This window comes from Oncorhynchus clarkii, chromosome 14 (genome assembly GCF_045791955.1).
Source record: "Oncorhynchus clarkii lewisi isolate Uvic-CL-2024 chromosome 14, UVic_Ocla_1.0, whole genome shotgun sequence".
Taxonomy (NCBI): Eukaryota; Metazoa; Chordata; class Actinopteri; order Salmoniformes; family Salmonidae; genus Oncorhynchus; species Oncorhynchus clarkii.
Window position 1 is genome coordinate 9,838,788 of NC_092160.1, and position 576,716 is coordinate 10,415,503.

Below are 576,716 nucleotides of genomic sequence, written 5' to 3' on the forward strand. Positions count from 1 at the left end.
CTCTATCCGTCTCTGTTTAGCCGTCTCTCTCTAGCCATCTCTCTCTATCCGTCTCTCTCTAGCCGTCTCTCTCTAGCCGTCTCTCTCTGTTGTTCTCTAGCCGTCTCTCTCTAGCCGTCTCTCTCTGTTGTTCTCTATCCGTCTCTCTCTAGCCGTCTCTCTGTAGCCGTCTCTCTCTAGCCGTCTCTCTCTAGCCGTCTCTCTCTGTTGTTCTCTAGCCGTCTCTCTCTAGCCGTCTCTCTCTGTTGTTCTCTATCCGTCTCTCTCTAGCCGTCTCTCTCTATCCGTCTCTCTCTATCCGTCTCTCTCTGTTGTTCTCTATCCGTCTCTCTCTATCCGTCTCTCTCTATCCGTCTCTGTCTAGCTGTCTCTCTCTAGCCATCTCTCTCTAGCCGTCTCTCTCTGTTGTTCTCTAGCCGTCTCTCTCTAGCCGTCTCTCTCTGTTGTTCTCTATCCGTCTCTCTCTAGCCGTCTCTCTGTAGCCGTCTCTCTCTATCCGTCTCTCTCTAGCCATCTCTCTCTATCCGTCTCTCTATATCTGTCTCTCTCTATCCGTCTCTCTCTAGCCGTCTCTCTCTGTTGTTCTCTAGCCGTCTCTCCCTAGCCGTCTCTCTCTAGCCGTCTCTCTCTGTTGTTCTCTATCCGTCTCTCTCTAGCCGTCTCTCTCTAGCCGTCTCTCTCTGTTGTTCTCTATCAGTCTCTCTCTAGCCGTCTCTCTGTTGTTCTCTATCCGTCTCTCTCTAGCCATCTCTCTCTATCCGTCTCTCTATATCTGTCTCTCTCTATCCGTCTCTCTCTAGCCGTCTCTCTCTAGCCGTCTCTCTCTGTTGTTCTCTATGAGTCACTCTCTAGCCGTCTCTCTCTGTTGTTCTCTATCAGTCTCTCTCTAGCCGTCTCTCTCTGTTGTTCTCTATCAGTCTCTCTCTAGCTGTCTCTCTCTGTTGTTCTCTAGCCGTCTCTCTCTGTTGTTCTCTATCAGTCTCTCTCTAGCCGTCTCTCTGTTGTTCTCTATCCGTCTCTCTCTAGCCATCTCTCTCTATCCGTCTCTCTATATCTGTCTCTCTCTATCCGTCTCTCTCTAGCCGTCTCTCTCTGTTGTTCTCTAGCCGTCTCTCCCTAGCCGTCTCTCTCTAGCCGTCTCTCTCTGTTGTTCTCTAGCCGTCTCTCTCTATCTGTCTCTCTCTATCCGTCTCTCCCCAGCCGTCTCTCTCTAGCCGTCTCTCTCTGTTGTTCTCTATCCGTCTCTCTCTATCCGTCTCTCTCTATCCGTCTCTGTCTAGCTGTCTCTCTCTAGCCATCTCTCTCTATCCGTCTCTCTCTAGCCATCTCTCTCTAGCCGTCTCTCTCTGTTGTTCTCTAGCCGTCTCTCTCTAGCCGTCTCTCTCTGTTGTTCTCTATCCGTCTCTCTCTAGCCGTCTCTCTGTAGCCGTCTCTCTCTATCCGTCTCTCTCTAGCCATCTCTCTCTATCCGTCTCTCTATATCTGTCTCTCTCTATCCGTCTCTCTCTAGCCATCTCTCTCTGTTGTTCTCTAGCCGTCTCTCCCTAGCCGTCTCTCTCTAGCCGTCTCTCTCTGTTGTTCTCTATCCGTCTCTCTCTAGCCGTCTCTCTCTAGCCGTCTCTCTCTGTTGTTCTCTATCAGTCTCTCTCTAGCCGTCTCTCTGTTGTTCTCTATCCGTCTCTCTCTAGCCATCTCTCTCTATCCGTCTCTCTATATCTGTCTCTCTCTATCCGTCTCTCTCTAGCCGTCTCTCTCTAGCCGTCTCTCTCTGTTGTTCTCTATCAGTCTCTCTCTAGCCGTCTCTCTCTGTTGTTCTCTATCAGTCTCTCTCTAGCCGTCTCTCTCTGTTGTTCTCTATCAGTCTCTCTCTAGCCGTCTCTCTCTGTTGTTCTCTAGCCGTCTCTCTCTGTTGTTCTCTATCAGTCTCTCTCTAGCCGTCTCTCTGTTGTTCTCTATCCGTCTCTCTCTAGCCATCTCTCTCTATCCGTCTCTCTATATCTGTCTCTCTCTATCCGTCTCTCTCTAGCCGTCTCTCTCTGTTGTTCTCTATCCGTCTCTCTCTAGCCGTCTCTCTCTATCCGTCTCTCTCTGTTGTTCTCTATCCGTCTCTCTCTAGCCGTCTCTCTCTAGCCGTCTCTCTCTAGCCGTCTTTCTCTATCCGTCTGTCTCTGTTGTTCTCTAGCCGTCTCTCTCTATCCGTCTCTCTCTGTTGCTCTCCATCCGCCTCTCTCTGTTGCTCTCTAGCCGTCTCTCTCTCTGTTGCTTTCCAGCCGTCTCTCTCTATCCGTCTCTGTTTAGCCGTCTCTCTCTAGCCATCTCTCTCTATCCGTCTCTCTCTAGCCGTCTCTCTCTAGCCGTCTCTCTCTGTTGTTCTCTAGCCGTCTCTCTCTAGCCGTCTCTCTCTGTTGTTCTCTATCCGTCTCTCTCTAGCCGTCTCTCTGTAGCCGTCTCTCTCTAGCCGTCTCTCTCTAGCCGTCTCTCTCTGTTGTTCTCTAGCCGTCTCTCTCTAGCCGTCTCTCTCTGTTGTTCTCTATCCGTCTCTCTCTAGCCGTCTCTCTCTATCCGTCTCTCTCTATCCGTCTCTCTCTGTTGTTCTCTATCCGTCTCTCTCTATCCGTCTCTCTCTATCCGTCTCTGTCTAGCTGTCTCTCTCTAGCCATCTCTCTCTAGCCGTCTCTCTCTGTTGTTCTCTAGCCGTCTCTCTCTAGCCGTCTCTCTCTGTTGTTCTCTATCCGTCTCTCTCTAGCCGTCTCTCTGTAGCCGTCTCTCTCTATCCGTCTCTCTCTAGCCATCTCTCTCTATCCGTCTCTCTATATCTGTCTCTCTCTATCCGTCTCTCTCTAGCCATCTCTCTCTGTTGTTCTCTAGCCGTCTCTCCCTAGCCGTCTCTCTCTAGCCGTCTCTCTCTGTTGTTCTCTATCCGTCTCTCTCTAGCCGTCTCTCTCTAGCCGTCTCTCTCTGTTGTTCTCTATCAGTCTCTCTCTAGCCGTCTCTCTGTTGTTCTCTATCCGTCTCTCTCTAGCCATCTCTCTCTATCCGTCTCTCTATATCTGTCTCTCTCTATCCGTCTCTCTCTAGCCGTCTCTCTCTAGCCGTCTCTCTCTGTTGTTCTCTATGAGTCACTCTCTAGCCGTCTCTCTCTGTTGTTCTCTATCAGTCTCTCTCTAGCCGTCTCTCTCTGTTGTTCTCTATCAGTCTCTCTCTAGCTGTCTCTCTCTGTTGTTCTCTAGCCGTCTCTCTCTGTTGTTCTCTATCAGTCTCTCTCTAGCCGTCTCTCTGTTGTTCTCTATCCGTCTCTCTCTAGCCATCTCTCTCTATCCGTCTCTCTATATCTGTCTCTCTCTATCCGTCTCTCTCTAGCCGTCTCTCTCTGTTGTTCTCTAGCCGTCTCTCCCTAGCCGTCTCTCTCTAGCCGTCTCTCTCTGTTGTTCTCTAGCCGTCTCTCTCTATCTGTCTCTCTCTATCCGTCTCTCCCCAGCCGTCTCTCTCTAGCCGTCTCTCTATATCTGTCTCTCTCTATCCGTCTCTCTCTAGCCGTCTCTCTCTGTTGTTCTCTAGCCGTCGCTCCCTAGCCGTGTCTCTCTAGCCGTCTCTCTCTATCCGTCTCTCTCTATCCGTCTCTCCCCAGCCGTCTCTCTCTAGCCGTCTCTCTATATCTGTCTCTCTCTATCCGTCTCTCTCTAGCCGTCTCTCTCTGTTGTTCTCTAGCCGTCTCTCCCTAGTCGTCTCTCTCTAGCCGTCTCTCTCTGTTGTTCTCTAGCCGTCTCTCTCTATCTGTCTCTCTCTATCCGTCTCTCCCTAGCCGTCTCTCTCTAGCCGTCTCTCTCTGTTGTTCTCTAGCCGTCTCTCTCTAGCCGTCTCTCTCACACGCAAACACACATGCACGCACGCAGTAATTCCTAAAGAGGATCTGTGTGTGATTCATATCTCTGAAAGTAAATGATATTCTTTGAGTATCTCCTCTCTTTCTACGGTCAGGTAGAAAATGAGACCAGCTTCCCTCCTGGTTTCCCGTCATTGATTAACCAGATATGTCTGATAGCGGCAGATAAAAAAAGTGGTTTATTCAATTTCTAAAGTGCTAGTCTTTTTTCTGATGAGAATGAGAATGGAAGAGTAAGTGACATAACTTTTACCAGATGAATAAGGTGATTTGGTTTTAAATACAGAAAGTTTGTTTTTCCCATTTTGCCCTACATGTAGTTTTGGTGTCTTCCACGTGGGAGACAAATCTGCTGGATGTTTGTACATTGTGGAATGATTTTGCTGACTATGAGAACCCTAACTCCCTCCATACAGCACATACCATACAAAATACACCCCCCATCAGCCCCCTCTTTCTCTAATACTCCACCTCTCTCTCTCTCTCTCTCTCTCTCTCTCTCTCTCTCTCTCTCTCTCTCTCTCTCTCTCACTCTCTCTCTCTCTCTCTCTCTCTCTCTCTCTCAGGCCAGACATGAGGCCTGTCCAGAGCTGAGTGGTCACTAAGCGCAGTAGAGCCTGGGCATCTGTGATGACATCAGGATTCCACGAGGCTCTAGACAATGGCTGTCCCCAGGCATAATTTATCCAGGGAGAGGGGAGTTGGTGTGTGTGTGTGTGTGTCAAATCAAATCATATCAAATGTTATTTGTCACGTGCGCCGAATACAACAGGTGTAGGTAGACCTTACAGTGAAATGCTTACTTACAGCCCTTAACCAACAATGTAGTTTTAAGAAAATACCTCAAAAAAAGTAAGAGATAAGAATAACAAATAATTAAATAGCAGCAGTAAATAACAATAGCAGGGCTATTATACAGGGGGTACCGGTACAGAGTCAATGTGCGGGGGCACCGGTGTCGAGGTAATTGAGGTAATATGCACATGCAGTTAGAGTTATTAAAGTGACTATGCATAGATAATAACTGAGAGTAGCAGCAGCATAGAAGTGTGGGGGGGGGGGGGGGGGGGGGGGGTGTTCATGGGTAGCCATTTGATTAGCTGTTCAGGAGTCTTATGGTTTGGGGTTAGAAGCTGTTTAGAAGCCTCTTGGACCTGTGTGGAGGGCTACTAATCACAAGCCAAACAGACTCACTCAACCACTCACTCACTGATTCTTTCTCTGTCTCACAGATTCACACTCTCACGGACAGAAACCAACTCAATGGAGAGGCTCTGACTGCAGTGCTGGAGGTGAGGGAGGGCCAAGACAGCCTGAATGAAAGCTAGATGATGTTCTCCCTCACTTTATCATCCCTACCTATCTAATGCCACAGTCACAGAGTCTATCCGGTCTTCTCCTTGGGCATGACAGTAAGACATGCCATGGGTCAGTTTCTGATTGCTGCCGAGTACCTATGGGGCCCTCATGGATGTGACACAGGGTTGGGGAGTGAACTATATACTTACTATAGTAGGGTTGCAGTCACACCTGCTTTGATAAGACGGAATTGTAAATACAAATGACAGAAATGTCTCCCTTGTATCAGTCTCAGGGGCTGAGCGGTGGCGGAGGTGAGGTGTGAATGCTAACGCAGCTCCATCTGTGTGCCATCCAGAAAACAATCCATGCTAATGCCTCCACAGACAGGAGTCCAGTTAGCCCAATCAGCCAGGGGAATCATCTGGAGTGGCGAGGTGAGGGCTCCGGGAGCCAAGAGGCCCTGATTGCAGGCTGATTTACAGGCTGCATGGGGATAATGGCTGGGGAGGTCATGGCTCTGATGGAGAGGGCTCTGACTGCAGTGCTGGAGGTGAGGGAGGGCCAAGACAACCTGTATGTACTAGCTCTGGGCACAACACACACCTGTAGGAGTGGTGGTAGGGAAAGGATATGTGCTGTGGCGTTCCAGGGTTGACCCGACCAGTTCACTACTGCTATATGACCTATGCATGCCCCTGGGTTTGACCCTCTAGTTACATCACAAAAGACAAAGCAAAACAACCCAGCAAGCTACTTCCTAACCCGGCCGCAAACAACCAGTAAAAAGGGAATCTGCTATTGGGCCCTACAGTGGGGTTTGTAAATAGACAGAAAAGAGTGAGGCTCGCAGCAATAAAGAAGGTTTTCAAATGGTAAGGAGGGAGGGGGGTTTCTATAGAGCATCCCTTTGATGTTCCTGAGTCCACCTTGCATCTGAGAGGGGAGAGGAAGGGCCCGACAAGGAAGAGGGGCCTCTTCAAAGTGGCCCTGTGGCCCTTTGTGGGTTTGGTGACCAGCCAAGGGGTGGGACAGGGGATATCCATGACTGGAGGCCATCTGAGGTTATCTCCATGGTAACACAAAGACATGGATCTAACGCAGACATCTCACTGGCTGGCTGTCCCCACCGTCACTTTTGGAGAGACGGAGAGAGATCTAGTTGATTCCAAATAAGCCCATTGACGTAGGCCAGAGGGATGTTACTAATAGAACTCTGGTTGGGGTGGATGATGGTATTAGGGTAGGGGTTTGGTGTTGTGTGTTTTAGAGTGGTCTCTTCTCTCAGGTATCTCTATGAAGGGTTGGTGAGGGTTACTGGTTGGTTTAGACAGATTCACAGACCCCTCTCTCTCTCTCCATCTCTCTCAAACACCACAGGGCCCTCAGCAATCAATCACATCCACATGGCTGTGTGGGGGGAAGTTTTAAAAGGAAGATATAGAACAAGTTCCTCAATCTAACCTAGGGTCAGATGTCAGATTGGATCTCAGATGATGTTGAATGATCAGTTTATCAGTTACCTTTTTACTCCAGACTTACAGTATATGTTGAACGTGGGTGAAGCAAGTCATTGAGTATATTTTAGGATGCCAGCAACACCTGCTAGCGAGACAAAATGCTCACTGGACAGTTTGATAAGGATTTAGGTCAGTGGTGACTACTACGTGTTGTCTAAGTATTTTAGCCCGTTTGAAGACATGATTCACGAATGTAAAAAAAAATAAAAAAATAGTTTGCCTTTTCAGGTGTTGTATTTCCCCCTTCCACTCTCTTTCGGAACAAGTGGGCAACCTACCCAGTCAACACACACCCTAGGAGTAGAGAGAGGGGTACAGAGGGGGTTGAGAGGGGTAGTAGGGAGTTTTGGGGGGTGCATGGAGTTTCTGGGACTGAGTGGGTCTATTTAGCCCCCAGCATTACGCCCCTCACACCTCCTCCTTCTCCTCTACTAACCCTCTCCTCTCCTCCCCCTGGCTTTGTGCGCCCTGAGCCCACTCCTCCCCCTTTTGTCACCCTGCCATTCCGCTTTGGTTAGCACACACAATGGCCGCTCAGTGCTCAGCCTCCTGACACTGCATTCTGCCTGTGCACTGGGGTGCGGGCAAGGGGGGGGTGGGGGGGGGTCCTACGGGGGTGGAGGGGGGGGTTACAGCAACAGCACACCCCATGTGACTAAATGCCATCAATTACGCCGCCATAACCATCCAACTTCAGCCCTCATGCCCCATCACATTTCCACACAGATGGGCCATAAAACAAGTGCCATTAGGCAGAGCATGGCACGGGGCACAACAAAAAGCTCAACTCAGCTAGCCAAACTAACAGGTGTCTCCTATGGCTGGCTATCTGCATGGGTTTGTGTTGTTGTTGTTGTTATAGTCAGCTAGCTTCTCAGACAGAACATGTGCCCATTGCCTAGCTACCTGTGTGTTCCCCTCATCTTATATACGCTATTGGGCACAGATCCCAAATGGAATTTTAAGACCTGGCGAAAAAACATTTCTGTCTGAAAATTAATCCCCAACTTTCTCCCACTGAGTGTAAAATTGGGACAATTAAAATGGACTTTCGAAATATTTATGAAATATGTCCCTTGAGACATATTTATGAAATATGTCCCTTGTATAATGTTCCTGTAGGTTTACCTCAATGATGTAATGTCAAGTTACACCACTGTTTCCGTATCACAAGCATTTGTTACATTGTGATTCAAATAAGTGTTTTTGGCATAATGTACCCCTTACCAACTATTCCCCTGTGTGATTATTTATATTGAATGTTGAATGTTGTAAATGATCATTTGAATAAAAGTTTGTGTGTGTGTGTGTGTGTGTGTGTGTGTGTGTGTGTGTGTGTGTGTGTGTGTGTGTGTGTGTGTGTGTGTGTGTGTGTGTGTGTGTGTGTGTAAAAAGGTCTAAGAGGGGTCCGTTTGAGTTTCAAAGCCCCTGCTTGTTCACCCATATTTCACACCATGGTGACGTCTTAAAGCCTAGCCAGGCCTGGTTGCTTCGCCATCTCTTTCACTTTCTGGGGTGAAAAGGGGAATAGGGAAGTGGGGGGGTGTTGAAATATATGCAAATAGACCCCAGAGGGGATACGAATTTTATGGGTCGAGAATTTAATTCAGCCAACCTGAATAATCAAATGTGGGAACAAAAAAAAACACCCGCCTTCCCACCCTCCAACTTCCAAACCCTCTACCTCCAGCTCCCACCCTCACCTCAGGCCCCATCTCCCTTCCCTCCTGCCAAGTTCCTCACATATGAGGAGCTCAGTACATCCAAACTCTCATTAGGATCTCCTTACTAGCCAGAAAGAGGGAAGGAAAGGGAGGCACGGGCGGCGAGGAGAGAGAGAGAGGGGTGGGGGCTGGTGTACAGGATCAGGCAGAACATGCGGCTCCTGATTACGACACCATTTTCTCAGCAGGCCGCCCAGCTTCATCCTGGGCCTGTGAATATGGAGTGCAGGCCCAGCCAATCGCCTCAGCGCTGCCTCTCGTTGCTGCTCGCCTAATGGCAGAATTAGGGCCGTTTAAAGTGATTTTCGTGGTTTTTCTTTCGAAAAGAAGATTTTTTTCCCTCCTTCTTCCAAATAGCTGTATTGTAGTGTGGGGGGTCTGGCGTGCATGGGGAGGGAGTGAAAAGTTCTCCATGACTGAACGTTACAACAGGTGGGGAATAGACAGAGAGCAACGCTGCATATGATGATCAACGGGAATTTCATGACTTGATATGATTTACATGTGTTTAAGTTGTGAGGCTGAAATCTAAACACAGGGTTCAAGGTAATAAAACACAATGTACCGTAAATGAATAATGTGATTAATTAAACAACTATGTTACCCTGTGAAAATCTGCTCAAAAATAAGGAATGTTTCAGTACTGTAAGGACCACGTCATACAAACCTGTCCTACCTACCTGTCCTGCCTACAGTACATACAGTGGGGCAAAAAAGTATTTAGTCAGCCACCAATTGTGCAAGTTTTCCCACTTAAAAAGATGAGAGAGGCCTGTAATTTTCATCATAGGTACACTTCAACTATGACAGACAAAATGAGAAAAGAAAATCCAGAAAATCACATTGTAGGATTTTTTATGAATTTATTTGAAAATTATGGTGGAAAATAAGTATTTGGTCAATAACAAAAGTTTATCTCAATACTTTGTTATATACCCTTTGTTGGCAATGACAGAGGTCAAACGTTTTCTGTAAGTCTTCACAAGGTTTTCACACACTGTTTCTGGTATTTTGGCCCATTCCTCCATGCAGATCTCCTCTGAGCAGTGATGTTTTGGGGCTGTTGCTGGGCAACACAGACTTTCAACTCCCTCCAAAGATTTTCTATGGGGTTGAGATCTGGAGACTGGCTAGGCCACTCCAGGACCTTGAAATGCTTCTTACGAAGCCACTCCTTCGTTGCCCGGGCGGTGTGTTTGGGATCATTGTCATGCTGAAAGACCCAGCCACGTTTCATCTTCAATGCCCTTGCTGATGGTAGGCTTTGTTACTTTGGTCCCAGCTCTCTGCAGGTCATTCACTAGGTCCCCCCGTGTGGTTCTGGGATTTTTGCTCACCGTTCTTGTGATCATTTTGACCCCACGGGGTGAGATCTTGCGTGGAGCCCCAGATCGAGGGAGATTATCAGTGGTCTTGTATGTCTTCCATTTCCTAATAATTGCTCCCACAGTTGATTTCTTCAAACCAAGCTGCTTACCTATTGCAGATTCAGTCTTCCCAGCCTGGTGCAGGTCTACAATTTTGTTTCTGGTGTCCTTTAACAGCTCTTTGGTCTTGGACATGGTGGAGTTTGGAGTGTGAATGTTTGAGGTTGTGGACAGGTGTCTTTTATACTGATAACAGGTTCAAACAGGTGCCATTAATACAGGTAACGAGTGGAGGACAGAGGAGCCTCTTAAAGAAGAAGTTACAGGTCTGTGAGAGCCAGAAATCTTGCTTTTTTGTAGGTGACCAAATACTTATTTTCACCATAATTTGCAAATAAATTCATTAAAAATCCTACATTAAAATCCTTTTTTTTCTCATTTTGTCTGTTATAGTTGAAGTGTACCTATGATGACAATTACAGGCCTCTATCATCTTTTTAAGTGGGAGAACTTGCACAATTGGTGGCTGACTAAATACTTTTTTGCCCAACAGTATCTGATTAAGTTACTGTATTATTAGCTATAAGCTAAACAGACCTGAGCTGCAACACCAGATTGTATAGAGGACAGGCATGTTTAGGTTTAATCCGTTGTTAGCAAGTCACTTCGTATAGATGAGTTAGAAAGACCTGCCATAAAAATACTGTAAACTCCTTCCCTCTCTGTCTAACTACATTACAGATAGTCTAAACAATGTGATATTACACTGTCCCATATCAAAAAGCAGCAGTTAGAAATGTCTTCCCCATGCTGTTTGACGGTGTCCCCCTCCAACCCTCAGAACACCCCAATCCTTCAGCTCTACGGCCTGGACACAAGTGCTGCAGGTGCATGGGAGAGAATGGAGAGGAGAGGGTTGAGGGAAGAGGAGAAAGGAGAAAGAGAGGGGTGAAGGGTGGGAAACAGAATGGTCGGAGGGGAGATGAGAGGGAGCCCACCCCTACACCTCTTCCCTTCTCCTTTACCCTCTCCCTTTAACTCCTCCCCCCTCCTCCATACCTCCCTGCTGCCACACGTGACAGTGTGTGAGTGGTGCCGTCTGGCGCTACCAACCCTTCCTGGGCGCAGGGCGGGCAGGCATGGACAGGGGGAGGGCAGCCTATGTGGCAAGGAGCCCCTTTCTTCCCAGCCACCAGAGGATCAGTAATGACAGTGTGGCTGCAGCTGTGCACCTCACCACACTTCCAACACAAACTCCCCTACCCCTGGTCCCACCTCACACACACCACTCAACAACCGTGAGCCCCCCTGGTCCTGCCTCACTCACACCACTCAACAACCGTGAGCCCTCCTGGTCCGGCCTCACAAACCACCATTCAACAACCGTGAGCCCCCCCTAGTCCTGCCTCACACACACCACTCAACAACCGTGAGCCCTCCTGGTCCTGCCTCACACCCACCACTCAACAACCGTGAGCCCCCTTGACCTAGACCACCATGATAGGATCATTGTGTCATCAGAGTTAATTTCATCATAGGAGAGTAACTCGGTTTCTGAATTGTCAGGAATTTAGATGGCCTTGACCCTAGCTATGGTTTGGGAGAAGTCCATCAAAGCCCATGTCAGAGCCTGAGTGGGCCTGTACAACCCACCTGTCAGGTAGTAGGGTACTCCAGGGTTGCTGCTGACCAGGAGAGGGTTTCTCTGGGTTGGGTGGAGGATTTCCTACGATTATCTTCAAACATACATCTCCAATGGGGTTGGCACGGCTACCTGTAAACAGATTACACGATATCCTGTTAATGTAGCAATAAACACAATGTTTCACGAAGAAGAAGAAAGGATGTATGCACAAAGGCTAGACGCCGTTGCCAAGTCCACAACCTCAAAAGAGTACTAGGTCGAGGTAGACAGAAACGCCACAGTTCATATGTGACAGAAGTCTTTCAGGACAGCATCTATCCTCTGCTAGCTTCCCTCACATCCACTCACCATCAAAGCCTCATCTGCAGCACTACGTATAAACTGATATGGTGATAATGAAGGAAGGCCTTTTGCCTCTGGGGGAAGGAAAGTTGTATGAGTCACAAACACTTAGACAGTATGGAGCCACAGAGGAGGGAGGAGTAACTGGAAAGGGTACAAACAAGATATTTTGTTTTGGTAAAGGATAACAGAGGTGGCTTACATGCTGACGACACCGCCCGCGTTGCAAGCGCGAGCCTTGCAAAATAAATGTACATGTAAATGTTATTCAATCATTTCATCCAAACTGCTCGTGCGCGTCTGCGTGCCAGGCGCTAAAATAGAACTTGGTTCTATTTTTGATGTTTTGATGCGCTGCAAGTCCCGTCTCTCCCATCTCCTCATTGGTTTTCAGGAGCATATACCCACGTGGGTGATTGAAAGATGAACTGAGGTCCACACTCCGGTCCAGTTGGTGGTAATGCAACTTAAAGTTAGTTGGAAACCACCATATAAAGTCCACAGAAGAAGAAGACTGCGAGAGATTACTAGAAACTAACTAGGTTTCCCCTTTTATCTGTGGATTAATTGTCGGAGTAGAGAACACATGATTTTGTTCTAGAACGATCCATAAAAAAAAAGACAATGCATGCATTCCATGTAGAAAACAACCCAATGTTTATATCCCAGGACAAATGAGCTGGCAACAACAAGCTAGCTAGCTAAATGTCCATGAATGTTTAATGTGTTTCAACCCATCCCCAAATGAATATAGTTGGTTCAGAGTTTGTTTTGATATTTCAACCTGCGTGTCTTGATCGCGTCTGGCGTGGATGGACAAAATCAACATGCTCGCGTGCCCGGTGTAGTCAGCATGTTAATTACATCTGCAAGTCAGGAACTCTGCCAGAAAAATGGTATTAGTCACCTGTATTCCCCGTCACAACACACACACACACACACACACACACACACACACACACACACACACACACACACACACACACACACACACACACACACACACACACACACACACACACACACACACACACACACACACACACACCTGTCCTATGTCACTGGAGCCTCTCCCAGTGCAGAGGAGAACACACCCAGAGGGACCGGAATAACAGGCCACTACAGCTGCAGTACATCGGAAACTTGAGACGAGGTGGCACCGCACAGAGCAGATGTGTTAAAAAGCCCTCGCTAACATCTCTTTATCTCCGTCTATAATCTTTGTCCATTTCACTATCATCAACTTCTCCTCCTCCACAGCTACTGTTTACAGGTCTGACAAGTCGGGCGGGAATGGCGTCTAGACTGGCGAAAGTGGACTTTTTTTCAAAGGAAAGTCCTCGGCTGAACACAGAGAAGTTATGCAAGCTAGGAGGAAAGCGAGGAGAGAGGGATTCCAATTTACATGACAACTTAGGAAAAATGCCCTTTTTTAATACTCATTCAGCCCCTAAATCACTCCACTCCCCTGCTCTTTCTCTTCTTTAGCCTGGGCTATTAAATCACCATCTTGACCCCTGATCTAGGGACTAGGCCATAAAGAGCCCTCCGCGGGTCATAGGCCTGGAGTGTAGCGTTTGAATATGAAATGTTTGGCCTCCGTTGGGTATGGTAACAGCCCCATGCTCTGAGACTACTGAGACACGGGCTGGTCCCCAGGAGAGAGGGTTTCCCGCAGATCAGATCAGCTCAGTAGCCCTGGGGCACAGGCACTCTCCCTCTGTCATCCCTTATCTATCTATCTCTCTCTCTCTCTATTACTCTTTCTCCCCCCCTCGCTCAGTAGTGGATTTACTTGGACTTGAGAGAGAGGAAGGGAGAGAAGGGTGGGGAGCGGGAAGAGAGCGAGGGAGAGGAGAAAGGGAGGGGGGCATTTGAATAAGAAACTAGAGGCGATTGGTGTTACCATGACAAAGGAGCCCGCCATCTCCCCTGATTGGTGTCACAGCTCAGGCACTAAAGCCATGCAGGCCCCCTGGGAGGCCCCCTGGGTGGGGTGAGATGGGGAGCACTGGCATGTTTATGCGTCTGAGGTGTGATATTGGGGAGGACAAGCTTCAGGTTAAACTTGAAGAACTGTGCACAGCTCCTAAATAGAGAGAAGAGTGAGCATTTCTTGAAGAACCAAAAAGTTAAATACAGGCTGCCAAAACTTTTATAAGGAAGAAAAAAACAGCCTCCTACTTAACAGATTTTTTCCCCATGACTTTTTTCCTAAAATGGAAATAAAGCAGACTACACTTCACCGCTTTGACAGGTGAGGCCTCCAGGCCAAGCCCACATTAACACACTCATGGCAGCTTTGAAGAAAGAGGAACCAAGGAAGGTGATAGGAAGATCTAATGCACTATAAACACTCCAGAGTGGCTGAGCTGCGCTTTGGCTTTCCTTATCTTCTGTCTTGTACTCTCCATCTTCCTTCATGTTTCTTGTCTCCTGCTCCCCACCTGTGGGCCCTCGGCCCTGGATGTCCATAGCAGGCCTCCCTTCAAGTCCCTGCTGCATGCTAATGCCCCCTGAGGTGTGAAGTGCAGATTGGCCCTTGGTGGGTGACGGCCTCTGGGCTCCAACCGGGCTGTCAGCTACTGTGTAGGTTTTACCTACTGCAGGTGGAACCCTGACACCACAGGGACCCTGTCCTCCAATGGGTCTACCATACCTTTGTCTCAGAACTAATGACCAGGGACAGGAGTTTTTCCTGATCTCAAATGACCTTGTCTGGGGAAAAAACTCTGGACCCTAGTCATTGCCTAAAGCTATGGCCCAGAGTTTTTCTGGTTACATCGTATAGTCAAGAAAAACTCATGGCCCCACTTATGACCATGACAAGGACAGTACATAGATAAGTGAAGAGGGATCATACAAGATAGCAACCCTGTGGTGCAGGGGGATTTCACAGCTCAATAACTTGAGCCTATTTACTTACAATCTATATTATTATCCGCCCTCATGAGACTGGCTGTATGCATATTGTAACCAAGATGGAGGAGATGGACAGGGCTCTAGTGCAGATGAACTGAACCAGCATCGGGAGAGACACTCGCCTAATGACACGGTCCTAGAAACAAGTGAGAGAAGACAAAAGGGAGTAGGTGGAGAGAAGGAGAGAGGTCACAGCTCCCTCCAGACAAAGCCTGGGCCGAATGAGGCTCATCTGGGTAGCACTGCCTGACTCTCCAGGACACATCTCCGTTCGGGAAAGAGAGAGCACTGACTAACTCACCATGGCAACTAATCAATAGGTGACAGAGTCAGTCAGAACTGAGCCGCGGCTGAGCTTGTCCCACCTCCCCCCACGTTCCCAGGGTAACCAACGCTCCCCTCCTCCGTAGGACAGGGCAGGAGGGGACCCCCATAAACCCCTCACAGATCAGGGAGGGAACTTTATCCCCCACTGCACAGGAGTTAGTGTGGTGGTGGTGGGGTGTTTGTGGAGGGGGTCTATGTGTGATGTATGTGTGTATATATATGTGTGTGGGTTGTGTGTGGGGGGGGCTTTGTATGTGTATGGGTTGTATGGGGGTGATTTGAGTGTGTGTGTGTGTGTGTGTGGGAGGGTGTTGAATGGAGGGGCGGCATGGGTATTGAGTTTGAGACAGGTTACAGCCAGGAGCTTAATGAACAATATGAATACGATCAGGAGCCATCTGATGGGTCTAAGGCACCGCGCGCCAATTGTGTCTGTCAATCTGTGTTTCTTCTCACTGTCCCCCAACCACCACTAATCAATATCTGTGGCCTAGATGAGAGGCCTAATCTGCCCCTTGCGTCGCCCCCTACCTCCATCAACCCCGGCGCCCCAATGGCTGCATTGTAACTGTATCGTCCCTATAGAATCCCGTAATCAGATCGCTGTCACTGGACATATCGCATATGTACCTCGGGCCTAACTCACACGCACACACACACACACACACACACACACACACACACACACACACACACACACACACACACACACACACACACACACACACACACACACACACACACACACACACACACACACACACACACACACACACACGCGGCCCCGTTTTCTAGGCTCTCAAGACGGGGTCAACTAGGGTCAGAGTAAATACTACTGCTCTTTGCGAATTAGGTGAAATCATGGTACATGCTCCAGTGTTCGTAGACAGTGTGAAATAGGACATAGTAGGTCACGCACAATAGGTCTGGTCAAAAAGAGTATGACATTGTTGCCGCCCATAGCATTGAATGAAAGGGAAGCCAACAAGCATTTGGCATCCCTTGATAAAAAATATTAAATAATAGCCAATCAGTGTTGAGCTTAACTGAGTGAGCCCAACTGTGAATGGTCCTGGCGCACCAACAAAAAAGTGTCAAGGGAAGCCAGTTTGGATTTGGATTCACACAATCACATCACAAGCCAAACGTCATTGACAGAAACAACTTCAATTCTTGTATCTTGTTGTGTTGTTATCCTCTGGTGGCGGGCTAACTAGCTAAAATTGGCTCTTTCCTGGATGAGAGATAGGGATTTGCACTTGTGGTTTTACTTAATTCTCTGTACCGGCCAATGACTATAATGGCGATTCTGATCCAACCATTAAATTCATACATTGTGCCCCTGACCTGAGAGGACCGAAGTTCAATATGTAGCTAGTTGTAGTCGGCCAACGTTAACAAGCTGACTAATTGTTGCCCAAGAAAGGAAGCTAGGCTAGCGAGCAAGCATTTTAGCCAGTTAGCCTAAGACCACAACTAAAAGTGTGTACTGTATGACAGAGTGATAGACCGTTTTGGCAACATGAAAGAGAGGAGGATGGCATTGGTGTTTTTCTACAAGTAGGGTGAGTCAACATGTATTTTTCTACTTAAACCCCCCCCCCCCCCCACACACACACACACACACAGAAATCAGTACCTTGGACAGCCACATGATATTTAGTTTAGGTCTATTGGACTCAATTGTTTTTGGTATCTTTTAGTTGTCACTGTATTAGACTAAGCAGAGGTGATTTGATGACGTTGAAATGTTGAAGTTGAAATGGTGCTGGAATAGTGGAGGCAGCTCCTGTTTCAAGGCAACTTGCGGTTCTAAATCAATAGCTGTTTAGTGGTCCGAAAATGTCAGAAACATTAACGCGATTGACCATGTCGTAGGTCATGTAACGGTTTGTTACATGCAATGTGCTTCCTGGAATCCACCGGACAGATGTTGCTTTCCCGTTTTGTGGTGAAACAAAGGTGTGGTTAAATGTATTCTGCCACTGTGTTCTTATTTTTTCTGCCTTAGGCCTATATATCAGAGTGGCAAGGCATATGAACTAACCGGCTATAGAGCAAACATCGCAATTATTATTATTACACATGGGTTGTAATATGGCATTTTTTCCTGACTTCCTCAGTGATTTTACCAACTCACCACTACTGTATGTTATTTGATTTCCTTAAACAGGTTATGATGGAGGTACACTACATGGTCAGAAGTATGTGAGCACCAGGGGGCCTCCCAAGTGGCACAGTGGTCTAAGGCAAGAGATCCTGGTTCGAGTCCAGGCTCTGTCGCAGCCGGCCACGACTGGGAGACCCATGGGGCTTGGCATTGCGCATGGTGATCTTAGGCTTGTGAGCAGCTGCTCGGCTATGGAAATCCATTTCACGAAGCTCCCGACGAACAGTTCTTGTGCTGACGGTTGCTTCCAGAAGTATTTTTTTAACTCAGTAGTGATTGTTGCAACCGAGGACAGACGTTTTTTACGCGCTACGTGCTTCAGCACTCGGCGGTCCCATTCTGTGAGCTTGTGCGGCCTCCCACTTTGCAGCTGAGCCTTTGTTGCTCCTAGAAGTTTCCACTTCACAATAACAGCACTTGCAGTTGACAGGGGAAGCTCTAGTAGGGCAGACATTTTACAAACTGACTTGTTGGAAAGGTGGCATCCTATGAGGGTGCCACATTGAAAGCCACTGAGCACTTCAGTAAGTCCATTCTACTACCAATATTTGTATATGGTGATAGCATGGCTGTGTGCTCGATATTATACACATGTGAGAAACAGGTGTGGCTGAAATAGCCGAATCCATTCATTTGAATGGGTGTCCACATACTTTTGTATATATAGTGTATCTATGCTAACGTAGCTCCCTAACCCTGTTTCCCAATCGGCTGTGTATGTGTGTCATCCACCAATTACATACAGTCATCCTCCCAAACAAGTTCAAGTGAACGTCAACAACAGGGCTTTCTGTGACACAAACCAAAGAATCCCTGTAGGGAGAACCCTATAAAAATATCACCTCGCTATACCAACAACCACCACCCCCAGCGAATTGTACCTTCCCAGCCCTGGGTGTGATTTGTGTTTGTTATCATTGTGGACAAAGGGACTGTAAAGCCTGTCTCATGTTTGATGAGTCTCATATTCACACACACCTGCCGTGCAAAAACAAACAGGGCTGGGGATTCAGGAGAATGTCATTATTTAGGAACCTAATCTGTATTTTTTATATAAATGGAATCTTATTGAAGGATCCAGACATTTTTCACTTGGTTTGGAGAAACTTACCTCACCAGCGAATTCACTTCCTGAGCCTCACTCTGGAGTTCCCGGGTATCAAAAAACATTAACAAAGACTCCAAAAACATCCAAATGCATCCTTTTACAAACAGAAAAGCTCTCAGTATAGTGATGCAGGTGTTGTACACGTGAAGTTGTGTCATTCTCACTTCTTCCTGGATGTTTTTGGAGTCTTTGTTCATGTTTTTTGAACGCCCTGGATCCCTAGAATAAGGTTCAGGAAGTTCATCGGAATTGAAATGGCAAAAACAAAAGTGTTTGGACAGATTAGGTTCCTAAATAATGAAATATTGAAATTGGGAGCTGGGTGTTGTTGAGGAAAGGTAGCTCTAGTGACATCTGAGGCATCTATAAGGTAATCTGGCTGGTAGCGTGGCACGCCCCCACACTGGTGAGTCATGGGAGAGGCACGCATAAAGTCAGGAGTGAAAAGGAGATACTCTGGCCTGCCTTCCAACTATGTCTGAGTGGGCAGGTGGTATAGGACTATGCTGAGTATAGCATGCCAATTGAAGTTATGAATTTAAATTAAATTCATAAATAAAGTTTGCACTTGTTGTCTATCGGAATTTCGATTTTCCTGTTTTTATTTTCGTTCACATTTTTCCTGAATAGAATTGACATTTACCCCAACCCTGAATGACTGGATATTATTAGTCACTCTAAGCCAGAGACAGTATGTCTTCATTCTGAGATTCCACACGCCTTATCAGGAGTCTCAATCGAAGCTGTTGGGCAACAATCCTAGATTTACACGCTCAAAGACTGCCAACTGTTTTCGCCCTGTTAACAGAATATCACAGTAAGAAAATGGTACAGGCCTAGAAAGAATATACACAGTGTGTATGTTTGATTGAAAAAAAAATAAAACCATTATTTTAAATTGGATTAATTCAAAGAACCATTCCCTAACACGCACGTCTTCACATTTACACCTGATTGCTGTCCAATGTCTATAAACCTTTCATTCTAATCATTTTACCGACTGACATCAATAGAAGTAATTTGGTCCTAAGGCTCTACTCTGATTCTGGAGTGGCGGTGGCTTTGCCTTTCAAGCGTCTCCCAATCTGCATTCTTTGTGTTTGTGTAACGCACGGCAATGCAACCATAAGCTATAATTAACAAGAGACATCTGCATTACGGAACACGTCTGTTGGAGGCTTGGTGCTTACAGTGAATTCAGAAACTATTCAGTTAATTTCCCTTTTTCCACATTTTGTCACGTTACAGTCTATTTCTCTAATGGATTAAGGACATCAATCTACACACAATACCGCATAATGACAAAGCGAAAAACAGAAATACCTTATTTACATAAGAATTCAGACCCTTTGCTATAAGACTCGAAATTGAGCTCAGGTGCATCCTGTTTCCATTGATCATCCTTGAGATGTTTCTACAACTTGAGTGGAGTCCACCTGTAGTAAATTAAATTGATTGGACATGATTTGGAAAGGCACACTGTCTATATAAGGTCCCACAGTTGACAGTGTATGTCAGAGCAAAAACCAAGCCATAGGGTCGAAGGAATTGTCCGTAGAGCTCAGAGACAAGATTGTGTCGAGGCACAGATCTGGGGAAGGGTACCAAACATTTCTGCAGCGTTGAAGGTCCCCAAGAGCACAGTGGCCTCCATCATTCTTAAGTGGAAGAAGTTAGGAACCTCCAAGACTCTTCCTAGGGCTGGATGCCCGGGCCAAACTGAGCAATCGGGGGAGAAGGGCCTTGGTCAGGGAGGTGAACAAAAACCCAGTGGTCACTCTGAAAGAGCTCCAGAGTTCCTCTGTGGAGATGGAAGAACCTTTCAGAAGGACAACCATCTCTGCAGCACTCCACCAATCAGGCCTTTCTGGTAGTAGCCAGATGGAATCCACTCCTCAGTAAAAGGCACTTGGAGTTTGCCAAAAGACACCTAAAGGACTCTCAGACCATGAGAAACTATTTTCTCTGGTCTGATGAAACCATCCCTACAGTGAAGCATGTTGGTCGAAGCATCATGCTGTTGGGATGTTTTTCAGCTGCAGAGACTGGAAGACTTGTCAGGATTGAGGGAAGATGAATGGAGCAAAGTACAGAGAGATCCTTGATGAAACTCGGCTCCAGAGCGCTCAGGACCTCATGTTCACGTTCCAACAGGACAACGACCCTAAGCACACAGCAAAGACAATGCAGGAGAGTATTCAGGACAAGTCTCTGAATGTCCTTGAGTGGCCAAGCCAGAGCTCGGACTTGAACCCGATCGATCGAACATCTCTGGAGAAACCTGAAAATAGCTGTGCAGCGACGCTTCCCATCCAACCTGACAGAGCTTGAGAGGATCTGCAGAAAAGAATGGGAGAAACTCCCCAAATACAGGTGTGTCAAGCTTGTAGTGACATACCCAAGAAGACTCGAGGCTGTAATTGTTGCCAAAGGTGCTTCAACAAAGTACTGAGTAAAGGGTCTGAATACTTATATAAATGTGATATTTCAGTTTTTTATTGTTTTATACATTTGCAAACATTTCTAAAACCTGTTTTTGCTTTGTCATTATGGGGTATTGTGTGTAGATTGATTAGGGGGAAAAAGCTATTTAGAATAAGGACGTAACAAAATGTGGCAAAAGTCAAGGGGTCTGAATACTTTGCGAACGCACTGAATATCCACCCAGGAAGGGTAGGACTAGAGAGAGAACAGAAAATGTCAAATTAAATGTTTGGTTTATTGACTGAGGGCTGTCTATCAGTCAGTTTGGGCCATTGTGAGTGTGAGTGGCTGGACAGGAGAGAAGAGAGGGTTGGTTGGATGGATGGCTCTCAGAGGGTCAGCCCCAAAGCCCTGACCCCAGGAGGATTTGATGCCATTTTCCCACGCAGGGAGCCGACCTGAGAGGAGCTTGTTTTCAACATCTGCCCCAGTTCAGAAAGATTAACCCCCACCACATTGCCCCAACCCCCACACCTCCATACACATACACACACAGACTGACACACACAAACACACTCCTCTGCTGGCTGTCAGTCTTGCCGGACCCACACGAGTGTCACCACTCCGGACAGGTCTGCCCCAAGCTGGACATACAGGGCGCTCCAGGCCAGGCCAGCTGAGATCAGAAGGAAGGGCCTCCTGGAGATCCCAGCCATAGCAGATCAATGCCAATACATCCTAAGTCTGCTTCTGAACTGGAATGGAGCCTGATAGACAGACTAAGTCTAACATCTCATTTGAGTTTCTGTCTCACTGCAACTGTCACCTACACTATATGGCACAAATCAGTCTTAACCCATTTTCCATGTTGGATGACGCACGTAGTGACTGTTTGAAGAGTAAGAGCTTGATTTAAGTATGTAAAAGTGTGTTCATTTTTGGAACGAGGTGTGTCCTGATATAGACTTGCTGAGCAGGTTCAGGCCACATAGTAGGCGTGTGATGTCACCAACATCAGTCAGTGGGCCTGTCACAGACTTAAGTAAGAATTACTTTTCCATTTATGACATTGATGTAGATGGAACCCTCTAAAACACCTACTCATATTCCCTCACAACACCTAGTGAACATACTAGGACGCCCATATAAGTGTGTCATGACTTGTCACAACTGAATGAAAAGACAACAGGAAAAACTGATAGAAATTCAAATTTGACACTGAAGCTCTGTAATACAAAAATGTTATACATGTACGTAAGTGGAAGAGAATAAAAAAAATGCCCAGAAAAAAAATGATATCAAGCATGACGACACACACACAAACAGTTAAACACGCATTAACAAAACCAGCACAAGCACCACACAGCAGCAAATAGAATCCTCTGGGAATCTGCTGAATCCGTGTTCTACAGGGTATAATTAGGTTCGTTTTGGAGAGGGGGGTTAAACAAACAGGCCCAGTGAGGTCATAGGCAGATGGAAGTGGGGATATGCCCGCACTTGCTGAGTGTGCACAGTGCTCCACATGACAGGCCCTGAGAGAGGCCCTGTGGGCGATCAGCGGGCAGGGGGGTGTGGGGGGGCTGACGGTGGCCAACAGCACACCAACAATGTTCTCACTGCCAGGACATTCACACCCAATCAATAGATCAGGGTTTGGCTACTTACTGTACTGTTTACGGTTTTCCAAGATCTCATTTCAGAACTAAATCAGGATTAGCCATGTTATAAGTGTCCTTGGGGGAAACAATACGGATAAAAGTTTGGCTACTTGGCTACATGTACTGTATACGGTTTTCAAAGAACTCAGATGGGAAAACAATGCATTACACCCAAATGCACCAGAAAAACTTTGATAACTCTTACATCAAATGCAGAAGTAGAACTTTGATAACTCTTGCATCATGTTTCCTGTAGGGCCTTGCTATCCAAATGGAAAAGTACCATAGAACTGAACCCTCCCCGGTTATCAAACAAACTATGAGGGCTGGAAGCCACTCCGCTCGGGGATCACATACCAACTGACTGATCTAGCACATTTTGACAGATGGAACAGAACCACCATTCTCTCTGACTCCGGCTCAGTGCAAACACCTCTGACATGGCCGACCGGGGAGGGAAAAGCTGCTTAATTGCAAAAAAATTACTTGGAGAGGGTGATTAGCTGACGGGCGGCCGCTGGCGCACTAGAGTGATTTAAGACCCTTTCAGTGAATGCAGGGAGGTCTGGATAATCTTTCCCTCCACAAAGGTGTGTGGGGCTAATCCAGGCCGCTTTGCTGAGCTGTGGATCAAATCCCACAGGGAGTGTGGGAAGGCCAGCGGGACAGCCAACGCTCCAGCCATCTTGGTGTCCAGAGTGGCGTATCCCAGGGTGCTTTGCACCAGTATAGACCTGCCTGCTTGCTCCATACCTCTGCTGTAAGGGTGTTGGACAGAAGGAGTGTACTGGAATGCCAAGAAACATGGTCTCAGATTGTTGTGTGTGTGTGTGTGTGTGTGTGTGTGTGTGTGTGTGTGTGTGTGTGTGTGTGTGTGTGTGTGTGTGTGTGTGTGTGTTATAAAGAGTAAGGAATTACATCCAAATGGACTCAATTCTTTCTTTAAGTATCTTACTTCCTAACAGCAGCAATAACTAAGCAGAAACCTGAAAGAAACATTTTCTGTGTATGAGTCGGTTTCATATTCAAGCGTTATATGCAGTTTGTCAAGTCACATTCAAAACAAGGATGACTAATTAAATTACATAATATTTAAATGATTTAATCTAATACTTTTCAGCTTTTTAATATTCTGACAAAAAAAGATTATAAAAAGAATTGTGTCTGGAAATGAATTATTTCAAAAAGCTTAATGAAGATTATACTTTGTCAATAAAATGTGTAGACCTATGAATTCCTACATGAATTGTATGTTTGCTTGTTAATTAATTTATTCTAAACATATTGACTAATATATGCATATTCACACTCATTATCCAACCAATTGAACATGTTGGTGACCGTGTGCAACAAAGGAATGGGTTTACAGGTATAGGCCTATATCCACATTTGTATCTGCTACTATTGTAGGGGAGAGTGGGGTAAGTTGAGCACCCCTTGTTTCTTGGAAACCATACAGGAAGTTAATCATGTGACCAAATATTTAGGAAGAAGTCATCATTTTATGAAGTCTGAAGGAAGAAACCACATGGAAAAAGTTGGTAAGAAACTAGTTAAACTATTGATTAAAGCGGTCCAATAGGCCTAGAAGTAAGAAGTTAAATCCGGGAGAGAGTAAATTAAACAATTTCCCTAAGTATGGAAAAATGTCAGTAATAACTTGGAATGGTTAGGCATACTTTTTATAGGCCCATTATCTTTTACATTGAGATATTTAAAAGGTGCAGCGTTGTTTTCCTATGTCCCAACAAAATTGTACAAGTTAGTAGGCTAGGCATTGATACCCCTGATTTAGGAATGTACTCCGCAACCAAAATTAATTAAAATAGGCCTGTATTTAGATAATTGGAAGAGATTAAGCTAGTCATTAAATTTAACAGAATTATCCAAAATATTGGGCTACACGCTACTTTAGACCTAGATTTCACATTGAGTACAGTAGGCCTATTTGAGGAAAACTTGAGTCATAGACTGCGTTCATCCAGCATGTTTGAGTTTATTAGTCACACCCATCTTCTAAGATAAATCACTCGCTGTTCAATGTTATGCTCATTTCATTCTGTGAGGCGGCATCTCCGAGGATACCTGACAGATTTCACCCATCAAACTCACGTCATATCCCCTATAGACAAGTACAACACAGGTGGCTCATTCCCCCACACAATCACCAAAAAAACATAGGAGTCTGTAATCTTGTTTGGTACAAATTTATTAATCATTTAAAGAATAGTAGAAACGTCAGTATTAAATAAAACCTCTTGGCCCATGATATGGGTTAACCTGACACTGTCAAAACATCACAGAAAGGGAAATTGTCACAAAACAACAAAAAAAAATGGAACATGACGTAGGCCTACAGAGGGTTCACAAGCTTAAAAAAACAACGTACTATAAATAAACTTGCGCTTGCGACCCGCACAGTCTTACATTTCATTAAAACCTAGGTCATAAAGAAAAAGACTACAAAGATTGACACAGCCGACACAAACGGACATTCTACAAATTAAGTGTAAACATTTATGATCCAACTCTCCATCCAGCTTTTCTGAAATACAATGGCGTCTTCATGAGGCCATATGCCTTTTTCATAGAGAAAAAAAAATGGCATTAAAATATAGAAGTCCATTTCTCCTACAGAATTTGATTGCGTATACTCATGATAAAAGACTCTTTGCAATGCAATTTACTCTGGTGGGCTCAACATTCAACTTCAGTCCAGGATATGTAAGTTTTAAAAATGCTTTTAACATGGACAACTCATTGAGATAAAAAATAAAATTTCATTGTTTTAAACAAAACTACTGAACGTCGACTCTTTTTAGCAATCAAAATGTTCAAGTATCCGAAGTACTTAAGTTTAGTCATTTTTTCAAATGTGGGTTAGGGGTAGCGTTCCGTTCACGCCAGTCCCCGCGGTCTGATAGTGCGGATGTACACTGTGTAACCGACTGGTCTGAAGGGACGAGTGATCCGCGCCGTCTCCACCCGGAGGCAGGTACATGCTGATCATATCCCTCAGATCCCCCAAACACGCTCGCTGGGAGTGGGAGGTAATTGCCGGTGGAGGTGAGCTCGGCTCGGTCTTGCACACGGATGCCATGGAGCCCAAGCCCATGGCGTTGGAGGTCTGCTGCGTGTATGCTGGGGACATGCTGTACGTGGACGCTGCGTTCATGTAGGTCTGCGCCGAGGACATCATGGGGTACTGGAGCCCTGCCATCTCATACCGGTGCATCTGCTGGATCTGAGGGCTGTTCATGCTGTGATGCGGAGGGTAGGCCAACTGGTCCTGCATGAGGGAGTACGCACTGTTTGTCCAGCCATTCATGTGTGCATAACTGTCCATCCGCTGTCCCACCGAGACGCCGTTGTTAACAGCGTTGGCACCTGGCGCTAGAAGTCCTCCTGGCAAAGAATACTTGTCTTTCTTGAGCAGGGTTTTGGTCTTCCTGCGGGGACGGTATTTGTAATCCGGATGCTCCTTCATGTGCATGGCGCGCAGACGCTTGGCCTCGTCGATGAAGGGTCTCTTCTCTGCGTCGGTCAAAAGTTTCCAGTCTGCACCGAGCCGCTTGCTGATCTCAGAGTTGTGCATTTTAGGGTTCTCTTGTGCCATCTTTCTCCGCTGTCCACGGGACCACACCATGAAAGCGTTCATAGGCCTCTTCACCCGGTCCTGGTCGTTGGCACTGTTGTTCTTGTTGCCCGCAGCGGAGCCCGAATTGGACTGCGGGAGCGGGCTCTTGATCTCGGTTTCCATCATGTTATACATTCAAACGGCTTTTAAATGTAAACTCTCAGGCGCGGAAAATGTATAACAAAATGCCCTCAGACTAAAAGAGAGGTAGAAATAGTACTGACCACCAGTCTCATGTGAGGAAAAAAAGTTGTCAAAAGAAGCTTAGGTATTGCTAGTTTGCCAGGTGCTTCCAATGTCTCACTTCTCGTCAGCAAGCTCTGTTCACCACGGCTCTAAAACAGAACTCTGCAAACTTGTCCGCCAACCTCAGCTGTTATTAGTGCCTGGGCCATGTGATTTGGATTGACAGTGTAACAATGAGTGGCTCTCGACCAATCACAGCGCTCTGTTTTGGGCTGAGTTGGAGAGAGATATATTCAACTTTATACATAAAGAACATGTTATAAGGCAGTTAAATTATATTTTAGTTCATCTAAGTAATTAAAGCGTACTCTAAATGTATATCTGTATTTTGACATGTTAAAATGTAGGTTACATGCATGAAACGTTGTAGAATATGTCTGAATCCGGAGTGAAACAAAATTAATCTTAGCCTGTAACGTTTTAAAATAAAACGAATACATTTGATGGAACGGATCTCCTCGACAATTTAAATTGATCATCAAATATATTAGCCTAATAGTTCAATATATAGGTTGGAGTTTGTAAATGGTATAGACTTGTAAGTGCTTTACAATTTTGCACGTAACACTTGCATATAAAACTATTATAAATTAATTCTGGCAAACCCTGTCTATATATAGAGCAAGTGCGCCAGGCGTAACTTCTTAATTTGTAAACGGTCTTGGTAAAGAAAAAGGTGGAAATCAAATAATCCCATTCAAGTGGCGACATGGAGGCGGGGTTCCAAAAGGCCTAAATGAGTGCAAGGCAAATATCGAGGCAGAAAAGTGGTATTCTCTCCCTTCATTCATGAATTCTCTCACGTCCTTTAAATATCAAGATAATACTATTGTGCTGGACTGGCATCTATAGGATTTGAGGTTATCGTGCTCCCTCATACGGAAGGGTTTGTGTCAATACCATTTCAATTGCAGCCAATTCCAGACGCCAATCTGTTTAAAAAAAGGCCTATTGAAAATTTGTCTGATTATCATTTTCAAAGTGGAGATTTGTCATGAATTTAATTATAATTAATTGATTAAATTGTTAATATGTTGACAAATTCTGATTAATCAAAAAAGCATCAACTTGAACATTTTGGAAATATAAATGTGGGTTAATTGGAATACACTGCAAATGTGCGTAATTGTCACAAAAAAATTGATTAAAATGTCAGTTTACCGTGTCCGTTTATATTTGCAAGTGCGACTTCACTTGCTATTTCTCCACTAGTTTTGGTTTATCTCAGTAGCCAATTCTCAAAACAGCCAACATTGGGACTGGCACACCGGCGAAAGACAAAACCATGATACATCAACGACCTCTTGTGGAGAGAGGACTGCCTACAGCTCGAACAAAGTACCTCCTCGAAAAGTTTATTTTGAATGGTTGATGGTGCTCTGAGAAAATTAATATTCCGATTTTCCTTGTCGTAAAATTCGACAGCTCGTGTGCGTAAAACGTTTTCGCTCTGTAGAGCTAATGGTAATTTAAATGGTCACCGCGTATAGTCACTGATTTACATGTGTTGCTTTACAAACGTCCCGAAACACCGCTCCTGTTGAGCAGTTTAAACCGATATGACATTCTCTTGCAGCCCTCAGGCAAACTTTACACCTGCTAATGACTACAAGCCTTCGCCAGTCGAAAACGTCCTCAATTAACACCTCCGCCACTCAATATTGAGTACCACAGATCTGTGAGCAATCTAGGGTTTCAAATATTCATGAAAAGGAATTCTCCACACTAAAGACTTCACGATTTCACCTAAAGAAGTTCAAAATCTCAATTTACATCTAACATATTGGAGTTGTGTAAGCATATGTATGCTTATGAATTGGATTTCAAAATCGAAAACATTAAATATTGTAACCTTTTTTTCAACAATTATTATCAAGGCTTGAAAATACACAGGCCTGACATGAAATAATGTATCCATAGGCCTACCACATAATAACTACTTGATCTAATACCTTTGACGATGGCGAACATTGAAAATGTGTCTATAGGGGATATTGAATGGAATCCACATTTAAATCAAGTCCGTCAGAGAAAGAGTACATTTAATTTAGTTGAAGACAAAATAAATGAATAGCCATAGAAACGCAGTTCTACACTTGCTATCCAGCTCATAGATCAAAATATTGATTTGCCTCGACGTTAAATCAATTGAGAGCAGACATCACCCCGCGCATTTCAGTGAAAAGCTGTGTTGATTGGTCCGCCATTAACAGAGCACAGGACATGTCGCTGAACCTCTGTGCTTGAGTTAACCGATCTAATTCTCAGAAACAAATCATTTGTTTATCTGGGAAGATTCAAAAACGGATCCGCTTGTAATCGTTTTATGGAAATCGACCAGACAGCGGGAAAAGAAAAACTCGGGGCTCAGTAAGGAGGACCTATGATGTGTACCTAATTTCCTAATTAAGGACAGCGGAGGGCGACATGAACCACCAGCAAAGCCTGGCAGTGTTCGGCCTCAGCGAGTTCCATGACCCTCAGGCCCCAGAGCGTCACGGCTTTCAGAATCACACTGTTGAACATTCACAAATGTACTCCAAATACTTTCAAGTATATAGAGTAATGTGCAACGAGCATGCAAACAATAGTAGCCATATCTGATAGTTTATTTCTGAACAGGACCTTCATTTTAATTTGATCAACTTGTCATGCATCACCAATAGATGCAGCAATTGAGTGGCAAATAAAAAAAGCCTATTTTATAAGTGTCTTCAATATAGTATATCATCCAAGACACACACAGGTATTTTCTGTGAAATATCCAACTAACCTGCCCCAGCACCAACAGAAGCCCTGTCATCAACAATTGGCCAATAGCTCCCAATCATTGACAAGAACAGGCCAACCAAGCCTGTTTTTTTATAGTCCAAGGTATACAAAAATATATTTTTAAATTAAATGTATTGGGTAAAAGCATATTCTCCAGATGGTGAATTCAGGATAAAACACTATAGCCTACACTAATACATTTGCAACCCTTCATGTTGTATAATCTCTATTCCAGTGATTATCTGAATCTGGTTAATGAGCAGTAAATAAACAATATCAAAATGGCAGAAAGCCCCGCTATCGCATATCCGCACAATATGATAAGGGGGTAGATATACTAAATAGTATATAATGAACAACGTTATTTGCGCAGGGCTTTAGGCTAATTCAAATTCATTCTACTTCGGTCTAATTGACACAAAAGCTGCATTAATTCCCCCATTGAAAGGAGACGCAGTTCCCTATGCAAGCTTAGCTGACTGACAGAGAAATTGAGTTCAGGACTGACAATGTGCTGGCGCGGAGCTGCAAGGCGCATGAAAAACATAATATCCCCACTGAAATAAATATATTAGACGTGGCCGTTTATGCGTTTATCATTTTTAAATAAAGATTTAAACCCCCCAAATTGAATAGAGAGGTGAATCTGTGGTATTTAACTAGCCTTATCAATATCACTGTAAATAAATCATTGTGGTGGTTTTAGGTGCTGGCTATAAGGGCATTGGCATACAATGAAAGAGAAAATAACTGTGTTCTAAATGTGAAACTGATTCGCCAGTTCTCTATTTAATCCATAAGGGAAAACTCTACATTTGGCCTGGGAAAATATGGATATCCCCTCAAACGGACTATAAACCATTGCATTAGATGTCCATTTAAACCCCACGGCCTCTGGAATCAATAACTTTTTTTGTTTCAGCTCAGTGACTGCGGACAAGGCCTTTGAGAAACAGTAATTAATAAAGAATGGGTTTTCAATTACAACCACAATAGAGACTGTCTCATTAAGATTTGCATGATTTTTGGACCAGGAATGCAAATGAAGATGCAATTTACGTACGGTCTGCTGTTCCCATTGTGCCAGTGTGAACGGCTGCGTTCTAAAATAATATGGATGGGTCACTTCAAGAAAGGGCAGTACAGTGGATTATTACCCTCGTTTATTGTAAAAGTCATAACATTAGAACGAAGTCATGCTCCTGTAGATGTTTAATGTTATTAACCGCATGCGTTGCTGCATATAGGCTATATTTTCATGTGTTTGATGTCTGGATGTAATGCAGGGTCATTTTAGCTTCTAATCACATTTCACCAGACATTACATATCGTGCCTATTGCATTGACAAAATAACCACAACTTTGAATCCCCCAAATTAAAGATTTCTGCAAAGTTAAATAACCAGGATACACACTCCGTATGTCTATGAATAAAACTAAAGGGCGTACATTATTGCTCATTAATTTATAACTGAATGTTAATTTACATTTAGCCGGCTCAGTATTCACATTTCTATATTTTTGTACAGTATGTTTTCAGTCTGCTGTCTGTAGACCCTTTTAAAAATGGCATAATGTGCCATGCATAATGTGCCATGCATAATAGTCGATGGAACACCAAAGGTTATCACGAACTGTGTGCAGACAATATTCTTCAATTGTGCGTATAATTTTTTTATTTTATTTTTACTAACGAGCAACAGCATCACTGCAGCAGACGAGAATTACTGTCTGTTTATTAATCCTAATGATATCACATCAGTTTGCATCATGTGCGCGGCAACTCCTACGTCACTGTTGTAGCCAAGCATATCAAACAGTAGCCGACAGTGAGCAGCCGTGATTAATTTGTGCACGGTTCATTTAGCTGGCATCTTTAAGCATTTATCTGTCACATTAGCAACATTTCGAAAAACAGTCTATGTCAAGGATTGTATGCCATCTATAAATACATATTTGGGAAATATGTGAGGGTCAATTTCCAAAAGAAAACAAAAGACTGTTCTCTCTCTCTAAAACAATATAATGCCCAAATGTTGTTAACACATTGCAGAGAACAGACAGATCGAACAACTCCTCAACATTTGGTCATTCCATAGGCTAAAGATACAAGAGATGCCTGTATGTAAAGTATCACTGCTCCCAATGCATCACATAGTGTGTGTAAATGAGGGCTGGGGGAAGTGGGTTTCATGACTAAACAAGCTGTGTGATTGTGAACCAGAGGATGAGAGGCAGTGTCTGACTGTTAGAGCATCATGTCATTGAAAGCCATGTCCATGACCCAGTCAGTCATTAGATGGAGGGACTGTCCGTGACACCTTCAAAAATAAACAAAACCAACACTCAGAACATTACTAACTTCCCCTTTTCACAGAGGGCCAATGACCTTTAGTGGCGTTTCATATGTCTGTTGGAGCTAATGGAGAGAGGTGCATTTTTTTCCACTGCTGCAGAAGAGTCACTTGTTGTGTTTTCATTGCACCGGTGAGGCTCAGCTCTGAGGCATTATATTATGTCCAAATTGCACCTTGGGTAGTGGGTACGGCCCAGTACATCACTGGGTCCAAGCTTCCTGCCATCCAGGACCTCTAGAGGAAAGGAAGACTCCAGCCACCCTAGACTGTTCTCTGCTACTGCACGGCAAGTGGTACCGGAGCGTCAAATCTAGGTACAAGAGGCTTCTTAACAGCTTCTACCCCCGAGCCATAAGCCTGCTGAACAGCTAATCAAATGGCTACCTGGACAATTTGCAATGGCCCCCCCTTTTTTTTTACACTGCTGCTATTCACTGTTTATTATCTATGCATAGTCACTTTACCCCTACCTACATGAACATATTACCCAAATTACCTCAACTAACCTGTACCCCCTGTATATAGCCTCGTTATTATTTTATTGTTGTCCTTTTATTTTTTTACATTTTAGTTTATTTAGTAAATAGTTTTCTTAACTGCATTGTTGGTTAAGGGCTTGGAAGTAAGCGTTTCACGGTAAGCTCTACACCTGTTGTATTCGGCGCATGTGACAAATAAAATGTGATTTGATTTTGTTGGGCCCCCTGGAATGTAACCCTCTCAATTGAGCTGGGACGCAAAGACAACGTGCAACATGTTATGTCCCTCCTGTAGCGGTCTGTGAGGAATGCCTGAAATGGAGGCTTGTTTTTTTCCCCAGCAGCCCAAGCATGTCTTTGCTCATTGTGTTCCAATGTGAGCAGGGCCGGGCCACGGCTGCTGACACACACAGTCCCTGGTGTAATCTCTTTAACCCACCACTGTCATCAGCAGACAAGGCGTGACCACCCAGCACTCTCTCTGCTCCATCTCAATTAGCCAATAGAGTGTCCTGAGGCTAGCCACTTCTGGGTTTATGTGTCTTATTCGTGGCTGCATACATAAATACATTTTCTCAGGCACACCCACAGACTCACTTACTCACCTATACATGTGTGGCACGCACGCACACCTGCACTGAGGAGCTACAACTCACTTCCCCTTTGAGCTTCAACTCTCAGGTCTAAATGGACTGTAGCAATAGCTTCTTCCTCTCCGGAAAAGGTTATTTCAAATGAATATCCTGAACACTAAAGTGTAATGGGTTGTTTACTTGTGTTTTAGAATAAATAACACACTTAATGGGTGACTAAGTTGAATAGACTGAGTTTAGGAAATAATTTAGTCATTCCTGAAGGACTCATTAAAGGTCCAATGCAGCCGTTTTTACCTCAATATCATTTCCGGGTAACAATTAAGTACCTTACTGTTAAATGTTTAAAAAGGGTCCAAAACTAAAATGGCCTCTTTCTCAAGCAAGAATTTGGCTAGAACTGCCTGGGAGTGGTTTGTGTGGGGAGGGGGTAACTGAAAATGAGCTTTTATTGGGAAAGAGGTTTGGAACTCTCCTTCTTATTGGTCTGTTAACTAATTTACCGCATGGTGATGTCACCATAGAAGGCAAAATACCATCCCACCAAAACAGGCTGAAATGTCAGGCAGTCTTTTCACACATATCTTAAACTAAAAGGGCATTATTATAATTTTCACAATTTCACAGCCTTATTCCAACCTCATAGTGTGGAAATATATATAAAACATAGGTAATCACGTTTTTGACTGCACTGGGCCTTTAAGTAAAATATGCATTTCATATAAAGGTTATTAACCAATGAAACTCAAAGTTATAATTAACATATGTCACACAAAAAGGGAATTAGAGAAGAAGCATTTAAAATGAACATACCATTTCTTTTTTCTCCCTGGAGGTCATTTTAAAACAATAATCCCTTACTTTTAGTATGGATGATTTAAAAAACAGCCATAAGAACACATTTGGTATATGGTGCATTAAATGAAGAATTACCCTGCATTATAAGATCACGACCATTGAAAGCTAATTTCGATTCAGTTTTAATTGAGCAGATTCTGTAGTTGACAATTTCCTCAATTGAAAAAAAACCTTTAGATTATAATCTGTTGTAATCTCTGTCATCTCAATTGACCCTATGGGCAAATCATATCCAGCCATCTCTTCTCTGGACGAACTGTAGCCCTGTATCTGTGGTGGTCTATTAGTCTTGCCTTCACTATATGTGTAATGTGGCGAATACTATGCAGTCAGCACAAAAGATGTGTGCTGAGACGGAGGGGTAAGTATAGTCAGAGCCATAGAGAGTGTATATGACTCTGGGTAAGGTATGCTTAATGTCATTGTTCTAACCTAGGCTGCTGGCTTTATAACACAATACCCTGTCTGTCTGCAGCCTGATGATGCCTCCTTGTTTAGTGATGTTGCCACCTGTAAAACACATTTTATGAACCACCTCTGTCTATTCTGCATTATCGTTTTAAAGACTCTTATTGCCTGCTTCATGGTTAATTACAGCACTCATTATTTCCCATGTATCTTTTGAATCATTGGCATGTTCTACAGTTCTCCCAAAACAATAGAAACTTTCTCCTTTATTGTTTCGGAGAAAGTGCTGAATCGTCACTTTCTTGCTTCGCATCATGCCCCAGCACGTGGCTGCTTTTTGTTTTAGCCATAATTGAGATACCACTAATCTAGACCCTTTTTAAAAAAAAGAAACAGTCTCTTTGTCAAGCCTTCATTAGTTTAAGATAATATTGTGAGAATGCAAAATTAATTTGCAGAGTGTATCTTTAATTAATTAAATAACCCCAATGTTGTAATATGATTAATACCATGAAGTTGTTATCTGTATTTTCCCCCCAAATAAATGTGGAATAGGAATACCTTGTGCATTAATTGCAGAAATGGATGCTTTTACAGTAGCCAAAGGTGGCTGAGGTAATTACAAAATGTAATTTAACAAATCTTTATGAGAGAAACAAACAAGAATAAATTGATATATTAATCATTAGCGTCATTTTGCCTAATCTATGCATAATTTGGGTGAAAATGACAAATCTCTGTTGCACGCCAAGCATTTGATATTGGAGATAGTGACCATACATTTAGTCTCAGTCATGGTCTCATTAAAAAAGGGCACAATTTAATTAAGAGTTAGCCATCGCCCTCCAAATACATTAATTACCTTGAGCGTGACGAGATGATTTTGGGGGATTACTGATGATTTCATTACAGCCATTGTTCTGTGCGGAGCCCAAAGTAAGGTGTGGAAGTGGGCGTGTTGACAAGATAATGGATGGGCTGGCCTCAGAAGAGGGTGCTGCTGGTGGTCACCTTGTCTGTGGTAAGGAGGGATGAGCTTAGCTCAATTTGAGAGGTGAAACAGAGGATTGTGCTCCCTGCTGGACCTCCAGAGGTAGCAACATATCAACTCACGACTTAACCAGGGTCTATTTAAGCAATAAAGCCAGAGGCATTGTGCTACATGGCCAATATACCACGGCTAAGGGCTGTTCTTATGCACGATGCAACGCAGAGTGACTGGATGGAGCCCTTAGCTGTGCTATATTGGCCATATACCACAAACCCCCAAGGTGCCTTATTGCTGTTATAACTAGTTACCAACACAATTAGAACAGTAAACAAATCATTTTGCGTCATACCGTGATATATTGAAACAATAATGCTTGAGGGCTTGTGGTGTATGGCCAATATACCCGGGCTAAGAGCTGTTCTTAAGCACGACACAATGTGGAGTGCCTGGATACAGCCCTTAGCCATGGTATATTGGCCATACAGTGCATTCGGGAACTATTCAGATTTAGGTTACAGTCTTATTCTAAAATTGATTAAATTTTTTTGCTTTTCCCTCATCAATGTATGCACAATACCCCATAATCACAAAGCAAAAACAGTTTTTTCGAATTTTTGCAAATGTATTAAAAATAAAAAACTGAAATGTGACATTTACATAAGTATTCAGACCCTTTACTCAGTACTTTGTTGAAGCACCTTTGACAGCGATTTACAGCCTCAAGTTTTCTTGAGTGAGAAGCTTCAAGCTTGGTACACCTGTATTTGGGGAGTTTCTCCCATTCTTCTCTGCAGATCCTCTCAAACTCTGTCAGGTTGGATGGGGAGCACTGCTGCACAGCTATTTTCAGGTCTCTCCAGAGATGTTTGATCGTGGTTCAAGTCCCGGGCTCTGGATGGCCCACTCAAGGACATTCAGAGACTTGTCCCAAAGCCACTCCTGCTTTGTCTTGGCTGTGTGCTTAGGGTCGTTGTCCTGTTGGAAGGTGAACCTGAGGTCTGAGGTCCTGAGCGCTCTGGAGCAGAGTTTCATCAAGGATCTCTCTGTACTTTGCTAATTTAATCTTTGCCATCAACCTGACTAGTCTCCCAGTCCTTGCCGCTGAAAAACATCCCCACAGCATGATGCTGCCACCACCACCATGCTTCAACGTAGGGATGGTGCCAGGTTTCCTCCAAACAAATAGTTCAATCGTGGTTTTATCAGACCAGATAATCATCTTGTTTCTCATGGTCTGAGAGTCTTTAGGTGCCTTTTGGCAAACTCCAAGCAGGCTGTCATGTGCCTTTTACAGAGGAGTGGCTTCCATCTGGTCACTCTACCATAAAGGCTGCAGAGATGGTTGTCCTTCTGGAAGGTTCTACCATCTCCACAGAGGAACTCTAGAGCTATGTCAGTGTGACCATTGGGTTCTTGGTCATCTCCCCTGATTGCTCAGTTTGGCCAGGCAGCCAGCTCTATGAAGAGACTTGGTGGTTCCGAACTTCTTCAATTTAAGAATGATGGAGGCCACTGTGTTCTTGGGGACCTTCAATGCTGCAGAAATGTTTTAGTACCCTTCCCCAGATCTGTGCCTCGACACAATCCTCTCTTTGAGCTCTACGGACAATTCCTTCGACCTCATGGCTTGGTTTTTGCTTTGACATACACTGTCAACTGTGGAACCTTATATAGACAGGTGTGTGCCTTTCCAAATCATGTCCAATCAATTGAATTTACCATAGGTGGACTCCAATCAAGTTGTAGAAACATCAAGGATGATCAACTTAACAGGATGCACTTGATGGCAATTTCTAATCTCATAGCAAAGGGTCTGAATACTTAAGTAAATCAGGTAATCATTTTTTTATTTTTCATAAATTTGCAAAAATGTCTGAACACCTGTTTTCACTTTGTCATAATGGTATATTTTGTGTAGATTAGTGAGGATTTTCATTTATTTAATCAATTTTAGAATAATAATGTAGTGTAACAAAATGTGGAAAAAGTCAAGCGGTCTGAATACTTTCCTAAGGCGCTGTATATAACAAACCCCAAGGTGCCTTATTGCTATTATAAACTGGTTACCAATGTAATTAGAACGGTAAAAATAAATGTTTTGTCATACCCGTGGTATATGGTCTACTATACAATGGCTGTCAGCCAATCAGCATTCAGGGCTCGAACCACCCAGTTTATCATGTCTGATATTCCACGGCTTTAAGCCAATCAGCATCCAGGACCCAAACTACAGAGTTTATAAAAACATTTGGTAACATGTACAACACAAGCAATAGCACATGAACGTGTGCATAGTCTACACCACAGGAGGTTGGTGGCACCTTAATTGGGGAGCACGGGCTCGTGGTAATGGCTGGAGTGGAATAGGTGGACTAGTATCAAATACATCAAACATAGTTTCCATGTGTATGATGCCATTTCATTTGCGCCGTTCCAGATATTATTATGATCTGTCCTCCCCTCAGCAGCCTCCTGTGGTCTACATATGCAGAAAACATCATCTGGAATGAGGACAAATGTTTTGAGGTGGTTTCAACATGGAACCTATATTAGAAAATACAGCTACCGCCTCAAAAAGACACTTCCCACCACACGAGCATTAAATCAGAACTGACACCATTCTGGAAAATAAACAGACAGTATGGCATCACACTTACAGGACATTAGGTTGTGAACATTACTGACGGAGGGTAATATGCTTTTAGCAGTACTAACAATATAGGAATAGACTTAATAATGTATCTATGGTCCAGTCATGGAAGCTTTAATACTGATGGTTTGTCATGGTGCAGGTTGTGGCCTGTGTATACACTACGTTCAGAGAGCCAGTGCCTTTCACTTGTACAGTGGATCATTTTTTAAAACATTTATTTTATTTTTTCTTTAACCTTTATTTAACGAGGCAAGTCAGTTAAGAAGAAATTCTTATTTACAATGACGGCCTACCCCGGCCAAACCCTAACCCGGACGATGCTGGGAAAATTGTGCGCCGCCCTATGGGACTCCCAATCACGGCCGGTTGTGATACAGCCTGGAATCAAACCAGGGTCTGTAGTGACACTTCTAGCACTGAGATGCAGAGCCTTAGACAACTGCACCAGCCGGGAGCCCAAAAATTAAATGAAGGGGATCTCAGTCAGAATGACACACACAGTTGAAGTCAGAAGTTTACATACACTTAGGTTGGAGTCATTAAAACTTGTTTTTCAACCACTCCACACCTTTCTTGTTAACGAACTATAGTTTTGGCAAGTCGGTTAGGACATCTACTTTGTTCATGACAAGACATTTTTCCAACAATTGTTTACAGACAGATTATTTCACTTATAATTCACTGTATCACAATTCCGGTGGGTCAGAAGTTTACATACACTAAGTTGACTGTGCCTTTTAAACAGCTTGGAAAATTCCAGAAAATGGCTGTCATGGCTTTAGAAGCTTCTGATAGGCTAATGGACATCATTTGAGTCAATTGGAGGTGTACCTGTGGATGCATTTCAAGGCCTACCTTCACACTCAGTGCCTCTTTGCTTGACATCATGGGAAAATCAAAAGAAATCAGCCAACGCCTCAGAATTTTTTTTTTAGACCTCCACAAGTCTGGTTCATCCTTGGTAGCAATTTCCAAATGCCTGAAGGTACCACGTTCATCAGTACAAACAACAGGAAGCAAGTATAAACACCATGGGACCACGCAGCCGTCATACCGCTCAGGAAGGAGACACATTCTGTCTCCAAGAGATGAACGTACTTTGGTGCAAAAAGTGCAAATCAATCCCAGAACAACAGCAAAGGACCTTGTGAAGATGCTGGAGGAAACAAGTACAAAAGTATCTATATCCACAGTAAAACGAGTCCTATATCGACATAACATGAAAGGCCGCTCAGCAAGGAAGAAGCCACTGCTCCAAAACCGGCATAAAAAAGCCAGACTACGGTTTGGGGACAAAGATGGTACTTTTTGGAGAAATGTCCTCTGGTCTGATGAAACAAAAATAGAACTGTTTGGCCATAATGACCATCGTTATGTTTGGAAGAAAAAGGGTGAGGCTTGCAAGCCAAAGAACACCACCCCAACCGTGAAGCACGGGGTGGCAGCATCATGTTGTGGATAGAGGGAGGAAAATTATGTGGAGGAAATTCCTCCCATCATGAGGGAGGAAAATTACGTGGATATATTGAAGTAACATCTCAAGACATCAGTCAGGAAGTTAAAGCTTGGTCGCAAATGGGTCTTCCAAATGGACAATGACCCCAAGTATACTTCAAAAGTTGTGGCAAAATGGCTTAAGGACAACAAAGTCAAGGTATTGGAGTGGCCATCACAAAGCCCTGACCTCAGTCCTATAGAAGATTTGTGGGCAGAACTGTAAAAGCGTGTACGAGCAAGGAGGCCTACAAACCTGACTCAGTTACACCAGGTCTGTCAGGAGGAATGGGCCGAAATTCACCCAACTTATTGTGGGAAGCTTGTGGAAGGCTACCTGAAACGTTTGGCCCAAGTTAAACAATTTAAAGGCAATGCTACCAAATACTAACTGAGTGTATGTAAACTTCTGACCCACTGGGAATGTGATGAATGAAATAGAAGCTGAAATAAATCATTCTCTACTATTATTCTGACATTTCACTTTCTTAAAATAAAGTAGTGATCGATCCTAACTGACCTAAAACAGGGAATTTGTACTAGGATTAAAGAAATTGTGAAAAACTGAGTTTAAATGTATTTGGCTAAGGTGTGTGCAAACCTCCGACTTCAACTGTACTTTGCGCATACGACAGTGCTGACTTGAATCATAGTGCCCGCACGCAAGTGTCCCACAACAGGGGTGAGATGAGGACAGCTCAATGCCCCGGAGACTGACATGTCAATGGCAGATACACGCTGCTGCTCCAGTGGAGAGGAGATGTCTCACAGACTCACTGCACTCCTCACTGACAGCAACGCAATGACACTTAGCTACCGCCAACTGGAGCACTCTCACTTTTATATTTTATTTCTTTCACTCACTCACTCACTCACTCACTCACTCACTCACTCACTCACTCAAAACACGGACGCACGTGCTTGTACAAACACACGATCAGCAGCATAAACGCACAAAGGTATTCAGGCGTATGAAGGGAATAGTAAATCATGCCATGCATTACATAAACTGTTACGAGGGTTGTCTTTGAGGTGGTTTTGAAGTTCCATTTAGAGTCCTCTAAAAGTGGTACCGATTGAATCCATGTGAGCTAGGCTAACGGAATTTGTGTATGAATACAATTCAGTACATTGCAGTCAGCAAGCTGTATTGTGTCTGTATTTGTATTTATATATCACCAACTTGCCATTAGTTTGAGCTCTGATCTAAAGCAACACACCTGCTCTGAAAGCCATACTTTTCACATTACCTCTTCTGTTGGCCGTGTCCACCATGTGACTTGAATTTTTGCCCTACAATTTTTACCAACTTTGTCACTCAATAGACACACAATACACAATGATGGCATCAGGACCAACAGATAATACCTTTACAGAGAATTAGATATCTGTAGTCATCTGATATTTTTTGCCAGACAGGACGTGACAATGTTTCCATGATTTATCGTACAGTAAATGCATTCCTACTCTATGAGTAGGAATGTGAGGATTTGCAAATAAAAACATTGTGAAACATGAAGGCCAAAAACGTGTTGCCCTTAGCTTTTCTGCCACCTCGGAACTACATAGAGCTATAGAGAACCGAACTCAGAGAACAGAACGGAGCGACACACACCAGCTCTCTCTACACCACCCTCCCACTTCCCTCCCTCACAACTCCCAACCACCACTAGCTCACGCAAAGACACTCACCCAGCTCTGACTGGCCCCCGGGGCTCCTGCTCGCCGATCCCTGTGTGAGGTGTCACACCTTCAGGGGCTCCCAGACAACAGGGCCAGAGGCAGGGGGAGGGGAACCTGGGATGAGGATGGGTTCGCAGAGAGGACTGACGAGGGGGTGGCTTTCCCAGCTCCATGCAGACCCCAGCGGCTGGGCTGAGACAGGGACTAGAGGGACGGCTGCTCCTGCCTCCCTGATCCTGCCTGCACCAGAGAGAGAGAGAGAGAGAGAGCCAGGCAGGCGCCAGTGGTGTTGCGGTGCATGCCGCAGCCAAGCCCTCCCTGCTCTGGGACCCATCTCATTCAGCCAAGATTGCTTCATACAAAAGTTGACAATACACCAGTGAAAGCCATTGTTGATATTCAACATTTTTTAAATAGCTGAGCAGAATGGACAACATGGCAGGCCGTAAAACTTGGAAAGGGAAAATGACCTGGAGCTTCCCGGTTTGAAAAGGGCTGCCTTGGAGTGGGAGAAAGGAGAGGGTTTCTGTGGGAAAAGGGAGCGCTGGTGTGAAAAGAGCACAAAAACAAAATGTCTCCGATCCCAGGAGAATGGACTACAATGCTCGTTGTGTGGCCGTGAATGGACAATACCCTTACTGGGTCAAAAGCATATTAGTATTCAACAGATTGTATTAAGAGAAACAATGCAATCCAGTGCTATGAGATCCACTGTAATACTGGATAATGCATTTCTGGATTTCTAAGACATACTCATGTCATCTGAGCAAGTTAACTAAGTACAAATACATTAGTGATCATCTGAGTTCAAACTATAAAAACCATTTGGGGACAGAAACGGAATTTACAGCAATGCCATTAGAGGCTGATCTAGCCCTAATGTCCATTGAGATAGTGACAGTCAGGGCCATCCATCCACTTCTAGGATGTTGTTCTGATGATCCTGTGTGACACGTGCTGACATCTAATGATGTTCTGTTTCCAGTCTTTGTCACTGTGACAACCCTGCAGATTGATATAGACATTTAAGAAGCCTTTAACCTCCCATCTCTCAGAGCATGAGCGCCCAATGGGGCTTTGGACTAATATGCTAGCAATCGATAAGGCAGTCAGTGTAATGCTTGATTGTGTGTTTCTGTGTGTATGTCTGTGTTGGTGTGTGTGTGTCCGTCTGTGTGTGCGTGCGTGCGTGTGTTGGTGTATGTGTGTCTGTGTTTGTGTGTATGTCTGTGTTGGTGTGTGTGTGTCCGTCTGTGTGTGCGTGCATGTGTTGGTGTATGTGTGTCTGTGTTTGTGTGTATGACTGTGTGTGTGTGTGTGTGTGTGTGTGCGTGTGTTGGTGTGTGTGTGTCTGTGTTTGGGTGTGTGTGTGTCTGACTGTGTGTGTGTGTGTGTGTGTGTAGAGAGGTAGGCTGTGTGTGTGTGTTGGGGGTGAGGGGAGGCTCATAGCCTTGAGCCTTGTCCCAGTGTTAAGTTTCATCTTCCCCGTATCTCTAGGTTGGAGTGAAGTGCGAGAGGAGGACACTCAAAGCTCCCAGTCTACCTGGGATTAATGAAGATTACAATGACCTTAAAGGAAACCACTTTACTTCCTGTGACCCCTCCCTTTCCCTGTGTGCTTTATACAGCCAATACAACACAAACCTACAACATGGCCACAAGTATGTGGACACCCCTTCAAATGAGTGGATTTGGCCATTTCAGCCATACCCGTTGCTGACAGGTGTATAAAATCAAGCACACAACCATGCAACCTCCATAGAGAAACATTGGCAGTAGAATGGCCTTACTGAAGAGCTGTCAACGTGGCACCGTCATAGGATGCCAGCTTTCCAACAAGTCAGTTCGTCAAATTTCTGCCCTGCTAGAGCTGCCTTGGTCAACTGTAAGTGCTGTTATTGTGAAGTGGAGACGTCTAGGAGCAACAACAGCTTAGCCACGAAGTGGTAGGCCACACAAGCTCAGAGAATGGGACCGCTGAGTGCTGAAGCGCGTAGCATCTGTCCTCCGTTACAACACTCACTACCGAGTTCCATACTGACTCTGGAAACTTCCGCACAAGAACTGTTCGTCGGGAGCTTCATGAAATGGTTTTCCATGGCCGAGCAGCCTCACACAAGCCTAATATCAACATGCACAATGCACAATGCCAAGTGTCGGCTATAGTGGTGTAAAGCTCACCGCCATTGGACTCTGGAGCAGTGGAAATGCGTTCTCTAGAGTGATGAATCACACTTCACTATCTGGCAGTCCGACAGCGAATCTGGGTTTGGCGGATGACAGGAGAATGCTACCTGCCCCAATGGTTGGTGCCAACTGTAAAGTTTGGTGGAGGAGAAATAATGGTCTAGGGCTGTCTTTCATGGTTCGGGCTAGGCCTTAGTTCCAGTTGAGTGAAATCTTAGCATACAATGACATTCTCGAGTATTCTGTACTTCCAACTTTGTGGCAACAGTTTGGGGAAGGCCCTTTCCTGTTTCAGCATGACAATGCTCCCGTGCACAAAGCGATGTCCATACAAAAATGGTCTGTCAAGATCGGTGTGGAAGACCTTGACTGGCCTGCACAGAGCCCTGACCTCAACCCCATTGAACACCTTTGAGATGATAGGAACGCTGACTGTGAGCCAGGCTTAATCACCCAACATCAGTGCCCAACCTCACTAATGCTCTTGTGGCTGAATGAAAGAAAGTCCCTGCAGCAATGTTTCAACATCTAGTGAAAGCCTTCCCATCTAGTGGAAAGCCCCGCCTCCAACACTCTACTCAACAAACTGGATGCAGTCTATCACAGTGCCATCCGTTTTGTCACCAAAGCCCCATACACTACCCACCATTGCGACCTGTACGCTCTCGTTGGTTGGCCCTCGCTTCATACTCGTCGCCAAATCCACTGGCTACAGGTTATCTACAAGTCTCTGCTAGGTAAAGCCCCGCCTTATCTCAGCTCACTGGTCACCATAGCAGAGCCCACTCGTAGCACGCGCTCCAGCAGGTATATCTCACTGGTCACCCTCAAAGCCAATTCCTCCTTTGGTCGTCTTTCCTTCCAGTTCTCTGCTGCCCATGACTGGAATGAATTGCAAAAATCTCTGAAGCTGGAGACTCACATCTTCCTCACTAGCTTTAAGCACCAGCTGTCAGAGCAGCTTACAGATCCCTGCACCTGTACATAGCCCATCTGTAAACAGCCCATCTATCTACCTACCTCATCCCCATACTGGTATTTATTTATTTATTTTGCTCCTTTGCACCCCAGTATCTATACTGCCGATCTACCATTCCAGTGTTTAATTGCTATATTGTAATTACTTCACCACCACGGCCTATTTATTTCCTTAACTTACCTCATTTGCACTCACTGTATATAGACTTTTTGTTGTCTTTTGTTCTACTGTATGTATGACTGTATGTTTTGATTATTCCATGTGTAACTCTGTGTTGTTGTATGTGTCGAATTGCTACACTTTATCTTGGCCAGGTCGCAGTCGCAAATGAGAACTTGTTCTCAACTAGCCTACCTGGTTAAATAGAGGTGAAATAAAAATTAAAATAAAAAAAAGTGTGGAGGCTGTTATAGCAGCAAAGGGTGTACCAACTCCATAATGCCCATGATTTTGGAATGAGATGTTTGGAATAAGATGTTTTTAGTCCTCCCCAACATAGCCCCCAATGCAATACACTAAATATGAAATACAGGTGTCCACATACTTTTGGTGATGTAGTGTATATATATATATGTATTTAGTGTGTGTGTGTGTGTGTGTGTACTGAGGGGGCTTTATCAACAACATGGAACAGGACCAGTCGTGGCCCATTGACATTAGAGAAGGTGATGTGGAGATTATAATTATATTGATCAGGGAGAAATTACAGCTCTTAGAGGAGAGGCTGGGCCCATATAATCTTACAGGTGTGTCAGTGCCCAACCGGTAGAGCGAGAGCGAGAGCGAGAGAGAGAGAGAGAGAGAGAGAGAGAGAGAGAGAGAGAGAGAGAGAGAGAGAGAGAGAGAGAGAGAGAGAGAGAGAGAGAGAGAGAGAGAGAAAGCAAGCAAGGCAAACAACCTGCGGTGTCTTTACTGGAAGTTCCACATCAGTGACACCATCACATACTATTAGATGCCATAAAGCTCTCATTTTACTCTAGCATTACACCCCTTCCCCGCCTCCCCACTGCCGCCCTCCCGCCTCCCCACTGCCCCCCTCCCTCTCCTGCTGGGCTGGATGGCGGAGCCTGGTGGGAAAACGACATTCAATCCGCCGCCGCCTCATTCAGGCCAAATTGGCAAATGACAGCTCTCCGCCTCTAGGATTTAGGGAAGTGAAAGGTACCACTGCCACCGTCCGCCTGAGCCATGGGGAACAGGGGAGCTGATGGTGGGGGCGGTACGTTTGAGGGGTGAGGCGGGGGGGCTGGAACTCCCCTGTCTCTTCCCCATGTCTGTTCCCTAGTTCTGGTGTGCAGGTAGAGAGAAGAGAAAAGGGGACCAGAATGCCTGCTCATCAGATCTTCCCTGTGACTGCAGGTAAAAAGCTTACACACCAACCAGCCCCACTATCTGAGCTTACACACTGCTGATAGAAAAGCCCTTGGCCTTACAGCAGACCAGAGCAGGGAGAGGACAGAGAGAGTTATTCTTAAAATAAACACAGGCTTACACAGCACAGACCTGTGTGGCCAGCTTTTCTTTAAGGACCGGAAAATTTTGCCCTTTCATGGCTGTAGTTTGGAGGGGATATGAGTTCCTGTGTATTTAAAACAAAATCTTAACCCTCAGCTAACAATGAAGACAAGAAGGCAGGCAAGAAAGCGTAGCACACGCGCACTTTGCACACACGTGCTAACAAAAGGAGGCCTTTTCCTTCACATTGGAGCATTTTGCTGTGACACACAGAGACAGAGACAGAACATATTGTGTTGGACACTGACTGTCCCCTGTCTGAATGGTACTCGTACTGCTAATGAAGTGCTAATGGCAGTCCCCCTGCAGAGAATACTAATTAATGTTGCTGGGTGAGTACTGAATGTACTCCACCATGTCCTAATGAGCAGAGGCAGGAGGCAGGTTTGTCTTCACCATGTTCCAGGCGGGTAAAGAAGGAGGTCCATGTTGGGGTTTGGGGAGTGTTGGGTAAAGATGGGGCGGGGGGGGGGGGGGGGGGGGGACTGTAGGTGTCGTGGGGGCCAGCACAGTGAAGCCTCAGCCAACCGGTGACGACGCTGCTGTATCTGATGGGAAAATATAGGACAAGGCCGGACTTTAGATAATGAACGCAGCAACATACAGCTCTGTAGCTCCGTAACGTCACAAAGACTTCCGCCTAGTACAAGATACTAACATGCTTACCGGCAGTAAATTGCTACACTTCACCTACTACAATATTGCTTTTCTCAAGGACATTTGGATTTGTAAAGGTCCAAAACCTTTTCCTTATGCGTTAAATAAAAGCACTCACAACCTTATCGCGTCGTAAACAAATACCTTGACACCTTGTAAACAAACTGGAAACGTGTGCATATTTGAACAATGTTCATGCACCTTCAAAATAAATATAGATATTGCACATTGCATTTATTCTAAACCAATGAAATTGCTTCCTGGAAACGACTGACATCTCATAGAAAAGGACTTCAGTGTGATATAGTGTCTACCTTTCTAAGCATATACACACCAGGGAAAAATAAATATATACATAACATATTTGGAGGCAGACAGCGTGTAGGGGAATCAGATTCAAAGTGTTAAAGAATGAGTGAGTGCGCAAGTGCGTGAGTGTGTGTAAACATAGATTGGGGACGGTATTGGAATTACCTGAGTGAGATAATGGCAGGGCATTAAATTAACTTTCATTCATTAAATGCAACACATTTAGGTAATCTTGTCCCCCAAAAACATGCCGATGGCGTGAAAGGCCTCCCTCTCGCTATCAGGAGTCTCTGGTCCCCCACACTGATGCAGCTGGCAAGGCGCTACCGTCGACTGTCGAAACGCAGCACCAGATCTAGTTATAAAATAATTGAATTTTCATATCAGAGGGGACCAGAGTCTCTGCAGACAATAGGAGTGCTGAGTCCTCTCTGATATTGGCTCAGGCCCTTTGCCACGCACATGAAATCAGTATGTTAATGTTCCGGGATTTTCTTTTTTTAAGGGCACTTGTGCTCTCTGCAATGTACTACCGATGTGGTTTCAAAAAATTGCAACTATTGATAAGTAGGCTGCCAGCAACCCCTGGACCCCCCCCCCCCCCCCCCCCCCATGTGTAACTCCCCACCTCCTCTCAACCAAGCAAGACTCCAGACGTCCTCACACCCCCACCCTACACCATTATTAAAATTGTAATTTATTTTTCTAAATCAGAATGACAGCTTGCTTTCTTTTCACTGCAGCAAGTGGTGAATCATGGAGCTTTAATTACTTTCGTAACTTTGCTGACCCTGTGAGAGCGCAACTCCAGTGGAAAAAATGGGCCCTCCAACAAAGGACTTCCACAGCCACAGACACCTATGTTAATTTAAAATGTGAGAATTTATCAAACTCTGGATTTTATACGATTTTGTTAACATTTCACCTCCTACCTTTCTTACACTCCCTACAACTTCCCTACTTGCAGCTTCCCTGTGACCACAATCTTATGACCCACCTCCTGAAGGGAATGGGTGCACAGAGGAGAACTAAATAAACTCACTGCGATAGTGTGAGTGAGTGAGAGAGAGGGAGAGAGAGAGAGTCCACGTGTGTGCGTATGTGTGTTTGCCCTCTTGTGTGTTTAAGTGCATGCCTGTGTGGGTAAAGGCATCAGAGTTCAGGAGCTGGCCAGAGGTCATTATGGTGGTAGGCCCTTAGTCGCCCCCTCATATCCAGGCCACGAGCCCCACAGCAAGCTGACAGACAAAGCAGGATCCCACAGCAGGCTGACAGACAGAGCAGGATCCCACAGCAGGCTGACAGACAGAGCAGGATCCCACAGCAGGCTGACAGACAGAGCAGGATCCCACAGCAGGCTGATAGACAAAGCAGGATCCCACAGCAGGCTGACAGACAAAGCAGGATCTCACAGCAGGCTGACAGAAAAAGCAGGATCCCACAGCTGGCTGACAGACAAAGCAGGATCCCACAGCAGGCTGACAGACAGAGCAGGATTCCACAGCAGGCTGACAGACAGAGCAGGATCCCACAGCAGGCTGACAGACAAACCAGGATCCCACAGCAGGCTGACAGACAAACCAGGATCCCACAGCAGGCTGACAGACAGAGCAGGATTCCACAGCAGGCTGACAGACAGAGCAGGATTGCACAGCAGGCTGACAGACAGAGCAGGATTCCACAGCAGGCTGACAGAAGAGCAGGATCCGGGAACCCAAAGAGATCAACAGGGATGAATGCTGCAGTGGATCACTTCACAAACCTTTGGTCCACAGGGACCAGGGTCAGGCTGACAGACAGAGGAAGCAATTAAGAGTCGTATCCATCAGCTTCCACTTCTGACCAGGAGTAAAGCCAGGATCTGACTTACTTTGATGCTTCTAAAGCGGACTGTAAAGCTGTCTCAAAAACGATACACTGCCCAATGCCAAAGAAGACATTGATCGTCTCTTTCGCTGAGTTTCAAGATTAACACAAAAAATAACTTTTTTTAAGCGACGGCACTTTATCATTTCATGCAGGGATATTTGTTGATTCCTGTAGAGGTTCTTCTTGTTCACCGGCAGAGTCAGACTCCTATTGGTTCACACGCTGCCTGCCACCTGTCTAATTAAAGTTGCTAATATGGTGTAATCCCTACTATCTCTCTCCCCTTCTCACTGGTGCATCTCTGTTTTGGCTCCAGCGCTGGTGAGAACCAAGGGTAGGCAGGCGGGATTGCTCTTTGGCTGATAATTGAATGAGTGATTATCCCTCCCATTAATAGACAATGACACAGATAGCGCTGCCATATGTCCGGAATATTAATGGGTGGCTGCAGTGGCCCAGATAAGACGAGGCGCCATACCGTTGCTATAATAGGGGTTAAAACTATTTGCCAGGAGTGCCACAGCCCCCTCTCGCCCACCCGCCCACTCAGCAAGCAAGCCCGTCCGTTGGCTCCCCTGTCTGTCTGCCTCCCTCTTGCTATGCTAATCCCTGGTCCCCACTAACTAGGCCTCAACCACCCCCCACAGCCTGCCCTTGTGCTTGGGCCTGACCTTGCTGCTCCCGGGGCTATGAACACCATTGTGTTGTGGAGCTCATTGAAGGCCACTCTGAGAGGCATGATGACATGCTGATGACACGAAGCAGCCTGTGTTTGGTATTTATGGGATTTTACATTTTAAAACAGGAGAGAAGATGGAGGGGTGGTGGGGGGGTCTGGTTGTTGCTGAATATCTGCCTCTGTTCTTTTCGGGTCCAGTTAAGTTTTGTGTCTACACAATGTTAGTGATGAAAGAGTGGAAGTACCTAACCATACCAAGTAAAGAAAATAAGTAAATAGATATCACCCTTGGCTTATGATTTTCCTCTCTAATTCAGTTTCCACACGAATGCACAAATCACTTGCCTTTTCCAGTTAATTTAGCCTGTGTTTTTCCCTACCAAATGTTATGATCAGTGAGAGAAAGAGTTATCTGGGGCAGTCTAGGCCCTCAGTGCCTCACAGAGCCATCATGGATAACCTCCGAGCTACTCACGCCAAAACTCACCATTTCCCAAAAGGCTGGAGAGCAGGTGATCATTTAGGGCACAGCTCTACATGAATCACCATGCCAATCAATATCTAACATCTATTAGCATTTGAAAGCAATATTTCCTCTTTTTACCTTGCAACATTTGTGCTTAATGCTGTGAAGTACCTTATCATAGGTTTGACAGCAAAAGAAAGGCCGGTTCCCATGGAGACTGTGAAAGCCATTGGTTTCCTTTTCAGCTGGATAATGAACTTCTCTCCTCTTTATGTCACTCTTTCCCTCAGCTCTCAGCCTCTCCAGTTAAATTCAAATCCGTGCGTCCTTGAAATCTTGAATTTCTTCCAAATAGTTCTTCCAAACAAGAACACAGAGAGAGAGAGAGAGAGAGAGAGATAGAGAGATTTGAAACCCCACAAATACCATAGGCCTGTTATATGGGATATTGATAAAAATCCTAGAAATCTAAACATAAACTCATGTTAATTTACTTAAGACTAATATTCCAAAAACAATTTTTGGTTAGAAAATACATTAAATAAAACTAAAAAGGGTAGATAGCCTCCACTGTTCATTTTATGCTTTCTAGTAGGCTAACAAATAACCATATTAGGCAAAACACCGACCTCCAAGACTGACCTCTGTTCAGCAATGCACCCGTTTTCTTATCTTCTCCAACACTCATGGCTTGTATAATTTCTCTGCCAAACTCACCCTGCACCAAATTATAAGAACATTGGTTGTAATTCATAAACATTAAACGTTTATAATTCCAAAAGTATTAAACAAAACAAAAAACAATGGTGAAATTATTCAACAAATGTTGTCAACGATTTGGAGGGCATGGGCAAGCACTACCTCAATTCTGCTGTTTTGGCGCCTCTTTTTTCAGGCGGTCTCCTGATTTGCCCGTCTCATAGGAGATTAATTCAAATGGGCCTAACTGTACATTCTAATTTCTAGAGCACAGACATGATATTCGCAACTTGCCAAATAAAATATTTCTTAGGCCTCCTGCGGCTTCTTCCTTGATACCCTGTCTGTGAGACAACGTTTTTTTCCTGACCATTCGAAACATATTTAAAAGGCAACTGAACCAAAAACAAACAACTTCTCTAGTCGAAAACGGTCTATGTGGTATCGATATGAGTCAGAAACATTTATTCTAGTGTCAGAATGAACGACAAAATGTAAATATGATCATGTTGGTCACACAGTCAGCATCGATTTGCGAGAATATAGGGTTCGTAACAGTTTTCATTGAGTTGGGTTTATTTCAATCCTGCCCACATAGCCAACATTGTATCAACGAACGAGGCGGCTCAGCTAATATTGAAACGTTTTTAATCAACTAGACTGCTCGGAGAATATTCATATTGCAACATAGTAGCCAACGCGGAGGCGGCCCGCGAACGTTTTCCCCCTGGCCAGCATGGCTCTGTCTGATGTCATTGTGTTGCCTATTGTGTTGCCTACGCTGCATCTGGGTGCTCATTATATACAACAAAACAGCCCTACATCCACACTATAGTTAAATAACTTAGCAATATTTAATGACGTTTGGCCAGCAAGATTGGCCTGTTACAATATAGAATTTTAATTCGAGAGGATGAACAAGCAAGACTGATAGAGTGAGAGGTGGAAATGCATTATACCAGAGGCAGGTAAGCTACAGGTAGAGATGAAGGCAGAGGATGAGAATTTGTCGTGGATGTTTATTTTTGACAGCTATATCGAACCAATAACACAGGACCGGTAAAGGCCCAGTGTACTTCTTTTGTGAATTTTTTTTCTTCCACAAAAGAAATAAATATATATATAGTACGAGTCAAAAGTTTGACACACCTACTCAAGGTTTTTCTTTATTTGACGAATTTCTACATTGTAGAGTAATAGTGAAAACATTAAAACTATGAAATAACACATATAGAATCATGTGGTAACCAAAAAATATGTTATATTTGAGATTCTTCAAAGCAGCCACCCTTTACCTTGATGACAGCTTTGCACACTCTTGGCATTCTCTCAACCAGCTTCATGAGGTAGTCACCTGGAATGTATTTCAATTAACAGGTGTGTCTTTTTAAAAGTTAATTTGTGGAATTTCTTTCCTTAATGCGTTTGAGCCAATCAGTTGTGTTGTGAAAAGGTAGGGGTGGTATACAGAAGATAGCCCTATTTGGTAAAATACCAAGTCCATATTATGGCAAGAACAGCTCAAATAAGCAAAGAGAAACAAAAGTCCATCATTACTTTAAGACATGAACTTTGAAAGTTTCTTCAAGTGCAGTCACAAAAACCATAAAGCGCTATGATGAAACTGGCTCTCATGAGGACCGCCACAGGAAAGGAAGACCCAGAGTTACCTCTGCTGCAGAGGTTAAGTTCATTGGACTAACAGTCTCAGAAATGGCAGCCCAAATAAATGCCTCACAGAGTTAGACACATCTCAACATGATCCAAACACACCAAGACAGTTGTGAAGAGGCCACGACAACACCTTTTCCCCCTCAGGAGACTGAAAATATGTGGCATGGTTCCCCAGAGCCTCAAAAGGTTCTACAGTTGCACCATCGAGAGCATCCTGACCAGTTGCATCATCGCCTGGTAGGGCAACTGCTCAGCATCTGACCATAAGGAGCTACAGAGGGTAGTGCTTACGGCCCAGTACATCACTGGGGCCAAGCTTCCTGACATACAGGTCCTATATACTAGGCGGTGTCAGAGGAAGGCCCAAAAAATGGTCAAAGACTCCAGTCACCTAAGTCAGACTGTTCTCTCTGATACAGCACGGCAAACAGTACCGGACAGCCAGGTCACCCTGGTCACCCGGACTATTTACATTCACCCCCCCCCCCCCCCCCCCCTTTGTTTTTACACTGCTGCTACTCACTGTTTATTATCTATGCATAGTCACTTTACACATTACCTTGACTAACCTGTTCCCCCGCACATTGACTCGGTACTGGTACCCCCGTATACAGCCTCGTTATTGTTATGTAATTTTCTTGTTACTTTTTAAAGTTTATTTTTTATTTTTTACTTTAGTTTATTTCGTAAATATTTTCTTAACTATATTTCTTGAACTGCATTGTTGGTTAAGGGGCTTGTAAGTAAGCATTTCACGGTAAGGTCTACATCTGTTTTATTTGGCACATGACAAATAAAATTTGATTAAATTTTTTACATATTTTTTAAAAATGTAATGGCTCCAAATGTCAATGTCTTAAAAGCCTCCAACTATAAGTTGTAGAAATGTTTATGAGTCTACATATATTGAAAGTATTTAATGAGAAAACTAAAAGGTGTGCAATATGAATATATTGTCCTATTTACATTAAGTAATTTATTGACTGTCCCTAACTAGCCCCACTATCCAAAGTCAAACCAACTTAGGAAATTTGCAAAGGAGTTGGCTAGTTTGCTAGCTAGCCTAGGCTACTTCCAAACCCAAGATCTGGTTAGACTGTTTAAATGTATTTAACTGTGTACTGTTTTGGCAGACTGAATGAACTAAAACTTCCCACATGTAAACACACACATAATGACACCCATCACACCTCCAAGACCCAAATCTCGTTTTCAGTCGCATTTCCTAATAAGGAGGCTTGAAACCAAGCCTAAATCAGTCAGTTCAGACCTCCTTTAATTTGGATGCTACCATTGTCATTGAGGGTGGGGGTGGAGCCTATGGTAGATTCCCTTTTTTATAGCCTCCATAGGCCTAAAATGTGAACCTGTTATTAGTAATATATTCTTATTTAAATAAAACATATGCACCTTTCTATTGAAATATACGTTCCCGCCTCTTCTGTGGACATCTCAACTGTTGGTCTCATATGTCAAATTCCTTCCAGGCAATTGATCCAGTCATTGGGGGCCGGAGTGGTGTCACACTTGTTCCTCATCCCTAGCAGACACAGCTGATTCAACTAATTGCGTTCTAAACTGAAGATCATGACTAGTCAGGTGTGTTAGCTGGAGCTAGGGAAAATGTGTGGCGCCAATCAGGCCCCCGAGGACAGGAGTTTCCCACCCCTGACGTAGATCGTGAGAGGTTATAATCTCACCCGACGAGAGTGGGAGAGACTCCACAAACGTTGGGTAACAAAATTACATTGTTCCTCGGCCCCCCAAAAAATCTGGAAAATATAATTTGCTTCGCCCGCAGAACTCAATTCAGTGCAGAATGCGTCTCTTTCCTTTCACACTTGATATAATACACTACTCAGTCCTCAGAGTAACTTCAAGAAATTAGTAGAAACGTATTATTTATTGTTTTTTTTGTTTTTTTTTTTACATAGACTGGTGTCTACAATATTGTGACCCTGAGTATTCAGCACAGATGTTCTTCACCTGCGCAGAGCCATGTCCTTGGAGCAGCGGCGCCTTTCATGAGGCGAGCGCGATGTGTGTGGATCAACGACAGAGGTTGGGAGGAGGGGAGGGGTCGCACGGATCCCTCTTTTTCTAATGGTGTAATAAGTGTATGAAGAGTAATACATAGATTACAGTACAACATAGAGTTAAATACAGCGATATGTATCATGCATTACTTTGAAACACTGCATGCATTGTCAAAAATAACTTTTGATTACCCCCCAAAAAACGTGGGGAAAAATGAAAACATTCAGGAAAAAACTGACAATTTGTAATCGTTCCTGTGTTTATTTAAGGAATATACATTTCCATTAAATCAGTACAATTTCAACGTATTTATGTATTTTGAAGAAAATATATGAAATAGGCTGCTGATAAGTTAGTATTTATGAAACTCATCAAGCTTTTAAAACGCATAACCCCATATCCTGAAAAATAGGCGAGATGTTTAGGGATGATTATAAACATTCAATAACTGAACATATTTTTTATTACTCTATTACAATATGTTTACCTTAATACTCTGAAAGTTGTAGGCTTTCAATGCATAGTTTCCATATGCATGTGGTATGCTCAATATAATATTTACATAAGACCTATTTACATATATAAAAATATGCAATTTGCAAATTACAAAAGTTATTTTATAAGTCCACTGCATTTATAAGTCAAACAGCATTCATAAATGTCAGATAACTTATGGCATTAATAAATGTTCTCATTACTGAGGTCTGAAAGGAACAACAATATTTTACCCAAATGTTACCCTATATCAAGAGACAATATGTTCCCATATATTTACCGAATAGAGGTTTCAAAAAATAATGTTTGTATTTAGCTTCTTTTTATACCAAGTTCTAGCATTAAAATATTGTCTGCTGTAAATGAATTGCTGAGACTAGGCTACTTAAACTTGCTTTATGATAAACATGATGCTTTTATTACACCTTCTGCAGTGAGCTATACAATGCCTGTTTACTTGCCTGTCTATATTATACCAATGAAAATGTATAAATTCATAATGTTTAGCTATTATAGAAAATATTGAGGCCCTTCGTATAGTAAATGTCTATAACAATTAAATTGACTTGGTACTGACTTCACTGAAAAAAATATAGTCGAAGAAACTCCTTGCCAAACTTCCCCTCTTTTATTTTGGGTTAAGATTATTTTCAACTCAACATCACTCGTAACAATCTCAACCTATATCTCAATAAACGCGATAAGCCCATAGGTAATTAACTGATATAGTTTCACATGATGCCCATGATTTAGTAAAGAAACCGATGGGGCCACCTACTGACCAAGCTGAGAACATCCTACATGAGATGACTGAATCTTCTGTAAAGATGTGCAGTGTTATATACTATTGGTAATTATATTGTATATGGTTGGTTTATACAACGTTATATATCCTAACAACAGTAGGAGTTGTTAGGAGAGTACAGTCGTGGCCAAAAGTTTTGAGAATGACACAAATATTAATTTCCAAAGTTTGCTGCCTCAGTGTCTTTAGATATTTTTGTCAGATGTTACTATGGAATACTGAAGTATAATTACAAGCATTTCATAAGTGTCAAAGGCTTTTATTGACAATTACCTGAAGTTGATGTAAAGAGTCAATATTTGCAGTGTTGACCCTTCTTTTTCAAGACCTCTGCAATCCGCCCTGGCATGCTGTGAATTAACTTCTGGGCCACATCCTGACTGATGGCAGCCCATTCTTGCACAATCAATGCACGGAGTTTGACAGAATTTTTGGGGTTTTGTTTGTCCACCCGCCTCTTGAGGATTGACCACAAGTTCTCAATGGGATTAAGGTCTGGGGAGTTTCCTGACCATGGACCAAAAATATCGATGTTTTGTTACCCGAGCCACTTAGTTATCACTTTTGCCTTATGGAAAGGTGCTCCATCATGCTGGAAAAGGCATTGTTCATCACCAAACTGTTCCTGGATGGTTGGGAGAAGTTGCTATCGGAGAATGTGTTGGTACCATTGTTTATTCATGGCTGTGTTCTTAGGCAAAATTGTGAGTGAGCCCACTCCCATGGCTGAGAAGCAACCCCACACATGAATAGTCTCAAGATGCTTTACTGTTGGCATGACACAGAACTGATGGTAGCGCTCACCTTGTCTACTCTGGACAAGCTTTTTTCCGCATGCCCCAAACAATCGGAAAGGGGATTCATCAGAGAAAATGACTTTACCCCAGTCCTCAGCAGTCCATTCCCTGTACCTTTTGCAGAATATCAGTCTGTCCCTGATGTTTTTCCTGGAGAGAAGTGGTGTCTTTGCTGCCCTTCTTGACACCAGGCCATCTTCCAAAAGTCTTTGCCTCACTGTGCGTGCAGATACACTCACACCTGCCTGCTGTCATTCCTGAACAAGCTCTGTACTGGTGGTGCCCCGATCCCGCAGCTGAATCAACTTTAGGAGACGGTCCTGGCGCTTGCTGGACTTTCTTGGGTGCCCTGAAGCCTCTTCACAACAATTGAACCGCTCTCCTTGAAGTTATTGATGATCTGATAAATGGTTGATTTAGGTGCAATCTGCCTGGCAGCAATATCCTTGCCTGTGAAGCCCTTTTTGTGCACAGCAATGATGACGGCACGTGTTTCCTTGCAAGTAACCATGGTTGACAGAGAAACAACAATGATTCCAAGCACCACCCTCCTTTTGAAGCTTCCAGTCTGTTATTCGAACTCAATCAGCATGACAGAGTGATCTGCAGCCTTGTCCTCGTCAACACTCACACCTGTGTTAACAATAGAATCACTGACATGAGCTGGTCCTTTTGTGGCAGGGCTGAATTGCAGTGGAAATGTTTTTTTGGGGATTCAGTTAATTTGCATGGCAAAGAGGGACTTTGCAATTAATTGCAATTCATCTGATGACTCTTCATAATATTCTGGAGTATATGCAAATTGCCATCATACAAACTGAGGCAGCAGACTTTGTGAAAATTAATATTTGTGTCATTCTCAAAACCTTTGGCCATGACTGTACATTTTTCTGTTGGGCCTAAGACTTATGTGACAAATTATTTTGTATATGAAAAGTCATTCAAATGAAAGGTTTTTTTTTATGGATAGGTACATCAGTACTAAACATCTACATTTAAGCCTAGATATAATTTGTATTCCATTTTAGATACTTAGAGGCACCAATGCACACCACTAATCGGCTTTGTCACAGTCAGCCCACAGAGTGGCGCTAGTGCTCATGGGATTCCAAATCTGACGAGACTACAAATCTTCAGATAAATATCCATGGGAATCTTATTCTTCCTGGGGCTTGCTATTACATCAGTGTACGGCTTTAGCAGCTAGCTGGTCTTGAGCATAACATCTGTATTTAAATATGCCCTTTAATGCACCCTTGTTTGAAAGCAGAGCAGAGGTATGAAGGGAGCGGGGAATACAAGACAACTAAATCATTGCAAAACACTGAATTGCAGACAATTAGTTGAACATTAGTTTGACTAGTTTATGACAATGGACAACCAATAACTGAAGGCGTACAACAAACAATGCATAAGTAAATGTAATTGCTAAAATATACATAAGTATCAAAACTAAAAGTAAAAGTGGAAATTATTTCTAGTTCCTTATATTAAGCTAACCAGACGACACCTTTTTCTTGCTTTTTTTCATTATATACTGATAGCCAGGGGCACACTCCAACAGTCAGACATCATTTACAAACGAAGCATGCGTTTTTAGTAAGTCTGCCAGATCAGAGGCAATATGGATTACCAGGAATGTTCTCTTGATAAGTGTGTGAATTTGACCATTTTCCTGTCCTGCTAAGCATTCAAAATATAACAAGTACTTTTGGGTGTCAGGGAAAATTATTTTACTTTAGGAATGTAATGATGTAAAAGTTGTCATTGACAAAAACTAACAATGCTCTACAGAAATATGGAGAATACACCTGCTGTGTACTGTGACTATTTTAACACCATATCTTGCTTTATGGAGAGTTGGTCTTCCCCTATTTCAGATGTCAATATCAGTTTGTTTATGGATGATTACGATGGATAATCAATATGGAGCCTTGGCTGGAAAGTGGAAACACAAGATCTTTTCCATGGGGTGTTGGTAGGGCCAGCTTGGTTTTCTTGGCACGGACCAGGGAAGGAAAAACCCAAACAGTCCAGTACCATGACCAGCTCACTTCCTGCTCTTGTTTCTCCATCCGTCCTGTCCTCCCACTTCCTCAGGTCTCCTCACTTTCACCCATGTCTGATTCATGGAGGACCTACATCCGATAACGCCTCGTGTTTGGATGAGACACGCAGCCAACCATTACTTTCCCACACTCTCCCTCTATCATAACCCCATTCAAGTCTGCAAGACACTGCAGCATGAAGGAGTTCAATTCGATATACGCACACAACTTAGATTTTGATTAATCAACCAATGTCATGGATAAATACAATTGTAACCAAATGACAGTAAGCAAATGTGGATTTATAAAAATAGATTTAATGGCATTATATTGTTATAAACCTATTGAACCATGTGCCTTCCTATCATACCTTGAACCTGAGTTATAATGCCTTTTATAAACACGACCAGTAGCTTTAATATGAAGTACAGCAGTATAGTACTTCAAATACCCTTAGGAATGAACCTCTGACCTGCAATCTGCTTTACAGAGACATCTGCTTTCACATGGAAAGTAAGGCAGTCTTTCTGAGAGCAACAACAACCAAAACTAATGCGGAAAAAGACCATGTTGGGTCAAGTAATGAATCCAAATTGGGTAATGCAGGAAAATCTCCTCTTTATCCAAAGTGTGGGTTGTTGGATGGAGTTGATACTCCAGCCTACACACCCATTCAGTCCCTCCCCTGGTTTCCTCACAGCATAGACAGACAGATCGACAGCTGTGGGGACTGTGCTGAAGGACACAAACAGCTGGGAGAGGACTAGTGCTTTAGCTACCACACATTTTTTGGATAACACACACTGTTTCTGTTGAACTGTTTCAGCTTGCATCAACCTTTGAGTTTTTTTGATTATTGTAACGTCACCTCCACTCTGACTGGAAGTGTCACGTTCGTCGTAAGGATTGGACCAAGGCGCAGCGTGAGTAGAGTTCCACATAATTTTAATACATCGAAACTCACTGAACCTACCTACCTACCTACCTACCTACCTACCTACCTACCTACCTAAATGTGCAGCTACTGATGTGCACTAAGGCAACCAAACATAGGCAAGATTTTACAACACAAATGAGGAAAATGGCTACCTAAATATGATCCTCAATCAGAGACAACGATAAACAGCTGTCTCTGATTGGGAACCATATCAGGCCAACATAGACATACAAAAAACCCTAGACATACAAAAACCCTAGACATACAAAAACTAGAGTACCCACCCTAGTCACACCCTGACCTAACCAAAATATATAGAAAAACAGAGATAACTAAGGTCAGGGCGTGACAGGAAGACATTTTTACCAGCCAAACTCCTTGGATCATATTTTAAAAATGTTATAGGAAGAGATGCTTTTGATGATCACAGTAACTCACCGATAATCCATAATAATCCAATCTGTTATACCCATCCACAGAGCCTCTCTCTGAGTACGTGCTACCATAATAACACAAATCTGAACAAACAGATTACAGATTACATACATTTCCTCCTGCTCTTCAGAGTCCTGTAGCTACTGTGCATAACAGGCTTTGCATAACAGTCTGTGGTAATATTTTTATTTGATTTGATTTATTTAACCTTTAATTAACTAGGCAAGCCAGTTAAGATTTTATTCTATGAGACTACAGTCTGGCTCAGACAGAGGCACATAAACTGTTTTGTTCCCCTGGTTGAAAGGATTTGAACTCTTGTCTTACAAGCACAGCAACCGGCAGAATTAAATGAATAGACAAGTATTCAGAGTAGGAAGAGACTGTACAGTACATGTATAAAACAGACTTGGCTTTTACATTTTTGCAGAAGCTCTTATCCAGAGCAACTTATCGTAGCAATTAGGGTTAAGTGCCTTGCTCAACAGATTTTTCACCTAGTCGGCTCGGGGATTTGAACCAGCAACCTTTCAGTTACTCTTATCCACTAGGCTACCTGCCATAGCTTCTTACTAACAAGGGGGGATGTAGATGTCTCACTTGTACTACATACTTACAACCCTGTTTTAAAGTGTTAGTGGTGATAAGGAGACTGCGGTGTAAAGAACTTTAAAGTACTACTTAAGTCGTTTTTTGGGGGGTATCTGTACTTTACTATTTATATTTTTGACAACTTTTACTTCCTAAAGAAAATAATGTACTTTTTACTCTATACATTTTCCCTGACACCCAAAAGTACTCATTACATTTTGAATGCTTAGCAGGACAGGGAAATGGTCCAGTTCACGCACTTCTCAAGAGAACATCCCTGGTCATCCCTACTGCCTCTGATCTGACGGACTCACTAAACACACATAAATAAAAAAGCAAGAAAAAGATGTCGTCTGGTTTGCTTAATATGAGGAATTGGAAATAATGTATAGTTTTACTTTTACTTTTGATACTTAAGTATTTTTAAAACCAAATGCTTTTAGACTTTTACTCAAGTAGTATTTTACTGGGTGACTTTCATTTTTACTTCACTCAAGTATGGTAATTGGGTACTTTTTCACCACTGTTTTCTGAACTCAACCGTACTCCCACTTCTTCATTCTCTTTAACATGACATTGACCGAACAGCCTTATAGGAACTGAATTTCTCACTCAGGTCTGAGCTCTGGCAAGAGGCCCCTTCGTTCACCCTGGACAGTAGTCATCCTGTGTCTGAAATGACAGAACAGCATCCAAAGAAAGTGCAGCTGTGTAGTGGTCAGCCTAGGACTATTAACTGTTTCCTTCCTGTTTATATTATGGAGGTTAGGCATATCTATATGATGCCCCATAGTTGTCCATATGTATAACCCACTATCTCATAGGTTCAACGCTGGCTTTAGTCTCTGGGTTCTTATAGACCAGCGCGATCTCATGGTTCTTTTTGGGGCGCTTTTTCAGGCAGGCAGCAGAAAGGCTGGTGGTTGTCGGTCTATTTCCAGTGAGAGCTTTGACCAGCTTAGAGCGGTAGTGATCCCCAGCCAGGAAATACAGGAGGGGATCAATACAACTGTTCACACTGGCCAGAGGCCTGGTGATCTTATAGGCAAAGTTGACGATGTTCAGGAATTCACATTTGGCATTCAGTACACGGTAGGTATAGTAGAGGGTGCGTGTGATATGGAAGGGTACAAAACACACGGCGAACACCACCAGCACCACCACAATTAGCTTGATGGACTTGGTGCGGGAGGGTGAGTTCTGCTGGCTGGACGAGAGCCCCCGTCTGGGCCGACACAGAGCCAGTGCCATCAGACAGTAGCAGACCATGATAACCATGAAGGGGACGCCGAACAGCAGGACCATGACCGCAGAGCTGTAGTCCACATACTCCTCAAACTGCTCGGGATTGGTCGTATCGTGACACATCGTGTCGTTGTCCCTCTGGCTGGTGGTGACAAAGATGAGGTTGGGCACCAGACACGCCGTGACAGCAGCCCACACCATTCCACACACGCTGTGGGCATGGCGTGGCTTCACCATGGTCAGGGCCTTGATGGGGTGGCAGATGCCCAGGTAGCGGTGGACGCTGATGCAGGTGAGGAAGAGGATGCTGCTGTAGAGGTTGGCGTAGAACAAGAAGCGGACGATCTTGCAAGCGGCCACACCGAAGGGCCAGTGGCTGCGGTTAGCGTAGTAGTAGATGAGGGTGGGCAAGGAGAGAACGTACAGGAAGTCTGAGAGGGCCAGGTGGAACATGTAGACGGTGCTGGTGTTCCACGGTCGCATCTTGGTCAGGAACATCCACAGAGCCACAGAGTTCAGCACCAGACCCAGAACACACACCAGGCTATAGGAAACAGGCAGTAGGATGTACTTAAACTCCTCATCAAAGCGACAGGTCTCGTTGGAATAACCAGCACTCAGAAGAATGGACAGGTTCTGCACAAGGTGGCTGTTAATGGCTGAGTCCATCTTCTGTCTCTTCAGCAGAGAGCTAATCCTTGGATTGTAATATCTGTGGAGACATTGGATACATTTGGAATCGACATGGCATCACTCTGAAAATGACAGTTTCACCAATAATATATATATGTCTATATAGTATGAATTCTAATTTTGAAGCAGTCCCTGATTACATTTTTTCTGGAAAGAAAAATATTAACAGCATGTTGTGTTAGAAATACAAATGTCTTGTTGACATATTTGAAGAATGAACTGAAGTTCAACATGCTCATAAAAGTTTACTGCACTGCATATAGCCAGGGCCGGCTCCAGGCATAAGCAATATAAGCAATAGCCTTATTTTAGGAACTCAGTCAGGGGTCGCAACTTGTTGAGAGTTAGAATAATAGAATAGACCAGGTGCAAGTTCGAATTTTGGTTGTGTATTAGCCGTTTTTCTCTTGTTTTGTCAGTCACTGACCGTCACTCAATTAGCCATGTCAGCTAAGAATTTGGTATGTTAGTCTGCCAGTTATCTAAACGTGTTGTAATCATGGCTGAATACTAACCGGGCACGCAGGGCACATTGATTTTGTTAGTCACTCTCGCTCAGATATCTTTACATTCGTTTTAAACGGCAAAAACACTTCACCCCACCTCATGGCAAGATGGGTCATTTGATCATTTTATGTGTAGAACTGCATGAAATACATTTTCAAATGTACATTTTTCTCTCAGTTGTCAAAAGGGTTCCACTAAAAGATTAGGCCCGTTTGGTGTGCCACCCCAACCGAAAAGGCCTGTTCTGCTCTGCCTAACCTAAAAAAAAGTTTTAATTTCCTACAAAGCCTATCCTGAAATGAACCCCAAATATCGATCTATAACCATAAACTGAGAACATTGGTATTGTATCTAAATCTGTAATCCAAATAGTTCGGCGGAAGATTACAGAGAAATGCGCGCATGATTTAAAATTTTTTATTTAAAAAACTGACGAGGATGCGCACTTCTAGAAAACCTGGCAAAGCAATGTGACTCGTCGTAATAATTGTAATATAGCTAATAACCCGGACATAAGGGTTAACTTCAACGTTGAACTGAGATGTACAACTTACCCACCGTAGATACAAAATTGACTTGCCGAGACGGACTTGATTTGTGACCGCTGCTCTCAGCGCAGTGAGTGCACTATCTCTGCAAACGGCTTGGATAGAAATGGGATATGCATGGGTCTGACTGATTGTCTGGTCTAAAGGAAATATGCCAGGTTCTTCTCATCCTTCCCCCTGAAATACAACTCCGATATTACTGAGGCAAGTTATTCGTTTTAAACCTGATATTCAATCAATATTTTAGCATGATAATAACACTGATTTCAAATAGTGCTCAATATGAACTTTTTGATTACTTCTAGTTTGTGCCTTTTGAAGTGATGTATCATAATTCTCACAATATTGCTTAATGTACACAGAGTGTACAAAACATTAAGAACACCTGCTCTTTCCATTAAATAGACTGACCAGGTGAATCCAGGTGAAATCTGTCATCCCGTATTGATGTCACTTGTTAAATCCACTTCAATCAGTGCAGATGAAGGGGAGAAGACAGATTGAAAAAAAATTGTTTCAACCCTTACGACAATTGAGACATGGATTGTGCGTGTGTGACATTCAGAGGGTGAATGGGAAAGACAAAATATTTAAGTGCCTTTGAACGGGGTATGGAAGTGCAGTGCCTTGCGAAAGTATTCGGCCCCCTTGAACTTTGCGACCTTTTGCCACATTTCAGGCTTCAAACATATAGATATAAAACTGTATTTTTTTGTGAAGAATCAACAACAAGTGGGACACAATCATGAAGTGGAACGACATTTATTGGATATTTCAAACTTTTTTAACAAATCAAAAACTGAAAATTGGGTGTGCAAAATTATTCAGCCCCCTTAAGTTAATACTTTGTAGCGCCACCTTTTGCTGCGATTACAGCTGTAAGTCGCTTGGGGTATGTCTCTATCAGTTTTGCACATCGAAAGACTGACATTTTTTCCCATTCCTCCTTGCAAAACAGCTCGAGCTCAGTGAGGTTGGATGGAGAGCATTTGTGAACAGCAGTTTTCAGTTCTTTCCACAGATTCTCGATTGGATTCAGGTCTGGACTTTGACTTGGCCATTCTAACACCTGGATATGTTTATTTTTGAACCATTCCATTGTAGATTTTGCTTTATGTTTTGGATCATTGTCTTGTTGGAAGACAAATCTCCATCCCAGTCTCAGGTCTTTTGCAGACTCCATCAGGTTTTCTTCCAGAATGGTCCTGTATTTGGCTCCATCCATCTTCCCATCAATTTTAACCATCTTCCCTGTCCCTGCTGAAGAAAAGCAGGCCCAAACCATGATGCTGCCACCACCATGTTTGACAGTGGGGATGGTGTGTTCAGTGTGATGAGCTGTGTTGCTTTTACGCCAAACATAACGTTTTGCACTGTTGCCAAAAAGTTCAATTTTGGTTTCATCTGACCAGAACACCTTCTTCCACATGTTTGGTGTGTCTCCCAGGTGGCTTGTTGCAAACTTTAAACAACACTTTTTTTATGGATATCTTTAAGAAATGGCTTTCTTCTTGCCACTCTTCCATAAAGGCCAGATTTGTGCAATATACGACTGATTGTTGTCCTATGGACAGAGTCTCCCACCTCAGCTGTAGATCTCTGCAGTTCATCCAGAGTGATCATGGGCCTCTTGGCTGCATCTCTGATCAGTCTTCTCGTGGTATGAGCTGAAAGTTTAGAGGGACGGCCAGGTCTTGGTAGATTTGCAGTGGTCTGATACTCCTTCCATTTCAATATTATCGCTTGCACAGTGCTCCTTGGGATGTTTAAAGCTTGGGAAATCTTTTTGTATCCAAATCCGGCTTTAAACTTCTTCACAACAGTATCTCGGACCTGCCTGGTGTGTTCCTTGTTCTTCAAGGATTCTGCATTTATACGGAGACTTGATTACACACAGGTGGATTCTATTTATCATCATTAGTCATTTAGGTCAACATTGGATCATTCAGAGATCCTCACTGAACTTCTGGAGAGAGTTTGCTGCACTGAAAGTAAAGGGGCTGAATAATTTTGCACGCCCAATAAATGTCGTTCCACTTCATGATTGTGCCCCACTTGTTGTTGATTCTTCACAAAAAAATACAGTTTTATATCTTATTGTTTGAAGCCTGAAATGTGGCAAAAGGTCGCAAAGTTCAAGGGGGCGGAATACTTTCGCAAGGCACTGTAGGTGCCAGGAGCACCGGTTTGTGTCAAGAACTGCAACACTGCTGGGTTTTTCACGCTCAACAGTTTCTCGTGTGTATCAAGAATGATCCACCATCCAAGGGACATCCAGACAACTTGACACAACTGTGGGAAGCATTGGAGTCAACATGGGCCAACATTCCTGTAGAACTCTTTCGACGCCTTGTAGAGTCCATGCCCTGACGAATTGAGGCTGTTCTCAGGGCAAAAGTGGGTGCAACTCAATATTAGGAAGGTGTCCTTTATGTTTTGTACACTCAGTGTATTTGCAGGAATTAGTGATTTCTCAAAAATAAATTATTCACATTTAACCGCAACCACAAATATCATATCAAGTAGAAAAACACAAACACACAGCGTATGGAACCGTTTCAGGGACCAAATTGGGAAGTGAAATCGATGAGATGTGTTGACACTGCGTGCATGTCTGACCTCCTAAGTCTGCAACTTCCTTTCAATTGAAGAGGAATCAACCCTAACAATTTCATGAGAACTGGCACATAACCAAAAGCGCCGAAATCTTATGACTCAACACCGTCGGCGACCCACTGTGTATGAAATTGGAAACAATCTGTAATAAATCAAAGTGGAACTAACATGAACTGCGATTAGCTGTATAACGACCTACAGTAGGGCCTACTGCACAAGCCTACTAATTGACCAGGGCAGCTGTATCAATATGCAGAGTAATGCAAGACTTTTATACCATTCCTGTGAAGCTCAGGTGATAGCCCATGGCCCTTGCAACACTAGTGTTGTGGGTTCTATTCCCACAGGGCACCAAGAAAATATATGCACTCACTACTGTAAGTTGCTCTGGATAAGAGCATTTGCTAAATGGCAGAAATGTAAATAGCCTTTGTTTATGTATTTGATTTTCCAAATTAGTGTTAAGGTTAATATACCGTGAAAGTGATTCATCAGACTGTATTCTACCAAAAAGTATGCTACAGTTTCTCTTCAACTCTGTCCTGCTTGTCATCATTCTCATGTTACTCTACTGCCAGCCAAGCCTGATATCGGTGGGTCATAGCTACAACTTTAAGGTTAATATTTAGACAGTTCTGTAAATGGTTGTCGCAAAGTAGCACATTTATACAGCGGTTGATCCTGGCATGACAGGAGAAATGTACTAATGACTCTGGCCACCTTTCCACGTCATCGTCATAATTTGCCGGAAATGTGAGTGATAAAATGATAAAACATGATCATAAAGAAATAAATGTGGGCAGGATGAGCATTAAGCTAATGTTGGCAGAGATGCATAGTCCAGGTGTTATCTATCTGGGAATGTCAGTTTTCACGTGACTCCAAACAGAACGGTCAGAAACTACAATATTTATGCTTTTAGTTCCATATAGCATGCATCAGATCTGGGCCCGAATTCACAAAGCATCTCAGAGTAGGAGTGCTGATCTAGGATCAGCTTTGCCTTTTAGATCACAATGAATAAGATTACATGGACAGGGGGGACCTGATCTTAAATCAGCGCTCCTACTCTGAGACGGACCTGATTCCTGTACTGTAGCTTGTGGTATGTAGACTGTGTGTGTACGAGCCCATGGGTGTGGCCCTGTTGGGATTGTAGATTTGAATATCTATGGCTCAAGTTTTCAAATGCAGCATACTGTTACACTTTCTGTATTTTGACTGTATTTTGACATCTTAAAACTTGATCGCTGACAAAACATTTTGGGACTGTATCAAAAGTGGAGTAATTAAACAAATACCAAAGGCTTTTGAATGGAATTTTCCTTTACCCTTGCAGATGCCCTTGTTAAAACAACATAACTTTCACGTGTGAACGATTGCTATTGAGGATTTATACTGTAAGTGACTATTTAGGGTAATTGTGCTTCTTTGGTTCTTCAAACAAATAAGGCTCATTGTAGTATCATGGTGTCATGGTGCTAATTTACTATGCATTTCTTCTGTTCGGCCGGCAGTTCTACTGCTCATATCCTGGGGTCAGTGCAGCCCCTCTTCTCCCTTCCCTTTAAACCCTGAGCCCTGACTCATGGAGAAGTCAGAAACCCACTCAGTACCAATCAAAGGACAGGCTGACTTGCTTTATATGACTTTCACAGACAGAAAGTCAGTGTATTGTATTTTTTTTAAATGATCAAATCCAATACCATCTGTAGTAGACTACCAGGGTGATGAGTTAGCATCAGATGAGCACTCATACAGATAATATCAATGATATTCCTCTGCTGATGACACCCAGCCATATGTGAAAACCAGTGGAGGCTCCTCAGAGAAGGAAGGGGAGGACCATCCCCCTCTGTGATAAAAAAAAAGAAAGAAAAATAGGAAAATATTTTTAACAGTTATCCTTTTTAGATAAATCTATACCAAATATACATATTCACGTCACCAAATACAGCGCATTCGGAAAGTATTCATACCCGTTCCCTTTTTCAACATTCTGTTATGTTACAGGCTTATTATAAAATCTACACTACACAAAATTTGCCATAAGGACAAAGCGAAAACACGTTTTTATAAATGTTTGAAATGTATTAAAAATCCAAATCAGAAATACCTTATTTACATTAGTATTTAAACCCTTTGCTATGAGACTCAAAATTGAGCTCAGGTGCATCCTGTTTCCATTGATCATCCTTGAGATGTTTCTACAACTGGATTGGAGACCACCAGTGTTAAATTACATTTATTGGGCATGATTTGGAAAGGCACACACATGTCTATATAAGGTCCCACAGTTGACAGTGCATGTCAGAGCAAAAGCAAAGCCATGAGGTCAAATAAATTGTCCGTAGAGCACCGAGACAGGATTGTGTCGAGGCACAGATCTGGGGAATGGTAACAAAACATTTCTGCAGCATTGAAGGTCCCCAAGAACACAGTGGCCTCCATCATTCTTAAATGGGAGAAGTTTGGACCACCAAGTCTCTTCCTAGAGCTGGCTGCCCGGCTAAACTGAGCAATCGGGGAAGAAGGGTCTTGGTCAGGGCCATAGCACTCCACCAATCAGGCTTTTATGGTAGATTGGCCAGACGGAAGCCACTCCTCAGTAAAAGGCACATGACAGCCCGCTGACGTTTTGAACACTGAAGTCCACAAGCGAAGGGAAAAGGTGAGAGGAGGAGAGCATATGGATGCGAGAAGGAATTATACAACGATCAAGGGATCATGCTGTTTCTATGTGGCTTCTATGAAAGTGAACTGTGTTTGCATGTGATCAGGGGTGTATTCATCCCGCCGATTCTGTTGAAAAACGTTTCATAAACGGAAGCAAACAGAACAAAACGGGGATAAACATAACCTGAATTTGTCCAATAGAAACTCATTTGAAACTGTTGGACTAATGATTACACCCTAGATCAGCTAGATGCAGGCAAAAGTGTGCAAGGCGGTATTGAATGTGCCAATGTCTGTCACCTTGACTACAAAATGTGTCTCGACCTGTGCACCTACGTTGAAAAACTTTCATTCATAGGCTAGGTTGTAGCAACCTCACGAAGTGTACAGGGAAAACTAGAGTATCATGTAGTAGCCTAAACGTATCGCTGTTACATTGAGCTGGGTGAATGGAATATGAATGACAGTCACCCAATATGCTGTAATATAAATAAGGCCATGCCCATAATAAAACAAATATAAAAAATGTGTATCGTCCTCCCTCATCTTAAACAACCCTGATCGCCACTGGTGAAAACTGCCCCAAGTCTCTCTGCTGCCTGTGCTCGTCGAAACACCTGCCTTAAGGAGATAAGAGCTTGGATGAAGAAAAACTCCCTTCAACTTAATAGCCGCAAAACCGAGGCTCTACCCCTCACAGGTCCATTGTATCATTTCAAATCCAAAGTGCTGGAGTACAGAGCCAAAACAACAAAATATGTGTCACTGTCCCAATAATTTTGACGCTCACTGTAGACGTGTTCCTTGTTGTGTTTGTAGCGGCAGCTCTGCTTTTTGTTGTTTGTCCCTTTGTTCTTTGTTTCAGGTACCCTGTCTACTTGTGGCCTTATTTTGTGTTTTTTAATTGTATTTATTTTAACTGTGCATTATACATTCAGGGTATTATTATTATGGAGTGGCTGAGGATCCAACTTTTCCCAGACATTTTTTTTCTAACGTTAATGGTCCCCAAGCTCCTGCGCATGTGTTAATTCTCTCCTTATCTGCTCTCCGTGCTCTACTTTTAGAGAACTCATGTGAATGGTGCTTGTTTAATAAAGATAGATGAAAGATGAATCAATATCTGAAAGATCCCATGAGGATATGAGGATCTACATAAAATAATATAGTAGCATTGTGTTACTGTAAGACAACAAACACCACCCCATTTTCCTCTCATGTGGCTAAAACTCAACAGGTCATTCCGCTAGGCAAAATAAAAAGGTCGGCTCTGTAGGCTACTACGAAACCACACTGTATAGTATAACTAAAGAAGATCTAAGCGCATATCCCAATGAAACTGATTTGAGATCAAATAGTTGGTATGCAGACGCTGCATGGACATTTCACCAGTAAAATGCTGCCAGTCGTGAATTATCATTCACACCTGGCAGCGAGAAATGTGAAGGAAGGAGACCAGAAAAATATGTACCTAACGTAGAGGTAGAGAAACACATGCACTCAGGAAAAAAAGGTCAGGGAAAAGTCAGCTCCGCAGTCACAGCCTTATTACTATTAGTAGTAGCAGTTGGATTAGAATGATTTGAAAAGAATCACAGACACACTGTCATCTTGTTCCTGGCTTTAAACTAACCTACTGTAGTGGACAAAGACTGTTGGGTGAATAGAGGAGCAGACAGGATCACTATGTTGACATTCTGCTAAAAGTCCCAGAATCCCCTGAGGATGTCCTGTGTTGACATCATGAGAGTTCCACCGGAGCCAGTCTGACCGGGGGTCTTATCACCCTGGCCATCACCCCGCCGCAGTGTCTGAGTCCAGGAGGGGAGACCAGTACACATTTGCCTCTACGGTCAGCCAGGGGGTCACTGACACATACCTGCTGTCAGGGGATACAGAGGGATGTGTTGGCTCATTTTTGAATGACTAACTTGTACGTATGCACCACCACAGGACGCAAACACACAGGCCGATAATATCAACAGATTTCTCAGAATCTCACATGGACACGCGTCCTCCACTCTTGCCTGTGTTAGAACGAGTAGAACTTACATGGCCAGCGCAGACAGGAAATGGTTCTGGGTTCCGAAGTTATATCAGACCCACATACAGCTCGTAGTTATAGAACATTTGCTGTAAGGACAAATGCCTTTTATTTTCCCATAATGACTGTCGCTCCATGGGTACACTTTACATTGGAATTTGCATAAGAGTAAAAGTATTTCTCCTGTTCAAACATGCAGGCCTTGATAACATCCACTGAGCTATCGTGTGTGGTACTGACATTGACATTCATTATGTAAAAGACCCAAATCATGTCAGGGGAACAAGTGAGTACAGCACAGAGACAGAGTAGTGTGGTTTTTGTGGGTGTAACTGGCAATATAGTGTGAAACCAGACACAGGAAGTTTTGGGGAAGATATCCAACAAAGGCTTCAAGAAAAAAAAAACAATGAGCAAAGATAATAACTAAACCTGTTATAATTTAGCAAATTAAGCAAATTATGACAGCTATTCAATTGAATTTCAGTCGTTTCTATAAAGATTGCAATATCATTGTGTTTATATGCTGTATCTAGGTATACCATTTTAGGTTGATGGTTATATCAAGGCACGGTCGATGTGTTTTTAGGTTGATGGTTATATCAAGGCATGGTCGATGTGTTTTTCCGCTATTGTATTTTTGTGCCAGCAAGGCCTGCACCATTAAGAGTGTGGCTAGTTTATAGTTTTATATGAAGACAAAACAAACATAATTCCATAGTACAGTCTGGGATATGAATCTCCTTTGGATTATATGGTCCCAAATGTCCTAATAAATAAATAGAGTTTATTTCATAATTTTGACACAACATTGTTTTATTCACGTGGTGTCCCATTTGGTTGAAAAAATTGAACATCACCTGCATGTAATACTTCATGACCTTAATTCAACAACCTTCAGCAAATAAAGTAGTTAAACTTCTATGATCCACAGTTAAATGTATATCTAAAACTCAGATGATGACCAAAGTAGCGCCACTGGCAAAGAACCACAGGCGTCAAGCACAAGTTTTACGCCCTCAATCTTCCCACAGTAGCAGTGTCTAAGAACCCACATATGTCAACAGTTAGTTTTATACAATAACGTTTTAAAAAGGCAGTAAAAAAAATGCTAAGTTCACAGAAGCATTGATTAAGTGACTGTGATGTTCATGTTAAATGGGTGGGTGCCACTTTATTATCTTGTGAGCGCACGAGAGTTATGGGATAAGGGAGAGAATAGAGAAACATGTACAATGTAATAGTAAGAATGTAAATAAACAAGCCCAGGGTTTGCATTTTCCTCCCACCAGATTCCCCTCTTATCACTAACAGCTACACCACAGTGACAAGATAATAATACCATCGGACAGTAAACAGAAAGCGAGGCCTTATCATTAACTTTCCAGGCCATGTTAAAATGTGTGCCGGTAAATATGTACAGCTGTACATTTCATCCTCCATGGCCCTTATTGAGTGATTTTACAAGCTCTGTGCTGTTCTTTATAAACGGCAGAGCAGTGGAAAGGGCAGGGGAGGAGGTGATGCGTGTGAATGCTCAGTAAACACTCTCGTCTGGTGACTGCTGGGGAGACATAAAATCAATATTTAGCTATGTGGATCTACAATTGGATATAAAAAATGTTTGACCATTTTAAGGTGGACACGTGAATGGAAACGGATATGAGATGAGGATTTCATGGGACAGGCACCATGTCTGTGTGTGTGCTTACTAGAAACAATTTTTTACTGTATATAAAAGGACGTGAGTGGAAGAGATGACGAGTTGTCCATTAGGGCAGGCATCTGTCGCCGACGTCCATTGGGTTCAGTTTGAGAACTCAAGCAAAGTGAGTAGGTCTATAGTGAATCCCAGATCCTGGGTAGGTTCTCCAGGATCCTCCGGCGATGCGACGGGTTCGACACTCCGGCTGCACGCAGGTCCTCCTCTGTGATGCCACTGTGGAGAGAGCAAAGGTCATTTCGGTATCCAAACCACCGAGACCAAACAAATCAGGTTCCCTCCACCGTTATTTCTCCTCTCACCTGAAGTAGTCCAGGTCGTCCCAGCCGTTGAGGCTGAGTCCCAGAGTGTACTTCTGTAGACCCAGGGTGCTGAGTAGTTCTCGCACCGTCTCTGGAGCTCCATAGAGGACCTGTATCAAACATCAAAACAAATGTCTAGTCAAAAAACGGAATGATAAAGCCTTAGGTCTGGGCCAATTACTAGGCACCTATAATCTAAGATAGATTCCCTCAATCTCACACAAATTATCAAGGAACCTACCAGGTACAACCCCAAATCCGTAAACACGGGCACCCTCATAGATATCATCCTGACCAACCTGCCCTCCAAATATACCTCTGCTGTCTTCAACCAGGATCTCAGCGATCACTGCCTCATTGCCTGCGTCCGTAATGGGCCCGCGGTCAAACAACCACCCCTCATCACTGTCAAACGCTCCCTAAAACACTTCAGCGAGCAGGCCTATCTAATCGACCTGGCCCGGGTATCCTGGAAGGATATTGACCTTATCCCTTCAGTAGAGGATGCCTGGTTATTCTTTCAAAGTGCTTTCCTCACCATCTTAAATAAGCATGCCCCATTCAAAAAATGCAGAACTAAGAACAGATATAGCCCTCGTTTCACTCCAGACTTGACTGACCTTGACCAGCACAAAAACATCCTGTGGTGTACTGCATTAGCATCGAATAGCCCCCGCGATATGCAACTTTTCAGGGAAGTTAGGAACCAATATACACAGTCAGTTAGGAAAGCAAAGGCTAGCTTTTTCAAACAGAAATTTGCATCCTGTAGCACAAATTCCCAAAAGTTTTGGGACACTGTAAAGTCCATGGAGAATAAGAGCTCCTCCTCCCAGCTGCCCTCTGCACCGAGGCTAGGAAGCACTGTCACCACCGATAAATCCACGATAATTGAGAATCTCAATAAGCATTTTTCTAAAGCTGGCCCTGCTTTCCACCTGGCTACCCCTATCCTGGCCAACAGCTCCGCTCAGCTCCGCTGATATAGACCTCTATCCATGCTGCCCTGCCTTTCTAAAGTCTTGGAAAGCCAAGTCAACAAACAGATCACCGACCATTTTGAAACCCATCATATCTTCTCCGCTATGCAGTCTGGTTTCCGAGCTGGTCATGGGTGCACCTCAGCCACGCTCAAGGTCCTAAACGATATCGTAACCGCCATAGATAAAAGACAGTACTGTGTAGCTGTCTTCATTGACCTGGCCAAGGCTTTCGACTCTGTCAATCACTGCATTCATATCGGCAGACTCAACAGCCTTGGTTTCTCAAATGACTGTCTCGCCTGGTTCACCAACAACTTCTCGGATAGAGTTCAGTGTGTCAAATCGGAGGGCCTGTTGTCCGGACCTCTGGCAGTCACTATGGGGGTGCCACAGGGTTAAATTCTCTGGCCGACTCTTTTCTCTGTATATATCAATGATGTCGCTCTTGCTGCTGGTGATTCTCTGACCCAGTTGTACGCAAATGACACCATTCTGTATACTTCTGGCCCATCTTTGGACACTGTGTTAACAACCCTCCAGACGAGCTTCAATGCCATACAACACTCCTTCCGTGGCCTCCAACTGCTCTTAAATGCTAGTAAAACTAAATGTATACTTTTATACCGATCGCTGCCTGCACCAGCCTCCCGCCCAGCATCACTACTCTGGATGGTTCTGACTTAGAATATGTGGACACCTACAAATACCTAGGTGTCTGGTTAGACTGTAAACTCTCCTTCCAGACTCACATTAAGCATCTTCGAATCCAAAATTCTATCCAGAATCGGCTTCCTATTTCGCACCAAAGCCTCCTTCACTCATGCTGCTAAACCCTCATAAAACTGACTATCCTACCGATTCTTGACTTCGGCGATGTAATTTAAAAAATAGCCTCCAACACTCTACTCACCAATTTATATGTAGTCTATCACAGTGCCATCCGTTTTGTCACCAAAGCCCCATATACTACCCACCACCTGTATGCTCTCGTTGGCTGGCACGTGCTTCATATTTGTCGCCAAACCCACTGGCTCCAGGTCATCTATTTTTTTTAAATATTTTTTTTACCTTTATTTAACTAGGCAAGTCAGTTAAGAACAAATTTGTATTTTCAGTGACGGCCTAGGAACAGTGGGTTAAATGCCTGTTCAGGGGCAGAATGACAGATTTGTACCTCTTCAGCTCTGGGATTTGAACTTGCAACCTTCCGGTTACTAGTCCAACGCTCTAACCACTAGGCTACCCTGCCTCCCCATCTATAAGTCTTTGCTAGGTAAAGCCCCGCCTTATCTCAGCTCATTGGTCACCATAGCAGCACCCACCCATAACACTCGCTCCAGCAGGTATATTTCACTGGTCATCCCCAAAGCCAACTCCTCATTTGGCCTCCTTTCCTTCCAGTTCTCTGCTGCCAATGACTGGAACGAATTGCAAAAATCACTGAAGCTGGAGACATATATCCCTCACTAACTTAAAGCATCAGCTGTCAGAGCAGCTTACCAATCACAGCACCTGTACACAGCCCATCTGTAACTAGCCCACCCAACTACCTCATCCCCATATTGTTATTTATTTTTGCTCTTTTGCACCCCAGTATCTCTACTTGCACATCAGCATCTGCACATCTATCACTCCAGTGTTAATGCTAAATTGTAATTATTTCGCCACTATGGCCTATGTATTGCCTTATACACAGTCAGTTAGGAAACACACACTGTATATATTTGCACACACTGTATATAGATTTTAATTTTTTCTATTGTGCTATTGACTGTACGTTTGTTTATCCCATGCGTAACTCTGTGTTGTTTTTGTCGCACTGCTTTGCTTTTTCTTGGCCAGGTCGCAGTTGTAAATGACAACTTGTTCTCAACTGGCCTACCTAGTTAAATAAAGGTGAAATAATCTACCCACCTCTTTCTCCCAGCAGTATCCTCTTTCTGCAGCTATGGCCAGGTCATTCCTCTGGGCCGGTCTCTGGCATGGGGTAGATGGAGCCTCAAGGTCCAATGGGAAGAAGTCTACCTCACTGAGTGACTTGGCTATCTGCAGGGCTGTGAGGGAGTGGTCCCCAAGGGGTCCAACTGGCTGCTCTACCACCCACGGTGCTGAGGCCTGGGTGTGGGGTACACAGGTGGACACATATGGGTAGAAGGCTGGGAGTTTGCTGCTCCGTACAGGGATGGCTTGTTCCTGTTGGTGCACCCTAGGTTGTTCTCTCCTGGGGGGCTCTCTGATGATGGCGGAGTGGTTCATGTACATGTTCCTCAGGTTCTTGGCAGGCAGGATGGAGTCCTGGACAACATTGTTTTTGCTTGGTCGTGGTTGTATGGGTTGTTCATGATAGTGAGAGGTGGGACTTGGGGCTGGGGGGATTGGCAATGGGTCCTTTGCTGGGAAGAGCTGATAGGAGGAGTTAGTCTGGGGTGGATGATGGTCATTGGTGGAAGGATAGTGGGGCAGGATCCCTGGAATCTCGATTTCAGTGAAGTCAGACCTGCGAGGGGACTTCCTGTCACAGCCACGCCCCCCGAAGAGTTTGGGTAACTGCAGCGCGGAGTCGCCGGCCCAGACCACCTGAGGGTCCCTGCGAGGGGGTGGAGACTCCTCTACTCTTCCCAGGACAGACACACCTTCAAATATGAAGTAGGCAGGGTTTGTGTAACTGCTAGGGGCCGGCTTGGGTGGAGGCGGTGAGGATCTGAAATGGGTGGACAGATAATAATGAAAGTAGGCTAAATGACAAACCATACTATAAACTCCCATCACTAATTATATCTCGGAATCATATGCTGACAATGTATGTTGGCTAGTTTTACAATGAAAAAAAAAAAAGATCCTCACCGGCTGATAGGTGCCCGAGTGGACGGAGGAGACAAGCATCCCCTCACCAGACCCTTCTCATCCTTCTCAAAGCAGAACCATTCTGAAAAAGACAAAACAGATGTTTATTGGACACCATCTAACTAATGTCTTCTCCATATGTCCTGTGTTGTCTGGGGTAAAGGTTGCCCGCGGCGTGTGGTGGCAGTGTTTATGTGTGTTGTCATGGCAATGCATAATGCCTGACCTATAGGGCAAATGCCACCCACTCACACTGTGTGTCTTTTGAATGTCTCAGGATGCATCTGGTCAGGGTCAGTCAGCGAGGAGCCAAAAGAGGAAGCCAGGGCAGAGACCACAGAGAGAGAAAGCCAAGCCTTGGATCAATCAGGAACCAAATAGAGGAAGCAATGAGAGATACACAGGAGAACCAGAGGGCATATTGACTGTCGCAACAGAAGCCCAGCGGGAAGTGATAGTGTGAGCAGAGGAAGGAGAGGAGAGCAGTGATGAGGTTGGTGGGAGGGCAGCCAGGCGAACCCACCGTAGATCTTCTCCCGTGTTCCTCGCCGGTCCTTGGGCACATGGACCCTGACCCGCCCACGTATGGAGCCCATCTCCTCACCCCGGTGGGTCAGAAACGTCTCAAACTGCTCTGCCGCGCCGATAAGGGAGCGCAGTGCCACACAGCACTCACCTACAGAGTCAACAGTAGGATCAACAATGGAGTGGACACTGATCCCGGCCTAGACACTGATCTCTGGTCAGTTTAGCTTTTTTTCTCTCCTAATAGTTAAGATTTGAAGACTGTACACTTTGATCTGTGCCTAAAATACACTTTAAAAACCTAAACATCTCAATGACTACGGTCAAAGGGCATTGATTGACTAAGTGACTGATGAGAGGGGAAATAGTGAATGGTGGTGGTTACGAACAGGAAGGGAAGGAGTAATGACCAACCGTATGACTCAAACCCGTCACATGACTTGACAGACAGCAGGAGGTGCTGATCCTGAAGGTACTCCATGTCTGAGACGATCGGGAGAAGCTATGATATGTAGACACACACACACAAACAGGTTAGCTATGAGTCTTTGGTATGAGTTTGCTCATCTAGCTCCAGATTGATGTATTTACCTTGGGCAGCTGTTTGGGGGACCAGCCCAGTTTGAGGAAGCCAGGCACGTCACAGCTCTGTGAGTCATTCTCTACGGAACGGCGGATCTCTGCTCAAAACAGATATCGACTTAAATTATTCATCACATAAGTCACAGAGTTTGTTATAGAACTTTAGATGAACTAGGTGAGAAAGGGTTAAGGACAAAGCACCTTCAAGGCAGGATGAGTGAAACTCAATGAAGAACTTGGCTTTGCTGGCTGTCTTCACAATGGCCTCAACACCTTCCAACTCCATCCAGGCCCTCTCCATGCTCGAGTTTGGGTCTGTTTTGTAGTGCAAAGAAATCGAGGCTCACAAGCAAGTATCACAGTTATATTATACAACGTATATTAATCAAAATTCTTATGTCAAAATAACCACAATCACCTGTTTTGGAAATTAACTGTGACGTCACCCCTACATGGAATGTGGCAAAAACAGGCGAGTGGTCGCTGGTGAAGATGTCATCTGTACAACCTGGAGACAGAGAGATCTCAGTCGTAATGATACAACCATGTCCATTATCCTTATTCTGTTAACTGTACCATCATACAAGCATTCTTATGTCACTAATGATCACTTCAGCACTCTATGCTATTCAACCTTTTCGTCAAAACCTGCGGCATAGACTAAACTAATGATCCTCTAATGGCTATGACGGACTATGCTGTATGGTATGCTGTATGGTATGCTGTATGGTGAGTATTTGCTGAAGGAGGTCAAAAGCAGTGCCCTGGAGTCAGGGCCACAGTGAGGAAGTGACTGCTCGTCTGAGGACCACAGACCAGAGGACGTAGGAGTTGCCAATCATACCTTAAACAGGGACTCTCGCATTTTACAGGAAAACAATCAAAGAAATGGCCACAAAATATCTAATTTAGGAACGCCACGAGAAATAATACTATGATATCCAATTGGCTGTGCCTGAATGCTAAACTACAACGCTGTTAGAGTGCCTTCGGAAAGAATTCAGGCCCCTAGACTTTTTCCACATTTTGTTATGGTTACAGCCTTATTTTAAAATGTATTAAGTTGTTTTTTCCCCTCATGTGCACACAACACCCCATAATTACACAGCAAAAACAGGATTTTAGAAATGTTTGCTAATTTATTAAAAATAAAAAACGAAAATATCACATTTACCTAAGTATTCAGACCATTTACTCAGTACTTTGTTGAAGCACCTTTGGCAGCGATTACAGCCTCGAGTCTTTTGGGTATGACGTTACAAGCTTGGCACACCTGTATTTGGGGAGTTTCTCCCATTCTTCTCTGCAGATCCTCTCAAGCTCTGTCAGGTTGGATGGGGAGCGTTGCTGCACAGCTATTTTCAGGTCTCTCCAGAGATGTTCGATTGAGGTCAAATCCAGGCTCTGGCTGGGCCACTCAAGGACATTTAGAGACTTTTCCCGAAGTCACTCCTGCGTTGTCTTGGCTGTGTGCTTAAGGTCGTTGTCCTGTTGGAAGGTGAACCTTCGGCCCATTCTAAGGTCTTCAGCGCTCTGGAGCAGGTTTTCATCAAGGATTGTGTGTCGTGTGCCTTTTACTGAGAAGTGGCTTCCATCTGGCCACTCTACCATAAAGGCTTGATTGGTGGAGTGCTGCAGAGATGTTGGTCCTTCTGGAAGGTTCTCACATCTCCACAGAGGTACTCAAGAGCTCTGTCAGACTGACCAAGTCACCTCCCTGACCAAGGCCCTTCTCCCCCAATTGCTCAGTTTGCCCGGGCGGCCAGCTCTAGGAAGAGTCTTGGTGGTTCCAAACTTCTTCCATTTAAGAATGATGGAAGCCACTGTGTTCTTGGGGACCTTCAAAGCTGCAGAAATGTTTTGGTACCCTTCCCCAGATCTGTGCCTCGACACAATCCTGTCTCTTTGAGCTCTACGGGCAATTCCTTTGACCTCATGGCTTGGCTTTTGCTCTGACAAGCACTGTCAACTCTGGGACCTTATATAGACAGGTGTGTGCCTTTCCAAATCATGTCCAATCCATTTAATCTATCACAGGTGGACTCCAATCAAGTTGTAGAAACATTTCCCGGATGATCAATGGAAACAGGATGTACCTGAGCTCAATTTCGAATCTCATAGCAAAGGGGTCTGAATACTTAAGGAAATAAAGTATTTCTGTTTTTTATTATTAATAAATGAGCAAAAATGTCTAAAAACCAGATTTGGCTTTTTTATCACGTGGTATTGCTGACTATTTTTATTTATTTAATCCATTTTAGAGTAAGGCTGTAATGTAACAAAATGTGGAAAAAGTCAAGGGGTCTGAAAACTTTCCAAAGGCACTATGTATGAGGATAATGTTACGAGCCAACAAAAAAGAAACTCAGCAAAAAAATAAATGTCCTCTCACTGTCAACTGTGTTTATTTTTAGCAAACTTAGCGTGTGTAAATGTTTGTATGAACATAAGATTCAACAACTGAGACATCAAACTGAGTTCCACAGTCCAGCCTCTCTCAGCTCAGGTCAATCTGAGCACTGATGGAGGGATTGTGCGTTCCTGGTGTAACTCGGGCAGTTGTTGTTGCCATCCTGTACCTGTCCCGCATGTGTGATGTTCAGATGTGCCGATCCTGTGCAGGTGTTGTTACACGTGGTCTGCCACTGCGAGGACGATCAGCTGTCCGTCCTGTCTCCCTGTAGTGCTGTTTTAGGCATCTCATAGTACGGACATTGCAATTTATTGCCCTGGCCACATCTGCAGTCCTCATGCTTCCTTGCAGCATGCCTAAGGCACGTTCACGCAGATGAGCAGGGACCCTGGGCATCTTTCTTTTGGTGTTTTTCAGAGTCCGTAGAAAGGCCTCTTTAGTGTCCTAAGTTTTCATAACTGTGACCTTAATTGCCTACCATCTGTAAGCTGTTAGTGTCTTAATGTCTTAGTGTATGTTCATTAATTGTTTATGGTTAATTGAACAAGCATGGGAAACAGTGTTTACAAAGAAGATCTGTGAATTTTTTGGGATTTTTACTAATTATCTTTAAAGACAAGGTCCTGAAAAAGGGATGTTTCTTTTTTTGCTGAGTTTATGTTCTAAACCAGGGATGGGCAACTAACCCCCTTTTGGAGGCCTGTGGCCCAATAATAATAATAACAAAAATACTATTTTTGTTGGAACTCAATCGGGGTCTCAACTTTCTGTTGAGCGTTGGAATAATAGAATCCACAGTGTGCAACTTTGAAATTTGGGTGTGCATCAGCAGTCACTCAATTAGCACATCAGCATTTTTTTTTATAGGTTTGGTAAGTTAGTCTCGCGGCCAGCTATCTAAACTTGTAGTAAGCATGGTCTAATTACCGACCGGGGTGGGGCCCATTGATCATCAGTTATCACATAAAAAAACTGCAAACATTTGCCTGCACCCTGTGGCAAAATGAGTAGAATTGCAGGAAATTCACCTTCAAATGTAAATATTGGTCATGGCTGTCATGAGTGGGGCCGCTAAAATGTCAAGGGGGTGGGGATGGGGTTGGGGGGGGGGGGGGGGGGGGGTACGCAGACCCATGAGCCACTGCGGCCCCTCATGATGAGTTCCGTTTTTTTGTGGCCCCCAGCCCCATCAAAATCATCCATGTCGTAAAACCTAAACCCACCATAGGAGTTGCAGGTGATATGTGTCTCTGAGTAAGACTTCCACAGAATCCGGTCACACCATGATGGCACATTGACACGCACCTGTAGACACAGAATAGAAGAATGGCTATATTTATTGTGTGTTTGTGTTCGGTGCGGACACATTGAACATAGAATTGATTTAGAAAAATGGTATTATATAATGTAGGGAACACTGCATTCCAATCATACAAGCCATTTCACTCTGTGAGGTAGTTTTAGTAGTCGTGATGACAGCTGCCGTCAAAGCACCTACCCCGTGACCCCAATAGAGACTGATTGGGTTACACATACAGTAAATCCAGTCGTGAGCTATACTTCTTTGTGTAGAATGTTTAGCGGGGCAGGTTACACTAGTTGCAAAAGGTAACGTTCCCAAAATAGCATTATGCAATTCCCTTATTTGCTGACTGCTTTCACAAGGCTCACAGTGATGCTTTGTGTGGATTATTTATCACTTAATGCTTGAATGTAATTCAGACAACACGCTGATTTGGACACAATGTAGCTTTGAGAGGTTGTGTCAGAGAGTGTCACAAGGAGATAGACTCACGCCAGAGGTCTTGTACTTCTGCCACAGGTAACTGTCCCTGGACCCCCTCTCGTACCGATAGGTGGGCGGAAACGCAATCTTCTCTTCCTCTTAACCAGGACAAAGTGAGAGAAAGGGAGAGAGAAGGGGTAGATTCAGAGACAAAAGCAAGGAAGAGGAGAAATTATTGACAAGAATAAATAACACAGGTATTTTCACCCGCACAGGAATACACAGTTGGACATGACGTCAGTAGGATGCTACTCACTGAAATTGAGGAAGGCCTTCCTCTTGTGTCGTTCTTGCGTCAGCTGGTCAGCACACATGAGCTCATCAAACTCCCGCTTGGAAACATGTTTCAGAATGTCCTGTAAAGCAATAGCGATTCAGTATGAGAGAATTCAAGGTACCGCTCTGGATCTATGGAGATTCTTCATTTCGGGTTAAACTACATTTGATCTATTTGCTGGGGAACAACAAAACAGAGAGCGGAGAGCAGACAGGGTTTGTCTGACCTGTACGTCCAGATCTAGTCTGTAGTTGAGGTCTCCACACCAGAAGAGATGTGTGAAGCGCAGGCTGACGTCAAAGGCACTGAGTTGCCGGTCACCCAGGGACAACAGTCTGAGGATGTCCGCACAGTTCTGGTTCCTCCTGACAGGACCACAAGCACAGGGAGTGACAACATCAACTCACACACATAGACATGCTGCGTACATACATTGGAAACGTATACACTCTACAGCCCTGGCATGTCCTTATATAGAACGGACACAGTGGACATCAATCTGATGATAGTTGTGTTGAACATTACTCTGCCTTATCTCAGTTCACTGGTCACGATGGCAACATCCACCCGTAGCACGCGCTCCAGCAGGTGTCTGTCTCACTGATATCACTGATCATCCCTAAAGCCAACACCTCATTTGGCCGCCTTTTGTTCCAGTTCTCTGCTGCCAGTGACTGGAACGAACTGCAAAAAGCGCTGAAGTTATCATAGTCTATCGGTAAATAGCCCACCCAATTTTACCTACCTCTTCCCCATACTGTTTATATTTATTTACTTTTCTGCTCTTTTGCACACCAATATCTCTACCTGTACATGACCATCTGATCATTTATCACTCCAGTGTTAATCTGCAAAATTGTAATTATTCGCCTACCTCCTCATGCCTTTTGCACACAATGTATGTAGACTCTTTTTTTTCCTACTGTGTTATTGACTTGTTAATTGTTTACTCCATGTGTAACTCTGTGTTGTCTGTTCACACTGATATGCTTTATCTTGGCCAGGTCGCAGTTGCAAAAAAACTAGCCTACCTGGTTAAAATAAAGGTGAAATAAAATAAAATAAAATAAAAATTATCTGTCATCTAACACCCCTCCTGTGGTATACACCCAAGTTGTGTAAACCACAGGAGGCTGGTGGCACCTTAATTTGGGAGGACGGACTGGAGCGGAATTAGCGGAATGGTATCAAATGCATCAAACACATAGTTTGATGCAAATTGCTCCATTCCGGCCATTATTATGAGCCGTCCTCCCCTCAGTAGCCTCCACTGGTGTATACAATATGTACATACCTGACTACTTTCTCACTGCCAGAGGTCAGATGGCAGTTAACAAATCCAAAAGAAGTACTGTTGAAGAGTAAGGAAACCCCAACAGCACCTTTATTTCCTGGAAACAAACAGATTTGACATTTAAAGGTTAATCTCATTTTGTTGATAAAACACAACATCTCGTTCCTGTTGATCATGCTCTGATATCATAGACCAGGGGTGTAAAACTCATTCCACGGAGGGCCGAGTGTCTTAGTTTTAGTTTTTTTCCTTCCAATTAAGACCTAGACAACCACGTGAGGGGTGTTATTTACTAATTAGCAACTTTAATTCATCAATCAAGTACAAGGGAGGATCAAAAACCCGTAGGTCCCCCGTGGAATGAGTTTGACACGTGTCTTTGGCTGTAGGCTATGCCAAAGATACAGGATGTGTCCGTGGAGGCTGCTGACGGGAGGACGGCTCAAAATAATGCCTGGAATAGAGTCAATGGAATGGTATCAAACATGTGGTTTCCTTGACATTCTATTGACTCCCGTCTATCCATTACTATGAGCCGTCCTCCCCTCAGCAGTCTCCACTGGTATGTATGTGTATACTACGCATTCATTTCTGAGACGAGGAGGCGGGTGTGGTGTTATGGGCAGCCGACCCATAGACGACCCAAGTAGGAGCCTGGTATCATACCCAGTGTGTTCCCCAGGCCAGTCTTCACACTGGCTGTGTTTACATGGCTGATGCGACTCTCGTGCTCCGGCTTCACAAACACTGCCAGCCTCATGTTCCACAGTGACTGTACTGCCACCTGCAGGACACATAACCACAGAACACTATAACAGAGCAATCAAGACATCGGCCTACAGTACTGCTGATTGAAAAAAGCTAAAGTAATGACAACATATATGTCTTGATTTCTCATGGAAGTATTTTAATCATAGACATAAGCAATTGTTTTTAGACATTTTATTGCTAGGCTAACTCCAGTGAGTATCAGGTAAATGAATGAGCAATAAACCTTAAGATGCTCTAGACTTCCAGTTTATACCAACGATTTATATATACACTAGATGACTAACAGGGGAAGCTGTTTTGACCGCGCCCTCATCTTGGCACTCCACTGTTGTAAAACATTTTTGGGGAAGCTATAGAAATGCATAGTTTTTGCCGCGTTTATTCCATTACAGACACATTAATGCAAACCTTTTCATTATATTATGTGAGCTAAACATACAAATAAAAAGTGTAAAATATATACAATTATTTTCCTTAACGCATACTTTTTGAAAGTCTGAATGTTACTGTCCCCACTACAACAACAAAATACTGAAATCGATGTCATTTTGTCCTTAAAACATTTAATTGAAATACTGTAGAATTCCATTCATTACTATGGAGAACCCTCTCTACTAGAGAGTGCCAATATGGCCCACTGGTGGTTTCAATTCCTCTCATTGGCCAATACATAGCATCCGCAATCCGGGGTTTATATAAGTCATTGGTTTATACACCCTTTTTTATTACCTCTTTGTGCAAATACAAAGAGCATGTAAAGTCACTGTCACAGAGAGATAAACAGCTATCATTGCTTCAGGATGAATGGTAAAAGAAAAAGTACATCAGAACAGATATCCTATAAGGTGAGCAAGGACATAATGACATAATGCAAACACATGACAATCAGAGACACTGAAAGCTGGGAGAAAGGGCCAATAAGGTATAGGGACAGAAAGAAAGAGACAGATGGAAAGATGGCGAAAGAGCGGCACATACAGTAGAGGTGGAGGAAAACAGGGACATGGCGATGGAGAAAAAGAAGCAGAGAGAGATGGAGAAAGAGGACTGGGGGACAACAGATGGAAATGAGCTGTTTGCTAAATCTGGTGCAACAATTTCCTTTCTCCGTGTTCTAAAACGTGTGTTTTTGTTGTACATTGTCTGTGTCCCAAATTTGTTTTGACTTAAATGGAGGACAATAGAGGACAAAGTGATGCTCACCTGTTTGTACTCTATATGAGTGTAGCTGTGTAGGGTAGCCTTGACGTGCTCGGTCCACTCCTTCTCCCCCTGAGAGTTCTCCTGGGTACCCAGGGCGTAGATGTCGTGAGGCAGCAGCGCTGTGGACTCATCTGGGGTTCGCCCCAGACCACAGCACGTCACCCAGGACTGCAGACTGCGAGGGGGAGGGGAGCCACCTGGACACACAGCCAATAAGATCCTTAGTGAGGGTCCTACTCAGTATAGGCCACTGTCTAGTGCTTCAAATAAGAAAATTGTGGCTTTCCAGTGTAATAACCCTGTAATAACCGTAGCCATACCAGGAAAAGTACTGATGTCAGACAGTGACAGCGGAAGACATATTACTCTAGGACAGTGAGGTTCTACTGATGTCGTAGTTACCCATATTCCAGCTGCCCACAAACACAGAGATGACATCAGGTTCACTCAGATGGGAGTGTCTGGTCTTCATCAGCTGTAGCAGCTGGCAGAACGCCTCCCGTTTCTGGAGGGAAGAGAGAGTGTTCTCAGTCAATAAATTGGAATCCAATGGGTGGCAACATACACAGACGAATGTAGACCTGTATGTACCCTTGCACTCTCAAACATGAGCTCTCGTGGGGTGTTGTGATGACTGTCCACTACCATGCGCAGCTTGGCTGGACTGCTCTGGAACTTGACTAGCTGCAGAACTGACACGAGCGCACGCAAGGGAAAAGAGGGGAATCGTTAGGATCATTGAACACTTCTTCATCGAACTCGGTCAAGTAATGTCAGATGTTGATGTTATTCTCTTACTCCGGTCGTGTGAGACTGTCTCCGCTCCGAATGACCCGGCCTTCCTGTCAAACAGCAGCACTCCTGTGTCCAAGTCCACTGACACGGTCTGTCTGCCGTAACGCACCATCTTAATCTACACACACACAAAGATGATACAAGATATACAATACTGTACCACAAAAATGATCAAAATATGACTAAACAGCTGGTATGCCCCCCTAAAAGTATGACGTGCCCTTTGTCTCTCTCTGTCACCTGAAAGGAGTGGACAGGTATGGGCCTGGCATTGTTCTTGGCTACAGGGACTAGTGCTGGAGCAGGGACTGGAGCTGGAGAAGGGGCTGGAGCTGGAGCATGGGCAGGAGCAGGGGATGGAGCAGGGACTGGGGCTGGAGCAGAGGCTGGGACTGGAGCTGGGGCAGGAGCAGGGACTGGAGCTGAGACAGGGGCGGGTTCACGGAGAGGGGCAGGCTGCACAGCCAGGTTGTGATTGGTCACAGCATCTTGAAGAGCTTTCAGCACCTGCACAGTAAGAGCATAGAGAGCTTTAGACTGGAAAGTAAATTAATATCAGACTGGTTTGCATGGGGGGGGTAGTGTGTGTGTGTGTGTGTGTGTATGTATGTGGGTACAAACCCTCTTCTCCAGGGAGGACAGCAGGCTGACCAGGGCAGAGATTTTACACAGCAGGCTGTCCAACTCCATGTCTGGACCTCTACCCATATTCTAAAAGGAGGGACAGTAATATTAAGTATTAAGTAGCTGTGTGCTATGTGAAATACAGGTATAAATATAGAATTGTACCCCATGAATGGAACATATTTAGAGGTGTTTTATTTTCAACTTTTTTAACAGTGATGCGCTGTGAAAGTTAGTTTTCTCAATTAGTGCACTAGAGGGCGCAGCAGATCAGATTTCCATTCATTTTCTGTCTTTGTTTGTGGGTCCATTGTGGACCATAGTAGAGTAGACAGGGTAAGACAGACAGGGTAGGACCTCCGAGTCCGTACTGGAGTTGCAGCAACGAGACAAGACTGTAACTACCAATTGGATGCCACGAAATTGGGGAGAAAACAGGGTAAAAAAAAAGGACAGACAGAACGGGTAGGACAGACAGGGTATATCACAGATGGGATGTACCTGTGACTTGGTGGAGGTTAAAGGGCAGGTGGGATGGTCAAACACTTTGGCCAGCGTCTCCAAACTGGACATGGTCAGATCAATCTCACTGTGGATAAGACAATCAGTTTCATTTTCTCCCTGTGATAACTAACAAATCCTTCACATCACAAACACTAAATGACATACAGCACCAACTGTAGTAGCAGTAGCAAAATGCTGAAACCCACCTGTTGAGTCCCTGGCATGCTGTGCCCAAGGTGTGGTGTAGATGGAGTAGGCCTTTTGCTCCTCTACGCAGACCCTCCACATCCAGAGGCAGCTCACTGCACAGATACTCACTGAGCAGCCCAACCACCTCACCTGCCATGCTGTGAAACCACAGTAAAAAAAATCTACATTTTATGTGGTTTATCCATCATTTTTACCAGAAAGAGAAGATAAAACTAACGGAATGGAATGTTTGTGTAAAAAAAAAAAAAATTCAACACACTCTTGAAAAGAAACAAAGTTTATCATTAGTGTTCGCAAACGTAAGCCTTGTGGAAAGCAGCACTTTCAAGGAAGGGAAAGGGGATACCTAGATGCCACAGGAAAATACTACAGTGCTAAAGTACCCCAAATAGCCCCAGACCAATAGTGCACATTTTTCCCTATTTATGTGTGGAACTGGAAGTATATCTGCATTCTCCTGATGTGTGATTGGTGTTAGGGAGTGTGTACCTGGGTGTGTTGAGCTCCTGCAGCCTGTGGAGGAAGAGGAGATGGGGGGATGGGGTGACTGGGGTGACTGGGGGTCCTTCTGGGGGAGATGTACTGACTGAGACTGGGGCTGGGCTGGGACTCCACACCAGCCCTGGCTTCTCATCATCACCTGAGCTCTCCTCACCAGGCTCTGTGTCCCTCCCCACAGGGTACAGCAGGGGGATGACCAGACCCTTATGAGGGTGCTGGTACCCCAACACCAGGTCCCCCAGTGTACGGAAACAGTTCACCTGCACCCCTTGAGATGTCTGTGGGGAAACACACATACAGCATAGAGAGAATTATAATATAAATAGACATTCACAGACATAGCGATTTGCTCAAACATGTAAGAATGAACATATATGGGCTGTGGTTATACATACATGGGCTGTGGTTATACATACATGGGCTGTGGTTATACATACATGGGCTGTGGTTACACATACATGGGCTGTGGTTATACATACATGGGCTATGGTTACCCAGAAAGGTCAAAAATACCATAAACACATGATACAGAACCTACACAACACAAGTTGATCTTCATGAGAGTTTCCTTTATGTACAGGAGAGATGAACAAATTCCCTGAACTGATGCCACAATGAGCTGCAAACCGTCTATCAAGATAATGTTTATAAACTGTTTCTCTAAAGTTCCTAAAGCTTGGAAGACCGTACAAATGTCTCAAATCCACATGAACCTGTTCAGGATACGCATGTGTTGTTCGAACAGTGTCCACCAAAACAAAATGGACCTGGATATATTCAGGGGGATCCCTTGGAGTAGAGGTGCGGTCTCTTGGGCCCTGGAGGTGCCAAACAGAAGCTACAACCACTCACCTCTGTTTGCATAGCCAGAACAAGAACCACATCAAACACTCATTGCCAAGCAGGCTGCAGAAACCGCTGCTAATCAGCCACAGGACAGGAGATGATGTCACAAACCTACCCCCCCAAATTCTGGTCACTGGCAAGGTTGGCTGCCATGAGTCACAGTGTTCCAGCAGTTTACTAGCCGACCTCTGAGCCGGTCTACCGTACACACGCACAAACGCTGCCCGCTATAAACAACACTCCAACAGCCAGCTGTCTCAGATACGTACAGTAAACATGGAGGGGAAACACATATTCAACAGCCATCGACAAACGCATTAAGTGCCAGTCACACACACACACACCGCGGGCATAGACATATTAGATGCCACGGACACACTCTCAGACACAGGACCCAAAGGGCGCACACAGCAACACTGCAAACTAAAAGCCCCTTTCCTGTACGTCTTATTTTAGAAACGTTTGTTTTCATTGCGTGGTTTGAAAAACCATTTTTGGCAGACATTACCTGCCCCAGTTGCCAGGGACTCCTCTAATGGTTTATGCATTTTTTCGAGGAACTCTTGAGAAGTAATTACAAAGAAAATACAGACTAAACGACTCAGGGAGACAAAAACAGCCTGTCTTTTAGCTCAAAATATCCCTTCTATAAAATAGCCCCCTCAGAAAAACAAGAAAGCAACCACGCAATCCCTATGTGGTAATGTTTTTTAATAGCAAAGCCAGTGAGACAATCTGCTTATTGGGGACTTTACTGACTTCCGTGGAAAACAAGCGAGGCAGCGATACAGTACATGGAGCGCAGCCCTCATCTGAAAAGAACGTTTACATGGTGTTTTCAAATCAAAGACTCATTAAATGACTGTCTCTATGAGACAATTGTTATTGAGCTGGTTTTGCACCAGATATGGTAAAGGAATGCACAGGCTGGTTTGCGGGCTGCCTCAAATGTTTTTTTGTTACTGTGTTTTTTTCCTCATTCCTGATAATTAGGACCAGGAGCTGTGGCTCTTGAAAGGAGTCGTCCCCTATAGTCACTATCTAAAACACACCCATACAACCGCCACACACAAACTAATCCGAACCATCCCTATCCCCCACCCAACTAACCCTCAACACACACATCCTTGTCCACGGCACATTCACACACAAAGCACAAACAGACCCATCCTCCTTAGAGCACTGGTCAATGAGTGGGTAGGTCAGGAATCTGTGAGACACACACGCAATTTCTCCTCTATGCAATTGTCATTCTCCAAGCATGCAGCCGCATGGCAGAGATGCCATTCAAACAAAAAGGCCTAAGGCAGAATGAGCCTAGTATATGAACACAAGACACTTCCTGTTTCCCTTACAACATACAACAACACAACTCTTTTGTAACGATAACAACTACAGTATTGTACAGTCCATTCTTTCTCGAAAGTGGTTGCTACAAGAGGATAATATCATGCTTGCACATGTAGGATATGCTACAGTATTAGCCTAGTTACTGTCAGGATTAGGTCATGTGTGTGTATGTGAGGGGGGGGTTGGAAAGTTAAACTGATGATGGTCACTCACCTGTACAGCCAACAGGCCGTCTGCATCAGGAAGAATACGATAAGTGTGAACGTGCCGTTGGTACCTGAAAGGGGGAAAATAACATTTACAAATGTACTGTATACCCCAAGACAGCACTACACATAAATAACTATACCACTGTCATGGGCAGAAATAAACATTCAAAGGCAAAACACGCTTTAAAGTAACAATGAAATAAGGATGAGCAGATGTGCTGCCCTTGTTAAAGATAAACAAGACGCTAATTTGTTGATGGTGTGACTCAGTTCGATGGTTATTTTAGCAGCTTCATGGTCCACTGCACAGCGTGGGATTACATGACTACTACCGGGCAATTCCATGGAAACGGAACTGCGCTGAGACGCAGATTTTTCACTTAAAATGTATTCCAAACCAAAACCATTGATTTCAAACCATACAACTCCATGCACAGTGACTGCTTTTAACAATTTACACAGAACAGTTTACAGAAACATTTACTGGAAGAACTGTGCATATGCAAAGTTTAGTGAAATTATTTCTGTAAAATCTCCCTCCGTTTTTCATGTGACCACGTTTTTCATGGTTAAAAGATGTCTACCGAAAGAATGGGAAGTTAGCTATGCCATGACACCTTGACTCTGAACAAAATCTATTTTGGTTATTGAGCCACAGTAAGTGGATTTACACCCGGTAACGGGATTGCGGTAACAGAATTCTTTCATGGGTCCCTGATCTGTCCTACACAGAAATGCATAATTATAGATATAAATGTAATTCTCTTCATGGCGTTGTATCCTAAATAGGTAAACACAGGTATTAATATGCAAAATCCTCCTTTGCATATTTGGTTATTATTCTACACACTGGCTATTATTTGAATGAGCTCCTCCACTTAGCAAGACCAAATCTGAACCAATCATATACATCTATGTTTCACAAGTTTTGACATCAAAGTACATCACAGTCGAGCTCAGTAGAGTACAGTATAGTGTAGTGTAGTGTGTAGTGTGCTCTACTGTAATGTACTGAACTCTACTCTATACTAATCTACTGTACTGAGCTATATTCTACTCAATTTTTTAAAACTTTACCGTACTGTACTGCGCTCTCCAAACTTGTGAGAAATAGACGCCTATGATTGGTTCATTTGTTCGGTCTGGACCAAATCTTAACCAATCGGACACGTTTGTTTCAGTCAACTCATGGCCGGTCCGGAACAGACCAAAAAATCAACATCTGTGGACATTGAAATTAAATCCGGTCCAGGCCGTACCAAAAAAATGGCATATGTGGACATTGAAATCAAGGCCAGGGTGGACTGACCAGTTTTCAACAATTCTTCAACATCCATGAAAGAAAGAGAGGGGGCTCATGGGTAGGTGTTGGTAGGCAGGGGCACAGAAAGGAGTCAACCTGTGCCTAGTACATGCCCCTTTGCCCTTCCACTCACCATGTGCCGTTTTGGGGGGTGGTATAGATATTATTTTGTATTAAGTTTTGTTATTGTTGTTCTAAACCCATTGCCCGCATGTTCGTCATGACGTCTTCAAGTTTGCTACCTAAGGGATAGATCGAAATTTACTGTATTACAATAATTGTAGCGGCCCTGTGTTTATAAACATGTATATCTACTTGGCTTTTGTGGCACAAAAATAAACTCAGCAAAAAAAGAAACGTCCTCTCACTGTCAATTGTGTTTATTTGTGTAAATATTTATATGAACATAACAATATTCAACAACTGAGACATAAACTGAACAAGTTCCACAGACATGTGACAAACAGAAATGGAATAATGTGTCCCTGAACAAAGAGGGGGTCAAAATCAAAAGTAATAGTCAATATCTGTTGTGGCCACCAGCTGCATTAAGTACTGCAGTGCATCTCCTCCTCATGGACTGCACCAGATTTGCCAGTTCTTGCTGTGAGATGTTACCCCACTCTTTCACCAAGGCACCTGCAAGTTCCCGGACATTTCTGGGGGGAATGGCCCTAGCCCTCACCCTCCGATCCAACAGGTCCCAGACGTGCTCAATGGGATTGAGATCCGGGCTCTGAACATGGCAGAACACTGACATTCCTGTCTTGCAGGAAATCACGCACAGAACGAGCAGTATGGCTGGTGGCATTGTCATGCTGGAGGGTCATGTCAGGATGAGCCTGCAAGAAGGGTACCACATGAGGGAGGAGGATATCTTCCCTGTAACACACAGCATTGAGATTGCCTGTAATGACAACAAGCTCAGTCTGATGATGCTGTGACACACCGCCCCAGACCATGATGCACCCTCCACCTTCAAATCGATCCCGCTCCAGAGTACAGGCCTCGGTGTAACGCTCATTCCTTCAACAATAAACGTAAATCCGACCATCACCTTTGGTGAGACAAAACCACGACTCGTCTGTGAAGAGCACTTCTTGCCAGTCGTGTCTGGTCCAGCAACGGTGGGTTTGTGCCCATAGGCGTATCTGCAGTCCTCATGCCTCTCCATATCTGCAGTCCTCATGCCTCCATGCAGCATGCCTAAGGCACGTTCACGCAGATGAGCAGGGACCCTGAGAATCTTTATTTTGGTGTTTTTACAGAGTCAGTAGAAAGGCCTCTTTAGTGTCCTAAGTTTTCATAACTGTGACCTTAATTGCCTACCGTCTGTAAGTTGTTAGTGTCTTAACGACCGTTCCACAGGTGCATGTTTATTAATTGTTTATGGTTCATTGAACAAGCATGGGAAACAGTGTTTAAACCTTTTATAATAAAGCTCTGTGAAATGATTTGGAATTTTTACAAATTATCTTTGAAAGACAGGGTCCTGAAAAAGGGACGTTTCTGTTTTTGCTTTGTTTACTTAGACAAAAATACATATATACACAATTTATTTTCCTTCATTTTTCTTGAGTGGGCAGCCTGATGAAAGCCAGTCAATTTTTAAATCACCCAGAAAATATACCTCTGTTGATGTCACATACGTTATCGAGCATTTCACACATGTTAGCCAGATACTGACTAGCACTTGGTGGTCCAAAGCTGCTTCCCACCAGAATGGGCTTTCGGTGAGGCAGATGAACCTGTAGCCATCTTACTTCAACAGTATTTAACATTGTCACACTGGTATAACTGTTCAGGAGACAGGCGCAGGAATGCGTAATAGTAAAAAAAAAAATTAGACCCAAATTTCTACCAAACAAAGACGTATACAAAACACAGGGTTGAGACCCAAACAAAAGAGCGAGGAGTACCTCAAATAAATACACAAGCGCACAATGATACCATACGGGATGAGACCCGTAATAATCTGTGCCATATGCGCGGCACGAATGACAAAACAACACAGCACAGCACAGGTACTCACACGACCAACGGACATTGTAACAATAATCGACCGAATAATGGTGATCAAAGAGCACACTTATACAATTACTAATCAATGGGAATAGGGACCAGGTGTGCGTAATGACAGTTCTGGAGGGATCCGTGACAAACATGAGATCCTCTCTAAACCTTACAGAAATGTGTATCTGAATAGAAAACGGCCACACCTCCACCTTTGGCATTTGGGTCTTTTCTGTAGATTTTATAACCATGTATTGCTACCACTGTATCATCAAATGTATCATCTAAGTGAGTTTCAGAGATTGTCAGAATATGAATGTCATCTGTTACTACCAAATGATTGATTTCATGAACCTTGTTTCTTAACCTACATATGTTAGTTAACGTGGGCTATTTTTTGCACTTTTCTGGGATGCTTAATTGTTTTTATTGCTTTACTGGGAGGTTTAGATTTTGTGTCACTGGACTACACACAATACCCCATAATGTCAAAGTGGATAGTATGATTTTCAATTTTTTTACAAATTAATAAAAAATGAAAAGGTGAAATGTCTTGAGTAAATAAGTATTCAACCCCTTTGTTATAGCAAGCCTAAATAAGTTCTGGAGTAAAAATGTCCTTAACAAGTCACATAATAAGTTGCATGGGACTCACTCTGTGTGCTATAATGGTGTTAAAACATGATTTTTTTTAATGACCACCTCATCTCTGTACCCCACATATACAATTATCTGTAAGGTCCCTTAGTTGAGCAGTGAATTTCAAACACAGATTCAACAACGAAGACCAGGGAGGTTTTCCAATGCCTCGCAAAGAAAGGCACCTATTGATCAGCAAGCCCACCCCCTTTTCCACATGTCAATCATGTCTTTAGGAGGCACTGTCACCAGCTTGCTCACAAATTGTGATGAGTTAGTTTGTTGTTGCAGAAATAAATAGACCTGGGGGAGGGGACATATTAGCTTTGACCATCAGATGACAGAAAGTGAAAGAAAACAGTTATCAACATGACAGTGGAAGGGAGGAAGAAATTCTGTTGCAGATTTTTCAGAAATTCTGTTGCCAATTCATTAACATAATTGATATTGGTAAAAACTCTATAACTAATTGATATGTCTACCTTTACTGGTTACTTCTGTGAACTTTCATTATTCTCCCTACACATAAAAATATATTTAAAATATGTCGGTTTTTGGTAACAGAATTTCAAGGCACAAGGCAATGTTTCTTCAACTTACAGAAGGCAGAAAATGTTTTCCTAACCTAAATATAAGTGTTGATATTAGTTGGCAGGGGTTTTTACTTCAGCATTATTGTGTTTAGATGTATTTTCTAATACCTTTTAACACTTATTCTGATAGATGTTTTCTCAGACTCATTTTCCATCTGTTTGACAAGGAATAAAAGCCTATGCTTATTCCATATTCTAAGGATGGAAAAGTCATGTAAAATGTATATATGCCTTAATTAAAAAATATATAAACTCTTAATTAGTTTTCTTTTGCCACCCATTTTGACATGATCCCATTAATGTCACATGTTAGTGCTCATAAAGAACCTACCCACACATCTCACGTTTTTACACACCACGATTTACACAACCTACACAAACTAGCCAGAGGGGTGTGACTCATCTGGACCGCATGTGGGCTTCATGTTCGATAATAATCACTTGGTAGCAAAACCATACCATTAGTCTGTGTCAAGTATCCAATAGATGGCTAACTTTTATCTCTACTTTATCTCTTAACACAGTACAGTAAATGCCTGTGACCCCCCCTGTTGAAAAGACACCAGTTGAAAGCCCCCTGCTGAAAGCATGGCATTGTGATGCCTGGTAGAGAATCACAGGTATCATTCATCTAGAATGAATTCATATTTCCCTGTAATGACGTTAGAGAATAATGTAAAGAAACAGCAGACCTGTATTGATGTGGAGATTAGATTAGTGTACACTAGGCCTATATACAACATAGAGAGGAGGAAGAGGTACAGAGACAGAGGGACAGAAAAAACACGGAATAGAAAACAACAGCAAAAGAGAGGGAAAAGAGAATGAGGAAAGAGAGAATGAGACAGCTAAGAGGGAGAGAGAATGAGACAGCTAAGAGGGAGGGAGGGGGGGGCAGAATGAGCAGCAGTGGGGCTCAGCTTTCAGGAATGTGTCTGGCTCGGGCCGCTGTGCACAGAGAGCTGTGTGGTCACTGTAGCTCCCGCCCTCTTCCAGGGGCCCCAGGGAAGACTGAATGGAGGGGGGAGGAGAGGAGAGTGGGGGACCGGGAGCCCTAAGCCAGGGTTACACGGACACTGGCCAGGCTTGGTTGGGCTGTATCGGGACTGGGCATCCTGCGTGTTCAGGAGCTATAGACTTCCAGCAGCCCTGTGAGCCACAGCCTTCTCCCTGCCCGCTGTCCCAGGTCAGAGTGACAATGATAAAGATGACAGAGAGACAGGCTGCTGAATCTATTTACAATGCAGAAATTGAGACACGCTATAGCACTTGTGAATGTGAGGTTAGTTCCCTTTCCACTGACTGTGAGCATCACTGAGTTGATATTGACCATACACACTCAGAGATGGAAAGGAATTTTATGCGTGCGTGCGTGTGTGTGTGTGTGTGTGTGTGGTGGAAGGCTACTCACAGCAGACAGAGGGCGTAGGCTCCAGGCACAGACTCACTGTCCCTGACCAGGAAGCTGCCGTCCCTCCCAGCCCGGGCCAGCAAGTCCTCCGCATGCACGCGGCTGATGTCGCGGTGGTACCACGCCACCGCCATGACAACCGACGCTGTTGTTGTCCACCTGTCAGTCAGTGGAGTGTCTGTCCGTCGGGGTAATCCACAACAAGGTGTACGGTCAGAGATGACACACACACAGTCTGTCCCACACCTGTGTCATGGCACCACGAGACCCTCCAGTCAAGAGCTCTCGTTGTTCAGTCCTTTTGAGTGTTCACGGCTTCTCCAGCATCCTCGTCCTAATTAGTAAGGTCGACACAGGACAACAACAATAGTCCTCCTCATTTAAGACAGGCACGCCTTCCAGGGTCCTACTGGGTTACACATCCTGTTGCATTTGAGGATTGTTGTCGTTGTAGAGTCAGAGTCAATATCCCTCCCACAGATTTCTCTGTGTCCAGATTCCAGAACTACAGTTGCTGAACTCTGGCCCACCTTGCTGTTAGTTCCCCCACAGAAAACAACTGTCTCAGTGTCTGTGTGCAGGTTGCTGCCAGCCGGATGTTCCTCTCAGGTAGACAGACAGCTGGATGTTCCTCTCAGGCAGACAGACAGAGACAGAGAGAAAGAGAGAGAAAGAGAGGGGGAGCAATGATGCATATAGCCAACCACCCCTGGGGGTAGTGCCTGCAGCTTCACCCCAAAGACCGACAATGCTGCTGTCCCCTCAATAAAAGCCCTGCATGCAAACAACACAGGAAAGAAGAACCAAGAGAAGTCAGTCAGCCATACAAACAAACCCTGCTGCACAGCTTGCTGTGGTGGATAGATATCAGACAATTCAAATGATTTTCCAGTTGTTTTGCCATATAAGGGAAAGGGCAAACACCCTGCAGAAAGTTCAGCTGATGGTTGCAGTTCTCTCCAGATTCCACAGTCTCTCTCTTCCTCTCTGTTGTCAGACGTAGATTACAGAGGGTGGGTCGGGGGTGTTGGTGGGGGGTGTCAAGGGTCCCTGGTCGGTCCCGTGCAGAGAGTGTGTTGGGAGTGTCCTGTCCCCCTGGCGTGGTGTGTTCCGTATCTCCCTAGAGTGTCGTCAGAAGAGGAGGTGAAGGGGGGTTAGAGGATGAGAGGACTAGCCCTGTTAAAGCACAACACAACGCGGGGCAGCACAGACAGAGGAAGTGACTCCCCGCTCCAGATGTGAGTAAGAAGGAAAAGCGAGGGCAGAGAAAAAAACTGACGCAGCAGCAGAAAGAATTCCTGCGAGGGGCTTCACTTCATCACTGGTGTGTGAAACCAACGCTGCCAGCAGACTCTTCCTTTCTCTGGCCCACCCCACGCTCCATCCTCCTCCCCTCCTTCTCCTCCTTTTCCCTGAAATCCCAAACACAAAACACAGCCGCGCCGTGCACACTCAGGTGGGAGGCTTGGCACAGCCTCTGTCTGTCTCACTCCTGCGTTCTTGTCCTCTTTTCCAGCCTTTTTTCCACTGTGCTGGCTAGCTTATTCCCCTCTCTCTTTCTCCGTTCCCCGCCCTTTTCTTTTGTTACTCTCCCTAACATCCCTTTCTCTCTCTCCTTGCTCTCCTTGCCTTCTCTCCCTCCTTTCTCTCCCTGCTTTCTCTCCCTCCTTTCTCTCCCTCCTTTCTCTCCCTCCTTTCTCTCCCTGCTTTCTCTCTCTCCTTTATCTCCCTTTTTTCTCCACCTTCCTTTCTCTCCCTCCTTTCTCTCTCTCCTTTCTCTCCCTTTTTTCTCCACCTTCCTTTCTCTCCCTCCTTTCTCTCCCTCCTTTCTCTCCCTCCTTTCTATCCCTTTTTTCTCCACCTTCCTTTCTCTCCCTCCTTTCTCTCTTCTTTCTACTCCTTTCTCTCTCTCCTTTCTCTCTCTCCTTTCTCTCCCTCCTTTCTATCCCTCCTTTCTCCCCCTCCTTTCTATCCCTCCTTTCTCTCTCTCCTTTCTCTCCCTCCTTTCTATCCCTCCTTTCTCCCCCTCCTTTCTATCCCTCCTTTCTCTCCCAGCAGAAAAGCAGCCTCCAAATGGATATGGAGGCTTATTTTTGGCATGCAAACAACGCCCCTCTTCCTCCTCTTCTTCCCCTCCTCTCTTCACCCAGTGGGTGGAACTGTGTTTGTGGGCAGCTGTTTGGCTCCAGCTTTGCTGTGCTGCCTCTTACAACTCAGCAGAAATCCATTGCCCACCACCCCCACCACACAAACCCATGACATACACAAACAAGCTGACGTCAGTACAAGCCCATTCCATTACCCGCCCTCTCAACTCCTCTGTTTATTACAGGCCTAATCCCATCTCACAACTTTCCAAAGGCCACAAACCAGTCATTGTTGTTGCTCCCTGTAGCTTTTTCTTATAGGAGGTCAGTGACTGCTGACTCACCCATTCCAAACCCTCACCCACCCCCAAATCTAAAACCTTACTGCTGTCCCTGAGGTAGTCTGTTCTTACAGCTCTGTTGTGTTTCTCAACAGATAATAAGTGGGTCAGAAGAGGGTACACAGCAAACATGGCCCCGTTTGGATATTTGGTGGGCAAGGTAGATAGGGGCTAGCCCGCAGCAATCCCACACCAGCCCAGTGTCGTTCCAGTTTAAGTGTTCTGTTGTGTGATGTCAACATAAAGGTTTATCTTGTACACAGTCTGCAAAAAGGCTTAGATAAGTGCATGTGACATATGAGAACGTTTTAAGTTAAGGGCAGCCTACATGGTCCAGTGTTTTAACCTGCATTGAGCCAACATCGTACCAATGTGGGCAGCCTACATGGTCCAGTGTTTTAACCTGCATTGGGCCAACATCGTGCCAATGTGGGCAGCCTACATGGTCCAGTGTTTTAATCCGCATTGGGCCAACATCGTACCAATGTGGGCAGCCTACATGGTCCAGTGTTTTAACCCGCATTGGGCCAACATCGTACCAATGTGGGCAGCCTACATGGTCCAGTGTTTTAACCCGCATTGGGCCAACATCGTACCAATGTGGGCAGCCTACATGGTCCAGTGTTTTAACCCGCATTGGGCCAACATCGTACCAATGTGGGCAGCCTACATGGTCCAGTGTTTTAACCCGCATTGGGCCAACATCGTACCAATGTGGGCAGCCTACATGGTCCAGTGTTTTAACCCGCATTGGGCCAACATCGTACCAATGTGGGCAGCCTACATGGGTCCAGTGTTTTAACCCGCATTGGGCCAACATCGTACCAATGTGGGCAGCCTACATGGTCCAGTGTTTTAACCCGCATTGGGCCAACATCGTGCCAATGTGGGCAGCCTACATGGTCCAGTGTTTTAACCCGCATTGGGCCAACATCGTGCCAATGTGGGCAGCCTACATGGTCCAGTGTTTTAACCTTCATTGGGCCAACATCGTACCAATGTGGGCAGCCTACATGGTCCAGTGTTTTAACCCGCATTGGGCCAACATCATGCCAATGTGGGCAGCCTACATGGTCCAGTGTTTTAACCTGCATTGGGCCAACATCGTGCCAATGTGGGCAGCCTACATGGTCCAGTGTTTTAACCCGCATTGGGCCAACATCGTGCCAATGTGGGCAGCCTACATGGTCCAGTGTTTTAACCCGCATTGGGCCAACATCGTACCAATGTGGGCAGCCTACATGGTCCAGTGTTTTAACCCGCATTGGGACAACATCGTACCAATGTGGGCAGCCTACATGGTCCAGTGTTTTAACCCGCATTGGGCCAACATCGTACCAATGTGGGCAGCCTACATGGTCCAGTGTTTTAACCCGCATTGGGCCAACATCGTACCAATGTGGGCTGCCTACATGGTCCAGTGTTTTAATTTGCATTGGGCCAACATCGTACCAATGTGGGTAGGCTACATGGGTCCAGTGTTTTAACCCGCATTAGGCCAACATCGTGCCAATGTGGGTAGGCTACATGGGTCCAGTGTTTTAACCCGCATTAGGCCCACCTCGTGCCAATGTGGACATGTTTGCTGGGTAGTGATTTAGCACACAGACTCCTGTCATCCCTATGGCCCTTGCAGACTCTGTACTGCCTCCTTCTATACTGCAGGTATAGTGAGGAGATATTTGCTTAGAATCATATGTATATTGTATAATATTGTTTAATACTAATTGATCATACAGTTTAAATTTGGGACAGGCCAGGTTTTGTTTTGTGCTCATTTTGCTAACAATTTCACTCACATTTGGAGTTGGGTTCAGCACATCATTAGCATTTTGTATGTGGTCATTTCAATTGGTGTAAAAAATAAAGGTTCATTCCCGAACACACAGACAGCATGCTCTGCTCCTGTCTTATTATAACCCTGGGCTCATCCCATTACTGATGCTGTCCATTCAATTACCAGGGATGCTATGTTTATGCAAGCGCTGAATTACACAGAAATATCTGACAGAAAACCTTCCCTTTCTGGTAACTTAGTTATCTGCTTTCACTTATCTGCTGTCTCTCAGTTCTACACTGATGGAGGGAGCCTAGCTATCTCAGGGAAGCTGTCTACATAATAAAATAGAGGCATCAGACTTTTTTTTGCCCTGTCACTTCTCCAAATCTGGTATTCTTCATCTTTAATCTGATCATTTAGCGACACCGTATAGCACATAGCTAATACCTGCCTGCCCATAGAAATATGGTCAATGATGGCGTGATGGGTGGAATGCCAGCCATTTTGAGTGTACCCATGCCAGGAAGTAAATCGTTTCTATGTGCCTGCCCATCACCACTGAGAAACCATGGGAGGTCACGAACATATGAACATCATGGCTGATTAAGTTACTTACTTTAGTTGGGTGACTATACAGTGTATCAATATAGCGTATAGGTCAATATACAGTCAACACAGAGCGCTGCACCACAACTGTTTGAACTGGTCATTTTTTAGATGATAATATTTTCTAAAATCACATATTTCTGCTTCAGCCAGACACGTTAGTCTCCTTTCATATCGATGTCCATCTCCCCCTCAGTGTCTCTGACTCTCCACGTCACTTGGTGTGGCTTTTATAACCCTGCATGGTGCAGTACTGGTGTGTTATAACTGGTACCGGTTTCGCCACTGGTCTGGGACAATGATTAAGTTATTTATTGTGTATCTATATATAGTTTCAGCCACATGGGGGCTAAATGGGAGAGAGCTTAGCTGTAAGGGGATTAGATGAAGACATAAGCTATTTTGTGATCTCATCCTTCAGCTGAAACTGTCAGATGAACACCCAGGAAAGTAATTGAATAACAAAGGAAGAGGCCTGGAAATAGATGGAATTTATTAACCCTGGACAAAGCTTATATTTTTTTTACCGTAATCACGCGACATACATCTTTTGTCACCTGCTAAAAATAGGAGATAAATATGAAATACATATTGATTGAATTGATTGGTGTAATGCATACTTACAATGCAAAGTATGGACCATACAGTACCAAAAGCACATGGCGATTTCATCCCAGTCCACCCATTGACTGTTCTTAGATTCACAGTGTCTAAAAGCAGGGCTAAGCCCAGTTAAACCCAGTGTGAATGTGTGAAGAGAAGTGATTTGCTATACACTTATAGCATCTTAGGCTTTCCTTGAGGAGTGGAGAATCAGGTTGCCAGAAGAGCAAGGCATAAGAGGCTTACTGATAAGACACATCTAATGATTGCACACAGACACTGTTGTCCTGGCTTCTCATGTGACCTCATGAGTCCAAACAATGTATCTGATCGATAAAGAAGTCACACACTGGATAGGATATCAATATCTGGAATTGCCTATCTTGCTTTATTGTCATGGGACGCAAGGAACATTTGCTTTAACCTTTCATTCCAGATATTATTTATCAGGGATCTTTAGAACTGACACGAGGGACTGAGTATAATCCCAAAAAACTATTGTAGAATAGCAAGGATTTCACCAACTTGGACAGGACATGTGATGTGCCCATTTGAAATACATGAATCTGTCACCTGTATAGAGCTCGCCAACTCGTAGTCCTAAAAACCAGAAATGAGTTACCTCTGGTTCATTCAGCCACTCCTATGGGGGAAATGAATTGGGAAAGAATAGGGTTTTTGGAATAAGCGCCGAAAATAAGGTCTGAGGTAAACACAAGCTTAGGAGATCTTATACCTTTTGTTCTATGAGATAATATCAGTTAACATGAAGTTTATGAATTATGAAGCCTTTACATGCTTTTTCTGATTACATAAATGCTTTAAAATTCACAAAAAGTGACAAACTGATTAAGATTATCTCAGAACAAAACGTATAAAATCTCCTAAGCCTGTGTTTACCACAGACTTTCTTTTCAGAGTTTATTCAAAACCCCTACAAAAACTCCATTCATTTCGCTATAGGCTTGAATGAACTATAGCGGAGTTAGTGGCTACAGTAATATGCCATTACCATTGCTCTCTATTGGCAATCGATGTGCTGTAGTATGTTTACAATGGCAGCCTCGGTCAGGTCTAGACAGTGTACTCGGACCAGCTCATTTCATGCAGATTTGAACCTGTTTACATTGCACTATCCAATTTAATTTATGCATTAGCAAAATCTCCTACAATAGCTTTACTACTTGCCACTTACGGAGTGAACTTCAGAAGGTTTAGCATGTATAACAGTGTGTCTATGTACATGAAGTTGTATTGAATTTGTTAGGACAGCCATTGGATACAGGGGAGAGCACAGAGGCAGAAGTGGCATGTGTTAATCTGACCTCAACTCAGATTAGGGGACCAGTACATCGTCATGTTAATCTCCTCTCCCAGTGATTAGCTACACTGGTTTAGATTTATACACTGGTTTAGATGTATACACTGCTTTAGATGTATACACTGGTTTAGATTTATACACTGGTTTAGATGTATACACTACTTTAGATGTATACACTGGTTTAGATTTATACACTGGTTTAGATTTATACACTGGTTTAGATGTATACACTACTTTAGATGTATACACTGGTTTAGATGTATACACTGGTTTAGATTTATACACTGGTTTAGATGTATACACTGCTTTAGATGTATACACTGGTTTAAATGTATACACTGCTTTAGATTTATATTATGGTATCAATATTAGTCAAAAATATATCATTCCTAAAACAGTATTCACTTTACCACAGACCTGACCAATAAACACTGAGATACAGGAATGAGGAAGTGTTGGTTCCTTTTAGGTAGCGTACACAGAGCAGATGTTCATTGTTCCGCCACATTATTTTTACATTTGACATTTTTGTCATTTAGCATCTTTGATCAGTAGAGCAATACGGTGTACTATCAGAATGACTATAAGGCAGACGTTACAATAAGATAGAATCCTCCTTATATGGATAGCCGTATAAGCTACACTAGAGTCATACTCAAATCAAAATAACCTAATCATGCTCACTGCAGACACAGTGGAACCCAAAATTAACTTTTTTAGAGGAATAAGCTTCATTGTTTGTGTTGTGTAAACGGAACACCTGAATGAAACTAAAGATGTGCCTGCTGCTTTCTCTGCTGCAGTGCACATTGCCACATCATCTTTCCTGGAGTACCAGGTGTCTTTCAAGGAAGTGTACAGTGCATATAAATAGAATCATTCTATTTTTATGCTACAGTGATGTGTGTAGTAGCAGAAGAGGTAGTGAGGCCACTGAGGAGGAGTACAGGAGACAGGTATTAACGTTCCCAGTTACCCTTGGTTAACCCTCGGCCGGCCTTCTCTTGAACATCTCATGATCTGGTGATGTAATCTGGTCGGCGCCTCTGCCTGGGTACGCTTAAAGGAGATCCCACTCTTTCTGACGCATGAATGGCAGCAGGCAGGGCCGTGCCACGGTGCCAGCAGAGGGATCGCTCAAGATCCACTGCGAAATTAGATGTCCTTCCAGGTAAGCAGGACGTCAGGAGATGATGTCAAAATGGCCACTAGGGGCAACAGTGAGCGCTATTAACATTTGCATTGATATTTATTATGGATCCCCATTAGCTGCTGCCAAAGTAGCAGCTACTCTTCCTGGGGTCCAGCAAAATGTAGGCAGTTTATACCATTTTAAAAACATTACAATACATTCAGAGATTTCACAACACACTGTGTGCCCTCAGGCCCCTACTCCACCACTACCACATATCTACAGTACTAAATCCATGTGCATGTATAGTGCGTATGTTATCGTGTGTGTGTGTGTGTGTGTGTCAATATTTGTGTTGTTTCACAGTCCCCGCTGTTCCATAAGGTGTTTTTTTTAATCTGTTTTTTAAATCTAATTTTACTGCTTGCATCAGTTACTTGACAGCTCCGTACATTCAACATGTCAATACCTCTCTTAAATAAAAGTAGTGATTAAGTCAATCTCTCCTCCACTTTCAGCCAGGAGAGATTGACATGCATATTATTAATATTAGCTCTCTGTGTACATCCAAGGGCTAGCCCGCTTGCCCTGTTCTGAGACAATTGCACATTTCCTAAGTCCTTTTTTGTGGACTGAACAGTAGTCAAGGTGCCACAAAACTAGGGCCTGTAGGACCTGCCTTGTTGATAGTGTTGTTAAGAAGACAGAGCATCGCTTTATTATAGACAGACTTCTCCCCATCTTAGCTACTACTGCATCAATATGTTTTGACCAGGACAGTTTAAAATCTAGGGTTACTCCAAGCAGTTTAGTCATCTCAACTTGCTCAATTTCCACATGATTTATTACAAGATTTAGTTGAGGTTTAGAGTTTAGTGAGTGTTTTGTTCCAAATAAAATGCTTTAGGTTTTATAAATATTTAGGGCTAACTTATTCCTTTCCACCCACTCTGAAACTAACTGCAGCTCTTTGTTGAGTGTTGCAGTCATTTCAGTCACTGTAGTAGCTGACGTGTATAGTGTAGAGTCATCCGCATACATAGACACTCTGGCTTTACTCAAAGTCAGTGGCATGTCATTAGTAAAAATTGATAAAAGCAAGGGGCCTAAACAGCTACCCTGGGGAATTCCTGATTCTAACTGGATTATATTTGAGTTCTGTTAGACTAGTAACTCTTTATCCACATTATAGCAGGGGGTGTAAAGCCATAACACATACGTTTTTCCAACAGCAGACTATGATCTATAATGTCAAAAGCTGCACTGAAGTCTAACAAGACAGTCCCCACAATCATGTTATCATCAATTTCAATCATTCCAATCATCAGTGATTGTTGATTGCTTATTGATTGCTTGTTGAGTGTCCTTCCCTATAAGCATACTGAAATTCTGTTGTCAATCACGGTACTCCATTTTGTTTGTTTATGTTTTTTCTGTCGGCCTTAGCCGCACTCAGGCTCTGTGTGTAGTTAATCCGACCCTCTCTGCCTAGTCAACGCCATTTTACCTGCTGTTGTTGTGCTAGCTGATTAGCTGTTGTTGTCTCACCTACTGTTTTAGCTAGCTCTCCCAATCAACACCTGTGATTACTGTATGCCTCGCTGTATGTCTCTCTCAAATGTCAATATGCCTAGTATACAGTGCCTTGCGAAAGTATTCGGCCCCCTTGAACTTTGAGACCTTTTGCCACATTTCAGGCTTCAAACATAAAGATATAAAACTGTATTTTTTTGTGAAGAATCAACAACAAGTGGGACACAATCATGAATTGGAACGACATTTATTGGATATTTCAAACTTTTTTAACAAATTAAAAACTGAAAAATTGGGCGTGCAAAATTATTCAGCCTTGCCAAGGCTTTCGACTCTGTCAATCACCATATTCTTATCGGCAGACTCAGTAGCCTCGGTTTTTCTGATGACTGCCTTGCCTGGTTCACCAACTACTTTGCAGACAGAGTTCAGTGTGTCAAATCGGAGGGCATGCTGTCCGGTCCTCTGGCAGTCTCTATGGAGGTGCCACAGGGTTCAATTCTCGGGCCGACTCTTTTCTCTGTATATATCAATGATTCAATGATTCCCTGATCCACCTCTACGCAGACGACACCATTCTATATACTTCCGGCCCGTCCTTGGACACTGTGCTATCTAACCTCCAAACGAGCTTCAATGCCATACAACACTCCTTCCATGGCCTCCAACTGCTCTTAAACGCTAGTAAAACCAAATGCATGCTTTTCAACCGTTGGCTGCCTGCACCCGCACGCCCGACTAGTATCACCACCCTGGATGGTTCCGACCTAGAATATGTGGACATCTTTAAGTACCTAGGTGTCTGGCTAGACTGTAAACTCTCCTTCCAGACTCATATCAAACATCTCCAATCTAAAATCAAATCTAGAGTCGGCTTTCTATTCCGCAACAAAGACTCCTTCACTCACGCCGCCAAACTTACCCTAGTAAAACTGACTATCCTACCGATCCTCGATTTTGGCGATGTCATCTACAAAATAGCTTCCAACACTCTACTCAGCAAACTGGATGCAGTTTATCACAGTGCCGTCCGTTTTGTTACTAAAGCACCTTATACCACCCACCACTGCGACCTGTATGCTCTAGTCGGCTGGCCCTCGCTACATATTCGTCGCCAGACCCACTGGCTCCAGGTCATCTACAAGTCCATGCTAGGTAAAGCTCCGCATTATCTCAGTTCACTGGTCACGATGGCAACACCCACCCGTAGCACGCGCTCCAGCAGGTGTATCTCACTGATCATCCCTAAAGCCAACACCTCATTTGGCCGCCTTTCGTTTCAGTTCTTTGCTTCCTGTGACTGGAACAAATTGCAAAAATTGCTGAAGTTGGAGACTTTTATCTCCCTCACCAATTTCAAACATCTGCTATCTGAGCAGCTAACCGATCGCTGCAGCTGTACATAGTCTATCGGTAAATAGCCCACCCAATTTTACCTACCTCATCCCCATACTGTTTTTATTTACTTACTTTTCTGCTCTTTTGCACACCAATATCTCTACCTGTACATGACCATCTGATCATTTATCACTCCAGTGTTAATCTGCAAAATTGTAATTATTTGCCTACCTCCTCATGCCTTTTGCACACAATGTATATAGACTATTTTTTTTCTACAGTGTTATTGACTTGTTAATTGTTTACTCCATGTGTAACTCTGTGTTGTTGTCTGTTCACACTGCTATGCTTTATCTTGGCCAGGTCGCAGTTGCAAATGAGAACTTGTTCTCAACTAGCCTACCTGGTTAAATAAATGTGAAATAAAAAATAAAAATACCGTAAAATAGCATTGTATCTGGTCAAACACAATTTTTTCCAGAAGTTTACTAAGGGTTGGTAGCATGCTGTTTGGTTGGCTATTTGAGCCAGTAAAGGGGGCTTTACTATTCTTGGGTAGAGGAATGACTTCAGCTTCCCTCCAGGCCTGAGGGCACACACTTTCTAGTAGGCTTAAATTGAAGATATGGCAAATAGGAGTGGCAATATCGTCTGCTACTATCCTCAGTAATTTTCCATCCAGATTGTCAGTCCCCAGTAGCTTGTCATTGTTGCTTGGGTTTTATTAGGGCGTTGTGGATGTGAATGGTAAATATGTGTAAGCCACATGCTCCAGCTCCGAGGGTTGTGTGTTCAATCCCAGTGCAAGGTGTTGGTTTTCTTTGAACCCTATCCCAAACCTGAACCCTTAACCATTCAGTTCGCCGTGGAGTTGATTGACATTTAGGGACAAGGGTTTGGATGTCTGACTCTGCAGAGAGACTGTGAGAGCTTGTTGAGGCCAGATATCATTCAATCTAGCTACCTGAGTGTCACCATCTGTCTTGTGTGAATTTGGACAGAGATTGCTATTACAGACTGTGCATTTAAGTGGAAATGACAACCAATACAAGGAAAGATCATAAAAGTAGGGGTCTCCACATAATAGTGGAAAGGATATCAGTACTGGTTTAAACCCTATCTGACAACCATTGTATCACTGATGTCAACCATTATATCAATGGTGTCAAACATGTATGAATACAATAGAGATGTTCATGTTGACCTACCTACACCATCAAGAGTCAGAGGGATCATTTGGAGAGACCCCATAATCTCCTTGTCACGTTGAGTGCTGCACCATTGGAGTCAACAGATCAATTCACATTTCGCTGTGCCAGCCATCTGCACAAGACTTGGGCTGAACAACCATCTGTCGTCCTGGCAACAACACGAACCAAAACACAAGCCCTAATACCACTTTACACCATGTCTAACCCATACAAGAGGGACATTTTTATTTATTATTACTGTCTTAATAAACAAACACATTAACGTAACATATCATACATCTGCCCACATTCTTGATGCATTGATAACTTTTATATGATAATATATGTTCAAAGCTTTACTTCTTATTAGGTTAAACAAAACCAGACTGAACAAAAGTCCACCTTTTGGTGGAATAAACAGACCATCCACTTGAGAGAACATTGTTCCTGGTTGGCTTTACCAGCTAATCAGAAATAGCAATCCAGACCGTGCTGTTTCTTAGTTCCCCTTTGAAACACTGGTGAGCCATTTATTTGTGGAGACAGGACTGTGCACAATGAAAGAGTTAAGTAACATAACCACATGAAAGAGTTTTAATGACATAACCACATAAAAGAGTTTTAGTGGGGGCCTCGAGTGCATCGCAGTGCTAGCTGTGCCACTAGAGATTCTGGATTCTAGTCCAGGCTCTGTCGCAGCAGGCTGCGATCGGGAGACCCTTGGGGCGGCGCACAATTGGCCCAGCCAATGTGTACAGTGTTTCCTACGACACATTGGTGTGGCTGGCTTCCGAGGTAAGTGGGCATTGTGTCAAGAAGCATTGCGGCTTGGTTGGGTGGTGTTTCGGAGGACGCACGGCTCTCGACCTTTGCCTCTCCATAGTCTGTACTGGAGTTGCAGTGATGAGACCAGACTGTATCTACCAATTGGATACCACGAAATTGGGGTGAAAAGGGGGTAAAAAAATAGGAAAAAGTTAAGTAACATAACCACATGAAAGAGTTTTATTAACTTAAGTAACATAACCACATGAAAGAGTTTTATTAACATAACCACATCAGAGAGTTAAGTAACATAACCACATGAGATAGTTATTAAGTAACATAACCACATGAGATAGTTATTAAGTAACACAACCACATGAGATAGTTATTAAGTAACATAACCACATGAGAGAGTTTTATTAACATAAACATGAGAGAGTTAAGTAACATAACCACATTAAAGAGTTTTATTAACATAACCACATGAAAGAGTTTTTGTGACATAAACATGAGAGAGTTAAGTAACATAACCACATTAAAGAGTTAAGTAACATAACCATATGAAAGAGTTAAGTAACATAACCACATTAAAGAGTTAAGTAACATAACCACATTAAAGAGTTAATTAACATAACCACATTAAAGAGTTAAGTAACATAACCACATTAAAGAGTTAAGTAACATAACCACATTAAAGAGTTTTATTAACATAACCACATTAAAGAGTTAAGTAACATAACCACATTAAAGAGTTAATTAACATAACCACATTAAAGAGTTAAGTAACATAACCACATTAAAGAGTTAATTAACATAACCACATTAAAGAGTTAATTAACATAACCACATTAAAGAGTTAAGTAACATAACCACATTAAAGAGTTAATTAACATAACCACATTAAAGAGTTAAGTAACATAACCATATGAAAGAGTTAAGTAACATAATCACATTAAAGAGTTAAGTAACATAACCACATTAAAGAGTTAAGTAACATAACCACATTAAAGAGTTAAGTAACATAACCACATTAAAGAGTTTTATTAACATAACCACATTAAAGAGTTAAGTAACATAACCACATTAAAGAGTTAAGTAACATAACCACATTAAAGAGTTAAGTAACATAATCACATTAAAGAGTTAAGTAACATAACCACATTAAAGAGTTAATTAAGAAACATAACCACATTAAAGAGTTAAGTAACATAACCACATTAAAGAGTTAATTAAGTAACATAACCACATTAAAGAGTTAAGTAACATAACCACATTAAAGAGTTAAGTAACATAACCACATGAAAGAGTTAAGTAACATAATCACATTAAAGAGTTAAGTAACATAATCACATTAAAGAGTTAAGTAACATAACCACATTAAAGAGTTAAGTAACATAACCACATTAAAGAGTTAAGTAACATAACCACATTAAAGAGTTAAGTAACATAATCACATTAAAGAGTTAAGTAACATAACCACATGAGAGAGTTTTATTAACATAACCACATGAAAGAGTTGTATTAACATAACCACATTAAAGAGTTAAGTAACATAACCACATTAAAGAGTTAAGTAACATAACCACATTAAAGAGTTAAGTAACATAACCACATTAAAGAGTTAAGTAACATAACCACATTAAAGAGTTAAGTAACATAACCACATTAAAGAGTTAAGTAACATAACCACATTAAAGAGTTAAGTAACATAACCACATTAAAGAGTTTTATTAACATAACCACATTAAAGAGTTAAGTAACATAACCACATTAAAGAGTTAAGTAACATAACCACATTAAAGAGTTAAGTAACATAACCACATTAAAGAGTTAAGTAACATAACCACATTAAAGAGTTAAGTAACATAACCACATTAAAGAGTTAAGTAACATAACCACATTAAAGAGTTAATTAAGTAACATAACCACATTAAAGAGTTAAGTAACATAACCACATTAAAGAGTTAAGTAACATAACCACATGAAAGAGTTGTATTAACATAACCACATGAAAGAGTTAAGTAACATAACCACATGAAAGAGTTGTATTAACATAACCACATTAAAGAGTTAAGTAACATAACCACATTAAAGAGTTAAGTAACATAACCACATTAAAGAGTTAAGTAACATAACCACATTAAAGAGTTAAGTAACATAACCACATTAAAGAGTTAAGTAACATAACCACATTAAAGAGTTAAGTAACATAACCACATTAAAGAGTTAAGTAACATAATCACATTAAAGAGTTAAGTAACATAACCACATTAAAGAGTTAAGTAACATAACCATATGAAAGAGTTAAGAAACATAACCACATTAAAGAGTTAAGAAACATAACCACATTAAAGAGTTAAGTAACATAACCACATTAAAGAGTTAATTAAGAAACATAACCACATTAAAGAGTTAATTAAGAAACATAACCACATTAAAGAGTTAAGAAACATAACCACATTAAAGAGTTAAGTAACATAACCACATTAAAGAGTTAAGTAACATAACCACATTAAAGAGTTAAGTAACATAACCACATTAAAGAGTTAATTAACATAACCACATTAAAGAGTTAAGTAACATAACCACATTAAAGAGTTAAGTAACATAACCACATTAAAGAGTTAAGTAACATAACCACATTAAAGAGTTAAGTAACATAACCACATTAAAGAGTTAATTAACATAACCACATTAAAGAGTTAAGTAACATAACCACATTAAAGAGTTAAGTAACATAACCACATTAAAGAGTTAAGTAACATAACCACATTAAAGAGTTAAGTAACATAACCACATTAAAGAGTTAAGTAACATAACCACATTAAAGAGTTAAGTAACATAACCACATTAAAGAGTTAAGTAACATAACCACATTAAAGAGTTAAGTAACATAACCACATTAAAGAGTTTTAGAAACATTACCACATTAAAGAGTTAAGAAACATAACCACATTAAAGAGTTTTATTAACATAACCACATTAAAGAGTTAAGTAACATAACCACATTAAAGAGTTAAGTAACATAACCACATTAAAGAGTTAAGTAACATAACCACATTAAAGAGTTTTAGAAACATTACCACATTAAAGAGTTAAGAAACATAACCACATGAAAGAGTTGTATTAACATAACCACATTAAAGAGTTAAGTAACATAACCACATTAAAGAGTTAAGAAACATAACCACATTAAAGAGTTAAGTAACATAACCACATTAAAGAGTTAAGTAACATAACCACATGAGAGAGTTAAGTAACATAACCACATTAAAGAGTTAAGTAACATAACCACATTAAAGAGTTAAGTAACATAACCACATTAAAGAGTTAAGTAACATAACCACATTAAAGAGTTAATTAACATAACCACATTAAAGAGTTAAGTAACATAACCACATTAAAGAGTTAAGAAACATAACCACATTAAAGAGTTAAGTAACATAACCACATTAAAGAGTTTTATTAACATAACCACATTAAAGAGTTAAGTAACATAACCACATTAAAGAGTTAAGTAACATAATCACATTAAAGAGTTAAGTAACATAACCACATGAAAGAGTTAAGTAACATAACCACATTAAAGAGTTAAGTAACATAACCACATTAAAGAGTTAAGTAACATAATCACATTAAAGAGTTTTATTAACATAACCACATTAAAGAGTTAAGTAACATAACCACATGAAAGAGTTAAGTAACATAACCACATTAAAGAGTTAAGTAACATAACCACATTAAAGAGTTAAGTAACATAACCACATTAAAGAGTTTTATTAACATAACCACATTAAAGAGTTAAGTAACATAACCACATTAAAGAGTTAAGTAACATAATCACATTAAAGAGTTAAGTAACATAACCACATGAAAGAGTTAAGTAACATAACCACATTAAAGAGTTAAGTAACATAACCACATTAAAGAGTTAATTAAGTAACATAACCACATTAAAGAGTTAAGTAACATAACCACATTAAAGAGTTAAGTAACATAACCACATTAAAGAGTTAAGTAACATAACCACATTAAAGAGTTAAGTAACATAACCACATTAAAGAGTTAAGTAACATAACCACATTAAAGAGTTAAGTAACATAACCACATTAAAGAGTTAAGTAACATAACCACATTAAAGAGTTAAGTAACATAACCACATTAAAGAGTTAAGTAACATAACCACATTAAAGAGTTAAGTAACATAACCACATTAAAGAGTTAAGTAACATAACCACATTAAAGAGTTAAGTAACATAACCACATTAAAGAGTTTTATTAACATAACCACATTAAAGAGTTAAGTAACATAACCACATTAAAGAGTTAAGTAACATAACCACATTAAAGAGTTAAGTAACATAACCACATGAAAGAGTTTTAGTGACATAACCAGATGAAAAAGTTAAGTAAGAAAACCCCTATTTGGTACATAATTGTTTACTTAGTGGTTCATGATAAGATCTTAAACAGACACACAGACCGACACAGACAGATAAAGACAGATAAAGACAGACAAACAGACACAGAAAAACAGACAGGAAGACACAGACAGAAAGACAGACACATGGCCTGTATGCCACAAATACACACACTAGGGGGAAAGACTGGTACCCTTTTGGGCGGTGGCATCGCCAATGGTATTTTTATGCTTCTCTTCTGACTCATAGTGCAAGCCAAAGCACCACGGAGAATACAAGCCCAAAGTGGACTCAGAGAGCACAACTCTCCCACAGAAATGTAGACTGACAAGGGGCAAGACCCTTGTTACAATACATTTCCTGTAATCCAACCAAATGCCCTCTACTCTTCACACCCACTCATTCAACAACACATTACTCAGGAGCTGATCCCTTTAAGTCACCTACTCTGCTTATTTTTAACCCTGTTGTCTCTCCAAAACAGCAGCCAGCTAATTAATTAATAGGATTGGGCCTAAATGCAGTGTCCGGGGAAGCTGAGGGGAGGGTGGCGAGGTTGAGAGGTCGAGTTATAAGACCGGAGGACGGGAGGTGAAGGAGGCTCACAAACGCTCAGACAAAAGACACAGTCAGGACACTGAGGAGGTGAGTACACTACAAGCCCCGGCTGACCCTGCTTTACATCCACAGCATAGCCTACTGGGGAAAGATGACATCATGCATGGAGGATTATATCGTGCATGACACCATATCTTGTTTACATCTCAGAGAACTGTATCTGCATTTAAACCTGTATCATAAGTGATAACTATAATGCTGCTTTTAGGAATGACTGACTAGAACATATAGATGGGTATATATGGTATATAGGGTGTGCAGTGTAGCCTTCACTGCAAGGATGGAAACTAGTTTTCAGTTTGAGCATGCTTTAACTCTAATCGTGCTCAGGTTAGGGATGCACTAGAACAACAACCTATACTCTGGGGCTGCCTAGGGATGGAATTGTTCCCCTTGCCTTATTGTCATGGGATGGAATGAACATTTTGGCTAAATTTTTCATTGCAGATATACTGTATCTATGTAATGTTTTTAGAACTGACACTAGGCACAGAGTATAATGTTTTATTTATTGTAGACTAGGAAGGTTTTGACCAACTTCTACCACCTTTGAAGGGACAGGGCAGGTGATGTGCCCATTTGAAATATATTCATCCATCACCTGAATTGGCAATCATTGTAGTATGTTTCTATTGGCAGCCTTGGACAGGCTTAGACAGTGTACAGAGTTAAATCGGACCAGCTGAGATTTGAACAGCTTTAATACTTGCTGATAGGTTAAGGCCACTTATGGAGAACTTCAGACAACCTGGGAGGGTTAGCATCTTGAACCGTGTTTCTATGAAGTTGACTTGAATTTGTTACGACAGCCATTTGGGGGATTAATCTGACCTCAACTCAGATTAGGGGACCAGTGCATCGTTATGTTAATCTCCCCTCCTAGTGATTAGCTACACTGGTTTAGACAAATCAAAGACTCATTTGTTTGTTTTCTACTCCCTTTGTCCAGCTTCACCATATAACTAACTTGCGATCTCAGTTAGGAAAATGTTACAGTGCCTTTTCTGTTGTGTTGAGCTGTACTGTACTTGTTATTGTATTGTAATGCTGTCCCTTATTGGCTTATTAACCATTCGTTTCTACCTCTACAGACAACCTCATCCAATTCACCACAGACATGGCAAAGTGAGTATCTTTTAAATTTACCCATCAACTAACGATGGCTAATTTATAATAATAATAATTAGGTGGGTGCTTATATTTGTCCTATTTCACACATGTACAAGTGTGTATTAATACGGATGTGCGAATTGGAAATGAGTTATTTTGCACATCCCAACTCTCCCTGACACCTAACCTATAGCACATTGCCTAAGGCTATCAGGGCTGTGTGACACCTCTGGGGCTTTATGTTAAGAGGATCCAGATAAATCCTGATTAGGACGGATCATCTCTGGATTAGATCCGGAATAGAGCAGTTTAGAATTAACAGCCCAGAGCCTAGCATACGCAAGGAAAGACGCAAGTAAATAGGCAAGCGATGCACACTATATTGATGGTTAAACTGATATAAAAATAGGAGAAAAGGAATAGATAGGATTCTATTATTTATATAAAAAAATAATTTAAGAACAAATTCTTATTTACAATGACGGCCTACCCCGGCCAAACGACACTGGGCCAATTGTACGCCGCCCTATGGAACTCCCAATCACATCCGGATGTGATTTAGCCTGGATTCAAACCAGGGACTGTAGTGACGCCTCTTGCACTGAGATGCAGTGCCATAGACCGTTGCGCTACTCGGGAGACATTATGAGATATCGTTGGAAAACAACATATATGAGAAAATGAATATGCAAACCAAGTAATTGTCAACAACTCCTCAGTAGTGTTTCTGTTGTAACCAGATCAAAGCAAAGTGTAGGTCAGGTTCCCCTTCAGACAGATCTATGGTTGCATAAGTGTTATGTCAAGTTAGGTGGTTGTACCAGTAATGCCAGCGGCTACCATGCCACCCTGGGTCCTAATCCATCCCGAGCCTCAGTGGGAGGAGGGGGGGGGGAGTATAGGCCTCATCCTTTAACTGGAGCTGACAACAGGTCAGTTAGGGTAGGTCACTATAAATTAAGCAACGTACTGTCCGACCATGACACAGATTTGTTGAATCCAATCTAGAATCTAAACTCCTGACTCTTCCTATCACCCTCCCTCTGTAGAGTCTACAAGAAGACCAGCGGCAACGAATCAGTAAGAACCCACTTTGACATCATCACTGAGGGACACACTGGTCAGGGCCTGCTCTGATGCACTTATCACATAACAGAGCAGGAATCCATAGGCTTTCTCCAACAAAGCCAACCTATATGTATACAGCACTGCGATTCTTCAGGCTCCATCAAGATAACTGAGATTAGGCCTATCCATATGGTGTTGATGTCAGACAGGAAGTAACCTCTCGCTTTCCTTTTCCCTAGATTGCTCTCTACCTGGGGAAGAGAGACTTTGTGGACCATGTGGAGAGTGTTGACATCGTCGGTGTGTTATAAAGTTTTCTGAATATCTTTAGGCGTTACTGCCCTTTACAGAGTAGTGTACATGTGTGTGTGTTATATCTACATATTCTCTTGCAGATGGGGTGATCAAGGTGGACCCCGCTGAACTTGAAGGCAGGAAAGGTAACATTCAGTTGATTTCACTGTATCTATTGAACCCTGAAAACATGCATGAAGTCACATTCAACCAATCGAGGTTCAGTCTTAATACCGAAGCCCTATCTTTCTGCAGTATGGGTGTATCTGGCATGCGCCTTCCGTTATGGTAGTGACGACCTGGATGTGATCGGGCTGTCATTCAGAAAAGACATCTGGGTTAAAAGGATTCAGATCTACCCTGTTGTTGGCACCAATCCAGCCAACACCCCCATGCAGGAGGCCCTTCTGAAGAAATGTGGGGACCAAGGCCATCCCTTCACTTTCACTGTGAGTCTCACTGTGTTGCCTTCCATCTCATCCTTCACATGGCATCCCACAATATGTCAGTGCAGAGCTCACTGTTCAGCCACACAAAGTGTGATTACAGTCCACTCTCTTAGACGGTGTTGGAAACCACATCAGAGACTTTGTCACCATGGACATTCCCATTCAGGGAATGCACATACTAGACTGTTGGTTTGTATATATTCACATCTCATCACCTCTTCCTTCCTGTCCATTTCAGATTGATACCAACCTGCCATGCTCAGTCGGCCTTCAGCCCGCACCAGAGGATGCTGGCAAGGTACGTTAGTTTCTCTCTTTCTCTCGCTCTTTCAATCTCTCGTTTTAAACCTTTCATTAAAGACAAATGTTTTCTACCCCTGCAGTCTTGTGGTGTTGACTATGAGGTGAAAGCATACATCGCCAAGGAGGCAGATGACCCTGATGAGAAAATTAGCAAGAAGTATGTATTAGTGGAATGCCACCAATTTCACACAACTGTACAGTACATGCCAATTGCTGTGGCTAGGAATCAGATTATTGTGTATTCTGATGGTTTTCTCGCTCTCTTCCTCTCTCCTGTCAGGGACACTTGCCGTCTGATCATTCGTAAGATCCAGTTTGCCCCAGGCAAAGTGGGTGCTGGACCAAAGGCTGACATCAGCAAGAACTTCATGATGTCTGACAAGCCAGTCCACCTGGAGGCCTCCATAGAGAAGGAGGTAGGCCTGTAGACTTTTATTCTGTAAGCCTAGGAGAACATTGATTACTGTGCTAGTTTTCTATTGATGGGTCCTTCTGTATGATACCTTTTGATTTGAACATGTTTGCTTTCATTTGGTGACCTTCAGCTCTATTTCCATGGAGACCCAATCCCTGTAAATGTCAAAATCAACAATGAAACCACCAAAGTGGTGAAGAAAATCAAAATTACAGGTGAGTGGTTGTGACGCGAGTTCTCATTGCGTTTGTACATGTGTTTCAAATCTTGATTATGGCTGAAACATCTCTTTCTGACCAGTTGAGCAGACAACAGAGGTGTTGCTTTACCAGTCTGATAAATATTCCAAGACGGTTCTTACTGAGGAATTTGCGTAAGTCAAGAACGCATTCATTCCGTTACTACTGCAATCTAGAATTACTAAGCCTTATGTCTATCTTACCCCAATACTCAACTCAAACAATAATAAAATATATTTGTATTTTCACTGTTGGTGGATCACAACTTCCTGTTTGTGTGGTCATCCTGTGCAGGGAGGAAATAAAAGGTGAATCCACCCTGGAGAAGACGTTCACGGTAATTCCTCTGCTGTCCAACAACAAAGAGAAGCGTGGTCTGGCCGTGGACGGCAGACTAAAGGATGAGGATACCAACCTGGCTTCCACCACAATGTGAGTCAGTGGGTTCCCCAAGACATAGCTCAACCACACCCTCCTCTCCTTCTGTAGATGATTAAAAAACATTTACTGAATTGAAATGCCTGAGGTAACCCATCCTTGTCCTGTTCTCCCCTCTCCTAGCATCCGTCCTGGCATGGATAAAGGAATGCAGGGAATCATGGTCTCTTACAAAATCAAGGTGAACCTCTTGGTCTCCAGCGGAGGCCTCTTGGGAGGCCTAACAGCCAGGTGAGAACTGGAGTTGATATATGACATGCATGTATATACTGAATAAAAATATAAACGCAACATGGAAAGTATTGGTCCCGTTTCATGAGCTGAAAGAAAAGATCCCAGAAATTAACCATATGCATAAAAAGTGTATTTCTCTCAAATGTTGTGCACAAATTTGTTTACATCCCTGTAAGTGAGCATTTCTCATTTGCCAAGATAATCCATCAGCCTGACAGGTGTGGCATATCAAGATGCTGATTAAACAGCATTTTCATTACACAGGTGCATTTTGTGCTGGGTACAATAAAAAGCCACTCTAAAATGTGCAGTTTTGTTACACAAGACAATGCCTCAGATGTCTCCAAGGTTGAGGGAGAGTGCAGTTGGAATGTCCGCCAGAGAATTGAGTTAATTTCTCTACCAATGTTGTTTTAGAGAATTTGGCAGTACGTCCAACCGGCTTTAACAACCACAGACCATGTGTAATCACGCCAGCCCAGGACCTCCATCTGATTTCTTCACCTGCAGGATTGTCTGACACTAGTCACCCGGACAACTGACGAAACTGAGTTTGCACAACCAAAGAATTCCTGCACAAACTGTCAGAAACAGTCTCAGGGAAGCTCATTTACGTGCTCGTCGTCCTCACCAGGGTCTTGACTTGACTGCAGTTCGGCGTTGTAACCGACTTCAGTGGGCAAATGCTCAGCTTCCATGAAGTGTGCTCTTCACCGATGACTCCGAGGCAGGCACTGTAAACGGGCAGATGGCAGACAGCGTGTATGGCATTGTATGGGTGAGCGGTTTGCTGATGTCAACATTGTGAACAAAGTGCCCCATGGTGGCGGTGGGGTTATGGTATGTGCAGGCATAAGTTACGGACAATGAACACAATTGTAATTTGAATGCACGGAGATACTGTGACGAGATCCTGAGGCCCATTGCCTTACCATTCATCCGCCGCCATCACCGCATGTTTCAGCATGATAGTGCACAGCCCCATGTCGTAAGGATCTGTACACAATTACTGGACGCTGAAAATGTCCCAGTTCTTCCATGGCCTGCATACTCACCAGAAATGTCGCCCACTGAGTATGTTTGGGATGCTCTGGATCGACGTGTACGGCAGCGTGTTCCAGTTCCCCCCCCAATATCCAGCAACTTTGCACAGCGATTGATTAAGAGTAGGACAACATTCCACAGGCCACAATCAACAGCCTGATCAACTCTATGTGAAGGAGATGTGTCGCGCTGCATGAGGCAAATAGTGGTCACAACATACTGGCTGGTTTTCTGATCCACGCCCGTATCCTACCTTTTCTTAAGGTTTCTGTGACCAACTGATCGATATCTTTATTCCCAGTCATGTGAAATCCATACATTAGGCCTTAATTTATTGTTCAATTGACTGATTTCCTTACATGAACTGTAAGTCAGTAAAATCTTTGAAATCGTTGCGTTTATATTTTTCTTCAGTGTATATACATACTGTGTCAGTGAGGCATTGTTGGACAGATTATGTTGCCCACTGACAATGTAAATGTTTGTTTCGCCACAGTGATGTCGGAGTAGAAGTCCCCTTGGTATTGATGTCCCCCAAACCCGCAGATGTGTAAGTACAACTCTACTATGTGGTTTATCAGTGTGACATGGCTGATTAATGTGTGACGATATTCTGGCATGCGTGACTATTTCAGTTTTTTTCCAATGATTCAATATTTTCCAATTGTTTCCATAAGAATTCTGATCCTATGTGTTTGTGCGTTTCTTGAACTACAGCCCAGTGGAGTAAATGCCTCTGTAGTGCAGGTGAGGTCACTCCCAATGTAACATGTTTTAGGCTCGATGTTCACTTCAAGGGATGCAAAAGCTATATTTGGCAACAATGGGGAAAGGGTTGACTGTTGCATGGGAAATAAATGTTTTGCGTTGTTGCCCATAGGAGATGCAATCAAGGTATAGAATTACACCAGCCTTAGCTCTTAAGTAAAGAAGTGCACAATGTATCCTCTTGCTATGCTAAAGTATTGTGTTGCAAAATGAACACATACTTGGATAAATATGCCAATTAAAGATGATAGCAATTCTACTGCAGCACAGTGCACAAGAGATCACGGTTTGATAGTGGACTCAAACGAAAGAAAAACAATTGAACAGAACAACTACATATTCAAGCAATTCCTTGTCAGATAGCTGATGTGATGATTGTCCATGTCTCCCCATCTAGAACGGATATCAAATTTGAGTAGATTCCTCAACAGAAGATGCAGAAGGGCAACAAGGAAGAGAAACCGCGACAGACAGCAGACTCAGACACACTATAAGGCCAACGGACGCCAGAGAAACTAAACACCAATAGGAAAACACAGAACACCCGAGACTATCATAACAATATGCATTATTTTTACTATCTTCCCACTGGGCACACAATGGTTGAATTAATGTTGTTCCCATGTCATTTCAACAAAATGACTTTGAACCAACGTGAAATGGACGTTCAATTGACGTTTGTGCCCAAACCTTACTTCAACATTAAATCTATTGATAAGGGCACATGCATTCTACACCAATCACACACACTGGGATGTTGTCATATCCCAGTTAGACGAGGGAGCTCAGAATCCCCTTTAACAAAGCACACAACACAATTCATTACTAGCCACTATAGGTCAACATGTAATTTATATAGTTTTAAATGTTTGCCTTTTACAAGTGAACTCTGCAATAAAGAATATATAATAACTTGTGCAACAAATTCTAAGCTATCTCAAAAGGAACAAACTTGTTTTAGTAGCGTTTGTGTTAAATGGATGGATGGGCGGTATGTTGGGACAAGACTGCAGGAACCTGATTGGCGCACTCTTATGACAACAGAAAAATATTAAAAGATGTTCACCTCCTACTTCCTGTGTCAAGTCTTCATGTGTATCTGCTCACTGTATTCTTCTGTTGGTTCACTGCTTCTTTCCTCTGATTAGCAATGCCCCACAGCCATCAGTCTCTCCATACCTTTCAAAGCAATAAGCTCTTGGATTTTGTCAACCTAAAAATCACCAAAGACTGATAAAGATAAACCAACATTCAACCACACCCCAAAATAATTAAGACCGCATGGCTCTGAAACAAATGACCGATGCAGCAACACCACACAGCCAATACACGCAGAGGACATTCAGGTACAAACTGAAACCAGGTACAAACAGGACTGGGGTGCTTTAAATATTTTACATGCTCCGTGCTAATTAGGGTCCCCTGGGAAACATGATTGCAAATTATGGTTACTACCGTGTCACACATGGCTAATGCAGTCACGTAGGCCCACAGCCTAATAATTTAGAACATTTAAACCATCACATGACATTTTACAACATATTGCTTGCAACAAAGAAAATTGTAAGCCTACAATCATGTGGCCCCTACACTTTCTTTTGAAAAATAGCGCCATCACCTGTCCATTACACACACAGAAATAAGAGGTATTGTTCCCAAGGTACAAAAATATCAAAATACACAATGTACCTTCAGAGGTACACATGATCTCACATACAGTTTGGTACCTTTTTAGGGTGCATGTGCAGATAATCTAGTATAATGGTACTTTTTTTTTGTACCCAATATTTTGAATATAAAAGTAAAATCACACTTTCAATGTACGGTGAAAGTATATTTCTGTTTCCCTGGGTACAAACATATTTTGTGTACCCACAACTCTTGACGGTACCGATCTGTACCTTTGCTTATCAGAAAAGCAATGTATTGAAGGTACAATGATACATTTTTGCCACCTTAACTGAACAGCTTTGTCACTGGGGTGGTACTCTAAAAAGGCAAATTTGTACCATAATCATATTTCCCAGCATACTCTACTGTAGGTAGACTTTTTAAAATCGTTTTTAATATCTGTTTTGCATGTACATTGATTGATTGATCAATCTTATGCTACACAAAGATAAATAACATCAATTAGTTAGATTTTTTGCACCCGTCAATGAAATGTCTGTTCCAGTTTTTAAATAGTTTATGTAGTGTCACAATGTTTCTAACCCTGGCAGTCATTCTGAATGCAGGTTGTGGGTGAACTGTTGGATAGCTTAACTCTGGCTGGATTCCGATAGGAATTACACATCACTTTGAAAGCCAACATAATGTGTTTTGCAGGTAAAGTTGAATAAATCAGCATAATGTGTTTTGCAGGTAAAGTTGAAAATTCACGTAACTTTCCCAGGTGTTCCAGAAAGCCTGTTTGGAAAATAAGGAGGAAATCCAGAATCCTTCAACCAGGATTTCTAGGAATTTGGGAAAAGTTACTGGAATTTTGCAACACCACTTGCAGGCCTGGTGTGGCCTGTAAATCATGAGGTTCAGGCCACTGTATTAGGGTAAAATTAGGCCTCAAAATAAGGCCTTCTGAGATGTGTAATGTATTGTCATAAAGAGTTTCATTTTAATGATAATTTACTCCTAGGAACTCACTTGGTGAAGGCCACAGGACTGAACATTTATGAATTCAACAACCATGTCTCTGTCACTAACAAATACAGTCATGGGTGGTAACTCTACAATTCACTCGAAAAGGCAAGGCACACTGGGAAATTATACTGGAGGCGTGGTTTAGTTGGGCCGTGGTTTTCAGTTAGTTATTTTTGGCCACCCTAGAGTAGAAGTGTTGTACCAGTTTAAGTGATCTATGTCAGAGGTACCTTTTTGCTACTTTCAATTAACAAATGGCTTTGTCACTGTGGTGGTTCCCAATAATGGCAAAATGTACTTTTTCTAAAAGCACACTTTGAATGTGTGGGGTATACCGTATGTAAGAAAGATACTATCTGAGGTTTGAACTGGGGTAAAATACTAATTTCACGTATGAATCAGCTACGGGAGTGATGGTTACATGCTCCATTTCCTAGAAATCTTGAGATGGAATCGGTTAGGGAAAGCTCAGAAATCGAACCAGACGAAAGTGAGCATGAAGATACCAGCGTTTTCAGGTGTGATGAAGACTTCCGAGCTGCACCCCAATGAGCAGGATAATGCCTCAGAGGACTCTGGCTCTGTGGGTATAAGATTCTTGGACAAATGGGATCTTTTGGCCGACACATATGTGGAGCCAGGTACTGTTAATGCAGTAAAACTATCCAGAAGTGGACTGGTGTTGATTTTCTGTCTGTCTGCGTCACATGCCTTGGGTCGAAATCTGTATCGCTTTCCTCTCCGGAGCAGAGCGCCACTGAAAGGACTGATAACTGGAGTGGAGTTGAGTTTCGAGGTGTATCAACTGAAGATGATCTCGCTGTTTGGTGCGAAGCAGACCGGTGGCGAGCGCGAGACTTAAGAAACCCTGTCTGTCTTTTTAAAATTTGATGCAGAGTTTTTGCCTGATAAAGTCATGTAAAGTATGTCAGTTATCCAGTGAGAGATTTTTATTCCAAGCCCACCCACTATGGTGTTCTAATCAAATTCTAATCAAATATTAAAATGTCATACAAAGAACAGCATACAAACAAATGGATAGCATACGATCATAGATTCATTTGACTATACAAGTTTACACACAATTACAATGGCAAAGTCACAATAATCACAAGAATGGCTTCAGATCAAAGTCTACGTTGAGACCGAAGGGCGCAAGGGTCTTTAAATTAAAGATCCAGGCAGCCTCTCGTTTTAACAATAAATTATCAAGGTCACCCCCTCTCCAAGGGAGGGTGACATTTTCGATGCCAATATAACGCAGAGACAAAATCGAGTGGCCTGCCTCCAAGAAGTGTGCAGGAGGGCATGGGACAAAGGAGTGTGTAGTTTTGTTGGAAAAAGCTGTGTGATAATTGTGGGGATGTCCATGTTGCTGGGGGATCAGACGTGCCCGGTGCAACAGAGACAGGTTGAGGTTGCCAGGGTGTCATATGCTGAAACAGGAAGAAAAGTAGGGGATGATGGGCAAAGGGTGAGGGAGCCTAAGAGGTTCCCTGTGAGTTAAGTTAAGTAGTAAGTGACCTGAATAGTTTGTGTTTTAGTAAGGTTGGTTTCTTGGCGTTTATTGCTATGTTTACTAATTGTACTGCTCAGGTGGAACGGAAATCTCAGAAGATTAATTTGATAGTAGCACCAGCAGGTATGTTTTTGGGTGTGAGAGATGTTAGTGCTTTTAAGGGGTTTTGAGAGAAGGGGTTCCATCCTCACAGGTTGTATTGGGATTTTACAATAAGGTGTGGGAGGAAGGGAAACTGCCTGACAGTTTGAAGCAGGCTGTAGTGGTGCCAATATGGAAACCAGGGAAATTCCCTTCTAATCCTTCCATCAGGCTATAGGCTGATAGCACTGACATCTCATGTATGTAAACTTATGAAAAGAATGATAACATAAAGGCTGACTTACTTCCTTGAGAGCAGAGGCCTAATGTCACCAGATCAAAGCGGTTTCAGGAAAGGCAGGGGAACAATGAACCCTGTACTGGGCCTTGAGTCAGTCATATGGAAGGCACAGGGAAATAAGGAGGTGGTGGTAGACATTTTCTCCACTATAGAGAAGGCATTTGATACTATATGGAAGAAGGCTTACTTATCGAACTGAATATCATGGGGGTAGGAGGAAGAGGATTTTATTTTGGGGCGATTAATACAAGTAAGCGTGGGGAGCTCCATGTCAGAATTTTGTGTGGTAGATAATGGTACCCCCCGGGGAAGTGTCATTAGTTCTTTGTTGTTCTCCATTATGATTGACAATGTATTCTCCCATGTGAGAACACATATTGGAAGGTTATTGTTTGCGGATGATGGGGCGCTGTGAAAGAGAATAATAAATATTCCCCATACAGCTGGGAGAGTTCAAGAAGCGATCAGTGAAGTGGAGCAGTGGTCCCTCGTGTGGGGCTTCAAGTTCTCCATTGAGAAAACACAGACTGTGTTTTTTACTAGGAGGAAGGTTGGCAAGGAAATATGCCTGAGGATGTATAGAAGGAATCTGGAGAGGGTGGGAGTTTTCAGGTTCCTGGGGGTCTGGTTTGACACTCGAATGACATGGGCGGAGCATATTAACAGAGTAGTTGTCAAAGGAAAGAAATATTGAATGTGAAGCGTTGCCTTTCAGGAATGGTGTGAGTGGGGGCAGATAGAGTGGAGTTTAAAATTCTATATATGGTGCTGTAAAGGTCATCACTGGACTATGAAAGTGTAGCGTATGGATGAGCAGCTCAGACATCTTTGAAAAAAGCTACAGTAGATTTAATCCAGGTTCAAGCCCCACGAATATGTTGTGGAGCTGTCAGGACCTCCCCGGTGGCAGCGCTGCAGATAGAGTTAGGAGAGAAGCCGTTAAAGTTGAGAAGACAACAACTAACATGACATATTGGGTAAATCTTCAAAGACATAGGGTTACACATCCAACAAAAAAGGAGCTCCTAGAGTGCTGGGAACATGAACGAAATCTGAATCCTGAAAAAGTTTTGGGTGGATAGGTAATGGCAGGACGAGAGAAATAGGGCTGTTTGGGAAGGAGTTCAGCCCCTCTGTGGTTCTTCCTGCTACACTACCTTGGTTGCTCCCTCAGACAATGATAGACCTAGGGTTGGTTGAGACGGTAAGAGCTGGTGAAGAAGAAGTACATCCAGTTAATATTGCAAGTGAACACTAAGAACACAGTACAATGCTTTCTTGAATATATTCACAGATGGATCTAAAGACCCTAAAACAGGGAGGACAGGTGCCGCGTTTAGTGTTCCTGAGTTTAAGGTGGCAGGGACAAAAAAAGCAACGTATAATTTACTCTATCTGTTTACACAATGGAGTACCTGGCCACATTCTTGGCTGCAGAGTGATTGAAGGAGGTGAGGCCAGACAGGGTACTCTTCTTCTCTGACTCCTTAAATTAATTTGTGTCTCGGAGCAGACAAGATGTATTGCCTGAGATTTTGCTGTGCTTGCATAGGGTGAGACAGATAGGGGGATTTGTGATTTTCCTCTGGGTATTAGCTCATGTGGGAGTAGAGGGTAATGAGGAGGTGGATGTTATCGCCAAGCAGGCTCTCAAACATCCTAATGTTGAAATGGAATTGTCAATCAGTAAAGCAGAAGCCAAGGGGTTGATAATAACAGTGGTTAAAAACAAATGGCAAGAGTTGTGGAACAAGGAGGGAAAGGGAAGACAACTGAATACTGTAGGAAAAGTGGGGGCAAGGAGGTCCTCAGGTCGAGAGAGAAGGGAGGAAAGTGTAATCACAAGGCTGAGACATGGACACACAAGGCTCAACAGTACATTGAAATTGGTAGGAAATCAGATTGGGAGATGTGATCATTGTCAGGAGGAGATGGAGACAGTGGAAGCAATGTGGGAGAGAAAGGGAGAGATCGTTATCAAATGTATGGAGTAATGTTGTTGAAGAACCGAGCTAAAATGAACTGCTGAGAAAATCTTCAGGGGATGTAGTATTTAATTATGTATTTAATTTCTTAGGGAGATGAGAATAATGGGTAGGATTTTGACATTCCCTGTCTCTGGTTCACACTCCAGTCCAGTTGGTGGCGGTAATGGACTTTAAAGTTGGTTGCCAACCGCCATGCAAAATCCACATAATAAGAAAAAGAAGGTTTTAATGCAAAAATAACAATGGCTGCTGAAGAAGGTGGTTGTAATTCACCAATAACATTAGATGCCGATCTGGAAAGGAAGAGGGAACTGCGATGACACGAAGGCGTAACAATGGCGCTAACTACAGACCTACGTCTCCTGAATACAAGCCAAGTAAAATTAGTTATAAATCTACTTTATCGCTTGAGCATCTTGAGGATGTTGGATCCCATCGGTCTGATGGCTGTCTTGAGAATCATGAGATGGAGTCAGGCGGCAGTAATGATTACTCTGAAATTGAGCCTAACCAGGATGAAGACCTACATTACCTGTGGCGACAGGTGTGGTGGTAGAGATTTCCAATGTTCTCCCTGAGAATTCTATCAGAGATGATTTTGAATAGGTAGGAATGAGGTTTTTGGAAAAAGTGGATCCATGCATTTTGGCTGACCAATATGTTGTTTCAAGTTTGGTAAAGGAATAACTGGGAACTGTTACATCCGCCAAAGTTTTGCGAAGAGGAATTGTTTTGATTTTTTTGTGTATCCTCCACCCAGAGGCAGCAGCCGCTTCATGTCACACGTCTCGGGCTTGGCCTGTGTCATGCCTTGCTCTCCGGAGCTGGGCACCGCTCAAAGGCGTGATCAGTGGCGTTAAGTGTAGAGGTGGATAAGATGAGAGAGCATATTTCTGGTGTTTGTGGCACACACCGTTTGGTAAGACGCAGACCTGGTGGAAATGGTGAAATGGATGTTACCCTGTCTGTCTTGTTGAGCTTTGATATGAAGTTCTACCTCTATAAGGTCAGGCTTGGGTATCTGTGACCCGTTTCAAGAAGCTAGGCATATGTCACATGTCACTACTTCCCAGGAGAGGCATTTGAACTTATTCACTTTATTTCATGTGCCTTAATAAAATGTGTATGCCATCTGTAAATACAAATAAAATTGTTAAATTACAAGCCTAGTTGGTTTAGCCACGGACAAAGACAGGAACCATCCCCGCTAACCATGATGGGCTGAGATAATGGATGGGCTGGACATGCTGAGAGATGATTTCGGATTGGTCTGCCATGTAGCACGTTTCTGTCTATGACATGAGCTGGTCAGTATGTGTAGATAATCCTTGCTACAGCAAGGAAAGATGTAACGTTAGCCATGGAGAGCTGCAAAAGTGTTGCTTCTGCTCTCAACATCATTGCTTCCCTGAATTTAGCAGGTGCTATCAGCAAAGATCAGTGGTAAAAAAATTGTGATGGACTACTTCCTGCACACGTTCATTGTGAAACGCAGTGACTTGACACAACAATGGACCAAACAAGCTGTAGCTAGCTACAAACCAAATGGAAAAGACACGCTGCTGTGAATCATTCATCCATGTATATGGGTAAGAGTCGAGCTACGTTTTCTGATATTATATACTTCTAATTTGGTCAGAAAGTCATTTTAATTTCAAGTTAAAGTTTACTGTTAGCTAGCTAGTGAATGTTAGCTTGCTGGCTCGCTAGCTAACATGACATGTATGATCTGTGTAGTAATATTATTAGCATGTCAGAAAGCCATTTGCATTTCTAGTTATAGCCTGTTAGCTAGCTAGCTAATGTTGAACCTAGTTGGTTAGCTTTAGCTACCTGCAGATTTATAATCCAGCATTTCATGCAAGGTGGCTAGCTATGACAATCCGTTCGTACTGTAGCTATGGGTTGGAATTATGGTTCATTGTCTATCTTGCTAAACAAAAGTGTTACGTTCCCCAGTTTCTGTGTTGTGGGTTTGTGTATATGTATGTGTGTATTTCAGGAAATGGCTTCCTGGATTCCCCCAAGCAGCTGATTGGTCAGCCCCATTGCAGATTGGCGCTCTGATCCCGCCCTCTCGTTAGGGGATACAGTTGTCGACAATTACAAACTCCTTCTGCAGCTGGATAAAAGCCAGTGTTTCTTTGTTAGAAAAGAGAGCTTCTTGGATGTTGTTGCGCAGAGACAGTTTTGTTGGAAATATTTTGTTGCTGCTACTTCTGAGGTATGTGTGTGCCAATAGGACTCTGTGTTTTTCATTATTGAACTTGTTCGCTTTACGTTTGTATTATTCTGTTTCATTTGTTCCCAGGGGGGGAAGAGGAAGGCACTTTGGGAGTGCTTAGGCAAGAGGCCTGCGGGCATACATATACCCGTAGTATGTACTCTGTCTATGCACACTAGGTAAGACCTGGGCGGACCAACCCTGTATTTTGGTTAGCGCGTCAGGTGGCGTTAAGGTTAGGTGGGGAGGCAGGTAAGCTAGGAGAGAGGACTCTGACTTTTTACTTTCTTTGCTTTGGTTTTGTCCAGCCCTTTCCCCCCACAATTACTGTGTTAAGGAAATAAATGCCCAGTAAACTGTAATATTCTGGCTCTGTCATCCTTACCCACACCTACAATCACATACCTCTTTCACTCTACGGGGAGTTGAGTATAGCAGGGTGTTGCATTCCCTCCAAGAGGCGTGAGTAACAAAAGACTCCACTTCGCCAGAAGTTGAATAGGTGAAGACAAAGCGCTCTCCAGTATGTGTACCAAAACATTCAAGTGCTATTTTCTCAGAAGTGGGATTACAAGTTTATCAACTTTCAAAGCAGAATTACTTTCCCATTGTTCCTCAACTACAGTGTATGATATACCATTTTTGTAGCTCTGAGTCTCTACTTTTATCCAATGTAAAAACAATTTCACATTTTGATACGTAAGACGACTTGAGGTAGTTGGTCACATATTCGTTATTTGGTGAGGGCATTTGTTCCGAACCTGCTACAATGCTTGAGGTGCCATGGGGATCTGAAGTGCCCTTTACAAAAAAGGCAGGTTGAGATTGCCATAGTTTGAGTGGGGAAAAGTGTTTCATATTGCTGAGGCAGTAAGGAGAGTAGAGGATAACCGAAGAATGAGGGTTTTGACTGGGAGCCCCCCGTGAGTAGGCCTGAAGAGACAGATTGAGAGGACGAGTTTCAGTAAGGTTGGATTTCTTGTGTTTATAGCCATGGTGGCCAACTGCACTGCATTGACGGAGTGGAAGTCACAGATAGGTAAGGTAGTTGCAGCAGCAGAGAAATAGTTGGGTGTGAGAGATTTTAGTACAGAAGATCTACAGGGAGTTTTGAGGGAGGGCGTCCCATCCTCCCTGGCCAACAGCTTGGTGTAGAATCGTTTAGGGCCAAAGTAGTGGGATGGGGATAGTGTATAGGTAAGGTGCAGGGCTAGTTTGTGGTGCAATTTAAAAAAAAAAATGTTTTTACCAGAATGTGCAAGTCGCAATCCGACTTGCGAAAAGCAGCAATAAACAGCACAGCGTCTAGTCTTCCGGAAATTCACACGAAGAAGAACATTGGCTAAACTCCATCGAAGAAGAGTGGGTGTCTCGCTTTCTCTACGGTCTCTGGCTTTACTACCCTGCGACTCTTTCCTATCGAGACAACATAGAAAACAAGCCATATAGCTAGCTGTTGTTTATCTTTTGATAAAGATGTCAACCACGACCGGCGGCGGAGAGTTTGGCAACCCCCTGCGGAAATTTAAGCTCGTATTCTTAGGCGAGCAAAGTGGTAAGTGGAGGAGTAATTTCGGGCATGTTATGTGGTTATTTGTTTTGGGGCGTTTTGGTGAGTACTGCCAGCTGGCATTAGCCTAACAGTACGGTAGCTAGTCAGGCCGAGGCAGAACGATGAGGCTTTAAACAACTCAGACGATGCCTCGTTAGGTTAGCTAGCTAGTAGGTATAATTTAGCCAATGACTATAACACGTAAAGGGAACTTGCTAGCTTTCCAATTTAATCAGGAAAATGTGTTGCTTGAGATGTTGCCCAAGAAGATGCCTACGTATTTAGCTAGCTAGCCAAGTCATGCATACCCTGTAACTAAGTTGTCTAGCTACACTACTAGAACGTTACTGAATTGTCGGTGTCATTCACTAACGTTTGTTGAAGTTACACTTCTGCTGGGTAGTTAGACTTATTTAGCCAACTAGTTACATGAATGCTTTATGTTTACTTGCCAGCTACTGTAGCTTCAGCTTGTGTGGAGTCATATAGCTAACTTTAAGTTAGGTACTGTTAGCTAGCTAACGTTAACATTGCTAAGCCACGTCTGTCAGCAGAGGGGAGCCTAGTAACGCGTTAGCTTGGGTGGAAACGCACTGGGCCGCTTACAATCAAGACACGAGGCATATTATTTCCGCAGATAAATATTAATTTAGATTTGCAGAGACTCAAAACTGTGTTGATTTTTCCAGTCCATTTTAGCTTGCTAGCTGTTTCCTTCATTCGTGGCTCCACCCTTGCCAGCTCAGCGCCGTGGGTTCAGTAGTCTATCGATTCGTTTTTAGATTATGTTATCATACAAATAAACAATATGACCGCTTAACGCATGGTCACTGTCAGTATATTCAATTGTTTAATAGCTAAATGCTCATAATAAAGCCACTCTGCATAGGCTACGTTTACTATTCCTCCACAAATTGCAGTTCCGCAGATGCTCATGCATAATGTAGCAAATTGACAATTCTATGGTAACTGCATAATTTAGCAATTGACAATTCTATGGTACAGAATAATGCAGAGACTCAGATATTTCACTTTATTGTATGCTAAACAAATAACAATGATTGTAAATTAAACAAACCATACGTCTGTATGCAGAATGACGCCTTAGCACTTTCCACTGAAAATTAAGGGTCAGGCGCAGAGACCTCTGACTGCCGATAACGTTAGGTACTTAGAACCCCTGCCCAGTGTCGGCAGTTAACTTTTTGTTGTTCACATTGAACAGTTTTTTTTTTACCAAAGATAGGCAAAAACTGCTTCTCTAATATACATCTCGATCACACTTGTAGATGTCATGGCGACACTGGCTAGCTGCGCAGAAATAGGTCATCGGGTCTAAGGTCGTCTCGCGCCTAAATGCTCTTGTGCAGGACGTCAAATTTAAAGACGCTCCTTCGATGTATTGTTTTTGACGAACATTTGTAATTTCCACGAGATTGGAGTAATGACATGTTCAACTACTTAAGACATTGGCTCAAATCTAGGTTGTGCCTTTAGATTTCGAGGAATTTGACTTCTCTAACCCCGGCCTGATCTGGTTCGTAAGCGTTCCCGTAAATCTCGCGATGTTGCGCCTCTGGGTTTAAAAAAGCTGCGGTTTTACCTCCGTTTTGTTGAAATACTCCAGGCCACATAGTGGCAGTAGTTTGTTTGGCTTGTGCCTGCTGTAGCTAATGTAAGTTAACTAGCCAGCTGTGCTAATGTTATTGCTATTTGGCTAACTAGAATTTGTAGTAAGCCATTGTTGATACTCCAGTCATCTAGTTGTAGCCACCTGGTTAGTAACTAGCAACATTTATAATTAAATAAAAATTGATTTGTTTTTGAATGAAGCAGCTGCCTGTTAGCTGGCAAGAGTCTGAGTAGATGGGTTGCTTTGTTTTAGGGCAGTTGTCAACCTTTTCTGATTCAAGATCAGTTTGAGATCTACTGCTCGGATTTTAAAAAATATGAGTAAAAAAATGTAAGACTATGCAACAGTAACCTAAATAAAGACAGTTCTGTAGGAATGAGGTTTGTGTTAAGTGAAATTTCAAGTCACTTCAACCACTGAGGTGTGTGGTAATTCCCTGACAACGCACAGTCTGGAGCTGGAGTCTGCTTATAAAACACATCCCAACATTAGTGAATATTTCCTCCAGATTTTTTACTATTTGCTATGCTTGGCCTGCCAATGTTGTTCTTCTCAGACCGTATTATATTTCATAGCTCGAGCTTTCATAAAAACATTTGATCAGTTGTATCACTTCCGAGGCACAACTCCGCATAAATGGAAATCATTTGCAAATAATTCGCTTTTTTTATTTTCCTGGACTGATGGTACCTGCATCTGGTCAGTCGAGAGAGGGGGGGGAAAAAAGCAGCAGCAGAGGGTCTGCCTCTCACGGTCCCTGCTCTCTCCCTCCCTCTGATAAGACTGACCAGAGAGAGGGAAGTCTTCCACCTAATGGTGACACTCGAGTAGCATTGCATTATTTCTGCCTCATGCACAAATCCATGTTGTTTCTATGACCAGAGTAAGTGAAATAATCCTTGATATTAAAATAAACATGACGAGCTGCTAATAATAAAATGCAGGCCTATCGATACACTTGGCTACTAATTAATTGCAGATGCAGTGCTGGTTGTAGTGGAAGTAGGGAGAAGCCGTTTTGTAAATGTGTTTGCTGTATTCTTTGACAGTCTCTCAATGGTCATGGTTTTACAAATTTATGAAATCTCACATAGGCTAGTATGAAACTTTGCTGTGGGGTCGTGGATGCTTTAGGCATTGTGATTTGAGCCATCGGATTGGCCAGCGCAGTAGGTGCACTTAATTTAGCTCTCCCAGTCCCCCGGGTAGTCAGTTTATCCCTTCAGACAAATGAAAAGGTTAAAAATGGGAACACTCCCGGACCTGGCGCACAGGGCTTCTGAATCAAGTGCACCTAGCGCCAACAGTGCAAGACAAATAAAAAAAATAAGCATGCAAGGCTTTATCGTTGGCTTTTCTACTGAAATGTTTGTTGATCGACTAGGTTGGTGACCACTGTTGTACTCTTTCATTCAAGGTTTATAAAAATGTTTATTCAATAGAGAATTACATCAGAAAAACAATAGCCCATACCCATGTCTTTACCATATACGGTTCAGATGTTACAGATGATTTACTCTGATAATTTAGCATGATTAGCATGAATAGATTGTCATCGCGGCCATGGTCAAAAATAAGTGCTCAGTAAAACTGTCACGCTCTGCGAGCAGAACGGAGCTAACTTCCAACATCATCTGATAAGCTAGCTAGTGGCTGCAGGTTAGTGTGATAACATGGGCTTTTTCTAAATGAAATCCGCAGACTACAAAACAAAATTGGGCATATATACTGAACTAAAATATAAATGCAAAATGCAACAATTTCAAAGATTTTACTGAGTTACAGTTCATATAAATTAATTAGGCCCTAATCTATAGATTTCACATTTCTGGGAATACAGATATGCACCTGTCACAGATACTTAAAAAAAAAAAAAAAGCAGGGGCATGGATCAGAAAACCGGTCAGTATCTGGTGTGACCACCATTTGCCTCATGCAGTGTGACACATCACCTTTGCATATATTTGATTGTGGCTGGTGGAATATTGTCCCACTCCTGTTCAATGGCGGTGCGAAGTTGTTGGATATTGGTGGGAACCGGAACACGCTGTCATACATGTCGATCCAGAGCATCCCAAACATGCCCAAAGGGTGACATGTCTGAGTATGCAGGCCATGGAAGAACTGGTACATTTTCATCTTCCAGGAATTGTGTACAAATCCTTGCGACATGGGGCCATGCATTATCACGCTGAAACATGAGGCGATGGCGGCGGGTGAATGGTACGACAATGGGCCTAGGTATCTCTGTGTATTCAAATTGCCATTGATAAAATGCAATTGTGTTGGTTGTCCGTAGCTTATGCCTGCCCATTCCATAACCCCATCACCACTATGGGGTACTCTGTTCACAATGTTGACATCAGCAAACCGCTCGTCCATACGACACCATACACGTGGTCTGTGGTTGTGAGGCTGGTTGGACGTACTGCCAAATTCTCTAAAACAACGTTGGAGGCGGCTTATGGTAGAGAAATTAGCATAAAAATTCACTAGCAACAGCTCTGGTAGGACATTCCTGCACTCAGCATGCCATTTGCGCACTCCCTCAACTTGAGGCGTTGTGTGAAAAAACTGCCCATTTTAGAGTGGCCTTTAATTGTCCCCAGCACAATGTGTACCTGTGTAAGGATCATACTGTTTAACTTCTTGCTCCTACTTGAGACGCAGATGTCTCAAGTAGACACCTGGAAATGCAAATGCGCTACGCTAAATGCTAAATGTACTCGTTAAAACTCAAACCTTAATCAAAATTCACATGCATGTTATTGAATTAAAGCTACACTCGTTGTGAACCTAGCCAACAAGTCAGATTTTTAAAATGCTTTTCGGCGAAAGCATGAGAAGCTATTATCTGATAGCATGCAACACCTCAAAATGCCTGAATGCGACGTAAACAAAGACTTTGCTTATCCGGCGCTACACAAAACGCAGAAATAAAATATAAAACATTCATTACCTTTCACGAGCTTCTTTCTTGGCACTCCTATATGCCCCATAAACATCACTATTGGGTCTTTTTTTCGTTTAAATCGGTCCATATATACCCAAAATAGCTTTCTATGGAAGCTGTGTCATTCAGAAAAAAACATTGTTTTTAAACGCTGCGTCATTTTTTTAAATTAAAAAAGTCGACGATAAACTTTCACAAAACACTTCGAAATACTTTTGTAATCCAACTTTAGGTATTAGTAAACGTTTATAATCTATCAAAATGATTACAGGGCGATGTATATTCAATAGCTCCTCGTCTGCAAATCAATGGCTGCCAATGTGCACATTCAAAACATCCTGGTGGAGACCGGAAGAAACGGAATCCAGTTAGTTGGATTTACCAAGAAAAAAACTCAATTGAAAATGACGACAATGGCGACATCGTGTGGAATCTGTAGGAATTGCATGCAGGTCGATAATACATTTTGTGCCCTTTTAACAACCCATGAAAGTGACGCATGGAAATAATTTTTAGCTTTCAGAGAGCAGTTTTTCTTGCGCTTTTCAATGAAACACACGATCTGTTATAGTCACAGCTGATTTAACCAGTTTTAGAAACTTCAGAGTGTTTTCTATCTACACATACTAATCATATGCATATACTATATTCCTGGCATGAGTAGCAGGACGCTGAAAAGTTGCGCGATTTTTAACAGAATGTTCGAAAAAGGAGGGGGTAGACTTAACAGGTTTAATCAGCTTCTTGATATGACAAACCTGTCAGGTGTATGGGTTATCTTGGCAAAGGAAAAATGCTCACTAACAGGGATGTTAACAAATTTTGTGCACTACATTTTTGAGAAATAAGCTTTTTGTGTGTATGGAACATTTCTGGGATATTTTATTTTAGCTCATGAAACTGGGGAACAACACTCTACATGTTGTGTTTTATATTTTTCTTAAGTGTATATATTTATAAAGCTAACAGACTGAATGTCAATGTCTACCCTCCCTGAAAGCAATCTGTTGCAGTTTTCATGGTGTATTTTGGAATATTTCCCTTTAAATCGCCATTGATATGGCCTCTCAATTTAGATTGATCACCAATGAAAGCCAAGAATCTGGAGATGAAAATGACAAGGGTATGAAGTAGATTTTGATTGGTCCAAAGCATGGAAATGCCTCCCAACACCGACAATGGAAGAGATACAACCAAGAGCTGCGTGGTCTAAACTTGAATCGGTCACCTCAAACTAGTTGATCAATATTGTTAAGTACAAGCATATTAAGGTTATATTGTAGAGAATAATCCAATGAATAACGATAGGTGATTTATGATGAGTGCGAAGTAGGGCTGACCCCATTTAGTCGATTGTTTTAGTTTAGCGGTCGCAAATATACATGTCATGCCTTATGAGACACCTGTCTCATTTGCACCTGTCTCAGTGGACAGTCTAAGAAGAATGGGAGTGTGGCTCTCCAGATGACACTCCCTCCCGTGGATTGGTGCGCATTCATTGTTTCATAACTTCATTGTGTAAATTGTTTGCCCTTTGAGTGTTTATCAATACCCCATTACATATATCACCTGTAGTACATTTTACCATTAGTCCCCATCAAACAAACATTGCAGATTATAAATAATTTACAGTAATTTCTGTTAATGCATTCAATATATTATTAGTCTTATTGTTCTCATTGTCGGAGTGGACAAGTTGTTTGCAAGGCTCAACCTATGCTACACTGAGAAACAAGTGTTTTATTTAATTCAAGTTTTTTTCTTCATTTTTTCATTGTATTTTGTTTGGAGAGCTCCTGTCAATGTTGAGTAAGGCTGTGCACCTGATTACGCATAAAAGTTGCCCTAGGCTACCTGGTCTATGCGCAAATATGCCCATTTTGAGGATGTCTGCAAGTATTTCTGATCATCTTAACTCACTACCACTAAAGCTATGGAGCTTCTCAAAGTAATTTTTTCTTCACCTCAAACAGCAAGTCAACAAAGTCTGTTTTCTGACTGCGAGGCGCTACAGAAGGTAGTGTGTACGGCTCAGCACATCACTGGTGCCAAGCTTCCTGCCATCCAGGACCTCTATACCAGGCATTGTCAGAGGAAGGCCCTAAAAGTTGCCAAAGGCTCCAGCCACCCTAGTCATAGACTGTTCTCTGCTACCGCACGGCAAGCGGTACCAGAGCGCCAGGTCTAGGTCCAAAAGGCTCCTTAACAGCTTCTACCCCCATAAGCTATAAGACTGTTGAACAGTTAATCAAATGGCTACCCGGACGCTGCTGCTACTCACAGTTTATTATCTATGCATAGTCACTTTACCCCTATCTACATGTACATATTACCTTGACTAACCTGTACCCCCACACATTGACTTGGTACCAGTACCCCCTGTATATTGCCTCATTATTGTTATTTTCTTTTTACTTTCGTTTATTTAGTACATCTTTTCGTAACTCTTATTTTTAAGCATTTCACTGTCAGGTCAACAACACCTGTTGTATTCGGCGCATGTGACAAATAAAATTGGATTTGGTTTTACATCCATTGAGAATGACAATAGTTCCTCAATGCATTTTGAAAAATCTTTCCAGCTCTCCCTCTTTCGATAACTGCTGAGCCTTGGCGTGGAAGGGAAACATTTTATGCTCTGATCCAGTGGAAACAACATAAAATACCTGATTACTTCTTATCCCTTGTGCAAATACTGTCTGTCCAGAGTGAAACTCTGAGGGCCCAGAATAGTTTATATACCTATAACAGCTTTTTGAGGAGGAGCGGAAGTAAACACTGGAACCCCAAAGAACTTCTGGTGTGTTTGTAAACGACAGCTCTTCCATCACGCTTGTAAATGGCTAGCTAGCTAACTTAGTGTAGTTTTCTCAAGGTTAAAATTAGCATTTTGACCATAGTATTTGTGGGTTGGATGGTCCTTACGGCCGGGATCAAATCTAGTTTAGAAAATTAGTTTCTTGATTTCCCAAAGAAGCATCCCAGTGGGCTGCATTGCCTGCATGGATAGGAACGTTAGCAGCAGCAGGTGGGGGCGGCGCCAGGATGTGTAGCACACTGGTGAGTTTTTATCAAGTTAACCATCTTTTCTAGGTAGCTAACTAGCTGATGTTACATGTATAAATAGAATAGACAGCCATCCAATATTAATTTGTGACACAAACGTTAGCTTTATCTGCTAAAAACAACAGTGTTCACTAACTCGCTTGGCTAGTCCCAAAGAGAGAACTATGACAATAGAAAAACACAATTGCAATGAAATTTTAAATGTTATCACTGGTATAATTTCCTAACTTCAGATACAGAGACCTGCGAAAGCTGTTAAACCCTGTTTGCTGATGAAAGTCCCAAGTGCTGGAGAGACTGAAGGGTTTGTCTCCAATAGGTTATACATATGCTATTGGTTTACTCATTAGAATTGGTTGTAGGACTAAAAATAAAATACTGTTTATAATTGACAATACATAGACGTAGAACATGCATGGCCAAACTTGCTGCTAGAGATCTAGCTACTGGGTGTGCAGGTTTCTGTTCCAGCCTTGACATTCTGCTGATTTATTTGTATTTGACACTGTTCATTTTACTATTCAATCATGTCTTGTTTTGGAGTAAGATGGATGTCTATACCCAATAACCACTTATATAGGTGTTATTTTTATGATATAAAATAGTGTTTTATTGAATTAAGTATAGTGTATTTTTTTTTTTTTTCATTGAACATTCCCTGTTTGTCTGTATTTGGTTGTCACTCGCTCTCATTTTGTCTGATATTACAGATGTGAAGCTGATGTCCTTGATCATTAGTGTGGGTGTAACAATCCCTGCATGACTGACCTAGGATGCAACCCCATCCATAAACTCAAATCCGCATCCATTATCCTACAAAAACGATGATCTTGGTTGGGCTCCCTGGGGGTGGGTGACATCACACGATGTCTACTAGGTACTACCGAGCGATTTAGTTTCAATTTAATTTTTTACACTAAATGCATTATGTGAGTTGAATGCTGTAACACGGTATAAAACAATTAATAAAAGTCCCATGATGGTAGTGACTGCCTGTTACTGCTTATCATTTTAACATTTGATTACTTTATTTAATTTCAAGTCATTTCATCTCTATAGAGTTGCTGCTTATGCTGTCTGACTATCAACTATTTTGTAGTTCTTCGAAGTAAATAAGGCCTAATTTTATGACTGCTGAATACCAACTATCAGTCACCTAGATCAGGGTTTCCCAAACTCTGTCCTGGGGCCTCCCCTTGGTGCACGTTTTGGCTTTTGCCCCAGCACTACACAGCTGATTCAAATTATCAACGTTATTTGAATCAGCTGTGTAGTGCTGGGGCAAAAACCAAAACGAGTTTGGGAAACCCAGACTTTGATCATGTATTTTCAGGTAGAGGGAAGCAACTGCTACGCGCTATCACTCAGGATCGCACATTCTTCTCTCTTCCACAGTAGTCCTAAAAGAAACACAGACCGGAAAAGTAGATGCGCAATGGATTATGGTCATTGTAGTTTGTTTAGCACATACAACGTGGTAATTATGTAGAATATTGGCCAGTCGGAAACGATAACTCCCCACAACATGACACAGTTCAGGCTGGATCTGATTTTATCTCTGGAGAAACTGCTATGTGCGCATTGAGCTCACCCAAAAAAGAACATGGTCAATTATCTGTTCAATTATTTGAATTCCAACAGTTGTTCAAAAAATAACTTTCAGTTAGTTTAATCGCTCAGCACTACTACTAGGCTTTGTTTGATTTGATATCTTCCTTGATTACTCGCATCCTATCTCTGCAACTAGTGGAGGAGAAGGTACAAGGTCCCTCCTCTCTGACCACCTTCTCCAATGGGTTTTTGAGGAAGGATTAATTAAGAGCCTAGCAGTCACCTGTCAACTAGCTCACGTGCTACACAATCACCCCTCTGCTACACTCACTGACCTCTTTCTCTGCATCAACCTCAGCAGCCAGCAGTGTTGCCAACTTAGCGACTTTGTCGCTATATTTAGCAAGTATTCAGACCCCTTGAGTGAAACATTTTCTAAAAATTGACTTGCGACAAATCTAGCGACTTTTTCTGATGTTATTGGAGACTTTTGGAGAGACTGACGTGAAAGCACTATAGTTCTTACTCTTCTCAATGAGCAGCTGTTGCTGCCGTGGGCCCCACCCCTGTCCCAAAGCACTCACAGGCAGGCCAGTCCTCGCGCTGCAGTCAGAGCAAATGTTCACCCCTTAGTTGTCCATACTGCAAATGAATCGCGCATGAGGGAAGCCACCACTGGCCGACCCAGCCCTGGCTTACATTCAGGGCGGCATGTAAATGTAAAATGTTCTTTGTCTAAAATAGATCACTGCACAAAAATAAATCACTGCATTTGACTCACACAGCCTCAGTCACTTACTCACCTTGTCCACTGTGTGTGTGCCTCTCTGTGACAAAAGCTAAACTTCTAGCTGGCTAGCTCATCATGTCTCAGTCTAAACTGCACACTCAAAAATACAGAAAGGAGTTGGAATCAAACCCTGAATGAAAATGGCTGGTTGAAGCTGTTTATTGGAGGTGATACACAGGCATACTACCTGTATTGTAAGGCTAATTTCTACAACAAACTTAGTGATGTAAAAAAACACATGACAACTCAAAAACATACTCAAAAGGCAAAGCCTTATAACAGCTCCACCCAAAACAAGCTGCCATTTATGGTAAAAAGTGGCATTAGCTATCACTGAACACTGTTCCATGCTGGCATGTGATCACATTGGAGAAGCATGTAGAGCTGCTTTCTCAGACTCCACTGCTGCTAAAGAGGACCATACTTTCTGAAAAAGTTGGTCGCAGATGTGGGTGACCAGCGTTTCAGCCTCCTCCTCAATGAGTCCACAGATGTAAGTGTTTCTAAGTACCTGGGGGTTGTGATAAGATACTTTAGTGACACTTTAGTATCAACATTTCTTGGGCTTGTTGAGTTGGTGTTGTGGCTTTCCTCGAAGTGTTGTCTTAAAGAGAATCTCTGGGATTAACAATGGGGTCTATAAAGTGCTGAAGGAGGAATATGGCTTCAAATATTTGGTTCTTATTCGCTGTGTGCCACTCTCTGCAGCTTTTTTATTTTACCTTTATTTAACTAGGCAAGTCAGTTAAGATCAAATTCTTATTTTCAATGACGGCCTGGGTTAAACTGCCTGTTCAGGGGCAGAACTACAGATTTGTACCTTGTCAGCTCAGGGGTTTGAACTTGCAACCTTCCGGTTACAAGTCCAACACTCTAACCACTAGGCTACCCTGCCGCCCCAGCTTGCTCGTTTGTAGTTCTAAACATATATTTTTACTCACTTTTTGTCTCTCCCACAACGTTTATTCCTCTCTCCTACAGCATCCATCACAATTACAAGCACATGGTAAATTATGCAAATTAGGAGATGACGACATTTAGCGTCTTCTAGCGACTTTTAGGACAGCCAATAGCTACTTTTCTTACTGAGGAGTTGGCAACACTGGCAGCCAGCAAAGGAGACTGAACTGTGTCAATCTAGCACCCACATAATTGATTGTGTCTATTTAATTCTGCTACATTGAGTCAGATCACACAAATACACGTTTTGAAGTTTCAACCAAGTTTTTAAACTCAGAGTCCTTGTGCAAAGAGAATTACGTTTTGACATTTATTTAGTAGTTCCCTCTAATTGACATGCGTTTCCCCTACATTCTATAGCAGTGAGTGAACGCCCTATGTGTTGCGATGCTAACGTTATTTTTAGTTAGAACAATTCTGACGTGGTGGATTACACTGGGAAAAGTGCATTTTTGTTATATACTTCTGTTGGTTTCACGTATCGGTTTGTGCTCTCTGATTGGCTCAAAGTCCAGTTCTCGGCCACTGACGAGCATTGCGATTCTACAAGTAGGCGTCTTTTGTTCTAGCAAGAAAAGGAACGGCCTCCTACTTTGCTAAGTAACTAGTCAGATTTATTGGTGTGCCTGCACCATTACAAAGAACATTGCTGTTGTTAGCAGACTTTGCATCTGCGCTGTTCTTTAAGTAAACATGTTTTTGTAAAAATGTTTGTGGAAATTGTCATAAGTCGTCATTGTGCGTAGTTGTATGGTTTATTTAACTTTGCACGTACATTTTTTATGTGAAAAATCAGTCTCTGTATCATTCTGTTACTGTGGAATTGCCTAAATGTCAAAATGTAAACTAAATGCTCTCTGCTCTGCATGTCTGTCTTTACAGTGGGGAAGACATCACTTATCACCAGGTTTATGTATGACAGCTTTGACAATACCTATCAGGTACATTACCTCATCTCAAGTACAGTACTGGTTATTTATTGCATGTAAACTAATGCGTAATACTGTTCTAAGCTCTTGGTTCTTTTGCTTGGGGGAAATGTTCTGTTTTTCTAACCTGATAGTAGCTTGCATAAAATCTGCTACAAAGCTGGAAAAGAATAAGGACACAAGGCCATCCCTTTTCTGCTTTTTGTTGAATGTAGTATGGTCATGTGATGTTTGAGAATATTTTTTTTTTGTCTTGCAGGCTACAATTGGCATAGACTTTTTATCAAAAACGATGTACCTGGAAGATCGTACGGTAAGTACCACTTTTGTTTCTATGTCATTGCATCACTTGGAGCCTTTCATTTGAAACCATTTCACGTGTCCCTTGAGTTTGTGCCCATGCATAAACATTGTATATCCCTCTACATGCCACTGTCAAAAATGGGCTTAGGTAGTCAGCTTTTTATCTCATCCCAACTAGACTGCTTGTTTAGTATGGACGTTGAGGAACTATAATTTGCAGTTTAATTATAATTTTTCATGTAGCCAGTGATTCTGTTTTTAGTTCCATCATCATTATACGTTTTTTTCCCCCCCTCTGTCCACCCCTCCCTCCATCCCCATGGCTGGGTTTGGAACTGTGTCCGCTCCTCGGTTTGTTGTGTGGTTGGCCACAGATTCGTCTCCAGCTGTGGGATACGGCCGGGCAGGAGCGGTTCCGCAGCCTCATCCCCAGCTACATCAGAGACTCAGCCGCTGCTGTGGTGGTTTATGACATAGCAAGTAGGTATCAAGTCCCTGCCCTTCTCTCAGTGGATGGAAGGGGAGAACAGGGCAAACAGTATTTCCACAGCTTGGCAACGTCACTGGACTGTAGCAATGAGTTGAACCAGACTTGCTTGTGATCAGTGAGGAACCAGATCAGGAAATAGGTTATTGGTGCTTCAGGGCTTCCTTTCCCTGCAAATTCTATTCTACTCTAAAGTGAGTAGATGTTGTAGATGACTTTGTTAGTGCAATGTTTCCTCTACGTTTTTCCCAATAGGTGCAAATAGGCCTATAGAGGGGGATGATGGAACTCTCAAGCTCAGTACATCCAGTGGTGGTTGTGGAAATGTTGTCCCAAAAGGGGCTTTTCTAAGGAATAGGGAGAAGGCTAGCAGAGGTTACCAGCAATGTTTGGTTGACTTTAATTGCACCAAAAGCATTGATTTGGAACATTTGCCATCCGTAATAGGTCACTAAAAAGGATCAACATTGGGAACAGGTCATCTGCTAGCTGCATGGGGAAAGCGTTTCCTATTCCAGGATGCATGATCATTTTTCACCTCTGCTGCCTTGCTGTTCTCTTGCAACTCTTTTTATGTCAATCCTCTTCTCCATTTTCCCCTTTCCGTCTGTCCCGTTTCTCCTCCTCCTCCATCCCAATCCCCAGGTCCGGCTTCAGCTCTGGGACACTGCTGGACAGGAGCGTTTCCGTAGCCTCATTCCCAGCTACATCCGCGACTCCACCATTGCTGTGGTGGTTTATGACATCACCAGTGAGTCAGAGCCTCCTGGCCTAGTTAGAGCTGTGCCCTCATCACTGTAGGGGTTGTGGGCCACTGGGACATTACATTGGGAAGGAGGTTGTCCTCTTCTATAACACAGTAGCAAATCACAACAGCTTTCAGTGTATGAGTAGTGTTAACTATTATTGGAGGCTGACAGTGTCACTATACCACGTAGGGACTTTAATGATGCAACTTCATGGGGATTAGGGAGTTTTCCCTTGTATTAACAGTGGCGTGGGGACTAATTCCTTTCTGTGCTTAAACTTAACTTACTGTTTACTTTTGCTTACTAACACCTGGCTACTCTACTGAAATCAACTGTACTTCCAATGAAGAGCAACGACTGTTCTGATTTGCAAATGTGTCTAACTTTATTAATAACCCTTTCACTGCAGAGTTCATACCTCACACGATATTTAAAGTGGTCATGCTCATTTTGTATGCTTTCCAAGTTGCTAATTTTCTTCCCCTCAGATCTCAATTCCTTCCAGCAAACCTCAAAGTGGATTGATGACGTCAGAACAGAGAGAGGAAGTGATGTTATTATCATGCTTGTGGGAAACAAAACAGACTTGGCTGATAAAAGGTACATTGTGTGTGTGGCGAGTGTAGTTGGTGTGGTGGTAAACAGTAATGTGGTCCCTGAACTAAATGTCGACATATTTTGACAACCGTTGTATGTGTAAAGCCTTTGTCAAAGCCTGGTTCCTCCCTCGTCCCGTGAATGTATATACAGTGCCTTGCGAAAGTATTCGGCCCCCTTGAACTTTGCGACCTTTTGACACATTTCAGGCTTCAAACATAAAGATATAAAACTGTATTTTTTTGTGAAGAATCAACAACAAGTGGGACACAATCATGAAGTGGAACGAAATTTATTGGATATTTCAAACTTTTTTAACAAATCAAAAACTGAAAAATTGGGCGTGCAAAATTATTCAGCCCCCTTAAGTTAATACTTTGTAGCGCCACCTTTTTCTGCGATTACAGCTGTAAGTCGCTTGGGGTATGTCTCTATCAGTTTTGCACATCGAGAGACTGACATTTTTTCCCATTCCTCCTTGCAAAACAGCTCGAGCTCAGTGAGGTTGGATGGAGAGCATTTGTGAACAGCAGTTTTCAGTTCTTTCCACAGATTCTCGATTGGATTCAGGTCTGGACTTTGACTTGGCCATTCTAACACCTGGATATGTTTATTTTTGAACCATTCCATTGTAGATTTTGCTTTATGTTTTGGATCATTGTCTTGTTGGAAGACAAATCTCCGTCCCAGTCTCAGGTCTTTTGCAGACTCCATCAGGTTTTCTTCCAGAATGGTCCTGTATTTGGCTCCATCCATCTTCCCATCAATTTTAACCATCTTCCCTGTCCCTGCTGAAGAAAAGCAGGCCCAAACCATGATGCTGCCACCACCATGTTTGACAGTGGGGATGGTGTGTTCAGGGTGATGAGCTATGTTGCTTTTACGCCAAACATAACGTTTTGCATTGTTGCCAAAAAGTTCAATTTTGGTTTCATCTGACCAGAGCACCTTCTTCCACATGTTTGGTGTGTCTCCCAGGTGGCTTGTTGCAAACTTTAAACAACACTTTTTATGGATATCTTTAAGAAATGGCTTTCTTCTTGCCACTCTTCCATAAAGGCCAGATTTGTGCAATATACGACTGATTGTTGTCCTATGGACAGAGTCTCCCACCTCAGCTGTAGATCTCTGCAGTTCATCCAGAGTGATCATGGGCCTCTTGGCTGCATCTCTGATCAGTCTTCTCCTTGTATGAGCTGAACGTTTAGACGGACGGCCAGGTCTTGGTAGATTTGCAGTGGTCTGATACTCCTTCCATTTCAATATTATCGCTTGCACAGTGCTCCTTGGGAGGTTTAAAGCTTGGGAAATCTTTTTGTATCCAAATCCGGCTTTAAACTTCTTCACAACAGTATCTCGGACCTGCCTGGTGTGTTCCTTGTTCTTCATGATGCTCTCTGCGCTTTTAACGGACCTCTGAGACTATCACAGTGCAGGTGCATTTATACCGAGACTTGATTACACACAGGTGGATTGTATTTATCATCATTAGTCATTTAGGTCAACATTGAATCATTCAGAGATCCTCACTGAACTTCTGGAGAGAGTTTGCTGCACTGAAAGTAAAGGGGCTGAATAATTTTGCACGCCCAATTTTTCAGTTTTTGATTTGTTAAAAAAGTTTAAAATATCCAATAAATGTCGTTCCACTTCATGATTGTGTCCCACTTGTTGTTGATTCTTCACAAAAAAATACAGTTTTATATCTTTATGTTTGAAGCCTGAAATGTGGCAAAAGTTTGCAAAGTTCAAGGGGGCCGAATACTTTCGCAAGGCTCTGTACATTTTCATATGTTTTCTGATTTTGATCTGTTGAACTCCATGCTGGAGTTACTCCATTTCTGATATGTAACTTTCAAAATACAGAAATCATCCCTGTAATATGCATCATACAGGGATGATTTATGTTTTTTGAAAGTGACATATCTTGAAACTTGAGTGCTGACAAGCAAAACTTTTTTGGACTACGTCAACAATTGACTAATGAAACAAATACCAAAATATAATTTTGGGGTGGAGTTTTCCTTTTTTGTCAAATTTTAAGTTTTATTTATTTATTTTGTTCCCTCTCCCCGGTGTCTCCCCATGTCACTTTGATTTGGTGTCCACTCCCAACCCACTGCCACCACCCTCCCCTCCTGTCCCTCCCCCTGGGACCATGGCAGACAAGTATCTGTTGAGGCTGCAGAGAGGAAAGCTCGTGAACTCAATGTGATGTACATAGAGACCAGTGCCAAGGCTGGCTATAACGTCAAACAGGTGGGTGTCCAGCTACCACCAGCAGGTGTACAAACAGCCTCCAGAACTGCTCATTATGCTCTGCCTTAGGAAGAAGAATTTGTGATGTACCACGTGGATTAGAGGTTTAATGTGGAACGAGTGATTGTACGGTTTGTGTCAAGCTGTTTGCTCTTCTCAGCAAAGCTGCTTCCTCTCCTATCCCTTTGTTCCTCAGAGATGGGACCAAACTTACCTCTTTCTAACCAAAAACTGTCATCTCTGAGCTAGTTCTTTTTTTCCTCTCTCTCCATCTCTCCCTTCCCCCTCTGCCTGTCCTCTTTCATGTCTGTCTATCTCTCCGTCCTCTCGGCGGTGGCCTGAGCAGACAGATCACCACTGAAGAGGGCGAGCAGAGAGCTAAGGAACTGAATGTCATGTTCATTGAAACCAGTGCAAAGACTGGCTACAATGTCAAACAGGTAGAGCTTCTGTTCACTCAGGATAGTCCAGCCCAGTCTGCCCACCTAGTGTCAGCTGCCTCTTTCACAACTTATAGTTTTCCCTCCTCTCTCTCTTCACCTGGCTCCTCAAGACTTGTCCACCTAGTCCTTTCTACATTGTGACCCCCCTCAGTGCTCAAGTCATGTCGTCAATCCTGTCCACTGCTTTAGAACGCTTCAGCATCAGTTTTACTGCACTGTCTAGCTCCATGTTGTTGTTGGGTCTTTCTTTTATTTTGCCTCGTTTCACAAAATGTCTGCTTCTCACTGTTTGGCATGGAATCATGGACATTTTATGGGCATAAAATATGAACAATTACATGGCAACTTGTGACAAGTTAACAAGAAAATTTTAAATATTCTGTAGGGGCATTTTCTTGCATTGTTTTTAGTGTTATTGAGACATCTTCCAAGATTTTAATATGTAATAAATAACCATATCAGTTTTGTCCAATGCATGTAGCCCTATGTACAAATATATGTTGTATGTTTATTTTAAATGGAAATATAAATATAATAAATATAAATACTTTCCAATAGATGTTACTATATACGCTGAGAATTCAAAACATTAAGAACACCTGCCATGACAGACTGACCAGGTGAAAAAGCTATTATCCCTTATTGATGTCACTTGTTAAATCCACTTCAATCAATGTAGATGAAGGGGAGGAGACAGTTTAAAGAAATTATTTGTAAGCCTTGGGACAATTGAGACATGGATTGTGTGTGTGCTATTCAGAGGGTGAATGGGCAAGACAAAATATTTGAGTGCCTTTGAACAGGTAGTAGGTGCCAGGTCCACTGGTTTGTGTCAAGAACAATGCTGCTGGGTTTTTCCACACTCAGCAGTTTCCTGTGTGTATCAAGAATGGTCCACCACCCAAGGGACATCCAACCAACTTAACACAACTGTAGGAAGCATTGGAATCAACATGTGCCAGCATCCCTGTGGAACGCTTTCAACACCTTGTAAAGTCCATGCCCTAAAGATTTGAGGCTGTTCTGAGGGTGAAATGGAGGGGGGGGTGCAACTCAATATTAGGAAGGTGTTCCTAATGTTTGGTGTACTGTAGTTCGTCACTGTTATGTGGCCAACTTTACGTTATTGATGCGCTGTGTGGTATGGCTGTTTTTATACACAGGTTATTTTCTTGTGGTTCCTCAGCTGTTTCGCCGTGTTGCTGCAGCCCTACCTGGGATGGATAGCACACCAGAGAAGAGCAAAGAGGACAGTATCCTTTCACAAGGGGGTTAGCCCCGAGCCAGAATGGTTTGGTGCAAGTTTGAGCTCAACATGTAAATCAACGCTCAAGAAATGCTTCAGTAGTTAAGTTTCTATCCAATTAACAGAATTTCATGCTCATGTTAAAACATCTGCATTAAACAGGACGCACGTTAAAACACGTTTTCCCACCAGAGATGTTTCCATCAAATGTACTTGTTGCTGATCAAAGGCTGTGCGTGATGACGTTGTGCACATAAAAATGGTTTTGTCACACAAAATGTTGTTAAATAGTGAATGTGCCCACTCTGGTCTTGGCACGTGCTCTCTAGCCAACAGCTGGCAGATTCAGTTTAGGTATGATGACATTATTATGGATAAAAGAGTAAGATTATTTTTGTCAAACGGCAGCCAAGCTTTGATCATGTCACCAGAATAAGATGCTCAATATTTATTGGAAAGAGCATCAAGGTCATCACCTTGCACTTTCACCACCCTATGAAGATCATCACTTATTTCAGCTGTAGCCTAATAAACTGCATGCTTTCCCGATTCCTAGTGGGAGGACCACACAACATATCGTCACATGACTCCAAGTTTACTTCAATATGGTCATTATATAAATATTAAATAATAAATATAAATATTTGCTCATAAAAGCGTTTCTATCGCCACTAATTTATTTGACATAGATCCCACCTTGCCTAGTGTAATTTTTTTTGTAGACATTTGGAAAGTTTTTTTTATAGAAACATTTGCTGTTTGTATCAGGCCTGTCGTGCAATTTTTGTACTTAATTGCATAAAAAGGTTGGATGGAAACATAACAGAGAACCAGGTTATCTATTGCATATGGATTTCATTTTGGTTAAATTTGTGGAATGTCATAAAAAAAAAAAAAAGAATAATATTTTATATTATTCCTTAACCATCTCTCTCAGTGATCGATATCAAACTGGAGAAGCCACCAGAGATGGCAGTGACGGAGAGCAGCTGCTCCTGCTAGTAAACACCCCCCCCCCCCCCCCCCCCCACCTGACCTTCCTCCTCTCCACCAACAGCTTGTCTCTCAGTGGCCACTCTCCCCACCCATGGCTCACTGCCATCGACCTGAGAACCTCGAACCCCCGCCCCTTCGACTCAGTGACTTTTCAGAGTAACCGTGTGGATGTGCTATTACTCTGTATTTAACAGATATTAAACTATATTAAAGGTTAAAAGTCGAACACAGAATAGGTTGAAAGCTGAATATGTTCAGCTTTTCATCCAACTGCATGACATTATATAGGATTGCAGACTGACATAGCTAATTGCTCTTGGGTTATTGCGTTGTTGTGAAGTGATTATTGTTTGAGATTATTTAAGTGACTATTAAAGGGATACGGTCTCAGTCCCTTGGATCTTTGCTTTTATTTCCAATGGCGAGTCTGGAGTGGGTCAACTAGAGTATTCTAGCTCCGTGATAAACAAAGTGATTCACAAGGATTTGATATATTTTGTTCTAAAAAGATTCCCCTCTAAACTATGAATATTATTTCCTCTCATTGTTGGCTCAAATCAAAGCTATTATTTTAGGCCTAATGGTTTATGGGACCATGAATAAGGGACATTATCAGGACATTTTCAAGGCATGAACAGCCAAAGAACTTCATTTAGGATTACTGTAGTAATCGACTGATTATTTCAATGGCAACTTTTTTTGTTATTTTGGCAGGTCTCCCAAAAAGGATGCTGCAGAAAGGATGTATAGCCAATCATTAAGAAAACAAGGATTTGCATTTTTAGAAAAGGGACATGATCCCAAATTCATCGTAGTGGAAAATACTAACCTAAATCTATTGATATACACTTTGAAACGATAAATCTGTCACAGCGACTTACATCAAATAGCCGCACACATGCTAACACATCTTGTGTCTGAGGAGAAGAGGTGTTTTAAAGTTCATATGTGAGCCTATGGAGTGAGCAGGTGTCAAAGCTTTTTACACTCTAAATGGAAACATGCATTGGGCCCATACGATGTCTGCCTACTCACCATCCAATTGATGTATATTGTTGTCTTGTTTTCGTCACACTATTGCAGGAACGGCGTGCTCATCATGCAGGTTTCATAGATGGTTAAGAAAAAAACGATGCCTTGCTTGTTTGTTCACCAACGTTGTGCACTGAATCAAGACCCAACATTGTAAAGATAGAGAGGCCTGCTGACAGTCGTTCTGTAGAGCAGATACAGCTAACGCTTCCTAACACCCTTGCTGTGAAAATAAGTGCAGTGAAGTTCATCTTTAGCGCAATTGCCAGTTTACGACCGTTGGTTTTGTGTTTATTTTTTTTGAAACACAAGCAACCGTAAAATTGCCTTGTACACTTAACCAAAATGAGTTGCTCATTTAACACGTTCTCTCTCTCTCACACACACACACACCAACTAAACACAGCCATAAATGTCCCACCACACACCAATGCTTTCGCTGTTACATTTTTACAAAAAAATGTAGATGAGTATTTAATTACGTCGAACCACCGTCTTTACCTTAACAGCTGTTCTATTATCCCTCACTGACTGAGTACTCAACTGAACTGTGTGCTATTCTGAAGTGTCTGTCCATTTGAAATATGTCGTGTTTAGCAACGTTTGTGTGAATAATGTAATATCTGCTGTATAAAAAAGGAGAATTAAAGAACACCGAAAGGTATCACATGAAATAAAGAGATTTCACCAAAGGTGTTCCAAGTTATTTTCTTTTATGAATATGATTGATTTAGATTATTTGGACAGGCCTACATTTACATGCACGTTATTTTCGAAATTGTCATTTGAAACTGTTCCTACTAGTGAATAAGATTGTTGAGCAGCACGGTCTTGTTTCAAATACTTCAGTCAATATATATATATATATTGATTTGTAATGTATATTTTACCTCTTTTTCATCCATTTCTTATTGTATTGCCGGTCAAAGGTTATTAGCCCTAATGAATGGAATGTTGCCTAATCCATAGATGTATGGGCCTAATCATGCAATTCACAGTGCATCAGTGATTGTAACCAACGGGCCAATTTTTGTGCCACCAGGACGGATATTTTTGTTGTTGCATAAGATATTATGCAATTTCAATACGAGACATCATTTTTGCATAATATATTGTGCATTTACTATACGACACATGGACTTTTATCGTGACTTCTTTGCCAAACAAACTGCATTTATTACTTGATATAGTTTGTTGAAAGGGGCGTGGTCATGTTGAGAGGGGTGTAAAACTGCAGGTAAAGAACACCCTGCCCTGGATTTTAAGTACGAGACACACAAAGGGTTCTAGATAAGCTGGAAACTGGGTAGGTAAGGAATCTAACACAAAAATCCAGTCCAATTTGATATGCTAATCAGTGAGTAGAAAACCATATTTATCTCACTGTCACTACTAGAATAGCATTTTGTTAGAGGCAAGAGGGTCGGAGTGGATACACAACCAATTCAGTGACCTGTAGCATTTCGCTTCTTCTTTTGCTCGTTAGGTAGGCTACCGCTTTTTCATTCATTCATAAAGATTTATTGTTGGATATAAATTATGTCTCGAGTTCTCTCGGGAATTATACCAGACGAGGCAGTCTTTGCAGACTTCAGAAGACAAGCCTTGTCAACGGACAACTGGTACAGCAAATATGACAAGAACGGGATGGAGGTCTGGGTCGAGGTGGCCCCTGTAACATCCCCTCAAGGAAACAAAAACGTCCCAAAAGTTCACAAGATAAAAGTAAGGAAATCTTGGTTTGACTCAACTGTCAATTTGATACACTGTAATGTAAAACTAACAGTATGAAGCCATGGATCAGTCGAGTTGACAGTTTTATTTTTAATTTCAGTCAATTTAAACTTTAAATTATAAACAATAATAGGGGCATGCTGTATTCCATCACGAATATCATCGTCTGAATAGACATTGCATTATAAGGAAAATATGTTCCTCTCTTTTCTCTACTTTCCAATTTATCTCAATCTCTAGTCTTTTGACATTTCCATGTCCCTTGGAGACAGCATGACAGTTTTTCTGTTTTCCACCACAACCCTTTTGTTTTTGTGGCAACATTATCACAAGAGCATCTAGGGCGTGTTTCCAACTTTCCATTATCATTGGTTTATCTGGTGTCATATTTTATTACAGTGAGTACGCAACAGATAAGAGCAGATCTAGAGACAGATCTAATTAATGTATTATTTTACTCCAATAATCAATTTACTTTTGCTGTTTGTATTTCAGTGCAGAATGACCATAAAAGATGTGTCGGCCGCCACAATGTATGACGTCCTTCATGATGGACAGTATCGCAGGAAGTGGGACCCCACCATGTTGGAGAGCTTTGACATTGCCCGTCTCTCACCTAATGCCGATATGGGTTACTACTCATGTGAGTTCCTCTAATCTGCTAGAGATACGTGTGCTGTTCCACATTCCTCTCTCTTGTTTTATCTTTTCTCTCAGTGCAAGAACTTGACGGGTCAACTATACTAATGAGTCACTTTAAACCACAGGTTCAAACATGACATGACCACAGGTGAAAATGTGAAATAAATCTGGTATAAAGTCTCGTATTAAGATTCACTTCACTTTCCCCTTGCTTTAAGGAATCCCTTCCTCCATGGTACCCCTTCACCGAATCTTCAGGAGTTCAGACAAGGCATGAGTGACCTGTTTTTCAGAGTGTATTTAGTCAACACAAGAGTCCAGTTGCTGCCTCTGAATCTTTGGTTACCCTGACATTGAAAGGGGGGGGGGGGGGTGTTGTAAATGAGAAATCTTTCCTCAAGTTGTTTTAAATTTGTTGTCCTGTTTTTTTTCAGGGCTGTGTCCGAAGCCACTGAAGAACAGAGATGTGGTGACGCTGCGTTCGTGGCAGGTGACGGACGACGAGTATGTGATCATTAACTGCTCAGTCAAACACCCAGTATGTACGCCATGCACCTCCACCTCCTCTGTCTGTAGACTTTGGCTCTTAGCAACCATCCAGTACATACAGCAGTCTGTCTGCAGTTACTAATAGTTACAGAATGTGATATCAGTGTACATATACAAGGACAATTAGCTGACGTTGAGCCATAGGAATGGTAGAGCCGAGACTCATTGCAATAAAAGCATAATTTATTATTATTCATCCACATTTAAACCACCTCATCATGTATAAAGTGTTTCTCACTCAATATTTGCCTGGAACAGTATGGACGCGGCATATGACAGGGTTGTTACATGAATGTGTTTCTTGTCATTCACATGGCTTCAGAGTATGCAAGTGATAACGTCTCAGTTGATTTGGTTATTTCTTCACAGAAATATCCTCCCAAAAAGGACCTTGTGAGAGCCATCTCCCTCCTGACTGGCTACCTAGTGAAGGCCATAGGACCCAATAGCTGCTCCTTTACCTACCTCTCACAGGCTGACCCCAAAGGTGAGACCCACCTTCGACTGACCTGTTTCAAATCCTATGCTTCAGTTGTCTTTTCTTTGCTGAAAGAGATTTGATACAGAGTATGTTACACTACAGGTACCAAGAGTTGCAGTGATTATGGATTATTTGGTTCATTCTGTATTTCAGGTTCTCTTCCAAAGTGGGTGGTGAACAAAGCGTCTCAGGTTCTGGCTCCCAGGGTACGTGAATGACCTCAGACAACATTGTTATTAATCTCCCTTCGGCTAAAATCTTTAGCTTCTTTGTGTTTGACGACAGAGTTATAACTGGTTTTTAATTTAGCTCCAAAGCAACAGTCAGCCAATACCTGAGTGTGTGTTAGAGCTACAGTGATAATTCTTGTCTTTGAACTAGGTAGTAAAAGTGTGCAAATCGACGCACAGCGAGTGTGGGATTCAAGTCTCCTTAAATGACAATAGTAACCATAGAAACCCACTGGAAGGTCCTGCTCAGCTTTTTGACAATGTAGTCTCTCAGGCAGAGCAACTGACGTTCAGTGGCCCTGTAGAACTCGTTTTCCTGGTTTCGTAGCACGTGCAGCATTAAACTATTTAGGGCAAGGTGTATCTTTGTGTGTGAAACCAAGATTGTGTGTGTGGCTCATAGCTGTGATTGAATGTAAACCTTGACCTACTGATTAATGATCAACAGCTGGCTGCTCTTCAAAAACCTGTTTGAATAGCACCCCACTTACGTGCATTGTAATATCATTACATTATATAAGTTAGTAAAACACAAATGATAGCCCTTCTTACATCAGCTGATATATCAAAGTGCTGTACAGAAACGCAGCCTAAAACCCCAAACAGCAAGCAATGCAGGTGTAGAAGCACGGTGGCTAGGAAAAAAACCCTAGAAAGGCCAAAACCCAGGAAGAAACCTAGAGAGGAAGCAGGCTATGAGGGGTGGTCAGTCCTCTTCTGGCTGTGCCGGGTGGAGATTATTACAGAACATGGCCAAGATGTTCAAATGTTCAGCATGGTCAAATGACCAGCATGGTCAAATAATAATAATCACAGTAGTTGTCGAGGGTGCAACAAGTCAGCCGATCATTGAGAGTATCTCTACCGCTCCTGCTGTCTCTAGAGAGTTGAAAACAGCAGGTCTGGGACAGGTAGCACGTCCGGTGAACAGGTCAGGGTTCCATAGCTGCAGGCAGAACAGTTGAAACTGGAGCAGCAGCACGGCCAGGTGGACTGGGGACAGCAAGGAGTCATCATGCCAGGTAGTCCTGAGGCATGGTCCTAGGGCTCAGAGAGAAAGAGAGAATTAGAGAGAGCATACTTAAATTCACACAGGACACCGGATAAGACAGGAGAAATACTCCAGATATAACAGACTGACCCTAGCCCCCCGACACATAAACTACTGCAGCATAAATACTGGAGGCTGAGACAGGAGGGGTCAGGAGACACTGTGGCCCCATCCGATGATACCCCCGGACAGGGCCAAAAAGGCAGGATATAACCCCACCCACTTTGCCAAAGTACAGCCCTAGAGGGATAACATCAACCACCAACTTACCATCCTGAGACAAGGCCGAGTATAGCCCACAAAGATCTCCGCCACGGCACAAGCCAAGGGTTGAAGTTGAAAGTATTCACATTCCTTGTTACAGCCTGAATTCAAAATGGCTTTTTTTCACACCTTTACACACAGTAACCCATAATGCCAAAGTGAAAACGTGTTTCAGAAATATTTGCAAATTTATTGAAAATGAAACACATAAATATCTAATTTACATAAATATTCACACCCTTTAGTTAATACTTTGTAGAAGCACATTTGGCAGCGATTACAGCTCTGTCTTTCTGGGTAAGTCTCTAAGAACTTTCCACACCTGGATTAAGCAGCATTTGCCCATTTTATTATTTTCAGAATACTTCAAGCTCTGTCAAATTGGAACCAAATTGAACCAGGTTTTACTCTAGGATTTAGCCTGTGCTTAGCTCCATTCCGTTTCTCATTTTTCCTCCAGTTCTTAACAATTACAAGCATACCCATAACATGAGGCAGCCACCACTATGCTTGAAAATATGGAGAGTGGTACTCAGTATGGTGTTCTATTGGATTTGCCCCAAACATAACACTTTGTATTCAGGACAAAATTGAATTGCTTTGCCACATTTCTGTCAGTATTACATGCTGAGCACACTGCCTGCGTCGCGTGCGCGAGTGTTGCAAAATAAATGTACACATGTTATTCAATCATTGCACCCACACTGCTTTCGCGCCTCAGCGAGCGTCTGCGTGGCAAGGCGCTAAAATAGAAATAGGTTCTACTTGTGACGCTCAACATGTTGCAAGTCTGGCCTCTCCCATCTCCTCATTGGTTTTTAAGAGCATATACCACGTGCCATCTCCTCATTGGTTTTAAGGAGCATATACACACGTGGGAGATTGAAAGATGAACTGACGACCACACTCCAGTCGGTTGTAATAATGCACCATAGAGTTGGTTGCCAACAGCCATATAAAGTCCAAAGAAGTAAAAAAGAAGCCTAAGGACGGAGGATAGATGGACGAGAAAGGAATTCGGTTTACCGTTTATTCTGTGGATTAACTGTCGGAGTAGAGGACCTTGTGCCTTTCAGGTAAAATAACAACCCAATGTTTAAATCCCACGACAAATTAGCTAGCAACAGAAAGCTAGCTAGCTAATTGCCATAAATGTTTAATGCTTTTCAACCTGTCCCCAAATTAATATAATTGATTCAGAGTTTGTTTTGATATTTCAACCTGCGTGGCCTGATTGTGTCTGGTGTGGGGGTACAAAATCAACATGCACGCGATGGTGCACTTAGGCGCACACTCGCATTCGGTTTGGTTAGCATGTTACTTTAGTGCCTTGATGCAAACAGGATACATGTTTTGTAAGATTTTTATTATGTACAGGCTTCCTTCTTTTTACTCTGTCAATCAGGTTAGTATTGTGGAGTAAATACAATGCTGTTGATCCATCCTCCGTTTTCTCCTATCACGGCCAAGTCACCATTGGTGAAGTAAAGTCCCTGAGTGGTTTTCTTCCTCTCCGGCAACTGCGTTAAGAAGGACGCATGTATCTTTGTAGTGACTGGGTGTATTTATACATCTTTAAAAGTGTAATTAATAACTCCACCATGCTCAAAGGGATATTCAGTGTCTGCTTTTTTTTTAATTTTATTTTTTACCCATCTGCCAATAGGTTCCCTTCTTTGCGAGGAATTGGAAAACCCCCCTCTTTGTGGTTGAATCTGTTTGAAATTCGCTGCTGGACTGAGGGACCTTACAGATAATTGTGTGTGTGTGTGTGTGGGGGGGGGGATACAGAGATGAGGTAGTCATTCAAAAATCATATTAAACACTATTATTGCACATAGTCCATGCAACTTATTCAGTGGTGGAAAAAGTACACAATTGTCATACTTGAGTAAAATGAAAGATACATTTAATAGAAAATGACTCAAGTAAAAATCACCCAGTAAAATACTTTGTGAGTAAAAGTCTAAAGGTATATGGTTTTCAATATACTTAAGTATCAAAAGTAAATGTAATTACGAAAATCTAATTTCAAATTACTTACAGTTGAAGTCGGAAGTTTTCATAAACCTTAGCCAAATACATTAAAACTCAGTTTTTCACAATTCCTGACAATTAATCCTAGTAAATATTCCCTGTTTTAGGTCAGTTAGGATCACCACTTTATTTTAAGAATGTGAAATGTCAGAATAATAGTAGAGAGAATGATTTATTTCAGCTTTTATTTCTTTCATCATATACACTCAATTAGTATTTGGTAGCATTGCCTTTAAATTGCTTAACTTGGGTCAAACATTTTGGGTAGCCTTCCACAGGCTTCCCACAATAAGTTGGGTGAATTCTGGCCCATTCTTCCTGACAGAGCTGGTGTAACTAAGTCAGGTTTGTAGGTCTCCTTGCTCGCGCACGCTTTTTCAGTTCTGCCCACAAAGTTTTGATGAGATTGAGGTCAGGGCTTTGTGATGGCCACTCCAATACCTTGACTTTGTTGTCCTTAAGCCATTTTGCCACAACTTTGGAAGTATGCTTGGGGTCATTGTCCATTTGGAAGACCCATTTGCGACCAAGCTTTAACTTCATGACTGATGTCTTGAGATGTTGCTTCAATATATCCACATAATTGTACTTCCTCATGACGCCATCTATTTTGTGAAGTGCACCAGTCCCTCCTACAGCAAAGCACCCCACAACATGATGCTGCCACCCCCGTGCTTCACGGTTGGGATGGTGTTCTTCCACTTGCAAGCCTCCCCCTTTTTCCTCCAAACATAACGATGGGCATTATGGCCAAACAGTTCTATTTTTGTTTCATCAGACCAGAGGACATCTCTCCAAAAAGTACGATATTTGTCCCCATGTGCAGTTGCAAACCGTAGTCTGGCTTTTTTATGCCGGTTTTGGAGCAGTGGCTTCTTCCTTGCTGAGCGGCCTTTCAGGTTATGTTGATATAGGACTCGTTTTACTGTGGATATAGATACTTTTGTACCTGTTCCCTCCAGCATCTTTACAAGGTCCTTTGCTGTTGTTCTGGGATTGATTTGCACTTTTTGCACCAAAGTACGTTCATCTTTAGGAGACAGAACGTGTCTCCTTCCTGAGCGGGATGACGGCTGTGTGGTCCCATGGTGTTTATACTTGCGTAAAATTGTTTGTACAGATAAACGTGGTATCTTCAGGCATTTGGAAATTGCTCCCAAGGATGAACCAGACTTGTGGAGGTCTACAATTTTATTTCTGAGGTCTTGGCTGATTTCTTTTGATTTTCCCATGATGTCAAGCAAAGAGGCACTGAGTTTGAAGGTAGACCTTGAAATACATCCACAGGTACACCTCCAATTGACTCAAATGATGTCAATTAGCCCATCAGAAGCTTCTAAAGCCATGACATCATTTTCTGAAAAGTTCCAAGCTGTTTAAAGGCACAGTCAACTTAGTGTATGTAAACTTCTGACTCACTGGAATTGTGATAAAGTGAATTATAAGTGAAATAATCTGTCTGTAAACAATTGTTGGAAAAAATTACTTGTTTCATGCACAAAGTAGATGTTCTAACAGACTTACCAAAACTATAGTGTGTTAACAAGGAATTTGTGGAGTGGTTGAAAAACTGGTTTTAATGACTCCAACCTAAGTGCATGTAAACTTCCGACTTCAACTGTATATTAAGCAAACCAGACTGCACAGTTTCTTGTTTTTTAAATTTTACTTACGGATAGCCAGTGGCACACTCCAACACATTTAGACATACTTTACAAAGGAAGCCTTTGTGTTTAGTGAGTCCACCAGATCAGAGGCAGTAGAGATGACCAGGGATGTTCTCTTGATCAGTGTGTGAATTGGACCATTTTCGTGTCCTGCTAAGCATTCAAAATGTAACAAGTACTTTTGACTGTCAGGGAAAATGTATACAGTAAAAAGTACATGATTTTCTTTAGGAATGTAATGAATTCAAAGTAACAGTTGTCAAAAAATATAAATAGGAAAGTACAGATATCCCCCCCCCCCCGCCCCCCAAAAAAATACTTAAGTAGTACTTTAATGTGTTTTTACTTAAGTACTTTACACCACTGAACTTATTATGTGACTTTACACCTGAACTTATTTAGGCTTACCATAACAAAAGGGTTGAATACTTGACTCAAGACATTTCAGTTTTTCAGTTGTAAAAAAAAATCTAAAAACATAATTCCACTTTGGCATTATGTGGTATTGTGTGTAGGCTAGTGACAAACACATCTAAATGTAATCCATTTTAAATTCAGGCTGTAGCATAACAAAATGTGAAAAGGTCCAGGGGTGTGAATACTTTCTGAAGGCTCTGAGTATACAAAACTGTAAGAACAACGGCTCTTTCCAGGTGAATCCAGGTGAAAGCTATTATCCCTTATTGATGTCACTTGTAAAATGCACTTCAATCAGTGTAGATGAAGGGGAGGAGACAGGTTAGAGAAGGATTTTTAAGCCTTGAGAAAATTGAGACATGCATTGTGTGTTAGTGTGTGTGTGTGTGCCATTCAGAGGGTGAATGGGCAAGACAAAAGATTTAAGTGCCTTTGAACGGGCAATGGTAGTAGGTGCCAAGAACTGCAACGCTGCTGGGAATTTTCACACTCAACATTTTCCTGTGTGTATCAAGAATGGTCGCACCACCCAAAGGACATCCAGCCCATTTGATACAACTGTGGGAAGCATTGGAGTCAACATGGGGTGGTGGTGCGCAACTCAATATTAGGAAGGTGTTCTTAATGTTTTGTAAATTCACTATACACCTATATGCCTCTGGGCAGAACTGTATAAAAGTGCAGTAAGTGAGGGGGAAAAACTAGGCTGGGGCTCAGCTCTAGGTCTCTGACACCCTCCTCTCTCCCTGCAGGTGCTGAAGTGTGTTCACAAGGCCGGCCAGAGCTACCCCGACTGGAAGAAGCAGAACTCTCCGGATCAGAAGCCCTGGTTGTACCCAGAGCAGAGCATCCTGCCCATAATGGACCCATCTGAGCTGACCATCCAGCGGGCGGACTCTCTGGAGAACGTTGACGAGAGCACACAGCTTGACATTCAGGAGGGCGACAAGACAGAGGATAGCAGCTGAGCACATCTGTCAGAGGGGTTGAAACCTAGCCAAGAGAGGATATATGGACACGCTCACACAGACCTAAAGACTGAAGTCTATGACCTCTCCATGGCACTTGATCCCAATCTTTAAAGTCTCCGATCTACCCAAAATTAATTTAGAATTTATCCTGTTTTGACCTTATAAACCACCATTTGTGTCTTTATGGGTGATCAAGAGAATGAAATGTTTACATCTGTTTGGCCTTATGAAGCGGAAACGTCATACCAATGAGTGGCAATTCTGGTTCATCCACTCCGCTTGAACTGAACTGATAATTATTTGCCAACTAACTGTGCCAACTTCGCCGACAGTGCACTGGCAGAAGAAGTGTTAGATACTAGGACCTGGTTGTTGTTGATTGTGATACTTTTAGAAACATTAGCAGCATCAGGTCTATTATCAATTTCATATGTTTGGAATAATTCAGAACAAAGTTGAAGAATAGACAGGATTGGCGGTTTGATATCCTGAGTATAAATGAAAGTCAATAGAGGTGTATTTGTATGTTCTGTTTAAAAATTTAAAAAAACATTTTATGGGAAACCTATTTATTGAGCTACATTGTATAGACTTTACTATTCTCCTGATCAACGTGCACGTGGTAGCCAAGAGTATGGTTCAACCTCCACATGGATAGACAGAGTGTCTATCCATGTGGGTTCTCATATCAATATTTATTGAAATGTTGTGCAATCTGGGAGGGAGTCAATGGAGTTAATTCCATTGCTAGTTATGTACACTTGGGGGTTATGTACGCCTTTGTCTTACTGTAGGCACTGATTTATGATCCAATGGTGACTTAATTCAATGGAAATCTTTTCAGTAATATCACACTTAGCATTTTATCAAATGCACAGAGTGAGTTATTAACTGAATTGTACGAAATATGTTTTTTTTGTGTTATTACCTGAAGGATTGGAATTGCCGTCATAGATCTTACCCCTTTAAAGTGTATTTATTGTCATAAAGTTACTTTCAAATAATGTCATGACTGAGCAAGCAAGGATCTCGAAGTTAGCCTTGCAAACTGAGCTGTCAAACTTGACGTTGAAGACAAATGATTGGAACGTTTTGTTATAATAAATCTCAGATAAGATTCACGTGTATGTGCGTAATTACTTTGATTTGCTTTGTCAGTCAGGATGTCTTTATGGTGAGTCAGTCAACACAAACTCAAAGTGGAACAATTAGTTATTCTACTGTCGTGTCACTGGAGCAATATAAGAAGGCCTGATTTTGGTGTTGGTGTTATCAGGGCAGCTGCATGTGTAGCATGGTCTGATTGGCCTACATGTTGAGTCAGCTTCTGTAGCCATGTGGTAATGATTCTTTCATTGAAGAAAGCATATAAAAGCATATCAAATTAGGTTACTGGGAAGCTTGAGAAGCTTGATTTGTTTAGTATTCTACAAGAACATGATCTGTGAAGTGGGTCAGGACATATAGAGTATCCTGACTCCATCTGTACGGGCATTAATGGACACGACAGTGATTTAGAGTCACTATCCCATCTATTTCAGACATGTTAAAACAGATTTGGAATTCATTCTGTGCTGACAATTTATTAGTGAGGGACCGTGAACTGTGGCACAGAACACAAAATGTGATTTTGTTTCATGTATTGAGCTTCATACAAGGCAATTGGTGTCGCCATAGTCGACCTTAAAAGTCGACAGGTTATGTGAAATATTGTTTAAGGTAGTTAATAACACTAACAGTTAGTAGTCTGAAACAGTGCCTGCATCTTAGATAACCTCTAAACATTTCATACATATTTTACACAGAATAAAGGCATTATCAGGTCCTTGGTGCATTATATTTCAATTGTTTTTATTGTTTTTTAAAAGTAGACAAAGACAGAAAATAATCTACATTAACAGAGCGTAAATAAAGCAACAGGTTACATTGACACTATCTTATGCAGCAGCCGTTGGACAATAAAAAAATAAAAATGTCTATATAAGTACATGGATGTAAATATAAATAAGAAATATAAATTATAAAGGATATGGGGGGATTGCAGAGGCTACATTAAGTTCTCAGCTCAGAGTTTACGCTCAAAGTAGTTGCAAAATGGCTGCCAGACCTTATCAAACTTTTGAGAGGGTAGAATATTTTAGCGTCTCAAGTTAAAGATGGGCCATAACATCCCTAACCCAGAGAGATACTCCGCCAACCCAGTTTAAGATTGACCATAACATCCCTAACCCAGTTTAAGAGGCGGTGTTTCTGACTTCCACTCAAAAAGAAGAAGTGGGTGTGCCAGAAGGGACGAGAAGGCTATGGCCTCTGCTTGGGTGTGACAGAAAGTAAGCCCTTCGGGTCCTACCCCGAAAAGAGCGACGAAGAGATCTGGGACAATTTCCTTATTGCATATACAGTATATGAGAAAGTCTGAAAGATAAAGAGACAGAATGGAACTAGCGTCAGCATGACCAGTGCATATGATACACAGTGCCTGATGGCATCTAGAGCAGGTAGGGTCTATATCGGGATACAATCTGGCAAGTCTACTCCTGCAAAAGTGTAGGTGATGAAATACTTTAAACTGTAGTAACCCGTGTCTGACGCAGATAGAGGATGAGTGTATCCTGTCAATTTCAGAATGCCAGGTGATATCGGAGATCTTGCTTCCAAACTCTTCCTCCCAAGAATGCTTTACGTGGTCAAGAGTGGGGCGTGCCATACTCTGAATAATGTCAAACAGCATTGAAATATGTCTCTTTGCATAGGGATCTAGGCTCAAACATTCTTCAAGACAGCTAGTGGGTGGGAGAGATGGGAAAGAGGGTAAGATCTTTTTTGTAAAGTTGCGAATCTGCAGGTACCTAAAGAAGTGTCTGGTGTATACTGTGCTCTCTAACTAGATGTTCAAAGGGGATAAATAATCTGTAATGGAAAATTTATTTTACACTCTCAATCCTTTCTGAAACAATAGCTGGAAGGCTGTGTCTATGAGAGAAGGCATGAAGAGTGTGTTGGAAATAAAAGGCATGGATGAGATAGCTTGTCTATGTCCAAAGTGGATCCTAAGCATATCCCGAGCATATCCTGTCCAAAGTGGATCCTAACTATATCCTGAGTGAGCTTTTCACAATAAGGTTGTTTGAGTGGTATTGTTTACTCAATGGTAAGGGGACAGAGACTAAAGAAACTGGGGAGGATGTTTTCCATAAGGGACCACACCGGTCCTTCCCCTTCTAAGAGTGTAGTAGAGACCCAAAAGGTTATCTTGTGAATATTGGCAGTGCAGTAGTAATGGAGGAACTTGGTAGGGGAAGACCCAATTTCTTTCTGTCCTTTCTGTCTTTCCCAAAACGCTTTCCGCAACTGTGCAATCTTATTATTCCAAATGAAAGTAGATCACAGGAGGTTGGTGGCACCTTAATTGGGGAGGACGGGCTCGTTGTAATGGCAGGAGCAGAATCAGTGGAATGGTATCAAATACATAAAACACATGGTTTCCATGTGTTTGATGCCATTCCATTCGCTCCTTTCCAACTATTATTATGAGCCGTCCTCCCCTCAGCAGCCTTCACTGAAGTAGATACAGCATACAGTACAGTGCATTCGGAAAGTACTTAGACCCCTTGACTTTTTCCACATTTTGTTACGATATAGCCTTATTTTAAAATTGATTAAATTATATTTTTTCCTCATCAATCTACACACAATACGCCATAACGACAAAGCGAAAACAGTTTTGAGAAATGTTTACTAATTTAAATAAATAAAAAGTACATTATTTACATTAGTATTCAGACCCTTTGCTATGGGACTCGAAATTGAGCTCAGGTGCATCCTGTTTCCATTGATCATACTTGAGATGTTTCTACAACTTGATTGGAGTCCTCCTGTGGTCAATTCAATTGATTGGACATGATTTGGAAAGGCACACACCTCTCTATAAAACGCCCCACAATTGCAAGTGCATGTCAGAGCAAAAACCAAGCCATGGGGTCGAAGGAATTGTCCGCAGAGCTACGAGACAGGATTGTGTTGAGACACAGATCTGGGGAAGGGTAACAAAAACAAAAAAAATATGCAGCTTTGAAAGTCCCCAAGAACTCAGTGGCCTCCATCATTCTTAAATGGAAAAAGTTTGGAACCACCAACTCTTCCAAGAGCTGGCCGCCCAGCCAAACTGAGCAATCGGGGGAGAAAGGCCTTGGTCAGGGAGGTAACCAAGAACCTGATGGTCATTCTGACAGAGCTCCAGAGTTACTCTGCGGAGATGGGAAAACCTTCCAGAAGGACAACCATCTCTGCAGCACTCCACCAATCAGGCCTTTCTGGTAGAGCGGCGAGACGGAAGCCACTCCTCAGTAAAATGAACACGACAGCCCACTTGGAGTTTGCCAAAAGGCATTTAAAGGATTCTCAGACCATGGGAAACAAGATTCTCTGTTCTGATGAAAGCAAGATTGCCAAGCGTCACGCCTGGAAGAAACCTGCACCATGTTTTTCAGTGGCAGGGACTGGGAGACTAGTCAGGATCGAGGGAAAGATGAACGGAGCAAAGTACAGAGAGATCCTTGATGAAAACCTGCTCCAGAGCACTCAGGACCTCAGACTGGGGCGAATGTTCTCCTTCCAACAGGATAATAACCCTAAGCACAGAGCCAAGACAATGCAGGAGTGGCTTCGGGACAAGTCTCTGAATGCCTTTGAGTCACCCAGCCAGAGCCTGGACTTGAATCCGATCGAACATCTCTGGAGAGACCTGATAAAAGCTGTGCAGGGATGCTCCCCATCCAACCTGACACAGCTTGAGAGGATCTGCAGAGAAGCATGGGAGAAACTCCCCAAATACGGGTGTGCCAAGCTTGCAGCGTCATACCCAAGAAGACTCAATGCTGTAATCGCTACCAAAGGTGCTTCAACAAAGTACTGAGTAAGGGGTCTGAATACTTCTACCAATGTGATATTTCCGTTTTTGCTTTGTCATTATGGGGTGTTGTGTGTAGATTTATGACGGGAAAAAAACGATTTAACTAATTTTAGAATAAGGCTGTAACGTAACAAAATGTGGAAAAAGTCAAGGGGTCTGAATACTTTTTTTTATTGCTTGCTTATTGATCGGAAAGAGTACTCATTTTGTGAAATTTATTCTGTAACCTGAAACATTGGCTAAATCTTGAAGTTACAGTACCAGTCAAAAGTTTGGACACACCTACTAATTCAAGGGACTTTTCTTTATTTCTACTATTTTCTATATTGTAGAATAATAGTGAAGACGTCAAAACTATGAATTAAGACATGAAATCATGTAGTAACCAAAAAAGTGTTAAACAAATCAGAACATATTTTAGATTTTAGATTCCTCAAAGCAGCCAGCTTTTTGCCTTGATGACAGCTTTGCACACCCTTGGCATTCTCTCAACATTCAGCGTTTCCCATCGGGTGCACATACTTGTCTCTGGTAGCCGGTTGACCTCGAGGAAAAAATCAATTTGGGCCGATATGTGTGTTAAATTCTTCATCTGAGATGATACGTGGATTGAGTCACCAAGTGCATTGTGGGAAAACGTTATCAGGAAAACACAATACCATTACCACTGAGCTGTGGTCAGAGATGGCAATACCCTCATAATCAGTGGACTTTAGTATCAGGAGCAACTTGTTGTCTAGGAGGAAAATATCAATTCTGGAACACGTCCGATGGACTTTGGAAAAGAAAGAATATTGTTAAGATGTAGGATTTTTTTATCTCCAGGTGTCTGTTACACCATATGCCTGGTTAAACGAATGAATAACATCTGCTGATTTAGAAAGGGAACCTGCTACCGCTTTGTAGAGGTCTAATGTAGGGTGCAGGACACAGTTAAAATCCCCTGCTAGTAAATCAAATCAAATTTTATTAGTCACATGTGCCGAATACAACAGGTACAACCTTACAGTGAAATGTTTACATACTTAACCAACAATGCAGTTTAAAAAATACGAATGAGAATTAGAAATAAAAGTAACAAGTGGTTAAAGAGCAGCAGTAAAATAACAATAGCGAGACTATATACAGGGGTACCGGTACAGAGTCAATGTGCGGGGGCACCGGTTAGTCGAGGAAATTGAGGTAATATGTACAGTTGAAGTCGGAAGTTTACATACACTTAGGTTGGAGTCATTAAAACTAGTCTTTTTTAACCACTCCACAAATTTCTTGTTAACAAACTATAGTTTTGGCAAGTTGGTGAGGACATCTACTTTGTGCATGACACAAGTAATTTTTCCAACAATTGTTTACAGACAGATTATTTCACTTATAATTCACTTTATCACAATTCCAGTGGGTCAGAAGCTTACATACACTAAGTTGACTGTGCCTTTAACCAGCTTGGAAAATTCAAGAAAATGATGTCATGGCTTTAGAAGCTTCTGATGGGCTAATTGACATCATTTGATTCAATTGGAGGTGTACCTGTGGATGTATTTCAAGGTCTACCTTCAAACTCAGTGCCTCTTTGTTTAACATCATGGTTAAATCAAAAGAAATGAGCCAAGACCTCAGAAAAAATGTGTAGAACTCCACAAGTCTGGTTCATCCTTGGGAGCAATTTCCAAATGCCTGAAGGTACCACGTTCATCTGTACAAACAATAGTACGCAAGTATAAACACCATGGGACCACGCAGCTCAGGAAGGAGACGTGTTCTGTCTCCTAGAGATGAATGTACTTTGATGCGAAAAGTGCAAATCAATCCCAGAACAACAGCAAAGGACCTTGTGAAGATACTGGAGGAAACAGGTACAAAAGTATCTATATCCACAGTAAAACGGGGGGTGCAGCATCATGTTGTTGGGGTGCTTGGCTGCAGGAGAAACTGGTGCACTTCACAAAATAGATGGCATCATGAGGTGGGAAAATTATGTAGATATATTGAAGCAACATCTCAAAACATCAGTCAGGAAGTTAAAACTTGGTCTCAAATGGGTCTTCAAATGCACAATGACCCCAAGCATACTTCCAAAGTTGGCTTAAGGACAACAAAGTCAAGGTATTGGAGTGCCCATCACAAAGCCCTGACCTCAATCCTAAAGAAAATTTGTGGGCAGAACTGAAAAAGCGTGTGTGAGCAAGGAGGCCTACAAAACTGACTCAGTTAAACCAACTCTGTCAGGAGGAATGGGCCAAAATTCACCCAACTTATTGTGGGAAGCTTGATGAAGGCTACCCAAAATGCTTGACTCAAGTTAAACAATTTAAAGGTAATGCCACCAAATACTAATTGAGTGTATGTAAACTTCTGACCCACTGGGAATGTGATGAAAGGAATAAAAGCTGAAATTAATAATTCTCTCTACTATTATTCTGACATTTAACATTCTTAAAATAAAGTGGTGATCCTAACTGATCTAAGACAGGGAATTTTTACTAGGATTAATCAAATTAATTTATATAGCCCTTCTTACATCAGCTAATATCTCAAAGTGCTGTACAGAAACCCAGCCTAAAACCCCAAACAGCAAGAAATGCAGGTGTAGAAGCACGCTGGCTAGGAAAAACTCCCTAAAAAGGCCAAAACCTAGGAAGAAACCTAGAGAGGAACCATGTTATGAGGGGTGGCCAGTCCTCTTCTGGCTGTGCCGGGTGGAGATTATAACAGAACATGGCCAAGATGTTCAAATGTTCATAAATGACCAGCATGGTCAAATAATAATAATCACAGTAGTTGTCGAGGGTGCAGCACGTCAGCACCTCAGGAGTAAATGTCAGTTGGTTTTTCATAGTCGATCGTTAAGAGTATCTCTACCACTCCTGCTGTCTCTAGAGAGTTGAAAACAGCAGGTCTGGGACAGGTAGCACGTCCGGTGAACAGGTCAGGGTTCCATAGCTGCAGGCAGAACAGTTGAAACTGGAGCAGCAGCACGGCCAGGTGGACTGGGGACAGCAAGGAGTCATCATGCCAGGTAGTCCTGAGGCATGGTCCTAGGGCTCAGTTCCTCAGAGATAGAGAAAGAAAGAGATAATTATAGAGAGCATACTTAAATTCACACAGAACACCGGATAAGACAGGAGAAATACTCCAGATATAACAGACTGACCCTAGCCCCCCGACACATAAACTACTTCAGCATAAATTCTGAAGGCTGAGACAGGAGGGGTCAGGAGACACTGTGGCCCCATCCGATGATACCCCCGGACAGGGCCAAAAAGGCAGGATATAACCCCACCCACTTTGCCAAAGTACAGCCCTAGAGGGATAACATCAACCACCAACTTACCATCCTGAGACAAGGCCGAGTATAGCCCACAAAGATCTCCGCCACGGCACAACCCAAGGGGGGTCGCCAACACAGACAGGAAGATTACGTCAGTGACTCAACCCACTCAAGTGACGCACCCCTCCTAGGGATGGCATGGCAGAGATTAAATGTCAGGCTAAGGTGTATGTAAACTTCCGACTTCAACTGTACATGTAGGTACAGTTATTCAAGTGACAATGCATAGATAATAACAGAGAGTAGCAGCTATGTGAAAGAGGGCAGGGGGGGGGGGCAATGCAAATAGTCTGGGTAGCCATTTGAGTAGATGTTCAGGAATCTTATGGCTTGGCGGTAGAAGCTGTTTAGAAGCCTCTTGGACCTAGACTTGGCGCTCCATTACCGCTTGTCTCCTGAGGGGGAATAGGCTTGTCGTACACTCTTCATGACTGTCTTGGTGTGCTTGGACCATGTTAGTTTGTTGGTGATGTGGACACCAAGGAACTTGAAGCTCTCAACCTGCTCCACTACAGCCCCATCGATGAGAATGGGGGCATGCTCAGTCCTTCTTTTCCTGTAGTCCACAATCATCTCCTTTGTCTTGATCACGTTGAGGGAGAGGTTGTTGTCCTGGCACCACCCGACCAGGTCTCTGACTTCCTCCCTATAGGCTGTCTCGTCGTTGTCGGTGATCAGGCCTACCACTGTTGTGTCATCGGCAAACTTAATGATGGCATTGGAGTCCTGCCTGGCAGTGCAGTCATGAGGGAACAGGGAGTACAGGAGGGGACTGAGCATGCACCTCTGAGGGGCCCCTGTGTTGAGGATCAGCGTAGCAGATGTGTTGTTACCTACCCTTACCACCTGGGGGCGGCCCGTCAGGAAGTCCAGGATCCAGTTGCAGAGGGAGGTGTTTAGTCCCAGGGTACTTAGCTTATTGATGAGCTTTGACGGCACTATGGTGTTGAACGCTGAGCTGTAGTCAATAAATAGCATTCTCACATAGGTGTTCCTTTAGTCCAGGTGGGAAAGGGCAGTGTGGAGTGCAATAAAGATTGCGTCCTCTGTGGATCTGTTAGGGCGGTATGCAAATTGGAGTGGGTCTAGGGTTTCTGGGATAATGGTATTGATGTGAGCCATGACCAGCCTTTCAAAAGCACTTCATGGCTACAGACGTGAGTGCTACGGGTCGGTAGTCATTTAGGCAGGTTACCTTAGTGTTCTTGGGCACAGGGACTATGGTGGTCTGCTTAAAACATGTTGGTATTACAAACTTGGACAGGGAGAAGTTGAAAATGTCAGTGAAGACACTTGCCAGTTGGTCAGCACATGCTCGCAGTACATGTCCTGGTACTCAGTCTGGCCCTGCGGCCTTGTGAATGTTGACCTGTTTAAAGGTCTTACTCACATCGGCTGCGGAGAGCGTGATCGTACAGTCGTCAAGCCCTGCCACATCCGACGAGCGTCGGAGCCGATGTAGTACGATTCGATCTTAGTCCTGTATTGACACTTTGCCTGTATGATGGTTCGTCGGAGGGCATAGCGGGATTTCTTACAAGCTTCCAGGGTAGAGTTCCGCTCTTTGAAAGCAACAGCTCTAGCCTTTAGCTCAGTGCGGATGTTGCCTCTAATCCATGGCTTCTGGTTGGGGTATGTACGTACCATCACTGTGGGGACGACGTCATCGATGAACTTATTGATGAAGCCAATGACTGATGTGGTGTACTCCTCAATGCCATAGGACAAATCCCAGAACATATTCCAGTCTGTGCTAGCAAAACAGTCTTGTAGCTTAGCATCTGCTTCATCTGACCACTTTTTTATTGACCGAGTCACTGGAGCTTCTTGCTTTAATTTTTTGCTTGTAAGCAGGAATCAGGAGGATAGAATTATGGTCAGATTTGCCAAATGGAGGGCGATGGAGAGCTTTGTACGCGTCTCTGTGTGTGGAGTAAAGGTGGTCTAGAGTTTTTTTCCCTCTGGTTGCACATTTAACATGCTGATAGAAATTTGGTAAAACAGATTTAAGTTTCCCTGCATTAAATTCCCCAGACACTAGGAGCGCAGCCTCTTGATGAGCGTTTTCCTGTTTGCTTATGGCCGTATACAGCTCATTGAGTGCGGTCTTAGTGCCAGCCTCAGTCTGTGGTGGTATGTAGACAGCTACGAAAAATACAGTTGAAAACTCTCTAGGTAGATAGTGTGGTCTACAGCTTATCATGAGATACTCTACCTCAGGCGAGCAAAACCTCGAGACTTACTTAGATATCGTGCACCAGCTGTTGTTTACATATATGCATGGTCTGCCCCCCTTGTCTTACCAGATGCCGCTGTTCTATCCTGCCGATACAGCGTATAACCAGCCAGCTGTATGTTGATAATAGTACTATATAAATTGGTGAGTGTTCAAAAGAAAAATTCTCAGAAAAACTGGTCATTGTCCCAATTAGGAGCATAAATACTGGCTAATACAACCACCATGTTTGTCACGTTCTGACCTTAGTTCCTTTGTTTTTGTCTTTGTTTTAGTATGGTCAGGGCATGAGTTGGGGTGTGCAGTCTATGTTTGTTTTTCTATGTTGGTTTTTGAGTTCGGCCTAGTATGGTTCTCAATTAGAGGCAGCTGTCAATTGTTGTCCCTGATTGAGAATCATACTTAGGTAGCCTTTTTCCACCTGTGTTTTGTGGGTGTTTATTTTCTGTCTTTGTGTTACGTGTGTATGTCACCAGACAGGACTGTTTCGTTCATTCATTTTGTTATTTTTGTATTGATTCAGTGTTCAGTGCTTTCTTTAATTAAAATTATGAACACTTACCACGCTGCGCTTTGGTCCTCACCTTCTTCCACAGATGACAACCCTTACAATGTTGAATAGTTTGTCCTGCATAATAACAAAACAGCCATTTTTGTCCAATATAACTTTTGATTCTACAAACTGAACATCTCTATGAATCAAAATAGGAAAGCCACATAACTTTGCATGAAACTTGGATCGTAATATCTACAAGAATCCTCTCCGTTTGTGTCCAGAATGATTCGTCATGCGTAGATGTGTTTCCTGGAGATACACTATATCCACCGTTAATTTCTGTAAATGGGCAAATACCCTTTTTATTTTTACCGGGTGGTTCAAACCACGCATGTTCCAACTTTAGTTTAGTTGCTGCACTGCCTAGCCTAGTTGGCAATGCCATAGTTAAGAGTAAGGCTATGCAAAACCTTTGAAAACTTCTGCAAGGGGGACAGGGAGGTGGGGAGGGGGAAAAACAACAGAATATAAGATTAAAAGAAAAGTAACATCCATTCACATTGAGGGGAAGGAGAGGCTGCACTAACCCCTAGTACACACTTACACCCTGCACTAACCCCTAGTACACACTTTCACCCTGCACTAACCCCTAGTACACACTTTCACCCTGCACTAACCCCTAGTACACACTTACACAGCAAACCGATAACCGCTTACCTATAACCGCTTACCTAGCGATTCTGAGCCTCACCAGAACGTGTGTACCCCAAATGTTTTGTTGTTGTTGATATTTATACAGTGATCAGTAACTTCCTTGCCATATAGCATAACATACAACCTTCAAATGTACATTTAAATGTAACTTATAGTATCTGAGCCCAAGACTAAATCTCTCAGCGTGGTTACCCTGGTTACTTTGGCGTTCTGTAACACTTCAAGTATGTTGATTAATTTAGGATAACCTCAAATGATTCAGTCAGCAGGCCATTAAACGGATATAAAACTCAGTTTAAAATAACAACAGCGAACAGATGTTTGTACATAATGTAATGTGCCGCAATACACAATAGCCCCTTTCAAATCACACAAATCAACCCCTCTTATTGCTAAAAGAACATGACTATGCAGGTCAATAATCATTCCTTTAACTTGTATGTCCTCCAGTGGATTTAGTTGGTATGACATGTACAGACATACATTTTTATAACCTGGTGCATTATAAATATTTTTTGAAGATCATTACACTGTTCTCATATATACATGCACACACAATAGGGGTAACCAGTTTAGCATTTAGTATTCACAATGTTCTGGTCAGAGGTGAGTGAAAGCAGAATGGTTCATAAAAAATAAAATAAAAATCACAAGGACTGCCAGCTTTAGTCCAGTACACTCAAGCCCTTGATGGCATTGTCAGTGATGAGAACTTCCATTAAGAATCTGTCCCTCTGACATGCACTTCAATTGATGTAGTTTGCATGTCAGAGTACTGTAAATAGTGTATATAATTTATACACTACTGGTCAAAAGTTTTAGAACACCTACTCATTCAAGGGTTTTTCTTTATTTTTGCTATTTTCTATATTGTAGATTAATAGTGAAGATATCAAAACTATGAAATAACATATGGAATCATGTCATAACCAAAAAAGTGTTAAACAAATGTTAAAATATTTCATATTTGAGATTCTTCAAATAGCCACCCTTGATGACAGCTTTGTACACTCTTGACATTCTCTCAACCAGCTTCACCTGGAATGCTTTTCCAACTGTCTTGAAGGAGTTCCCACATATGCTGAGTACCTGTTGGCTGCTTTACCTTCATTCTGCGGTACGACTCATCCCAAACAATCTCAATTTGGTTGAGGTCACGTGATTGTGGAGGCCAGGTCATCTGATGCAGCACTCCATCACTCTCCATCTTGGTCAAATAGCCCTTACACAGTCTGGAGGTGTGTTGGGTCATTGTCCTGTTGAAAAACCAATGATAGTCCCCCTAAGCGCAAACCAGATGGGATGGCGTATCGCTGCAGAATGCCAGGGTAGCCATGCTGGTTAAGTGTGCATTGAATTCTAAATAAATCACAGACAGTGTCACCAGCAAAGGAGCCCCACACCATAACACCTCCTCCTCCATGTTTCATGGTGGGAAATACACATGTGGAGATCATCCATTCACCCACACTGCGTCTCACAAAGACACAGCGTTTGGAACCAAAAATCTCCAATTGGACTCCAGACCAAAGGACAGATTTCTACCGGCCTAATGTCGTGCTCATGTTTCTTGGCCCAAGCAAGTGTCTTCTTCTTATTGGTGTCCTTTAGTAGTGGTTTCTTTGCAGCAATTCAACCATGAAGGCCTGATTCACGCAGTCTCCTCTGAACAGTTGATGTTGAGATGTGTCTGTTACATTTATTTGGGCTGCCATTTCTGAGGCTGGTAACTCTAATGAACTTATCCTCTGCAGCAGAGGTAACTCTGGGTATTCCATTCCTGTTGCGGTCTTCATGAGAGCCAGTTTCATCATAGCGCTTGATGGTTTTTGCGACTGCACTTGAAGAAACTTTCAATTGACTGATCTTCATGTCTTAAAGTAATGATGGACTGTTGTTTCTCTTTGCTTATTTCAGCTGTTCTTGTTCTTGCCATAATATGGACATGGTCTTTTACCAAATAGGGATATCTTCTGTATACCACCCCTACCTTGTCACAACACAACTGATTGTCTCAAACGCTTTAAGACGGAAAGAAATTCCACAAATTAACTTTTAACAAGACACACCTGTTAATTGAAATGCATTTCAGGTGACTACCTCATGAAGCTGATTGAGAGAATGCCGAGTGTGCAAAGATGTCATCAAGGCAAAGGGTGGCAACATTGAAGAATCCCAAATATAAAATATATTTTGATTTGTTCAACACTTTTTTGGTAACTACATGATTCCATATGTGTTATTTCATAGTTTTGATGATTTCACTATTATTCTACAATGTAGAAATAGTACAAATAAAGAACAAACGTGGAATGAGTAGGTGCTTCCAAACTTTTGACTGGTACTGTATATATAAACAAAGTATTATAATAATAATAAAACACCTGGTTTTCTGAGTAAGCTTTCTAATTATTATGACATGGAAACAGTGTATTTGATCTGTGCATGTGCCAGCACCGGAAGCGCAAGTCCCCCTCTTATGCGCAAGTGAAGTGAGTTTGGAAAAACTGCAAGTATTAATTTTAGAAATAGCTTTGACATACACAAACGTTACATATCCGAACTCCAAATCAAATAGTCTTCGCAAAAATAACATGGTCACTGTGGTAGGTTTTATTTTGATTGCCGATTTTCTTTATCTCTCAAAAGTCCCATCAGGTAGCCTGATTTCAGATGTGTTCATGTAAACAGGATTATTTGGGACATTGTTATTCTTGCAAAGCATGTAAACGTTTTAAATGAACTATTATATTAACCGTACTATCCACAATAATCATATTATTGTGTGCATGTAACCATACTGTTTCTCACTCTCCCGTGGAACCTTTCTGTCACCTAGTGCACAGTCCTCTCCTTCTGTCTCTGGTAGTCTATGGGAAACAGGAAGTTACATAACAACCATTCAAATCAACTTCACATGGTGCAGAGGCGACATAATAAGGTATAAAGCATGAATGGCACCGTTTACAGTAGATAAAATTTAGGCACTTTCTTAATGTTGCATGGCGGAGCAGGTGAAAGCAACGCTTACTGTAGGGAAAGAAGCGCAACCTCATCAGAATCTCCCTGGCAGTCTTCAGAATCTCTACAGCCTGAGAGGAGAAGAAACTATTTCTATGAGAAATGTATTCCGAAATCAATTAGCCTTTTTTTAAACACAAGTTAGTGTTGAGGTTCAAAATAAAGTAATTTATCAAAAGGTGTAGTGTTGTGTGTGTATAGTGTTGTATGGTCTACAGTACATCACTGACCCTTGAGTGCTCTATGTCCTGGAAGTCCACCTCATTGACAGACAGCACCTGATCTCCCTCCTGGAGCCCTGCCCTGTGGGCGTCCGAATCTGGGACCACCTAGCAACATACACAAAAAGATTAAGGAGAAGGGAGATTACTGACAAAATGAAAAAGCAAAAACATATATTTAAAAACAATGAAAGTGTCTGAAAAGTGTAGGCTAGCTAGATCAGCACTCATTGGGCAGTTGCACCAGTCTCAGCCTCTCTCTCTCACACACACCTTGGAGATGAAGATGCCCAGCTGGGAGGCCTTTCCCCCACGGATGTTGAAGCCTAGCTGTGCACCTGGAGGTTTCTTCAACACAATGGCGCGTGGCAGGAACTGGGTCAGCTCATTGTTGTAGTCAGGATGGTGGATCCGCTACACCGACAGACAGGACACAGAGGGAACATCATTGAAGATCTGAGGTGGCAGTGAACTAGACTGGCTGTTGACAGTGTTATGACAAGGTATGGATGTCATCTCAGGCTCATACCTCCTGAGGGGCTATCCACGCTGGGGGACTCTCATAAGAAGGTAAAAAGACCACAGGGAGTTGGTAGTCATCATATGGGATCTTTTGGTCCATGGTTTCAAAACCTATTGGTTCAAAAAAGACATAGGCAATGATCATTTCTGCATGCAATAGTCTCCAAAACAAAATGTTACGTTTCTTAGGGGGCTGTGTGGGATAGGAGGGTTTTAATGAGGAACAATTACCGGTCAGGTGCGCTCCATGGTTTTTGCGTCCCTGATTAATTAGCGAATCACAATTTTGGGGTGCACCTGGCATTTTGGGGTGGGGTGGGGGGCTTCATTTGGCTATGGATGGCCAAGAGGATTTTCAGGATTGGTGATGTGGACAGGAAGATTGGCAGAAATTGAGATTGAGTGGTTTACAGTGGCGAAGAAAAAGGGAAACGAGAAGTTAAGCTATGTTGGGAAATAGGAAACCACTAGACTCATTATTAGTCGGAGTGAGGGTTTTGGATCAATGCTACTTGGGGAATCCGTTTAACCTCTCCAGGATAATCTGGAATGTGTTGGAGTCGGTGAGAGTCACAAGAAGTGGTCTCATTTAGATTTTTTTGTTCATTTATGGTGCAGAAGAAGCTTGTTTATAGAAAACAACAAAAAAGATATGAGTGGAATGTTTCCTGTATGTAAATAAAGGCAGAGGATGTTACTGAAGACATTGATGGAATGGTTGGTGCATGTTGACTGACCTGGAAAAAATAAATTCACTTCATTCATGCTACTGTACTTTGGGGAAGAGTCTCTCTCTTCTGGTATAAAGTTAGGATTCACGAAATCCCCTGTAAGAGCTTTTGTGCACAAGCCCCTTCAGCTTCATGAATGTAAAAGATTTGGCCATGTGTCAAGGGTGTGCAGAAGAGAAGAGTATCGTATGCCAGATGAAGTGAAATGCTGCAACTGTGGAAGTCAACATGCGCCTGAATTCCTGGGGTCCCGTGTTTAGGGTGAAGGAGAACGAGGTGGCGAGGGTAAGGAGTGTTCAGCGTGTCTCCTATCTGGAGGCGGTGAGATTGGAAGGAATGATTGGGGGGTAAGAAACAATGGTAGTTCTCATCAACCAAGGGATAGTGAAATGCTACATATTAAAAAGGTGGGCTTTGTATTGTTTATTGCAATGGTCATAAACTGAACAGCACAAGTGGTCATTTATGAACATTTGAACATCTTGGCCATGTTCTGTTATAATCTCCACCCGGCACAGCCAGAAGAGGACTGGCCATCCCACATATGCTCTCTCTAATTCTCTCTTTCTTTCTCTCTCTCGGAGGACCTGAGCCATAGGACCATGCCCCAGGAATACCTGACATGATGACTCCTTGCTGTCCCCAGTCCACCTGACTGTGCTGCTGCTCCAGTTTCAACTATTCTGCCTTATTATTATTCGACCATGCTGGTCATTTATGAACATTTGAACATCTTGACCATGTTTTGTTATAATCTCCACCCGGCACAGCCAGAAGAGGACTGGCTACCCCACATAGCCTGGTTCCTCTCTAGGTTTCTTCCTAGGTTTTGGCCTTTCTAGGGAGTTTTTCCTAGCCACCGTGCTTCTACACCTGCATTGCTTGCTGTTTGGGGTTTTAGGCTGGGTTTCTGTACAGCACTTTGAGATATCAGCTGATGTACGAAGGGCTATATAAATAAATTTGATTTGATTTGATTTGAGAGAAGAAGTCTAAGAAAATTGGAATCATTGTGAAATGCTGCTGAACGTTTATTGGGTCTTCATGAACTCACAGCCCAGGCGGTGCAAAAAATCCTGTCTGTGAATGTTCCGCCATGACAGGCCTCTGATCCTGTTTTTATTTTATTTTACAAGGCAAGTCAGTTAAGAACAAATTCTTATTTTCAATGACGGCCAAGGAACAGTGGGTTAACTGCCTGTTCAGGGGCAGAACTACAGATTTGTACCTTGTCAGCTCAGGATTTGAACTTGCAACCTTACTAGTCCAACACTCTAACCACTAGGCTACCCTGCCGCCCCTGTGTAGGGATGTATTTTGAAGTGGAATGAGATTGAAGAAGTGGGATGGGTTTTCTTAGTTGACATGTTTAATTTTGTATGATGTCGTTTTTCCCCATTTCCCGCAATGTTTTTGTTGTTGTTTCTTATTCAATACACCGTCCAGCTGATGGCGGTAATACACCATCAACATTGAATACCAACCGCCGTTGAACCCCATCGAAGAAGAAGAAGAATATAAAGAAGATGATTTCCAGAAATTTGATTCTGGGCAGAAGAGATTACAGACGCATTAACAATGCAATTTCACAAGCAATAAGTGGGTCACTAAATGTATTGAATAGGGACTTGAATCATATTCAATTCCAATAACGTTAGCAGCTCAGCCATTATTAGTAGCAGCATTTTTCATGATAGCAACAGCAACCTGTTCTAACATTTGTTGTTAGCTAGCTACAGTAGCCGGTGATGACAAAATACTGCAAGTGTAGCAAGTAAACTACAGATTACATGAAATGTTACAATGAATCCAAAACCTAAACATTTGTTTTATTGTCATGGCCTCTAGCTAGCTACAAATAGCAACAACAAAGATCTTACCAGGCTAAAAAGACAATTTCCCTTTCAAACAAACGCTCTGCTGGCGCATTATAATCATCGATGCAATGGATGCGCATGTGCACTTACAGAGAGCCCCGCTGTAATATATAGACTCTATAATAGGAGTATGAAAGTAGTTTACATAGAACCCAATTAAATAAATACAAGCATATTATATGTTTCATATTTATTTCGAACATGGTCAAGTGCTCAGTTAAGATGCCGACATTCAGTGTATGTGTCCATAACATCTGCTCCAGATATAAGATATGTTGCTATTGCACTTCAAGGTGTAGCCTAGCAGAGGACTGTAGTGGTCTGATGTGAGAATTAATCGTAATATCTCTGTAATTACATGTATTATGCCCCTATGGGATTCAGACTGTTCATATAGGGGTGTTCCCCAGTACCCATATGACCCCCATATTTAAAATACACCAATTAGGCAAAACTCAAAATATAAACTGAACAGATATAGATTAAATGCAATAGCCCTATAATCTCTGTATACCTCCTGTTACGACTTCTACAAATGGTGCGGTGGAGGAGTCAAACGCAGAGAGCAGGTAATATCGTAAATTAATCTATTTATTCCAACGACAGCGGAGACATGGACATGCCAACACTAGGGCATAAGAAACCACCCGTCCAAAATACACAGGACTAAAACTGTCCGGAAAATAATGATAATACACTTATACACCAACACCAAAATAACAGCGAACAAGCCCGCACAAATACCCAGCGGGCCTAGTGCCCTTAAATAGCCTACAAACAAACACTAACTCAAAACAGGTGTACCCAATAAACAGAAACAAACGGAAAGGGAATCGATGGCAGCTAATAGGCCGGCGACGACGACCGCCGAGCGCCGCCCGAACAGGAAGAGGCACTATCTTCGGCGAGAATCGTGACACCTCCTGTGAAAAACCCAGGTGTCTTTTTCCTTTGTAGCCTACATGTTCATCTTGGCCAATAGTAGATGAGCTATTTGTAAGTTATTTGTAAGACAATTTCCAACAGAAATAGAGCATGACATGCATTCTGTCGCGCTTTTAAGTGTGGCTAGGTAATGTTGCTGAAAGGGATATAAGTCTCAGTAACAACTTCCACATGACACGTTTTAAATCGTGCTCAGTTCCCTAAAGCTTAATTGAACTGTTTTCGGAGCAGTAGTATTGACCTAAAGTTCTGTATGAAATAGTGCAGACGTCGCATACAGAAGCCCTAACGGTGTTCTAACACTATTAAAGGGATATTACACATTACAAAATGACATATTGGTTTCCTTACCCTTTAAGCAGTCTATGTACAATGTATGACGGCACTCCATGCTTTGTTAGCATGTGGAAACCGTGCCAGGGAAACCAAACCAAAGCATGGATTGTTATCTCACCTTGTCCATGGACTGCTTACAGGGTAAGGAAACCAACAAATCCTGTCGATGTGTCGTTTTGTAATTTGGGTGAACTATCCCTATATAGGACTAACCATATATGAACTCTCCATTTATTTAGTCTATTGATGAGTTAGGCAATGTGAAACACGTATCTGCCTCTACCCCTAGACATGTACATTCTACTTTACCTATACTATTAAAAATGCGCTCAAAGCATTTATCTGCAATTGTAGGTTACGTGCGTTCAGGCGACTTGCCTTCCTCCACGTACCCCTCCCCTTACTACTTTAGAAACTTGCACCCATTCATTATGATTCATTTACATTCCGGGCACGGATTTCCACAAAGAACGGGAGTGGATGACAGAACAACAGACACAGAAAAGAGGTAACGAAATATAGTGGACTGGACTAGAACAAGTTGATGAACAGAATATCACTGGCTGTTACAGTGTTGCAACACTACAAAAGAGACGCACACATGTTATCTCAAGGTATGATGCACCTCACTCCTTTTACTAGCCAATTGTATTTTAATGCGTTGTCAAATGAACTCAAATTGATTAATATATCTACATATTTCAACTAAATTGATTGACCAGGTTAACCACTGAGTTTGAACTGAGATAGTTATTCATGCTCAATGGTAAGTTGTTTTTAAACTTTGGTCAAATGAGGAGAACATGTGAAATGTCCTGTAATTGTAGATACAATACTTTATGTGGTTCTGATGCAGACAGACCACATTCTAAATAACAACATTCACTCAGTACAGGGTTTACCACAGAAAGGGTTCAATAGTAGGCTTTCTGTCACTCACTTTTGTATGACATTTTATTCCCTTTTTATGTCATCATGTGGGTTAATTAAATATTTTTAACTTCAAATCCAGGTCAGTTAAGCCACATTGAGGGATGAAATGGACATTGTCACAATAAATTGTGAGACATTTCATTCTATTTCCTCATTTTAAAGTCAAGTTCTCAAAGGTGGAACAATCAGGTTTGAATCAAACTCGTCCCAATATGTCTCAACCTTCTCACCACCATAGTTTGAGAAAGTCATTATTGCTTAATGTGATGACAACTCTCAAAACATAACATCTATTGTCATGCCCAGGATCTTATGGATCATTACAACATGATAAATGTTGAAGGGAAAAAAGGGCATGCATGATTCCATTTCAAAGTTCTATTTAGAAAGGTAGGTGATAAACATGTTGGAATCTTGGCTCAAAATGTTGTTTTTTTTCACCTTATCTGTTCTGATCGGTAACCCTTCCTTATTCCCGTGTTGAATACCTGACTACCTGTGCCTACCCTCATCTATCCAACAAACATTGATATGCTATGTACATTTTTTGCCAAGTCCCAGTGCTTGATGTGTGCCAAGTTGTGAATCATGCCTTCTCACACTCGCAACACTGCCGAGTTTGTCTTGGCCTTCACATTACTATTGTTACGAGTAAATGCTGCCTTATACAATTGTTTCAGAAACAGAGATGTTTCTTCTAACAAATATTTATTGTTTTTTAGGCCCATGCTTATCGGAACACTCTCCCTGTAGATTGTCAGACGTTTTTTTTATTCCATGCATTTATTTATTCTTCTTGTAATGGGGACATTTAAGATCACTAAAGTTCGTATTTAGTTTAGTGTGATCAAGACAATGTTTAGCATTTGGAGATTTTCTGTAATAAACATAATTTCAAGTGATCTGTTTGTGGCATTCAGTGTTGATGGTCACTAGACTTGATACTGAATGTTATGGATTGTTCCTCAAATCTGATGATAGTGATTGACGCCAGACTGGATGTACAAGGACTGAGAACACACTGATTATTCACTGTTGTATTGTATTATGACATACTGTGGAGACTGTATGATTCTGTAGCAGCTGACATAGTCTCTTTTTCAAGGGAGCCCTGGCCAAGAAGTGGTAGGTTTAAAGGAGGTTTCCACCAAGCATCCTGAAATTCACTTCTGTGCCTACATTCTGTAGATGTGTAGGCATAGACAACTTACATTACATTGGCAAATGATCTGGTTTCCTTGCTCAGATTTCTCTTGACTTTCACTTCTTTCCCATTGTCGACCTGTTCCTGTGATCATTTGGTTCTCCTCAATCCAACCTGATTTATAGAGAAGGGCTTTTCCTCAGCACAAAATACCTTCACACTATTTCATACTGGCCCCTCTCTATAAGTGTTGACTTTTTCTTTCTTTTTCTTAAATACTTATTTTGGATTATGGACTTGTGGACAAAATACCTATTCAAACGAAATGTGTCAGGTCTGAAGTTTGCTTAACACACCTCAGCCCTTGACCAACAGCATACATTTGATTATCTGATACATATTAATGGCGAAAATCCAAAACAAAACAAAAACTGACCAAGAACATTTGGCTTGTTTTTACAATCGGCTAATAGTTATTCATTTTCAAGGAAAGCTCAACGAGTGTTCTAACTTGATGAATTAACAGCTCATGCTTTAAAAAAGACTTGTCAGACTTTCCCGAAATGGATCAGTTAGATGGTCTAATGTCAATTTGGTTTACAATGTGGTAGAACTCTTAAACTTTTCATGTGTTTTTTTATTTTTGTTATGTGGGCACTGGGCACCGTGCCCTAATTCAATATCATCACCCCAGTGAAGAGAATAAGGGGGTAGCAGGTTTACATGTATCTGCCCCAGCCTGTTCATTGAATATTCTTCCCTCACCTCCCTCATCCATCTTTAGCTCTCTTTGTAGAGTAATATTTCAATATTGTGAAGGCTTATTATCTTTGGTTTCATAAAAACAGGTCGCCAGTCCCCCGAGCTAATCCCCCGGTTGAAGTCTGTACATCTCTACACTGCAACCCCCTGCTGACGATGAGCCCCCTCCTCCTTCTTCCTCTCCCTCCCTACTCCCACGGAACTGAGTGTCTTATGGTGGGACTTCACTCTCAGGCCTCTCCGTGGTACTCACAGAACCCCACAGGGTTGGCCATTGTCAGCAGTTCCCCAACTTAGAATTTCTATTCAGGAAGTTATTGAACAGGGATGGCCCTAATACACAGATATATTCCCTGTTTTTCCCCTCACTCTTTTTTTCTCTCTCCTCCTACACTGTGTAGGTTTAGAGTGGTGAGTCAGTCCACTGCGGAGCAGAGCCCCTCCTCACATACAGAGCTGCCAGACAAGGTGTTCTCCAGGAGTGTTGTCCATCCACCACTCTATCCAGCCCCTCAAGGCTGAGAGGATCAAATAACTACACAACAGGACCGACAGGATCCACACTCCTCTGGACAGGATATCCTAATAGTTGATAGTAAATGAAGAGAGGAGGTGATGATGTCTGAGGACAGCTGTGGCCGAAAATGCTGCATGGTAATGTATAGCTGCAACTGGAGGCAGCCCAGTGAGAGGAAACGAAAAGTGAGTACTGTTGTGGACCCAGATTTAGATTTTTGTGTAGAATATAGCTATAGAACATACATTAAGATGATTAACATTTTTGGTACTAACTTCTCATACATTACCATCATTATCCTCAACTTTGGTTTATATACTGTAATTCCATGTAGTTGTTTTAGTGACTTCTCCCAGGTGAGTCAGGCCTACATGTAAATGTTAAAATGGCTTTGGTATGTGTTGTAATGTTAATCATCATCATCATCATCATCATCTATGTCATCACCTACGTCATCCTCATCGTCATCACCATCCAGCAACAGCAGTCACTTACATTCCATTGGACAGCATTCAGTGGATACATGAGGATGTTTCCCCTTTATAAACTCACTGTGGGTGTATAATCGGAAGCCTCTATTCCTAGGCATGTGAGATGTGGATGGATGTTATTGGAGAGGCATTAATTCAGAGCTGTTGTGTAAATAAGAGCAGGATAATTGGGAGGAGGGAGATTGTGGTACATATTAGAGCATGTGAATATGTGCTAGGACTAATTGCTGAACTGAACTCACAGGCTGGGTAAAAGGTGATCTGGGACAGGATTACAAAGGGGACAAACCATTAGTGTCCAAGGGGAGGGGGGTTTCTGTTCGGCTTAATTGAGGTTGGTTGAATGGTGGATGCTGGTGTGTTTGATGACTGTATTGATTCCCCCTAAGTGTGGTGGAATGGAACAGCAGGTGAAACCAAACATGAAGAGGCGTTGGAGGGTCTCATGACTCAAACATCCCAGAGGAAGCTGAGCCCCTTAGAAATACCACATATACAGTGTACATAAACACACACTCACACATTCACAAACACAAAAACACACTTTTTGGGTCGACCAGCCACACAAGAAAACTCAATGAAGATGTACTTCTAAACCATAGCTAGGGGTTATATATACAGTGCATTCTGAAAGAATTCAGACCCCTTGACTTTGACCATATTTTGTTACGTTACAGCCTTATTCTAAAATTTATTAAATCACCCCCCCCCCCCCCCCCCATCATTAACCTACACACAATACCCCATAATGACAAAGCAAAAACAGGTTTTTAGAAAGTTTTGCCAATGTATTAAAAATTAAAAACTGAAATATCACATTGCCATAAGTATTCAGACACTTTATTCAGTAGAACAACCTTTGGCAGCGATTACAGCCTTGAGTCTTCTTGGGTATGACTCTTCAAGCTTCGCACACCTGTTTTTGGGGAGTTTCTCCCATTCTTCTCTGCAGATCCTCTCAAGCTCTGTCAGGTTGGATGGGGAGCGTCAGAGATGTTTGATCCGGTTCAAGTCCAGGCTATGGCTGGGCCACTCAAGGACATTCAGAGACTTGTCCTTAATCCTCTCCTGCGCTGTCTCGGCTGTGTGCTTAGGGTCGTTGTCCTGTTGGAAGGTGAACCTTTGCCCCAGTCTGAGGTCCTGTGCCCTCTGGGGAATGTCGAGTCTCATAGCAAAGGGTCTGAATACTTATGTGAATCAGGTATTTCAGACAATTAATTTTTTTAACACATTACATTTGCATTCGGAAAGTATTCAGACCCCTTCCCTTTTTCCACATTTTGTTAAATTACAGCCTTGTTCTAAAATTGATTAAATAAAAACATTTCCTCATCAATCTACACACAATACCCCATAATGACAAAGCAAAAATGTATTAAAAATAAAAAAGACAGATATACCTTATTTACTTATTCAGACCCCTTGCTAAGAGACTTGAAATTGAGCTCAGGTGCATCCTGTTTACATTGATCATCCTTGAGATGTTTCTACAACTCGATTGTAGTCCACTGTGGTAAACTCAATTGATTGGACATGATTTGGCAAGGCACACACCTGTCTATAAGGTCCCACAGTTGACAGTGCATGTCAGAGAAAATGAGATTGAGGGAATTGCCATGAGGTAAAAGGAATTATCCGTAGAGCTCTGAGACAGGATTGTGTCGAAACAGATCAGGGGAAGGGTACCAAAACATTTCTGCAGCATTGAACGTCCCCAAGAACACAGTGGCCTCCATCATTCTTAAATGGAACAAGTTTAGAACCACCAAGACTCTTCCTAGAGCTGGCCGCCTGGCCAAACTGAGCAATCGGGGAAGAAGGGCCTTGGTCAGGGAGGTCACCAAGAACCCGATGGTCACTCTGACAGAGCTCCAAAGTTCCTCTGTGGAGATGGGTGTACCTTCCAGAAGGACAACCATCTCTGCAGCACTCCACCAATCAGCCATTTATGGTAGAATGGCCAGACGGAAGCCAATCCTCAGTAAAAGGCAGATGACAGCCCGCTTGGAGTTTCCCAAAAGGCACCTAACGGACTCTCAGACTATGAGAAACAAAATTCTCTGGCTGATGAAACCAAGATTGAACTCTTTGGCCTGAATGCCAAGCGTCATGTCTGGAGGAAACATGGCACCATCCCTACAGTGAAGCATGGTGGTGGCAGCATCATGCTGTGGGGATGTTTTTCAGTGGCAGGGACTTGGCAGGATTGGGGGAAAGATGAACTGAGCAAAGTACAGAGAGATCCTTGATGAAAACCTGCTCTAGAGCACTCAGGACCTCATACTGGGGTGAAGGTTCATCTTTCAGCAGGACAATGACTCTAAGCACACAGACAACGTAGGAGTTGCTTTGGGACAAGTCTCTGAATGTCCTTGAGTGGCCCAGCCAGAGCCCAGCCTTGAACCCATTCGAAAAGCTCTGGACAGACCTGAAAGTAGCTTTGCAGTGACGCTCCCCATCCAACACAGCTTGAGATGACCAGCAGAGAAGAATGCTGAAATACGGGTGTGCCGAGCTTGTAGCGTCCTACCCAAGAAGAATTTAGGATGTAATCTCTGCCAAAGGTGCTTCAACAAAGTACTGAGTAAAGGGTCTGAGTACTTATGTAAATGTGATATTTCAGTTTATTTTATTTTATATAAATGTGCAAAGATTTCTAAAATCCTGTTTTTGCTCTGTCATTATGGGTGTGTAGATTGATGACGGAAAAAACAATTGTATCAATTTTAGAATAAGGCTGTAACGTAGCAAAATATGGAAAAAGTCAATGGGTCTGAATACTTTCCGAATGCACAGTATATGATTATTTTCACCTGTACCCCGGAGATAAATCAAATTAATTGGATTAAGTTCTGCGTACAGTTTCTGACTGTCGAAACAACCTGGACACACACTTTTAATTGTATCCTGGAAGATAAGTGTTTTCCTGACAAACAAGTTTAGTAATCAATGAGTTCTTCCAAAGTGAGTAAAAACTTGAACACTCTCCTTGCTATAGTGTTCCTGCTGCTGGTTGTCGGTCCTTACCGCTGTGTCCCTGCTCACTCTCTTCTGGATGTACGTCTGTCTGATGGCTTTCAATGACCGTGAGGATGTCAACTGGTGAGCTTGGTAATATAGCTTCAGACACGCACGCACACACACACACACACACACACACACGTTGACAGACCCTGTGATCTTCTACCCTCTTTTGTCCCCTACCAGGAAGGCCTTTTCCATTCTTAAACTGTGGGTGAACTGGTTCATGGTGCTGATCGTTATCGCTGCCGTACTGACCATCTACTGCATCCTGCTACTGGTCAGGAAGACAATTCACATACCTATCAATGTATTTATGTAGTTTACATTAGCTGTGTTGTAATGGCTGTTTAATTGCAGGTCTTTGCACTGGTCCAACTTGCCTTGAAAGAGCCTTTGGACTTACACTGTCTACACAAGGTATTAGGAATATTATGTGTTCCTGGAATGTTTCCCTCTGCCCATGTTACAAGAAGTATCCAGCTATATTGCTAGGTTGCATAACATGAATGATAATAGCATAGATGATTAACAATATTAACTAACCTAGGTATGATCTGTATTGATTGCATTGTGCTGTCTTGTGGTTTGCTCTGCACAGTTGTTCCTGTTTTTAGGTGTGGTCTTCATCGCCCTGGGCACCACTGGAATAAGCCTACAGTGGAAAAAAGAGTGGCACACTGTTCTCCTGTCACTACAGGTATAGTAAGGCTAAAGTATTGCAGCATGGAACCGTCGTGTGTGTGTGTGTGTGTGTGTGTGGCGGTGAGAATGTTAGAGCTATAGTGAGATGTGAAGCAGTTTTTGGGGCGGCAGGTAGCCTAGTGGTTAGAGCGTTGGGCCAGTAACCGAAAGGTTGCTCGATCAAATCCCCGAGCTGACAAGGTAAAAATCGGTCGTTCTGCCCCTGAACAAGGCAGTTAACCCACTATTCCTAGGCCGTCATTTGTTCTTTACTGACTTGCCTAGTTAAATAAAGGTTAAATAATAAATGTGTTTGGGGTCAGATCTTTTGTATGTAACATTGATCTCCCTCAGGCCACGGCTCCATTCCTACAGATGGGAGGGGTTGGAGCCCTGACCTTGGTAAGCTGCCTGGTGTTCCAGTGTTTCCAAAGGACCCGCAGAATAGGTCAGTGCTGATACCGAACTCCTCCAATAGAAATACACAAACACTCACCATGACATCAATAATATGAGACATACAGTAGCCTACACACCCATATACAGATATATTAGTTCAATAGAATAGAGTTCTGTGAGAACTGGGCGGCACTTAACCCTAATTGCTCATGTAAATCGCTCTGGATAAGAACGTCTGCTAAATGACTAAAGCGTAAATGTAATGTAAAATGAATGATTATACCAGCTGGATGAACTAATTCAGTTGACTAAATGCAGCGTCTTCTTTCCTTGCCTTTCTCTATTCACAACAATAGTTCAAGTATGAAGGTTTCATTTGTTAACCTGTGTCTGTTTGTGTCCCCAGCCTCTAAGATCCTCATCATGGTAGTGTTTGCTGGCGTGTCAGTGGCAATCTTCCTCAGCCCCCTCCTCATCCAATCCCCTTGTCTGGTGGAGGAGAAACAGCTGCCCCCTAAACCTGCCCTCATTGGTCATCGCGGAGCACCAATGGTGAGGAAGTGCATCCTGCTCAAGTCTATTTCTCATACCCTACATTAGTTACATTGCCTCAATATTAAAGGTCTAAGCTGGAAAACCCAAAGTACCGAAAGTTGATTGACTACCTTTCTCATACAGTGGATAAGGCTTTATTACATAGCTACAAGACCATCATCCCAAAATGGCTTATGTGTTAACATTTTACTGTTGTCATAAATTCCATAATCCTGCCTTATGATTCAGTAGGCTAACGGATAAATCATAATATAGTGTAGATACAGTATAACCAAATGACTTTAGGATTAGTGTTTACATTGCACTTAGCACATATCCCCCTATTTCCATAACTTGCCAGTATATCAGAGGGCTTGAACTCGACATTCCCTCTAAACTCCATCCGACTGCCGTGCAGAAGAAATGTGAGCCTGCACAAAGAAGCACGAGATTGAACTTTGCTCAACTTTCTACAGTTAACCCCTTTAGTTAACACTATCAACGTTTCGCTCTACTGTGGGAATTGTGATCAAATCAACCCAACATTCGCCAATTTCAATGTAACATACCGAAACACAACGAACTATGCACGATTTAGTATGCAAAACTAACTGCAAGATATTTTCTTGTAGAAAGAGTGCATTGGAGTAGGATTCTATTTCAGTAGACATTGTATTTTGAGACAGTCTTGAATAAGCTAAGTAGTCAATAGGCAGAGTGTAGCATAATTTGTCTGATTCTCTGTAATGATGGTATGAAGAACAAGTGGATAAACAGTTTGATGTCAAGCCTGCATGTTTTTCTTTCCAAAAGTCTCATGGAATGTATAGGCATTGCACACCACACATTGGCTGCTACTGTAGGCTGAATGATAGAACAGCTATTTCCATGTTAAAATGTTATGGGAAGCATTTTTCTTCATAATTTGTTATGGTAGGCTGCTCTGGTAGGCCGACATTATGATCAAATAGCCACAGTAGCCTACTTGGCCACTGTTAAAACTGTAAGTTAAAGTGGGTACAGCCTCAGTGTTCACCGTAAAGCGCGCCGGAAGTTGTACAAAGTTCAAGTTTGCGGTTCAGCAGACCTGAAATTTGCTCAGTGCTGAATTTTTTTTGAGGGAACATTGCTGTCCAGTCATGTTGAGGGCCCCACATGGCATGTTGCTCTGCCCCTATTATGTTGCTCCACTCTTCTCTACTATCTCCACCATAGGCCCACTCAGCTGAACTGTCATCTGTATTTAGCACACAGTGTTTCTCACACATCTGTCCTCTCTCTGTGTTCAGCTGACCCCAGAGAACACCCTGATGTCGTTCAGGAGGAGTGTGGGGTGCCACGTGATCGCCTTTGAGACGGACGTGCAGCTCAGGTACCCGGGGGACTAAGGCTGCTTCCTCTTTACATAGACGTTGCAGAGTTGTGAAGGATCAAACGTGCACTGCTGTTTGAAATTGTTTTCAGTTTAATAATAATAACACGTGGGATTTATACAGCGTTTTTTTGAGACACAGTTTATTGACATTTCTTCCTTACCCAGTAAGGACAGAGTTCCTTACCTGATGCATGACCACGGGAGCCATTTCCTGAGGAGGACTACAGATGTTCTACATAAGTTCCCTGGGAAAGACTTCAACCACAGCACAAACCTCACCTGGGAGGAGCTACAGGAATTAAACGCTGGTGATTGGTTCCTGAAGGTAAGGGTGATATCCAATTTCACAAGCCTCCCTTGTATGTTGTAGTTGGAAATCATTTCAGAAGGTTTACTTGAAAATTCCTTATATACTGTAGATCCTTTACATTTTGATTATGATTTGAACTCTACCAACTCATTGACATAATGACATCCATACTATGGATGTCTTCCTTTCAGACGGATCCGTTCTGCTCAGTCTCCCAGCTCTCAGAGCAGGAGAAGAAGATAGCTGGGAACCAGAGTGTTCCCTCCCTTCTGCAGTTGCTGGACCTAGCCAAGACTCACAACACCTCTGTCATCTTTGACCTAAAAAATGATGACAACAATGACACTATCGACACCGTGAACACCATCCTCAAATCTGGTATCCCCCAAGACCTGGTGAGTAGAATGTCTATCAGTATCACTGCTTTATCATTCCTGTCCTGTGTAGTTAGTCTTATTACAGTTGTATGACAGTGTTTTTTTGTCGTTTCTCTCTCTAGATCCTCTGGCTTCCCCCCAAACACAGGGTAGATGTGAGGGAGGTCGCACCAGGGTTCATACAGGTCTACAACGATGTGTCTGATATGGACCTTGACAGAGGAGACCATCTGAATGTCAAATACAGTGCTTTGAGTGCCACAGAGATTTGGTGAGTAGCCTCCTTCAAAGCGCCCTTGCTTTTCTCAGAGCTGTAGACAAATAAACCTTAATACCAGAACCACATTCTACTCTTCCTGTGCTGACTGACTGCTGGAGGGCAAACAATAGTGTCACAATGAAAAGTGTTGGTGTGCTGAGACAAAGAACTGGCATTGTTGTAGATGGAGACACACGCTGCTTCGGTGAAGAATGAGACTCCTATCATGTTTTCACCCAGGTGTGTTTTTTAATGGCTGAGAGCCCAGTAGTGAAACTTTCCCATGGGATGATAGTTTCTGTTGGTTTAGTGAAACGAAGATGATGGCAAAGTGTTGTCTGAACAGACATGATGTGTGCTTTAATAGTATGACATGTTATGATTGATCACTCCTGTCTGTAGTTGTCACATTCGTTGTAATAAATGTCGGACCAAGGCGCAGCGAATGTTGAGTTCCACATTATCATTCAAATTAGGTGAAACTAAATAAACACAAAAAATAATAAACAAACTAACAACGAACCGTGACTACAGAGAATGCTCTGTGCACCAACTCAAAACAATATCCCATAACACACAGGTGGGAAAAATGCTACTTAAGTATGATCCCAATTAGAGACAACGATAGCCAGCGGCCTCTAATTGGAATCATACTAAAACACCAACATAGAAAAAACGAACTAGAACCCCACATAGAAAATATAAACTAGAGTAAACCCCTAGTCATGCCCTGACCTACTCTACCATTAGAAAATAAAGGCTTTCTATGGTCAGGACGTGACCGTAGTCTTTGAGAAGTGTCATGTTTGCTGAAGTAGCTCTGTGTGAGCTGAGCTCTTTCAACTAATCTTTGAATTACCTACTAAATTTGTGTTTTTGTGTGTTTCCGTGTGCCAGGGAGCTTAGGAGCAGGAATGTGTCAGTGAACCTGTGGGTGGTGAATGAACCATGGCTCTTCTCTCTGCTGTGGTGCTCGGGGGCCAACTCTGTGACCACCAACGCCTGCTCCCTCCTACAGGACATGACCCAGCCTGACTGGACAATGGTGAGGGACTCACATCAAACCTCTCCTCTTCACTCTTCCATAGACTCTCCCTCTTCAAAAGTCAACCCGATCACCCCACCCTGACATTGTAATTCTCACAAAGTCAATGTTGTGTTTGAACATGAGCTAGCATATATTATGATATCTATGTGTAGCATTGAATTTGACATTTTGTTGTTCAATGCTGTATTTTTAATCTTGTGCGCGATCTATGGGTCATATGAATGTACCTATTAGGTGTGTATGTGTTTCAGAGACCTGATAGATACAGAATGATATGGATCACAGTGGACCTGGGGTCATTGCTCATAATGGTCACACTGTTCATTTTACAGAGGTGAGTAGAACACTACCATTGTTTGTAAAAGACAATGGAAACAGTATGTAATTTGATTACTTGATTTGTTTCACTTTACTCTTATTCTTTGGAAATGATGCTTCGTGAGTCATGCCACAGGTGGGTTTTGCTAGTAGACATTGCAATTGATCAATATAATCAATATGGAACAATTCAAATTGATTGCCCTTTTTTTTTTAGCAATGTTTACAGTAATTATGTATGGTACTAACTACTAAGATAATTGCTATCTATGTATCCTGTATTATGAATCTTTAAGATTGCTATTGTTAACTTTGATGTTGGACTGATATATTATGTCACGCTCTCTTACCGTAATACATGTCATTCTTGACTTGATGGTTTAAATAATTTAATCTGTAGTGTAGTGGTTGCATTAATGACATGCAAAGATAACAACTGCTGCATTTGTCCTTACGGTCACATAAACTAGGATGTACAAGGGCATCATATAAAGATAATCTTTTAAATGTGTTATTTAACCTTTTATTTAACTAGGCAAGTCAGTTAAGAACAAATTCTTATTTACAATGACGGCCAACCCCGGCTGAACCCTAACCGACTACGCTGGGCCAATTGTGCGCCGCCTTACGGTATACAGATGATGATGATACAGATGACGAAGTGGAATAATTATTTTGTGTGTGATTATCTCTGCAGGGAAAGAGAAGCAAAGAAAGGATTTTCCGGCTGGAATCAGAGAGAATTGTCCCTCTTCTTACCCTCTGAATAGTTTGATTGAAGCCTGAAACAGAACAGCCTGGATCCAGACCCCCCCCCCCCCCCCCCCCCCCTCAGCTTTACCCACGTGTGTTCTGGCTCTGGCCCAGGCCCAACCCATCAGATCCAGGGAACTATTAGAATGTTTTTGCCATTATAGAAATTGTCATGGAGGTACTCGGATCCAGACTCATTGCAAAGAAGAAACTAACATCTATGGTCATGGCGTACCGGTTGGCCAGATGCAAGGAGTTTGGGTAGCCAGGCAAACATTTTACATTCGTCATGAGAATTTATGAACAAAGTTGTAAAGAGTATATTCTTACAGAAAATATATTTGTGTTACACTTTATTTGTTAAAATAAATAAATAACATAACTGGTTCACTCTACACATTAAGTTTAATCTTATTTGGAAACTATTGGTGTTGATGATAAATGTCAGCACTATTTCCAGTGCACTTAGGGTTACATTCTGAAGGAGAGACTTTCCAATCCAGATTTGACGTGTATGTGTTAATGAAATAAACGTTTTATGATGAGTATTGTATCTGTGTGAATTCTCTGCATAAAAATATATGCAGTAACACCTTGGAATGTGTTCAATCACTAAAGGTGCTTGGAAATATGAAATTATCTTCTACAACCACTAGATGGCAGGTGTAACCACTTTTTGTGAGACAGTCAAATTCGAAGTGTCAAACTATTGAATATTTTTAGTTGGCTATATGAAAAGATCTAAAGGGAAGTGTTTTTCGACAATATTGTAGCGATATTTTTCGACGATGATGATGATGGTGATAATTATGATTTAAGTCTAGCAAAAGTATCCCCCAAAAAACAAAAAATGTTTTAATTACGAATTTTCTGTTTATAGATCCCCATCGATGGGCTACATACCCATCTACAGTTCTCAGATAATTAATCGAGGGTACCCCAGAAACACTTTCACTTTTTAACAGAACTTGTTGACCCGTCTCGTGCCAAATGGATTACAGCTGCTGCCGCTACAGTAACAGTTCAGTGTTGTGCGAATTTGGGAGTGTCTGTTTCGGTTGTAAAATTGAAAAATGCGGGATTAACCTAATTGTGGGGAGAATAACGGGGTACAAACATCAACTCTATTAAATCTTTCTTCTGGTTTGTTTCGTTAGTTTTTGGCTTGCCTCGAATAGTTGTCCTCAGAATATTTTTCTTTACACCATGGTCCACAAATATGGTAAGTGCCTACATACGTTTTCGTAAATGTTTTGTTTGTGTACAAGTTTTAAACTATCTAAAACGTTTATTCGATACCGTTTTTAGAACATTTGGGTTTATTCGCTGTCATAGCCGAAAAGTATTGACAAGCAGAACATTTTGTTTTTTCTCTCTCACTTTGTTGCCAACTATCAAGCCAGAATCGAATGAATTAACGTTAGCTTGTACATTTTTGGAAGAGGCATGAAAACAGGAAGTATGTTTCCATGAATTCATATATACTGGCATGGAGCACTTTCACACTGCGATGGTAAGGGAAGTAGTTTAGTTTACTCATAATAAAATGTAGGTAGTTGTAGTAAAGCGAGTGAGGCACATCACAAGGCTGTTAATTACGCTACACCTCCCACCTGGCTTCGTTAAACAGCTGTGCACGCGCATGCATTCTATACTTAAGACTACTACTCCCTTTCCCTGCCCATAGCAGCACCAACAGTTAGAGAAACTCTTCAACAATGGACACAGCTATGCACAAACTCTATCCTTGTGCTTTGAGCCTGGCAATTGTACAATAGCCTATGACATGAGTGTGCCCGATAAACCATAATTTGAGGCTTTTCCTAGCATGCATTTAGGCTTGTCTTATGCTATGGTAGAATAATATTGCCACTTGTTTCAAGGACCAAAATGGTCATGTGCACATCACATCTGATCAGTTTCTTAACATTTCATCACAACGACTGTCTTGGTGAGGGTGTTAACTTGAAGCATCCCTGTTGTCAGACACAGAGAGGGCAGTGGGTCTGCTGAGACAGTACCAGGACAGTCTGACCAGTCCAGAGGAACAGGCCCTGAAGGCCAGTGTGGGGAAGGTCTCCACCATCTTCGGCAGCCAACTCTTTCATGCACTATTAGGTAAGACACAGAAAATACACATATTGAGGCTTTCACTATTATTATTTTATGAATAATGAACCCACAGGGCACAGACGTCTATTCCATGTTGGTTCAAGTCATTATATTGAAATGACGTGGAAACAACGTTGATTCAACCAGTGTGTGCCCAGTGGGAAGTCTCAGTCCAGCCCCACAACAATACAAGCAAATTATTTTTCAAATCACTATATTCTAAATCAATTAGTGTATTTAGTAACAAAACTCATCAAGAGATTTTTATTATTATACTTATGTCTCTACTCATTATCTTTCTAATGAGAAAATTAGCGACTCGCAAGTTGTTTTTGGTATAGGCTTGTTATTGCCTCTGGCCAAAGCTTCAGGATGTAGACAACCGGGTCAGGCTATATTATTTTGTATATTAAACTGAGCCTAAACATTTCTCAATTAAGTCCCATGAAAGAGGCCTTTCAAAAGGTTTTCTGTATCCTATTAAATCCTATTAAACATGCCCATGACACAATGTACTCTTATCTATGGGGCTGATCAAAAGCCCTCTCACAGGCAATCAGACAGCTCAGTTCAAACCTCTTTACTTTGTTATAGAGTTACACATATTTTCAGTTGTTTATTTGCGCTATTGGATGTCATCCTAACTTGATCAGGATCATCTCACAGAAAGAGTTATTATTAGATATGGTTCACTCACAGCAGCCAAAACACTGCTGTATGAGGTGTAAAAAGAGGATGTTACCAGTCCACAATAGCTTTTTCAATACTATGAATGTGCTTGACCTCACCACATCTATCATTTCCTAACTGGAACAATGACCTAAACTAACTCTGGAGTGTATTGCAACGATACCTTAATAAGCAGTTAGGGCCCCAAAAGGGCTCCTGTGAAGCTACATTTCACAGTCTTTTTACCCTGCAAAGGAGACAAGTGAGTTCAATTTAACCAATGCTTGAGTGGCCCCTCTAATTACCATGGCCATGCCTTAATGATGCTAGCCTGTGGGTTTGCCGCTACTGCTGCTCTACCCAGAGCTCTGGAGCCTCCATGGGGGATGGGTGACCATGGAGCAGGGTTGAAGACTAGAGAAAAGGGGAGTCTGAGGAGGCTGTCCACCCTGATTAGTGATCTCTCCAGACGTGGATGCCTGCCTGTCCAAACTAGTTGAACAAATACATTGATGATAATGTGCTATTAGCAAAACTATTGCTGTGGTCTAACTAGAAAAGTATGTTAATCACAACACAGACAATACAAGATATGTTGCTCTATCTGTCTTACAGTTGAGTTGGTCAATATATCCAGTATTCAAAAGATGGCTTTGTAAACCACATACTCCCCTCCGTATGTATTTGGACAGTGAAATTTCTTATGGTATAGGGGACGCTTGCATCCCACTTGGCCAAAAGCCAGGGAAAATGCGGCAAATTCAAATAAAATGATATAAAATCGAACTTTCATTAAATCACACATGTAAGATACTAAATTAAAGCTACACTCGTTGTCAATCCAGCCAACATGTCAGATTTTAAAAAGGCTTTTCGGCAAAAGCATAAGAAGCTATTATCTGATGATAGCACAACAGTAAACAAAGAGAGTAGCATATTTCAACCCTGCAGGCGCTACACAGAACGCAGAAATAAAATATAAAACATGCCTTACCTTTGACGAGCTTCTTTTGTTGGCACTCCAATATGTCCCATAAACATCACAATTGGTCCTTTTGTTCGATTAATTCCGTCCACATATATCCAAAATGTCCATTTATTTGGCGCGTTTGATCCAGAAAAAAACAGCTTCCAAATTTCACGTCACATAAAAATATCTCAAGTTGCCTGTAAACTTTGCCAAAACATTTCAAACTTCTTTTGTAATACAACTTTAGGTATTTTTAAACGTTAATAATCGATCAAATTGAAGACGGGTCTACCTGTTTTCAATAGAGGACGAGAGGAAACAAGACTTGAAAAGGCTACTTTTCAAGTCTTGCGCACTCTCAACAGCGTTACCTTTTTCCAAGATGGCCGTGCTTCTTCATTGCACAAAGGAATAACCTCAACCAAATTACAAAGACTGGTGACATCCAGTGGAAGCGGTAAGAACTGAAAACAATATCGTTTCCCAATGAGAACCCTTGAACAGACAGAGACCTCAAAACATTTCTGAACGGTTAGTCCTTGGGGTTTTGCCTTCTACATAAGTTCTGTTATACTCACAGACATGATTCAAACAGTTTTTGAAACTTTGAGTGTTGTCTATCCAAATCTACTAATAATATGCATATCTTATATTCTTGGCATGAGTAGCAGGAAGTTGAAATTGGGCACGCTATTTATCCAAAAGTGAAAATGCTGCCCCCTATACCATAAGAAGTTAATTTGGCTTCAATACTCCAGCATTTTGGATTTGAGATCGAATAATAGTGAAGACCTCAAAATGATGAAAAAACACGGGGAATCATGTCGTAACCAAAAAAGTATTAAACAAATCAACGTATATTTTACATTCTCCAATGTAGCCACCCTTTGCCATGATGACTGCTTCATGAGGAATACACAGTCTTGAAGGAGTTCCCACTTATACTGAGCAATTGTTGGCTGCTTTTCCTTCACTATGTGGTCCAACTCATCCCCAACCATCTCAATTGGGTTGAGGTTGGGTGATTGTGGAGGCCAGGTCATCTGAATCAGCACGCCATCACTATCTTTGGTCAAATAGCCCTTACACAGCCTGGAGGTGTGTTGTGTCATTGTCCTGTTGAAAAACAAATGATAGTCCCACTAAGGACGGACAAAATTGAATTACTGTTTAACGGATGCCCCGCCTTACTTTTCTCCACATCCCTCCCAAAAAATCAGATGTGTTATTTTTTGGCCGGTATATGCGGCGCGTTGTTTATAATGCACTGTCCGTTCTCCCTTGAGGATTTCTCAAGTTGATGTACAAGAAACCAAACAGCTTCAGATCACACGCTCAGATCATGTTCGATCCTCCGGTTGGACAGTGAAACACACACGCTCTCAACCTCAGGCGACGTGCAGATGTTTCATTTCTCTCTCATGCTGTCATGGCTGAAGCCAGAGCAAATTCCTACCATTTATGTACAGTGGGGAGAACAAGTATTTAACACATAGCCGATTTTGCAGGTTTTCCTACTTAAAAGCATGTCGAGGTCTGTAATTTTTATCATAGGGAAACTGTGAGAGAAGGAATCTAAAACAAAAATCCAGAAAATCACATTGTATGATTTAAGTAAATAATTAGCATTTTATTGTATGACATACAGTGGGGCAAAAAAGTATTTAGTCAGCCACCAATTGTGCAAGTTCTCCCACTTAAAAAGATGAGAGAGGCCTGTAATTTTCATCATAGGTACACTTCAACTATGACAGATAAAATGAGAAAAAAAATCCAGAAAATCACATTGTAGGATTTTTTATGAATTTATTTGCAAATGATGGTGGAAAATAAGTATTTGGTCATCTACAAACAAGCAAGATTTCTGGCTCTCACAGACCTGTAACTTCTTCTTTAAGAGGCTACTCTGTCCTCCACTCGTTACCTGTATTAATGGCACCTGTTTGAACTTGTTATCAGTATAAAATACACCTGTCCACAACCTCAAACAGTCACACTCCAAACTCCACTATGACCCAGACCAAAGAGCTGTCAAAGGACACCAGAAACAACATTGTAGACCTGCACCAGGCTGGGAAGACTGAATCTGCAATAGGTAAGCAGCTTGGTTTGAAGAAATCAACTGTGGGAGCAATTATTAGCAATGGAAGACATACAAGACCACTGATAATCTCCGTCGATCTAGGGCTCCACGCAAGATCTCACCCCGTGGGATCAAAATGATCACAAGAACGGTGAGCAAAAATCCCAGAACCACACGGGGGGACCTAGTGAATGACCTGCAGAGAGCTGGGACCAAAGTAACAAAGCCTACCATCAGTAACACACTGCAGTGTCCTGCAGTGCCAGACGTGTGCCCCTGCTTAAGCCAGTACATGTCCAGGCCCGTCTGAAGTTTGCTAGAGAGCATTTAGATGATCCAGAAGAAGATTGGGAGAATGTCATATGGTCAGATGAAACCAAAATATAACTTTTTGGTAAAAACTCAACTTGTCGTGTTTGGAGGACAAAGAATGCTGAGTTGCATACCTACTGTGAAGCATGGGGGTGGAAACATCATGCTTTGGGGCTGTTTATCTGCAAAGGGACCAGGACGACTGATCCGTGTAAAGGAAAGAATGAATGGGGCCATGTATCGTGAGATTTTGAGTGAAAACCTCCTTCCATCAGCAAGGTCATTGAAGATGAAACGTGGCTGGGTCTTTCAGCATGACAATGATCCCAAACACACCGCCCGGGCAACGAAGGAGGGGCTTCGTAAGAAGCATATCAAGGTCCTGGAGTGGCCTAGCCAGTCTCCAGGCTTTGTTAGTCTCCAGATCTCAACCCCATATAAAATCTTTGGAGTTGAAAGTCCGTGTTGCCCAGCAACAGCCCCAAAACATCACTGCTCTAGAGGAGATCTGCATGGAGGAATGGGCCAAAATACCAGCAACAGTGTGTGAAAACCTTCTGAAGACTTACAGAAAATGTTTGACCTCTGTCATTGCCAACAAAGGGTATATAACAAAGTATTGAGATAAAATTTTGTTATTGACCAAATACTTATTTTCCACCATAATTTGCAAATAAATTCATAAAAAATCCTACAATGTGATTTTCTGGATTTTTTTTCTTCTCATTTTGTCTGTCATAGTTGAAGTGTACCTATGATGAAAATTACAGGCCTCTCATCTTTTTAAGTGGGAGAACTTGCACAATTGGTGGCTGACTAAAAAAATGTTTGCCCCACTGTATCTCCCTCACTAACTTCAAGCACCAGCTGTCAGAGCAGCTCACAGATCATTGCACCTTTACATAGCCCATCAAACTACCTCATCCCCACAATGTATTTATTTACTTATTTATTTTGCTCCTTTGCACCCCAGTATCTTTACTTGCACATTCATCTTCTGCACATCTATCACTCCAGTGTTTAATTGCTATATTGTAATTAACTCGCCACTATGGCCTATTTTATTGCCTTACCTCCCTTATCTTAAGTCATTTGCACACACTGTATATATACTTTTTTTCCTACTGTTATTGACTGTATGTTTGTTTATTCCGTGTGTAACTCTGTGTTGTTGTATGTGTCGAACTGCTTTGCTTTATCTTGGCAAGGTCGCAGTTGTAAATGAGAACTTGATCTCAACTAGCCTACGTGGTGAAATAAAAAAAATATATACAGGGGGTCAATGAATATCATTCTCATGGAGGTGTTCCTTTTGTCCAAGTGGGAAAGGTTAGTGTGGAGTGCAATAGAGATTGCATCATCTGTGAATCTGTTGGGTCAGTATGCAAACTGGAGCGGGTCTAGGGTTTCTGGGATAATGGTGTTGCTGTGAGCCATGACCAGCCTTTCAAAGCAATTCATGGCTACAGATGTGAGTGCTACAGGTCATTTAGGCAGGTTACCTTAGTGTTCTTGGGTACAGGGACTATGGTGCTCTGATTGAAACATGTTGGTATTACAGACGCAGTCAGGGACAGGTTGATAAATGTCAGTGAACACACCTGCCAGTTGGTCAGCGCATGCTCGGAGTACACGTCCTGGTAGTCTGTCTGGCCCTGCGGCCTTGTGAATGTTGATCTGTTTAACCTGTTGCGTCTACCAAACCCGGATCCGGGATTCTATTTACAGACCTAAGCTCATTACCATAACGCAACGTTAACTATTCATGAAAATCGCAAATGAAATGAAATAAATATGCCATCTCTCAAGCTTAGCCTTTTGTAAACAACACTGTCATCTCAGATTTACAAAATATGCTTCTCAACCATAGGAAAACAATCATTTGTGTAAAAGTGGCTAGCTAGCGTAGCATTTAGCGTTAGCATTAGCGTTAGCATCCAGCACGCAAGATTTCAACAAAAACATAAAAGCCTTCAAATAAAATAATTTACCTTTGAAGAACTTCGGATGTTTTCAATGAGGAGACTCAGTTAGATAGCAGATGCTCAGTTTTTCCCAAAAAGATTCTTTGTGTATTAGAAATAGCTCCGTTTTGCACATCACATTTGGCTACCAAAAAAAAAACTAAAATTCAGTCCTCAAAACGCGAACTTTTTTCCAAATTAACTCCATAATATCGACTGAAAACATGGCAAACGTTGTTTAGAATCAATCCTCAAGGTGTTTTTCACATATCTCTTCAATGATATATCGTTCGTGGAAGCATGGTTTCTCCCCTCAATCAAATGGAAAAGTACAAGCAGCTGGCAATTGCGCACCGAATTCCACGCAGGACACCAGGCGGACACTTGGAAAATGTAGTCTCTTATGGTCAATCTTCCAATGATATGCCTACAAATACGTCACAATGCTGCTAACACCTTGGGGGAACGACAGAAAGTGTAGGCTCATTCCTTGCGCAATCACAGCCATATAAGGAGACAATGGAAAACAGAGCTTCAGAAATTCTGCTCATTTCCTGGTTGACGCATCATCTTGGTTTCGCCTGTAGAATGAGTTCTGGGGCACTTACAGACAATATCTTTGCAGATTCTGAAACTTCAGAGTGTTTTCTTTCAAAAACTGTCAAGAATATGCATAGTCGAGCATCTTTTCGTGACAAAATATTGCGCTTAAAACGGGAACGTTTTTTATCCAAAAATGAAATAGCGCCCCTAGAGATCAAAGAGGTTAAAAGTCTTACTCACATCGGCTATGGAGAGCGTATTCACACAGTCGTCCGGAACAGCTGATGCTCTCATGCATGCTTCAGTGTTGCTTGTGAGCATAGAAGTAATTTAGCTCGTCTGGTAGGCTTGTGTCACTGGGCAGCTCGCGGCTGTGCTTCCCTTTGTAGTCTGTAATGGTTTGCAAGCCCTGCCACATCTGACGAGTAATATGATTGTAATACGATTCGATCTTAGTCCTGTATTGATGCTTTGTCTGTTTGATGGTTCATCTGAGAGCATAGCAGGATTTCTTATAAGCTTCCTGGTTAGAGTCCCGTTCCTTGAAAGCAGAAGCTCTACCCTTTAGCGCAGTGCGGATGTTGGCTGTAATCCATGGCTTCTGGTTGGGGTATGTACATACGGTTACTGCGGGGATGATGTCATCGATGCACTTATTGATGAAGCCTGTGACTGATGTGGTGTATTCCTCAATGCCATCGGAAGAATCCCGGAACATTTTCCAGTCTGTGCTAGCAAAACAGTCCTGTAGCTTAGTATCTGCGTCATCTGACTACTTCCTCCTGCTTTAGTTTTTGCTTGTAAGCAGGAATCAGCAGGAAGGAATTATGGTCAGATTTGCCAAATGGAGGGCGAGGGAGAGCTTTGTACACCTCTCTGTGTGTGGAGTAAAGGTGGTCTATTTTTTTATTTATTTATTTTTTTTTCTCTGGTTACACATTTAACATGCTGGTAGAAATTAGGTTAAATGGATTTAAGTTTCCCTGCATTAAAGTCCCCGGCCACTAGGTGCACCGCCTCCTGGATGAGCGTTTTCCTGTTTGCTTATTACCTTATATAGCTCATTGAGTGCGGACTTAGTGCCAGCATCGGTTTGTGGTGGTAAATAGACAGTAAATAGTGTGGTCTACACCTTATCATGAGATACTCTACCTCAGGCGAGCAAACCTTGAGACTTCCTTAATGTTAGATTTTGTGCACCAGCTGTTGTTTATGAATATACACAGACTGCCACACTTGTCTTACCGGAGGCAGCTGTTCTATCTTGCCGGTGCAGCGTAAACCCCGGCAGCTGTATTTTATCCCTGTCATCGTTCAGCCACGACTCGTTGACACTTAAGATTTTAGCTCGTCTATTTTGTTATCCAATGATTGTACGTTGGCTAATAGGACTGATGGTAGAGGCAGATTACCCACTCGCCGTCGAATCCTTACAAGGCACTCCGACCTATGTCCCTGATATCTCTGTCTCTTTCTCATGCGAATGACTGGGATGTTGGCCTTGTCAGGTGTCTGAAGAAAATCCTTGGCGTCCGACTCGTTAAAGAAAAAATCTTCATCCAGTACGAGGTGAGTAATTGCTGTCCTGATATCCAGATTTCAGTCATAAGAGACGGTGGCAGAACATTATGTACAAAATACGTTTCAAATAACGTGAAAAAACACATACAATAGCAGAATTGGTTAAGAGCTCGTAAAAAGCCAGCCATCTCCTTCGGCGTTATTTAGATCCTCAGGTAATGAACTCATTATTATACAACATTTTAATTTTATTACAATTATTTATTGTCAATCATTCTTGAATTAGAATTTGTTTTAAATAGTCAACTTTATTACCCTATATATACATCACATTGAATTACGAGATTGGATTGCACTTTTTTAACAGGAATAAAGAACCTGTCACAAGTTATACCTCCCATTGTGTTGAATTTCTCATGGTTATAACAACATTGTAACATCTGCATTATTTTAAAGAAGAATAGTGTAGGTTTTAGAATGGAATAATATAACTCTTGAAGCTCACGTTAGGCCTAGAGCCTGCACAAGTGCTTAGCACACTGTGGTAGTACTGTTATTCCTTATCCAATTCATGACTTTTTTTTTTCTTCTTTTTTTTTCTCGCTCGCCTCACTTTTCTGGGGGAAAAATCTGTTTAAAAGTGAATCAATTTTGTCTGGCCTAAGGGCAAACCAGATGGGATGGCGTATCTCTGCAGAATGCTATGGTAGCCATGCTGGTTAAGTGTGCCTTGAATTCTAAATAAATCACTGACAGTGTCATCAGCAAATCACCCCCAAACAATCACACTTCCTCCTCCATGCTTCACGGTGGGAACCACACATGCGGAGATCATCAGTTTACCTACTCATCGTCTCACAAACACACAGCCATTGGGACCAAACATTTTAAATTTGGACTCATCAGACCAAAGGACAGATTTCCACCGGTCTATTGTCCATTGCTCATGTTTCTTGGTCCAAGCAAGTCTCTTCTTCTTATTGGTGTCCTTTAGTAGTAGTTTCTTTGCAGCAATTCAACCATGAAGGCCTGATTCACACAGTCTCCTTTGAACAGTTGATGTTGAGATGTGTCTGTTACTTGAACTCTATGAAGCACTTATGTGGGCTGCAATCTGAGGTGCAGTTAACTCTAATGAACTTGTCCTCTGCAGCAGAGGTAACTCTGGGTCTTCCTTTCCTGTGGCGGTGCCCATGAGAGCCATTTTCATCATAGTGCTTGATAGTTTTTGCGTCTGCACGAGTTCTTGAAATGTTCAGATAATGTTCCATTATCCCAGAAACCCTAGACCCACTCCAATTTGCATACTGCCCCAAAAGACCACAAATTATGCAATCTCTATTGCACTCAACACAGCTCTTTCCCACCTAGACAAAAGGAACACCTATGTGAGAATACTATTCATTGACTACAGCTCAGCATTCAACACCATAGTGCCCTCAAAGCTCATCACTAATCTAAGGCCCCTGGGACTAAACACCTCCCTCTGTAACTGGATCCTGGACTTCCTGACCGCCCCCAGGTGGTAAGGGTAGGGAACAACACATCCGCCACGCTGATCCTCAACACGGTGCTCAGTCCCCTCCTGTACTCTGTTCACTCATGACAGCATGGTCTGCCACAACTCCAATACCGTCATCAAGTTTGCCGATGACACAACAGTAGTAGCCCTCATCACCGACAAATACGAGACACCCTATAGGGAGGAGGTCAGAGACCTGGCTGTGTGGTGCCAGGACAACAACCTCTCCCTCAACGTGATCAAGACAAAGGAGTGATTGTGGACTACAGGAAAAGGAGGACCGAGCACGCCCCCATTCTCATCGAGGGGGCTGTAGTGGAGCAGGTTGAGAGCTTCAAGTTCCTTGGTGTCCACATCACCAACAAAATATCATGTTCCAAACACACTAAGACAGTCGTGAAGAGGGCACAAAAAAAACATATTCCCCCTCAGGAGACTGAAAATATTTGGCATGGTTCCTCCGATCCTCAAAAGGTTCTACAGCTGCACCACAGAGAGCGTCCTGACTGGTTGCATCACTGCCTGGTATGGCAACTGCTCTGCCTCCGACCGCAAGGCACTACACAGGGTGGTGCGTACAGCCCAGGCCATCACTGGGGCCAAGCTTCCTACCATCCAGGACTTCTATACCAGGCAGTGTCAGAGGAAGGCCCTAAAAATTGTCAAAGACTCCAACCACCCTAGTCATTGGCTGTTCTATCTGCTATCGCACAGCAAGCGGTACCGGAGTGCCCAGTCTAAGTCCAAAAGGCTTCTAAACAGCTTCTACCCCCAAGCCATAAGACTCCTGAACAGCTAATCAAATGGCTACCCAGACCCCTCTGTTACACTGCTGCTACTCTCTGTTTATAATTTATGCATAGTCACTTTAACTCTACTTACGTGTATATATTACCTCAATTACCTCGACTAACCGGTGCCCCCACACCGGTACCCCCTGTGTATAGCTTTGCTTGTTATTTTACTGCTACTGTTTAATTATATGTTACTTTTATTTTCAATTTTTTTACTCAACACTTTTTCTTCTTAACGTCTTAAAGCATTGTTGGTTAAGGGCTTGTAAGTAAGCATTTCACTGTAAAGTTTACACCTGTTTTATTCGGTGCATGTGACAAATAACATTTGATTTGATATTGACTGACCTTTATGTCTTCAAGTAATGATGGACTGTCATCACTCTTTGCTTATTTGTGCTGTTCTTGCCATAATATGGACATGGTCTTTTACCAAATAGGGATATCTTCTGTATACCACCCCTACCTTGTCACAACACAACTGATTGTCTCAAACGCTTTAAGGACAGAAATTCCACAAACTAACTTTTACAAATATTTATGACACCTTCAAATGCACTAGATAAATAAAGTGCATTCATTTCTAAATGGTTAAACCGATATGTATGAATTTACACTCATTTAAAAGGGGACATTTGTTGTACAACTGATTGCATTTAGCTGAAATGTGCCTACCATATTTAACCCAATCTCTCTGAATCAGAGAGGTGCAGGGGGCTGCTTTAATTGTCATCCACATCATCAGCGCCCGACTTATTGTCATGTAAAACATTTGATCTCAAATCCAAAATGCTGGAGTATATCGCCAAATTATAAGTTTTAGCTTCCCTGTCCAAATAAATACATAGGGGGGTGTATGACTATCCCAACAGTTTAGGTCTGATATACTAAAGAGTAGGTTGGGCTGCAGTGAAGGGGATCAGGGTTCCAAGCATTCCATACGGAAGAGTCTGGATCCCAGGGCAGGAATGTGCAGCAAAAGGCTGTGGCTGGAGGTATGGTAGAGTAGAGTTCTGTAGATGTAAAAACAAACAGCTCATGCCTGCCATGCCGTGTCATCCTCACCCCCTGTTTCTCCTGGCCTGCGTGACTGATCTGAGTTCAGCCTGAGGATATAGCCGAGAGAGTCTGTGTGAGAGAGAGTGTCTCAGGTGCAGGGGCAGAGCAGGGTCAAACGAGGCCGGATTCTCTACTCAACATGTGGTTTTAATCATCAGCCTAGGCACAGGGGAGGTGCTGAACGTTTCCACAGCTAATGGGAATATGGGGTAACTCATCGCATTAGCCTCCCAGATGCTCTCTGTTGTTTGCATTAATGGGCCGGGATTCGTGTGAACTGGGGAAGTTTGGCATTTTTGTGTTGCTACTGTCGCTACTGTACCTTTTGTACAGTACCTATTTGAAAATAGGTAGAAGGGCTTTGCTTAGGCTACTTGTTGTAGTGTCATTGTTGTAGTGGTGGGGGTATTTTTGCACTGGCTGTATTTGTGTTGTTGCAATTGTATTGCTACTGGTATGCTCTGCCACATTGGGAACATTTGTAAATTAACAGCATTGGCACAATGTTAAAGAAGGTATGGTGATCGTGAATAACAACAGGCATGACTGGTGCAAAAAGTGTTCATGAGTTCAGTTGTGAGCAGCATTGAACAGTATTTGATGTGTGAATGAATGGGAGTCCCCTTGCCTGGAATGCACTGTAGGAAGTTGGAGAGCTGAGCACTTGATTGGATGTCTGCATGGTTGCACAATTATGAACAAAGTTTGCCTTGACTGAGGACTCATATCTTTGTTCCCCAACATGCAAACATGCAGGAAGTTGGGCATACCCACACACAACACTCCCACAAATGGTGAAACAGGAGATTATGGGGGGGGGGGGGGGGGGGGCTTTAATTTGGACCCAATTTTTGCTGAATGTAGATTGTAGTGAGCGGAGTGTCTGTCTGTCGCTTATTGTCATCCCATGGAAAACACTCTGGGGCAAATTCTTTTTGGGCTTATTCATCCAGAACAGGCTATGAGTGGAAAGAGGACTCCAGTACACTTGAATATGTCTGCTGCAAATAGAGGGGGGTCTAACGTCGGTGTATTCCTTACTCCCTATAACACACACACACACACACACACACACACACACACACACACACAGTAATTTCACATAAATTTAACAATTTACACAAGTATGATAATACTTATGCAGTAATTTTCTCTCAATGACTTTGGACAAGTAATCAGGACAAGTTATGTGTTTGCATTGTTTATACAACCTTTACAAAAAAATACATGAAAAAGTCATGTGTGAACACAACACACGTGTGAACAAATCACATGAAAAATATCACGATTCAACAATTTTTTTATTTTTATGTTTCGATAAGTGGACATGTTAATTGTTCACTTTTCAATCATAAAGGAAAAAAATCCCCCCTTTTTTTTTTTTGTACGCTTTTTATTTTTCACTTTTTTGTTTTGTTTTTATCACTTCCAGCTACGTCTTGTTTCCTATCCAGGGACCAGCGAGGACCGACCTTGCTTAGCTTCAGAGGCAAACCAGCAGTGGGATACAGGGTGCTATATTGCTGGAATGAATGTGCCAAAAGTTGCATTGAATGCAAAGGCCAGGGTAACATAACTAAAGAGGGAGACTTGTATTTAATCATGTTATCATTTGTTCTCACATTTCAAAATTATTTCCGTGCAATATTTAGTTTTGTTATCAATACTTTTGGGTTGATGGTTTGCTTTCAATATCATTATTTTTGTTTGCAATACTACAAATGTTGTTCTTGACTTCAGAAGATTTGCTTGATATTAATGGCACAAAAGTAACTCACTCACTAAAGGATTGCACCATATAATAATACTATTACTCTATAAAATATGTTTAACAGGCAGTGACCTTCGTACAGCAGAACTATGCCATTGCCATTTGAACATGATCCATTATCCTGCCCCCAAAACATTTATTCTGTCCACTGTTCCGTGAATGTCGCACAAAATCGCACCCTTGTCCGGCATTTTAGATTTTTAGATGTGGTCACCCTTATTCCACCAGTGAAAACATTGTTTCTGCAATATGTTAACACCATCATTTCACATGTGTAGACCTCTCGGCTACTGGCCCAACGCTCCCATCCGCCAGGCTACCTGCCACCCCCAACCATCTAAGCAAACGCTCCTAGTCACCCAAAATTCAATTTTCATGCAATTGATTTTCACATGTGAACTTGAAATTCCACATGCAAAAGTGAGATTTTCAAATGTGGAGTTTGTTTACATAAGAAACTTCAAATGATTTTCACATGTGAAAATGCAATTCCAACTTGTTAAAGTGAGATTTTCACATGTGAATATTTTTCATGTGAAGCTGCATATCCCATTTACACATTTTTAACATGTGAAACTGCAATTCAAATGTGAGGTGAAAACAAGTTATTCTCCTCACATGTGAAAATGTGGTGTTAACATGTGAATTATAAATTGAATACATGTGAAAATACAGTTTTATGTGTGAAATTTAAGCTCTTTCACATCTGAAAATGTCATTCCACATTTTTTGTAAGGTAATTCTTATAACAAAGCCAAATACAACATTGTAAAATCACAGGACTATGTAATTGTGTATGTGTGTGTGCGGGCCTCTAACCAGCTGGGCTGCAAAACGCTCTGCCTACAGACGGCTCCACTCCTACACGCTCAGACACTCTTATACAGTGATGAGTCACATGCCCCCTTCTTCCACATTTGTTCCCACTCCACCCTGTTGGGATACACCGACCACATACACACACACTCACCGAGGACATACCGGTACATACAGTGCCTTCACTCCTTCACACAGATATTTGTACACACAATTATACATTTCAAGTACATGATGATCTTTCTACACATTTGTTTCCATCACTGTGTCCTGACATTGAACCTAAGAAAGTTGTAGCATAGCCGAGCTCTTAAGAGAACAGCGACCTCTTTATGTCTATAGTTCAGCAAGAGGGCCAGTGTGTGACATCAGCATCAATGTCTCCCTGTATTCTCATCAAGTGGCTGCCAGTCAATAGGTGACCACAAGACACAGCAGCTTAAAGACATGCTCCGGAACATTGTCGACTACTAAGTATTTTTTTAAACCTCCTGCATTGGGCTGGATGTGTCAATGTGTGGTTAATACATGCATAATCTATGAGCAGAATTACTGTCTTAGCCACGAAATCTCTAGTTTGAAAGTGACAATTTTTATGGAATCTGTGCTGCGCCATTTACCCTACATTTTCCCCCATGTGGGCCAGCCCCCTAGCAATTCGAGTTCTAGCCAATGAGCTTCAGTCCCTCACCATTTGAGTGACAGCTAGCAAGATGCACAAACAGCAGAGCGAGAGCGAGAGAGCAATTACATGGTGCACATATGTGACGTAGTATGTAATTTTCGGGGACGCTTCTGAGCGCTACTTTCAACTACTGACTAAAAAGTATACAAAAGTACTGGAGAATCTCTTTAATGACCTGAGATGTAATGAAGGGAGACAAGAGGGGGAGAGGGAGGGGGATCAGTGTTTAAGAAACTCAATTAAAGAAGGAGGATGAGTTGAGAAAGGGAAGGCGATGGGCCGGAGGTAATTGTAGGGGAGTGAGCAGGATTTGGGAGGATGAGAGCTGGCAGAGCTGGCCACGGTGGTATAGAGCTGGCCACAGTGGAAAAACAGCATGGCCTAGTGGTGATGGACTGACAGAGAACTTGGACTCATCCTTCTCTTATGTTATAGAGGTAAAGCCAGTAGTTTTTCCAGACCATGTGATCTAACACCTACAGTGCCTTCAGAAAGTATTCTTACCCCTTGACTTATTCCGCATTTTGTTGTGTTACAGCCTGAATTCAAAATGTATTAAATATTTTGAAAATATTTTTAGAAAGTTTTGCAAATGTATTGAAAATGAAATGCAGAAATATTTAATTTACATAAGTATTCACACCCCTGAGTCAATACTTTGTAGAAGCACCTTTGGCAGCGATTACAGCTGTGAGTCTTTCTGGGCAAGTCTCTAAGATCTTTCCACACCTGGGTGTGCAACATTTGCCTATTATTCTTTTGAAAATTCTTCAAGATCTGTAAAACTTGTTGTTGATCATTGCTAGATAACCATTTTCAGGTGGTGCCATAGATTTTCAAGTAGATTTAAGTCACAACTGTAACTCGGGCCACTCAGGAACATTCACTGTCTTCTTGGTAAGCAACTCCAGTGTAGACTTGGCCTTGTGTTTTAGCTTATTGTCCTACTGAAAGGTGAATTCGTCTCTATGGTGTAAAGCAGACTGAACCAGGTTTTTCTGTAGGATTTTGCCTGTGCTTAGCTCCATTCCATACTTTTTGTTATCCTGAAAAACTCCCCAGTCCTTAATGATTACAAGCATACCCATAACATGATGCAGTCACTGCTAGGTGTGAAAATATGGCAAATGGTACTCAGTAATGTGTTTTATTGGATTTGCCCCAAACATAACACTCTGTATTTAGGACAAAAAAAATGAATTGCTTTGCCACATTTGTTAGCATTGCTTTTAGTGCCTTGTTGCAAACAGGATGCATGTTTTGGAATATTTTTAATCTGTACAGGCTTCCTTCTTTTCACTCAGTCAATTAGGTTAGTATTTTGTTGATCCTTCCTCAGAGTTGACTGTGATAGGAAAAAACTAAACTGTTTTAAAGTCACCATTGGCTTCATGGTGAAAAATCCCTGAGCGGTTTCCTTCCTCTCCGGCAACTGAGTTAGGAAGGACGCCTGTATCTTTGTAGCGACTGGATGTATTGATACACCATCGAAAGTGTAATTATTAACTTCACCATGCTATATTTAATCCATTTTAAATTCAAGCTGTAACACAACAACATTTGGAAAGTGCTGGGATATGAGTATTTTCTGAAGGAACTGTAGTTATAGGCCATAGACAGACAGTCCATCATCTTCATTCTATGCCCTTCGTTCAGATGGGGTATTTGTAGAGAAATCTACCTCATCTAATTTAGGCTAAACTCATGTACATAGGAGGCAGAGTGCTGATCTCTATTAGACCATACAAAGGATAACTTGTTATTGAAGTTGGGGCTGTTTGGACATTGACTTAATGATCAACTCTCCAGTCAGGATTTGAGTCATACAACAACATTTAGAAAACTTAACTGCATAGTAGTGAACAGATGCACACTGAAGAAAACAAGCAACATTCAGTGTTTTAATGATACATTATCTATGGGATATTTTTGTGGATTGTCATTCAAGTACTCATATCCCGGGGGACCATGGACTTTATTTCTATGACTTGTTGTTTACTTAATTCCTTGCAGATATCCAAGAATGTTACAAGGTGACCTTGCAACTGAACACAACACAGAACGGTGTAAAGAAGGCCAGTGCTGAGGATGCGGAGGAGGTGAGAAACTTAGAGAAAGGTCCGCTTCACTTTATCAGTCAAACTGTACACAATACAAAAATATGTAAACCGGATACCAGTTGTATGCCTTTACAAATACTCTATACATCTCACACAATGCACAAAATACTGTAGCAATCCTCACTTATATGAGCCACGTTACAATGCTCACCAAGTGGTTAAGCCTATTGGCGCGATGCGTTGGGTGTTTGCTTTTTACACCATTTGCTACATTGGTGTCAAGTGAGGAGAGAGGGGGGAGAGAGAGAAAGTAGCGGTTGTCTGGGAGAGATAGATGAAGACAGACACCACATCAGTAGTCAGTTCAGCAATGGTAACACCATGTGCTCATCAGTGGGCTGCTGATAACAATGTCACCCAGTCCTTACATTACAAGTGGTTGCAATCAAATCACATGGTCACTGACAGTAATATTTATAGACAAGCTCTGAAAAATAACCACTGAAAATGTTGGTAGAAAGCAGTGTAGGTTCCTCAGAGGAGGAAGGGGAGGACCAATGTAAATAGTGAAACATTACAAAAGTATATTCACGTCACCAAATAACTGATTAAAACCCACTGTTTTGCAATTAAGGTCTACAGTAGCCTCAACAGCCTCTTCTGGCTACATTGACTTCAATACAAACCTAGGAGGCTCATGGTTCTCATCCCCTTCCATAGACTTACACAGTAATTATAACGGCCGGAGGACGGCCTCCAGCCTATCAGAGCTCTTTCAGCATGAACTGATATGTTGTCCATCCAATCAAAGAATCAGAGAATGAAAGCATAAGCTACAGCTAGCTAGCACTGTAGTGCATAAAGTGTGGTGGGTAGTTGACTCAATGAGAGAGAAAGACTATAGTTGAAAAGTTTTGAACAAATTAATGTTTTCAAAAAATATGGACAAGCAGCATAGAGAGAGAGAGCTAGCTATATTTTGTTGTATTTTTTTTATTCTTAGTTAACCTTTCACTTACAGTACTTCGCTAGCTAATTTAGCCGACTCAACAACCTGACTCAAACAGAGAGGAATGCTATTTATGTTAGCTAGCTGGCTAAGGCTATCCAACACTGCAACTCTTCCAAGTCAAGGTGAGCTTTCGGTTGTATTAATTTAATGCCACTGGGGCCCGCCGGTGTAACTGCTAAACTTCTTGCTGCATTGCGTGATTGCACACATGGATTGAATTGTGGGTTTACTAACGCGTTAGTTCTAGTAGGTATGTTGACGATGATGTTAGCTAATATGGTGCCAACGATGTAGGCTGTGAAGCGGTTAGCAGTTATGATATGAAGGTTTGGCTTGGAAAGGTTGTTTTGCCTGGTCACAACTGATGTTGTCCACTGAAGTCCAAAGAGCCAAGGGAAAAGGTTAGAGGAGGAGAGCAGGAATTGCGATGTGAGAAGGAATTACACAACGATCAAAGTGATTATGCTGTATGTGGCTGCTATGTAAATTAACTATGTGTGCGGGTGATCAGGGGTGTATTCATTCTGACGATTCTGTTGCAAAACATTTATTAAGCGTACGCAAACGCAACGAAATGGGGAAAGAAACACACCTTTCTATATAAGGTCCCACAGTTGACAGTGCATGTCAGAGCAGAAACTATACCATGAAGTCCAAGGAATCAAATCCAATCACATTTTATTAGTCACATGCGCCGAATACAAAAGGTGTAGCCCTTACAGTGAAATGCTTACTTACGAGCCCCTAACCAACAATGCAGTTTAAAATATACGGATAAGAATCAGAAATAAAAGTAACAAGTAATTAAAGAGCAGCAGTAAAATAACAATAGTGAGACTATATACAAGGGGTTACCAGTACAGAGTCAATGTGGTGCGGGGACACTGGTTTGTTAAGGTAATATTTACATGTAGGTAGAGTTATTAAAGTGACTGCATAGATGATAACAACGGAGGGTAGCAGCGGTGTAAAAGAGGGGGAGGAGGGGGGCAATGCATATAGTCTGGCTAGCCATTTGATTAGGTGTTCAGGAGTCTTATGGTTTGTGGGTAGAAGCTGTTTAGAAGCCTCTTGGACCTAGACTTGGCACTCCGGTACCCCTTGCCATGCTGTAGCATAGAGAGCAGTCTATGACTAGGGTGGCTGGAGTCTTTGACAATTTTTAGGGCCTTACTCTGACACCACCTGGTGTAGAGGTCCTGAGTGGCAGGAAGCTTGGCCCCAGTGAAGTACTGGGCCATACGCACCGCACCACCCTCTGTAGTGCCTTGCGGTCGGAGGCCGAGCAGTTGCCATACCAGGCAGTGATGCAACCAATCAGGATGCTCTCGATGGTGCAGCTGTAGAACCTTTTGAGGATCTGAGGACCCATGCCAAATCTTTTGCCTCTCCTGAGGGGAACAGGTTTTGTCGTGCCCTCTTCACGACTGTCTTGGTGTGCTTGGACCATGTTAGTTTATTGGTGATGTGGACACCAAGGAACTTGAATCTCTCAAATTGCTCCACTGCAGCCCCCCGAGGAGAATGGGGGCGTGCTCGGGCCTCTCTTTCATGTAGTCCACAATCCTCTCCTTTGTCTTGATCACATTGAGGGAGAGGTTGTTGTCCTGGCACCACACGGCCAGGTCTCTGACCTCCTCCCTATAGGCTGTCTCGTCGTTGACGGTGATTAGGCCTACTACTGTTGTGTCATCGGCAAACTTAATGATGGAGTCGTGCCTGGCCGTGCTGTCATGAGTGAACGGGGAGTACAAGAGGGGACTGTGAGCACGCACCCCTGAGGGGCACCTGTGTTGAGGATCAGCGTGGTGGATGTGTTGTTACCTACACTTACCACCTGGGGGCGGCCCGTCAGGAAGTCCAGGATCCAGTTGCAGAGGGAAGTGTTTAGTCCCAGGGTCCTTGGCTTGTTGATGAGCTTTGAGGACACTATGGTGTTGAACGCTGTGCTGTAGTCAATGAATAGCATTCTCACAAAGGTGTTCCTTTTGTCCGTGTGTGAAAAGAGCAGTGTGGAGTGCAATAGAGATTGCATCATCTGTGGATCGGTTGGGTCAGTGCTTCCCGTAGATCTCCAAGATATACTGAACAAAAATATAAAATGGAACATGCAACAATTTTACTGAGTTACATTTCTTATTAGGAAATCAGTCAATTAAAATTAATTCATTAGGCCCTAATCTATGAATTTCGCGTGACTGGGCAAGGGCATCCCAATTTTGGGATGAGTTTCGATGTCCGCAGGTGTTATTAAAATGGTAAAATCCCCCAGGGCCCGATCCTCCGGGAATTCATCAAATAAAGTCTATCGGACATTTGGTTTCCGCGTTATAAATGTTTAATTATTGGACATTTTTCTTCTGTACCAGCCGGTTCTCGTAAACGGAAAATACTTGGAAGAAGAAACTCGGTGAGCACAGGTTTGGCCAAATGTACTTTTAGCCCAGAAACAATATGGCCTCGAGGCCTCATGCTCTTTGAGTTAATGCCCATTTTCTGGGATTAAAGGTCAAAATCTGTTAAGACGGGTTTCGGAGCTCTATGTGATTTCTGTGAGTTTCTGTTCTCACACACACACTGTCAATGCTCTTCTGCAAGTAGACAGTGTCCATTGCCGATGTATATCCATAAGGACTTCTATTGCGAAATGGACATACTGAATCAACATCAACAAGATATTCTTACTTCCTATGATCAAACATGACAAATATACCTTATCGGTTGATTCAGGGCTTAACATAGTAATATATATAATTTGGTCGGTATATATGCCATTTGGACATGGTTCACTGACTTTTGGGTTTGGAACTGAAGTTCCTATGATTCTATATGGCAAATGGACATAACATCCTGATTTGGTACTTTCAATACGTATATATGCCATTTGGACATTTCTTATGCCATTTGGACATGCACTTTTGGGTATGGAAGCCAACTTCCTATGATCATATTTGGCAAAGGGACAAAACATAGGCCTTATGGACAAACTCAATAAAATAAGACAAATGTATGTTGATACGGTTTCTACATATGTATACTTGACACAAAAATCGACACAAAAAGCACTTTTTATGAGGTATTACATTTTTTTATTAATTTTTTAGATTTTTACAATTTCACCCTTGGGATCTGACTTTGACCATTTCCCATATGAAAATCTACAGTGGAGTGCGCTCGCCCCCTATGGGATTTCTAGTTTCTTACACTTTAATGTTCCGGTTGCAATATGGTTTTGCACATTATTTTTGATATGATTAACTTTTATTTTTTTAAGACAGTTTATTATTACTTAATCTGACTGTTCTTAATTGATGATTAATGATACATGTAAACTGGTTTGTCTATGACAGATTTAAAAAATGTATCAATTGACCAATTTGGCACATTTGGGTAGACTTGATCCAAATATTTTCCAGTATTGCAATGCTTTACTGGATCAATCTGAAACTTTGCACACACACTGCTGACATCTAGTGGCCAAAATCTAAATTTAGCCTAAACTGCAATATTATATTATGACCTTTCTCTTGCATTTCAAAGATGATGAAAAATGTTATTTTTTGGAAATGCATATTTTTTGCTTTTATTATCTTTTACCAGATATAATGTGTTATATTCTCCAACATTCACATGTCCATGAATTTCAAAGTGTTTCCTTTGAAATGGTATAAAGTATATGCATATCCTTGCTTCAGGTCCTGAGATACAGGCGGTTAGATTTGGGTACGTCATTTTAGATGAACATTTTTAAAAAGGGTGGCTGCGATCCCCATACAGGGATCGTACAGCGACAAACATCAGGGGAAATTTCAGAGTGACAACTAAAAATACAACTCCGTAACATTAAATATTCTTGAAAATGCAAGTGTCTTACACCCTTCAAAAGATTAGAATCTTGGTAATCAAACTACGTTTTCCAATTTAAAATAGCTATTACAGAGAACAAATCCCATGCTTTTGTTTGAGAAGAGCAATCAACAACAGAAACATTTTCCGCCATGACAGTTTTTACACATTCACATCTGAAGGTAAAATTATGACTTACATTCTGATATCTTGCTCTTATTTCTCTTCCTGAGTGTCCCATTGATCAAATGAAGTGCCGTTTTCTTTGATAAAATCCATTTTTATAGCCTAAATCGAAACATTTTGTAAACTGTTTGTGCCGTGAATTCCATCTCTATAAATTTTTTACGGAGCATTCGACGTGATTCCCCCCTGTAAACAATAGTTTATCTAGTCATGGTGGGTTTCAGTGCATTCCTCTGGATGTTTGCAACACAGCCAAATGTCATTGGTTTTTGTGCGGGGAGTATTGACCGAAGTAAGTGAGCTGATTTGAAGACAAAGATAAATGACTACCTTACGCACCAATCATTTTAGCGAAGCCTCATTGATTGACTATATTTCTGCCCAATGACCACTGATCTTCTTGAAATCTAGCTGGGTAGATAGCCAATGAGTTTGGGTTGGACCACAATTCCTTGCTTGTAATCGCACGCGCAGGGAACTCCATTCTCGCCTTGACGATCAGAGGAGTTGCTGTAAGGCTTTTTACGCGCAGCTGTATTTCGGAAAGTTGTAGTTTCAACGATTTCATTGAAGATATCAAGGCGAATAAATAAGGTAAAGCGAAGTCAAACTCTAAAGTGAAAAAGTGAAAGTGAGACAGATTTTTAGTTTGAGGAATCTTGGAGTGTTATGATTCAAACGAACTGAGGAGCTGTTTCTGCAAGGACAGGACGTACTTCTGGACGGGTAAGTGCTAATGCCGTTTTATGAAATATAAAATAAATATATATTATATATTAAAAAAAAATTAAAAAATGAAATGTGTGGTTTGTGTGTGTGTGTGTACAACAATGGCCGGAGTTGAATGGGACAGCACTTCACCTTAGTGACTGTTCCCTCTGCTCTATACAATACATATCTGTTTTTTTTTATGTGATTCTAAAAGGCTCATACAATACAAATATTTTTTTAATGTTTTCTTTCACAGTGATAGCGACTCCGACTGGGAGCCCCCGGTGCCAAGCTGCCCGCTCTACCTGTGCCCCCAGTGGTGTTCATATGCCACAGTTCATTACTGCAGGCATGACTGTGCTTGTTCAGTTTGCCTCTGCTTTACATCAGAAAGAGACTGCTATGGGACATGGCACAGGCTACAAAATATTATGACGAGGACTTCCAAGAGGTGTACAGTTTTTTTTGTTTTATACTTATTTTCTAATATTTTTGTAAAAAAAAAATGTGTGTGTGTTAGAATTGCTTTTTGATATGTTGTATACAGTTATTTGCACTGCTGTATATAGTTATAGGTCATTTCACCAATTCGGCCACTTGGGTACATTTGGGCAACTTGTGTTGGACACCTGGGTGACTTCATGCTAAATGTCATGTAGCTCACCCATTCCTGAAGTTATCAGTCTGAAACTTTGCACACCTCATCTCCAGCATCCTATCTGACTCTGTGGCTATTCTAGTACATGTGAAAGATGATATATCCTTGCCTCTGGGGCTGAGCTACAGGCAGTTAGATTTGGGTATGTCTTCAGGCGGAAATTGAGAACAAAGGTATGCAGCCATAACAGGTTAAGAGGGTTTTTAAGAACTATATAATGAAAATGTGTCGGTAAAGTAGAAACATAAAAAGTATGATAGATATATATATGTGTGTATGTGTGTGTGTGTGTGTGTATATATATATATATATATATATATATATATATATATACACTACAAACCACACAAGTGGCTCAAGTATAAATATATATATATATATATATACACTGCTCAAAAAAATAAAGGGAACACTAAAATAACACATCCTAGATCTGAATGAATGAAATATTCTCATTAAATACTTTTTTCTTTACATAGTTGAATGTGCTGACAACAAAATCACACAAAAATGATCAATGGAAATCAAATTTATCAAGCCATGGAGGTCTGGATTTGGAGTCACACTCAAAATTAAAGTGGAAAACCACACTACAGGCTGATTCACCTTTGATGTAATGTCCTTAAAACAAGTCAAAATGAGGCTCAGTAGTGTGTTTGGCCTCCACGTGCCTGTATGACCTCCCTACAACGCCTGGGCATGCTCCTGATGAGGTGGCGGATGGTCTCCTGAGGGATCTCCTCCCAGACCTGGACTAAAGCATCCGCCAACTACTGGACAGTCTGTCGTGCAACGTGGCATTGGTGGATGGAGTGAGACATGATGTCCCAGATGTGCTCAATTGGATTCAGGTCTGGGGAACAGGCGGGCCAGTCCATAGCATCAATGCCTTCCTCTTGCAGGAACTGCTGACACACTCCAGCCACATGAGGTCTAGCATTGTCTTGCATTAGGAGGAACCCAGGGCCAACCGCACCAGCATATGGTCTCACAAGGCGTCTGAGGATCTCATCTCGGTACCTAATGGCAGTCAGGCTACCTCTGGCGAGCACATGGAGGGCTGTGCGGCCCCCCAAAGAAATGCCACCCCACACCATGACTGACCCACCGCCAAACCGGTCATGCTGGAGGATGTTGCAGGCAGCAGAATGTTCTCCACGGCGTCTCCAGACTCCAGTCTGTCACGTGCTCAGTGTGAACCTGCTTTCATCTATGAAGAGCACAGGGGGCCAGTGGCGAATTTGCCAATCTTGGTGTTCTCTGGCAAATGCCAAACGTCCTGCACGGTGTTGGGCCGTAAGCACAACCCCCACCTGTGGATGTCGGGCCCTCATACCACCCCCATGGAGTCTATTTCTGACCGTTTGAGTAGACACATGCACATTTGTGGCCTGCTGGAGGTCATTTTGCAGGGCTCTGGCAGTGCTCCTCCTGCTCCTCCTTGCACAAAGGCGGAGGTAGCGGTCCTGCTGCTGGGTTGTTGCCCTCCTACGGCCTCCTCCACGTCTCCTGATGTACTGGCCTGTCTCCTGGTAGCGCCTCCATGCTCTGGACACTACGCTGACAGACACAGCAAACCTTCCTGCCACAGCTCGCATTGATGTGCCATCCTGGATGAGCTGCACTACCTGAGCCACTTGTGTGGTTTGTAGACTTCGTCTCATGCTACCACTAAAGTGAAAGCACCGCCAGCATTCAAAAGTGACCAAAACATCAGCCAGGAAGCATAGGAACTGAGAAGTGGTCTGTAGTCACCACCTGCAGAACCACTCCTTTATTGGGGGTGTCTTGCTAATTGCCTATAATTTCCACCTGTTGTCTATTCCATTTGCACAACAGCATGTGAAATCTATTGTGAATCAGTGTTGCTTCCTAAGTGGACAGTTTGATTTCACAGAAGTGTGATTGACTTGGAGTTACATTGTGTTGTTTTAAGTGTTCCCTTTATTTTTTTGAGCAGTGTGTATATATATATATATATACACACACACACATACGTCACTTCCTGTTGAACACAAAATGAGGGAGAGCTCAATTTGTTGTTTTTGAAGTGTATAGGAAAGTTTCTTTGTAGCTAACTAACTTTTTAGTTTGATCCTGTGACGCAGTTGGCATCAGTTGCTGGGACTGCTAGTCTCTGTCCAGTGATCCTGTCGACCAAGCCTGGGTCTGAGGAGCTACAGTGCCTTGTGAAAGTATTCGGCCCCCTTGAACTTTGCGACCTTTTGCCACATTTCAGGCTTCAAACATAAAGATATAAAACTGTATTTTTTTGTAAAGAATCAACAACAAGTGGGACACAATCATGAAGTGGAACGACATTTATTGGATATTTCAAACTTTTTTAACAAATCAAAAACTGAAAAATTGGGCGTGCAAAATTATTCAGCCCCTTTACTTTCAGTGCAGCAAACTCTCTCCAGAAGTTCAGTGAGGATCTCTGAATGATCCAATGTTGACCTAAATGACTAATGATGATAAATACAATCCACCTGTGTGTAATCAAGTCTCCGTATAAATGCACCTGTACTGTGATAGTCTCAGAGGTCCGTTAAAAGCGCAGAGAGCATCATGAAGAACAAGGAACACACCAGGCAGGTCCGAGATACTGTTGTGAAGAAGTTTAAAGCCGGATTTGGATACAAAAAGATTTCCCAAGCTTTAATCATCCCAAGGAGCACTGTGCAAGCGATAATATTGAAATGGAAGGAGTATCAGACCACTGCAAATCTACCAAGACCTGGCCGTACCTCTAAACTTTCAGCTCATACAAGGAGAAGACTGATCAGAGATGCAGCCAAGAGGCCCATGATCACTCTGGATGAACTGCAGAGATCTACAGCTGAGGTGGGAGACTCTGTCCATAGGACAACAATCAGTCGTATATTGCACAAATCTGGCCTTTATGGAAGAGTGGCAAGAAGAAAGCCATTTCTTAGAGATATCCATAAAAAGTGTCGTTTAAAGTTTGCCACAAGCCACCTGGGAGACACACCAAACATGTGGAAGAAGGTGCTCTGGTCAGATGAAACCAAAATTGAACTTTTTGGCAACAATGCAAGACGTTATGTTTGGCGTAAAAGCAACACAGCTCATCACCCTGAACACACCATCCCCACTGTCAAACATGGTGGTGGCAGCATCATGGTTTGGGCCTGCTTTTCTTCAAAAGGGACAGGGAAGATTGATTGATGGGAAGATGGATGGAGCCAAATACAGAACCATTCTGGAAGAAAACCTGATGGAGTCTGCAAAAGACCTGAGACTGGGACAGAGATTTGTCTTCCAACAAGACAATGATCCAAAACATAAAGCAAAATCTACAATGGAATGGTTAAAAAATAAACATATCCAGGTGTTAGAATGGCTAAGTCAAAGTCCAGACCTGAATCCAATCGAGAATCTGTGGAAAGAACTGAAAACTGCTGTTCACAAATGCTCTCCATCCAACCTCACTGAGCTCGAGCTGTTTTGCAAGGAGGAATGGGAAAAAATGTCAGTCTCTCGATGTGAAAAACTGATAGAGACATACCCCAAGCGACTTACAGCTGTAATCGCAGCAAAAGGTGGCGCTACAAAGTATTAACTTAAGGGGGCTGAATAATTTTGCACGCCCAATTTTTCAGTTTTTGATTTGTTAAAAAAGTTTGAAATATCCAATAAATGTCGTTCCACTTCATGATTGTGTCCCACTTGTTGTTGATTCTTAACAAAAAAATAGTTTTATATCTTTATGTTTGAAGCCTGAAATGTGGAAAAAGGTCGCAAAGTTCAAGGGGGCCGAATACTTTCGCAAGGCACTGTATTTAGCTTAGCAGTAGCCTAGCTGCTAGCTAGCTGCCTATCAAGCTAGCAGGGTTTTCTTGAGGGCTTGAATGCAGTCCACGACACGGCTAGCCATTGTGGCAGTTCTCCCAGGGTCAGCAAATTTTCTATGGGATTGAGGTCAGAGTGTTGTGATGGCCACTCCAATACCTTGACTTTGTTGTCCTTAAGCCATTTTGCCACAACTTTGGAAGTATGCTTGGGATCATTGTCCATTTGGAAGACCCATTTGCGACCAAGCTTTAACTTCCTGACTGATGTCTTGAGATGTTGCTTCAGTATATCCACATAATTTTCCTGCCACATGATGCCATCTATTTTGTGAAGTGCACCAGTCTCTCCTGCAGCAAAGCACCCCCACAACATGATGCTGCCACCCCTTGCTTCACGGTTGGGATGGTGTTCTTCGGCTTGCAAGCCTCCCCCTTTTTCCTCCAAACATAACGATGGTCATTATGGCCAAACAGTTTTATTTGTTTAATCAGACCAGAGGTAATTTCTCCAAAAGTACAATATTTGTCCCCATGTGCAGTTGCATACCGTGGTCTGGCTTTTTTATGGCGGTTTTGGAGCAGTGGCTTCTTCCTTGCTGAGCTGCCTTTCAGGTTATGTCGATATAGGACTCGTTTTACTGTGGATATAGATACTTTTGCACCTGTTTCCTCCAGCATATTCACAAGGTCTTTTGCTGTTATTCTGGGATTGATTTGCACTTTTCGCACCAAAGTACATTCATCTCTAGCAGACAGAACGCGTCTCCTTCCTGGGCGGTATGACGGCTGCATGGTCCCATGGTGTTTATACTTGTGTACTATTGTTTGTTTGTACAGATGACCGTGGTACCTTCAGGCGCTTGGAAATTTCTCCCAAGGATGAACCAGACTTGTGGAGGTCTACAATTTGTTTCTGAGGTCTTGGCTGATTTGTTTTGATTTTCATATGATGTCAAGCAAAGAGGCACTGAGTTTGAAGGTAGGCCTTTAAATACATCCTCAGGTACACCTCCAATTGACTCCAATGATGTCAATTAGGCTATCAGAAGCTTCTAAAGCCATGACATCATTTTCTGGAATTTTCCAAGCTGTTTAAAGGCACAGTCATCTTAGTGCATGTAAACCCCTGACCCACTGGAATTGTGATAGTGAAACAATTTTTGGAAAAATTATTTGTGTCATGTACTATGTGGATGTCCTAACTGACTTGCCAAAACTATAGTTTGTTAACAACAAATTTGTGGAGTGGTTGGAAAACGAGTTTTATGACTCCAACCTAAGTGTGTGTGTGTGTGTAAACTCTTAGCATGTGCAACTATTTGTATGAACACAAGATTCAACAACTGAGACATGAACTGAACAAGTTCCACAGACATGTGACTAACAGAAATGTCATAATGTGTCCCTGAAACAGCCAAAAAGTAACAGCCAGTATCTGGTGTGGCCACCAGCTGCATTAAGTACTGCAGTGCATCTCCTCCTCATGGACTGCACCAGATTTGCCAGTTCTTGCTGTGAGATGTTACCCCACTCTTCCACCAAGGCACTTGTAAGTTCCCGGACATTTATGTGGGGGAATGGCCCTAGCCCTCACCCTCTGATCCAACAGGTCCCATACGTGCTCAATGGGATTGAGAACGGGCTCTTCACTGGCCATGGCAGAACACATTCCTATCTTGCAGAAAATCACGCACAGAACGAGCAGTTTGGCTGGTGGCATTGTCATGCTGAAGGGTCATGTCAGCAGGAGCCTGCAGGAAGGGTACCAAATTAGGGAGGAGGATATCTTCCCTGTAACGCACAGCGTTGAGATTGCCTGCAATGACAACAAGCTCAGTCTGATGATGCTGTGACACACCGCCCCAGACCATGACGGATCCTCCAACTCCAAATCGATCCTGCTCCAGAGTACAGGCCTCGGTGTAACGCTCATTCCTTCAACGATAAACGCAAATCCGACCATCACCCCTGGTGAGACAAAACCACGCCTCGTCAGTGAAAAGCACTTTTTACCAGTCCTGTCTGGTCCAGTGACGGTGGGTTTATGCCCATAGGCAACATAGTTGCCGGTGATGTCTGGTGAGGACCTGCCTTACAACAGGCCTACAAGCCCTCAGTCCAGCCTCTGTCTGCAATAGGCTGAGATTCTCAGCACTGATGGAGGGTTTGTGCATTCCTGGTGTAACTCGGGCAGTTGTTGTTGCTATCCTGTATCTGTCCCACAGGTGTGATGTTCGGATGTATCGATCCTGTGCAGGTGTTGTTACACGTGGTCTGCCACTGCGAGAACGATCAGCTGTCCATCCCGTCTCCCTGTAGCGCTGTCTTAGGCGTCTCACAGTACGGACATTCCAATTTATTTGCCCTGGCCACATCTGCAGTCCTCATGCCTCCTTGCAGCATGCCTAAGGCACTTTCACGCAGGTGAGCAGGGGACCCTGGGCATCTTTCTTTGTGTTTTTCAGAGTCAGTAGAAAGTTCTCTTTAGTGGCCTAAGTTTTCATAACTGTGACCTTAATTGCCTACCGTCTGTACGCTGTTAGTGTCTTAACGACCGTTCCATAGGTGCATGTTCATTAATTGTTTATGGTTCATTGAACAAGCATGGGAAATAGTGTTTAAACCCTTTACAATGAAGATCTGAAGTTATTTGGATGTTTACAAATTATCTTTGAAAGACAGCGTCCTGAAAAAGGGACCTTTCTTTTTTTTGCTGAGTTTATATATTTATTTATTCAAATTCATATCATGAATTTCACATGAATTGCACTTTTACAACAAAGAACAACATTTGAAAAGGGCAACATTAAAACTCCAGATAGTAGGGGAGAGAAAGAGAGACAGAGAGAGAGAGATACAGTGATAAGAACATTGACAAATACTGGCCGATAATGTACTTCACCATACACAAACCAAGACATCAGAATAGGTCATTCTTGAAAATACTGGATTATGTAAGAAAAAAAGAACATCTAAACAGATCAATGAAAAATAGGAAAACAGTTGAACAGGGAGAAATGTTTACAAAAAACTATAACAATAACTGCTTGCCTGCCTGTCTTTGAGAGAGGAACGAGAGAGAAAGGGGCTGAGAGAGAAGGATGGAGAGGAGCGAGCAGGGCTGGACTGGAGCCAGAGAAGCACGCTACCGCAAGCCAACACAGGCTCCCGGATGGCGCAAGCAGATCATTTGCTGAGAGAATGGGAGATGCAAACAGGTCTCAAATAAATCTCGGTGGGGTGCAGATTATCACCCCAATCTTTGAAACTGATCCTCCTTAGCTCTGATACGTCAACTAGGACAAACATGGAAATAGAAAGAATAGAAAGAGGGATTGCTATTACTATGACTACTACTATTACTCGCTGGGTAAAAAGGCAGATGACAACTGACAAATAAAGTTTGTGTTCATCAGGTGTGTTGTGTTTGTGTACTTACATGTTGAATTTTTTCCACTCGAATTCCTTCCGGTCTGCCGGAAAGCGTGGAACATGTGGGTTAATTGGCAATGGCTTCCTCTGAACGACCTTTCCGGTCTTGCGGCTCACTCCTGCTTTCGCTGTGCAGTTGGTTCATTCAGGGTTAATTTGAACCAGGATCCTGCACAACCCAACATTGAATATATTAAATCAGTTGAGGCATTGAAAAAATAACAATAAGAAATATCATTGCAATGTAACTAACAAAAGCTAAATGTAAGTGTTGGATCAATGAATGTTACATTTTTACCTCTGGATCAGCGCCAAGATTGTAGAGGCTGACTCCTGGTATTCGATGTTAAAAACATAGAACGTGCTGAAGAGCACAGAGAGGGCAGCAGCAAAGTTGGTCCAAAACACAGACCACTCTCCCCTCGATCGACACCATTCATTTTGAAGAACCCAATAGAGTATTTCCTGAAATACACAAAAGTAAGGGTGTTAGTGTATACTTACTAGATATCTTTAGATATGTACCACAATACTATAAATCAAATAAAAGGTATTACCAAACATGATCAGCCTTGGTGTGTCTGGCAAAGGAATTTACGCCTCGACATCAACCCGAGTTGCAGTGATCTAAAATCACAAAACATACAAATTAAAAATATTCAAATCATGTGTAATAATTAGAGGTCAACCGATTATGGTTTTTCATTACCGATACCGATTATTGGAGGACAAAAAAAGCCGATACCGATTAATCGGCTGATTTTTAAAATGTATTTGTAATAATGACAATTACAACAATACTGAATGAACACTTATTTTAACTTAATATAATACATCAATAAAATCAATTTAGCCTCAAGTAAATAATGAAACATGTTCAATTTGGTTTAAATAATGCAAAAACAAAGTGTTGGTAGAAGAAAGTAAAAGTGCAATATGTGCCATGTAAGAAAGCTTTTAACATGAGTCTTCAATATTCCCAGGTAAGAAGTTTTAGGTTGTAGTTATTATAGGAATTATAGGACTATTTCTCTCTACCATTTGTATTTCATATACCTTTGACTATTGGATCTTCTTATAGGCACTTAAGTATTGCCAGTGTAACAGTATAGCTTCCGTACCTCTCCTCACCCCAGCCTAATCTCGGTAGTTGATAGGCTTGAAGTCACAAACAGTAGAGCTGCTGGCAAAATGCACGAAAGTGCTGTTTGAATGAATGCTTATGAGCCTGCTGGTGCCTACCATCGCTCAGTCAGACGGCTCTATCAAATCATAGACTTAATTATAACATAATATCACAGAAATGCGAGCCTTAGGTCATTAATATGGTCGAATCCGGAAACTATCATCTCGAAAACAAGACGTTTATTCTTTCAGTGAAATACGGAACGGTTCCGTATTTCATCTAACGGGTGGCATCCATCAGTCTAAATATTCCTGTTACATTGCACAACCTTCAATGTTATGTCATAATTACGTAAAATTCTGGCAAATTAGTTCGCAATGAGCCAGGCGGCCCAAACTGTTGCATATACACTGACTCTGCGTGAAATGAACGCAAGAGAAGTGACAATTTCACCTGGTTAATATTGCCTGCTAACCTGGATAACTTTTTAGCTAAATATGCAGGTTTAAAAATATATACTTCTGTGTATTGATTTTAAGAAAGCCATTGGTGTTTATGGTTAGGTACACGTTGGAGCAACAACAGTCCTTTTTCGTGAATGCGCACTGCATCGATTATATGCAACGCGGGACACGCTAGATAAACTAGTAATATCATCAACCATGTGTAGTTATAACTAGTTATTATGATTAATTAAGTTTAATGCTAGCTAGCAACTTGCCTTCTTACTGCATTTGCGTAACAGGCAGGCTCCTCGTGAGGCTGGTGGTTAGAGCGTTGGACTAGTTAACCGTAAGGTTGCAAGATTGAATCCCTGAGCTGGCAAGGTAAAAATCTGTCGTTCTGCCCCTGAACAGGGCAGTTAACCCACCGTTCCTAGGCCGTCATTGAAAATAAGAATGTGTTCTTATCTGACTTGCCTAGTTAAAAAGATTAAATAAAATGTGTTAAAAATATAGATATACATTTTTGGGGCAAAACCGGCGTCCAAAATGCACACTGGAGACACCGTGCGCATCACTGCATAACACTGTGCCTGACCAGTCACACGCTCCCCACGGTAAGCACGGGGAGTTGGCTCAGGTCTAAACCCTGACTCCGCCAATCTTCCCGTGTGCCACCCCCAAAAGCTCCAATTATTTGGAGCCTCCTCTCGGGCTTCCATGCTAGCCGTGTCCCCTCGTATCGTCGCCGTTCCTCTTTCGCTGCCTCCGCCTGCTTCAATTGCGGGGTCTTGTCCCCTGCCATTACCTCCTCGCAGGTCCAAGATGTCCTCCACTCACTTTTCTCCCGGGCCCAAGATCCCTGCTCCTCTTGAACACGCTGCTTGGTCCGTTGGTGGTGGGATCTTCTGTCACGTTCGTCGTAAAGATCGGACCAAGGTGCAGCGTGAGTAGAGTTCCACATAATTTTAATAAATAGAAACTTACTAAACAAAACAACCAAACGAAACGTGAAGCTACTGATGTGCACTAATGCAACTATACATAGACAAGATCCCACAACACAAATGAGGAAAATGGCTACCTAAATATGATCCCCAATCAGAGACAACGATAAACAGCTCTCTGCTTCTCTGATTGGGAACCATATCAGGCCAACATAGACATACAAAACCCCCTAGACATACAAAACCCTAGACATACAAAAACTAGAGTACCCACCCTAGTCACACCCTGACCTAAACATAATATATAGAAAAACAGAGATATCTAAGGTCAGGGCGTGACAGAACCAGCCATAGTCAATTATCAACTTTTAATTTCCAGCAAGGGAAAAATGTTATACATTTTTTTTCTCTTACTCGTACGGTGGAATAATTGTTACTAATTGACACAAGAAGGAGCGCTACATCATTTGTGAGGGACAACATGTTTACTGTACACTTGTTTTGTCACCATGAAGATATAAATAATCTGCTTGGACTGGCCGACCAAGAAGTTAAGACGGAGCTGGACCTGAATTCGGCAAGTTTGCTGTATCCTGGGCACATGTACACATGACAGTCCTCATACAGAGATTTTTCAGATGCCCAGCTTAAATCAGGTTGCAGACCAGTTAGCTCGGCCTAAGACCCCTAGACTTTGCGAGTGCAACAATATTAGCAGGCTAGTTATTTGGTTTCATAACACGTTCATGGCTGCTACTTGTTCACAAAAAGCTTAGTGTGTGTGACCCTACTGACTGAGAGTCAAGCCTGGAGAGAGGAACCTGATTCATTTGTTGAAGGTGTGTGTCTGAATGAATGGTTATAGAAAGATTCCATTCGCAGAATTTTAAAGCATTTGTTCTCTCTAGGAATTCCCATATGTACCTCCTAGCTTAAACTATTAAACCTTAATAGGAATACACTGTAGTGAACCAATCATTTTTCTGCCATAATCAGATTTTCATTCATTCAATGATTTACAGTCAGATTTAACGCTCACCTGACAGATATCGTTGTGCAAAACCCTCATCTCCTTGGCCCATGCCAAACACACACTGTGGTCACTCGTCACATCATGTCAAAAGCTTTATCCAGAGACCTAGTGCCCCACCCATCATTCCTCTGATACACCCTGGTGCTGCTTACAACTAAATCCTCTGCACATGTTCCCCAGCCCTCCCTCCCTGCATTACAGCTGGTCACCATGTCACTAGTACAGTGGAACTGTAGCTAATGTTACTAGTGACAGTGTTGAGGATTGGCTAGCCCATCCCCAGCCCTAGCCCCATACCCATACCCAGCCCCATCCCTAGCCCCATCCCCAGGCCCGTCCTCTGGCCTGTGCAGTGTGGGCTATATGTAGGGAGGCCGCAGAAGTGGGGACTAGTGGATGGGACAGCTCAGTGGCTGGCCAGTGAGGAGGCCCTAACAGTGGGGGCTAGTGGATGGGACAGCTCAGCTCAGTGGTTGGCCAGTGAGAAGACCCTAGCAGTTGGGGCCAGGGATGCGTTTCAAGAATTTGTCACATGCACAAGTACAGTGAAATGCCTTTCTTGCATGCTCTAACCCCAACAATGTAATAATTTATAACAATGTGATACTAAAAATAACAAGGTAGAACAAAAACATATACAAATAAGAATAAGACGATAAAGTAAGTAAGGATAGCATATACAGGGTCAGTTCCAGTACAATATTGACAATGTGCAGGGATACTGTAGTGAGGTAGATATTTATATTTTATATTTAACCTTTTATTTAACTAGGCAAGTCAATTTAAGAACAAATTCATATTTACAATGACGGCCTACCCCGGCCAAGCCCATGACGACGCTGGTCCAATTGTGTGCCGCCCTATGGGACTCCCAATCACAACCGGTTGTGATACAGTCTGGAATCGAACCAGGGTCTGTAGTGGCACCTCTAGCACTGAGATGCAGTGCCTTAGACCACTGCGGCACTCGGGGGCCCTGTATAGGGGTAAGGTGACTAGGCATCAGGATATATGATAAACAGAGTACAGCAGCATATATGATGATTGTATGTTCCTGTGTATCTCAGTTGGTAGAGCATGGCACTTGCAGCACTAGGGTTGTGGGTTTGATTCCCACAGGGGACCAGTATGAAAAAAGTATGAAAATGTATGCACTCACTACTGTAAGTCGCTAAGAGAGATAAGAGTGTCTGCTAAATGACTAAAATGTAAAAGTGTGTGTGTGTGTGTGGATATAGTCAGTATAAATGTGTGTGCATATTATGTGTGTGTGTGAGCAAATTGAGTGAGTGTGTGTATGTGTGTTGGGATATCAGTGTGTGTAGTGTGTAGGGCCCTGTGAGTGTGCATAGACACAGTGCAAAGTAAGAATCAAATACAAAGGTCAACTCAGATAGTCTGTGTAGCTATTTAGCAGTCTTATGGCATGGGGTTAGAAACTGTTCTGGAGCCTGTTGATGTCAGACTTGATGAACCGGTACCGCTTGCCATGCGGAAGCAGAGAGAACAATCAGTGGCTTGGGTGGTTGGAGTCTTAACGATTTTCCGACCCTTCCTTTCACACTACCTGATATAGAGGTCCTGGATGGCAGGCAGCTTGGTCCCAGTGATGTACTGGGCTGTCCACACCACCCTATGTTGCACCATGCGATCGAGGGCGGTGCTGTTGCCATACCAAGCAGTGATGCAGCCAGTCAACATGCTCTTAATGGTACAGCTGTAGATCTTTTTGTGTATTGGAGGGCCCATGCCAAACATTTTTTGACCTCCTGAGGGAGAAGAGGCGCAGTCATGCCTTTGTCACAACTGTGCATGTGTGTGTGGACCATTTTAAGTCCTTAGTGATTTGGACACTGAGGAACTTGACCTGCTCCACGGCAGCCCCATTGCTGTAGATGGGGGCATGATCACCCTGCTGTTTCCTGTAGTCCACGATCAGCTCCTTGGTCTTACTTAGGCCCTAGCAGTGGGGGCCAGTGAGGAGGCCCTAGCAGTGGGGGCTAGTGAATGGGACAGCTCAGCTCAGTGGCTGGCCAGTGAGTAGGCCCTCATCAGCATTCGAGGCATGCTGTCACCTGTGTGGAGGATGGGAGGGAAAATAAATGAGTCTGCAAATTCACTGATTTGGTGCAGAGAGGCAAGTGAGGGGGATAATAGCTTCTGTAGAGATGGAATGAATGAAACTGGTTAAAAGAGGGGGATACTTGGGAGGAAGAGGCCTGATGGAAAAGTTGAATATATTAGGTTATCATTGTGCAAAGCTGAATCTAGTTTGTAGCTCAAATGTGATTCCAATGTCATACTTGTGTGATTTGTGTGTCTATTTAGTTGTCATTACTTGTTATTTGACTGTTCAAGTTTGAAATAGGAATGTTTCTAATGAATACTGCATGCTGTTTGTTGACTCATGATAAGTCATTCATAGACTCATCATTCAACCGTGCGTGCGTGTGCTTTTGCAGTGTGTTCGTGTGTGCTTGCGTCTGTGAACACTGCATGTGTGTGTGTACGTGTATGTGTGACTGCATTTGCGTGCATGTGTGCGTGCTGTGCTTTCGTTTGTGTGTGTGTGTGTGTGTGTGTGTGTGTGTGTGATGAGTGACCTGCCAGTGTTGCCGAGGCCGTCCTCCTAGCTGCCATTATTAGACTGAGGGGTCAGCTGAGAGGGCAGGGGGCACCCTCAGCCCTGCTTGTGTCAGTTGACCTGCCTGTCAGCACTGCCATGTGGGAACAGAGCTGCCGAAGCAAAACTCCCTTATCATCTCCCTGATAACATATTCAGACTCATGCAGCGACACATCTACATGTCTGGTTAAAGTACGGAACAGCAATGACAAAACAAGCATTAATTTGAAATGTATTTATTCAGCCTTTATTTAACTAGGTAAGTCGGCTACAAACAAACTCTTATTTTACAATGGCGTCTTGCCCCGGTCAAACCGTCCCCTAACCCGGACGACGCTGTAACAATTGTGCACCGTCCTATGGGACTCCCGATCACGGACGGTTGTGATACATCCCAGGATCGAACCAGAGTCTGTAGTGACACCTCTAGCACTGAGATGCAGTGCCTTAGAACGCTGCGCCACTTGGGAGCCCTTTTTTTACGGGACGACTGCATGCTTCTATGAGTGTAGCGTGTCTATTATACACAGATCAGGACAAAGAACCCGCTGGCGCCTTGATCATCAATGCAATTTTGTCAAGCACTTTTTGTGACCTTGCGTCAGGCAGTCTAAGGCACTCCATGGCCTGCTCTAAAGGCTGCCCTCTGCTGTCTCTTAAGGGTCTGTGCGGGTTAAGCTGTGGCAATACACTCAACAGCTCGAAGGTAGGAAAAGCCTCCCTCTCTCTGTCAGATCTAACTGCCGCTTTGAATAATACATACGTAGTGTGTAAGAATCAATAGCTGCCAACGTCCTTATATCATTTCATACAGTTACAGTCTTTAGGCTACCAGTCTGTCCTGTATGAGCCTGGAACATAGTGATTACTCCTCCTCTCCTGTCACTATGTATTGGTTGAGTTTTCATTTCTCTTCACTATGATCCCATTGTTTGTCATGTTTAGTAGATCTTTGACAGTCCAGTTTATACTCTGTCTTTTCTCCATTGGTTCTGCGGGGCACCGGTGACTGTTTGCACAACAAATATCAGTCAGTCAATGCTGGTTAGCAAAGAGGTCGACAGAAAGCGAGGCCAACGGCTGTATTACTCAACCTGTTCCATCGCAGATGGATGTTGCCTAGATTAATTTTAAATGTTGCTACAACAATGGCCATGTTTACGTGCACACCAATATCCTGTTATTAGTCGGGATACTCAAGTATTCTGTTTTTGAGTGGATGCATATAAACATCATATCCCGTTTACAATAACCCAAAATAAGCTCGTATCCCAGTTTTGAGGAACCCAAATAAAATCCCTGGGATAGGCTGAACTTAAACGGGATACTGTGTCATGTAAACTGTTGTTTTTCGCAGTCTGTGCAAGCTGTTTCATATACTATCACCAAGTGTGGACACTGACTGTGTTTCTCGGGAACAGGAGTGGAGAGATATGATACATTTATTTATTTAATCTTGAGGAAATGTGAATGCGTGCTTAGCTTTTTTTCAGCGACATAAATGCTGACCATATTTAACTTTCAACCAGGATATGCATCCAAGATGAACTGAAATACTATCATAAACATGATTGATTGTTTTCACAGCTTTTCATTTCTGTAAAACCGGTCGAGAAACTGATGTCATTTGGACATTTTGCACTGAAAATCTTCCCTAAACATCTTTACTCCGTGGGAGAGAAGTAGGAATGAAAGAGAACTTTACTGATGTCAACTAAATTGTTGATGATGCATTCATTCTATCGATTTATGACATTATTCTGGTGAGCAAGGCTTTATTTAGTGTTCTAGAGCATCAATAAATGACCGAAGATACATTTCCTGTATCTAAATAGCCTACCTAATGTCGGAAATGATAAACAGAAAAAGTTTTGGATCTATTTCATCCTGTGTGTCCTTCCTACAGAACTCTGGGGAGGAGGGAGTGTCGCGGGTACGAGTGACCACAAGGAGGAGCCCTCAGAAGGTGGAGCGTGTGTCGGTGCTGGTGAGCTGCTCCCACATCGAGACACCAAAGGTCAGTCACCCAGGGGTCAAATGAACGCTCCATAACGTAAAAGAGCCCAAAAAAGTTTCACCCAATCAGTGTCTCTCTCACATATCCTCTCTCAGCCTGCTCAACGAGTCATCACAGGGCTGCCCTTAACGTCCTGAGATGTTTGTTATTTTTCATTAAGCTCAGTGACCTTATGAACATATTTATAATCAGAGGGCATTACAGCGCATGCATCACACGGACTCACAGAACTATCCCAGCGACTCAAATCAGTGATATCAGTTGTGATGACACAACCACCACAGCCTTTAGTACAATTCATCCTAATGTTGATATGAGAATATTCAGAATTGTTGTAGATTTTGCTGATGTGGATTTCTGAAATTCGACAGATATTTAGCATATTCGATATTTGGGAAGGTTGAGGCTGAAACATTGCTTAGTTTGGGTTCATTATGTCAAAAAAGGAAGTGGCAAGCATGTTGACAGCTGTTTCAACTCAATATGTCAACACTGGGCAGATAATGGGGCCTGGTATTTCATGGTATTTAGCCTCTTGAAACTTGGCATGCTGTCATATTTTCAAATGTATGTTTGTCCGTTTAGACTATGTAAATCATGCATGTATGATGCATGTATGATGAATCATCAAAGATTGACAATATGATTATACTGTATATCACTCTCTTTTCTGTATACATTAATGATGTTGCTCTTGCTGCTGGTGATTCTCTGATCCACCTCTACGCAGACGACACCATTCTGTATACTTCTGGCCCCTCCTTGGTCACTGTTAACTAACCTCCAGACGAGCTTCAATGCCATACAACTCTCCTTCCGTGGCCTCCAACTGCTCTTAAATGCAAATAAAACTAAATGCATGCTATTCAATCGATCACTGCCCGCACGTCCAGCATCACTACTCTGGACGGCTATGGCTTAGAATACGTGGACAACTACAAATACCTGTGTGTCTGGTTAGACTGTAAACTCTTCTTCCAGACTCACATTAAGCATCTCCAATCCTAAATTAAATCTAGAATCGGCTTCCTATATCGCAATAAAGCATCCTTCACTCATGCTGCCAAACATACCCTCGTAAAACTGACCATCCTACCGATCCTCGACTTCGGTGATGTCATCTATATAGTAGCCTCCAACACTCTACTCAACAAACTGGATGCAGTCTATCACAGTGCCATCCGTTTTGTCACCAAAGCCCCATACACTACCCACCATTGCGTCCTGTACTCTCTCGTTGGTTGGCCCTCGCTTCATACTCGTCGCCACATCCACTGGCTACAGGTTATCTACAAGTCTCTGCTAGGTAAAGCCCCGCCTTATCTGAGCACACTGGTCACCCGCGCAGCACCCACTCGTAGCACGCGCTCCAGCAGATATATCTCACTGGTCACCCCCAAAGCCAATTCCTCCTTTGGTCGTCTTTCCTTCCAGTTCTCTGCTGCCCATGACTGGAACGAATTGCATAAATCTCTGAAGCTGGAGTCTCACATCTCCCTCACTAGCTTTAAGCACCAGCTGTCAGAGCAGCTTACAGATCCCTGCACCTGTACATAGCCCATCTGTAAACAGCACATCTATCTACCTACCTCATCCCCATACTGGTATTTATTTATTTATTTTGCTCCTTTGCACCCCAGTATCTCTACCTGCACATTCATCATCTGCCAATCTACCATTCCAGTGTTTAATTGCTATATTGTAATTACTTCGCCACCATGACCTATTTATTTCCATAACTTACCTCATTTGCACTCACTGTATATAGACTTTTTGTTTTATTTTGTTCTACTGTATTATTGACTGTATGTTTTGTTTATTCCATTTGTAACTCTGTGTTGTTATATGTGTTGAATTGCTACTCTTTATCTTGGCCAGGTCGCAGTTGCAAATGAGAACTTGTTCTGAACTAGCCTACCTGGTTAAATAAAGGTGATATAAAAATAAAATAAACTGTCATTTGTAGTGGGCCACGATACCTTAGAATGCAGGGTTGTGACTCACCTGCTATCACACAGCCTCTGTGTCTGTCTTTCAGGAAAGGAGGGAGGGAAGGGCAGGCCTCCTGTCCATGTTCCCTACTACAACAGTACAGTACCATGGCATGCCTTGTTTTCACATGCCTTCCCAATCACAACATGCCCAGCGGCACATGGCAGCAGAATGCCCGCAGATGCTGGCTTTTCAGCTGAGCCGAGAACTAGTGCAAGGGGCGGGGGCGGGGGGGGGGAGGGGGCTGCTGCCTGGGTTGAGACATGGTGATACAGGATCACTGTGCTTGTATGATAATGTAATATCTGCATAAAACCACTGTGACAGTACAGTTGGACTCAATGGTGTTCAGTGAAGAGCTGGGTCTGGATAATAAGGAGATGGGTGTGTATAGTGTTGAGTTCATCTCTCTCGCATGGAGAGAGGGAGGGAGCCGAGGAGGTGGCAGGGGAGGGTAGGGATGGAGTGAATGAGCGAGCGAGGGAGGAATAGAGGGAGAGAGTGGGGGAGGATGGAGAGAGCGAGGCGAGGGCCGCTGCAGTGCAACGCGCAGTCAGAGCTGGAACGGACACCCAGAGCTCAGCCTACCTCGGGTTGCCATGGAAACCACATTCCTCCTCCTGCCTGCATCCCTACAGACTGTTCTGACTCTCTCTCTCTCTCTATTTTTCATTCCTTCTTTTGCATCTCTCTTTTATTCCCAGTCATACTATAGACACACAGATGCATATTAAAAGATGTACATCTACAAATGATGCTGTATTTAGCATGGATCACATGATTTAGATACATTGCTTTGCTGCAGAGAATTAAATGCATAAATATACAGATGTGATTCTGCATTCTCATACATGGATACACACTCGTCATTAATTCTCTCCATCTTTCTTTCTTCCTCCCTTCTTTTCTGCAGCATGCTACAGTCATTGCATTTCTTGACACTCACAAGGTGCCTATCTCTCTCCTGTGTATTCTGCCATATTCTGTCACTTAGCACCCCCCCTCTCTGTCTCTCTGCTTCTAGCCTGTCTCCCCTCACCTCCCATTCATCTATCCCCCATTACAGCTTTCTCTGTGCCCTACACCTTACCTATCCAACACCCCTACATCACCACCGACACTATTCTACTGACTCGCCATGTTCCTTATGTTTTCCTCCATCCCTGCTTCCATCCCCCTTCTCTATCTTTCTTTATCTCTCTCCCTCCCTCTTTCTGTCTCCTCTTTCTTTCTCTCTCTCTCTCTTACTCTCTCCCTCTCTTGCGCTCTCTATCTCTCGCTCCCTCTTTTGCTCCCTCCCTATCTCTCCTCTCTTACTCTCTCCCTCGCTCTCTCTCTCTTACTCTCTCCATCGCTCCTCTCTGTCTATCTCTCTCTTATTTTCTCAATCTCTCCAACTACCTCACTCTCTCTCCCTCTATCATTATTCTATCAGTGGGATGTGCTGTGTTGGTGGAGCAGCTGTTCTCTGCCACTGTGGCCTATTAATAGGAGTCAGAGCCGTGGAGCCTTTGTTTCCTATCTCTGTGTTTCTGGTACAGCAAACTGTCGCCTTCTTGGCAGGTTACATTCTGGTTTTGTGTGTGTGTGTGTGTGTGTGTGTGTTAGCTCTACTAGCCCCAGTCATACCTCCACAGGTCAGAGTATTTCATCATGGACCCATTCCTTGTCTTATGTCAATTCCTCTGGATACATTCCTATTGTCCATGTTGACTATATCTGCTATACATTAAGTTGTTATTTTTCATATTCCCGGGGAGATGATGTCTTGCTATATCTCTTTTCTTCTGAGGAGGATACAGGTTGATAATTCTCTGATGTAGAGTTTCATCCTGAGAGAGAGGGACCTGTGCCTCTAGCCATCTCCAAGCCTTCCTGCAGTTAATTAAGACAACAGGAGAGGATCAGGATGGGTTATCGTGTGACTGCTCCTTTAAGACAACAGGAGAGGATCAAGATGGGTTATGGTGTGACTGCTCCTTTAAGACAACAGGAGAGGATCAGGATTGGTTATGGTGTGACTACTCCTTTAAGACAACAGGAGAGGATCAGGATTGGTTATGGTGTGACTGCTCCTTTAAGACAACAGGAGAGGATCAGGATGGGTTATGGTGTGACTGCTCCTTTAAGACAACAGGAGAGGATCAAGATGGGTTATGATGTGACTGCTCCTTTAAGACAACAGGAGAGGATCAGGATGGGTTATGGTGTGACTGCTCCTTTAAGACAACAGGAGAGGATCAAGATGGGTTATGGTGTGACTGCTCCTTTAAGACAACAGGAGAGGATCAAGATGGGTTATGGTGTGACTGCTCCTTTAAGACAACAGGAGAGGCTCAAGATGGGTTATGGTGTGACTGCTCCTTTAAGACAACAGGAGAGGATCAAGATGGGTTATGGTGTGACTGCTCCTTTAAGACAACAGGAGAGGATCAAGATGGGTTATGGTGTGACTGCTCCTTTAAGACAACAGGAGAGGATCAAGATGGGTTATGGTGTGACTGCTCCTTTAAGACAACAGGAGAGGATCAAGATGGGTTATGGTGTGACTGCTCCTTTAAGACAACAGGAGAGGATCAAGATGGGTTATGGTAGCAGTCAACTAAATTTTGTCTGCCGGTGATTGTCAAACAAATATCTGTCGGTGTCACAATAATTGGCCGTTAATTAACATAAACACATTTAGCATCTCCTGGCTTCCACTACAAGCCATTTTAAAAAGTAAATAAATCCATGTAATATAGCCTACACCTTCACAATAAATCCATTATTTATTTTAGACAGGTCTAAAGACGCATGATGTGAAGAAAATGTAGTCTGTTTCAGAAGAAAATAATAGCAGACTCTGAGTTGTCCTTATGTTAGGTCCTGATGTGGCTATGCCAAATGGCTGTGGGCTACACTAGTTCATTTAGCAGATTTGCTTATAATTCCGTGACATTATTTGATATTATTTTATAGTATGAAGAATACAATTGAACAAAGCTGAATAAAATATAAATATTTTCTCCCAAACGATTTGAGGGAGTGTGCACAACACTATTCTGTGTTGAGTGGTTAACAAAGGAATGGGTACTCCTATATGCTTAATTTAGAGTTATTAATGTAACTTTAGTTGTTCGACAAACGTTGGGCTATATGTTTTGATGTTTAATACATTGTAAGGCTACATGATGAGACATTAACGATGATTTGAAAAAAGTTGCTTGAAAAGCATGAGTTCTGCTTTTTTTTATGCAGGCTGTACACGCTCCAATAGTCTCTCATTTACAATTTGACAAGCACTTGGATTTCACGGTGGCATCCCCTTTGTGGCCGTAATGCACCCTAAAGAAATCCATGCCTTTTGCATCCTGGAGTGCTGCGTTGTGCCCTTCTCCCTGAGTGTGCTGCACAATCCGAAGCGTCTCTCACTCACACGGCTCTCCGTCACGTGATTGGGTCTTTCTCACAGCCTAAAAGTTAAGACAGACGCATCGGGATGCAGCTGCGTGTGTCCTTATCCAATTCCGAGGTGCATATTGAAGATATTGGAAGAACTGTCCACATTTACATTTCGTTAGCCAACAAGATGAGTAGGCCTAACAAACAGAAAAAGTGCTAGCCTATGTCAATCTACTATCTTCCATAGTACAAAAGTTGACATTCTATTCTGTGTGAGAAATAAATATTCCAAACATAGTCTAGGACAGTTGTGGGATGTGATAGATCCCAAATTAATACAACCACTAGCATCAAAACATATTTTTTATGCAATGTGGCTGACGCAACAGATCAGAATGTTTAGCTTAAAATGTTGATAAACTATTAGGCTATTTCTTCACATTATAAGTGCAGCAATGTGTACATGGTAGTAGGCTATAAGCACAAATGTTCCATTAGTGGAAAACACCATTATCAAAAGTGACCGCAAATGCGATTATTATTATTTCATTATAAAGGTGCATTTTTATGGCCAAAATTTTCTTGCCAAAACTTTAAACTCACATGCTGCTTATATATGCCAGTTAGGCTCTACACCCCTTGTAAAGCAGATTAATATGCTGCATTTTAAGAAGTTATTTGTCCACTTTTAGCTGTGATACAAACCTTATTAAAACATATAGGCCTATGGGCTAGGCTACATGAGGTGTGCGACTGATTGAAACAAGACTGATTCACAAGTCATAATATATAATTCACAAGTGATAGGCTAATATTGTCACCCATCAGACTAATTTAATCTTGATTTAATCTTGTATTTACAAATACTAAATAATATGTGTGACATTTGTTTTGATTTAGAATGGACCATTATCATGCACCTGTATCAAAAACGGGGGCAGCAGGAAAAAATACATGTAATCTATGTACTTAAATAGCGAATGGAGGATGTTTTTCCCTGTGGTTTATTTTCATGCCAGCCAGTTAGGCTATACCCCTGTTGTAAATATAAGCACTGTGCTTAAAGGAGGGCATTTTACTCTGGTTTATGGGAGGGCTACAGCAGATCCCACCTCACAGCACCCCCCACATCTGTCTGTCAGCCTATTGTCACCTAGCTCTCACATCCCCCATCACATAAACCCACCTGGAAGACCCAACACACTCTCTCTCACACACATTCCCAAACATCACCATTATCACCCTTTACCCCCTGCACACACAGCATGTGTAAGAGCATTTCGGTCATTTCTATGCATTCTCCAAGAAACAATGTGACTACTCCCTGGTCACCTGACAGGATGCATGCCCATGTAAGTAGAGAGGACAGAGAAGCTGTCTTAAAGAAGCAGTCACACCCTATCCTAGGGCTTTTGCGGTGACCGTATTACCGCCAAATCGGCGGTCGTGAGTCATGAAGCAGTCAAATTTAGTCACGGTAATTAGGCTTCTCCAAGCTCTGATGCTGCTGATGGTCATTAGTAGCTTACCGAACTTGATAACTGCCTGGTACTCAGCACTCTATTGTCCCTCTAATCATTCTGATATCAATGAAAATCTAATCGAAAATCTAATCAAACACTTTATGAGAGCCCATGAGCTCATGTTGCGCAACATTTCTATAGGCAATGCAAATGCAGGAGAAAACAGATTGATGGCCTCTATTAAAAAGAGTAGGGTCCCTTCAGCTTTCTATAGGCTCGGCCTACTATATTTATTTCTCAACTTTCACAATATTAAAACTTCTTTGGGATCGGTGTCCCATCCATGGGACGGTTGAGCTAACGTAGGCTAATGCGATTAGCATAAGGTTGAAAGTAACAAGAACATTTCTCAGGACATAGACATATCTAATATTGGCAGAAAGCTTAAATTCTTGTTAATCTAACTGCACTGTCCAATTTACAGTAGCTATTACAGTGGTATATTGTTTGAGGAGAGTGCACAAATTTGAACATTAAGTTATTAATAAACACATTTAGGCACATTTGGGCAGGATTGATACAACATTTTGAACAGAAATGCAATGATTCATTGGATCAGCCTAAAACTTTGCACATACACTGCTGTCAGTGTGTGTGCAAAGTTTTAGGCTGAAATCTAAATTTAACCTGGCCTGGAATAGTACAATATGGCATTTCCCTTGCGTATCAAATATGATGGTACAAAAAAAATACAAAAGAACGGTTAGTTTTTTCTTTGTATTATCTTTTACCAGATCTATTGTGTTATATTCTCCTACATTCCTTTCACATTTCCACAAACAAAAAAATGGGGCATATCCTTAACCTGTGATTTAAAACCATATATCCATTATCTCCCATTTTCTTTTGTCAAGGGTTGCCAATTTCATTTCAGAAGATAAATTCCCTAATACTGTTGAAACAGATCTTCCCAGAAGTCCCTAAGCCTTTAATTGGACACAGTGTTTACTTAAACACACACGTATGTGTGCACAACTATACACATGCACACACACAAATAATGCTCAGTTGGTCACGTCTGAGATAAATTCATACTTATTCATTAATAAGGTCTATATCTGTTCCTGGATCTACTCTTATTCTCCAGGTGCTCTCATTTGTTGACTTCTGTAACCGTAAAAGCCTTGGTTTCATGCATGTCAACATTAGAAGCCTCCCCCCTAAGTTTGTTTTATTCACTGCTTTAGCACACTCTGCCAACCCGGATGTCCTAGCCGTGTCTGAATCCTGGCTTGGGAAGACCACCAAAAACCCTGAAATTTCCATCCCTAACTATAACATTTTCCGGCAAGATAGAATTGCCAGAGGGGGCGGAGTTGCAATCTACTGCAGAGAGCCTGCAGAGTTCTGTATTACTATCCAGGTCTGTACCCAAACAATGTGAGCTTCTACTTTTAAAAATCCACCTTTCCAGAAACAAGTCTCTCACCGTTGCCCCTCTGCCCACAGCTGTGCCCTGGACACCATATGTGAATTGATTGCCCACCCATCTATCTTCAGAGCTTGTGCTGCTAGGTAACCTAAACTGGGACATGCTTAACACCCAGACCATCCTACAATCTAAGCTTGATGCCCTCAATCTCACACAAATTATCAATGAACCTACCAGGTACAACCCCAAATCCGTAAACACGGGCACCCTCATAGATATCATCCAAACCAACTTGCCCTCCAAATACACCTCTGCTGATCTCAGTGATCACTGTCTCATTGCCTGCATCCGTAATGGGTCTGCGGTCAAACGACCACCCTCATCACTGTCAAACACTCCCTAAAACAATTCAGCAAGCAGGCGTTTCTAATTGACCTGGCCCGGGTATCCTGGAAGGATATTGACCTCATCCTCATCTTTTTCTACGACTGGCCATGCTTTCCACCTGGCTACCCCTACCCCGATCAACAGCTCTGCACCCCCCACAACAACTCGCCCAAGCCTCCTCCATTTCTCCTTCACCCAAATCCAGATAGCTGATGTTCTGAAAGAGCTGCAAAATCTGGACCCCTACAAATCAGCTGGACTAGACAATCTGGACCCTCTCTTTCTAAAATGATCTGCCTAAATTGTTGCAACCCCTATTACTAGCCTGTTCAACCTCTCTTTCATATCGTCTGAGATTCCCAAAGATTGGAAAGCTGCTGCGGTCTTCTCCCTCTTCAAAGGGGGAGACACTCTAGACCCAAACTGCTACAGACCTATATCTATCCTACCCTGCCTTTCTAAGTTCTTCGAAAGCCAGGTTAACAAACAGATCACCAACCATTTCGAATCCCACCTTACCGTCTCCGCTATGCAATCTGGTTTCAGAGCTGGTCATGGGTGCACCTCAGCCACGCTCAAGGACCTAAACGATATCATAACCACCATAAGAGACAATACTGTGCAGCCGTATTCATCGACCTGACCAAGGCTTTCGACTCTGTCAATCACCACATTCTTATAGGCAGACTCAACAGCCTTGGTTTCTCAAATGACTGCCTTGCCTGGTTCACCAACTACTTCTCTGTTAGAGTTCAGTATTTCAAATCAGAGGGCCTGTTGTCCGGACCCTTGGCAGTCTCTATGGGGGTGCCACAGGGTTCAATTCTCGGGCCGACTCTCTTCTCTGTATACATCAATGATGTCGCTCTTGCTGCTGGTGATTCTCTGATCCACCTCTACGCAGACGACACCATTCTGTATACTTCTGGCCCCTCCTTGGACATTGTTAACTAACCTCCAGACGAGCTTCAATGCCATACAACTCTCCTTCCGTGGCCTCCAACTGCTCTTAAACGCAAATAAAACTAAATGCATGCTATTCAACTGATCGCTGCCCGCACCTGCCCGCCCGTCCAGCATCACTACTCTGGACGGTTCTGACTTAGAATATGTGGACAACTACAAATACCTAGGTGTCTGGTTAGACTGTAAACTTTCCTTCCTGACGCACATTAAGCATCTCCAATCCTAAATTAAATCTAGATACGGCTTTCTATTTCGCAACAAAGCATCCTTCACTCATGCTGCCAAACATACCCTCATAAAACTGACGATCCTACCGTTCCTCAATTTTGGCGATGTCATTTACAAAATAGCCTCCAACACTCTACACAACAAACTGGATGCAGTCTATCACAGTGCCATCCGTTTTGTCACCAAAGCCTGATTTACTACCCACCACTGTGACCTGTACGCTCTCGTTAGCTGGCCCTCGCTTCATATTCGTCGCCAAACCCACTGGCTCCAGGTCATCTACAAGTCTCTGCTAGGTAAAGCGCCGCCTTATCTCAGCTCACTGGTCACCATAGCAGCACCCTCCCGTAGCACGCGCTCCAGAAGGTATATCTCATTGGTCACCCCCAAAGCAAATTCTTCCTTTGGCCGCCTTTCCTTCCAGTTCTCTGCTGCGAATGACTGGAACGAACTGCACAAATCACTGAAGCTGGAGACTCATATCTCCCTCACTAACTTTAAGCACCAGCTGTCAGAACAGTTCACAGATCACTGCACCTGTACATAGCCCACCTGTAAATAGCCCATCCAACTACCTCATCCCCATACTGTATTTATGTATTTATCTTGCTCCTTTGCACCCCAGTATCTCTATTTGCACTTTCATGTTTTGCACATCTCTCACTCTAGTGTTTAATTGCTATATTGTAATTACTTCGCCACCATGGCCTATTTATTGCCTTATCTTACCTCATTTGCACACACTGTATATAGACTTTTTCTACTGTCTTATTGACTGTATGTTTGTTTATTCCATGTTTAACTCTGTGTTGTTGTTTGTGTCGAACTGCTTTGCTTTATCTTGGCCAGGTCGCAGTTGTAAATGAGAACTTGTTCTCAACTAGCCTACCTGGTTAAATAAAGGTGAAACAAAATAAAATAAAAAAGTATTAGCTTCTAGACATTTCTATCCCCAAAATGTATCCTGCTATAAGGATAAAATAGTAATTCATTGTCATGTAGGATATTGCTTATTTCAGTGATATATAGGTAACTACCAAAATAAAGGAAACACCAACATAAAGTGTTTTAGTAATGTGTTGGGCCACCACGAGCCAGAACAGCTTCAATACACTGTGGCATAGATTCTACAAGTGTCTGGATCTCTGTTGGAGGGATGCAACACCATTCTTCCACGAGAATGTTATTGGTGAAAAACGCTGTCTCAGGCGCCGCTCCATAATCTCCCATAAGTGTTCAATTGAGTTGAGATGGCCATGGTTTACATTGTTTTCATGCTCATCAAACCATTCAGGAACCACTCGTGCCCTGTGGATGGGGACATTGTCATATGGAGGCATAGACAAAATAATGGCCTGCCCAGCATTTTTATACATGACCCTAAGATTGATGGGATATGAATTACTTAATTAACTCAATATACTTTGTATCCCTCATTTAATCAAGTGTTTCCAGTATTTTGGCAGTTACCTGTACCTCTCAGTATAAAATAATTACAAAATAATCTTTACAGATGTTCCATCTCAGTTGAAACGCCCCTCTGTGTAAGTGTTTTGTAGATGTCCTACTTGACTCTTATAAACTAAGGAGAACCCCGAGCAACGTCTTGTCAGTTGACAGTGAACACGTTTCGCTTTTGGAAATTAGTCTCAGAGAAAGCATCTATTCCCAGATGCGTCTGAACCCTCACTGTGTGAGTAGGACTGCACTAGGATATGGACCCAGATGCTGCCACTATTAGTATAGTACACTGCTATACACACTATTCTCAAGCCTTAATGACGAGTAAAGCATTTTATTGAAATGACTTTATATCCAATGCATCAGTAAGAATATTCTTAAAAGAACATGCATCCATTCTACTTTATAAGCTAATATAGTACACTATGCCGTGTTGGAGACCATTTCTTGGTCTGATTTGCCATTGGTAACCTCGTGTATCTCTGTTCCCTTCTTTCTTCCTTTCCCTCTCTCTCTCTCTCTCTCTCTCTCTCTCGCTCTCATTCAATTTCCCTGTCCTGCTTATACAGAGACTACTGGTCATTGATTGGTTTTGACTTAGGAGACCTAGCAAAATATTTTATATTTCATATTACATCATTTGTGAAGGAATAGGATTCTTTTTCCCAGAGGTACTAGAAACGCACACATGCACACTCACGCATACACTGCATTCGGAAAGTATTCAGACCCCTTGACTTTTTCCACATTTTGTTACGTTACAGCCTTATTCTGAAATGGATTAAATGTTTTTTTCCCCCTTATCAATTTACACACAATACCCCATGATGTCAAAGCAAAAATAGGTTTTTATACATTTTTGCTCATTTATAAAAAAATATATATATTAATGGAAACATCACATTTACATAAGTATTCAGACCCTTTACTCAGAACTTTGTTGAAGCACCTTTGGCAGCGATTAAAGCCTCAAGTCGTCTTGGGTATGACCATACAAGCTTGGCACACCTGTATTTGGGGAGTTTCTCCCATTCTTCTCTGCAGATCATCTCAAGCTCTGTCAGGTTGGATGGGGAGCGTCGCTGCGCAGATATTTTCAGGTCTCTCCAGAGATTTTTGCTTGGGTTCAAGTCCGGGCTCTGGCTGGGCCACTCAAGGACATTCGGAGACTTGTCCCGAAGCCACTCCTGCGTTGTCTTGGCAGTGTGCTTAGTGTTGTTGTCCTGTTGGAAGGTGAACCTTCGCCCCAGTCTGAGGTCCTGAGCGCTCTGGAGCTGGTTTTCTAGAAGGATCTCTCTGTACTTTGCTCCGTTCATTTTTGCCTCGATCCTGATTAGTCTCCCAGTCCCTGCCGCTGAAAAACATCCCCACTGCATGATGCTGCCACCACCATGCTTCACCGTAGGGATGGTGCCAGGTTTCCTCAAGACATGACACTTGGCATTCAGGCCAAAGAGTACAATCTTTCTTTCATCAGACCAGATAATCTTGTTTCTCATGGTCAGAGTCTTTAGGTGCCTTTTGGCAATCTCCAAGCGGGCTGTCATGTGTATTTTACTGAGGAGTGGCTTTCGTCTGGCCACTCTACCATTAAGGCCTGATTGGTGGAGTGCTGCAGAGATGTTTTTCCTTCTGGAAGGTTCTCCCATCTTCACAGAGGAACTCTGGAGATCTGTCAGAGTGACCTTTGGGTTCTTGAGCACCTCCCTGACCAAGGCCTTTCTCCCCCGATTGCTCTTCCATTTAAGAATGATGGAGTCCACTGTGTTCTTGACAACATTCGTGCTGCAGACATTTTTTGGTACCCTTACCCAGATCTGTGCCTCGACACAATCTGGTATCGGAGCTCTACAGACAATTCCTTCGACTTAATTTCTTGCTTTTTGCTCTGACATGCACTGTCAACTGTGGGACCTTATATAGACAGCTGTGTGCCTTTCCAAATCATGTCCAATCAATTGAATTTACCACAGGTGCACTCAAATCAAGTTGTAGAAACATCTCAAGGATGATCAATTAAAACAGGATGCACCTGAGCTCACTTTCGAGTCTCATAGCAAAGGGTCTGAATACTTTTTTTTGTAATTAAATGTGCAAAAATGTCTAAAAACCTGTAATTATAAGGTATTGTGTGTAGATTAATGTGGGGGAAAAAATAATTGTATCTATTTTAGAAGAAGGCTTTATAGTAACAAACTGTAGAAAACGAGTACTTTCCGAATGCACTGTACACACAAACACATCTCAAAACATATCTGTGTTCCTACAGTATAGGCAGTCTGTTTCTTTCCGGCTCTCCATTCATCTCTCCTGGCTGTACTGTATCCATCCATTTTCATTCCCTCTGTCATATATTGCCTTTTATACTGCAAACCCCCTCGCTGCATACTGCTGGATGGTAAATATGATGCAGACGATAGGTAAGAGAGACTGAGAGGCAGAGGGAGGATGGTTCCAACATGTGCTTGGTCATGTGTGCCATGATGGATTTGCTTGCAACGTCTTTTCAAGCCACCGCCTTCAAGCACCGCCTTGAAGCTGTGATTGGCTTTGACTGCGTCTTCGTATCTGAGATGGGAGTTCTCAGTGGCCCCTCGCTCTGTAAAAAAATGCCAAAGTTCCCCCTTCTTTCTGCTCCGCTTGCAGAATCTCCATAAGTTACAGGAATAGAATATCATGATAATGAAGTGAGTTACTGTTGCGTGTAATTAAGTGGCTGAGCCTGCTGTTTGTGCCTCCTGGTAGGGCTGCAGAGGCATAGTGTGTACTGACTGTAAGCACTCACTCCGATACACACACACACACACACACACACACACACACACACACACACACACACACATTGATACAAATGCATACTCTGTTTTATGGCCCCAGACACACACCAAGATGCGTACTCTTAGATGTTCTTTATGTGTACCCTCGAATGTACTCTCTTCATAGATAGTGTCTCCCTCTCTCACAGCAGACACTCATATGTAAATATAGCCACTATCTTCCCCCACAGACAGACACACCCAGTTCCATCTCCCCACCACATTTCATTAATAATGCACAGATGCAGGGCTTTAATGCCGACACTGTAACACACACACACAGACACACAGACACACACCAGTTATCCAAAAGACAGACCTTCAGCCTCAGTATCTGTTCGATGGAGCTCTGATCAACACTTAACTGCTTTGTGCAAGCTTATGAATTTATCTCTAGCTAAAAATCATAACCACACACATAGAAAATACATATCCACCCATACTCTCTCTTCCCGTCTCTCTTCGGCATTCTCACTCACTCTCTCTCTCTCTTTCTCCGCCCACTCGAAAGCCCAAGCGTGTAATCGTGTTTGTTGCGTACACATGTGTTGATGTCATCATTGTGAACATGTGAGATATTTCCCCCATGGTTCTTCAGTGAGCCAATGGTTCTTAGATGTACTGCACTGGTCTCTACCTGTCAGTAAAGGGCTCTGGTCGTCATGCTGTGTTTCATCTAGGTGTTCAGAATGATGTTATTCAATGCTGTTCAAGGCCTGCTGAAAATGTAATACATTGGTATCGGCAGAAGAGCTAGAGAAGGATCTTTAGTATAGGATTGTCATGTGAATGTGAATCGCAACCACACCCGTTTCATTATTACATTATGTCTAGATGTTCAGAGCTATACATGACATTAGCCCTGAGGGTGTCAATCAATGGCCCAAGACAACAAAGCTCCCATCATTGAAACAGAGATGACCATAGACACCAAGGGACCAGTCCCTGGAACCGGGCTGTAAATTAGAGGTTGCCTGTTGGATTTTGGCTGCATTGGAACGAGGAAAAACATGGATTCGAATGGCAGAGGATCCCCACTGACGAATGGCAGAGGATCCCCACTGAGGGTTGGAATGAACAAACAGAGAAAGCGGTTATGATCTTTCCTGTCTTTTACTTCCAAACACAGCCCAGTCATATGGAGGAGATAGACAAATGTGACTAGGTTACAGTCATTGCATGTGTGAGGCAGTGTCTTTCCTCTCTAGGCAGTGAACGATGTGGTTTAGGTGGCATGGCCCCTTTAAGAGCAGCCAGTGAAGCGCTCAGTCCTGTTGGTGCTGCTGCTGCTGATGGCAGTGCTGCCAGTTGATTGGCTGTGGCTGTCAGGGTTGAGGTGCTGGAGGGATGCTGCTACGTATCTCCCTCTCCCCCTCGCTCTCTCTCTCGTGCTTTCTCGCTCTCTTTTGCTCCATCTCTCTCTCGCTTGCTCGCATCCCTCTGTATAATCCACATCTAGGGCAGGCAGGCTGAGAGGCAATCCAGTGCTCAGCTCCTCTCTGCAGGCTGAGAAAAGAGAGAGAGAAACAGAAAGAAAACACTGCTTCTCAACACAGGAGGTGAAACAGGAGGAAGAAAACGGGTTTGAAAAAAGGGAAGAGAAATACAAAGGACGATTTCATCTGAGGATATCATTTATATATATACATATTGTTTATATATATATTTGTATACACGCATATAGATATTTATATATATATATATATACACATATATCTCTGTATATATCTGTGTATTTGTGCTAGTCTGTTTATATTCATATTTTTATATGTATTTGTGTGTGTGTAAATATATATAATATATAAACAAATAAATATATATATCTATGAATTTATATACATATCACTGTGAAACAAGAGCGGCGAGAGGAAAATTCTACCATCGGGGCTGGTCTCTGATTGTGTGATCATATACAATATTATTTTCTTTGATCTTCTACGTCAAGAAGAAGGAAGACTACATACTCATTGTGAATTTTTGGGTTTTCCTGTTGCTACCCCCCCCCCCCCCCCCCCCCCCCCCCTTGCTCTTTTTTTTTTGCATCTGAGGGGAATGAAGAGAGGAAAGTAACAGGATTTGGAGAAAAAAGGAAAATCAGTTGAATTGCTGTGATTAGTGTTATTTGCGTCAGTATTAGCGCTCTGCGAGCCGATCGCAGCGTGCTGCGTGTGATCTGAGGAGGCAGCAGAGAGAAAGTGCCACACCACGCCGCTCAGCGCAGCACAGCGCCAGCACAGCCAGCATGCACAAACACCACCACTGCTGCAAGTGCCCAGAATGTTACGAGGTGACCCGCATGGCCGCCCTGCGCAGGATGGACGCCCCTCAGTACCAAGAATGGCAGACCGAGCCCTATGGATACCCGGCCGGGTACGGGCCCGGTGGCGGGCAGACCTTACCCCAGCCTCCAGCCTCGGGCGGAGGAGGAGGAGGAGGCATGGGAGGAGGAGGGGGCACTCTGGGGAGAAGTAAGGGCAAGATGATGTCTTCCGGGGGTCCCGGAGGCCCAAACCCCAAGCTTCAATCCAAGGGCGGCCCCAAGGTGAATGGCAACACCGCCGGTGGTCAAGCAGGTTGGTGGCCGGAATGCACCTGTTCCAACCGGGAGTGGTACGACCAGGTAACTACCTCAACCTCCTCAGCCGGCCTTATGGCCATCTATCCCATGCCTCTGGGGGCGTAGGGATTAGGCAGAGGGGCAGTGGGTGAATGGGATTTGATGTGAGGTTGTTGGGTTGAAACAGACATGTGTACACCTTTTTAGAGGTGCTTATCTGTCTTGGTGAAGCCTGTTGTGCTGTGGTGTGGTAGAGAGCAACCTCAGCTATCTCATATGCACTGCTTCATCCCAGCTCTAATACAGATTATCTGTTCATCTGTTCATACTCATTCATTCATTTAGGGAGTAGTGGGCTGTTTCGTATTCATTTGTCTACCATGCAGAGCAGGCCTAGTGTTCTATATTCACTTCAACATAAAAATGGCATGCCTTAAGATCAGATGGGAATAAGTATTGCTTATTTGTTGCTTTTCATCAAAGGCCTATGTTAACAGTCTAAAACAGCCCTGCATTCGTTTTCATTCAACAGCCACAGAGAGTGTAGCGGGGATTGAGCAATATTCATTGAAGGCTAAATTATGCTAAAGCCGGCTCATTACGCTGCAATGCAGACACATGTTTCTCCTCCATCGGCCCTTAACAAAAATACATTTTGCCTGACATATATGAAGCATGTTTCTCACAGATGAACTACTGAAAGGGTTGTCTCTCATCTGGCAGATTTCCTGTAGAGAGGGAGGGAGAGAGAGAGAAGATGAGATTAGGAGGAGAGGAGGGGGAGAATGAGGAGAAAGACAGACTCCATTAGATGGCTTATTTCTGTATGTGGCTGGTTATTCCTTAAAAGATGTACATTGCTCTGCGATGGAGAGTTGGGTGAGATGGAGGGGTTGGACCAAGCTGACTGATGAAAGGGAAGAAGCCTCCATCCTACTGGGCGGATATGATACTGTAACTAGGACCATTTAAACCAGCACATGTTTTATATTCTCCATTTACCATTTCCTTTATAGTCTTGTCTCAGTCTTGACATTTCTCTTTTGACTAAAGCTAGGAACACAATCTGTAATTAGGCAGGGTGCGTGTGTGTGTGTGCGCGCACGCACGCACGCATGAGAGTGAGCTGGGGTTGGGGGAAGGGCCACTGTGTGTGTATGAAATGGGTCTCGTTTGTGTGTGTGTGAGAGAGTCTGTTTAGTCCCATAATATACACGGTGTTCGAAGCTACTGTGTATGTGTGTGAATTTATTTGAGCAGAGAGCATAAAACGGCAGGAGAGAGACAGAGTGGGGGTAAAATGGAGGCTGAAATCTCATTGGCAATGTTGGAGAAATTCTACTGAGCACAGATGAACAGCAACCTAACTGATATTACTATTTGGACTCCCTACAAGAACCAGGGAGGAAGAGGTTTCATTAGTAAAGGAAGCATAATCGAGTAGCCTACGATTTGCTTCCTTGACATTGTGCTGTAATAATAATCTATTGTATATTCTAACCAGTCCATATCCACCGTCAGCTGTGCCCAAGCCAATCAGGCAGATTTCATTTCTCACGTTTAAAACCTCACGGCAGTTTTGATTACGTAAGCATTTTCGTGTCTATTATTTATTTACCATCAGTACAAATATCCTCCTGCCAACTGCTCATTCCCAGCGTAAATGTAATGTCTAGATTGCAAATGAATTGGAGCCAATATCTCGTGAAATGTTTTTCAGCCGCTCATTCATTTATGTAGTGGCTTGTCAATTCATGCGAAGGGGGTGGGTTATTTGGAGCATGCATCATCACAACTTAGCCACAGCCTTTGATAGATGAAATCAATGGAGCTAAAATGATTGGTCCTGCTACTCTTCTATCATCCTGTCAGAGGATCTTTGGGATGGTTTAATGCCTAATATATTGCATTTGCACATTATCACTGGTCTTTATTAGGAGAAAGTCTGGGTGTACAGAGAGACGTTTCAACGTGTGTAAAATACAGCATACAAATCTAAACAGTGATAATCTGCAATGTAACCGGCACAACATCACCGGACATACAGAGAAAGAATTAGTGATGACAGGAAAGAGAGGTGAAAACGCTAATGTAGAAAAAAAGAGCACTAAACCAATAAAGACAGCCGGCCTGGAGAGGGGGAGGGGATTATGTAAGAGGAGGCAGTTGGTGGTGCTGAGAGGGGATGCTCAGAGAGAGAGCGAGAGAGGGAGCCCCATGGCTCTTTGGACAAGCATCTGTCCCTCAGCCTCCTAAAAGGCCCTCTACAGGGTCAGGTTTTAACCCTCTCAGTCTCCAGTACAGCATGAACACAGCACCATCCACCTCTGCTTGCTGTGGGAAAAGCACAGCCTTGGATGGACGTTGGAGCATCTCTGTTCCCTTCAGTCCCCACTGCATATCCATGGGTGGGAATTTCCCCCCTCCCCCACCACCATTCGCAGCCCTCACAAGACGCCAGGCCAGGCATGGACATGTGTAATGCTCATAATATACACAGTCACACAACCACACTGATCTTTCTGATACATGCATCTTTTGGAAGATTTTGGGGAAACTGAAACTGTTATTAGTAGTCATCCGACATAATCTCTCAAAATAATACATGATTACAGTTGGTTAACATATTTTCATATCTGGGTTTTTTCAAAGGATTTTGATAGCCAGAAGTGTTCCATAAAAAGTTCCTAAAATGGCTAAGAAATTGTTCCAAACTAACCAAAGTATACTATGTTACCTTCCATTTAACCGCACGTCTTTGTTCTCCTCCCCACCATATCTCCTTGAAAGCAAGATTACAGTCAATGGCTATTGTCAGGGGGTTGGTTAAGTTAATTATGGATGGATGTACATGAAGCCAGTTGGGATTAAAAGGAGCATTTCCTTTAAACATGAGCAGTTGAATTTCCATTTGAGAGATGAGGAGACCCTGGCCTAATGGGAGGCTTCTTCACTCAGAGCTCTCCCTCCCCCCTCAGGCTCCAATCTGTCTGTGTGTGCTCTCCAGCTCTGTGGCTATGATTAGCTTGAAATATTAATTGGATTTTACTTTATTTATTATGAGCAAGATATTAAACATTTTCCAAAATGCCCTCCCAGTCCCCCATGCTCCGTCGTAGGTCTATTGTTTACCAGATCATTGGTGCTCTGTGGACGTACAGCATCACTCTAATGCATGAGCGTTGAGTGTGGGCTTACATCATGAACACTCCCATAGGTGGTTTCCGGTCGAGAGCCTTCATGTTTGCATCAGAAATGTCTCTTGGCCTCTCTCTCGCTGGGTGGTCACGGTTGTTATTCCTGCTCACTGAAACTTTGGCTCGCTCTCCAATGTCTCCATTTTATATCCACATATCTGGTGTGTTTGCATCATGCCACATTTCTTCAAGGTTAGTACAGTATGTGGAATCTCTGTGCATACAGCAAATATATACATTTTCTTTGTGCGTTTTTGTGTCAATGTGATGAGACTTTGTCCATTTTGATGTAATTTTCCAGGCCTCTAACAGGGTCCAGCCCAAGGAGTATTACAGGAGATGACTTACAAAGGCGTTTTACCCAGATGTCTTGAGCTCAGACCCCTGTTGTGATTTAGACAGCCTCCATCAGAACGCAGGAATATTCTCATCAGATCAAGAGGGATTTATCTCTGAGCTGATCTCAAAATGGGGAGCAAGGACGAGGGGATGTTGGCATGATAGGCTATGGCTACACTACACTGGGACTGGAGCGTTAGAGTGTCCTTATTACAGGAACATGCAAGAAGGACAAGATGTATGGCCTTCTCATGACATGTATTCTGAGGTCCATCCATACACCCTGGCCATTTTTACAGATTATTCATTCATGGTTGTCTTTTAAGTGTCTTATCAATGTGGAAGAGCCTATTTGCATATATATTGGATGTAACGTTACATGTCAGCGTTGTCATTGGCTAATATTCCTCTCTCTGATGGGGAAGATACTGTATGTCCAATCCATATAACATATGTCAGCAGATATCCAGTGTATCGTGCTGTCACTGGGGCCTCTGAGAGAAGAGGATGGGATAGGATGGATGGAAGGGAGATGATAGGAGAAGGGAGCATAGGAGGGGGGGGGGGGGGGGTAGTTGGTTGGTTTTTGCTGTTTGTCTGGCCTGAGATGCCAACCCTGGGACATGTACAGCCAGTAATAATGCATAGCTTTCTAACAGTACATCTGGAGTGGTACAGAGAGAGGTAAGAAAAAGGAACAGCTAGGTTCCTGGTGGTGAGGCCTGTCTATCAGTGAGTGTAGCGAAGTTGATTGGTGGGGTGCTGCCTCTCCTTTTTAGAGAATGTTGATCACAGGCCGCCCCAGACAAAGATGGGGTTGGGGTGGATCCCAGGGGGGCCAAACCTCTCCCACTCCATCCACCCTATTATCTCTGGTGACTCTTAAAGGCCAGACAGCTTGGCATTCAGAGAATGATGTCATTCTAAATGCAGTGTGTGTCTGTAGAAAAGGGGGGATGTGTGCCTGTTTCTGACTAATCACTGGGGCTGAGTGCTGGACGGATGCTCGGGGGTTACAGAACTGGATATCCAGAGTCAGCTTGGTGTCAGACAGTGTGGGATGTTCTGTGCTCGGTTTAATACTTTGATACTTTGGTTTGATACTCTGAATTCCTACACATTTTTGTGTTAATCGTAGCTTTTGCAAAATGCAATTGGTACATTGTGCTACTTTATAAGAGTACATGAGACTCGTGGGATCTCAACCTTGAGCATTTTGGTGTGATAAAACATAAAAGAGTAGGTCAGTCTGTTTGTCTTTGCTGCCGTGTGCACATAAAGCTGTATTTGGGTAAACAAAATGGATACATTTGACCCTAATATCCAGTACAGTGTATTCAGTAGGGACACAGCGTGGATCCAGATATGTAGGAGGCATGCAATAGATACTGGAGCCAATTGTGGGATCCTACTCGGTCCGCAAACTTTGGTATTGTATAACCTCCATACCAGGCTAGCCAGCAGTGCCCTGCCCCGTGGGAGGAGAGTCGTCCAGCTAGCTGACGTGGTTCCAGTGCAACACAGTTACTCCATAATAGAGGTCGACCGATTAACAATCGGAAATCTGTATTTTTGGACACCGATTTTTACAATTATTATTATTATTTTATTTTTTTACACCTTATTTAATCTTTATTTAACTAGGCAAGTCAGTTAAGAACACATTCTTATTTTCAATGATGGCCTAGGAACGGTGGGTTAACTGCCTCGTCCAGGGGCAAAACGACAGATTTTCACCTTGTCAGCTCGGGGGATCCAATCTTGCAACCTTACAGTTAACTAGTCCAATGCTATAACCACCTGCCTCTCGTTGCACTCCACAAGGAGACTGCCTGTTACGCAAATGCAGTAAGCCAAGGTAAATTGCTAGCTAGCATTAAACTTATCTTGGTTGATGATATTACTAGTTTATCTAGCATGTCCTGCGTTGCATATAATCTGACTGAGCATACAAGCGTACAAGTATCTGACTGAGTGGTGGTAGGCAGTAGCAGGCTCGTAAACATTCATTCAAACAGCACTTTCGTGCGTTTTGCCAGCAGCTCTTCGTTGTGCGTCAAGCATTGCGCTGTTTATGACTTCAAGCCTATCAACTCCCGAGATGAGGCTGGTGTAACCGAAGTGAAATGGCTAGCTAGTTTGCGGGGTGCGCGCTAATAGTGTTTCAAACATCACTCGCTTTGAGACTTGGAGTGGTTGTTCCCCTTGCTCTGCATGGGTAGCAATGCTTCGAGGGTGGCTGTTGTCGATGTGTTCCTGGTTCGAGCCCAGGTAGGAGCGAGGAGAGGGACGGAAGCTATACTGTTACACTGGCAATACTAAAGTGCCTATAAGAACATCCAATAGTCAAAGGTAAATGAAATACAAATGGTATAGAGGGAAATATTCCTATAATAACTACAATCTAAAACTTCTTACCTGGGAATATTGAAGACTCATGTTAAAAGGAACCACCAGCTTTCATATGTTCTCATGTTCTGAGCAAGGAACTTAAACCTTAGCTTTCTTACATGGCACACATATTGCACTTTTACTTTCTTCTCCAACACTTTGTTTTTGCATTATTTAAACCAAATTGAACATGTTTCATTATTTATTTGAGGCTAAATTGATTTTATTGATGTGTTATATTAAGTTAAAATAAGTGTTCATTCAGTATTGTTGTAATTGTCATTATTACAAATACATTTTAAAAATCGGCCGATTAATCGGTATCGGCTTTTTTTGGTCCCCCAATAATCGGTATCGGCGTTGAAAAATCATAATCGATCGACCTCTGTCATCGCTAATAAGATTATGGAGTAATCAGCCAGCCAGCCAGCCAGCCAGCCATCCATCCATCCATCCATCCATCCATCCATCCATCCATCCATCTCAAACAGACCTTTGCCTAAAACAAAATGTACCGGACTCATAAAGATTCAAGGGAGGAGAGCAGCACGGTGAATCACTGCAAATGCACTGTGAAACAGAGGGGACAAGGTGTGCTGCAATATTTATGTGCACTTTTACAAAAGTAAACTTTTTCTACACCATTAGATGGGGCAAGGATTCTGTGGTTGAGAAGAGGCCGGCCCAGACGTGGACGTCAGAGTGACGGGGATCGTTTGACAGCTATTAGAAAAGTAGTAGACCTTGAACAGTCAGGTGTGTTGGTCTAACAATGACCCTGGACTGGATCCTAACCTCACCTCCCACACCTCCTGTAAAAGCTACTGCAGCTCCCATGGACTTGCAGTACTTCATTCACAGAAAGGTGGACCTGCTTTGTTTCAAGTTAGGCTTACTGTAAATATAAATATTAGACTCAACATATAATACAAATATGCTTCTCAGATGCAACCAAATCTGCAGTATATGTTTATAAAAAACTTATACTGCAGAATTGAATGAAATGTCTATTGGTGTGGGCTGTTTGTACTGCATGTACATGATGTGTGTATAACGGCTTGCCTGCTTTCTGCCATGTATGGTGAGGCCAGGCCATGTGATCCGAATGATGTTTGTCAGAACCCCTGTCAGGGCCCAACCCTCTGCCTCTCCCAGCCAGGGAGGAGAGGAGAGGAGAGAGGGGAGGGGAGGGCTGTTTGTTTGCTTGCCTGCTTTGTTTTATTTAGGGGGTTTTGCTGATCAAGGTAGTGGCTGGCCTAGAAACGCGAATGTGCTGTGCAGGGCTGTACTCCTGATTCAACGATGGGACCATCGTTCCCTTGTTCTGTCAGGAAGATAAGGGAGGAGGAAGAGGCCTTTCATTGGTTGATGATGGGGGGGACACGGTCACATGGTCTCGCCCCCCTACTGCTATAATCTATAATGAATAATATGTACAGAAAACAGTGCTGTGTGATTTATGTATGGTACTTCTAGCTTCAACAGTCATCTCCTGTTGCCTTATCTGGGTTCTATTCCTCTATTGCTCTTGGCTGGGTATGCTTCAGATTGCAGCACTAACTCCTGGCCAGAGCGTACTAGAACACCCACACACTGCCACGGGACTGCATGCATCACATCGATAACGCTGAAGACTGGGCCTATCCCCAAGCCTTCTGACTCCTCTCCTTTTTTGTGGGTGTCCGTGGGCGCTTTCAACAGCGCTCGGGCTATTGTTCCACTGCTCGTAATTTTAGAAACGCAGCTCTGGCTCCAGTGGATGCATGTATTGTATACTGTAGCGGTGTAGACAAGGGCCTGCAGATCTGGAATATTCTTCACAGTAGAGTGTTGACTGGATGCTGTTATTCATGCAGTATTGTGAAGCTGTTGTCTCCAAACGTGTTGATTTTTCAGATTAATATTGAGATGCAGAATGAAGACTAAATCCTATAGCGGGAAGAGCTGAAATGTCTTAGATGTCTTTTCCCATTTTCTGGAGAGTTGTGTCTTGTGAGGAGAACATTTGGCGATGCAGTCAGTGCATCTCTTCCCATGTGTAGCGTAGTTGCACTGAGTGCCATCTGATCTCGCTAATGCATTATCCAAGCAGCCCTTTAGCCATTTGGTCTGCTGGCCTCCATTTTTATTTTTATTTTTTGCAGTTTTTCTATCATCCTCTCATCTCTTCCTCTGCCTTCTGTCTTTCTCATGCATTGTCCGGATCAAAAGCTCCAATCAACTAGCTACATGGTGTGGGTATGTTTCAGCAGGCTGCTTCAGCTCTGTGCGTCAGTATAATTAGCACAGCTTTTCTCTGCCATTTTAAGAGGATGTGCACGAGGTGCTGCTTCATTAATATACAGCCGCTACGCCTTCAAAACAATCACGTCTTTTATCTTTGAAGTCGCACTGAATACGTTGTTTTTTTCCGCCATCGAAATGAGGCCTTGAACAAATTGAATGCATTAAACTAAGTGATGAAGGTTGATCCATAGTTGAAATACGTGGATTCCTTTTGACAAATCTAACAATTAAACTGTGGAAGGTCTTTTTGAACCTGCTGTTGATTGCACATCTGTTTAACATAGAGCAATTGGTTTCAATTATTCATGTTTTCACTGCAATTCCAGTAGTGTCGGTGTTTTTCATTGCTGTTTCGATTGGTCTTAGTCACTATGCCTCTGAAAAACCACTCCGAATGGGATCAACACAGTACAAGCACCATAGTCACATACAGAAGCATATGTTTGCCTGACACTGCGCTCTCCCTTCATCCCTCCTCCCTCTCTCCCCCCTCCCTCCCCAGTGAAAAGACAAGATGAGTGAGAGGGTGACTGACGTTATCCAAACATACAGTATGTCTATGCTAGAGCACAGACCACAGATCATCCTTTAACAGGCCCCTGGTTCATTATCAGTCATTATTGCCCAGTGGATAGACAGTATACTGTGTCTACCCATTGAGCTTAATGTGCTTAAAGTATCCCCCCCCCTCTCTGGGAAATGGAGACCGATATCCCCAGCCTAGAGAAAGAGACGGAGAACGAGATAAAACAGATGGCGAGAGCACAACTCGACCGTTCCTGGTTCCAAACAATATAAACAATCCATTCTTAATATCCTACTTCTCATTGCACTGTAGATGGGGTACACCAGCCTTGACATAGCTTTTTCTTTATTTATGACATTTCCTCTCCCTCTGTGCATCTAGGGTGTCTGTGAATATGCCATATTTGAGGAGAGGTTGGTGGCCGTCAGTGTCTTGTCTACACTGTATGATTGCAGCTCTCAAATTCATATTTCCTTTCCTCCCCTGGATTTGTGTTAGTGCCTCGTACACTGTAGTATTACACAGAGTATTTCACTGTGTTCAGTAAGACCCCTAAGACACTGCCTTGCCCAATGTCTTCAGACTACAGAGCATGAGCAATACTGTATACGAATATACGAATATATTTTATCTAAAAAAATATTCTGCTGAACATACATTATATTTGATAACCAGCGTCTGGTGTCATCTCTGCATCTCTCCGTCCCCTGACTGTACTGTAGTACTGTATTTAAGCTTTAACACAAGCGGGGCCTGTCCAGATTACATGGTGGATTACCATATTACGTTATCAAAGTTTCTAAGTAGTACATGGTCAGCAGGCAGCAGCCCAACGTTGGAGCTGGCAGGGCTCAGCGGGCCATACACAGCAGAGCAATAAGAACTTCATTGGGCACTGATGTAATTGTCTTTATGCATCAGTGTAGCGCCTCTGCTGCTCTGTGCTATTGTGTTATTGTTTTATGACTGGCGGCCGAGTCAAGGCGCCCGATAGTATTTGGGTTGCGGTTGATTTATAAGCATTAGAACGTTGGCGGTTGGCAACCTTACTCAGTGTAGCATTACCATGTCATCTTTATACTAACAGCACAGCAGCCATCTTCTGGCCATTGAAGTAACGTTAGGAACCTTAATGTCCAAGATTAAAAAAACAATTAAAAAAACCTAGTCTAATGCCATTCCTCAACCTTGGCTATAGTTGAGGTGCGATCGATTAATTATTTGAAATCGTAGTGAGTATTTGAGGCCCATCTTTACTGTATAGAGTTAGTCTGAAGAGCTATTCTTAGGAGAGATTACATATACACTATATATACAAAAGTAGGGGGACACCTCTTCAAATTAATGGATTTGGCTATTTCAGCCACACTCGTTGCTGACAGGTGTATAAAATCGAGCACACAACCATGAATCTCCATAGACAAACATTGGGAGTAGAATGGCATTACTGAAGAGCTCAGTAACTTACAACATGGCACCGTCATAGGATGCCACCTTTCCAACAGGTCAGTTCGTCAAATTTGTGCCCTGCTAGAGCTGCCCCTGTCAACTGTAAGTGCTGTTATTGTGAAGTGAAAACGTCTTGGAGCAACAACGGCTCAGCCGTGAAGTTGTAGGGTCACACAAGCTCACAGAACGGAACTGCCAAGTGCTGAAGCGTGCAGCACTTAAAAATTGCCTGTTCTAAGTTGCAACACTCTCTACCTAGTTCCAAACTGCCTCTGGAAACAACCTACCCAACTTTATGAGCAACACACAACTACCACCTGGAAACACCACAAGTATGCACTTGACATACAATAGGAATTCATTAAACTTTTAAAACATTGCAACTGTGTGAATGTTCACTGAATGCCAATTAGACCGGGTGTTTATATTCTGGCAGCCTAAAACCTACCCAACCACTCCGAATAATGAATTACCTTACCATGAGCAGGTAATTAAAGTGATAGTTCGACATTTTGGCAATTTAGCATCCTCATAGATACCATTTTTATGTCCCTGCGTGCAGTTTGAATGTGTTAGACTGGAAGTCTAAAGGAACAGCTAGCATGCTAGTTGTTCCTGTACGCAGAGACATAAAATTGATATCCATGAGTTAATCTGTCTCTGGGTAAGTAGAAAAAAAGTGTGACATTGTGTCAATTAAGCCCATCTTCCCTTTAATGGAAAATTCCACCCCAAAACTATAGTTTGGTATTTGTTTCATTAGTCCATTGTTGACATAGTCCCAAAATGTTTTGCTTTTCAACACCTAAGTTTTCAATATATGTAACTTTCAAATACAAATACTGAAAGATAGTTTTGGGGTGGAGTTTTCCTTTAAGTAAGCTAAGTTGAGAGCCTATGAAAAAGTCTCTGAGAGGGTTTTGTGCATGCAGGAACAGTCATGTATGTTTTTTTACATAGTAGTGTAGTTTAACAGGAAGAATAAACCAATATCACGATATGCCTCGCTCATGTCGATATCAAACATATCAAATAATATCAAATCAAATTATCGATATTGGTCCCCACCACAAGCAAATACAGTATAGGCCTGTTGTCTGTTATTTAGGGTTAACTATGGTTCTTTAACCTCAGGCTGATACTGTCCTTTTGAAACCTGAGTCCCCCAAAACTCATTACAAGTGAAGAAAGGGCCGTGATGCTTCAAGAAGCAGTGTTTCAAAATAAAAAAAACAGTTTATTATGTGATATTAGTCATTGTGATTTTCAGAAGGGCTGCTTCAGGAAATAGGAAAAGATACTTGAACTCCCATTAAGCCTTTGTAATAGCAGATGCCCCAGTGGGGCTCTCTAAATGTATATTTGGAGCAGGAAAGCCACGGCTGGATGGGCTTGGACCAGGGATTCGTTGCCTGATCTCAGTCGTCTCAGTCTGTCTATTGGCCCATGGTAATGTCACAGAGCTCAGGCTCCTACAGTTGGTCACTGAATGTGCAGGGATATTTGTGTCAATGAATCGCATAGATGATCAACGATCAGTTGAATGGCCTGATCATTCATGGGTCTCAGTTTCACTCTTGCCAGCCTTTTACAAAATGAAAGATTCACTGAGGGCATCTGCGTGATGTCTAAGCACTAATCTTAGCCACAGTATCTTGGAGATGGCCCTAATTTGTAGTTGAACTGAATTACATAATATCCTAGTACATATCCCTGTGTTAGAATAAGTAAGGCAGTAATGTTGAGCACGCCTTCCTACACATGAAGCCATAAGACGTCTTCAGCTGTGTCTCTGTCTGTCCCTGGGGCAGAGGACCTTGAGGAGGGTAGAGGAGGGGAGGAGACAGTGTTGCCATGGTGCAGTCTCAACCAGAGCTGTACATTAGCTCTGCTGCTCGGCTAATTACGGAGAGAGACTGCAATGTTGAGGCGCAGACAGGCAAAGGACTTTTTTCAGCAAAGGATTTTTTGATATCGCATAGATATGGAGGACATGTAGTACACATGTGTAAGTTACACAGTTACACATTTCATACATTTTATTTTATTTTATAAACATGAATGAGGATTTACTTCAGATGTATTTGAAGGACAGAATCAAATACTATAGGTCCTACTACCAAGGATGCTGTTTGAGGTAGAGGCAGCTAGTGGAGGAGTGAGGAGCCATTCTGGTTCTAGTTGTGGTGCTGCTTCCCTCTCCTCTCCTGTGTTACCTGGCGTCTTCCAAGCAGCCGAGCCCCAGAGCCTTGCTGTGAATAGGCTGCTGGAGAGGCTGCAGATCATGATCAGCCAGTTTAGAAAACCCAATATGGGCCGCTGTGGATTAATGTTCCCCATTTTAAAATTCCAATGATGTAATCAGCCAAATCCAAGCATTGCATTTTCTCATTGGAATATCTCCGAGCCCGATGACGCGACTGGCAGGGATGGGGGGGGGGGGGGGGGTTTGGCAGAGAGAAGAGGACGGAAGGAGGGGTGGAGAGGCTCGGAAGCGAGAGGAATATTGCAATATTAGGCCATGCACTTTGAACCCCGGATTGTCATCTCCTGTGGATGCTGTGTCTTCCTGGCAGGCTGACCAGATGATGCCATGGTTACATGTGGTTGCACTGCAAGTTACAGCGCATTATCAAAATGAAGCCAATGACACCACAACGCCAGATTGCTCTCTCTTGTGCCCAGGAGACGAAAAGCTGTTAGAGATTTGGTCATTTTGAAAACTCATCCTAGCTATTATGGCCATGGTGAGTATAGTATTCAGCATATTTTCATGTCTGTTATAACAGATCCTTATTATGTTTTTACTGCAGTTGAATACTCCAAATGATTGTTATTCTTGATGTTCAGATCATGACCCTCCTCTGTGTTGTGCAGATATAAAGACCTCCATCTATTCCTCTTGTCTAAGCGTCCTCAGAGGGTACTAGTGATGAGCTGCTGGAGTCCTATATGGAATTACAACAGAGTTGCTTCATGGGAGATTCTTTGACATGCAGAGGATTTTCATTTAGCCAATGTTAGCATAGTAAGGGAATTATATAGTTTATCTTAACCTTCTTGTACTGTATATTCAAATCTTGATTTACATTTGAGTATTATCAATATTATACTTTTGAATATTTCTATTTTCTGGCTACAGTACTTAACAGTATCTAGTGCTACGATGCTGTGTGGTGCTCTTATGTTGTTTTCCATGGTCTGACTGAAGGCTTCTGAACAAAGGCCAGTCCTTACCATCGGATCAGAGGCCTCTATGCTGAAAGGTTACAACTTCAAAGCCTCTTGTTGTCTGTCTGTGCTCTGATCAGTGTTTGCGTCATATGTCCATGCCCAAATGACCGTTGCTCTGACTCTGATCTGCTCTGATCTGTGCTGAGACACAGTCCTCCATGAGGCCTGTGTGTCGTGATCCAACCTGAGGTGTTCTGCAGGAGGAGAAGAGACGAGAAAATCTGGGCCCTCAACAGGAGGCAGATTGGCTTGGCAATCCCCAAAGTGATACAAACGTTTGAAACAAAGGACCCTTTTTTCCCACCGCCGTTTCATTTGGCAGGAAATACACCAGCATATGGACAAACGTGCATGAATGTATTCATAATTGTGCATTAGTTTTTAGCCACAGTTTTTGTTGCCTTATCGTTTTCCTACTTTACTGTAATTCTTCATCACTTTCAACACCTTCGCGCTTTGCCAGCCAACGTGAACGCGGGCAGGGCAGGCAGTGAATGGAGCTGTGTGTGGGAGTTTTCGGAGTCGAGGAATAAAGAACTGCTGAGCCCTGTGGGCCATGATGACTGGAGGGGAAAGAGGGGAGGGGAGCTGCTGGGCTGTTTGTACTGCCACAGGGGCGCCACCTGGGACCGGCCTCTGCCTGCTCTCCATCCTCTCTCCATCTTGGCCAGGGTCAGAAGTGGCTCTGTCATCTGCACTGGTTGTTTTAACAGTAGATCAAAGATGATCCGTGTGTGACAACCCCTTAGTCCCACATGTACAGTGTTCTTCCCCTACCGACCAACTGGCTCCCTCTGCTTCCCTCCCCATCTCCCCATGGCTCGCAGGTTCAGCTTAATGATTCAAATGATGGTCTTTTTTTAAAGAAACAAATGAATCATAATTTGTTTTGGTGCTTTTTTGAGCGGACGGTGTTGTTGTGTTTATATGGGTGGTACTGTGTCTGGTGGTGCTTAGGCAGGGATGGCCTGGAAGGGATCAGCTGGCCCTCTGCCCCCGAGTGACACACCAACACACTCAACGGTCAAAGGTCACACTGTGTAGTGCCAAAATAAGCTGCCAAAATAAGGCCATCATGTCACGAAACACTCACTCGTAATCCTCATCATCACAGAGAAACAGCCCATGTTCTATGATCAGAACACAACCATAGAATCATAGAATCCTGTATTTCATATGTCATTGACTATGGATGACAAAACATTATTATAGTCAGCGAGCTTCAAAATGGCAGCGTAGTGCTGTACACTGTCGCTGGCGCTCACTGAGAACAGGCAGAATCCCAAACAGCACAGAAGTGTTGCTCTCAGCTTAGCAACAAGGGGTAGCAACCAGCCGAGAGAGAGCTGCCTGCAAGCTAGCATGCTGCAGAGACCTCTGATGTAGAGGGAGAATTTTACCCCCTCCAGATCAGTGCCATGTTAATGGGTTTGAGAGTGCATCCACCGTTTTTGTATTGTTATTATTATAATTTCTAGTAATAATAATTTCTAGTAATAATAATTGTCCATAACAACGTTATGACGCACATCTGTTGGTGCTCATTTTAAGCAACCCGTCAATCAATCTGACATCTATCTGAGGAGCGGAGGAGCCTGTTGCAGTCAGACTGTGGTCAACATAGTGCACTACATAAGGAATAGTGTGCCAGTTCAGACACGTTCAGTGTAATAGTGAGTGGAAATGATTAGAGCAGACTGACGGACGGAGGTGGGTCAAGTAACCTGGCACCAGTAGCATCCGACAGACAGGGTTGGGGGTAGATTAAATTATCAACCCAGATTCTTCTGATTCTCTCTCCATACCGCACAGCATAATCCACAGACCAGGCAGCAGCTGCCACTGCCCCGGGCATCCCAAAAAATAAACACTGACCACACATAGACAACATTAATACAACACATGGACAACCCTAATACAACACATGGACAACCTTACAACACATGGACAACCCTAATACAACACATGGACAACCCTAATACAACACATGGACAACCTTCTTACAACACATGGACAACCCTAATACAACACATGGACAACCCTAATACAACACATGGACAACCCTAATACAACACATGGACAACCCTAATACAACACATGGACAACCCTAATACAACACATGGACAACCTTCTTACAACACATGGATAACCCTAATACAACACACATTTAAATACAAGCTTACATGATCGCATGGACACATGCACACATATACACACACACACGCACACACACGCACACACACACACGTAAGCCATAGCCTACACACACCCATGAACACGCTAGGGCTGGGAATTACCAGGGACATCACGATACTTAGGTGACGATATGACATGTATTGCGATTCTCACGATTCTATATGTATTTCAATTCGATACTGTGATTTTATTGCGATTCGATGCTCCAAACATATTTCTCACCATATGTCTGCTGCAGAGGGACAAGAGAGAGCCATGAAAAAAACGAGTTTTGATCAGTTATGAAAAAAAAGTGCTGAAAACAAATTGGCTCACTATTTAAAAAGAAGATGGAGAACAAGAAAAATACTGGAGTTTTGGTGCAGGTACAGCCAACTAGCGCAAAAATAATATTGCGATATTGTCACAATAATACGATATATATCGTCCAAAATAATATCTGATATGTAACTGTATCGATTTTTTTCCCCCTCATCACTAATTCACACATGCACACATACTCACACACACATTTAAATGCAAGTCTGTATTCACACATGCGTGCATCCACTCATATACACACATATATGCCGGCCTACATACAGTATATACTGTACATGTACCATCACCACATACAGTGCCTTGCAAAAGTATTCAGACCCCTTGGATTTCTTCTCATTTTATTGTGTTACAAAGTGGGAATCAAATATATTTAATTGTTCTTTTTTTGTCAACAATCTACACAAAACACTGTAATGTGGAAGAAAAAAATCTAACAATTTTGAAAGATTAATAGAAATGAAATAACTAAAATATAGTTGTTGTATAAGTATTCAGCTCTCATGTCAATACATGTTAGAAACACATTTGGCATTGATTACAGCTGTGTGTCTTCTTGGGTAAGTCTATAAGAGCTTTGCACACCTGGATTGTGCAATATTTGCCCATTAATCTTTTCTAAATTCTTCAAGCTGTGTTAAGAAGTTGAGGATCATGGCTAGACAGCAATTGTCAAGTGTTGCCATAGATTCTTGAACCGATTTAAGTCAAAACTGTAACTTTGCCACTCAGGAACCTTCACTGTCTTCTTGGTAAGCAACTCGAGTATAGATTTGGCCTTGTGTTATAGGTTATTGTCTTGCTGAAAGGAGAATTCCTCTCCCAGTTTCTATTGTAAAGCAGGCTGAAGCAGGTTTTCTTCTAGGATTTTGCTTGTGCTTAGCTCCATCCCATTTATTTTTGTCCTAAAAAACTCAGTATTTCTTTTTGTCCTAAAAACCCCAGTATTTGCTGATGTCAAGCATACCCATACTGTACCATGATGCAGTCACCACCATGCTTGAAAATAAGGATGCAGTTACTCCGTTGTGTTGGATTTGCTCCAAACATAAGGCTTTGCATTTAGGGCATAAAGGTTATTCCTTTGCTGTGTTTTTTTTGCACAATTACTTTAGTGTCTTGTTTCATACAAGATGCATGTTTTGGAATATTTGTATTCTATATATTTGTATTCTTCTTTTCACTCTTTCATTTAAGTCATTATTGTGGAGTCTCTACAATGTTTTTGATCCATCCTCAGTTTTCTACGATTACAGACATTGAACTCTGTAGCTGTTTTAAAATCACCAATCATCACGGTAACATCGCTGAGCAGTTTCATTTCTGTCCTGCAGCTCAGTTCAGAAGGACGACTGTATCTTTGTGCCTGTGTGGTTTAATATAAAATACACAGCATAATTATTAACTTCACCATGCTTAAAGAGTTATTTAATGTCTGATTTGTTTTTGTTAGCCATCTACTAATCGCTGCCCTTCTTTATGAGGCTTTCAAAAAGCTCCCTGGTCTTTGTAGTTGAATCTGTGCTTGAAATTCAATACTTGACTGAGGGACCTTACAGATGTTGTATGTAGGGAGGACAGAGGAACGGTTAGTCATTCAAAAATAATGCCAACCCCTATTATTTCACAGAGTGAGTCCATGTAACTTATTGTGTGATTTTTTTTTTTTAAACAAATTTTACCACTGAAACTATACCGAACAAAAATATATAACTTCAATAAATTACAGTTCATATAAGGAAATCAGTCAATTGAAATACATTTCATATGACTGGGCAAGGGCGCTGCCATGGGTGGGCCTGAGAGGGCATAGACCCACCTACTTGGGAGCCAGGCCCACCCACTGGGGACCCAGGCCAGCTAATCACAATTTGTTTTCTCCCATAAAAGGGTTTTGTTATATACAGAAATACTCCTCAGCACCCCCAACATCCCCCCTCGGACGATCCTGCAGATGAAGAAGCCGGATGTGGATGTCCTGGGCTGACATGGTTACATGTCTTCTGTGGTTGTGAGGCCGGTTCGATGTACTGCCAAATTCTCTAAAATGCCATTGGAGGTGGCTTATGGTAGATAAATTAACATTCAATTCCCTGGCAACATCTCTGGTGGACATTCCTGCAGTCAGCATCCCTCAAAACTTGAGACATCTGTGGCATTGTGTTGTGTGACAAAATTGCACATTTTGGAGTGGCCTTTTATTGTCCCCAGCACAGCTGGGGCTGTGTAATGATCATGCTGTTTAATCAGCTTCTTGATATGCCACACCTGTCAGGTGGATGGATTATCTTGGCAAAAGAGAAATGCTCAATAACAGGGATGTGGACAACATTTGAGAGAAATACTTTTTTTTTTTGCGTACGGGACATTTCTGGGTTCTTTAATTTCAGCTCATGAAGAAACATGGGACCAACACTTTGCATGTTGCATTGATATTTCATAGTTTTGTTCAGTATAATTTAGGCTTGACTAAACAAAGGGTCTGAATACTTATGCAATGATTATATTGTATTGAATCATTTGTTATTTGTCCCAACATTTTTCTTTAAATCCATTTTAATCCCACTTTAACACAAAATGTGAAGAAATCCAAGGGTCTGAATACTTTTCAAGGCACAGTACATGCATGCACTCATCAGACACACATTGGCATGCTCCGACTTCATTACCACATAACAGCCTCATGAATACTGAAGCATCCACTGGGAGTGGTATTGTGTGGAGTGCATGTGATAAGTAATATCATTTCAGTGTGTGGCTGTGTCTGTTGTGCTGAAGGTCAGACTAACCACCTCTCTGAGGCTCACCGTGACCACACAGGAAGCTAAGCCTGAGCACGCTTTAGTAATATTACATCAAGATGAGGAGGGAATGTTGCTGACAGCTGTGACCGCCTATTAATTATCATTTCATAAAAATGTGTACATGCATGTGTGTGCATGTGAGTGTGTGCTTGTGTGTGAATGTGCACGTGTGTGTGTCAGTCTCGCTCTGTGTGAAAGTGAGAGAGAGGATTATACCTGTTTGTGTTTCACAATGCTCAAATCATTCACATCAAATGTGTTCTTCCCATGGAAACCATGGTTTGTAATAGGCATGAACTAATACATTTCCTTGTGGTTCCCACATGTGACTGAATGACTGAAATCAACTGGTATTCTTATTGAGTACGAGGACGACACCCTTTCCTCTATGTCCCTCTATTCCTTCCTCTCGCCTTCCCTCCTTGTCACTCTCCCTTCCGCCTTCTCTCCCTCCTCTCCTATTCTTTCTTCCTGCTCTCCTCTCCCCCGGTCTCTCTGGCAGTGAGCGGGGCCTCAGCTCAGCGTCAATGAGATGTTGGGTGCATGGTAATTGAGTAGGTATTGATTGGACTGCAGCGTGGCATACGAGAAGCCAATGAAAGCCAGAGGATCAGAGCGAGGCACCACCGACCGACTGACTGCACCTCTCATCCCACATTCTACAGGAAACATACAAACCATACACGGCTGACCAGCTCACAGTGACAGTTCATTGTAAATAACGTAGTATTGACGTATTGACATGTAACAATTGTGCTGTAAGCATCAATAGATACTGTAAGGAAGGTTAAGATTGACTCTATTGGACTTGGGCTCACCATTTCTCTATATCAGTAATCAATATGAATGAGTGAAGGCAGAGGAATAATTTCCTAATGCTCCACGTATCATCAGACAAAACAGCCTCCATTACACTGTCTCAGACAGAACATACTTCATTACCATGTATCAGACAGGACTGGACCATCAGACAGAGCAGCCTCCATTACCCTGTCTCAGACAGGACTGAATCATCAGACAGAGCAGCCTTCATCACCCTGTTTCAGACAGGACTGAGTCACTGTCATATTTCAGTGTGACGTTGTCATTGGTTACAGGACTGCCATACAGTATCAGTGTGCTATGTAAAGGAGGATCGAAGGATTATTGTCTTGTCAGCATCTCATTGTTATGCACATGCCAAACCCTCCTATACCCCAGGGAACTCGAGGAGTTAAAAACACCATAGAAATAATGCTGCATGAGGAGGAGCTTGGATTTCATTTGAGGTGTGGCCTCGCTATCTATTGCATTGCCAACATATGGCATCATCATACATAGGCTAATATTGTTTGTACTTTATTTTACAGTACTGTTTCCACTGGTATTTACCTGGAGTTGTTGTGCTAACAATAGGTATTTTCATGTAATTACTTCATAAAAAGAATGAATCATAACTGGAATTAAAAATCTGAATGAATCAGATGAACAATTTAAAAGTGTAGCCTCAAACTTCATTCTGTCACAACATAGGATAAACTTCTTTTTTTTTAAAGGACTCTAGCTAGGTAGTGGAGACACAGGGCCTCTGGTCGAGTGGGCTCTGATTGACAGTAATGGGGCAGATCTGGACACAGTGTAACTGTTTCATTCATTCATTGCAGGGGGAGGATTGTAGCTACAGTACTAATACGATATAGACAGGCAGTGAGCAGGCAGGCCAGCCAAGCTGAGGCTGTGCCCATGGCCATGCATGTGCAACAGAGAGACTCATAAGCTGCAGTCAGCGTCCCGAGAGGTGAACCAGGGGGAGGCGGCTAAGCGGGCGTGCGAGCACCGGTTGTCATTGGAACACATTGATTATTTAGCAATTTGGACGAATGCTGTGCTCTACGCTTGCCAAGGTTTAGTGGGAGTCTTTGTAGCGTTGCTGTCCAGACTGGCTGCAGCCAAATCAGTGCTGTCAGGTGCAGTGTTGTTTGAAGATAATACATGAGGAAATGAAAGTCTCAGATAAATAATTGAACTGAGGGATGGATCGATAGATAACAATTTGGAGGGAACTAATGAACAGCTGGATGTATAGAGATGAGTGTTTTTGTCTGGAATGGTGCTCAGTTGGGATAGGTTGGTTGTAGTGGTTGTACAGTCAGTCCTGTTGGGAGAGCAGCTTGAGCAGGGTGTGTGTGTATGTTTGCGTGTGTGTGTGTGTGTGTGTGTGTGTGTGTGTGTGTACAGCCTGCCCTGAGCCCTGCACTGCAGTTGGACAGAAGTGAACAGCGACAGCTGGCTGGGAAAACATGATTAGTGTTTGAATTAAAAGGAAATTAAGGGATTTATTATAATCTTATCCAGATTTTGGTTAATTCCCCCCATGCCCCTCAGTCACACCCTTCTGCCACATCTGGACGGTTGCCAACATTTTTCACCGGCGTCATCCCCTGTTCCCCTCTGCCCCCCTCGACTCATTTGCCAGCCATCCCCATGTAACCCCCCCTCCCACACACACAGACACACGCACACACACAGGGCTGTGTACAGACCTTTCAGGGGGCAGGTGTTCAAAATGAAAAAAGGGTGCATAGGCCTATTTATTTCTTCAACAACACACTCATCACAAATTGTAAGCAAGCTAGTCACAGTGCCTCCTAAAGACATGATCGGGTGAAAGAAAGTGGGCTGTTAGCTGATCGTTGATGATTGATGTAAATCTGCTAGTTAGCTAGCTTTATCTTATTTTTATTTTTTTTACAGATTGTGATTTATCTTCAATTTTCTTAAATACTTAAATAATAACTTCATAATATAAGATGAAGAATCTTCGAACTCATGATATATGGCTGGCTAGTGGCTTGTGTGGATATTTTAGTATATGTTGGTTAGCTAGAGTCTAAACTACCCGTGTTGCCGCTGCCCTGACACACAAGTGCAACACCCAACTGCTGAAGGGATGGAGTTGGGGTCGAGGGTTATAGATGCAGCCACTCCTCTCTGTCTTTCTGCCTCTCTCTGCTGTGCGTATCAGCCAACCAGACCGAAATATTCATAATGATGTTTATCAAGTGTTAATGCTGCTGTGTGGCAGTACTGTTGATATTTAAACTAGGTAGCTAGCTACACACACTCGACGGGTGACCGCTTCTCATACATGTCTGGATACCGGTCATGCGCAATTTCCGTACAGGGCAGACTGGGAAAACAGGCGCTACCCGAGGCACGCGCAAGCGATGTACAGGGCAGACTAACAGGCGCAACCAATGGGGTGGAGGTGGATGGTGGCGAACTTGATGACATCACAACAACTTGCTGCAGTGGGTTCAGAACAACAATGAGAAAAACTGTATACAAAAAATAGATATTATATCACCACCCAAAAGGACACTTGGGGAGTGGGAGGGCAAATGGATGTGCTTTGCACAGGTAGACCCCTATCTGTACACGTGCCTGAACACAGACACACACAGACAGCACTGTATGCACCGTCCCCTGTTACTAATCTGTAAATATGTGTTTATCTTGACCTCTGTGAGCCTACATTACAGACTGTGTAAGCCTCTCTCTCTCGGGGACGTGGCCAGTCCAGGGCTCTCACAGTCACAGCAGAAAGAACTGTGTGCTACTTTGTCTCTGTCATAAAGCTGTGTGCTGCCCCACGCTGCTGCCCTGGTCTCGCGGCCCCACACTGCTGCCCTGGTCTCGCGGCCCCACGCTTCTGTCCTGGCCCAGCAGCCCCACACTGCTGCCCTGGCCTCGCGGCCCCACTGCTGTCCTGGCTCAGCAGCCCCACACTGCTGCCCTGGCCTCGCGGCCCCACACTGCTGCCCTGGCCTCGCGGCCCCACGCTGCTGCCCTGGCCCCGCGGCCCCACGCTGCTGCCCTGGCCTCGCGGCCCCACGCTGCTGCCCTGGCCTCGCGGCCCCACGCTGCTGCCCTGGCATCGCGGACCCACGCTGCTGCCCTGGCTTCACAGACCCACGCTGCTGCCCTGGCCTCGCGGCCCCACGCTGCTGCCCTGGCCTCGCGGCCCCACGCTGCTGCCCTGGCCTCGCGGCCCCACGCTGCTGCCCTGGCATCGCGGACCCACGCTGCTGCCCTGGCTTCACAGACCCACGCTGCTGCCCTGGCCACGCGGACCCACTCTGCTGCCCTGGCTTCACAGACCCACGCTGCTGCCCTGGCTTCACAGACCCACGCTGCTGCCCTGTCCATGCGGCCCAACGCTGCTGCCCTGGCTATGCGGCCCCACGCTGCTGCCCTGGCTATGCGGCCCAACGCTGCTGCCCTGGCTATGCGGCCCAACGCTGCTGCCCTGTCCACACGGACCCACGCTGCTGCCCTGGCTTCACAGCCCCACGCTTATCAGCCCTCTCCTCCTCAAACCCAACTCCCACTTCAGAGACAACACACCGCTCTGGGGCGGATTTAGGATTACACACACTGAGATTATCTTCCCCTTTCTTTTTGTGTGCTTGTTAAGGGAGAAACAGATACTGGGATTACCCTCTTCAATCCCAGACTAGGATGACATTTTTATTTTCAGACTGACTGTCTTGAAACCTTACTAGGTTTATAGTGCTATTATTGTAACATAGTGGTTTCTTTTCAATCATTGATTAGCCAGCTAGGAAGTAACCTCTGTTGCTTATGATAAGCTATTTTGTTCCTGCTGTTGTGTTTGTCATTTGAGGTCCCTTGGCTGTGGCACTGGATTCCGTTCACTAGCTCAGTCCAGTACAATGACAGAGCAGAAATAGTCCCCACTGTTGCCCTCAGGCTCCTTCTCTCCACTACCTTACACACAGCTGCTCAATGGGACCGGTTGGCTGTGGGGGATGAGTACATTTCTTAAAGACTTGGGTGTCTATGGTGCTGTGGCACACGGTGCACTTCTAAAACACACACACACACTTCTAAAAGCATGTGAAGGGAGCTGCTGCTACCGTGTCCCTTTGTTCTCACTAGGCTTTAGGTCTGGTGAGAACATTGCTGTCCTGTATTTTCATGACAAACAGGAAATGCTTAAATGTGTACTGTAAATGGAAAATGTGCACACACAAGCACTGTCGCAGGCGTCTGCGGTCCATACGCAGATTACACAAGCCATGTTGTGCTGACTAAGGGACGTTTGTGTTTCTCCACAGCTGGCCAGAGCCATAGAACTAGACTACAGATCTGAAAAAGAGTCTTCTGTGTTGGATTTAACAGTTTCCATTAATCAGATAAGTCACTCAGTGAAAATAAAGTTACAAAGCTCTGGAAAGTTTTAGAGAAACTGGGGTGTAGCATGATGATGAATGATGCCAATCAAAGCGAGTGGGGCTCGATGCTTTCGTCTTATGACCTCAGTACGACTCCAGTATTTAGCCTTTTCTGCTCAAACCAGCTGTGATTGTATGTGTGCGTATTGAAGTACCATGGTCCAGCATTAAAGGACTGTTATAACTCGAGCTATAATATAAAGTGTGTGGTTCTTTTGTCTCAGACTGTGACCTGTTATATTGGAGTGTTGCACCCCGCTTGCATCTCCTTTGCCTGTGAGTCCTGTGTGAGAGAAGTGTCAGGTAGGAATACAAGAGCCGTGATCAAGTGATCCTTTAATGCCGTCACTAGGGGGAGAGACGCCACGGAAATAAATGAGCAACTGAGAGTCTGTGCCACGAAAGCAATCATCCCGTAACTGCGATGACCCCTCGACGCGTTTAAAGCAGTCATGTAATATCACAGGCCATAGGCTGCCTCATCACACAGCCAAAACATGGAGAATGCATGCATGCTCATCGTGTGTGGCGATAGAGGTTGGTGGAAGAAGATTAGAATCAATGGGGATCAATAGGAGTGGATCCACTTTGAAAAGCCCCAAGAACCTGGCAGTGTGCAAATAGTGAACACTGGGGGGAGACAATAAGGGGGAGGCGGAGGGAGGAGGTAGTGAGTGACTAGTAGCTTCTTTTTGCTGGACCTAAGGTAGCATTGGTCCCCTAGCTGCACCGTCAGCAGCATCACCTCACCCCCACAGCTCAATCAGATCAATAGAGAGAACGCAGCCAGTGTTCCAGGACTCTGTGCTGTGCTATAAGGAGAGGCCATTACTGCTGGTCAGCCCTGTGTCCAGTCTACTGTGGGGCTATGTCCCGCTCATCCTCCGTCTCCTCAACTGAGAGCTGTTAGTCTTTTATGTAACATTTATTTGAGTATAGCATTCACATCACCTTGTGAGGGGACATTTTATAAGAATAAATTATGTCTATAACTGCCACTGTGAGAGGCATATCTTTGCAGTGCCCTCTCCTGCACTCTGCTTTGTCTGGTGCCCCCTCCACAGGATCATAACGTCTCCTCTGATACAACATGCGTGGGATGTTGGGAAATGAACACCAGCCACTAGGTGGCGTAATGGAGCCTGAACAGCCTGATTGTCTTCCTAAGAGAACTAATTCTGATATAGAGATACAACACAGAATGCAACAGTTTTTGAGTCTTACAGACCAAATAGACCAGCCATTCAAACAGGTGAACAGCGGTCCGGAATGGGGTCAATACGGACCACGGGTCCCAACTTTTTTTAGGAACTCAGTCGGGCCTCCAATCCCTGGTGTCACATACGACATGGAAAAATGTGTAGAATTGCAGGAAATTAGCTTTAAAACTGAAAAATGTTCTCTTCGCCAACAAGAAGGGTGTGAACAGTTTGGGGTTAATAAATTACAATATCCATCTGGACCTTTGCCACTTAGGACATTTGTGTGACCAGACCTTCTGAAATGGTACTTGAGTACCCTGCAATAGACCATCAAAACATAGATGTAGTGTTGGATGCCAGACTTCAAGTTGTCATTTCCAGTGTGTTAGAACAGGAAGTGGTACGGTACAGTATGAGATGGTTATGATATCCTAGACAATGACCCAATGGTCCCAACATACACACAGTTTGTTCAAATTGAGTTTTACACAGGAAGCAGGCAATTATAACACTGCTGGTCTCTTTTCCCCACTCCTCATTCTCAGTCCTCACACCTACTGTAGCCATCATCTACCCATCCCTAGCGAGACACAAACACACACACACCGACTGTTCCCATGGCATCCACTTACTGGCACCTAGCTGACTGATGATGTGTGATCTGCCAGCCTCACACACGCACACACACGCGCTTAGGTAATGTTGTATCTCTTTATCTATCTTTGCAGGCGAACCCTCCCCCCGTCATCGTCAACGCAGACTCACTGGATGCAGGCCCTTATGTAAATATTTGTTCTGTTGTCTCTGTGTGTGGATGGAGTATCTATTCTGTTGTCTCTGTGTGTGGATGGAGTATCTATTCTGTTGTCTCTGTGTGTGGATGGAGTATCTATTCTGTTGTCTCTGTGTGTGGATGGAGTATCTATTCTGTTGTCTCTGTGTGTGGATGGAGTATCTATTCTGTTGTCTCTGTGTGTGGATGGAGTATCTATTCTGTTGTCTCTGTGTGTGGATGGAGTATCTATTCTGTTGTCTCTGTGTGTGGATGGAGTATCTATTCTGTTGTCTCTGTGTGTGGATGGAGTATCTATTCTGTTGTCTCTGTGTGTGGATGGAGTATCTATTCTGTTGTCTCTGTGTGGATGGAGTATCTATTCTGTTGTCTCTGTGTGTGGATGGAGTATCTATTCTGTTGTCTCTGTGTGGATGGAGTATCTATTCTGTTGTCTCTCTGTGTGTGGCTGGAGTATCTAGTCTGTTGTCTCTGTGTATGGATGGAGTATCTATTCTGTTGTCTCTGTGTATGGATGGAGTATCTATTCTGTTGTCTCTGTGTGTGGATGGAGTATCTATTCTGTTGTCTCTGTGTATGGATGGAGTATCTAGTCTGTTGTCTCTGTGTGTGGATGGAGTATCTATTCTGTTGTCTCTGTGTGTGGATGGAGTATCTATTCTGTTGTCTCTGTGTGTGGATGGAGTATCTATTCTGTTGTCTCTGTGTATGGATGGAGTATCTATTCTGTTGTCTCTGTGTGTGGATGGAGTATCTATTCTGTTGTCTCTGTGTGTGGATGGAGTATCTATTCTGTTGTCTCTGTGTGTGGATGGAGTATCTATTCTGTTGTCTCTGTGTGTGGATGGAGTATCTATTCTGTTGTCTCTCTGTGTGTGGATGGAGTATCTAGTCTGTTGTCTCTGTGTATGGATGGAGTATCTATTCTGTTGTCTCTGTGTATGGATGGAGTATCTATTCTGTTGTCTCTGTGTGTGGATGGAGTATCTATTCTGTTGTCTCTGTGTATGGATGGAGTATCTAGTCTGTTGTCTCTGTGTGTGGATGGAGTATCTATTCTGTTGTCTCTGTGTGTGGATGGAGTATATATTCTGTTGTCTCTGTGTGTGGATGGAGTATCTATTCTGTTGTCTCTGTGTATGGATGGAGTATCTATTCTGTTGTCTCTGTGTGTGGATGGAGTATCTATTCTGTTGTCTCTGTGTATGGATGGAGTATATATTCTGTTGTCTCTGTGTGTGGATGGAGTATCTATTCTGTTGTCTCTGTGTGGATGGAGTATCTATTCCGTTGTCTCTGTGTGTGGATGGAGTATCTATTCTGTTGTCTCTGTGTATGGATGGAGTATCTATTCTGTTGTCTCTGTGTGGATGGAGTATCTATTCCGTTGTCTCTGTGTGTGGATGGAGTATCTATTCTGTTGTCTCTGTGTGTGGATGGAGTATCTATTCTGTTGTCTCTGTGTGGATGGAGTATCTATTCCGTTGTCTCTGTGTGTGGATGGAGTATCTATTCTGTTGTCTCTGTGTGTGGATGGAGTATCTATTCTGTTGTCTCTGTGTATGGATGGAGTATCTATTCTGTTGTCTCTGTGTGTGGATGGAGTATCTATTATGTTGTCTCTGTGTGTGGATGGAGTATCTAGTCTTTTGTCTCTGTGTGTGGATGGATGTGCCTCACGGTCGCAGCATATAAGATCACATTTACTCACCATGTGGACCTATTTCATTATCTCTATTGAGCTGCCTCTACAGCATGAATATGATGCAGTTATGCATTTAGTATGGTAATGCAAGAGATTGAAATAGTTTCTACTGTATTCCTGTAGGATTTGTGGATTGAGGAAAGCCTAATATTAATAGTAAACATGATTATATTTGTGTGTTCATTGTCAAAATCTGGGTATAATAGCCAAAACCAGCAATGCTATTTGTTTTATGTATGTCTATGTTCAATTCTGTGGTTATTAAAAATGATTCTATTGAGATGAAAGATTAGTCAATTTTTTATGTTCATTTTCTGTTTTGTATTATTTCTAGGATGTTTTCATGTGGGCTGTTAATACATGATGATGATGATGTAACTGACCTGTATGTGTTTTGTGTTGACAGGTAAATGGCAGTGATGGGATGTTTAAATATGAAGAGATCATCTTGGAGAGGGTGAGTTTCACTAACACCTTTATAACCACTCATTATTTGAACGTCTTGTGATCAAATGTATTCTTTTCAAAGCCTTTTGTTAAACACGTGAGCTTTTCCCACTAGATGGCACTGATAAGCTCTCTTTGGCTTTATTAAGGTTTCTCAGTGCAGTAAATGTTGCTATTCTCATTCACCCCTTTAAATTTGTGTGTATTAGGTAGTTGTTGGGAAGTTTTTAGATAACCTGTTAGATATTACTGCCCTGTCGGAACTAGAAGTACAAGCATTTCGCTACACTCGCATTAACATCTGCTAACACACATCTGCTGTGTATGTGACCCATAACATTTGATTTGATATACAAAGAGTACTGGTATTGAGTCAATGTGTAGGAGTACAAGGTAGTTGAGGTAATTAAGGTCAAATGTACACGTAGGTACGCGTAAAAGTGAATAGGCAATGAGGATCGATAATAAGTAGCAGCAGCGTATGCACATCGTCATCGTCAGACCACTATAGGCCTCATACTGCACCTTTCAAAAGCACACACATTAAATAGTTCAGAAGCAAAAGCCATCTCCCCCTACACACACACTCTCAGGACCCTTGACAGTTGCACTTGTCAGTGACAGAGTTCAGTCTATAGTGGAGCGCAGACATACTTTATGTTCCTGCTCTTGTTATTCCACCCACAGATAGGTGCAGAGCTGTTTTCTCCATCTCCCTCTCCGAGTGGCATTTCTGCATGCAGAGGCTTAAATAAACTAGATAAAATCACACTTTAAAAGGTCTGTGGGTGTGGAACATTTGGTGGTCGGGCCCAGTGCACTCCTTTTGGCTCAGGAGCAGCGCACTGGGAGGCCTCAGCCTCGCTCTGTCCTAATTGGTTGTGACCGTTTCTCATTAATTATAGAAAATAATAAAGTGAAGTCTTTTCTCAGTTGTCTTGTTTGGAGCCTGTCTCTGCAGCTGTCAGATAGAACAGCACGCCTGGGCCTACTGGATCCAAATGGGTGCTTTGCCATTCTGGGGGAGAGGTGGGGGAAAGGGGGGTACATATAGAGAAAAAAGGGAAGTTTTGTACCATTCAAGTCTTTAGAGAAATGAGGCTTCGCTGACTCTCATCTTCTCTTCTACTTATGAATCTGTCCATTTTAAACAAAACAATTACACCCAAACCATTTGGACAGCTTCATCTTACATACATTCAGAATAAAGTGACTTGATCTTAGAATGTAGTTTGTAGTATGAAGTAAATTCATTGTGAGGAAGATGCACACACACATGCATGAGAAAGTGCCATGGTTATCAGTAATGTTGAATTCCCCTGAGCGCTCTTCATAGATCACATGTTCCCCTGAGACTTCAATACCATTAAGAAGAAGCCCCTTCTCCCCCTTCAGTCCACACACCTTGAGTGGGACGGGACCCATCACTTAGTAGAGCTCTGTGTGCCTGCATGCACGTGTGTGAAAGTGTGCACGGGCTGCACGCCAGAGGAGGCTGGTAGAATGAGCTATAGGAGATTAGGCTTATTATAATGGCTGGAATGGAATAAATGGAAAGCAGTCAAACATGTGGTTTCCATATTTTTGGTGTGTTCCATCCATTCCATCCATTCCAATGAGCTCTTCCTCCTATAGCTGCCCCCACCAGGCTCCTCTTCTTCACGCTCACAGATGACGCTGGGCCTCTGCTTCACGTGTGTGTGTGTCTCTCTATTGTATCTCTTCTATGTGTAATGCCTCATAACCACTGCAGGGTAACTCTGGCCTGGGCTTCAGCATCGCTGGGGGGATGGACAATCCACACATCCCAGATGACCCAGGGATCTTCATCACCAAGATCATCCCTGGAGGAGCTGCAGCTATGGATGGCAGGCTGGGGTGAGTTAGTCCCCCCCCCCCTCTCTCTCACTCCACCATTTCCCTCTCGCCAGGCAGTCAGAGGTGTGTGTGTGTGTGGGTGGCAGTGCCTCTACAGCCCACTGCCCCCAGGCTCTGTCTGTGTTTCCACTAAGTTGTGATTCACTGGAAAGCCAAAGTCTAAAACATGCAAATGATGATCTTGAGTGCTTTCGGTGTACTGCCGGCCTATGTGTTTTTTATTTTATTTAAACTTTATTTAACTAGGCAAGTCAGTTAAGAACAAATGTTTATTTACAATGACGGCCTACCCCGGCCAAACCCGGACGGCGCTGGGACAATTATGCGCCGCCCTATAGGACCCACTATCTGATACAGCCTGGATTCAAACCAGGGACTGTAGTGATGCCTCTTGCACTGAGATGATATTACAGTGCCTTATTACACATGATATGCCTTATTACACATGATATCACAGTGCCTTAGACCACTGTGCCACTTGGGAGCCCAGTTTGTGTTTGTTTTTCTGTGTGTTTGTGCAGTTGACTAGTCTGACTAGTATGTTGATTCTATCCATATTGTACAGCCTGTCGATTGACATTAATTCCATAATTATGATTCAGTAGGCGAACGGATAAATCATCATATAGTGTAGATACAGTGAGTGTACAAAACAATAAGAATGCATACTCTTTCCATGACCTAGACTGACCAGGTGAAAGCTATGATCACTTATTGATATCATTTGTTAAATCCACTTCAAATCAATGTAAATGAACAGGAGGAGACGGGTTAAATACGCATTTCTAAGCCATGAGACATGGATTGTTTGTGTGCGCCATTCAGAGGGTGAATGGGCAAGATAAAATATTTAAGTGCCTTAGAACTCAGCATTAGGAAGGTGTTCTTAATGTTTTTGTACACAGTGTATATTATGTATGTATTTATACAGTACTAACAGCGTTGTAAAATATGAAGGTTGTTTCCCCTCGTCTCCCCAGGGTGAATGACTGTGTGCTGCGTGTGAATGAGGTAGATGTGTCTGAGGTGGTTCACAGTCGGGCGGTAGAGGCCCTGAAAGAGGCTGGCCCTGTGGTCAGGCTGCTGGTCAGGAGAAGACAGGCCCCTCCTGAGACCATCCTGGAGATCAACCTGCTTAAGGGGCCCAAAGGTCAGCTATATGTAGTACATATATGAATGAATCCTCATTGTGAGGGCCAGGATTTTCTTGGCCCCTATAACTTAACTGTAATGTATATATGAATATGTATATATGAATAGCGGGTAAATAGTAATTTTGTTGTCTCTTGGTGTCTTTCTAATGTATTTTATATAAAACATTTTATTTAGAATTGAATATAATATCTTCTGTTGTTCTTGTCTATAACTCTTCTTTACAGGAAGAGTAGCTGCTGCATGTGCAGTATCTGATGGGGATCCTAATAAACTAAACTAAATTCCCCTGGGTAATTCTAGGTCAACTCTGAAATTGGAACATTTAGATTATTTTTGAGAATTTGAATTGTCCCCATTGAAGATTTTGTGCAATTTTCTGTTCTTGACTGTCCTCTTTGCGCTTCTCACCCCCAGGCCTTGGCTTCAGCATTGCTGGGGGGATCGGCAACCAGCACATCCCTGGAGACAACAGCATCTACATCACAAAGATCATTGAGGGTGGGGCCGCACAGAAAGACGGACGGCTGCAGACCGGAGACCGCCTGCTAGCTGTAAGAACGCATATCAGTTGCATCTTTGTTCCTTACCTGGGCTTACCCCTGCTTCGATGTAGCAGAGGTGGTTTGGTGAAGCCAGAGTGAATGCCTAGACTTAAGCTCAGCAGCCTAACACAGTCTTTAATTGTGTAGAAACCCCGGGTTCCACACACAGTCAATTACACAGATAGTGACCTACGATACTGAGCTCTAATGGATGCCCTAGAACAGTCTTGATTCCCTTACTGTTTAGTGATCCATACCCTGCACACATCAGGACACTGCCACTTTGGTGGGTGCCTCTGTGCCCATCCCTGGATGTTTCTCAAGAGAGCCAGGCGGGGCGACGCGCATCAGCGTTTATGGCCCTGTGTGTGATTGATACGGTGCTGGAGACTGGGTTCAAACAGCCCAGCTGCTCCCCGGGCATATTCTGTTCTACACCGGCAAAAGATAAAGAGAACCACCTCCCAGGCTGAATGAGTGACTACGCTGTTAGAAAAATATGAGATGTGTTTAAGACTGCCATAAATAAGAACAAAGCCATTAAGCACTGCTACCTTTGTTCGGGGAAGAGCTGTGAGTGACTATAGCTGCCCAACACTGAATCCCCACTGCACTGTTTTCATCACAGTACACTTCTGGACGGATGGCCGTATCATTTGTGCTATTTGATCAAAGTTTATCCCTGAAATCCATGCATTTATCTGTCGACCCAATGATGCAGATGTGGCGGCTCCGTAAATAAGTAATCTTTTGCAACTGTACCTATATGGAGCAGCTCTGTTCAAAACCTTTGAAATATTATCACATACTTTATCTTAGTAGTACACAGTAACAGTAGTGTATGATTGATTTGGGTGTGGCTCAGGCAAACTAAAAGAGGTAGCTATAAGCCTCAGTATTGTGAACTTGAGGATTTGACTGTGGTCTGTGTGCTTCAGGTGAACAACATCATCCTGCAGGACGTGCGTCACGAGGAGGCGGTTGCGGCGCTGAAGAACACCTCTGACATGGTCTACCTCAAGGTGGCCAAGCCCGGACCCGTACACCTCAACGACATGTACGCCCCTCCGGACTACTCCAGCAGTACGTATCTTCTTCTGCTAGCTACTGTATTCACCTATGGCTCAAACTAAACACCTCCTCCCCTCATACTCTCATACTGCTCACAATGCATTACAACTACAGTTGAACATTCCAGGCGATGGATGCCTCAATGGTACTGTACCAGCACACAGTTTGTTTTAATGGAAGACCACAGGAACCCTGCGATAATGACACTGGTGGTCTCTTTCCACACTCCTTATTCGCAGTTTATACCTTAAAAACCAACCCATGCATCAGTTGTTAGAAGAAGGCTCTGTTGATTAGCATTAGCTTTAGGTCAGGGGTCACCTGACAGAAGTTTGAGTCCTTTTCAAGCGCAATAGTGGCAATATCTGATATTCAGCACCACAGATAGCAGTCAGATCAAATTACCACGAAATCTGGCAATTCAGGGTCACCGAGCAGTGGCTGTCTAGTGAAGTTACAGGGAGAATCAAATCTTGTGAACATACATTAAATATGCTACAGAACTAGTGTTACTTTTTTATTTAAAAACCTACAAATGAAGGACATTGTTGTTTTCCAGGGATTCATTGAAATACCCACATCAAGCCCCGGAAGATATTGAATAATGAAACACAGGTACACAAATATTATAATGCAAACAGAAGGTTTGATTGTAATAGACATTTATTATACTGATTTAACAAAAGTTTTTGTTTATTTACTTTGCTTTTATAAATGAGAAATTAGCCCATTCAGACAGACCTTGTCTGCACACTTTCAGCAACAGAAACTTAACCTTCAAAAGGTTATTTTCTGTATATATCAAAAACAGAATAAAAGTAAGATACGGTTTTGATAATACATAAGATATGTATTGTCCTGTAGATTGTAACGTAGCATATCTAAGTTAGTCCTGATCTTTCCAAACCCATCTATTAAAAAAAAAAAAAAAAAGAAACATCCTCTCACTGTTAACTGCGTTGAGACCACATGAGGGAGGAGGATGTCTTCCCTGTAACGCACAGCGTTGAATTTGCTTGCAATGAAAATAAGCTCAGTCCGATGATGCTGTGACACACTGCCCCAGACCATGACGGACCCCCCACCACCATATCGATCCCGCTCCAGAGTACAGGACTCTGTGTAATGCTCTTTCCTTCGACGATAAACGCGGATTCGACCATCACCCCTGGTGAGACAAAACCGCAACTCGTCAGTGAAGAGCACTTTTTGCCAGTCCTGTCTGGTCCAGCGACGGTGGATTTGGGCCCATAGGCGACATTGTTGTGATGTCTGGTGAGGACCTGCCTTACAACAGGTCTACAAGCCCCAATCCAGCCTCTCTCAGCCTATTGCGGACAGTCTGGAGCACTGATAGAGGGATTGTGCGTTCCTTGTGTATCTCGGGCAGTTGTTGTTGACATCCTGTACCTGTCCCGCAGGTGTGATGTTCGGATGTACCGATCCTGTGCAGGTGTTTTTACACGTGGTCTGCCACTGCGAGGACGATCAGCTGTCCATCCTGTCTCCCTGTAGCGCTGTCTTAGGCGTCTCACAGTACGGACATTGCAATTTCTTGCCCTAGCCACATCTGCAGTCCTCATGCCTCCTTGCAGCATGCCTAAGGCACGTTCATGCAGATGAGCAGGGATCCTGGGCATCTTTCTTTTGGTGTTTTTCAGAGTCAGTAGAAAGGCCTCTTTAGTTCATAACTCTGGCCTTAATTGCCCACCGTTTGTAAGCTGTTAGTGTCTTAACAACCATTCCACAGGTGCATGTTCATTAAACAAGATGGGAAATAGTGTTTAAACCCTTTACAATGAACATCTGTGCAGTTATTTGGATTTTTACAAATTATCTCTGAAAGACAGGGTCCTGAAAAGGGGACGTTTCTTTTTTTGCTGAGTTTAGTTGTTTGTTTGTTGAGGAAATCTATACATAGCAATGGAGCCGTTGGTTGCCGACCCCTACTGTAGGTACACAACATTGTCCGTGTCACAGGGATGTTTATGGATTATCTCAGTGAGTGGTAGAGCTGTTTCAGTGTGCTCTCCTCGGCTTGGCTGTGCCCAGACTCCTACATGGTGCAGACACACTGCTGCCCACTGAAACACCAAGCCCAGCTCTCTCTCTCCCACTGAGTGTGGAGGCTTTCTCACATCCCACCCACTTGCTCAGGAGAACCTATGGCCTGGGGCTCCTGCCAGCCACACACATCGATTTACTGAAGAACCACACACACACACAGAAACAAAATACCTGTACTGGAATATGTCATTATTACAGGTATACTATATTGTACTAAACAATGTGTATGTCAACCAGTGATTTATTATCAAAGGGCCTGTACAGTAGTACTGTATATGTTCATTGTTATTTTGTATGTGTGGTTTCCATAACTTGAGCAAGCCCCTTATACTGACATAAAGGAATAGTTCACTATTTTACAGCATGATGTTAGACTGTTCCTCTCCCTGGAAGTAGGCTATGAGCCAGGATAAATTGTAATCCATAGTTTGGTTTTCTTTAAACAGTCACTATAATCTTCAGCTAACTTTAGCCACCGCTAGCTAAAAATAATTGGAAGTAATGTGGGCATGTGATCCCCTGTGACCAAAATCACCTGAAATCAACTCAAATCATCTCCATATTTGGTTAGATGTTACTTACAGTTGATTTAGAAATCAGAATATATAAAATAAATATATAAAAAATACAAATAAACATGTTCACATATCCCTATCGAAAGGTTGCTGGATTGAATCCCCGAGCTGACAAGGTAAACATCTATCGTTCTGCCCCTGAACAAGGTAGTTAACCCACTGTTCCCCGGGCGAGGGGTTGGGTGAAATGCGGAAGACACATTTCAGTTGAATGCATTCAGTTGTACAACTGACTAGGTATCCCCCTTTCCCTTTCACTAAAATTGATTTTTAGCTAGCGGTGGCTATAGTTAGCTGAAGTTTGTGGCTGTTTAAAGAAACGTAACCTGGCCCATATACGACTTTCAGGGTGAGGAACCATCTAACATCATGTTGTAAACTAGTGAACTACTCCTTTAAGCCAGCTCTGAAAGTATGACCTATAGTCAGATGTTCTTCAAGGGATTTTAGAGCCATGAGTCATAAGTACTATAGCCCCATGATGGAATGTAAATCTGGGAACTTTCTAGACTAGCTACTCAAAATCTCTGATGTAGGACATACTGTGGTCTCACACATCTATTGTATTTCCGGTATAGAATACCCACAGTGACTAATCTGTAGAGAGAATACTGTCTTTAATGGGCCATAGATTTTTTTCGTCACATGTATGATAGTGTTATGAGTTGATCCCTCTTGGCAAGAGTGCTGCCAGGCCTCCAGTGGACCACTGTTTTAATCATTCCTCCTTTCCATCTACTGGTCTGGCCCTCCCTGCCCTCCCTCCAGCCTTCCCCACCATGGTGGATAACCACATCAGCCACAACTCAGGCATGGCCTACATGGGAGCTATGGAGCCCAAGCCCGTCTACAGCCAGCCCCCCCAGGTCACGCCCTCCAGGTACTCCCCAGACCCACGTCACATGCTGGGGGAGGAAGACTTCACCAGGTCAGTACCATTTTTTGCTTGTATTTTTCTTTATTATCTCATTGTTCTACAGCACATAAATATTTTACAGGATGATATAGCTATGCAGTATAACTCACAAAAGGGGGAATGATATTTTACCAATAAGGCCCGGGGGGTGGTATATGGTCAATATACTATGAGCTGTTCTTATGTACGACGCAACGTGGAGTGCCTGGACACAGCCCTTAGCTGTGGTATATTGGCCATATATCACAAACCCCTGAGGTGCCTTATTGTGTGAGTGTGAGAAACTGGTTACCAACGTAATTAGAGCAGTAAAAATAAATGCTTTGCCATACCTGTGGTATGCGGTCTGATATACCATGGCTGTCAGCCAATCAGCATTCAGGGCTCAAACCACCCAGTTTATAATATTTTGTTTACCATGTGAATGTAAGTTTTAAGAGTAGTTTTGACAATCCAGGGTTAGAGTCACTTTCTCGTGTCAAAATAGCACAGGGCCACCAGAGCGCAGTAAGAGGGCTTTTTGTTGTGAACTTTAGAATATGAATTATTTAATTTTGGTGTGGTGACCGTTGCTTTACCTGGCGTTTCCCGGTGTTGTGGCTTTCTTTGGTGATATGTATGTATATTGATGAAGTTTAGTGGGCCTCCAACAGTGTGGCAATGTGTTTGTCTCTGGTTGACTAGCTGGGCAAGGAGGGTTCAGTTTTGTCTAAGGTGGCAATGTATAGCCCAAATACCTCAAAGAAGCCCTCTCATCCCAAAGTCCCTCCTCCTTGTTCTGTCTTACGACCTCTTGGCCAAACACTGAAACAACATTCACAGAGCTTGATTTGAGAGCTCCAGAGTCACCTTAATATCCCAAGCTATTGTGTGTGTGTGTGCATGTGCAATGTGGGGCAATGACTGTATGGTTCATGTGGGCGTGTGTTTGTGTGTATCCGACTGTGTAGTTTTACAATGTTTGTGTGTAGCAGTTTCTATATATGTGCATGTATGTATGTGTATTTGTCCTGTGTATTTGTCCTGTGTAATTGTCCCGTATACTGTACATGTGTGTTCTGTGTTTGTGTCCTACTCAAGCCCCATTCACTGTGATTTCTGTACTCCCCCACCAGGCCTGAACCTATTTACAGTGTCATCCACAAACAACCTGGGGACAGCGGGGTACCCCTGGGTCTCTACAGCGGGGGGATACCCCGGGACACAGGCTACTGTTCTGGCCAAGGCCCAGTCCCCTCCTCTGGCAGGTACTAACCCAGTGGCGTCGCTTGGTCCGCTTAGCTAATCTTACTAACTAGCTACAGCCCTGTGTTGTCCTACCTTCACCCGCCTCGCCACACCTGTATCTGGGCTTGGCAGTAGACTGTGGTGCCTGGAGACAGGGGAGAAGTGGTGATAGAGGGGGATCACCATGGCAAAGGTTTAGTGACGTGGCTCCACTTTGCGACTAGAGGAGGAGGAGAGATGGCAGCAGATAGAAGAACAAAGGGATGAAGAGAAAGGGAAGTTAGGAGGGAAAAGGAGGAAAGAGTGCTCTTTGTGCTGACAGAGCTCTCTTGTAAGGGAGGGTGTCCCATCTATGTCTGATAGAATCTATTGGTCTGCGTTTAACAGTCTATACATGTCTTACCTCTCCATGTCTGCTCCTGCTTTTAATGTTGGTGGTCATACTCACAGTATACATCTATAAAAGCCTTTACAGTGCCCTGTGTCACTTTTGTAAGGTTGAAATAACCACAGCGGCTTCGATAATGATCTGCTTTGACTACCTGTCTAAGATGGATAACATCTGAAACAGCCCTCCCCCAAGTCTAGTGTGAAAGTGTTCCACCGGTATTGGTTTCATCCTTTATTTTGTATATCCAGAGTTAATATTTAATCGTTGTTTTTCCTACACTGGCATGCTCCATTTTGACTTCACATCTAACCTCCATTTACTTATTGCTCGTGTTTATAAACACCATTTTACATTAAGAGTAAAAAAGACTATGTGCTAATAGTGTTAAATCATCAAACTGATCATAAATATGAATTAGAAACAGAAGCATTAGTACAGTCCTGAGCTGAGAGCAGCCCTAGCTTGAGCCGGCTGACTGAGTTATACCTGCCCTTCACAGAGACACACGTCTCCACAGGACCGCTCGCTGGCACAAGCTGCTCAATTCCATCTGGCAGGAGCCGAGTCTAACCAAGGCCCGAGTCCCCAGCCAAGCCACTGTCATTGTCCTAGCTTCCCTACTGAAAACCTCTACGGCAGATATATGGACAGAATGTCTGTTAGTGTGTGTCTGGCTTGTTTATGAGTGTGTATTTAATGTAATCTACCTGTGTGTGTAGAGTTGATTCGTTTTATGTGTTGTCATATATTTGTGTTGCGTGTCCGCTGTCTGTCCTACCTCCCTTATCAATCACCATGTAGTCATGGATGAATGCCTTTGTTGCTGGTTGCATGCCACTGTATTTATGATTGTGTAGAGTATGTGTGTCTAATCTATGTCAGTGTGCATGGATGCCTGTGTTTGTGTGTGTGTGTACAGAACATGCCACCGGTGCCTGTGTGTATGTGCCAGTGTGTGTGCATACAGTATATGCTTGCATGCAGGTGTGTGTGTAGACAGACTAAGGGGGTAAAGTGAACAGATAATATTGGGAGGAGGTGTAACTGGAGGCTGTCATCACACACACACACACGCACACGCACACACGTGCAGCACAGGAATGTTTTGCCTGCTGCTGTCCTTATGTAAATATAAACACTGGGCCGTGGTTTTACCATAAATGTATTGGGAAGTGAGAGGCTTATCCAGCACGGGGCAGCAAATGAGGAGTGCCGGACATTCCTGCAGCTGTCGTGATTCATCTACACTCTGGGAAAACCAGGCCACGCACCCAGGTCCACCTCCCCCCTCCTCAAAGGCAGCCCACGCTGCCAACATTAATCACATACACTGATCTACTCAGACATTTCCTCATAATGTGCTGACGCATAGACACACACACACACACATTAATGTTGGCTCCCTCACGTTGCAATATAACTCATACACACACACATAAAGACACTTGTTGGTATACATTACATGCATACCCACCCAAACAACACACACATCAACACACATGCCCCTGGTCTACAAACACACACATGCCCCTGCTCTGTCTTCCAGGGTCTATACAGTATGGCAAGTCTGCTTCAAACCTAAACAGAGAGACGTTGTCACGGATGACATCATCCCAACAGACTTCCAGTCCAGTCAGACTAGATCAACGTCTAGATGCATCAGATTCCCTGCTGTCGGATAGGAGAGAGACCTCCCTGCAGCCCAGGAGGATTTGCATAGGATTTTATTCTCATGGTTTTTATTGGAAGATGATTATTCTAGTGTAAAGCAAGGGCTTCCCGAGGAGTGGAGCTAGACTCAGTCAGAGAGAGAGGACCTGAATCGTCTGCCCTGTGTCCATCTGCGACACCATGCGTCCCCCTCAGTGGTGCTGCCATCATCTCAGACACATTCACCTCTCCATCTGACACTACGACCTCCTCTCTGCATGGTGGAGGATATTCTGGAGACGGAGAACCTACGACACCATTCTGTCCTGAAACAACAGACCCTAGATGAGGAGGGATACATACCATGCTATGTGAAGTAGAGACCATTCTAAACAGCGGCCCAATCACCACGGTAACCAATGACCCCCTGGATCTAGAAGCCCTCATCCCAAATCACATGTTATTGTTAAAGTCGAAGCCTGACCTACCCCCTGCAACCTTTCAAAACAACTACCTGTACATCAGACGGCGTTGGAAGCAAGTCCAGTACATGGCCGACACATATTTTGGAAGAGATGGACACAGGAGTACCTGCCAGTACCTGCAACAAAGTGAAACGCAGCTTTAGTGAAGGAGATGTGGTTCTGGTCATGGACCCCACTGCACCACGTAGTGCATGGATACTCAGAAAGGTTCTTGAGACCAAGCCTTATTCCAAGGGGTTAGTAGGTGCAGTACGCTTGAAAACAGGAACCAACATTATAGAAATGTTGGTTCTTTTTTTAACCTTTATTTAACTAGGCAAGTCAGTTAAGAACAAATTCTTATTTACAATGACGACCTAAACCGGCCAAACCCAGACGACACTGGGCCAATTGTGCGCCACCCTATGGGACTCCCAATCGCAGCCGGTTGTGATACAGCCTAGATGGAAAGCGCATTCAAGTTCAGTAAAGGATTGAATCACTCTGTGTGACTGTGTTCGTCGACAGACTGTCTCCACCTCCTCAAAAGTCTCTCTAAAACCCTCTCATTATTTATTTCTCTCTCGATTTCACATTAAATACAATTGGGACTAGTGTGTAGGAGCCAAATAGGTCATTTTGTATATTTGCATGTTTTCAATTCATGATGCATGTCTGTTGTATGTGTGTTTGCCATTAATCCCCTGTCAAGTGTGTGTGTACCCCCTCTACTGGCCAATGGAGAATACAGTTAAAAGGCATACATTCTCCAAGGCCTACTGGGAGTGACTGGAATGGCAGCACACAGTCTTTTGACCATACCAGACCATGTGTACCATGCTGTTTGTTTCTTTATTTTAATGATCAGAATTAGTTTTGGTAGAATTGTGTACACTTTTGTACCCATGTATTATTATTTTTCAACTTGAATCAAACTCTGGACATTGGATTTGTCTGCGTCAAGACTAACATTTCACCACTCTCCATTGTGGCTAAATGACTAGAATGGAAATTGTATTGGGACAATTTTATTGGACAATTTAGCCACTACAGGAACCATATGCAGATCTTAGTATACAGTATGTCACTTTTGTTTTTATAGGCTGTGTGACCTTTTATTTATCCAGGTTAATCTCGTTGAGATAAAATATATTTTTCAAGTGAGACCTAACGACGAGAATGGTGTTTGTTTTTGAGTGTGCGTCTTTGCTGACCAATACCACAACCTGAACTGTTTAGCTGGGTGCTATCAGAGAGCAAAGAATGCTATTGGCCAGGACTGTTTGCCCAGAGACTAGATACTGTAAACACAACAGGAATCTACAGAGCAGTGCAGCAGGTGAGCTAATCAATAACTTGGTGTTGTTCTTCCATTGTGAATGCGCTCAACCTTTGACTGGTAAGCTTTGAGAGCATCACAGGGATATATACACATTAGCAGCAAGCCCTTCTATGGCCCTTCTATGGCCACTGGAAACCATTCATAGACGGGGGAAAGATTAGAACAGGGTAATCATAGTTCAGGATCAGTTGAACTCCTGAGTTAGTCTAAACTGTTAATCATTCATTGCGCCTGGTTTATTCTTAGCCGCTCTGAGAGGCTTGAAATATCTTGAACCGTCTGTCGCCTTTTCCATGTCAAATTAGAATGAAATAATAGGTCTAGGAGGAGAGAGGCAGTGGCGGTAGAATCCACTGGAGAATGTGAAGGTGAAAACTAGAAGGACAAGAGAGCAGTCTTTCTTTCATCTATATATACCAGCCCTGCATACTTTGGGCTTGTGAGCCTGCTACAGAGAGAGAAAGAAAGGGAGCTAATGTTTAACACTGAGACTTGGTCTGTCTGTCTGCCTATGTTTGTGGAAAATGTTGGTCCGCAGTGTCCACCATTAATCAGCCAAGCAGAACCAATTACTGGGCTGAGGCGAGGGAGAGCCAGAGCAGAGTGCTGGGGCAGCGCGACCCGCTAAACCCCACATCTCCATTCAGAGCATTAGGACTGGGCTGCCTCAGCCTCTGCCAAAACACTGAGGGGAGGGGGGTGGCTGATTACAGAGAGGGAGAGGCAAAGCGAGAGAGGGAGAGAGAGAGAACAAGAGCCAGAGTGAGTGGGAGAGAGAGAGAATAAGATAGACAGGCCCATAGAGGCATGGAGAGAGGAGAGGGACAGGAATAGAGAGTAAAGGTTTTATAGCACCATAACGGTTTACATTCCTGGCGTGGATGAAAAAACAGGGGAAGGGGAGTCAGGTCCCAGAATTGCCTAAGCATTTTTTTCCTGATTTTAGGATTCCATACATGTGCTGGCACAAAACACACATTTACTTGAGAGCATCAGCACTCAAATAACTCAAACAGCATGTAGTCTGAAGGTCTTCCCATCAACATCCCACTCCCGTCGCCTTTTGCTGTGATACACAGCCCTCTGAGCCACACAAGGGAAGCCTGGGCAACAAAATGAGGAAGCTTGGAACGGGGGAACCTACCCTGGCTGTATCCTGTAGGATGTGGTTCTGTTCTGTAGAGATGGCTCTGGTCTAGTCTGTGTGGGTGGGTGAGGTTTAAGTCTTGTCCTGTTGCTGATGAGGAGTAGAATGTAACAGCCAACAAAGTGGAGCTGCATCTCATCACACAACATCCTGAGATTACGTCTGTACACAGCGAGCCTCAACCAGAGCTCCTCTCACAAGCAGGGCAAAGATAGAGAGTGGGGTTAGGGGGCTTTGAGACGTTGCTTGGAGTTGACGTAATAATGTACCACAGTCAATAGCCACCATGTTTGCAGTGAACATCTCATCCTCCATGTCATTTGTGAGAGCTCACCCCAAGCGGCTGAGGAAGTGACTGTCATTCAGGAGCAAACACAGGATCCTCAGGTAACCATGGTGATGCATGTGTCTGAGTTGGAATGGTCCACTACTGTCTGGTCCGATGTGCGGGGTACAACAATCTTCTTGTGTCGCTGCATGTGGTTATTTTTAAGATGATCTCTCTCGTGTGCTACTCACGTTTGTTACTCCGTTGTGTATGTAAGGGTGATATTGTTTTTCAAAAAGGTATTCATCCTTCAGAAATATATATAGAAAGGAGCCTCTGCAAGGCAGATTGTACATGGATGACAGAAAGAAAAGGAGAGTGTGTATGTGTGTGGTCAGTATGGGCTTATTACATCTCTGTGACTCATCCTCCCATGTGGGAACAAACCTAATGCAGTAATTGCAAAAAGACTTGCCTACTATAGTTCCTGACTTTCACTGCCATACAGGCTTTATTCACATGCTCTAATTTGAGACTATGGGCATGAATCTTAAATGTATAGACTCTCAATTGAGGAAATGTATAATTTAAGGGTATTGTAACAGTCCAGGATGTACTGATATGGGTTTTAGATCATGAGATATTTATGTAAGTACCATCCAATCATTGCTCTTCAGTCAAAGTGCCTTTCATTTATGGTATTAAACCTTTGTGAAACCATATAAAAACATACCATGCCTCTTCACATGTTATACTAGAACAATCAGGGTTGTTTTCAGTTTCACCTGAAACTAACGCTAGGAAGGTATGTATGCATTTGCTCCCATTGATGTAAAAAGGGTCTCTACAGCAACTTGGAGCACAGCCATTAGGGATTGAGTAGGAATTGTTATTGTGGACCGCAGGCTGAGTACTAGAGCGAAGACCACTAATGGGAACCATGTGGAGAGTTTTGTTGAGACGGGCTCTGTGTGTGTGTGTGTGTGTGTGTGTGTGTGTGTGTGTGTGTGTGTGTGTGTGTGTGTGTGTGTGTGTGTGTGTGTCAGCTTCTAGGGCATCTGCGGTGTGTCTTTGCCTTACAGTCTGAGGCATGTTCTCAGAAGTCTTTTGATGGTCCCTTGCAGTGGTTTGGCCTCTCCAGGATCCTCAGTCCAACACAGTCTGGAATTCAGCCTGCCTGATGATGACTCAGAGCGGCTAAAGCTAAAACAGAGCTGCAGCAGGGGCAGTCAAGTGTGGGGCTGCTGCTCTGTGTGTGTGTGTGTGTGTGTGTGTGTGTGTGTGTGTGTGTGTGTTTCAGGGGGCAAATTGTTCATCCAAAGACGGCATGTCTTGGTGGGCCCTGTTGCACCAAAGCATTGTTCGAGGTGAAGTCGAATCATAATCATGTTCTTCCTATAGGCCTATTACCAGTGTAGTTCAGCATATTTGAAAGTGCTGTCTGTATTTAATTTCCTTTTTCTCCTTTTTTTCCGTTCCATTCGTGGAAAGGATGTTTATTACTCATTTGAATGCTGGGGTTGTTTCCCCTGCAAAAGCATATGAAAGTGTTCACTTTTAAAAATGTATAGAAAGTGCTACTCTTCAGGCTCCGCTGCAGCATATTCCAAGGATTGTATACTTACTGCAAAATGAGAGATGTATGTGTCACCTTTTCCAGAATACAAGAGAGTCCCATGTATGAACAAATGTTGGTGTGGGCTGTTTCCTAAACTGCCTCTGTCTCCCCTTTGTCTTTTTGTCTTTCATCCCTTTTCCCTCTCTCTCTCTCTCTCTCTCTCTCCTCCCTCTTTTGCTCTTTGTCTCTTTCTCAACTTCTCTCTCTCCCATTTTCTCTCCTTATCTCCATTCTCACACTCTGTCTGTCTCCGTCTCTTTCCTGTGCTCCCAGTCCCGCCCTGCGCCCTGACGCTGTCGCTCTGTTTGGCAGGGAGCCGCGGAAGGTGCTGCTTCACAAGGGCTCCACAGGGCTGGGCTTCAACATCGTGGGCGGCGAGGATGGAGAGGGCATCTTTGTCTCATTCATCCTGGCTGGAGGACCAGCAGACCTGAGCGGGGAGCTGAGGAGGGGAGACCGCATCCTCTCGGTCAGTGGCTTATCGGTCCTCGCAACGAACCAACCAGCCAGCTAACCTGTGGCAGGCAGGGCTTACACATCTGAGATATTTGCTTAAAACATACTTACAGCAAGTTGCAAAGCTTCTACAGTAGTTAGTGCTTTGTCATAATGACATATATAGCTACAGCTGTAGATGGTTTAGCACTGAAGATTTACCATCAAAGACTTGCCTTTACAAATAGACAATTTTAGAAATGTAGAGAGGAGTAGACCCAAAGGGGTAACAAGATAAAGATGATACCTTGGGCAGCATTGAGTCAAAGTAATCAAAAGAGACAGCATTGGACCATCTTCCAGTCAAGTTCACAGATCTCATATAAATGAATAATCTCTTATAGCTAACGCAAGGCCCCCCATGATGACAGATGGGTACCTTTCTGGAGGGCACATCTGCTCAATGGCCCTGCTGGAATTGTGAACCAGGCATTTTCTCTAGTCAGAATCCTCTTAATCATGCCAAGGTCATTCTTCCACTGATTGAAAACAAATCATCAAGCTGGTGATCCAAGAAATAAAGGAATGATAGGCTGAGGCTCTCCTCCACATCCTTATGTCAAAGTCAGGTAGTCCCATTCCCTTGTAGGCTAAATATCTCTGTGAGGAACAGTGCTGGTTTGTCCATTGACCTGGTAATGAAGGCTCCATGGCTGAGGTCCTGCCCTGTGCTGTGTGTCTCAGGTGAACGGGGTGAACCTGCGGAACGCCACACATGAGCAGGCAGCTGCAGCGCTGAAGCGGGCCGGCCAGACAGTCACCATCATTGCCCAGTACCGACCAGAAGGTAGGAGTTTCTCTCTCACTCACACACACACACACACACCAAAAACCACAAAAACCTTGGCCGAGCCAGTCACACGCGCCATCGTGCACACGTTGATTTTGTCTGTGGACAGGTCGAAACACACATGAAACATTCATGGACATTTAGATAGCTTGTGTTGCTAGTTAATTTGGCCTGGGAGATAAACATTGGGTTGTTATTTCACCTGAAATTCATATAGTATTTTTTTTTTGCTGGATCTTTGGTGAATTTTGACCGGTAGTCATACAAAATCATATGTTTCTCTACTTTGATGATTAATCCACAGATAAAATGGGAAACCTAGTTATCTTTGATTAATCTCTCCTCGCTTCATCTTTCAATCACCCACGTGGGTTAGTATGCTCGTGAAAACCAATGAGTAGATGGGAGAGGAGGGACTTGCAGAGCGTCGAGCAAGTTCTATTTTAGCATCTGGCTACGCAGACGCTTGAGCAGTTTGGAGGAAATTATTGAATAACATGTACACTGAACAAAAATGTGAACATGCAACAATTTCTAAGATTTTACTGAGATACAGTTCATATAAGGAAATCAGTCAAATAAGGAAATCAGTCAATTGGAATAAATTAATTAGGCCCTAATCTATGGATTTCACATGACTGGGGATACAAGATATGCATATTTTGGTCACAGATACCTTAAAAAATAGGTAGGGTAGGGGCATGGATCAGAAAACCAGTCAGTATCTGGTGTGACCACTATTTGCCTCATGCAGCGCGACACATCTCCTTCGCATAGAGTTGATCAGCGAGCCTCCCAAGTGGCGCAGTGGTCGAAGGCACTGCATCGCAGTGCTAGAGGCATCACTACAGACCCGGGTTCGTTCCCAGGCTGTGTTCGGGAGTCCCATAGGGCGGCGCACAATTGGCCCAGCATTGTCCGGGTTAGGGAAGGGTTTGTCTGGGGGGGCTTTACTTGGGTCATCGCGCTCTAGCGACTCCTTGTGGCAGGCCGGGTGCCTGCAGCCTGACCCCGGTCATCAGTTGAATGGTGTTTCCTCCGACACATTGGTGCGGCTGGCTTCCAGGTTAAGCGGGCGGGTGTTAAGAAGCGTGGTTTGGCAGGTCATGTTTCGGAGGACGCATAACTCGACCTTCGCCTCCAGAGCCCGTTGGGGAGTTGCAGCATTGAGACAAGATTGAAATTGGGTTAAAAAAAGGGGTAAAACACCAAAAATAAAAAAATCAGGCTGTTGATTGTGGCTTGTAGAATGTTGTCCCACTCTTCAATGGCTGTGCGAAGTTGCTGGATATTGGTGGGAAATGGAACACGCTGTTGCACACGTCGATCCAGAGCATCCCAAACATTGTGGCATGTTTGAGGAGTATGCAGGCCATGGAAGAACTGGGCCATTTTCAGCTTCTAGGAATTGTGCATAGATCCTTGCAACATGGGGCCATGCATTAACATGCTGAAACATGAGGTGATGGGGATGGATGGATGGCACGATAATGGGCCTCAGGATCTCATAACGGTATCTCTTTGCATTCAAATTGCCATCGATAAAATGCAATTGTGTTTGTTGTCCGCAGCTTATGCCTGCCCATACCATAACCCCAATACCACGGGGCACTCTGTTCAGTTAGGAGTCGTAACCAACTTCAGTGGGAAAATTCTCACCTTCGATGGCCACTGGCACACTGGAGAAGTGTGCTCTTCATGGATGAATCCCAGTTTCAACTGTATCGGGCAGATTTCAGACGACGTGTATGGCGTCGTGTGGACGAGCGGTTTGCTGATGTCAACGTTGTGAACAGAGTGCCCCGTGGTATTGGGGTAAAGACCCTGGTGAGGATGCAGATGGGCTTCCCTGAGACAGTTTGACAGTTTGTGCAGAAATTCTTCGGTTGTGCAAACCCATAGTTTCATCAACTGTCCGGGTGGCTGGTCTCAGACGATTCCGCAGTTGAATAAGCCCGGATGTGGAGGTCCTGGCGTGGTTACACGTGGTCGTCGATTGTCTGGTCGGTTGGACGTACTGCCACATTTGCTACAACAATGTTGGAGGTGGCTTATGGTAGAGAAATGAACATTCAATTCTCTGGCAACATCTCTGGTGGACATTCCTGCTGTCAGAATGCCAATTGCACGCTCCCTCAAAATGTGAGACATCTGTGGCATTGTGTTGTGTGACAAAACTGCACATTTTAAAGTGGCCTTTTATTGTCCCAAGCACAAGGTGCACCTGTGTGTTAATCATGCTGTTTAATCAGCTTCTTGATATGCCACACCTGTCAGGTGGATGGATTATTTTGGCAAAGCAGAAATGCTCATGAACAGGGATGTAAAGAAATGTGTGCACAAAATTTCAGAGAAATAAGCTTTTTGTGTATATGGAAAATTTCTGGAGTCTTTTATTTCAGCTCATTAAACATGGGACCAACAATTTACATGTTGCGTTTATATTTTTGTTAAGTATATGTGTACATTTATTTTTCATCACTTGCGCACACAACGTGTCTGGTCTAGTCAGGGTGTAACCCACATACTTTACATTTTAGTCGCTGTCATCCAAAGCAACCTCAAGTCAGTTTATGTGCAGTAGGGGGCTGCTGAGCAACTGCACAAACAGCTCATTCTTGCTTCTACTTCCAAAGTCATCTTGATCTTTATGTTGTGGAACAGATGTGCTGAATAATCATCTTGGTCTTACTGAAGACTGAGTTACATGAGGGGCATACAGGTGGTCTAGTTAAGCAAACCAGCGCTTACAGTATTTGTATTTCTTACTTTAAAGTGTAGATCTACTAATATAAATATATACTCAACAAAAATATAAATGCAACATGCTACAATTTCAAATATTTTACTGAGTTCATGTAAGGAAATTAGTCAATTGACATAAATGAATGATGCCCTAATTTATGGATTTCACGACTGGGAATACAGATACAGTATGCGTCTGTTGGTCACAGGTAGGGGTGTGGATCAGAGAAGCAGTTAGTATCTGGTGTGACCACTATTTTCTTCATGCAGCGGGACACATCTCCTTTGCATAGTTGATCAGGCTGTTGATTGGAGCCTGTGGAATGCTGTCCAACTTCTCTTCAATGTCTGTGCGAAGTTTCTGGATGTTGGCGGGAACTGGAACATGTTGTCGTACACATCAATCCAGAGCATTCCAGACATGCTCAACGGGTGACATGTCTGGTGAGTATGCAGGCCATGGAAGAACTGGAACATTTTCAGCTTCCAGGAATTGTGTACAGATCCTTGTGACATGGGGCCATGCATTATCACGCTGAAGCATTAGGCGATGGCGGCAGATGAATGGCACGACAATGGGCCTCAGGGTTTCGTCACGGTATCGCTGTGCATTCAAATTGCCATCGATAAAATGCAATTGTGTTTGTTGTCCGTAGCTTCTGCCTGCCTATACCATAACCCCACTGTCACCATGGGACAGTGTCCCCAATGTTGACATCAGCAAACCGCTCGCCCACAGGACGCCATACACGTGGTCTGCGGTTGTGAGGCCTGTTGGACGTACTGCCAAATAATCAAAAATTACTTGAGGCGGTTTATGGTAGAGAAATTAACATTCAATTCTCTGGCAACAACTCTGGTGAAAAAATAAAAACGTAAAGGGGGATGCCTAGCCAGTTGTACAACTGAATGCATTCAACAGTCTTCCGCATTTAACCCAATCCCTCTTAACCAGAGAGGTGCGGACCTTCCTGCAGTCAGCATGCCAATTGCACACTCCCTCAAAACTTGAGACATATTTGGCATTGTGTTGTGTGACAAAAATGCACATTTTAGAGTGGCCTTTTATTTTCCCCAGCACAACCTGTGTAATGATCATGCCGTTTAATCCGCTTCTTGATATGCCACACCTATCAGGTGGATGGATTATCTTGGCAAATGAGAAATGCTCACTAACAGGGACGTAAATAAATTTGTGCACAAAATTAGAGAGATATAAGATTTGTGTGTATGGAACATTTCTGGGATTATTTGTTTCAGCTCATGAAACATGGGACCAACACTTTACATGTTGCGTTTATATTTTTGTTCAGTGTACACTGTAGTAAAACCAATGTTTCAGAACCACGTGACATGTAAATGAAACGTGTCCAAATATGTTTAAACTACTGCAGTGCTATAAGCTTGACAACATGCAGCCCTTACCTGGTCTGGTTTTGTTATCTTGAAGAGAGTCTGGTTTGCAAATGAGGACAGTAATAGAGCGTTGTGTGATTGGCTGCTTGTAGCGGGATTCAGATTCCGCTTACATTCGCTGTACATCCAGGGTGAAGTGTAGAGCCAATTGCAAGTCGGGTAACCGAAGGGCTGTGTTGTCCTTTCCCCTATTTCAAGTCCAAGCCCCCGTGTGCAGTGTATCCGTCTTTGTGGTCACTGTACTCGGGAAGGAACAAGGAAACAAAGAAAACCGGAGTGAGGGCCGGCAGAAGGACGCGAACATAAATACAGAGCGTGCGCGAGGAAATAGCTAGCCTGCTAATAACGTAGTAGGGGAAGAAAGGAAAAGGTGGAAAAACAGGAACTTTCTCAGCATCACCCAAATGTGGAGGGGGGATGGGCATTAATGTACCACGGGCTGTGAAGTAACACAGAATTGCACCGAAAAGAGGTGAGGAAATGAACAGGAATAACTTTTCTCTCGTAAATAATACACTGGAATGTCATTGGAACCAGGCACACACGTTGTCGGTACGTGTCTTTTGTTATCGTCTTGCAACCGTTGTGAGTCGGTTAACGACAGTAACTTGCCATTATAGCTAGGTATGGTTTTCTGTTGCCCATCCAAATTGCGTGGTAAACTCAATTGATTAGCTAAGCCTGCTACGTGGATTAGCTCCTGTTTTCCCCCTTTGGTAAATGCTATTCTTAGCTAAGGCCGATGCAAGGGTCAGTGTGGAATTAGCTAGATACAAACTAATGTAACATTAGATTCTATGCCGCTAAGTTACTTTAGCTAGCAATGTACCCTCGGCTCGCCAGCTTCCACCAAAGGTAGATACCTAATTTAGTTGGCTAGTTCATTAACTTAACTACCTGGTTAGTTAGCTAGATGAATTAACAGACGCAGTCTAGATTGTTGGCTGTGTCAAGAGGGTAGCTAAAAGTGTTACTGTAGGTAGACTTATTCGTCAGCTAGGTACAAATGTTGAATTATAGCGCAAGAGCTTGTAATGTCCAAAGTAGAGCGTCAGGACATTTCTAAATTACTGCTGTTCTTATTGATTTGTAGACATATTTGCTCATTAGCAGAAAAGATAGGTTCGTTTTTTAAAATTACTTTTCTTGCCCAGTCCAGGGACCATACAGTATGTTAGCAAAAAAGTAACGTCTTCTCAACGTTTAAAAATGAACCGATTTGGTAGACGTTATTTTGATCTCCAGAATTAATTGGAGGAAGATTAAACTAACGCTCTACCACCTACTAGAAATGTTACAAAGCTAATGTTCTAACGTTACAGTTCAACACATTTTTCCGTTAAGAATTTCCTGAAATTCTATGCATTTTGCCATGGCTAGTGCTGTTTTGTTTGGCTCATATTAGCCTATGACAATGTTCGCATTTCTCAGTGTTGTAGTCGAGTCCCTTTGGCAGAAGTCCAAGTACCAGCCTACTTTATTTTATAGACCTAAGAACGTCAAACTATGCGCACTCTTCAATAGGGCAGAATGCCCTGCGTTGTGATTCTGGGTAGCTAGCAACAATGACAAGAAACTGGGGAATTCTAAGTGACTCGTTTCAGTTCGTTTTTCCTTGTTCTTGATACCACGTCTTGTTTTGATTGTCATGTCTATGCAAAAAAATCGCTGGCTAACCATCAACTGATGTATTTGAGACGTGCTCATTGTGCAACTTGATTTATGTTTTCAATAAACATTGGGACAAGCAATAAGGTTTTACATGTCAACAAGCTAAGCCAACCCTGCCTGTGTGGCTCCATAGTTGCGCACGCGTTGGTTCTGTTGCCAAACAACCAACCCGTCTATACTCAAGTGGAGAGAGACATAGCTAGACTGTTTTACTATTAAAACGCAATACTGGTATTGTTTGAAATTTTGTAAAGCAGTGTTTCTTAACCAGTCAACTAAATTGGTTGACTGGTGGTTACAGCTCACCAAGAGTTTATCCAGTCAACGTGCAAATCCAAGTTAGGAGAAGTTGAGTAGCCAATGGGCGAGTCATGAAAATCGTGACTCAACTACAACACTTATTTTAAAATATATATTTTCTGCATGCTTTCTATCTGGTATAGCCTACCTGCCTGGCATGAAAAATGAACCATGGAAAAAGCATCCTCCATTTGCTATTTAAGTGTAGGTGTATTTGTCCTCTGCCCCTGGTTGGAGACAGGTGCATGGTAATGGTCCATTCTAAATCAAAATAATATATGTAAAGATGAGCTTAAATCAATAATAGTCTGATGGGTGATGGTCACCTATCACTTGTGATTGTTTCTTGCCTTACTCTGGTCATCAATGTTTTTTTTTGTTGCTGTTTTAAAAAAAATCCTAGTTGCACACCTCATGTAGCCTAGCCCATAGGCCTATATGTTTTGATAGGGTGGTGGCCAAATAACTTCTTAAAATTAAGCACATTAATCTGCTTTACAAGGGGTGTAGAGCCTAACTGACATTCATAAGCAGTCGAGTGAGTGAGTTTCAAGTTTGGGGAAGAAAGTGTTCTCACCATTAAAATGCACCTTTTATTATAAAATCATTACATGCATAATCACATTTGCGGTCACTTTTGATAATGGTGTTTTCCTGCTAATGGAACATTCTCTCTTAAAGCCTACTGCCGTGTACGCATTGCCGTGCTTATAATGTGAAGAAATAAACTATTGGGCTATCAACATTTTAAGCTAAACGTTCTGATATGTTCCGTCATCCTCAATTGCGTAAAAAAATAAAGGGTTTTTGATGCTAGTGGTTGTATTAAGTTGGGATCTATTGCATCCCATAATTGTCCCAGACTATGTTTGGAATATTTATTTCTCGCACAGAATAAAATAGGTTTACTTTTGTACTACGTGGGATAGTAGATTGACATAGGCTAGTGCTTTTGCTGTTTGTCAGGCCTACTCATCTTGTTGGCTGACGAAATGTAAATGTGGACACGTGCAGTTGCGTCTGTGATGTCTGTCTTCACTTGTAGCCTGTGAGAAAGAACCGATCACATTATGGAGAGCCATGTGAGTGAGAGGGGCTTCAGAGCACTCAGGGAGAAGGGAATTATTATATTTACCCCAAAGGCATGGATTTTTTTTAGGCGTCATTACAGCCACACAAAGGGGATGCCGCTGGGAAATTCGAGGCATTAAGTGCTTGTCAAATTGTGAATGAGAGCAGGGGCCCCTCGAGTGGAGCAGTGGTCTAAGGCACTGCATCACAGTGACCCGTGGTGAGGCGAAAAATTGGCCCAGCGTCGTCCGGTTAGGGTAGTGTTTGGCCGGCTGGGTTGTCCTTGTCCCATCGCGCCCTAGTGGCTCCTCTAGGGGGCCGGGCACACGGACACTGTCGCCAGGTGTAAGGTGTTTCCTCCGAAACATTGGTGCGGCTGGCTTCCAGGGTAAGCAAGCATTGTGTCAAGAAGCAGTGCGGGGTTGTGTTTCGGAGGACGCATGGCTCTCGACCTTCGCCTCTCCCGAGTCCGTACGGGAGTTGCAGCGATGGGACAAGACTGTAACTACCAATTGGGGAGAGAAAGGGGTAAAAAATACAATAATTGTGAATGAGAGACTGACGTGTGTACAGCCTGCGCAAAAAATGCCTTTCAAATGACTTTTTTAGAATCCTCATTAGTTGCATCCTTACAATGTATTAAAAATCTAAATGTGTAGCCCAACTCTTGTAGAACAACTAAAGTTACATTAAGAACTCTAAGCATATATGAGTACCTATGATTTTTTTTGTTTGTTTTTGTTAACTGCTCAACAAAGAATAGCCACATGCACACTCCCTCAAATCATTTGGAGAAAATATCCTTTATTTTATTCAGCTTTGTTCAATTGTATTCTTCATAATATGAAGTAATACAGTGCCTCGGAATTCTAATCAAATTGTGTTTCCTAAATGAGCTAGTGTAACCCACAGCCAAATGGTATTGCCAGATCAGGACCTAACATAAGGAACTCTGAGTATGCTATTCTGTTCTTATGAAGAAAATGTAGTCTATTTCATATCATTTTTCTTTAAACCTGTCTAAAATATATAATTGATTTATTGTGAAGGTGTAGGCTATGTTACATAGTTTTGTTAGACTTTTTAAAATGTATATGTTCCAAAGGTCTGCGTCAGTGGCTTGTAGGCTGTGTGGAAGCCAGGAGATGCTAAATGTGCATGTTAATTAACGGTCAATCACCGGCTGATTTAAATGTAATGGCGGCCACAGCCCTAGCTCCAATGGCTGTAATTTCCCTCCATATTAAAGATTTGTTCGAGATTTTGGCAATGAAGCATTTTATCTACTTCCACAGAGTCGGTTGATCAAGAACAGCTAGCAATATCTTAATTACATTTCCCAAAATGCATTTTCCATATTGTATGTAAAATGCCTCAAGTCTTGTCAATACAGTAGTGCCTTTTGTAGTATTGTGCTTTTACTGTTAGACAATGAAGGACACTCACAAATCAGTACTTAACCAGCCCTAAACAATGGGACGACTGTTGGCAAATTGACCTCCGCTCTAGGGCCTGTTGCACCAGTTGGTCGTAGTTGGGTCGTTACATCCAACGTAAAATTCGCTATACGCCGGACTTGAAAAATTATACCTGTTACTCCACCTGGGAGTAAGCCCTTCTATGAGCTACACCTGGGTGTATATTCTACGCCTAGTAGGTAGCAGGTGTAGGGTGTTCATTTGGGACTATTCTCATCATGATACCCACAGGAAATGAGTTTCGTGTTCATATTACACACTCAGCGGGTTTGTCGAGTTACCTATGCTTGAGTCAATAGCAAAATAATACATTTGATTTATGCTACGTTATAACATGTTGAATGTGTCTGATAGATTTAGCAAACAAATGATGAGCTACCACCACTTGTTTGCCCAGCCAGAGGTAAAATAACCAAATTTGCAAACAGCCAAGAGCATGTGAGCGGAGTTAGAAATCCCGCTCTATCGAGCAGTGCACCCGCTCCAGCGCTTCATGTTCTTTCCAACCACTCCGCAAAGAAACCCTCATTGTTCACAGGAAGAAGAAAAAAATACAATTCCAAATTTGGTACATTCATTAAAATCACAATTTAACCATCGCCCATCTATTTATTTGACTACTTGGACCTACCAGTTGATTTTTAAGTATTGAAACCAAACCATATCAATTTGAATGAAAAGTATTTGAATAAAGGTGAATGTAAGAAGCGCACATTTCAAAAAGGCTACTTGTCAACATAATATAAAACATAATATAAACACACTAAATAGGTCAGGACCCAGACAGGGAACCCAAGAAGGAATGAAAAATAAAGGATTTAGGCTATATTATTTCAAGGCTATAGCATACAAAGAAATGCATTGTGAAGGATTTGCGAGGGCGACACAGTAGGCTGGTAGAGACATAAAGCAGTCAGCATTTCAACTACATTTTGTTTGATTAAATCATTTATATTCTATAAATTGACCTAGAATTAAATACAAATGAAATGGAAAAATGACTTTGCCTTTGAGTACATTTTTTGAAACACGAGTTTGGACAGTCTGTGGCTTCAGGCTATTGGGCCAAAATCAATTAGGGCCTATTTGTATAGGTAATAGAACACTGAATGAAATGTTCAGTTTTTAAAGTAAAAATAAAACATTTGTTGGTTATAAATACTTTGCTACGATGACACACTTATCTACCCACCTCGGTCCTTTCTTTTAGCATGTTCACGAAGTAAGTACACCATGCTTTTGGGATACGTATCTTTTCATATTCCACAATACGTCTTTAGTTGTGGACTCTACATCACCGCACTCCCTCTTGCTCTTTGTCCTCATCTTTGTAAGTCATCTTGATTTAGCACCTGTGTGTTTGATCAGTTTCTTTATGAAAATATTTAGCTAACTCCATGACAGTAGCTAAAGCAAGGGGCAATGCCAGCACACAAGTAGACTACAAATGCATGCTGGGCTGCACATGCCCTGAGCTCCTGAAGTGAGCACTATTGGAGCCACACTCCAGCCAGATTGGGCACGCTCCTCGCGCCAGCTCCGCTCACATACTCTGGCCTACAGACGGAGATTCGGTGAAACAAAATCAGACAATTGGTCAAGATATAGGCTTGACCAAGAGCAAAATAATCCCCCCTTTTTTTATACTGGGCTACATAGCTAACACGCTTGCAAAATGTTTTGATCAGTGCTAATAGATGACCAAACTAGACTAAAGATTGTCATCATGAGCATTCGCCTCAATTTAAAGTTACTGCAAGCTCTACAGAGATGCATTCGGAACGTAGTGTGGTGTTGCAATGTCGTTTTCCGTCACAAAAAGTCCGGCTCCTTGTAATATGCTCCGACATTCTATTTACTTTTGCACTACCTGAAAATTGAGACGTGCCATATCATACCTTCCAGAGCTATCGGGCAGTGTTGTCACTTGATTCTTTGATCTGATCTATAGGCTGTTCATCAAAGTAGGTTATTTTGCATTGATAACCAAATATAATCTCAGCGACCGTTCAACCAGTAAACCGAACAAGACATTTTATTTGTCACATACACATGGTTAGCAGATATTAATGTGAGTGTAGCGAAATGCTTGTGTTTCTAGTTCCGACAATGCAGTAATAACCAACAAGTAATCTAGCTAACAATTCCAAAACTACTACCGTATAGACACAAGTGTAAGGGGATAAAGAATATGTACATAAAGATATATGAATGAGTGATGGTACAGAGTGGCATAGGCAAGATACAGTAAATGGTATTGAGTGCAGTATATACATATGAGATGAGTATGTAAACAAAGTGGCATAGTTAAAGTGGCTAGTGATACATGTTTTACATAAAGATGCAGTAGATGATATAGAGTACAGTATATAAGTATACATATGAGATGAATAATGTAGGGTATGTAAACATTATGTTAGGTAGCATTGTTTAAAGTGGCTAGTGATATATTTTACATCAATTCCCATTATTAAAGTGGCTGGAGTTGAGTCAGTGTGTTGGCAGCAGCCACTCAATGTTAGTGGTGGCTGTTTTAACAGTCTGATGGCCTTGAGATAGAAGCTGTTTTTCAGTCTCTCGGTCCCAGCTTTGTTGCACCTGTACTGACCTCGCCTTCTGGATGATAGCGGGGTGAACAGGCAGTGGCTTGGGTGGTTGTTGTCCTTGATGATCTTTATGGCCTTCCTGTGACATCGGGTGGTGTAGGTGTCCTGGAGGGCAGGTAGTTTGCCCCCGGTGATGCGTTGTGCAGACCTCACTACCCTCTGGAGAGCCTTACGGTTGTGGGCGGAGCAGTTGCCGTACCAGGCGGTGATACAGCCCGACAGGATACTCTCGATTGTGCATCTGTAGAAGTTTGGGAGTGCTTTTGGTGACAAGCCGAATTTCTTCAGCCTCCTGAGGTTGAAGAGGCGCTGCTGCGCCTTCTTCACGATGCTGTCTGTGTGGGTGGACCAATTCTGTTTGTCTGTGATGTGTACGCAGAGGAACTTAAAACTTACTACCCTCTCCACTACTGTTCCATCGATGTGGATAGGGGGGTGTTCCCTCTGCTGTTTCCTGAAGTCCACAATCATCTCCTTAGTTTTGTTGAGTGTGAGGTTATTTTCCTGACGCCACACTCCGAGGGCCCTCACCTCCTCCCTGTAGGCCGTCTCGTCGTTGTTGGTAATCAAGCCTACCACTGTTGTGTCGTCCGCAAACTTGATGATTGAGTTGGAGGCGTGCGTGGCCACGCAGTCGTGTGTGAACAGGGAGTACAGGAGAGGGCTCAGAACGCACCCTTGTGGGGCCCCAGTGTTGAGGATCAGCGGGGTGGAGATGTTGTTGCCTACCCTCACCACCTGGGGGCGGCCCGTCAGGAAGTTCAGTACCCAGTTGCACAGGGCGGGGTCGAGACCCAGGGTCTCGAGCTTGATGACGAGCTTGGAGGGCACTATGGTGTTAAATGCCGAGCTGTAGTCGATGAACAGCATTCTCACATAGGTATTCCTCTTGTCCAGATGGGTTAGGGCAATGTGCAGTGTGGTTGAGATTGCATCGTCTGTGGACCTATTTGGGCGGTAAGCAAATTGGAGTGGGTCTAGGGTGTCAGGTAGGGTGGAGGTGATATGGTCCTTGACTAGTCTCTCAAAGCACTTCATGATGATGGAAGTGAGTGCTACGGGGCGGTAGTCGTTTAGCTCAGTTACCTTAGCTTTCTTGGGAACAGGAATAATGGTGGCCCTCTTGAAGCATGTGGGAACAACAGACTGGGATAGGGATTGATTGAATATGTCCGTAAACACACCAGCCAGCTGGTCTGCGCATGCTCTGATGGCACGGTTGGGGATGCCGTCTGGGCCTGCAGCCTTGCGAGGGTTGACATGTTTAAATGTTTTCCTCACGTTGGCTGCAGTGAAGGAGAGTCTGCATGTTTCAGTTGCGGGCCGTGTCAGTGGCACTGTATTGTCCTCAAAGCGGGCAAAAAAGTAATTTAGTCTGCCTGGGAGCAAGACATCCTGGTCCGTGACGGGGCTTGTTTTCTTTTTGTAATCCGTGATTGACTGTAGACCCTGCCACATACCTCTTGTGTCTGAGCCGTTGAATTGAGATTCTACTTTGTCTCTATACTGACGCTTAGCTTGTTTGATTGCCTTGCGGAGGGAATAGTTACACTGTTTGTATTCGGTCATGTTTCCGGTCACCTTGCCCTGATTAAAAGCAGTGGTTCGCGCATTCAGTTTCACGCGAATGCTGCCATCAATCCACGATTTTCTGGTTTGGGAATGTTTTAATCATTGCTACGGGAACGACATCTTCAAAGCACGTTCTAATGAACTCGCTCACCGAATCAGCGTATTCGTCAATGTTGTTGTCTGACGCAATACGAAACATATCCCAGTCCACGTGATGGAAGCAGTCTTGGAGTGTGGAATCAGATTGGTCGGACCAGCGTTGAACAGACCTCAGCGTGGGAGCTTCTTGTTTTAGTTTCTGTCTGTAGGCAGGGATCAACAAAATGGAGTCGTGGTCAGCTTTTCCGAAAGGAGAGCGGGGCAGGGCCTTATATGCGTTGCGGAAGTTAGAATAGCAATGATCCAAGGATTTTCCAGCCCTGGTTGCGCAATCGATATGCTGATACAATTTAGGGAGTCTTGTTTTCAGATTAGCCTTGTTAAAATCCCCAGCTACAATGAATGCAGCCTCCGGATATATGGATTCCAGTTTGCAAAGAGTCAAATAAAGTTCGTTCAGAGCCATCGATGTGTCTGCTTGGGGGGGAATATATACGGCTGTGATTATAATCGAAGAGAATTCCCTTGGTAGATAATGCGGTCGACATTTGATTGTGAGGAATTCTAAATCAGGTGAACAGAAGGACTTGAGTTCCTGTATGTTCTTGTGGTCACGTTAACCATGAAGCATACGCCCCCGCCCCTCTTCTTACCAGAAAGATGTTTGTTTCTGTCGGCGCGATGCGTGGAGAAACCAGCTGGCTGCACCGACTCCGATAGTGTCTCTCCAGTGAGCCATGTTTCCGTGAAGCAAAGAACGTTAGTCTCTGATGTCCCTCTGGAATGCTACCCTTGCTCGGATTTCATCAAACTTGTTGTCAAGAGACTGGACATTGGCGAGAAGAATGCTAGGGAGTGGTGCACGATGTGCCCGTCTCCGGAGTCTGACCAGAAGACCGCTTCGTTTCCCCCTTTTACGAAGTCGTTTTTTTGGGTCGCCGGCTGGGATCCATTCCGTTGTCCTGGGTGAAAGGCAGAACACAGGATCCGCTTCGCGAAAGTCATATTCTTGGTCGTACTGATGGTGAGTTGACGCTGCTCTTATGTTCATTAGTTCTTATCGACTGTATGTAATGAAACCTAAGATGACCTGGGGTACCAATGTAAGAAATAACACGTAAAAAAAAAAAATGCATAGTTTCCTAGGAACGCGAAGCGAGGCGGCCATCTCTGTCGGCGCCGGAAGTGAACAGGCTATGTTGCTCAAACAGTTGGTGACGGACAGGAGGGTCTATTCATAACAGTTCTACCTTGGTAGCAAGCAAATAGATCTGAGTTGGCTAGGCTTGAAATATAAAGATTAGCTGGCTACTCACTAGCATGTGGGCTTGTGCCTGAGATATTGTTTGAGACCTGTGTTAATTTTCTATAATGCCTGCTACAAGAAGTTGGTCGTTATTAGTGGATGTACATGGTTCTGATATATAAACTTTCCATAGACTAACTTGAAAGGCAGATCAGTGGTTATTGCAGAAAAAGCAGGTTCAACTATTTTGATGAATTAATGAAAGTATTAGTGGGTTTTGTACCTTTTAAGCCTAGGTATAATTTACCCTTTAATTGTGCAGCAAAGCTTTATTTAGAGAACATATACAAAATGTATAATTAGATGTATCGTGATATCGGCCATAAGTTTGAAAGAATGGAGATGATTTCTATGCCTTATCGCCCAGCCCTAAGGTGAATGCATTGAGTTATTTAACTTGTTTTGGCTGATTTCATGGGGCTACAGAGCTGTTTCCCTTCCATTTGGGACTTATTTTATTGTACTGATGAACAAAAATAGCGTTTAACCAATGATGTCAATTAGGGGGCCAGTTTACGCGGCAAAAAATGATAAGAAAAAAGTTTATGACAATAGATAACAGTTGGGAGAGATGTGAGAGTTGCCAAATAAGTGAATGTTTTTGGTGGCAATCAGCTTTGAAATCAGAAAATGTTGCATTATGTACTAGGGTAGTGAATTGATGTTAGCTGTCAGCTTGCAAGGAAAGTTAGCATACAAAGCTGGAAGCTACCGCTATCTAACTGCATTATAAAGTGTTCTAACCTGTATGGACATGGTTTTGCGAAAAGTTACGTTTCAAAATGTCTACATGCCGTGTCACATTATTCAAGTGTGTTAACTTCTGTGCAGCATGAGTGGGGAGCTAACCTGATGTATCCCAGACTCCCAGAGCAGGTTAGCAATGAGTAAGTGGACCAGGCACGGCTGCGCTGATACAGGCTTGATCCGTGAGACACATTTGACAAAGTATCGAAAAAAATAGCACATTCTAGTGCTGAACCGTTTTTCATGTTCTAGTATGAAAAAAGTAATGTTTTGGTATACCGTGCTACACTAATTGGGCTTATATGGTTTCTATCTACTTTTTAAAATAATTTGTGAAATATTGGGTTTCTACATTGTGTAAAAGCACTATATTCCCATTGAGATGCATTACATAGAAAATTGTACACCCTCTTTAAAATGTCAGGTTTGTGATGACAGGCAAGAGATCTGTCATTCATTGCTATCTATGATCATTTATCTCCTGAAGAGGAAATCCCTTTTTCCTTTCTTTCTGTGCCCCCTAATGTTACCAGGTTGTTAGCTAGCTAGCCAATGATGTAACACGACTTAACAAAGTGCAAACATGGTTAACGACCCGTGAGTAGTTTTAGAAGGCCCACGACATGGTGGGCCTTCTAAATGAATGAATGTAAAATGCGGGCTCGGCAATCCGCTTTAGGAAGATAAATGTTGTGCCTGTAATATGGGTCAGATCTTGTAACCTGGTTGAACTAGAAGCGAGACGTTTTCACTGTAGTAATGGTGCAACCATTACTTTTTCTCTAGGGCACTCGGAAACAATGTTACATCGAAGCCTTATCATTACAACAAATATTATCTGGATGATTTTTTTGCTAGTTGCACAGTGCTCCCAAAATAAACCTCCTGGTCACACAGCAAAATATTTTGTTGCATATGCGACTGTTCACCAAACCCACTGTTCACTGCGAAAATGAAATGTCATTCACTATGTTCAGCATTCACCATGTTCCTTGCATTGTCTGTGTGACGGGATTGTTATGTTGGGCCTCAAGTTTCCACTCTGATGTTGCATTTTGTAAACGTTGGAATTTACCAGTTAATAAGCCTTAAATACCAGTTGGATACAGTCATTTGATTTGAACTCCTTGCGAAATGATCTTGGCAACCATAAACTTAAAGTACAGCTATATCATGCTTGTAAGCAAATTATTCAGTTCAAAAACCACATTAATAGATAAATGCAATAAAATATTTATACAAGTCTCACTGCCAAAAATGCTGTTCTAGAGGCCCTTTTCTTAGTAGTTGATGTCAGAGGTCACCATGTGGGAGAAGTGGGTGCTCAGGATGATAGACGAGTTTCCCACTAGTAATTACTAGTTTGAGGACCGTTCAAGTGGATTTTTCAGTTGCATGTGGTAAATTCCCACTTTCTACTTGTTTACCAACGCACCATGACACTGCCTCCTTCAGTGCCAGATATGCCAGATGTGCCAGAGAGCACACTTGTGACTCTCATAATAGTAATGTGATGGGTTGTCACTGTTAAAGGTTCAAGGCAGCTGTTTTTCTCTCTCAATATCAAATCATTTCTGGGTGTTAAGTACCTTACTGGAAGTGGGGAGGGGACAACTGTAAACTAGCTTTTATTGGTAGAGGTTTGGAATTCTTATTGGTCTAACTAATTTACCACCTGGTGATTGCACCAGGCAGAACAAAACTCCATTCCTCCAAAACAGGCTGAATTTTCAAACAGGTCTTACACTAAAAGGGCATTCGCAGCATTTTCACAATTGCACAGTATTATTCAAATCATATAGTGTGGGGGAAGAAAAAAAAATATATATATATATATATGCGCATATGTTGCGCTTACATAAAAGCCAGTGAAGTCTAAAACTGGATTCTTATTATTATATATATATATATTATTAAGAAGAAGAAGAAGAATCCCGTTTTAGACTTCACTGGCCTTTTTATGTAAGCGCAACACAGGGTGCATTAGCCAATTCATTGAATGCTTTGGTTTGCTAATATAGGGTGGGTACTTCCTGTTTGCTGTTTTATTTAACTTATTTTGTACATAATGCTGCTACTACCATCTCTCTTATGACCGAAAAGAGCTTCTGGAAATCAGAACAGCGATTACTCACCTTGAACTGGATGAAGAATTTATCTTTAATGAGAGGGAATTACTCCAGAGACCAGAACCATATCCCCGTCATTCACAAAAAAGATATCGCGGAAAGTGATCGGGGTGCCTAGTGAGGATCCGCCAACGAGTGGCCCTTTCCATCCGTACTACAGGCAATCGCTGGAAAATAAATTGGATGAGCTAAAAGCACATATATCCTACCAACGGGACATTAACGACAACAAGAATAACATACAGCTGGGGGGGTTTATACACTGCATCAGCAGGATAGAACAGCAGCCTCTGGTATGACAAGTGGTGATGGTCTATGTATATTTGTAAACAACAGCTGGTGCACAAAATCTAAGGAAGTCTCAAAGTTTTGCTTGCCTGAGGTAGTGTGGTCTACAGCTTATCATGAGATACACCATCTACCTAGAGGGTTTATCTGTATTTTTCGTAGCTGTCTACAGACCGACGCTGGCACTAAGACCGCACTCAATGAACTGTGTAAGGCCATAAGCAAACAGGAAAACGCTCATCCGGAGGCGGCTCTCCTTGTGGCAGGGAAACTTAAATCTGTTTTACCTCATTTCTATCAGCATGTTAAATGTGCTGCCAGATGGGTAAAAACTCTAGACCACCTATACTGCAAACACACAGACGCATACAAAGCTCTCCCTCGTCCTCCATTTGGCAAATCTGACTATAATTCTATCCTCCTGATTTCTGCTTACAAGCAAAAATTAAAGCATGATGCACCAGTGACTTGGTCAATAAAAAAGTGGTCAGATGAAGCAGAGGCTAAGCTACAGGACTGTATTGCTAGCACAGACTGGAATATGTTCTGGGATTCTTCCTATGGCATTGAGGAGTACACCACATTCCATGGCTTCATCAATAAGTGCATCGATGACGTCATCCCCACAGTGACTGTACGAACAGATCTGCCACTTTCAAAGAGCTGGACTCTAACCCGGAAGCTTATAAGAAATCCTGCTATGCCCTCCGAACCATTAAACAGGCAAAGCATCAATATATGACTAAGATCGACTCATCAGCTCTGACGCTCATCGGATGTGGCAGGGCTTGCAAACAATTAGACTACAAAGGGTAGTACAGCCGAGAGCTGCCCAGTGACACAAGCCTACCAGACGAGCTAAATTACTTCTATGCTCGCATCGAGGCAAGTAACATTGAAACATGCATGAGAGCACCAGCTGTCCGAATGACTGTGTGATCATGCTCTCTGCAGCCAATGTGAATGTTGACCTGTTTAAAGGTTTTACTCACAAGGCCGCAGGGCCAGATGGATTACGTTCACGTGTACTCCGAGCATGCGCTGACCAACTGGCAAGTGTCTTCACTGACAGTTTCAACCTGTCCCTGACTATGTAATACCAACATGTTTCAAGCAGACAACCATACTGTTCTTGGGCACAGGGACTAAGGTAACTTGCCTAAATGACTACCGACCCATAGCACTCGCATCTGTAGCCGTGAAGTACTTTGAAAGGCTGGTCATGGCTCGCATCATCACCATTATCCCAGAAACCCTAGACCCACTCAAATTTGCATACCGCCCAAACAGATACAAAGATGAAGCAATCTCTATTGCACTCCACACTGCCCTTTCACACCTGGACACCTACAGTGGGGCAAAAAAGTATTTAGTCAGCCACCAATTGTGCAAGTTCTCCCACTTAAAAAGATGAGAGGCCTGTAATTTTCATCATAGGTACACTTCAACTATGACAGAAAAAATGATGGAATAAAATCCAGAAAATCACATTGTAGGATTTTTAATGAATGTATTTGCAAATTATGGTGGAAAATAAGTATTTGGTCAATAACAAAAGTCTCTCAATACTTAGTTATATACCCTTTGTTGGCAATGACAGAGGTCAAACGTTTTCTGTAAGTCTTCACAAGGTTTTCACACACTGTTGCTGGTATTTTGGCTCATTCCTACATGCAGATCTCCTCTAGAGCAGTGACGTTTTGGGGCTGTTGCTGGGCAACACGGACTTTCAACTCCAAAGATTTTCTATGGGGTTGAGATCTGGAGACTGGCTAGGCCACTCCAGGACCTTGAAATGCTTCTTACGAAGCCACTCCTTCATTGCCCGGGCGGTGTGTTTGGGATCATTGTCATGCTGAAAGATCCAGGTCTTTAATACTGATAACAAGTTCAAACAGGTGCCATTAATACAGGTAACGAGTGGAGGACAGCGGAGCCTCTTAAAGAAGTTGTTACAGGTCTGTGAGAGACAGAAATCTTGCTTGTTTGTAGGTGACCAAATACTTATTTTCCACCATAATTTGCAAATAAATTCTTTAAAAATCCTACAATGTGATTTTCTGGATTTTTTTCTCATTTTGTCTGTCATAGTTGAAGTGTACCTATGATGAACATTACAGGCCTCGTCTTTTTAAGTGGGAGAACTTGCACAATTGGTGGCTGACTAAATACTTTTTTGCCCCACTATGTGAGAATGCTATTCATTGATTACAGCTCAATGTTCAACACCATACTGCCCTCAAAGCTCATCAATAAGCTAAGGACCCAGGGACTAAACACCTCCCTCTGCAACTGGATCCTGGGCTTCCTGACGTGCCTCACCCCAGGTGGTAAGGGTAGGTAACAACACATCCTCCATGCTGATCCTTAACACAGGGGCCCCTCGGGTGCATGCTCAGTCCACTCCGTTACTCCCTGTTCACTCATGCATGAACGACTCAACACATTATTAAGTTTGTCGATGACACAACATTGGTAGGCCTGATCACCAACAACGACGAGACCTGGCCATGTGGTGCCAGGACAACAACCTCTCCCTCAACGTGATCAAGACTGAGGAGATGATTGTGGACTACAGGAAAAGGAGGACTGAGCACACTCCCATTCTCATCGACAGGGCTGCAGTGGAGCAGGTTGAGAACTTGAAGTTCCTTAGTGTCCACATCACCCAACAAACTATCATGGTCCAAGCACACCAAGACAGTTGTGAAGAGGTCACAACAAAACCTATTCCCCCTCAGGAGACTGAAAATATTTGGCATGGGTCCTCAGCTCCTCAAAAGGTTCTACAGCTGCAACATCGAGAGCATACTGAATGGTTGCAGCACTGCCTGGTATGGCAACTGCTCGGCCTCCGACCGCAAGGCACTACAGAGGGTGGTGCGTATGACCCAGTACTTCACCGGGGCCAAGCTTCCTGCCATCAAGGACCTCTATACCAGGTGGTGTCAGAGGAAGGCCCTGAAAATTGTCAAAGACTTCAGCCACCCTAGTCATAGACTGTTCTCTCTTCTACAGCACGGCAAGCGGTACTGGAACGCCAAGTCTATGTCCAAGAGGCTTCTAAACAGCTTCTACCCCCAAGCTGTAAGCCTACTGAACATCTTAATCAAATGGCTACCCAGACTTTTTGCGTTGCAGCTACTCTCTATCTATGCATTGGTCACTTTAACTCTTGCCGCGTGTATATATTACCTCGACTAACCGGTGCCCCCACACATTGACTCTGTACCGGTACCCCCTGTAATCAAATCAAATTGTATTTGTCACACACATGGTTAGCAGACTTTAATGTGAGTGTAGCGAAGTGCTTGTGCTTCTAGTTCTGACCATGCAGTAATATCTAACAAGTAATCTAACCTAACAATTTCACAACAACTACCTTATACACACACAAGTGTGAAGGAATGAATAAGAATATGTACATAAAAATATATGAATGAGTGATGGCCGAACGGCATAGGCAAGATGTAGTAGATGGTATAGAGTACAGTATATACATATGAGATGAGTAATGTAGGGTATGTAAACATATAAAGTGGCATTGTTTAAAGTGGCTAGTGATACATTTATTACATACATTTTTCTGTTATTAAAGTGGCTAGAGTTGAGTTAGTATGTTGGCAGCAGCCACTCAATGTTAGTAATGGCTGTTTAACAGTCTGATGGCCTTGAGATTGAAAAACAGCTTCTGTTTCTTGGTCCCCGCTTTGATGCACCTGTACTGACCTCGCCTTCTGGATGATAGCGAGGTGAACAGGCAGTGGCTCAGGTGGAGGTTCATCCTTGATGATCTTTTTTGCCTTCCTATGACATCGGGTGGTGTAGGTGTCCTGGATGGCAGGTAGTTTGCTCCCGATGATGCGTTGTACAGATCGCACTACCCTCTTGAGAGCCTTACGGTTATGGGCGGAGCAGTTGCCGTACCAGGCGGTGATACAGCCCGACGGGATGCTCTCGATTGTGCATCTGTAAAAGTTTGAGTGTTTTTGGTGACAAACCGAATTTCTTCAGCCTTCTTCACCACGCTGTCTGAAATGGTCCACCCACACAGTTTGTCTGTGATGTGTAAAGCCGAGGAACTTAACTTTCCTTCTCCACTACTGTCCCGTCAATGTGGATTGGGGGCTGCTCCCTCTGCTGTTTCCTGAAGTCCACGATCATCCCCTTTGTTTTGTTGACATTTGAGTGTGAGGTTATTTTCCTGACACCACACTCCAAGGGCCCTTACCTCCTCCCTGTAGGCCGTCTCGTATATAGCCTCGCTATTGTTATTTTGTCTGGGAAATGTTTTGGGTATTTTTCTTAACTGCATTGTTGGTTAAGGGCTTGTAACAAGACCTTGCATTTAAGACAAAACTTTTTTTACGCCCAGCTGGTGCACCCGGCCCATGGCCAGTAACTCTCATCCTGAGCTCTGACATGACATGTCCTTAGCATGGGTCTGTTCAGAGGAGGGACACAGCCCGGCCCGCTAGAGAGGACAGTAACTCAGTTAGGAGTAAGTGTGGTGCGGATGCTGATTCATGCTGGCTGGGCTCATTGCCTGGACACCTTTCTCAGGGGCAAGAGGTCGGCTATCCGCGCCACATACCTTTGGAAGGCCAGCACTGAATGGGAAAAGGAATACCTAAACTCAGCAAAAAAAGGAAACGTCCCCTTTTCAGGACCCTGTCTTTCAAAAATAATTTGTAAAAATCCAAATAACTTCACAGATCTTCATTGTAAAGGGTTTAATCATGCTTGTTTTCCATGCTTGTTCAATGAACCATAAACAATTAATGAACATGCACCAGGGGAACGGTCGTTAAGACACCAACAGCTTACAGACGGTAGGTAATTAAGGTCACAGCTATGAAAACTTAGGACACTAAGAGGCCTTTCTACTCTACTGACTCTGAAAACCACCAAGAGAAAGATTCTCAGGGTCCCTGCTCATCTGTGTGAACTTGCCTTAGGCATGCTGCAAGGAGGCATGAGGACTGCGGATGTGGCCAGGGCAAGAAATTGCAATGTCCATACTGTGAGACGCCTAAGACAGCACTATAGGGAGACAGGGCGGACAGCTGATCGTCCTCGCAGTGGCAGACCACGTGTAACAACACCTGCACAGGATCTGAACATCACACCTGCGGGACAGGTACAGGATGGCAACAACAACTGCGCGAGATACACCAGGAACGCACAATCCCTCTCAGTGCTCCAGACTGTCCGCAATAGGCTGAGAGAGGCTGGATTGGGGCTTGTAGGCCTGTTGTAAGGCAGGTCCTCACCAGACATCACCGGCAACATCGTCACCTATGGGCACAAACCCATTGTTGCTGGACCAGACAGGACTGGCAAAAAGTGCTCTTCACTGACGAGTCGACGGTTTTGTCTCACCAGGGGTGATGGTCAGATTTGTGTTTATCGTCGAAGGAATGAGATTTACCCCGAGGCCTGTACTCTGGCGCGGGATCGATTTTGAGGTGGAGGGTCCGTCATTGTCTGGGGCAGTGTGTCACAGCATCATTGGACTGAGCTTGTCATTGCAGGCAATCTCAAAGCTGTGTGTTACAAGGAAGACCTCCCTCATGTGGTACCTTTCCTGCAGGCTCATCCTGACATGCCCCTCCAGCATGACAATGCCACCAGCCATGCTGCTCGTTCTGTGGGTGATTTCTTGCAAGGCAGGAATGTCAGTGTTCTGCCATGGCCAGCGAGAGCCCGGATCTCAATCCTATTGAGCACGTCTGCGACCTGTTGGATCGGAGGGTGAGGGCTAGGGCCGTGTGTGTGTCCCCTCCCACACACACACAGAAATGTCCAGGAACTTGCAGGTGCCTTGGTGGAAGAGTGGGTTAACATCTCACAGCAAGAACTGGCAAATCTGGTGCAATCCATGAGGAGGTGATGCACTGCAGTACTTAATGCAGCTGGTGGCCACACCAGATACTGACTGTTACTTCACATTATTATTTTTCAATTTCTGTTAGTCACCTGTCTGTGGAACTTGTTCAGTTTGTCTGTTGTTGAATCTTGTTATGTTCATACAAATATTTACACATGTTAAGTTTGCTGAAAATTAACTCGGTTGACAGTGAGAGGGCGTTTCTTTTTTTGCTGAGTATATATGAACTGATCTCACAGCAGATAGCAGAGACTTCACCAGTAGGTATTCTGAGTCCCTTTCATACATTAGCTCACTGGACTGTCACTAAATCTGTGACTCAATCGTAACATTGAGTTGAATCGTGGGGTGTGTAGTGTGCTCTCATGCTTACCCCTCTGTCACTGAGGTGGAATTACCATAGACCTGCCTGGGAAAGGGGTTTCACAGCCATAGGACAGGATTAGGCTTAATGCGTCTGCATGCTTTCCTTCCCAAACAGTTTGTGCATATATTATGAAATTTTGTGACGTTTTGGTCTTCGCAAGAGTTATTTTAGCTGGGGTTTCTTCAATGAAGTGTTTGTCATTCAACGATAGACGACTCGTTTTCATGCAAAAAAAATCACTTGAGAAATGCTGCACCAAACATCTTAGTTAGATGTAAAAATGTGTTAGATGTAAGATCGCCTCTGAAAAACGTAAAAATGAATGACTTTTGAGTGGGTGTGTATACATACTACGGCGTCTCAAGATGGACACACGATATTAGTGCAGCCTTTTCTCGTTTTTCAAGCGAAGGTCTTTTTAAGGGAGTATGCATGCGCGCTCGTTTTGGTTCGGCTAAGCGCCAGCTGAACCAACGCATGGGGAAGCCTTAAATGTCAACCCCAACAACTCATTTTAGAAACGGCAGACTGTAGTCCGAGTTACATGTTTGTTACAGCACTGAGGAAACAGTAGTCACAACCTAGACTAACCCAAGCCAGATATTTCACAGAATTTGTAAATGTGAAGAATCCAGTTGGTATTTCCACTCACCACTAAATATGGTGTTGCGAGGAAGCCCAGTGGGAGAAGATGGCGCAGGATGGATTTTTGCTGACATTCTGCTAATTTTTAGTTGACATTTGATCTCCATACATTTTTCAGGTTTCCAAAACTAGAATCTGTAACCGAGTTGACTGTATTTTGTGGACGTTACCCTTTGCCAAAGTTTCTAAAAATGATGTTTAGAAGGAGTGCAAGGGCAAATTAAGTTATTGCACGTGCGCACTTCACAATGTAGGCATTCCCTAATGAACATATGCAAATAAATGCTAGAAGGAGCGAACAGGATCTCACTAGCTCGTGCTTGGCTCTGCCCACCTGTTCTGCCCACTATGATAAATTGGCTCCTATTGGAAATAACCAGCTCTGGTCCATCTTGGGTTAGTTATAACAATCTTTGATAGCACTGTAGGCTCATATTACAAACGCATGCCTGGACTGTTGCATAACTGGATCAAGAGAGAAGCAGGCAGCCCCCCCACCCCCCCAAAAAAGACAGCACAACTGAGGACAAGCAGTAGAAGAAGGCGAAATACAAAATGACCAAGTTTTTGCTCTCTTGTCTGACTGCAGACTACAGCTGTTTCCTTTGTTCCCTGTGGAGCCTGGCAGCTAGGCAGGGGCTGCATGCTAGTCCTGCCCCTCCATGTCAGTATTTCTGGTGGTTAGGACTTAAGGGACAACTGACAACAGATACAGTGCTCCTTTATAGACCTTTAGGAGTGAGGGCCCCCACCCACTCCACTCTCTCCTTCATTGCTCTGGGAAGCGTTCCCTAACAATGTGTTATAGGACACTGTATTGTCTTGGTCTCTCCTTTAGTCTTTTTGTTGTTGTCCCTCTTATATCCTGCTTCCGGCATTGTTCCTTTTCTCTCCCCTCCCTTGTGCCTGAGAACCAAGTGGACTTGTCTGCCTGGCTGCTTCCGCTGTTCTGTGGCTCCTGATTAGTGCTGGAGCGTTGCCCCTGGTTACAGGCAGGCAGGTGGTGTCTGGTTACCTCACCTTGCTGTGTCATTCTCCTGTATCGTTAACCCCAGCCAAAGAGGGTAGGGTGGAGACTACACAGCAGGCCTCGGGTGTGGATTCTGTTTCCTTTGAATTCTCTCTGCTTTGGGTTTCGACTGGGGGGGTACTGTTGAGGCCAGGGCCTACTGCCGGAGAGAATTGCCTAACCTTGTTTTCACACCTGACTGGGTTTATTTACTGAGAACTTGGAGTAGCCTAAATCATCATTGGTGGAATGGTTCTTTGTTTTTCCAACGTTACCTTTTAGAGCACGATCTCTGATCATTATCATGTTGGAAAGGAAAAGTCTTTCCAACCAGCTGATGACTGATTTCTAAGGTGAGTAAAACCCTTACGGGGATGGGAGTCGGTCTCATTGCACAACAATATTTTGTTTGAAAACAACTCTGTTTTAAAAGTGAAACCTTTGACGTTGACACATACTTTAATTTGTCGACAGTGGTGACTTCACAGGGAATGGTATTTGGTTAGGCCTAACAGCAGGTTATCGTTGTTATTATTCAATATAATTAATGGCATCTTGTCCAGTACGTTAATGTCAATGTGGAACATCTGCACTTGTTGCTTCTTTGACAATGCTGTTGGAATCAATGTTTTACCCCCACATGTAATTTGCCTTATGGGCATTTCCATCAAAGGACCCATTTGCACCAACGTGACGTTCATAGGAGCATATCAAATTGGGTGTCAAAACGAAAGCGAGAAGTTTATATTTTGAGGAAATGAAGGCATAGATCCATTTTTCAACCCTTTTCCATCTAAAATCGTTTTGGCATAAGTAAAGGCTTGGATTTCTGGATAAACATGGAAAAGGGGTTTAAGACATTACCAGAAAGTCTTAGAGGTGTCACAAAATACATCAACACACTACTGTTGATGTAAAGATCTCTGGCACTAATATCAACACTTATATTTAGATTTCGGAGGAATTGTTTCTAGCCTTGTCCCCCAAAAACCCACATCTTTAAGATATTTTCTAATTTCTCTCCCTCATGGGGAGGGAGGATAGTGGAAGTTCACAGAAGTAACAATTAATGGTAGACCTACCAATGAGTTATAGTGATTTTACTGATATCCATTTAGTTTATGAATTAAGTGATTTAAAACTTGTAATTCCGTTACCAAATTGGTAACAGAATTACCCCATTAAAAAATCACTACTGGAATTACTGCAGCAGAATTGGCTACAATGGGAAATCATAATAGTCACAAACCACAGTTGGGTCACCTGCTACTGTCCTGCCTTCCACTGTCATACTGTTATGATCCGCTCATAACTGTTTTCTTTCTGTCATCTGGTGGTCAAACAAAGTGTGTTACAACAGTCTGAGTCAAGACACTCTCCCTATATATATATGTGTATGTATGTATGTATGTATGTATGTGTGTGTGTGTGTGTGTGTGTGTGTGTAATTGCCAAGAAACTGAAGATCTCGTACAACGCTGTGTACTACTCCCTTGCCACAATAGTGCAAACTGGCGCTAACCAGAATAGAAAGAGGAGTGGGAGGCCCCGGTGCACAACTGAGCAAGAGGACAAGTACATTGTGTCTAGTTTGAGAAACAGATGCCTCACAAGTCCTCAACTGGCAGCTTCATTAAATAGTACCCACAAAACACCAGTCTCAACATCAACAGTGAAGCTACTTTAACTTTAAGCAAAACATCAGGAAATCTTGCATTTTAACTTTATACTGGAGGAAAAACTATACCATAGGAAATTACTGGAGAAAAGTTGCCTACACATCAGTCAGAGCGCTGTCTGGTGGACCAATGTTGTGAGCAAATATATTTAATCTGATGGAGAAGTGCAACTGAAAGTGAAAATACTCCTTTTACATTCATGATTTGGAGCGAACAGTATTGACTGAAGCCTAGCAGAATTTACAATAAGAAGCTATTTAGATCTGATGTTTACGAAACACAGCAAGATACTTTTTCAGCATTTTCTTTCCTTTTCAGCGTGGAAAACGCAGAATCCTGCTTTAGTGACCACTGCTGTACTGAACTATATTGTACTGAACTCCGCTTATTTGTACTGTGCTGTAGAGGTCGACCGATTTTTATGATTTTTCAACGCAGATACCGATTTATTGGATGACCAAAAAAAGCCGATACCGATTAAATCGGCAGATTTTTTATTTTATTTTTTATAAATATATAGTATTTGTAATAATGACAATTACAACAATACTGAATTAACACTTTTTTTTTATTTTAACTTAATATAATACAAAATCAATTTAGTCTCAAAGAATGAAACATGTTCAATTTGGTTTAAATAATGCAAAAACTGTGTTGGAGGAGAAAGTGCAATGTAAAAAAGAAAAGAAAAAAGCTAACGTTTCAGTTCCTTGCTCAGAACATGAAAACATATGAAAGCTGGTGGTTCCTTTTAACATTTGTCTTCAATATTCCCAGGTAAGAAGTTTTAGGTTGTAGTTATTATAGGACTGTTTCTCTCTATACCATTTGTATTTCATATACCTTTGACTATTGGATGTTCTTATAGGCACTTTAGTATTGCCAGCCTAATCTCGGGAGTTGATAGGCTTGAAGTCATTAACAGCGCTGTGCTTCATGCATTGCGAAGAGCTGCTGGCAAACGCAGTAAAGTGCTGTTTGAATGCTGCTTATGAGCCTGCTGCTGCCTACCACCGCTCAGTCAGACTGCTATATCAAATCATAGACTTCATTATGATACAATAGACAGAAATACGATCCTTAGTTTTCGGATTTGACCGTATTAATGACCTATCATTTCGCAAACAGAACGTTTATTCTTTCAGTGAAATACGGAACCATTCCGTATTTTATCTAACGGGTGGCATCCATAAGTCTAAATATTGCTTTTACATTGCACAACCTTCAATGTTATGTAAAATTCTGGCAAATTAATTAGTCTTTGTTAGGAAGAAATGGTCTTCACACAGTTCGCAACTAGCCAGGCGGCCCAAACTGCTGCATATACCCTGACTCTGCTTGCACAGAACGCAAGAGAAGTGACACAATTTCCCTAGTTAATATTGCCTGCTAACATGAATTTCTTAACTAAATATGCAGGTTTAAAAAAATATATACTTGTGTATTGATTGAAAGGCATTAATGTTTATGGTTAGGTACATTGGTGCAACGACAGTGCTTTTTTTTGTCAATGCGCTTGTTAAATCATCACTCGTTTGGCGAAGGAGGCTGTGATTCGATGATAAATGAACAGGCACTGCATTGATTATTTGCAACGCAGGACAAGCTAGTTACACATGGTTGATGAGATTACTAGTTCATGTAGTTAACTAGTGATTCTGTTAAGATTGATTGTTTTTGTTAGATAAGTTTAATGCTAGCTAGCAACTTACCTTGGCTCTGTGCTGCACTCACGTAACAGGTGGTCACCCTGCCATGCAGTCTCCTTGTGGAGTGCAATGTAATCGGTGTCCAAAAATGCCAATTAGGACTAGTTATGAAAAAATGACATTCCTATCCATAATGATGCATTTCTTTGTTGTACAGCACAGGGACCCATGATGTAATTCCGTTTCCGGGTGTAAATCCACTTCACTTACTGTAGTTCAATAACCAACATTTAAAAAAAAAAAAAAAAAATTTTTAACTCAAGGTGCCATGTCGATGGCATACATTTTAAAGTGAAAAAGCTGAGTCAAAGTGTAATTCAATTACTGTGGAATAGCCCTTATTTAATCATATCTCAGGGTGTTGGACTACAGATACAAACATTGGTTGAGGCACTCCACTAACACCAGTGTGCTTCTGACGTTTACACTGTTCTTTGTTTTTCTAGCTGCGCCTGCTGGTTTTGTTCTTGTTGCCTAGTGTGTACTATGGGTTGGTTGCTTGGCTTGTTCCAGCAGCCTGGCCACAAACTAACTGCACTGCCCTGCTAGCCTAATGAGTGCATGTTTATGAGGAGGCTCAGGTGGATTCATATATCAGCTCTGCAACTGCCTCCCTGGGCCATACAGGAAGGAAGAGGTGGCTTTAAACACCATGACAAATATTTGTCCATTCAAACGGGTTGGAGTGGCTAGCTTCCTTTAACAAAAAATCATGCCAGAGTTCCATGTTGAACCTATTTAATTAATCTGCATAATTAATGCCCTGACATGAGATATTAGTGGACGTGTAAGGCAGATAGATACATGATGAAGCTCCATCTGGTACTGAGGTAATTAATCGGGCTGAAACAACCTGCTACTGAACCTGGACTCCACTACTTTCTCTCTCTGCTCACCAGAGCACCGAGTGTGACACTCTCATACAATGCCCAGGAGACACTAGTAGAGGACTGGGTTCACTTCACATTGATCCAGGCCATGTGTGTTAACCTCTGAACTGGAGAGTGAAGCAAATAACAATGTTTTTTTTAGGCGTGTGTCATAGTGAATATTTACACATTGTGTATGTCGGTCCCTGCAAGTAAATCAACCATTCATCAGATTCTGTGAGAATTAAAGGGGGGTGAACTGTGTGTGTGATATTGTGAATTTTAACACTGTTTTTGTGTGTCCCTGCAGAGTACAGTCGCTTTGAGTCGAAGATCCACGACCTGAGGGAACAGATGATGAACAGTAGCATGAGCTCTGGTTCGGGCTCCCTGCGCACCAGCGAGAAACGCTCCCTCTACGTCAGGTACCAGAACACACGCACAGTACACACCGCTCCCAAAATCATCACGTTTAGCACACCACTCACAAATACTATGATTTTTCATCAGCACAAAGTAGGTCATGATGAGACTATCGTACGCCAAGTATCTGCTCATCTGATGAATTTGATGAGCAAGCTTTTCAGTTGGATGCCACACATGACCTATTTTACATAGCTGCAGCCTATGGCTGGCAAAAGTACTACTGGTATCATAATGTTATTACATTTTGGGCATGAAGCCAAAACTATAAGGAACCCCAGTCAATCAGGAAGAGCAACATGTGCCAGGCAGGCAGCCTCCCCCACTGTAATGAGTGCAGCTGCCTGAGTCGAAACAGGAAGTGTTCTCGGGGGGTTCAAGGTGAAAATGATTATTCTATGATGTAACACTCATGTCCCAAGAACTGGAAACATATTTCAAGCTAAGTGCTGTGGTGCAGCGTCACGTAAACCCAATATTTACAACCCCTGCAAGAATAGCAACATTTTCAGTTTTGATGGCGATTCTTGACAGAGAAGGAAGCATCTACAAATCCAAGGCTTACTATGAACACAAGCTAGATCAAAATACTGGTGTAATGATGTGTAATCTGTTCGATGTCCAAAGCAGAAACGGTCAATAAACAAACTAAGATACTGTTCTGTCATTTTCCCATTGTATCTCCCAACAAGACTGTAGCTCATTGGACCACCTATACACTGTAAACCAGGATGACTAATGCTCTGTAATTCTCTCCCGGCAGCCAGGGAGAGCTATCCTTTCCTCTGTGTGGGTGACTAAGCATACAGTTATGAAGGAAAAGGCTCTGTTTCATTCCAATGCACAGCAGTAGAGCAGACTTCTCCCCAGCCAGCCTATCCTCAGGAATGTGAGACCTCTCAGGTGCACACACACACAGCCAGGGTCCAATCTGAATGCCTGTGTCAGGGGAGGCACTCATGTAACCTGGCAGTGAGACTTGATACCTGCAGGTAGCTAGTATCAGGGCAGTCTGAATACTTTAGACCGGGCAGCCAGTTGGGAGAACACACTGGTAGTAGCAACGCCACACTGGACCACGTCGTGTCCTGCAGAGCCAGGTCAGATTGTTGCCAGGTTAGTGGCAGTAGTGGAACCTGTAGAGCTGTCGGTTCCTTGTCTGACAGACTCATAGCAGAAGTAATGGAAACTGTGGCAACGAAGAAGCCAGTGTGTTTTGCAATGGCATTGTCACATTTCATCATGTGAAGTAGTGGGTTTTAAACTTCAGAACCTGTTACTAGTATGGTGCAGTAATACTGTATATGCTGTTGAGTGATTGACACAAACACCCCTCCCCCTCTCTGTCTTTCTGTGTGTAGAGCCCTTTTTGACTATGACCGGGCCAGAGACAGCTGTCTTCCCAGCCAGGGCCTGAGCTTCTCCTATGGGGACATCCTGCATGTCATCAACGCCTCCGATGACGAGTGGTGGCAGGCGCGTCTGGTCACGCCCCACGGAGAGAGCGAGCAGATCGGGGTCATTCCAAGCAAGAAGAGGTAACCTCATCACCCCATTTTACCATCCAAAATGTGCTGCTGTTGTGTGACTCTCAAAGTGCCTCAGTAAGAGATTTGAAACGGGTCTTTTCTACGCAGGGTGGAGAAGAAGGAGCGAGCGAGGTTAAAAACAGTGAAGTTCCACGCCAGGACGGGCATGATTGATTCCAACAGGGTGAGTCTGGGGGGCTGTGCTCTCTGGTTCTCCTGCCTGGCAGTGGGCACACAGGGAGCTGACCCACTTCCCCCTCCCTGAGGCAGGCAGTGTGGGAACAGGAGCATGTAGCAGGGACCTAGCTGCTCATTAGAACTAGTGGAGAAACCTAAAGACTCGCATACATTACATTACAGACAGTCTCGTTCTCTTTAAAGACAAGGGGCTGCCAAACTGACTCGATGCTTAGTAATGGGACCTGTCGCTATCCTATCTAAGTGCAATTAGTGTTTTTAATGTGATCTGAAGTCTTAGTATACATCAGGCAATGTAAGAAACCCCTGGTTCACCAATACAGGCTCTCACTGGTGAATGTATTAATTGGTTGTCTTGTTTTCATATGATTTTCATGTAATATTGTGACACCTGTATGGTCCTGTAATGATATGCTCGCTCATTAGAAGGGCAATTTCCTCTCGTGTATATACCGTTTCTAGGATCAACATGGAAATGATCTTCCCTTTGCATAAGTGTTCCATTCATTTTACCCTGGTTATCTGCCTTCATTTATCTGCCTTCATTCTTTCATTTAGATGTTTTTCTTTGTTTTTAGATTTGTCTGTTTTTATTTCGTTTTGCATGTGTGTTTGGTGTCCTCATTGAACAACAACGTTCTGTTTTTTGTTTCATCCCCCCCATCGCCCCCCTCCCTTCATCACGCACATCTCCAAGCAGCCAGTCAAAGTAAAGCGCAAAAAAAGCTTCAACCTCTCACGCAAGTTCCAGTTTTACAAGAGCAAGGAGAATATTGTGCAGGAGTTGGTGGAGTCTGAACGTGAGTACCCAAAGTGTGTGATATGAGGGGGTTTTACTTTTCGCGCTTTCCTTTCATGCTTCATCCTTCCCGCAGCTTTAATCTCTCCACTCACCTCTGGGACCAGACCGTGGCTGTCTGTCTGTGGGCAGTGCTGTCTTTTCCCGCTCACTGTCATTCACTCACAGCCAGAGAGGACCCACACAGACCCAGGCCTGGGGTTCAGGTGTCGGCCTCTCTGGTATCTGTTCGTCTGTCTGTCCACTGGTGGAGAGTCCAGGTGTGTGCTGCTGGCTGCCAGGGCAGGTGTGTGGCTGGCTGCACTAACACAGTAACTGTGTACTGCTGCTAGAGGCCCTGTTAGACCCCCACTATTCATTGCTGCCCAGTCAATCCTCATCCTGAGTTACTGACCCAGAGAACTAGAATTTCATTAGCTGGACGGCAGCACTAAAAAACACTAACGGGTCAAAACCTCATTCTTAATGGGATTGGCTGTGTGTAATTTCAAGGCCTTGGCTTTCACTGGGAGTAGAGTGGGGCTCAGGGTTTAGGGAGCACAGTGCCTCGTGTTGGTCCCCCCCATCTTGGCCTGCCTTACTGCCTCTAGGCGAGCAGCCAGCACACTGCTCCTCCCTTTCTCTTTCGCTCTCTCTTGGCCTATCCCAGCTCTCACTAACCTCTTCTTCCTGTCTGCCTCTTCTGTTTGTTTCTGCTCTCACCTGTCGGGACACTCAGGACTTCCCAGGGTTAAGCGATGACTTTTATGGATCAAAGAGTTTGAGTAAGTGTGTGGTTGGACTGTCACGCTGCAGCTGCTGTCCCCTGAGTTTCCGAGCTAAACGCCTGTTCAATGCAGACCCGGCTAGCAATGGCTGCGACAAACACACACACTTGTTTACTGATACACACACACACACACACACTCTTACAAACACACGGCCCTAGGGTAAGACAGCAAGTGTTACACCTTGTCTGACTTCCTTCTTCCCTGTAGGGAATTTACTCTAAAAGTTTAGTAGGTCATTGTCAGAGAGTGATTACTTGGAGAAACCAAGTATCTCCCCCCTACACTGACTGGACAGGGTTTGCTTTTCCTATTCTGCTTTTCCATGTTAGCAAGCTGAGCTGACTGCCCAGTGCCCATGTATGCTTGTTAACAGGCCCACCGCCACTGTTTTCTTTGGCTTGTCCCCGACACTGTATCTGGTGTGACAGATACAGAGCCCTCGATAGGAAACACTGGCAAGGGACCGGAGGGTCACTTGGGACTTTGTGAAAGGAAACCCTTAATTTCCTATTGCTGCAAACCTCCAACCACTTCCCCGTGTAGAAAGCGCTGTTGCTCAGAACAAGACTGTTTTCTTTTCATTTTTTCCCTCTTTCTGTCCGTTTTCCTTTTCATCGGGTTATATGCAGTGGGACAACAGGGGACTTTGTTTTTCCTTCTTGATGCTCGGCAACTGGTGGTGAACATTTTTCCCTCACCAAAATTAAAACCAATTTATTTTGATGTGGCTTTACTACTACTGCCCAGCTTTGAGCTTTCCCAACATAAACATGTTCCTCTCCTTGCAGAATGCCTAACGTCAAACACGAGCGACAGTGAAAGCAGCTCAAGTAAGCAACCTTATTTTCCTTCTACTTTTTTTTGCAGCTTTTATTTCGGACATAATCCAACTAAATGAAAAGCATGCGGCACGTCATTACACCTGTATCCAAGCAATGTTTTATTTTAGTCCTCGGTGCTGTAGTGAGCTGGCATTTGACTGCGATAGTATCAGGCACTTAGTAGCAAAGCAGTCTCTTTCGTCTGCTGTTATGGAAAATGTGACTATGAAAAGAGTACTTTAAACATTCCATTACTATCAACCACATCTAGTAATCCATTGTCATGGGATTATAATAAAGATTTATTTTTACTCAAACTGTTGTCTTCCTTTCTGCTATTCAGAAGGTCAGGAAGACACAATTCTCTCATACGAGCCAGTGATTCGACAGGAGAGTAAGTATGCAATATACTAGATGTTCTCCTCCATTTAGGATGGGGTTTGATAACATTAATGCGTATCTTATTCCAGTGTTTGCAGACATGAGTTTTGACCTGCGCCCTCTCTTCTCGTTTACAGTTCATTACACAAGGCCTGTGATCATCTTGGGCCCAATGAAAGACAGAGTAAACGATGACCTGATCTCAGAGTTCCCTCACAAGTTTGGCTCGTGCGTTCCTCGTGAGTAGACCACTCGACAACATGCACCACATTATCACAGCCACTTATAGAAACACTGGTGGAAAATATATATATCCCGTGTTTTAGTGACATCTCCCTAATAGTCATTTGAATCTGTCTCTCGATCTGTGCAGACACGACACGTCCGCGGCGGGAGAATGAGATGGACGGCCAGGACTACCATTTTGTGGGCTCACGGGAGCAGATGGAGAAGGACATTCAGGATAATAAGTTCATTGAGGCAGGCCAGTTCAACGAGAACCTCTATGGGACCAGCATCTTGTCTGTCAGAGCAGTGGCTGAGAGGGTAGGGAGCACAACACATAAATGTGCAATATACACAAGGTTAATTTCTGATTGATTGTTAAGGGATGTATGAGAAAATGTGTTATTTTGATACTTAAGTGCTCTTTCTCTCCTTCCTCTTCATGAAGGGAAAACACTGTATCCTGGACGTGTCTGGAAACGCTATAAAGCGACTGCAACAAGCACAACTTTATTCGATCGCAATTTTCATCAAACCAAAATCCATTGAAACTCTTATGTAAGTGTGTCTGTTCTTGGCTCTAATGAACTGTTGAAAGATTATCTTTACTGTAACTCCATACAACAATCACTTCCTGTACTGTACACTAACCAACCATGTCTGTGTTGCAGGGAGATGAATAAGAGACAGACATTTGAGCAATCCAATAAAATCTTTGATAAGGCAATTAAACTGGAACAAGAGTTTGGAGAATTTTTCACAGGTAAGTCCACTACCTATTTTTTAGGTTCATCGCAGATTATACATATTTTAGATACGCTTGAAGCGTATTGTAGGGCAAGTAGGAATCTTAATGCATCGATGCACTCATGATATCCACTTCTCTGTCCGTCTCCAGCCATTGTACAGGGTGACTCTCTAGAGGAAATTTACAACAAAATCAAGATGATCATCGAGGAACAGTCGGGCCCCTACATCTGGATACCTTCCTCAGAGAAGCTCTGAGCTCCCAGCTATACCCCTCTGTGTCAGTGCAGCCCCCCACACCCCTCCTGACACCCCGCCCATCCCCCAAATAGCTCCTCCCTCCCCCTTTTTGCCGATATGTTTCATATCAAGTTTTAGTGTCATCATTATGTTAATCTCAAATGAAAAGAAGTCTTATCACCATTACTGTGACTGTGCACACCCCTGCATGAGTTTCTCAGCAAATCCATTAAAGACTGGAAATGCCATTCCGAATGAATTTGTCATTTTAAAACAAAAAAAAGGGAAAAGGAGAAATAATCCTTCTTTTGTGAAATGGGACTGACAGTTGAAAACCAGAATGTTTTACAGACTATGCCGAGGTGAGGAGGAGTTTGGGATTCAGGGGAAGTTGCAGGGGAATGGAGACTTAATCACACAAGTTGGAACACTTTGTAAATGTTCATCAAATCACATTTAAAAAAAGACACTAGAGAAGCAAAGACCACTTAGGAGGGTTTTTTTCTACAAGGACTGAATAATATCAAGCCCAGCTGATGGTACTGTTGGAGTTATCTCTCTTGTTTATAATTACTGAAGAAATTGGTGGAGAAGCCTACAGACTGGTGATCTATCACAAACCAGCTTGCTATTTGATCAGCTGCCAGTTGTTGGTGCTGCTGCAGCTGATCAAGACCTCTTGGGAGGCAGAACAAATGAAAGAAATGAGTTATGAATCTACATTTATATAATGAAATCACAAGGTAAATGAACAAATCCTACTGAGATTTTACTACATATTAAAAACGACATTTTACATTTCACTAGAATTGTCTACTTGGAGGGCTGTTAGATTTCATTCCTTTGTTTTTTTTTGTGGGATTTTTTTGCTTGTGGTTTTTAGCTGCTCTGTGTAAAGGGTGGGGGTAGAGAAGTGTAACGGGGCTCTCTGCAAAACACCAAACTGCCTTACATCAAATACAAATTGTTATATTATTACCTGTACTTTGTGAGGGAAGCTACAAATAATTGACAAGGAAAACAAACAGAAAATTTATTTTATTTTCTGAGTTGTCCTCCTGACTTCCAGGAGGTCTAACTTGTGAGTGCAATAGACCGAACGCATATCTCACCTCTGTGGATTCCTATCTTCTCCCTGTATTTTTATCCTTTTCCTGTTGTCATTTAAGAATTTATTGGATTCCAATTTGGGCAGCCATAGCTCCCTCACCCATGTTGAGCAGCAGACCACCCTATTACACTCTCTGCCTTCCAAGATGATTCTTTTTGATTGATTGGTCACATGGTACTGTCCTGTATATGCCACCCTGAAGGTGGCCTTAAAACGGGTAGAACAAGACAAATTGTATTGGATGTCCTAACAATTAAAGAGTCAATATAACTGGTTTTTGGATTGTCCCCCCCATCCATAATAACACTTAAGAGGGGTTTGATTAAAACCTATATTCTCTGTATCTATAACGTTTTTTAAATTTGTTCTGGGTATGTTTTGAGCCACTGTGTTACGAACCCAATGGTATATCTGGGGCGAGCTCAGTCAGCTCAAGAATCTAACGCACCGATATAATTTCCCCTGCGACTGAAACACCATGTTTTAAAGGACAAATTTAAGAGTTCACAGATGTTAAATGTGAATGAAAGAGTAACTGACTGAATGGTTTGAGAGATTTGAAAGGCATTTGCAATGAACTCTTTAATAGACATAATAGATCAGCATATCTTGTGAAGTTTCGTGAAGACCACTTCTGTGGTAAACCCTTGCCTGAGTTGGCTTTATGGATTCAACAGGATTGAAATAACCTGCTAAATCTTCCTTTGCAGATCTTGGCACTGTGTTTATTTGTTCATGTGAGGGGACGTGTCTGACTTGTTTAAGAATACTGTGGCCCCCTACCCTGTGAACATTTAATTTTCCACTGTTTTTGGAAGAGGGGAAGGGTTTTCCTCAGATGCCTGAGAGCCAGACCATCTTCTGTATGCCCTTGCCCTCTGCCCCCCCCCCCCCCGAACACCTGTACATGCAGGCATTTTCTGAACAGGTGTGCCCACCTGTTAGGCAACACTGCTAAACCAGCTGTCATTACCTGTGTCAAAACCAGAGTTCAGGGAATAACCGAAGGGAACAGAGCCATTTATAAACTGCTTACAGACTGTTTCAAAGGGTGTGGTAGCTGTCAAATGTAAATATGCCCCCAGCAGATCCCCCTCACCTGTGCTTCATGCATGTGTGAAATAAACTGGGACAAAACATTTTTATAGATCACAAATGACAGGTAAGTAAACAGATATTCCGAGATATCATTTCCAATTTTTCCATACGTGTGACGTAATGTTGGTATTTCTCTATAGACAAATCTTCAGCTGCCTATTGGAACACTTTTTAGTCCATTGGGAATTTAATTCCCTCAAGTAGGGCCTGTCTACATGTTATTTCTTGTGGAAAATGGTGTATAGATTCAAAGAATGAAGACTAGATGCAGGCAGCAACCTACAATATATTCCAGAAACCAGGAGGAGCATTGGTGAATATCTGATTTAGACCTGGTCCTCTGTTTTTAGTTGAAACACAGCTGACTGTTTAACATGTCTGGTATTTATACCCCTCGGTCAGCAATCATGTCAATAAAGCCCAAATAACTTGATTTTTTTTTCATCCTTTCCATTGAAGTTGCGGTATAACGAGATTGAACCTAAATGCCCGTGTGTGTATAATTGATGAGGGTCTTTGTTCCAGTGAGAGACACGATGATGTAAGCTTTTCTGGGGGGGGGGGGGGTTGTTGGGTTCTGGTTTGTCCTTTTGGGTGATGAGTTGTTTGACAGCACACCTGTGCAGTAAGTGCTTGCGAATTCTTTGATTGTACAGTAGTTTCCTTCCTGTCACACTGGAGGTGTTTGAGCCTGTCAGGATGCTGGGCCAAATGGTCTTCCCTGTCCTAGTCATGAGGGAGCACAGTCCTGCAACTTTTTTTGTTTGGGGTTTTCAGTTTGGACTGGACAAGAGTTTATTTGTTTGAAAATAAAATGTGACTCAGTTATGATTTCGATGTGTTTTATTCTCACCAAATCAAGTCCACTGGTATTAGTAGTTGTTTAAATAAGACAATGTAAAATTCATATGAATGTAATAATGTAGAGAAGTACCAAAACATGAACTACAAAAGCTAGAAATGGTTATCTATACTCTCCATAGGGAAATATTAGGGGAGGGCAGGATGCAACTGACATCCTGGAGGAGCTGACTAAACTGAAGACCAGTCACAGGATCCAGTGAGACTTCATACAGTAAACCACCATCCCAGCTACCACATGGATGATATCAGGCACCTGACATTAAAAGTGCTCTGCAGAGCTCAACCAGCAAGATCACTCCTCCATGATAAGGTTCTTCTTGGCTTTGTCTAGTCTGTCCAGGACCTCACTGTACAGACCTGACATCTGTGGACAGACAAACAATACTGGATATCAGCAATCTAATTAAGAAACAAATGGCTATTTCTTTCCAGTAACAGGTATACAGTCAAAGTTTTCTAATTTAAGACGAGGCTAAGGCCTCTCATTTGACTCTGGATGATTCAGCCCTGTCACGCTCCATTGCTGCTCCCTCCCACAGTCAGTCAGTAGTACCTGTGTCTGGTAGCTCTCCTGCAGGGAGCCCAGGTGGCGGAGGAAGCTCATGCCCAGGCCACACCACCTCTCAGCCTCGGGGTACTGGGCCAGGCTATACAGCAGGATGCCTGTGTTCCAGGCTCGGGTCAGCAGCCACAGGATCTCCATCTCAGGGAAGTCCTCAGGCTGGAGGGGAGGCACAGAGGAGACAACGAACACATTCTGCTGCCGTCCACCTGGCTTGGAGCACCCGTGATAACTCACCTGACCTCACGAGTCCAGGTATGCCTATGAATGTGGCTTTCAGTGTCTATAGTCAGTCTGGGAATGACACTGGGAGTGTCAGAAAATACGGGACTTTATACAGGACCACGCTAACTTATGAGGAAGATTAAAATGTATGTGACTTTGATGTATATTCATTTAAGGCACTTGTCCATCCATTGTTTTAATGTTTCGATTACAAGGTTGTGTATTCGAAAATCTGCACGGCAGTGCTTCAATTTGCAACTCTGCATATGACAATGTGCCTGTGCACATAGAGCTTGGTAATGCTTCAATACTCTGATGCGTCTTTTCACCAGTTTAACAGCAGAGCGATGGCTTGTACAGCACATTACCATTCACATTGGCAGGAAAGGGATGGTGAATGGAAGCATCTGCTAATTGAAGTGCTGCTGAAAGCCCATTGATAAAAACAAACAGGAGATTCTTTCAGTGCAGCAGCGGAGGGGGGCGGAGGGACGAGGGGGGTTAATTACAATGCGGGGTTGCGGCGGTGGCGCGAGATTGCTGCCGACTCACTGCGGCTGTGATGATGGACAGGGCCTCTTCATAGTAGCCCCATACCTCCTCCAGCACACGGGCCTCCACATCCGACACGCCGCTGGGTAGCGACAGCTGGATCAGGCTGTGGACACACTGGCTGAGAGGGAGTATTGAGATAGAGAGGGAGTTCGACATCACACACAGCAACCTACGCACGGACACATTGGAATTCTGTCACAGCAAATATCTGACTGGATCATATACCAGTCTCTGAAAGACCCGGTCAAGTTACCAATGGTAAATTGTGAGGCTTGTTTTGTGATGGGATGAGCAATGAGATGGGCACACACCTGCAGCGGGTCAGGTCTGCTTGTGGTTGTTTCCTGTGCAGAGACAGAGCGATCCTCAAGGCCTTCTTACACAGCAGAGGGAAGTGGGCAGGAGGCTCCATGGCCAAGGCTAAGGACAGAAGAAACACACTCATCACAATACTCAATTCAAAACTGTGTGGCCGAGCAAAAAACACTGGATGAGGAGGACAAGTCCTGTAAGGAGGGTCAACTACGGTGTTTACTCTTCACCTGCCATGGTCTCCAACACCTTGATCTCAACATTATCCAGCTCCAGCACTGACTCCAGCACTGTCTCCACCTTGGGGTCGTTGAGCTTGGCACGAGCCTCAAACTCATACAGCAGCAGCAAAATGTTGGTTGGGTCCTTGGAGTTGTCCCCTGGGTGTGTCAGAGGGTGTCAGATTATTCTCCTTACACAACGTAATCCAACATCATGGCAGAATTGAGCAGAGCACAGTATGGAATGGAAGAGGAGGGATAATTAGGGCCACCTGATGCTTTAAGAGTCTTCCAGACCTCCCAGCAGATCTGAATGTGCTCCAGGGCTTGTGTCAGCTGCTCTGTCTAAACATGAAGACAGTGGCATTCAGTATCCATCATCGCCACCTAGTGGCCGCTACCCATAACGGCAAGATTCAAAATAAAATAACTCCCTACGCCAGCACTGATAACAGTTAGTCACCTCTCCTCTCCGCTGGTCTTGGTAAATTTCCATCCATGCGGATGGAGAAAGAGCTAAATATGGAAGACAGGCAGAGAAAAAGAGAGAGAGAGACAGGACAGAGAGAGAGAGCGCAAGAGAGAAAGGGTGGTACACACCTGGTCAGAGTTTGGAGACTTCCTGCAGAGCTCCAGAGAGGCAGCAGCAGCCATCAGCAGGCACGTCTTCTGGCCCATCAACACGGCTCGGTCCGGGGGGCAGAACTGGGACAGCTAGGGTTACCACACACACACACACACACACACACATATACACTGCTCAAAGAAATAAAGGGAACACTTAAACAACACAATGTAACTCCAAGTCAATCACACTTCTGTGAAATCAAAATGTCCACTTAGGAAGCAACACTGATTTCAATAAATTTCACATGCTGTTGTGCAAATGGAATAGACAACAGGTGGAAATTATAGGCAATTAGCAAGACACCCCCAATAAAGGAGTGGTTCTGCAGGTGGTGACTACAGACCACTTCTCAGTTCCTATGCTTCCTGGCTGATGTTTTGGTCACTTTTGAATGCTGGCGGTGCTTTCACTCTAGTGGTAGCATGAGACGGAGTCTACAACCCACACAAGTGGCTCAGGTAGTGCAGCTCATCCAGGATGGCACATCAATGTGAGCTGTGGCAAGAAGGTTTGCTGTGTCTGTCAGCGTAGTGTCCAGAGCATGGAGGCGCTACCAGGAGACAGGCCAGTACATCAGGAGACGTGGAGGAGGCCGTAGGAGGGCAACAACCCAGCAGCAGGACCACTACCTCCGCCTTTGTGCAAGGAGGAGCAGGAGAGGAGGAGCCAGAGCCCTGCAAAATGACCTCCAGCAGGCCACAAATGTGCATGTGTCTGCTCAAACGGTCAGAAACAGACTCCATGAGGGTGGTATGAGGGCCCGACGTCCACAGGTGGGGGTTGTGCTTACAGCCCAACACCGTGCAGGACGTTTGGCATTTGCCAGAGAACACCAAGATTGTCAAATTCGCCACTGGCGCCCTGTGCTCTTCACAGATGAAAGCAGGTTCACACTGAGCACATGTGACAGACGTGACAGTCTTGTGACGCCGTGGAGAACATTCTGCTGCCTGCAACATCCTCCAGCATGACCGGTTTGGCGGTGGGTCAGTCATGGTGTGGGGTGGCATTTCTTTGAGGGGCCGCACAGCCCTCCATGTGCTCGCCAGAGGTAGCCTGACTCCCATTAGGTACCGAGATGAGATCATCAGACCCCTTGTGAGACCATATGCTGGTGCGGTTGGCCCTGGGTTCCTCCTAATGCAAGACAATGCTAGACCTCATGTGGCTGGAGTGTGTCAGCAGTTCCTGCAAGAGGAAGGCATTGATGCTATGGACTGGCCCGCCCGTTCCCCAGACCTGAATCCAATTGAGCACATCTGGGACATCATGTCTCGCTCCATCCACCAATGTGACGTTGCACCACAGACTGTCCAGAAGTTGGCGGATGCTTTAGTCCAGGTCTGGGAGGAGATCCCTCAGGAGACCATCCGCCACCTCATCAGGAGCATGCCCAGGCGTTGTAGGGAGGTCATACAGGCACGTGGAGGCCACACACACTACTGAGCCTCATTTTGACTTGTTTTAAGGACATTACATCAAAGTTGGATCAGCCTGTAGTGTGGTTTTCCACTTTAATTTTGAGTGTGACTCCAAATCCAGACCTCCATGGGTTGATAAATTTGATTTCCATTGATAATTTTTATGTGATTTTGTTGTCAGCACATTCAACTATGTAAAGAAAAAAGTATTTAATAAGAATATTTCATTCATTCAGATCTAAGATGTGTTATTTTAGTGTTCCCTTTATTTTTTTGAGCAGTGTATATTAAGAGTACCATAAAGATAAAGGACCACAACACAGAGAGAATGCATTAAACGGAGGGTGCCTGCATGACGGTCTGTGTCTGCGTGTTTTAGGGGTGTAAGGGTATAACGACTGACCAAGTTGTTTTATGAGGAAGCTGCAGGGCTCCACGTTTCTTTATCTTTGGCAACACTAATTCCCTGTGGGTTGTATTGATCTACACCTGCACAGATACAGATCAATTCTCCCGGTGATGCTAATAAGAGGACTTGCCTGGTAAGAGAACAGAAAGAAATCCCTCATCCTGTCAGGGCTGCTCTCACACTGCAGCGCAGAGTTCCAAGCTAAGACACATGCGGGCACACAGAAATAAAATTAGACAAAATGCACAGCGCACTATGCTGCTTACACAGTGCTACTGTAATTCGTAAAATAGCAAGATGATTCCGATAATTGTACAAGAGCGAGATAAATAACAGTGTATCTCCAGATAGTATGTAAGTACCAATCTTCCTGAACCAGTTGGCGTCCTCTGTGCGCTGCTCTACAGCCATGCTAGGCCCTGGGCTGAGCTGTGACACTTTCTGCAGTGCTGTGGTGGTGACAGTAAACAACAAACACTGGCTGGGTGAAAACCAAGCAGCAGCGCACAGCAGAGAAAAATAGAATCGACACTAAAGCTGACGTTTTTTTTAAGCAGAGGTGGCAGAGGTAGTGGGGGCGTCTTCCTGGGGGGGGTCCGGGGGTATGTTGAACGACTGTGAGAAGGTCACTTCTGGTGACTTTTTTAAAAGGACATTCTACTCCCAAAATGTATGAAAATTAAATTTTGTTCTCTTCCTTTGGAACTCATCTGTAAATCGAGGACAGTTTAATTTTATCTCGATCTCAATGACATCACCAGCCAATTCTACATAAGATTTTTTTGGGGGGAGACGGGGGATGATTTAGCAGCGCCGGTGCGCATAGGCGAAACACTGCTAATGCATTACCTCAGAGTACTCATATATTGAGGGGAGAAAGATGTTGCTGTAAGTGTGATTGTTGTATATTGTACTCACCCATTTTTAGATATGACAGCAGAATATCCAGATTCGCATGTCTATATATAGAGGAAATGTTAACAAGCAGAAACAGTAAATCAACCACAACTGAAACGCTGTAGAAATGGGCAGCAGGTATTCTAACGGTTAAGAGCGTTGGGCCAGTAACTAAAAGGTCGCTGGTTCGAATCCCCAAGCCGGATTGGTGAAAAAAGTATATCGATGTGCCCTTGAGCAAGGCATTTAACCCTAATTGCTCATGTAAGTCGTTCTGGATAAGAGCGTTGGCAAAATTACTAAAATGAAATGGAGCATTTAAACACTATTGTATGATGATCATGTTTCACGATATCTCATCAAACTCACCCTATCTCCCCACTGGCCTTTTCTATTGTTGAGAGCACTAGTCGAACCAAACACCTGTAATAGACAAAGACCATGAGGACACGGGACCTAGTTCCTTTCACCTACTAACACTGTAGTGAGAGGCACACGTTTCACAGGAGAAATTAAAAGATATAGGTCAGTAGATCATGGAGACACAGTTAAACCTCATTGAAAGCTTAAACAGCACCATGTTTCACTGCGTCATGCATTCTAACACATTTATGGTGGAAGCTGATGATGTGACACAAATTGTCATAATCAACTGTCATTGTATGTTATGTCATGTTTATGATAAGGTCATCTTTCAAAAGTATTCATCCCCCTTGGCATTTTTCCTATTTTGTTGCATTACAACCTGTAATTTAAATTGATTTTTATTTGGATTTAATGTAATGGTCATGTTCTGTTATAATCTCCACCCGGCACAGCCAGAAAAGGACTGGCCACCCCTCATAGCCTGGTTCCTCTCTAGGTTTCTTCCTATGTTTTGGCCTTTCTAGGGAGTTTGTCCTAGCCACCGTGCTTCTACACCTGCATTTGCTTGCTGTTTGGGGTTTTAGGCTGGGTTTCTGTACAGCACTTTGATATATCAGCTGATGTAAGAAGGGCTACATAAATACATTTGATTTGAATGGACATACACAAAATAGTCCAAATTGGTGAAGTGAAATGAAAAACCTAACTTGCTTAAAAAAACATTTAAAAATTACAAACGGAAAAGTGGTGCGTGCATATGTATTCCCCCCTTTGCTATGAAGCCCCTAAATAAGATCTAGTGCAACCAATTACCTTCAGAAGTCACATAATTAGTTAAATAAAGTCCACCTGTGTGCAATCTAAGTGTCTCGTGAGTTGTCACATGATCTCAGTATATATACACACCTGTTCTGAAAGGAGCTCTCCAGACAGGTCAGGGACAAAGTTGTGGAGAAGTACAAATCAGGGTTGGGTTATAAAAAAATATCAGAGACTTTGAACATCCCACGGAGCACAATTAAATACATTATTAAACAATGGAAAGAATATGGCACCATAACATACCTGCCAAGACGAGGCCTCCCACCAAAACTCACGGCCCAACAAGGAGGGCATTAATCAGAGAGGCAACAAAGAGACCAAAGATAACCCTGAATGAGCTGCAAAGCTCCACAGCGGAGATTAGAGTATCTGTCCATAGGACCACTTTAAGCCATACATTCCACAGAGCTGGACTTTACGGAAGAGTGGCCAGAAAAAAGCCATTGCTTAAAAAAAGAAATAAGCAAACACATTTGGTGTATGCCAAAAGGCATGTGGGAGACTCCCCAAACATATGGAAGAAGGTACTCTGGTCAGATGAGACTAAAATTGAGCTTTGGGCCATCAAGGAAAACGCTATATCTGGCGCAAACCCAACACCTCTCGTCACCCCGAGAACACCATGCTGTGAGGATGTTTTTCATCAGCAGGGACTGGGAAACTGGTCAAAATTGAAGGAATGATGGATGACGCTAAATACAGGGAAATTCTTGAGGGAAACTTGTTTCAGTGTCACGCCCTGACCTTAGATTCTCTGTTTTTCTATATATTTTGGTTAGGTCAGGCTGTGACTAGGGTGGGTACTCTAGTTTTTGTCATCTAGGGATTTTGTATGTCCATGTTGGCCTGATATGGTTCCCAATCAGAGACAGCTGTTTATCGTTGTCTCTGATTGGGGATCATATTTAAGTAGCCATTTTCCCCATTGTTAATTGTGGGATCTTGTCTATGTTTAGTTGCCTGTCAGCACTAGTTTGTATAGCGTCACGTTTCGTTCGTTGATTTTGTTGTTTTTGTTCATTCATTAAAAAGAGAATGTAGGCATACCACGCTGCGCCTTGGTCCGATCCTTCCAAAGATTTGAGACTGGGACGAAGGTTCACCTTCCAGCAGGACAATGACCCTAAGCATACTGCTAAAGCAACACTTGAGTGGTTTAAGGGGAAACATTTAAATGTCTTGCCTAGTCAAAGCCCAGACCTCAATCCAATTGAGATTCTGTGGTATGACTTAAAGATTGCTGTACACCAGCGGAACCCATCCAACTTGAAGGAGCTGCAGCAGTTTTGCCTTGAAGAATGGACAAAACATTCCAGTGGCTAGATGTGCCAAACTTATAGACATACCCCAAGAGACTTGCAGCTGTAATTCCTGCAAAAGGTGGCTCTATAAAGTATTGACTTTGGGGGGGGGGGGGGGGGGGGGGGTGAATAGTTAGCACGTTCAAGTTCTGTTTTTTTGTGTTATTTCTTGTATGTTTCACAAAAACACATTTTGCATCTTCAAAAATTTAATTACAGGTTGTAAGGCAACTAAATAGGAAAAATGCCAAGGGGGTGAATACTTTCACAAGACACTGTATGTGTTACAGATGACCATTCACATAGTGTTCCTGATCTCGCTGGACAAGAGTTCACTGATGTTGTTTGTGTACGTTAGTAACTGACCTGAGAGCAGTGAGAACCTGAGCTTCATCTTTTGAGTGTTCACACAAACTCTCCAGAGCCTTCATGGCTGTGTCTTGTTGCTCATTCTGGAAGGAAAGGAAACAAAGGATGACAATGAGGACGATGGGTATTTTCTCCTTCAACAATTCAAGAGCTTGGGACTGTCTACAAAAAGATGATTCTGAGGTAATTGGCTTTAAAGTTCCAAACCCTCAATGGTTTGAATGATGTCAGCAACTTTTATATTTTATTATTTAAAACATGAATGGGGGTATTTACTATATGGCTAGAGAACACTGAAAAGAACAAGGCTATGTCAATAACTACATGTTGTCAAAAATGCAGACAGAACCTTTTAGTCCCAAGCTCTCGAATTGTCATCATCCTCATTATCAGTCCTAGAGGTAGGTCAGTAATGGGGACCCACCTCCAGAGCGATCTGAGCAGCAAGACTGAGGAGGTTGGAGGCAGCATTCTCAGCCACTAGCAGTCTGTCCTCACTGGTCAAAGGACCTTGGGCCAGAACCGCGATGGCCTTCACTGCCTCTGCAGCTGACAGAAACAGGGCTTCAGACTGAGAGGCACAGAAGGCCTGAATACATGTAGTCCATCCTAAAACTCACCACACTCATGTAATATGCTGTTACCTTTCTCCACATTGTTCTCCAGGACAGCAATCTTGTAAACACTGAACTGAGTGAAGATGCTGTTTGGATCACATCTCTCTGCCTCCTTTATTGCTTCTTTGGCCTGACACACACACACACACACACACACACACACACACACACACACACACACACACACACACACACACACACACACACACACAGGAATGCACAAGGTACACACAAAGATTACTATACAGTAATAATTACAAAATGCTGTGTGAAGTCTGTTGTCACACTATTGAGTCACCTTGTCCAGCTGCTCTAGTTGCAGTAAGCAGGAAGCTCTGTTCCTCTGAAGCTTGGCCAGGTTGGGCTCCATCTGGCCAGCCTTGTAGAAACTCAAGGAGTAGTTATACCACTGCAGAGCCTCTGAGAAGTTCTTAGTCTGGAACAGGAAAATGACTCACATCCCAACACATACAGACTTCACTATGACAGAGCAATGTACTTATTTTCAGCAGACACTCTAGACACAAACTGTTACAGACCTATATCTATTTTACCCTGCCTTTCTAAGGTCTTTGAAAGCCAAGTTAACAAACAGATCACCGACCATTTTGAATCCCACCGTACCTTCTCCGCTATGCAATCTGGTTTCCGAACTGGTCATGAGTGCACCTCAGCCACGCTCAAGGTCCTAAACGATGTCATAACCGTCATCGATAAAAGACAATACTGTGCTGCCGTATTCATTAACCTGGCCAAGGCTTTCGACTCTCTCAATCACCACATTCTCATCGGCAGACTCAACAGCCTTGGTTTCTCAAACGACTGCTTCGCCTGGTTCACCAACTACTTCTCAGACAGAGTTCAGTGTGTCAAATCGGAGGGCCTGTTGTACGGACCTCTGGCAGTCTCTATGGGGGTACCACAGGGATCAATTATAGTGCCGACTCTTTTCTCTGTATACATCAATGATGTCGCTCTTGCTGCTGGTGATTCTCTGATCCACCTCTACGCAGACGACACCATTCTGTATACTTCTGGCCCTTCTTTGGACACTGTGTTAACTAAGACGAGCTTCAATGCCATTACAACTCTCCTTCCTTGGCCTCCAATTGCTCTTAAATGCAAGTAAAACTAAATGCATGCTCTTCAACCGATCGCTGCCCGCACCTGCCCGCCCATCCAGCATCACTACTCTGGATGGTTCTGACTTAGAATTTGTGGACAATTACAAATACCTAGGTGTCTGGTTAGACTGTAAACTATCCTTCCAGACTCACATTAAGCATCTCCAATCCAAAATCAAATCTTGATTAGGCTTCCTATTTCGCAACAAAGCATCTTTCACTCATGCAGCCAAACATACCCTCGTAAAACTGACTATCCTACCAATCCTTGACTTCGGCGATGTCATTTATAAAATAGCCTCCAACACTATTCTCAGCAAATTGGATGCAGTCTATCACAGTGCCATCCGTTTTGTCACCAAAGCCCCATATACTGCCCACCACTGCGACCTGTATGCTCTCGTTGGCTGGCCCTCGCTTCATATTCGTCGCCAAACCCACTGGCTCCAGGTCATCTATAAGTCTTTGTTGGGAAAGCGCCGCCTTATTTCAGCTCACTGGTCACCATAGCAGCACCCACCCGTAGCACGTGCTCCAGCAGGTATATATTACACTGGTCACCCCCAAAGCCTATACATCCTTTGGCCGCCTTTCCTTCCAGTTCTCTGCTGCCAATGACTGGAACGAACTGCAAAAATCACTGAAGCTGGAGACTCATATCTCCCTCACTAACTTTAAGCATCAGCTGTCAGAGCAGCTCACAGATCACTGCATCTGTACATAGCCCATCTGTAAATAGCCCATCCAACTACCTCATCCCCATATTGTTATTTATTTTTTGCTCCTTTGCACCCCAGTATCTTTACTTGCACATGCATCTTCTGCAAATCTATCACTCCAGTGTTTAATTGCTATATTGTAATTACTTCGCCACTACGGCCTATTTATTGCCTTACCTCCCTTATCTTACCTCATTTGCACACACTGTATATAGATTTTTATTTTTATTGACTGTACGTTTGTTTATTCCATGTCTAACTCTGTGTTGTTGTTTGTGTCGCACTGCTTTGCTTTATCTTGGCCAGGTCGCAGTTGTAAATGAGAACTTGTTCTCAACTGGCCTACCTGGTTAATTAAATAAAGGTGAAATTAAAAAATTAAATAAAAAGCTACTGTACCTCAAAGTTCTTGGAGGCTTTGTCCCAGAGCAGGAGATGTAAACAGGTGAGAGTCTGAGGAGACAGCTGTTTACCAGTGTAGTGGCCTGAAAGAGGAAATATCAGCAATTTTACAACTGCATTATCATTTCACTGCATCAACACCACCACCATCATCCCCACCACCGTAGTACCTGTGATGATGTACACCACCACCACCACTGTAGTACCTGTGATGATGTCCACCACCACCATCACCACCACTGTTGTACCTGTGATGATGTCCACCACCACCATCACCAACACTGTTGTACCTGTGATGATGTCCACCACCACCATCACCACCACTGTTGTACCTGTGATGATGTCCACCACCACCACCACTGTTGTACCTGTGATGATGTCCACCACCACCACTGTAGTACCTGTGATGATGTCCTCTATTTTCTGTTTTCCCAGAAGCTCCTTGCCTCTCTGCAGCAGCAGCTCAATGTGCAGGACCAGGGCACTGCCCAGTTCAGGGGACGACTCAAAGTGCTGGCACACCCTCTTCAGGTAGTCAAAGGCCAATGTCTCTCTGGGAACACATATCAACAGAACACACAGCGCATATCAATGCAATATATCAATACAATGTTGTATTTCAATGGAAACATGAAAATATTTACATTTTAAAATATTGACATTATTACTTTATCTAAAAACATCTGGAATGAATACAATGGTACAAGTGGATATCTGATTTGCAATTTGTTAAGATGATCAGGGTGTCTACCTGTCTTCAGCCATGAGTAGTTTCACTGTGCTTAGACACACTTCCAGAGGAACCTCTGACTCCAGCAGCTCTGTCACTCCTGAATGGAGACAGCAAGATTCAATGGTAATGCATTATACAGTACTGTAAACGGAGGACTTGGGAGTCCTTAAAACTCCCACTCAAGCCATTCAAAAAAGCAGAAAGAGAGAGAAACAGGGTAATGTCCTACTCACCAGCTCTTACGTGGTCATCCTGAGCCCCACATCTCAGTAGAATTCTGATCTTCAGGTAGAGCCCAGAGGGATGCACACTTTCCTGTCAAATTGCTGAGTTTTAATTGAAAACCAAATAATCTTGCTTAATATTAGAAAGTATCAAGAGTGATGGGGGGAGGTTACCCTATTGGCTAAGTTCACAGCATTGAGTGCCTTCTCTTGAAACTGCTGACAGTCCCACTTTAGATAGACAGTGGCAAGGAGCCTCAGGACCTTGGCCTAAATAAGAACGTTCAGCAATTTACTCTACTGTAATTAAAAACAAATCAAAACATTGGAGCTTTTGGCGTTTCTAACAACCAGGAAGTACTAGTGAAAAAACTGAAGAGACTATGGTATGTATAAACTGCACTACTCCCTTACTTGCACTTCAGCGCCAGGGGAGTATTTTATATTCATCTTCCCTATGTCATAACTCTGGCTGGAAAAGACAACAGTGTAGATATTCATATACTGCACTTTATCATACACCGTAATTAAAATAAGTAACATATTTCAGATGATGAGCTTCTGTAATGCTTCCTTTATGTCAGTTATATAGTATATTTTGTCAAGCTAAATCAATGCTATTTACCTCAACCAGAATGAACTCTCCTCATACTTTTTCATATTGTAGGAATCCACTCCGAAGTTATAGCACATGAGAGAGAGATAGCCTGTCTTTTGGGGGGGAAAGTAGCTGAATATACCTGCCCAAGATTGGGAGAGTTAAAAACAGTGCTTTATCAAAGTAATATCAGAGTTTAGTTTCTTTTTTGTATCCTACCTCTTTGGGGAGCCGCAGTAGCATGTCTTTACAGCGCTGCATGCAGGCCACAGCCTCTTGGTGATTCTCTTGAGCAAGTGCCTGCATCGGAATAAAAACTATCATAAGCTACAAGTACATCAGTGAGGTAAAGCTATATGTGAACAAAAAACTATTTTCTTCATGTGTGAAAATGTCACTTTCAGTTGCCAAATTCACAAGTACAAATTAGCCTAACATTGTTGTATGTGTTAGATGGTGAAACCATCTCTAGCTCACCGACTCAGCTTGGTAAGACAGAACTCGAAGCAGGTCCTTCTCCACATCTCCTTTCGATGTGTTGATGTCTGCCCCTCCATGGCCTCGGGATGTTAGTCGGCTGTACAGTGTCTCCAAGCTCTGGACAAATAATATTATGAACATTTGAATTCAGTGTTATGACAGAAGTTCTAAAAGTTGACCAACTGTCTTAGATACTGTACAGAGTCATAGGGCATAGTTTAACATATTCAAGCTTACTTTGACAGCAAGGCTCAGGAAGTTATCAGCTAGCTGGGGCTTTTTACAGTCTAGCCAAGTTCTTCCTGTCTTGCTGGCCATCTGTAAAGAAAATGTTAATTTTCTTAATTAATTAATTACAGTAACACAGAGGTAGTGGTTTATTTCATGAGCCATTTCACTGACCAGGATCTGTTTGCGCACAGCGCCCTCTGCTGGATTCTCAGGCTCACAGGAGTACAGCAGCCTGCATGCAACATGACGCACTGACACCACAGACAGACCGGGAGGAATGCATCACAGGAGAAAGTCAGTAATGATGATAATGGCATAAATCAGGTATTTCACAGCAAAGTATTAGGCTACCTTTTGCTTTCTGGTGCTCATTTATGGCTGTTCCCACACGTTTGGTGACTGCCCAATTCCACAGCTGAATGGCACTTTCTTCAAGCTAGAGAATATGTTAATTTGAAGTGACAATTAGCAAACTATCTATTTTTCTGTAGACTAAATTATGTATTGACTAAAACACTAAATTATGAATTGACTAAAACACATGCACCTTTCAATGGTTTCATTAGAGAAGAAAAATACTGCTCTAAATTTGGCTGCCAACCTGAGGATCCAGTGGTGTTACTCTTGGGAAGTCTTCACAAAAGAGCTTCTCAATAACCTCATCTGTATTAGCCAGTTGTTTCTGCAGCAGGCGCTCTGTGAGACCTTTAATAAAACATAACTATATTTAATCCCAAAAACCACCATGAAAAAAAGTACATAGTTGCCTGTTGAGTGACGTGACAGTTTGGCATTGCGTTCGTAGGTCGCCACACACCTTCGACGTCTCATATAATGCCAATACATTTCAAGGAAACTTTTGCGAATTTTAAATTAGGAATTTAACCAATATACCGGTAACTTAGCAATATATTTAAACTTTGCTACATTTTCTGAAGCGTAAACTAAGGCACACTGGAAGGTTAGTCAGCTGGCTAGCTAACTACGTTAGCAGTTAACATTTTATGTCAGAAAAAGTTGCTATAAACTCACATTTCACATTTGAAACAAACATATCCATGTTTCAAGTGAAGAAAAGTGTAACACCTTAAATAGACAAACAATGTAACTAAGCTCGCCAGCTAGCGCTCCATTCGGATGCTGATGCGGATAAGTGATTGACAGCTGTGATCTTGGCGTCGCGCGAGCCACTCTCGTGAAGTGACGTCGAGGGGAACAGCCCTTGTTATCCGCGAGCCCTTAGGATGTGCACCGCTGACACCACCCCATTGAGGTTGAAATTCAAATGGTTGAGGTTAGGTATGGGTCAAATCAAATTCAAATCAAATGTTATTTGTCACATGCGGCGTATAAAACAAGTGTAGAATTTACCGTAAAATGCTTATTAGCAAATAGATACAAATAGATACACATTTAATTGTAACAATAAAAAACACAATAAAATAATAATGAGGCTATATAATGAGTACCGGTACCGAGTCAGTGTACTGGGTTAGGATTTTTTATTTTTTTAACGGATGGGTTGAATATTGCTGTCGTGACACATCGGTCGTAGGACCCATCATCTGTAGCCTAAACAGCTATCAGGATTTTTATTTTGGAAAAGAGACTAATTAAGGTATTATGTACAAATAGGTTTAGTTAAATGATTGATTGAAGTACTATGTACACGTATGTAGGATGAGGTAGGTTATGGTTAAGGGTAGTGTTTAGGGTAGGGACACCCCACTGATCCCAAATAGCACTAACCGATAAGGAACTGAATAGGGATGTGGTGAGCAGCCAAAATTAAGGTGAGCAGAAATAACAATCCAAGTAGATACACAGAGTGTACAAAGCATTAGGAACACCTGCTCTTTCCATGACATAGAATGGCCAGGTGAATCCAGGTGAAAGTTTTGATCCCTTATTGATGTCACCTTCAATCAGTGTAAATGAAAGGGAGGAGACAGGTTAAAGAAGAATTTTTAACCCTTGAGACAATTGAGACATGGATTGTGTGGTGTGCCATTCAGAGGGTAAATGGACAAGACAAAATATTTAAGTGCCTTTGAATGGGGTATGGTAGTAGGTTCCAGGCGCACCGGTTTGAGTGTGTCAAGAACTGCAACGCTGCTGGGTTTTCACATCCCCGTGGAACGCTTTCAAGAACTTGTAGAGTCCATGCCCTGAGGGCAAAAGGGATGTGTTCGTTGTCCATAGCTTATGCCTGCCCATACTATAATCCCACCGCCACCATGGGGCACTCTGTTCACAACGTTGACATCAGCAAACCGCTCACCCAAACAATGCCATACACGCTGTGGCATTGTGTTTTGTGACAAAACTTCACATTTTTAGAGTGGCATTTTATTGCCCACAGCACAAGGTGCACCTGTGTATTTGTATTTATTATGGATCCCTATTAGCTGCTGCCAATGCATCAGCTACTCTTCCTGGGGTCCAGCTAAATTAAGGCAGTTTATACAATTTTAAAAACATTACAATACATTCACAACACACTGTGTACCCTCAGGCCCCTACTCCACCACTACCACATATCTACAGTACTAAATAAATGTGTATGTGTATGTGTGTGTGTGTGTGTGTGTGTGTGTGTGTGTCTGTGCATGTGCATGTGCCAATGTTTGTGTTGCTTCACAGTCCCCACTGTTCCATAATGTGTTTTTTATCTGTTTTTTAAATTTAATTTTACTGCTTTCATCAGTTACTTGATGTGGAATAGAGTTCCATGTAGTCATGGCTCTATGTAGTGCTGTGTGCCTCCCATAGTCTGTTTTGGACTTGGGGACTGTGAAGAGAACTCATGTGGCATGTCTTATGCATGAGTGTCCGAGCTGTGTGCCAGTAGTTTAGACAGACAGTGCATTCAACATGTCAATACGTCTCAAAAATAAAAGTAGTGATGAAGTCAATCTCTCCTCCACTTTCAACCAGGTGAGATTGACATTCATATTATTAACATTAGCTCTCTGTGTACATCCAAGGGCCAGCCGTGCTGCCCTGTGCTGAGCCAATTGCAATTTTCCTTTTTTGTGGCACCTAACCACACGACTGAACAGTAGTCAACGTGCGACAAAACTAGGGCCTGTAGGACCTGCCTTGCTGATAGTATTGTTAAGAAGGCAGAGCATTGCTTTATTATACAGTCGTGGCCAAAGGTTTTGAGAATGACACAAATATACATTTTCACAAAGTTTGCTGCCTGCGTTTAGATGTTACTATGGAACATCAAAGGCTTTTGTTGACGATTACATGATGTTCATGCAAAGAGTCAATATTTGCAGTGCTGACCCTTCTTTTTCAAGACCTCTGCAATCCGCCCTGGCATGCTGTCAATTAACTTCTGGGCCACATCCTGACTGATGGCAGCCCATTCTTGCATAATCAATGCTTGGAGTTTGTCAGAATTTGTGGGATTTTGTTTGTCCACCCTCTTGTCCAGCCTCTTGAGGATTGGACACACGTTTTAAATGGTATTAAGGTCTGGGGAGTTTCCTGGCCATGGACCCAAAATATTTATGTTTTGTTCCCCGAGCCACTTAGTTATCACTTTTGCCTTATGGCAAGGTGCTCCATCATGCTGGAAAAGGCGTTGTTCGTCACCAAACTGTTCCTGGATGGTTGGGAGAACTTGCTCTCGGAGGATGTGTTGGTACCATTCTTTATACATGGCTGTGTTCTTAGGCAAAATTGTGATTGAGCCCACTCCCTTGGCTGAGAAGCAACCCCACACATGAATGGTCTCAGGATGCTTTACTGTTGGCATGACACAGGACTGATGGTAGCGCTCACCTTGTCTTCTCCGGACAAGCTTTTTTCCGGAGGCCCCAAACAATCGGAAAGGGTATTCATCAGAGAAAATTACTTTACCCCAGTCTTCAGCAGTCCAATCCCTGTACCTTTTGCAGAATATCAGTCTGTCCCTGATGTTTTTCCTGGAGATAAGTGGCTTCTTTGCTGCCCTTCTTGACACCAGGCCATCCTCCAAAAGTCTTTGCCTCACTGTGCGTGCAGATGCACTCACACCTGCCTTCTGCCATTCCTGAGAAAGCTCTGTACTGGTGGTGCCCCGATCCTGCAGCTGAATCAACTTTAGGGGATGGTCCTGGCGCTTGCTGGACTTTCTTGGGCGCCCTGAAGCCTTCTTCACAACAATTGAACCGCTCTCCTTGAAGTTCTTGATGATCCGATAAATGGTTGACTTAGGTGCAATCTTACTGGCAGCAATATCCTTGCCTGTGAAGCCCAAAGCAATGATGACGGAAAAGAGCTTGTCTGGAGAAGACAAGGTGAGCGCTACCATCAGTCCTGTGTCATGCCAACAGTAAAGCATCCTGAGACCATTCATGTGTGGGGTTGCTTCTCAGCCAAGGGAGTGGGCTCACTCACAATTTTGCCTAAGAACACAGCCATGAATAAAGAATGGTACCAACACATCCTCCGAGAGCAACTTCTCCCAACCATCCAGGAACAGTTTGGTGACGAACAACGCCTTTTCCAGCATGATGGAGCACCTTGCCATAAGGCAAAAGTGGTAACTAAGTGGCTCGGGGAACAAAACATCAATATTTTGGGTCCATGGCCAGGAAACTCCCCAGACCTTAATACCATTTAAAACTTGTGGTCAATCCTCAAGAGGCGGGTGGACAAACAAAATCCCACAAATTCTGACAAACTCCAAGCATTGATTATGCAAGAATGGGCTGCCATCAGTCAGAATGTGGCCCAGAAGATAATTGACAGCATGCCAGGGGGGATTGCAGAGGTCTTGAAAAAGGTATTGAAAAAGACTCTTTGCATGAACATCATGTAATTGTCAACAAAAGCCTTTGACACTTATGAAATGCTTGTAATTATACTTCAGTATTCCATAGTAACATCTGACAAAAATATCTAAAGACACTGAAGCAGCAAACTTTGTGAAAATTAATATTTGTGTCATTCTCAAAACCTTTGGCCACGACTGTATACAGTATATATTATACATGTAGTATATATTTAGTCTTTTTTTTACTGCAACTGCCAACCACAGGAGGACTCAGGAGTCCACTCTCAATGAGTGTAGACTGCCTGCTGCTGCCTGCTGCCACTCTGCTTATCATCAGATGGGGAGAGGAGGTAGGGGCCCACCTGGGTAACTGGAGGGCCCTGCCTTTATTAGGTAACTGATAAAAAAAAATGTAAACTGCATAATAAGCAAATGTGACTACTAGTCAATTATGTGAGTCAGGGCTGGAAGCCAAGAGGCAACAAATATTAAAATAATATTAAAACATTTTTTCCATGGTTTAAAAATAAAATAAACAACCACAGTAACCTTCTCTCACTGTTCAAAATACACCAGTTCATAATTTATCCACAGAGGATCAATAGTGTATAAAAAATTACTGTAGATTGTGATTTCTTAATTCAGCACTGCAGGCAGCGTTTCCCCGGTGATGCGTTGGGCTGACCGCACCACCCTCTAGAGAGCCATGCAGTTGAGGGCGGTGCAGTTTCCATACCAGGTGGTGATGTAACCCATCAAAATGCTCTTAATGGCGCATCTGTAGAAGTTTGTGAGGGTCTTACGGGCCTGCCACATTTTTTCAGCTGCCTGAGGTTGAAGAGACACTGTTGTGCCTTCTTCACCACTGTGTTGTTGTGGTGGAACCATTTATGGTCCTCAGTGATGTGCACGTCAAGGAGCTTTTGACCCTCTCCACTGAAACCCCGTCAATGTGGATGGGGGTGTGCTCCCTCTTTTGTCTCTTGGCGCTCCTTGTTTTTTTTTACGTTGAGGGAGAGCTTATTTTCCCGGTACTACTCCGTCAGGGCACTAACCTCCTACCTGTAGGCTGTCTCATTGTTCTTTGTAATCAGGCCTACCACTGTCGTGTTGTCAGCAAACTTGATGATTGAATTGGAGTCATACGTAGCCATGGGTGAATAGGGAGTACAGGAGGGGGCCGAGCACACACCCCTGTGGGGCCCCCGTGTTGCGGATCAGCGTGGTGGAGATGTTGTTGCCTACCCTCATCACCTGGGGTCGGCCCCTTAGGAAGTCTAGGACCCAGTTGCACAGGGATGAGTTCAGACACAGGGCCCTGAGCTTAGTGACAATCTTGTATGGCACTATGGTATTGAAAGCAGAGCTGTAGTCATTGAACAGCATTCTCACATAGGTATCCCTTTTGTCCAGGTGGGATAGGGCAGTGTGCAGTGCAATGGTGATTGCGTCATCCATGGATCTGTTGGGGCAGTATGCACATTTTTGTGGGTCTAGGGTGTTGGGCAAAGTGCAGGTTTGAGGTTTTATTTATTTGCACCGAAGAAAATAAGTGAAAGACAAAACAGTACAGATAAAAAACAACTGATAAAAACGGTGTGCAGGTGAAGTTGGAAGCTCAAAAGGGCTTATATGAAAACCACAACACAAATATAAGTATTAAAAAAGTTTGTTCAATCAGTTAAAAAAAACATATTAATTATAATTGTGCATGATATACTCGGTATGCAAGAAAAAACTACATGGAGGGGATTATTGGGTAGTTTGGTTTATCAGGCTCACCCCAAGTCTTCACTTGAAGTTATTGAGGGATGATGAGGTTTTGGCAATGTGAAGATAATAATTCCAGAGTATGGTACCTCTGTATCTGATAGAGAATTGGACTATGTGGGGATATAGATGTAATATAGATGGATTTCAGAATTAACCTGGAAGAATCAATTGAAGGGTTTAGGTAAACTGTCTGGGAGGTATGAGTATTTGTAGATGACAGTGCATAATTGGCATACATTAATGTCGTAAATAGACAAGATATTGAGTTTCTTAAACCAATGTGCAGATGTACCCAGGTAATTAGAGGAGGTGGCTAGTCTTGCACATTTATTTTGTATGATGAGTCATTTGTGTAGGTAGGAGGCATATGTACTAGCACAGATAATATCACAGTAAATGAGATATGGGTAAGTAGAGTTAGGAAGCAATCATGATGAACCAAACCACTAATCTTGATGATGATACCAACCTAATTCATCACTTTACTGCAGTCAAACTGAATAAGATCTTTCCAGGATAGCTTTTCATCAATTAGAATTCAGAGGAATCTAGTGGATTTCACTTGTCCATTTCATTTCCACCAATTGAGATTCTGGCTATTTATTTTTATTTTTTTGAATATTTTGTATTCTTACTAGAGAATACAATAAAGTTGGATTTTTTTTTTACTTTTAAAAATAATTTGTTTATCTGGAATCAATTGGAAAATTTGGCCATACCTGAGTTGGCTTCAGAAATGAGTCAATCAAAATTATTGTGTGATAAAATCAAATTGCTATCATCAGCAAAGAGAATGGGAAGTATGGTAGAAGACACAGCAGCAAGGTCATTGATATACTGTAGAATAGGAATAACAAAGTGATATGGTCCTTGACTAGCCTCTCAAAGCACTTCATGATTACAGAGGTGAGTGCTACGGGACCATAGTCATTTAGTTCAGTTACCTTAGCTTGTTTGGGTACAGGAACAATGGTGGACATCTTGACGCACATAGGGACAACATACTGGGTTATTGAGAGGTGGAATATGTCCATACATTCCATCCAGCTGGTCTACGCATGCACTAAGGATGAAGATCGGCAGCCTTGCAAGTGTTAAAACGCTTAAAAATTCTACTTATGTCAACAACCAAGATCGGGAGCCCACATCTCTAGTTTATCGTTTTGCTTGAATCTCAAATTGTCAGTTAGGCTGAATTAACTTTTTCTATGATTGATTTTTTTTTACTAAACTATTTTATAAATGAAATAAAATGTAAACGTTTTAGAGCTAAAAAATAAAATCAACTGTTCTTTCTAATTTCCAATGAAAACTTTTAGTGCAATTCTATTTTACACCCACAAGATGGTGTCTGATACTGGAGCAATGAATAGCCTATCAACGTATCCTGTGTATACTCTGATCCATAATCCAGTATATTGAGAGGACTATGTAGGGTAATAAAGATGTAATGAGGATAATAAACTCTTAACAATTGATTTTCATATAATAGTCTTGACATAGCCTACATAAAATGCAATTACCGATAAAGCCTAATCCCAGACAAGACTACAACAGGTAAAAGTTACATATTAATCAGAGATGATTGTTGGATGATGCGATGTAAACATCAATCAAAACAAACTGAACATAACTGCAGGACCAAGACATTATGTAGCGCACTGCATACGTCAGAAGATTTTTCAGCCTCCTGTATCATCGTATGCGAGAGATCTTTTGAATAGGGGGTATCGTTTACATTCTATATCCATCATCGTCCTTTGGTCACCGGCGGTCAGGGCCTCACTGAAGAAAGTCTTTGTTGCTGCTACCACTCCTTTTACTAAGACTTTATTGTTGGGTCAAATGAAAGACGGCAAGCTGCGTGTGTAGAACTGGCCAGGCCCTCTTATTGTGTTTTGTCGGCTACAACAGATTCTAAAATAAAACGTCTTAAAACCTCACCTCTTTCAGCACTCCGCTTCCAGCAATTGTTCCTGCCTGAGTCTTATCTAGCTTCCCTCCCAATCCAAGGAGAATGTGCCCTCACTGCCCTGCTCACTGAAGACTCACTCTATCATATGAGTGAAAGCACTATACATAAACTGCAGGCATGCTAGGTGGAACACGACAGGCACATGACCAGTCACAAACTGATGTCTCGTGCTCAGGATGTTGAAACAAAAGGTAAATGGTGTGATAAAGATAGTTTCATCATATTATGAAGTCAGTTACTTACAAAGTGTATATCCTGCCCTCATTCCGTCTTCATTCTTTACAGTCAGTGAGATGTCGCTGTTTAGGCCTCCTCGGCACTGAGTTGATTTCTCAGGTATTCTTTCAACCTTTTTTTATTGACACATTTAAAAACGAAAAAGTAAACAAAAGTTACTTCAGGCCAGGGTGTTCATCTCATCAATTCTTGATGAATGATTGACTTCATGTGTGTCAGTAAAAGTGATTTATCATGCATTTCTGGGCATATTATTCACCTTCAATAATCTGGTGTCAGGTTTATGATGAATTCCTCGTATCTAGTTAAGTCATCATGGTTTATGATGTGCAGAATGAATCGCACACACTTGCACAGACTACAAGCCGAGCTTGATCAATTATTTCCCATGTTCTCAAGAAGAATGATGTGGAAGAATGGTGTTCTCCACAGACCGCAGAGTGAGTAGTGGGCCTCACCTATCAGTTGTCCAGGGGCCATTAGGGAACACATGCAGCCCAGTTTGGATCTGCGGTACTGTGCTGCTGGTGCTCAACTAAGAATGGTAGGTCATGCAGGTCTTGCATTGTGATGGACAGAAAGGTGAGGCAGGATATTCTTATTTACAGTACCTGACACAGATAGCTGCCAATATAATTTGTTGAAGGAAAACAGTCGGCTGCACATCCACACACCATGGGGTGCTGCTTGGGAACAGTGGACTCACGCCACGCACAGAGGATTATTTACATTTGATATAAAAAGCTGTATATCCTGTTTCCAAAGTTAAAAATAAATCCAACAAATATTTATTCTAAGAATTCGAACCGATATTTCCCCTTTGAAAAACCCCACCTCATGCTGGTTTCCCCAGACCAGATCATCTCTATTTTTAGACACTAGGTTTACTATTTTTAATTGATCAAGGTCAAGTAGGCTGTTTTGCATTCTCTTCATGCAACGTTGTGACTTGTATTGGGCAATGAAGGGCTGTGCAAATAGTTAAATTGTGAAACAGTGAATTCAAGAATTGAAATGTAGTATAATGTTGATGTTGCACTAAATGGGTAAATGATGTTTGACTGATTCATTTAAAATCTTTATTTTCCTGTCAGTGAAGTCTTGGGAAAAAAATTCAAGTAATTCAAAACCTTAAGCGATAAAACTGTTTGATGTAGCAAAGATGGTGCCAATACCGTCATCAATACATATTAAATATAATGTAGGCTATTTGCATGTCATATTAGTGAAATTAAAATGCAGAAAGTGTTTCTAGAACTGAAAACTGTCACAGCAGTTTGTCCTGAACAAGTGACGTTGCATACTTCCTTTGTTTTTCAGTATAAAGACACAAACGGCCATGCACTGCAAGCAGTGCTGAGTACGAGTACCGAAGCGGATGAGACATTCTTTCAGACAGTTGCGCATTAATTAGTCTGCACTACGTTGTTCAGAGGATGTATGGTTGATTTTTCTCTGTGTTTTGTTTATTTAAAATGTGGAGCTTTTTGTTATCGTGTACAGAATATTTTAGGAATCGGGTACTTTGTGGCAACGCTTGTTAAAATTCAATCTAATCAGTTCCAAGGAAGGAGGGATACTGTCGCGCTGGTCGCACCTGCCCTCGGGGACTGCTCTCATCTGTCTCTTCAACTGGAACCAAAACTGCGCTGGGGAGCTGTCCTGCAAAACAAGCTATGGGATACAAGGAAAACTGCTGAGTTTCTTACATTTTGATCTAAGGATTGTTGGGATTAAAAACGAAAGGGAATTTGTCACTTTTGGACTATTAGCCCTAGCTGCGAATTTTCTCCGTTTTCATCCTCAGCCAACACTTTTGGCTCTTCCTTGGGATTGATTTTATTGAAGTAGGGCTATCATCTGTGGTCGACAGAATGGCCCCGCTCGACTGCGCGAAACTGTCAGTTCTCCTTCATTTGATCACATATATCACCGGTAAGAATTATTCCATATTTGTCCAGAGATGGTTTATCCAAAAGTATTATTTGGTTATGCGAGCTGGACCTCAGTATAATTTCGTTACTTAATGCCACCACATTTGATGATTTATTACCCTGTCAAATATGAATAATTGAAGATTGATTTTCACGTTTAGTCTGTCATTTTGCTGGTATGCAGCCTATTAATAAGTAGATTGTATTTTTTTATTCAAGAGTTTGAAGACACAAACTCATTTTATTTTGGAATGGACACATTACGACATAGGTTTATGAGGTGATCATTATCAAGGATAATCCTGTTTAAATCATGACCATATCACACAATCCAACTAAGTTAAATTGAAAATGCCCCTGTTCTTTCTTGGAATTAAAATTCCATGTCGTTGAAATGCAGTTTTTATGGTAATTGAAGTTAATTTAAAGGTTGAGGTTCTGCCAATTAGGAATCCATACAGGTATGGACATTGCAGTTCATCTTGTCACCAGTAGATGTCACTTTCAATTGAAGTGAGGATTTTGCCTAATTGAGTACCGGCTACTGTGGTGTTTTACCTTAGTGAGTTTATGACCTATACCTATGACTTTATTATCACCTATACCTTTCACCTATTACCTCATTAGTTGACTGTTCTCAGTTAATCTCAAATGAGTTCATTCAGATTGGTCGTTTTTGTGTAAAATGTACTGGATATTGGTGAAATTATGTCTGATGTGTTACAGAAAACTCGGCCCCTGGAGGAGGAGAAATCAATTTGAAAACAAAACCAGTGTTTAAGTTATGGTGAAAATATGTGTTCTAGCATTGTTATCATGTGGATCTCCTGAGTCAAAGGTTGTTCAACATCTTGAGAATAGAATGTATGTTTCACAAAGCAAGCCACATTGTTATAACTTGGCAGCCCCAGGATCTTGATGCCTCTCCACGTAAACAAAATGGAGCAGAAAAGGTGGATGTTTCTCTAGATTGTGTCTTTCCCGGTGTGCTACACAGATATGTCTTCCTCCCTGTGTCCAAATAAACATGACATCCAAGCAGAGGAAATACTGCCCCCATCTATCTCCTCCATCCCCTGCTACTTTTTTAGTGTCTAGCTTTGTCTACAATGTTTCCAAATAGATTTCCTTCACTGTCCACAAGCGGAGCGTGGGAAAGACACAAGGAGGAAGCGGATGGAGGGGCAGGAGGCACCCTGGTATTGTTCTGGCCAGTAGAAGTCACGGAAACGTGACACGCTACCTGAGAAAATATTCCTTCCCGGAGCTCCTTACGCTCACAGGACAATGGGGAGGAGGAAAGACAATGGGGAGGAGGAAAGGAAGACCATTTCTGCATGGTGATTGGCTGTATGGTAGGGCCATTAATAGTAAATGGGGTCTAAAGACAGGGATGAGGAGAGTTTTGGTCAGATGGACAGGTACATTACCACAGAGATGGGGGTGGGGTCCACTACAAATAATCTGGAATAAACCCAACTAACCCAATTTATTGTGCTGGTGATGTGACTTTGTTTAGTATTGGAAGTCATTGAGATTGTTGGTGGATTTGTAAGGCACTGCTAGAGATAAGTGACATAAGAGGCGTTGATTATAGATGCTTGAAATTGGTAAATCCTCTTTCCTATCGCCAAAAGCGAGCACTAATATTAATATATTGTATTTGTTACCCAACTCTCTCCAGATCAAAGCGGACCCTTATTAGGCCTTACCTGTCAACACCATTTAGCCATTACATACCTGTCAACCCCATTTAACCATTACATACCTGTCAACACCATTTAGCCATTACATACCTGTCAACCCCATTTAACCATTGCATACCTGTCAACCCCATTTAACCATTACATACCTGTCAACCCCATTTAACCATTACATACCTGTCAACCCCATTTAACCATTGCATACCTGTCAACCCCATTTAACCATTACATACCTGTCAACCCCATTTAACCATTGCATACCTGTCAACCCCATTTAACCATTGCATTCCTGTCAACCCCATTTAACTGTTACATTCCTTATGACTCGTTCAATGATAGAGAGGTCAAGTAAAAATGATTAGCACATATTCTACTCTGAGTGGTATGTGTGACTGCTTTTGATTTAGCGCAAGGCATGAGTCCAGCGCTACTCTCCTCCTCAGCCCGCTGGCACTATCTGAAGCCTGATGGCTCTGACAGCCGGAGAGTTCTTTCCTGCAGCATCTCTTTGCTCGGGACCATGAAAACAGATCTTTATTTGATGTAACTGTCTTGTGTTCAGATAATACAAGTTCTCCCTCCACCAGTACAGTGATAGGGTGTGTGCACTACGCAGTAAAGTTGGTCTATTTTGTCTATTACCGTGGCTATTTCTCGTGGGATAATATCATCTCTCTTGGGATTGTTGCCTATCATCACATTGACGGGAACAGAACGTTCAGATGGGAACTATCTCAATCACCTTCAGAAATTATGCTTGACACTGCCCATCTGCTGGAAGGTCAGACCCAGAGCAGGGTTGTGGTTGGGAAACTACAACAGATTCAGATGAGTCAGGGAGTTTATGGCATGGTTTTGACACCCACGCCACAGTTAATGGAGACCTAGAGGACAGTAGGGTTTCGCTGACCATAAGTCATTGACTGAATCACACAAAATTAGATGAGGGAAGGGGAAGTGGTGAGAAAACTCTTCAAACCAAAATGGGATCTAAGTTTCTTCATTTTCAGCCACAAAACCACAAATCCTAAATAAAATCAAAGTCTTTGCCGATCCATTTCAGCCGCTTAGTTAAAGGGAATAACTGAGACGATCAAATGTAACATTATCCAACCATGCACTTCATTGGCCTCACATCTCCCTTAACTTTGTTTCCAATTCAAACAACCTGTTCCAAAAGTCAGCCCATAGTGTCAAATGGAAACTCAATGGTCCCGTGTGCCTTTTGAAGCTGTTTCTCTGGGTTAAGGAGTATGATGTTCCAGTTAAGTTGATTTTTAAAATATTTTTTTCTCCCCTCTGTGGGCACTTGAGATGGCCAATGGGAGTGATAGGGAGAGGTCATCTAAGTTCAAAGGGAGCTCATCCCTCACCAACGGTATGTCCGTGTCATGCAGCCTACACACACACACACACACACACACACACACACACACACACACACACACACACACACACACACACACACACACACACATACACATACACATACACATACACATACACACACATCCACATACACACACACACACCAAGCATCTCTGTTTCTCTCTGACGGGCTAGACTGCTGCCAACATATCCACCAATGTGGTGTTATTCCAAGGTGAAATATTAACTCAGCTGTTGGTGTTGGCAGGTTTCCTTAGCTCTCGTACCTCTCTTGTACATGATGGATTCTTGGATTGGGAGACTTCTAACTGCACAGCAGAAGCACTTCAGTTGAATCTGGACATTTTACATTCAGGGATCAGTTGTTATCGCTGTTATTAACAGTGATGAGAGCAGCATCCCCCTCTATAAGACATATATCTTTCTTGCTGAGCCGGCAATATATTTTATATTAACCCCTTCATGTGATTTAAATTTCAAGGACCTTCTGTCCACCAGCCAGTTGTAATCTCACATGTTATGGAACAAGAATCCTCCTGGCTTACACATTGGAAGAGCTCGTAGGAATCTCGTTATACAGGATATTCCTATAGTTAGCCACATTTTATTCTGTATTACCAGGAAAAGCTGACTGGCCACCCATTGTCCTTTATTCTGCCATTTTAAAGGAGATGCAGGGACATTCTGTCTCCAAGAGGTAGTCTACGGGCTAATAAAAAAATAATTCTCTTTTACTGTTGTCTTAACTATACTGTTGACAAAGTGCAGTGATTTCTGAAGGACCCATATTGTTGACAAAGTGCAGTGGTTTCTGAAGGACCCGTATTGTTGACAAAGTGCAGTGATTTCTGAAGGACCCATATTGTTGACAAAGTGCAGTGGTTTCTAAAGGACCCGTATTGTTGACAAAGTGCAGTGGTTTCTGAAGGACCCATATTTTTGCCAAAGTGCAGTGATTTCTGAAGGACCCGTATTGTTGACAAAGTGCTGTGATTTCTGAAGGACCCGTATTGTTGACAAAGTGCAGTGATTTCTGAAAGACCCGTATTGTTGGCAATGTGCAGTGATTTCTGAAGGACCCAGTGTGAGAGTGTATTCTCAACACACAAGGAGAAACTCTTAACTGCACAGAAAGAGCAGTAGTAGTAGCAACTTCTTATTTTGGCAGGGGGTCCCAACTCTTGTCAATGTTTTCAGCTCTTTGTTGTAAATCTGCCACCAGAGCATAGCAAATCTTGTGAGTTTGTCTTTCTGTGTGTTTGTTCTGACACACTCAACCTAAAGACAACTCACAAAATACCACTGGCTCAGAACAACATCACAGTGGGATGGCTGTATCGTCACGCCATGAGGCAATGAATATAACAGTGCAAGACAGGTTAACCCCAATGTAACCCCACAATCCATTATAGCCCACCAACTGTGAGCCAGTAAAGCCTTGAAATTAATAATGGAATATTTTAAGTTCCTTGTTTGGGAAATTTGCAGTAGTGTTAAAGCCAGTTGCTTAAACTAAATATATTGTGACAAATGTGTGGAAATGTTATAATGTGCTATTGAGGTAAAAATGGTGGCCCAGTGCGGTACAGGAAGCCAGTGATCATGTCGGTGGAAACTGATTGACTATAGCTGGCTACTGTTATGCTACTCTGCTGTATCCATGGACACACTGCAGCGAATATGACTCACAAGTCTCTGACCTTTCTCTTTCATAAAGGAGTGTGTCCCCCCCACCATCCTCTCTCTGCCCTTTGTTCCCCATGTTGGACTTACAAAGACATGGAGTGGCAAGGTTAAACGAGGGAGTCATTATTCCGCATTGTTGTTTTTGCCTTGAAAACCCCAAAAATATATCCTCTCACTCTCACTCCAGAGACTGCCTTACTGGTAGATGGTAGGACGGGAAGCACGGGAAGCACACAGAGACATGAGGGAATTCCATACATTATTCCCAGCACTTTAAAGAGGAAGAGAGAGAGAACGAGAGAGTGAGAGTCTGAATGTGGCAGTAGCCAGGCAGTCCAGGCTAGTTGCCAACAGCTCGTGTGTATTAGTGCGTAATAAAACCCCATTATTATGGTATGAGATGACTGTGTTTGGGAGGAAATCCCCAGTTCAAACCCTTAAGCGGCATCATATTGGGTTCAGCAGCAGTTTCTTACCTAAAGGATTTAACATCAAATCAAAGTGTATTTGTCACATGCTTGGTAAATAACAGGTGTAGACTAACAGTGAAATGCTTACTGACGGGTCCTTCCCAACAATGCAGAGAGAAAAATTTAAATAATAGACAACAATAACACAAGGAATAAATAGAAATGTAATAACACCAGGAATACATAGAAATGTAATAACACCAGGAATAAATAGAAATGTAATAACACCAGGAATAAATAGAAATGTAATAACACCAGGAATAAATAGAAATGTAATAACACCAGGAATAAATAGAAATGTAATAACACCAGGAATAAATAGAAATGTAATAACACCAGGAATAAATAGAAATGTAATAACACCAGGAATAAATAGAAATGTAATAACACCAGGAATAAATAGAAATGTAATAACACCAGGAATAAATAGAAATGTAATAACACCAGGAATAAATAGAAATGTAATAACACCAGGAATAAATAGAAATGTAATAACACCAGGAATACATAGAAATGTAATGACACCAGGAATGAATACACAATGAGAAATGATAACTTGGCTATAAACCCAGGGTACCAGTACCGAGTCGATTAGCACGGGTAGGGTACAAGGTAATTGAGGAAGATATGTAAATATTGGTAGAGATGAAGTGGCTAGGCAACGGGATAGATAATAAACAGTAACAGCAGTGTAAGTGAAGAGTCAAAAGAGATTAGTGCAATAAGGGTCAATGCAATATTCCAGGTAGCTGTTGGTTAACTATTTAACTAACTATTTAGCAGTCTTATGGCTTGGGGGTAGAAGCTGTTCAGCATCCTGTTGGTTCCAGACTTGGTGCATCGGTATCGCTTGCAGTGCTGTAGCAGAGAGAACAGTCTATGACTTGGGTGACTGGTATAGAGGTCCTGGATCGCATGGAGTGCCAGTTGCCATACCAAGCGGTGACGCAGCCAATCGAGATGCTCTCAATGGTGCAGCTATAGAACCTTTTGAGGATCTGAGAGCCCATGTCAAATCTTTTTAGCCTCCTGATGTGGAAGAGGTGTTGTTGTGCCCTCTTCGTGACTGTGTTGATGTGTTTGGACCATGATAGATCTTTAGTGATGTGGACACCGAAGAACTTGAAGCCCTCAACCCGCTCCACTACAGCTCCGTCGATGTGAATGGGGGCGTGTTTGGCCCTCCATTTCCTGTAGTCCACAATCAGCTCCTTTGTCTTGCTGACGTTGAGGGAGAGGTTGTTGTCCTGGCACCACACTGCCAGGTCTCTGACCTCCTCCCTGTAGGCTGTCTCATCGTCATCGGTGATCAGGCCTACCATCACCATCAATACAGGTAATGAGTGGAGAACAGGAAGGCTTCTTAAAGAAAAACTAACAGGTCTGTGAGAGACGGAATTCTTACTGGTTGGTAGGTGATCAAATACTTATGTCATGCAATAAAATGCAAATTAATTACTTGAAAATCATACAATGTGATTTTCTGGATTTTTGTTTTAGATTCCATCTCTCACAGTTGAAGTGTACCTATTGATACAAATTACAGACCTCTACATGCTTTGTAAGTAGGAAAACCTGCAAAATCGGCAGTGTATCAAATACTTGTTCTCCCCACTGTATTTACTTGAGTCATTTTCTATTAATGTATCTTTACTTTTACTCAAGAATGACAATTGAGTACTTTTTCCACCACTGCCCAGGGTTCTTATCTTAATTATGAGATTGAAAGGCACAATGGTGTTGAACGCTGAGTTGTAGTCAATGAACAGCTCATGAGATAGTATTTCGATTACACAAGTGTCTGGCAGAAAACAGCTGAAATGGTTTTGGGTGTTTTAAAGAGCACACTGATTTCCATGGGGACTAGACACAAAAATAGGATTTGGATTAGTTTAAAAACAGTCAATTTGTCATTGTTTGGAGGCCCCTTGTTCTCTGACTAAATTTTTGCTTTCCGTTTAGCTTGACCCCAAACACGTCCAAATAGAGCTTGGAATCCCAACCTTTTAGAAGCAAAAGCAAAAGTCTTTCTTGGAAGTGTAACTACCACACGTGTTTTCAAAACACAATGTCCTGTTCTTTGTTGTTTCCCCAGCTCTGCACAGAGGGAGGCTAGGAACTTATGAATGGAGGTCCCAGAGTAACACTACCAATGTCAACTGCTGTTTGAAAACTGTCATAAGAGCCCAACGCCAACATGCACTAAGCTAAATATGGCAACCCAGAGAGGCATCGGATAGTGGTTGCTCTCTCTCTGTTTTTTGTTGGTTCCATGCCTGTCCTCTTCTTTTATGGCTCCTAATGAGAACCAGGTCTTAGACCCTCTGAACTGAACCACCACAACAAGCACAATTTCTGGATTCTTCAGGCGTTCCGTTGGAGGAATGCGGCACACAGCTGTTCGGTGGGGGCGGGGGGACACGGCGGGTGGCTTGATGAGGGGTCTTTTTAAGTGGGAACCATCCATCTGTAGTTTGTTGCAGAGCAGAGGGAACTGCCTGTTTTAGGAGAAGAGTTTCCCTCCAGTGAGTGGTGAGGTCAGGTTGTAGTATGTAGTATGTAGTGTGTGTGTGTGTGTGTGTGTGTGTGTGTGTGTGTGTGTGTGTGTGTGTGTGTGTGTGTGTGTGTGTGTGTGTGTGTGTGTGTGTGTGTGTGAAAGAGAGAGAGAGAGACACTTTGTGCGTACAGTATGTAAAAGCAAGTGGATCAAAGTGGTGGAGTGGTAGAGTTTTTGAATGAGAGTCAAGTTCAATTACAACCAAACGATAATACTGTAACATAGCATCAGCAGTACTGTACTAGAGGTCATTTGTAGACAGTAAATAAAATAGTGATCGGGGAAAGAAATCCATACAGTACATATGGCAATATTTTTTTGGGACGATATTATATAGATAGTTGACTCCAATTTGTGCTACTGTAGGTAGCGTTAGCTAGCACTAGTCGGCTGTACCTGCACCAAAAATCTGGTATTTTTCATCCTGTAGCTTGTTCTCCATCTTCCTTTTAAATATTGCGCCGAAAGTGTTTTCAGCTCTTTTGTTTCTCCTGACTGATCAAAACAAATTGTCTCGTGATCTCTCGTCTCTCTCCAGCAGACATATAGTGAGATTTTTTTTTTAAAGATCCAATCGCAATAAGATCGCAGTATAGGATCTCAATACCTAAGTATCGAAGATCCCCACCTAAGTATCATGATAATATCGTATTGTGAAGTCCCTGGCAATTCCCAGCCCTAGTAAATAAGACTTTTTTAGGAATATATATATATATATTATTTAAAGCATTAATGGACAACATATGAGCTTTAGGAAACATTAGCTTTAGGCAGGACCGTTTTCTAGGAATCTCGGTGTGAGTACGTCCTTTTCTCTCAGCTGGTTTGAAATATGCACCGTCACATTCTTCAGGCCTTTGTTTATGTACACATCGATCCATCCATGTGTTAATACACACATGGGCAATAAGAAAAAAGTCGTAACGACAGAGTCGTAGCGTGTTTGTCTGAAGATTGTGATCTCTGATTTAGGTTTAGCATAAGTAGAAGTATTAAAGAGAGTGATGTAGTATACTTAGACCCTATACTCTAGTTCTCTGTCATACTGAGAGGAATGTTTTGATCCCTTTAAAAACCTTTGACCACATCCCTTCCCCTCCAAATAACCTTGGACTCATACGAAACAATGATGTTATAACATTTTGGGGGGGAAGTTGATATTGAGTGCCAACATTGGCAAGGGCAGTTCATTCTTGAACAACAGCTGTTCAGACCCTCACAGTGAAACAAATCCGAACTCTGTGTACTTTTGATTGTGTGTGTGTGTGTGCGTGTGTTGTGTTCACGTGCATTTGTGTGTGTGTGTGTGTGTTTCTGGAGTCCACACAGGGAATTAGCCTTGTTGTGTAATTCCATTGACTGTCTGGATACTGTATGACTCAAGTAAAAGCTTCGCTGCAGATATCCGCTCTGAAAGAGAAAATGTAATGAACGTGTTTGCCTGGCGACCGGACTAAACCCCAGGCTGTCAGTACACAAGCTGCTTGGGGAGTAGAGAGTCAAAAGAAGGAAATCACTGCAGAGAGAATGACAGTGCTTCCTATGCTGAGTACCACGAGCAGCACCTATCAACAGCTTCAGCCAGGCCCACCCCCCCAACTGGGATTTTTAATCCACCGTTTCAACCTCTCCTTTTTGTCGCTCTTCCCTACAAATGTAATAATAGCATACAGAGCATCAACAAGATCAGAGGTCAATAAAAAAGTACATCTGCCCAAATAAGTGTTATAAGAAAGAGAGGAAGAGAGAGAGAGTCCCCACCAAGCTAGATATACTTATTGATCTGGAGGAAGTGCTTGTTGACATGTTGCAGGGCTCATCTGGGTCTGCCCGGTTCTCCCCAGTTGTGACTGACCCGTCTGGCTGGCTGAGGTGCACAGCTGCTCCCCATGCCCCCCCTCTCATATGCCTCCCACCCACCCCACTCTAACACACTCACATAGCTCATCACTACCAGACCAGACCAGTATCCATCCAGAGCCCTACTCTACACGGACTGCACCGGAAACAACCCCCACCCCTCCCATCCCAAACTCTGACCCCTGCACAGCAGAGCACCACTTGCATAAGAACCAGCAGCAGAGTAGACCAGAACATGGACTGTACTGACTCAGGGGAAAAACTCCCAAGGAATTTGTCACACCACTAGTAAGTCAGACTGTAGGATTCTTGGCTGTAAATAGAGGAATGGTGTAATTTGCTTGACTGTTAATAGAGGCATGGTGTAATTAGGTTGACTGTAAATAGAGGCATGGTGTAATTAGGTTGACGTAAATAGAGGCATGGTGTAATTAGGTTGACCGTAAATAGAGGCATGGTGTAATTAGGTTGACTGTAAATAGAGGAATGGTGTAATTAGGTTGACTGTAAATATAGGAATGGTGTAATTAGGTTGACTGTAAATAGAGGCATGGTGTAATTAGGTTGACTGTAAATAGAGGCATGGTGTAATTAGGGTGACTGTAAATAGAGGAATGGTGTAATTAGGTTGACTGTGAATAGAGGAATGGTGTAATTAGGTTGACTGTAAATAGAGGCATGGTGTAATTAGGTTGACTGTAAATAGAGGCATGGTGTAATTAGGTTGACTGTAAATAGAGGCATGGTGTAATTAGGTTGACTGTAAATAGAGGCATGGTGTAATTAGGTTGACTGTAAATAGAGGCATGGTGTAATTAGGTTGACTGTAAATAGAGGAATGGTGTAATTAGGTTGACTGTGAATAGAGGCATGCTGTAATTAGGATGATTATATACAGGCGTGGTGTAATTTGGTTGACTGTAAATAGAGGCATGGTGTAATTAGGTTGACTGTAAATAGAGGCATGGTGTAATTAGGTTGACTGTAAATAGAGGCATGGTGTAATTAGGATGATTATATACAGGCGTGGTGTAATTTGGTTGACCGTAAATAGAGGTATGGAGTAATTAGGATGACTATATACAGGCGTGGTGTAATTTGGTTGACCGTAAATAGAGGCATGGTGTAATTAGGTTGACTGTAAATAGAGGCATGGTGTAATTAGGTTGACTGTAAATAGAGGAATGGTGTAATTAGGTTGACTGTAAATAGAGGCATGGTGTAATTAGGTTGACTGTAAATAGAGGCATGGTGTAATTAGGTTGACTGTAAATAGAGGAATGGTGTAATTAGGTTGACTGTAAATAGAGGCATGGTGTAATTAGGATGATTATATACAGGTGTGGTGTAATTTGGTTGACCGTAAATAGAGGCATGGTGTAATTAGGTTGACTGTAAATAGAGGCATGGTGTAATTAGGTTGACTGTAAATAGAGGCATGGTGTAATTAATTGACTGTAAATAGAGGCATGGTGTAATTAGGTTGACTGTAAATAGAGGCATGCTGTAATTAGGTTGACTGTAAATAGAGGCATGGTGTAATTAGGTTGACTGTAAATAGAGGCATGGTGTAATTAGGGTGACTGTAAATAGAGGCATGGTGTAATAGGTTGACTGTAAATAGAGGCATGGTGTAATTAGGTTGACTGTAAATAGAGGCATGGTGTAATTAGGTTGACCGTAAATAGAGGCATGGTGTAATTAGGTTGACTGTAAAATAGAGGCATGGTGTAATTAGGTTGACTGTAAATAGAGGCATGGTGTAATTAGGTTGACCGTAAATAGAGGCATGGTGTAATTAGGTTGACTGTAAATAGAGGCATGTTGTAATTAGGTTGACTGTAAATAGAGGCATGGTGTAATTAGGTTGACTGTAAATAGAGGCATGGTGTAATTAGGTTGACCGTAAATAGAGGCATGGTGTAATTAGGTTGACCGTAAATAGAGGCATGGTGTAATTAGGTTGACCGTAAATAGAGGCATGGTGTAATTAGGTTGACCGTAAATAGAGGCATGGTGTAATTAGGTTGACCGTAAATAGAGGCATGGTGTAATTAGGTTGACCGTAAATAGAGGCATGGTGTAATTAGGTTGACCGTAAATAGAGGCATGGTGTAATTTGTTGTTTACTGTAAGACAACAATGAAGTGACACTTTGAAATGCGCAGTGTGTATTAATGTATCCACTGAGTGTGTTAGCCAATGTGTGTGTGTGTGTGTGTGTGTGTGTGTGTGTGTGTGTGTGTGTGTTTTACAGGTCAGGTCAGCCTACCGGCCCCTCTTCTGCTTCCCTCTGGGGACACACACCTTCGCCACACTGGGAAGTCACTCATCCTCACCTGCAGGTATGACACATATTCACACACACACATAAACAAGCACACACACATACCCACAAACAAACACACACACATACTGAACCAACAAGTTCCCCAACAGAAAATATGTTTTAACTTACAGATGTAGGATCTTAATTTGAACCAGTTTGCTACAGCAGTAAAATAATCCCGCAGCAACAGGAAATGTGAATTATTATGTGGATTATAATTACTGGACATTTTTGTAGGGGTTGATACATTTTTCTTAAGGCAAAATCAAGTCTGAAATTTCAAAGTGGAAATGACAAATACATTACACATTTTAAATGTCCTGCATTGCAGGAAAGTTCTCATGCAACAGGGTGATGAAATTAATATTCTACATCTGTACTCTATAGGGCCCCATCACAAGAGTCAGGAGTTGTTCCTGCCCACACAACCAGACAAGGAAATACTTGTTTTTTACAACTCTGGGGTTTTCTCAGTTAGGTCATATGGACAGAACAAAAAAGTGTAAATGCCTTTTAAAATAGGCCGTTCCTTTTGATGATAGAGGTACGGGAGATAATCTTAACTCCCTGGCAAGCCTTACATCAAAAATCCAAACGGTTCATGCCAACACCCCTCCCCTGTCATTTATTAGCTCCTGGTCCTGCTCCAGTGGTTGGCTGTTCTCTGGACTGCCATTAGACAGCTAGGTCAGGATAAAGTAAGGAGAGGGAATGTAAAAGGGACTGCTGGAGCATCAAGACCGTCAGACCACAGAGGCAGCTAGGCAGTTACACTCCCGGCCAGGAACAGTGTGGTCCCCATTTATCAATCTGTTCCAAATTCCTCCGGGGGGCCGATGGGACCCCTGTCTGTCTGAAGTGCACACATTTGTTAAGCGTTTAGAGAGCCTTGCATCATTTTCTAGACACTTCAGGAAAGCTACCCCTGTTTTCCTAATGCAACACTTCCCTCCAAGGCCATGTGCTAAAAAGTCCCCGACTGAAACTATGGTTTCTAACCTCTTGATGAGAGTTTGAAGTTGCTTGACCCAAGGCGCTGTAGGTAGAGGCAGTGGTATGCAGCGAGAAATTGTTCAAGATCCTCTGGGATCGCGTTTAATGGGACCTTAAAAATGGCATTGTTTGGAATATGTGTTATTTGAACACATCATCCAAGAGACCCCAGCCATGTCCTCATGTGCAAATCCAAGTTATCAAGATGACTCCAGATTATTGGAAGGGCCTTTAAACACTTTCCAATAAACATAATCTGAGAGGTCCTGAGGGGAGGGGCTGGACCTAATCAACTGGCAACCGGAACAAAATGGTGTGACACTGGAAAAATTCCCACAGAATAATTATTGCAAACCATTCATCTATTTATTTTCCTGAGAATATCCACTATCAAAAAACAGAAAAGGCAAATAATCAGTCAAATCAGGTCAAAGTTTTACACGGATTTGAATGTTTAAATAAAAGTTTGATGGATTCTTAAAACTAGAATCCTTAGTTGCTACATCCATTTTTGGACTTAATTAATTATATATAGCCATTGATTCTTGAAGAATATAACTTATACATGCCTCACGAGTTTAGTTAAACTGTTGTACCCCATCAGAACCCAACATATAATCTTGTTTTAAACAATGTACATGTAAACAAACACTGTATCTTCTAAAACTACCATTTTGATATCATGGATGGTCAGTCCTTGCATCCCTAGCTCTGTCTATGAATTTAAAAGAGGTTACATTTTCTCCAGGCTGAGTGACGGCATTGTTATTGTTTCAATTAAGGATTCCAGCTTTAAGAGCTTGTGCCTGTAACATTTGAGAGTATGTTTGTGTGCATAAATCAGGTGAGACAATGAAGGATTCCAGCTTTAAGAGCTTGTGCCTGTAACATTTGAGAGTATGTTTGTGTGCATAAATCAGGTGAGACAATGAAGGATTCCAGCTTTAAGAGCTTGTGCCTGTAACATTTGAGAGTATGTTTGTGTGCATAAATCAGGTGAGACAATGAAGGATTCCAGCTTTAAGAGCTTGTGCCTGTAACATTTGAGAGTATGTTTGTGTGCATAAATCAGGTGAGACAATGAAGGATTCCAGCTTTAAGAGCTTGTGCCTGTAACATTTAAGAGTATGTTTGTGTGCATAAATCAGGTGAGACAATGAAGATATTTGACTTGGTGATGCTGCTGACCTGAGGGTGATGACCCAGAACCCTAGTGGGGGTAGAAGGGTAATAAGAAAGGGATGATGCAGGTGGTCTGACTGACCCTCTCAGACCCTCAGTACTTTGTCGCTTGACTTACATGTTGCCCTTAACCACAGATCTAGAATCCGATTTCCCTACCCTCAATCCACATTTGAACCATTAGGGACACTAAATAATATCTGATCCTCTATCAGTTCTTAGGGCTTACTTCTGCTGTGTCTTTATCAGAGGTGCCGCCCAACTGCACTGGAGGCTGCCCTGGCGGGACGTCACCTCGGAGGGGGTGCGCGTGGAGGAGTGTGAGCCCCAGCTGCACGCCCACTGCAGTAAGTTGCTGGTGAGCCACCTGAGCCCCAACGACACGGGCCTCTACAGCTGCAGGTACACCCAGCCCTCCGCCGACTTCAGCTCCACCTACATCTACGTCAAAGGTGAGTCCCACTTTAAACTGTTCAGACATTTCCCAATGGTATAGCCCCTTTCATACAATGCTGTATATGCAGCAGGTTTTACATACAGTATAAAGTGTATGCTGACAGAGTAAATCATCATTGTTGAGTTCTTTAATGACATTCTTGAATGAAGTAGTGCCCTGCTCGGGCATGAATTTTAAGCCCAAGCCCTACCCATGCCTGCGACGTTCAGGCCCTACCCAGGCCCGATTGCTTATGCCAAATTTTAGGGCTGGACTTACCTGAACGCGAAATAAGAAATAACTTCCTTTGTTAGAATCCGTTAGCCGTCTCTGTCTGTTCTCCCCCTCTCTGCGCTGCTCGCTCTGCATGCGCTCTGTGCATGGCTCTGCTTGTGTGAGTATCCATAGCAATGCCTCTGCTTGCTGTTATGCTCAATGACAAGACAGAGAGCAGTTAGCTGTAAACTAGCTACTTTTTCTCCCTCTAAACTCCGATAAAACTCAAGGAACATAACTTTTTCTGTTAAAATATTCTCTCATGTGGACTCGGTCAATGTTCTGGTGTTATATTTGATGAGGTTCAAGCACTTCTGACACCATGATATGTACTTTGAAGCAAAACACGAGCAATTGGCTCAGCTTCAAAATGTTAATGATCAGTTTAGTGATACCCGAGCCCTACCCGTACCTTAGTAATTGATGAAAAAACAGGCCCTTCCCAGCCCTAACCCGTTGTATAATGTCGGGCCCATCGGGCTCAGGTCGGGTAGCAGAGCTATAGCGTAAAGTACATAATTAGCCAATAGCTCCCAGCGTGTGAAAGTTGATATGAAAAGGATCTCCCTTTGTGATTGAAATAGTTTGTTGGATTCTGTTCATTTTAACGCCGATAAGGACTTTTTTCACTCCTGATCTGTATGGGTTTTTTTTCCATATTTTTCATTACAGTTGGTTTGTTTCAGAACAGCATAAGTTCAACAAACTCCCTCTAAAAAGCAGGGGGAGATTTTAAATGGGCCAACGCCTACAGTGCAGTACGGTTTAAACTGAGACAGCTATTAGAACAACAGAGGCTCTTAAGGGCCAGGCTAGAACCATGGTCACTGAGCAGCCTGACATCTTCCTGCAGGATACAGGAGCTGGAAGCCAGCCAGTCTTTCAGGAAAAAAGACAGAATAAGATAAAAAAAAATATATATATATATAAATAAAGGAGAGGCTCCATCCATTCCATACCTCATTTAGCAGACAACAACAGCCATATCTCTCCACATGTTGTAAAGAGGATGGTTTGTAATTACACATATATGACTGTATGTTGAGAGGGGATTTTTTATTTTAAGGAGTCTAGTCCAAGCCATACAGAAGGAACTGAGTTGTGCCTCTAACAGAGAGAAAGGCTTCCCCCCACTTCCTGACTCCTTCTGGGACAGGGAAGGAGAGTGTATCGCATTGGAAGCCCTTGTCATTGGCTATTATTTCCGGCTTCTGTTTTTCCAGTCAGTCTCTCCTGGAGCCTCGCACGACACCAGCTATGGTCTCTCCCATGTTACAGGCTTAGTCCTCCCTCAAAATTTGGAGAATGTCCTCTACGAAACAGACAAACTGCACGTACAAACACTTGCAAATAGCTCCTTAGTGAGAGCATTGCAAGGCAACACTAAATACCTTAAAACATTACCATAGTTGAGATTGCCATCAGTGTCCCTTCATAAATGTCAAGGTCTTAGTCTGAGGGACTGTGGTGGGGATCGGTCTCATGGAACATCTGGGCAGAAAGATAAGAATGACAAGCCTGACGAATAACCTTTTCTGGATGAAACAAACAGTGAGTTCCTTTCTATCTCTTTCTGGACATATATTTTTGTCCAGGACATCTTTTTGTCCAGCTCCTGTGATGTGTGTGCACAAATGTTTCTTAATATCTGGCCTTCAGAACAGATGCTGATATTTCGAGTGAACTTAAAATTGCGATGCAAAAAGTACTAGACTCCATAGGTTGAGGTCCTAGCCTAATTCCCTGGCTGCTCTCTCTGCCTCCTCTGGCGATCTGACAGCCTGGTAGCCCCGTGTTTAGTCTAACCAGGCCTCTTTCAAAGACTTTCAACTGTTTATTAGATCATTTTCCATATTTGTTTTACAAATACTAGTCCATTTTATCACGCCAAAACAGCTCAGCCTCGCACAAATCACTCAAGTATTTGTGTAACAGCAAAGTTCACACAGCAGGTCTGTGAAAGAACAGTCAGAGAGGCATTGGATGCCTGCCCTGGTGAAAAAAACTGGAGCTGTGATAGAGCTATCATAGCTATCTCCACCCTGTTTCTTTATCCAAAGCTGCACCTAGCAGGAGGAGCGGTAGGGGGTTTGGAGAATGAGCTGATCTCACTAGTCGGGAGATTCTGTTTGATCTCTGTGTGAGATAGATGGCCTGACATTACCCTGACTCTACTGAACTTAAAAAACAGATTTTAAAGAATCCTTTTCCACCTTACTTTTGTTGTTGTTGTTGTTGGTACTTTTACCCCTTTTTTGTGATATCCAATTGGTTGTTGCAGTCTTGTCCCATCGCTGCAACCCCCTGATGGACTCGCGAGAGGCGAAAGTTGAGAGCCATCTGTCCTCCGAAACACGACCCTGCCAAGCCACACTGCTTCTTAACACATTGCTTGCTTAACCCGGAAGCCAGCCACACCAATGTGTGGGAGGAAACACTGTCCATCTGGCGACCGTGGTCAGCTTGCAGGCACCCGGCCCGCCACAAGGAGTCGCTAGAGCTCGATGGGACAAGGAAATCCCGGACGGCCAAACACTCCACTAACCCGGACCAATTGTGCGCCGCCTCATGGGTCTCCCAGTCACGTCCAGCTGTGAGACAGCCTGGGATTGAATCCGGGTCTATCGTGATGCCTCAAGCACTGCGTTGCAGTGCCTTAGACAGCTGCGCCACTCGGGAGGCTCACCCCTACTTTTAATAAAATACAGCTAATTAAATTAATTAAATTCATAGAGTAAATATTGATATTCTCTTTCATTTATTCTACAGATCACCAGCATCCGTTTGTGGAGCACCATTTCCCCATTCCATACACCTTGTTTACATACAGACATGAGGCCACCCTAGTGATTCCCTGTAGAACAACTTCTCCTGACCAGATTGTCACTCTTGAAGGGGTAAGACTTTTTATGACTGTTAGTTTCTGTATTCACATTCTTCATTCACATGCTCTTTCACAAGAGAGCAAATGTCAGCATTTATTATGATACTAACCAATGTTGACCAGTTGTACATGCTATGAGACAGTATGGGCATCAGACTGATTACTTTACCAGAGTGTACCTTTTTCTGAAAAAGAAGTCTGCCATTGACGTCACTAAAGTCAAGATCGCAAAGAGACATGATAAACACAGGCGCTCTGCACTATGGGCATCTTTGGAGTTCTCACACCCATCAAACGGTAGGCCACTCAAGCATTCGGGAACAGATAGTGGCCACAGAGAGGGGAAGCTCAGGGGCAGGAGAGGGAGTCATCCTGTCTGCTTCCTGCTAAGAACAGGAAGGTCCTCCAATATATTTTTTCTGCAGAATACAATCTCTATCTAAGTATAGAAGACCTGTTATAAACATCTTGTCCAGGAAATGCTGGTCTAAAAAACAATACAAACAGTGGCTTGCGAAAGTATTCACCCCCTTGGCATTTTTCCTATTTTGTTGCCTTACAACCTGGAATTCAAATGTATTTTTGGGGTGTTTGTATCATTTTATTTACAAAACCTGCCTTCCACTTGAAAGATGCAAAATATTTTTTATTGTGAAACAAACAAGAAATATTGCAAAAAAACTGAAAACTTGAGCATGCATAACTATTCACCCCCCCAAAGTCAATACTTTGTAGAACCACCTTTTGCAGAAATTATAGCTGCAAGTCTATTGGGGTATGTCTCTATAAGCTTGGCACATCAAGCCACTGGGATTTTTGCCCATTCTTCAAGGCAAAAACTGTTCCAGCTCCTTCAAGTTGGATGGGTTCCGCTGATGGACAGCAATTTTAAGTCATACCACAGATTCTCAATTGGATTGAGGTCTGGTCTTTGACTTGGCCATTCCAAGACATTTAAATGTTTCCCCTTATAGCACTCAACTGTTGCTTTAGCAGTATGCTTAGGACCATTGTCCTGCTGGAAGGTGAATCTCCGTCCCAGTCTCAAATCTCTGGAAGACTGAAACAAGTTTCCCTCAAGAATTTCCCTGTATTTAGCGCCGTCCAACATTCCTTCAATTCTGACCAGTTTCCCAGTCCCTGTCGATGAAAAACATGGTGTTCTCGGGGTGATGAGAGTTGTTGGGTTTGTGCCGGACATAGCGTTTTCCTTGATGGCCCAAAACTCAATTTTAGTCTCATCTGACCAGAGTACCTTCTTCCATATCTTTGTGGAGTCTCCCACATGCCTTTTGGTGAACACCAAACGTGTTTGCTTATTTTCTTCTTTAAGCAATGGCTTTTTTCTGGCCACTCTTCCGTAAAGTCCAGCTCTGTGGAATGTATGGCTTAAAGTGGTCCTATGGACAGATACTCTAATCTCCTCTGTGGAGCTTTGCAGCTCCTTCGGGGTTATCTTTAGTCTCTTTGTTACCTCTCTGATTAATGCCCTCCTTGCCTGGTCCATGAGTTTTGGTGGGCGACCAAAATGTAACAAGTTATTTTTTTCATTTCACTTCACCAATTTGAACTATTTTGTGTATTACATGAAATCCAAATAAAAAGTATACTTAAATTACAGGTTGAAATGCAACAAAATAGGAAAAACGCCAAGGGGAATTAATACTTTTGAAAGGCACTGTATCCAGTCAAAAACAACAGGCCGGGGCCTCCCAAGTGGCACAGCGGTCTAAGGCGCTGGATCGTAATTGGATAGTAGTTGGATAACATGAAATTGTGGAGAAAAAGGGGGTAGAATTTAAAAAACAACAACAATAGGCCGATGATGCTCCTGAGGAAGGTTAAGTGGTTTTTAATAAACTATAGGAGGAAATCTCTCTCGAAGGAGCTGGGTGTAGGGTACTGGGTCACAGTGACCAAGCTCCTTGTCTTATTACATTATCCTATAACACGAGACGGCCTTCCTATAAATGATGTGCATCAATGAACAGTCAATGAACAGTCTTCTGCTGCATGTTGACATGATGCCAGACCTCATACGTCTTATTCGGATGGCAAAGTTAGTGGGCTGTGTGACCTCCCTGCTACTGGAAGATCTTTGGCATTTCTCCTTCCTTCCTCCCTACTTCCTTCCTTCCCCTCTCGCTCCTCTCCCAGCAGCATAACACTTGGCTGGAGAACAAACAACTGCAGTGGTAGGCCTTGGCCACGTCTATCCATTTCATCCCTTGTTCAAAGTCAACAGTGCTCCGTGCATCGCTGTGTGGATAATTGCGATAGTGACACTCCATAAAACCATGAAAATGAATTAGAAGTTGGTTCTAATGGGCTGTCATCTCCAACTGAGCTCATTGGAGTGTGGAGTTTCATATCAAAGCCAGTTGCCCACATCGTATTTTAGTCTGACTGGCTGAGTGCTTTTTAAAGACTGCAGAACTAGAAGTGTGACTAAACATATAAGCCCTTTGACAAACACTTTGCTACCTGTCTCTTCTTTCAGCTGCCACCCTTATCAGAGGAGATAGAACAATGGAAGGAATGGGACCCCAAAATAGGCTTTGTGATCCCATATGGTCCCTACGAATCCTTTCGTCTCCTGACCTGTGTTACCAGCATCGACGGCCAACAGGTCCAGTCGCAGTACATCCCTCTGAGGCAAAGTGAGTAACTTCTCCTTTTCTAATTGAGCTTTTAACCTTGTATTGCAGTGAGCTAAATCAGGGTTACACAGAGTGTTTCTTGGTAGTCTAAAACAAATGTACTTTGACACAAAAGTATACACCTCACGCACATGTTTATGGGCTTAAAAAAAGAATACTCCTGTACCATGTCAGATATAGAGTTGAAATAAAAATAGCATCCCAATATTACACTTGATATACACTACCGTTCAAAAGTTTGGGGTCACTTACAAATGTCCTTGTTTTTTGAGTTGCAAAATGAATAGGAAATATAGGTTAGAAATAATTATTTTTAATTGAAATAATAATTGTATCCTTCAACCTTTGCTTTCATCAAAGAATCCTCAATTTGCAGCAATTACAGCTTTGCTTACCTTTGGCATTCTAGTTGTCAATTTGTGGAGAGAAGCTTCCTGAAGCACCTCCCACAAGTTGGATTGGCTTGATGGGCACGTCATACGTATCATACGGTCAAGCTGCTCCTACAACAGCTCAATAGGGTTGAGAACTGGTGACTGTGCTGGCCACTCCATTATAGACAGAATACCAGCTGACTGCTTCTTCCCTAAATAGTTATTGCATAGTTTGGAGCTGTGCTTTGGGTCATTGTCCTGTTGTAGGAGGAAATTAGCTCCAATTAAGCGCCGTCCACAGGGTATGGCATGGCATTGCAAAATGGAGTGATAGCCTTCCTTCTTCAAGATCCCCTTTACCCTGTACATATCTCCCACTTTACCACCACCAAAGCACCCCCAGACCATCACATTGCCTCCACTATGCTTGACAGATGGCATCAAGCACTCCTCCAGCATCTTTTCATTTTTTCTGCGTCTCATGAATGTTCTTCTTTGTGATCCGAACACCTCAAACTTAGAATTGTCTGTCCATAACACTTTTTTCCAATCTTCCTCTGTCCAGTGTCTGTGTTCTTTTGCCCATCTTAATCTTTTCTTTTTATTGGCCAGTCTGAGATATGTATTTTTCTTTGCAACTCTGCCTAGAAGGCCAGTATCCCAGAGTCGCCTGTTCGCTGTTGACGTTGAGACTGGTGTTTTGCGGGTACTATTTAATGAAGCTGCCAGTTGAGGACTTGTGAGGCGTCTCAAACTAGACACTCTAATGTACACGTCCTCTTGCTCAGTTGTGCGCCGGGGCCTCCCACTCCTCTTTCTATTCTGGTTAGAGCCAGTTTACGCTGTTCTGTGAAGGGAGTAGTAGCGTTGTACGAGATCTTCAGTTTCTTGGCAATTTCTCGCATGGAATAGCCTTCATTTCTCAGAACAAGAATACACTGACGAGATTCAGAAGAAAGGTTTTTGTTTTCACTGGAATCAAACCCACAAATGCTGATGCTCCAGATACTCAACTAGTCTAAGGAAGGCCAGTTGTATTGCTTCTTTAATCAAGACAACAGTTTTCAGCTGTGCTAACATAATTGCAAAAGGGTTTTCTAATAATCAATTATCCTTTTAAAATGATAAACTTTGATTATCTTACACAATGTGCCATTGGAACACAGGAGTGATGGTTGCTGATAATGGGCCTCTGTACACCTATGTAGATATTCTATAAAAAATCTGCCGTTTCCAGCTACAATAGTCATTTACAACATTAACAATGTCTACACTGTATTTCTGATCAATTTGATGTTATGTTAATGGACAAAAAATGTGCTTTTCTTTCAAAAACAAGGACGTTTCCAAGTGACCCAAACTTTTGAACGGTAGTGTACATTACGGAAGACTGAAATGTAACAAAACTTTTTCACATAGAAACATCAGATTGTCTGAGGGTTTCTTTAAACAATGTTTATTAAGTATGAAAAATATTAGTAACATTCTACCCATGAAGCCACTCGGTCATGTGACTGCAGGAAAGGGCTACGAGAGACAGAGGAATTACTGAGGATGTTGATTCATTCTCACTGTGTCTTCCCTTCTAACTCTGCTTGCATAGCTAACTTCCTGAGGAACGTAAAGATCAACCCTGAACGTATCAAGCTGTTAGTGGGAGATACTCTGGTCCTCAACTGCTCTGCAGAGACCACCTTCAACGGAAGGATCAACTTCCAATGGGAGTACCCAAAGAGGATGGTAAGTTCTTAGTCATTCAACATCTTTTAAGATTGGTCAATTACTGGTCAATGTTTCAGGGTTGTTGATGAATGCCTTTGCGTCCCCAGGTCAATCGGAACCCCACAGTCAATAAGATCAGAGAGAATCCGGCTTTGATCACCAGGATGTACAAAGCCATCACCTTGTCCAACATCACCATGGACGACAGGGGCACGTACAGGTGCACGGCTGAGATAGGGAACGCTGAGATGGGGAAAAAGAAGCACGCCTCAGCCAAGGTCACCATCTACGGTGGGTCAGTGTTTTAGGAACTGGTACTGCGAGAAGGCCAGGTCTCACTGAGCTAAGGCAGAGACAGACATAACTCCATTGTAAGGGTCATCTTGGCCATTCATTGTGTGACCTCATTGATAGTACATTTATACTGTTGTTTTTCGACAGTCGTTTTAATGCTTTCATCATTGGTCTTCTCCCGTGTGATTTCAGAACATCCATACCTGAATGTGTCCTATAAGAATGAATGGGCCAGGAGAGTAGTCTACACAGAGGGTAGAAACAAGCTGATGTTTGAACCCAAGGTCAATGCACTGCCACCAACCGACACCATCGCATGGTAAGACTGAGTTCAGCTGCTGGGACTTTTCACTGCGTGTATTGTCAACTCCTGATGAATATAATAGCTCTGTTGTGACTATGTGCACTAAACTGAAGCATGTGAGTATTTGATTTGGGATATAAAGTTGCTCACTAATTATCATCACAACTTTCACATCAGTACATTATGATGAGGTGAACGTCTAAAGCAAATGTTGGTGTATCTCGTTCCCAGGTATAAGGATGGCGTCCTCATCAACGAGAACTCCACTTGTTACGAGTCTTCAGGCTACAACCTACTTATCAAGGACGTGAAGCAGAAGGATGCTGGGGTCTTCACCATCGCCCTGGGCAACAAGGAGAGAGGCCTCTACAGGAATCTCAGCTACATTCTGGTAGTCCGAGGTAAAGCTCCTTTTAAATCGCCACTCTATCCCATCCTATACCCCATTCCTTGTCCCTCCAAATGACTGGCCATCCTGAGGAAATGAAGCAATGGCCTGGACTTCTGCGTTTCGACCAACCTCGGCACATTGGGTTTAAGCCCCCGGTTGGTCCTGGCCTGCAGTATGACAGGAACCCAGCCTCTCTAGCTCCTCACGTACAGGTGCGCGGCTGAGATAGGGAACGCTGAGATGGGGAACAAGAAGCACGCCTCTGCCAAGGTCACCATCTACGGTGGGTCAGTGTGTTCGGAACTGGTACTGCGTGAAGGCAAGGTCTCACTGAGCTAAGGCAGGGACGGACATAACTCCATTGTAGGCGTCATCTTGGGCAATCATTTGTTTACATCCTCTTGATGTGTATGTAGCCCATCTGGCCCAGCACCACTTGTGTAAACAATCGTGTTTGGTACATTATATAGGGCTATTTGTGTACTTTATATGCTTTAGCAAAGACTGTTCAAACAAATATATTGTAATGATTGCCATGTAAATACTGAAGGTTGTCAACACCAGCAGTTGTAGAGGTGGTCGGTGTTATGTTCTTGAGCTTTGATCGTGTGTTGGATGGAGAGTCGGGGAGTGCAATCTGCCTGCCCTTAAGAACTCTGTTGAGAAACACGTGTGCCACTCAGATACTACTCCAAGCTGGCGACGGGGGGCAAAAGAATGCATAACAAAGTATTTCCATCCCATTCCCTGCACATTACCCAGGAATCCCCCTACCATGCCAAAGTGGAAAGATCAGCCCCCTCTCTCCCTCAAATAAATGTTATCTATGGACACTTGCTGCCCCGATTGCTCAACGCAACATAGGGTTGGAATGGCAAAAAAATGACCCACTCTCACAGACAAAAACAATGGAAGGAGAAATCAAGAGAGATTCCTGGGAACAGTTAGGCAACAATTTTAAACATCGTTCATCAAGCTTTTGAAGTTCAGTGCTTCAGATCTCAAATATTCAGCAGCCGGGGCTTGAACTGAGGACATTGCTGAGAGAAACCATGTTACGACTTCAGCCTCAGCCTCACCAATGCATGCAGGCATACAAACAAAACAAACACACACACACACACACACACACACACACACACACACACACATATATATATACACACACACACACACACACACACACACTGACTGGTTCACAATGATTAACTGATGGAAACATTTTCCTGGAGGTGGCATCCAGTCTGTCTGTGTCCGTCCACCAGTCAGTCTGGTGTTGATTACTGCTGTGTTCTCCCACACTGCTGATCCACTGACATCTGTCCCAGAGGCAGCAGGGTAGAGGTCAGGCTCTGAGGCACTCTGACACCCTGATGTGATGGACAACCACAGGGTATCAGGGCTATGCAATCACTCAGCCATTTTCAAGCACTTCAAAGCCCACTCTCTGAGGTTAGATGACAACTGGATGTTGATGGCACCTTTTTCATGATGACGGACCTCTATCTTTATAAAGACATTATGACCTCCAACAGCCAGGTAGAGTGTAAAGGTTAATGCAACAGTGTCTGATCTCTTTGTCTGTGTCTCAGTGAGGCCTATGATCTCAGAAGAGGAGGTGGCCTCGGTAGACGTCCAACCATACATGTTTGGCAAGCAGCACCAGCTAACCTGCACCGCCTTTGGAGTCCCCATGCCCGACATCACGTGGCTCTGGCAACCATGCCACCCTGACCCCACCGACAAAGAGTGAGTCACTGACACACCATCCTGGCCTGTTTATCCGGGGGTGGGGGGGAGGGGGGGGGTTAAATCATTAACTAAACTGTGAAGACCATTTTCTTTGAATTCTCCTACTGCATCAGTGCCGTTTAACCTTAACGCTTCCAGTAACACAATTCTGCATTCTTCACTTCTTGTTTTTCACTTTCACAACGTTCCTTCATTGGTAATGTACTTTCATTGTTTTTCTGTAAACCATAAGAATACCACAGACCTGGGAAGATACAGTGTCAAGGCTTTGCACAATCACAAGGCACAACTTCCAAGATCCAAAGCAATAAACCCAGAACTGAGATGAAAGTCCTATATTTTTTCCTCAAACACCCAGCCCGTGGATCAAAAGGATACTTAGTCACCAAGACCATCTGACTACAGTTTCGAATGACAGAAAGTTTCATGCAGAGAACAGAGATAGGTCACAGGGAGTGTTGTGTGTTTTCTCATCCAGGGGTCACTGTGCATTTCTAGTTATTTCTGTAGGTATGGTGAAACACTGCCTTGTCCACACTGCCTTGAGTTTTATTGTCCACTCTCGGGCCAGTATGAATAGACGTGATTGGTAAAGCAGACCAGCTTTGTCTTAGCCAGTGCACCTCCTGGTTATGTTTTGGATGAGTGTTTAGGTTTGTTGGACGCTGAGCTCAGCTGTCACAGCTGTACAGACAGACAGACAGACAGACAGACAGACAGACACACATACACACACACACACACACACACACACACACACACACACACACACACAAAGACAGACAGACAGACAGACAGACAGACAGACAGACAGACAGACAGAGAGAGACAAACAGACAGACACACATTAAGACAAACAGACAGACAGACACACATACAAAGACAGACAGACAGACAGACACACATTAAGACAAACAGACAGACAGACACACATACAAAGACAGACAGACAGACAGACGGACACACATTAAGACAAACAGACAGACAGACACACATACAAAGACAGAAAAAAAAAGAAAAGACAGAAAAAAAAAGAAATTCCACCAAATTATGGTGGAAAATAAGTATTTGGTCACCTACAAACAAGCAAGATTTCTGGCTCTCACAGACCTGTAACTTCTTCTTTAAGAGGCTCCTCTGTCCTCCACTCGTTACCTGTATTAATGGCACCTGTTTGAACTTGTTATCAGTATAAAAGACACCTGTCCACAACCTCAAACAGTCACACTCCAAACTCCACTATGGCCAAGACCAAAGAGCTGTCAAAGGACACCAGAAACAACATTGTAGACCTGCACCAGGCTGGGAAGACTGAATCTGCAATAGGTAAGCAGCTTGGTTTGAAGAAATCAACTGTGGGAGCAATTATTAGGAAATGGAAGACATACAAGACCACTGATAATCTCCCTTGATCTGGGGCTCCACGCAAGATCTCACCCCGTGGGGTCAAAATGATCACAAGAACGATGAGCAAAAATCCCAGAACCACACGGGGGGACCTAGTGAATGACCTGCAGAGAGCTGGGACCAAAGTAACAAAGCCTACCATCAGTAGTTTGCTAGAGATAAGTTTGCTAGAGATAATTTGGATGATCCAGAAGAAGAGTGGGAGAATGTCATATGGTCAGATGAAACATAAATATAACTTTTTGGTATAAACTCAACTCGTCGTGTTTGGAGGACAAAGAATGCTGAGTTGCATTCAAAGAACACCATACCTACTGTGAAGCATGGGGGTGGAAACACATGCTTTGGGGCTGTTTTTCTGCAAAAGGACCAGGACGACTGATCCGTGTAAAGAAAAACCTCCTTCCATCAGCAAGGGCATTGAAGATAAAACGTGGCTGGGTCTTTCAGCATGACAATGATCTCAAACACACCGCCGGGCAACGAAGGAGTGGCTTCGTAAGAAGCATTTCAAGGTCCTGGAGTGGCCTAGCCAGTCTCCAGATCTCAACCCCATAGAAAATCTTTGGAGGGAGTTGAAAGTCTGTGTTGCCCAGCAACAGCCCCAAAACATCACTGATCTAGAGGAAATCTGCATGGAGGAATGGGCCAAAATACCAGCAACAGTGTGTGAAAACCTTGTGAAGACTTACAGAAAACGTTTGCCCTCTGTCATTGCCAACAAAGGGTATATAACAAAGTATTGAGATAAACTTTTGTCATTGACCAAATACTTATTTTCCACCATAATTTGCAAATAAATTCATTAAAATTCCTACAATGTGATTTTTCTGGATTTTCTTTTCTAATTTTGTCTGTCATAGTTGAAGTGTACCTATGATGAAAATTACAGGCCTCTCTCATCTTTTTAAGTGGGAGAACTTGCACAATTGGTGGCTGACTAAATACTTTTTTGCCCCACTGTACAAAGACAACCAGACAGACAGACGCACATACAAAGACAAACAGACAGACAGACGCACATACAAGGACAGACGCACATACAAAGACAGACACGCATACAAAGACAGACACACATACAAAGACAGACACACATACAAAGACAGACACACATACAAAGACAGACACAAAACCAGATCATCTGTGTGAGTCTGGAGTCCAGAACTCATAGTCAAGCCAAGATGGCATAGCAGTTCAGACGTCTTTTGTCCTCGTCTTGTCGTGTCCTGTATATATATATATTTACAACTTTTTTCACATACATTTTATTTTTATTTTCCATCAACTCATCTTCAAAACACTCTCCTGCAACCCGCCTCACCAATTTATATTTATAAAAAAGTATTATTTACCTCAAATCTGTAATCCTCCAAGAAGCTAGCCAGAAACTCCAAGAAGCTAGCCAGAAACTAGCCAGAAGCTAGCCAGGAGCTAGCCAGAAGCTAGCCCAGAAGCTAATCAGAAGCTAGTTCAGAAGCTAGTTAGCTTCTTTACTGGCAAATCGTTAGTATTCAGCTAACCACGGTTTGTGGTCATCAGCTATCCTTTAGCTCGAAAATCTATCGCCAGTTTTGTACGGCGCAGCGCGGCTCGGAACGGAACGGAACATACCGGACCAATTTTTCTCTCCATGTCCCTGGATTTCAACTGCTCTCTGGACATTCATACCCGGATCTCACAGCTAGCTAGCTGCTATCCGTGTGACTTCTGGCTTTCGTCGATTCCGGAGCAAACATCAATTATTCCGGAGCTAGCCAGCTCCGTCAATCACTCCTGAGTTCCATCAATCACTCCTGGGCTGCAGTCACCTATCCGGACCCGTTTTACTGCCTACGCGGAGCCCCACCGGGCCTTCACAACTGGACTGCCGACGTTATCTACCTGAAGGAGATCCGGCTGGCTCCTCCGTCGCAACGTTACCTGAACGCCCATCTGCGGCCTGCTAACCGTTAGCTGTCTTACCTGCTGCTATCTGAATAGACAATCGGACAATTTATTTATTTTTATTATTATTATTATGTTTTCTTCTTGGGCCTCTATAACTATATCTATTGTTCTTATTTTTGTTGTTGTTGTGTGATTTGGATTAATCCCCTCTACCACACGGAACCCCACTAATCTACTGACGGAAAAAGAGGTGGCTAACAACAGACCTCCATCCTATGCTAGCTTGCTACCGATGGCCTGGCTAGCTGTCTAAATCACCGTGACCCCCAACCAACCTCTCCACTCACTGGACCCTTTTGATCGCTCGACTAAGCATGCCTCTCCTTAATGTCAATATGTCTTGTCCATTGCTGTTCTGGTTAGTGTTTATTGGCTTATTTCACTGTAGAGCCTCTAGTCCTGCTCACTATACCTTATCCAACCTATTAGTTCCACCACCCACACATGCAATGACATCTCCTGGTTTCAATGATGTTTCTAGAGACAATATCTCTCTCTTCATCACTCAATACCTAGGTTTACCTCCACTGTATTCACATCCTACCATACCTTTGTCTGTACATTATACCTTGATGCTATTTTATCGCCCCCAGAAACCTCCTTTTACTCTCTGTTCCAGACGTTCTAGACGACCAATTCTTATTGCTTTTAGCCGCACCCTTATTCTACTCCTCCTATGTTCCTCTGGCGATGTAGAGGTGAATCCAGGCCCTGCAGTGCCTAGCTCCACTCCTATTCCCCAGGCGCTCTCTTTTGACAACTTCTGTAACCGTAATAGCCTTGGTTTCATGCATGTTAACATTAGAAGCCTCCTCCCTAAGTTTGTTCTATTCACTGCTTTAGCACACTCTGCCAACCCGGATGTTCTAGCTGTGTCTGAATCCTGGCTTAGGAAGACCACCAAAAATTCAGAAATTTTAATTCCAAACTACAACATTTTCAGACAAGATAGAACTGCCAAAGGGGGCGGTGTTGCAATCTACTGCAAAGATAGCTTGCAGAGTTCTGTCCTACTATCCAGGTCTGTACCCAAACAATTTGAACTTCTACTTTTAAAAATAAGTCTCTCACCATTGCCGCCTGCTATAGACCACCCTCTGCCCCCAGCTGTGCTCTGGACACCATATGTGAACTGATTGCCCCCCATCTATCCTCAGAGCTCGTGCTGCTAGGCGACCTAAACTGGAACATGCTTAACACCCCAGCCATCCTACAATCTAAACTTGATGCCCTCAATCTCACACAAATTATCAATGAACCTACCAGGTACCTCCCCAAAGCCTTAAACACGGGCACCCTCATAGATATCATCCTAACCAACTTCCCCTCTAAATACACCTCTGCTGTCTTCAACCAAGATCTCAGCGATCACTGCCTCATTGCCTGCATCCGTAATGGGTCAGCGGTCAAACGACCTCCACTCATCACTGTAAAACGCTCCCTGAAACACTTCAGCGAGCAGGCCTTTCTAATCGACCTGGCCGGGGTATCCTGGAAGGATATTGATCTCATCCCGTCAGTAGAGGATGCCTGGATATTTTTTTTAAATGCCTTCCTAACCATCTTAAATAAACATGCCCCATTCAAGAAATGTAGAACCAGGAACAGATATAGGCCTTGGTTCTCCCCAGACCTGACTGCCCTTAACCAACACAAAAACATCCTATGGCGTTCTGCATTAGCATCGAACAGCCCCCGTGATATGCAGCTGTTCAGGGAAGCTAGAAACCATTATACACAGGCAGTTAGAAAAGCCAAGGCTAGCTTTTTCAAGCAGAAATTTGCTTCCTGCAACACTAACTCAAAAAAGTTCTGGGACACTGTAAAGTCCATGGAGAATAAGAACACCTCCTCCCAGCTGCCCACTGCACTGAAGATAGGAAACACTGTCACCACTGATAAATCCACCATAATTGAGAATTTCAATAAGCATTTTTCTACGGCTGGCCATGCTTTCCACCTGGCTACTCCTACCCCGGTCAACAGCACTGCACCCCCAACAGCAACTCGCCCAAGCCTTCCCCATTTCTCCTTCTCCCAAATCCATTCAGCTGATGTTCTGAAAGAGCTGCAAAATCTGGACCCCTACAAATCAGCCGGGCTAGACAATCTGGACCCTTTCTTTCTAAAATTATCTGCCGAAATTGTTGCCACCCCTATTACTAGCCTGTTCAACCTCTATTTCGTGTCGTCTGAGATTCCCAAAGATTGGAAAGCAGCTGCGGTCATCCCCCTCTTCAAAGGGGGGGACACTCTTGACCCAAACTGCTACAGACCTATATCTATCCTACCATGCCTTTCTAAGGTCTTCGAAAGCCAAGTCAACAAACAGATTACCGACCTTTCGAATCTCACCATACCTTCTCTGCTATGCAATCTGGTTTCAGAGCTGGTCATGGGTGCACCTCAGCCACGCTCAAGGTCCTAAACGATATCTTAACCACCATCGATAAGAAACATTACTGTGCAGCCGTATTCATTGATCTTGCCAAGGCTTTCGACTCTGTCAATCACCACATCCTCATCGGCAGACTCGACACCCTTGGTTTCTCAAATGATTGCCTCGCCTGGTTCACCAACTACTTCTCTGATAGAGTTCAGTGTGTCAAATCGGAGGGTCTGCTGTCCGGACCTCTGGCAGTCTCTATGGGGGTGCCACAGGGTTCAATTCTTGGACCGACTCTCTTCTCTGTATACATCAATGAGGTCGCTCTTGCTGCTGGTGAGTCTCTAATCCACCTCTACGCAGACGACACCATTCTGTATACTTCCGGCCCTTCTTTGGACACTGTGTTAACAACCCTCCAGGCAAGCTTCAATGCCATACAACTCTCCTTCCGTGGCCTCCAATTGCTCTTAAATACAAGTAAAACTAAATGCATGCTCTTCAACCGATCGCTACCTGCACCTACCCGCCTGTCCAACATCACTACTCTGGACGGCTCTGACTTAGAATACGTGGACAACTACAAATACTTAGGTGTCTGGTTAGACTGTAAACTCTCCTTCCAGACCCATATCAAACATCTCCAATCCAAAGTTAAATCTAGAATTGGCTTCCTATTTCGCAACAAAGCATCCTTCACTCATGCTGCCAAACATACCCTTGTAAAACTGACCATCCTACCAATCCTCGACTTTGGCGATGTCATTTACAAAATAGCCTCCAAAACCCTACTCAACAAATTGGATGCAGTCTATCACAGTGCAATCCGTTTTGTCACCAAAGCCCCATATACTACCCACCATTACGACCTGTACGCTCTCGTTGGCTGACCCTCGCTTCATACTCGTCGCCAAACCCACTGGCTCCATGTCATCTACAAGACCCTGCTAGGTAAAGTCCCCCATTATCTCAGCTCGCTGGTCACCATAGCATCTCCCACCTGTAGCACACGCTCCAGAAGGTATATCTCACTAGTCACCCCCAAAACCAATTCTTTCTTTGGTCGCCTCTCCTTCCAGTTCTCTGCTGCCAATGACTGGAACGAACTACAAAAATCTCTGAAACTGGAAACACTTATCTCCCTCACTAGCTTTAAGCACCAACTGTCAGAGCAGCTCACAGATTACTGCACCTGTACATAGCCCACCTATAATTTAGCCCAAACAACTACCTATTTCCCAACTGTATTTAATTTATTTATTTATTTTGCTCCTTTGCACCCCATTATTTTTATTTCTACTTTGCACATTCTTCCATTGCAAAACTACCATTCCAGTGTTTTACTTGCTATATTGTATTTACTTTGCCACCATGGCCTTTTTTGCCTTTACCTCCCTTCTCACCTCATTTGCTCACATTGTATATGGACTTGTTTATACTATATTATTGACTGTATGTTTGTTTTACTCCATGTGTAACTCTGTGTCGTTGTATCTGTCGAACTGCTTTGCTTTATCTTGGCCAGGTCGCAATTGTAAATGAGAACTTGTTCTCAACTTGCCTACCTGGTTAAATAAAGGTGAAATAAAATACATTTAAAAAAAAACACCGGGCAAGCCCGGGGCTCCTTCTCCATAGACATGCCTGCATCCTTTTAATTGACTCTGGCCCAAAATACAGTCATTTATCAAAGAAATGCAGCCCCAGAGAATTCCCCACTCATTTGTGGCTGTTGGCTCTGTGGGCGGGGAGAGAGGATATATTAGTCTCAGACTCCCCAAGCTTTTATAGAGCTGAACGGGACAGAGCGTGTGGTATGAGTGACGTGGGCGTGTATGTCGACCTGCTAGTGAACCTTTAACAACATGAACATTCCCTGAAAGCCAGAGCAGCCAGAACACAGTCAGTGACAGCAGGGGTTCTTTCTGAGGCGTAAAATCAGGCAAACAATGGGCCATTACCGCGGGATTATCAGGACCCAACACCGCTAGAAAAACACGTCTCTGGATGGCCTCACAACGGAGGGCCTGAATTATGTTACACTTCATGCGCTTTAACTTGACAAGTGCTTCTGTTAATTATCCATAATTATTGGATAAAAAACCCTCTCTTGGTATGCCAAATTTGTGACAGAAATAATGGCGGAGGGTCAAGCTGTGCCAAAGTGCCCCGTTTCTGCAGCCCTAAAGATAATCAACTCTGGCAATGGAAACAGTGGCTCATAAACGTTTGACGCTGAAAAGGGCTTGTTTTTTCAACAGCTAATGAGGGAGTGGCTTCAGACAGAGAAACAGCCCAGGCCAGCCACGGCCTGATTGGAGGCAGATTGAGCCAACTGTTTGTTTTATACAGTTCAGACCCACTTCAAGAACCTGTCACTGCAAATTGACCACTTATCATTTCAGGATGGGACCTCGTATAAATCACATATCACAGTCCCCTTGTGGTTGGGGAAGCGTAACGTCTGAGATATCATTTGGGAGTTAAAGAAAGAGTGATTGGGAGATGGGGAGAGATGAAGGGGGGTGGGTTTCTTTATCAGCAGCAGGGTAAGATGGTATCAGCTGTCCCTTGTTGACCCAATAAGGTTTGGGGAACAGGCTTATCTCCTCTGGCCAGAGAGTGGGGGGGGGGGGGGGGGGGGGGGGGGGGGGTTCCTGTTCGAGGTGACGCATAGCCAGCAGCATACCACCCTGCATCCCACTGCTGAATTGCCTCTGAAGCTAATCAAATCAAATGTTATTTGTCACATGCGCTGAATACAACAGGTGTATAACTTACCGTGAAATGCTTGCTTAAACGCCCCTAACCAACAATGCAGTTCAAGAAATAGAGTTAAGAAAATATTTACTAAATAAACTAAAGTTAAAAAAATCAAATAAAAAAGTAACACAAGAAAAGTACAAAACAATAATGAGGCTCTATACAGGGTGTACCGGTACTGAGTCAATGTGTGGGGGTACAGGTTAGTCGAGGTGAAAGCAGGATTGGTCCTGGTCAGTCCCTGGATGGGAGACCAGATGCTGCTGGGAGTTGTGTTGAATGGCCAGTAGGAGGCATTCTTTCCTCTGGTCTTAGAAAATATATAATATCCCAATGCCCCAGGGCAGTGATTGGGGACATTGCCCTGTGTAGAATGCCGTCTTTTGGATGCGATGTTAAACGGGTGTCCTGACTCTCTGTGTGGTCACGAAAGATCCCATGGCACTTATTGTAGGGGTGTTAATCCTGGCTAATTCCCAATCTGACCCTCATACCATCATGGCCACATAATCATCCCCAGCTTCCAGATATCTAATTTATTCCCCCTCCGCTCCACTGTAACTATTCCCCAGGTCGTTGCTATAAATGAGAATGTGTTCTCAGTCAATTTACCTGGTAAAATAAGGGATAAATAAAAAGCATAGCATTGGGCTTCCTGTCACACTGCAGTTTCATCCTGACCGCCTCGCTCCTTATCAGCCTGATTGTTCCCCTCAGCAGGCAGTCTGGTTTAACTGGGCTGTAGCTCACTGCACCCTAAAAGGCCATACAAAAGCTATGGTGTTAGTCAGAGCTTCTTAGGGTTTAATTCCTGCCGTTTCAAAGTGACACATTGTCAAACCGTTTGGACAGCTATCGCTGGTCCATATTATCAATCGATGGTCCATAGTATCATTTCCGGTTCCCACTAATTAAATACAGGAAATTATGTCATGGCCACACAGCATCCTGCTCTAACAGTCTCCTGTCCAATATTCTGTACTAATTTACAAAACTGAGTTCTTATTTTATGTAACCTGCAGCCGTTTCGTCTAGTTGAGTAATCACTGATTTCCTCTGTCCTATAGGTGCACCCTTTACACTGAGCCAATCCCAGTTCAAATGGACGATAAAGGGAACTACTCACACAACTGGATTGAGAGCATAAACAACCAAACTGAACTGGTGAAAGGAAAGAACAAGGTATGTATATAATATGGGTTTGATCTCATTAGATTTGTAACCTGGAACTGCTTAACATGGTACAACAATAATTCATGTGGGTGTACTTTTCATATATGAGTCAGGTTTGATAAATAAACTGTAATCTGAACAGAAATGTAAATGTCAATGACAAAATAGTTGTGCAAATTAAAAAAATATATATAATAATATTTCACCTTTATTCAACTAGGTAAGCTAGTTGAGAACAAGTTCTTATTTACAACTGCGACCTGGCCAAGATAAAGCAAAGCAGTGTGACACAAACAACAACACAGAATTACACATGGAATAAGCATGTACAACAATTACTTTGAGATGTACTGTGTGAGAAAGGGATTTAGAGTAAATGGCTATAGAGAGGGTCCGGAGAGACTAACACGGACGTGGAAATCTGCATGGCCGTTCTCTTTGAGATGGCAACATCTGAAAACAGTACATCGAGGCAATCCCCATCCTCATATTGGCAGTTCTAAAATGTTCTAGAATGATTCATTCTATCTGCATCACTTTAGACTTATGTAACTGTGACCAAAAGTTATGGAAGGAACATCAATATGTATAATGCAATTGTAGTACAGTACAGTCTGTACAGTACATTGTAAATACTGTTTATTTATACATTGTAATATTCAACATGTACAGAGAAAAAGCTATTTATAGTAAAATACATTTAGTGTATACCAGTAGGCATACTTATGACACGGAAACCCACATTATTGTTTACGCTGCAGTAACTGCCACTAAATCAACTTATCCGTCATTTCGTATATGCTGTCTGCAACAAACAGACCATCATATCTGACATGATTTGCTTTTTATTAAAAGAAGCCCCTTAGCCTTCAATTAAGGTCAACGCAAGTCGAGCGCCAGAACTGCCATGAAGAAAAAGCATTTTGGCTCTTTTCAGGGCTGCTCTCCTGAATCGTTCGTCCGTCTGCCCCATTAACTGAAAGACACAGTTCATTTCACCCTGCTGGAGTGAAAAACACCCTCCGAACAAAACGCAGATTTTGGATCTAAAGCAGCTAGGCCTGTAAATGATGCAGCTGCCTGGTCTGCCAGAGAGCACTGTTTATTCTGACATCAGTGGATCTTTGTCTGTTGGAACACGGAGGGCTGTGGAGCTCCTCGTAAAACAGACCGATACAACCATACGGCTCAAGCCATGCGTGTGCAGACAGCGGAGAAGGGACTTTTATAGGTTCCCTCCTAACTCCACTGACCTTTTGAAGAGATCAGCCGTAATCGCTGGAACTACTAAAACAAAGTTTGGAAATTGAAATAATTGGTTATTTTCATTGTTTTCATCATATCTGTGTTCTTACACCATAGCTGAATGTAATGGTTAGGGGATCCACAAGAGGTATGCAAATAATTACAATCTTAAAAGTGTTCACCTGGGACACCTTGACCATATAACCACATTAGTTCCTAAGTCTCCAATAGAAGTTTCTGCAATTTTCCCTGCAGTTTACTAAACACTCGATCACTTCCTCTCACAAAAAATGGACCACGTCTTGGCATGCGTTCCCAAAGCATACTGAACATGGAGACTATAGACCTTACAGCACATGTCCTAGAGGAGCTTGTTACCAAAACCATTCACTCCAAACGTAATTAAGTGCAGGCCTCAACTGTTTCCCCCAAAAGCCCACCTATAGGATTAGTTGAAAGACAGCCGTTCCAACACACTAGGTCAAATTGGGACATAAATCTAGCCAGCATATAAGCATTTCAACAGCACAAGCAAACCTACCACCAAAGAAAATACTGGTTATAATAAGTCATTACCCAAACACGTATGCTGGTGTGGTAGACTTTATGAAATGGTATTTCTCCAGCTTTCCCCTATAGGAGATTTATGAAGGTGTTTCCTCCCTCTGATGATGGACGGTTGAAGGGATTTCGAATCATGCTAATGGTATACATATTGTAAAGAACGGGAATCATGCTAATGGTATACAAACTGTAAAGAATGGGAATCATGCTAATGGTATACGTACTGTAATAACAGGAATCATGCTAATGGTATACGTACTGTAATAACAGGAATCATGCTAATGGTATACATACTGTAATAACAGGAATCATGCTAATGGTATACATACTGTAAAGAGCGGGAATCATACTAATGGTATACATACTGTAAAGAACAGGAATTATGCTAATGGTATACGTACTGTAAAGAACAGGAATCATGCTAATGGTATACAAACTGTAAAGAATGGGAATCATGCTAATGGTATACGTACCGTAATAACAGGAATCATGCTAATGGTATACGTACTGTAATAACAGGAATCATGCTAATGGTATACATACTGTAATAACAGGAATCATGCTAATGGTATACATACTGTAATAACAGGAATCATGCTAATGGTATACAAACTGTAAAGAACGGGAATCATGCTAATGGTATACATACTGTAAAGAACAGGAATTATGCTAATGGTATACGTACTGTAAAGAATGGGAATCATGCTAATATAATACATACTGTAAAGAACAGGAATCATGCTAATGGTATACGTACTGTAAAGAACAGGAATCATGCTAATGGTATACTGTACATACTGTAAAGAACAGGACTAATGCTAATGGTATACATACTGTAAAGAACAGGAATCATGCTAATGGTATACATACTGTAAAGAACAGGAATCATGCTAATGGTATACATACTGTAAAGAACAGGAATCATGCTAATGGTATACATACTGTAAAGAACAGGAATCATGCTAATGGTATACATACTGTAAAGAACAGGAATTATGCTAATTGAATATATACTGTAAAGAACAGGAATTGTGCTAATGGTATTCATACTGTAAAGAACAGGAGGGCCCGCACACTGCTTGTGCTCCCAATTCACCACTTTATTGACTACCTATCAATCCAAAAAGGATCTCCTTCAGGTACAATACAGTACACACCTAGTAATAGAGGGCTTAGGCTTCATTCACTTCCAACACTACCAATCTCTGATGGACATAAATAGGGAGGCACTCCTTATTTACAAGCGCTTGTGGCCCAAACACCAGTGTTTTATAGGGGTGAGGACTAAGGGTCAGTGATAACAAGCACCGGTTTGTTGGGAGATAATTATTTTCTGTCACCCCACATAAATCACTGTTCTCCGTGAATGAGAATAGAGTGTTAATCAGGTTTGCATGGCCAGCCTCAGAGGGGCTCCTGGTGGAGAGGGGGACCGACTGGGCAGGGTCACAGCACCAGGGGACGGGGGGAGAGAGGCATGGGCCCTCCCTGGGGTCATAATGCTTCTGGTCAAGTCACCACTTAGGGACAGAGCGCACTTGTTGAAATGACTGTTTTCCAGCTCACGTTACATCATCATGAGTAATGACCGTAACACAACACCATGTAACTACTCCGTCAGTGGTCTGACCAATGTCATAACAACTCGGGGTAGACAACTTAACACAACTTTTAGCTAGCTTTTCCATCCAAACATGTTTACACAGCGCACACTCAGGGTTTGGTAGGTTACTTTCTAAGTGTAATCTGTTAGTTACAAGTTACTTGTCCAAAATTGTAATCAGGAACGTAACTTTTGGATTACCCAAACTCAGTAACGTAATCTGATTATATTCCCTTACTTTTAGATTACTTTCCCCTTAAAATGTATTAGAAGAAGACAAAAATGTATGTTACCAATTGAACGACATCTGTTGAAGGATAAGTCAATGTTAAGGTTTATGTAGCTGGCCATATTTGAATGTTAAAGTTTACTTTATGGGTTGGTTATGTAGGCTTCTTCTAACCCATCGCTTTCTACTACATATAATAGTACGATTAAATGATATCTTTACATTAAAAACCAAAGTCTATCAGAATTCCAGACATTTTTAAAACCCCTTGATCTTCAAGAATAGGATTTATGGAAGTATAGATTAGCCAAATTGTTTTACCTGAGCATGACCCCAAAACTAAGGACATACAGTATTAGCCAGCCCTACTCTATTGTTTATGATTTTGTTGTCATGGAGGACTGATTGGGCTCATTAATTCGATAATTTATAAGTCCAAAAATAGATTTAGCAACTACAGATGGCCCCCTTAAGTCTATCAAAAGTGTGCAAGTTTGAGCATGTGTGCATTAGGCCTATGGATTTTTTTTTTACCAGCATGAATTAGATTGAGCAGTAAAAGCCCCACTTTTATTCCAGAAGCTTGGATCCTCACTGTGCAGCTGTTGCAAGAGCACATTTTTCACTGGCTGTCCACTGGTTTCAAAAACAATGATTGATAGGCAGCTTAACCTTCTTGAAGCTAACCATTATTGAGTTGAAATACACATTTAGATTTGTGAACAGCCATCCACAACAACCACAATCCGTAAAGCGAAAATAGCTAAATGAGAGAGCAGCAGTGTGATTCACATCATGTCATGCGCTATGTAGATATCAATAATAAGTGATATCCGTATCGCCGTAGACTACACCACTGCTGTCATCCTTACCTCCAAGCGTTTATTCAAGTTGGATAATCTTTGGATGCCGACAGCAGTCGCACCATTGGAAGACAGCTTGGACTGTAGCCTACAAAAGCCTATTCCTGCTCTTTTCCCGTGATCCATCAAACACATTAATGTTAGTGTTTCTTTATAGTGGTCTCTGACTTGTGGTCAGACTCGCTCAGGTGGAACAAACTTAAACTGTTTTCAATGCTGATTTGAATGTCATTAACAGAGAAGTGTCAACTTTTTTTCCCCCGCAAACACCCTTTCTGAATTTAAAAGTAATCCTCAAAGTAATCATCTAGTTTTTCAAAAGTATCGGTAATCTGATTACAATATTTTTGCTCCTATTGTAACGGATAACAGTTACCGTTTTTGTGTAATGTGTTACTCCCTCAACCCTGCTCACAATATGAGCTGAAACATTGAAACCATATTAAAACAGTGAAAATGTGTCCGACACAGTCCAGTCTCATGGCTAAAGCTCTATTTCTGAGGGGCAGAGCACAATGGCACTAGAAGCCCAGGAAGTTAACACCACCCAGACAATACAGCCACAGCATTCAGCACCTTTGATGTAGCTGCTCTGAAAACAGATGTCGTTCTGAACACAAAACAGAACCCTACGCAATCTGGCCCCTTGCCCAAATCGTACTTATTGTTGTGTCTACTTAAGCCATTAAACGGGTTCCACTCCAACGGTGATAGAATCGAGTGTGGCATTGTAAATGCTCCCCAGGAAATGACATGGAGGCCCCGGCACTCTTTCTGTGGACCTGTGCTGTGGGCAGAGAAGAGGCGGGTTTTGAAAGTCCAGATGTATCCTTCCATTATTGTGACGAGAGCATAAAACAGGCTAGGCTTAAGGCAGATCTCTGACACACTAGCTAATGGCAAAATAGCCACACTGATGTTGATGGAACATCTGCTGTTGTATTTCAAAAGACATTGTGTCAGTGTGTATGGATTGAGGTATAATGAATCTTATGCCAACCTGAAAATTTTTCATGTAACTTTTTTATTTGTACAAGTTAGTCTCATCGAGATAAACATATATTTTGCACATAGTGTACAGCATTTGCTGGCTGTATTGTAGATCGAATGATTGGCTTGTTCACTCTCCTCCATAGACTGTGAGTACGCTAGTGGTGGGAGCGGCTAACGTCACAGGGATCTACTCCTGCGCAGCCCAGAACAAACTTGGCACCCGTACACTGAGAACCCCCTTCTATGTGGACGGTAAGTGTGCCAATTTAACATTACACAACGTGGGGAGTTGGTTGAAAGAACAGCATAAGGAAAAATTACAAGCAGATACGCTTGAGTGGTTTTTATTTTTACGGGCCAGGCATACAGTATAACATATAACATACATGAAGTCTCGCTTCCAGTGACTACACGTACGCACTGTAATGAATTGCGAGGCAAGCGAAAGAATGCACAGATTGTACTGTGCAATAAAGAGTGCAGATGGAGGCATTAATTGAAACCATCTTCCTCCGGAGCAGGCAGGCTTCAGGATCGAACGGAAGAGGCAAACATGTCCTGGGCCATATGGTACAGTCTAATACTGCGAGTTTAAAAACAGCTCTGAGCGTACACTGGAGTGCCCGCGGGTCATTTCTCTTCTTCTCGGAGCCTGCCGCTGCATGAATAATTTTTTATATGCATCTGAACAGTTCCAAATGTTCATGAAATGAAAATTCCATCTAGTCCAGTTATATAATGATAGGAGAAATCAGCTGTCAGGGCACGCAAGCAGTCATTACCGCGGGAAAAAATGTGAAACCGTAGAAGTTTTGAAGTTGAAAACTGATTGATGATAGATTGTAATTGGGAATGGTGGTGACACTATGTTTGGGGACACGGCTGATGATGCCAAACTCCGAGTTTCCGGATGAGAATAAAATCAGTCTCTGGAGGAAGTGCTGCAATGTGCCACCATTCCAGAGGTGGAGATCGAGAGCACTGGAATGCTGCAGAATTGTAATAACAGCTGTCGTCTCTTATGGAACACAGAATGCTTTCCAGTGTTCTGAATAAACAAACTCAGTCTGGCTCCCCGGAGGCCCGGCCCCGGCCTGATTCCTATTGCACTGCTGTAGGCCGAACATCAGCGCTGCTCACCGCACACCGCCAACGTGCTTCCAATTAACAGTGATGAAACAGGAAATAACTGCAAATTCCTGGTGTGGTGATGCGCAGCTTGATGTTTCGGAGATGTTCTTTCCCAGAATAGGACAGCGTCAGTGTCTATCTTGCTGAGAGGAGAGGTTTACAGGCAGTAACAAATATGCTCTTGTATCCCACTTACATACTGTACAATAATCTAACCTGTGCTTATGCATGGTAGTTTTACTAGGCACCCAAATGGGGTGTCCTCCCCCACACAAAAAAAATGCTCTAACACTCCTAATGAATTTATGTGTTTTTCCCCTCTCCCCCGCCAGATCACCCTCAGCACCTGGCCATTGAGCCCCAGACTGCCATCGAGGGTGACGACGTCACTCTGACCTGCAGGGGGACCCGGTACCTGTACACAGACCTGCAGTGGAAGGACCCTCAGAACTCCACCATCACCAACAACGTCACGGCCCTGCAGTTCAGCCCCTACTCTATCTCTCTCTCCCTAAGCCTGCACAATGTGTCCAGGAATCACACAGCAGGCTACCAGTGCTGGGCGCACAAGATCCACAACAAGAGAGCTATAGTCAAGACTGTGCTGACTGTGCATGGTGAGGAAGTGACAGAGAGAACATTGCCTGCTGGGTGTTCAATGAGGTCTCTAACAGAACAGTAATTGCACGTTATATGGGTATTACCAAACTCAAAGAATAATATGTTTGTGTAACATCGTATTTAAAAGTGTCTGCTCCTGGATATAAACCCGCTCGTGATTATGAAACCCAGTAGAGAGATGAGTTTGTCTGAGGGAAATCTTGAAAAGAAGAGCGATCGAATTCAGATATGCTTTTGTGATTGAAACAGAGAGGAAGAGGCCGTGGCTGAGACAGAACCTGACCAATCAAGATGTAAACAGCAGCAGCACTCTGACTATGGCCTGCTACGCCATGGGTGTGCCGCCACCCTACATCACCTGGTACAAAGACAACCTACCAGTACAGGAGGGTCCAGGTAAGAAATGACTCGGGATTTAGGGGCCCTGGGTTTTCCCTGGTTGGGTCACATGATCAAGAAAATCTCCTGGGCCTCCTCGTTGTTGAATTGCTCAACCATGTTAGTCATTTTCTCCATAAAATCTGAGCTGTTGACTTTGTGCTGTTGTTCCAGGTATTACCCTGAGGGAGGATGGGGTGCTGACGATCAAGAGAGTGAAGAAAGACGATGAGGGCTTGTACGAGTGTCTGGCCAGCAACGGTGAGGGGAGTGTGAAAGCCAGTGCTGTGGTCACTGTCGTGGGTGAGTCACTACTTTATTTCCATCATAATGAGCTTGACGAGAACCCATGTCATCCTGATAACGATATCCAATGAATCTAACTGCAGTACATTAACCACGTCAGATTCCAATCAGCCCTGAGTTTAACCAGCACAGCCACAGCCAGAACACTTCCTTACTGCATGACCAATCACAGTCACAGGAAACCTTTTGGCCATACTGGGCCATGTTTTCTTGTCAACAGTACAAATGGCTCTGGCCAGACTTCAGTATGAGAACTCTCTCTAGAGAGGGAGGCTGCCAAGAGGCTACCAAGTATGTCCAGTGAATTACTCCACTGGCTTTTATGACTGGGGCTCATGGAGCTCTAAACGAGGTCCCCACCCATGGGACATGACCTGCAAGGAGTGTGTTAAGAGGTCCCACTCTCAATGACTGTGGGCACAGCAAGGGAAGAAGTCTTCTCGTTAAATAACCATGGGACTGGAAACATGATGACACAGACTGAGGGGGGGGGGCAAGGTCATGCGACGGTATTCTGACGACTAGCCCTGGCACCAGACATGAATTCCTGTTCCCCCAAAAATGTCCCATTTTCCTCAAAGTCCAACCCCGGTGTCAGCATCATCCGTTAGAGCATGTCCAAAATTAGACAGTTTGCTTCATGCATTGCCAAACCTTTATTTAGGCATTACTCTAAACAAAACTATTTCACAAAATTCCTAAACATTAAGGAAGACAGTTTTGAGATGGCTGACTGTGAATGTTGACATGGATAGTTAAGAAAATTAGGGATACGCAGTGGAATGTGTTTCCACTTGTAGTGTGAACACAACATGGCGGAAATGAGTTAATCTAGCAAAAAATGAATAACTGAGAGAAATGCCAGAGTGGACTTTCAAAAAATCAACATTGCAGTGGTGTAATTCACTTCCTTGGATTCACTTAGAGAAATGTACTTTCAAGTACTGGATAAGTAGACCAGTGCCATGTCTTACTCTAATATGTTAAACAAACAAAACCGTTCCTCTATTGTGTACATCCCCATTTATATTTGTTCTCAGTTATCAATTCTTATACATTTTTCAAGAATCATCGAAATCACATAATTCCTCGGTGAACAACAGTTGACTAATTGTTCCTGTGGTCTCCTTCCAGGTGATGAGGGGAAGCCCAACATTGAGGTGATCGTCCTGGTGTGTACAGGAGCTGCTGCCACCTTCCTCTGGCTCATGCTCATCCTCTTCATCCGCAAGCTGAGGAAGGTAACAAGAGATCTCCCTGCAATCACAGCTAGTTCTGTGCTCTCTATCTCACTCTTCTTTACTGTGAAGACATTTGAGAGTGGTAACTGTTTGCATACTGCACTGGGGACTTGACTCACCATTCATTTTTTTTTTACTTAGTTTATTAAACCATAGCATCATGCCATTTAACAATGTGTAACATGCTCTTCTCAAGACATATTCAAACAACCACACTACAATGTTGAGGTTTTTGTTTGTGAGCTTCAGAAGTGGAGTGCAGTCTCACTATACAGATTTTGTCAACTGCGATCACTGACTCATGTCTCTTGCAAAATGCAGTTCAATTGGGTGGGATAATTTTAGCTTGACGTTTACGATTTCCACATTTCCTGGCATTGGAAAAGTGCTGAGATCGTGTTTGTGTGTATGACAAGAAAGTAGAGAACATGCATCAACAGTCCAAAGGCAATAGAAATAGGCACATTACAACGACAGTCATGGTATGGCAAAGTCATGGTATGGCAATGGCACGGTCATGGTATGGCAATGGCACGGTCATGGTAGAGCAATGGCACGGTCATGGTAGAACAATGGCACGGTCATGGTAGAGCAATGGCACGGTCATTGTAGAACAATGGCACGGTCATGGTAGAACAATGGCACGGTCATGGTAGAGCAATGGCACGGTCATTGTAGAACAATGGCACGGTCATGGTAGAGCAATGGCACGGTCATGGTAGAACAATGGCACGGTCATGGTAGAACAATGGCACGGTCATGGTAGAACAATGGCACGGTCATGGTAGAACAATGGCACGGTCATGGTAGAGCAATGGCACGGTCATGGTAGAACAATGGCACGGTCATGGTAGAACACTGGCACGGTCATGGTAGAACACTGGCACGGTCATGGTAGAACAATGGCACGGTCATGGTAGAACAATGGCACGGTCATGGTAGAACACTGGCACGGTCATGGTAGAACACTGGCACGGTCATGGTAGAACACTGGCACGGTCATGGTAGTACAATGGCACGGTCATGGTAGAACACTGGCATGGTCATGGTAGAACACTGGCACGGTCATGGTAGAACAATGGCACGGTCATGGTAGAACAATGGCACGGTCATGGTAGAACACTTGCTCTTGTCCTTAACTTACTTAACATGAAAAAGTTTATTTTCCACAAATCCTGTTTGATTTCACATACCTACTGTACACAAGCTCCATCACCATTTTCTTCTCCCTCTCATCTCCCTTCCAGTCTGTGGACTATAAAATGGGTCCATCCATCATCATCGACCCAGACGAGTTTCCTCTGGATGAGCAGTGTGAACTCCTGCAGTATGACAGCAGCAAGTGGGAGTTTCCCCGAGACCGCCTCAGACTGGGTGAGTAACTTACTACACCACACAGCACTGGTACGGTCTACGAAGTCCCTCACCATGACGACGCTGTAACTCAAAAGGTCAATACGCACCACAAAGGGGCAACTACTGTAAGTGAATTTATTTGTTCACCATATACTTCACATCAACAGGTTAATGTCATTTTTGACACATCGACAGGTGTCACCCCCCTGTGAAGAGGGTTAAGCTTCGTTACTCATCAGTGACGCTACGCTGTCACACAGTCTTAACATTATATATCCCCTGAAGGAACGCTTCACGGGTCCAGTCGTCAGAACCTCAGCAGGTTGTTTTAGCCCTTTCCTGCAGTCAATGACCAAAAGTGCCCTCTTTTGCCCTAATGGGTGGAATGTCCGGTCTTTCTATGTCAAACAGTTTTGTTATATTTTTGTTTATTTAATATTGTATTGAAACTCTAAATGTAATACAACTCTTTCTTTCAACTCTATATCTGACATGGTACAGGTGTCTGCTTTTTTGTAAGCCCATAACCATGTGTGTGAGGTGTATACTTTTATTTTAAAGTTGATTTGTTTCAAAGTAGACCAAGAATCACTCTGTGTGCCCCTGATTTAACCCACTGCAGTAAAAGGTTAATTACAGGACCATATCGCCCCTGACAGGGAACCCAATCTGATTTACTTAACCCACTGGTCTCTCTCTCTCTTGCTCTCTTTCTCTCTTCTCTCTCTCTCTCAGGCAAAACTCTGGGCCATGGAGCCTTCGGGAAAGTGGTGGAGGCTTCTGCTTTTGGGATCGACAAGCTCTCGACCTGCAAGACTGTGGCTGTCAAAATGCTGAAAGGTATAGGGTAGAGGCGTTATTATCAAGACTTTGATCTGAAAACGTAATGCACGCTCATTAACAGCACTCGCGAGTCACTTTGGTTGGGAAACCAGGCTGAAAAGTCATGCAGGTTGTTTCCAGATAACTTCCTTTTGATCCCACCTGGTGGAGATGATACTGATGAAGGTACTCCTCTCCCAATGCACGTGGTCAGCTCCTACGGTAGAAACACAACAGCCGTCGTTCTGAATGTAACAGATGTAAAACAGCCATCTGTCATTTCAGCAGGTTATTTGGTTTCTCGTGCCTGATATGAATTCAAGAACTGTGATGGCACACGTGTGTAGCCAGTTGTAGGCGTGTGATGGCTGCTTCTAACAGACTGTTTGGTCTGAGAGAGACTAAGGCCTTGGTGTCCCTGGTGAGGATGACATTCTGCAGATGTGACAGGAATCAGGAAAGCATTCCACTTGGGTCCAAAATGTAAACGTGGACGGTACAAATGATGCATCTACAAAATATATGCACGTTAATCCTTATTAAGGTTTATAGACCTGATGTTTTTTAGATACACAAACAATTGAGATCAATGACCCCCCCCCCCCCCTTCCCCACGCAAGATTTATGGTCACCATAACTTACAGACACATTTCGCAATCTTTCTAAATCTGGCAGAACATATTTATTCCATCAAAATGGAAACAGCGAAAAGCGGAAGAAGAGAGACTCCAGAAGCAAGAGAGACTGTCCAAGGGATTTGGCCTACTGATCTTAGCAGAGTAAACATTTCAGCCCAACATTACTGGCTGTATCCCCTTAGGGTTGAAGTGGTCAAACTAACTTCCCTCCTGGCTCTGTTGGGGTGGCCAACTCCAACTCTGTAGAGTAATGGGACAGTGATGGTGTTTTGTGATAGATCTAGCTACATGATAAACCAGGCCATTTGTTAGATATTTCCATCAGTGTCACGGCATGAATCATCCCCTTCCATTAATCACAGAGGAGCCAAGCTCGCCGGGCTGGCTGTTGCTCCCTGCTCTGCTCCAGGAACCCCAGGTCAAACGTAGTGAAAAGCAGCTCACTTCCCTAAACTGACCCTTCCTACGGGTGGTTTGAGACTCAGCGTCAGTCAGCTCCAGCTTCCAGAGCATGCTGGGACCACTGTGATGAGCCAACAATAAGACAGAGCAGAAGTACAGACCCAAAACTCAGCTCAACTCTCTATGTTCTCCATTCATTATTTAAATCCAAGTCATTGATTTATGATTAAAATCGACCAAAATCTCTGTCAGAGTAAACCACGTCCAGGGAGTCAGTGATGGATAAGAGCAGGAATATTTCGCACTATTTTGTTCAATCGATGTTTTCCTTTTGTTTATCAGTTAGAGACGATATTGTTTACTAACATTGCTAACTCCAACCACCTGTGGCCAGATGAGCTTTTCAGATATAATGAAAGAGAGAGACATTATACAGGCTCATCGGACGCATTAGGCTGCCACCCACCTTTGACTAGTTGCTATTCCACGGTCTTTGAGATCAGCGTAGAGTAGAGGTTGATTTATGGTTGACCGTTAATCTTTGGCGTCGATGGCACCCCAAAAAGGACCAGTCCCTTTGATGGTGTTTATTTGGTTAAGAATAACCCTCCCTCTGACCTCATAGCATGCCTGACCCAGATATCCGCCTCCTTATATGATGCGTAGACTGGATAAACAACTTAGGAAAACAACAGCATTATCTGTTCTGTGATCTTAAAAAAAAAAATGTGAACCTGTATTTAACTAGGCAAGTCAATTAAGAACAAATTCTTATTTACAATGACGGCCTACCTCAGCCAAACCCGGACGACGCTGGGCCAATTGTGCGCCGCCCTTTGGGACTCCCAATCACAGCCGGATGTGATACAGCCTAGAATCGAACCAGGGACTGTAGTGACGCCTCTTGCACTGCGATGCAGTGCCTGTGACCGCTGTGCCACTCGGGAGCCCTGTTCACAGTCAACAGTTATATCCGTGCGTGCTCCAGGGTTTATTTTGACGGAATGTATGGCTGTGCTTTGGGTTGTATGCGAGAATCTGTTTGAATGTGAGAGAAGGCTGATGTTTATGTTTGAAGTTATATATATTCCCATGTTGACTTCATTCCTTTCCTGACATTATCATTATCTTTATCTCAAATGAAACATTTCCTGCCTATCTTAAATCTCCTCCACATATGTCAAATCTGTTCTTTATTAAATATACTGTTTGGTTACCAGACGTCCATGAACGTACATCAGTTGGAGTCATCTTAAACAAAGCGAAATAACTTCAATGAAAATGTCATTTAAAGTCAAAATACATCCACACTTTTGAGGGGTTGTAATGAAACAGTATCCCCGCAATAGGAAATGTATATTTAACCAGCATCCCTCTAAATGGCCTGTGTGTTTTCCGTTGTAACAGGAGGAGCTACGACAAATGAGCGCAAGGCTCTGATGTCCGAGCTGAAGATCCTGATCCACATTGGTCATCATCTGAACGTGGTCAACCTGCTGGGAGCCTGCACCAAGCCTGGAGGTGAGCGAGACAGAGGACAGGGTTAACTCTATGGTTAAACTTAGCCACAGTGTATGACTTGTGAAGTAAAGGTATAAATTGCTGGCATCTCAGAGAAAATCCATCATGATTCCAACACACTCTTGTCACTGTTTCTGAATCATTACTCGTTAGTCAGTTTCGTTGAATTCTGTGCTTCTTTCTTCTCAGGTCCATTGATGATGATAGTGGAGTACTGCAAATATGGAAACTTGTCAAACTACTTGAGAAGCAAGAGGGCGGATTTCATCGTCTATAAGGTGAATCAGCATCTTCACGGACTGAAGCTTTCAGAAATGCTGTTTTCTCATTAAATCCTATTCAAAAGCCTTCATCATTTAGTCTATTTCTCAACCTGATAAGAAAACCCCAGATTGTCAGCAGAGCCGCTTTCTAAAGTGACTCAAGCTTAGCGTCTTGTATCTGTTGTGTGTCTCGTCAGAGCCAGGACGGTAAGTTGGTGACGTCGGGTTCGGGCTGTGACCTCAGCGAGCTCATCAAGCGGCGCCTGGAGAGCGTGGCAAGCACCGGAAGCTCGGCCAGCTCCGGCTTTGTGGAAGATAAGAGCTACTGCGACTCAGAGGAAGAGGAGGAAGGTAAAACTACACGAGCCAACAGTGTCTTCCTTACCTCCATCCCGCCCTCCCCCGGATTGTTTTCTTCCTGGGCCTGATGGGACATTTCCTCCTCCTGTTCATAATTACAATCGATAGGTCAGAACCACAGGCTGGCACCCGCTGTGACTGGATGAGAAGGAGGAGTGGAGGAAAAGGCCTCTGACATAAGTGTTTGTCTGGTCCTGGCGTGTCGGACATTTTGTTTTGTGATGTGTTATTTCTGGTGTGATTAAATGTTTACTCAGGTGGGCTGATGGAAGGAGTCCACTGGGTTCCTCCACAAACCCCCTCCTGCTGTCACACTGCACCGATATCACACGTCTCACCCCACATCTAAAATAACACCAGGCATCCTCTCCTGTCTTTAAATGATGTTTTTAGTAAGACAGAGACTGTAGGTGGACGAATGAACCGTACTGTACGTGACAAAGGGGGTTTCGATGATGGCATGTTGCAGGTTTCTTTGTATGGGAGGCTTACATTAACAATATGGAGTTGATGATCCTGCATGTATACATTTGTATTGTGCATAATTCATGTGTTACACCATACTAAATTGTGTTTATGAAAATGGTTTGTAGTCATTACCACTTTGTGTTTTGTTTTACCCTCAGAGCCAGAGGATCTGTACAAGAGAGTATTGACAATGGAAGATTTGATTTGCTACAGTTTCCAAGTTGCAAAAGGCATGGAGTTCCTGGCTTCACGCAAGGTATGCACTTCCTCTAGGCAAATTACTGCATCAAAATCAATGTTTCCAAAAGGCAGTCTGATGAGACACAAGTTGCTGTTTTTAAATCAGCTAATACCAGTTTATAAAGCTTTATTCTGTCCAGTTGACTTTAATAAAATGCTGTTGTATTTCGATTGCCGGGGAAGTCGTTTTGTTGACCTTATTTCATTCATAGTAAGCTCTGTTCGCTGTGAGTCTATTGGCATATTGGCTATAATCAGTCTAAAGCTCATTCACATTTAAAACTCAGTCACAAGCTCTGGGAGAGCAGTTTAGACTCATTAGTGAACCCATTGTTGTAACTATCCCCATTAGAAAGAAGGGCTTAACCTGGATATGAAACACTTCACATCAGAATATCACTGATGACTGTTCCATATGGTTGTCTTAGCTGACATGCACAGGGCCATGAGTGTTTCCTGTAAGGTCACATGGTCAGGAAATAGTCCTGGCTCTAGCCATGCATTATCCCATTAGGCTGAATCTTAACTTGAGATATCTCCACAGAACTCAAACGTTCATGTAACGTCATGCATTGATGTCAGTCCTAATCCAAATGGATGTCTTGTCTTCTTTTCGTTAGTGTATTCATCGTGACCTGGCTGCAAGAAACATCTTACTGTCGGAGAATAATGTTGTGAAGATTTGCGATTTTGGACTGGCCAGAGACATCTACAAAGACCCAGACTACGTTCGCAAAGGGGATGTTAGTAGCTACATACTGTACTTCTATTAATCTGACATAATAAGTACATTATATATGTGATGAAATGTGCCATTGACTTGACGATTACCGCCTGGTTGTGTGAGAGAAACCAGAGACTGTAACTTGACTACCATCATTCAAAAATGACTTGGCAAAAACTATAGCGCCTTCAGAAAGTATTCATACCCCTTGACTTATTCCACATTTTGTTACAGCCTGAATTCAAAATGGATTCAGTTGTTTTTTTCTCTCACCCATCTACACACAATATCCCATAATGACGAAGTGGAAACATGTTTTTAGATATGTTTGCAAATTTATTAAAAATGTATTAAGAAGTACAGAAATATCGCATTTACATAAGCATTCAGACACCTGAGTCAATACATGTTAGAATCAGCTTTGGCAGCGATTACAGCTGTGAGTCTTTCTGGGTAATTCTCCAAGAGCTTTGCACACCTGGATTGTACAATATATGCCCATTATTCTTTTTTTTAATTATTCAAGCTCTGTCAAATCTGTTGTTGATCATTGCTAGACAACCATTTTCAAGTCTTGCCATAGATCTTCAAGCAGATTTAAGTCAAAACTGTAACTCGGCCACTTAGGAACATTCACTGTCTACTTGGTAAGCAACTCCAGTGTAGATTTGGCCTTGTGTTTTAGGTTATTGTCCTGCTGAAAGGTCATCTCAGGAATTGTGAAAAACTGAGTTTAAATGTATTTGGCTAAGGTGAATGTAAACTTCCGACTTCAACTGTTTGTGTGGTGTACAGAGATGAGGTAGTCATTCAAAAATCACATTAAAACCTATTATTGCACACAGAGTGAGTCCATACAACTTATGTGACTTGTTAAGCAAATTTTTACTCCCAAACTTATTTAGGCTTGCCATAACAAAGGGCTTGAATACTTATTGCCTCAAGACATTTCAGCTTTTCATTTTTCATACATTTTGACATTATGGGGTGTGTGTAGTAGGCCAGTGACCAAAAAATCTCAATTGATTCCATTTTAAATTCAGGCTGTAACACAACAAAATGTGAGAAAGTAATGGTGTGAATTCTTTCTGAAGGCATTGTAAAGACAGACTGAATAAATGCAATAGTTCTGAGAAATGCCAGATATTCTGGGCAGATTTCAGTGTTTGTCTGAATACGGAATAAACATGTTTGTCTGCATAGACTAGAGGATGTTTTGGTGGTTGAGGATGTGTGATAGATCTACGGCATGAGGGCATGTATAGTAGTACTTCACTCAACTCAAGCCCTTCTGCTTCTCAGATGTGACAGGTCGGTTGTTGATGGTATTAGTGAGAGAGCCAGTCACACAGGTGAGATGAGATACCTATTTAAAAGAGCTGTCGTCTCTTATCTCCATCTCTCTCTCTCCCCCCCACAGTCCAGACTGCCCCTCAAGTGGATGGCGCCAGAGGCCATTTTTGACAAGATCTACACCACTCAGAGCGATGTGTGGTCCTTTGGAGTCCTAATGTGGGAGATTTTCTCTCTGGGTAAATATACAGACCTTTAGTCCTGACCAGGAATGACTCACTATGCCTTATAGTCCCTCACCTCCTCACCTGACCTCCCCATTAGCAGAATTAATGAGCAGAAATGAACAAACATCTGTGCACATTTCACAATGCAGCCATGTGGAACAATACAGACTTATTCAATGCAGATTTCCTCCGTCGTGTAGGTCCTTATCTTAAATCACCTCTACAAGGACTATTGTTTTAGGACTTGTCATGAAACTACAGATTTGGACTGCTTCCATGCTCACTGCCCTACAACTTACTTATTTCAGAGAAATGATATTATGCTAAATGTGTTTTTGTTATTTCTCAGCAAACATTACTGCTTAGAATTTTTTATTTTTTTAATGAAATAGTCTCCAAGAAGCTTTTTTTTACGTGTAATCTTACAATTTTGCACACAGTAGAAGGGAGAAGTTTCTGTCTGTCATCAGCCAGCGATGTTCAGTGAGGAGTCTCCAGTCAGCTAGCCAGGCGAGGCAAGGTGCCCCCAGCCATGCAGCTCCTCCAGATGTACTGGGACATAACTGTCTCCTGCTACTGCGTAATTGTGCCTCTGGGATAAAACGGGGCTGCATTGTCAGCTTGAGAGAACAATTTTCATGCTGCTCGTGCTATAAACATTAGTGAACTTCCACTGTGAATTCTATCACAGGCAAAGGGCCGTTAAAAAGAAAGAATACCTTCCATTTAAGTCGGCCATTCCCTTCCCAGCTGGCAATGCAAACGCGCTGTAACCAAGCAGCCGATCAATGTAAATGTTTGCCCCTGCGGTGAAACCACTGCAACCTTTGAGACGCCATTGAATGTCGGTTCATGACTGTCTTTGCACCGTGCAACAAAGCAGAGACCAAGCTGTTCTAGAGCAAGACTCCACATGACATATTGTATGCTCAAATGTCACCATAGGCAGCAAGGACAACATTCAGAGTAAATGTTAGGAAAGTGTAAGGAAAGAATAGCACATTGATGCAGGGCTTGAGGTTTGATTGTGCTGCTACGTTTGAACCTCTGCCATGAAGCCAATCACCCAGGAGGACTTGGGTCAACAACAAAAAAAAGGGTGTGAAATGTGAACTACCTCAAGACATGGGGTACATGCAAACACTTGTTCTCTCTCTCTCTCTCTCTCTCTCTCTCTCTCTCTCTCTCTCTCTCTCTCTCACTCTCACTCTCTCTCTCTTTATCTCTCCCTTTCTCTCTTTCTCTCTCTCATGCTCTCTCTATCTCTCATGCTCTCTCTTTATCTCTCTCATGCTTTCTCTTTATCTCTCTCTCTCTCATGCTCTCTCTTTCTCTCTCGTGCTCTCTCTGTTTCTCTCACTCTCTTTCTCGCTCTCTGTTTCTGTCACTCTCTCTCTCTCTTTCTCTCTCGCATGCTCTCTCTTTCTTTCTCTCTCTCTCTCTCTCTCTCTCTCTCTCTCTCTCTCTCTCACACACACACTCTCTCTCTCCCTTTGCTCACTGTCTCTCTCTCTTTCTCCCGTAACCTTTCTTTGTCACAACCACACACTTTGTTTGGACCCCAGGAAGAGTTGCTGCTGCCTTGGCAACAGCTTATGGGCATCTTAATAAAATACAAGAAAGAAAATACTAAATACCCACAGACACATATACAGTACCTTCACATAACCACTCACACATCTGGGTGGTGTTAACATGGTCTCAGAAGGATAAATTAGGACACGAAACGACTGCAAAAAAATTACAAACACTCGCAGCCTGATAGGTGTTTGAAGGTCAAAGGTTTGCTCCAGTCCCAAGGTGCTGGCATATGCATATGGAGACGTGACCTGCTGTCTAGCAGCTTGAGTTTTGTCTTGTGGTTTAGGATTTCCACCTCTTGTTCGTTTTAGGTGCCAAACCATCAACTACACCCCTGTTTCTGTGTTAGACATGAGTTACGCGGTAATCAACCTATTTGTATGCCATGATTGGTTGATGTGATGAAAAGAAAAAGGGCGTTCTAGCAGGCGTTACCGCCTCCTAAGACTGCTTGTTAATATCGACATCATGCTCTGGAGATTTACAGTGGGGCAAAAAAGTATTTAATCAGCCACCAATTGTGCAAGTTCTCCCACTTAAAAAGATGAGAGAGGCCTGTAATTTTCATCATAGGTACACTTCAACTATGACAGACAAAATTAGAAAATAAATCCAGAAAATCACATTGTAGGATTTTTAATGAATTAATTTGCAAATGATGGTGGATATAAATAAGTATTTGGTCAATAACAAAAATGTATCTCAATACTTTGTTATATACCCTTTGTTGACAATGACAGAGGTCAAACGTTTTCTGTAAGTCTTCACAAGGTTTTCACACACTGTTGCTGGTATTTTGGCCCATTCCTACATGCAGATCTCCTCTAGAGCAGTGATGTTTTGGGGCTGTTGCTGGGCAACACGGACTTTCAACTCCCCCCAAATATTTTCTATGGCGTTGAGATCTGGAGACTGGCTAGGCCACTCCAGGACCTTGAAATGCTTCTTACGAAGCCACTCCTTCATTGCCCGGGCGGTGTGTTTGGGATCATTGTCATGCTGAAAGACCCAGCCATGTTTCATCTTCAATGCCCTTGCTGATGGAAGGAGGTTTTCACTCAAAATCTCACGATACATGGCCCCATTCATTCTTTCCTTTACACGGATCAGTCGTCCTGGTCCCTTTGCAGAAAAACAGCCCCAAAGCATGATGTTTCCACCCCCATGCTTCACAGTAGGTATGGTGTTCTTTGGATGCAACTCAGCATTCTTTGTCCTCCAAACACGACAAGTTGAGTTTTTACCAAAAAGTTATATTTTGGTTTCATCTGACCATATGACATTCTCCCAATCTTCTTCTGGATCATCCAAAAGCTCTCTAGCAAACTTCAGACAGGCCTGGACATGTACTGGCTTAAGCAGGGGGACACGTCTGGCACTGCAGGATTTGAGTCCCTGGCGGCATAGTGTGTTACTGATGGTAGGCTTTGTTACTTTGGTCCCAGCTCTCTGCAGGTCATTCACTAGGTCCCCCCGTGTGGTTCTGGGATTTTTGCTCACCGTTCTTGTGATCATTTTGACCCCACCGGGTGAGATCTTGCGTGGAGCCCCAGATCGAGGGAGATTGTCAGTGGTCTTATATGTCTTCCATTTCCTAATAATTGCTCCCACAGTTGATTTATTCAAACCAAGCTGCTTACCTATTGCAGATTCAGTCTTCCCAGCCTGGTGCAGGTCTACAATTTTGTTTCTGGTGTCCTTTGACAGCTATTTGGTCTTGGCCATAGTGGAGTTTGGAGTGTGACTGTTTGAGGTTGTGGACAGGTGTCTTTTATACTGATAACAAGTTCAAACAGGTGCCATTAATACAGGTAACGAGTGGAGGACAGAGGAGCCTCTTAAAGAAGAAGTTACAGGTCTGTGAGAGCCAGACATCTTGCTTGTTTGTAGGTGACCAAATACTTATTTTCCACCATAATTTGCAAATAAATTCATAAAAAATACTGCAATGTGATTTTCTGGATTTTTTCTCATTTGTCTGTTGTAGTTGAAGTGTACCTATGATGAACATTACAGGCCTCTCTCATCTTTTTAAGTGGGAGAACTTGCACAATTGGTGGCTGACTAAATACTTTTTTGCCCCACTGTAGATGCTATCTGACATTGTGTCAGGGATCTTGGTCGGGTACATGAAAATATTTGTTCATGAGTCAGGAAATGTTTATGGATTACATGGCGTGGGCAATATTTTTGAAAACTCCAACTGGATTGGATATTTGATTCAAGTTGGCTTAGTGTATTACTGTTTTTATTTAGACTGAGCCAAGCGTGAATTAAAGTTATTAAAAAAAATATCTTACCTCACCCCCGATATTCCAATTTCAGAATTATTCTAGCATTATCTCTAGATGTTATTCAATGTTTCATATCATTGCCCATGTGTAAGGTCAATCAGTTGATTTTGAAGCAGTCTTAACTGAGTGTTTATGAAGCTTTCTTCTCTAATCTTTGTAAAGTATCCAATCCTCTCTGTGTGGGAGATTGAAGTGTCTGATAACCCTGCACTTCCCTCTCGCTCTCCCTTTCCCAGGTGCCTCTCCATATCCTGGCTTACACATCGACGAGGAGTTCTGCTGCCGACTGAAGGAAGGGACCAGGATGAGAGCTCCGGAATACTCCTCCTCTGAGATGTAAGGATCAAGCAATCATTGCTTCCCCATTACTTAACTTACAAACCCGTCTCATCATCTAACTCAGGCTTTAAAAAGTAATGCCCTTGCAGTTTGAAGAGTGGCCCATGTCAGAAAGTTCATCATAAATGCTATAGCTCTCTTACCTCTTGCCTGTGCATAATACACTGAGCTCCCTTGGCTCTTGAAACTTGTAAAGAGCCCGAACCATGCCTCTCGTCAAGTCTCCGTATCCGCCAACCTCTCCTGAAGGTAATTAGCTAACAGGAACTCTTGCTCAGAGCCACCCATTAAAGGGCACTAAATAAAAGCCTCCCATATTGATATAGTGAAAAAAGGACTTGTATCTGCTCTTTCATTCGTCTGAATGGGTGACAGGGCTTATAGGCATTGTGGGTAATCCAGCTCTGAATGTGGAGGAGAGACAGGAGCTGCTGATTGGCAGTTAACTGAGGGGCTGGCAAGGTGCGGATCCATTTTAAGACTGACATCGATGCGGCCGTAATTAAGCCCAACACTAAAGGTTGGGGTAGTGGAGTGGCCAGGGGGGCAGCCAGACACAGGGCAATAAGAGCCAAAGGGCGGGACACTCTGAAGCAGGGCAGAAGTGGACCCTGCTGCTGAAACAGAATATCTTTGGGGGAGTCTAGTGGGGTTTCTCCTGGCCCTGTGGTATCAGTGCTGTTTGTCTAGAAGGGAGGTGGACTGGATAGGGAGAGCTAGGGTTGTTGTTGCCTTTAGGTTACTGGGTGGCTTCTCAGCAGGGAGCTCTGTCTGGGGCTCTCACTCACTGTCCCAGGCTGCGGCATATGTCTGAGTTTGCAATAAGGACCTCTTGCTCTCACTTCCTGAGCTCTGCTGTTAATCTATCTCCCATTCAGCTGTGTGGGTGGGTGGGTGGGTGGGTGGGTGGGTGGGTGGGTGGGTGGGTGGGTGGGTGGGTGGGTGGGTGGGTGGGTGGGTGGGTGGGTGGGTGTGTGTGTGTGTGTGTGTGTGTGTGTGTGTGTGTGTGTGTGTGTGTGTGTGTGTGTGTGTGTGTGTGTGGTGCATAGGGTTTGGTTTTCATTTGTGACAGAGCATGGTGGAGTCAAACTTCCTCTGTCTTATTCATTTGTAATTGATAAATGTTGTCCAGAATTGTTTTAAACATCTTGTGCCAACTGGAACCAAGCTAATGGATATATCACCAATACCTGGGAGATGGTGATTGGAGATGACAAGCAAAATATGAACCAGACTGGAGTCTTAAGCCAATGTCACACAAAGCAATCTGGAGGCAATTTATGTTGCTTGCAACAAAGCTGCATTTGGGTTGCTCTGTGTGTCACCCCCCCGAAAATGCCTGAAACTTAGTTGCATTGCATCGCAAGTGATGGAAATCAATTCTATTTCACGTAACTGACTGTATGCAATGTCTAATCAGTGTGCAGAAAAAGGTTTACGTCGACTCGTCATGTCGTTCCATCCAGTTGTCAGTGTCGCTAAAAATTGCGACAAATGAGAGAGACATGGCAAATGGGAAATGTATAAACAATTCCAGACACCATGGCTAGTCATGGTTTTGTACATGGTCTGGCAGTCAATAAATCCCAGACCTTTCTTTGTCCAGTTTCAACTGAAATTGTCCAACATGAACTGCACTAGCTAGCTAGCTTAGCTCGTCGCTACCTTGGTTAGCTTGCTAGCTATCTTGGTAAAGCATAGCTTTAAAGGCTAGCTAGCTAAATTGCACAGCCAGCATTTTGTCTATATATCGATGCTGTTAAAATTACCAAACGTTTGGATAAATAAATAATTTATGTAAACCATGATGTGACGTTTGACAGGATTAGATGTTGAATGTAATTTCAATTGCATTTGAATTGATATGTGTATCAGCAAAGTTGCTTGAGATGATGTCACTTGCAACTTGCATCTGCAACAGAAATTGCATCCACATTGCTTCATGTGACACAGGCCTTAGAGAGTGGGGACGCGAACAGAAGCAAATGTCAGCTCGGTAGATCCAGAGTCAGACCCACTGGTGCCAAGTTCCTCTCTCTAAGATACTTTCCGTTCTGGTTCAAAGCAAAGCCTTCCATTGACAGAATGAAGATATAGAGAACACATGCTCATGCTAAGGAACCATGATGTAAAACCTGCCTCTTGTCTGAGATAAACACAAGACCCGCTGATATCACTTTAAATGGCAAGCAGAGGAGCGGTACATACTGGTCTATAGGGGCAATACCCTGTCTCCAACACTTCTCCTCAGAGCCTCCCAGGCCTGACGTTGTTCAGGTGTGTGGGAGGCTGGGATCCAGAGGCTCTGACCCTGACCTTGATCCCATGGATAATGAAGGGGGCCAAGGGCCGGGCGATACAGGGCGGTATATCTACGCTGCTGCTGGTGCACCGGCTCATCAGGAATGTGACCATCGGCTTAAAAGATCGATAGGTCCTCCATCAGTCCAACGGCGATCTGATGCATCCTCAAGAATGCTCCTCAAGACGCGGGAATAGAGAAAAACGATGTCCACCTCCCAACATCCCACAGCTGTCCTGCCAGAAGAGAGTAGTGGACTAAGGAATTGTGACCACCACAATGGTCCCCCTCTACAAAGTATTCCTTGAAGAGACAGTAGAGGGGGAACCAATTTATTCCCCTTACGCAGCAGAGAGGAAGCTGGGTTGAAATACATTGCTGTCTACATCTCCTCCTCTTGATGTGTGGCCCATGTGGGCCATGGTGGTCTGCTCTGGGCTTCCATCCTGTCACTGTGAGGATGTTAGGAGTCCCTCCACCTGGCCAAGGACACTCATTAACATGGGAATCACAGCCCAGCAACCCCGTCGTTTCTCCAGCCAATCTCCACTGCACTGAGAGGAGAGGAGGAGTCTTGTCAAGCCAAGGTCTAGGTTCCCTGAATGCAAACACAGATGGAGAGGGCAAAATACGGAGGATGTAATGAACCATCTGCTTTTTACTGGAATTTTCTCCAAAATCCAAATTGACTCAATCTGGTGCCAATCAGAGGAACATAATGGAGCTAATGGGCACCTGGCTCTGTTTACGTAAGGGCCTCTGTTTGGAGGCTGCGCTCCATAGTAAGAAACAAGCTAGGGATCCATCATCACCCCTGACTGTAGGGTTTGATTTAAACAGCAGCCTGCACTCCATCTCTGAATTCCTACACGGCCGAGTCCGGCCATTATTACAGGCCACTGCTGCAGTGGAAACACAGCACATAACGGCCCTGAGTCTTCCCATATGGGCAGCGAAGCTGACAGCTCATCAAAGACCAGAGGGGGGGCTCTGAGCATTCCTAATGTTCACACCAAGACCTAGAGGGAATGAGATACAGCCCCAGAGACCAGATTATCCTTGGAAAATGAAATATTGGATATACGAGTATTTTAGATGACAGTTGATTTGGGTGGAAGCCAGCTACAGGTCATCTCTGGTGTCAGTCAGCCTCCACACACACAGGGTCTCTCTGGTGGAGTGCAGGTTGTTGCTAAAGTCAAAGCACTCCCTTTGTAAAAGATTGAATGCTATTTGCCTTTTGGGTAAATGTCTGCTTCTCACCAAAGCACAGCGGAGTGAAACTTAGCAGTGCATGGCCATCTGCATTATGCTAAATTCATCACCATCAGGCAGGGGTCATTACCAACCCATATAGATTTCTATGATTACCATATTATTACCATCATTTATTTGTATATTGCTCAATATAGCTATACAGTGTGTCTGTGTTATCAGAATGTGAATATGAGCCAGAATAATGACATGATGTGTATTTCTCCTCAGATACCAGACCATGTTGGACTGCTGGCAGGGTGAGTCAGGAGACCGGCCAACCTTCACTGAGCTGGTGGAGAGACTAGGAGACCTGCTACAGGCCAGTGTACAGCAGGTAAGATCCACATGGCTTTGTTTTCATACTTTAATATCTATTCCTTCTGCCCCTAGAATCCGTAGTTGCTACATCCATTTTTTGGACGTAATGATTTACAGCGCATTCGGAAAGTATTCAGACCCCTTGACTTTTTCCACATTTTGTTACATTACAGCCTTATTCTGAAATGGATTAAATAGTTTTTTCCCCTCATGAAATCTACCATTTTTGCAAATTTATACAAAAATACTAAACTGAAATATTACATTTACGTAAGTACTCAGATCCTTTAATCAGTACTTTGTTGAAGCACCTTTGGCAGCAATTACAGCCTCGAGTCTTCTTGGGTATGACGCTACAAGCTTGGCACACTGGTATTTGGGTAGTGTGATAGAAAAAGTACATATTTACCTGATTTGTTTGATATTAATAGTTAGCAATTAATACTTAACAAATAGGATGATATTTCTGTCCTGTTAGTGTCTGTGTTTTATGATATCCACTCTAGTTCCCTGCAGCTAATCTGGGCGTGTGGTCACTGGAGGTGGCTTGAGCTGAAAAATGATTTAAAGACTGCATTACGTAGACAAGAATGTGTTTTACTAGAGATAGCTTAGGAGTAGAACAATCCCTCATTGTCTCAAAATTATCCTTGCATCTGGGAAACTAAGCCAGGGTGGGGTTAAGACAACAACCCACGTGCAGATAACGACAGGATGAACCCAGAGTGGCTTATGATGATGATCCTTGGTCTGCATGAGGGGGGTTGAACCAACTATGGCTGAGCATTATTAGTGTCGGCTATATAAAGTACTCTGCATTTGTGTGAAGGTTAGATTACTCGGTCCTACACTCAAGGGTGGGGGGTCGACCAGCCTCATTATTGCAATAGTTAATCAATATTAAATAAGATGATTGTTTGACGAAATGACCAAGTCTTTCTCAGGACTGAATTTCCACAACAGGAGTTTCTCCAGCTCTGTCAGGTTGTATGGGGAGCGTCGCGGCGCAGCTATTTTCAGGTCTCTACAGAGATGTTAGATCGGGTTCAAGTCCGGGCTCTGGCTGGGCCACTCATAGACATTCAGAGACTGGTCCCGAACCCACTCCTGTGTTGTCTTGGCTGTGTGCTTAGGGTTGTTGTCCTGGCTGTGTGCTTAGGGTTGTTGTCCTGTTGGAAGGTGAACCTTCGCCCCAGTCTGAGATCCTGAGTGCTCTAGAGCAGGTTTTCATCAAGAATCTCTCTGTACTTTGCTCCGTTCATTTTTCCCTCAATCCTGCCTAGTCTCCTAGTCCCTGCCACTGAAAAACATCCCCACAGCATGATGCTGCCACCACCATGCTTCACCGAAAGGATGGTACCAGGTTTCCTCCAGACGTGACGCTTGGCATTCAGGCCAAAGAGTTCAATATTGGTTTCATCAGACCAGAGAATCTTGTTTGTCATGGTCTGAGCGTCCTTTAGGTTCCTTTTGGCAAACTCCATGCGGGCTGTGATGTGCCTTTTACTGAGGAGTGGCTTCCGTCTGGCCACTTTACCAAAAAGGCCTGATTGGTGGGGTGCTGCAAAGATGTTTGTCTTTCTGGAAGGTTCTCCCATCTCCACAGAGGAACTCTGGAGATCTGTCAGAGTGACCATTGGGTTCTTGGTCACCTCCCTGAGCAAGGCCCTTCTCCCCCGATTGCTCAGTTTGGCCGGGAGGACAGCTCTAGGAATACTCTTGGTGCTTCCAAACTTCTTCCATTTAAGAATGGTGGAGGCCACTGTGTTCTTGGGGACATTCAATGCTGCATCAATGTTTTGGTACCCTTCCCCAGATCTGTGGCTCGACACATTGCTGTCTCGGAGCTCTACTTACAATTCCTTCGACCTCATGGCTTTGTTTTTGCTCTGACATGCTTTGTCAACTGTGGGACCTTATATAGACAGATGTGTGCCTTTCCAAATCATGTCTAATCAATTGAATTTACCACAGGTGGACTACAATCAAATTTTAGAAACATCTCAATGATGATCAATGGAAACAGGGTGCACCTGAGCTCAATTTCGAGTCTCATAGTAAAGGATCTGAATACTTATGTGTTTTTTGCTTTGTCATTATGGGGTATTGTCTGTAGATTGTTGAGGATTTTTTTAATATATATATACATTTTAGAATAAGGCTGTAACGTAACAAAATGTGGAAAAAGTCAAGGGGTCTGAATACTTTTTGAATGCACTGTATGTGTGTTGATTCTTGAAGAATATAACTTATAAATGCCTCATGAGCTTAGTTCAACTGTCGTACCCCATTAGAATCCAAAATATAACTTTATATGTTTGTAAACAATGTAAATGGAAGCAAACACTGTATAGCCTCAAAACATGGTTCAAACTATGAGGTGGGTGAACCACTTTGTTATTGTTTCAATTTAGTATTCTAGCTTCAACTGTAAAAATGTATTACCTTTTAATGTGGCATGAACAGAACCAGGCATGATGTTTTTGTCTGATTGCCAAACAAATCATTTTAAAAAGTATGCTACCTGTGTTCGTGTACTTTAAGAGAATTACAGCATCTTAAACACTCTGGCCTTGTCTCATCTAAGTGCACAATGCTCTGGCCTTGCCTCATCTAAGTGCACTATGCTCTTGCCTTTCCTCATCTAAGTGCACTATGCTCTTGCCTTTCCTCATCTAAGGGCACTATGCTCTGGCCTTGTCTCATCTAAGTGCCTTGCCTCATCTAAGTGCACTATGCTCTGGCCTTGCCTCATCTAAGGGCACTATACTCTGGCCTTGCCTCATCTAAGGGCACTAGCCTTGCCTCATCTAAGTGCACTATGCTCTTGCCTTTCCTCATCTAAGGGCACTATGCTCTGGTCTTAACTCATCTAAGGGCACTATGCTCTGGCCTTGCCTCATCTAAGTGCACTATGCTCATAAGGCTTGTATGACTTACTGTGTTTTATATGCTTTGCTTCTGGCCAGTAAAACTGAGTGTGGTGGAGCACATTTGCGTATAACCTATGCTCCTCATGGAGTAAAAGGGTTTAGGTAAGTAAGTCAAGTTTAGGCAAAGTGCCTAAAACTACTTCCATGTGAGGGAAGCCACAACACAGATAAAGAGCCACTGAACACGCCGATTGGCACGTGTGTTTTTCTGTTGCTCATTAGAATTGTTTTATTTCCGTCTTGGAGGTGTGTTTCCTGACTGATTCCGCGTTTGGTTAATGATGTTTGTCCCCAATGAGACACTGTAGACGCAGAAGCCTATTTTACCGCCTCAATATCTCCAGAATTAATCTAAGGTAACTCAAAAAATCGGTAATTAATTTTGCCGTTTTGTCCGAGGATGTTTAAGTTGCACAATTTTACATCCAACCAAGGTATTTGGTGCAGTATTTCTCATGTAAATGTTTTTTTGTCTTATGTAAACAAAGTCGGGCTGCTGGGCAGGCCTGACTCACTGTCTATGCTATTGGATAGAGAGAAATCACTGCAGCTGTTCACCCCATATTAGTGGGCAAGTGGACATCGTCAAATCAAAACCCAACCTTCATTTCCCGGTGTGACGCACAGATGTTCCAAACTCAGTTTAAGACGAGACTGACTCTATGACCAAAATTAACCTATTTACACTTTGTAGTCAATTTTGAGACTAGAATAAATATTTCTTACTCATATCGATACCACATAGGCCATTTTCAAAGGGATTTGTTGCTATTTAAAGGCAGACGCTCTTTAAGGACTCCAGCCACATTGTCCTTAGGAAACTACTTAACAATTCAATTAGTCACTGGGGTCAGGCCCAGGGGTGTGGTCACAGTAACTGGGAGGGTAAGTCACACTCAACAACCCCCCCCCCCCCCCCCCCCCCCCTGCTTTTTGTGGTAGTGGAATGACAAGGAGATATTGAGAAATAGGAATTAAATCAAACAGTGGTGTAGTGGTGCCTAGAGAAGTGAGTATACTCTAATTTTGACAAATATTTTTCAAGAGCACTGTGTGACATACACTTTCAGTGACTTAAAATGATAAATCCCATATTGGTCTTTCACAGTCAGGCCTACCCAAGCTGTACTGTGCAACTAGGCTAATAGTAGGCCTACTATTGAAATGCTGTAGATAAATGAGGCTGTCAACTGAGTCCCTCTTTTTAAATTGAAAAACAACTAAATTAGATGTCAACAATATCAACAATGATTGATATTTAAGTGTATTTACCCTTTAATTTAACTGCGCAGGCACCTAGCACTATTATTTGGTTAGCGGTGTTTGTGTAGAACACATGAGATGGAGTTTGTGTAACAATGTTGCTTCTGTCCCTCTCCTCATCCCAAACCGGGGCTCGAACCAGGGAGCCTCTGAACACATCAACAACTTCCTTCCACGAAGCATCGTTTACCTATCACTCCACTGAAAGCCATGGTCCTTGCAAAACAAGGGAAACAGCTTCTTCAAGGTCTCAGGACATGGATAGACGTCCAATTTCGAAGTCAATCTTGAACGACCCGGCTGCATTTTAGAACAGTGTTTTCCGCAAAAACCATTTTGGAACATTTGCGCGTAGGCCTACCACTAGCGTGCACACTGCTGAGCTTTAAAATGTGTTTATCAACGTTTTAAGCTAAACATTCAGATCTGTTCTGTCAGCCTTATTAATTGATATGGCGTATACCTCCACTTCACTACTTTGATATGAATCGTGGGGATAAGAAGTGAGCATACACAATGCCCACAACAAAATTGGAGGTGCACGGCATATACCTCTGTATACCCTTCACTACACCACTGGAATCAAGACCGGGAGAAGGAAAGCAGCGACTGTGTCTGCTGATGGAAAATTGGCTGTTTCCCCTGCGAACACAAAACTATACGATCCAATCAAGTCCTAATAATGCCAAAAACTCAGAGTTTAAAAGACAGTCAAATAAACAGTCACAGAGAGTGGGGATTGTAAAGAGATTAGAGATGATAGCAGACCAGACCTCACACGTCACATAAAATCGCAGTATAGAAATGCTTTATAACATAACAGATTGCTCTCGCTAAAAACCAACCGTGTGGGAACCCATCCTGACTGGACAGAAAAGAGCTGCACAGTAAGGATTTCAACCCTTCCATTAAGATACAGTTGAATTCAGAAGTTTACATAAACCTCGGTTGGAGTCATGAAAACTCGCTTTTCAACCACTCCACAAATTTCTTGTTAACAAACTATGTTTAGCAAGTCGGTTAGGGCATCTACTTTGTGCATGACACAAGTCATTTTTCCAACAATTGTTTACAGACAGATTATTTCACTCATAATTCACTGTATCAGAATTCCAGTGGGTCAGAAGTTTACATACACTAAGTTGACTGTGCCTTTAAACAGCTTGGAAAATTCCAGGAAATTATGTCATGGCTTTAGAAGCTTCTGATAGGCTAATTTACATAATTTGAGTCAATTGGAGGTGTACCTGTGGATGTATTTCATGGCCTACCTTCAAACTCAGTGCCTCTTTGCTTGACATCATGGGAAAATCAAAAGAAATCAGCCAAGACCTCAGAAAAAAATTGTAGACCTCCACAAGTCTGGTTCATCCTTGGGAGCAATTTCCAAATGCCTGAAGGTACCACGTTTATCTGTACAAACAATAGTACGCAAGTATAAACACCATGGGACCACGCAGCCGCCATACCACTCAGGAAGGAGACGCGTTCTGTCGCCTAAAGATGAATGAACTTTGGTGTCGAAAAGTGCAAATCAATCCCAGAACAACAGCAAAGGACCTTGTGAAGATGCTGGAGGAAACAGGTACAAAAGTATCTATATACACAGTAAAACGAGTCCTATATCGACATAACTTGAAAGGTCGCTCAGCAAGGAAGAAGCCACTGCTCCAAAACCACCATAACAAAGGCTAGACTACGGTTTGCAACTGCACATGGGACAAATATCGTACTTTTTGGAGAAATGTCCTTTGGTCTGATAAAACAAAAATAGATCTGTTTGGCCATAATGACCATCGTCATGTTTGGAGGAAAAAGGGGGAGGCTTGCAAGCCAAAGAACACCATCCCAATCGTGAAGCACCGGGGTGGCAGCATCATGTTGTGGGGGTGCTTTGCTGCAGGAGGGACTGGTGCACTTCACAAAATAGATTGCACCATGAGGGAGGAAAAGTATGTGGATATATTGGAGCAACATCTCAAGACATCAGTCAGGAAGTTAAAGCTTGGTCGCAAATGGGTCTTTCAAATGGAAAATGACCCCAAGCATACTTCCAAAGTTGTGGCAAAATGGCTTAAGAACAACAAAGTCAAGGTATTGGAGTGGCTATCACAAAGCCCTGACCTTAATCTCATATAAAATTTGTGGGCAGAACTGATAAAAGTGTGTGCGAGCAAGGAGGCCTAGAAACCTGACTCAGTTACACCAGCTCTGTCAGGAGGAATGGGCCAAAACTTATTGTGGGAAGCTTGTGGAAGGCTACCTGAAATGTTTGACCCAAGTTAAACAATTTAAAAGCAATGCTACCAAATACTAATTGAGTGTATGTAAACTTCTGACCCACTGAGGATGTGATGAAAGTGGGAATAACCCACTGGGAATAAATCGTTCTCTCTACTATTATTCTGACATTTCCCATTCTTTAAATAAAGTGGTGATCCTAACTGACCTAATACAGGGAATGTTTTACCAGGATTAAATGTCAGTAATTGTGAGTTTAAATGTATTTGGCTAAGGTGTATGTAAACTTCCGTCTTCAACTGTAGGTCTGTTACTTACAGACAGACTCAGTCCTTCAATGGCCAGTCAGTGAGGTTGTCTCTACCAACATCCTCACACTGCTCCATCTGTGGCCCTCAGGCATTCCACATTTTATTTATTAGGCGTGACCTTTGGGTTCTTTGGCAACATTCCCTGCTAGTCTGCAGGCCCTGAATGGATGTTTGTGGAGCACACGGACAGTATTATGCTCAAATCTCAAAAGGCTTCACATACTTATCACATACATGTGTTTTCCGTCATGCTATGATAGTTGTTAGCTAGGCCTCTGGTCTGACATGTTGTGGTCTCTCCTCTTTCTTTCCATTCAGGAGGGCAAGCATTACATCCCAATAGCAGCCCTGCTGTCCAAGGAGGGAGACCCCTCCAACACGGCCCGGTCAGAGGAGACCAACACCAGGCCGCTCTCTCACCGCGACTCAGGGAGCACCTGGTGAGAAACAAGAGTCTGTCAACTGGCCAGTCACTACACTACATTACCCAGCTATATTACCCTCAACCTAACAGATATATATATATATATATATATATATTACCCTCAACCAAACACAGAGATATTACCCTCAACCAAACAGAGAGATATTACCCTGAACCTAACAGAGAGATATTACCCTGAACCTAACAGAGAGATATTACCCTGAACCTAACATGGAGATCACACAGACACCTGTGGCTCACAACACTATTGAATAAGCTCTCTCACATTTTATAGCATCGCGGTTTAGTTGAAGATTTCTGCCATAAGTCTATGTACATTATATAACATTTAATAGAGACACTTCAGCAGTGAAATGTAATGTCTCTTTGGGCATCTTGGCTGAACGGAATGTTTATCTCTCTTTAAATATGTGTTATCTTAAATGTACTGAATGTTAAAGCTACAATATGTAAGTTTTTGGGCAACCCTACCGAAGGTTGCTAGGTGCACGGTGTTTCCTCCGACACATTGGTGCTGCTGGCTTCCGGGTTGGATGCGCGCTGTGTTAAGAAGCAGTGCGGCTTGGTTGGGTTGTGTATCTGAGGACGCATGACTTTCAACCTTCGTCTCTCCAGAGTCCGTACTGGAGTTGTTGCGATGAGACAAGATAGTAGCTACTAACAATTGGATACCACGAAATTGGAGAGAAAAAGGGGGTAAAATAAAAAAATAAATAAAAGATAAAGAGAAAAAAATACATGTGACTTATAGATCTGTCATTCGCAGTTAAAGCGCGTCTACGAGGCTGTGGATATGTTCTATGTGCGCTATTTCTATGCTTCCCGTTCTTAAGTTTAGTTTTTGCGTCTTTTACGTTCAGTTTGGTACACCAGCTTCAGACAGCTGAAAATACTATATCTTTAGTTATGGAAAATATATTTAACCGCGGTTTAGATGGTACAATGATTCTCTACATGCTACTTGCTTGTTTTTGCACATCAACTGATATTAGGCGAACTATTAGAATTTTAGAAACTAGGACATGTCAGAGGGATTTCTGCATATTGTGCCTTTAAAATAACAACCAATCACTTCAGTACATTGTTCAAAGCACACACCATTTTCTTAACATATGCTTTGCTTGGCGGTTCGGCTACTTACTCTTAAAGAAGTTCATGTAGATCTAGTTGAAGACAGTGAAAGACCTGATTAAGGTTGAGATAAGAACTATATACATTGGCAGTGAGATGTTGAGGGAGCCCAAAGCATTGTGGCCCCTTCAAGGAATTTCCTCCCAAACCACAGACCCTCCTTTAGGGTTTAGGTCCACTTAAAATAATATTTGTCAAGCCCTCGTTTCACAGGTCCTACGAGTGTGTTTATTGAGAATGTGTTGAAATGCTCTAATAGCAGTTATCCCTTAAGCGGAATTAAGCAGCTATTTGATTCTCTGCGTCTGTTGAAAAGCAAAATAAATAGAGGTTATTTTCAAAGACCAATCCCACTGACACTATGTAATTGTTCATTAACTTGATTATGTTCCCGCTTATTGTGTTTCTCAATGCTGCTTTTTGGCACGTGTAATCTTGGAATTCCCTGATTGGGATCTGATTTTGGAAATCTTATCCCTTCAGGAACATCCGGCCGGGAAGTGTGAAGACCTTTGACGAGGTTACCATGGAGAACAGCTCTAACGACAACCATGAGGTGAATTAACTCATCACCCCCCAACTTAACATGAGGGTGTCTCTTCACTACAGAGCTGCCTAATTAGTAGGGTGTAAAACATCTGGCTTGTAAGAATAGACATATGTGAGACCACGCTTTTGTTGGACTAGCTCTGACACTTTCTCTATCATTCTCTCATCCTCTTTCTCTCTCTTTCTCTATCTCTTTCACTCTCTTTGTTTCCTGATATTTCCCTCCCTCTCTCTGCACGTGCAGGGGGGACAGTCGGACAGTGGGATGGGCCTGTCGTCTGACGATGGGAACACGCTGAAGCGCCTGGAATCTTTTGCCTGACCTCCCTGCATCATGGCCCTGGCGTGAGTACACCTAATCCCCATCTTCCCTGTCACTGACATCATCTGGAGACGCAGAGAGGGGCGGATAGAACCATAGTGAGAGGCAGAAAGAGGCAGGGGAGCCACCGGCAGAGGCAGGGAGGGGTAGAGCGGCAGGGAGGGGTAGATGGGCTGGGAGGGGGGGTAGAGAGGCAGAGGCGGGGAGGGGTGGAGAGGCAGAGAAGGGTAGAGAGGCCGAGGCCGGGAGGGGTGGAGAGGCAGAGGCCGGGAAGAGGCCGGGAGGGGTGGAGAGGCAGAGGCTGGGAGGGGTGGAGAGGCAAAGAAGGGTAGAGAGGCCGAGGCCAGGAGGGGTGGAGAGGCCGAGAAGAGTAGATAGGGTGGAGAGGCAGAGGCCGGGAGTGTTGGAGAGGCAGAGGCCGGGAGGGGTGGAGAGGCAGAGGCCGGGGGGGGGTGGAGAGGCAGAGGCCGGGAGGGGTGGAGAGGCCGGGAGGGGTGGAGAGGCCGGGAGGGGTGGAGAGGCTGGGATCGGTGGAGATGCTGGGAGTGGTGGAGAGGCTGGGATCGGTGGAGAGCCTGGGAGGGGTGGAGAGGCAGAGGCCGGGAAGAGGCCGGGAGGGGTGGAGAGGCAGAGAAGGGTAGAGAGGCCGAGGCCGGGAGGGGTGGAGAGGCAGAGGCCGGGAAGAGTGTTGGAGAGGCAGAGGCCGGGGGGGTGGAGAGGCAGAGGCCGGGAGGGGTGGAGAGGTCGGGAGGGGTGGAGAGGCTGGGATCGGTGGAGATGCTGGGAGTGATGGAGAGGCTGGGATCGGTGGAGAGCCTGGGAGGGGTGGAGAGGCAGAGGCCGGGAAGAGGCCGGGAGGGGTGGAGAGGCAGAGGCTGGGAGGGGTGGAGAGGCAGAGAAGGGTAGAGAGGCCGAGGCCGGGAGGGGTGGAGAGGCAGAGGCCGGGAAGAGTGTTGGAGAGGCAGAGGCCGGGGGGGTGGAGAGGCAGAGGCCGGGAGGGGTGGAGAGGTCGGGAGGGGTGGAGAGGCTGGGATCGGTGGAGATGCTGGGAGTGATGGAGAGGCTGGGATCGGTGGAGAGCCTGGGAGGGGTGGAGAGGCAGAGGCCGGGAAGAGGCCGGGAGGGGTGGAGAGGCAGAAGCTGGGAGGGGTGGAGAGGCAGAGAAGGGTAGAGAGGCCGAGAAGGGTAGATAGGGTGGAGAGGCAGAGGCCGGGAGGGGTGGAGAGGCAGAGGCCTGGAGGGGTGGAGAGGCAGAGGCCGGGGGGGTGGAGAGGCAGAGGCCGGGAGGGGTGGAGAGGCAGAGGCCGGGGGGGGTGGAGAGGCAGAGGCCGGGAGGGGTGGAGAGGCAGAGGCCGGGGGGGGTGGAGAGGCAGAGTCCGGGAGGGGTGGAGAGGCTGGGATCGGTGGAGAGGCTGGGAGGGGTGGAGAGGCTGGGAGGGGTGGAGAGGCTGGGAGGGGTGGAGAAGCAAAAGAAGGGTAGAGGGGTAGAGAAGCAGGATGGAGAGATGAGGGAAGCAGAAAGAGGTAGGAGAGAAGGAGAGACAGGGTGCTGGACCTGCCCAGGAAACCCACCCACTGGCCTGGAATGTAGACGTTCGGATTGTCACACACACACACACACACACACACACGCACACACACACACACACACACACACACATGGTCCCTATCACCCTCTGAACCTCAATGACAGGTTTTTGCATTTGTAAAAAGAAGCCATGCGAGAGCCCAATCGAGACAAAGGACTCTGGGGAGGGATATTGCCCTAAGGTGACAACCCAAAAGACAGAGAACAAAAGTCCAGTGGAAGTGTGACTCGGGCCTGGGTGGTTTAACACTAAAACTCAAAAGGCTGCTCGGCCTGATTGAGACATCCTCTGACAACTTACTTATCAAGGAGTTTCTAAGTTTTTAGAGTAGAGGCAGTGTTTCATACATCACTCAACTGCTATAGTGTGAGATGACATGAGAAGTCGGGGCCAAGGAGGCACTCTGTCCAAGCACTCTGTCCAAGCACTCTGTCCAAACACTCTGTCCAAACTCTCTGTCCAAACTCTCTGTCCAAACACTCTGTCCAGAGTCAATCTAACGGATGTTAACAGAATAACAGTGTCATTGCTGAGGAACAGTTGTGGACTCAGATGTCTCGTCACCCTGGATGTTATCTGGTCCACTGTAATCAGTCTGTGGTGGCTGTTGTCTAACATCACCCTGCGTCTTTGAGAATGAAGGCTCCCCTACGCAATGAACTGAGAGCTAATGTTCAGATAGAGAACATTCCATTATGCATGTACAGTCCACCCACTGTCCCACATAAACCTGTGGTTTGTGTAGATTTAGCTTTTAGAGATTGTTTATGATTTTGAACGTTGGCCAATAGCAGGGTTAATCTAGTAGGTCACACACCCGGACTCTTTGGATCTGAACATGCTCAGCAAACCAGCAACTTCCAAAATGAGTTAAACAAGGGGATGCATTCAGGTTATTCTAAATGTAATCTCATGATACAGTTCACAAATCCTCAGGCGTAGACTGAGCTTCCCATCAAACCAAAATTGGTTCTGTGAAAGTTCCCAGAACATTCATTAGGTCGCGGCAAATGTTCTCATAACACAAAAACTGTCCAGTCTTGCTGATGATTATATCATTTTTGTATAAAACATTTGCCAGATGTTGCAAAAAAAGTTTCTAGAACACATTTAATCTGTTCTTTAAAGGTTCCCAGAATGGATTTCCTTGTCCCACCGCTCTCTAGCAACTCCTTGTGGCGGGCCGGGAGTCTGCAAGCTGACTTCGGTCGCCAGTTGGACAGTGTTTCCTCTGACACATTGGTGTGGCTGACTTCCGGGTTAAGCCAGCAGTGTGTCAAGAAGCAGTGAGGTTTTGCAGGGTCGTGTTTCGGAGGACGCGTGGCTATCGACCTTCACTTCTCCCGAGTCTGTAGGGGAGTTGCAGCGATGGGAAAAGACTGTAACTACCAATTGGGTATCATGAAATTGGGGGGGAAAGGGGTGAAAGTACAAAAAAAACAAAAAAGGTTCCCAGAATGTTTCATTAGGTTGCGGAAACAGTCTGGTGAGAATATTGTCGGGACATCACAAAAGATGTGTTCCCAAAACATGAAAACTGTCCAGTTGTGCAGATGATTCTGGGCTGCAAAAAACATTCACCTGCTGTTGCTCGGGTTGGATAGCAGAGCTCTATTATGAGAACATTTGCCGTAACCGAATGTTCGGAACTTTCACAGAACCAATTTTGATTTGCTGGGAAAACATTACTGGTACATTGTGTTATTACATAACCTGGAAACCTAATGAGAACTTTTGGGAAATGTTCTGTATGGGTTGTCACAGATATTGTGCGCAACATTTTAGTGACATTCCAAGGTTATTTCATTTAAAACATTTTTAATTTTAAATTCGACCCCCTTTTCTCCCCAATTTAGTGGTATCCAATTGTTAGTAGTTACTATCTTGTCTTATCGCTTCAACTCCCGTACGGGCTCGGGAGAGACGAAGGTCGAAAGCCATGCGTCCTCCGATACACAACCCAACCAAGCCACACTGCTTCTTAACACAGCGCGCATCCAACCCGGAAGCCAGCCGCACCAATGTGTCGGAGGAAACACGATGCACCTGGCGACCTGGTTAGCGGGCACTGTGCCCGGCCCGCCACAGGAATCGCTGGTGCGCGTTGAGACAAGGATATCTCTACCTGCCAAGTCCTCCCTAACCCGGACGACGCTAGGCCACGGACCTCCCGGTCGCGGTCGGCTGCGACAGAGCCTGAACCCAGAGTCTCTGGTGGCACAGCTAGCACTGCAATGCAGTGCCCTAGACCCCTGTGCCACCCGGGAGGCCCCTTAAAACATATTTTGTTATCAAAAACATTATATTGGTATGTTATCATCCTAATGTTAGATCCAACCCTAACTAGAACTTAATGGGAATCTTAGCATAATGTTCTGGGAATGTTCCTGGGTTTGCTGGGTTCCCAGCTAGCAATCACCCAGGTCATCGATAGCGTCCGTAGAAGACAGGTTCCTTGACCAACTGTAGATGAGACTGCTGGCATGACACCTTGTCGGAACCTTTCATACCTGTACAATAGAGAGAAAACTCTCCCAGCTTCAGTTCAAAGAGCACAATTGCATTAAATGAATATATGTCAGTGGAGTCTGTCTTTGCCCCACTCACAAATGCCTCTTTACTGGTCAAAAAAAGATTAGGACTGAAACATGTTCTGACAAGCAAGAACAGCTAACAAGCAATGTCTTTTTTCAATGCAATAATCATAAACTGGCAGAAAGGGTACAGGAAAACATCCTTGAGTGGAGTTTGATGTGAAATTATCATGATTAATGACACTATTCCGAAACCCCCAATGAACAAGGTCTTGGTTTGAATAAAACGTTATGGATCCCCTCCCTCAGCAACCATTGTTCCCTCCCAACCCCACCCCCACATCAACCCATGTACAGTGCTCCCATCGTCTCTGTGCCCCTATGTGATGCACAACGCTGGGTAGAGCGAGACTAGAAGACCACTACCTATGGGCACAGCCTTAGCTTCCATGGCCTCTTCCATGGGAGAACCAGTCACCAGAGGCATGCAGAGAATTATCTATTTATTGAGGGGAAAGAACCCTTACTGGGTCGCCACTCGATCACTGTCACCTTTGACCTTCTGGAGGTTTACGAGGGAGGGCCTCCCTGGCTCTGTAATGGTCCTCTAGCTTTGTGCTGTAGAATTCCACGTGGCACTCCCTCTTCCCCACTCGCAGTTGTCCTATACCCTCTCCCTATAGCTCTCTCTGTATCTCCCTCTCTTTGTAGACGTGTGTAAATGCTTGGCATAGTATTCATGTCAGTACTTGACTCAAAAAAATCGAAAATGTAATACACCACCCTGTCATTTCCCCAGTCTCATAGTCAATGCAGCTAGTCAGTCATGTGATTTACCCCACTGGGATCTGACCTTGCGTCCCTGGGAGCTAGGTTCTGGAAACTCCTAGCAACCAGAAGACAATAGTAGTCAATTACTCATATAAGGAGCGTTTATGGGAGCAGAAGTGAGAGAGGCCAGAGAACATGATTGATGATATCCTTTATGAACAATTTATCATGGAAATGTATTATTGGTTTATTACTGAGTCAGTTTTTAAACATGTATGTTCTCCCTCTCTCTCTCTCTCTCTCTCTCTCTCTCTCTCTCTCTCTCTCTCTCTCTCTCTCTCTGTCTCTCTCTCTCTCTCTCTCTCTCTCTCTCTCTCTCTCTCTCGCTCTCGCTCTTGCTCTCTCTCTAGGATGAAGGAGGTGAGTAGGAGTAAGGAGTCAGTGCTGATTGAGGAAGAGTAGGACAAGTACCCTCAGCCTGTCTCCTCTCTGGACTTCATCCTGAACAACTCTTCCCTGGAGCCTGGTCTGGAGTGCCACAGCCCGCGCCCTGACTACAACTACATAGTGCGCCCCTCCACCCCACCTGTGTAGCCCTACCCCACCCCATCGCCGTGGGAGACCCCCCCCCCCCCCCCCCGCCCCTGGTGGAGAGTCTGACTGAATGCCTCAAGGCCTCTCCTTTGTTCTCCTCTGTTCTAGCTCGCCCTGGTCTTCACAGCGCACCGTAAAATGCCTGCTGCTGCCTCTCTCCTTTTAACTTCTTCCATTTCTCCTCATCCCCGGGGCTTGAGCTAGAGACAAGTTTGAGATGCTTTGTTACAACGTGGGATCTGTTACTTTAGGACTGTGACACCTTTCTGTGTATCTGCACTTAGCCTGCCTGCTTCCCATCAGCCCACAGTGCAGGAAGGAGGAAGAAGAGTCTGCCTTCTCAGCCTGTCCCAGGGGTTCATCTATGTGCTGCTGGTCTTCTCCATACCCCACTGTGATATCCACACCACAGGAGGTTGGTGGCACCTTAATTGGGGAGGACGAGCTCGTGGTAATGACTGGAGCGGAGTAAGTGGAATGGTATCAAGTACATGAAACACATGGTTGCTATGTGTTTGATGCCATTCCTTTAGCTCCATTCCAGACATTACTATGAGCCGTCCTCCCCTCAGCAGCCTCCACTGATCCACACATACAGATACCTATAGATACCTATAGACCTACAGTGCTTTCAGAAAGTTTTCATACAGTTGAAGTCGGAAGTTTACATACACTTATGTTGGAGTCATTAAAACTCGTTTTTCAACCACTCCACAAATTTCTTGTTAACAAACTATAGTTTTGGCAAGTCGGTTAGGACATCTACTTTGTGCATGACACAAGCCATTTTTCCAACAATTGTTTACGGACAGATTATTTCACTTATAAGTCACTGTATCACAATTCCAGTGGGTCAGAAGTTTACATACACTAAGTTGACTGTGCATTTAAACAGCTTGAAAAATTTCAGAAAATGTCATGGCTTTAGAAGCTTCTGATAGGCTAATTGACATCATTTGAGTCAATTGGAGGTGTACCTGTGGATGTATTTCAAGGCCTACCTTCAAACTCAGTGCCTCTTTGCTTGACATCATGGGAAAATCAAAATAAAACAGCCAAGACCTCAGAAAAAAGTCTGGTTCATCCTTGGGAGCAATTTCCAAACGCCTGAAGGTACGACGTTCACCTGTACAAACAATAGTACGCAAGTATAAACACCATGGGACCACGCAGCCGCCATACCACTCAGGAATGAGACGCGTTCTGTCTCCTAGAGATGAATGTATTTTGGTGCGAGAAGTGCAAATCAATCCCAGAACAACAGCAAAGGACCTTGTGAAGATGCTGGAGGAAATGAGTACAAATGTATCTATATCCACAGTAAAACGAGTCTTATATCGACATAACCTGAAATGCCGCTCAGCAAGGAAGAAGTCACTGCTCCAAAACCACCATTAAAAAGCCAGACTACAGTCTGCAACTGCACATGGAGACAAAGATTGTACTTTTTGGAGAAATGTCCTCTGGTTTGATGAAACAAAAGGAGAATTGTTTGGCCATAATGACCATCGTTATGTTTGGAGGAAAAAGGGTGATGCTTGCAAGCCAAAGAACACCATCCCAACCATGAAGCACAGGGGTGGCAGCATCATGTTGTGGGGGTGCTTTGCTGCAAGAGGGACTGGTGCATTCACAAAATAGATGGCATCATGAGGTAGGAAAATGATGTGGATATATTGGAGCAACATCTCAAGACATCAGTCAGGAAGTTAAAGCTTGGTCGCAAATGGGTCTTCCAAATGGACAATGACCCCAAGCATACTTCCAAAGTTGTGGCAAAATGGCTTAAGGACAACAAAGTCAAGATATTGGAGTTTCCATCACAAAGCTCTGACCTCAATCCTATAGAAGATTTGTGGGCAGAACTGAAAAAGTGTGTGCGAACAAGAAGGCCTACAAACCTGACTCAGTTACACCAGCTCTGTCAGGAGAATGGACCAAAATTCACCCAACTTATTGTGGGAAGTTTGTGGAAGGCTACCCAAAACGTTTGACCCAAGTTAAACAATTGAAAGGCAATGCTATCAAATAGTAATTGAGTGTATGTAAACTTCTGACCCACTGGGAATGTGATGAAATAAATAAAAACTGAAATAAATCATTCTCTCTACTGTTATTCTGCCATTTCACATTCTTAAAATAAAGTGGTGATCCTAACTGTCATAAGACAGGGATTTTTTACTCTGATTATATGTCAGGAATTGTGAAAAACTGGATTTAAATTGATTTGGCTGAGGTGTATGTAAACTTCCGACTTCAACAGTACCTCTTGACTTAATCCACATTTTATTGTGTTACAGCCTGAATTCAAAATTGATTAAATAGATTTTTTTCTCACCCATCTACAATGAAATGTACAATATCAAACAAGATAATATAAAATCATAAGACAGTTATGTATATTCTTCTGTATATCAAATTATATATACATTAACTTAATTTCCTTTAAAGACTCAGACATTAGTTAGAATATAAATATTGCACAATGTTCTCATTTGTGAGGTCCTCACACAATACCCCATAATGACAAAGTGAAAACATGTTTTTAGACATTTTTGCAAATTTATTGAAAATGAAATACAGAAATAACTCATTCACATCATTATTCACACCCCTGAGTCAATACTTTGTAGAAGCACCTTTGGCAGCGATTACAACTTTGAGTCGTTCTGGGTAAGACTCTAAAAGCTTTCCACACCTGGATTGTGCAACATTTTCCCATTATTATTTTCAGAATTCTTCAACCTCTGTCAAATTGGTTGTTGATCATTGCTAAACAACCACTTTCAGGTCTTGCCATAGATTTTCAAGTAGATTTAAGTCAAAGCGGTAATTCGGCCTCTCAGGAACATTCACAGTCTTCTTGGTAAGAATCTGCAGTGTAGATTTGGCCTTGTGTTTTAGGTTTATCCTGAAAAACTCCCCAGTCCATAACGATAACGACAAGCATACCCATAACATGATGCAGCAACCACTATTCTTGAAAATATGGAGAATAGTGTTGTATTGGATTTGCCCCAAACAAAACAATTTGTATTCAGGACAAAAAAGTTAATTGCTTTGACAAATTTTTTGCAGTATTATTTTAGCTCCTTGCTACAAACAGGATGCATGTTTTATACATGTTTTTTCTGTACAGGCTTCCTTCTTTTCCCTCTGTCAATCAGGTTAGTATTGTGAAGTAACTACAATGTTGTTGAGCCAACCTCAGTTTTCTGCTGTGACAGCCATTAAACGGAGTAACTGTTTTAAAGTCACAATTGGCCTCTTGGTGAATTCCCTGAGCAGTTTCCTTCCTCTCCGGCAACTGAGTTAGGAAGGATGCCTGCATCTTTGTAGTGACTGGGTGTAAATAATGACTTCACCATGCTCAAAGTGATATTCAGTGTCTGCTTTTTCAAATGTTTACCCATCTGCCAATGGGGGCCCTTCTTTGAGAGGCATTGGAAAACGTCCCTGGTCTCTGTGGTTTAATCTGTGTTTGAAATTCACTGCTCGACTGAGGGACCTTACAATTATCTGTATGTGTGGGTTACAGAGATGAGATAGTCATTCAAAAATAATGTTAAACATTATTATTACACACAGAGTGAGTCCATGCAAGTTATGTGACTTGTTAAGCACATTTTTACTCAATAACTTATTTAGGCTTGCCATAACAAAGGGGTTGAATACTTATTTCATTTAATCCATTTTAAATTCAGGCAGTAATACAACAAAAAGTGGTAAAAGTCAAGGGGTGTGAATACTTTCTGAAGGCACTGTATGCAAACCTAAAGACAGGCTCAGGTATTCCTATGATCTACTGTGAACAACACTAAGAAGCACAACAGATTCCAGACGTATAACACATGAAATGTAGTGGTAGCAGGTTATATTGTTGTGTAAATTAAGAATGTGTAACTATGTGGATGTGTTACGATGGGGATAAAACATCTAACAGAGAAAGAAAATAGGTTGGAGAATTGAGGCGTTTCTTGTTTTACTATTTTATTTCTGTACAAATGTTTTATAGAATAGAAAACTGGAAAGTAAATGTGCTATTTTATTATATTAAGTAATAATTATTGTGTTTTCTTTTAGTTCGTAATATGAGGTTTAATAAACATTCTTATCACAAAGTTGGTATTTTCAAGCATGTATTACTCAGCTTGACTTTAGCTAATGCTCACGTTTTTAAAAGGCACCTGTCGGACAGATTATCGTAACGATCGTGAATAATTGAATCTGCCAGTTTGAAAAGATTTCTCACTTGAGTACTCCGATCCCCAGTCTTCCCAGTGAACATGTTTAAAAATATATATTTTTTCCCATTTCGCCTCAGAGAGAAGAAAGGGTTGAGACTGTAGATGGGTATTGGCTCAGTCTGAGTAGTAGTAGTTTCAACAGCCCATAAAGTCCCAATGCCCTCTGAATAGGGTTAAGGTATGAAGGGAACAGGGCAAAACGGAGAGTAATACCACACTGCTTTGGATTTAACACTACTTCTTTACCGTGAAGGCATTTTAAATGAAAAGTCCTATTTGGATTCCTTCCCCTATCCCGATATGGGCCCGTTCATGAGGAAAACCTAACTGTATATTATTGTTATGGCCTGAGTGCAAAAAGGAAATGAGATGATACAAGAGAGCCACATGGACAAAGCTAGTTAAAAACATGAGCTTGGATTAGAATTCCACATGAAGCGTGTGTCTGAGAAAGCACTAGTAAAATAAACCATGCATATTTATTTAGGTTTATATTATACGTTGTCGCTTATTAATCCAGATCAAATGTCCTCTTAAATATGTCACACTGAAGAGTTAACCAAAGGATTTGTACCCTCTGACTCCTTGATAACAAGATATGGAACATTCCGGTTTTTAATTCCAGATTTATATGCTGTTTCCACTGCTGTATACACTTTAATTACATTAGGAAAGATGAAGGAATTTACTGTTTGTTAGCAGGAATGTTTAGAATAGAAAGCTTCTGCTACTGATCCATTTTGTTACGCTAAAAGTGTTAGTGTAGCTTGCAGGGCAGGCTACAGGAATCCTATGTGTTATCCAGGCTGGTCACAATACACTGGTCACTGAAAGTTATGTTATCTACTTTCTCACGTTTAGCCTGTAATTACCTTTAAAAACAAGGCTGTTATGCACAGATTTAAGGACAAAGTATCAGGATGAAGAGTTTAAATGTTTGGAAAAATATGCATCTTTGGTTAAATAAAACTTCCAGTGACACCAGCTAGTCTTTCCTTACAAATAGGAGGAATTTATCGTTTGTGTGTGTTAAGCTACTACAATGTGCCAATACAATACATTATTCATTAAGGTTTATTATGAATCCTGTCTCTAAACCCCGAAATCCTGCCAAATTATGTTTGCGTTGTTAATGTGGACTGACTGGGTCTTTTGTTCAATGTGGAGGGGAAAAGTATATGCACTGATATTTTCTATCAAATATAGATTTTTGTAATCTAAATGTATTTTTATTATTAACCAAGCATAAGAAGTGAATAAATGAATAAAGATCTATATATTTATAAATTACTTCTAGTCCACTCCTCATTTTTTCTGAAGTTGCTAACATTGTTTAATATATTAACCCTCTGCTTTTTTTAGGACATGATCCTCTTTAATCTGAAGTGCTGACACCATAGGTAATCAGCACCATTTTGAACACATATCAGCAGAAAAAAATATTTGTTGCACAACTTGTCTGTGGCTGGGAATGTGGAGATGGGTGAGACGTGTATCCACTGTATGTGTGTGTCATCAGAAGGCTACACTCCGCTGGTCCTGCTCCTTAACCAGCGAGACACGCTTCCTGAGCGGGGCAAGGTGTCGGCAGCCTGTCTGTCAACGGGACAATGCCCCTCGGAGCAGGAAAGGAAGGGGCCCTTAATCATCCTGGTCACGACCGGAGGACGCCACCCCGCAGTGAGCTTCCTATGGGGCCACACTGCCCCCCGACCCCCGTTACTGGCACAGGGTGTGCCCACTGGGAACGCCACACGGAACAGGTTGGGCTCTCCACTGTCTCCGCTCATCACTCTGGTTTACACTGATTTACGGTATTTAAAGCTAGGTGAACGTGAATGTTTACCACAACACTCACTGTCCTCCTTCTATACGAGACCAAACCAGTGAATTATTGAAACCTCAAGCCAAGCAGGTCAGCTCCGATGTAAACTGATTCCAGAATATGGAATGTAAATAAACATGGGAAGCATGCTGGGGATGAGGAACCATCATTGTTTGGCTACAAACACAACAAGGCGTGCTTCTTTACTCACACAACTAGTAGTTTTCCACACACAGATACAAGCAGGAAAACCTCACTGACCCTTTCTTCAGGGGCTGGTCACTAGACAGACTCCCCTCTTGGGATCACTAAGCAGTCATAACTTCTGAATAAGGTCGAATAAGAATCTCCAAAGACAATTGACATTGCAAAAACTACATTGGACACCAATAATGTGCAGAATATTGATCAAATATGATCATGTCATATACTATAGAGTATGAATATAGAAGCTGTATTCTCTTAACATGCATCCGTAAATCCTGGATGACATTATAATATAGGCTGAATTCAATGCAACAACAACGCTGCAATAAATGAACTACAGTGCCTTCAGAAGGTATTCACCACCCTGGACTTTATCCACATTTTGTTGTGTTACAGCCTGAATTCAAAATGTTATTTTTTTGTCATTGGCCTACACGTAAAACCCCATAATGTCAGTGGAGTTTTTTGTTATCAATTAAAAATGAAAAGCTGAAATGTCTTGAGTAAATAAGTATTCAACCCCTTTGTTATAGCAAGCCTAAATACGTTCTGGAGTAAAAATGTCCTTAACAACTCACATAATAAGTTGCATGGACTCACTCTGTGTGCAATAATAATATTTGACATGATTTTAGAACAACTACCTCATCTCTGCACCCCACACATACAATTATCTTTAAGGTCCCTTAGTTGATCAGTGAATTTCAAACACAAATTCAACCGCAAAGACCAGCAAGGCTTTCCAATGCCTCGCAAAGAAGGGCACCTATTGGTAGATGGGTGAACGTTTTAAAAAGCAAACATTGAATATCCCTTTGAGCATGCTAAAGTTATTAATTACACTTTGGATGGTGTATCATTACACCCAACCTTCCTAACTCAGTTGCCGGAGAGAAAGAAAACCTCTCAGGGATTTCACCATGAGGCCAATTGTGACTTTAAAACAGTTACAGAGTTTAATGGCTGTGGTAGTTGAAAACTGAGGATGGATCAGCAACATTGTAGTTACTCCACAATACTAACCTAATTGACAGAGTGAAAAGAAGGAAGCCTGTACAGAATAACAATATTCCCAAATAATGCATCCTGTTTGCAGCAAGGCACTAAAGTAATACTGCAAAAAAATACTACTCCATATTTTCAAGAAAAATGGTAGCTGCATCATGTTATGGTTAAGCTTGTAATCGTTAAGCACTGTGGAGTTTTTCAGGATAAAAAGAAACACACAGACAAAATCCTAGAGGAAAACCTGGTTCAGTCTGCTTTCCACCAGACAATTGGAGATTAATTCACCTTTCAGCAGGACAATAATTTCAAACACAAGGCCAAATCTACAATGGAGTTTCTTACCGAGACAACGTTGAATGTTCCTGAGTGGCATAATTACAGTTTTGACTTAAATTGGCTTGAACATCTATGGCTGTCTAGCAATGATCAACAATCAACTTGACAGAGCTTGAATTATTTATTTGAATGGGCAGTTGTTAAACAATACAGGTGTGGAAAGCTTTTAGAGTCTTACCCAGAAAGACTCACAGCTGTAATCGCTGCCAAAGGTGATTCTAACAGGTATTGACTTAGGGGGTTGAATACTTATCTAATCAAGTTATATTAGTGTTTTATTTTTCATAAATTGTTTACAAATGTTAACATTTGTCTTCCACTTTGACATTACAGAGTATTTCGTGTAGGTTGTTGACAATTAAATCTGTTTGAATCCCAGTTTGTAACACAACACAATGTGGAAAAGGTCATGTGGTGTGAATACTTTCTGAAGGCACTGTATAATGCAATGAATGGATAGATCTGGAAGAAATATGTAACATCCGGAATCCAGAACTGCTTTGCCATTCAAGACAGAAACCAAATAAACCAAAGAAATGGAGTGGTGCTGGTCTTTCATAACAGAGCCTCTCAAATGAAAACATCCATCGTGAACGTACAATGAAAAAGTGGTGTTGCCCCTCAAACAGCTTTACTCAAGGTCATGAAAATAGCACCGTATGTTGTTTGCCTGGTAATCTGAAATATGACTAATGACAGCTAGACAGATATGACACAAAAAAACATAAATCTGCCATGTGAAGTACCCAGGGCAGGATATGAGGAATGTGATGAAACATCATTGATACAATGCGTTGACTGTAACTTACCCTACTATAACCAAAGCAAAACGAGCGTATCCCCTCTGATGAGTCAGAGTTTGTGTGCTGCCCAAGGTAACAACGGCCTCTGCAACAACACCAAAACGGACCTGGGGGAAAAAAACAACATCCCGTTTGCATCTAATTAAAGGGCGTCACCTATTGAGCTCTGTTTTCATTTCTTTCCTTTGGAAAATGGTATTTACGAAAAAACCTCCCTCCCCAGCGTTCCCACTTCCACAGCTCCTTCCCAAGACAAACACAGCACCCCATAGCAGATTGCTCCATTAATCACTATAACAGAGGTGACACACTGAGGGCCTTCTTGAAACCATGCCAAAACACATTCCGTTAATCAGAGGGAAAACAGCACAGATTGAACTCCTATCATGTGCAGATTTGAAGCCATCCGCCACACAATAATGCCCAATAACTACAAAAAAAAAAAAACACAGGTTACCCCCAAGCCCACTACTATACAATGCAATTCCCAGACCCCCTGCTCCAAGAAGGTGGACTGTAGGCCACGTCCAAACCTCCTCTCAACTAGAAGCAGAACAATGGGCCGGATGCTGTTTCCACAGTCAGACTAGCTGGAGCTTCACCCCACCTTTAAGCAGCAAGGAAGTATCACAGACCAAGTCAACAACGAGTGCATCGAAATAAATAAAGACTACCCCCGAAAATGGACTTGTGAACTCCAGGGGTGTGGAACAGAAGGTGTACTAGGGTGAGAAAGAAACACTGTGTATAAAGACCATCAGAGTTCCAACAAATATTAGCAGGTTCCTCTCCCAGCTGTGACAAACGTTTGGAGGTTAATTAAAGGGAACCTACATGAATTTGCTTTTTATATTATACTGAAACTCCTGAAATACATTTAGACTGCAGAGAAAATGCATTGCATCTGCAAAGCTGTTTCAAGGCAGAATGAGGTCTAAAAATAAAAGCCCTCCCTCCCCTTTATCATCTGATTCAGACCACAGAATCTCCAAAACACAGTAATACTATAACTGCATTGTCTTAAACAGACCTCCCCTGTTGCCTGACATGAAAGAGAATGGCCTGCAAATCAATGCAAGGCTAAACAAGGGATGGGATTACACATTCATTAATTCATGAATGAATGAACATAAGACCGCTGCAAGTGCTGGCACTGTTGCATTAGACCCAGACGAGTTGAGACTAAACCAATCTCTGAGTTCACTACCACAGATCTGAGGACGGCCTCTTGGTGCTGACAGGCAACAGGAAGTAGTGATGTCCCAGCAGACGCAGCCAGCGGGGTCCGGGAAACCAGGATTAGTGCCGCAGCCTGCCATAAACATGTGTTTGTGCTCATAAATAGCCACGCCGTTTCTCTGAATTGATTATGGCAAAGTGGTCTCTGCATTTTTCCCATGCCTCTCTGATGGTTTCAGCACTGGGTTCTTTATGTGTTCTCTGACCCCTTCCGATGCAGTCGTAACACGGGTGAGCTGGTTTCACTGAGGTTTTCATTTGAATGACAGGGATAAATGTGCAAACAATTCTCTCTTGAAATAATGGTTGGTATACTTCGTCAGATACATTTTCGGTGAGGACTAGGATGTTTTTGACAGATCTTGGAGCAACTCCATCATGTACAAGTCCAGTTCAGTCAGTCTGTAATATTTCTGAAAACTCTTTACCCCAATGGCATGCCTGTCAGATACAAATTAAGACTGACGCAGGCATTCCATTGTTCCACTCATCTGTTTTTCCAAATCTTTCTTTAAAATCCTAATTGCACTAGAAATACCACAACACCCCCTGGTGGCTCTCCTGGGAGCGATTCCAGAGGGCATAGAGGGAAGGGGTCAAAACTAGATTTTGCTCACAGCCACCATTAAAATCTATTACCCATAAATTGGTTAAAACCCAAGCCCCCAACAAATAACTCCAGGCTGCAAAAGGTTTGGGAACTGAAGGAGATGGAAGAAATAACACATTCACTTAGATTACAAAGACCTACATTTATTAAAAGATGGAACCCAGTAATGAGACTATTAATGGCATGAAATTAACCCCCCCCCCCCCCCCCCCCCCCCCCCCCGCTCTTTTTGTTTATAATAAGGATTATGTCTGGCTTAAATTATTTCTGTTATGTTAATGCATCACCTTATATATTGAACTGCAACAATTGGTGTTAATACTTGCCTGTTTTTAAATGTAAAAAATGACCACCCTAATTGAACTATGTCCATCTCATCTCTCTAATGCACAACACATGAATGGAAAGGAACCAAAATATAATGGAATCTTTGTTTTAGTTTTTTTCAAAAGCATTCAGTCTTGAAATGAGCATGTTCTACAATACATTTATACAACACATTAAATCCAAATTGATTGGTCACATACACATATTTAGCAGATGTTATTGCAGGTGTAGCGTATCACATTCTATCCAGAGCAACAATGGCCTAGTATTTAGACACAGCTATTTGATGGAATTCAATACTTTGTCAGTAGCTTGTTGTACTTGATGACTACAGCCTGTGAATAAGTTGTTTCTCTCACTTAAAATAGTGTACAGTAAGTTTAATCAATCTATGACTAGGACAGGAGTTAATGGAAGTGCAGCTGTTGATACACACACAGTAAGTACATTGTGCTCTTCAACTTGAAGCTTCCGGCACACGTTTCCTCTCTAAAAATTCTTTAGTTCTTTAAAAAAAAGGCATCTCATGTCCTGTAGACACACAAAATGTTCACTGTAAATCTTATGATAACACACTGGGCTGTTTCGACAAGCTAGCAAAACACCCGTTTCTGTTATCCCCTGACGAAAATGATTGAAATACTTTAACCTGAGTTGGGCTTCAACAAGCATCCTGTTTGAACTTGAGAGTGCATGTGAAGACGTTACATCCCATCAACAAACTGAGAACCACTGTCTCTTGCTCTATCAGCGTCATATGGGTCAGTCAGAGCGGAATCTGTAGAATTTAAAGGTCACAAGGTCATGTTTTAGCACTTATCCTGCAGTGAAGTCCTGGGGTCCATCTCAACAACATCTGGACTTATGCAACCAACTAAAAACTGGTGCTTCTCCAACCTCATGTCACTGCCTTTAGAATCATTTCTTCTCAATATTGTGACGGTTGGAGATATGAAAGCAGAAACATACTGTAATATGACTCTATTGGACCTGTGGAATCATTATTTTGAGACCACATGACTATATATTTTATGTTTAATTGCCATAGTGATTTTGAGTTTACAAAGAGAGAAGAATCAAATGTGCAAAGAGGGGTTCACACTGTCGTCAGCAGAGGGCAGTCACTGACAAGAAGAGACGCAGTCACAGGGAGCAGCACAAACTACACTGTGCAGAAAATAACAATAACGAGGCTATATACAAGGAGTACCAGTACCGAGTCAATGTGCAAGAGGTACAAGATAGTTGAGGTAATTGAGGTAATACAGTATGTACATGTAGGTAGGGGTTAAAGTGCCTAGGCAATCAGGATATATAATAAACAGAGTAGCAGCAGCGTATGTGAAGAGTGTGAAAGTGTGTCTATGTGTGAGTGTGTGTGTGTGCATTTCAGTTAACAGGTGTGCCTTGTTAAAAGTTAATTGGTGGAATTTCTTTCCTTCTTAATGCGTTTGAGCCAATCAATTGTTTTGTGACAAGGTAGGGTTGGTATACAGAAGATAACCCTATTTGATAAAAGACCAAGTCCATATTTTGGCAAGAACAGCTCAAATAAGCTAAGAGAAACGACAATCCATCATTACCTTAAGACATGAAGGTCAGTCAATGCGGACAATTTCAAGAACTTTGAAAGTTTCTTCAAGTGCAGTTGCAAAAACCATCAAGGGCTATGATGAAACTGCCCTCGTGAGGACCGCCACAGGAAAGGCAGACCCAGAGTTACCTCTGCTGCAGGGAATAAGTTCATTAGAGTTACCAGCCTCAGAAATTACAGCCCAAATGAATGCTTCACAGAGTTCACATCTCAACATCAACTGTTCATAGGAGACTGCGTGAATCAGGCTTTCATGGTCGAATTGTTGCAAAGAAACCACTACTAAAGGACACCAATAAGAAGAAGACACTTGCTTGGGACAAGAAACACGAGCAATGGATATTAGACCGGTGGAAATCTGTCCTTTGGTCTGATGAGTCCAAATGTGAAATTTCTGGTTCCAACTGCCGTGTCTTTGTGAGATGCAGAGTAGATGAACTGATGTCTGCATGTGTGGTTTCCACCGTGAAGCATGGAGGAGGAGGTGTGATGGTGTGGGGGGGCTTTGCTGGTGACACTGTCTGTTATTTATTTAGAATTCAAGGCACACTTAACCAGCATGGCTACCACAGCAGTCTGAAGCGATAGCCCATCCAATCTGGTTTGTGCTTAGTGGGACTATCAAATTGTTTTTCAAAAGGACAATGACTATTGTTTTTCAAAAGGACAATGACCCAACACATTTGATCAAGAAGGAGAGTGCTGCATCCGATGACCTGGCCTCCACAATCACCCAACCTCAACCCAATTGAGATGGTTTGGGATGAGTTAGACTGCAGAGTGAAGGAAAAGCAGCCAACAAGTGCTTAGCATATGTGGGAACTCCTTCAAGACCATTGGTAAAGTATTCCAGGTGACTACCTCATAAAGTTGGTTAAGATATATATATATTTTTTAACTACAAGTCAGTTTAAGAGCAAATTACTATTTACAATGACAGCCTACGCCATCCAGACCTGGGCCAATTGTGAGTCACTCTATGGGACAACCAATCACGTCCAGTTGAACCAGGGTATTTGTAATGACACCTCTACCACTGAGATGCAGTGCCTTAGACTGCTGTGCAACTCGGGAGCCCTGTGAAATGGTCATCAAGGCAATGGGTGGCTACTTTGAAGAATCAAAATCTAAAATCTATTTTGATTTGTTTAACACTTTTTTGGTTACTACATGATTCCATATGTGTTATTTCATAGTTTTGATGTCTTAACTATTATTCTACAATGTAGAAAATAGTAAAAGTAAAGAAAACCCTTGAATGAGTAGGTGTGTCCAAACTTTTGACTGGCACTGTATGTGTATAGTGTGGTATGTCAATAAATATCACTGTATACATATTATATTTACATGTATTTATTACTAAACTCCTTACATAAACGTGCAATCCAGTTGCCCAATAATATAGAAGTAACTTTGACACCTCCTGTAATTACATATTGTACAAACCTATGGAATGCACTTATCAAGGTACATACAGAGGGACATCAGCTGATGATGTGGTTTCAGTAGGAAACAATATATATACATAGATTTATTTTATGAAGATTCTGTTTGCTATTCTGCGCTGGAATAACTTGTACACCATATAGGCCAACTGTAAAGCAATTCAGCTTGCATTGTAATTAATATACACTCAGCACAGAACTGTACTATATGGAGCACAGTATCACATTCCCTGGTAGATGGTGCCCTCTTGAGGGGACTACATGGCCGTTGTTAGGTCTGGATTTAACCTCTGGTTGGCCACTAATGGGAGTTCTGTATCCATCCACAAGGAAGCAGTGGCTTTCAATTATCTCAGCTCAAATATCCTTCCACCAGAGCCTGGGGAAATAAGTCATTTCTTGGTTACAGTCAGTCAAGGCACCTGACTTGTATCAGAGTTTTTTGCCTGTTTAGTGTATGGTCAATGAGATTCAGAAGCCATACTTCACTTTGAAATATGAAATAAAATGCCTGTAAATGCAGTAGACACAAATGGACAGATGTCTCTATGTGTAGCACATGCCTCTGATTTTTTTTCTTCACATAAACCAAACATTTGCATTACAAGGCACTGGCATGGTCATGGCTTCTTGAGCACCTCTCCCAACCACCCGAAAAAGAAAAAGAAAGCATGTTTCCGGTTTAATATTTGTTTCCATACCTTTAACACAAACAAAAGCAAGCTGGAGGGCAATCTTTATCTACTTTGGGTTTATTTGATGCTAGATGACTCCAACTGTCTGTTGTGAAAAAACTATAATCAGTCATATATAAAAACATAAAATGCTTTAAAATAAATAAATAGGCCTATGTGTAGGCCTAGTAAAGTACATGTGTTATTAGTATTGTTGTTATTAGTATTAGTATTGTAGTATTGTTGTACTTTTGTACTTCGATTCGTTTGGATTGTTTTATGATAGATATTGCAATTAATTCGAGACTTTTTATGCAATCTCTTATGTAAAATAGAGACGGATAACAACTAAGATCATGCCTAACATATTGGCACGCACGGGCGCGAGACCACGTTGTCGTTAGTGGGTGTCATAGGTTAAACCGGAATTAGCTGTGAAGTGCGACCTTGAAGTGTCGAAGTGCGAACTAAAAGGAATGTGAAAAGTTCGCCTTGCTACAGGAGAAAGTCTCATCATACTTTGTACCTATTTTGCAAGTGAATATCTTTAACAAATACGATCAGCTTCCGAAGGCGTGAAACGTGTCTGTGGACATGGGAGACGTTGCCTTCCCATATTAACAGGTTTAGCCCTAAAGACATTATTCAACCAAAGGAGAGGAGAATGTGACGGTTGTGTTGGACCTGCACTGTAAATGAAGGTTCCCCAACTGGCGGCCCATGTGCGGTTTTATTTGGCCCACCAAGTTTTTAGAGCATAAAAAAACATGTATGTTTTTATTATTTGGGGGAATTTTCCTTTTTGGACTTTAAAAACACCAGTAGATCTGCTCCAAGTTATTTTAATTTTGGAAATCTCTTTCCAAGTATTCCCACGCATAATGAGAGAGATATGTGATCATATACAAACGTAAGCTAGGTTTGAAATTATTATGTTTTAGTCAAATATTATATCTGTTTGGGCTTCTTGTGGGCAATTTGAAGTCTACAAATGATTTGTAATTATGTTCTGCCCCCCTAACCATCTGTCCAAGAAAAAAATAGGCCTGCGGCTGAATCTAGTTGATGATCCCTGCTGTAAATGTTTAATGGTATTTTTTATTATTTATTATTCTCTGACACAAAACAGAATGACAACAACACAATCAAGAAGTTGACAGCTACAATTGCACGTTATATAATTGAAAGCCTACAAATAGCACAGTAATAGTCCTGCATTAAAATAAGGCCAATGCTGTCACATCTTTATTTCTAGTAAGGAATAATGTATGCAACTTAATAGGCCTAAATAAAAAATATTGTTGAACACTTTTATTTATTTGTTATTTGACCAGGTAAATTGACTAAGAACACGTTCTCATTTGCAGCAACGACCTGGGGAATAGTTCCAGGGAGAGGATGAATGAGCCAATTATAAACTGGGGATTATTAGGTGACTGTGATGGTTTGAGGGCCAGATTGGGAATTTAGCCAGGACACTGGGGTTAACACACCTACTCTTACAATAAGTGCCATGGGATCTTTAATGACCTCAGAGAGTCAGGACACCCGTTTAACATCCCATCCGAAAGACAGCACCCTACACAGGGCAGTGTCCCCAATCACTGCCTTGGGGCATTGGGATATTTTTTTAGACCAGAGGGAAGAGTGCCTCCTACTGGCCCTCCAACACCACTTCCAGCAGCATCTGGTCTCCCATCCAGGAACTGACCAGGATCAACCCTGCTTAGCTTCAGAAGCAAGCCAGCAGTGGTATGCAGGATGGTATGCTGCTGGCACAAAATAGAAAATATATAGCAAGCACACTTAAATTAGGACACTTCAATTGGCCTGAGAGATATGTATAAGTCATAACGTGTTCAGGAGCATATCCATTTAAGCATATTGTTTGTTGGAGAAGTTGCAATTCACTTTTGCAATAAATTTGATTATTGGCGCCAATATTTCAGATTTGGGAGTGGAGTTTGCTCTTTTTGGGGGTGATGCGTAAAACAGGCGCTAGAGGACAGTGGGTTCGCCAGCATAATTGACTCGTCATTTGAATGCAAATTGTCGGGGTTTGAAAACTCTTCTGACGTCAGGAAGGAAGACCCTAGTATACCTTTGCCACCACCACCTTGACAACAGAGCCACATCCTGTGAGACAGTATCGCGTCAGGAACTACTTCGCATTTAATTTGCACCATTGGACTATACACAACATAACCACAGCAAGAGGATTGTTATTTGATTTATTTTGACGCAGTTGCAGGGCAACTATGTACACTTGAAAGTCACTTTTGTCACTTGTTTTCAAATCATGCATGTGGGATACCTTTTGGATAAAGAAGGCAGCATGTATCACCAAGGACCTGTAAGACGATCGGGCATCAACATCCCACCACAGAACTTTGTTCCCACGCCACAATATTCCGACTTTACTGGATACCATCATGTGCCAAACATGGATACGCACGCACAGTCTTCGGGGGCTTGGGGAGCTCCTTATGGCGCGCCAAGAGAGGACTGGGGCGCCTATAGTCTGGGTCCTCCTAACACTATTCCTACGCCCATGAACAACTCATCGCCGGGACAAGTTTCCTATTGCTCACCTGAATACAATCCCATGCACGCGCCAGGGTCAGCAGTATTGCAACTACCTCCAGATAATATTTCTGTTGCTCAACTTTCCCCGGATAGAGAAAGGCGCAATTCTTCTTACCAGTGGATGAACAAAACGGTACAATCATCTTCCACGGGTGAGTAAGGTCACAAGCTTGAGCCAAGAAATGCATGCCACTGTTAAAATCATTCGTGCACATCATCAACTCATGCCAAACCACATGTTTATATTTAGCTAAGAATCGGAATTGTTGTGTTTTTCTCGTGTGCTGTGAAAACTGCTGGTGTTGGCTCATAAAAGTTGTGCAAGTGCAACAGGTAGTATTTAGAAAATTGATACAATATAAAAAATAATTGCATACTTTAAGTGCTAAATCTCACCGTAAAAACGAATAACCTCATGCGTAATGGGTGCATTGTGGTAACATTTTGGAGAGGTTTGTAACGAATAAAAGGAAGCACTAACATTACATTATCTAATCATGATTTAAATTAGATGTCACCAAAATCACACAGTCGCATGTAGCATTTTTGTATTGGACACATTTTGAAAACTGTAAAATGCCATTTCAAGGCATTAAATTGTAAATCACAACAGACTCAAAAGCGAAAGGAGGAAAATGATAGATCGAATTTGTCAAATTCATTATTGACAATGCAACTATAGGCCTACAATAGCGATAATAGTCTGATAAACTATGATATTAATTAAAACGTTAACATCTTTGTTATTTTCTGATACAGGCTTTTAGCCTTGTGGAGGAAACGATGAAGGTGTCAAGATCTGAAACGGCGCCAGGCGCACTTGTAATGCTAATTTCTCGACTCCCGTAAACTAGATGTGAGGTCTACTTTTCCTGCTACATTGTCTCGGGTTTTGAGGTTATCCGTCATATTCAGGCTGCGGTCTCTTTTAACACCTCATTTTACTTTGATATGCACCAAAGTGTCTTCCTCGGCTCCCATTCTTCGAGTTCTATTGCCGGAAAGGGTGACGTTTTTCACAACAAATAAAGAAAGGTCTTTGACGAATATAAACAAAGCTTTATAACTTGGCAATAAACCACAGCATCTCTTAATTCGCTAGAAATTATATATGTAGAAAATAGAATTCGTTTACTTTAGGCCTATATTTATAAATTAGACTAAGTAACAGTAACATACGCCTAAATTAACTCGAATATTTCGTTTTATAGCTTATTAATTAACTTGGTTATAAAACGAACCACTGTAAAATCCTGAAATTATTTTAGCCTAGATGTCTTTTTCTGTATTTGTATTATTAGGCTAGCTTATCAAACGTGTTGTCAAGTGTTTAATTCTAGGAGGCTATCCCGGGTCTTGTCAAACGTGTCAAGCATGACCTATAGCTAGCTATAACTATTAATATCAACATGTTTCAATGTTGTTCAAAACGACTAATAATATTGTCTACCTGATAAAAGTGTATGTGGTTATGATATATTGATCAACAAAAGCAACCTGATCCAAGCTAGAGAAATGTCTGAGATAGTATTGCCTTGTTAGTCCTTTGTGTTGTCGTGTGTTGCCTCTTAACACTTCAGTGGAGTTTAGGTAATATCTCTGAGACTCTTTGTTCTGCAGTTTGTTCAAAAAGTGAGATCAAAAGATCAGTGGCTCAATTTGCATATCTACCAACAAAGCAACACAATCTAGATTAACATGATAGCCACCACTTCAGTTGATAGAGCCTAAAGATGCTACATACACATTTTGAGATGTGTTAGATAAACGAATCGTAAAGTTTAATAGGCATTGATAATTAACCTGTTGATTGTCCTATTTCTCTAGTATTAAACCTACTTGCTATAAATACCTCAAATTACTGCTATAAAAGTGAATTTAAAACAAGAATGAACTTCAGAGTTTAAATAGCCTATTGCTCCATTATATATTATATATTGAAGTATTCGATGTTCATTGTGACTAGCCTATTTAACAATTAGGCATACAATTAGGCAATAACTTCTCATAATTTCAGGCAAAACAAGAACGAAGGAGAAATACAGAGTGGTTTACACCGACCACCAGAGACTGGAGCTGGAGAAGGAGTTCCATTTCAATCGTTACATCACTATCAGAAGAAAGTCGGAACTTGCGGGGAACCTTGGCCTTTCAGAACGACAGGTAGGTCAATACCAATTCATGATAGAGCATTATGGCCCTAGACTTGATAAATCAAATGATGAATCAAATATAAAACGAAATACCAATTTTGACACATTTTTCTTTTACATTTACAGGTGAAGATATGGTTTCAAAATCGCCGAGCCAAGGAAAGGAAATTAATCAAAAAGAAAATGGGATCTGATGGCAGCGGAGGATCAGTGCACAGTGACCCGGGATCAGTGAGTCCTCTGCCGGTACCAGGCTCACTCAGTCCATCGGATATTCACGGCTCTCTCTACCCACCCCCCGGAATGAACACCTTGGCATCTATTAGGAACATACAGCAAGTTACTGTCACTCAGTAGAATCGAATTTGGACCATCCAACATAACTGAGCACTCCGACACGCTGAAAGGACAGTTCCGCAAGACTTGGCTCCCAATGGATTACTCAGACGTCCTGAAGCACATGTTGTGGATTACGAGAAGTCGAGAAACAAGATGATTTATAATTGCAACGAAATGCTGGAGGCTCTTCAAATATACTTTTTTATAGAATAGTTATAATAATAAAATAAAAACATACAAAAAATAAATGTATGGTTCAGAAATGTAATGCTTAACATGCTTGTTTGTGTCTGAGTTATTGAGATAGGCAATATCATTTTCTGTATGTGATAAGGTGTATACGTTTGTTAATAAAATGAGAAATCACGTAGGCATTACATTTTATTTGAAGTTTAACTGGACAGAAAAGGCATATTATTAATTTGGAGTTTCTGTTTGACAAACTTTTAGCATTTTCTGCTCCAATTTGATTGCAAAGCACACTTCCGGGGAAAGTGAGGCAGGTTTTAAGAGTGATACGGGTAGAACGTTTGTCTGATGGCAACGTTCAAAATGAAAATAAAATGTGTTTTTTTGCAATAACGTTATATCGTTTTCTACTTATTTCATTGACTGGAAAAGTATAGCGTACTACTGCATAATAACAGGAATGTGAGTGTGCATAGGCTTACTGTTTTCTAAAACACTTTATTGTTGATGTATATATTTGATATTTCAAAACCATACAAATGATTTATCAAGGGCTTCATTCATTAGACTATTGCAGTTAACATGCTCTTAAATTGTTTATCGCCCTTCTGTTTCTTTTCCAAACTATAAGGATGGGATTAAAGTTAATTCTGACCACCCAGCATGTGTCAAAGGCAATATTTGATTGGTGATGTGCATGTAACATAATATTTTTTTTTTTTTTAAATCTCTCTCAATTAAAAAAGACCTAGACCTATAGCCCTTCTCATGTGAATAATGGCACATCGTTTTGGAGTTGTTATTTTTAAATTGCACCAAAAATGTTGCTATTGGCCAAAGCAACACAGCTACGCAGTCACTTTTTGTAACGGGATTCTATATAGTGTCAAGTTGTAGACTTTGTAGTCTAGGACTAGGCCTACTTATGCTTGTCCACAAACTGTCAAACTGTCTTCTCAATTCATGTTGACCTTTGAGCCATTAATATGGATAAATAAGTAGTGATCTATTCGTTGGGATAGGTTCAATGTAGGTTCAAGCCTATGGGGTTATATTACATGAACCTGTAAAAAGCTCACCCAAGACTGTCATTAAAATGGCTCATAACATCCTCATAACCTAGCCTAGGCCTACTCCAAAAACTTGCAAGAGATCCGTATAGAAGTGCACAACCTCAACAAACCTGTTTTCCTGTGTTTCATATACACTGAGTATACAAACATTAAGAACACCTGCTCTTTCAATGACATAGGCTGACCAGGTGAATCCAGGCGAAAGCCATGATCTGTTATTGAGGTCAATTGTTAAATCCACTTCAATCAGTGGAGATGACGGGGAGGAGGATTTTTCAGCCTTGAGACAACTGAGACATGGATTGTGTATGTGTGCCATTCAGAGGGTGAATGGGCAAGACAAAACATGTAAGTGCCATTGAACTAGGTATGGTAGTAGGTACCAGGTGTCAAGAACTGCAACGCTGCTGGGTTTTTCATGCTCAACAGTTTCCCGCGTGTATCAAGAATGGCCCACCACCCAAAAGACGTCCAGCCAACTTGAGACAACTGTGGGAAGCATTTAAGTCAACATGGGCCAGCATCCCTGTAGAACGCTTTCAACACCTTGTAGAGTCCATGCCCCAACAAACTGAGGCGGTTTTAATGAAAATTACGATAATTCATTTTAGTGTAAGAACTGTTTGAAAAGACCGGCTGAAATTTCAGCCTGTTATGGTAGGATGGATTTTTGACCTGCCTGACTGTAAATTAATGAATAGACCAATAAGAAAGTTCCAAACCTCTGCCAATAACAGATCATTTTCAGTTTTCCCCTCCCCTTCACAGACAGTCCTAGAAAAATGATTGCTTAAGAAATTGCTCTTTGAAGCTATATTTTGTTCCTTTTTGACCATTTGAATTTACAACAATCATAGTAAGGTACTCAATTGTTAATCAAAAATGATTTGATATTGACATAAAAATGGCTGAATTGGAACTTTAAATTAAAAAGAGACACAACAAATAGCTTCTTAACAAAGAGCAATTTCTCAAGCAAGAATTTTGTTGGACTATTTGGAAGTGGTCTGAGTGGAGAGGGGAAAACTGAGAACTAGCTGTTATAGATGCAGTAAAGAGGTCAATGGAACTGGTCAAAACAATGGATTTGCCATGGAAACACGTGGGGGAATAAGATGCTGTGTGGAAAAGATCCCAAATCTCATTGCCCACCGGCAAAATTAGCCTACATTTAGGCTATTGTTAATATGTGTATTCCACACTATGTTGAGGAAACGCTGAAAAGTCTTAAGTCAATAAGTATTCAACCCCATTGTTATGGCAAGCCTAAATAAGTTCAATTGTAAAAATGTGCTTAACAAGTCACATAATAAGTTGCATAAACTCACTTTGTGTGCAATAATAGTATTTAACATGAGTTTTGAATGACTACTTCATCTCTGCAACCCACACATAAAATTATCTGTAAGGTGCCTCAGTCAAGCCGTGAATCTAAAACACGGATTCAACCACAAAGACCAGAGAAGTTTTAATAAATGGATCACTAGTCACTTTTAAATAATGCCATTTTAATAATATTTACATATCTTACTTTACTCATCTCATATGTACAGTTGAAGTCGGAAGTTTACATACACCTTAGACAAATACATTTAAACTCAGTTTTTCACAATTCCTGACATTTAATCAGAGTAAAAAAAAACCTGTCTTATGTCAGTTAGGATCACCACTTTATTTTAAGAATGTGAAATATCAGAATAATAGTAGAGAGAATGATTTATTTCAGCTTCTATTTCTTTCATCAAATTCCCAGTGGGTCAGAAGTTTACATACAGTCAATTAGTATTTGGTAGCATTGACTTTAAATTGTTTAACTTGGGTCAAATGCTTCGGGTAGCCTTCCACAAGCTTCCCCAAATAAGTTGGGTGAATTTTGGCCCATTCCTCCTGACAGAGCTGGTGTAACTGAGTCCGGTTTGTAGGCCTCCTTGCTCACACACGCTTTTTCAATTCTGCCCACAGATTTTCTATAGGATGGAGGTCAGAGCTTTGTGATAGCCACTCCAATAAATTGACTTTGATGTCCTTAAGCCATTTTTCCACAACTTTAGAAGTATGCTTGGGGTCATTGTCCATTTGGAAGACCCATTTGCAACCAAGCTTTAACTTCCTGACTGATGTCTTGAAATGTTGCTTCAATATATCCACGTAATTTTCCTTTCTCATGAAGCTATCTATTTTGTGAAGTGCTCCAGGCTCTACTGCAGCAAAGCACCCCGACAACATGATGCTGCCACCCCCGTGCTTCACGGATGCGATGGTGTTCTTCGGCTTGCAATCCTCCCCCTTTTTCCTAATAATGATGGTCATTATGGCCCAACAGTTCTATTTTTGTTTCATCAAACCAGAGGACATTTCTCCAAATAATATGATCTTTGTCCCCATGTGCAAACCGTAGTCTGACTTTTTTATGGCGGTTTTGGAGCAGTGGCTTCTTCCTTGCTGAGCGGCCTTTCAGGTTATGTCGATATAGGACTCGTTTTACTGTGGATATAGATACTTTTGTACCTGTTTCCTCCAACATCTTCACAAGGTCCATTGCTGTTCTGGGATTGATTTGCACTTTTCGCACCAAAGTAAGTTTATCTCTATGAGACAGAACACGTCTCCTTCCTGAGCAGTATGATGGCTGCATGGTCCCATGGCGTTTATACTTGAGTACTATTGTTTGTACAGGTGAAGGTGGTACCTTCAGGCATTTAGAAATTGCTCCCAAGGATGAACCAGACTTGTGGAGGTCTATAATTTTTTTTCTGAAGTCTTGGCTGATTTCTTTTAATTTTCTCTTGATGTCAAGCAAAGAGGCACTGAGTTTGAAGGTAGGCCTTGAAATACATCCACAGGTACACCTCCAATTGACTCAAATGATGTCAATTAACAAATCAGAAGCTTCTGAAGCCATGACATCATTTTCTGGAATTTTCCTAGATGTTTGAAGGCACAGTCAACTTAGTGTATGTACACTTCTGACCCACTGGAACTGAGATAGAATGACTTTTAAGTGAAATAATTTGTCTGTAAACAATTGTTGGAAAAATTACTTGTGTCATGCACAAAGTAGATGTCCTAACCGACTTTCCAAAACTATAGTTTGTTAACAAGAAATTTGAGGAGTGGTTAAAAACTAGTTTTAATGACTCCAACCTAAGTGTATGTAAACTTCCGACTTCAACTGTATAATTTGTATTTTATACCATCTATTGCACTCGGCCATCGCTCATCCATATATTTAAATGTACATATTCTAATTCACCCTTTTAGATTGTGTGTATTAGGTAGTTGTTGGGGAATTGTTAGATAACTTGCTAGATAATACTGCACTGTCGGAACTAGATGCACAAGCATTTCGCTACACTCGCATTAACATATGCTAACCATGTGTATGTGACCAATAAAATTAGATTTGATTAGATTTTCCAATGCCCCGCAAAGGGCACCTATTGGTAGATGGGCGATGCAGGCGTCCTTCCTAACTCAGTTTCCAGAGATGAAATAAACCGCTCAGGGATTTCAACATGAAGCCAATGGTGACTTTAAAACAGTTATAGAGTTTAGAGGCTGTGACAGGATAAAACTGAGGATGGATCAACAACATTGTAGTTACTCCACAATAATAACCTAATTGACAGAGTGAAAAGAAGGAAGCCTGTACAGAATAACAATATTTAAAAACATACATCCTGTTAGCAACAAGGCACTAAAGTAATACTGCAAAAAAATTGGCAAAGCAATTAAGATTTTGTCCTGGATACAAAGTGTTATGTTTGGGGCAAATCCAATGCAACACATTACTGAGTACCACTCTCTATCTTTTCAAGCATAGTGGTGGCTGCATCATGTTATGGGTATGCTAGTAATTGTTAAGTAATGGGGAGTTTTTCAGGATGTCTGCAAAAATTGTACAGTCCAGGTGTGCAAACCTCTTAGAGACTTACCCAGAAAGACTCACAGCTGTAATCGCTGCCAAATGTGATTCTAACATGTATTGACTCAGGGGTGTGAATACTTATGTAAATGAGATATTTCTGTATTTCATATTCAATAAATTTACAAACATTTCTAAAAACATATTTTCACTTCCATTATGGGGTATTGTGTGTAGATGGGTGAGAAAAATATTTATAATATACATTTTGAATTCAGGTTGTAACAATACGTCAAGAGGTATGAATACTTTATGAAGGTGCTGTATAAACAGTAACAGTCAAAAGGTTGGACACACCTAATCATTCAAGGTGTGGCTTGTTAAACGTTAATTTGTGGATTTTTTTCCCTTCTTAATAAGTTTGAGCCAATCAGTTGTGTTATGACAAGGTAGGTGTGGTATAGAGAAGATAGCCCTATTTGGTAAAAAAAACAAGTTCATATTATGGCAAGAACAGCTCAAATAAGCAAAGAGAAACGACAGTTCATTATTGCTTTAAGACAAGAAGATCAGTCAATGCGGAAAATTTCAAGAACTTGGAACGTTTCTTCAAGAGCAGTCACAAAAACCATCAAGTGCTATGATGAAACTGGCTCTCAAGAGGACCGCCACAGGAAAGGAAGACCCAGAGTTGCCTCTGCTGCAGGATAAGTTCATTACAGTTACCAGCCTCAGAAATTGCAGCCCAAATAAATGCTTCACAGAGTTCAAGTAACAGACACATCTCAACATCAACTGTTCAGAGGAGACTGCGTGAATCAGGCCTTCATGGTCGAATTGCTGCAAAGAAACCACTACTAAAGAACATCAATAATAAGAAGAGACTTGCTTAGGCCAAGAAACGCAAGCAATGGACATTAGAATGGTGGGAATCTGTCCTTTGGTCTGATGAGTCAAAATTTGAGATTTCTGGTTCCAACTGCCGCGTCTTTGTAAGACGCAGAGTAGGTGAACGGATGATCTCCGCATGTGTGGTTCCCACCGTGAAGCATGGAGGAGGAGGTGTGATGGTGTGGGAGTGCTTTGCTGGTGACACTGTCTGTGATTTATTTAGAATTCAAGGCACACTTAACCAGCATGGCTACCACAGCATTCTGCAGTGATACGCCATCCCATCTGGTTTGTGCTTAGTGGGACTATCATTTGTTTTTCAACAGGACAATGACCCAGCACACCTCCAGGTTGTGTAAGGGCTATTTGACCAAGAAGGACAGTGATGGAGTCCTGCATCAGATGAATTGGCCTCCACAATCAACCGACTTCAACCTAATTCAGATGGTTTAGGATGAGTTGGACCGCAGAGTGAAGGAAAAGCAGCCAACAAGTGCTCAGCATATGTGGGAATTTGTTCAAGACTGTTGTTTTTTCTCTGTAATAATACTTAGCACCTAGACATTTTATGAAGGCTTTAGCTAGGCTAGCAAGCAGGCAAAGCCAGGCGTGGACTCACCACATATAATTTGTGCTTTCTCACAGAGAGGGGGAAATGTTTTTCACCTTTGCAGACAGATACAGCTAACAACAGGATAGCTAGTAGCTACTAGCTTCGTTAAGTTTTGGTAGCAGGGCACAGAATAATTATAGCTAGTTGGCTGAGCTTTGATCAGCATGGATATCCGAAAATGGCTGAGAACTGCCAAGAGCAAAAAAACTGAGGACCACCATGTCGAGAGAAATGCCAAGTTCACTGACCAGCCTGCAGGCCCGACCACCGAGGTTGAGGAACCTAATATCCAATGTAATTCCCGCATGTCCCCCATGCTGCCTGCTGACCAACAAGATTCACAAGAGCCAGGGCCTAGCACCAGCACAAGTGTAAAATCACAACAAGCAGCTGCACATCCGTTACCCCAGCCACAAGCAGCAATGTGCAAAAATTCATTCTCCACCCTGAAGAACGTATTCTATAAGCACAGACTCTGAACACATCAACGAAAAGCCCAATTTGAGAGGGACCTAACAAGTAAACTTCTCTGGAAAGGAGAATGGAATCAGAAACTTCTCATAAGGTTCAACACAGCATCAAGGAGACTGCAACTCATCTAAATGGTAAGATACCTTTTTGAATGTATTGTATAGTTTAGGCCTTTGCTTTTTACTTCATAGATATACAGCTTTGTATTATTTGATTGGTATAGGGACAATGTCCAATGTAGCGTAATTGGTTGTGCTCTGAGATGATCCCTGGCATAGTGCTCCTGTTGTCCTGGCTGTCCACTCACATTGTACATGATCCTTTCACCTTGCTGACTGGGGTTGCTTTCTGTCCGTGGTCCTGAATCAATGGTTACAGTGTGTGCTGTTTTAATTAGTGCATCTTGGGCTACCAGTCTTTGTGAGGCTTCTGTTCAACATGGCATGCTTTCTTGTGGCAAAATGACAGTTGTTGTGTATATGGATGCATTTCAGATAGGCCTCCATTTTGTTACATTTTGTATGTGGCAGTAGTAGGACCAATACCGTGTGTAGCCTACTAAAATAATTCATTTGCAGTACACAGTCGTTGTGTGATAGACTACTGTAAAAGTGATGTCAATACTATGAAAACGACACAAAGCCTACTTTTTCGCCCCCCCCCTGCTCTCTTGTTATAGAGTGTGTGTGTGAAACTCTCCCACACAGAAAATATTGCGCACCTGGAGGCGACTTGGTCACGTTCATTGCGAAAACAGCATAGTGTCACAGAAATCACTCTGCCATTTCCTGGTTTCTAAAATTCTAATAGTTAGCCTAATTTCAGTTTATGTGACAAAACAATCACGTATAGTGTCGAGCAGGGGTAGGCAACCCTGGTCCTGGAGTGCCGCAGGAGCTTCATGTTTTTTATTTAACAGACCTGGAAAACCAGGTGTGTTGAATTTAGGCAATCACTGAACTGATCAATTAGCTCAGTTGGTCTTGGTGTGGTGCCTAGTTGGAACAAAATCCTGCAGTACTTGCGGCACTCCAGGAACAGGGTTGCCTACCCCTGGTGTAGATAATCATTGTACCGTTTAAACCGCTGTGAAATATGTTTTCTGTAACCAAAAATATTGCATTTTCAGCTGTTTGAAGCTGGTCAAATCAAATCAAAGTTTATTTGTAACGTGCGCCGAATACAACAGGTGTAGGTAGACCTTACAGTGAAATGCTTACTTACAGGCTTTAACCAATGGTGCGAAAAAAGAAAAAGCACACACAAAACAACTACTGCTTCTTAGACTTGCTTTCAATGAGAAAGACAGATCTATAACTCACATTTCTAAGTGAATTTGGTGGGGTCGCCCAAAAAGTTACATATTACAGCTTTAAGCTGTGAAGCCTGTAAGAATCTTTGATAGCCTAGTGGTTGGTGCTCATTCTGTCGAGCTGATCTGTGCATGTTGGTAGCAGTGTGACCAACTCCTCAGTAAGGAAAGTAGCTATTGTCTGTCCTAAAAGTCGCTAGAAGTCGCTAAATGATGTCATCACCTAGTTTGCATAATTGGCCATGGGCATGTAATTGTGATAGATGCTGTAGGAGAGAGGAATAACGTCGTGGGAGAGACAAAAAGTGAGTAAAAAACAACCTTAGAACTACAAATGAACTTTCTTCTGTCGATTCTTGTTTTTTTTTATGTCACAATTCCAACCCTCCTCCTTCATCCGGGCTTGGGACCGGCAAAAGTGACCCAAAAGAGACACTCTGGCGGAGTTACTTAGTTTAAAAAAAAAAGTTTTGTTTTTTAGTTTAGTGTTTAGTGGTTTTTAACCTTATGGTCCACTTAGAAGCCTACAAGTCACAGTAGAACATTAACGTTTTTAACCATAAATTTTTTTACATTTTTGTATACAATCTACATTAACAAACTAAATGGACCAAAAAGAGACAATAGAAATAACTGTCAATGGCAATGTGAGAAAATTATGGTAACTAGTGTGACCCTAATTCAGGTAAAAAATCCAGACCCCCCTCCATACACACACAGACTGTGCTGGCTCACAGAAAGAGTAGGTCATCGTCATTTTGGTCAAGGCTCTCTATGGCAGGTTCAGCAACTGAGGGAGCTGACGTAAATGAGTAAGCAGCTGATGTGCCAAAAAGCTGCAAAACATTATCAGGCAGCTGGTGCTCATAGCAAGCCTCACCAGACAGCTTCAGTCCATATCGAATGTACAGGATGGAGTTAAGGGTCTGCAAGGACATCCGATTTCTAAGTTTGCTTTTTACCACACTCATCTGGCTGAATACTCTCTCGACTTCAGCATTCGAGTGTGGCAAAGACAACACAGACACAGCAGCCATGGCAAGTTCTTGAAATGGGTTGATATTAGCTGCATCCCTGAACTTCCAAATCTGACTCCAGAAGCCCAGTGTGTTTTTTGTCTAATTTTATTTACTAAGATGGATGGCACGCCATTGCTAGACAATCTTGTCTATCTCTGCAGGGGAGTAGACAAGGAGCTTGGCTATTTTTTCTATTTCTCCAGGGCTCTTATTGTGCTTTAGAGTTTCCTCCACATTGAAAACTGACATGTACTACAATGCTTCGATGTTGTCCGGCAGTCTCATTCTCAACTCATTAGTGAGGGAGATGGTGAAGGCTACACACCGCTTCGATGTTGTCTGGCAGTCTCATCCTCAACTCATTAGTGAGGGAGATGGTGAAGGCTACACACCGCTTTCGGACATTGTTTTCATCCTCAGGCGCAAGGTGGAGCTCAGCTGCCTTTGACTCAAAAAGGTAACCAAGGTACGGTTTGGGACTGATGTATCCATCTATTGACCCTTTGAGTACATCAACATTTGCCAGTGGATTCAGCACCCTGCTGCTCACAGACTTGATCAGGCTAAAGTAGCTTAAGAGGATCTACTTGCTCTCCCTCAAAAGCCTTGATGGCCAACTGTACCTCACCTAGCACTACCTTCAAAAGAGTCAGATACAATATGTTTTGAGGATCACTGTACCAGGAGTATAAAACCTCAGCCATGTAGCAGTGTTCACTGGACTTGGTGACTGCGAAATGCAGCCTAAGCTCCTCCCACTGGTCCAAAATGCGTGAAACCGCGGGTTCAATGGAGAGCTAACATGTGGCACACACCTTGGTTATCTGTAAAGGTTTCTCACCACAGTTGATGGTCTCATATATGGTCTTGTAGGCCTCCCTGTGCTTTGTAGACACTGAAAACCAGTCTCTCGTACCAAGTACTCCACACTACGGGGGATGATGTCATTGGAAGCATGACTTAAAGCAAGCTGCAGAGAGTGGCACACACAGCAAATAAGAACCAGATATTTGAGGCCATACTCCTCCTTCAGCACTTTATGGACCCCAATGTTAATCTCCATCATAACAGAGGCATTGTCAGTCCCTATCCCCAGGAGTGTCTCTTTTTTAAGACCACTTGTCGAGGAAAGCCACAACAGCACGGGCTATAGATTTGGCATCTCTTCCCTCCAACTCAACAAGCCCCAGAAATGTTGATACAATTGTCTGATTGGTGTCACTAAAGTATCTTATCACAACCCCCAGGTACTTAGAAACACTTACATCTGTGGACTCATTGAGGAGGAGGCTGAAACGCTGGTCACCAACTTTTTCTGAAAGTATGGTGCTAGAACACCATTAATCTTTTGAAGAGGGTAGCAGCAGTGGAGTCTGAGAAAGCAGCTCTACATACTTCTCTAATGTGAACACATGCCAGCATAGAACAGTGAACAGCGATAGCTAATGCCATGGTGGCCTCAGCCTTTTTTAGAGTAATTTTTTTTTAACCATAAATGGCAGCTTGTTTTGGGTGGAACTGTTATAAGGCTTTGCCTTTTGAGTATGTTTTTGAGTTGTCATGTGTTTTTTTTACATCACTAAGTTTGTTGTAGAAATTAGCCTTACAATACTGGCAGTATGCCTGTGTATCACCTCCAATAAACAGCTTCAACCAGCCATTTTCATTCAGGGTTTGATTCCCACTCCTTTCTGTATTTGTGAGTGTACAGTTTAGACTGAGACATGATGAGCTAGCCAGCTAGAAGTTTAGCTTATGTCACAGAGAGGCACACACACAGTGGACAAGGTGAGTAAGTGACTGAGGCTGTGTGAGTCAAATGCAGTGATTTATTTTTGTGCAGTGATTTATTTTAGACAAAGAACATTTTACATTTACATCCCGCCCTGAATGTAAGCCAGAGCGGGATCAGCCAGCGGCAGCTTCCCGCATGTGCGATTCATTTGCAGTCTGGACGCAGAGGGGTGAACATGTCCTGCTCTGACTGCAGCTGGGAAAGACTGCTGCGCAAGGACTGGGCCGCCTGTGACCTCTCCAAAAGTCTCCAATAACACCAGAAAAAGTCGCTAGTCGCTTTTTTGAAAATGTGTCGCTAGAAGGGTCTGAATACTTGCTAAATATAGCGACTAAGTTGCTAAATTGGCAACACTGGTTGGTAGGCAAAAATTATGTGTAGGCCTACTTAAGCGACGGCTGCACTTCAGATACACATGTATGTCGTAGTGGGGGGCATATCTTGTGTTATTCTATAAAACGACAGTTGTTGATGTGTACGGGTAAATTTCAAATACATTTTTGCACATTTGAACAGTAGTAAAAGGACCAATCTAACTTGTTTTATTAGGGCTCTAAAGCAATACTAGTTGTGCTGGCAAGGTTGGTACACTTTATAAAGCAAGTAATACTAAATTGACTGAATAAGACACATTGGTGCAGCTGGCTTCCGGGTTGGATGCGCGCTGTGTTAAGAAGGACACATGACTTTCAACCTTCGTCTCTCCCGAGCCCGTACTGGAATTGTAGCGATGAGACAAGATAGTAGCTACTAACAATTGGATACTACGAAATTGGGGAGAAAAAGGGGTTAAATAAAAATATATTTTACTGAGTTCATATAAGGAAATCAGTCAATTGAAAAAAAATCCATTAGGTCCTAATCTATGGATTTCACATGACTTGGAATACAGATAAACATCTGTGGTTCACAGACACCTTAAAAAAAAGGTAGGGGCGTGGATCAGAAAACCAGTCAGTATCTGGTGCGACCACCATTTTCCTCAGTCAGCGCGATACATCTCCTTCGCATAGAGTTGATCATGCTTTTGGCAGGAACATGAACACACATTGCCCTACATGTCAATCCAGAGCATCCCAAACATGCTCAATGGGTGACATGTTTGGTGAGTATGCAGGCCATGGAAGAACTCAGACATTTTCAGCTTCAAGGAATTGTGTACAGATCCTTGCAACATGGGGCTTATCATGCTGAAACATGAATGGCACGACAATGGGCTCCAGGATCGCATCATGGTATCTCTGTACATTCCAATTGCCATCAATAAAATGCAATTGTGTTCATTGTCTGTAGCTTGTGCCTGCCCATACCATAATCCCACCGCCACCATGGGGCACTCTGCTTAAAACATTGACATCAGCAAACTGCTCTCCCACCCGAAGCCACGCACATGGTCTGTCTGCAGTTGTGAGGCCGGTTGGACGTACTGCCAGATTCTCAAAATTGATGCTTATGGCAGAGAAATTAACATTAAATTCTCTGGCAACAGCTCTGGTGGACATACCTGGAGTCAGCATGCCAATTGCATGCTCCCTCAACTTGAGACATCTGTGGCATTGTGTTGTGTGACACAACTGCATATTTTAGTGGCCTTTTATTGTCCCCAGCACAAGGTGCACCTGTGTCATGATCATGCTGTTTAATCAAATTCTTGATATTCCAGGCCTGTCATGTGAATGGATTATCTTGGCAAAGGAGAAATGCTCACTAACAGGAATGCAATGAAATCCATGCACAAAATCTGAGAAAAATATGCTTTTTGTCCATATTGAAGATTTCTGAGATGTTTTACTTCAGCTCATGAAACATGGGACCAACACTTTACATATTGCGTTTATATTTTTGTTCAGTGTATATTTCCACACTGTGAGCTTGGAATAATACTGTGAAATTGCGAAAATTATTATAATACCCTTTTAGTGTAAGAGCTGTTGGAAAAGATTGCAGCCTGTTTTGGTGGGATGGAGTTTTGGCCTGCCTGGTGACATCACCAGGAGTAAATTAGTTAACCAGACCAATAAGAAAGAGTTCCAACTCTCTCTGCTAATAACAGCTAATTTTTAGTTTTCCCCTCCCCCACACAGACTACTCCCAGACAGTCCTAGCAAAACTCTTGCTTGAAAAATTGCTCTTTGCTAAGAAGCTACATATGTTTATTCACAGTAATCAATCACAGTAAGGTACGTAATTGTTACCCAGAAATTATTTGATATTGAGATAAATACGGCTGCATTGAACCTTTAAAAAAATAACCACCTCTCAGGAGGATACAGACAGCTCAAGAAGTATGATTAGATATGCAGAAAATAAACATATTTTGAACATAGAATTCAGCATAATGTTTAGGGCTCTAGATTGCAGGAAAAATATGTTTCATAGTTTTGGAAAATTCTAAATTCTCCCATCTTCCAGACTGGGGGCTTCCATACTTTGTGCTCCCTCAGATGTTTTGGTGCATGATGCCCCTGATGTGTAGTCTGCTATTGATATCTGTATTATTCTTTTTTATTTTCATTTAACCTTTATTTAACTAGGCAAGTCAATGATGGCCTACCATACGGCCAAAGGCCTCCTGCGGAGACAGGGGCTGGGTTACATATATATATATATATATTTAAAAAATAAAAAGAACATAGGACAAAATACACATCACGACAAGAGAGACAACACTACATAAATAGATACCTAAGACAACAACATAACAAGGTAGCAACACAGCATGGTAGCAACACAGCATGGTAGCAACACAACATGGAAATGCACAAGACATGGTACAAACATTATTGGACACAGACAACAACACAAAGGGCAAGAAGGTAGAGATAACAATACATCACGCAAAGCAGCCACAACTATCAGTAAGAGTGTCCATGATTGAGTCTTTGAATGAAGAGATTGAGATAAAACTGTCCAGTTTGACTGTTTGTTGCAGCTCGTTCCAGTCGCTAGCTGTAGCGAACTGAAAAGATGAGCGACCCAGGGGTGTGTGTGCTTAAGGGTTGACAGAATGTGACTGGCAGAACGGGTTTTGTATGGGGAGGATGAGGGCTGCAGTAGATATCTCAGATAGGAGGGAGTGAGGCCTAATAGGGTTTTTTATAAATAATCAACAACCAGTGTATCTTGCGACGGGTATACAGAGATGACCGGTTTACAGAGGAGTATAGAGTGCAGTGAAGCCTACTTTATTGTATTCTTTAAAAATTATAAACTTAGATGATATGAAATTATATCCGTCACTTTTCCAGACACTCTGCGGAGGCTGAGCTCGGTCAAATCATGATGTCAGTGATATTCAGGTCGGAAAGAAAGAGGTCCGAGTTCCCGAGTTGGATGACTGTTCAAAACGATTTTCCCGGTCGGAGGTAGTTCTCTCCCCCCCGAAGTTCCCAGTTGTTTTGAACGCACTGAAGTCGGAGATTTTCGTGTTCCCAGTTGTTTTGAACGTGGCATTACTGGTTGTTGATGTCATGCTGGCAGTGACGAAAACGTCATGAGCGTCTTACTACCCAACATGGCGGATTTTGATACCATCTATGAGTTAGACGAGGAAGATGAACGTGTAGTGAGTGAAGAACATCTTGTTAAATATTGCCCAGAACCTGTGATTATGCGAGGGGCCGGGCACATCACCGTGTAAGCAATCCAAAGCGCAGTCGTTATGATTCGTTATGTTGTTCTACCTCATCAGCTTGCTAGCTAGCTAGCCTGCCACAACAATGCTATGAAATACAACTTACCACTAGGCCGTGGCAATAACAGTCAGCTGTCTGGTCTTATATTAGGACAAAACTGTTACATTTGTCTTCATTGATGAGGCAAGGGTGATCTATTGTGTAACGTTACCTGCTATTCCTGCTTTATAGTTGACTAGCTAACTTAGTTCGCGTAACTATAGTTGTGCGAACTAGGTAGCTAACGTTAGCTATCTACACTGGTTGCCTGCAAACTAGCCTAACATAGCATCTACTGTAACAAAAATGACAAGCCAACATGACATCTACGGTAACTAGTGAATATTTTGACAGGGCTGGCTTATTCAAATTGTGGTGATGAACCAATACTATTTCCAGCAAGCTTGCTAGCTTCCCATCCATAGATTTAACATTCTGTGTTAAGCTAACGTTACTCCCTGCAAAACTAGAATCCATTTTGGACTTGGCTCTATACATTTATGATATTAAGTTAGCTATGCCCATTGATTTTAGAAAAATATAACTTATAAATGCCTCCTGAGTTTAGTCCAACTGTCCTATGCCATCAGAACGCAAAATAAGCATTGTTTTACTCCAATGTTCGTAAACAATGTAGATAAATGTTAAACACTGTATAACTGCAACACATGGTTAAAACTGTAATTTTGGTATCATGGATGGTCAGTCCTTGCATCCATACCTCTGTCTATGCGTTTGCGAGTCCTTACATTTCCCCAGGCCCATTCCTTAGCTTTTTATCAAAATAGTCAAGTATACTTCCTCTAGTCTCCACAACTGCGTTATGCATATGGTGTATCCTTGTCATCATATTGAATTGTATCAACAGGGGAAGCTATTCACATAATGAAAGAAATTACAGGTTATTCAGGAAATGCATTTTTGTTTTGCTGTCTGTACATTGTAAAGTGTTAGGTACATTTATAGGTATTTATTTGTAGAGAGTACAGTGTCTGTTATTCCATCTCCATAAAAAACCATGCCAGGTTCCCCTTGTGACAGCCCATAGTCACAGTATAGTACTTTATACATGTCCAATGGAAAGTTTGTTTAATCTCTACCATTTTTGTATGTTTCTTTTTGACAGGTTTGGCTTGAGCAACAAATTTGACACGGAGTTTCCCTCAGTACTCACGGGAAAGGTACAGTAACCCAATTCATTAGCATCGTCTCATGCATTTCCCCAAAGCAATGTTTTGTGCTTGCCAAATGATTTGGACTGGGATGCGAATTAAGCAATTTAAGCTATTATGGTGGCACCATTGTTCTATTTGCCCTTTGACAAATCAGACCATCCCTGAATTACCTCTCACGCTTCTTAAGTGCTTTTGATATGATGGAGCAACACACCACGGTGTATCCAAAGCTGAAGTGAAGCTCTGTCAATGAGTAAGCCGTCTTTGGAGCCCAGTTGGTCGGGGACACAGCTCCAGGTGATAAAAGAAGGAAATAAAGACTGTGCCATGCACAAGAAAGGGCAGCTTCCTGGGTCAGACACTCAAACACAAAAAGGCTAAAGGGATAAGAGCAGGCAGAGGGAAGTGCAGGGCAATAAAAAGTCTCTCCAGTATTGTGACCAATGGTGACATGATGGAAGAGGTCACAATTATGATGATTGAAGGGTGCAGATCAGCAGGCCCTTATTCCTATTCTGTTTGCAAAGAGACCTTTGCATCCTGTCATAAAAGATTACGACCCCAGTTTTATGGCGTACAGACCCAGAGAGGAATTAGCATCCATTCATGTTGTTTGGATGGCCGCTGCCACAGGCACTGAGCTTATCTCTCCCTTTAGTCCCTCTCTGCCGTGAATAGACAAGAGATTGGTTAGCAAGTTACAGGCGTACTAGTAAGAGATTTGATCTCTGGATAGCATCTCCAAATATCTAGGCCACCCATTTGTTTTCTAAGGCTCTTTGATCCTGTAGACTACAGTACAGGTTTTATTATAAAAATAAAAATACAAATTTAAAGGAGTTTTTCACGGAAGTGGTTGCCTTTCTCCTACTTTCCCTTTCAGGTGTTTGTTTTTTATTCATATTCCTGAGCGATTAGTGCCTTTTGAGATAGTTTGATTATTTAAAAAATGATCACGGTTTTTGATTTCGGCTTTAAACATTAAATGCATTATGTGGTTTTGAATGCTGTAACAACACAGAATAAAACAATTATGAAGACCCATGATGGTAGTGACTGGCCATTACTGCGTATCACTTATTAGCCATCATTTATTCACTTTAATAAAATATTTTGGTTGTATATATTACATTTTATTTTATTACATTCCAAGTCAACTCATCTCTAAAGAGCTGCTGCCTATGCTGGTGACAAAATCAAATTAAAAAATCACATTTTGTACTTCTTCAAAGTATACTGAACAAAAATATAAATCAACATGTAAAGTGTTGGTACCATGAGCTGAAATAAAAGAACACAGAAATGTTCCATACTCACAAAAAGCTTATTTTTCAAAAATGGTGTGCACAAATTTGTTTACATCCCTGTTAGTGAGTATTTCTCTTTTCCCAAGACAATCCATCTACCTGACAGGTGTGGCATATCAAGAAGCTGATTAAACAGCATGGCAGGTGCACCTTGTGCTGTGGACAATAAAAAGCCACTCTAAAATATGCAGTTTTGTCACACAACACAATGCCACAGATGTCTCACGTTTTGAGGAAGCATGCAATTGGCATGTTGACTGCAGGAATGTCTACCAGAGCTGTTGCCAGAAAATTGAATGTTAATTTCTCTACCATAAGTTGTCACCAAAGTCATTTTAGAGATATGGCAGTACGTCCAACCGGCCTCACAACCGCAGACCACATGTAACCACGCCAGCCCAGGACCTCCACATCCGGCTTCTTTACCTGCGGGATCGTCTGAAACCAGCCTCCCAGACAGCTGATGAAACTTTGGGTTTGCATAACCAAAGAATTTCTGCACAAACTGTCAGAAACAGTCTCAATGAAGCTCATCTGTGTGCTCGTCGTCCTCACCAGGGTCGTGACAGTGGGCAAATGCTAACCTTCGATGGCCACTGGCACTCTGGAGAAGTGTGCTCTTCGCCGATGAATCCCGGTTTCAACTGTAACGGACAGATGGGAGACAGAGTGTATAGTGTCACGAGGGCGAGTGGTTTGCTGATGTCAACGTTGTGAACAGAATGCCCGGTGGTGGTGGGGTTATGGTATGGGCAGGCATAAGCTACGGACAATGAACACAATTGCATTTTATTGATGGTAATTGGAATGCACAGAGATACCATGACAGATCCCGAGGCCCATTGTCGTGCCATTTATTCGCTGCCATCATGTTTAAGCATGATAATACACGGCTCCATGTCGCATTGATTTGTACACAATTCCTGGAAGATGAAAATGTCCCAGTTCTTCCATGGCCTGCATACTCGGACACGTCACCCATTGAGCATGTTTGGGATGTTCTGGATCGACGTGTACGACAGCGTGTTCCAGTTCCCGCCAATATCCAGCAACTTCACACAGCCATTAAAGAGGAGCGGGACAACATTCCACAGGCTACAATCAACAGCCTGATCAACTCTATGCGAAGAAGATGTCGCGCTGCATGAAGCAAATAGTGGTCACACCAGATACGGACAGGTTTTCTGATCCCTGCCCCTACTTAATTTTTTTTAATTTTTTTAAATCTCTGACCAATTGATGCACATCTGTATTCCCAGTCATGTGAAATCCATAAATTAGGGCCTAATGAATTTATTACACTTGACTGATTTCCTTATATGAACTGTAACTCAGTAAAATCTTTGAAATTGCTGCATGCTGCGTTTGCATATTTTTCAGTGTAATTAAGGCATACATTCATGACTGCTGAATGCCAATTATCAGTCATGTCTTTTCAGGTAGAGACCTCACTAAGCAACTGCTCTCTATCCCTCTCAATTGCGCATTCTTCTATCTCTTTTCTCCCCCTTCATGTCTGCCCCTCACTAACCTAATGTACAGTAGCCGGTGTAAAAGAAACACACAGACCAGGCACGCAATGGATTATGGTCATTGTCGTTAATTACCACGAAACTATGAAGAATATTGGCCTGTTGGAAACTACAACTCCCTATTTCATCCCACATTTCGGGCTTGGTCTGATTTAGCTCTGGAGAAACTGCGCATCGAGCTCACAGAAAAAACCTGAACCAAATAGAATTCCAAAAATGTAACCAATATCAGTCAATTAGTTGTTTAATAACTGATATTTTGGTAAATTGCTCAGCACTATTGCTTCAGATGAAAAACTATTTTAAGCTCAAATGATTGAAAACAATTATGAGCTGATTTGTCTCAAAGAGAGAATTACCAATAAGATAAAAACTATACCAATTACAACCACATTTCCTCTGTCTGACATTTCCTATCCACTCCTTCCTCCCTTCCCCTGCTTCTTCTCCAGGTGGCTCCAGAGGAGTTTAAAACCAGTATCAGCAGAGTGAACGCTTGCTTGAAGAAGAACTTGCCTGTCAATGTGAAGTGGCTTCTTTGCGGCTGCCTGTGCTGTTGCTGTACGGTGGGCTTCAGTCTGTGGCCCGTTATATGCCTCAACAAGAGAGTAAGTCTCAATCAGCCCTCGTGTGATGTCTGCTGCACAGTCCCACTCTACATAAGTCAGCAGGCCCACTCATTACTCATGGGCTAGTTTACAAATCCAGCCGTATTGGTCTTAAGCAGGCAATAACAACTTGTGTGTAAAAATGATACATTGCACCATTGAAGGCCTGTCCAGCTGAAGGGTACGCCACTGAAAGGTGGTGCCTCGACCCAGTGTTATTGTGAAGTGGAAATGACAAGCTGGTAAAAGGAGTTCAGTCCATAAATGTCTCTTTGTCATATAATACTGTGGTTGCTGTTATTGTCATTTGTAAAAGAGTGTGAAGTCAAGGTAATTACTAGAAAACATTTCAATGTTGTATGTGCTCCTTTACAAACAGGCGAGAAGATCTATTCAGAAGTTGTTAGAATGGGAAAACAACCGGTTATATCACAAGGTAAGAACAAATGGAATATTAGCACCTGTCTGAAAGACCATAACAGTTCCGTCAGTTGTGAAGCAATCGTTAATGGTGAAACAGCAACGTCCATTTGCGATAGAAGAGCACAATATGTACTACACACCTTTTTTTTTATTTTTACCATGCTGGACGACGCTCCCTCAGCTTGGAAACAAAAACAACAACAGTGGGGTGGGATGGCCAGTAGCGCTGTTTCCCCCTACTGCGCATTCCATCTTTAAGCGATGTTAAAGTAGCAGGTTTCTGATGGATAATGGTCGTTAACTCATGTAAACTTGAACCCTTAAAACAAATTTCCCTCTAAGCTATACATTTTCATACTGGTCCCCCGTGGGAATCGAACTCACAACCCTGGCGTTGCAAGCGCCATGATCTACCGACTGAGCCACCTGGGACCGTTATATTATTTTATACAAATACAATTGCTCAAAGAAAGAGATTTTGTTTAGCAAGTAAATAAACATTGTTATCAATACTCCAGCACCCTCACCTTGTGAGGATAACGAGTCTATTTCTAAAATGTTTTATGATATCTGAGTATACATTGGGAGGGGTCTTAGACCATTCCTCCATACAGAATCTTTCCAGATCCTTGAAATCCTTCGTCTGTGCTTATGGACTGCTCTCTTCAATTCAAACCACCGATTTTCTTTAATGTGGTACAAGTTTGGAGACTGGCCATTGCAAAATGTTGATTTTGTGGTCAATGAACCATTTCTTTGTGAATTCTGATTAGTGTTGGGGTTGTTTTCTTACTGGAAGATCTACCTCCTGGCAGAGGCAAACAGGTTTTTGTCTAAAATGTCCTGGTACTTGGTAAAGTTCTTGACGCCATTGGCCTTTAACAAGGACCAGTGGAAGCAATACAGCCCAATACCATATTTTACAGTAAGCATGGGGTCATTTTCTACATATGCTTCTGTTTTTCAACACAAAACCCACCACTGGTGTGCGTGGCCAAAGAGCTCTATTTTCCTGTTATCTGACCATGGCACCGGTTCTAATTCAAGTGCCAATGCTGTTTATCAAACCCCAGGCGGTCTATGGTCAGATGATATGAAAATAGAGCTCTTTGGCCACGCATACCAGTGGTGGGCTGGGTGTTGAAAAAAACGGAAGCATATGCAGAAAATAACCTCATACCTACTGTGAGATGTGGTGGTGGTGCATCAAAATCCACAAAGAAATGGTTAATTGACATTTTTCAATTGCCATCTGTCTCCAAACTTGTACCCCATTGAAAATCGGTGGTTTGAATTGAAGAGGGCAGTTCATAAGCACTGATGAAGGATATCAAGGATCTGGAAAGATTCTGTATGGAGGAATGGTCTAAGACCCCTCCTACTGTGCTCTCCAATCTCATAACATTTTAGAAAAAGGCTCAGGGTCATTATCCTCGCAAGGGGACGGTGCTGAAGTACTGAAAACGTATGCCTATATTCTGACCCTTATCTTTTTTAGAATTTTTGTATTACTTCTTTAACAAATCTATTTAATTGAGCATATTAGTATAAAATAATTGAATCTTCAAATGTTTTCAGTGCACAATTTTTTTTAACCTTTATTTAACTAGGCAAGTCAGTTAAGAACAAATTCTTATTTTCAATGACAGCCTAGGAACAGTGGGTTTGTTCAGGGGCAGAACGACAGATTTTTTACCTTGTCAGCTCAGGGATTTTTTGATCTTGCAACCTTTCGGTTACTAGTCCAACGCTCTAACCACTAGGCTACCTGCTAAGTATTTGTATTATTTATTTTATAAAGTATATTTTGCTAATCTTTGTCAAGGTTGCCAATATTTATGACCCACACTGTAGTTTGAAAGCCTTTCCTAAATTCCCCTCACACTAGGGGAGATCTGACAGATTAGCTACCCAGACAGTATGTGGGTGTCTGTGCGTGTGCGCTGTTATGTCTGTCCTTACTTTCACCTCTTCTCTTTAGCTGGGCCTGCACTGGAAACTCAGCAAAAGGAAATGTGAAAGCAGCAATATGATGGAATATGTAAGTATAACCCATTCATGTTCCCCTAAAACAGAATATGATTCTTGCCAACATATGGAGTATTACAAGTCTCAGATCATAAGATGCAAAATATATGGTAATTTATGCACTGTACAATAGAGCAGGGCCTACTGGAAAGATTCAATTCTCAAAAAGAAAAGTGTGAAATGAATAAGTGTTTTCCCTCCACAGGTAATTCTTATAGAATTCTTACCCAAATATCCTATATTCCGACCGGACTGAGCTGAGGTGGCTGTTGGGAGACCTGCAGTGTGACCCTTGACTCCTATCCGTAGTGCCTTGTATATATGTTGAAATGAGGGTCTGCACCGGTGTAGAGATGTCCCTTACCATCTCCCAGTACCTTGTACAATAGAAATTGCAACACTGTCACTTTGCTTTAGAGCAGATTTTGTAGGGCAGATTTTGCACAGTTCCTTTCAAAGTAGAAAAATGCCCCCTTTTTGTTGTGTGTAATACAAGTAGTGATTGAACAAAAATATACTGTTGAAAAGTGCATTTAGCCCAAAGAGCCATCATTAATCGAGGCCATGTATCGTATCAGTATTGGACACCTAGAGCATCATCGCCTTATGTAAAACAATAAAGGATGTTATATATATATATATATATATATATATAAAAGACAGGAGGAGACCAGCATTTTGTAGCCCACCAAGTTCAAATTCTGGTTATTGGGTTTAATTTCCTCAAATCAATTCTTCTTTGAAACAATAAGTAGATGTGATGCTTGAATTTGCCTAACATACTATTTAACAGCATCATGTTTTTTCTTTACTTTGGAAATGACCCCTCTGTACAGGAGAATTGAAACGAACCTGTAAATATGTTAGGATAAACTGTACAGTGGTACGCTGTTGTTTACGTTGTGATTTAGATCTTTGATTTGTTTTGTCAAGAAAGTGCTGTACCATAGTTTTGTTTATGAAAGATGTCTCTTACCAGTTTATATGGGCCTGTTTACCTAGTAAGCCATATAATTTACAATGTATGTGATGCCAGAGTTAGGACAGAAAATTGCACTTAAGCTCGTCAAAATGTCATGATTTCAGAGGATGGTCAAACTGAGGTTCTGAGTAATTTTACACTGACACTAGTGATGCATGTTATTTGTGTGGTTTTGCCAACTAAAGAAAAAAAGGTTAAAAAGTGTCATCCAGTTTAACGTGAGATGGCTACTTTATGATGTATTGCTGGAAACAAAGACTCCAACTTGGCACTTCCATGTCAAAATGGGGTTTTTTGTCTATCTTTTTGTTGCAGCTTTGTCTTTGTTCATTTTATAGTTTTGTATTTTCCTATAATGTGTTTTGTCCTTGTTGTTAAAAACACACATTACAGCCTAGAGAACGTGACATATTGAAATAAATGTTTCCTTAGTTATTCATTTTGTCCAGCGTTAGTGCACTATTCAATCCGCATCGCTGAAGTTCAGCTTCACAGCGTGATTGACATTTCAAGGCAATGTTCCCGCTTTAGTGAGGACAGCGTTCACGGTAAACGCTGCATATGTCAGCTCAATCGGATATGAGCTTTGAATTTCTATCACTGAATCTGTAAGGCCTTAGTGTTGTGTCCTTCACTTGTAGCTGAGAGTTTTGCTGTGTTACAATGCCACTGGAATGTTAGGTGAACCACAGTCAGGGAACTGTGTGTACTTGTTAAGGTTGACATGCTCACTTGTATTGGCCCTGTTACAGAGTACTTGTAAATGTTTGTCATGACAACTCAATCCCTATGGAAAGCTGAAATAAATTGTTGATTTTGAATTTTCTCCCAGAGTCTTGAAGTTGGTCCAACTGAAAACCACATGCTAACTGTTGACATGCTTCAGTATCATTTAAGTTATACAGACCATCTTATTTGTGGTAATGTACTTTACCCACAGCCTGCTACTGAAACCTGACAATTTGTCATGTTTAACAAGGTGCTGAATCATTAACTTAACAAGATGGCCTGTAATGACTTGACACATTTGGAATACTATTACCATAAATAGCTAGCCCTTTCAGGGAATGGAACTGCGGCCCCTGAGTTTGTAGACAAAATCTAATAGGTTACTATATCACTACCCCCATACATACACTGGAGTGGTGGGTTGTTTTATAGACCCTCTTTGTTCTTGGATTTATTGTTCACATTGTCCTGTTGAAGTTGGGATGAAGAAATCGGGTCTAGAGTGCTCAACTGGACCTCAAAGCCAGAACGAACCACTGCATTTCTTTCATTGTTCCTCTCTAATCAGGGACTGATTTAGACCTGGGAAACCAGGTGAGTGCAATTAATTATCATGTAGAACAGAACCAGCAGGATCCGGACCTCACAGGGTAAGAGTTTAATACCCCTGGTCTACAGGATCAAGGGAGGTTGTCTTACTTTACTTTTCTATCACTACTGTATTAAGTACCCCTCCAATCTAATGGAGTACCACTTTGGGTTGTGTAAATTGTATTATCCTTTGCGAAAGCCTCATATTAATGTCAAAGATCATACACAATCAATTGAGGGGAGTTTAGACAGTAAGTAACCATGCGGAGAGGTGGAGATGGGTGAATGGGCCTTTCCTTCCGTGTCCTCCAGAGGGCAGACTGACACACCATGAGAGATGAGCTATGAGTGTGTAGTAGTGTACAACGGGTCTAACCATTTTGGATTCATTTAATTCTTGGTTCAATCTCTGTCACATCTCAGCTAAATGGTCTCTTTGAATAAAACCAGACCCTTATTATATATTTCCAATTTTCCTTATCCCAGTATGAGACGAAGAAGTGTGGTCCAATATTCATCCACAAACACGATTCTAAAGTATCACACATTGAGTGTTGAAGTCAATTTCTTGTACATTCTATCACATTACTTGTGGGAAAAGAGATGGATTGATTTTGCTATGGTCCTGCAGCATCATCTAACCAAGAATTGTGGTCTCAGTTAAACTGAAATGCTTGCATTTTAGGTATTCAATGATTGAAAGCTAAGGGAGTAACTGTTTCTGCTGGTGTCTAAGTATGCCTACACAACAGCTGTTTCTCAACATACTCTGCAGGTGCCAGCAACCACCCATAACTCCTGCTTATGTTTTCATTAGGTTGCAGTAATGATAAGAAACAAGGGTATGTATAAGCTTTTTATTGATCAATATAGATACTAACATAACTGTTTCTAACCAACCATTTCATCCCTTATTTCTTTCACTGAGCTGAAATTGAGGCCTTGACCCTTGCTGGAAAACCAGGGATGATTTGAAGCCGTCCTCTGCGACTCCACCGTCCTGATTTACATTCCTCCTAAAGCTCTCGTGGCGACACGCCCGGCCCACTTCCCCCTCCAGATGACTGATACCCCCCCAGCCACAGGACAGCCAGAGGCCAGGGTACCAAAAGTAAAGCAAGGCCCATTGAGAGGCACTAGGCCCCAGAGCCTGTGGAAACAGCCATGGAAGAATATACTTGTTTTTTTAAGTGCTGGACTTTAAAAGCCATTCAATACAATCTGAGAAGCTTTAAGTGCTTTGTAAATATTATGTATAAAATACAAAAGTCATATTATGAGGTTTTAGAACATTATAAAACCCAGGGATGAGCCATTACACAGGATAAAATGCCTACATTTCTCAAATATTAATCTATACTGAGGGCTTCCATCACATTCACAGGGTTTAATGAAAGGCCTGTAGTGTTTTACGACACCTTGAAAAGAACAGTGGAAGTCAATCTAAAGCTCCAACTAAGGCCAGCCGCTCTGATCTCCTCCTGGCTCTTCCTGTGAACATTTGAACTAAATAACAATGAACAGATCATCCCTCCACTTAGTCATTGGTAAGAAAATGAGGTGGCAGCTTTAAGAAAAAAAACAATCATATTTGGTTGTGGCAATTAAGGCAAGTGTTTGAACTTTTGTCCTTCAACATGTACAAGGCACCCACATTAATCAAATACATTTTTGTGCATTGCCTCATTCCGAATGTAAGAGATTTTTACAGTGCAGTTGTATAGGAAATAAATAATTCATAAATACCAGAAGCCACTATAACATCCATATATATATATATATATATGGATAAAACACAGTATCAGTTAAAATCTAAATGTACAAAAATAAAAAGGCAGGTGTTGGAGAGGATGGGTACATGTGACTTAGTCAACTGTCACCCTTTCCTAATTGATTAGGTATCTTAATTAACTGTGGAATTATGAGGGTATGTTTCATAGCCTAAAATATGCCATTCCCCCCCCATGGAATTTGAAATCTACAAATATATCCCAGCATTGAATAATTCAAATCACCATTAACATATGGGGGGGGGGGGCAAATGGGTATTGTGAACAAGTAAGCAAAACCTGCTAAAAACAAATGTTTAAAGTGTTCAAGACAGGGTAAAAACAATCATTCCAAAACAGTAAAGATCCTTCCAGTTTACATTTAAAGATGGAATCCGCAGTAGGGGGAAACAGCGCCACTGGCCACCCTACCACCGCTGTTATTGTTGCCAAACTGAGGCACGTCACACAGCATGTAAAAAAATATTGCAGTACATACATATTGTGCGATTCTATCGAGCGTGTAATGATGTACCAGGGGGAAGAAAAAAAGTGTTTGTTGTTTTCAGAAACTTCTTAGTTGTAATATCGCAGATAAACCGACCTCTGTGTGTATATTTGGTACACCCATCTAGTACCAGGTCGGATCCCCCTTTGCCTCCAGAACAGCCTGAATTCTTTGGGTATTCTACAAGGTGTTGGAAAAATTTCACAGGGATGTTGGTACATGCTGACGCGATGGAATCATGCAGTTGCTGCAGATTGGACGGAGGTACATGCATGCTGCGAACAGGCCGTTCCATCTAATCCCAGAGATGATCTATTGGGTTGAGGTCTGTGGGGACTGTGCAGGCCACTCAAGTAAACTGAACTCGCTGTCATGTTGGAGTCTGTGGATAGAAGAGTTGTGCATTCCGAGATGCTGTTCTGCGGCATTATTTTTTGTCTGTTTGTCTATCCTTCGACCTCTCATCAACGAGCTGTTTTCTCCCACAGGACTGCCGCTGATTGGATGTTTTTTGTTTGTCGCACCATTCTTGGTAAACCCTAGACATTGTCGTGCGTGAAAAGCCCAGGAGGGCGGCCTTTTCTGAGATACTGGATCTGGCGTGCCTGGCACCAACGATCATACCACGCTCAAATGTCACTATTTTTGCCCATTCTAACATTCAATCGAACAGTAACTGAATGTCTCAAAACCTGTTTGCCTGCTTTATATAGCACACCACAGCTACATGACTCACTGTCTGTAGGAGGGATCAATTTGTGAAAGGGGTGTACCTAATAAACTGGCCGGTGAGTGTAATATATATATATAAATATATAAACAGATGTGGCTGTTTCCACCATTAAGGATTCCAATTTTTGATTGTCAATTCATCCTTCACCCTGATAAGCCCGATTTGTTCAGCCAGAGAATCAACTGCCCTTTTGAGTAACAACAAAAACAACAACAAAAGCAGTGAAACAACTAAAATGTGAAATTCAGTCACACTTGTCAGCTAGGGTAATGTGCAAATTAAACTAGATTACAATCCACATCAGAAGAGATTACCTAGTGAAATTAATAAATCGGAAAAGTAACCATCTTTCCAAGAATGTCACCAAAGCGATTCTAGGGTGGTATGTGCAGAGACAAGAGGCTCAGTGGAGACAGGAGCTGAGGAAGGCAGGGTGTGCGTCTGTATCTTCGTGTGCATACACATGCGTGTCTACACCAGGCTCCCCGGCCAGGACACCACAGTCAGTGTGACTTTATTCTTCTGCAGCTTGAGCATGGGGATGAGGGACGAGTTGTTCATGCCCACCGTGGTGGCTCCGTTCACAGCTACAATCTCATCACCACACCTAGAGACAACACAGAGGGACAGTCAGTAAACATGGGGCACAGAGATGGGCACAAGAAATGCAACACAATGACCTACCCGCCACAATAATCAGCCTCCTAACAGCTGTGCATTAATTTCTAAATATGATGGACTTCTACAGGAGAATCACATCTAAATGAGCACTGGATACCAGGCTGGCTCCATCTCTGCTCTCAGTTGAATTAAAAATGGTGAAACCAGGTATTTCTGTTCAATCCTGTCCTTGGGGAGGCAAGCCTGCACAAAAGGGAGTACATGCCTTATCAAAGTACAGGGCAGGCTTACCAAAACATAACTCCCTTCTCACTGCTCCTAAACTCCGTCACCCACCCAGATAGTAACAACATGTTTTTCCTCACTGAAGTTTATTATAAGAAACTAGCACTGGCCGTGTGAAGCAACTTACTTGAGGCGTCCGTCGAGGTAGGCGGGTGTACCAGGCACGATGGTCTTGATGAAGAACGGCTGCTGTCCGTGACTCTCCTCGAAGCCACCCACAATGCTGAAGCCCCAGCTCTCCTGATTGGTCTTCAGCAACACGATGTCACGGCACCAGTGCATGTGACTAAGGAGGAGAGGAAGTGACGCTAAAAAAAACCAGTGTGCGTGTGATTTCATAAGCGCAGAATTAAGACCTTCATGTTTTAAATGGCCACCTGAAACAAGTGATAGGGTACTTTTCCGACGCAACAGACTGTCCAAGCATTATTACAGTGTTCAGACTAATATTGCTTGCTAGTATTGTCCAACTACTGAAGTGTTGAGTACAAGCTGTACTCATGACACAGATTGGATTTGAAGAAATGCAAACTTGAGGTAAGTTATTTTCCAACCAATGGTTAGTGTGTGTGCTTACCCGGGAAGCCCCAGCCAGCGGGTCCACAACGGGGCCCAGTTGACGTCATCCTCCCTTGGATTTTCCACAGACTCCATGGCCTCCTTGGCGGCCTCCCCCTCATCCTCTGGGTCTTCTGAGATGGTCTGGATGACCCTGAGGACCACCTGGGCCTGAGCCGTCTGGGCCTTCAGCACCGACACCGCCTCATTGTAAGTCAGCTGGGTCAGATCCACGCCGTTGATGCTCAGCAAGACATCCCCTGGGCAACACAAATCAGAAACATGTCAAGAAAATGTAGCCTCTGCATGCAAAGCTGGCCTTGACATTTAACGGGAAGACCTTTTGATGTAAGAGGTATGCATATTGTCTACCCCTTCACTAACAGAATTATCCCCTTAAGAATTTAAATCTGAACATTAGCCATGCTACGTGGGGTCAATGTATGGAATGAAAACTGTCATGTCCTATCAAAACCATGACTGATAATGGTCACTGGTTTGGTGGTTATATGAAAGCATACTGTCCAAGCATTATTACACTGTTCAGACTAATATTGCTCAGGCCCAGGTGGCTCAGGCCCAGGTGGTCCTCAGGGTCATCCAGACCATCTCAGAAGACCCAGAGGATGAGGGGGAGGCCGCCAAGGAGGCCATGGAGTCTGTGGAAAATCCAAGGGAGGATGACGTCAACTGGGCCCCGTTGTGGACCCGCTGGCTGGGGCTTCCCGGGTAAGCACACACACTAACCATTGGTTGGAAAATAACTTACCTCAAGTTTGCATTTCTTCAAATCCAATCTGTGTCATGAGTACAGCTTGTACTCAACACTTATTCAGAAAGTATTCAGACCCCTTGACTTTTTCCACATTTTTACATTACAGCCTTAGTTTAAACTTAACTTGTATTGTTTAAATTGTATTTTTTTTCCCTCAAACTATAGACAAAACCCCATAATGACAAAGCAAAAACAGGTTTTTAGAAATTTTTGCAAATGTATAAAAAGTTAAAAATAAACTGAAAATATCACATTTATTCAGACCCTTTAGTCAGTACTTTGGCAGCGATTACAGCCTAGAGTTGTCTTGGGTATGATGCTACAAGCTTGGCACACCTTTATTTGGGGAGTTTCTCCCATTCTTTTCTGCAGATTCTCTCAAGCTCTGTCAAGATGGATGGGGAGTGTCGCTGCACAGCCATTTTCAGGTCTCTCCAGAGATGTTCAAGTCAAGTCCGGACTCTAGCTGGGCCACTCAACGACTTGTCCCGAAGCCATTCCTGTGTTGTCTTGGCTGTGTGCTTAGGGTCGTTGTCCTGTTGCAAGGTGAACCTTCGCCCCAGTCTGATGTCCTGAGCACTCTGGAGCAGGTTTTTATTAAGGATCTCTGTGTACTTTGCTCTGTTTATCATTCCCCTCGATCCTGACTAGTCTCCCAGTCCTGCCGCTGAAAATCATCCCCACAGCATGATGCTGCCACCACCATGCTTCATCTTAGGAATGATGCCAAGTTTCCTCCAAAGAGTTCAATCTTGGTTTCATCAGACTAGAGAATCTTGCTTCTCATGGTCTGAGAGTCCTTTAGGTTTCTATTGGCAAACTCCAAGCGGGCTGTCATGTGCCTTTTACTGAGGAGTGGCTTCCGTTTGGCCACTCTACCATAAAAGGTCTGATTGTTGGAGTGCTACAGAGATGGTTATCCTTCTGGAAGGTTCTCCCATCTCCACAGAGGAACTCTGGAGCTCTGTCAGAGTGACCATTGGGTTCTTGGTCACTTCCGGGCGGCCAGCTCTAGGAGTCTTGGTGGTTCCAAACTTCTTCAATTTAAGAATGATGGTGGCCACTGTGTTCTTGGGGACCTTAAATGCTGCAGAAATGTTTTGGTACACTTCCCTAGATCTGTGCCACACAATCCTGTCTCTGAGCTCCACAGACAATTCCTTCGACCTCATGGCTTGGTGTTTGGTCTGACATGTACTGTCAACTGTGGGACCTTAAATAGACAGATGTGTGCCTTTCCAAATCATGTCCAATCAATTGAATTTACCACAGGTGGACTCCAATCAAGTTGTAGAAACATCAAGGATGATCAATGGAAACAGGAAAGGGAAATACCTAGTCAGTTGTCCAACTGAATGTATTCAACTGAAATGTGTCTGCTGCATTTAACCCAACCCCTCTGAATCAGAGAGGTGCCAGGGGCTACCTTAAAAATCGACATCCACATTTTCGGCGCCCGGGGAAGTGGGTTAACTGCCTTGGTCAGGGGCAGAACGACAGATTTTTACCTTGTCAGCTTGGGGATTCGATCCAGCAACCTGGGTTACTGGCCCAAAACTCTAACCACTAGGCTACCTGCCACCAATGCACCGGAGCTCAATTTCAAGTCTCATAGTGAAGGGTCATAATGCTTTTGTAAATTAGGTACTTCTGTTTTTTATTTTTAATACATTTACAAACATCTCTAAAAACCTGTTTTCGCTTTGTCATTATTGGGTATTGTGTGTAGATTGATGAGAAACAAGTTAAGGGGTCTGAATACTTTCAGAATGCACTGTATATCCTAAGTGTACCTTTTTTGATAGTGCCGTCTCGGTGCAGGCAGCCGACAGGCTGGACACTGGTGATGTAGACGGGCAGTCGGCTGCGGCAGTCCCTCCCCCCAGCGATGGTGATGCCCAGGGAGAGTCTTGGCTCCTTCTTCAGACTCACCATCTTCTCCTGACTGCAGAAGCCCCCTGGTGGATCCTGGGAAACACCAGGAAGAACCCTTAATTTGCTTTACATTGATGAGGAGCATGCAGTAGGCTATTTAGATTTGCTTCCTGTTCTTAAGATCAAAACAACTTCATAATAATTATTTCTGGTCATCATAGAAAAGACTGGCGTCAAAGAAAAGTAGCACAATATGCCTGACTCTGCATTCCTTCTGGGGTGTGCTGCTCATCATCTGCCCCTCTCCATTTCCTAGAACTGAGAAGGATCTTTTGACTTAATTGATTCCTTGTGAAACCGCTTGTCCAAAACAATGTAAGCAGCAACATCTCAGATGCAGCTGCGGACTCAAGAGGTAATGTGCAAGGATCGACACTCGGCTCCCGAGTGCACGTGTCGACATCCACAGCTCCTGCCAGCGTCCTTGTTGCTCTCTCTCTGGAGTCTGTTAACCTTCAGAGAGGGCTGGGGAGAAGAGACCTCCCTCTTCCTCCCCCCAGCAGGGAACCCTTCACCCACAGCAACACTCAAAGCCTGGCCTCTGCAGGTGAAAGCTAACCATCAGCAGCTTTGATCCTCTGCCACCCAAAGCAACAAACAAATAGAACATAGTGAGGCAGCACTCTGGACCTTTTGATCAGGAGTGAGCAGGCCCCAGAGAAGGGCTTTTGTCCCTGGACCAGGGACACAGGTGTCAGTCTGCTCCCAAGGCCCCTTTCACCACTGCCTGAGTGAGGAGGGCTTCTGTGGACGTGCTAGGAAGCCTGTACTGGTGACAGAGGGCTGGGGTGTGACTGATCGACCGTGGTGCCATGATCACATTATGTAAAAATGAGAAGCTTGTAGGATCATGTGTGTACACCAACATACAGCAGTTTTTAGTACAGTGATTTGTAAGTTCTAAACATCCGGAGAGGAGATTGTTTACCTTCATGTAGGTGGAGGGGCGTCTGAAGTACTGGGGTTCTGGAGCCCTCCTAGCCACTCGGCCCTGCCCCTCTCCCCCACTGCCCCCCTCCTCCTGGGCCTCCGGCTGCCTCATCACCACAAAGTTCACCCGCACCTCACTGGCCTGCAGACACACACAGTTCAGGCCTCAGATTCATTACACAGCCAGCAAACATATCCTGGGAACCTCTGCTAACATGAAAGTCAATGTTTCCATAAGAGATCATAATAAATCCTATTTCCATAATGTCTCGTGCTTTGGTCTCCATGAAATAGCTGTGCTGTAACTTGTCTACTACAGAAGACCTACCTGTATGATCTGTGCTGCGTTCTCTGGGGTGCCGTGTCTCAGGTCCTGCCCGTTGATAGCCATCACCTTGTCATTGTTGCATAATTTCCCGTCCTTGGCCGCCAGCCCCCCTGCCAACAGGTCCAAAATGAAGACCCCCGTCTCGTCCGACTTGCGGATCAGCTTGATGCCCAGCGGCTCCGAGCGATCCCTCTTTACCAGCGTCACCTGGATTACCGTACCCTGGTTGTGGGCGGTGCCAAGGGGACTGTGAGAGGGAGGGGAGGCGGTGGCCATGATGGTGGAGGAGGGAGTGTGGTGCTCGAGGCCAGGGCGTTGCGGGTGACGGGGGTTGAAGCCCTTCTCCTGCATGACGATGAGTCTGAGCAGAGGGCATGGCCGCCGAAGCACGGAGATGGCCCGGCCGTGTGGGATAGACGCCAGGCTGACGTCATTCACCTAGACACAACACCACATGGTCAGCAACACGGACACTGATACAGCATCCCTCTGGAACACTGCAGGTGGACTAAATATACATAGAGTATCGACAGCTGAGCGAAGTGACTGGTCCCTGCGCTGATGGAGAGCCAAATTAAAATGCTTTCTGCTGATCACGGTAGAATTATGTAGAACAATACATCCTAGGATAGAGGTGCAACTAGTTACTTCTAAACTGGTATTGTTTGTATGGTGAAAAACATTGTTTCAGGTTGGCCTTATGTCATTCAAAACTATTGACATCACCGTTTTTAACAATAAGAAAATCAATAGATGTAGACATACCACTTTAAAAATACTAAGAGCTGTGCCTCCATCTTTACAGCCAAAAACCACAGGTACCTCGACTCATATTGCTCGAGACATCGCATCGACCTTTGGTTGAGAAGGTGTACGAAATTATTGGACCCATTTTTGACCAATTTCAGCTTTACAAACCTCATCCGAGAGAAGCCCTTCTTAAAAATCAATGCATCGACTCAATTTCAACAAATTAAGAACGCAATCTCCGCTCTGTCACACATCTCTCTTTACAGCCAATAGCTGTCCACAAAGGACCCCAAAAAGTGAGCGGTTATATTACTGCTACCAAGGCAGCTAGCTAGTAGGGGTGAGATGAGTTTTTATTCTAAATGTGTGATTGGTCAGCCCAGAGGAAGAGATGGGCTCAGGCATTGTCATGTACCCCTGCCAGACAGCCGGGGGGAGGAGAAATCTGAGGAAGAGAGAGGGAGCATGCTTCTGGGAAGAAAGGAATCTGTATCTTTGTGAAACCCCCTTCAAAAGATATACCATCTCTGTACCCTAGTTCTACCCTCTGGGTGGAAACCAGATTTTAGTTTATTTAGATTTTTACAGGGACAGTGCACCGACCATCTAGCGAGTGGTCTTATGTGTTGAGACAACCTCACAACTAGCATGTAATCTTCCTTAGCCTATTTACATACAACCAGGACCATAGCCTAAATGTCACTAGACTATGTGTCATAATCAGCCCTTTCTGACCAAGAAAAATAAAACATTGAAGAAAACCAGACAGAGCCTGTCTGCAATCAGGTGAACTTTGTTCCTTCCAGAAGATGGGGCTCGGCCTGAAACAGCAATAGCTCAACAGTGAGTTTCAAAACCCTGTTTCATGGGCCTGCATGGAGAACAGATCTCTGCCACGCATGTTACCATGAATCCAGAGACCCGTTCATCCTGAATATCTACTTCCCCACCAACAAATTCCCCCCCATTTACTGAGGATCATGGGAACCCAAGGGAATAGGGTTGTGTGGAATAATAGGTCAAAGCTTCTTATAAAGCACCATCTTCACAAAGTGCAGCCATTACCATTGTTAAGGTGGACATTTCAAAGTATACGGCTACGGCACTAAAGCTACATAAGATGATTGGAAGGAGGGGAGCGGCCTGAACATATTTTTCAGGTGACCTATCCCTCTATTATTTACAGTGAGGAACCAGTCTCACCTCCAGAATGTGGTCCCCCGGGGCCAGCCTGCCATCGCGGGCCGCCAGTGAGTCACGGATGATCTCCTGGATGACTATGTTGCCCAGGGGCGTGTCCTTTCCTCCCACAATACGCAGGCCCAACTCCTGCTCCTCCCGATTCATCTCCACCACGTTAGCCTCGGCCACCAGGCTGGACCGCATGGAGGTCTCTGTGGGGGGAGAAGGGGGCAGACAAGGGCATGATGATTTGAGGTACACGTTTACATAAACAGAGACAAACAACCTGACAAACGCATGCACGGGCACACACACTCACCGAGATTCAAATATGCTCAAACACATATCAATGGTCCATGGTTGCCTTTCATTGTGTGCGCAATGCCAAAACACCCTGGGGTTCTGAATCAAGTAGGGCAAGTGGCAACCTATTCCCCAAGAATCACTCACAATGAGGTAATAATTTCTGCGATAATGATCGCCAGTGTTGCCAGGTAACTTTGTTTTGATGGACTTTGTTCCACAGTACTGGATTACAAATTCCCTGGAGGGGTTCTAAGTCTAGACCAGACAGAGGTTAGGTTGATACCAGAGGAGGCTGGTGGGGGGAGCGATAGGAGGACAGGCTCATTGTAATGGCTGGAATGGAATACATGGAACGGAGTCAAACACATGATTCCATATGTTTGATACCGTTCCATTGATTCCATTCCAGCCATTACAATGAGCCCATCCTCCTATAGCTCCTTCCACCAGCCTCCTCTGGTAAATACACCTTCTGAAGGTTCAGACGAGGATTTGTGTCTGAAATCTGAGTGTCTGAAATCCTAAGCCCCCAGCTAAATGATCAGCACTCGTCTTATCCAGGTCTGACAACTCTCTTGCCAGGGATGGCCACATCAAAGGAGCTTTGGGTTTTCCCTAAAGTCAACACAGCTGACAGACTGTTTCCTCTCCCTTCCTTCCCCAGGTGCGTTCATAAAATCCTTACTTATTCGTTGCCCTGATTGACACTGATATAGATTTGTCTATTCTTAGAAAGTATCCTATTTTTTTTCCAGTGGGAGCTCACTGCTATTCACTTAGACTGACAGACTATCATTATCATACAACAATAATCAGACTTCAGACATAGTGACGTTAGTGTGACGTCTATCTGGTTTGTGTTGTGGGCAAATCAGGAAGTGAGTGACGTGTGACATCTTACCGTCCTCGGTCTCTTCGAAGGCAGGGTTGATGAGGCCAGGTTCGGGCTGGGTGTCCCGGGTGGCAGTACGGGTCATCGTAGGGGTATGTTTGGTATCAGCACCTGACTCCCCCTCCCCCCTGTTCCCCTTTAGCTCATTCCAGGGGGGTCTCTTCCTCCTCTCTGCCTCCTCCCTCAGCCTTCTGAAAACAGGACATCTTAGAGAGGGAGGAGAGGGAGAAAGAGGAAGAGTGAGATAGTTAAGTCAACATTCAACAATCCTCCTTTTAATTAAACCTCATGACATTCATCCAAAACTGTCCGTGAAGTTAACCTAAAATACCCTGAGTGAGCACACGCCTCCTACATTTCTTTAGATACCGTGTGACCAGCAAAAAAGGGAGTACGATCAATGTTCATTCATTTGTTTCAGTGAGGAGGAGGACAAGTCTAAAAAGCTAGAGGTGTGGGAAATGGGAATGAATAGATTTAGTGACTGGTGAGGGAGTCAGAGAGAGCGAGACTATGAGAAGAGGAGAAGAACTATGCAGATGAGGAGCCTTTTTTTACTGCATTGCAGGGAGTCTGGGGGGGGGGGGACAGGTCGAGTGTGATTAAGTCAGAGAGAGAGCTACTGCTGCTGGTCCTGCTGTCTGAACTTTGCCTCCTGTCTGTTTGCACGGATGGTTGCAGGATGACCAATTATCATAACATAACCTTTACCCACTACTGACTGTGTCATAGCTGCTTGACGATAAGCACCACACCACACTGGCCAAGTGAGGAAAGGGAAGGCTAATCCACAAATTACAAAGATCTCGGGGATATGACATTTGAGACTGAACCTCTCCTTTGAGTCCAGGCACTATGTAATAAAAGCTTTGTCATGGGAGACTCTAAACCTGATTGACTTATGTTATGTGAATCCATGTTAAGTTAATTTTGAGTTAATGGGTCAAATGTTAATTCCTAAATTCAGGCATGGGAAAATAAATAGACCAGCCAAATATAAACTACAGTAAACAGACAGGTACTATTTTGGCTTACTTACTCTGGTTGCAAAGCAGACAGTTTAAACTCAACTCTTAACTAAATACCTTTCCCCATCTCAAACTGCCTCTTCCCCGGCCCATGACAATCATCACGCCTCCGCGGTGCCCCAGCCATAACCCTATTCACCTGTTGTGCAAGTGGGGCTGCAGCTCACAGCGCTGCATCTGCTGCTGGCACTCAGCTTGGTGTGGACAGAGCACGGTCAGCTTGTCCAGCAGGTTCCTGACCAGCAGGCTGGAGGGCCGGCAATGGTACAGCTGCAGCTGCTGGCGGTCCACGGGACAAAAGTCCTGCTCCTTCAGGAAGCTGCTGAGGCACTGGAAGCAGTAGGTGTGTCCGCACGGCGTGTCCATGGGCTGCAGCAGGGGCTGCAGACAAATGTGGCACACCAGCTCGTCATCTACCTCATCCTGGTACTCAAACAGGTGGTTCTCCTGGCCTCCCTCGTGCTGCTGGCCACACTCCTTGCACATCTTTGCCCATGTTAGGCCAGCACTGCTGCTGCTACTGGGGACCATAGGCTCCGTCATGGCCACAGGCTGGAGTACCTAGCTTGAAAGTCCAACTTCCAATGTTCCACTGTCCTACTTCCTCTGTGCCCTCGTTTCCCTGAAAGGATATGCTTAGTTTATTTCATAATGGGGGCAAACATCCCAAAGTGAAGGTGAGGTTGAAACCCTGATCCACCGCGTGTCATCTCCTCCTCACGTCTTCATCCTAGATTTCTGTTTAGGGAAGCACAAAAAGAGATCTGCCGTTAGAGTTGGGATTTTCCTACTCATATTGACTGGCTCAACAGGAAATGACACAGAGCGGCAACAAAAGGGAGGCTGGAGCAGCTGTTTCCTCTCAGCCAGTTTCCTGAGAGACTAAAGGAATTCTCCTTTTGGCTACATGTCACTGTGCGCTTCATTAAAATATTGGGGGGGGGGAAGGACTAAAAGTTAAAAAAAACGTGCTAGAATGAAAACTGAATGAACTGGGCAGAAATGCAATCCTCTAATGACCCCCTCAGCTGTCTCTATCCCTCTGTGAGGCTTCTAATCTCTCCACTAATTCCCTGTCTTTAGGTGAGGCTGATTAGAAAAGCATTCTTCGCTTTTAGAAACTTACTCTACACATGTGCAAAGAAAAGAAGCCGATGTGTAAGCTTCAATCAACACTTGTCAAATGTATCGTATAACCAGCGAATTGCAGCACAAACAAACAAGCATACGAGTGTGGTGGGAGTACCTAACCAACAATACTGACGCAAATACTGAGCTGTTTACGTGCCACCTTTTCTCGTTCCACTTTGTCACATGATAAAAACCCAGCCAACAGCATTATGTACACAGACCAGCTTCCCTGCATTCCCAGCACTCCTCTCTGACCCCCGTCGAGAGGTCAGCAAGGCAAAAGAGCAGACTGATTCTGTAGCTTGTTCGTCATTAGCTTGTTGCACCTACCTGAAAAGCTGATATCAGCGTTGCCAAGGGCCCCGGCCAGTCGGCAGCCACCGCATGCAAACAAGAAACTCAGACCCAACAGCTGTGCTGGCTGCCTGCAGCCTGACTGAAACCAGAGCTCTACCTCCCCGGCACACAGTCATAGGTTGTGTGTGTGCCCAGCACTGCACCAGCTGTGTGGCAAACTGAGGGGGAGTGGTGTGACTAGACTGAGGGAGGGGATGTAGAGGTGGAGGGAGGGGGACTCAGACTGCTGATGTTGCACTAGCGCAGGCAAAACACTGAGGCCAAACCCAAGGCTGAGGAATTATACCAAGGCTGTAGTGTACACACACACGGAGGTCAAACAGGACGGCCCACTCTCTCACCGCCTTTCTCGTTACTCAAGTGATCCTTCGTCTTGTAATGGATAAGCGTCACGGATCCTGTGGCAAAGCAGAGGAAGCATAACCAAGGTTCTGCCCGACTTCTTTGGGAATTCACATAACCAGACTCAATGACTCCAAAAATACTCAATCTGACCTGAGATTACTTCAGAAGATGGATGATGAAGTCAAGTGTGTCCCATAATTGGAATTCTGTGTAAAATAAAACAAACGCCACCCACTTGACTGGAGTAGATGGAATGCCTCCTTATCAACACATGCATGTTTAGACTTGCCTGGGCAAAACAGAGATTAGCCTAAATACAATTCCTCCTAATCTTTGGTATGCATATTTGCCATAGCATAAAAAGCACACAGTCTATAAATGTTTAATAGGAGAGAGCTGGACAGAGAATGTAGCTTAGAGATAGGGAATGAAAGGGTCTATCGAGTTTCATTGAGGATGTAGCATGGGTGGTTATTAGAGGCCGTGGGCTGCTGAGGAGCCAGGCAGGCAGGGACCCTGAATGCTTGTCCTTTTAGGAGATGAGCAGTTGAACAGACTTAATATAGTTATCCTCTGAAAGAAGGTACCTTCTTTCAGAGGATAACTTTATTAAGTATGTTCAACTGCTCATCTCCTAAAAGGACACGTTCTCATGTATAACCCATTTAAATGTTCCATTGAGCTTCAATGTTTAAATCATATTAATCCATGTTAAATATCATAATAAAAAATACATTAAAACATATATTTTAAAATCAATGGTTTCTAATGCCTGGAGGAAATAACTAGGGAGGAAACTGCTTGGGAAGAAATAACTCATGGTATATGTCTTCAGTCAAATCGTTATCCCGGGCTAAACATGCTTTGACAGCAGTGGTATGCAGTGCTATACATTGTAATATTGGCAACGTTGCGTTGTTAAGTACTGAACTGTTCATGTGTAGTTCTGGTATAAGGTGTGCTCTGAAGATGACAAGGTGACCTTAACAGGGGGGGGGGGAGATACCTCAACATCAATGTGTACAGTCACTCATAGCCAGATGAGCTTTTAAGTCAAACAGGACTGCCAGCTGTTCAGTCACTGTGGTTGTGACAGACAATAACCTCCCCTCACCAATGTTTCCATTGTCTCCACAACAGAGGTGAGTCACATTTTCCACACACCCTCGTAAAAGTGAACGCAGGTAAATCCATGAGGCAGACAGAAAAGAGAGACGTATTAGATCAGCTAAAAAGGGTGTGCAGAAATCCTGACTGATTTGACTGTCCGTTATGGTTGACTGAAAGTGAAAATACAGGGAACGCCCTGTATACTTGCCCCCTAAAGTTCACATTGCTTCATAATCTACCCACTCCCTTTCTACACCAGTATGATTGCTAGCCACCCTGAAGCCTTGAGCATGGTACCCATTAGTGCCAGTCTCCACTACAGAACCACATCCAGGCTAAAAAGTTACAGGTTGTAATCCTCCCACTGTTCACCAGCAGACCACTGTCTGAAAAGCACACAACACACTGGGTTCCAGAAACAAGACATCAACTTCTGACCAGGAATATCCATCCATGAATAGAGAGCTCCTTAGGTCTGCTATTCAATAGAGTGAATGAAAAAGAAAAGCATGAATTATCATCCATTACTCAAAAGGAACATACCTCTTCCAAACCAATTACCCCTATAGCCTACATCTGGTTTTATAAAGATGTGAAGATGATGGATGATTTGACACAAACAACCTCTTGATTTAGGCTCTTAGGAACATGACACTAGTTTCCCATGGAGAGGAGCTCAAAACTAACAATAAAACAGTCATTAGCCAATAGCCACTACCACCTCAAGATCAAATAGGACCGTCTGAACTTGACATGCACATCCCATGCAATATACAGTTTATTAGGTACATCACCCTGTTCACGAAAATGGTTCGTTCCTACAGACAGCGAGTCACGTGGCTGTGGCTTGCTATATAGAGCAGGCAGACAGGCATTGAGTCATTCAGTTACTGTTCGATTGAATGTTAGAATGGGCAAAATTAGTGACCTAAGAGACTTTGAGCGTGGTGTGATCGTCGGTACTAGGCACGCTGGTTCCAGTACTTCAGAAACGGCCGGCCTCCTGGTGTGACAAACAAAAAACGTCCAGTCAGCGACAGTCCTGTGGGCGAAAACAGCTCGTTGATGGGAGGTCGAAAGAGAATAGCAAGAATCGTGCAAGTTAACAGGCGGGCCACAAACAGGCAAATAATGGCGCAGTATAACAGTGGTGTGCAGAACAGCATCTCGGAACGCACAACTTGTCGGCCCGTGTCACGGAAGGGCTATTGCAGCAGACGACCACACCAGGTTCCACTCCTATCAGCTAAAAACAAGAAGAAGCGGCTCCATTGGGCACGCAATCACCAACACTGGACAATTGAGGAGTGGAAAAACGTTGCCTGGTCTGACGAATCCCGGTTCCTGTTACGTCATGCTGATGGTAGAGCCAGGATTTGGCATAAGCAGCATGAGTCCATGACCCCATCCTGCCTGGTGTAAACAGTACAGGCTGGTGGCATAATGTTGTGGGGAATGTTTTCCTTGCACACGTTAGGTCCCTTGACACTAATTGAGTAACGTTTCAATGCCCGATGAATTCAGGCTGTTCTGGAGGCAAAGGGGGGTCCGAACTGCTACTAGATGGCTGTACCTAATAAACTGACCACTGAGCATATACTGGTTGTATGAGCAAATCTCCTGTTACCTCTCTATTCATATGCCTTAATTCAAATGATGTGCCATTGCAATACTCTATAATTTCAATATTCACTGTCAGTGACATAGCCTTAGTAGTATAGAATAAAACCTAGTCATTCACCAGAAAGTGCCCACTTCTAACACCTGACACACAGGCTTTAGCACTATTGTGTTACTGTAGAAGAGAGGCCATCGTTGAGGGCTGGTCTATTCCCTGGTCAGAAAACATAAATAATCCAATGTCCCCACTGACAGCTGATGACAAGGTTAACTGAGCAAACTTCCCCCTTCATTCAAATTTGCGTTGCACACATGCATGGTAAATCAATTAAGTGTCACTCCTCCTATACATGTTATGGCATATTACCTTTTTTACTCACGTCACTGGAAAATAATGCTGAGCATTCCGCACTCTAAAAACAAACTACTTGACCACATTACGTTCTCACCTTCAACAACACAGCCTGAGATATGTTAGACTACCCTTCAAATTTGTTGGAATGTGTTAGACTAGGCTATATATATATATATATTCATACACTTATGTTAATGGTGGGCTGTATAAAATGTGTGAGAATACATTTAAAAAGTTTAACACCGTCATGTTCGATGAGAGAATAGAATGTACGAGAACATAGAGATATCCGAGACCGAAACTCGTCTTCTACAATTTGTGAAGGGCTTTTTCCGGAATAACAAAACAAACACAGTCGTGAACTCGTGCTATGACTAAAGTAGCCTATAGTATCGAGAAACGATTAATATAATCGTATACGTTACATGTCTGGGTGAATAATACAGCTCATTTGTCCGAGGGCACCGAATCAGTTGTTAGAAGTACAGGTAATATCCCTAATTTCGAACAACAAAACAAGTATCCTAGGATCTGACGTCTCCACAGGAAGTCCATGCAGGTGATATTTAAATTAGTCAGGTTACTGTCCAACACCACACGTGAGTGACTCACTGCATAGATATTCTTTCATCCTTAAATATTGAACACCTTCCTGTACGTGTCATCATCTGCATTTCACGATATTTTACAATGGGCAGTCCCTTCACATAGTAGCAGCCTAGATTGTAGCCTGAAGTAATAAACACATTTTGGGAAAGCTTCGATTTTAATTGGCAAAATTATCACGTAATGTTAAATTAAAAGTGATGAACATTTTGTGTTAAATTAAAAGTGAATACCATTTTTTTCTGCTATAGTAGCCTACAATGTAATGATCAATTAAGTATGCATTGACGATGAATGATCAATTGAGGATGCTTAAAGACTCCAGAGTTTGTATGCATAACAGTTTTATGAGAGAAAATTGTAACTGTGCATTTCAGTTGTAATAACATTATCAGTTTCTCTCAACTCACCTTGCGTTAGAGGGTGAGAAAAGTGACACACAATAGAGTGTTTGTAAGCTATGTTTTCCCTTCAGTTTCTCCCTTCCCTGATTTATTGGTAAGACTCACATTGAATACAAAGGAGCCGTCTGAATGGTGCCCAATGAAGTAATAATACTTGCTTTGGGACCCTACCAGTTAAAAGGCTTTTGACACATGAACAGTGTTAGCTTCATACCCCCTGCAGGATGGAAGGGAAGTCTCTGTGTCATAAAACCTCTCTGTTAGGGCCTGTTCCCCTGTGATTTATCGGCCTGCTAAGGAAAAGCTACAGCCAAAGACATACATTTGTTGACATGTTGTGCTCAATGGATGTGTAACAACGCTTCTATCCAGAAAATGTCTAGTGTCCTACTTCTCACAAAACTTAATTAACTCGTGTATTTCTGAAAAGTTTTGTGATAACCTCACAGCCTTCTCAGAAAACATGTATAACTGTTATTAACTGTAACATAGACCAGTTTAAGTTTCTTACAACCAACAGATCCAATGGAAGAGATCTAGAGATCTAAATATTTAGAGATTGACGTTATACTTATAATTGCAATATCCGGGAGCAGGAGGTATTCAATTGTGAGTCATTGTGTAGATCACTGGAATTGAACAGAGGCATGAGGAGCCCCTTCTTAAGACTGTCGCATTGCTTGAACCTAATGAGCTTTGATGAGTAAGAGTGACACCATGTGGTCAATTGTAGGATGACTAACACAAGTTAATTTGTTACTGTTTCTCACTGAACCAAGTAAGGGTACCTCTTTAAATAATATTTAGAGAGGTACACTTATCTAAAGGATACATTTGGTGTATTTATCTGTCTTTTTGAAGGTGTTATACATTTTCACAAATTACTGAATGACTTCAAGGTGTTATGATGACTAAATGGCAATCTTATTTTACTGTAATTAATTCATCTGTGTCGCTGCTATTAAAAAGCTATATGATGAACCACACCAGAACCCACGGCACAATTAATCTGGCATGGCAGCTGACGGGAAATGCTGGAAGTAAAAAGAAGGTGGCAAGGAGGGAAGAAAAAGAAAGAGACAAGATAAACACTAGCCTAACAATGCAACACATACTGTCTCTCTCTCTCTCTCTCTCTCACAGAAAGGACCCACGGCCCTCTGTTTGAGGTAGGGGGCCCACAAACAAGAATGAAGCTGTTTGTCTTTCCTGAGAGCGGTAAAACATCCTCAACACAAACACTTTCTTGGCCGCACCGCCAGCGAGAGAGGAGAAGCTCACACCGTCAGGTAAGGCAGCTGCAATCTCACTCCACCAGGGCCTTTGATGTCTTTAGGACAAAGCTGATCATTAAGGCCCCTTACATCTTAATCCTTTTATGTGGAGCTTGGCTGTTATAAATTGATACACCACGTCTGTAATGGGATACTGTATGTCTTTAAACGGGCCAAATAGAGTACACAGAGCACAAGTCAATCTGGTTCTGTCAGTTACTGTTATATGGTGTTACATAAGGAGTTAAGGGAGATTTGCTGGCTGGCCTTAGTGGCCTATGAATTAGATTAGGGCAGTAAAATGCAATGCTTTGTACTGTTATGTAATTTTCCTGTTAAAAATGTTTTATTCAGAAATGTACACTCCGAAGGAAAGAATATCATAGAAAGTGGGTGGTTACACATAGGAGGACGTCTGCACACACACACACACACACACACACACACAGACAGAGACCTAGGCGCAGGTGCAGTGAATATCTCTCTATTGCTTAACTGTTGCTAGGGGGAAACTGAGGGCACATTAACTTCACATGCAGCCCCCTACCCCCGCTCCTCCTCCCCTACCCCTGGGCTAGACAGCAAGGCATCTGTTTCAGGCCACAGCTTGCACCTCCGACCCCAGGCTCTGTCTGGCCTCCACATGCAGGCCCTAAATCAGTGACCACAGAGAGACTACAGAGGTCACCTCCCCTCACCCCCCACATGGCCATATTGTGACATCCAAGTGTCGCTTCAACAGACTTGTGGTGTGTGGAGTTGGCTTCTGACCCGTGAGACAGAAATACTACCTTCATTTCCTTTTTCTTTAAAATGTTCAATGTCTGTATGTGTGTTTCTCCACCAGCTTTATGAAGACCTATAGAAAATAAATGTAGTCAGTGTTCCTACAGAGAAGTTAACCTATACTGTGGAAAGTTGTGTGCATACCGTGTTAAGCAATGTCCTTTTCATAAAGAGCCCCTAAATCATTTGCTATTACAGTGTGTGCTACAGTGTGTTATGAGGAAGAGAGAGGGGGGGGGGGGGGGGGGGGGGGGTCCTGTGGGGTCTGTTTGTGTTTGTGAACATAGCCCCATGACATTAACACAATTAGTCCCAACCAAATCATGAGAAAACAAAAAGATAATTACTTGTCACATTGGAAAAAATGTACAAAAAACCTCAAAGAAAACTAGAATTCTATTTGGCACTAAACAGAGTACACAGTGGGACAATACCTGACCACTGTGACTAACCCAAAATGAAGGAAAGCTTTGACTATGTACCAACTCGGTGAGCATAGCCTTGCTATTGAGAAAGGCCGCCATAGGCAGACCTGGTTCTCGAGAGAAGACAGGCTATGTGCACACTGCCCACAAAATGAGGTGGAAACTGAGCTGCACTTCCTAACCTCGTGCCAAATGTATGACCATATTAGAGACACGTTTCCCTGAGATTACACAGACCCACTAAGAATTTGAAAACAAATCCAATTTTGATAAACACCCATATCTATTCAGTGGAATACCTCAGTGTGCAATCACTGCAGCAAGATTTGTGACCTGTTGCCACAAGAATAGGACAACCAGTGAAGAACAAACACCACTGTAAATACAACCCATATTTATTTGTTTTATCTTTTCTACTTTAACTATTTTCACATCGCTACGAAACTGTATATAGACATAATATGACATTTAAAATATCTTTATTCTTTTGGAACTTGTGTGATTGTAATATTTACTGTTTACTTTTATTGTCTATTTCACTTTTGTTTATCCATTTCACTTGCTTTGGCAATGTAAACATATGTTTCCCATGCCAATAAAGCCCCTTGCGTTGACTTGAGAGAGTTGTGTAAAACCTCACTCTCCTTAACTTGACCAGTGACCCAGGAATATGCCCTATGTATTATTTGCTGTCCTCATAGCCCGCTGAGGGGCCCTTAGAGTGCTTGTTTGTAGCTGTCATGTCGCTCTGCTCGTCTGCCCAGCATGTCATTCTGTAACCCCTCAGAGATTGTTATCAGTTCATTTTCCTCTCCTCCTCCCTGCTCAATGCAGACTCCCTCACAGCACTATGCTGACCTTAACTGCCCACGCCGCTCCTGGTGGCACTTTGACCTTTTCCTCCTCTTATCAATATGAAGGGCTTGCCTGGATAAGGTACGCAGTCCCTCATAAGGATAGAGTGAGGGTGCTGCTTTCTTTCCCTGCCCTCTCCCAGCCAAATAGACTCCTTCTCTGTATTTAATTGGACATTGAAGCTAAAACTTTTGACGTGGCTCTATACTCCAGCATTTTGGATTTAAGATCAAAGGTTTCATATGTTGTTGTTGTTGATTCATTTGCAGTTTGTTTTGGCTGTGTTTCGGATGATGTTGTGTCTAATAGAAATGAATGGTAAATAATGTCATAAATGAGAAAGTTAGAGGCATAAATATCATACATTTCAAACATTTCATACATTGTTTTTTTTGGGGGGGGGGTTATGATCTTTGTGCCTCTGTAACTTTCTCACTCATTCATTCATCATTTATAATTATCTGTAATCATGGTAGCGTCCCATAGTGTCCAGGAATATATTATATTCTTATTTACAATAAAAGTGACACCAAAATGACACAATATATTATGTACCATGCATTTTTATTGGACACAACATAATCCGAAACACAACCGAAACAAACTGCTAATGCATCCAACACAGAGTCACAAGCTTGATGTAGTCATTGCGTGATAAGAGTATGGAACCAAATACTAAACTTTTGGCTACTTTAATACATTATAAGTGAATTTGTACAAATACTTATGTCACCTTCAAATGGGAGGACTAGATACATAAAGTGCTATCATTTCTAAACGGTAAAACAGACATGTATTGAAATGCCCTTAAATAAAAGATGTCATTATGTATGGTCACCACATATAAAATGTTTGATCTCAAATCCAAAATGAAGTAAGTAGCTTTAAGCCGGAAGAGCTCATAGGAGCAGGAGCCTAACTCCTGTTTCTTTAGCTTGAGGCAGCTTGATGTACAAGTACACCCCCTGGACAGGAAGCTAGTCTATTGCAGGGCCTCACCCCAAATCTATCTCCTTAATAATGATGCATCTGGTCCCAGTTTTAGTCTTTGATATGACTCGTGCCGGGATTCTATCTCCTATACTTCCAACCTCTGGGCGGACACTCTAACCACGAGGCCAAATAAATACAGAGGGGAGAGTAGCTGGGCCTATTATTCATGTTAGCTGAGAGGCTATCTTAGACCAGTAAGTCTGGTTATATATTTAAGTAATAAGGCCTGAGGGGGTGTGGTATATGACCAATATACCACGACTAAGGGCTGTTCTTATGCACGACACAACACAGAGTGTCTGGACACAGCCCTTAGCTGTGGTATGTTGGCCATGTATCACAAACCCCGAGGTGCCTTATTGCTATAATTAACTGGTTACCAATGAAAATAAATGTTTTGTCATACCCGTGGTATACGGTCTGCTAAAGTACAGCTTTCATCCAAATCAGCATTCAGGGCTCGAACCACCCAGTTTATAATTTACAATCTATAAGTACAATTAGAGCTTGTGACATGTCTCTTACTTTGACCATGCAGACTCAAGGAAGACCCAGATGTGATGTGCCCAACAATGCCTCTCTACCAGACGAACTCAATGCATTTTACACTTTGACAATAACAACACTTTGCCGTGCGCGAGGGCCCACACCGACCCAGAGGACTGTGTGATCTTGCTCTCCGAGGCCGATGTGAGTAAGGTCTTTAATCAGGTCAACACTCACAAGGCTGCAGGGCCGGACGTTATTCCAGGGCACGTTCTCAGAGCGTGAGCAGAACAGCTGGCAGGCATATTCACAGTCATTTTCAACCTTTCCTTGCCCCAGTCTGTAATCCCGACAATAGCTCTAAGGCTTCATGCCACAATGACTACCGCCCTGTAGTACTCACATCCGTAATAATGAAGTGCTTTGAAAGGCTGGTTATGGCACACATCAACTCCATCATCCCAGACACTCTAAACCCATAGACAACACAATCTCAGTTGCACTCCACACTGCCCTCCCCCACATAGATAAGAAGAATACCTATGTGAGAAAGTTGTTCTTTGACTACAGCTCAGCGTTCAACACCATTGTCCCCTCCAAGCTCGTCACCAAGCTTAGGACCCTGGGACTGAACACCTCCCTCTGCAACCGGATCCTGGACATCCGGACGGGCCACCCACAGGTGGTGAGGGTAGGCAACAACACATCCGCCACGCTGACCCTCAACACGGGGTCCCCACAGAGGTGTGTACGTAGTCCCCTCCTGTACTCCCTGTTCACCCACGACTGTGTGGCCCGCACTACTCCAACACCATCATCAAGTTTGCAGACGGCATGACGATGGTAGGCCTGATCACCAGCGACGATGAGACAGTCTACAGGGAGAAAGTCAGTGACCTGGCAGTGTGGTGCCGGGACAACAACCTCTCCCTCAACGTCAGTAAGTCCAAGGAGCTGATTGTGGACTACAGTAAATGGGGATAACGAGCACGCCCCCATCCACATTGACAGGTCTGCAGTGGAGCGGGTCGAGAGCTTCAAGTTCTTCGGTGTCCACATCACTAAGGTCTTAAAATGGTCCACATACACACAGTCGTGAAGAAGGCATGACAGCGCATCTTCCCCCTCAGGAGGTTAAAATGGTTTGGAATGGGCCCTCAAATCCTCAAAAAGCTCTACAGCTGTACCCTTGAGAGCATCTTGACTGGCTGCATCACTGCTTAGTATGGCAACAGCACCGCCACCGATCGCATGGTGGATGGAGTGTGATGCGGACAGCTCAGAGCATCACTGGGGCCAGGTTCCCTGCTATCCAGGAGCTCTATATCAGGCGGTGTGGAAAGAAGGCCTGGAAAATCATTAGACTCAAGCCAACCAAGCCATAGACTGTTCTCTCTGCTTCCGCATGGCAAGCGGTACCGGTGCATCAAGTCTGACACTAACAGGCTCCTGAACAGCTTCTGTCCCCAAGCCATAAGACTGCTAAATAGCTAACAAAATGTCTATATGAGATGACCCATATATATATATATATATATATATATATATTTGTTTTTTGCACTCTGTCTCGATGCACACTCTCAGAACTCTACACACACACGCACACACACTCACTCCATTTGCTCACACACACCTAACATGCACACACATTTATACTGACTCTACACACATGCACACAAACTCACATACAATCATCAAATAGGCTGCTTATACTCTGTTTATCATATATCGTGATGCCTAATCACCTTACCCTTATGTATACTGTGCATTCGGAAAGTATTCCGACCCCTTGACTTTTTCCAAATTTTGTTAGGTTACAGCCTTACTCTAAAATGGATTAAAGTACTTCCCCCCCATTAATCTACACACAATACCCCATAATGACAAACGCTAAAATAGGTTTTTAGACTTTTTTGCATATTTATAAAAAAAACAAAAAACAGAAACACCTAAATTACATAAGTATTCAGACCCTTTGCTATGAGACTCAAAATTAAGCTCAGGTGCATCCTGTTTCCATTGATTATCCTTGAGATGTTTCTACAACTTGATTGGAGTTCACCTGTAATAAATTCAATTGAATGGACATGATTTGGAAAGGCACACACCTGTCTATATGAGGTTGCACAGTTGACAGTGCGTGTCAGAGCAAAAACCAAGCCATGACGTTGAAGGAATTGTGTGTAGAGCTCAGAGAAAGAATTGTGTCGAGGCACAGATCTGGGGAAGGGTACCAAAAAATGTCTGCAGCATTGAAGGTCCCCAAGAACACAGTGGCCTCCATCATTCTTAAATAGAAGAAGTTTGGAACCACCAAGACTCTTCCTAGATCTGGCCGCCCGGCCAAATTGAGCATTCGGGGAGAAGGGCCATGGTCAGGGAGGTGACCAAGAACTCGATGGACAGAGCTCCGGAGTTCCTCTGTGGAGATAGGTGAAACTTCCAGAAGGACAACCATCTCTGCAGCACTCCACCAATCAGGCCTTTATGGTAGAGTGGCCAGACAGAAGCCACGCCTCAGTAAAAGGCACATGACAGCCAGCTTGGAGTTTGCCAAAAGGCACTTAAAGGACTCTCAGACAATGAGAAACAAGATTATCTAGTCTGATGAAAGCAAGATAGAACTCTTTGGCCTTAATGCCAAGCGTCACGTCTGGAGGAAACCTGGCACCATTCCTACGGTGAAGCATGGTGGTGGTAACATCATGCTGTGGGGATGTTTTTCAGAGGCAGGGACTGGGAGACTAGTCACGATTGAGGGAAAGATGATCGAAGCACAGAGAGATCCTTCATGAAAACCTGCTCCAGAGCACTCAGGACCTCAGACTTGGGCGAAGGTTCACCTTCCAACAGGACAATGACCCTAAGCACACAGCCAAGACAACGCAGAAGTGGCTTCGGGCAAGTCTCTGAATGTCCTTGAGCGGCAGAGCCAGAGCCCGGACTTGAAACCTGTTGAACATCTCTGGAGTGACTTGAAATAGCTGTGCAGCGACGCTCCCCATCTAACCTGACAGAGCTTGAGACGATCAGCAGAGAAGAATAGGAAAAGCTCCCCAAATATAGGTGTGCCAAGCTTGTAGCGTCATACCCAAGAAGACTCGAGGCTGTAATTGCTGCTGAAGGTGCTTCTATAAAGTACTGAGTAAAGGGTCTAAATACTTATGTAAATGTGATACATTAAATTTTTTACTTTTAATACATTTGCAAAAATGTCTAAACTTGTTTTTGCTTTGTCATTATTGGGAATTGTGTGTAGATTGATGAGGGGGGGGGAAACTATTTAATCAAGTTTAATATAAGGTTGTAAAGTAACAAAATTTGGAAAAAGTCAAGGGGTCTGAATACTTTCCGAATGCACCGCATCTACCTCTATCACTCCAGTATCCCTGCACATTGGTTTATGGTACTGGAACTGACTGACCCTGTATATAGCTTATTTACTTATTGTGTTCTTCTTATTTCTTATTTTTATTTCTTGTGTGTTTTTGTTCTACCTTGTGTATTTTTAGTCCTACATTGATATTAATTACTGCATTACTGGGTTTAGAGCATGCCAGAAAGGCATTTCACTTTCCTTGTGCAGGTGATATTAACACTTGAACTGTGACACGGCTGGGACCTATTGATCCAAGAAGTATTCATCCATTCAATCAAGTCATAACCCACAGGTTTATTCAACTATTTTGGTTATGTTGTATGTGGATGACCTAAATGCTCTTAGAAAGACTTACAAGTTATCCATATTATTTGATCAGTACCTGTATGTGAAAAAATACATTTTCAACCCTCTTCTCCTCAGCCTTACAAGGCACACAAGGGGTTAAAGAGTTACCTTTTCCCAGTAAGGTCACAACAGTCCATCTGGCTACCGTTGTGTGTATTTATGGGTGTGCAGACCGCAAAGTCAGACAGGGAGGACTTGTGTTCAAAGTCACAACGTAGTCCTGACCTGGATGAAGGAAATGGTCCCATTGCTCAAGACAAAGCAGGTTGGGGAGAGAGTCTGAGGGGCTGGGCGGTCGAGTTCTAACAATGGGGGCTGTGCACTCAGTCTGTGGGCCACACAAAGGCCAGAGTAGCCCCCTCCTCCCCGCTCACACATTGCAATAGAGCTGTCATTTCACACTGGCCTGTGAACAGCCATTCAATCAAACTACTGTTTAACCTGACCTCTGGCCTACACAGAAATCAAGATGAGTCTGGTGGGATGCATTTCGGAAGGTGACCTCATTGACGACCCCCCTAGTCAGTTATACAACTGAATGCATTCAACTGAAATGTGTCTTCCGCATTTAACCCAATCCCTCTGAATCAGAGAGGTGCAGCCTATACCCTCTCCACTATCGCGGCAAAATCAAGTCAAAGTTTAATGGTCATGTGCACAGGACACTGGTGTAAATGGTACAGTGAAATGCTTACTTGCTAACTCTTCTCAACAATGCGGTACACTATCAATATAAATCAAGGATTAAATGCCAAATAAAGTACAAGAATAACAAATAGTTCTCACGTCTGTTCCCACTCCCCCTCTCTGGCGCTCGAGGTCGCCAGGCTGCTCATCTTTACGCACAACTGTCACCATCGTTACGCGCACCAACACTTCATTAGACTCACCTGGACTCCATCACGTCATTCATTACCTCCCCTATATTTGTCACTTCCTCAGTTTCATTCCCGTGTCTGCATTGATGTTGTTTTATTTATCCTGTCCAGACGCTGTTCTTGTTTTGTTTCATGTCTATTTATTATTAAATCCACACCCTGTACTTGCTTCTCGTCTCCCAGTGTCTGTCGTTACAGAACCGTTACAGAATGCTGACTCCCCCAGCCTACGTCCAGGGTGCAGCTGCAACGTTTCCTAGGATTCGCCAACTTTTATCGCCGCTTTATCCGGGGTTACAACATCCTGGCTTCCCCCCTGTCTGCACTCACCTCTCCCAAGGTTCCTTTCACGTTGTCTCCAGCTGCTGACTGAGCACTCCAGGATCTCAAACACCGTTTTACCAGAGCTAACATCTTGGTTCATCCAGTTCGTGGTGGAGGCAGATGCTTCGGATGTTGGAGTGGGGGCTGTCCTGTCCCAGCATTCTGCCCTGGACCTCAAGTAACATGCCTGTGCCTTCTCCCATCGCCTCAACACCACGGAGAGGAACTACGATGTGGGGAATCATAAGCTTCTCGCGGTGAAGATTGCATTGGAGGAGTGGAGGCACTGGCTGGAGGGGCGGAACATCCGTTCATTGTGTGGGCGGACCGTAGGAACCTGGAATATCTCCGCACCTCCAAGCGTCTCAATTCCAGGAAAAATAGCTGGGCCCTGCTTTTCACCCGGTTCAACTTCTTCCTCTCATACCGACCGGGATCCAAGAATGTCAAGCCGCTATTGCCCCATGGCTACTACCCTGGAACCCTAGACCATCTTTCCCACCTCATGCCTGGCGACGGCACTCAGCTGGGGAATAGGGAAGCATGTTCGTGAGGCGCAGCGTTCCCAGCCAAACCCCGAGGGGGAAGGGGGAGTGAGATAACCAGATGTTTGTTCCTGACGCGGTCAGCTCCTTGGTCCTGGAGTGCCTGTCACCCAGGCTCCCATCGGACCCTGGCCTTTGTGCGACAATGCTTTTGGTGGCCTACCATGGTTCCAGACGTCTCCACGTTCATCGCCGCATGCATGATCTGTGCACAGAACAAGACTCCTTGGCAAGCTCCGGCTGATCTCCTTCAACCTCTGCCTGTCCCAACCGTCCTTGGTCTCACATATTCCTGGACTTTGTCACGGGTCTCCGCCCGTCTGATGGCAACACCGCCAGTAGTGGACCGGTTTTCCAAAGCCGCCCACTTCATTCCTCTCCCCAAGCTACCCTCTGCCAAAGAGACGGCCCAACTCATGGTGCAGCATGTCTTCCGGATCCATGGACTCCAATGGACAGCCTGTCCTCCGGGTTCCACCCCCAGTCCAACGGCCAGTCGGAGCGAGCCAACGAAGACCTGGAGATTACTCTTCTCTGCCTGGTCTCCGACAACTCAATCCAGGCTGTATCACATCCAGCCGTGATTGGGAGTCCCATTGGGCAGCGCACAACTGGCCCAGCATCGTCTGAGTTTGGCAGGAGTAGGCCGTCATTGTAAATAAGAATTTGTTCTTAACTGACTTGCCGAGTTAAATAAAATGTTAAATAAAAAATCTATTAAAAAAACACCACCTGGAGCCAGCAACTAGTGTAGGTCGAATATGCCCACAACACCCTTCCTTGCTCTGCCACAGGTCTTTTGCCCTTTGAGTGTTCCCTGGGTTATCAGCCCCCGCTCTTCTCTGAGCAAGAAGAATAGGTCGGCATACCTTCGGCCCAGATGTTCGTCCGCCGCTGTCATTGTACCTGGAAGAGAGCCCGGTCAGCACTTCTCAAGACCACCTCCAGCTATCGACTACAAGTGGATCGCCACCATACCTCGGCCCCCGGTATCGTCTCGGGCAGAAGGTATGGCTGTCCATCCGAGATCTGCCCCTCCAGGTGGAGTCCAAACTTTCCCCCCGGTTTATCGGCCCTTTCCCCATCTCCAAGGTCATTAGCCCCTCTGCTGTTCGTCTTCTGTTGCCCTGTACCCTCCGTATATATCCCACTTTTCATGTGTCTAGAATCAAACTAATTTCTCACAGCCCCTTGCTCCTGTCTGTTTCTAGTTTTCCCGTTTTTTACCATTCTGCCTACCCTGAGCCTGCCTGCCGTTCTGTACATAGTCACTTCACACTGAATTATTGACCTCTGCCTGCAATGACCCTGAGACTGCCTGCCATTCTGTACCTTTTGGACTCTGATCTGGATTACCGACCTCTGCCTGCCCTTGACTTGTCGTTTTGCCTGCCCCCTGTTACTTCGACACTGTCTGCATCTGGGTCTTCCCTAAAATGTGATAATAGTAATAAAGAGTAGAAGGAAATAAAGGAAGAAAAACTAGTTATGAGAAGTATGTGCACAACAGGATATACACTCTGATTTATACACACTCTATGTCACATTATGATGACTGTTATATACAAGTAGCAAAGTGAGAAGTGACTTGGTATAGCAGCTTAAATAAATAACAATAATAAATTATAACAGCAGTGGCGACGATGGTGTGTGTGTGTGTGAGAGAGAGAGAGAGAGAGAGAGAGAGAGAGAGAGAGAGAGAGAGAGAGAGAGAGAGAGAGAGAGAGAGAGAGAGAGAGAGAGAGAGAGAGAGAGAGAGAGAGAGAGAGAGAGAGAGAGAGAGAGAGAGAGAGAGAGAGAGAGTCAGTGCAAATAGTCTCTTAAGGTGCAGGCGGGTAGACAGATAAGGTTTAGCCGTTCAACAGTCTGCTGGCCTGGTGGTAGAAGCTGTCTCGGAGCCTATTGGTCCAACACCCAATGTTTAAGACTGGAGTCCTTGACGATCCTCTGGGCATTCCTCACACACCGGCTGTGGTAAATGTCCTGGAGGGCAGGGAGCTCTTCCCCAGGAATGTATTGGACCGTCCGCATCACCCTCTGTAGAGCCTTGCGGTTGATCACGGTGCAGTTGCCATACCAGGCGGTGATACAGACATAATAATTAACAATTTGGGGGTGTTTGTATTTGTCTTGTACAAGGGTGTAATGATTTTTTTTATTGCGTATCCCAACTTGATATATGAAAAAATTAAAGGATACAAGACTGTGTAGTGTAAATACCGGAGTTAGGAGGTTAAATTACTCATTGCATACAGCACTGAGGTCTTTATTGTCCAGTCACAGAGCAGATGCAAGTCACATGATCTGTTGGCGAGCACATGATGCCGTTTGATAGATGTGATATCGTCCAATCACGGGGCAGATACAAGTGGCGTGGCCCGTTGGCACACACACATGTTTGCTCGAGGATCGTGACCTTGTGATTGGACGACACAGACCGAAAGGCTCATGGTTAGTGTCGTTTTTTCACCAGAAACTGAGAGTAAAAAAAGTTACATCAACATGTGAATTATGTCTCGCAATCTCGGGAGAAACTAAAATGTCTAAATTTACAGTAATATCGCTATCGCTAATATTTATTATCACAACGGGTGATTGAATTGAGAATTGACTTCCTGGAACCGCTTGTCAGTGCCCTATGGTGCACCTATAAAAGTGTCATGGTGGACTCAAAGAAGCCAGTTTTCATGGTGACTGAGTATAAGACAGGCGAAGAGTGACGTACTGTACCATATTGAGTATAAAAGTATTGGCTGCTGAGTATTTAATGAGAGCTGTGGATAGCTCATCTGAATATGGCATCTACAGAGGCATGTACAGTATGTACTCAACAGGGTAGCCTTACATTGCTTGAGGTAAGTGTGAAGGGGCCAATTGCACGCTAGGGAATGAGAGGCACCGCCAGACCCCTCGTCTGGGTCAACTGCCCTTTGCCCAGAGCTGTGTAGAGACCACAAGCCCCTTTTCCTCTCAATGGACTGCTCCTCCCCTCTCTACCTGTCCACGGCATGGATCAAGGTGTGGGGCTGAATATCAAACAAGCCTGAGCCTTTGATGTGGATGGAAACACAAACACTGATTTGAGTCGTAACAGCTTATTTGTCCCCTTAAGTCATTCATGTGCTTCTTGTTGAATGTCTATGCCTTCAAAGGGCTTTCTTCCATGGGCCGGTTGTACACTAGCCATGGTGGCTCTGAGAGGGCTCTGACCTGCTAGGTCATGGAGGTCTGGGGGAAGGCCATCTGGCTTCCTGTTCCTTAGATTTTATATTGATTTAATGACCGTACATGTGAAGATAGGAGGACATCAAAATTGCCACCTGGATTATTTACATTGACCCCCACCCCCTTTGTTTTTACACTGCTGCTACTCGCTGTTCATTATCTATGCATAGTTACTTTACAAATTACCTTGATTAACCTGTACCCTCGCACATTGACATGGTACTGGTATCCCCTGTATATAGCATTGTTATTGTTATGTAAATGTATTACTTTTTGAAATATTTTTTTTTACTTTAGTTTATTTAGAAAAATATTTTATTAACTCTATTTCTTGAACTGCATTGTTGGTTAAGGGCCTGTAAGTAAGCATTTCATGGTATTCGGCGTATGTGACAAATAACATTTGATTTGATCAGCTACCAGGAGGAGCCCAGAGCTTTTAGTTCTACCCAGCCTCCTCCTCACAGATAGATAATGGGCCTCTTCATCTGCATCCTTGAAGACAAAGACAAGTCTCAGAGTGTAGTGAGTTACACAGTAATACATAATGTTTATGCAAATAGAGGGGGGGGAAATGTTGGGCGTGTAATTTCTCCCTGAATATTACCTAAGCAAAAGAAAATTCTGGAAAGTCAGTCAAGGTTTAATTTGATTTTGAAAAGCTATTAGACTGTGCTGGTCTGGTTGATGTAAAATGTCATATATCTGAAAGTGCAGTATGCAGTAATAAATATAAAGTACACTTTGTTCATCACTACTGAATTGCTGTGCTGTGTGGGACATTGCTAACGGTCAGTGGTAAGCTTTCACAGTTAACCCATTACTGAAACCATTCATTTAAAAGCAGGCTTCTGTGCATAACAACTCTATCCTCCATGTGAAGTGGGTCAGAAAGTGTGTCCTGAGTCTCTCTACTGTAGGCCGGAGGTGTTGACACAGTGCCTGGATTCTGCTTATCCCTCATCTCTCCCGCCATTTCACCCCTCACCCAACCACACCCCTCCATCCCCACCCTACCCACCCTTTCCCCTCCTCCTCCATACTCCCCTCCCTTCCCAACACAGGTCTGTGATGTGGCTGTCCCAGATAATGAGGTGCGATTGTATTGCAGTAGTCTCTGGGACTGGCACCAGTCTGTGAGGGGGAGGGGAGAATCCCAGTCTGCCTGGTGCAAATCCCCAGCAACATCCCAAAGCCCAGTTACAGTTCCTCCAGCACTCCCACTTCAAAGTGGGAGATCAGGGGTAGATTTGCGCATGACATGCCAGGGCATGACAATGCCCCACCTAGCCTTCTCCTGCTGCTATATGCCAGGCCCTGGGACATGGAGACGATGGACAAAAAGAGGCTGGTGGCTCCCGCGCCTAAGAGTGGAGGAAATACTTATTCATGGAGAGGGCTGGGCAAGCAGGAGGGCACTAGGTGTAGACATACAGGATAGAGCCAGTGCTCTATCCCTATCCCATACAAAGGGCTGTGGGGGATGACATTGTGAGTGAGGGGGAAAGAATGGACACCAAATGACACTGCTGTCCAGGCAGTGGAGACCGTGTGGCAACACATACCCTGGGTATCCTGTGAAATCGCTCAGGCACTAATTGATAAGATGCAGCACACACACTTCACACCACTTATCTTTCAAGAAAGCCAGCCCATTATCTTGTATTAGGAACCACATGCATATGACAGTGAGATCAAAGGGTTTTTTCCTAGCACTTTCAAAGGAAGCACTGGGTCTTTTATTGCTCTTGGGACCAGGGAAAATTCTCATTCCCACTCTGACATTCTTCAGTTGGAGCAAGGTGACACAGTCAAGAGGAGAACCTCTGAAACCGAGCGCCTTCCCAGGCTGAGACGTCATTTGAGTGCGAAACTATTTCAAGCATGACTCCTGTCGATCTCCAACAAAGGCACTTACTGCCTGTAGAAATTAAAATAGTTTATGTTGACTTCAAAAAGGCATTTGGTGACTTACTATCGGTTCCCTCCTTAATGATATGAACCAATTATACACTACATGACCAAAAGTCTGTGGACACCTGCTCGTCAAACATCTCATTCCAAAATCATGGGCATTAATATGGAGTTGGTCCCCCCTTTGCTGTTATAACAGACTCCACTCTTCTGGAAGGCTTTCCACTAGATGTTAGATCATGGCTGCTGGGACTTACCATTAGTGAGGTCAGGACTGATGTTGGGCTATTAGGCCAGGCTCGCAGTCGGTGTTCCAATTCATCCCGAAGGTGTTTGATGGGGTTGAAATCAGGGCTCTGTGCAGGCCAGTCAAGTTCTTCCACACCGATCTCGCCAAACCACTTCTGTATGGACTTCGCTTTGTGCACGGGTTCATTGTCATGCTGAAACAGGAAAGGGCCTTCCCCAAACTGTTGCCACAAAGTTGGAAGCACAGAATGGTCTAGAATGTCATTGTATACTGTAGTGTTAAGATTTCCCTTCACTGGATCTAAGGGCTTAGCCGGAACCATGAAAAACAGCCCCAGACCATTACTCCTCCTCCACCAAATTTTACAGTTGGCACTATGTATTGGGGTAGGTGCGTTCTCCTGGCATCTGCCAAAACATAGATTCATCTGTCGGACTGCCAGATGGTGAAGCGTGATTCATCACTCCAGAGAACGCGTTTGCACTGCTCCACAGTCCAATATCGGCGAGCTTTACACAACTCCAGCCGATGCTTGGCTTTTGCGTATGGTGATCTTAGATTGTGTGTGGCTGCTCGGAGCTCCCGACGAACAGTTATTGTGCTGACGTTGCTTCCAGAGGCAGTTTGAAACTCTGTAGTGAGTGTTGCAACCGAAGACATGCTTCAAGCTTCAGCGGTCCCGCTCTATGAGCTTGTGTGGTCTACCACTTCGCTGCTAAGCCGTTGTTGCTCCTAGACGTTTCCACTTCACAATAACAGCACTTACAGATGACCGGGGCAGCTCTAGCAGGGCAGAAATTTTACAAACTGACTTGTTGGAAAGGTAGCATTCTATGACAGTGCCATGTTGAAAATCACTGAGCTCTTCAGTATTTATTTTACCTTTATTTAACAAGTCAGTTAAGAACAAATTCTTATTTACAATGACGGCCTAGGAACAGTGGGTTTAACTGGCTTGTTCAGGGGCAGAACTACAGATTTTTACCTTGTCAGCTCGGGGAATTGATCTAGGAACCTTTCGGTTACTGGCCCAATGCTCTAACCACAAGTCTACCTTCCATTCTACTGTCAATGTTTCTCTCTGGAGATTTCATGGATTTCTGCTCGATTTCATACACCTGTCAGCAACGGGTGTGGCTGAAATAGCCGAATCCACTCATTTGAAGGGGTGTCCATACACTTTTGTATATATAGTGTATTTGTCTATCTACAACATTTCCATATTAATATGAACGAGTGAACCATTTTACTTTAATTGATCATCCATAATCTAGGTTTATCCTCTTTGTCCCCATTTTCATCAAGATCAGTAGCTCAGCATTTAGTGGTAAACAGTATTCCCCTCACCCACCCAACCACACCCTGCCTCACCCCCGGTGAAGACCCAGAGCAAGGAGGAGCAAGAGGGGGGAGAAACCTCTTTTGAACAGGCTGTCATTTCCTCTGGAGGGTTCTGTTATTCCAGTAGCCTTTGTGAATGAGCCAAGTGGCCCAGCCACCGACAGGAGGTGGGCTCTTCACAGGCAGCTGAGGTTGTCAGCCCAGCAGGGGACACAGGCAGAAAACAAACATGGGCCTTAACAGGAAAGGAACTACAAGACCCTGTTGGTAAATAGGAGAGAGAGAGATGAGGGAGAGTGGAGGTATATGTATGGCCAATGTATAGAGGGTTCCAACTAAATATGAAAATGGGAATGTCTTGGACAATCATGAACTTTTCACCTTTAATTCAAAACTTTCTTACCTAAACCCAAATAATAATTAATGTAGAAAGTAATCATATTACATTTCTATGACATGCATGATCAATACACAAGGGGAGGATTATTCAAAAAACTACCACCACAGCAAAATTGTTACCAGTCAACTATACTGTACTAGATTGTATTAATGCATACCATACTGGCCTCTTGGCACCAGAAAAAGCTCTTATTATATAGGATTGTGTGCTCTGAGTGCGCCATCTTGTGACAAAAACAAAGAACAGGGTACTGTGCTTTTGGGACAGGGGATAGAACCATGCAACCTGTAATCTGATGCAAGTGACTGGCTGCATAGAGTTCCACTGCATAAGGTTACTGGGTTTAGACCACCCCCTAGTGGTCTTTTAAATAAGTATATTAATTGATCATAAGTGGAAGCTGAACTCTTTCCACTAGTTACCACAGCCACAGAAATTGGCTATATCTTAATTTAAGGTTATGGTTAGGTTTAAATCACATATTAAGAAGATACATTGTAGAAATAGGAGGGGTTTATGACTTTGTGGCTGTAATAACTAGTCACTGGCAAACTGAACCCCTTCATGAATCTTATATGTATCCTGTGAACAATGGAGTTTGTAGATCATTTAACCCTAAAAGCACATATTTCGACCTCTAAAAGCAACAACAGGGGACATTTCTGACCCCAAGTTGGAAGTGATGGCAAAAATACACAGTAACATATGTTATTTTATTAATTAACCTATTATAACACAAGTAAATGGTTTCAATTACCCAAAATATGCATATATTTTCAAATCAGATTTATATAAAAATGTATGTTTCAAAATATACTTTTTTATATGTTTTTCATGTTTTTAACAGATACTGTAGTTTGATCAATTACATCCATCGCCACTTACATTTCAGTTGAAGGCATTCAGTTGTACAACTGACTAGGTATCCCACTTTCCCTTTGTAATGAAAATGTGTCTGTCATTCATTCAAAGTGTTGTGTTGTCTTGACACTCAGAGGCTGCGAAATTGGCTATTGAGCTAATCTGACATACCGGGTTACGACCTAAAATGGCCACCGATATGGTCAATTTAAGCGATATGGATGCCGGTGACATCAGACTTTATGCTCTAACTATGGAATGCTATAGGCTATCAACTCAGTTCCAGTTGCATCTACAATAAACAAAAATATGCAAAGTGTTGGTCCCATGTCTCATGAGCTGAAATAAAAAATCCCAGAAATGTTCACTACGCACAAAAAAAGCGTATTTATTTCAAATTTCATGCACAAATTTGTTAACATCCCTGTTAGTGAGCGTTTCTCCTTAGCCAAGATAATCCACCCACCTGACAGGTGTGGCATATCATATCATGATCATTACACAGGTGCACCTTGTGCTGGGGACAAAAAAAGGCCACTTTAAAATGTGCAGTTTTGTCACACAACACAATGCCAAGTTTTGAGGGAGCGTGTTATTGACATGCTGACAGCAGGAATGTCCACCAGAGTGGTTGCCAGAGAATTTAATGTTAATTTATCTACCATAAACTGCCTCCAATGTCGTTTTAGAGAATTCGTATGCCCAACCAGTATGCCCAACCGCAGATCATGTGTAACCACGCCAGCCCAGGACGCTCACATCCGGCTTCTTTACCTGTGGGATTGTCTGAGCGGGGTGGAGGTATTTCTGTCTGTAATAAAGCCCTTTTGTGTGAAAAAACTAATTCTAATGGGCTGGACCTGGCTGCCATGTGGGTGGGCCTATGCCCTCCAAGGCCCCTGCCCAGTCATGTGAAATCCATAGATTAGGTCCTAATTATTATTTTTAATTGACTGATTTCTTTATATCAACTGTAACTCAGTAAAATATTTGAAATTGTTGCATGTTACGTTTATATTTTTGTTAAGTATAAATGATTAGACTCTCAACTTAGTGTAAAAGTTACAGACGCACAAATATCATACCCCCAGGCGGCATTCTCAGACATGCTAACCTCTCACCATTACAACAATAGGGGAGGTTGGGGGGTATGATATTCATGCCTCTAACTTTCTCACTCATCATTATTCACAATTCAATCATGACTTTCTGTAATCACGATAGCATCCACATTAATGTAGTAGTGTTTTGAAACATATTCTATTCTTATTTACAGTAAAAGTGACTACAAAAATGACACAATACATAATTACCATTAATTTCTATTGGGAACAAAATAATCTGAAACACAACCAAAACAAACAGCAAAGCATCCAACTATTTTTAATACGCATTTAATTGAATTTGTCTCAATACTTTTGGTCTCCTAAAATGGGGGGACTATCTATTTACAAAAAGTGCTGTAATTTCTAAACGGTTCACCCGATATGGAATTAAATACCCTCAAATTAAAGCTAACAGTCTGCACTTTAACCTCATAGTCATTGTGTCATTTGCAAAGTGCTGGAGTGCAGAGCCAAAACAACAAAACATGAGTCCCTGTCCTAATACTTTTGTAGCTCACTGTATACCTTTCCAGGTGGTGCTTTTATCACAAAGTTGACTATTGATTCTGCATTTTTAGCACATTTTCATACTAGCACGCACAACTAGATATTATATGTAATTCCTCCATATTAACACTGAAATCATGATACATGTTTTGGGGGTTGGTAACTAGTTGCTTGACAAAGTCCTAAAACTTCAGAAGGATAAAAAACGGTTTTGGAATTATGTGCTTTTCGGATTAAATCATTCTTAAATTATTATTAAGAAATTAAATATATGAACCTCTTGGCTTGCCAGATCTTATGGCCATACTACAGGCAGCTAACTTTGACCTACTACCACGTGCTCATGTTTTTATGAATTTTTAAATCATACAAGATAGTAAAGTAGCCAACAATAGGCGAGATGTTACTGATGCGGGTTGACTCATAACGCGCATAGCCACGGGTTTATGGTCATTAAATATTGTGTGGGTGAAGGGCGGTTGGTCATTCTATCGATTTATGACATTATTCTGGTGAGCAAGGGTTTATGTAGTATTCTAGGGCAATATATAATGACAGAAGATACGCTGCATGTAACTAGGATATAGACAAGTTGACTAACAAATAGGGTACAAAAATGTCGGAAATTATATGCGTAAACATATCTAAGGTAAATCAGGCAACAAAATAAAAACGCACCACTGTCAAAAAATGATTCCGCCGTCTCTGACTGTAGCCTACAGAGCATTTAATAAATTAGAGGGTTAGGGTCGGGTGCAGGCCTCAGATTTTCACTTTATCACATAGTCAGGCGGTTGCGGATTGGTTAGCAATTGTGGATGAACAAACAGCTGACCCGCGCACCACTAGTAACGTTAGACTACATATATACATTAATAGCCACCAGGGGCCAAAAATTTTCCTGGAAAGAGAACCGTAGACGTCCCCATGCCCAGTGCACGCAGTACCTCCTCCCCTCAGAGCAACGTGACAGGAATCAGGACACCGGATGATAAACAATATGTGCTGCTGGTCCTACATACAATATAGACCTACCGATGAGGTAGCAGCATCGGCTGAGGAAAATTGGTTACATAAATTACATATTCAGAGTAATAATGGCAACAGTTAAGCCAGATGACAGACTGACAAGTTCTCAGGGCTTCATGTGCGTTGGTTTTGCGGGAGTTTTCAGTAAAACTGTCACGTCGCCCCTGGAGGTGGTGAAAATCAAGAGTCAAGTGGGCACATTTCACTGTAAAAAAGGCTTTCTCCACAGCTTTCTTGTAGTCTACCAGAAAGAAGGCATACGAGGATTTTGGAAGGGGAACCTCGTCTCCTGTCTCCGCCTGTTTCCTTACAGCGCCGTCCATTTGTCAACATACAAACAGTGAGTGAATAAGCAATTTGGTGTGTTGTTTCTGAGTTATGAAAACGTTAATCTTAGACAAGTAGCTAGGTTGCTACTATCTAGCTATAACGTTACAGCTTGCTAGCAGTATAGTTCATTTAATTATCATGCTAGTTGGCTATATTCAACCAGGCTGATACTGTCTTTTGTCCCAAACATGCCCTACGTCTTTTATACTGGGTTGACATATTTGCAAATACATATTATGATTACTTAGACGTCGTCTGCGGAACTGGTATAGCTAACGTTAGTGCCACACATTTCCATCCAATTCACTTCCGTTGTTTTTAAGATTATTGTGAGACACGCCTTCTATCATTGTCCAATCAGACTGCTCTTAAAACTCATCCGAGTATGGTGTCACTTCATATCCAAACACTCCAGAGGTTGTCATGTCTAACTTCTTGACGTTTATGGTTGTTGTACTCCCATTCGACCATGCTGTAACTGAGGATATATGGTACATGGTGTTTTCTAATTCTAGCGCTGACAGTAAGACCTCACGCGTCAGTGCATGGGCACATGTAAACACGAACCCTGCCCCGCTCGCCAGGGAAATGTTATGTACATCGTGTTCCACGCAGGGGTTCCAAGAAGAGGGCAGCTCCTCTCCTTTCTTGACTCAAAGTGAATATTTATTAAGTCAAGTTTTCCAGACTTTATGGCTGTTTATTAAATATCAGATGAGATTTACTGCGGCTCTACTTCGACACCCATCTTAATTTTCGGACGTATGGTAGTGGGTTCTCAATGGAGAATATCATGTTTACTTTGTTTACTCTATGAAACATACATTTGAACGGTTATTGAATTAGATGCTCAGTCTGTTACAGTTATATAACATACAGTTACTTACTACTAGAATTTCTGGCAGAATCTTGAAAAACCTGAAGCCATAATAATGCATATATTCACTGGCTGTACCTGCCTCATGAATAACGTATTGCAACGATGAAAGTAAATATATTTTCAGATAGGCTCCTTTATAAAGATAATTAAGAACCAAAACATTGACCTCTGTGTTATTGACTTTCCAGGATTGTCCACCTCCATATGGATGAATTGGGCTACGTCTCTCAGTGGAGGGCCATTTTTGCTGGTGGGCTAGCTGGTATAAGTGCAGCGCTGGCCACGTACCCTCTGGAGGTGGCAGAGACTCGCCTCATAGCTCAGAACTGCAGAGAGCCTACCTACAGGGGGGTGGTCCACACGCTTTCCAAGATATACCAGACCGAAGGCCTTCGAGCACTCTACAGGGGCTTCTCTCTCACAATCCTCGGTATGCACTTATCTCTGTATACTACAGAAATGTGGAGAAAGATATTCCTAAGAAAAGCCAAACAATGATTTAGTATAACTTGTTGTATCACTCTACATAAAGTTTGTCTAGTCTACTTACTTGTGAAACACATTTCTTACAGATTATAGAGCTTTCATTGTTGTTTGAAATTTGGAACAGCCAAACAGAGAATATTTATATCATGATGATACGTTTTTCTATGGGGCAGTGTTGACATAGCTAGTAACTGTGGATCTATTCTGCAACAGGTGCATTTCCCTTCTCTATTGGTTGCTATGCAGTCTACATCAACTTGGACAAGCTGTGGCGGAAGCCCCAATTCCGGTTCACTGCCCTACAGAACTTCATCAATGGCTGCATAGCCGCAGGAGTGGCCCAAACCCTCTCATACCCCTTTGAAACTGTGAAAAGGAAAATGCAGGTAAGTGCGCTCAACTCATTGGGCCATTATATGAGACACACCCAGTTTGGTAATACCACATCCGTCCATATGGTGGTGCATTTGTACACATTTTTACCGGTACCTCTGACAAGTACATGCAGGTAGTAAAAAACTTGTCCTTACACAGCAAAACACTTGCCCTTGATAAAGTAGCCTACGAGTGGATGCGTTTTTTCTACTTTCTAAACAAAATGCAACATACAAGCTTAGAAAATAGCCAAAAAAGATAGTTTAAACTTTCAAAGCGTGACTAAGACTAATAATTAATCTTCATAGACTTTAAACTACAATAACTGACCATAGTTATTGGCACATACCATACATTGGGCTGATGTATGAGTTCATGTCTCCCCTCACATGTCCTTCTCTGTATGTATGAGAGGACACAGGGTTCAATAGGACTTCTATGAAGGACAGAATACTACATCCGTTTTTATCAATTTATTATTAGTGACCACAAGGTGCTGTGGCAGCTGAGAATGTGAATGCTGTTCAGGGTCTGCCTGCACTATAGAGAATCTCTCTAAATATAGCTGACAGCTATCACACAGTGGACAAAGCACAGTCTCACTCCATAAGACAAACTGCACCTCTCTTTAATTCCCTCTGTCTAGTTTCAGACACACAGAATTAAGAAATATAGTTTGTTCATGTTTTGTATAGAAGTATATCAGATTTTTTGGGGCCAAAACAAGAAGTTCAATTAGAAACGGATGACACAACCCACAAGCAAATATTTTTAAAGAAGCTTAAAGCATGGGTGCAGTTCTTGTTTCTTCAGCCAGCCAGTAACATAGCATTTCCTTAACAAACTCAACCTGTCGTGACTGGAAGTGTGTTGTCTTTGGGGGATGGTTATTCTCATGGATTAAAGTGCCCTCCAAGGTGGAGTGGTTCATGCTTGACAAAAGGAAATTACAGTGTGTTTTGGAACTTGTAAGATGCCGATGTCATGTCTGTAAGAGTACTGAGACCACACCCACATTTGTTCAGTTCATTTGGTTTCACTTATATTCAATTGAGTGAAGAGCCATTGTAATGAATTACTTCTGTGCTGCAGTCAGGATATAGCTACTCATGTGACATCCAAGTTACAAATGTCCCGTAGCACAGATCCCTGGTTTGAGCAATTATCGTAAATGTCAGGAATTTCCATTCATAAAATCATTCCATAGTCTCTCTCCCCACATAAAAAATACTACAGTTTACTATAGAACACTATATTACTTACTATGGAATTCTATAGTACATTATTTTTAAAATTTAACTAGGCAAGTCAGTTAAGAACATTCTTATTTACAATGACGGCCAAACCCGGACGACGCTGGGCCAATTGTACGCCACCCTATGGTCGAGTGTGATACATCATGGTCGGGTGTGATACAGCCTGTAATCGAACCAGGGACTGTAGTGACACCTCTTGCACTGAGATGCAGTGCCTTAGACCGCTGCGCCAGTACACTGTAGAATACTACACTACACCCTTGTATCCCTCATCATGTAGTGCTTTCGTTAGAATTTTTACATCGATTGGACTGCTAGATAGCTTTGTCGATGCAGAAATGAGATCAAAACGGATTTAAGTTTTCCTGCATTAAAATCACCGGCCACTAGATGTGCTCCCTTTGGATGAGCTTTTTCTTGTTGACTTACATATATATACATATATATATATACATTATATATATAGTTGAAATCAGAGGTTTACATACACCTTAGCCAAATACATTTAAACTCAGTTTTTCACAATTCCTGACATTTAATCCTAGTAAAAAGTCCATGTTTAAGGCCAGTTAGGATCACCACTTTATTTTAAGAATGTGAAATGTCAGAATAATAGTAGAGAGTGATTTATTTAAGCTTTTATTTCTTTCATCACATTCCCAGTGGGTCAGAAATGTACATACACTCAATTAGTATTTGGTAGCATTGCCTTTAAATTGTTTAACATGGGTCAAACGTTTCGGGTAGCCTTCCACAAGCTTCCCTTTTTCCTCCAAACACAACGATGGTCATTATGGCCAAACAATTCTAATTTTATTTCATCAAACCAGAGGACATTTCTCCAAAAAGTATGATCTTTTACACCCATGTGCAGTTGCAAACTGTACTGGCTTTTTTATGGCGGTTTTGGAGCAGTGGCTTCCTCCTTGCTGAATGGCCTTTCAGGTTATGTCGATATAGGACTTGTTTTACTGTGGATATAGATACTTTTGTACCTGTTTTCTCCAGCATCTTCACAAGGTCCTTTGCTGTTGTTATGGGATTGATTTGCACTTTTCGCACCAAAGTACTCTAGGAGACAGAACGAGTCTCCTTCCTGAGCGGTATGACGGCTGCGTGCTCCCATGGTGTTTATACTTGCGTACTATTGTTTGTACAGATGAATGTGGTACCTTAAGGCATTTGGAAATTGCTCACAAGGATGAACCAGACTTGTGGAGGTCTACAGTCTTGGTTGATTTCTTTTGATTTTCCCATGTTGTCAAGCAAAGAGGCACTGAGTTTGAAGGTAGGCCTTGAAATACATCCACAATCCTCCAATTGACCCAAATGATGTCAATTAGCCTACCAGAAGCTTCTAAGGCACAGTCAACTTAGTGCATGTAAACTTCTGACCCGCTGGAATTGTGATTAAGTGAAATAATGTCTGTAAACAATTGTTGGAAAAATTACTTGTCATGCACAAAGTAGATGTCCTAACCGACTTAGTTTGTTAACAAGAAATTTGTGGAGTGGTTGAAAAACGAGTTTCAATGACTCCAACCTGAGTGTATGTAAACTTCCGACTTTAACTGTAGTTTGTTGAGTGCAGTCTTAGCTATACATCTCAGCGCCATTCTTTATACTACAGTCATGTCTGCAAAAACACTACAGTAAATAGTAATGTCCGCAAAAACACTACAGTAAATAATACAGTATGCTATGGTCATGTCCGCTAAAACACTACAGTAAATACTACAGTAAAGTCCGCAAAAAAACACTACAGTGAATAATATAGTAATACAGCATTTAGACCATAGTTTTTTTTTCATGTGGGTCACTACTTGGATCACATGCTTATGAGTTTGTCCCAAATATCTGTCATTCATTTATCCTAAATGCATGTATTTTATACTGGTGCACTCTAGGGTCACTTTCCTAGTAACTGGAAATCTCTCAAGACATAATGGAGGGTCATAACTCATCTATTCAGGAATGTTTGTCCTCTCTTTCTCTCGCCAGGCCCAGAACCCTCGGCTCCCCCATTATGGCGGCGCTGATATCCACTTCACTGGAATGTTGGACTGCTTCAGGCAGGTGATCAGAAACAAGGGCATCTTGACACTGTGGAGTGGCATCACAGCCAACATGGTCAAGGTAGGACCACCTAAGTCATGTTCCCATTTTTTTTAATACATTAGCCTATTACTGTAATGATTTATTGCGCTCTACCCCCGACCCTCTACCAGTCCTCCTCAGTCTTGTCTGCTGTAGATATAATGCAGTAATAGATATAGTAATATACAGCCAATGCACATTTATCAAACAATGCCATTTTTATATCAGAGTGAAACAGTAGAATGGCCCAGAACTTAGGAGATGGACCTTGAGAGAGATGTGCTTTGTGGGTAATTTATAACAGGGTTATTACAAGCTGGCAGACGTGGGTCGGATCCTAGAACAGCATGCAGTGCTCTCATCTAACATCTCCAAATGGCTTTTCATGATGGCAATGGAGTTGTTTCTTTTACTGGTCTAAAATCTCCTCTCATAATCAGTCTACCAAGTAAATTGTGTACTTTGTAGACAAGAAGATCATAACCAGGTCCTACTACCAGGGCAGATTTTAACCTAACTCTTCACATTTTATAGAGCCCCTTCAAAAGCAATTTATCTGTTTGTCCTCCACAGATTGTTCCATACTTTGGCCTTCTCTTCAGCTGCTTTGAGATGTGCAAGCAGGTCTGTCTGTACCGCAACGGGTACATTGTGTCTCCGTTGAGCTATAAGTTGGCACCAGGCGTGGACCAGAGCATGGGCCCTACTGAGGTGGAAGAGGTGAAACAGTACCTGAAGAATAGGAAGTTTCAGTCACAGCAAGGAAATCGCTGGTGAAACTGGTGTAACAAAACCTGCAGAAGGGGATGATGACCATTGGTATAGGAAAGTGTCTGAACTATCAAAAAGAGTCAGGAATATTTGTTGGAATGCAATACTTTGAAGATGACAATTTGGTTGATGCCAGGTCTTTTACAGCTTTTTGTTTGTGAATTAGTAACCATTTCAGAATCGGAGGTAGATCCATTGATAGACAATCATGTTGTATTGTTTTTTAAAGTTGCAATGCAATCATAGGAATTGTACTTTTATACTTAAACACATGGATTTTGTTTACTGTTTTGTTCAGAGCAAGGTTATGGTATTTTCTAACGTTGTTATACAGTTTGACAGTATTTGATACTATTGCACTAATTCCGCTCCAGCCATTACCAGGAGCCCCTCTTCCCCAATTCAGGTGCCACCAACCTCCTGTGTAATATGGTCGGCCTTACGTAAAGGTCATGAAGAGGAACACAAAGCACAAACCTGTTATAAGATGGAATTAGCTTACTAATGCCAATTAATGTTTTTCATTATGTACATTAGGTTGTAATGACTATTTTAACAGACTTGGGTATATCATATTTATATGCCTTAAAGTTTCCATATTTATTAGAAGTCTTATTTCACTGACTGTTTTAATTATGCGTGGAAGTTATTCACCCAAAGGATCTGATTGTGTCCTAGCCACTAATCAGTCACTAACTTTCATAGCACATACTGTATGTATCATTGTGTTGTGAATCTAGCAATAAGATTGTAACTGAAGCACACCAATGTCAAGTTTACGTGTACTGTATACGGTATGTAATACATTGGATTGATGAAACAATGCAAATCTCTGTTTTAGATTGAGATGATTCAGAATCATTGAAGTGAAATGTACTTGAACAGTCATTGTAATGGCTCATATTTGTACTGTACATCAAAGCACAATTAGAGAAGTGAAAGAGGTGGCCTGAGAGGGGCTGATGTGCGGGCACCCTGACAAAACTACACTAGATATACAAAAGTATGTGGACACCCCTTCAAATGAGTGGATTCGGCTGTTTCAGCCACACCTGACAGGTGTATAAAATTGAGCACACAGCCATACAGTTTCCATAGACAAACATTGGCAGTAGAATGGCCTTACTGAAGAGCTCAGTGACTGTTAACGTGGCACCGTCATAGGATGCCACCTTCCCAAAAAGTCAGTTCATCAAATTTCTGCCCTGGTCAACTGTAAGTGCTGTTGTTGTGAAGTGGAACTGACTAGGAGCAACAATGGCTTAGCCACGAAGTGGTAGGCCACAGAATGGGACTGCCAAGTGCTGAAGCGTGTAAAAAATCGGTTGCAACACTCACTACCGAGTTCCAAACTGCCTCTGGAAGCAACCAGTTTGTTGGGAGATTCATGAAATGGGTTTCCATGGCCGAGCAGCAACACACAAGCCTAAGATCACAATGCCAAGCGTCAGCTGGAGTGGTGTAAAGCTTGCCGCCGTTGCACTCTGGAACAGTGGAAACGTGTTCTCTGGAGTGATCAATCACGCTTCACCATCTGGCACTCGACGGACGAATCTGGGTTTGGCAGATGCCAGGAGAACGCTCCAGTGAAGCGAAATCTTAACACTACTGCATACAATGACATTATAGTCGATTCTGTGCTTCCAACTTTGTGGCTACTGTTTGGGGAAGGCCCTTTCCTGTTTTAGCATGTTAAGCAAGCTCCATACAGAAGTGATTTGTTGAGATCTGTGTGGAAGAACTTGACTGGCCTGCACAGAGCCCTGACCTTAACTCTATCGAACACCTTTGGGATGAATTGGAATGCCGACTGCGAGCTAGGCCATTCAGCTCGTGGCTGAATGGAAGCAAGACCATGCATCAATGTTCCAACATCTAGTGGAAAGCCTTCGCAGAAGAGTGGAGACTGTTATAGTAGCAAAGGGGGGACCAACTCCCCTTTAGTGCCCATGATTTTGGAATGAGATGTTCGACTAGCAGGTGTCCACATACTTTGTAGTGTATCACAGATTACAAAGGGAAACCCAGCCACGAGATGCCCAGTGAGGTGAGCTTACCAGACAAGCTAAATGCCTTCTATGTTCGCAAGCAACACTGAACCATGCATGAAAGCACCAGCTGTTTCGGATAAATGTGTGATCACATTCTCCGTTGTCAATGTAAGACTTTTAAACAGGTTAACATTCACAAGGCCACAGGGCCAGACAGCTTACCAGGACACATACTCAGAGCATGCACTGACCAGCTGGCAAGTGTCTTCACTGAAAGTTTCAACTTCTCCTTGGCCCAGTCTGTAATACCTACATGTTTCAAGCAGACCACCATAGTCCCTGTACCAAAGAGCGCCAAGGTAACCCGTCTAAATTACTATTGCCCCGTAGAACTCACATCTATAGATATTAAATGCTTTTAAAGGCTGGTCATGGCTCACATCAACACTATCATCCCAGACATCTTGGACCCACTACAATTCGCACACTTCCAACAGATCCAACGATGACACAATCTACATTGCACCCCACACTGCCCTCTCCCACCTCAACAAGAGGAACACCTATGTGAGAATGCTGTTAATTGACTACAGCTCAGCATTAATAACGATAGCTCATCACTAAGCTAAGGACACTGGGACTGACCACCTCCATCTGAAACTGGACCCTGGACTTCCTGACGGGCCACCCCCGGGTGGTGAGTGTAGGCAACAATACATCCGCCATGTTGACCCTCAACACGGGGGCCCCTCAGGAAGTCCAGGGTCCAGTTTCAGATTAGTCCCCTCCTGTACTCCCTGTTCACCCTAAGACTGCTTGGCTGCGCACAACTCCAACACCATCATTAAGTTTGCTGATGGCACGACGGTGGTAGACCTGATCACCGATCACGATGAGACAGCCTATAGGGAAGAGGTCTGAGAACTGGCAGTGTGGTGCCAGGACAACATCTCTCCTTCAACATCAGCAAGACAAAGGAGCTGATCATGGACCACAGGAAAACGGAGAGCCAAGCACGCCCCCATCCACATTGACAGGGTTGTAGTGGAGCGGGTCGAGAGCTTCAAGTTCCTCAGTACATCACTAAGGATCTATCATGGTCCACAGACACACACCTGACAACACCTCTTCCCCCTCAAGAGGTGGAAATGATTTTGCATGGGCCCTCAGATCCTCAAAACGTTCTACAGCTGCACCATTGAGAGCATCTTGACTGGCTGCATCACCGCTTGGTATGGTAAATGCTTGGCGTCCGACCGCAAGGCCCTACAGAGGGTAGTGCGTTCAGCCCAGTACATCACTGGGGCCGAGCTCCCTGCCATCCAGGACCTCTATACCAGGTGGTGTCAGAGGAAGGCCCTAAAAATTGTCAAAGCCACCCAAGTCATAGACTGTTGTCTCTGCTACCGCACGGCAAGCGGTACCAATGCACCAAGTCTGGAACCAACAGGACCCTGAACAGCTTCTACCCCCAAGCCATATGACTGCTAAATAGTCCGTTCTGGTAGATATTTGGTTAAAGCTACAATATACAACTTTTTGGGCAACCCCACAAAATGCACATAGAAATGTGAGTTATAGATCTGTCATACTCATTGAAAGCAAGTCTAAGAAGCAGTAGACCTGTTCTATGTGAGATATTTCTATGCTGTTCCTAGGCCGTCATTATAAATAAGAATTTGTTCTTAACTGACTTGCCTAGTTAAATAAAGTTTAAATGAAAAAAATTGTACAATGATACTCAACACAATGAATGCTTGTTTTGTCACAAACTGAAATTAGGCAAACTTTTAAAATATTAGCAACCAGGTAATTGCGGAGCAATTTCTGCATAGTGCATCTTTAACTATCTGCATTGACCCTTTTTGGACAATTTTTTTTATTTTTTAATAATCGCATATGCTGCTGTTACTGTTTTATTTACTATCCTGTTGCTTAGTCACTTTATTCCTAGATATGTACATATCTACCTCAATTACCTCGCACCCCTGCACATCAACTCGGTATTGGTACCCCGTGTATATAGCCAAGTTATCATTACTCATTGTGTATTTATTATTACTTTTATTATTGTGTTATTACTTTTCTATTATCTCTTTTCTTTCTCTGCATTGTTGGGAAGGGCCGGTAAGGATGTAATTCACTGTTCAAATTTTATTGGTCACATACATATGGTGAGCAGATGTTATTGCGAGTGTAGCGAAAATACGTAAAATTATTAGTGCCATTATTAAAGTGACTAGTGTTCCATTTATTAAAGTGGCCAGTGATTACAAGTCTGTATGTAGACAGCAGCCTCACTGTGCTAGTGATGGCTGTTTAACAGTCTGATGGGCTTGACATAGAAGCTGTTTTTCAGTCTCGGTTCCAGCTTTGATGCACCTGTACTGACCTCGCCTTCTGGATGGTAGCGGGGTGAACAGGTAGTGGCTCCGGGTGGTTGTTGTTCTTGATGATCTTTTTGGCCTTGCTGTGACATCGGGTGCTGGAGGGCAGGTAGTTTGTCCCCGGTGATGCGTTGTGCAGACCGCACCACCCTCTGGAGAGCCCTGCGGTTGTGGGCGGTGCGGTTGCCATACCAGACGGTAATGCAGCCGACAGGATGCTCTCAATTGTGCATCTGTAAAAGTCTGTCTGGGTTTTAGGTGACATGCCAAATTCGCACCTTCTTCACCACACTGTTTGTGTGGACTATTTGTTTGTCTGATCAAGTCAAATCTGATCAAATCAAGCCTACTACTGTTGTTGTCGTCTGCAAACTTGATGTTTAAGTTGGAGGCTTGCATGGCAACGCAGTCATGGGTGAACAGGGAGTACAGGAGAGGGCTGAGCACGTACCCTTGTGGGGCCCCAGTGTTGAGGATCAGCGAAGTGGAGATGTTTCCAACATTCACCACCTGGGGTTGGCCCATCAGGAAGTCCAGGACCCAATTGCACAGGGTGGGGTTGAGACCCAGAGCCTCAAGCTTAATGATGAGATTGGAGGGTACTATGGTGTTGAATGCTGAGCTATAGTCAATGAACAGTATTCTTACATAGGTATTACTCTTGTCCAGATGGGATAGGGCAGTGTGATGGTGATTGGACCTATTGGGGCGGTAAGCAAATTGAAGTGGGTCTAGGGTGACGGGTAAGGTGGAGGTGACATGATCCTTGACTAGTCTCTCAAAGCACATTGGTCTGCGCATGCTCTGAGGACACGGCTAAGGATGCCTTCTGGGGTCTCCTATTCCATCGGCTATGTATTATCCTCAAAGCGGGCAAAGAAGTTGTTTAGTTTGTCTAGAAGCAAGACGTCGGTGTCTGCGACGTGGCTGGTTTTCCTTTTGTAGTCCGTGATTGTCTGTAGACCCTGCCACACTTCTTGTGTCTGACCCGTTGAATTGCGACTCCACTTTGTTTCTATATTGACATCTTGCCTGTTTGATTGCCTTGCGGAGGGAATGATTAGTCTGTTTGTATTCTGCCATATTCCCAGTTGCCTTGCCATGGTTAAATACGGTGGTACATTTGTAAGTCTACGCCTGTTGTTTATGAAGAATGCGATGAATAAAATTGTATTTGAATTCAATTAATTTGCTAAACAAGATGTGGCTTTCCTGAATATGAGTTGACAATGTATGTATGAATGACAACACAACTGTTCGTACTTATACAAAGGTTCTGAATGGAGCAAATGCACCATCATTTTCATATTTGGCAAGACATTACATTCAGAAAAACGTCTCTTATGGAAATGTTGAATACAGATAACAGATTGATTGTTCACATGTAGTTCTTTCATGATTTCTATTTCAAAGGCTCTGAGCGGTGCACTCTGAGAAACCCCTAGTCTGGTGACTGTAACCTGATCTGCTAGTTCCCCTAGTCCCAGCTGAACTCACCACTACCACCTTACTACAGTAGGCCAATGTCATACAAGAAAGACAGCAACATTTTATTTTCCCAAAAGATGTAGGATGTTGAATGGATATTTGAGGAGCAGATCCATTCTTTTTTTTCTTCCCAAGGAAGTTTGATCACAGGACTGACTATCATTATCGTTATTGTCACTTAATTGTAAGACTAAGATAAATTGCGTCAATGTAATAATAATATAACATCATTATGCCAATTATATCAATTATAATATCATTTGATCTGCTTGATCGTTGTATATAATCTAAAAAGGAATTCTATCTCAAATCCAATTTTATTGGTCACATACACATATTTAGCAGATGCTATATTGGGTGTAGCGAAATGCTTGTGTTTCTACCTCCAACAGTGCAGTATTATCTAACAATTCACAACAATATACACATGTAAAAGAATGGAATTTAAAAATATATAAATAGATAGTGAGAAAATGCAGAGTTAAGGACATTTTAACCTGGTAGTGAATGGGATGACCTTTTCCCCCCTATAAGTAAGCACCCTCTCACAGCTGATCATTAACTCAGAGTAGACAGGAGTTTTAGCCAAAGATGATGGATCACTCAGGCCTATACCATTGAAAATAATGGTCTGTTTCTGTTTACTTTAGGGGGGTGGCTCTCCCATAGGCACCAATGCCATTGCAGCTGGGTCTAGTATACTCAGGCTGCGTTTACACAAGTAGCCCAATTCTGATATTTTTTCCACTAAATTGACTTAACCAATCAGAGCTGGTCTGATTGTTCAAAAGACCAATTAGTGGAAAAAAAATATCAGAATTGGGTTGCCTGTGTAAACGCAGCCTTCCTCTTCTGTCTGTTTCAGCTACTCCAAGCTTCCATGCTTTTCACATGACCTTGGGTCCAGAACTCACCAACCAAAAGCTTGGTTGGTAACGCATAATCAAGGTGTGTCAAGTGTCATTCACAACCATGTAGCCTACTTAGCCAGCAACCTATTGAATGACATCACTCAAAATTAGCTATTTTAAACCTTGGATAACTTTAATGTTATCACATTTAATATTATAGGCCCGTCTTTCATGTATGATATTAAATGTTTATTTTGAAAGAAAGAAATACTCTTGGGCACAGGCCAACAACACAGCTGAATTCATGAAGGCAGGACAAATCTCTTAGGCCAGGGGACGTTCATAAAAACATCGTCTCCGCCCACTAAATCCACCAGCGCACCAATGGCATGTCGCCTTTCAGCTCCCGCTTTGTCTCGCGAATACAGTGGTATTAAATCCGCTCTCAACTAAACGCATCGGCCATTTCGACTGAGCCGGCATACCTCAGCAGTCATTGGTTGAGCGGGAAGGTTTCTGTGTATCAACGTCCCTGATAACAACACAAAAATGAATGAGACCGTCGTCTCGTTCGCTAAGGACTTCTTGGCTGGTGGTATTTCCGCTGCCATCTCCAAAACAGCTGTAGCTCCTATTGAAAGAATCAAGCTTCTGCTTCAGGTAAGTTTGACTGGCTTTCAGAAATTAACTTTAGCTATAGTAACGTTACAGTACTATAACGTTACTAACGTTAACACCGATGAAAGGGATTCGTTTGGTAGTAGCTGGCTAAGTTATTAACGTAACTCCTCTCGTACTTGCCATTTAGTTTATATATATATTTTTTTTACCTGGGTTACCTAGCTAACTCACTTCTGTAACTTAGCTAATGTCATTGGTGCCTTGCAAGGTTGAAAAGATGCGAGTGACTCGTCCATTTTGGTTCATCTTGGGACTGTCAGTTCAGCAGCAAACCGGTGTCTGTCTTGTCTGGGTATTTGGCTAACGTTAACTACTTTGATTGCTGCAAATTACAAACGTTATTATGCAACCACGTAACGTTGAGTTTTTAAAGACTCCTTATGTGTCATGCTCATTGTTATTGCTACTTACTAGTTATTTGTTCACGAGCTAGCTTGGACATTGAACGTCGTTGTGTCCTCCGTCATCAAATTACGTAACTAGCGGTTACTAGGCCGGAGAAGTTGCCAAGGTCGTAGCAAGGGGAGGCTTCATCCGCTGTTTAGCTGAGGCCTAGCGAGAACCAATATAGTGCTGAGGAGGCGCGTCCTTATGGTGAATGGAATGTGGAAAGGCAAAGTGCTGATGGACAACGTTACCTAGCTTGCTTCTTGTCTACATGATTTTAGCTACTATTAGCTGTGTATCCACAATGTTGCCAACATTGAATTACTATGACTGGTATTGTTAGTGGTGTTGGCTTATTTAGTTGACCTAGTTGGCTAAAGACATTGAATGCTTGAAGCATACCTGTTACACTTTTATTGATACAGGTAGGCCTTGTCCTCTATCTTTGTCATTAAACCGCTGTTTCCTTTTCTCTTCAAAAATATTGTATGAAGACTGAGTGTTGGCTTTTGATGTGTTTGTGAATACAGGTGCAACATGCTAGCAAACAGATCACCGTTGACAAGCAGTACAAGGGTATCATGGATTGCGTCGTCCGTATCCCCAAGGAGCAGGGCTTCCTGTCGTTCTGGAGAGGCAACTTGGCCAACGTCATCAGATACTTCCCCACCCAGGCCCTCAACTTTGCATTCAAGGACAAATACAAGCAAATCTTCCTGGATGGTGTGGACAAGAAACAGTTCTGGAGGTACTTCGCTGGTAACCTGGCCTCTGGCGGTGCTGCTGGCGCTACCTCCCTTTGTTTTGTGTACCCCCTCGACTTTGCCAGAACCCGACTGGCTGCTGATGTCGGCAAGGCCGGTGCTGGGCGTGAGTTCAACGGCCTGGGCGACTGCTTGAAGAAGATCTACAAGGCTGATGGTCTGAAGGGCCTGTACCAGGGATTCTCCGTGTCGGTCCAGGGCATCATAATCTACAGGGCATCTTACTTTGGTGTCTATGACACAGCCAAGGGTGAGTCCATGGACTGCTCTGAGCACAGGCCTCATTCCTCATGTCTGAGAAGAACTGCAAGTGTGTTTGTTTCACAAATCTTAAAGCCTGTTTTAATCTGCTTGGTTTCTCTGTAGGCATGCTGCCAGATCCCAAGAACGCAAGCATCTTGGTCAGCTGGGCCATCGCTCAGTCTGTGACTGCAGTCGCTGGTCTTACATCCTACCCCTTCGATACCGTCCGTCGCCGTATGATGATGCAGTCTGGACGTAAAGGAGGTAATTGTTAACTTTTGAACACTTGTCTATTTTAGTTTAAAGTTATTTATTCACTGTCATGCTATTCACCAACAGTGGGCAACTGCTTGAGAAACATTCAGCCAAGGCAGAGGTATGACCTGTTACTTTTGTTTTGCAGGTGACATTATGTACACTGGCACCATTGACTGTTGGAAGAAGATTGCGAAGGATGAGGGCGGCAAAGCCTTCTTCAAAGGAGCCTGGTCCAATGTTCTCAGAGGCATGGGTGGTGCCTTCGTGCTGGTCTTGTACGATGAGTTGAAGAAGGTCCTCTAAACTATTTTTAGATGTCTCCCCATAAATGTTTAAACTGTAACATAACTTGTACATTTGGAAGGACTGTCAAATTCCGCCTTATTTATATAGGGACCAACTAGTATGTTTGTGCTAGTTGTACTGGAGAAATCGGTTTTGCGCTTTTAATTTGCCCAATGTTTTTCTGTTTTCCCCCCCAGAATGTCATTCCCACTTAAAAAAATAAATAAAATACTATGCCAGGTCTTCAAATGTCAACCTGTTTCATCTGGATGGCCTGTTTCTAGTCAATACTGTAAAAATAAAGGCAACCTACTGAATGAACCTACAATGAGCTTTCCACTTGGTTTGTGTTTCTTTGGCAGTAGCATCACTGAATGGCATGTAGTGTTACTCCTGGATTCTCCCTGGTGTGGTTTCTCTTGAGAGCCAGCTGGTGTCTTATTCGTTGAGGTGTAATCTTAAGAGCTGGTTGTCCTTGACAGTTATGGTTGGGCTCCAGCCAAAGTTAGCTGACTGGTGCTTGGACTGGGTGGGTGTAATCTATAAACTGGTGATAAGGTTCTAAACATGGATGGTGAGAAAGAAACTGCTACAGAATCTTGTGGCATGAAGTTGATGACTTGTTCTGGCTCAAAATACATATTTGAGCAGAATTTACTCAAACGAAGTAACTGACATCCCCTTCTGAGAGGAATGCTAGGATTATCTGTTGCGAAGTGGATTACTTCAGGCTTCTAAATATACTCTTCGTTCTCTCAAGCTGGGTGCTGGACCGTTACCTGTATGCGGAGCCAACTGTTTATAAAATGACAATCCTGCTCAAAGATCGACGTTGAACTTGAGTTTGACTGGGTGCCAATCTACACTGCTCCAGCAAATAGACTGTAGAGAAGCAAACTCAACCCTCCCTTTTAGAGTAGTTAGCTGAACGTCAGAATAAAGTACTAGGAAATAGTGGGTGCTGACATGTTAAATCTGAGACTCGATCCTGCACTAGTGACATTGCTGAGAAATTCCTCCAGATCACGGCAGCTGTTAAATGGGAGCCTATCCAAACTCATGTCATCAAGAAGTCAGAATGCGCCTTAACTTTTCACAACTACACCGTTAAGACTTCGGTACATCAGTGTTGGCTGCAATATCCGGTTGTAATCCCGTCCTTGGGTTACTTTCACCAGCTAATGTCAACGTCATGCTCTTGTAGACATGGTATTGTCTACGATGTTCTTCAATGGAGGACACTCTTAATTTAGCTCTCAGTGCCTCTCAGATTACACATGATTTACGCAGCAGGGTATGGAGCACCTAATCTTCCTTGGGCTGATGGGAGTTAGGAAGTCATCCTTGGCATCAGCATTGCTTTAGTGACACACCAAATATGGTCCTGACTGGTGATTTACCCAAATCATTGGTTAGTAACTTCTGATGTTTCAGCATGCCCTTTCCACTTCTGCATCATTACAGCTGAACTAGGAGGCATATGTGAGTTGCTTAGGTAACACCCATTTGAGGTCATTGGTGAGAGCTCAGATAAGCATGCTTTCAGTAGTACCACACCTTTGGACTTCTAAACTTTAGTGTCTTATGGTCTATTGCAGATTGAAAGCGAACCACACTAAGACCAATATTACAATTACTCAGAGCATGGGCTGTTATGTAAGAGGCAGATTATTGCATTGAGGTTATTTACAGGTGAAACTGGTTTGAGCTGCCCTTAACTGTCAACCTAATGTCAAACAGAGCCTGCTGATGGATCACGTGGTTTTAGCATATACTCTGCTGCGGTTTCATAATCCTTTCCTGCTGAATGACGTCATTTACACGTCTCTGCTCGTCACTGAAATGAAAGGAATGTGATTATGGAACCGCAGCATTGGTTTCAAATCAGATCGATGATAGATTAAAAAAAATATATATATATCAATTAGCTGCTTCACTACAGCACCTTAGACTTAAGTAAATACATCCAAAAACATGTGAGAGAAACACTGGATAAGAGCCAGGGGGTGCTCATTTAGACTACTTAGTTCATATTTTAATTATACTCCATATTTAAAATGGCATTTTGAATGTTAAACATCACGTAGGATCTGAACGTCTTTATGCACCGTTTTACCATTGCCAGTATGGTTTATGGTTACCTGCCAGCTCATCGAAATGCAGAGAGTGCCATCATGTGGTGATTCTGTTATTTGCGTTTTATCTATTCCCTTTACACACTGTTGGTAGAGTGGGTCACCAACAACAAAATCGTAAATGGAGCAAAAGCATTCATTGACATTTCGCATTTTATTTCTATGATAAATATATAGCACTCAAATGAAATTCTTTGAGAGCAATTTTTTGGATTTCAAATTTATATCATTTTACAAAGTCATGACAAAACAATGGTCCTTAGGTTTTTGGGTTATGATAAAGAGTTGTGCTAGTGAGGTATCTTATTGAGAAAGGTATAGTTAGTGTGTAACAGATTCCCAGGATTTGAACTTGCTCAGGATTTGGTACGCTTAATGCGGCCATTAAGCATACCAAATTTAAAAAACCATGCCAACTTTGGTTGGCCTGGTGATCAGTGGCCTCCTTCAAGTTTCCGGGAAGCTGCACTTGTACAACTGTTCATTTAGCCATAACACGTAATTGTTTTCATAGGTCAGATCAGTACCCAGTTCAGGCTGCACATCCTGAACAGTCTCAGATCTCTGTTTGGCATTACACTTGCAATTTGTGGTTAATTAAACAAACATACAGCACAGGCTTGGATCCACCAAGGGGGGAAAAAAAGTGTCATCCCCCTCCCCAAATAAAAAATATACAAAAGTATGTAGACACCTCTTCAAATTAGTGGATTCATTGCTGACAGGTGTATAAAATCGAGCACACAGCCATGCAATCTCCATAAAGAAACATTGGCAGTAGAATGGCCTTACTGAAGAGCTCAGTGACTTTCAACGTAGCACTGTCATAGGATGCCACCTTTCCAACAAGTCAGTTCGTCAAATCTGCCCTGCTTGTGCTGCCCCCGGTCAACTGTAAGTGCTGTTATTTTGAAGTGGAAAGTATAGGAGCAACAACAGCTCAGCCACAAAGTGGTAGGCAACACAAGCTCACAGAACAGGACCACCGAGTGCTGAAGCGCGTAGCGAGTATAAATCGTCTGTCCTCGGTTGCAACACTCACTACCACGTTCCAAACTGCCTCTGGCAGCAACGTCAGCACAATAACTGTTTGTCGGGAGCTTCATGTAATGGGGTTCCATGGCCGAGCAGCCGCACACAAGCCTAAGATCACCATGCGCAATGCCAAGCCTCGGCTGGAGTGGTGTAAATATCGCCACCATTGGACTATGGAGCAGTGGAAACGCGTTCTCTCAAGTAATGAATCACGCTTCACCATCTGACAGTCCGATGGATGAATCTGGGTTTGGTGGATACCAGGAGAACACTACCTGCCCCAATGCATAGTGCCAACTGTACAATTTTGTGGAGGAGGAATAATGGTCTGGGGCTGTTTTTCATGGTTTGTGCTAGGCCCCTTAGTTCCAGTGATGGGAGAGCTTAACCCTACAGCATACAATTACATTTTAGATGATTCTGTTCTTCCAACTTTGTGGCAACAGTTTTGGGAAAGTCCTTTCCTGTTTAATGACAATGACCCCGTGCACAAAGCGAGGTCCATACAGAAGTGGTTTGTCGAGATTGGTGTGGAAGAACTTGACTGGCCTGCACAGAGCCCCTGACCTTAACCCCATCGAACAACTTCAGGATGAATTTGAACGCTGACTATCCTCCTAATTCCTGCTTACAAGTAAAAATGAAAGCAGGAAACGTCTCCAATCAAAAATCAAATCTAGAATCGGCTTTCTATTTCGCAACAAAGCCTTCTTCACTCACGCCACCAAAATTACCCTAGTAAAACTGACTATCCTACCGATCCTCGACTTCAGCGATGTCATCTACAAAATAGCTTCCAACACTTTACTTAGCAAACTGGATGCAGTCTATCACAGTGCCATCCATTTTGTTATCAAATCACCTTATACCACCCACCACTGCGACCTGTATGCTCTAGTCGGCTGGCCCTCGCTACATATTCATCGCCAAACCCACTGGCTCCAGGTCATCTATAAGTCTATGCTAGGTAAAGCTCAGTTCACTGGTCACGATAACAACACCCACCCGTAGCACACGTTCCAGCAGGTATATCTCACTGATCATCCCCAAAGCCAACACCTCATTTGGCTGCGTTTCCTTCCAGTTCTCTGCTGCCAGTGACTGGAACAAACTGCAAAAATCGCTGAAGTCTGAGACTTTTATTTCCCTCACCAACTTTAAACATCAACTATCTGAGCAGCTAACCGATCGCTGCAAGCTGTACATAGTCAATCTGTAAATAGCCCACCCAATCTATCTACCTCATCCCCATACTGTTTTTATTTTATTTACTTTTCTGCTCTTTTGCACACCAGTATCTCTACTTACACATCATCATCTGCTCATTTATCACTCCAGTGTTAATCTGCTAAATTGTAACTATTCTTTCCTATGGCCTATTTATTGCCTACCTCCTCATGCCTTTTGCACACACTGTATATTGACTTTATTTTTTCTACTGTGTCATTGATTTGTTTATTGTGTTATTGGCTTGTTTATTGTTTACTCCATGTGTAACTCTGTGTTGCTGTCTGTGTCACACTGCTTTGCTTTATCTTGACCAGGTCGCAGTTGCAAATGAGAACTTGTTCTCAACTAGCCTACCTGGTTAAATAAAGACTCCAGCCACTCTAGTAATAGACTGTTATTTTTATTTCTTATTCTTATCTGTATTTTTTTTAAACTGATTTGTTGGTTAGGGGCTCATAAGTAAGCATTTCACTATATGGTCTACACCCGTTGTATTCGGCGCATGTGACTAATAACATTTGATTTGAGCCGGGCCTAATCACCCAACATCAGTGACCGACCTCACTAATGATCTTGTAGCTGAATGGAAGCAAGTCCCTGCAGAAATGTTCCAACATCTAGTGGAAAGCCTTACCAGAAGAGTAGAGGCTGTTATAGCAGCAAAGGGAGAACCAACTCCATATTAATGACCATAATTTTGGAATGAGAAGTTCGACAAGCAGGTGTCCACATACTTTTGGTCATGTAGTGTATATACAGCAAATTCTGAAAGTATTCAGACCCCTTTACTTTTTCCACATTGTTACGTTACAGCCTTATTCTAAAAATTATTACATAGTTTTTTTTCCTCATCAATCCACACAATACTCCATAATGACAAAGTGACAACAGGTTTTTTGAAATTTTTGCAAATTTAATACAAATTCCCCACAGATCTGGGGAAGGGTACCAAAACATTTCTGCAGCATTGAAGGTCCCCATGAACACAGTGACCTCCATCATTCTTAAATGGAAGAAGTTTGGAACCACCAAGACTCTTCCTAGAGTTGGCCACTCGGCCAAACTGAACAATCGAGGGAGAAGGGCATTGGTCATGGAGGTGATCAAGAACCCAATGGTCACTCTGACAGAACTCTAGAGTTCTTCTGTGGAGATGGGAAAATATTCCAGAAGGACAACCATCTCTGCAGAACCACCAATCAGGCCTTTATGGTAGTGGCCAGACAGAAGCCACTCATTACAGGCACATGACAGCCCGCTTAGAGTTTGCCAAAAGGAACCTAAAGGACTCTCAGACCATGAGAAACAAGATTATCTGGTCTGATGAAACCAAGATTGAACTCTTTGGCCTGAATGCCAAGCATCTGGAGGAAACCTTGCACCATCCATACGATGAAGCATGATGGTGGCAGCATTATGCTGTGGGGATGTTTTTCAGCGGCAGGGACTGGGAGACTAGTCGGGATCAAGATGAACGGAGCAAAGTACAGAGAGATCCTTAATGAAAACCTGCCCCAGAGCACTCAACCTCAGACTGGGGAGAAGGTTCACCTTCCAACAGGACAACAATCATAAGTACACGGCCAAGACAATGCAGGAGTGGCTTTGGGACAAGTCTTTGAATGTCCTTGAGTGGCCCAGCCAGTGCCCGGACTTGAACTCGATCAAACATCTCTGGAGAGATCTGAAAATAGCTGTGCAGCGACACTCCCCTTACAAGAATGGGAGAAAGTCCCCAAATACAGGTGTGCCAAGCTTGTAGCATCATATCCAAGAAGACTTGAGGTTGTAATCAGTACCAAACATGCTTCAACAAAAGTACTGGGTAAAGGTTCTGAATACTTATGTAAATGGGACATTACAGTTTGTTGTGTTTATTTTTCATACATTTGCAAAAATGTCCAAAAAACAGTTTTTGCTTTGTCATTGTGGTCATTGGATTGATGCGGGGAAAAAAACAATTTAATGTAACATAACAAAAAAATATATTCTATATATAAAAACGTGGATATTTTATGTCTCTCATTTATATATATATATATATATATATAAAAACAATTTTTTTACACAAACCAAAAAGGTCCACACGTCATATAGAATATACCATCTTTATAGTCATGGCATGCTTGGTTCAATAGCTATTGACGAGAGAAACCGGAATATCCAATATAAAACACATTTTACCTAGGTCTCTGACCTAGAGGTCCAGAATTTAAGTACTCACCCGGGGGATCACTGGATTAAGCCCCAGTCCATCTGTTCCAAGTTTGTGGTAGGCAAAAAAACCCTCGTGGTTAAAAAAAAGTGAAAGAAATTGAGCCGGGGAAAATGTGATCTTAAATGTTTTAAATGTTTTCCATTCGCCTCTGAAAAAAATGTGGCGCATGCTACATCAGAATTACCTTTGTCAGTCGTTTTAAATTATTTTTGAATTTTAACCAATCTTGGCAAGCTCAGTTGATCCAACTATGGCCAATAAATAGCATGCCATGCCATAATCAGTTGCAGATACCTAAAGAGTAAAAAGCATCACTCTGACCAATCAGTGCCCTCCTCTGGGTGCACAGTTGTTTTTTTCTTCTTAATGTTTTCTTTTTTTTTTTTCAAGACGAAGGACAAGCAAGTTGAAATGGCTTTTGCCATATCTCCATGAATTAATGTTTTTGTTGCTAAAGATATATATTTTAAGGCTGAAAAGCTACACGAATGGAAACTTCGTAGTGGAAGGAATGTTACTGGTGTCTTGCAAAGATAGAAAATGTACCTTTGGCGCTTATCTGTCGCCATGATTCTTGGGCTTGTTTGGTATTTCTCGGACTGCGGACAGGTTGTGGCTCAAATAGTTTTGTGTTTACTATTTTGGCCATCAACCCCTAATTTCTTCATAAAGACCGGACGGGAAAGCGGCACTCAAACATACGATGTGGCTGAAGACAACTCATTTCAGGTAATTTAAACCGTTATATACATTTCATACGATTGGACTATTCAATTGCAGTTGTTATTTTTTTCGTCTGTCATAGAAATCATCATCGCAACAATGTAACGCTGGTCACGAGAATCAATGTAACATGGCGTGAGCCATGCACGTTACTTCTGTTTATAAAATGACACAATGAAACAAGCTTATGAATCATGTCATTAATACCAACAAACATTTTAATATTTCAACGGATTGTCAGTCTGTGATCTATTACAAATCGTTAGACCATGAACGATTACTGTTGTCTAGTAACTTAGTTGTGGTGTCAAGTGACACTAAACTTATGACATGTTCTTGACATGGACCTCCTCATGCCCTATAAAGCTGGTGGAAAAATGCTCATATTTTTGCAAGTGGACGGAAAATAAGGTGAGAGTTGAATATACACATTGGCAATGAAAGGAGTGCTATGACAACAACTGAGAAATAATGGTGTCCCTCATGGTGTAGCCATACACAAAGGTGAAGCTCTACCTTCCATGCACATTACTCTTTGTAGTTTAGCTGGTTTCTTGCTGTGTACTCATGCTATAGGGACTGGACTTGTGCCATCTTTCTACTTGGTTTAATCTACAAGGTAAGGAATGAATGATGTCAAAACACTATAATCCTTTCTGAATTGTTTTACAGGAAACACTAAAGGATGAACATTTAGGTTGTGGTGTGACTGATACAACAATCACTAAAGCTAAAACATCACAGGAGACACAGTTTCCCCATGTGAAGAGGTCTCTTCAGCAAGGTGTGTAGTTGTGCTCAGCATGAGCTGAGGGCCTTACAGAATTTGCCATTATAATGTAGAACGTTTTTGTAAATCATCCTGTCAGGCTTTCTTCCAGGATGAAAGATTTGTAAAGAAGTGTCTGTTCTTAAGATCAGTTAGTAACAAGACAAGGACACATAACGGAAAAATTTTGTGCCGAGATTCTGCCTTTTGTTTTAGTGATATATGGTCAGCCAAATGTAGGTCTATATTCTGCGACAGTTGAGTAGGACAGCAAATGCGGCTGCAGACATCTGATGCTAAATGATCTGGGAGGGGCTTGGGTATCAAATATGTTGGGGGAATAGACATTCCACACCCTTTTCAATGTGCTATGCTTTGGAATATGGAAAGCGGAGATTTTACCAAGTTGTGGTTGTGCATGAAAGAGGAAATGGAACAACGTTGTTTGCATATTTTGTATAAGGCATACTCAGTCAGGTTTGGACTGTTTTCTGTCAGGAAGTTGTTTTGACAATCCTGCTAAAATGAACACAGCTTACTTCAAACTGCACAATATGTAAGTACAATAAGTAGCCTAGCTTATTGCTTACAACACTCAGGGCTCTTTTAAATGTAAGTTATTTTTGTCCATGGCAGCTGTTTTGCTTTTGGGTTGATTTTTGAATGTGTGTTCTCAGTGTTTGAGTGTGCCTACGCCCAGCTAGTCCTCCCCTGGTACTGCGTCCCTGAGCCCTGTGACAGTCAGCTCCTGCACGGGGTGCTGTGGAGGGAGTTTGACCAAGTCATTGATCAAGTCATCAGCAGAGGCAAAGACTTTGATGTCTGCTCAGCAAGTGTGGGCTGCATTCGCATCCTGACCCAGCACCTCCATAGTGCCAAACAGTCTGATAGGTAATGCGGCTCTCCTGAAGTCACTTGTAGAATAGGTATTAAGTTGCTGTTCTCCAGCTATATCACTTGCCTATACTGTTGAATTGGTTTATGTATATTTTAATGTTTAGGATAAATATTTATCAATCAAAGTTCTGAAATTCAAACTTTTTTTTATTGGGTGTAATGCAATAAGTTAGTTTGATAGCTTGGTCACATGAAATCTATGTATGTTTTCACATGTTGGAACAATGGCCTGTATTTAGGTGATAGAATTTATTGCTAATACGTTTGTAATACTCTGTCCTAATGTAATTTATCTACATAGTAATACTCTGTCATTAGTCCAAAAAGGCTATTTTTATTGACTTTGTCTCTGTCTGTTTGGCTCTTTTTGTCTCAGAGAAGCATTGTTCAGCTCTAGGGGAGAGGAGGTTGAAGTTCTAAGAGTGTTCTCTGAAGCACTGGTGCGAAACCTTTTCCCTCAGTCTCTATGGGGACTGGCAGTCAGCCACTGTGCCTTAAATGAGATTGTTGCCTTAAAAGGTAAACCCCACAACATAAGCCTATCAGTGCCTCAGTTTTCTCTCATTGCTCAACTTTTGAAAACGAGAATAAATTAGTATCAAACATTATCATTCCATCATGGATAGAGGTACTGCACATACTGTGCTACAACTAAAATAAGGTCTCTCCTTAGAGGACAGCTAAAACAGTGTGTTATCATCGAAACCTGCTGATAATGGTTCGTGGCTCTGATCACAGGAGTCAGTGAAATGAGTTGAACCATTACTAAGCCGTAAATGTAATTGTAAGGGATTTTACTGTTGTAGATAAAATATTAACTTCTATATTCTGTATCTGTAACTTTTATTGGATTCAATGAGCCTCGAAGTGTATCACTTTTTTTGTTGCCCGGGAGACATGGACAGTGGTGGATACTGGAGGTGTCCATTAGTATAACAGTGAAACCAGTGGAAAGTGTCACAGTAATTCTGAGACTAAGTGTGTGTTTTTTTTCCTATGTATATTGAACATGGCTTTGTCCTACCATAATGGTTTACTCTGTATAGCCCTTCACATTGACTTTGTCATCCATGCCCTAAGTGCTGGACCTGCTGGTGCGGTGGCTATCAGACCCAGACAACCTCAACCAGCTGGTGGTGAGTCAGCTGGATGGAGTGACCCCCAAGAGCTCTGTGGAAGAGCTGTGTGAGTCTTACTCTGACGGGGCCTCTCCAGCCGCCCTGCAGAGCCAGACCAGTGACGCGTGAGTGACCCTTTTCTTACCAGGCTGCTTCTCTTTTTTTTCTTTGGTAGACACGCTTCAGTGTTAGGGTGATGTGCCGACAACACCAATAAATAAATTGTGCTCTGATTTTGTTTGGTTGCCATTTTAGAACACTGGAAGAAACCGAGAATGCTCAAACCGGTGACGGCAAGTCCAAAAAGAAAGGTGTGGGTGTGTTTATTTGGAACAATAACTAGGCTAAATTGAAACACTTTGTTTGGCACAAACAACATTCAATGGACCAAAATAAAGTGAATTTAGTTTGTGTCCAGTTGTTTCTGTTTGTGCCGTGATGTTTTAATTTTTTATGTTTTGTTTTTGTTTCCCCTGTGCCTCAAGGTTCTTGCAGTTTGCAGTCAACCTGTGACACAGTAAAGGCCACGGAAATGTGGACACTTAGCTAATTGGATATGTGTTGTTTTTCCAGCCAACAAATTGAAGGAAGGCTGGTCTAAAATCCTTGACAAGATGAAATCGAAGAAAGATAAAAGGAAGAAGATGAAGAAAAAGGAGCAGGTGCTGGTGGTCAGAGCCAAGTCTATCCAGGATTGTCCATCAAAGGAAAGTGAAGGTAGTAGCCGGGAGTGTTCCATCCAGAGCCAGCAGGACCCCGACAGCGTAAGGACACTGCACCAGATAGAGCAGGTCTGCAGTCAGCACTGCACTATTCACTATGCTCTAATCTTTTTCATAGTAAATGTTATAGATTTTATCCATTTTATTTGATATCTTACAGACAGTACATGTTTTGCCGTCTATCCAATAGAAGGTAAACATGAAAGCCTTATTTCTGGATGCCCTCTGAGGTTGAAACGTAACACGGCTGACATTAGATTTTGTAATTGTTTTGGTTCACCAGGAGGATGGTGATCTTGAGAGCTACTTGACCAGCGTACAAGAAGAAATGATGGAATTCAAGCTGTCATATGAGATGTGGCGGGTTGGCCACTGGGCTGTCAGCGTCCCTCATGTGAGTCACAAATCACACACAAGTCACTGGAATGCAACTACTGCTCAATATGAAAGTGAGTTTTGTGAAGACATGTCCTTGGTCGTTCTGTGATCTAATAATGATTGTGCCAGAATGGTGTGTAAAGTAAGATGTTACTGTCTGCAGATGGAGAGGGAAAATGAGGAGATGTGTTTTACAGTTCACCTAGAGGAGAGGGATAACCCTGAGAACCTTCACTGGGATGTAAAGAAGACCCAGACGGACATCATCCATTTCCGCAACCTATGGCAGGTTAGAGATGGATGAAGAGGGAGTGCTGTGCTGTGCTGTTGTCAAAACAGACTGCTGTAAAAGTTTGGAATGCATCAGATACTGCACTGTTTAATTTCATCTCTGACATCTTATGGATGTTGTACAATTAGATAAAAACATTGCAGGTTCTAATAGTCTGAGTGCACCCTCTTTTGACAGTAGTATCTTTTGCATCCTCTATGGAGCCATATCATATAGTTATGTCACACATCATTCTTAAATATCTTTCATGGTTTGTGTTTTTTGTTTTGTAGGACTCTGCTAATTTACCCTCCCTATCCGTGTTAGAGGCAAGCACTGAGAGTAACAGCGAGGATTTTAGAGAAGCCAAAACGTCCCTCAAGGTCTTCTTACAGGTACACTGGCACACTTCAGACACGAGCAGAAATGCACATGGTATAATAAAAAATGCATGTCTTAATCTCCATGCCCTCTCCAGGAGCTCGTCTCTGATGCTCTGATGGGCCACACTCAGCCAGTGTTTCAGTTTCTGTGTCCTCTGGACAAGCTGCTGAGTGAAGAGGAGCATGTGGGGGGAGTGTGGGGTCTCCTCAGTGGCCTGGCCTACTTCCTGTCTCCAGGGCAAGAGGAAGATGAGGTAGGCATTTTAATTACATGTTGAGTAAGGCCTTCAAGATCATCTTGTATCATAATGGGTCATCACAAATGACAAATAATGCCCTCTGCTGGTGCATTAAGAAATCACAGCAGCTGTGAATCTTAAGCAGTCAGTCCGTATTTGTAAAGATATTGCAATGCACATTGCATTTTTCAGGACAAGCACAACACTCTTCAAAGAGGGACCAAATCAGATGATTCCAACACAACTGAGAATGCAGACTCAACTGCAACTGAGAAGCTGAATGAAAACATTGGTGATACAAGGGATGGTTCTCCTTCAGAACCAAGTCCCATTGAGTGCTGCAGAGGTAAAGTCATGGTGCCAGTAGAGAAATCAGACTGTTTGGTTAATGCAGGCAAAACCGAGGACAAAAAAGAGGAATCGGAGAACCCTGTAACTTCTCACCTAAAGATGATCAACAAAGAACTATCCAGATCAGAGGAGTGTCTGGCCCAAACAAAATCAGACAACCCTGAAGACCAGACCGACTCTGTCTGTAGACCACGACATTTCAGTCAAAATGGAGGCTCGCAATATGACCTCACTGACAGTCCGTCATGGTGTTATTTAGTTGGAAAGTCAAATAAAAAGGATAAACTCACTTTCAAAATGTCAGGAGGGATCCACAGGAGTAGAGGAAAGGACATGGGGAGTCAGTCAAAATTAGAAGACTCGCAGTGTTTGAAAAAGAACCAATCCAGCTGGGAGCAAATGGAAGCAACCAAAGCCATTTTTGATTTGTTGAAAGCAATATCTGGTTAGTTTTCTCTTCCTAATTTGTTTTAAATTGTAATTTTGGATGTTTTATATTTTAATCAGTCACCTGTAGTAGTAGTAGTAGTGTAATAATCAGCGCCCTACTTTTCCCTCCAGGTAATTCCATCCTGCTGAACATATTTGATGCGATTCTGAAACCCGTCATGCCGATATTGAAAAAGTAAGAGGTGAAATATTCTCCCATTTTCCACTGCAGTCTTGGTTCGTCATAGTGACAGGGTAATAAGATGATCTACATTTGGCCTTTTGAGAATCCCAGCATTACTTTTTATAATCTCCTCTAGGAAAGTGAAAAGCTTCTTGAATAAGATGAACCCAACAGATGCCCAGATGGCCTCCTATATCGATAACCTATGTGATAAACAGTGGCCTGAGGGCTCGCCAGAGGTGACCAGCCCTAAACCCCACCGCAGCAGTCAGGAAAAGAACGAGACCAAAGACCGAGCTCAGCACCTCATCAATGCCAGATGTACAGGATATACGCTGTTTTTCACTCTCATCAACACAGCTGCTAGAGTTATGATTTTCATTCTAAGACGGAGATGTGGGAATTGTCCCAGTTCACTAACATCATGTTCTCCATTATAGATTCAAACTATTTAATCTTGAAAAAGACTGATATGGAGACAGTGTTTAAGCTCTTCCAGGACTGTGAAGAAAACAAGAAGCTGGTCTATGTGAGTGTTTAGCCTCTTGAGTTTCTGTGGCGAGCACTGGAAGAGATGTCAATGTCCTCATTAATGTTGCAGCACTCGCTCTCTATATTTGATGTTTGTCAAATGTCATAAAAATATGTCTAGACTTTCTTGTACAGTTTGGTAGAAACATTGACTCAACTTTTGCTTCTCTTTCTTTTCAATAGATGCTGCTTTCATTCCTGTTGAGAGAGCTTCTGCCGGGTGAGGATGCTCTTAATGTGAGTGCCATAACCCTGCAGAAAGTGAACGCCAACTAACTCATTTTAAGATGTTCACAGGTCATGCTTTTAAATTAACTGTAGTTCTGATGTTTTAGAAAATTAAACAATTTATTTGATTGGTTGTCATGCCTTAACAGTCCCATTTAAGTCTACACTTGGTGGGAGTATTATAATAAAGAAATCTTATGATGCATTTCCAGAGAAGTATATTTTACCTCATACATTAAACATGCTGTGAATCATGCCTATTATTTAAAATGTATCATATGTTGACGTGTTATGTATTTGGCAATATCAGCACATTAATGTGAGGTTATTCAAGTTAAAACATCCTCCACCAGTGTAGAAAATAGAAACATTTGCTATCAAGATGATAACGATGTACTCCATTGTCAATCTGAGGGGGCATAAATGTACTTTGATTTCACTGGTAGGGACACACAGAGCACTTTGAATAAAATGTTGACGTTTTGACCTAAAGGGTTTTGAGCACTTTGAGCACTTTCATAGTTGATGGGGAGATGTGTTAAATAAGAAGCTTTTGAGGAAAGTTGTTCATGTTTTGAGAATTTCCAGTAATTACACACGCACCTGCCTTCTAAAAGAAAGCTTGCAAGACACTGAATGTGAAAATTAAGTGCCTTGTTAATAAAGCTATTTTATATATATTAGATTTTCCTTGCTTCTTTGGCTGCGTTTACACAGCAAGCCCAATTCTGTTTTTTTTGTTGTTTTTTTTACCAATTGGCCTTTGACCAATCAGATCAGCTCTGAAAAAGAGCTGATGTGAAATGATTGGACGTCAGACCAAGTCATGGAGAGAAAAAAGACACAATTGGGCTGCCTGTGTTAACACAGCCTCAGACGTATGCTTTAGATTGTGTGGTAGGCATATTCTGTCTTCTGACTGTTGATTCTTCCAGTCCTGCCATATAGGATTAATGAGTTTTAACGAGTTTCTCTATGTTGAGCATTTTTATGTTCACAAAAAAATGGATCATTAAAGTAACTGTTTAGCGTTTCCAGATGTCTATGAAATAGAACCTTAGAATATGAGTGAAATTGTTTTCCTTCACAAAAATGTAAGAATATTAAAAAGCAGCTTTTCTTTGTTGGGATACTGTGTGCATACCCCATCAACAGAATGGTGTGGGCGTATACTGGTTGATAGAAATATCAACCCATGTAGACGGCTGATTGGCCAGTTCATCCTCTTCAGGAGGATAAAATCTGAGTAAATGGCAAGTATTTTTAAACTGTCAGATGTGGGTTCGAAGTGCTTTGGCCACATGAGTATAGGATGAGTCAACAACTTTATTTGGGTATGAGTTAACAATATAAACTTATAAAAGTCAGATTTCACTGAACAGTTTCTTTAAAGCCCACATTCAGTCTTTTTAAAATTATTTTTAAATCATTGTATGTGCATGAAGATAACTTTCTTATTAACTTTAAATATATTTACATACACAGCCCTGATTGGTGGATATAATTGTCTAGACCATGGTTTTCCAAACTCTTATCTGTGAAAGTTTTGGTTTTTGCCCTAGCACTACACAGCTGATTCAAATAACCAACCCATCATCAAGCTTTAACTATTTGAATCAGCTGTGTAGTGCTAGGGCAAAAACCAAAATGTGCACCCAGGAGGGGCCACAGGACCAAGTTTGGGAAGCCCTGCTCTAGAGAAGTGATTCCTAACCTTTTTTGGTTACTGTACCCCAAATCACATTACATTTGCTCTGTCTGGAGAACCCACAAAGTACCCCCTCATGTGCATGTTACCAGTAGGCCTATGGTCACTCATGAGTTTTCCCGAGTACTTCCTGTGGATAGCACAAGTACCCCAGGTTGGGAACCACTGCTATAAAACCAACCCTGCTTACCCCATCAAAGAAGGAGGATACATATGCAAATAAAAGATGAAATAAAAGATGACTGGTCATTGGTCTGAATAATCAGATCATATTGTGATGTCATGCTGTGGACCATCTCACCTGAACTGGCTGAATTATAACATTTTTGCTCGAAAAACTCTTACACTAAAAGAGCATTATCAAAATGTTACATATTCCAGAGTGTTATTTCGACCTCATAGTGTGGAAATTTCATTTAAAAAAAATGGAAATCACATTCTTAACTGCACTGCACCTTTAATGCAATGCCTAATGATAATACCCAAGTAATATTTGGATATCATCAAAATAGTAATATTGATCTAGCTACTCTGTTCAAGCCAGTCAGTGTTGTTTTGAATCTCTTTTTTTGAATGAGAATAAAGTATCTGAAAATAGTAAAAATACTTCTGTCTTAAACAGCTTCTTTATTTGAAAGCATATACCATAGGCCTTAGAGTATTGTTGTGTTTAGTGCTCCTTTACTCTGCTGAATGTACAGAAGGGCATGAGACAAATGAATATGTAACATTAGGGAAAGTAGTGGTATGGGTTACTTGTAGGGGTGCCCATGGGGCTGGGGATCAGAAATGTGAAGTGTGAGAGAGGCAGGTTGAGGTTTCCAGGGTTAGAGTAGTGCATACGTTTTCATATGCTGAGGCAGTGAAGAAAGTAGAGGGAGATGGGTAAAGGGAAGGGATCCTGAGAGGAGTGGTGTGAGTAGTAGATCTGTATCAGTACAGAGGGATATGCCAATAAGTGATTTGTTTCAGTAAGATTGGATTTTTAGCATTAATAGCAATGGTTATCAACTGTACTGCAGGGATGGAACGTAAGTCACAGAAAATTGAGGTTGTGGTGGCAGCTGCAGAGAGGTATTGGGTGTGTGAGACTTGAAGTCAGAAGAGTTACAGGGTGTGTTAAGTGGTGGTGTTCCATCGCTTCAGGTTGTTGACCTGAGGTAGGACTAAATAGATTTAAGGTGGTGTGATTTTTATTTTAGATTTGTGAGTGTAGTGTTAGATGGTAGGGTTTTTGTTTATAGATTTTTTTTTCCAAGCAAAGTATAAGGGGCTTGTACTTCAGTCTAGTAGGTGGTGGTAATGCATATCGAAGAAGAAGATGAACGCGATTCCTGTTTCCCTCCAACACAGTAGGTGGCGTGCTCACCAGTATGTATGGTTAATCCAAGATGGCTGCGCCCTGAGAATTAGTTACAACGTGAAGGTGCTTCTGCTTTGGACATTGAATAACGGATAGGTATGGTACAAATTACAATTTGTTACTTACATTGAAGTGTCTGCTAGCTACGTTTTTCCTATTTCGTCATCTCTAATGTGTAGATTTATTTCGCTAGCTTGTTTCAATCGTGTGATTGCTAGCTAACGTTATTTCCTATTCCGCGAAGTAGCAAGCACGAGCTGACACTAACTTGCGAAGGGTAACGTTATTAACTAAATGTTGTATAAGTGTCTGCAATAATGCTCAAATCAGTATTTCCCACGTTATTCATCTTCCTTTTGTTGCAGGCTTTGGTTTTTCCATTTATGTTTTGATGTTAGACTTTAGCACATAGGGCCCACTGATCCGTGTCACCTCGTTGACATCTCATTAGTGGGAAGGTCTTTCTCTCCCTATTTGATTTCTAGAAAACCATTAATATGTCTGCCTTGTTTTTCGTTTTGCTCCACTTTTTGGTTTGCTTCCCGTCTTTAAGTTTGGTGTGGGCTTTAATTTTGTTTGTCTGTTAGTAGGCACATTTAGTGGGCGCTCATGGCGTGTGTCTTATTAGGTTCCCGTTGTTACAGAGGTAAAAAAAAAAACAGTTTCAGGTTGGATATTCGCCTGTAGTTTTCCTTACGTCCACCAACAGCAGCTAGGGACCTTCAACATTGTGACAAATCATATTTTTAAATTTCAATAGTTATACCAATACTCCTAAAACTTTCACAACTGGTTCTAGCTAACCCGATGGCATAGACACACATTGCACATGTATTTTTTTGTAGATTTGCATCTCGCACTATTTTAAATTGATTTATTTACATCTTTTAATTCCAATAGCTCCTTGGTCATGTGACCTACCCTTCTATATTGCACACCCTTTAGTTAGTCCATTTTCATCTCAAGATTTTACATGCATTTTTCAAAATGTAACATTTCAATAGCTCCTTGGTCATGTGACCTAGAGACTTCAAACAAGGTTCAGAATGTCCACTCAGTGGGCCTACACATTGCACATCCTTTGGTTAGGCAATTTTCATCTCACACATTTTTACATGGATTTTTCCAAATGTAAAATGTCAATAGTTCCTTGGTCATGTGACCTACTGACTTCAAACATGGTGCAGAATGTACCTGTCTATATTGCACACACTTGTTTGTGTACTGTAAAATCACGTGGTTTAATGTACATTTTTCACAGTTTTAAATTTCAATAGCTCCTTGGTCATGTCAATTACACACCTAAGAAGCGTTCAGTGGATATACACCCATATTGCATAACCACTAGTTATGCCTCTTCTATATTGTTGTACATTAAAATTAGTTTGACAATTAGGGGGTTCAGTTCAGTGTTTACCCTTTTCTTTAATATTTATCTATAATAATTGGTAGTTCTTAGTACTTATTTTCCCAGTTTTTTATTTTTCCACGGTATTTAACAGCGGTACACAATAGGAGACAGACAGATAATATCTCCTTTCGTCGTTAATATTAACCATAAAGGGAAAAGTACGAGAATCATGCTATTAATTGTCCAAAGCAGGGATGGAGAGTGAGCTAGTGAGGTAGGCTGCAGTGGGTTTGTTGGTCAATACATATATTGAACATGCAACCACAGTAATGGTGGCCAGTAAATCAATGAATAAAAATTGAATATTGACAAATTAAACAAATTGTAGACCTTTAATATTTTCCAACATGTCAACAGACACTTAACTTCAAATAAGTATGAAACATTTCAGTGTTAACTTTCTCTTAATCCCTGGTTGATGTACATTTCAGAGCCTCTTCAGTGTGGATGGGGTATAGCATACATTTTCAACAACAACCGACTGCACTTCCAGTTTGTGTTCTTTACTTTGGTGAACTATTTTGTCTTCATTGCTAGTTACAGCACATGGAACCACCGTTGGCATGCATAACATTAAATCTAAAACAAAACCAAGCGTAACACTTTATAAATAATATCAATGTAGTATGACAAATGACGAATTAGCCATCCATTGTGTTATATCATAAATTACATACCAGACATTTTTAGTATATCCTCAGTTATTTCTTTTCGCAGTTGCTCCATGTGTGTTTGAAGATTCCATATCAATTTGGGAGGGGATGTTGGGGAAGTTCTGTGCAACTTCCTTGGCCATCTACACCAAAAAATAAAATAGAGTTTTTGACCTAATTGTCACATAACAGCTAACCATTCATTATTGCAAATGTAACTATCAAACCTGCATTACAAAGACCCCACAGCTGAAGGTGTCCTGCTGCATGGTGTGAGTTATTTCCCCTCCTTTCCACTTTATGTCCACCCAGTCATCTTTTCCATGGCAGGATCTTCTCATTTAGAAGTATTCTCTTTTTTTGTGTAAAAATAATGGAATTCTGATTAGTTATAGGCAAATGAATACACAAGCCAAATTTGTATGCTGTTTTCCTTATCACTATAATCTAGTAGTAATTTATTAGAGGTAATTTCCTTTATGCCCCATTCTACACACACACAGCCTAATTATAGGCACTGAACCATTTACAGGACAATAAAAGTAGCATATAGGATCCAACCCTATCACAGAGTGAATAAATGTAGAGCGTTTGTAGACTTTAAGAAAAAAAATATTAAGTGACAGTTTCATCAGTACGTGCTTAAAGAAAGTTATCACAAAGATGACAGTGCCCACCAAATCTATGACAATAGAGAATGAATTGTAAAAATATCTGAAAATGTCAGTTGTTGAACATAATACTTCTATTTGCAGTAGCAATTTATGATGTATGCAGTTGAGGAATATTCCATGTACCAACACTAAATGTAGGACGGACATAAGACATTTCCACATGCAGTATTTTATTATTATTATTTTTTTCACCTTTATTCAACCAGGTAAGCCAGTTGAGAACAAGTTCTCATTTACAACTGCGAATTGGCCAAGATAAAGCAAAGCAGTGTGACACAAACGACAACACAGAGTTACACGTGGAATATACAAACGTAGTACAGTCAATAACACAATAGAAAAGTCTATATACAGTGTGTGCAAATTAAGTAAGATTAGGGAGGTAAGGCAATAAATAGGCTGTAGTGGTGAAATAATTAACATTTTGCAAATAAACACGGGAGTGATAGATGTGCAGAAGATGAATGTGCAAGTAGAGATACTGCGGAGCAAAAAAAGTTATATATATATATATACACATATATACACATACATACATACATACATACATACATACATACATACATACATACATACATACAGTGGGGCAAAAAAGTATTTAGTCAGCCACCAATTGTGCAAGTTCTCCCACTTAAGATGAGAGGCCTGTAATTTTCATCATAGGTACACTTCAACTATGTCAGACTAAATGAGAAAAAAAATCCAGAAAATCACATTGTAGGATTTTTCATGAATTTATTTGCAAATTATGGTGGAAAATAAGTATTTGGCCAATAACAAAAGTGTATCTCAATACTTATATACCCTTTGTTTTCTGTAAGTCTTCACAAGGTTTTCACACACTGTTGCTGGTATTTTGGCCCATTCCTCCATGCAGATCTCCTCTAGAGCAGTGATGTTTTGGGGCTGTTGCTGGGCAACACGGACTTTCAACTCCCTCCAAAGATTTTATATGGGGTTGAGATCTGGAGACTGGCTAGGCCACTCCAGGACCTTGAAATTCTTCTTACGAAGCCACTCCTTCGTTGCCTGGGCGGTGTGTTTGGGATCATTGTCATGCTGAAAGACCCAACCACGTTTCATCTTCAATGCCCTTGCTGATGGAAGGAGGTTTTCACTCAAAATCTCACGATACATGGCCCCATTCATTCTTTCCTTTACACGGATCAGTCGTCCTGGTCCCTTTGCAGAAAAACAGCCCCAAAGCATGATGTTTCCACCCCCATGCTTCACAGTAGGTATGGTGTTCTTTGGATGCAACTCAGCATTCTTTGTCCTCCAAACACAACGAGTTGAGTTTTTACCAAAAAGTTCTGTTTTGGTTTCATCTGACCATATGACATTCTCACAATCTTCTTCTGGATCATCCAAATGCTCTCTAGCAAACTTCAGACGGGCCTGGACATGTACTGGCTTAAGCAGGGGGACACGTCTGGCACTGCAGGTTTTGAGTCCCTGGCGGCGTAGTGTGTTACTGATGGTAGGCTTTGTTACTTTGGTCCCAGCTCTCTGCAGGTGATTCACTTGGTCCCCCCGTGTGGTTCTAGGATTTTTGCTCACCGTTCTTGTGATAATTTTGACCCCACGGGGTGAGATCTTGCGTGGAGCCCCAGATCGAGGGAGATTATCAGTGGTCTTGTATGCCTTCCATTACCTAATAATTGCTCCCACAGTTGATTTCTTCAAACCAAGCTGCTTACCTATTGAAGATTCAGTCTTCCCAGCCTGGTGCAGGTCTACAATTTTGTTTCTGGTGTCCTTTGACAGCTCTTTGGTCTTGGCCATAGTGGGGTTTGGAGTGTGACTGTTTGAGGTTGTGGACAGGTGTCTTTTATACTGATAACAAGTTCAAACAGGTGCCATTAATACAAGTAACGAGTGGAGGACAGAGGAGCCTCTTAAAGAAGAAGTTACAGGTCTGTGAGAGCCAGAAATCTTGCTTCTTTGTAGGTGACCAAATACTTATTTTCAACCATAATTTGCAAATAAATTCATAAAAAATCCTACAATATGATTTTCTGGATTGTTTTTTCTAATTTTGTCTGTCATAGTTGAAGTGTACCTATGATGAAAATTACAGGCCTCTCATCTTTTTAAGTGGGAGAACTTGCACAATTGGTGGCTGACTAAATACTTTTTTGCCCCACTGTAAAACTACCACAAACATAGCACCCAGTAGTTATCCCCGCACAAAAAGCAATCCAGAGATTCAGTCCATTTCTACAGTGCCCAAAGATAAAGATCCGCAGAAAACAGGTTTGTCATTACTGCCGTGAGAAAGGGCACACTGTCTCTGTGTACTAAATTTAATGCAGAAAAATTAGAAGGGGGAAAAAGCTGTTTATTTTTGTGGGAGCACTCCAGCCCATTAAGTCTCTGGTTGGGATATCTCCTCAACAAGATTTTGGATCAATGTGATTTAGTGTTGTGTTGTCTCGCTTGTTGTGATGTGTGTTTTGTCCTATATTTATATTGTATTTATTTATTTTAATACCAGGCCCCCGTCCCCGCAGGAGGCCTTTTTGTATGCCGTCATTGTAAATAAGTATTTGCTCTTAACTAAATTGCCTAGTTAAATAAAGATATGCATGAACCCTTTGTTTCAGATTACTTTTTGTGTTTGTAGAGTGGTGATGCTGTTAAGCAGCCAGTGAAGATACTGAGAGACACTGGGGCAGCCCAGTCCTTCATTTTGGAGGGTGTTTTGCCTTAGTCTGACACTGCAGCAACTGGTTACAGTGTGTAAGTACAAGGTGTGGAGATGGGTTGCATGGAAGGTCCTTTGTATAATGTTGAAGACTGATTTTATTTCTGGTTCCGTTGTCGTTGGAGTGAGGCCTAGACTCCTGGTGAAGGGGGTCTCATTCATTTTGGGAAACAATTTGACTGGAGGGAAGGTCGTGCCAAATCCTGTCATTTTGTAAGGAACCCAGATTAGAGGTACCTGATGGGTTATTAGAAAAATATTAGGGATGCACAATATATCGGTGAACATATCGAAATCGCATGATATTAGCTAAAAATGCCAACATCGCTATCGGCGAATGTCTAGTTTAAAGCCGATGTGCAAAACCGAGTGAAAGCTGACGTGCATACCTATATAACGTAACATGACGCCATGTAAAAATGTTCACTACACATGCAACGCAGCATTCCTAACTTAGCCCACAATGTCTGCTGTGTGGATCGAGCAGTCATTTGAAAGAGTAAAAACACATTTCAGCGAGACAACTCAAAGGCGAAATCCATTAAAGCCAGGATAATGGAAAGCTAGCAACACCAGCAGTTGCAGTCGAACAACCTGAATATGCCAAAAACGCTGGGCCAATTGTGCGCTGCCATATGGGACTCCTGATTTTGCTAAACCTCCTGAGTTGACCTCTCCTTTGAAAAACCCAAATGTGAGTGAGTTTGTAGGACCGCTGAAGGAAGAGGGTCCTTACAGTTGATACTTAGATGTCTAGAAAGCAGCTGATTGCAGAACAAAGATGTTTCCCTCTCCCCTCTTTGCTGAGATACGTCCAGAGGAGGAGTTTGATGAAGTTCATGTAGGTTACTTTGACAGGGATAGTGTTCTAATGAGGAAATTACGTTCTCTCGCCACTTCTGGGCAAGACGATTGGCCCAGTGTATCTTAAATTGTTATAGTTATGCTTCGACAAGAGATACTGAGGTTTGGTCATGATGGTAGAATGGCAGGCCATCTTGGGGTCAACAAGATGTATGGACCGGATCTTGCATAACTTCTTCTGGTCTGAAATAGGATGTTGTGGCTTACTGTAAAACCTGTTTGCGAACCAAGCTGTACTGGTTGCACCTTTGCAGCCTATTCCTGCTTTTGATGAACCTTTCAGCAGGTTTATGTTGGCTTGTGTTGGTCCTTTGCCCAAAGCAAGCAGTGGTAACCAGTTGCTTTGGACTATCATGTGTGCTATCACTCATTGCCCTGAAGCCATTCTACTGAGGAAAATCCCTAATGGAAAGTTACTATGGATATTACAGGCGTTTTGACCTTGAAATCAGGCATGTCTGTGTTAAGGACAATTTGGTTGTTATAGAAGAGTACGTGAGTTTTAGGCAGCAAGAAAAGTGGGGGGTGGGGGCCTGTTTTGTCTTGTATTTAATTGTTGAAAGCCACTAGATGCCATTTTTATATTGAAGGCAACGCGTTTAAGTAGTGACGCATTTAAGTTGGTTATGTTGTGCAATGGAAGTTGTTGTTTTCTGTTGGTGATGAGAACTTGTCCAACAAAAATATAGAATATATGTTTGTCTTAAGGGGGAAGGTGTTACAGGCTTTGGTTTTTCCATTTATGACTTGATCACATAAGGCGCACCGATTCATGTCACCTCTTGTCAGTGTGCTGGTTGCCATCTCGTTAGTGGGAAGGTGTTTCACCAGTGCTGACCCAGGTGTGGAGGATCAACACCTTTTATTTGGCACTCCCTATTTGATTTTCTAGAAAAACTTTCCTTTGTCTGATCTTCCCTGTTTTTTTTTGTTTGTTTTTGCTACACATTTTGGTTTGCTTCCTGTCTTTAAGTTTGGTGTGGGTTTTAATTTTGTTTGCCTGTTCTTGGGAAAATGTAGTGGGTGTCTTTTCGGTTCCAGTTGTTGTTGCTAGTGAACTTTCCGTGGACAACCCATAGTGTCTTTTAGGTTCCAGTTGTTGTTGTTGTTGCTAGTGAACTTTCCGTGGACAACCCATAGTGTCTTTTAGGTTCCAGTTGTTGTTGTTGTTGTTGCTAGTGAACTTTCCGTGGACAACCCATAGTGTCTTTTAGGTTCCAGTTGTTGTTGTTGTTGCTAGTGAACTTTCCGTGGACAACCCATAGTGTCTTTTAGGTTCCAGTTGTTGTTGTTGCTAGTGAACCTTCCGTGGACAACCCATAGTGTCTTTTAGGTTCCAGTTGTTGTTGTTGCTAGTGAACTTTCCGTGGACAACCCATAGTGTCTTTTAGGTTCCAGTTGTTGTTGTTGCTAGTGAACTTTCCGTGGACAACCCATAGTGTCTTTTAGGTTCCAGTTGTTGTTGTTGCTAGTGAACTTTCCGTGGACAACCCATAGTGTCTTTTAGGTTCCAGTTGTTGTTGTTGCTAGTGAACTTTCCGTGGACAACCCATAGTGTCTTTTAGGTTCCAGTTGTTGTTGTTGCTAGTGAACTTTCCGTGGACAACCCATAGTGTCTTTTAGGTTCCAGTTGTTGTTGTTGCTAGTGAACTTTCCGTGGACAACCCATAGTGTCTTTTAGGTTCCAGTTGTTGTTGCTAGTGAACTTTCCGTGGACAACCCATAGTGTCTTTTAGGTTCCAGTTGTTGTTGTTGCTAGTGAACCTTCCGTGGACAACCCATAGTGTCTTTTAGGTTCCAGTTGTTGTTGTTGCTAGTGAACTTTCCGTGGACAACCCATAGTGTCTTTTAGGTTCCAGTTGTTGTTGTTGCTAGTGAACTTTCCGTGGACAACCCATAGTGTCTTTTAGGTTCCAGTTGTTGTTGTTGCTAGTGAACCTTCCGTGGACAACCCATAGTGTCTTTTAGGTTCCAGTTGTTGTTGTTGCTAGTGAACTTTCTGTGGACAACCCATAGTGTCTTTTAGGTTCCAGTTGTTGTTGTTGCTAGTGAACTTTCCGTGGACAACCCATAGTGTCTTTTTAGATCCTCTCCTAAAAGCCTACCTATTTCATTTTGGTTGTTGTCAGTGACTTGATTAGTACCCCCTTCTGTTTGAGCAACATTATTTTTTTTTCTTGCTGGGGAACGTAACACTATGGTTGGTGTCTTGTGCAGTCCATGGAATTGCAGGACCACAGTGTTTCAGTTGACAGTGGTCCGCAAATGCATTGGTGAGTAGCTAGCTATCCCATTCATAGATGCTAGCTACCTAACATGCTGACCAGGCTGCCAGCGTTGCGTGGGCGAGCGTTGCACAATAAATGTACACATTTTGTTCTGTCATTTCATCCAAACTGCTTGTGCGTCAACGGGCGACTGCTTAGCCACGGTACTAAAATAGAACTTGGTTCTATTTTAGAAGCTTGACGCGATTGAAAGATGAATGAGGTCCAAACTCAATCCAGTTCTTCTTCAATGAGGATTAATGTCAGTTGGTGTCCAATAAATGTTGCATTACCTTCAACTAGACAGAGGTATAAATATCTTACACTTTGCATGGAAAAAGGGAGGGGGGAAAATAAACAAATACCCAACACTCATTATAAACCCACCACCCTATTCCACACTACTCCACAATTTAAATATATTTAGTCCTACCTCAGGCCAACGGCCTGGAAGGATGGGACACCACCACTCAACACACCCTGTAACTCTTCTGAAGTCAAATCTTGTACACCCAAATACTTCTATGCTGCTGCCACCACAACCTCTATTTTCTGCGGTACAGTTGAGAACCGTTGCTGTGAACGCTAAAAGCCAATCTTACACAAGCATATATCACTCACTCATTGCCATATCCCTCTGTACTGGCACAGATCTACTACTCATACGAATCCTCTCAGGATCCCTCCCCTTGACCCAACTTCCTATACTTCATTGCCTCAGTATACGACACCCTCTGCACTACTGACCCTGTTAAACCTCTCGCAACCGGACATTTCTGATCCCCAGCCACACATACTGCTTCTTTCCCCCAATACTACACATTCCTTTGTCTCATACCCTTCTGCACACTTCTCACACCTAGGAACTTCCCTCCTACACTCTGCAGCCACATGCCATAAGCTTGACACCTGTAACAATGTAATGGATTTGGGACAAAAGCTTGTACGGGACAACTGAAATATCCTAACATCACTTTGTCAGGCAAAGACTCAACATCAAAACTCAAAAGAACAGACAATAACTCTTCTGTTTCACAACTCATGCCACCCTTTCCGCGTCACAACAAAAGACAAGCATCACAAACACTGGGCATCTTTCGTTTCTGTTGGTCTACTTTCACATTTACTGGCACCCTTTTGAGAGCAAAACGCAATTATCACAAAACCACTTTCGGTTACCTTCACTTATTCCACAGCACCCAACTCTGTTTTCACCTACCCTGAAACACCATTAGGGATCAGCAAAAGGCAGGAGTCCATTTTCTCGAAAAATGTCAATCCTACCGTCAGACTACGAGAACTTCACCACACCTGCCACCGCTGTTAGTTTACCCTCATTCATTTCCATTTCACCTCCAAATCCATGGAAGAAAAAGAGAGATTAATTAACAAGGATAAATTCATCAATGAACTAACTAAAAACTAATGAGGTTTTCTCTTTTATCGGTGGATTAGTTGTCGGAGTAGAGAACAAACGATTTTGTATGACTCAATGGGTAAAAATCCAGCAAAAAAAAGGAACATGCATTTCAGGTAAAATAACAACCCAACATTTACCTTTGGCATTTGGAAATTGCTCCCAAGGATGAACCAGACTTGTGGAGGTCTACTATTGTTTTTCTGAGATCTTGGCTGATTTATTGTGATTTTCCCATAATGTCGAGCAAAGAGGCACTGAGTTTGACGGTAGGCCTTGAAATACATCCAAAGGTACACCTCCAATTGACTCAAATGATGTTGAGTAGCATATCAGAAGCTTCTAAAGCCATGACATTATTTTATGTAATTTCCCGAGCTGTTTAACCTAAGGTATAGGGGGCAGCATTTTCACTTTTGGATAAATTGCGTGCCCAATTTCAACTTCCTGCTACTCATGCCAAGAATATAAGATATGCATATTATTCATAGATTTGGATGTAAAACACTAAAACTGTTTGAATCATGTCTGTGAGTATAACATAACTTATGTAGCAGGCAAAACCCAGAGGACTAATCGTTCAGATTTTTTGTTGTTGTTGACGTCTCTGTCTGTTCACTGAGTTCTCATTGGCAAACGATATTTCTTAGGAACTTGTTTTCAGTTCCTACTGCTTCCACTGGATGTCACCAGTCTTTGGAATTTGGTTGAGGTTATTCATTTGTGCAATGAAGCAGTAGGGCCACCTAGGAACTGCGTAACACTGTTAAGAGTTGCGCAAGACTTGAAAAGTAGCTTGGTTTGTTGTCTTCCTGTATTGAACACAGATAGACCCGTCTTCAATTTGATCGATTATTAACGTTTAAAAATACTGAAAGTTGTATTACAAAAGTAGTTTGAAATATTTTTCCAAAATTTATAGGCAACTTTTGAAATATTTTGTAGTGACGTTGCGCATTTTGGAAGCTGTTTTTTTTCTGGATCAAACGAGTCAAATAAATTGACATTTTGAATATATATGGAAGGAATTAATCAAACAAAGGGACCAATTGTTATGTTTCTGGGACATATTGGAGTGCTAACAAAATAATCTCGTCAAAGGTAAGGCATGTTTTATATTTTATTTCTTCGTTTTGTGTAGCGCCTGCAGGGTTGAAATATGCTACTCTCTTTGTTTACTGTTGTGCTATCATCAGATAATAGCTTCTTATGCTTTCGCTGAAAGGCTTTTTTTAAATCTGGCATGTTGGCTGGATTGACAAGGAGTGTAGCTTTAATTTAGTATCTTACATGTGTGATTTAATGAAAGTTTGATTTTTATATCATTTTATTTGAATTTGCCGCGCTGCATTTTCCCTGGCTTTTGGCCAAGTGGGACGCAAGCGTCCCCTATACCATAAGAATTTAAAGGCACAGTCAACTAGTGTATGTAAACTTCTGACCCACTTGAATTGTGATACAGTGAGTTAGGAGTGAAATAATCTGTCTGTAAACAATTGTTGGAAAAATTACTTGTCATCACAAAGTAGATGTCTTAACCAACTTGCAGAAACTGCAGTTGAAAAACGAGTTTTAATGACTCCAACCTAAGTGTATGTAAACTTCCGACTTCAACTGTATGTGCTCATTGGTGAGTCTAGAACGGTACTTATTGTTAACGATGTTCATTGTGGAGAGAAAAGACTCACAACTGTATGTGTAGCCAAACATGGTCAAGGTGTGTAGTGCTACTTTGTTTTCCCTGGTCTCACCAGTCTCAGACACAGCCTGCAGACAGAAAGTGTCATGATCAGTTAGTTGAAAGTGCTCTCTCTGCAACATTTGCTTGCAGATCAATCAGTTCCATCTGTAGAGATCCAGCATGTGCCCACTTGAAGGTCTGTGTCACCTCCTTTTGAAAATCCCCTGACATCTGTGATGAGGAATGGATTCTCAAGTAGAAGAAGGAGCTGTTGTCCAAGGCTGAAGCTGTCAAAGCCATTTTTCTGAAGTTTCCAATCAGTTTATCTATGAAGTCAACATGAGGAGAAACATCTCTCTCACCCTGAATATACGGAGACTTGATTACACACAGGTGGATTGTATTTATCATCATTAGTCATTTAGGTCAACATTGGATCATTCAGAGATCCTCACTGAACTTCTGGAGAGAGTTTGCTGCACTGAAAGTAAAGGGGCTGAATAATTTTGCACGCCCAATTTTTCAGTTTTTGATTTGTTAAAAAAGTTTGAAATATCCAATAAATGTCGTTCCACTTCATGATTGTGTCCCACTTGTTGTTGATTCTTCACAAAAAAATACAGTTTTATATCTTTATGTTTGAAGCCTGAAATGTGGCAAAAGGTCGCAAAGTTCAAGGGGGCCGAATACTTTCGCAAGGCACTGTATATGCAACATAGGACACGCTAGATATGCAACACAGGACATGCTAGATAATATCTAGTAATATCATCAACCATGTGTAGTTAACTAGTGAGTATGATTGATTGTTTTTTATAAGATAAGTTTAATGCTAGCTAGCAACTTACCTTGGCTTACTGCATTTGCGTAACAGGCAGTCTCCTTGTGTAGTGCAACGAGAGAGAGGCAGGTCGTTATTGCATTGGACTAGTTAACTGTAAGGTTGCAAGATTGGTTCCCCGGGGTAACAAGGTGAAAATCTGTCTTTCTGCCCCTGAACAAACCCGCTGTTCCTAGGCCGTCATTGAAAATAAGAATGTGTTCTTAACTGACTTGTCTAGTTAAATAAAGGTGTAAAAATAAATTAATAATCGGCAAATCGGCGCCCAAAAATACCGATTTCCGATTGTTATGAAAACTTGAAATCGGCCCTAATTAATTGGCCATTACGATTAATCGGTCGACCTCTAATCTCAAAGCTGTCACCCTGGTGAAATTACTTGAAACCCTTGTGAGTGAACAGCTAAAATAGTTTTTATTTACTAACTATCTTATCAATGGACCAATCGGGCTTCAAGAAGAAGCATAGCACAATTACAGCAGCCATGAAGGTTTAAATGATATCACTGAAGCCCTTGACAAAAAACAGCACTGTCTCACTTATTATTGATCTCTCTTAAGGCTTTTGATACAGTTGATCATGCAATACTAAGCCAGAGATTGTCGAGTGTAGGTCTTTCAGAGCATGCAGTTGCATGGTTTGCTAACTGTCTGATAGAACTCAGTGCACTCAATTTGATGGACTTATGTCTGTTAAATTGTCTGTCTTTAATGGAGTGCCCCAAGGCTCTGTACTTGGTCCTCTCTTATTCACTATTTATATAAATTATTTAGACAAAATGCGCAACTTCATTTTTATGGTGATGATACTGTTGTGCCTCGTCTCTTACAAAAGCTTTCCAGAACTTGCAAACTGCTTTTTTATACTGTTCAACATACCTTGTGTCAATTGAAGCTTATCCTCAATACTGACTAAACTAATGGTGTTTTCTAAAGAAAGAAATAGACCTCTGAACCTTTCACCTATTACTACCTGTCAGGGCAAGGAGATTGAGGTTGTAACCTCATAAATATCTTGGAATTTTAATTGATGACGGCCTCTCTTTTAAATTGCATATAAACAACTTACAAAAAAAGAAGCCAGAAGGAGGCTAGTATCAGCTACATTTATGCCTTTACTAGACTATGGGGATATTTTATATATGAATGCTTCCGCTCAGTGTTTGAGATCAATTGACACCCTTTACCATGGCATTTTGAGATTTATTTTAAACTGCAAAACTCTTACGCACCATTGCACTTTGTATACCAGGGTTGGCTGGCCTTCTCTAGTCACTCGTAGGCTCAGGCACTGGTATACTTTTATTTACAAAGCCATTTTGGGTTTACTACCTTTTAATTTGGGCATTTTTATTGTTTAGAAATGTGGTGGGTACTCTCTTCGTTCGCTGGACTTTATCCTGCTAACTGTTCCAAATGTCCGAACTGAATTTGGAACAAGGGCTTTTATGTACTCTGCGCCATCGTCTTGGAACGACTTACAAAATACTTTTACACTGGAAGAACTTGTCCCGATTGGTATTTTTAAATCACTGATGAATGATCTTGAGACTGATTCCCTGACCTGTCAATGTTTTTAATTAGCTGTTTTTAATTTTGTTACACTCTTGTGAATTCTGTGGGTTTTTACTAGATTACGTGTAGTTTTCATGTTGTTTGTCTGTAATTTTTATGACTTGGTGCTGCCTATCTTGCCCAGGACGCTCTTGAAAAATAGATTTTTAAATCTCAATGAGCCCTTCCTGGTTAAATAAAGGTTAAATAAAAAAATGCTATGCATGGTGCCCCCCAAATAGCTTCATCAAGCTGTGTTAATACATCCTCTGCTAGTATTTCACTCTTTCTTGCTGCTGATGTACGTGACATTGGGATTTGCTTGATCTTTTCACACTGCTCGTCTTTTGGTTTACCGTCAAGTAAAGTTTCAGCAACAGAATTCATGCACTCCATCCCCACTCCCCCATCATTAAATTGCTCTTGGTGTTGACCCAAAATCCAAGCTATTTTTTTAGTGAACATTCATTTGCATGTTGTTGGGCAGTGATTGTATGGAAGAGGACTCTGGTGGACCGATCATACTGGGCTTTGAGTTTGTTTATTTTGTATGCCCTCACCTCAGACTGCTGTGGATATGTTTGCTCAACAGATCTGCTTTGTCTCGTAGTGGCGCTTAACGTTGGCACTTTTTATACAGCCACGGCCTCTGAACATATCAGGCAGAGTGGTTTGACACACGCTGCGGGAATGATAACGGCATATGTCTGTCCACCCTGAAAGCTTGACTTTTCTGACTTTTGCGCATGCCATTCTATAATTTCTCTCGATTTTTGCTTCTCTCGCTGTCTCGCTCTCTAACAACTCTCCTAACATGCATTGTAAAAGCTTTGATTGGCTGAGTTTCGGGAAGTGATTTTAAATAAGGCACGTGATTTGACCAACACACAGTAGTATGGACCTGGGGACCTTCCCAGCTGCGCTGAGCCAGCGCAGTATGTGACATTGAAAAAAAAGGGTAGCTTCATCAGTATTTAATTGAACAATTATTTATGAGTAATGTGTCGAGGTCCGGACCCGGACCGAGGCCCACCAATTGTGCACCTCTGTCCTAGGACAAATTGGCAAGCAATAGCATGCTAGCTAAATGTCAATTAATTTGTGTTTTGATGAGTTATATAAACCCTGAATTGATAATGCTATGTATTAGCCATTGAGAGGCTTTGAAGCCACCAGTCAGCCATATTGGCATTTATTTTTACAGTATTTCAATTAAATGTTTCAATGACAAAATTACATGTATTTCTTTTTGCTGTGGGCACTTGAACATTAGTATAAACTGTTTTTTTGTTTTGTTTAGTTTCCATAATCTAGTTTAAATATATGCATTAAGATGTTTAATGGAATGCATTTCTATAGCTTCCACTTTTTACAATTGAGTAGGGGTGCCAAGATGGCTGTGCGGTGGCTTCAATACAGCGCCCCCTGTCAGTCATCCATAGTTTATACAAATCATTGGTTTTGACCTGTCCCCAAATTATATTGAACAAAAATATATAAACGCAGCATGCAACAATTTCAAAGATTTTAGTTAGTTACAGTTCATATAAGGAAATCAGTCAATTTAAATAAATAAATTAGGCCACTAATCTATGGATTTCACATGACTGGGAATACAGATATGCATCTGTTGGGCACAGATACCTTTAAAAAAAAAAGTAGGGGCATGCATCAGAAACCAGTCAATATCTAGTGTGACCACCATTTACCTCATGCAGCGCGACACATCTCCTTTGCATAGATTTGATTGTGACCTGTGGAATGTTGTCTCACTCTTCAGTGACTGCAAAGTTGCTGTATATTGGTGGGAACTGGAACACGCTGTCATACACGTCGATACAGAGCATCCCAAAAATGCTCAATGGATGACATGACTGAGTACGCAGGCCATGGAAGAACTGGGACATTTTCAGCTTCCAGGAATTGTGTACATATCCTTGCGACATGGGGCTGTGCATTATCATGCTGAGACATGAGGTGATGGCGGCAGATGAATGGCACAACAATAGGCCTTAGGATCTTGTCACGTTATCTCTGCATTAAAATTGGCATAGATAAAATGCAATTGTGTTCGTTGTCTGTAGCTTTTGTTTGCCCATACCATAACCCCACTGTCACCATGGGGCACTCTGTTCACCACATTGACGTTAAAAACTGCTCCCTCACACAACGCCATGTACGCTATCTGCCCGGTAAAGTTGAAACCGGGATTAATTCATGAAGGGCAAACTTCTCCAGGGTGCCAGTGGCCATTGAAGGGGATCATTTTCCCACTGAAGTCAGTTATGATACCAAAATGCAGTCAGACCCTGGTGAGGATGAAGAGCATGCAGGGTTCGATTCCAGGCTGTGTCACAGCTGTGATTGGGAATCCCATAGGGCGGTGCACAATTGGCCTAACGTCGTTAGGGTTTGGCCGGGGTAGGCCGCCATTGTAAATAAGAATTTGTTCTTAACTGACTGTCCTAGTTAAAATAAAAATATTCCTGCAGTCAGCATGCTAATTGCATGCTCCCTGAACTTGAGACATCTGTGTGACTACAACTGCACATTTTTATTGTCCCCAGCACAACACCTAAGGGTCGTGCTGTTTGATCAACTTCTTGTTATGCCACACTTGTCAGGTGGATGGATTATCTTGGCTAGGAGAAATGCTCACTAACAAGCAGTGGTGTAAAGTACTTAAGTAAAAATACTTTAAAGTACTACTTAAGTTGTTTTTTGGGGTATCTGTACTTTACTTTACTATTAATATTTTTGACAACTTTTACTACATTCCTAAAGAAAATTATGTACTTTTTACTCCATACATTTTCCCTGACACCCAAAAGTACTCGTTACATTTTGAATGCTTAGCAGGACAGGAAAATGGTCTAATTCACACTTATCAAGAGAACATCCCTGGTCATCACTACTGCCTCTGATCTGGCGAATTCACTAAGCACATGCTTCATTTTAAAATGATGTCAGAGTTGGAGTGTGCCTGCCCCTGGCTATCTGTAAATAAATAGAAACTAGAAAATGTGGCTGTCTGCTTAGTATAATGAATTCGAAATGATTTATACTTGTACTTTTGACACTTAAGTACATTTGAGCAGTTCCATTTACTTTTGATACTTAAGTACATTTAAAACCAAATACTTTTAGACTTTGACTCAAGTAGTATTTTACTGGGTGACTGACTTTTACTTGAGTCGTTTTCTATTAAGGTATCTCTTTACTTGTTCTCAAGTATGACAATTGGGTACTTTTTCCACCACTGCTAACGAGGATGTAAACACATTTCTGCAGAACATGTTTGAGAAATAGGTTTTTTGTGCGTATGGAACATTTCTAGGGTCTTTTTATTTCAGCTCATGAAACATGGGACCAACACTACATGTTGCGTTAATTTTTTTGTTCAGTGTATTATAGTTAGTTCACAGTTGGTTTTGGTATTTTAACCTGCGTGTCATGAACTCATCTCGTGGGATAGACAATTAACATCCGTAGACGCATGCGCAGAGCCGGTTTGGTCAGCATGTTGGAGCCTACTGATGAAAATATCTATTTACTGGGGGACTTAAGTTGACATGCATCGCTTGCAGTATGTGTTGGAAACATAAGGAACTTATCTATCTTATCAGCGAGGAAAAAAAATGAATAGGTTAAATTATTACATACTAGTGTTGGAACGATTGCTGGAGCTACGATGCAGTTTTCAAAGCACTACTGATCCAACACAATGTACAGATGCTCGTTTCAAAGTAACGTTATCAATGACGTCCGAAGCTTCGTTTGATCACGTGGTTTTTCAAACAGTTTTACATAATACGAGATCCCACCCAAGGGGCCAGGGTTCCGGTCTAGCAGCACGTTTTCCATTGCTCCTACTGTTCCGCTTCGGTACTGCAGTTTAACTGACGCCCGGCCTAGAAATACAATTTCCATAGACCGCCACATAGGGAAGTCATATTTAAAATTCCTATAAGACAATAGTCATAACCCTTGTGCACAAAACATCCTTTGAATTAGTCAAATTGTCGCAGAGGCAGACATCACTCACAGCCGAAGATACTAACATTGTACATCAATACAATGTCTGCCATATTTTTGGATGACATCATCACTGCTCACACTGCTCTCTGTGCTCACTATGTGCTAGTGTGGATGTGATGTTGGTCCTTATAAACCGTATGCAACCCGGATATACAGTAGACAGTCCATGATGATTACTCTGCGTCCGACCGTTGTTTTCAGTCTCTAGTTCTTATTATACCTAAGTGGATCAATCAAATGTATACTGAATAAAAATGTAACGCAACGTGCAACAATTTCAATGATTTTTCTGAGTTACAGTTCATATAAGGAAGTCATTCAATTGAAATAAATGAATTTGGCCTTAATCAATGGATTTCACATGAGGCAGGGGCGCAGCCAAGGGTCGGCCTGTGAGGGCATAGGCCCACCCACTGGGGAGCCTGCAGGTGAAGAAGCCGGATGTGGAGGTCCTGGGCTGGAGTGGTTACATGTTGTGAGGCCGGTTGGACGTACTGCTAAATTCTCCAAAATGACGTTGCAGGTGGCTTATGGTAGAGAAATGAACATTAAATTCTATGGCAACAGCGCTGGTCGACATTCCTGCAGTCATTATGCCAATTGCACGCTCCCTCAACTTGAGAGATCTGCGGCGTTGTGTGACAAAACGTCACATTTTAGAGTTGTCTTTTATTGTCCCCAGCACAAGGTGCACCTGTGTAATGATCATGTGGTTTACTAAGCTTCTTCATATGCCATACCTGTCAGGTGGATGGATTATTTTGGCAAAGGATAAAATGCTCACTAACAGGGATGTAAACAAATGTATTCACAAAAAGCTTTTTGTGAGTATGGAACATTTCTGGGATCTTTTTCAGCTCAAACATGGGACCAGCACTTTACATGTTGCGTTTTATAAAGCCTTTTTTACATTAGCCCATGTCACAAAGTGCTTATACAGAAACCCAGCCTAAAACCCCAACGAGTAAGCAATGCAGATGTAGAAGTATGGTGGCTAAGAAAAACTCCCTAGAAAGGCGGGAACATAGGAAGAAACCTAGAAGAACCAGGCTCTGAGGGGTATCCAGTCCTCTTCTGGCTGTGCCAGTGGAGATTATAAGAGTACATGGCCATTAAGTTGAGATCCTTCATCAAGATGTTCATAGATGACCAGCAGAGTGGTTAACAGGTCAGCACCTCAGGAGTAAATGTAATTTGGCTTTTCATAGCCGAACATTGAGGTCGGGACAGCAGGTGTGGGAGAGATGGTTGAAAACAACAGGACTGGGATAAGGTAGCAGGTCCGCTGAACAGGTCAGGATTCCATAGTCGTAGGCAGAACAGCAGAAACTGGATCAGCAGCTCAACCAGGTGGACTGGGAACAAGACACCCAGGAGTCGTCAGGCCAGGTAGTCCTGAAGCATGGTCCTAGGGCTCAGGTCCTCCAGGAGGGGAGCGAGAGAGAGATGGGAGCATTAGAAGGAGCATACTTAAGATCACACAGGACACCAGATAAGACAGGGGAAATGCACCAGATGAGATCTCCACCACCACACAAACCTGAGGCGGCGTAAGACCGGACAGGAAGATAATATCAGTGACACAACCCACTCAAGTAGAGTATAGAGAAAAAAGCCTGGCAAGTCATGATGCACCCCTCCTAGGGATGGCATGGGAGAGCACTACCAAGCCAGTGACTCAGCGCACGGGGCATTTCGACTACTTTGAAAAAATACTTTATTCGGAGTTGTGCCTGTTGTCATTTTTTTAGCATTGCCATTGACAGCGTCCAACATTTTTAAAGTAGCCAACTGGGTGGGGATGACTACTTTAAAATGGTGATAGCGTCAATGATAACACAAAAGCAATATGGTGGCTGCCTATTGGAAAATAGCTTTTTTCTGCTTCTCAGCTCATTCTCATCAGTGTAGATGAGGGAAATGAGACTAGGAGGAAGCCTGATGTGCACCCGTAGTTATAATATCTGATCAGGACCCCTTGGGCTTGTTCAGGTAATAGAAACATGCACAGCATTGCAGATGGAAATTTAAACTGCTGGAGCAGCCCCTGGAGGAGACATCCCATCCCCGCCCCATGAGGTTGTTTCACCTAGCTATTTTAAGATTTGTCGCTCTGATTAAGAGTGTATGCTAGATTACAAAAATGAAGTCAATATTTTAAGTTTAGGCTTGGTAGAGTGATCTATAGCCTTGTCAGTGAACATTTTAGAGGATTTCTTCAAAACTTTACTTCTGGGGTGCTTTGTCTTGTATCCAGACTGCCTGACACTTTGACTTAACTGCAATCGATATTCATCTTTGGTGCTGGAGAGTTTGAACTTGGTCTGAATGCTAATGTGTGACAAGGCAAACCGAATAGTTATCTTTTAACTTGACATCTTAAGACAGTCTTATCAGGATAGCATCACAATATCAAATAGGTACAGCATATGCTAGGTGTGTTCACAGGTGTTTTGAAATGGCCAGTTTGTTGTTTTGATAGTCCGATAGATAGATTGATAGATCTGTGCCAAAATCCAGATTTCTTAGGTGACTTTGAAAACCACTGATTTTGAGTTTAAGTGTGTAGATCGTGACCGCCCTGGTCATCACAGTTTAAACTTCGATGCAAGCTGTATGTCTGGGGATAACATGGCATGGACTGCAGTGAATTGTGATGTACTCAATGATGCCCCAACTTGTTTGTCAGTTCCCACTTCCAAATCAGTTGCAATATGGCTTTAACAAAACAGATATTGCCACTGACACCTAGACTAGTTGCCTCAGTTTCCTGAAGTTCTCATCTTGGTCGTCTGCCAAATTCAGAGACTAAAATGGCAGGCTGTCAAAATAAGTTTCAGGCATGTTGAGGTGGGAGAGACCATATAAAAGACTAATCTCTTCACAATATTGTTGTCGCTTATCTCTGTTTTCACCTTACCCCTAAAAAGTACTTGGCGAAATCAGGCTTTGATGGATTTCGGTTTGAAATGTGCTGCTTATGCTATTTCTGTCTTCAAATAGGCTATTGCCTGAAAAATGGGTTGCACTTGGAACAAACTTGTAAGCAGCTGGGGGTTGGTGCCCTTGCATTTGATGTGCTCGTTTGTGGAAATATAGCCTAGCCTGCAATCTACAAACTACAGCTTTCAAGGGGAATTTACCAGCGGGATTACTTTGTAATTGGTGGTTTGTCGCTATTTTTCTTCTGTGCGCTATTATCAGCTTTTAATCATGATTATTCTCTTCTGCATTTTGTCTATGTTCGTGTCTGTATATATCACAAGATCTCCTTTAGCCTTTGTTTAGTCCAATCTTAATCTCATCTAGACCTATTGTGTGACTCATTGGGGTTCTATTGACTTTCACAGCTCTGCATAACGTCACAGTGTTTGACTTGCAAAGCTTTTTTCCTCTGAGGACATATGAAACTGGTGTCCGTCTCTCTGCCTTTGACTGATTACTAGGCCAAGAGGGTACAGGCCAAGTTCACATTCCTTTTGTGTGTTATTTACAGAAATTAGAATATTCAGACCCCTTGAATTCTTCCACATTTTTACTCTAAAATTGTTTAAATCATTTTTTCCACCTCAACAATCTACACACAATACACCATAATGACAGAGCAAAAACAGTTTTTTAGAAATGTTTGCTAATTTAATATTTTTTAAGCTGATCACATTTACATACGTTTTCAGACTAGAGGTCGACCGGCTATGATTTTTCAACGACGATACCGATTATTGGAGGACCAAAGATGCCGATTTAGCTGCATTTATTTATTTATTTATTTATTTATTATTATATATACACACACACAGTTGAAATTGGAAGTTTACATACACCTTAGTCAATTACATTTAAACTCAGTTTTTTGCAATTCCTGGCATTTAATCCTAGTCAAAATTCCCTTATCAGTTAGGATCACCACTTTATTTTAAGAATGTGAAATGTCAGAATAATAGTAGAGAATTTATTTATTTCAGCTTTTATTTTTTTCATCACATTCCCAGTGGGTCAGAAGTTTACATACACTCAATTAGTATTTGGCAGCATTGCCTTTAAATTGTTTAACCTGTGTCAAATGTTTTGGGTAGCCTTCCACAAGCTTCCCACAATAAGTTGGGTGAATTTTGGCCCATTCCTCCTGAAAGAGCTGGTGTAACTGAGTCAGGTTTGTAGGCCTCCTTGCTCGCATACACTTTCAGTTCTGCCCACAAATTTTCTATAGGATTGAGGTCAGGGCTTTGTGATGGCCAATCCAATACCTTGACTTTGTTGTCCTTAAGCCATTTTGCCACAACTTTGGAAGTATGCTTGGGGTCATTGTCCATTTGGAAGACCCATTTGCGACCAAGCTTTAACTTCATGACTGATGTCTTGAGATGTTGCTTCAATATATCCACATAATTTACCTCCTCATGGTGCCATCTATTTTGTGAAGTGCACAAGTCCCTCCTACAGTTAAGCACCTCCACAATATGATGCTGCCACCCTCGTGCTTCACGGTGGGGTTGGTGTTCTTCGGCTTGCGAGCCTCCCCCTTTTTCCGCCAAACATAATGATGGTCATTATGGCCAAACAGTTCTATTTTTGTTTCATCAGACCAGAGGACATTTCTCCAAAACGTACGATATTTGTCCCCATGTGCAGTTGCAAATCGTAGTCTGGCTTTTTTTATGGAGGTTTTGGAGCAGTGGCTTCTTCCTTGCCGAGCGGCCTTTCAGGTTATGTCGCTATAGGACTCGTTTTACTGTGGATATAGATACTTTTGTACCTGTTTCCTCCAGCATCTTCACAAGGTCCTTTGCTGTTGTTCTGGGATTGATTTGCACTTTTCGCACCACAGTACGTTCATCTCTAGGAGACAGAACACGTCTCCTTCCTGAGTCTCAAATTATGTCAATTAGCCTATCAGAAGCTTCTAAAGCCATGACATAATTTTCTGGAATTTTCCAAGCTATTTAAAGGCACAGTCAGCTTAGTGTATGTAAACTTCTGACCCACTGGAATTGTGATACAGTGAAATAATGTCTGTAAACAATTGTTGGGAAAATTACTTATTTCATGCACAAAGTATATGTCCTAACCGACTTGCCAAAACAATAGTTTGTTAACAAGAAATTTGTGGAGTGTTTGGAAAAACAAGTTTTAATGACTCCAACCTGAGTGCATGTAAACTTCCGACTTGTATGTATGTATGTATGTATGTATGTAAGAATGACAATTACAACAATACTGAGTGAACAATGAACACTTTTCTTTTTAAATTACTATGCCTAAATAAAATCTATTTAGTCTCAACTAAATAATGAAACATGCTCAATTAGGTTTAAATAATGCAAAAACACAGTGTTGGAGACGAAAGTAAAAGTGCAATATGTGCCATGTAAAAAAGTTAACGTTTAAGTTCCTTGCTCAAAACATATGAAAGCTGGTTGTTCAATATTCCCAGTTAAGACGTTTTAGGTTGTCATATATGAATTATGATGCGTTGACTATTTCTCTATACCATTTGTATTTCATATATCTTTGACAATTGAATGTTCTAATAGACACTTTAGTATTGCCAGCCTAATCTCAGGTGTTGATAGACTTGATGTCATCAACAGTGCTGTGAATCAAGCATTGCTAAGAGCTGCTGGCAAACTCAGTAAAGTTTGAATGAATGCTTACGAGCCTGCTGCTGCCTACCACCGCTCAGTCAGACTGCTCTATCAAATATCAAATCATAGGCTTAATTATAATATAATTAACACAAAAATACTAGCCTTTGGTCATTAATATGGCCAAATCCGGAAACTATCATTTAGAAAATGTTTATTCTTTCAGTGAAATACGGAACCGTTCTGTATTTTATCGAATGGGTGGCATCCATAAGTCTAAATATTGCTTTTACATTGCGCAACCTTCAATGTTTTGTCATAAGTATGTAAAATTCTGGCAAATTAGTTGGCAACTAGCCAGGCGGCCTAAACTGTTGCATATACCCTGACTCTGTGTGCGATGAACGCAAGAGAAGTGACACAATTTCCCAAGTTAATATTGCTTGCTAACATTAATTTATTTTAACTAAATATGCAGGTTTAAAAAAAATACTTCTGTGTATTGATTTTAATAAATGCGTTGATGTTTATGGTTAGGTACATTTGTGCAACGATTGTGCTTTTTTCGCTAATGCGCTTTTGTTAAATCATCCCCTGTTTGGCGAAGTAGGCTGTGATTCGATGATAAATTAACATTGATTACATGCAACGCAGGACAATCTAGTTAAACTAGTAATATCATCAACCATGTGTAGTTAACTAGTGATTATGTGAAGATTAATTGTTTTTTAATGCTAGCTAGCAACTTACCTTGGCTCCTTGCTGCACTCGCGTAATAGGTGGCCAGCCTGCCACGCAGATTCCCCGTGGAATGCAATGTAATCGGCTTCCAAAAAATGCCAATTACTGATTGTTATGAATCGGCCATGCCGATTAATCGGCCGACCTCTAATTCAGACCCTTTTAATCAGTCCTTTATTGAAGCACCTTTGGCAGCGATTACAGCCTCGAGACTTCTTGGGAATGACGCTACAAGCTTGGCACACCTGTATTTCAGGAGTTTTTCTCATTCTTCTCTGCAGATCCTCTCAAACTCTGCCAGGTTGGAAGGGGAGCATTGCTGCACAGCTATTTTCAGGTCTCTCCAGAGATGTTAGAACGGGTTCAAGTCCGGGCTCTGGCTGGGCTACTCAAGGACATTGAGACTTGTCCTGAAGCCACTCCTGCGTTGTCTTGGCTGTGTGCTCAGGGTTGTTGTCCTGTTGGAAGGTGAGCCTTCGCCCCCGTCTCAAGTCCTGAGCACTCTGGAGCAGGTTTTCATCAAGGACCTCTCTGTACTTTGCTCCGTTCATCTTTGCCTCAATCCTGATTTGTCTCCCAGTCCCTTCCGCTGAAAATCATCCCCACAGCATGATGCTGCCACCAACATGCTACACCATAGGGATGGTGCCAGGTTTCCTCCAGATGTGACGCTTGGCATTCAGGCCAAAGAGTTTCATCTTGGTCAGCCTAGAGCATCTTGTTTCTCATGGTCTGAGAGTCTTTATTTGCGTTTTGGCAAACTCCTAGCGGGCTGTCGTGTCTTTTACTGAGAAGTGGCTTCTGTCTGGCCACCCTACCATAAAGGCTGCAGAGAGGGTTGTCCTTCTGGAAGGTTTTCCAATCTCCACAGAGGAACTCCAGATCTCCGTCAGAGTGACCATCGGGTTCTTGGTAACCTCCCTGACCAAGGCCCTTCTCCCCCGATTGCTCAGTTTGGCCAGGCGGGCGGCTCTAAGAGGAGTCTTGGTGGTTCCAAACTTCTTCCATTTAAGAATGATGGAGGCCACTGTGTTCTTGGGGATCTTCAATGCTGCAGAAATGTTTTGGTTCCCTTCCCCAGATCTGTGCCTCGGCACAATCCTGTCTCGGAGCTCTACGGACAATTCCTTCGACCTCATTGCTTGGTTTTTGCTCTGACATGCTCTGTTAACTGTGGGACCTTTTTATATAGACAGGTGTGTGCCTTTCCATATCATGTCCATTTAAATTGAATTTACCACAGGTGGACTCCACTCAAGTTGTAGAAACATCTCAAGGATGATCAATAGAAACACAGGATGCACCTGAGCTCAATTTCTAGTGTGAATACATAAGGTATTTCTGTTTTTATTTTTAATAAATGTGTTAACCTCGATAAACCTCCTTCGCTTTGTCATTATTGTGTGTAGATGGCTGAGGATTTTTTTAAATCAATGTTAGGTTAAGGCTATAACTTAACAAAATGTGGAAAAAGTCAAGGGGTCTAAATACTTTCTGAAGGCCCTGTATCTTCAAATGATGTGCCAATGTGGCTGTTCCATAGAGGTTATTGCTCCCCTTTTTAATCAGTGTTTGGCCAGAGAAAACACATTTAATTCCTAATTTGGTAAGGATTATCCAGCCTCAAGTATTTTAGCATGCTCATCAATGGTAGGTTGACTAGTAGTAGTTGCAGAAATAGCAATACGTATCACCTTCTAATAGTGTTTCAGCTGCCTAGCTCTAAAATAGAGAATATTGAGTCAAATATGATTTCAGAATGCACAATGCAGTTCTGTGAAATGTGTTGTCAGTTGTTGCCGTTATCTAGGTCAGTGCTTCAAGAGCCCTCTGCGCTTGGCCTTCTGATAAACAATTTCATTTTGAGAGGGAACTGCTGTTTTCATTATTCATACTCTGGAGTTGTGGTGTATCCACAGTGGTACTTGAGAAGACTCCATGAGACCATAGGCTTACTGGTCAAATGCACATGAGGGGATACTTCAGGGGTACTCCGAGCAGAGCAATTTTAAATTAATTTGGTGGTACAGTAACCGAAAAGGTTGTGAACCACTGCATTAAAGCATGACACCTAATTTCCACATACTACAAATGTATACTGAACTAAAATAAAAACGCAACATGTAAAGTGTTGGTCCCATGTTTCATGAGCTGAAATAAAAGATTCTAGACACTTACCATATGCACAAAAAGCTTATGTCGATCAAATTTTGTGCATATGTGTTTACATCCCTGTTAGTGATCATTTCTCCATTGCCAAGATAATCCATCCACCTGACAGGTCTGGCATATCAAGAATGATTAAACAGCATGATCATTATACAGGTGCACCTTGTGCTGGGGACAATAAAAGACCACTCTAAAATGTGCAGTTTTTTCAAACAACACAATGCCTCAGATGTCTCAAGTTGAGAGAGCATGCAATTGGCATGCTGACTGCAGGAATGTCCACCAGAGCTGTTGACAGAGAATTGAATGTTAATTTCTCTACCATAAATCTCCTCCAATGTCGTTTTAGAGAAAATGGCAGTACGTCAAACTGACCTTACAACCGCTGACCACATTTAACCAGGCCAGCCCAGGACCTTCACATCCAGCTTACTCACCTGCGGAATCGTCGGAGACCAGCCACCTGGACAGCTGATGAAACCGAGGAGTATTTCTGTCTGTAGTAAAGCCCTTTTGTGGGGATAAACTAATTTTGATTGGCTGGGCCTAGCACCCTGCACAGTCATGTGAAATCCATAGATTTTGACCTAATTCATGTATTTCAATTGATTGATTTCCTTATGAACTGTAACTCAGTCATATCGTTGAAATTGTTGCATGTTGCTTTTCATTATTTTTAAGTATAATTCCCAAATTATACAAATTACACATTCACTGCCATTCCTAATTTATTTTCTATTATGTGGTAACATAATTCCACATCTTGCCTTGCATTTCACCGGCTGGTCAATGTGTGTTGGCGTTTGTGTATCTCAGGTTGAATACCATTCTAAGGCAGTTTGTCAGTTTCAGCACTCGTGCTATTTCTTTGGTCATTGCGCATTGCTTTTTTCCCAACCTGAAATTGGGGAGATTACCTTGCTCGTTGATGCATGCTGGTCTCTCGATTTCTGACTTGTTCACAAATCGATTTAAACTGCTACATGATTCTTTAACAGTGCAAGTTAGATGAGTTGCACAAAATT

The 576,716-nt window shown here is 42.7% G+C and overlaps 18 protein-coding genes and 1 long non-coding RNA gene across 33 annotated transcripts in view; 12 read left to right on the top strand and 7 right to left on the bottom strand.

The window, feature by feature from the left end:
- Nucleotides 1-24,626: 24,626 nt before the first annotated feature.
- LOC139366235 (transcription factor Sox-3) lies at nt 24,627-26,357 on the bottom strand. The gene has a single exon (XM_071103492.1). The coding sequence runs from the start codon at nt 26,162-26,164 to the stop codon at nt 25,262-25,264; it is 903 nt and encodes a 300-aa protein (XP_070959593.1). The 5' UTR covers nt 26,165-26,357; the 3' UTR covers nt 24,627-25,261.
- Nucleotides 26,358-57,077: 30,720 nt separating this feature from the next.
- Nucleotides 57,078-62,820, bottom strand: LOC139365957 (P2Y purinoceptor 4-like). Of its 2 annotated transcripts, none has more exons than XM_071103021.1 (2): nt 62,746-62,810; nt 57,078-61,699 (listed from the first exon to the last, which is right to left on the bottom strand). In XM_071103021.1, the coding sequence occupies exon 2, from the start codon at nt 61,654-61,656 to the stop codon at nt 60,556-60,558; it is 1,101 nt and encodes a 366-aa protein (XP_070959122.1). In that variant the 5' UTR covers nt 61,657-61,699; nt 62,746-62,810; the 3' UTR covers nt 57,078-60,555. The 2 variants fall into 2 exon arrangements, with proteins under 2 accessions (XP_070959122.1, XP_070959121.1); XM_071103020.1 differs by having other exon boundaries at nt 58,083-61,699; nt 62,742-62,820.
- Nucleotides 62,821-70,844: 8,024 nt separating this feature from the next.
- Nucleotides 70,845-97,100, bottom strand: LOC139366236 (phosphatidylinositol 3,4,5-trisphosphate 5-phosphatase 2B-like). Its single transcript, XM_071103493.1, has 26 exons — nt 95,773-97,100; nt 89,818-89,881; nt 87,397-87,686; nt 86,904-87,044; nt 86,695-86,782; nt 86,191-86,280; nt 85,810-86,076; nt 85,573-85,687; nt 85,366-85,466; nt 85,177-85,279; nt 84,775-84,971; nt 83,467-83,584; nt 82,801-82,897; nt 81,733-81,871; nt 81,486-81,585; nt 81,239-81,327; nt 80,667-80,748; nt 77,449-77,538; nt 77,232-77,345; nt 77,040-77,128; nt 76,863-76,950; nt 76,447-76,599; nt 75,924-76,005; nt 74,994-75,780; nt 72,097-72,206; nt 70,845-72,010 (listed from the first exon to the last, which is right to left on the bottom strand). Exons 1-26 carry the CDS (start codon nt 95,904-95,906, stop codon nt 71,911-71,913), a joined length of 3,828 nt encoding a protein of 1,275 aa, XP_070959594.1. The 5' UTR covers nt 95,907-97,100; the 3' UTR covers nt 70,845-71,910.
- Nucleotides 97,101-113,459: 16,359 nt separating this feature from the next.
- LOC139366237 (arrestin 3b, retinal (X-arrestin)) lies at nt 113,460-120,941 on the top strand. Of its 2 annotated transcripts, XM_071103496.1 has the most exons (16): nt 113,460-113,534; nt 114,599-114,632; nt 115,667-115,697; nt 115,925-115,985; nt 116,081-116,125; nt 116,235-116,428; nt 116,667-116,726; nt 116,812-116,888; nt 117,012-117,147; nt 117,277-117,361; nt 117,447-117,519; nt 117,680-117,817; nt 117,947-118,054; nt 119,598-119,651; nt 119,819-119,848; nt 120,267-120,941. In XM_071103496.1, exons 2-15 carry the CDS (start codon nt 114,625-114,627, stop codon nt 119,829-119,831), a joined length of 1,083 nt encoding a protein of 360 aa, XP_070959597.1. In that variant the 5' UTR covers nt 113,460-113,534; nt 114,599-114,624; the 3' UTR covers nt 119,832-119,848; nt 120,267-120,941. The 2 variants fall into 2 exon arrangements, with proteins under 2 accessions (XP_070959597.1, XP_070959596.1); XM_071103495.1 differs by lacking the exon at nt 119,819-119,848.
- Nucleotides 120,942-129,774: 8,833 nt separating this feature from the next.
- LOC139366238 (RAB41, member RAS oncogene family) lies at nt 129,775-150,860 on the top strand. 4 transcript variants are annotated; one of them, XM_071103497.1, is made up of 8 exons: nt 129,775-130,177; nt 142,010-142,068; nt 142,316-142,369; nt 142,734-142,839; nt 144,084-144,195; nt 146,358-146,451; nt 148,081-148,147; nt 149,078-150,860. In XM_071103497.1, the coding sequence occupies exons 1-8, from the start codon at nt 130,099-130,101 to the stop codon at nt 149,140-149,142; spliced, it is 636 nt and encodes a 211-aa protein (XP_070959598.1). In that variant the 5' UTR covers nt 129,775-130,098; the 3' UTR covers nt 149,143-150,860. The 4 variants fall into 4 exon arrangements, with proteins under 4 accessions (XP_070959598.1, XP_070959599.1, XP_070959602.1 ...); XM_071103498.1 differs by lacking the exon at nt 142,734-142,839 and adding an exon at nt 143,492-143,597 and having other exon boundaries at nt 129,894-130,177; XM_071103501.1 differs by lacking the exons at nt 142,734-142,839; nt 146,358-146,451 and adding exons at nt 143,492-143,597; nt 146,798-146,891 and having other exon boundaries at nt 129,894-130,177.
- Nucleotides 150,861-151,414: 554 nt separating this feature from the next.
- LOC139365958 (START domain-containing protein 10-like) lies at nt 151,415-161,328 on the top strand. Its single transcript, XM_071103022.1, has 6 exons — nt 151,415-151,893; nt 152,398-152,545; nt 152,979-153,082; nt 153,463-153,580; nt 153,728-153,780; nt 159,993-161,328. Exons 1-6 carry the CDS (start codon nt 151,708-151,710, stop codon nt 160,206-160,208), a joined length of 825 nt encoding a protein of 274 aa, XP_070959123.1. The 5' UTR covers nt 151,415-151,707; the 3' UTR covers nt 160,209-161,328.
- Nucleotides 161,329-172,176: 10,848 nt separating this feature from the next.
- LOC139365959 (PDZ domain containing 11) lies at nt 172,177-178,324 on the bottom strand. The gene is made up of 6 exons (XM_071103023.1): nt 178,273-178,324; nt 175,669-175,772; nt 175,413-175,553; nt 175,149-175,247; nt 174,929-174,989; nt 172,177-174,767 (listed from the first exon to the last, which is right to left on the bottom strand). The coding sequence occupies exons 2-6, from the start codon at nt 175,759-175,761 to the stop codon at nt 174,733-174,735; spliced, it is 429 nt and encodes a 142-aa protein (XP_070959124.1). The 5' UTR covers nt 175,762-175,772; nt 178,273-178,324; the 3' UTR covers nt 172,177-174,732.
- A 4,466-nt stretch (nt 178,325-182,790) lies between these two features.
- On the top strand, nt 182,791-193,018 carry LOC139365960 (glycerophosphodiester phosphodiesterase domain containing 2). 2 transcript variants are annotated; one of them, XM_071103024.1, is made up of 14 exons: nt 182,791-183,091; nt 186,396-186,499; nt 186,605-186,698; nt 186,779-186,838; nt 187,020-187,118; nt 187,457-187,550; nt 187,908-188,053; nt 189,325-189,407; nt 189,576-189,735; nt 189,912-190,115; nt 190,220-190,368; nt 191,254-191,401; nt 191,656-191,738; nt 192,420-193,018. In XM_071103024.1, the coding sequence occupies exons 1-14, from the start codon at nt 183,005-183,007 to the stop codon at nt 192,490-192,492; spliced, it is 1,584 nt and encodes a 527-aa protein (XP_070959125.1). In that variant the 5' UTR covers nt 182,791-183,004; the 3' UTR covers nt 192,493-193,018. The 2 variants fall into 2 exon arrangements, with proteins under 2 accessions (XP_070959125.1, XP_070959127.1); XM_071103026.1 differs by lacking the exon at nt 182,791-183,091 and having other exon boundaries at nt 186,466-186,508; nt 192,420-192,536.
- Nucleotides 193,019-193,475: 457 nt separating this feature from the next.
- On the top strand, nt 193,476-334,382 carry LOC139366239 (discs, large homolog 3 (Drosophila)). Of its 5 annotated transcripts, XM_071103503.1 has the most exons (24): nt 193,476-193,697; nt 194,462-194,593; nt 211,310-211,395; nt 233,100-233,210; nt 275,804-275,857; nt 277,980-278,030; nt 279,774-279,898; nt 280,879-281,048; nt 281,468-281,604; nt 282,534-282,678; nt 286,077-286,236; nt 294,605-294,800; nt 295,511-295,613; nt 325,523-325,637; nt 326,997-327,173; nt 327,273-327,348; nt 328,063-328,162; nt 329,720-329,761; nt 330,096-330,146; nt 330,271-330,372; nt 330,507-330,679; nt 330,807-330,916; nt 331,030-331,121; nt 331,257-334,382. In XM_071103503.1, exons 1-24 carry the CDS (start codon nt 193,682-193,684, stop codon nt 331,361-331,363), a joined length of 2,631 nt encoding a protein of 876 aa, XP_070959604.1. In that variant the 5' UTR covers nt 193,476-193,681; the 3' UTR covers nt 331,364-334,382. The 5 variants fall into 5 exon arrangements, with proteins under 5 accessions (XP_070959604.1, XP_070959606.1, XP_070959607.1 ...); XM_071103505.1 differs by lacking the exons at nt 193,476-193,697; nt 194,462-194,593; nt 211,310-211,395; nt 233,100-233,210; nt 328,063-328,162 and adding exons at nt 249,425-249,959; nt 328,880-328,925; XM_071103506.1 differs by lacking the exons at nt 193,476-193,697; nt 194,462-194,593; nt 211,310-211,395; nt 233,100-233,210; nt 328,063-328,162 and adding exons at nt 249,425-249,959; nt 328,880-328,925 and having other exon boundaries at nt 294,644-294,800.
- On the bottom strand, nt 289,804-300,243 carry LOC139366240 (uncharacterized). Its single transcript, XR_011626732.1, has 3 exons — nt 299,787-300,243; nt 290,007-290,093; nt 289,804-289,833 (listed from the first exon to the last, which is right to left on the bottom strand). It is a non-coding gene; the product is annotated as an uncharacterized lncRNA (long non-coding RNA).
- Nucleotides 334,383-334,578: 196 nt separating the features above from the next.
- Nucleotides 334,579-348,793, bottom strand: LOC139365961 (testis expressed 11). Its single transcript, XM_071103027.1, has 29 exons — nt 348,667-348,793; nt 348,236-348,339; nt 347,986-348,070; nt 347,806-347,885; nt 347,641-347,721; nt 347,401-347,520; nt 347,143-347,223; nt 346,951-347,036; nt 346,740-346,797; nt 346,500-346,595; nt 346,335-346,416; nt 346,120-346,198; nt 345,770-345,921; nt 345,366-345,451; nt 343,422-343,559; nt 343,151-343,253; nt 342,931-343,055; nt 342,504-342,589; nt 340,018-340,071; nt 339,670-339,710; nt 339,114-339,200; nt 338,882-338,952; nt 336,894-337,007; nt 336,566-336,638; nt 336,303-336,452; nt 336,072-336,180; nt 335,758-335,878; nt 334,972-335,139; nt 334,579-334,782 (listed from the first exon to the last, which is right to left on the bottom strand). Exons 1-29 carry the CDS (start codon nt 348,692-348,694, stop codon nt 334,711-334,713), a joined length of 2,730 nt encoding a protein of 909 aa, XP_070959128.1. The 5' UTR covers nt 348,695-348,793; the 3' UTR covers nt 334,579-334,710.
- Nucleotides 348,794-357,742: 8,949 nt separating this feature from the next.
- On the top strand, nt 357,743-435,612 carry LOC139366241 (vascular endothelial growth factor receptor kdr-like). Its single transcript, XM_071103507.1, has 30 exons — nt 357,743-358,325; nt 370,247-370,334; nt 372,743-372,945; nt 375,975-376,102; nt 378,590-378,749; nt 380,727-380,863; nt 380,953-381,136; nt 381,332-381,458; nt 381,675-381,844; nt 383,427-383,583; nt 393,157-393,271; nt 398,903-399,011; nt 400,223-400,507; nt 400,761-400,907; nt 401,064-401,192; nt 402,330-402,436; nt 403,684-403,810; nt 404,528-404,632; nt 407,062-407,175; nt 407,365-407,453; nt 407,636-407,789; nt 408,425-408,522; nt 409,127-409,249; nt 410,651-410,762; nt 414,862-414,961; nt 418,752-418,857; nt 425,908-426,029; nt 427,649-427,721; nt 427,959-428,059; nt 433,341-435,612. The coding sequence occupies exons 1-29, from the start codon at nt 358,265-358,267 to the stop codon at nt 428,034-428,036; spliced, it is 3,708 nt and encodes a 1,235-aa protein (XP_070959608.1). The 5' UTR covers nt 357,743-358,264; the 3' UTR covers nt 428,037-428,059; nt 433,341-435,612.
- Nucleotides 435,613-450,138: 14,526 nt separating this feature from the next.
- Nucleotides 450,139-452,935, top strand: LOC139365962 (homeobox protein CDX-1-like). Its single transcript, XM_071103028.1, has 3 exons — nt 450,139-450,577; nt 452,443-452,588; nt 452,705-452,935. The coding sequence occupies exons 1-3, from the start codon at nt 450,139-450,141 to the stop codon at nt 452,933-452,935; spliced, it is 816 nt and encodes a 271-aa protein (XP_070959129.1).
- A 14,703-nt stretch (nt 452,936-467,638) lies between these two features.
- Nucleotides 467,639-476,692, top strand: LOC139366242 (cysteine-rich hydrophobic domain 1). Its single transcript, XM_071103508.1, has 6 exons — nt 467,639-467,781; nt 468,946-469,000; nt 472,286-472,441; nt 472,821-472,877; nt 474,846-474,905; nt 475,098-476,692. The coding sequence occupies exons 1-6, from the start codon at nt 467,639-467,641 to the stop codon at nt 475,146-475,148; spliced, it is 522 nt and encodes a 173-aa protein (XP_070959609.1). The 3' UTR covers nt 475,149-476,692.
- A 1,345-nt stretch (nt 476,693-478,037) lies between these two features.
- On the bottom strand, nt 478,038-495,304 carry LOC139366243 (ligand of numb-protein X 2b). Of its 2 annotated transcripts, none has more exons than XM_071103509.1 (10): nt 491,256-491,434; nt 489,934-490,532; nt 488,776-488,972; nt 487,590-487,780; nt 485,637-486,074; nt 485,307-485,450; nt 484,237-484,411; nt 481,688-481,928; nt 481,238-481,396; nt 478,038-480,811 (listed from the first exon to the last, which is right to left on the bottom strand). In XM_071103509.1, the coding sequence occupies exons 2-10, from the start codon at nt 490,335-490,337 to the stop codon at nt 480,676-480,678; spliced, it is 2,085 nt and encodes a 694-aa protein (XP_070959610.1). In that variant the 5' UTR covers nt 490,338-490,532; nt 491,256-491,434; the 3' UTR covers nt 478,038-480,675. The 2 variants fall into 2 exon arrangements, with proteins under 2 accessions (XP_070959610.1, XP_070959611.1); XM_071103510.1 differs by lacking the exon at nt 491,256-491,434 and adding an exon at nt 495,138-495,304 and having other exon boundaries at nt 478,040-480,811.
- Nucleotides 495,305-516,577: 21,273 nt separating this feature from the next.
- LOC139365963 (solute carrier family 25 member 43) lies at nt 516,578-523,666 on the top strand. 2 transcript variants are annotated; one of them, XM_071103029.1, is made up of 5 exons: nt 516,578-516,988; nt 518,047-518,288; nt 518,558-518,730; nt 521,977-522,111; nt 522,646-523,666. In XM_071103029.1, exons 1-5 carry the CDS (start codon nt 516,717-516,719, stop codon nt 522,847-522,849), a joined length of 1,026 nt encoding a protein of 341 aa, XP_070959130.1. In that variant the 5' UTR covers nt 516,578-516,716; the 3' UTR covers nt 522,850-523,666. The 2 variants fall into 2 exon arrangements, with proteins under 2 accessions (XP_070959130.1, XP_070959131.1); XM_071103030.1 differs by lacking the exon at nt 516,578-516,988 and adding an exon at nt 517,521-517,636 and having other exon boundaries at nt 522,646-523,037.
- Nucleotides 523,667-529,935: 6,269 nt separating this feature from the next.
- LOC139366244 (solute carrier family 25 member 5) lies at nt 529,936-532,506 on the top strand. Its single transcript, XM_071103511.1, has 4 exons — nt 529,936-530,220; nt 531,159-531,642; nt 531,759-531,899; nt 532,039-532,506. The coding sequence occupies exons 1-4, from the start codon at nt 530,110-530,112 to the stop codon at nt 532,194-532,196; spliced, it is 894 nt and encodes a 297-aa protein (XP_070959612.1). The 5' UTR covers nt 529,936-530,109; the 3' UTR covers nt 532,197-532,506.
- A 6,578-nt stretch (nt 532,507-539,084) lies between these two features.
- Nucleotides 539,085-547,386, top strand: LOC139365964 (sorting nexin-25). 2 transcript variants are annotated; one of them, XM_071103031.1, is made up of 16 exons: nt 539,085-539,525; nt 540,192-540,303; nt 540,966-541,179; nt 541,562-541,704; nt 542,266-542,428; nt 542,559-542,614; nt 542,877-543,094; nt 543,309-543,419; nt 543,567-543,692; nt 543,968-544,069; nt 544,153-544,311; nt 544,489-545,092; nt 545,209-545,272; nt 545,397-545,581; nt 545,701-545,789; nt 545,975-547,386. In XM_071103031.1, exons 1-16 carry the CDS (start codon nt 539,337-539,339, stop codon nt 546,065-546,067), a joined length of 2,628 nt encoding a protein of 875 aa, XP_070959132.1. In that variant the 5' UTR covers nt 539,085-539,336; the 3' UTR covers nt 546,068-547,386. The 2 variants fall into 2 exon arrangements, with proteins under 2 accessions (XP_070959132.1, XP_070959133.1); XM_071103032.1 differs by having other exon boundaries at nt 542,877-543,067; nt 545,975-547,052.
- Nucleotides 547,387-549,091: 1,705 nt separating this feature from the next.
- LOC139365967 (large ribosomal subunit protein uL11m-like) overlaps nt 549,092-576,716 on the top strand; it is a 58,847-nt gene continuing 31,222 nt past the window's right edge. The window contains exon 1 of one of the 2 annotated variants that reach the window (XM_071103034.1): nt 549,092-549,186. The gene's annotated coding sequence lies outside the window, so the exon portion shown is untranslated. Of the gene's footprint in view, nt 549,187-554,551; nt 554,571-576,716 lie in introns of those variants that run through there. The other variant, XM_071103035.1, reaches the window with a different exon arrangement.

What these genes read in the sequence shown, in the direction of transcription:
- LOC139366235 (XM_071103492.1), bottom strand. Translation starts at nt 26,164, where the DNA reads ATGTATAACATGATGGAAACCGAGATCAAGAGCCCGCTCCCGCAGTCC.
- LOC139365957 (XM_071103021.1), bottom strand. Translation starts at nt 61,656, where the DNA reads ATGGACTCAGCCATTAACAGCCACCTTGTGCAGAACCTGTCCATTCTT.
- LOC139366236 (XM_071103493.1), bottom strand. Translation starts at nt 95,906, where the DNA reads ATGGCGGTGGCGTGGTACCACCGCGACATCAGCCGCGTGCATGCGGAG. An exon ending in TGGCCTGGGGAACACACTGG is followed by an intron (nt 82,898 to 83,466) that starts GTATGATACCAG and finishes GTTTGTTTCCAG; the next exon opens with GAAATAAAGGTGCTGTTGGG. An exon ending in GGCAGTGAGAAAGTAGTCAG is followed by an intron (nt 81,872 to 82,800) that starts GTATGTACATAT and finishes TGGTCCTGTCAG; the next exon opens with GAGGAACCAGAACTGTGCGG.
- LOC139366237 (XM_071103495.1), top strand. An exon ending in TGAACTTGAAGGCAGGAAAG is followed by an intron (nt 116,126 to 116,234) that starts GTAACATTCAGT and finishes ATCTTTCTGCAG; the next exon opens with TATGGGTGTATCTGGCATGC. An exon ending in CACCAGAGGATGCTGGCAAG is followed by an intron (nt 116,727 to 116,811) that starts GTACGTTAGTTT and finishes CTACCCCTGCAG; the next exon opens with TCTTGTGGTGTTGACTATGA.
- LOC139366238 (XM_071103497.1), top strand. Translation starts at nt 130,099, where the DNA reads ATGTCAACCACGACCGGCGGCGGAGAGTTTGGCAACCCCCTGCGGAAA. An exon ending in ACAGACTTGGCTGATAAAAG is followed by an intron (nt 144,196 to 146,357) that starts GTACATTGTGTG and finishes GGACCATGGCAG; the next exon opens with ACAAGTATCTGTTGAGGCTG. An exon ending in CTGGCTATAACGTCAAACAG is followed by an intron (nt 146,452 to 148,080) that starts GTGGGTGTCCAG and finishes GTGGTTCCTCAG; the next exon opens with CTGTTTCGCCGTGTTGCTGC.
- LOC139365958 (XM_071103022.1), top strand. Translation starts at nt 151,708, where the DNA reads ATGTCTCGAGTTCTCTCGGGAATTATACCAGACGAGGCAGTCTTTGCA. An exon ending in CAAAAGTTCACAAGATAAAA is followed by an intron (nt 151,894 to 152,397) that starts GTAAGGAAATCT and finishes TTTGTATTTCAG; the next exon opens with TGCAGAATGACCATAAAAGA. An exon ending in ACTGCTCAGTCAAACACCCA is followed by an intron (nt 153,083 to 153,462) that starts GTATGTACGCCA and finishes ATTTCTTCACAG; the next exon opens with AAATATCCTCCCAAAAAGGA.
- LOC139365959 (XM_071103023.1), bottom strand. Translation starts at nt 175,761, where the DNA reads ATGGACCAAAAGATCCCATATGATGACTACCAACTCCCTGTGGTCTTT. An exon ending in TGGGCATCTTCATCTCCAAG is followed by an intron (nt 175,248 to 175,412) that starts GTGTGTGTGAGA and finishes GTATGTTGCTAG; the next exon opens with GTGGTCCCAGATTCGGACGC. An exon ending in GTTGCGCTTCTTTCCCTACA is followed by an intron (nt 174,768 to 174,928) that starts GTAAGCGTTGCT and finishes TGTTTCCCATAG; the next exon opens with ACTACCAGAGACAGAAGGAG.
- LOC139365960 (XM_071103024.1), top strand. Translation starts at nt 183,005, where the DNA reads ATGATGTCTGAGGACAGCTGTGGCCGAAAATGCTGCATGGTAATGTAT. An exon ending in CCAAAGGACCCGCAGAATAG is followed by an intron (nt 187,551 to 187,907) that starts GTCAGTGCTGAT and finishes TTGTGTCCCCAG; the next exon opens with CCTCTAAGATCCTCATCATG. An exon ending in ACACTGTTCATTTTACAGAG is followed by an intron (nt 191,739 to 192,419) that starts GTGAGTAGAACA and finishes TTATCTCTGCAG; the next exon opens with GGAAAGAGAAGCAAAGAAAG.
- LOC139366239 (XM_071103502.1), top strand. Translation starts at nt 249,582, where the DNA reads ATGCACAAACACCACCACTGCTGCAAGTGCCCAGAATGTTACGAGGTG. An exon ending in GGGGAGACCGCATCCTCTCG is followed by an intron (nt 294,801 to 295,510) that starts GTCAGTGGCTTA and finishes TGTGTGTCTCAG; the next exon opens with GTGAACGGGGTGAACCTGCG. An exon ending in AAATCCATTGAAACTCTTAT is followed by an intron (nt 330,917 to 331,029) that starts GTAAGTGTGTCT and finishes TCTGTGTTGCAG; the next exon opens with GGAGATGAATAAGAGACAGA.
- LOC139365961 (XM_071103027.1), bottom strand. Translation starts at nt 348,694, where the DNA reads ATGGATATGTTTGTTTCAAATGTGAAAT. An exon ending in GGATGACCACGTAAGAGCTG is followed by an intron (nt 346,199 to 346,334) that starts GTGAGTAGGACA and finishes GTCTCCATTCAG; the next exon opens with GAGTGACAGAGCTGCTGGAG. An exon ending in GCTGTCATATCTAAAAATGG is followed by an intron (nt 339,201 to 339,669) that starts GTGAGTACAATA and finishes TCACCACCACAG; the next exon opens with CACTGCAGAAAGTGTCACAG.
- LOC139366241 (XM_071103507.1), top strand. Translation starts at nt 358,265, where the DNA reads ATGGCCCCGCTCGACTGCGCGAAACTGTCAGTTCTCCTTCATTTGATC. An exon ending in GTACATCCCTCTGAGGCAAA is followed by an intron (nt 378,750 to 380,726) that starts GTGAGTAACTTC and finishes CTGCTTGCATAG; the next exon opens with CTAACTTCCTGAGGAACGTA. An exon ending in TACAGGCCAGTGTACAGCAG is followed by an intron (nt 418,858 to 425,907) that starts GTAAGATCCACA and finishes CTTTCCATTCAG; the next exon opens with GAGGGCAAGCATTACATCCC.
- LOC139365962 (XM_071103028.1), top strand. Translation starts at nt 450,139, where the DNA reads ATGCATGTGGGATACCTTTTGGATAAAGAAGGCAGCATGTATCACCAA. An exon ending in GGTACAATCATCTTCCACGG is followed by an intron (nt 450,578 to 452,442) that starts GTGAGTAAGGTC and finishes TCATAATTTCAG; the next exon opens with GCAAAACAAGAACGAAGGAG. An exon ending in TTGGCCTTTCAGAACGACAG is followed by an intron (nt 452,589 to 452,704) that starts GTAGGTCAATAC and finishes TTACATTTACAG; the next exon opens with GTGAAGATATGGTTTCAAAA.
- LOC139366242 (XM_071103508.1), top strand. Translation starts at nt 467,639, where the DNA reads ATGAGCGTCTTACTACCCAACATGGCGGATTTTGATACCATCTATGAG. An exon ending in TTATATGCCTCAACAAGAGA is followed by an intron (nt 472,442 to 472,820) that starts GTAAGTCTCAAT and finishes CTTTACAAACAG; the next exon opens with GCGAGAAGATCTATTCAGAA. An exon ending in ACAACCGGTTATATCACAAG is followed by an intron (nt 472,878 to 474,845) that starts GTAAGAACAAAT and finishes TCTTCTCTTTAG; the next exon opens with CTGGGCCTGCACTGGAAACT.
- LOC139366243 (XM_071103509.1), bottom strand. Translation starts at nt 490,337, where the DNA reads ATGACGGAGCCTATGGTCCCCAGTAGCAGCAGCAGTGCTGGCCTAACA. An exon ending in CGCTGGCTGGGGCTTCCCGG is followed by an intron (nt 481,397 to 481,687) that starts GTAAGCACACAC and finishes TCTCCTCCTTAG; the next exon opens with TCACATGCACTGGTGCCGTG. An exon ending in TACCTCGACGGACGCCTCAA is followed by an intron (nt 480,812 to 481,237) that starts GTAAGTTGCTTC and finishes TGTTGTCTCTAG; the next exon opens with GTGTGGTGATGAGATTGTAG.
- LOC139365963 (XM_071103029.1), top strand. Translation starts at nt 516,717, where the DNA reads ATGGCAACAGTTAAGCCAGATGACAGACTGACAAGTTCTCAGGGCTTC. An exon ending in CATTTGTCAACATACAAACA is followed by an intron (nt 516,989 to 518,046) that starts GTGAGTGAATAA and finishes TTGACTTTCCAG; the next exon opens with GATTGTCCACCTCCATATGG. An exon ending in CTGTGAAAAGGAAAATGCAG is followed by an intron (nt 518,731 to 521,976) that starts GTAAGTGCGCTC and finishes TTCTCTCGCCAG; the next exon opens with GCCCAGAACCCTCGGCTCCC.
- LOC139366244 (XM_071103511.1), top strand. Translation starts at nt 530,110, where the DNA reads ATGAATGAGACCGTCGTCTCGTTCGCTAAGGACTTCTTGGCTGGTGGT. An exon ending in TGTCTATGACACAGCCAAGG is followed by an intron (nt 531,643 to 531,758) that starts GTGAGTCCATGG and finishes GTTTCTCTGTAG; the next exon opens with GCATGCTGCCAGATCCCAAG. An exon ending in GCAGTCTGGACGTAAAGGAG is followed by an intron (nt 531,900 to 532,038) that starts GTAATTGTTAAC and finishes TTTGTTTTGCAG; the next exon opens with GTGACATTATGTACACTGGC.
- LOC139365964 (XM_071103031.1), top strand. Translation starts at nt 539,337, where the DNA reads ATGTACCTTTGGCGCTTATCTGTCGCCATGATTCTTGGGCTTGTTTGG. An exon ending in CTGAAGACAACTCATTTCAG is followed by an intron (nt 539,526 to 540,191) that starts GTAATTTAAACC and finishes ATTGTTTTACAG; the next exon opens with GAAACACTAAAGGATGAACA. An exon ending in TGAGATTGTTGCCTTAAAAG is followed by an intron (nt 541,705 to 542,265) that starts GTAAACCCCACA and finishes CCATGCCCTAAG; the next exon opens with TGCTGGACCTGCTGGTGCGG.